The sequence below is a fragment of the Paroedura picta genome, chromosome 4 (assembly GCF_049243985.1).
Source record: "Paroedura picta isolate Pp20150507F chromosome 4, Ppicta_v3.0, whole genome shotgun sequence".
Taxonomy (NCBI): domain Eukaryota; kingdom Metazoa; phylum Chordata; class Lepidosauria; order Squamata; family Gekkonidae; genus Paroedura; species Paroedura picta.
In genome coordinates this window covers 40,462,295-41,007,435 of record NC_135372.1, presented here as the reverse complement: position 1 = coordinate 41,007,435, position 545,141 = coordinate 40,462,295, and the positions used below count along the sequence as shown (strand labels likewise).

The 545,141-nt window shown below is 46.1% G+C and overlaps 12 protein-coding genes and 3 long non-coding RNA genes across 33 annotated transcripts; 8 read left to right on the top strand and 7 right to left on the bottom strand.

Annotated features, from left to right (window-relative positions):
- Positions 1 to 48,737: 48,737 nt before the first annotated feature.
- RGS8 (regulator of G protein signaling 8) lies at positions 48,738 to 112,431 on the top strand. 6 transcript variants are annotated; one of them, XM_077332595.1, is made up of 6 exons: positions 48,738 to 49,036; positions 67,957 to 68,015; positions 89,995 to 90,096; positions 91,800 to 91,861; positions 106,092 to 106,258; positions 106,598 to 112,431. In XM_077332595.1, exons 1-6 carry the CDS (start codon positions 48,929 to 48,931, stop codon positions 106,778 to 106,780), a joined length of 681 nt encoding a protein of 226 aa, XP_077188710.1. In that variant the 5' UTR covers positions 48,738 to 48,928; the 3' UTR covers positions 106,781 to 112,431. The 6 variants fall into 6 exon arrangements, with proteins under 6 accessions (XP_077188710.1, XP_077188709.1, XP_077188712.1 ...); XM_077332594.1 differs by having other exon boundaries at positions 48,751 to 49,036; positions 91,797 to 91,861; XM_077332597.1 differs by having other exon boundaries at positions 48,963 to 49,036; positions 89,967 to 90,096; positions 91,797 to 91,861.
- A 61,502-nt stretch (positions 112,432 to 173,933) lies between these two features.
- LOC143835248 (uncharacterized) lies at positions 173,934 to 177,377 on the bottom strand. The gene is made up of 3 exons (XR_013230051.1): positions 177,297 to 177,377; positions 174,338 to 174,459; positions 173,934 to 174,134 (listed from the first exon to the last, which is right to left on the bottom strand). It is a non-coding gene; the product is annotated as an uncharacterized LOC143835248 (long non-coding RNA).
- A 63-nt stretch (positions 177,378 to 177,440) lies between these two features.
- On the top strand, positions 177,441 to 190,377 carry RGS16 (regulator of G protein signaling 16). Its single transcript, XM_077332592.1, has 5 exons — positions 177,441 to 177,600; positions 182,149 to 182,241; positions 182,845 to 182,906; positions 184,362 to 184,528; positions 186,155 to 190,377. The coding sequence occupies exons 1-5, from the start codon at positions 177,557 to 177,559 to the stop codon at positions 186,353 to 186,355; spliced, it is 567 nt and encodes a 188-aa protein (XP_077188707.1). The 5' UTR covers positions 177,441 to 177,556; the 3' UTR covers positions 186,356 to 190,377.
- Positions 190,378 to 192,436: 2,059 nt separating this feature from the next.
- On the top strand, positions 192,437 to 213,483 carry RNASEL (ribonuclease L). 2 transcript variants are annotated; one of them, XM_077332591.1, is made up of 8 exons: positions 192,440 to 192,627; positions 194,834 to 196,781; positions 199,849 to 199,946; positions 200,797 to 200,999; positions 204,178 to 204,301; positions 208,531 to 208,664; positions 210,118 to 210,281; positions 211,096 to 213,483. In XM_077332591.1, exons 2-7 carry the CDS (start codon positions 195,320 to 195,322, stop codon positions 210,251 to 210,253), a joined length of 2,157 nt encoding a protein of 718 aa, XP_077188706.1. In that variant the 5' UTR covers positions 192,440 to 192,627; positions 194,834 to 195,319; the 3' UTR covers positions 210,254 to 210,281; positions 211,096 to 213,483. The 2 variants fall into 2 exon arrangements, 1 of the variants encoding a protein (XP_077188706.1); XR_013230050.1 differs by lacking the exon at positions 208,531 to 208,664 and having other exon boundaries at positions 192,437 to 192,627.
- Positions 213,484 to 217,061: 3,578 nt separating this feature from the next.
- PRRC2C (proline rich coiled-coil 2C) lies at positions 217,062 to 297,926 on the top strand. Of its 11 annotated transcripts, none has more exons than XM_077332584.1 (36): positions 217,062 to 217,212; positions 232,890 to 233,040; positions 237,968 to 238,145; positions 239,420 to 239,529; positions 240,590 to 240,727; positions 241,526 to 241,767; positions 245,372 to 245,451; positions 245,861 to 245,994; positions 246,084 to 246,171; positions 246,513 to 246,618; positions 248,420 to 248,494; positions 249,113 to 249,650; positions 250,201 to 250,361; positions 254,114 to 254,369; positions 255,653 to 255,866; positions 256,897 to 259,275; positions 260,446 to 260,651; positions 260,832 to 260,986; positions 262,183 to 262,537; positions 263,309 to 263,394; positions 264,339 to 264,512; positions 265,125 to 265,376; positions 270,011 to 270,100; positions 274,076 to 274,177; positions 277,078 to 277,306; positions 279,330 to 279,533; positions 279,943 to 280,055; positions 280,921 to 281,057; positions 282,648 to 282,882; positions 284,272 to 284,334; positions 286,471 to 286,683; positions 288,273 to 288,376; positions 288,916 to 288,981; positions 291,329 to 291,449; positions 292,498 to 292,734; positions 295,990 to 297,926. In XM_077332584.1, the coding sequence occupies exons 2-36, from the start codon at positions 232,926 to 232,928 to the stop codon at positions 296,248 to 296,250; spliced, it is 8,217 nt and encodes a 2,738-aa protein (XP_077188699.1). In that variant the 5' UTR covers positions 217,062 to 217,212; positions 232,890 to 232,925; the 3' UTR covers positions 296,251 to 297,926. The 11 variants fall into 11 exon arrangements, with proteins under 11 accessions (XP_077188699.1, XP_077188698.1, XP_077188697.1 ...); XM_077332583.1 differs by having other exon boundaries at positions 284,272 to 284,349; XM_077332582.1 differs by having other exon boundaries at positions 284,227 to 284,334.
- Positions 270,500 to 299,553, bottom strand: LOC143835245 (uncharacterized). The gene is made up of 3 exons (XR_013230049.1): positions 299,470 to 299,553; positions 277,040 to 277,328; positions 270,500 to 270,703 (listed from the first exon to the last, which is right to left on the bottom strand). It is a non-coding gene; the product is annotated as an uncharacterized LOC143835245 (long non-coding RNA).
- Positions 299,554 to 301,796: 2,243 nt separating this feature from the next.
- On the bottom strand, positions 301,797 to 304,326 carry LOC143835243 (uncharacterized). Of its 2 annotated transcripts, none has more exons than XR_013230047.1 (2): positions 304,017 to 304,326; positions 301,797 to 302,832 (listed from the first exon to the last, which is right to left on the bottom strand). It is a non-coding gene; the product is annotated as an uncharacterized LOC143835243 (long non-coding RNA). The 2 variants fall into 2 exon arrangements; XR_013230048.1 differs by having other exon boundaries at positions 301,797 to 302,778.
- Positions 304,327 to 307,639: 3,313 nt separating this feature from the next.
- Positions 307,640 to 314,066, bottom strand: MYOC (myocilin). Its single transcript, XM_077336284.1, has 3 exons — positions 313,409 to 314,066; positions 311,351 to 311,485; positions 307,640 to 310,187 (listed from the first exon to the last, which is right to left on the bottom strand). The coding sequence occupies exons 1-3, from the start codon at positions 313,980 to 313,982 to the stop codon at positions 309,403 to 309,405; spliced, it is 1,494 nt and encodes a 497-aa protein (XP_077192399.1). The 5' UTR covers positions 313,983 to 314,066; the 3' UTR covers positions 307,640 to 309,402.
- Positions 314,067 to 319,279: 5,213 nt separating this feature from the next.
- On the bottom strand, positions 319,280 to 339,615 carry VAMP4 (vesicle associated membrane protein 4). Its single transcript, XM_077332578.1, has 8 exons — positions 339,462 to 339,615; positions 337,152 to 337,277; positions 333,955 to 334,001; positions 333,503 to 333,553; positions 324,610 to 324,710; positions 322,983 to 323,062; positions 322,263 to 322,314; positions 319,280 to 319,898 (listed from the first exon to the last, which is right to left on the bottom strand). Exons 2-8 carry the CDS (start codon positions 337,215 to 337,217, stop codon positions 319,870 to 319,872), a joined length of 426 nt encoding a protein of 141 aa, XP_077188693.1. The 5' UTR covers positions 337,218 to 337,277; positions 339,462 to 339,615; the 3' UTR covers positions 319,280 to 319,869.
- Positions 339,616 to 343,660: 4,045 nt separating this feature from the next.
- On the bottom strand, positions 343,661 to 351,061 carry ITPA (inosine triphosphatase). The gene is made up of 8 exons (XM_077332577.1): positions 350,932 to 351,061; positions 349,627 to 349,684; positions 349,163 to 349,227; positions 348,504 to 348,577; positions 347,335 to 347,366; positions 345,601 to 345,716; positions 344,796 to 344,872; positions 343,661 to 343,875 (listed from the first exon to the last, which is right to left on the bottom strand). The coding sequence occupies exons 1-8, from the start codon at positions 350,989 to 350,991 to the stop codon at positions 343,758 to 343,760; spliced, it is 600 nt and encodes a 199-aa protein (XP_077188692.1). The 5' UTR covers positions 350,992 to 351,061; the 3' UTR covers positions 343,661 to 343,757.
- A 175-nt stretch (positions 351,062 to 351,236) lies between these two features.
- Positions 351,237 to 368,794, top strand: METTL13 (methyltransferase 13, eEF1A N-terminus and K55). Its single transcript, XM_077332576.1, has 8 exons — positions 351,237 to 351,468; positions 354,220 to 354,973; positions 358,527 to 358,726; positions 359,934 to 360,129; positions 362,076 to 362,240; positions 363,580 to 363,792; positions 366,612 to 366,743; positions 367,995 to 368,794. Exons 1-8 carry the CDS (start codon positions 351,307 to 351,309, stop codon positions 368,267 to 368,269), a joined length of 2,097 nt encoding a protein of 698 aa, XP_077188691.1. The 5' UTR covers positions 351,237 to 351,306; the 3' UTR covers positions 368,270 to 368,794.
- Positions 368,795 to 374,326: 5,532 nt separating this feature from the next.
- UAP1 (UDP-N-acetylglucosamine pyrophosphorylase 1) lies at positions 374,327 to 410,024 on the top strand. Of its 2 annotated transcripts, XM_077332574.1 has the most exons (12): positions 374,327 to 374,389; positions 382,130 to 382,615; positions 384,503 to 384,797; positions 389,394 to 389,598; positions 391,833 to 392,008; positions 394,001 to 394,173; positions 395,662 to 395,855; positions 399,976 to 400,119; positions 401,068 to 401,256; positions 403,123 to 403,170; positions 406,211 to 406,277; positions 409,387 to 410,024. In XM_077332574.1, exons 1-12 carry the CDS (start codon positions 374,327 to 374,329, stop codon positions 409,477 to 409,479), a joined length of 2,133 nt encoding a protein of 710 aa, XP_077188689.1. In that variant the 3' UTR covers positions 409,480 to 410,024. The 2 variants fall into 2 exon arrangements, with proteins under 2 accessions (XP_077188689.1, XP_077188690.1); XM_077332575.1 differs by lacking the exon at positions 403,123 to 403,170.
- Positions 410,025 to 423,219: 13,195 nt separating this feature from the next.
- Positions 423,220 to 483,077, top strand: DDR2 (discoidin domain receptor tyrosine kinase 2). The gene is made up of 18 exons (XM_077332573.1): positions 423,220 to 423,409; positions 433,602 to 433,723; positions 444,455 to 444,557; positions 449,209 to 449,440; positions 450,971 to 451,118; positions 454,220 to 454,325; positions 455,922 to 456,105; positions 457,779 to 458,022; positions 460,212 to 460,274; positions 462,999 to 463,129; positions 464,494 to 464,704; positions 466,043 to 466,266; positions 468,506 to 468,633; positions 469,120 to 469,311; positions 470,735 to 470,969; positions 472,216 to 472,365; positions 474,642 to 475,505; positions 475,634 to 483,077. The coding sequence occupies exons 2-17, from the start codon at positions 433,642 to 433,644 to the stop codon at positions 474,774 to 474,776; spliced, it is 2,568 nt and encodes an 855-aa protein (XP_077188688.1). The 5' UTR covers positions 423,220 to 423,409; positions 433,602 to 433,641; the 3' UTR covers positions 474,777 to 475,505; positions 475,634 to 483,077.
- An 18,338-nt stretch (positions 483,078 to 501,415) lies between these two features.
- HSD17B7 (hydroxysteroid 17-beta dehydrogenase 7) lies at positions 501,416 to 522,467 on the top strand. Its single transcript, XM_077332570.1, has 9 exons — positions 501,416 to 501,574; positions 508,481 to 508,684; positions 510,086 to 510,178; positions 513,760 to 513,874; positions 517,111 to 517,305; positions 518,084 to 518,188; positions 519,440 to 519,496; positions 521,213 to 521,311; positions 522,128 to 522,467. The coding sequence occupies exons 1-9, from the start codon at positions 501,540 to 501,542 to the stop codon at positions 522,227 to 522,229; spliced, it is 1,005 nt and encodes a 334-aa protein (XP_077188685.1). The 5' UTR covers positions 501,416 to 501,539; the 3' UTR covers positions 522,230 to 522,467.
- A 286-nt stretch (positions 522,468 to 522,753) lies between these two features.
- CCDC190 (coiled-coil domain containing 190) lies at positions 522,754 to 531,426 on the bottom strand. The gene is made up of 4 exons (XM_077332571.1): positions 531,110 to 531,426; positions 528,392 to 528,691; positions 527,106 to 527,220; positions 522,754 to 525,521 (listed from the first exon to the last, which is right to left on the bottom strand). The coding sequence occupies exons 2-4, from the start codon at positions 528,564 to 528,566 to the stop codon at positions 524,945 to 524,947; spliced, it is 867 nt and encodes a 288-aa protein (XP_077188686.1). The 5' UTR covers positions 528,567 to 528,691; positions 531,110 to 531,426; the 3' UTR covers positions 522,754 to 524,944.
- Positions 531,427 to 545,141: the final 13,715 nt, after the last annotated feature.

Sequence of the window (545,141 nt, the reverse complement as noted above, 5' to 3'; positions counted from 1 at the left end):
TGCCAAGCCTGAGTCTGAGGTTAGCAGTTCAGCTGACTCCAGTCTCTTCCTGCCTGTTCGCCTCACTGTATAGGCCAGAAGGTGGCAGGGCAGGCTGTGGGTCAGCTATGGCTACGCAGCCAGTAGTCTGTCTTGACCATCTAACTCAGCACTGAAAACAGCCAAGTCCCTTGTTACAAAAGCAGAGCTTTACCTGCATTATCACACAGGTAATACACAGAATCCAGCTGCCTTCCCCCTCAACAACCATGTGCCGTGGAGACAGCAACCATTTTTATCAAAGGAACTCCTTGACAGCTGGGACTCAGTTTATAGAAACAACCCCAGAGCTTCTTTCCTGCACTCCTCTTCTACTGCCTGTTAGGGTTACTCGGTTCTTCCTGGCTGGGTTGGGAAATACCTGGACACTTTGGGGGTGGAACCAGAAGTGGGTGGGATTTGTAGTAAGGAGAGACCTCAGTGGTGTAGAATGCTATGGAGTCCACCCTCCAAAGCAGCCACTTTCTCCAGGACACCTGATCTTTGTAGTGTGGAGATGAGCTATAATTCCAGGGGATCTCCAGGTCCTACCTAGGGACTGGCATCCCTAGGCCACAGACAGCATGGTGGGTAGTTTTGTCTACTCCAGGCTGAATAACCCCTAGAGGTTTAGGATTGGAACATAGGAAGGACAAGGATCTCAGTGGGGTACAATGCCATAGATGGCTACAAAGCATCTAATTCCTTCAGGAGAACTTATCTTTGTAGTCTGGACCTCAGATGTAATTTTTGGGGATCCCCAGCAAGTCTCAGCTGAAGGCTGGCCTCTCTACTGTCTTTGTGTTGACAGGGCTGCTCTTGCCACGAAGCAGTGAGAAGTATTTGCTTGGAGCAGCGGGTCACTCTAATCTCCATATCGCTTCAAAAAATGGGCACCAACTTGGAGCGGCGGAAGAGGGCCATTCTGACTTTGGTTTCACACGTGGAAACATCTAAGGCCGACTCTGAACTTGACAAAAGATAAACAGCAAGGCAGGCAGTTGGACTGCAGAGCGGTTTGACGCATGAAAATGCCTTTGAACCTCTTTATTATTTATTGATTTTCTTCTCACTGGGAACCTAAAGTGGCTTTATAACAGCACTCTCCTGTCCTTTGCTTAATCCTAGCGACAACAGCCCTGTGCAGTAGGGTAGGCTGGAGGCATATGATGGCCCGAAGCCACCCGGTGAGCTTCCATGGTAGTGTGGGAATTCAAACCCCAAACTCAAACTTGAAATACCTTTAATGGCATCATAAAATAGATGCAGATGGTTCATCCGTATCATAAGGACAGAAAGCTTTATACAGAAAGCGAGCTGCAGGGGCTGAGATTTGAGGATCTTTATCATCCAAGTGATAACAGGTTAATAACTCATCAGAGTGCCAGGATTTTGTTTTTAGCAACACGGTAAGATATTTCACGTGAGCGGATGCAGGTTTAGGGCAATAAAGAAGGGCATGGGTCATAGACTCAGCTGAGTTAGCTTGGCAAAAGCAGAGTCATTCATTATAAGGAATGTGACCACATCTGCCTCTTGACCAGGCTGTCAGATTCCACTGAGTGAGCATAAAGCAGCATCTCAGAAAAGGGTCAATGAGTGTGGAGATAAATGATGGCATTGATCTATAAATAGGCAAGATGTTGTAGAATGATAGTGAGTGGGGGCTTTGGGAATCAGGAATTCAAACCCAGTTCTTGTAGATCCTGCTCTAGCACTCAGATCACTACAAAATGTGAGCCCAAAGGCACCTTTAAGACCAACAAAGTTTTATTCGTGTTAGTTTTTGTGTGCATGCACACTTCCTTAGACAGTGGAACAAATACCATAAGAATACAGATATAAGGAGAGAGTAAATTAGTAGTAAATTAGTAAACAGCATCACAGTCTTAGTAGACCATACATTGAACATGAGTCAGCAGTGTGACTAAGTGGCTAAAAAGGCCAATGGGATTTTGGGCTGTATCAAACGGAGTATCGTGTCCAGATCATGGGAGGTGATGGTACCGTTTTACTCTGCTCTGGTTCGGCCTCATTTGGAGTACTGTGTTCAGTTTTGGTCACCCCAGTTGAAGAGGGATGTAGACAAACTGGAGTGTGTCCAGAGGAGGGCAACAAAGATGATGAGGGGTTTGGAGACCAAGATGTATGAAGAAAGGTTGGGGGAGCTTGGTCTGTTTAGTCTGGAGAGGAGACGACTAAGAGGGGTTCTGATAACCATCAAGTATTTAAAAGGGTGCCATATAGAGGATGGAGCAGAGTTGTTTTCTCTTGCCCTGTAGGGACAGACCAGAACCAATGGGATGAAATTAATTCAAAAGAAATTCCATCTAAACATCAGGAAGAAGTTCCTGACAGTTACAGCGGTTTCTCAGTGGAACAGGCTTCCTCAGGAGGTGGTGGGATCGTCATCTTTGGACATTTTTAAACAGGGGCTAGATAGCCTGATGGAGAGGCTGATTCTTTGAAGGCTCAAGGGGGTGGCAGGTTACAGTGGATGAGCGATAGGGATGTGAATCTCCTGCACAGTGCAGTAGGTTGGACTAGATGACCCCTGAGGTCCCTTCCAACTCTATGATTCTACCACACCCAACATATACAGCATGATGATGAAGACTGGATGGTTCCTTGCTAGGTTAGTGATTAATGGCAGGTTGGAGATGGATGGGACTAACAACAAGTATCTTTTAAGCATCTGCCATTAATCACTAGCCTTAACATTTTTATATCCCTCTACGTTTTCACGAATGACGACTGAACCCAAAGGACAGATTTTGTTATTCTAGCAAGGAACTATCCAGTCTTCATCATCATGCTGCATATTTTGGAGGTGATGCTGTTTACTAATTAACTACTAATTTACTCTCCCCTTATATCTGTATTCATATGATTTTTGTTCCATTGTCTGAGGAAGTGTGCCCGCACACAAAGGTTCACACCTTGAATAAAACTTTGTTGGTCTTAAAGATGCCTTTGGACTCACATTTTGTTCTGCTACTTCAAACCAACATGGTTACCCACCTGAATCTAACTCAGATCACTACATCCTGCTATTTGTGGACATGTACAATCACGGCCAATGCAGAACAGTCATCTTTAAACTGAAGGCAGTGTGACATGCAAATTCACAGAAGTAGAAAATGCAATACAAATGCTTAAGATGACCCGAGGAAACGGCCTAAAATCAAGAGTGAGAACAGCCACATCGGCTGAATGTTCCTCCCTTCCTTGGACAACCTTAAAGAGGGAAGAATATTCTCAGGCCCAGAACTTGCCTCCCTGATCTCAATGCGATCTGTCACAAAGCTGCAGTTTTTCTGTATGCTGTTTGTAGGCTGTGCATATCAATTAGGCAATCCATAATTGCCCGCCCGAGGTTGAGACTGAGGGCCTTAAGCTGATTTTGTTTAATCTTTACACGAATATGAATTTCCATTAATAGGGCTGTCAAGGTCTAGCAGCTTCTGTTGCTGTGCAAATAAAAGAATGGAATAAGCCATAGCAGCTGATGTCTTCACAAGCATGCAGGGGTGCCTGGAGCTCCCCCTAAATCTGCCACCATCTTAAAGGTCTCTTACTTCCAGACCCAACAATGAGAAATTAAATCAGAGGCATTTAACCCCTAATCCACTGCAACCATATGGTATACAACGTAACCACTGAATGCCCTCCTCCAAGCCACCAGGAGGGAAGGGCTGTGGCTCAGTGGAAAAATCTCTGCTTGATGTGAAGAAGATTCCAGGTTCTATCCCTGACATCTCCAGTTAAAGGACCAGGGAGTAGGTGATGTTAAAGACCTTTGCCTGAGACCCTGGAGAGCCCCTGCTGATCTGAGCTGACAATGCTGACAATGGTCCAATGGTCCAATTTAATATAAGACATATGTTAAAGTACAAACTTGGCCCCCTTAGAGAGGGTTCAATCTAAATTTTTAAGATCTGCTCTTCAAGTGCCAAAGTGGGTCTCCAATGTTACTCTGAGACTTGAGACAGGTTTCATGAAGATGGAGGCTAGAGTATGGCTGACTGCTTTAAATTACTGGCTTAGACTGTCCTTTTTCCCTCATGGCCTTGCCCCACTAACAACTGAGGATGGCTATCAATCATCTTGGCAACGAAACATCAGAGCTAAAATCACACTCTTGGGGTTCTCTCCTGAGTTCCTACTGAGTATGGGATATGATCAGGCCAAAGAAGTTGCTAAGCAGAGACTGACCGACATAGAACGCCAACAGGACCTAGCTAATAACCCATCTTTCATTATTAGTGAACCCAATAGATATTCATCTTTCCCTATGACATATCTGGCCAAGCTTGAAGTACCTAGTCATAGGAGGGCCTTCACTTTGGCACGCTGTGATGCCTTCCCTTCGGCGGTATTAAAAAGAAGATATAGGAAAATACCCTATGCCGAAAGGAAATGCACCTGTGGTTCTGGACATGTAGAAACCATGGAGCATGTTCTCTCAATGTCGATTCTATAATGAGGTTCGAACTAGTCTAATTCTTCCATTGCTAGGCAGATTCCCAGGGCGCTCAGGAGAATTTTACATTTCTCTGCTACTTGCAGATATAGAAAATAATACAACTTATAGAGTTGCCAAGTTCTGCACAAAAGCGATCAAAATTCGTAATAGAATGGTCTGTTTTAAATGAATCTGGACAGCTGTGTTTATCTACCTTTTCTATTTTCTATTGTTATCTTTTAAGATGTTTTAATTCCTGGTTTTAATGGATGTTTCTGTATCATCTTATGCTGGTCTATGACTGTAATAAAACTAACTGAACTATGTTAAAGTATAATATAAGAGCACTGACCAAACTTCCAATTAAAGCAACTTTATTTATATAGGGATGCCTATGATATGCAGATCTCATGCATACATGAGACTCTTGTATGTGATGTTCATCAGCCAATGTCTTAATGTTAATCTTTGTTCCTGTTGGCCATTTGTTGCTTTATTTTTAAGGAACTGGAGACATACCTAGGGTCTGGGAATTTATGCACTGATATTTGATCCATGCAGGGCCAATATCTATTTACACGAGAAAGCATAAGTAATAAAAAGTCTTGCTTATTTCTGGTTTAAATCTTGACATGGAATGAGAATAATTCAGAGAAAAGTGTTTCCAGCAAGCAAGGATATCACTCAAGCAGCGCTGGACAAGGTTCTGGTATTCCCTCCTTTCACAGGAGGCTTTTTTGACAACAGTGCTAGAAAATAAAACATTAACAGTTCTGAGCCCTGCCTACAAATTCTAATTCCCAAAAGGCATACAAAGGGGGATGGGCAGATGCATCCTCTAAGCAGTATAAAGAATTTCCAGCTCTGAACTGGAACCAAGTTCAATTGGCTCTATTTGGATTCCTTCTTGCCCTAATCAAGAAATAAAGAAGAAAAAAGTAAAGCTGTATTCCTATTATCTATTAGGCTTTTCTCTTTTTTTGTATGTTGTAATACTGAGAAAGTGACCAGACTGAGGTACTTCTGCCAATAGTGCAGCTGTCCTCTGGATCATTAACAGAATCCCAGAGAGGAAAATCTAAACTGCAATTGTTCAGTTCAGATCTTTATTATGGTCATAGACCAGCAGGGTGAAAATTAACGATCAATCAGCTACAAAACATACTACAGCTAAAAACATAGATTTGCTAATAATATAAAATAATATAAAATAGCTTAGGCCAGTGGTCCCCAACCTTTTTATCACCGGGGACCGGTCAATGCTTGACAATTTTACTGAGGCCCGGGGGGGGGGGGAGCGTTTGCTTTCCCGCTGGTGCCCCTGACTTCCCACCATCGGCTGGGGTGGGACTTCCCACTGCTGGCTGCGCAGTGCCATGCCAAGGGGGAGCCCCAGCCATGGCAACCGCTGGAGAGCACCAAAGGTGAGCTGGCGGCAGAGTGGCAGGGCAGCCCCCGAGGCAGCAGCCGGAGAGGAGCCACAGCCCGGTACTGACTGATCTACAGACCTGTAGTGGTCTCCGGACCAGGGGTTGGGGACCACTGGCTTAGACCATAATACTGCTAAAGCGTAAATTCGATTCTACCTATAGGAAATACATATAGGGAATTATTCTGATCACAGCTCTCTGAATCAATTAGGTGTCAGTCCCCTTCCATTGAATTTTCATAGCTGCAGCACAGAACCTGGCAACACTATACGTTATAGCATAATTTGTGTCTGTGAGCAGTAAGGAGGTCTAAAATTGACATGAACACCTTGGGACTCTATATAACTATGATGAAATAAAAAAGGAACGTATATCATTATAATATTGACAGTGAAGAAGGATATGTTCCATGGTTTCTATTTGACCAGAGCCACAGAGTCACTTCCTTCCAGCATAAGGAATTTTCTTGTATCTCCCTTCAAGTACAGCTGAAGGAAGGGCATTGCAGTGAGCCAGAGTTAAAGCCCTCCATTGACTATATACCTCAAGATTAGCTAAATAAGCCATGGGAGCTGTGAGATACCTATTGTTTTCACTAACAATAAAAGCAGAGTTACTTGCTAAATCATGTTGATGTTCTATGCCCACTACTCCCAAACAGCAATTGAGTTTGGCACCTGATCACTCAGGCCTGCTAAAATGTTCTGCCAAATGAGACCAGAGTTCTACAGGACCTTAGACAGTTCCACACAGCTTGTAAGCCAGAGCTGTCCTGCCAGGCCTGTGGTGGAGGTCTCATATCTAACTTCTGATCCACAGACCTCTCCGTCTGCACTTGCCCAGCTATACTCTTAAAGCAGGTCTACATCATGCCCCTCCCAGTCCCATGATAAGAATTTTTATGGGCAGAATTAGAGTTTGATTTATAGGTAAATCTTAATTCAAATGGAAAATGTTATTGCATTTTAGAATTTTATGTGACTTTGTGTTGTGATCTACCCTGAGTCTGCAGAGACGGAGCGGAATAGAACTTTACTTAAAGTTATCCATGGGAAACTGATAAGATGCTGCTTCCAATCCATCTCTTTTATTCTGACTTGATCCAGATCAGTTCATGTGAAAAGCACAAGGTGCCAACAGACAGAACCACATTTTAAGTGGGAAGAAAAGGCTTCCTAAACTCCAAAATGGTTCCCATTTGCTTCAGTAAGTTTTGAATGCTCCCCCAGTATTGATAAACTGGCTGGAGGGACTGTATTTGGCATCAGTTAAGAATAATTGAATTAAATGTTACTGTCATGGGTCAGCCAGGTCTCGTCAACGCTGAGAATTCCTCAGGTGTGGAAGGGACCAGTATAGCTAGGCCAGAAGCAGCAGAAACTGAAAAACAAGAAGAGGACGTGTAAGCATGCCAAGTTTTACAGCTGAGAGACTGCACAGTCACCTCCACTCCCAGGCTCTGACCCATGAGATGAAAGCCTGTTTCCAGCCCTCCAGGATCACCTGGCAAAGACACAGGTTTAGAGCAGAGCTTCAGGCTTAAAGAAGTGCTCATCTTATGTATGTCAGCTTCCTGCTGAAAGTCATGATGAGTCATTGCAGGATTAAGACTGAGCAGCTAGAATTTAAATATAAAGCCTCTTAAAGCCTCCATGTAAACCGATCTGAGCCCCAGATGAGGGTGGCATATAAATATTATCTTTAAACTGCTCCTACCCTGGCCTGAAAGAAGTCCGCCTGGCCTCGACCTGGGCCAGAGCATTCTCTGCTCTGGCCCCCACCTAGTGAAATGAGCTCCTGGAGGAGATCAGGGCCCTGACGGAGCTTAAACAGTTCTGCAGGGCCTGCCAAAGGCATTTAGGTGAGACCAGGCGCAACCAACAGTGAACTCCACCTGAGTGCTCTGGACCTGTTTGCACTGTTGCACTGTAGCATTGTTTACACTGTTCTATTGTTACAATTAACAGTTATTAATATTATTGTATGGTTATTCATATATAGATTGTTTTATATATTGTTCATATGTTCCATGTAAACTGCCCTGAGCCTCCGGGGAGGGCGATATATAAATAAAATAAAATAATAAATAAATAAGTAGCACAACAAAATCAAAGTCGAGTAGCACCTTTAAGACCAACAAACGTGTTAAATAAATCTTTGTTGGCTTTAAAGGTGCTACTGATTTTGTTGCACTATGATAGGGTAAGTGTGATTCTTCAATATGAGCCACAGGGCAGTAGAAAGAACCAAACACAAATTGGTCCTGTGTCTTCCCCTGCCTACAACTAGTGTCTTTTCCATATTCCTTGTTGCATCCATCTATCCATCTATCCATCTTGTTACCCAAATTGCTGAACACGTGTCCGAAAACACGTATCTTTGAGCTTGTGGGGAATATTAGCTCAAAATGCTGCGAGAGGGGGGGTAACTTAGCGTTATCGGATCGTTACCTTTGTATACGAGGGTTTATTACACCTGTAGGAACTCAAGGCAAACACAGATTTAAATGGTAAAATATTAATATAAGCTTTTATTGAAAGGAAAATAACAAAAAGACACACAACTAGCTAACACACATACAAGCAGTCATATAGAGAAGGGGGAGGAAGAGTGGAAGGCTTGATAGTTACCTGTCCGAGGAGTGGTGGGTCAGAGGAAGAAGCACGAACCAGCGTGGGAGGTCCCGGGTTGGAAGACACTCAGAGTAGCTGTGTGAAGCCACAGTTTTTATAGGATTTTGGGAAGGGGGCTATGTGACAAGGCTCAGGTAAGCATGTGCTGGAAGTTTCCAGGGTCCCCAGAGATTAGGACAATACCGGGCCAAGTGGGGGGTGATGGCTGTAAATGGATTTGGATAAAGGTATTAATGGCTCTGAGGAAGAGAGCCATCAGGTCTAGCTGGCAGGGTGTGGGGAGGAAATATCCCCTGGCAGAGGGGCCAAGTGTGAAAAATGTTGCAAGACAAAGGATTTTCCTAGGAGCCCTTAGGCAAACAGGAAGAAGCCAGTCCACTCACTTAGAAATACAATGGGGGGGGGGGTGAGCTGATGCAAGCTTGAGTCCAGAGGCACCTCTGGGCCAAGCAAAGGCTGTCATTCCAAACCTAAGGCAGAGAGCAAGATTTCTAAGATGGAGTCTGGCCTGGTTTGGCTGACCCTAGCAGTGTCATGGCTTTAGCTTAAGCCTAGACTATTGTGGGGTGCCATTGGTTATAGAAGACAGTGTGCAAAGGCATAAGGCAGGGATCCTGCCATGCGTAACAATCTATCCATCTATCCATCTATCCATCTATCCATCTATCCATCTATCCATCCATCCATCCAATTTGTTTACATTTGTATACCGCCCTCCCCTAAGGCTCAGGGCGGTTCACATACAATGTAACATAACAATACATTTAACTTAGTGACAGGTACAGAGAGATGCCAATTTCAATTAGTTAACTTAATTGGCGTTCTACAAAAATTAAGTACTTAGATGCCTGTAGTCATGCACAAAAGTTCCAGCCACACTGGGGACTGAGAAAGCAAATTAGATTTTAAATAGATTAAATCTGCATTGCTTGCAGAGACAGATGGATTAATTGCTATTCTTACTGTTCTAATAAGGTATGTGTTAATTATTAATGGGGGGGGCCTCCAATGAAGTGAAATGAGCAAGGATCTTGGTGCCAGTGTTAGCAAGTCCCCAAAATATACATATCACAGGTTCACGTGAAAAGGTAGAAGATAGCAGCTGTTCATTTGAATCACAGATGTGAAAATGCAAAAAAAGAGCTTTTAATGTCACGTGTGTGTGAAAATGCCATAACATCAGGGTAGGAAGCACACCACATTGGGTGGGTATGCCCGACTACTTTCAGGTGTGGTTCTAACAACTCATTTCCAGAATAAATTCATATGGTTTGGGGGGTTTGATGGTTGACTGCAATCCTTTGCAGGTTTGCCCCCTGCCTCTCTCTCTGTGCGTGTTAAGTGCCGTCAAGTTGCTTCCACCTATGGTGACTCTATGAATTAATGTCCTCCAAATACTCCTATTGTTAACAGACTTGCTCAGGTCTTGCAGACAGACTGGCTTCCTTTATTGTGTCATAGAATCTTAGAGGTTAAAGGGACCACCAGGGCCATCTAGTCCATCTAGAATGCAGAAAATTCACAACTACCTGTCCACCCACAGTGACCCCAATTCCATGCCCAGATAATGCCCCCCCCCAAAAAAAAACAGAATCCCTGGCCAGTCTAACCTAAAGGAAATTCGCTTCCTGACCCCAAAGTGGCAATTGGCATTTTCCCGGGCATGCAAGAAAGGGCCACAAGAGCCAAGCACTGACACAATCCCTTCTGCCCACCATGAGTGCCATGCTGGGTCTTCTTATGCTGGTCTCAGCATCTTCCTGCTGTCTTCATTCTCCCCCCCCCCCCGAGCATTATAGTGTTTTCCAAGGATCTTTGTTTTCTCACAAGGCGAGCAAATTACAATAGCCTCAGTTTCGTCGTTTTCTACAGAAAAATAAAGATATTTGAATTGTCAAAAGGCTTTCACAATTGGCTGCTGTGCGTTTTCCAGCCTGCATGGCCGTGATATGGTAAGAACAGAGATGTCTTCTTCTGATTTCTTTAATAGAAGCTCAGAGAAGGTCACCTTCTCTGCTGTGGGGAGGCAGCAGATGTTATAGACTAAAGACAGGAATTAATGTGGGTTTGGGAGAAAAGGTGACAGAGAAAGTTACATCCAGGTATTGCTATCTGGAAACAGGGTTGCCAGCCTCCAGGTGGGACTTGAAGATCTCCTGGAATTACAGCTCATTTTCAAACTACACAGATCAGTTCCCCTGGAGATGATGGATCCTTCATAGGGTGGACTATATCAGTGGTCCCCAACCTTTTTATCACTGGGGACTGGTGAACACCTGACAATTTTACTGAGGCCAGGGGGGGTAGTCCTTTGCCGAGGGATGTCGCTGCCGCCTGAGCCCCTACTCTGCTTGCTTTGCCGCCGGTGCCCCTGACTTCCTGCCACCCACTGGGGGGCGCTGCCAGCAGCAGCTGCGCAGTGCCATGCCGAGGGGGAGCCCCAGCCATGGCGGCCGTTGGAGAGCACCAAAGGTGAGCTGGTGGCAGAGTGGCAGGGCAGCCCCAAGGCAGCAGCTGGGGAGGAGGACGAGGAGGAGCCACGGCCCGGTACCAACTGATCTACGGACCAGTACCAGTCCCCGGACCGGGGGTTGGGGACAGCTAGACTATATGACATTGTAGTTCCCTCAGGGCCCAACTTGGATTTGGTAAGTCTAGCTGGGAAAGCTGGGTCCCTCTCTCTGTTTCTGGAGTACAACTTGGCTACTTGAAGTAGTGCCTTTTTAGCTCCACTTGTGTTCCCTTCTAGTATATTTGTAAAGAAAATGAATATCACCATTTTGGCACTGTAAGTATTCACAAAGGAATCATACCCAGGTAGCCTCACCCTCACCTTTCCGGATAGTGTGCTACAGGATTCAAATTGTTTTGACACCTCCCCTCATCTGCATTAAGGAGCACTCAAAGGCAAATGAATAAAAATGTGTCTAATGCTGTTATTAGCAGAGGCAAATAAAACAGTGGACGTGATTGTCTTGACAAATCCTTATTTTTAGAAAGATCAGCATTCCTCTCCTGAGTCAAACAGATGGCATGCTGCATATATTTCAGTGATTTCCCCCCTCTCCTCCCCCCAGAAACCATGTATAATTTAAAGTCCTCCTTCTCTTTAATCACCATTTTCTTCCCCTTGTATATTCTCCTCTTTTTATGTGTCAGGGCTTTCTGATGGAACAAGAAGTGACAAGCTATAATTTTATTTTCTGCTTGAGATCCTGGGTTCTGAATTGATAGATTTAGCTTCAAGGCCTTCTCGGGATTAGCTGATGACTCATCTGGAATGCGCCATATAAGAAGGGACCTTGGAGTATTTCTTGTTGCGGGAATGACTTGTGGTATTCCATCACTGCTGTTCACTTTGGGGTGATATATGAAGGTGTGCAAAAATGTCCTTGGGACTAGCTGCAAAGACACCTGCAGAGACCCCAATATTACAGATAAGAAATAATCCTTGCCCTTTGACATAGCCCAAATGACACCTTACAATTTGTAATTTGCAGGGTCAGAGTTTCCCTAACTTGACCTCAATGCTGACTGTCAGATGTCAGGATCAAGGGAACTTGTTTTTCAAACACCTTGGGCAATGATTTTGATCAGGGCTGCATAGAGTTGCCAGCACTAGATTGGGAAATATCTGAAGATTTGTGGAGTGGAACCTAGGGAAGGTGAGGTTTGGGGGAGGAGGGGACCACTTTAGTGTATTAATGCCATAGAGTCAACCCTCCCAAACAGCAGTTTTCTCCGTGGGAACTGATTTCTGTCAGCTAGAGAAATTCAGGTGCCACCAGCATACATATTGGGTGGAGATCGATGAATTTCTCACATCAAGTTGAAAACAGAGGGGTATATGGCACTAGTACTTCTGGTCCTAGCTGCCACATCTAAACCCCGTCCTGAACTTCAAGGTCATGTCATTGGTAGCAGGCAAGGCATATAGAATGGAGAAGTCTAAAAGAAGGCTTGCATGGTTAACAACACAAGTCAAGGAAACTATAAAAAGTAAAGCAGCTTCTTTTAAAAAATGGAAGATCTGCCCCAATGAATTGAATATGAGGGACCACAGGGTCTGGCAGAAGAAATGGAAGTCAGTTATTAGGAATGCAAAAAGAGATTTTAAGAAGCAAGTTGTTCAAATTTTTCTTCTCCCTCTCCTCCTTCTCCTCTTCCCCTTCGACCTAGATCACTATGAAGTAATATTTTGAGTCAAACTATCTTCTCTGTTTACATTGTTCCATACAATTTGAGACTGTTTTATTCAACTGATTGTATTTTAGACATAGTGTTGTGCTGATTCTGTTTATGTCTTTACACTGGATTGTTGTCTTTTAGTATTTTTTGTTTTATTATTTTATTGTTACTGATGATAGAGTTTGTTCTTTGCAAGTGTTTGGGATTATAATTATTTTACTGAGTTGTTCATAATTTTATATGGTTTCATGTGTGGTGTCAAGACTTTCAGGCAGATTTGTTTCAGAGAGGCAACACAGAAATGTGCTCAATGAATAAAAGCATCTCAAGAGGCGTATGTCTTAAGACTTAACCTTATGTGAGGGACAGATTGTTCTCTGTCTACCCAAGCTGGGATGAAATTTATCTTGGCCTTAAGGGGCTGAATTGACCTTCACTTTGGCTGTTGCCTGGTTCTTACCTCAGACTCTTCCTGCTACATTACATGGAAGAGGATTTGTTTGAGAGGACTGCAGCTGTTCCTCACCAGATGATATTGGTGGTATAATGAAGAAGGACCAGTCCAGCCATTTATCGATCCTGTGCTTTTCTCCCCAATGGTCTCCATGGCAGCTTACACCATCCTTCTCTCCTCTGCCATTTTATCTTCACAAAAGCTATGCCCTGAGGTGGGTTAGGCTAAAAGAGAGGAGGACCAACTCCAAGTCACCCAGCAAGTTTCCATGGCAGAGTGGGGGACCTGAACTCATATCTCCCAGATTCTAACCCAGAGGTTCCCCAAGGGTGCCCTTGGGAGCTATGGTGCCTATGACATCTTTTTGGATGCCTGCCAAGTGTTTTTAGGAAGTGAGTGAGACCAGGTAGGCCTTTGACCCAGCAAGGCTATGGCTGGGCAGGGGTTTTTTTTGTTTAAAATGCTGCTTTGGCAGAAGCTGCCTCTATAGCACAAGGATCTTCGCTATATGACTAAAAGTACAGATCATCTTCAGATTATAAAGATCAGCTCTCTGGATGAAAATGGCTGATTTGGAGGATGGACTCTGAGGCATTGTACCATTTTCATTCCCCACCTCCAAACCTCAAGGAATATTTCCAACCCAGGGATAACCCCCCCCCCCCCCCCAGGTGGGACCTGGAGATCTCCTGGAATTACAGCTCATCTCCAGACTATAAAGATCAGCTCCCCAGGCAGAAAGGCCTGCTTTGGAGAGTGGACAGGGTTGTTGTGCAGAAGTAACATTTAAGGCCTCCCATGCAGGTTGTTGTGGGGATGAAACACTTGAGACCTACTGCACAGGGTCGTTGTGCAGATGAAACAGGAAGCAAAAGAACCCCCACAATAGCATCCAGTTTCATTGCCCCGGAGGGATGGTCCAGATCAAATGAGATGAAATTAATTCAAAAGAAATTCCGTCTAAACATCTGGAAGAATTTCCTGACAGAGTGGTTTCTCAGTGTAACAGGCTTCCTCGTGAGGTGGTAGGTTCTCCATCCAAGAGCAGCAATTGGCTGGAGGGGTGGAGAGAGATTCCACCAGTAGGAGGCTTCAGAACCTTCAGCATGTTGTGAGAAGAATGCAACACTTTTTATTATATTACATTCTCACCCCATCCAAGGATTTAGTAGTACATTACATCCTGCCTTTTCTATCAAAGATTTCAGGGCAGCCGTACTTTGCTCTCTCTCTCTCTCTCTCTCTCTCTCTCATTTGTAAGGACAGTTAGGCAGAGAGAGGGTGATTGGGTGCTATAGAGCAGGGGTTGTCTACCTGTGGTCCTACAGATGTTCATGGACTACAATTTGCTGGCAGGGGCTCATGGGAATTGTAGTCCATGAACATCTGGAGGATCACAGGTTAACTACCCCTGCTATAGAGCATCATGGCAGAAAGGGGGATCGAACCCAGATTTCCCCCAAACTCAGTCTCATTAGGCCCAAGTGGTTGAGCAGTGGCTTTGCATGCAGGAGGTTCCAGGTTGAACATTTAAGAGAGTAGCAGGTGATGCTCTGATCCTGGCTAGTCGGCGGGGCGGGGCCTGGTCACTGTTTGGTTGGAAGACCACTAAGGAATACCAGGGTTGCCATGCAGAGGCAGGCAATGACAGGCACCTCAGCATCTCTTGCCTTGAAAATCCCAAACAAATCAAGGAGACATCACAGACTTCTGCCCAGACCCTGGAGAGTCATTACCACTTGGGAGTAGACAATACTGGGAGACAAACTGACTCCGTACAAGGCCCCTTCTTGGGTTCTTGACACTACAAAGGCTGTCATTTTTTAAAAAATATATATATACCCAGATATTGTTACAAGTTCTCAGTTATGGGGCAGAGTCAGCCCCTTTGGCTGTGGGTTCCCTGGTTTGAACACTCAGGTGTCCTTTCTCAGGTCCTTCAGCAGAGACAAGCTCACTTGAAACAGCAGGAGTTTATTTTCAAAGAGACAATCCCAACCCCAAGAACTACAGCTAGCATACAAGCTGGAAAATGGAACAAGAGCTCCACCCCTTTTGTGAGGTTCTGCTGTTTGTGGATCCAATGTAGCTTGTCTGTCTTTCTTTCCATCCATCCGTTCGTCTATCTATCCATCCTAGCCAACCTCCAGGTGCAGACAAAACTCTTCCACCTATGGTTGACGCCAGGAGGATAATATCTTTAACATTGGTTGGCCTCCCTAGAAGATCTCCAAAGTACCTCTTTGGGTTTGTTAACTGTGTAGAGACCCTCTCTGTGGATGCTTCAGTGTGATGTAGTGTTAAGCTAGGAGGAGACCCAGGTTCAAATCCCCACCCTGCCATGAGAAGTTGCTGGATGAACTTGGGCTGGTGACACAGCCTAAGCCTAACCTGCTTCACAGGGTTGTTGTGAGGATGAAAAGGAGAAGGGGAGAAGGCTGTGAACCACTCTGAGTTTCCACTGGGGAGGAAGATGCGGTATAAACAAGGTAAAATTATGATTGCTAAAAGAGCTAGCCACTTTACTAGGAGCTATTGTGATATATAAAACTGCTGTGTTGGGGAAACAGTTTCATGAATTTATCCTTTAGTTATGTCTCTAAGGGTTTATTGAAAAACTGGGCCACTTATATGTCAATCTTACCGTACTTGCTTCTGTATAATTATGGAGCATTAAAGTTAATTTTATTACCCCAGGTGCCAATGTTTCTCCAAGGGATAGTATTTTTATTTTATTTTTTGTATACTGTATAGATTTCCTTTCTTATCATCAAGATGATTGGAGGACATTGCCAGTTTCCTTTTAACTCAAAAGTACTTCAAAGCTGGTCTCAAGTGAGGAATGCAGAATTCTGTAAGGACGTGTGGGTGTCGAGATGGTTGTTCAGTTTTGATTAGATAGAATATAAGAAAGACGCAAAACAAAGCTACCTGCCCCCCTCTCACCCCCCAAAAAACTGAAGCCTATTAGAGAACTGCCATTTTGCAGTCTACAGGCATAAAATAGATGCTTTGAGGGAAGGATTCTATTATTATACGCTACTCAGCTCCCTGTCTTCCCCAGCCTTCAGCCCCAGATTTTCAGGAGCTTCCATGCTTGGGTTTGTTATCCTACCCCCCCCATCCCCGGCTGGTGGTCACATGTTTACCCAGTCAATAGGAGAGTAGTTGTAGTCACTCAGTGTCACATTAGATATTTTAGTCCTGACCCTTATTTCATTATCCATCTTGAGATCAGCCTCAATAATTTGATAGTATGCCATTCAGTCTGGTTATCACTAGCATCTAGTTCATTTCTAGGGGCCATTCCGCACAATGACCAATGTTGCTATATTTAATTGTGGAATTTCATTGTTCCGCATACCTTCAATTCTAGTGGAATATTAAAGTCCCAGTAGCGGTCTATTCATTTCCCACAGATGTCGAACAGGAGGCTGTTTTGTGCTCAGAAACTTTAAAGACAATTGCAGAAGGGAGCTTTGTTTTACTGTTAAGCACTTCTGAATTGCTTGTGGAGGGACTTCAGCCGGAGAAGCCTCACTTAGTTGTTGCTTTCTCCGGTTTAAGAGGGGGAAAAAAGGCGATCGCGTCTCCAGAAGCTCAGGGGCGAGAGCTAGGGAGGGACATTCTTTCTACCGCTATTTTGAGAATGCACATGTCTTTTGCTGATGTGTTGCGGATTGCACTCAGGAGTGTAGTGTTTTTTTCAGGGGGAATCCACTTTTTGTGATTCCCCCCAAAGCGCTATAAAATTCCGAATGTTGCTGGAGTTTTGCGGGAGTTTTGCGGATTGTTGACGACGTCATGCAGAATATCAAAATAATAGTGTTTACAAACTGTAAGACTTCAGCTAATGTTAAGTTGTGTGGAATGGATTTTCTCCTTAAGTGCCATAGTTGATTGAATAATTTTCCCAGTTGGTTATGTACATCTGTGTTAGTGTCTTTTCCTAATGCTGAACACATACCATTGAACTGCAAAACACACATATCCACATGTGTATATACAAGACTCAAAACTAGTACATCTACTAACCATTTATTTTAACCAACATTTGGAAAGCTACTCCAGCCTAAACCTGTTAATTTCAACAGTCTGAAGTAATTCTGAATAGAATTCTACTGCTATCTAATATATGGATGTGACAATTGATAAAAATTGTCCTTCTTGGACTGACTTTGGACAAATATATTACACTAATTTAATTTTGCAGAGTTTTGCTACTTATTAGATCATTCCTTTGCCAGTGGATGGAATTTGTAATGATTTTTCTTCTGTAGCAGCTAACATTTTTGCAATTAATAAGCTGATAAGGCTGTTTTTATTATGACCTTTGAGGTGCGTAATTGAGTAGGATACAAGAGACAGCTGGCAACATTATTAAATGCTTGAATCATTTTCTACCAGCATTTTTTGAACTTCAAACAATTCTGCCTTCTATGAGTCCTGACCTGGATGGCCAACTGACTTCATCTTGGAAGCTAAGTAGGGCTGGCCCTGGATAATATTTCAGTGGGAGATCACCAAGGATCTATGCTATGCAGAGGCAATGTGACAACATCTCTTAACATCTCTTGCCTTCAAAACCCCTACCAGGTTGCCATAAGTTTGCTGTGACTTGATGGCATTTTCTACCACGACCATTTACGGAAAAGTTATCTGTTGTTGACATCCCCACTATTTTTGTATAGTTCAGTCATACACTCTACAGTTAGAGTATGGCACCAAGGAATTGATACACCCCAGGTATACCCTTTGATGTGCAAAGAGGAAAGCAGCTGCAATCCTCCATCTTATTTCTGGTTTACTATAAGCAAGACAGGTCAGGCCAAGGCAAGCCTAATGCTTTGTGTGTAAAAAATAAGCCAAGATCAGGCTCTATGTGAAGTCAATCTCAAGCAAAAGGTTTCCTGGCTGTCACAAAAGCGATACAATTAACGTACACAAAAAGGCTGGGAAATATGCTCCCCCCTCCTAGCACAACAGGGATGAAGGAATAAGACAATACCTGGACCAGCGGCTGATCTGATCAATGACCCTGTAATGTCTCTTTCCAGGTGAAATAATCATTCTAGCAGCTTCCTCCTGTCTTTTAATTACTGGCATATCAAAATCTCATTAAAAGAAGGTCTGCCACACCTGGACTCCCCTTCCAGCCGAAATGCAGATATAGTTCACTCACCTGGAGTCTTTCACCAGCTCTGGAGGTTCCCTAATAGCCCATTACAATTTATCAGAGTCTAGTTCATCCATTAACGAACCTTCCATTTCTATGACATTGCCTAATTGATCACATCAGGCCTTTGTCTTAGGAGTTTTGTGCTCACTATAAAAAGAGAGCAGAGACAAGCCATTTCTGTTCTCATGTTTGGCTCTTTCTTATGCAAGACCCAGCTTGCTGGCAGCCTGTTCTTTCCAGACCCCTCCCTTCTCGTTGTTATTGTTGTTATGTGCGAAGTCGTGTCCGACCCATCGCGACCCCATGGACAATGATCCTCCAGGCCTTCCTGTCCTCTACCATTCCCTGGAGTCCTTTTAAGTTTGCACCTACTGCTTCAGTGACTCCATCCAGCCACCTCATTCTCTGTCGTCCCCTTCTTCTTTTGCCCTCGATCACTCCCAGCATTAGGCTCTTCTCCAGGGAGTCCTTCCTTCTCATGAGGTGGCCAAAGTATTTGAGTTTCATCTTCATGATCTGGCCTTCTAAAGAGCAGTCAGGGCTGATCTCCTCTAGGACTGACCGGTTTGTTCGCCTTGCAGTCCAAGGGACTCGCAAGAGTCTTCTCCAGCACCAGAGTTCAAAAGCCTCAATTCTTTGACGCTCGGCCTTCCTTATGGTCCAACTCCCTTCTCATTGGATGGTAAATATACTTTTTCTTTGACTCAACAACTTAATCCTCTTTCACACACAATCATATATTTACTTTCATCTGTAAGGCTGTGATTAACTTGTATGAGTGTTGCTAGAGACTCTTCAATAAAAATCCTTTTTTTTTAAAATTAACTTTTAGAACTACCTCTGTCTAAGATTTCTGACCAGCTACTCTCTTTGTAAATATCTTGGTCATGGACTCTTTCACATAGCTTATTTGTCTCCTGGAATTGCTAGTTCCCCACTCCTAAATTTAAGAGACAGTTCTATTTCAGGTGACAGTATAACATTTTATCTCAAGTGGGGGTAACATAATAGGCGCTTTTAGGGAACCATTTGATTTTAAAGTACAATGCAGCCTTCCATATTAGTTCTTCACTAAGCAGGGACAAAGTACCTCTGGCCAGAAGCTCAAGACCTCTGAAAGCTGCTGTTGTTTGAGAAAGTCTCCTATTGATGCATCATTCCTTGCCAGCCCTCTGCAGAGATTCTGAGTTGTCACTTGCAGATATAAATGACATCAATATTCCCTCCTTTTGCAGTACTGTGACAAGGTAATGTTCCCTGTGCTCATTATTTAGAAAGAGTCATTAGGGTTTCTATATTTGCTGGGAAGTGTTATGCCTCTTTCTTGGACTAGTATTTTTTGTCTCTATAGAGATTCTCTGAAAATGAAAGCAGTTGGGTTTTAAGAAGACATGTCCCCCAAGTACTCTTGACAGAAGTCATTTTGTCAGAGAGAGAGAGAGATCTGGTTAACTATTCTTATGCCCAGGGTAGTCTAGGATAGAAATAACTTCATAACTGGCTGGATCCTTCTTGAACCCTAAACATTTCACCTTAACCAAACAAGTTATACATTGACAGAAGCATGAGTCAGTTTCCTCGCTGGATTTCAGAGTGGATGCAGATGAGCATTTAGCAGAAGGCATCCAATACATGGCTTCACTGGAACCGGATTGCATGGATAAGGGTGAACATACCCATTGGCTTTGAAACTGGCATCTGCCAGCCATGTAACAGTGGTTGCATATGGACTGTCACACGAAGTATGTTGGAATATGCAGCGTGCATGACTGAGCAGAAGATAAAAAGAATATCCTGCAAGGGGCACTGAAGGAGATATATATTTAGAACAGCCTTCCTCAACTTTTCTACCATTGAGAAACCCCTAAAATATTCTTCAGGCTTTGAGAAACCCCAGAAGTGGCACGATGGTGCAGAATGTGGTTGGGAAGCAGAGCTGTGCACATGCCCACCCAGGGCCCTTCCCCCTTCCCACCCTCTTCAGGCCCATCACTGGACATTTTGGGAGGGGTAGGTTGACATGACCATATATGGCAGTGATTCCCAAAGTGGGTGCTGATATATGGTCATATCAATCAATAAATGCTTAACATTTAAAAAAAAATTAATTAACTCCCATTCAGGAAATCATAGAATCATAGAGTTGGAAGGGGCCATACAGGCCATCTAGTCCAACACCCTGCTCAATGCATGATCAGCCCAAACCTTTCCAGGGCTGTTAAGAAACCCAGCCTTCTTTAGGCAAATCCAGTGCCCTTTTAGTCAGACAGAAATAGATGCAAAGGCAATTTTTGGTTCAAATTTTGGGAAGCCTGTCCCTAGTTGAATCCATTGGGGGGGGGGAACTAATTGGGGGAAGAATAATTAAATGTTCAAAAAAAACTTTTATGACAAGACCCACTCTGCTAGAATGCCAAGATCCTAGCAGTTCACCAATATCCTGTTTCCACCAATGTTCTATCAGATTTCTTTTTTTTTTATTTAGAATATTTACTACGATGCCACTTCTTCAGAGTCCTGCTCAAGATGGCTTAAAACAAGATACAGCCCTCTAAAACACACAAATCCTTAGACATAAACAGCATAAAAACTCTCCATAAAACATCGTAGGCTGTTCATAAACAGACAAGATAAACCCCTAATTAAAAGCCTGGGTAACGAGATGAATTTTAGCCTGACGCCAAAGAGAAAGTAAATTAGGCACCCAGCAAGACTCAAGATGAGAAGAGCTGGAGGGTTTTCTACCCCACTTTTCACTACCTGAAGGAGCCCCAAAGAGACTTACAAACACCTTTCCCTTCCATTTCCCACAACAGACACCCTGTGATGCAGGTGGGGCTGAGAGAGCTCTGAGAGAACTGCTGTGTGAGAACAGATCTAAGAGAACCATGACTGGCCCAAGGTCACCCAGCTGGCTGCTTGTGGAGGAGATTAGAGGCTGCCACTCTTCAACCCCTACACCCAGCTGGCTTTCTAGGGTGATGGCATTCCAAGGGCAAGGTACCACCACGCAGAAGGCCCTGTCTCTAGTAACTCACCACCCCGTGACCTCTGAAGGCCAGGGTAGGAGGGGATTCTTAATATTGTTTTCTGATTTTATTGTGTTTAAGCTATGTTGTAAGTCATCTCTGGCTAGCTGGCTAGAAGCGGGACATAGAGGTTTAGTTAGTTGATAAATAAAATAATAAAAGCAGGATTAAAAAACAAACAAACCAGTTCTCCTCTTTCTCCTCCTCTGCCAACTACAAACAAGGTAATAACAATCCTCCCCTCTTGTACCCCTGATGTGTGTAGCATGGAGGAAATAACTGAATAATCAATTGTTCAGGTAGTCTGGCATTCTTTTCCAAACTGTTGGAGGGGTAAAAGCTGTTTCAGAACAGTTGGTGCTTTTTTGTTAACCTCCTGACAGCATTAAAAGCCAACAGAGTATTCCCCTCCCAATGCAGTCTTATTTCTCGACTTTGGCATTACGCAACTGCATTATATTTAACGTCCAAAGATATTTGGGAAGGTGTCATTGGATCAAAAAGAGTTATTACCCTTGCAACCTTCTTTTTATTGTCAGTGGCTCTGGAAAATCAACATGATGGATGATATCACATTACAAAGTCGAACACCTTAACACAGAATGATGAAGGCTTGCAGAGAGAGAAAAAGCGCCACAATAAAAGCTGTCCTTTTTTTTTCCTTTATGAAAAAGCCTCTATTCTCTTGTGCATGTGTGCATAATTTATCCTGGCTTCAAAATGTTGTTAAAGGTGGAGTAGGTTTTTTTTTTTAATCGAAGACTCCAGACTTTCTGTATTGCATTATGATTCATATATATTCTGCAAGTCTTGCCCCGTGCAGATAATAAATTATCATTAAACATCTCCTCCGGGCTGAAGCTGAAGTAGAAATTATAGGAGCAGTATAGTAATAATTTTGACTAAAGTTTATGTCCTCCCACATATGCAGCAGGTTTAATTGGCTGGCTGTAAATATTCGGCCTCTCATCTTAAATTGTGACTATCGCCTCAGTAAACCGATTCTGGTATTAAAAACTGCTCCCATGTCACAGCAGATCGTTCCAATGAAATTATGTTCTTCTCTTACACCTAGTTTCTTTTTTTGGGGGGGGGTGCGATCAAGGCAGGAAAGAGGAATGCCTGTACTGAGAAGGCCTACCAAGAGGCTTAAAGACTCCTTCCAATATCCATCTATCTGTCTTTCCATCCATCCATCTATTTATCCATCCATCCATCCATTTATCTATCCATCTATCCATCCATCCATCCATCAATTTATCCATCCATCCAGATTTTTATACTGCCCTTCCATATGGCTCTGGGCGGTTGACATAAAACGTCGAAGAACAGTTACATAGAACACATAGCAATATAACAGATAACAATCATGACATAACATGCCAACTAGAACAGTATTTTAACAGAAGAATAACATTGAAAATCCCTGGGTAGTTTCGATTTTTCAGTCGGGGAAGGGGTGGGGCACCTGTAGATTTTTTCAGTCGGTCAGCCTCAAGCAAATGCCTGGTGGAGGAGCTCCCTTTTGCAGGCCCTGCGGAATTGTGGAAGTTCGGGCAGGGCTCTGATGTCGTCAGGGAGCTCGTTCCACCAGGTGGGAGAAGAGAGAGAAGAGAGAACATTGATGACCAACCGATGGCTGAGGAGGGCACACCCAGCAAGAGGATGAAGTGCCGTCATCATTCCAAAATAGTTGAATAGAACTTTGTTGGTCTTAAAGGTGCCCCTGGACTCTAAATTTGTTCTGCTGCTTCAGACCCACCTCAGAATTAAGTTCTGACCCTGTAACTCCCAGAGAATGAATGTGGTCAGTAGGACACTTGGTGGACCTGAGGGACTTAAGAGGAATTCGTAATTTGGTCCTCAGTGTGCAACAGGCTTGAAGCTTTGCTGGAATAGGGAAACGTAGGGGGTGGACACTGGGAGCTGAAGACAAATTGGTTTTTATGCTCTGCTCTTCTCTACCCAAAGGAGCCTACAATCTCCTTCCCTTCTGCTCCCCACAACAGGCACCTTGTCAGGGAGGTGGAGCTGAGAGTTCTGAGAGAACTGTGACTGGCCCAAGGTCCCCTAGTAGTCTTCATGGAGAGCAGTGGGACTCAAACCCAGTTCTCTCGATTAGAGTCCGCTGCTCTTAACCAGTGCACCACTTTGGGAGAACTTCCCGGGAGAATTTGCATTTTGAATCCATCCTGTTTTTGTCTGCCATTTGTTGTTGCCGTGTTTCTCGCTTCCTCTGAAACATTTCATGTCTAATTTCTCCACGCATAAAAGCCGAGTCCCCCTGGGAAGACGCTGCCCTGGTTTCCAAAATAACACACCCATAAAGAAACAGCTAATTAAACCCGCATATAAAGATGTTCCTTTGGAAATGTTTCCGGCTCATCCTTCCCCCCTTAAACATTATATTCCTGTTAGTCTGCGGCTGTCACTTTGACATGTTGCTGTTTTGCTCTGAAGTTGAGTTGCTTCCCTTGTTTACAACACATTGCAAAATGACTGGCAGTTATATTTTTAACACGTAGCTGGGAGAACATGGCAGCCCCCTTCCGAACTGCATATAATTATGGGAGGTTGGTGCTGATAATCGAGTTAAATTGCAGGGGTGGGGGGTGGGGAGATAGAAAAATAACCTCTCTTTCTTTGGTGACTGCCCTGGGTGCCATATTTGATGGGGGCGCCATACTCATCCCTGTCAAGCCCCCTGACACCACAGATCCAAGACTGGGCATGGCAGCTGCTCATATCGGATGGTGAGATGTCCCTCAGGAACCCCCGCAACCTTCCCTCTGGTCCAAGCATCGGTGTGGCCTGCCCTCTGATGGCTGCCAGCCCGGCCCACCTTCCCGATGGTGGGGACATGCCGAGGGACTCGTGGCCCGAGGCAGCTTGCCCCTCTGCTGCTGCCCCTTGTTGGGGCAGTGAGACATTGGATGCCAGGGAGGGGGCAGGTTTGTAGGTGAGCATTTCTCTGCTGATGCCCCGCCCATGTGTCACCAAGCCTCACCCACCCGCTTGCCCCTGGTGCCTGGTTGTTGCTCCCTTCCTTCACCCTGGAGGAGCCTGTCTCCTCTCTGCTCCCCTAAGCTTCTCTACAATGAGTCCATCTTCAGGCTGCTGGAGGAATCCAGTCCCAGTCAACTGAGAGTAAAGAATAGGAATCATTTAGGTAAGCATGCAGTATGGCAAAGCCACGTTTCCAGATTTTGGGAATAGCTTTAGCTTAGCTCATCAGTATCGGGATGACCAGCTGCAGACAGGGAGGAGAGCTTGAGCCTGGCATTCCCCAAGCCCCTGTCTCTTTCTTTTTCCGCCAGCATACCTGATCTTTGTTGATGTCATAAACATCGATCTTCAGACATCAGCAGTGGGGAGGAACAGCCGAGCTGAAGTTGCACAGGATAATGCACCGCCACTGAGACCGCTGCGAGGAGTGTGGGAGTAGATGAGAACATTCTCCACATGCCCTGGTCTCTAGGGTTGCCAGTTCTGGTTTGGGTATACATGGAGAATTTAGGGGTGGACCTGGGAGAGGGGAGGGTTTGGGAAGGATCTCAGAATGGTTCAATGCAGGGAGGCCAGCCCCCAGGTGGGGCCTGGGGATCCTTGGGATTATAGCTCATCTCCAGACTAAAGAGATCCATTCCCCTGGAGAAAATGGCTGCCTTGGGGGGTGGACTCCATAGCATTATACTCCACTGGGGTCCTTTTCCCACCTACTCCTGGCTCCACCCCTCAACTTTCCAAGTATTTCCCAACCCTATTTCAATGCCATAGAGTATCCTCCAAAGCAGCTATTTTCTCAAGGGGAATTGATCTCTGTAGTTTGGAGATCAGTCCTAAAGGCAGGAGATCTCAGGGTCCCACCTGGAGGTTGGCAACCCTATGAACAAGCCCTCTCCATTGCCCCCATCTCACATGCATCTCCCTTTCCTTCCATTATGTCTGTGGAAAAGCTCAGATATGACACAGTTTGTGCCAGACCTCCATACCATGACCGTCCTTTCCTTTCGCAGCTGAGTTGCGCTGTAATGCCATAGCACAGTTCAGCTGGGAACAAGAAGCAACCCTTCAGAGGTCCAAAAAGTAGGGAAGAAAAGCAGAACTCAGCTCTGCCATTTTGAAGTCAGAGCGGAGCTCCACCCCTTTTCACTTATAAGAATCATCAATGGGGAAAAGATGTGGCATAGATATTTTTAGGTCATTTTTTTTAGGTAGGGATTGTTGTGTATTTTATAGTATGGGTTTTAATTTTTAGGGGTAATTTTACCGGGGATTTTATGGATGTTGTTACCCACCACAATCCTTTATGGGAGTGGCGGGCTAGAAATTCAATTAATGATGATGATGATGATGATAATGATGATGCCATGACAACACATGGTGCTGCCTACCTTCATAAATACACTATTCTGAATTGAATTTCCCACAAATTAAGCATGAATATAGCAAGGGAAAACAAAGGCTCAAGGGGAAACTAGGGGCTGTCTCAGTTCTATTGTGATTTTGTTTTTAGAATTTCCTTTTTGGCAGCTGGAGAAATATTGAGCAGACAGCCCTCCACCTGGAGACATTCAGAGTAAACAGACGTGCTTGTGTGACCGGCTCGTTCCATTAGGACTGTGGGCCAGGGTGTCTGAAGGAGCGGAAGTTATGACTGTTCGGGGACCTGAGCTGCTACCAGAAGGGAGCCCAGTGCCAGCTGTCTTGTTAGAACTCTCCACAAAGGTGTAAAACTCAGTGTGTGGGTGGCTGGATGCTGAAAGGAAGAGGAAAACGGATATAGACGTTGACACACAAACTGGACGAAATCCCGGCAGAAAGGTTGAGTTAAAGGCACCTTCCGCTTTGTTTCCGGCATCTACACAACCTGCTTTAGAAATGACTATTAACTGGAACTGAAGTTTCATGTGTAGCCTGATTTTGGCCGAACAAAGCAATGCAGTTTGAACTAGGGATGCCAACCTCCAGGTGTGACCTGGGGGTACCCCAGAATTACAGCTCATCTCCAGACTCTAGAGATCAGTTCCCCTGGAGAAAATGGGTGCTTTGGAGGGTGGACGGTATGGCGTTGTGTCCTACTGAGGTCCCTGCCCTCCTCAGGCTGCATTTCCAGGAGTTTTCCAACCTGGATCTGGCCACCCTACCTCCTTCATCTCCCATCAGAGTGCAAGAGGGACCTGGCAAGCCCATTTAGAAGCAAAAATGTGGGCTTTAATCAGCGGAACAAGTGTTTTTGTGCTTGCAGTGTTGCTTTTATTTTTACCTGCTGTTTTTATTATGTTTTTAGCATGTGGTTGTATTTTTAATAGGTTTGGGTTCCGCAGAAACAGGAATGGAAAACAGGGTTGCCAATCTGCAGGAGGTTACACCAATAAGAAAAAAAATCTGGAACATAAAGCTGAAGCATTACATTCCCTCATTTTCTTTTAATGCTGGAAAAGTGGTAGAAGACTTGCCAGAGCATCCCCAGGTTCTATAAACACTTTCGGACACATTTCTTGTCAAGTCTGAGTGAAAAATAGTCAGCTTAATTAACAAACGAAGATCATGTATCCTTACGTGAACACAGTAAACGTACTGACATTCTTTTTATAATAGCTTTCAAAAGACGCTATGCTCCTAATAAAAATAATCCTGCCCTGTATAACAATAGACATTCATTTGAGGTTAAACACGATACATTCAAGCATGCAAAGGAAAGTGCGCGGAGAAATAAATTACGCATTTTGACAAAAATGACAACAGTTTCAATGAATGTTAAGTAAAATATGGAAGGCTGTGAATAGCGGCAAAAACCTACTTTTCCTAAAGCGCTTTCACATACAATCCAACAAAAGTACATTGGTGGTAGTTTTAAAACAATCATGATCTGTACTTAAAGGTACATCGCATATAATCCAAGTCAGCTGGTGGCTGGAGATCTCCTGGGATTACAACTTTTGATCAGATAGCAGAGATCAGCTCACCTGGAGAAAATGGCCCCTCTAGGATGTGCTCTATGGCATTGTACTCCAACAAAGTCCCTCCCTATCCCAAACACTGTCCTCACAGGGGTGGCCAAACTGTGTTTCTTCAGATGCCCATGGACTATAATTCCCATGAGCCAGGTGGCAGGGGCTCATGGGAATTATAGTCCATGGGCATCTGGATAGCCACAGTTTGGCCACCCCAGGCACCACCCCCAAAATTTCCAGGGATTTCTCAACCCAGAGCTGGAAACCTTAAACACAGGGCCAGTGGGGTGCAGTGTTTAGACTGCTGGACCAGGACTGGTGAGACCCGGGTTAATACCCTTGCTTGCCATGAAACTTATTGAGTGATCTTGAGTGATTCACGGTGAGTTGTTGCCAGGAAGAAGAGTTGGTTTTTATACCCTGCTTTTTACTATTCAAAGGAGTCTCAAAGAGGCTATACAGCTGCCTTCCCTTCCTCTCCCCTGTGAGGCTGATAAAGCTAAGAGAGCTCTGAGAGAAACTCTGTGAGAACCCCTCTAACAGGACTGTGACTAGCACAGGATCACCCAGTTTACTGCATGTGGAGGAGCATGGAATCAAACCCAGTTCTCCAGATAAGAAGTTGCCGTTTTTAACCACTAGAAGAAGAGATGGTTATATGCCGCTTTTTTCTACCCGAAGGAGTCTCAAAGTGGCTTACATTTGCCTTCCCTTTCCTCTCCCCACAACAGACACCCTGTGAGGGAGGGGAGGCTGAGAGAGCCCTGATATTACTGAAGAAGAACAGTTGGTTTTTATATGCTGCTTTTCACTCCCCAAAGGAGTCTCAAAGAGGCTTACATTTGCCTTCCCATTCCTCTCCCCACAACAGACACCCTGTGAGGGAGGTGAGGCTGAGAGAGCCCTGGTATTACTGAAGAAGAACAGTTGGTTCTTATATGCTGCTTTTCACTCCCCAATGGAGTCTCAAAGAGGCTTACATTTGCCTTCCCATTCCTCTCCCCACAACAGACATCCTGTGGGGTGGGTGAGGCTGAGAGAGCCCTGAGATTACTGCTCAGTCAGAACAGCTTTATCGGCACCATGGCGAGCCCAAGGTCACCCAGCTGGCTGCATGTGGGGGAGAATACAGAATTGAATCTGGCTCCCCAAATGCTATGGAGTCCACCCTCCAAAGCAGCCATTTACTCCAGGGGAGTTGATCTCTGTAGTCTGGAGATGACCTATAATTCCAGGGGATCCCCAGGTCCCACCTGGTGACTGGCATTCCTCTACACATCACCATTCATTATCTCTCACTGCATCAGGAAGGCACCACGCTCAAAAGAGAATCGACCCCTTCCTCATCAAGGACTTATCAGCTTGTGTGGGTTATAGAGACTCTTAGGCTAATATAGGAGGGCTCAGTCCCTTTTTTTATTGCTGCAAAACTTACGTAACCAGTCTTGCCAACAAGATGTGTTTGATTTGACTGTTAATTAATTAATGAAAGAGACTATCTGAAAGACCAGCTGGATGAGAAGGAGTCATCTTGAAGGCTTGGAAAACACAGAAGGAGCAGTGGGTGTTTTGCTACAGACACCCTCCTCCTCTCCTTTTTCCGCTTTTGGGACTCAGAACAGCACAAGGGAGGTCAAGTTTTGGTTGCCAGAAACACACAGGAGTGAAAGATTATATCACCTCTTCCCCATGCCGTGCCCTACAATCCGGGTTAGGGCTCCATACGGCAGCTGTTTTCCTATGTATATAATGCAGGGTACATCTATTCACTAGTAGGAAAAAGTAGTGCAAAATGAGAGACAAAACAGGCAAGGCTCAAGACTGCCTGTTGTCTTCCTGATGACCGTTGTTATCTCTCTGCAATGCAACCGACAATAATTATATACGAGAGTTATCTTGGGCTTTCAGATCTATGCAAACTCAGAAAGAGCAACATGAAACACAGAGACAGATCAGCTTGGCTAAGCTGAAGTGGTTTCATTTCTGTGCTTTTCTGTAGTTCTGAGCACTAACAACATGCAGCAATTAAAGAACTGTTGCATTTTTCTGGAAGAAGCACAATGCATAAAACTACTTTTTTTTTTACCGCTGCACAATAGTCTCCCCAAATTTGGTTTATGGAGCCATGTCTGCGTATGGCAGAAATCTAGAAGTTGAGGTTAATTTTTATGGGAATGATCTTAAACTCAAATATCATGATACATGAAAATGCACATGGATGCTAAATTAATGGTCTGTTTAGATCAGTTAAAGCTGCTTTTATTGGGGGGTGATTGAAAACAGAGAACCAGGGCAGTTCCGCACATTGAAAAAAATAGTGTTACACCAGCGAAATGGCATAATGCTAAAAAATAATGCGCCTCCGGCCATTCCTCACCTTCTGGCTCTCTTGCTTTTGTCTGCTGCCTTCTCGTGCTTCTTAGCACTCCGCATGCCTGCTTGAAATGGTGGAAGAGAGCAACATGCTTTACACGTGACTCTCCTTCAATCAAGCCATGAAACAAATCCCCTTTCTCCATGTGATAGCAGCTAATTTTTTTTAAATTAAAATTTCTCAATTGAAATGCCTATACATCTAATCATAGGTGCATAGTGCTTTTTATAATGCCACACCTTATGGAATAACGAGCCTTGAATCTTTAAAAAATTAATCTTGTTCCTGATTTTGGCGGGGGGGGGGCCTTTACAGAGACATGTTTTGTGTTTTAACTGGGGGGGATTTTTTTGGGTTTTTTTTTGCTTTGCCAGCATGATTTAACGCTTATTCGTTGCTCCAGACAGTTTACTTTAAAAAAAAACCAAACAAACCCATCCCTGGGAGAAGGGAGAGAGAGGTGGGTGCGAGGGCGGGAATTGGAGGCAGAGATAACACGTCTTTGGCTTCACACATTTCCTTAGTGTGGGGCTTGCTGGTTGCTCTCCTCTAGTTGGTGCTTTTTAGTTGGGGGAATCCACTTTATGCGATTCCCCAGCTAGCGCTTTAAAATTGAGGATGTAGCTACTAGTTTGTTGCTTGGACACTGGATGTTTGCAACGTCATGCAAAATGCTAAAAATATGGTGTCTGCATAAGGTGAGTGTTTCACTATATTCATCGGGTGTGGAATGGCCCCCAGTCTTCCCCATTGGTTCTCTTCCTTGACAGGATTTCAAACAAAGACAAACATGTACTAAAAACCACAAGAGGGCAAATGGGGCAGAAGTAGTACAATGTGAAATCCAAAGAGAAGCAGCAGATAGGGAATTCAAGCATCTACTTCTGACTATTTCCATAGAAAGTCCCTTTTCCCAGAACAAAAATGACAATGAGGGCACTGTTTCATACATTTGTGTGTACTGTACCATAGAATACTTTCCACTTTTTAAATTCTACCTAAGGAATAATTCTGGGACCAGTCAGGCTGCCCCCTAGGGACGTATTTTTGGGTAAAGTTAAAAATTTCCCCAGAACCTTGAACTGTCCAAGGTGCTAGAATTCACCCTTCATTTTTAGAAGTTGGCTATTGCAGCAGCAGCTCTAGATTGTGAATGCATGTACTGTGTAGCAGGTGCTCTGTAGATTGTCTGCCAAAGCAGTTCCTTAGTCTTGAGCCAGCAGTGGTGCAATATGAAAAAAACACTGAGTTGTCATCCAAGTATCTCTGTCACTCATAGGCACACTTTTACTACTCCCTTTGCTCTGCCTTGCATTGGAAGTTCTAGCTGTGGAATGGCAATCTATATTCATTCATTTATTCATTCATTCGTTCGTTCATTCGTTCGCTTGCTCGCTCACTTGTTATTTCAATTTATTCCCCACCACTCTCGGCCAGGCCAGCTCATGGCAGGATACAGTTAAAACTATCAGGTTTCCAGTAAAATACAATTAAACAATAACTCTTTAAAGTAAAAGAAAGTACAAGTAGAAAATACAATACAAGAAGAAAACAGTGGGGAAGTAACCCCATCAAAATTCCTCTCCCATCAATGTAATCCCTATTCAGATTGGCGAACCCCACACCTAACCCGTGCCATGGGAAAGTGGTGGAATAAAATAATACAGTAGTGCCACAGGTGGGTGGTGGGATATGATGTTTCCTCAGATGTCAGAGGCATTCAAAAAAGAAAAGAGGGGGGGGGTGTCCATAGATCTTCTGGTCCTAGCTTCAACCACATGCCTGGTGGAAGAGTTTTATCTTGCAGGCCCTGCAGAACTGGGATAGTTCTGGCAGGGCCCCCAGTTCGTCCAGGAGCTTATTCAAGCAGGTGGGGAAACTCTGTCCTTTCACAAGGTTTTTCAGAATAAAAGAAAGAAGACATTTTACATAACTTTCTCTGCATGAACTTTATTCATATTGATGTTTAGAACCAACACCGGTTCTTGTTTTGATTGCTTGTTACTATGGATTTACCCAACTGATTGATATACCAGCCGTGTCTTGATGGAAAAGACCTATTAGACATAGAGCTCCATTCCCATTTCTCTTAGTATTAGATAGTTTTACTCAAAATATTGATTGACTGGACAGAGGCCACCATGTGCCCCTGGACAAAGATTTTATCTGCCCCCCCCCCCCCCGTTATGACCTTGATTTAAACCAACTATAACAAAACAAGAATCACTTGGCTTGTTGTTACCAAGACTACAGTAATAAAATAATTGGCCTGTCTGCCCGTTTGTTTATTTGTTTATATCTCACGTTTCTTCCTCATCAGAACCCAAAGTGACTTCCATCATTCTCTCCACCATTTTATCCTCACAACAACCCTGTGAGGTTGGTTAGGCACAAGGTCACCCAGGCACCTTGCATGGCAGAATAGGGATGTGAACCTAAGCTTCTCAGATCTTAGTCTGACACTTTAACTCAGCCTTTCTCACTTTTTTTTAACCATTGAGAAACCCGTGAAACATTCTTCAGACTTTGAGAAACCCCAGAAGTGGCGCAATAGTGAAGAATATTGTTGGGAAGCATAGCTGTGTACACACCCACCCAGGGCCCCTCTCCACCCCCTCCAGGCCCATCGTTGGTCATTTGGGGAGGGGTGGGTGGGTCAAGACAACCATATATGATCATTGTTGTTCTTGTTGTTAGGTGCGAAGTCATGTCTGACCCATCGCGGTCCCATGGACAACGATCTTCCAGGCCTTCCTGATATATGGTCACCAAAGTAAATACACACAAAATTAATTAACTCCCACCTATTCAGGAAACCCTTCTAGGGCTATCGAGAAACCCCAGGGTTTTACAAAACCCTGTTTGAGACCGCCGGATTTAACCACTATGCCTTACTGCCAGGGGTAACTCATTAGAGATTCAAAATTGGCCCCCAGCTTCCAGATGATTGTGGGAGCTCCATGTCCAAAATGTAAAGGTGTGGAAAAATCTTAGCCCAGGTGAGACGGACCACTGCCACACTGTGCTGTTTACAAATGAAGCAAAGGACCAGTGTAACCATGAGGACCAGTGTAACCCCAGAAGGATGATGGAAGTTACAGTACCCCAAATGAAGGGAACGCAAATACCAGCCCTGGTTTAAGGATTTGTGGGGCCTATAACACCAGAGCCAGTTTAAGGATTCGCATGGTCTTAGCAGAGCATGGCTGGTGCAAGTGTGATGCCCCCATTATCTAAAGGAACCTCCACACTTACACAACTTGTGGTCCACATGCATGCTCTCCCCACAACAGACACCCTGTGAAGTAGGTGGGGCTGAGAGAGCTCTGACAGAACCGCTCTAACAGGACTGTGACTGGTCCAAGGTCACTCAGCTGGCTGCATGTGAAGCAGCGGGGAATCAAACCTGGCTCACCACTTCTGTTCTATATGTTTAACCAATAAAAAAGATTAATGTTTCATTACCATGCGTGTAAAGGATGGAGGAGGGGGGAAGCAGCCATTTACTACTTTGTGAGATCATGGGGAAATATTTACTCTCCTCCCCTTCTGTTCATAATATTAATAAAGGTTTGCTACTATGCTACTCTAAAATACAGTCTGTCACCAAGTAGAATAGAGATGAGAGGGTTTTGAGACTGAGAAGTGAGAATAAAGGGGAGGGGGATAGAAATGAATGAGCAAGGTGTGTAACTTACTCTACATTGGCCCATCCTTGTCCCTGACCTGGAAATTGCAGCTGGTGCAAAATGCAGCTGCTAGGGTCCTCACAGGAACATCTTGGAGGGCCCACATCTAGCAGGTGCTGAAGCAGCTGCATTGGTTGCCAGCTGCAGACCGGATCAGGTTCAAGGTTTTGGTGTTAACCTCTAAGGCCATCTGTGGTCTTGGCCCCTGGGATCTGCGGGACCGCCTGTCTGCTTATGCCCCCTGCAGGGCTCTTTGCTCTGCAAGTGCCCCTAGTGGCTGCAGACAGAATGGCATCCAAATAACTGGAAAGCGGTTCAGGTGGAAAGAGGTTCAGGTTCAAGGGTCCTCCAGCTGACCTGAGCCCACTGAATATTGTCACCCATCCCCCTCTATTGGTGGTCCTGAATGGGGGTGTATGGAGAGGAACATGAAGACTACATAGTGTATCATTAGCCTCTGAGAGATCAGTAACTTACCAAGCATCACAGAACGATGTCATGGCTGAGGAAATGTCTGAATGATAGACAGATTGCTTGCCTGCTTACATCATGGGCCACTCATGGTGTTTGGAAAGTGTCCTGATTGTGGAGGTAGGTAAATGATCCACCCTAAGGTCAGAGAGATGCAGCAGTCAGGCTGTCTTCAAAACCTTCTTTAATGTGCTGAACAGCAAAGCAGGGTACAACTTAAACTTTACAAGGGCTGGCATCCTAACTACCAACAACTCGGCTCTAACTAGTATATTCATGTGAAGAATGGGAGTTCCATTTAGGACTCGTAAAGTCTGTCTCGTAAAGAGACCGGTCACAGATACTGCACCACTGGCTACATTAAACCAGCTCGTCATGTCAACCGAATCATGCCTACATAGGCTTGTTCTGATGGATGAGACACCTTTGTGAGACTCCTGTTACAAAAACGCTATAAAGCTGTTACTAGGAAATGATAAAAATACATTCTTAACAATAAATCCCTCTTAAAAATTGAGAACACCCAACAAGTCATTCATCATTTTTTCTTCTAAGCTCTTTGCGGGGAAGCAACAATGCTCAGCAAAACACCCCCCACCCACCCACACTTGGAAGGGGATACAGCTGTGTTTACTGGAAAGGAATATAAAAAAATCATTTCTAGACGGGTCCAGCAAATCACACAAGAATCTGAAATCTGTCCTTAGGTAAGTGTCTTCAAGAATTGCCGCTAATAGGCCTTTGGGGCTTTGATGCCAAAGAGGGTTGATATTTGTGTTAAAAATAATAATAAAGTGCTGTTGTTGCCAGGTAACCGTACTTCTAATGGCACCATAACACTGAGAATGAGTGGAAAGTTGGCTTGAGGAAATGGCTCATGGTTTAGCTTTGATCAGTGACTCACAGAGATGGTCGGGAGCATCCTAATAAGGAGGCAAAGCCAAAATGGAGGGAGAGATACTTGTAAATTGCAAGAAAAAGTTGGAGGCAGCAGACCAAGGGGAAGACGCAACGTGGGGTGCATAGGTTCCATCAAGGAAGCCATGGACCTCACTTTGCAAGACCTGAGCCAGGCTGTTAATGATGGGATGTTTTGGACGCCATGAAGTCAGAAGCGACACACACCTACTCGCAAACATATTGAGTTGTTGTTGTTAGGTGTGAAGTCGTGTCCGACCCATCACGACCCCTTGGACAATGATCCTCCAGGCCTTCCTGTTCTCTACCATTTCCCGGAGTCCATTTAAGCTCGCACCAACTGCTTCAGTGACTACATCCAGCCACCTCATTCTCTGTCATCCCCTTCTTCTTTTGCCCTCAATCGTTCCCAGCATTAGGCTCTTCTCCAGGGAGTCCTTCCTTCTCATGAGGTGGCTAAAATATTTGAACATATTGAGTCAGAGAAGTCAATACATTGCAGGGAGGAGGACAAATCTGATCCTTAAACCCCTTGATTCATGAGGCTTGCTCTCCTGTATTCTCACTTTCAACATGTTGGAACGAGCAGTTCAGCTTGCCTGGGACTTGGGCGGGGATGGCGCTACATTACACTAAGTTTGTATAGGTACATTCAAGATGTACCTTGAATGGGATCCCTCTCTTTGTCTGGAAGTTGCCCTCTGACTCCTCCCCTCTCTCCGTGACATTCACATATCAAATACTTCCTATTGTTGCCTGTTTATGTTGATTGCACCCTGTCCTCCATCCCTGACACCCATGTGTTTGTTATAACATCTGTGTAAAGGCCTGCAAACATTTAGATTCCCAGTGTATGTAGGCCCTAGTGGAGAGCCTACAGTATAGTACAATGGATACAGTGAAGGTCTTTCCAGAGATGGGAGATAGGTTTAGTATTAGGGCTGCCCCTTGGACTCCGCCAGGGGATCGGGAGGTCAGATACAGACTGGGAAATTCCTGGAGATTTGGGGAGGATAGGGACCTCAGTAGGGCACAATGCCACTGAGTCTACTCTCCAAAGCAACCAATTTTCACCAGAGGAACTAATCTCTTCAGTCTGGATTTTGGGAATCTACAGCTCTCACCTAGAAGCTGGCATCCTTATTTATTTTCCAGGTGGGAGACGAGGAGGAAAGGCACCTGAAAGCAGGGATGCTTTTAAGTAGGACATGGAAAAGCAGCATTTTTGCCTGCTCTGGCTAGGCCAACTAAACTCTGCTGAGATTTAGACTCTCTAACTGAGCATTGGAACTAGAGCAACAAATCAAAGCGTAGAGCCTGAAGTGATCGAGGCAGAGCCTTTTGGCAGCTAATATGGGAAAATCATGACATCAGCAATACCAATTAAAGAGTTTATGTTCTGAATAATAAGCTACAGATGCAGCTGAATAAGTATGTAATAAAGAAAGACAAGGAAATAGGAAAAAACAAAGCTATACATAAAATTAACGTTAAGTGTTTACATAAAAAGCACCGAGGTTGGTATCGGTTAAACCCTTGAGGTCTTTATCTTCCTGCTGACAAACATCCCTACCCACTGGAGAGAAAAAGGACCCAAATTAATATTTTTACAACCCTCACATTTGTACCAAATATTCTCCAGTTTGGATTTTTTGCAGCTATCAGCAGCATTTTTAAACTGATCCATTTCTTTACACCAGGGGTAGTAAAACTGCGGCCCTCCAGATGTCCATGGATGTCCTGCCAGCATTTGCTGGCAGGGGCTCATGGGAATTGTAGTCCATGGACATCTGGAGGGCCGCAGTTTGACTACCCCTGCTTACATGATGCTATTTCTTTCCTATCCACTGCTTGCCTGATGAGATGCTATTTTTCATCCTTATTATTGTGTTTTCTTTTGGCTGGACTAAACACATGGGTGACCTCACTTGATTGAGGAGTCATGGTCATACTGTAAATAGAGTAATATTATGGAACAAAAGATCTACCTTTCTGTGAGCAATGACTCCAATGGACTTAAAAGAGTATACATCTGCTTAGGATGACACTGTAAATAGTTAGTCAGATCTGAATCGTGACATCACCAAGTGCCAACAAAGTTAGTTCAATGCAAGGGCAATACATCTTGAATAGATTAATGCCATCAATTGTTGTATGTAGATATTGGGGTTTTAATGGGATTTTATAGGGGTTTTATTGTGTTATTGTATGTATTCTTTGTGTAACCCGCTGTGGGCCGGTCTCTGAGCATGGCGGACTAGAAATCCAATAAATAAATAAATATTAAAATTTTAATTTCTATTGAAGGAATTGCTAAAAACCCTCACTTTGAGACAAGTTCATGAAAAATGCTCTAGTAACTCATATTATGGCTAGGTCACTGCGGTGGACGTAATAATGGCTTGTTTAAGGAGACTTTGGGGAGCTTTTGGGTGGAGTGCAACTCAAGTCTTTGAAACACACTCTCTCTGCTGCACAAGACTCTTGATGGGTGCTTTAGTGCAGAAGAGAGACAGAGATAGTTGCTAACTACATGTCTAACTGAGAGAGAGACAGAGACAGGGAGAATGGACTTTGGCTTCCTAGAAGAAGCAGGAAATTTCCCCTAAGAGTAGCAATCTGGAGACAGACAAGGAATGATATTTAACAAGACAAGGTCCTGACCTCACTATCCTATTCAATAATCATTCCACCAGGTCAGGGCCACGACCGAAAAGGCCCTGGCCCTGGTCGAAGCCAGGCGAGTTTCCTTGGGGCCGGAAATGAGCAATAGGTTAGCCCCCGCAGAGCGTAAGGCCCTGCGGGGGGTATAGGGCGATAGGCGGTCCCTCATATACACTGGGCCCAGACCACAGATGGCCTTGAAGGTCAAAACCAAAACCTTGAACCTGATCCGGAATATAACCGGTAACCAGTGCAGCTGCCTCAGCACTGGCTGGATATAGGCCCTCCAAGGTGTAGCTATGAGGACCCCAGCAGCCGCATTTTGGACCAGTTGCAGTTTCCAAGTCAAGCCCAAGGGCAGGCCAGTGTAGAGTGAGTTACAGAAATCTAATCTGGAGGTGACCGTCGCATGGATCACTATGGCCAAGTGTTCGGAGAACAGATAGGGTGCTAGTAGCCGAGCCTGGTGAAGATGGAAAAATGTCTGGCCAGCTACCTGCTTGACTTGTGCCTCTAGTGTTAGTGGGGCATCAATGTTCACCCCCAAATTTCTGGCCTAAGATGTGATCTTAAGTTGCGTCCCAGCCAGAGAGGGTAAGAGCGCTTCCTGATCTGCTCCCCTATGGCCCAACCACAGGACCTCTGTCTTGGAGTGGTTGAGTTTCAAGCAAGAATGGTTCCGGGGGAGAGTCCAGGTGGCCATCCATGAGGAGAAAGAGCTGGGTGTCATCAGCTTACTGATGGCAACCCAGCCCATAACTCCGCACCAGTTGAGCCAGAGGGCGCATAAAGATGTTAAATAATGTGAGGGAGAGCACCGAGCCCTGTGGGACCCCACAAGGGAGCCGGTAAGGGCCCGATAGTTCATCTCCCACTGCTACCCTCTGTGTCTGGTTTTGGAGGTTGGAGTGTATCCAGCACAAGGCTGTACCCCTTATCCCCGTACCGGCGAGACGGCTCACTAGCAGCTCATGATCGACCATGTCAAACGTGGCCAACAGATCTAAAAGAACTAACTGGCGACGGAGGTCATCCAACAAGGAAACCAACACCGTCTCAACCCTGTGGCCAAGGCGGAAGCCAGACTGGTATGGATCGAGGGCCGAAGTATCTTCCAGGAATGCTAGGAGCTGTGATGTATAAATATCTAAATTATCAAATTCATTAAGATAATTTAAAGAATGACAAAATTATGAAGGGGCAGTCAAAATCGCTAGCGGTCACCACTGGTTTCCAGAGTAGCAAAGGTGCTACCTCTACCGCTCTTAAAATCTGACTTTGTGCCTTGGATTGCATTCAACGCCATGAGTAACAACTGCACATTTATCATGAAGGAAGCCCTGAAGAGAAAGTCGCATCCAAATAGATTTTATAGCCTTCTGGAAAGAATTGATAGCTGAAGAAAGGAAGCCAGCTGTGACTTTAAAAGAAACAAGTTGGGATGAAAACTTCTCTGACCTTTTCGGGAAGGGAACATAAATGGCTGAACCAACAGGAGCCCAAATCTTTCAAAATTACAGAGAAGTGGCATCCTTCCAAGTAAATATTCTCAAAGGGCCCTTGACAGACTTCCGAGTATATTTTCCCCGAAGGCAGAGTAAAAAAAAAGGCGTTGTGCCCAGGAGACAGTTCCTGGAAGAAACTTAGCACTGGGGAAATTTTTTTTAATCAAAAGGTAATCTTCCACGAAAACATTTATCACAAGTGGCAGCCCTTACTACATGAAATCAGGTTTTCCGTTTTAAAGCTGGCCAGCTTTCTTGACAACTGCAGATAATTTGCTTATTCTGTAAACTGTGAAATATTGATGATTCCTTGAATTCCTTGCCCTTGCCAAGTGCTTCTCATCTTGCTTGCTTTCCACTGAATTCTCTCCCCTCTTTTTTGGGGAGCGGTGCTTCTCAAAACTGAATCATTAAAAATATGTCTCCAGCTGAAACTTAAGTAATGCCTCATGAACGGGCCCTGGTTCTATTGGTGTAACAACAGAATGAGCTTCTTGTGGCATAAGTATTCATAAGCTTGCAAATCCGTTATTTTCAACAAGCGGGTCCATTCAGAAGTCGTCATCGTAGTAGTAGTACTGGTAGAAGAAGAAGAATTGGTTCTTCTATGCCGCTTTTCTCCACCCGAAGGAATCTCAAAGTGGCTTACAGTCACCTTCCCTTTCCTCTCCCCACAACAGACACCCTGTGAGGGAAGTGAGGCTTGAGAGAGCCCTGATATCACTGCTCAGTCAGAACAGCTTTATCAGTGTTGTGGCGAGCCCAAGGTCACCCAGCTGGCTGCAATGTCAGGGAGTGCGGAATCAAACTAATCAGGTGCAGCTCACCTGATTAGAAGTCCACACTCCTAACCACTACACCAAACTGGTTTGCATAAACACTGGTATGACTGCCAGTTACCTACCGTTACTTTTTCTACATTACAGAACTTAAGATAATCACCTCTATGGATGAGTTCCCAAAAGCATCTAATTAATAGCGCCTGTATGCTCTCCTAACTGATCTGACTCTCATCTTAAATCCTTTAGTTTTATATTAATCATTTTTTTCTCAGATTCAGTTTATTAGTCAGCCATTGGCCATTTCAAGTAAAGTGACTGTTATATACAAAATCAGTTAAAATTAAAACATAAAACTTATAAGATCATGAGGAGTTTAAAAGCTGACAGATTGAGTTCCCACATGGTAATACAAAGTTGCACAGATAAAAAGGAATCATAGTGATTAGGGTTTTAGTCCTAATTGCACAATTTGGGCCTACTTTTCCTTGTGGCAAGAACAAACAGTGCGACTCTATTGGTAATGTAGTCATCAATATCTGACAATAGAAAGATCATATATTCAGTTTTTGAGAGGCCTGAGGTGGTAGGGAGTATTCTTTTAATAAACGTGCCTAATTATATTGATCATATAGGCACATACAATTTGCAAGAGCATACAATGCTATAAATTATTGTTATTGTTGTTATTGGAATTTTTAAACTGCTTTTCCCCCAGGTTTCCGTTGTGACCTGTCAACGTAACAGACAGACGGTTGGGGAGAGAATGCATGAACTGTAAATATCATGGATTTTCTGCTTTCATGAAAACAGAGAAAAGAAATAAACCAGTCTTAGCCTTTTGATTTAGGAGACACAAGATAAAGTATTTCACCCAGTGGGTCAGTAAGAAGTAAACCTGCTCCTAGTTTCTAACGTTCCAGCTCAGTAGTCATAACTTTAACCCCACTATGCCAGTCTCTGGGGCAGAGTTTGCATTTACTTTGTTTATTCCATTGTCAATCCTGTTGAATACAGATCGATTTGAACTCGGGTCTTCCTCTCCCCCCCCTCACCATTGAAACAGAAAAGTGTTTTGCACGTGGTTAGGGTAGTTCAGGAGGGGGAGTGAAGCACAGCCTCTTTCTTTTCTTGAAGGGGGGGGAAGGATTGAAGAAGGCAGAGGAGGGAGACAAAAAAAAGACAGACAGAAGTTGAGAGAAATTAGAGGCTTCTCCTTTAAGGCAAGCTTGTCACATGAGCAGCTTTGGCCAATCAGGGGTTCTCCACCGCGGAGGAGCGCCCATATTCAAAACAGCCTGCTTTCTTAATCCAAATCTTAAAATATTGAGGGTTAAAAACACTCTAAGATATCGCACAATAAAGGTAAGGTCACTCCGGATCAAAACTGCTTGTTGCAAAAGGAAAATTTAAATCGCCCAAAATCAAAACGGAAATCACATTCTGTGTAGACGGCAGGGACTGAATCAACCTGGGATTGGAATAAAAGCTCCGTGCAGTTTACACTCATTTCCAGATTGCTAAAATTTCTCCCTTGGAGAAAATGGATGCTTTGGAGGGTGGAATCTATGGAATTATGCCCTACTGAATCCTTGTCCTCCCCAGGATCCCTTCTCCAAATCTCCAGGGATTTAAAACCTAGAGCTGGTAACCTTACCCCCCCCCACACCCCTCTCCAGTGGCCAGGAGAGACCTGAACCTCACAAGGGGCAACTGTTCAGACCATCACCCTAACCAAATGAGTTTAACTAAACTATAGTTTCACATGATGTCTGAACTGAAAATTAAATGGGCTATCATGTAGAGCAGTGGTCCCCAACCCCTAGTCCTGGGACCAGTACCGATCCATTGATCAGTCGGTACCGGGCCGCAGCTCCACCTCATCCTCTTCCCCAGCTGCTGCCTCAAGGGCTGCCCTGCGACTGTGCTGCAGGCTCACCTTTGGTGCTCTCCGGCGCGCCACAATGGCTGGGGCTCCCCCTTGGCATGGCACTGCACAGCTGCTGCTGGCAGCGCCCCCCAGCAGATAGCGGGAACTCAAGGGTGCCAGCGGGAAAGCAAGTGGAGCAGAGGCTCAGGTGGTGGCAGTGACATCCCTCGGGCAAAAGACTCCCCCCCCCCCCGCCGCAGTAAAATTGTCAAGCGTTGACTGGTCCCTGGTGATAAAAAGGTTGGGGACCACTGGAAGATTCTTCCTGATTGTTCTCAGCTGATGGGGAAAATGCACATGCTTCTTTGAGAGTTAGTGAGGCATGCCTCCAATTTTAATCCAGGGGGGGGGAAGTGTCTGGCAAACAGTGTTCTACCACCAGGAAGCTAGAAGTTCACAATGACTGGGTCTGGGAGATGCAGGTTCGGATCAATATTCCCTCCAATTCCGCCCCCCTCCTTCTGAGCACAACTGTTCACATCCTGAGCAGAATGCAACTACTGTAATCTTAAAAATTGGCATTGGGCAAGACCCTGCGTGGCTCCAGATTGCTGCTGAGCAGGGCTTCCTTTATTAATGAGCAGCCACTCACAAGTACAGCTTAGAGGAGGAGTCTCAAAGCAGCTTACACTCACCTTTCCTTTCCTCTCCCCACAACAGACACCCTGTGAGGCAGGTGAGTCTGAGAGAGCCCTGATATTACTGAAGAAGAGTTGGTTCTTATATGCTGCTTTTCTCTGCACAAAGGAGTCTCAAAGCAGCTTACATTTGCCTTCCCTTTCCCCTCCCCACAACAGACACCCTGTGAGATAAAGGAGTCTGAGAGAGCCCGGATATAACTGAAGAAGAAGAGTTGGTTCTTATATGCCGCTTTTCTCTACCCAAAGGAGTCTCAAAGTGGCTTACAGTCGCCTTCCCTTTCCTTTCCCCACAACAGACACCCTATGAGGTTGGTGAGGCTGAGAGAGCCCTGATACCACTGCTTGGTCAGAACAGCTTTATCAGTGCTGTGAGGAACCCAAGGTCACCCAGCTGGCTGCATGTGGAGGAGGAGTGGGGAATCAACCCGGCTCCACTCTCCTAACCACTACACCAAGCTGGGGGTGCTGGTTCAAATTCCCACTCTGCCATGGAAACTCACTGGGGGACCTTGGGCTAGACATATACTCTCAGCCCAACCAACCCTAGAGGGTTGTTGTGAGGATAAAAAGGAGGAGTTAAGATTGAGATAAGCCACTTTGGGGTCCTCAATGTGGAGAAAAGTGGGAGTCTAAAGGAACTAAATTAAAATGCTTTATTTCCAAACAGAGAGCAGCATGCATTCCTCTCAACTAATTGCATCCTCATTCTTTAACAAAGTTAAAATACACTAGTATGTAAAACACCCCACCACACAAATGCGTTTTTTAGATTTCTCTCTTTGCAATCCGTAGCTTTTCCTGCGACTTTTCACAGTTACATAAACATCCTGACTCTCCCTTTTTAAAAACTGTTCCTGTATTAATGTCTTGCTCTAAATTTATACCTTCATGCACACACAAGCTGACAAACTGACATTTTTGCTGTCACACAAAGAAGTGTCTTTTGGCAAACAGAAGCAATTTTTGAGCTGTGATAGACAGAGCTGAGCATGTGACCATTAGGGCATGTGCTAAAACACACCTAGAAGATCCTTACAGAGTACTCTCCTTTGCCAGAGTATGTGCACAAATTGAACACTGTGTATGAGAAGATTTCTCTGGCCTCCCATCTACAGATGTATTGGAATGATAATTTTGTTACTAGCTGATGGGGATTTATTGATCTTCCTGAAGGAGACATGGATTCTTGAGGCCTGTCTGTTTTGAACACCATAATTTCCTTTAGCTTTGGCTTGGGAAATTTGTAAGTTGTGCCTGCAGATAGGGTTGCCAGATCTGGGTTGGGAAATACCTGGAGACTTTGGGGGAGAAGTCAGAAGTAGATGGGATTTGGAGCTGAGAGGGACCTTAGTGGAGTATAATGCTATAGAGTCCACCCTTCCAAGCAGCCATTTTCTCCAGGGGAGCTGATCTCTGTCAAGACATAAACCACTTTCGGTCTCCATTGAGGATAAAAAGGCAGGGTATAAATGAATTAAATAAATGGACATAGCAAGAGCAACTATAAGAGCTATAATGGGAAATGTCAGGAAATACATGCATCATTTTATCATATGTAGTGGGCTCATCAAAAATAAAGGAATTATTGGATTAGGATTCATAATGAGGTGCTAAAGATATTGAAAATTAAATTTGTATTAGATTTAAAATGTATGTTATTAAATATAGTACCAAATAACATTAGAATGTGAACTTGTTAGGTATATGATAACTAGATGCATCAAGATGAAAAAAAGGAAACAACCAGATCTTGTGGACGGGTCAAACAAAATGGCTGAATATGTGACGATGCCAAAATTTACATATCTGGTGCACAACAGACTAACATCAGACTTCAGAAGAAAATAGACTAGACTATATGGACTATATCAAACAGTAAAATGTGATGGAAAGGAATAGCTGAGTTTTTTATTTTAAAACAGTAGCTTAATATTTTTAAGAAATAAGAGTTCTGTAATATGCAATGTATTACTTTTAAATAAAATTTATTTATTAAAAAAAATAATGCACTGTATCACCTCCCTTGCTACTATAATGTCCTCAACCTTTGTAACCTCCTTTCATTCTTTATGGCATTGTTCTCTTATTCTGTTCTACTAGACTGTTTCTGCATTGGAGGCTCTGCACTAGGCTGCAGGCTAGAGTTTGAGCTGAGGCAGATTGCCCCACCTCTTCCTGCTCCCACACGGGGAACATTTGGCCCGGTGCACCTCGTCCACCTTGGATTTCTGCTCCCACATGGGAGCCAGGGCAGCGAAGTTCCCAATGCAGAAAAGGTACTACTGTACTGTTATTGGAAGATTTTGCCATCTGACTGAATTGTTTTTCACATTTTGTATTCTCCCTTGATCACCTCTCTCCCCCCCCCCCCAAAGTGTCCTAAATGTAATTCTTTTAAAAACAACTCTGGGTTATCCTTATCCATGGTTCCTCTATATATTTGTGAAACAGCCTGAGGGGTGGAACTGTCTAGGGTGTCTGAGTTGGAATAGGGCCCCTACAGCTCCCACCCTCCCTCCCTGGATGCTAGCTACGCTCCTCTCAGACGCGCCAGAGACAGAGAGAGACACACAGAGCTCTGCCAGACTGAACATGAGCCCTCATTCCCTCCTATCACTCCTGCTGCAAGGGAGGCAGAGAGAGACAGAGAGAGCTGCCCCAAGCTGCTGACCAGCCCTGCTTCCCCCCTAATTACCTGCTATGGCTCCTGCTGCAACGGAGAGAGTGACACACACACACAGAGCCAGCCCTGCTGTGACGGAGGGAGGGAGAGAGAGACAGAGAGAGCTGCCCCAAATTGCACACCAGCCTTCCTTCCCTCCTACAAACCAGCCCTGATTACCTGCTATGCTTCCTGCTGCAAGGCACACTGAGAGACACGCATCAGCGAGAGGGAGAGAAAGAAACCCAGAGAGAGATCTGCACTCCTGGTGTCCCCTGGGTCCTAGCGCCCATTGCATACCTGGTTGCAATGGGCTTTCTTGCCAGTAACATTATAATACTACTCTGCAAGACTGCTTTTTAAAACTTAGAAACAGCATTGTAACCGTTTTTTTAAAAAGGCAGATTATTTTGAAGAGAGGGAAGGAGGGGGTGGAAAGAAGGGGGCAGGGAGGATGGCAATGCCCAAATGACTCAAAAAGGTAGGTGTGGCGAAAAACCCAAATGTACACATTCCCACACTGAACAGCCCCAAATTAGACCCCATTAGACCCTACTTGAAAAGATGAAATTGGGTTTTCTGGGCATTTCTTTGCTGCAGGGCAATTCAGGTCTGCACTTGAAGAAATGAACTTCAGTGTGGTAACAGGTGAAAAAGTCAACCCTTTTAAAATGGAATTCCAAAGGCTATCGCTAGTGAGAAACAGTCTCAGTGAGAAAAACAGACTATAAATGAAGTTAATAGTAATAACATACCATTGGAAAACAGCCCTATCCACCATATACCATTACATTCAAAAATTAGTGCATTTAGGATTGTGGGGGCACATTCCCACCTGGAAAATACCTTGCAAATAGGAATACTTTGGGTTGGTTCATGACCAAAACGTCAAGTGGGCACGTGGCCCAACCAAGCTATTCTCCACAGTCTCACTGTAAATGTGAGATGTGCAAAAAACCAAATATATTAAATATAAATATTCCTGTAATATAGAATCAAGGTTGAATTCAGGACAAGAACATTTAATATATAATAATCATCTCCAAACATAATTCTAAATTATGAACAATTATAGATGCGGACAGGGTGCTGTGATGACACTTCCAGGCAATCAGCTTTCTCACCATGTTTCTGTCTATTCCTAATTTGCTGCAAATTAAAATAAAATTTCAACTGAGCCCTAGGAACATAACATGCAAGGCCATTGTGCCGTCTAGTCAGGAACAGGCAAACCTTGTGTGCTCTGTAGTTCTCCGTAAACAAAGCAATTTCCCGCATTTGCAGGCATTATCTTTAAATAAAGGATCTGACAGACACCTGAATTTCCCATCTTCTCAGCACAGAGATGAAATGAAGGATACAGCTACTGAAAAGGAACTGGACTGATTGAACTGGGTCCCTGCACACATAGTAATTTCTTTTTTTCTGAAGCTATAATTCCCAGCATGTTATCTATTTGACCCTCCAGCTCCCTCCTAAAACCAGCCAGCCAAGAAAGGAGCTGCTGCAGTCTGGATCTGTTACACCACTAAGACTTTCTGCATTTCCCATGATCAGTATAACATATTTGCAGGGGTGGTCAAACTGTGGCTCTCCAGATGTCAATGGACTACAGTTACCATGAGCCCCTGCCAGCATAATGCTGGCAGGGGCTCATGGTAATTGTAGTCCATGGACATGTGGAGAGCCACAGTTTGACCACCCCTGCCATATTGGAAGGTGAGTGTCAGAGGGTGCAGTCCTGAGTCACACGTTTCTAAAGGCCATTGACGACAGTGGGCTTAAACAGGTATTATTTTTCTGTTTAGGATTACGTTATTAGTTCAGCTTGTTGCTGAACTGCCCCCCTCTCCACTCTGAATTTCATCATTGCTCTCTCACAGGTTGAGAAATCCTTGTTGTTTGCATAATGTTCTAGCAGTGCTAAGAATACTTTCCTGTGAGTAAGCCCCATTTAATAGACCTGCTTAGGACAGCTCTCTAAAAGACGTGTTTCTCCACAAAAAGTTATTTCATGCTGTTAATTGTCCAAGTCAGATGTTTTGTTAACTTCTGAGCTTGACCAATGTTCATGGAAGAAGAAGAGGAAGAAGAACAGAGATTTTTGTACCCTACTCTGTACTACTCGTAGCAGTCTCAGTGTGGCTTACCATTGTCTACCCTTCCTTTGCCCACAACAGACACCCTGTGAGGTAGGTAAGGCTGAGAGAGCTCTGAGAGATCTGTGACTGCCCCTAGGTCACCCAGCTGGTGGCATGTGGAGGAGAAGGGGGGAATCAAACCCGGCTCTCCAGATTAAAGGCTTAACCATTATACCATGCTGGCTCTACAACTACAACTGATCTCTAAACTTCAGCTATCAGTTCCCCTGAAGGAGATGACAGCTCAAGGGGCAGACTGCATGGTATTCCACAGAGTGTTCAAGAGAAATGTAACTCCTATGGGGATATCACATTCCCACTTGGCTCCCTCCTACCCCTAAACTTGGTCCCCCCTGGATATTAGGATTGCCAACGTCCAGGTGGTGAAACAAACCTGCCAAGAGCTGGCTTTTGCTGAGAGTGGCAGGCAATAAACCCTAACAACAACAACAACAACAACAACAACAACAACAACAACAACAACAACAACACAAGTAGGCCAAACGAAGTGAGTTAAAAAATGGGGGGGACGTACGTTTGGAGCTAGTAGAAAATCAAAATATTGTTTAATGTGAATCTTAATCAAATGCCTATGTTCTTTGCCAAAAGAAACGCCCTAAATTTATGGAAGTACATGTAACACAGAAGTCCAAAAATATAACATTCACTGCCCTAAAAGAAAAAAGGAGAAAAGAAAGAAAAAAGATTACTATGAAGAGGCTCCTACATGGTAAAAATAATAGTCCTGAAGAAGACTCTAACAAGTTGAAGGTACCGTAATCATTACCATAATCACTGTTATATTTTTGGACTTCTGTGTTCCATGTTTAATTGCTTCGTTGGCAAAGGACATAGACATTTGATTAAGATTCACAGTAGTGACCACATGAAACAATATTTTGATTTTCTACTAGCCTCAAATGTCCCCCCCCCCCATTTTCAGTGGCCAAATGGCAACAGAGATCAGTTCACCTCAGAGAAAATGGCCGCTTTGGAAGGCAGAATCTGTGGCGTTATCCGTCGTAAGAGCCCCTCCCCTTCTCTAACTCCGCCCACCTCAGGCCCCATCCCCTGTCTCCTGGTTTTTCCCCAACACAGAGTTGGCAACCCTGCAGGGCCTCACCTCTAAACCCCCCCCCCCCCAGTCAGAATTGGCGGCCTTATGATGCAGGCCTAATTCACTCCTCTGTATTTCCAAGGAGGAACAGAGTGTAACAAACCCCTCCCTTTGCACTCTTAAAAGATAATTCGGCCGTGCAAAGAGGATTCAGAGGAATCCAACCACTTCTGTTGACTCACAGGTCCTTGGCTTTTTCTGGCAGAGGTTAACCAGAACACACAATGCACACACCAGCCAGCCAGCCGAGAGGTGTTGCCCTCCCAACCTTGCTCCTGTTCTCTTAAGCCAACGATTCCCAATGGGCCCGACCCTCCTCCCCCTTTCCTTCCCCTCATTGCTCATGAAACAACCGAATTTGAAAGGGAGCGCCTGAGGCAGAAGCCAGGCTGCTGGAATAATGTGAGCAGGCTGGAATAATGAGAGCGAGACAGGCTGAGCTATCCTGCCCCGGCTTCTGTGCATTTCAATTCTCCACACACACATCTGAGGGAAAAACCTCACTCTTTCTTCTCTCCCTCCCTCCCTCCCTCCCCCCTTCCTCTCCCTTTCGCTCCCCCCTCGCTCCCTCCCTCCCTTTCTACCAGCTCTTCATGAACCTCAGAAGCCAGCTTGAGCAGCATGTCAGCGCACCTCTTCTAGACCGATCACTGTGGCCAGGCCGGCGACCTCTCGAGCTCTCCAATGTACCAGGAGGCTGCCGACTCCGTCCTTCAGGGCCTCGGGGGGCCATGCCCTTCTGGCACCTGCCCAGCCGAGACAGCTGCTGCTGTGTGGACACCTAAAAGACAGGTAAGCGTGTGTGTGTGTGTGAGTGTGTATAGGTGCATGTGTATGGCTATGGCAAGAAAGCACCCGGCAGTGTCGTCGTCGTGGCAGGGCTGTAGGCCTCTCAGTTCCCAGAGCAGATGCAATCCCCTCCGGAGTGGCTTTGGGGTTTTCGCCTGGCCTGTTCTATGGGGCGCAGTGAGGCATCGTGAGCGGGCAGGAAGAGGGGGTCCATTGTCCTCCTGCAACTCTCTCCCCTGTTTGCACCACTGAGGAATTTTACTCTCTGCATGCTAATTGGGCAGTGTAGCCACAGGGAGAGAAAGGAGCGGTCCGCTTTGCACCCATCATGCCTCTTCTTTAGGGCCCAGTCCCCCTGCCTCTTGCAGAAGTGTTTGCTGCCGGAGTCAGCGTGATGTAGTAGTTAAAGAGCAATGGCTTCTAATCTGGGGAGCCGGGTTTGATTCCACAGCTCCTCCACATGCAGCCAGCTGGGTGACCTTGGGCCAGTCATAGTTCTCTCTGAGCTGTTCTCGCAGAGCAGTTCTCTTAGCGCACTCACAGCCCCATCTCCCTCAAGGTGTCTGTTGCGGGGAGAGGACGGGAAAGGGGTTTGTAAGCTGCTTTGGGACTCCTTTGGGTAGTGAAAAGCTGGGTATAAAAAAAAAAACAGCTTGTCTTCCTGTTGCAAGATCTGCTGTACACTTTTCCACAAAGGAAGCCGGTGTTGTCTGCAGGCTCACTTTCCCCGTACTTAGAGCTTCTTTTAAGATTTCTGTTGGAAGAAGGTCACTTGCGGCTTGTTTGTTTTTCCAACTGGCTTTCTGGCTGTTCCATACTGTTGGGATAAACAGCAGGGCTTAGCACCGTCGTGAACTTTTGTGTGTGTGTGTGTTTAATAGAATGGAAAGGCGGCAAAGGATGGGAGCTTGCAAATCATAAAGGGAAGGGATGAGGCTGATGGGAAATGGCTTTATTTGGCCAAACAGACTGAGGTTTTATCGTGCTGGCTGTCAGGCAGCTGGTAGATACGGTGTGCACATACCTGGGTGCAACAAGCAAGAAAAGCACAGATTCAGGAGTGAAGCAGAGACTGTCCCCAAGGAACCACTGCCTTCTCCTGAATCCTTTGCCAACCTCACACAAAGGGAGTGTTGGCTATCCACTTACAGCTGACTTATGGAGACTCTGTGAGGTTTTCAAGGCAAGAGATGTTCAGAGGAGGTTTGCCATTGCCTGCCTCTGGGTATCAACCCTGGACTTAGGTGGGCTCCCATCCAAATACTGACCAAGGACAACCCTGCTTAGCTTTCCAGAGCTTATGAGGCCAACCTTAGGACAGCTGATTTTTTTCATAATGTTCCTGTGCTTTTAACAGGTATGCAAGAAGCAGTGGGTAGAGTTTCCCCATCACTTTTCTGTGCATCCTGGGAAAACTCTGCTTATCTGCTGAATTGCTGCTTGAAACTTGGCTGCCAAAAGAACCATGGGGAGGGGGGGAGGGGGGAGCTAGCAAATAAGTTCTGTAAACAAAAGGGCTAGAAACTTACTTTGTTTGAAAAGGAGAGCTAGACATTCAGAGGAGCTAGTGGACTGGGGCAATATTTTAGCAATATCATTGTGCTATAGCAAAACAGCGATTGCTGGTTGGTTTGTTTTTTAAAAGCACTCCTGTGGTTTTTTGTCAGGCAAAAAGGTGACTGTGAGGGTTTACCGGAAAGAAAATAGCATTAATATAGGTGAAGCCTTTGGAAATGTTCTCCTTCCCATGTTAGAAAGAGGCTTTCTAACACACTTGTACTGCATGAGTCCAGAATAATTGGAACAGATTAAATCTGAGAAAGAATTTCCAAGGATGGGGAATGTGTGAAACGCGGACGATCAGAGGTTGACATTGTGTGGATACTCAAGGCAAAAAATATATATATCCTGATACAATTTGGAAGTCAAGGTGGAGGAAAACCTCCAAATGGCTGCAGTCTTAGCTTACCATGGGCCGGAAGCTGGTATTTGCAGACTTTTATTTTCCCCATTTCCCACAACACCCAAATAGTCGTCAGAATGGACCCAAAATTCCAGATACCAGAAGAAAGATTTCAGAAGGTCAGCAGCAAATACCATTCTATATAACAGTTTTGTCCAAGTGGATGGAGACAGAATTCAGGATCTGGAGTCTTAAGTGGTGGGAGAGGAAGACCCAGGTTCAAATGTGAATTCATCCTCAGCCCTCATCTGCATTCCTTTGTCCTCATTTCTCCAGATGCATGTGTAATGGATTTCACATGGTTTTTATAACTAGAAACCTGGAGGAGCGGGGAGGGGAATCCCTTCTCTGACTTTGGCTATTAAATGGCTTTAGAATATCATTTTCACATGCCTCTGAAGACATGACTCACAAAAGGTGACTCTGGAATAAACCTGGACATTAGTCTTAAAGATGCAGCTTCTCTTTCATTCTGCTACAACAGACCGACAACAAAAGGTTAACCAAAGGATTTGCTACAACCCTTTTGGAATGATGACATTCACTAAAACCAAAGAAAAGGGCTCAGATTTTAGCATTTTTATTTGACCTTGCTCCACACCACTGCTGCTCCCTGGTTTGGGGGTCAGCCTGAGGTGGGGAATTCACTAAAAAAAAAACACCCTTTATATAAATGCTATTATTGTTATCTTAATACTGCCAGATACTCTCTAGCACTCTCTGACCTTGAGAGCCAGGGATAGCCCTATCTTGTCAGATCTCGGAAGCTAAGCAGGGTCAGCCCTGGCTGGTATCTGGATGGGAGGCTTCCAAGGAATACTGGGGGCAATACATGGAGGCCGGCAGTGGCAAAACTCCTCCAAATGTCTCTTGCCTTGAAAAACCCTATGGGGTTGCCATTAGTAAGCTGTAGCTCAGCCACATTTTCCACCACCACCACTCTTTATGGCAGGGGTAGTCAAACTGCGGCCCTCCAGATGTCCATGGACTACAATTCCCACGAGCCCCTGCCAGGGGCTAATGGGAATTGTAGTCCATGGACATCTGGAGGGCCGCAGTTTGACTACCCCTGCTTTGTGGGCTGCCTTAAAGGCTGTAGAAATGACTCTCAATTATGGGACCATTAATCTAGAAAAGTGACTAGCTCGCCCCTCTGCCTATCGGCCCTCCTGCCAACGCAGACTAGCATAAATCATTTGTGACACATCAGCAACTTGGGCAATAATAATAACAATAATAGTCCTTCCCTGCTTAGCTGGAGGCAATCTTTACTTAGTACAGATGAGTAACTGAATGGCTATTTACGAGCCTGAGCTCAGTGTCTGCATAATCCCTGGTGAAATAAATGGGAAAAACAGCAGGGTGGCCCTGTTTGGTGGACAATACGTCATTATTCAAATGGTCCCTTTTTGCAATAAGGGCAGCCTGGTACCTGGACGAGGCCTGGCGACTGTGCCCACTGGATCATCAGGTCAAACGGAGAACAGGTTTGGGTTGGAATCAGGGGACAATGTCCTACAGCTTTGTCAGGGTTAAGGGCAAAATCCAGTGGTTTGGGGCAACTCTAAGCATAGAAGCCAGTGCATATCCTTAAAAACGGCTAGAATAAATAGCCCAGAGGGTAAAAACCAGCCGTGTCCCTTAAAATTCTGGCAATGCTGGCCACAATGATAACTAAACTCCCCTCTCTAAATAATCTGGGGTTTTTTTTCAGCATGAAAAGGATTGTAGCTGGCTGATTTCAAACAGCATCACGGCTTAATGCTCTTCAGTTCTTCTGCCACACAGCCCCCAATTTAAGCTCTTTCAGCTGTTTCTCAACAAGCTCCCTTTTCCCCCCTAAGGAGTTTGCATTTAAGACACTGATGTATTGACAGCAGCCACAACAACAAGGAGGCTGGAAGCTGCCGGGAGTAGCTAATATTGTGCGGAATAGCTCAACTTCAGGCTCAGGAATTACCCAACACGGTCTCTGTTCTGTGCACACTGGATCGTCGGCAGGCGTACACATTGATTCGTTTATCTCTGTGAAGTCTAGCCGCCGTCCTTGCAGGAGGTGCTCCGGAACGGCAACCGGCAAAGCAAAAATATGCTAAACTGAAGGAAACAAGACTCCATGTTTAGCATTTGAATGTGAGATTTGTCCGCACTGCTCCTGCTGCCTGGTGTGGGGCTGGGAAGATGGTCGTCAGGGGCTGAAGGAGCAGACTTTGCCCATCAGGATGTCTCACAGAGGCAATGTGATCTGTACTGCTGCAGCACTCCCAGAGCAGATTCCAGTGGCCTATTTCACTATGGACAGAGAAAGAGTTAGCTGCAGTGTTTTTGCTTGGGAATGGAAGGGTCTGAGGCTCAGGGGCAGGGCGTCTCTTTTTCTCTGCAGAAAGTGCCAGGTTCAATCTCTGGTGTCTCTGGGTAGCATGTGGTACAAAGAGGCTCCGTTTGAGACCCCAGAGAGGCACCACCAGTCAGAGTAGACAATTCCATTTATTATTTATTGATCGTATGGCATGTGGGATATGTTAGCCAGGAGACTCTAGGATTGTCTGCCAGGCAAGAGACATTCGGAGATGGTTTGTCACTGCCTACCCCCATGTCATGGCCCTGGTATTTCTTGGCGGTCACCCTTCCAAGTGCTAGCCGGGGTAACCCTGCTTAGCTTCCGAGATGTTACGGGATTGGGCTTGCCTGAGCTCTCCAGGGCCCATTCCGCACACATAGGAGAATGCACTTTCAATGTGCTTTGGCAGCTGGGTTTTCCTGTGCAGAACAAGAAAATCTACTTCCAAAGTGCATTGAAAGTGCATTATCTATTGTGTGCAGAACAGGCTGGTCAGGCAGTGGGCAATGCTGACCTTAACAGACCAGCGGTCAGACTTAGTTCAAAGCAGTATCATGTGTTCATGGGCTCATCTGTACAACGGGCTCTCTTGCCAGCAAGAGAAATGGTTTACTGGCCATGTAGGGCAAGATAACAGTGATGCGTGGGGAGAGAGCCAAGCCCGTCTTTAATGGTGTCTGTCAGGAGGTGGTAGTGAAGACAGGGGGAGGCTCACTCCAGAATCTTACATGGTCCATGCCACTAACAAGAGATGAGGCCGTTAGCGAGGATCTGTGAGGCCTGGCCGAGCTGGAAACTATATTCTTTTACTGGAATGTGTGTGAGTGGGGGGGAATGGCACCCCTGTACCCACATGTGAGAGCTATCAGCTTCCCCCTTACTGCAACCTTGTCAGACTGTCCTCAAAGCTCTCAGAGGTCACAATGGCCAAGTTTGACTTGTTAGAGATGTCATCCTTAGGATGTTATAGAGCACTACAGAAGTGCAAGACTTGGAATGCAAGTATGGATCCCTTAAAAGCTTCAGAGAGTGGACTATGATGGATCCTTCTACTCCACTGTATAAATACTCAGTATGGTTTTGTCCTTGGCTGGGACAGTTGGTCAGCTGCAGAGCTATCCAGTGTCCTGCAGGTAGCACACCAGGCTTGATGCTGTAAGATCTCTGCTCCACTCAACAGGCTCCTAGCTAAGAGGGAATACATATGTTCCAGGCAAGCAGCTAATTTTCTTGGAGAGGATGTCTGTAGTGATGGACCAGGATAGTAGTGCTCCTCTCCCAGCAGCCAACCAACAAGTTTTCCCAAAGGCACTGATAACTCCATACCCTCAAGAGACAATACATAGCCCAGACAGTGTCAGCTGTGGCTCCTATACCACTGAGGGGAAGGCAGAAGAGGAGTCAGACAAAGGTATATGCAACTGCAGAAGCAACTATTGTAGCTGCTTAGATTAATGAAGCTTTTAGATAGGTTTGGGAGTATCTCTTTAGGGAGGTACAAGTTGCTATAGCAGGACAAGCCCGTCTCATTTTGGCTTCTTGCCTTTCATTCATTCATTCATTCATTCATTCATTCATTCATTCATTCATATACCACCCTCCCCGGGGGCTCAGGGCGGTTTACATAAGAACAAACAACAGTACATAAAACAATCTATAAACATGTGAATAACTTTACAATAATAACGAATGGTTGTAACCGTATAACAATGTAACAGTATACATAATATAGACAATACAACAATGCAACAATACAAACAGGTCCAGAGTGTGTTGGTGGACTTCTGAGGGGGTGAAGGGGGGGAGCAGGGGCCTTTCAGTCATTGTTGATTGTGTCTAGTCTCAACCAAATGCCTGGCGGAAGAGCTCCTTTTTGCAGGCCCTGCGGAACTGTTTAAGCTCCGTCAGGGCCCTGATCTCCTCCGGGAGCTCGTTCCACCAGGATAGTCTATGCAAGCCTGATCTCAGAAGCTAAGCAGGGCCAGCCATGGTCAGTATTTGGATGGGACACCTCCAAGGAACACTAGGTCATGACAGGGAGGCAGGCAATAGCAAACTATCTATAATAATATTTGACCCATTGATGCCAGCATGCCTGTGAATATCAAGGAAGCCAAGGCTGGATAAATGCAGAGGAAATCAAATTGGTGATCCCCGCATGTTCTTTGGTTTCCCTGTAATTTGAAAATTACCTTCAGCTATGAATTTTTATGATTTATGCTTCTGATGGGTTATCAGGTCACAGGAAATTACTTTAAAACAATAATGGAAAGAGATTTTTAAAATTTTGGATGGCATTCAAGTTTAATATCAAAATGACTGTTTTATTAAAAGCTATGATATGAAATAGCGGCCAGGCTCACAAAGCGTGCTGGGGAGGGGAAGTCTAAAAGTGTTGGGGGCTTTTTGAGAAGGCATTCTTCATAAATCTCCTGCCTTAAAAAAAGTTTTCTAAAAATTAGCCAATTTGAAATATTTCTCTTTATGGTCCATCTAATTACACTTGCTGCAGCGGTTATGTGAATGCATGAATGATATTTTCGTTTCTGACTTAGTGGGATCTTTGACCCAGGAGAACATTGGCCCAGATTAGTTCTCGGGATTCCTTGTGAGGAAGTAAACCTATGTTTGACAACCAAACCAGATGTTTGCTCAGAATTCTATGGGCATTTCCGCACATCTAAAAAAATAGTGTTATGCCAGAGTAATGGCGTAGCACTAAAAATAATTGCGCCTCCAGTCATTCCTCACCTTCTTCTTGTCTCGCTTTTGTCTGCTGCTTTCTCACGCTTCTTGCCCTCCACATGCCTGCTTGAAATGGCGGAAGAGAGCAACGTGCTTTACAAGGACTCTCTTCTGCCTGTCAAACAAGCCAGGCAACCGATCCCCTTTCTCAACATTTTTAAGGGCCCACAATGCCCGCTGATTTCTTTTTAAAATTCAAAACTTCTTCATTGAAACGCCTTCACATAGTACAACGTAATGTGAAATGCCAAAAATGTAGCATCTTCAAAAGGTAAGCGTTACGCTATATTAATGGTGTGCATAATGGCCCATGTTTGGAGCCCTCATCAGGCCTGTGAGGACCAGATTTGGATCCAACCATGGGAAATGGGGATTATGCTCCCCCACTCCGCCCATCTGACCCTTGACTGTACCACTTCAGGCTGAATGACTGAGTGCTCCTCCATTTTGAAAGGTTTTCTGCACAAAGAAAACTAAATAACAAGGGAGAGAGTTCTGGTCTTGCCTTTCCCCAAACATACTAATTTTCAGTGTGGAAGGTGTCAGGATGGGCAGGTCATAGTTAAATGTGCCAGCTCATAGAATCATAGAATCATAGAATAATGGAATGGACCTCCTGGGTCATCTAGTCCAACCCCCTGCACTATGCAGGACACTCACAATGCTATCACTCATCCACTGTAACCTGCCACCCTCTTGAACCTTCACAGAATCAGCCTCTCCGTCATCTAGCTCCACAACCCAAATCTCCAGGTGTTTCCCCACCCAGAGATGGCAACCCTACTCAACTCAATGGGAGCTTGTCTTGCTTCTCCTTCATCAGAGTCCAGCCACTTCTGGTCCTCCCTCCCATGCTTCTTCTCAGCTCTGGCTTTGCTGGCATTCTTCCTTCCAGGCTCTCTGAGCCTTGTAGCTGTTACCTCCTCAGTGCTATCACTGCTGGATGGATGCCCAGTTTCCTGGCATGTGTTTCTGCTCTTGAAATGAGGATGTATTATACAGAGGGCTTAGGGAGGCTTCCTACCCAACGATAATAACTCTCCAATTACAAAAATATAAAAACTAGGACATAGAAACAAGAAGAAGAAGAAGAAGAAGAAGAGTTGGTTCTTATATGCCGCTTTTCCCTACCCGAAGGAGGCTCAAAGCGGCTTACAGTCGCCTTCCCATTCCTCTCCCCACAACAGACACCCTGTGGGGTGGGTGAGGCTGAGAGAGCCCTGATATCACTGCTCGGTCAGAACAGTTTTATCAGTGCCGTGGCGAGCCCAAGGTCACCCAGCTGGCTGCATGTGGGGGAGTGCAGAATCGAACCTAGCATGCCAGATTAGAAGTCTGCACTCCTAACCACTACACCAAACTGGCTCTAGATGGCAGATGGCAGATTAATGTAAAAGCATATCCCGACCTCATGAGCAGCTGAAACAGTATGGGCTGGGATCCCGGAGATGCAAAGCTACACATAAGAAAATGGAATAATTCAGGGTGGATCTACCAGTGGATCCAGGCCAGTCTAATATCTAAGCCTGGAACCAGGGGAGGGGGGGACGTAATCACACTCCCCAGTATTCCATGCACCCAGCCTCAGCCAAACGCTTGGTGGAACAGCTCCGTCTTGCAGGCCCTGCAGAACCCAGAGAGTTCCGATAGGGCCTGGAGGTCATCTGGGAGCTCGTTCCACCAGGTGGGGCCAGGACTGAAAAGGCCCTGGCCCTGGTCAAGCCAGGTGTGCTTCCCAGGGCTCCGGGATCTTCAGCAGATTCATACCCGCAGAGTGAAGTGACCTGCAGGGGGCATAGGGAGGCAAGAGGTCCCTTAGTTAAGAAGGCTGGGAATATAGAAAACAAAGAATGTGTGTGCCTGGAGCAAGGACATTTCCTACCTCTTTAAGTCCATCCTGAGTTTTCTGCACCACTTTTTTTTTAAGCTACTGTGAAAAGGAGGGAGAATCCCGAAGAAGTGAACCCTATTCCTCTTCATCCAACAAGAGTTCAGCAAGAAGGCAGAGTGGAACCTTGCTATATCTTTTTACGCAGCTTTGAGAAAGGAAATGTACAAAAAGCCATTATGCTTCTTTCGTCCTGCGCTTGAGATAAAAGAGGGGTCAGCGATTGGCATACATAAGGCCAGGAACACTGTGTTCCGAGCCAGGAAATATTGAGTCCTTTCTCTTCAATAATGTTCAATTACTGCCAAAACAGCTGTTTAAAGCGGTGACATGCTGCTTCTCAAAGCTACTTGACAATATATATAATTAAGCAAAGACAAAATTAGTTGACACTGACAATGCCACGCAGACCTGTTTCAAGGCCCTTCGTCGGTCAGAAACAAAGCAGGTGAGACTCTTATTTCAGCTGGATAGAAGGAAAATGGATGCTGCTTAAGGAATGTCTTTATGTAGCAAAAGCAGATCTGACTTGGAGGGTTAGGTTAGCAAAAGCTGTTCAATCACACCTCCACTGTCTTTACAACTTTTGCCAGCCTCAGAACAGGCAAAACTGATAAACCAACCCCACCAAGACTAATTTAGGAGTGGGAGGAGGAGGAATGCAGATCTTCAAGGTTACATGGAAAGAAAACAACAGCAGTCTATCTAACTCATCTTTCTAGTCCTGACCTACTCTAGCCTGTTTTGCTGTTTTTTTCTGACCTTAAGAACAAAGAAAGGGAAGTTTCCCCCAAAGCTCCACCCCTTGTGTACCTGCTGAGTAGCATGTACCTAGCCAACAGTAAATCTTAAGGTCACCTCTTTAAGGATAAAACCTCCCCTTCGTTGAAAGGAAGAATCTGCTCTACACCTAATTGATGCTATGCTAGACTTGCTAACTTGCTTACAGAAACTTCAGCTTAACCTTTTTGTGACTGAAGGGATGATACTCAAAACCCAACAGGAACTGACCTCAGTAATATGCAGAAGCATTGTCATTCTGGGAGATCTCCAGGCCCCATTGGTCAATCTGCTTGTGAGGAGTCTCAGAAGGTACAGCTCAAGCCATTAATTAGTGTCTGGGTGCTCTAATTCTCTGGTTACCCAAGGAGGACTGGCTAATCATCACTCTAGAGTCTTAATCAAAATCCCTTGCAGACAACTGAAGTAACCCATAGTGAAGGGCTCCAAGGATTCTTCTATCTCTGGGGCCAACCACTGATTTCCAAGGACATGGATTTGCCGTAGTCCTGTGTAACTGAAGACTTCATAATGCCTGCAGCTCCTTTGTAAGGAGCCTTCCAGCTATGGGCTGGTCTTCAAGCAATCTATGCCTTCCTGCTTCAGACAACCTCCGTGCTCATCCCAGTGCTATCCATGTAGTCTCCCTTTGCTGCAATGTCACATGTGGTTTCGTCAGTAAACGGCATTGTTTCCTGTCCATTGAAAAGGATGGAGTTGCGTCCTGCACACCTTGCAGCTACTATGCCTCACCAATGTATAGATCTGATAATCTTACATTAATTGGTTGTATGCACATAGGACTGCTAAGAGCTTTGTCCCACCCCTCTCCATACTCTCCCCTCCCCAGGAAGAATGTCCAAATCTCCAAGAACTTCCCAAGTCAGAGCTGACAACTCTATCTGCACACAACTGGGTGGTAAGGCACTGGAGAAATTTGGAGGTTCAGGATCTCAGCTGCACCTTGCCAAGCTGTCTGCAAGGAAGTTGCTTAACAATGTAAAGGGAGTTGTGGGATGGCTAAATCAACACTGGTGGCCCAAGTCAGCATTGGGGCAAGTCAGATAGGCCTTGTTTAATTTCAAAGAGTAAGTAATCAAAGAACTGGCTATTAGCTGTGACATTTGCAAAGTTTTTTGTGCAGATAAATCTCTCAAATCTGCTTGAACTTGGTGGCCTTTTATTCAGTGGATCCAGTAGCACAGATGTCTGGTGCGCAGTCTGGCCCAGTTTCGGATCAATTCATTTTAATTAGGCCAGTGGGTGTTGACGGAATCATGGGTGTTGTTCCTAAGCAGAGGCTCAGAATGGAGACTGCTCTGTTGAATGGTTTAGGCAGTGAAATTTAGAGCTGGGTGCCATCAGTGTATTGATGACACTCAATCCCAAAACTACGGACACTAAGCACCTAAGGGCCTCCCATAAAGATTAAACACAAAGAAGGCAACTCTGAATCCTATGTTGCTCAGTGGGACAGATTTCACAGTTCCGATGCCATCTGTCCTAGCAGTCTTCTCATGCAGCCAGTAAGGATCCATATGGGCACAGAATCCCTAATGTAGTGGTTCTAAACCTTCTTAATGCCGTAACCCTTCGATACAGTTCCTCATGTTGTGGTGACCCCCAACCATAAAACTATGCAAGTGTTCTTTCACAGAAATTAAACCCCAAAGGAATATCCACTGTTCATGATTGTATATAAATTGGCTATAAATTGTATATAAATTGGCAGTCACCTTCAGGAAGAGTGGCAACAGTGGCGGCGCCCCCCACCCCAGGCTAAGCCGCTTGCCCTGCCGCGACCCCTGTGGAAGGGTTGTTCAACCCCCAAAGGGGTCCCGACCACCAGGTTGAAAACCACTGCTCTAATGCCAACCCTTCCTTCCAACTGCCTGAACACAACTTCAGGATACACAATCCAGTGCCTAAAAGCAATGGACTGAAGTTGAATTCTGGCAAGACCTTACTATGCTACTGGGGGGAAAAACGGTGGAGTCTGCTATGAAAAAATGCCTTTTCCCATCTTTACACTGATGCAGACTAGAGTTACTCTGTGGTGAGGCTATTTCTACAGTGTCCACATGGAATCTGAAGACAGTCCAGAAACTTCACTAAGATCAAAGTACAGCAGTACACCTACTGGTTGTATAATTCAGGGGTAGTCAACCTGTGGTCCTCCAGATGTTCATGGACTACAATTCCCATGAGCTCCCTGCCAGCATTTGGAGGACCACAGGTTGACTACCCCTGGTATAATGCATATATTACACCAGTGTTGTAAACCCTTTGTTGGCCGTCCATCACTTTGCAAAGCGGAGTCCTTCAGGCAAAGCATTTTTATCAAGCATTAGTGAAGCCAAGTTTGTAAGGATCTGTGTTGTGAGTTTAAGTGGTTTGCATTTGCTTTTACAATGGTTGATTTTAGCTTGTAATCTCCTTTGGGTCCCTTTAGGAAGGCAGAAGAGAAGCAAACTAAAAAAACAAATGGACTATCCGCTCATAAGAAACAGTTTTATGTGTATTCAGCCACAGTAAATAGTACCCAAACATTAACTTTTGGATGCAAAATGTTACAGTATGGCAGGACGTGGGCAACCAGATAGGCCCTGAGATCTGAATCTGTGCTGAATCAGATTGTTTTGACAATCCACCCAAGCTACCAATTATCATGGGCGGACTGATTAGTAATTTGTGAATGGAAAGGAAACCAAACAGACAACCAGTTTAGCTTGGATTCAAAGCTTGCTGGGGACCTGGTAACTTGCTGTCAGGGACTCAAAGAGTTGATCTCTCTTGCCCCGGAGGGACGGACCAGAACCAATGGGATGAAATTAATTCAAAAGAAATTCCGTCTAAACATCCGGAAGAAGTTCCTGACAGTTAGAACGGTTTCTCAGTGGAACAGGCTTCTTCGGGAGGGGGTGGGTTCTCCATCTTTGGAAATTTTTAAACAGAGGCTCTGATGGAGAGGCTGATTCTGTGGAGGCTAAAGGGGGTGGCAGGTTACAGTGGATGAGCGATAGGGATGTGAGTGTCCTGCATAGTGCAGGGGGTTGGACTAGATGACCCATGAGATCCCTTCTAACTCTATTATTCTATGATTCTATGAAGGCTTGTATTGTTGAAACCCCACTCCTCCTTCACATGCAGCCAGCTGGGTGACCTTGGGCTCGCCACAGCACTGATGAAGCTGTTCTGACCAGCTGTAATATCAGGGCTTTCTCAGCCTCACCTACTTCACAGGGTGTCTGTTGTGGGGAGAGGAAAGGGAAGGCAATTGTAAGCCGCTTTGAGATTCCTTTGAGTAGAGAAAAGCGGCATATAAGAACCAATTCTTCTTTGTCAGCTCTGACTTGATGACAAAACAAAACAAAAAATATGCTTCTACAAATACTAGTGGAGATGGAGCATTTGAATTAGGACTGCAGTGTGTCTGAGTGTTTAACCCGTGTCTTTCTTTACTGTGAATAGGACCCCTGGAGGGGCTTATGTGCCCTAGGTGTAAACTGCACGGAGCTTTTATTCCAATCCCAGGTCAATTCAGTCCCTGCCATCTACACAGAATGCGATTTCTGTTTTGATTTGGGGTGATTTAAATTTTCCTTCTGCAGCAAGAAGGATTGATCCGGAGTGACCCTGCCTTTATTGTGCCATATCTTAGAGGACTTTTAATGCTCAATATTTCAAGATTCGGATTGAGAAAGCAAGCTGTTTTGAACCTGATGCCCTGATTGGCCAAAGATGTGACAAGCTTGCCTTAAAGGAGAAGCCCCTAATTTCTCTCAACTTCTGTCGGTCTTGGATTTTTTCTCCCTCCTCTGCCTTCTTCGATCCTCTCTCCCCCGCCTCCAAGAAAAGAACGAGGCTCCCGGCTTGGCTCCTAGAATCATAGAATCATAGAGTTGGAAGGGGCCATACAGGCCATCTAGTCCAACCCCCTGCTCAACGCAGGACTAGCCCTAAGCATCCTAAAGCATCCAAGAAAAGTGTGTATCCAACCTTTGCTTGAAGACTTCCAGTGAGGGGGAGCTCACCACCTCCTTAGGCAGCCTATTCCACTGCTGAACTACTCTGACTGTGAAAAACTTTTTCCTGATATCTAGCCTATATCGTTGTACTTGAAGTTTAAACCCATTACTGCGTGTCCTCTCCTCTGCAGCCAGCAGAAACAACATCCTGCCCTCCTCCAAGTGACAACCTTTCAAATACTTAAAGAGGGCTATCATGTCCCCTCTCAACCTCCTTTTCTCCAGGCTGAACATTCCCAAGTCCCTCAACCTATCTTCATAGGGCTTGGTCCCTTGGCCCCAGATCATCCTCGTCGCTCTCCTCTGTACCCTTTCAATTTTATCTATGTCCTTCTTGAAGTGAGGCCTCCAGAACTGCACACAGTACTCCAGGTGTGGTCTGACCAGTGCCGTATACAAGGGGACTATGACATCTTGTGATTTTGATGTGATGCCCCTGTTGATACAGCCCAAAATGGCTGTACCTCTACCGCCCCTTCAAGAAAAGAAAGAAGGAGGCTTGGCTCCCCCCCCCTTCTGAACCATGGGCAGAATACTTTCCTGTTTCAATGGGGAGGGGGGGGGAGAGGAAGACCCGAGTTCAAATCGATCTGAATTCAACAAGATTGAGAATGGAATAAACAAAGTAAGTGCAGACTCTGCCCTAGTAAGAAAACCTCAGGAGCAAACAGCACTTCTAAAGGGTTGATTCACATCACAAACATTCTGCAGGGTGAGAGAGATCTCACCTTCACTCAGGAAAACATCTCAAGCTAAACCACCCTCTGCAGCTGCTATTTATAGAGGTTTAAAGAGACAGAAGATGTCATCACAAATTTGGGATCTAGTTTGGAGTGCCAAACTGCAGGTGGTGCCCAAATAAAGAAGGGTAATGGGCATATTTAACAGGAGCCAAACAGCCTGTGGGTATTTAGCCAAGGCCCCATGTCCATTGCTATGATGTGGTTCATTTATTTTATTTATTTGTTTGTTTGTTTGTTTGTTTATTATTATTTATTTATTTTTTAGATTTATATACCGCCCTCCCCGAAGGCTCAGGGCGGTTTACATTAAACTAATCAACAATACATGAAACAGTCTTCGTTAAAAACCTACAGTAATTAATAACAGTATAACAGTATAACAGTATAACAGTATAACAGTATAACAATATAACAAATAGTATAACGATGCAACATTGCAATACCACAACAGGTCCAGAGCGCTCTGGTGGAGTTCTGGGAGGAAGGGGGGGAGCGGGGGGAGCGGGGGGAGCGGGGGCCCTTTATTCGCTGTTGGTTGTGCCTGGTCTCAACCAAATGCCTGGCGGAAGAGCTCCTTTTTGCAGGCCCTGCGGAACTGTTTAAGCTCCATCAGGGCCCTGATCTCCTCCGGGAGCTCGTTCCACCAGGTGGGGGCCAGGACAGAGAATGCTCTGGCCCTGGTCGAGACCAGGCGGACTTCTTTAGGGCCAGGGACCATTAGCCGGTTGGTGGCAGTGGAGCGCAGAGCTCTTTTGGGGGCATAGGCAGGGAGGCGGTCCCTCAGGTACACTGGGCCCTGACCGCGAATGGCCTTGAAGGTAATTACCAGGACCTTTAGTCTGATCCGGAATTCAACTGGCAACCACTGCAGTTGGTGGAGAATGGGCCGGATGTGGGACCTCCACGGCGTTGCTGTGAGGATCCTGGCCGCTGCATTTTGGACCAGCTGTCGTTTCCGGGTCAAGGCTAAGGGCAGGCCTGCGTAGAGTGAGTTACAGAAGTCCAGTCTAGAGGTGACCGTCACATGGATCACTAGGTGGCTAGGTGTTCCGGGGCCAGGTAGGGCGCTAGTAGTTTGGCTTGACGGAGATGGTAAAATGCCAGCCGCGCTACCTTTGTGATCTGGGCTTCCATTGTAAGGGAAGCATCCAGAATCACGCCTAGGTTCCTGGCGGAGTCAGCCGTAGAGAGCTGTACTCCATCCAGGGCAGGCAGGCGCACTTCCTCGCATGGGCCCTTCCTACCCAGCCACAGGACCTCCGTCTTTGAAGGATTGAGCTTGCCTTATGTGTAGCTGGCCTTTTTTCCCTGCAAGAGCCCAGGGTAATTTCATCGTTCTTCTTTCTCCTCTTTTCTCCTCACAACAACCTTGTGAAGTAGGCTACCCTGAAGCTTGCCAGGCTCAAATCATCAAGCAAGCTTCAGAGCTGGGTAGGGAATTGGAACTGGCTTTCCCAAATGCTAGTTGGGCATCAGCCACTACAACTCCCCTGGCTTTTATTTATTCATTTATAATACTTTCCCCTACAACTGCGTGCTCAAGGTGGTTTATGATACATAGAAGACACAAATAATTTTTAAAAGAGTCTATTAATGATCAGCAGCCTTTCAAAACACAGGAAAGCTTTTCTCCTAGCTAAATGGCCAAGTATTCCCTTCCGCAGTTTTGGAGGGGCGACACAAACGGGTCCCCAAAGTAGATAAGCTGTGTCCCAGTAGACCAGGGGAAATAGAAGCAGCAGAACATGTTCTTCTGTGTTGCCCCTTTTACCAAGATTCTTCTCCCATGCTTATTCTCCTCTCTCTCAGTAGGGGCAGAGGCACCCTGGGTGATCAATCAATCAATTTATATACGGTTCTTTGACCAACAAACGGATAAAATTACATCATCAGTATTTAAACGTATTGGTACTTATAGGGATTAAACCAATGAAGCGTAGGTACATTAGATTAATAATGCATATCAGTAACAATAAAAAACAAGCTCCAATAAGAGATGATGATAATAATAATATATAATAAAAGCTATACAATTACATTGATATTAAAAGCACTTTGTTCTTGCAAATCACTGTATGGCAAAACTCTGCAACCATAATTAGGATTCCCTTAGGCCTATCATCCAAGAAATTGTTAATTATGCCCCTACTTGCACTTTTAAACCTCTTGGGGGGAAAATTCAAACACGGTGAGGGCCTAATACTGAGACGCCCTGGGTGATTAGATTCAGCGTATGCAGAATTGCTGCATAGAAAGAAATCCACAGGTATCAGCACTTCCTGCAAAATTCTGCATGGCAGTTTTTAGAATTCACCAATTTCTGGTGACTTAGGTTTTTCACACATTGTAGTATTTTAATGGATTTTTCTATCTACAGTTAAAATGTAGTCCCTTTGAACATGTTCCTCACCCTGAATTTTATCTTATGCAAGGGACTAATTTATATTATATTCTGATTCTGATGGAATCTGTTAAGGTTTGTGCTAGCCTATGACCATAATAATAAAGATTGAAGCATGGATGTGCTATTTAAGCAACAATCTAAAATCCCTGTTCCTACTCGTGTCTGGCAAAGGGAGCTTTGACTCTTGAAAGTTTATATCCTGAAGCTCTTTTTGGTCTTGAATGTGCTCCTGGACTTGAATTGAACATAACAACAGAAGAAGAGCCCTGCTGGATCAGACTAATGGTCCATCTAGTCCAGCATCCTGTCTCACACAGTAGCCAGCCAGTTCCTCTGGAGAGCAAACAACAGGACACAGAGGCCAAGACCTTCCCTTGAAGTTGCCCCCTGGCACTGGCATTCAGAATATTAGTGCCTCTGAATGTGGAGGTTCCCCTCAGTCACCATGGCTAGTAGCCAATGATAGACCTCTCCTCCATGAATCTATCTAATCCCCCTTGAAAGCTCCCTATTCCTGTGGCCATCACCACCTTCTCTGGCAGTGAATTCCACCACTCTCTGTATGAAAAGTATTTCATTTTGTCCATCCTGAATAACATGAAATTGGTAGAACAAAGCAGCCAAATGACTCCAAGAGAGCCAACGTGGTGTTGTGGTTAAGAGTGGTTGCTTCTAATCTGGCGAGCCGGGTTTGATTCCCCAGTCCTCCACATGCAGCCAGCTGGGTGAGCTTGGGCTCGTCACAGCCCTGATAGTGCTGTTCTGACTGAGCAGTCCTGTCAGAAGCTCTCTCAGCCTCACCCACCTCACAAGTGAAAGTGTTTATAAGCCGCTTTGAGACTCCTTCAGACAGTGAAAAGTGGGATACAAAAACCAACTATTCTTCTTCATGCCATATTAAGGAAAAACTCTTGGAAATAAGACATCCTCACACAATCTCCAAAAAAAACCCCTGACTGCTTCCACTAGGGCACCCAGTGGCAGAAGTCCAAGTCTAGACTGTTGCTAAATGGGCCCCAGGACAGAAGGGGCACAGCCATGATCCCTGCTGGGCAGAGCGGAAATGCCACACAGAATGGGATTGGATGGCTATTTTAAGGAACAGGAGTGGGTGGCTATTTTAAGGGCAGCCTTCCGAGTGTGTTCCCACTGTCGAATTCACCTGAATCCTAGGCGAGGAGGAGGAAGAGGAGGAGGAGGAGGAGGAGGAGGAGGGAGGCGAGAAAGTGAGAAGGACGTGTGCTTGGGATGGTAGGAGATCCGGATGGGTGATGCTACCCAGGTGAGAGGACGTGTCAGGAAAGGTGAGATAGCACCAGACCAGATGAGGCGAGGTGGAAGAGCAATTCACACCTCTCTATTTTAGTATAACTCTTGTCACTTTTGGGGGGCCGTGCATTTATCACACAGTTGTGCCCAATAAGACATTTGCCATGCCCTTTCATCGAGGCACTTGGCCTTTGCTGGCACGGATGCTCTTTGATTAAGCTCCCTGGTGTTATCCTATCCAGCCTAGATATCCTTGGGGATGTACGAACCCAGCCAGGGCGTATTTTGAAGCAATGCGGACTCGTGTTTCATTCTAACAACCCCGGGGGCAAAAACCTACGAGGGATATTTGCAAGGGCAAGTGAATCCTATCAGAAATTCTCCTTGCAAACATTTCCCACATGCGTCTTCCGTATTCCCCGAGGCAGTGGATTATTCCTTTAATTCAATAGAAGAGACGGGGATTTGCCATCCGGTTAACCAGGAGGAAGAGGATGAAGGAGGATACTCCCAAATGCTCCGATCAGGTGGGCACTTCCCAAATCCTACCAATGAGCCGGCTCTGCAGTGCTAGGCAAGCCCTGAGCTTGCTCAGCTCGGCTGCTTTCGTGTTTACTGGTTGTGATCTGCAGAAGGGATGAGAGCTTTCAGCTGAGCTGTTGCTTGGGGGGAAAAACTGAGAAGGGGGGAGAGAGGCAGGGAGGTGTGTCTGTGTGTGCAGCTTCTGCCCCCTCTTAAGAGACTACTCTCTTCTCTCCATAGAGCCTCTCGGACCACACGATTGGCAAGGACCTCCAGAACGCGAGGACAGGTCAAAGGCAGTGAGTATCTTTTCTTAGTCTCTATGCGTGTCGGACTATTGGAAATGCACGGTCCATATTTAATCTGTCTGCTCTCTGTAATGGCTTTGTCCTTCAAAAAAGGTTGTTTCTGTTCATCTGGTTTGTCCCTTGATTCCCACCCTCAAGGGAATAGCACCCTCCAAGTGCACCAACCAGTATGAGGCCAGATGTACAGCAGCATCTTATTTGGGTTCGATGCTTCAGCATGCCGGCAAACTGTGGGCTTCAAGGGCTGCACCGAAACGTGCTGATAAATTCTCCTTCACCCCTCTTCTGTATAATGCAAAAGGGGGGGGGGCAGGAGACTTTCCATGCATGGAGGAAAGTGTCAGGAAGGAGAGATGGTGCTGCACAAAGTCCAGGAGCATCTGTTTCTCTTCGGGCTGTGCCTGCTGTGGGAATTCACAAGTGCTTGGGTGAAATCTCATGGCAGCTACAGGAGCCTGACTGCAGACGTCCTTCTGGAATGCAGAATGAGAAAATGTTCACCTGGGCCGGGACCAAGGGAACTGTGGCTGGAGCAGGAATGTAGTGGTAAGTTGGAAATCCAAGAGTGAGGCAAAAGGGACATGGGGAGGGGGGCTTTGTTTGCAGGTATAAGGTGCAGAGAGGCCTACTTTCCATTTACCATCAGCTGACACCCCAGGGAAGAGCAGATTTTTAGTCAGCCACAGAAATTACTGTGATGCATAGGCAAGAGCAGATGATTCTGTTGTTCAGAATATTTTGATCCATGGAATCCAGGGAGGAAACATTATGTGTATTGCATGAGCATGGGGATGGGGGCTGCGACTCTGTTGAGGAGGAAATCCAAAGGGACTCAGAGAATTGCAGGGATTGATTTCAGCTAAAATACAGCACAAGGCAGAAGGGCTAGGAATTAAAAGCAATGCACTCACTGGCATGTAATACAATCCCTGGTCCATTAGCAAGGGTTTTTCCCCCCTCTCTTTTTCTCTGCCTGTGTTTGCATGTCTATGTTTTCATGTAATTGGATTTTTCTTTAATGGCTGCCGAGATCAGCCACTGGTCCCGAATTCCAAAGGCCTTTAGAGCCATCTCTCTGTCCCTGGGCTGCCAGTCCTTTTGATCTCCTTTCATCTTTTGTCTTTCATTAGAAGTAATCTCCCCTAAGGGTGGGGGAGGGGGACGGGAGAGAAAAGCTTGCAGACATTTCCACTGTGTATAATGCTTCTGGAAGATGCGTACATAACTACAGTCGAGGCTATATGAGTTCCCATATGTAAATCCCAGAATCAATCAATAAATAAATATAAGCATATTGGTACCTTCTGGGTGACTAACTTGTAGCAGTGGTGAGATCTGAATTGGAAGCCTTCCAGCTCACATTCTTACAGGTTCCTGTGCTACAGAAGGAGGGTTCATATGGCTTACCTGAAGGCCAAATTAAATTTGATGGGGCGGGAGGGATCCATGTGCATTTGATTCACGTGTTCCTTGTTCATAAGGAAAGCTGATTATTTTTCATTAAAAAAGGAGTACCTCGATGAGCGGATCCAAGTCAGCCAGCTTGGTGTAGTGGTTAGGAGTGCGGACTTCTAATCTGGCGAGCCGGGTTTGATTCCGCTCTGAGAAAACTGTTCTGACCAAGCAGTAATATCAGGGCTCTCTCAGCCTCACCTCCTTCACAGGGTGGGGGGAGAGGAAAGGGAAGGCAAATGTAAGCCAGATTGAGACTTCTTCATGTAGAGAAAAGCTGCATCTTTTTCTTCCTTTATTTTCTCACATTATGTAACTTTAAGTGTTTTTCCCCCCAGCTAACATTGTTACCTAAAACAGACTATCTCTTAAATTTGGATGGGGAAAATAGCATATTCTAGGAGATGCAGCGTGATGGGTAACATACAGGATCTCCATCAATGTTTATGAGGATCTTCTATTTAGAAAACTCACACAGAGACCAAATTGAACATAAATAAAAAGGCCTTTATTTAAAAAAAAAATCCAACAAACTTGCACACAATTTAATCCAACACAGGCACACAAGAAGAAAGTAATGGGTTGAGATGGTGAAATAGGGGGTGTGATAATTTGAAGCAAAGAAAGATTAATAGCTATATTTTATGATGTGGAGAAGTCCGGGAGAGAGGCAGCAAGATCGTCTGCATACTACTGGGTATGCAGTTTGGATCTTAAAACAACACACACATGACAATGGCAAGTGTGTCTACGTAAATACCCAGCTTTGTGTCTGGAGGCTAAGGCTGAACAGATAGCCCTAAAACAAAGGATTTAATGTATTTACCTGGGTGAGGCAAAGAAATGAAGACCAGGTAATGGCTCTGTCATTATTGAGACAAAAGCCTTTGATAATTGCTTCAGGATGGATTCAAATGTGTTTCCCAGGAGAAGAGAAAAAAATGCCTCAGAAGAATGTCAAGGTGTCTAATGTTCATGTAACTAAGGAAGGGAGATGGTTGAGGTGGGGATGGCATGAGGAGAGCACTTTAAGCCATCAAGAAATGAGCAGACTCCTAGGTGCCATTAGCTCCTCAATAAGCCTTATGAACACAGTCTAAGGTGAAAGAAAGGAACTCAAAAGTTGAGCTGCAAAACAATGTTAAAACAATATTAAAAATTATTACAAATATTTATTAAAGTGCACCATTAATATATTAAAAACAAAGTAAAAACAATACATATCTAACAGTGGGTGAAGAACAGACCAAATGTGTTTTGACCCACAGGGATCTTCCTCAGTGGTCAATATATACTATACAATGCTCTCTTGTTTAAAAACAAATTCTAAAGTTTTGCTGGGTGGTCAAGAGAAATCTGTTTGGCATAGCCCCAACCAGTGCTTCTAAAGTGTTCCTTTTTGGAGAAAGAAAGGTCAGTGAGAAGGCCCCTCATGAGAATAATAATATAATTCTGTGTACTTCCCAGAAGGTTGTAGCATTCAGCTAGGAAAATGTACATTTTGTTTGCTGCGGTTGTGCAAACATGACTGGGGCAGTTTCCTGTGTGAGTACATTTCTAGCCAAGGTGATGCTTTGCTAACAAGATGCAGACAGCATTGCCCATAAGGGGGGTTGTGAGCTAATGCCCCCTTTTCCAATGGAGGGGTCCGGGCACTAACAATATCTGCTTTTTGAACTGGGTTGGGACCTCAAATAGCGATTTAGTTAGTGAACTGAAGCAAGCTCAGGGTTTAGTGCTTCCTCACCTTTGTACCCCGAGTTATAATAAAAATTAGGAGCACACCTTTGCTTTACAACTTAGATTCTATTAGTATCTACCTGGGTCATCAGAATACCAATGTAGTCAGTTGTAGGCCAAGCTTCCATCTTGCACTGCAACTTGCCCTATGGGGGGGGGGGGAACCTGTCGACCCTGGATTGGCTGTCAACCCTAAATTGGCTTTTAATTTAATGATTAAGTACATTTAAACAAAATTACACACTTCCTCCAAAGGTTTCAGGCCAGGATACATTGTCCCATGCTGCTCCCTTTTATCCTCACAGTAACCCTGCAAGGTTGGATAGGCTGAAAATGTGTGACTGACTCAAGGTCACCCAACAAGGTCCATGGCAGAGCAGATTCAAACTGGGGTCTCTGAGATCTTTGACGGTCAGTCTAACCCTGTCACCTCCCTGGCTTTTATATATGCCCCTCTTTCACCAAGTGTGCATACAAAGGAGGAAGCAGTTCCTTTAGTGGGGAGGGAGAACACAGATACAACTGCATGTGCAAAGGGGAGAAAAGGTAGGGCTGCTGAACTCTTCCAAACCATGTGTAGAAGCTCTGTCCTCTGCCCCCATCTCTGTTCCAGTGGCACAAGATAAACACTCTCCAAAATGAAAATGCAAGAACTTTTAGGCCTGTTTTGTTCCCCCCTCTTACTGAGCCTGCAAATTAGAACTCAGCCTTGCTGAAGCAAAGAGGCATTTGCAGGGAAGAGCTGGAGGCTCCAGAAGGATAAAACTCCCCCTCCACCCACCAGCAAATGCTTTTTCAAGGCTGTTTTTTTCTCCCTTGGACAGTTCTCATCCCAGAACCGTTGGTTTTTTTTTGGGGGGGGGGGATTGGATAAAAATGGTAAGGAGGGGATTTGCAGGGAAAACAGTGCCAAGGGGAAGTTAATCCCTCTTTTGCTGCTTCTCCCTGCTAATGTCTCTCTCTAGCCCCACATGACCACACCAGAAACATGCTTCTGAACATGGTTTTGCAGAGAGAATCTGTCATTCCGACCTAATCACTATGCACATTGTGCTACTCGGCTGTTGATTTCTGCTTGCAGTTCCTTGCTGATTTCTCTTGGTAAAAGTGACCCAGGGCTCTAGCACAGTGGTAGTTACTGTGGTCCTCCAGATGTCCATGGACTACAATTCCCATGAGCCCCTGCCAGCAAATGCTGACAGGGGCTCATGGGAATTGTAGTCCATGGACATCTGGAGGACCACAAGTTGACTACCCCTGCTCTAGCAGACCCAAGCCTCATTTCTCCCCCCCCCTCTTTTTTGTCCTTCTCCTTTTATCCCTTGCTGGCAGGACCGCAAACCCAAGAGACCAGGTGCTCTTTGTTTTTGTCATGTTCATGTGAGAATGCTGTACAAAGCATGGGCATTGACAACTCTGCAAAGTCATCCTGTTGTTTTGTTTACAGGCCAGTCGCAATGACTGCTTTCCCAAGCTGACTTTCCAGCAACCTCCAGCATGGCATGAAGGGATATTTTGGGGCATCAGGGTCTTCCTTTCGCTGTTTCAGTCCTGATCTGAGATTTTGCTGAATGACACTGTGATATCATTTGGATTTGCATTTTTAAAGGGTTGACTTTTGCGTCCATTTCTGCACTGAGATCTGCTTCAGGCGCAGACTCGAATTGCTACCTAACTTACCCTGCAGCAAAGGAATCCCCGGAAAACTCAATTTCAACTTTTCAAGTGGGCTGTAACGGGGTCCAATTCAGGGCTGTTCATTGTGGAAATGTGTCCTTTTGGGTTTATCGCCGCACATGTCATTTTGAGTGATTTGGGCACACCCCTTTACTTGTCACCATTCTTCCTCCCTCCCCCCCTCCCCCTCCTTCCTTCCATTCCGAAAAATCTGCCTTTTTATTAAAAGGGAACAATCATGTTACAATGCTGTTTCTCAGTTTAAAAAAAAGCAAATCTTGCACAGCAGCAATATAACACAGTTTTTTAAAAATTACATTCAGGACACTTGGGGAGGGGGGTGGAGGCATTTAAGGATGCAGAATGGTTGGATTAAGGGATGCAATGAAAACAAAAGTGCAAGCAAGCATCATTTTGCAAAGAACACGTTTTGGGAAAAGGGGAAGGGAGCATAGCATGATGGGAGACGATCTCCGTCGGACTCAGTGTGGAAAGCATGTTGCAAATTTCAGCCAGGGAAATAAGGGGACGAAAGCCCAAATCTGGAAATGCTAGAGTCGGCTTGCAGCCTCTAAAGGAAACCCAAAGCAAGGCTAAAATAAGGTCTGTGACATAACCTTTGTGTTGCTTTCCCACAATCTTACCTTCACTGCCAGGGGGAAGGGGTAACTGTTACACTTCTAGAACCAAGCCTCCTTCTAGAACCAAGCCTCTTTTCTGGACATAGCACTGGACTGGATGGGCCTTTGGCCTGATCCAACAAGGCTTTTCTTAAGTTCTCCTACGGACCACTCCAGGAAACCAGTTTCTTCCAACAAGCAAGGAAGGTCTCTGAGCCAAGGACAGGTGCTCGCCTTGTGCAAAGGGTTCGTTGATTAAATTTTAAAACAGCAAACAGCATTATTATGCTTCCCTTAAGTCTTGACTCCTGGAAACTGCTTGGGTCTTCCTCACTTGCCAGTCCATGACAGAATTAACTAACTGGGATGCCTGCCTGGCAAATTCACCAATGCCGCAGAGGTAACTGCTAAAAACTAACCTGTCTCTTGAGTGTCGACCATTCCTGCAACCAGAGAGCTAGCCCAATAGGTAGAGAAGTTCCACCCATCATCACAACACTCCAGGACTGATTTATTTAATTTTCAGCTTGCAAGAATCATACAAAATGAAACAGAAATCCACTGTTCACCTTAAACATGGCTTATTTCAGTATGAGTTTTTTTGTGAGTCAGAGCTTACATGCATGGTTAATTCCCCCTCTTTTTTATCCTCCTGTTCTGTTGAAAGTGCCGATCCAACCTTATTTCCTGATTATGCTTCTGAATGGGGTCCATTTGCCAAGCTCATTGTCATGTTTTGCCTCTCCCCTGCCTCCTTCCTTTACCTTCCCATTTCTCACATCATTGGCTTCTACATCCCATTTTTGGATGCCACTGGCTCCTTCCCTCCCACAGCGAGATCCTCATGCACATGCTCTGTTTTTGCTGCAGTCTCCCTGCCTGGTGCGTACTGTCATTTTCTTCTGCAGTCTTTTGACAGACTCGACAGGAGCTTAGCCAGCGAAGATGCATGTCATATACCTGAACTGAGTGACCTGTAAGTTTCTCACTGATGCTTGCCAGAACAGACCTTGTAAGCAAGGCAGGCCATTTGGGTGTCTAGGGTTGCCAGCTTCTGGAAATGTGGGGTTAGAACTTGGGGACAGGGATTGAGGGTGGGAGGAACCTCAGTGGGGTACACCGTAGAGTCCACCCTCCAAAGCGTCTGTTTCCCCCAGAGGAAGTAGTCTGAAGATCAGCTGTAATTCCAGGGGAAAAGGGATCCTCCAGGCACCACCTGGCAGTTGCAACAGTAAGAGCACCTTATGCAGAATCATCATGAGCTGAGATTCAGTCCATGGTTTTGAATAAATGTGAGGTAGAGCAGTGGTCCCCAACCTTTTTATCACTGGGGACCGGTCGACAATTTTACTGAGGCCCAGTGGGGGGGGTAGTCTTTTGCCGAGGGACATCACCGCTGCCTGAGCCTGTGCTCCTTTTCCTGCCAGCACCCCTGACTTCCCGCCGCCCGCTGGGGGGTGCTGCCAGCAGCAGCTGCGCAGTGCCATGCCAAGGGGGAGCCCCAGCCATGGTGGTCACTGGAGAGCACCAAAGGTGAGCCAGTGCCAAAGTGGCAGGGCAGCCCCCAAGGCAGCAGACGGGGAGGAGGACGAGGAGGAGCCAGTATAGACTGATCCACAGACTGGTCCCGGTCCCCGGACCGGGGGTTGGAGACCAGTGTGCTAGACAATCCAATAAGATAGATTCAAATGGGTAGCCATGTTGGTCTGAAGTAGCACAATAAAATCAGAGTCCAGCAGCACCTTTCAGACCAACAAAGATTTATTAAAGGCGTCAGCTTTCGAGTGCAAGCATTCTTCCTCAGACTAAGAGTGCTTGCATTCGAAAGCTCATGCCTTGAATAAATATTTGTTGGTCTTAAAGGTGCTACTGGACTCTGATTTTATAGAGAATCCAATGGTTGTCTTTAACAGGAGCACTGGATTTCCTATTTAGTAGGCAGAATCAGTAGGCAGAATCTTGAACTTTGCCTATATGTGGACACATGTGGGTATTGCCAACAAAGAGTGCACCCCCCACCCCCTGTACCCATTTAACAGACAAAGCCACTGTTTCCCTGATAAGTGTACTTGCTTCTTTCCCATAACAAAGGGGTACAGTGCTATGGCTGACTTTCCATGTAGTGGCATTCCTATCTGGGTGGCCAGATAGAATCTGCTCTGTTTGTGAACCGAATTTCACGGCTCTGTGGCTGCTTACTGAACCTTGAAGTCCTGCAGACATTTGTAGCCTTTTGCAAGATGCTGCATGTCAGGAAAGAGGAGAAACTTGTGATATGTATATGTGGGAAATATACAGTTTAATCGGTAGATTAACCCGTTGAAGCTGTGGAAGATGATCATTTGGGAAGCCAGTCTAAACTGGTGACAGCTGCCTTTCATGGGTCCAGTTCAAGAAATGCTTGCTTACTTCATTAAAGTTATTTTAGTCGTAGTGTGCTAGAATATTAAGGAGTGAAAATGAAGACATCTTTTGCTTACATAAAAGCACCTGCTCTAGTTCATATCAGTAGTCTATCGAGTCCAGCAGTTGGTTTCACATAGTAGCCAACTTGCGAATACCCCTGGAAGGCCTACAAGCAGAACACAAAGGTCTTCCCTAAATTGCTGTTCATTAATTACATGCAGCTAAACAAAGAAATTCCATTTAGACGAAGAATAAGAATTGGTTTTTATATCCTGCTTTTCCCTGTCGGAAGGCGTGTCAGAGCAGCTTACAATCACCTTCCCTTTCTTCTCCCTTCATCAGTCACCCTGTGAGGCAGGTGAGACTGAGAGAGCCCTGATATTATGGCTCGGCAAGAAAAGCACTATGAAGACTGTGACAAGCCCAAGGTCACCCAGTTGGCTGCATATGGAGGCGGAGCGGGGAATAAAACCCTGCTCTCCAGATTAGAAACCGCCACTCCTTACCACTACGCCAAGCTGGCTCTAGTCATTGGGGCTAACAATCATTGGTCAGCCCATCTATGACTTTGTCTAGGACCCTTTCAAAGCCATTCAAGGCTGTGGCAGCACTTTGTTGGATACAGTGTTGTGATGCAGCATAGCAGTCAATTGCAGCTGGTTGGTCTTGTGTGGGAAAGACAATCCAGGAGGTGTAATATGGCTAACATGCAATGAAAGCATTTTTCATGGTTGCCATACAGTCTCCTCTGCAGGTAGTATAAGAGTGTTCCATTCCTCGATGTGGGGGCCCATCCACTGCACATACTGGATGTGCACAGTCCATACACCCTATGGACCCGATGCACCCTATAAGCACAATTACATTGCTCATTTAACTTGAGACAATGATTACATGTACTGTACTCCGGTGGTCCCCAACCACCGGGCTGCAGCCCGGTGCCAGGCCGCGAAGGCCCTGGCACCGGGCCGCGGCTCCCTCTCCCTGCTCCCCCCGCAGTGAGAAACTTCCCAAGCCACAAGCTTCTTTTTGCAGGAGGGGGTGAGCGGGAAGCGCGGGCGCCAGCGCAAACGCACATGTGCAGCAGGTCCACGCATGCACGTTTACGCCATGTGCAGCTGTAAACACACATGCACAGCAGGTCCGCACATGCGCATTTACGACCACGCATGGCGCAAACGCGCATGCGCAGACCTGCTGCACATGCGCGGCAGCCGGTTCGCCTTCCCCCCCACCAGTCCGCAGCCTAAGAAAGGTTGCAGACCACTGCTGTACTCCACAAACATACAGCTGTTGACCACTGCACTAGCAGAATATCAGTCTAACATCTGCAGAGGGTCATTGAGTTGCCATCTCCATCAAACAATCCACCATAGCCCTGAGATATCTTTCCTCATCAGTCACTGGTAGCTCCAATGACATTCATGTACAGTTACCGTTTGGATTTTTCAACCCAACGTGTATTGTTTTGGACATACATCGGACCTTTATACAGACTCCCATGTGATCCTTACCCAGTTTGGAGAGATCCTTTTGGGATTCCTTGCAGCCTGCTTTTACCATCCTGAATAAGTAGACCTCCTCCACTAACCTGGCTGTTGCTCAACTTATTCCACCTAAGTTGCCAGCTCTGGGTTGGGAAATACCTGGAGTCTTTGGGGGTGGAGCCAGGAGTGAGCACGCTTTGGAGTGGGGAGGAACCTCAGTGCTGTATAATGCTATGGAGTCTACCCTCCAAAGCAGCCATTTTCTCCAGGGGAACTGATCTCTTTAGTCAGGCGATTAACTGCAAGTCTGGGGGATCCCCAAGCCCCACCTGGGGACTGCCATCCTTCGTTCCACAGCATTGATGAACAAATTAAATAGCACCAATTGCTGTGAAACCCCACTGCTAACATCCCTCTTTTGAGAGAACTGTCTAAGACAGAACTCTTAATCTCTATTTCCAGTAATGTAACCATTTCCAAGACCCTTATTTTTATCCCATGACTATTAGGGAGCTTTCTGTAAAGGACTTTATCAAAAAGCGTTTTGGATGTCAAAGTGTACATTTACCAGATCAGATTTGTTCATGTCTTTGTTAATCCTCAAACAGATCTAAAATGTTGGTGAGGGAAAAGCCCTTTAGGGAAGCCATATTGATTCTTCCATAGTCAGGTTTGTTTCTCTATGCTGCGTAATAATTCTGTCTTCAGTAAAAGTTTCTACCCAGAACAGGGCTGAATCTGCTCGGAGCTTTTATTCCAATCCCAGGCCAATTCAATCCTTGCCGTCTACACTAAATGCGATTTCCATTTTGACTTTGGCCGATTTAAATTTTCCCTCTGCAACAAGTATGATTGATCCGGAGTGAGCCTACCTTTTCCCCGCGATATACTGGAGTGGATATAACCCTCAATATTTGAAAAATCAGCATGACTAAAGGTGCAGCTCTCTGCTTGTCCCGAACTAAATAGCTGCAATGCTGTAGAAAGCCCTGATTGGCAAGGGTGTCAGTTCAAAGGCTTCCTTATTCCCATGTTGTATGGCTTCCCTTAAAGGGGAAGCCCTAACTTCTCTCAGCAGAGGCTCCAGAAGCCCTAACTTCTCTCAGAAGAGATTTGCCTCTTGGTGTTACATTAGGCACCTTCTAGTTCCCTGGAAGAGAGGTCAGTTTTATAGATAACCTGCATATTTGTCATGAGCAGATATCCCATTTGAATTCCTTAAGAACCCTTGGATTTCTACCATCCAGACCCGTTTCCTATGAGCATCCTGTCAATTATATCTAGTACTACTTCTCTGGTTCCTTCTATTTGATCAAGTTCTTTCCCTGTCACAGTGGGTCCTTCTCAAAGGGCAGCCGTGTTAACACACTGGTAAGTCATTCCTATTTATTGAAAGTTAAGTGGTTAAAAAGGCAGATGATTAGTCTACCCAAAGATTCTTTAATTGGTTAACAGCTCCCGTCCCCCAGACAACATGTGCCTTCGTAGAAAAATGAATTCAGTTGCTATTTTCTAAATCCTCAGATAAGGAAGGAGACAAGGGCATATGGATTACTCATTTGGCTTCCCTGTTCCTACCTGTTCTAAGAATTTGTTGTGCACATCTTAAACAACAAAGGTACTTCATTTCCTTCCAACGAATGCTGCCAGCCACACTAAAGGTTCTCTAGTCCTAAATGTTATGAGGGAGGCTGCACGGTGCCAGGAAGAGAATCATCTCAATCACCTAACATTTAGATTTGCTCTAAAATTACATTTAAAATGTTCAATAAATAGAAGCCATCCAAGAGTGATTATAACAGAAGGGAGAAGTGGGCACTGTGCAAATTATCTCAGAGGCAGTGCCAAAGCTTTCGGCAGCGTCTTCCCATATGGCATTGAGAAATGTCACTTTATATTTAACTGTGCAGTGATGAAAAGCTCTTGCTGGCTGTTGCATGGTAAAGTTAACAGAGGAAAGTCTTAGGAGGAGAATCAAGGGCCATTCCGCACGACTAAAATATAGCAGAAGTCTTACCTTTGGTAAACGCTACAAATTCAAGGTTCCGCATGATGTCGCAGACAATCTGCAACACTCCTGCAACACTCCCGCAAAAAGTGCTTTGTTGTAGCGCTTTTTGGGGAATTGGGAAAAGTGGATTCCCCCTGAAAAAACAGCTACACTTCTGCGCACAAGCTGCAACAAACCAGCGAAAGACATGTGCGTTCTCAATGTAGCGGTAGAAAGAAAGTCCCTCCCCTGCTCTTGCCCCAAACTTCCGGAGAAGCAATCGCTATTTTTTTCCCCCTTATACCTGTGAAAGGAATGAAAGAGCGAGGCTTCTCTGGCTAAAGTCCCTCCACAGAAGTGATTTAAAGTAAAAACAAAGCTCCCTAAATTCCCAAGCACAACACAGCCCCCTGTTCGGCACTGCCCATAATTTCGGCCACAAATCGCGCCTGTGGGGGGTTTTTTGAGGAGCGTGTAAACGATTAGTTGCCAGCTCCTACGCCAGCAAAAAGGTATTTCCAATTCAACAATTGAACGCATATTCGTTGCAATGGGTGTGTTTGGTTTAAAAAAAAAAACAGTTCTTAAAGGGAAAGGGGTTTTTTGGGAGCATGAACACAACAGCCCATTGGCTGTTCCGTTTGATTGATGGCCAGGGGCAGGAAGAAGCACAGAAAAAAATCGCTTCCTTTGTTGTGATTCTAGCAAGACCGGAAACCTGTGGGGAATGAATGAAACGCTACTGGGACTTCTATATTCCACTAAAAATAAAGGTATGCGGAATGACGAAATTCTATTTAATATAGCGTTTCTGCATTCTGTGAACATTTGGCAACATTGGTCCTTGTGCAGAATGGCCCCAAGAGTGTGCTGCGATTTTGGACCTAGGGAACCCTATGGTATGGTTACAGTGGTTTTTAAAAGTGTGTTTTAGGAAATACTGGGGAATCTGTGTTGGAAATGGACTGCACGTTTCACAAAGAATGACTTGGGGGGGGGGGCTAGATTTCACGAAAGCTATGTAGTTCCCCTCCCCCTTCCCTGTCATTCTTCCCCTGCAGTGTGAAGCCCATCATCGGTTTGTAGGACAAGGTCTGGAATGCTTTTTCAATTGAAGAAGACCCCCTGTGATTTTCTGGCTGCCACCTTCTAGTTATTACCCTGCTTTAGCTGGGTGTCTGCCATGGCCTGTTCTTCTGTGTTCTTATGTGAATTAGCTTGTGAAACAGAGAAATGTAACACTTCTGGAAATTTTGGAACCATGGGGGAGAAACTGGGGAGAGGGGATGTATGCAAGATTTTTTTTTAAAGTAAAATGAATTAGGGGGAGGGGAGGAATGGAAACATATTTAATACTTTCCCATTAAACAGTTTACTGATTTAACAATATGAAATGCATCAGAGGAAAGGACACACAGTAATGGGTTTAAACTACAAGTACAACGATATGGGTATCAGGGAAAAAAATTTCACAGAGTAGTTCAGCGGTGGAATAGGCTGCCTAAGGAGGTGGTGAGCTCCTCCTCACTGACAGTCTTCAAGCAGAGGTTGGATACACACTTTTCTTGAATGCTTTAAGGATGCTTTGGCCTGATCCTGCGTTGAGCAGGGGGTTGGACTAGATGGCCTGTATGGACCCTTCCAACTCTATGATTCTATGATTCTATGATCATTTATAACAGTGTGCAAAATTATACTATTTGTCCTTTTTATGGAATTAAAAAATATCAAGTCTTCATTTTCTATAGAAAAATTTTCAACCATACTCAAAACTTTAGAAAGAATTGCAGACTGCTGCATCTTATGCTACCACAGAATGTGTGTATCTTAATTTTGTGGAGTTAGGGGTGAAGGTAGAAAACAAATTTTGTAGTAAATGGGAATATATTATTTGAACAAACACTCTCGTACAGTTACAGTAGATTGAACTATCAGCATATTTGGATAGTTAACGATCAGCATATTTGGATGTTCAGTAAAACTTTGCCACACTTGAAATATTGAACTCTAATAATGTATCATCACTTATAAATACATTAAGTGGAATTAATGTTTTAAATTAATAACTAATAAGTGATTGTGATGCTGGAAGATCTCCAGCCTGCACCTGGATATTAGCAACCCTAAGTATTAGGTGGTTGACAAGAAACTAGCCAGTGGTCTACTTACCTTTTGCCTTCTCTTGTGATATCTGTTATGTCTGTTCAGAGGACATTGTACCTTTTAGTTGGGGTTGCTTGGACCTTCTCAGCAGCTGCAGTTTTGGAGAGTGGATGAAATGGAGGGAATGTTCTGTTCTTGGAGTTGTGTTCTCGGACAATAAACTAGTTCCGCTTAACCCTGTTGAGCTTCATCTCACCACTTCCAGACATAGTATATTTGGTATCTGAAATGTGACTGCACCGTAAATGGCATTATGCCAGTTTCCATGGCTTGGACTTTCTTCCGTAAATCTTCAGGCGCCATCTTACCAAGGAGACAGACTACCCCAGGCTTTCTTAGCCAGGATTTTGTGACACCCTGGGGTTTCTTGCCGGTCCCGGAAGAGTTTCACTGATTGGGTGGGAGTTAATTATTAATATATTCTCATTTAAAAAAAAATTATCAGGTGATATGACCATATATTCCTGGCAAATAGATGGGGAAGAAATGGAGATAGTGACAGATTTTATTTTCCTGGGCTCCAAGATCACTGCAGATGGGGACTGCAGCAAAGAAATTAAAAGACGCTTGCTCCTGGGGAGGAAAGCTATGGCAAATCTAAACAGCATCCTAAAAAGCAGAGACATCACCCTGCCAACAAAAGTGCGTTTAGTCAAGGCTATGGTATTCCCAGTTGCAATGTATGGCTGCGAAAGTTGGACCATAAGGAAGGCCGAGCGTCAAAGAATTGAGGCTTTTCAACTCTGGTGCTGAAGAAGACTCTTGAAGAAGACTCCCTTGGACTGCAAGGCGAACAAACCGGTCAGTCCTAGAGGAGATCAACCCTGACTGCTCTTTAGAAGGCCAGATCCTGAAGATGAAACTCAAATACTTTGGCCACCTCATGAGAAGGAAGGACTCCCTGGAGAAGAGCCTAATGCTGGGAGCGATCGAGGGCAAAAGAAGAAGGGAACGACAGAGAATGAGGTGGCTGGATGGAGTCACTGAAGCAGTAGGTGCAAACTTAAATGGACTCCGGGGAATGGTAGAGGACAGGAAGGCCTGGAGGATCATTGTCCATGGGGTCGCGATGGGTCGGACACGACTTCGCACATAACAACAATAACAATGACCATATATGGTCACATTGACCTGCCCCCCCCCCTCCCAAAATGATCAGTGATGAGCTGGGGGTGGATGGAAAGGGGAGAGGCCCCTGCTGGCTGAGGCTCATTACCCCTGGTGTACAGAGAGGTAAGTACTCTCATTTTAATTTAACTATGACGGGGTGGATGGGAACAGAGTATCATAGGCTTGCCCCTGCCCTGTTTCTGGCATCGAGTGTGGGGGAGGGACACAGCAGCATAGGCCAGACCCAGCCTTGTTTCTGCAGGCTCTCTTTGGTGAAGAAGAGCACACTGGTAACCAGCCCAGAGTGCAGGTATATTCTGTTCACAAATCATGTGAATATATTTCTGTTCAGTCACTTCTTGTGCTATGGGAGTGGCCTGGTGATGTCATATCCCATGTAATGGCACTGAGTAATGGCACTTCTGGTGGCATGTGACGTCTAGGAGTGTGACAGGAAAATGTGGCCTGTTGACATCACTTCTGAGGTTTCTCAAAGCCTGAGGAATGCTTCAGGGGTTTCTCAACAGAGATCCCCAGATGCCATATGGATGCTGGTGTCCCTAGCACTGAGTGGTGGCTGTAGTCACTTATTTGGGGGGTTTCAGAATCATAGAGTTGTAAGGGACCTCCATGGCCATCTAGTCTAACCCCTTGCAGAATGCAGAAAATTCACAATGATCTGCCTACCCACGGTGACCCCAGTTCCATGCCCAGATGATGCCCCCTGCAAAACCCTAAAATCCCTGGCCAATTCCCTGAAGGGAATTCCCTGAAGGGAATTCACCTCCTGACCCAAAGTGATGATGAGCATTTCCCTTGGCATGCAAGAAAGGGGCCCAAGAGCCAAGCATGGACACAGTCTCTCCTGTCCACCCACTTACAATCTGCCTAGGTTTACAGAATCAGCATTTCTGTCAGATGAGTATCTAGCCTCTGCTTAAAAACTTCCAAGGAAGGAGAACTCACCACCTCCCAAGGAAGTCTGTTCCATTGAGGAACCATTCTAACTGTCAGGAACTTTTTCCGGATGTTCAGCCAAAAATTCTTTTGAAATAATTTCATCCCATTGGTCCTGGTCTGACCTTCTGGGGCAACAGAAAACAACTCTGCTCCATCCTCTATAATATATGACAGCCCTTCAAGTATATGAAGATGGCTACCATATCACCTCTTAGTTGTCTTCTCTCCAGGCTAACAGCCCAAACTCTGTCAACCTTTCCTCATACGTCTTCATCTCCAAACCCCTCACCATTTTTGCCCCGCTCCTTGGACATGCTTCTGTTTGTCTACATCCTTCTTCAATTATGGTCCCCAAAACTGAACACAGTACTTCAAGTATGGTCTTACCAGGGCGGAGTAAAATGGTACCATCACCTCACGTGATTTGAGCACTATACTCCTTTTGATACAGCCTCAAATCCCATTTGCCTTTTTAGCCACTGAGTCACACTGCTGACTCATGCTCAGTGTCTGCTTTACTAAGACCCCTAGATCCTTTTTGCGCATACTACTGCCAAGAATGGTCACGCCCATCCTATAATGATGAATTTGATTTTCCCCACCTAAATGTAGAACTTTTCGTTTTTCACTACTGAAATTCATCTTATTCATTTTAGCCCAGTTTTCCAGCCTGTCAAGATCATCCTATATCCTGATTCTGTCTTCTGCTGTGTTTGCTACCTCGCCCACTTTAATGTTGTCTGCCAATTTAATAAGCACCTGCTCTATTCCTTCATCCAAATTGTTTATGATTATGTTGAACAACCCAGGGCCCAGGACAGATCCCTGAGGCACTCCATTTGGCTCTCCTTTCAGCAAGCCTTTTTTCCTTGTGCTCCTTGTGGCTGAAGTGGAAATGGAGCTGAGCTCTAATAAGCTCATGATTCATGGCCCCGCCGTGAAAGTAGCAGAAATATTTATTGTAGCGGCACACACTTAAGGGAGCCGTAAATGCTTACAAATGTCTGCTAAGTGTACACTTCGTTTGAAGCCTCTGCAAAATGTGTGAAATGGGTCATTGTTCATACATCATGTAAGCTCTTAATCACCATAATTAGCACTTTTAACAGGCCTTCGCACTTTAATTTTTAGTTTGGTTTTTCTTTCTTTCCACAGAGGAATTATATTTCTTTCAAAATATACTTTTGTTGGCTCGTTTGCCTTTCTTTGGAAACTGTGCCTAACCACTTTCTGAACCACTTATGTAATATTTTATCTATGTAATAATAATAATGTAATAATCGCGTTTATCTGATAAGAGAAATGAGATTCTATCACAAACCACTGGGTTAGTGCACATGGCTTTGGGTGACTGGCATATGTTTTCAAAGAAAAACGACATAATGTTCAAAGCCTACAGCAGAGGTTCCCAAAGTGGAGGATATACCCTGGCTGGAGGCAGTGGAAGGATCCAGGAACATGGTGAGGAATTTGGGGGCAGTAGGGGGCAGCAGTCTGACTCTTCCTGCTATGACTGCAGTTTCTTAGGAGAGACATTCCAAGGTGGCTTGCCATTGCCTGCCTCTAGATAGTAGCTACCCTGGATTTCCTTAGTGGGTTCCCATCCCAATGCTGACCAGGGTAAACCCTGCTCAGCTTCCTGAAGAAAACAACAGTTTCAGAAGGTGGGCTAGGTGGGATCATATTTCTGCTGAGCTCCTTCCCCTCCTCAGATGCTGTCCTTCCCAGGTTACTTCCTCAAAGGTCTCCATCTTTGGGAGGCTGGAAAAACCTTCTCCTGCTTCCTCCTGGCCATGGGATTTTCCATTGCTTGCCCCCCCCCCTCTTCCCCACCCCCCAAAGTGGTTTTTACAAATGATTTTTACTGCACAACAACCAAAAAAGAAATGTAGGCAATATAGTGTGTTTTGAATTTGCAGTAGAAAGAGGTGTGTGTTCGTATGTGTGTGTGTGTAAGGGTCTGGGAGTAAAGATGTGGCCTGGGAGTCAAGGGGGTGGCAGCTCCAAAAAGGGGAGGGGCCCTAGGCGGGAGTGTGCACAGCTCTGCTTCCCAACCATATTCTGCACGGTTGTACCACTTCTGGGGTTTATCGAAGCCTGAAGAATGTTTCAGGGGTTTCTCAATGGTAAAGAAGTTGAGAAAGGCTGAGCTAGGTGCTAGGGGAACCCAGGTTCAAATCCCCCAGTTTGCCATGGGAGCGACCTTGGGTTCCTCACTCTCCATCAGCCTAGTTTACTTCAAAAGGCTGTTGTTAGGAGAAAATGGGGAATAGAAGGGTGATACTGTAAGTGGGTTCTCACTGGAGAAAAAAGCAGGGTGTAAATATCTGAATAAAAACAGTTATGTTAAAAAAACACAAGGCCACCTTTAAAACACCCTTTTAAAAGACAATTGGTTGGCTTAATTACTTTAAATAAATTAAATATGGAAAAATATGGAATAAGCTTCTGGTTTCAAACTTTTCTCTTCAGTCACTACATAGAAACACTAACGACCCTGCTTAGAGGTCATGAGGGGACTCGGGGGGTAAAGGTATCCCCTGTGCAAGCACCGGGTCATGTCTGACCCTTGGGGTGACGCCCTCTAGCGTTTTCATGGCAGACTCAATACGGGGTGGTTTGCCAGTGCCTTCCCCAGTCATTACCGTTTACCCCCCAGCAGCAAGCTAGGTACTCATTTTACCGACCTCGGAAGGATGGAAGGCCGAGTCAACCTTGAGCCACCTGCTGGGATCGAACTCCCAGCCTCATGGGCCTCATGGGCTTCAGACAGCATGTCGCTGCCTTACCACTCTGCAACACAAGAGGCTCAGGGGGGGTACAATGCCACAAAGTCCAACCGCCAAAGATCCATTATGCTGAGGAGAATCTTATCTCTGTAGTGCTCAGATGAACTGGAATTCCAGGGGATCCCCAGGTCCCATTTGGAGACTGGCCTCTCTAGCATATCATGAAATCTGGAAGTGATGTCATTACATTAAACTTAAGAGTCAACTCCTGGAATGTCACCCCTGACATAATAATGTCACTTCTGGTTTTCATGGGGAGTAACATTGTGTGACAATGAACCCGCCCTCCCCCTATTTTTCTCCTGTTGGACATAGAAGCAGCAATTGGGAATGGGGATAAAATGTAAGAAACAAATTCTGAAAGTAATTGGTAGTATGGTACAGGGCAGAGAAATAAAAATACCTCACACAGTACATAATGCAGTGTGATATAGTCATTAAACTAGGATTTAGAAGGTAAAGGTAAAGGTATCCCCTGTGCAAGCACCGAGTCATGTCTGACCCTTGGGGTGATGCCCTCCAGCGTTTTCATGGCAGATTCAATACGGGGTGGTTTGCCAGTGCCTTCCCCAGTCATTACCGTTTACCCCCCAGCAAGCAAGCTGGGTACTCATTTTACCAACCTCGGAAGGATGGAAGGCTGAGTCAACCTTGGGCCGGCTGCTGGGATCGAACTCCCAGCCTCATGGGCAAAGCTTTCAGACGGCTGCCTTACCACTCTGCACCACAAGAGGCTCTTAGGATTTAGAAGACCCAGGTTCAAATTTCCATTCTGCGGTTAAAATTTTTGGGTGAGCTAGAGCAAGTTCTCTTGTGGCGCAGAGTGGTAAGGCAGCAGACATGCAGTCTGAAAGCTCTGCCCATGAGGCTGAGAGTTCGATCCCAGCAGCCGACTCAGCCTTCCATCCTTCCGAGGTCGGTAAAATGAGTACCCAGCTTGCTGGGGGGTAAACAGTAATGACTGGGGAAGGCACTGGCAAACCACCCCGTATTGAGTCTGCCATGAAAACGCTAGAGGGCGTCATCCCAAGGGTCAGACATGACCCGGTGCTTGCACAGGGGATACCTAGAGCAAGTTCTTTTTTTTTCTACAGATCATACAAATTTAACATGCTTGGTTGTCAAACATCCTGCCTTCAACTACGGAACCTGGACACAAGCCAACCATTTTGTCTATTTAGTTAAGCTTGACACTAGACAATCCCAACACCCACTGAAAAAAATTGTGTCTGGTTTTTGCAAAACGTCTCATATGTGAAATCACCATTAATATCACCATGGATCATCTAGATGAGCACTGAATGGACTTAAAAAAAAACACCAGCATTTATTTTTTACTGATTTCTGACAGATTTAACTATTGTCTGCCAAGTGGGGCTGCAGTGCACCAATGATGAGAGAGGGGCATGGGCTACATGAGACTGCACAAACATGCAAAGCAGATGGCACTGCGCTGTATATTTCAGCGGGAACATTTTGGGGGCAGACAGCTTGGTGTAGTCAGTGGATAAAAGCAGCAACCTCTAATCTGGAAAACCAGGTTTGATTCCTCACTCCTCCACATGCAGCCAGGTGGCTGACCTGGGGTCAGTCACAGTTCTTTCAGAGCTCTCTCAGCCCCACCTCCCACACAGGGTAAGAGAGAAAGTATGGGCAATCGTAAACCACTTTGAGACTCCTTCAGTTTATAAAAAGCGGGGTACAAAAAGCCAGCTCATGTTCTAAAGCAACCTACTGAACAACCACAACTGTCTGCCAAAAAATTGGTTGCCTGATGATGAGCAACAAACAGGACACGAGCCAAACCAACGGTGGTTCAAGCATCTCTGTCTCTGCCCAGGTTACATCGCAGGGCTGCTGTGAGAATAAAATGAGGAAGGAAGACCCATGAGCTGCCCTGACTTTGTCGGAGGAAGAGCAGGATGAAAAAGCACTAGGCAGATTATTAATTTATGGCCTTCATAGCCAGGGAGCGTCACGATGGCTATGGCAGACGTGACTTTTTACAAAGAATCAGATTCATGGGGCAAATCAATAGCTAGTAGCCATGGTATCTAAACAGAACCAAAAACAAAACCAGGGAGAAAGGGAACCTCACGACAAAACAAAGCCAAACAACAAAGGTGTCCTGTCAAAGCATAGATCAGTATAAAGAATTCATACAACGATCATAAGCAAAATGTAAATAGTGAGCCATTACATGAACAACTAACAACAAGAAACCTCCTTGCAAAAGAAAGGGATGGCAATCAAGATTACATGCAGGATGTAAAAGAAATTAACAATTAAACAACTACCAACAGAGAATTTTCTGCCTGTTGGTTGCCATGTTTGCCACGCCTTCTTACTGCAAAAATATTCCCTGTTGCTAGTTATTTAATTGTTAATTTCTTTTGCAGCTTGTATGTAATCTTGGTTGGCACGCCTTTCTTTTCCAAGGAAGTTTCTTGTTGTTAGTTGTTCATGTAATGGCTCAGTTTTTCACATTTTACAGTTTGTTTATGACCGTTGTATGATTTCTTTATACTGGTTTATGTCAGCTGTATGCTTTGATTGGGCACCTTTTTTGTTTTAGCTAAATAGAACCCCCATGTGCAGAGGCATCCCTGGGTGGTAGATACTAGAGGCAACAAATGGGAGCTGCTTTCATGCCCCACCTGTAGTGTCCTTGCAAGCATCTTGGTAAGAGAAAGCTGGATGAGGATGAGGATGAGGAGGACTCTTGATCTAGTGTAGACGTGGTGGAGTGGTTAGGAGTGCTGACTTCTAATCTGGTGAGGTTAGTTTGATTCTGCACTCCCCCATATGCAACCAGCTGGGTGACCTTGGGCTCGCCACAGCACTGATAAAGCTGACCAAGCAGTAGTTTTCCACTTTCTGAAGGGCCTGTAAGACGGAGCTCTTCCACCAGGTGTATGGTTGAGACCAGGGTGGAGTCCCGGTGTTTCCATCGGAGGATTTCCCTCAATGCCTATTAGTTCTGGTTCCTTGCTCCCAGTGGAAGAAGGCTTGGCCCTCTGGCTGAACGGGGATGGGATGGGTACTAGAGAAGGCTGAGTAAGAGGTCACCATCTGTTTTGTCTATTTTGTCTATTTTTCATAAGGGGTGTTTTATGGGATTTTATTGTATTTTTTACTGTTTTTATCTTGTGTAAACTGCCACGAGTCCACTGGAAGAGCGGAGGCATAAAAATAAATAAATAATATCAGGGCTCTCTCAGCCTCACCTCCCTCACAGGGTGTCTGTTGTGGGGGGAGGAAAGTGAAGGTGAATGTAAGCTGCTTTGAGACTCCTTCGGGGAGAGAAAGCGGCATATAAGAACCAACTCTTCAGTAATATCAGGGCTCTCTCAGCCTCACCTCCCTCACAGGGTGTCTGTTGAGGGGAGAGGAAAGGGAAGGTGACTGTAAGCCGCTTTGAGACTCCTTTGGGTAGAGAGAAAGTGGCATATAAGAACCAACTCTTCTTCTTCTGATCCAGCAGGACTCTTTGTAAGTTGGTATGCTATGCTGTTAATTTGTTACCCCTTCTCCTTCTCTCCCATTTGTTCCCCTACCTTGCATGACTGACTGCAGAAACAGAGGGATGAGGACACGCCTAGGCTGCCTGTCTCACAAATCAGATTCATGCAGCGACTTCACAGCTATCCTCCTGGACAAACCCAACCGGGTTTTGAAGTAAGTAGGGAAGCAGCCTGGTTCCTTCCATTCTAGAGTTCCTCCCTATTCTTTCCTGGTGATTGCCATGCTCTCTTCTTATGCTTTGGAGTACGGGAAGGGCCGGTTCGAGATATTTGATCAACCACGAGCAATGTATGGCCCACGTTCCTGATCCCACATAGCCAACAGCCATGTCCAAGTGACCCCCCTGTGGCAACAGTAGTTTGGACATGTCACTAATGGCCGAGAGTCCTCTGAACCCCTGTGGTGGCTCAGCCCCCTTCTCATTGTGGTGTCCCTGTTCGTCATTTGGATGGCTTACCTGGAGAATCAGTCCTGAGTATAGGTTAGGACCCCTGAGAAAATTGTTATATCACATTTCCAAAAGACGTTGCTTTCTTAAATCTTTATCAGTCCTTATAATTATTTTAAATATTTATAGGCTAGGGTTTCTCCTGGGCACGGACATCGCAATACAAAACGATTTTAGAAAACAAACATGAAAATGCTCACTGTTTGTAGAACATAAGCTTTTTGCCCAGGCTTTTATTTATTTATAAATTTGCTGTTTTATAGTTGTTAGCACTCAGGAGTTTGTTTCCTAGTTTTGTTTTTAAAAATGTACTTTTATTGTGTTAGTGCTGATTAATTATATATATATCGCCAGTACCAGTGTTTTGTAACATTGCTGGGGGGGGGGGGGGAGAACCCAAGTGAATCCAATTTATAGGTGAAAATTGAGGCAAGCAGCTGTTTCAGATCTTTAGTGGACCTTGAATTGGGCATGAGGAAGGAACTACAAGAGGCAGGAATCAACATGGAAACTTACTAGCGTTTCCCACATTACAAAGTGAGTCCTTTTTTGTATCGTTACTGGGCATGTGCAAAAAGGCTCTATTATTGGTGAACTGCGTGACAGGAGGTGGCACAGAAGTAAATCGAGAACTCATTAAGCAGGCTTGATCCTTGCTTAAACACCGTATTGCAGAACTAGTGCCACAAACAGTTTGTGACAAACTTGAATCATAAAATGGGGTTTCAGCTTGACATTAAAACGAGGTAAGACTGTACTGCAGAAATGATCCCTGCCCATTTGCGTTAATGGAACTGTAATAAATCTGAGCATAGTTGGCTTTTGGATTACTGCCACCTGTATCATTTCACTCTCCCCTAACATACTAGTTATTCTAACATACCACTTTCTCTCCAATTGAAATTATTTTCTTTTCTTTTTGAAGAACATGTTTAGTTTCATCCTGAATAGGGCAGCCAAATCCTGGTTTGGAGATATCGCAAGATTTTGAGGCTGGAGCCCAGGGAAGGTGGGGTTGAGGGCCTCAGCATAGTACAATGCCACAGAGTCCACCCTCCAAAGAAGAAATTTTCTCCAGGGGAACTGATCTCTGTAGTCTGGAGATGAGCTGTAATTCTCAGAGGTCTCCAAGCCCCACCTGGAGTTTGACAACCATTTGGCATTTTTAGAAGTCAATTCTGCCTAAGTCAATTCTGCTTCTGCAGTCTATACTGCAATTCTACAAACACCACACACACACACACACACACACATGGTGTCAAATGAAGCATGAATTGCTCATTTTGCACAGTCACAGAATTTGGGCTTTCTGTCAACAGCCACTGGACATTTTAACATTATTTCCTATTTCCTCTTTTCACCCTCACCCCATAATTGCTCCTGACTGCCATTTTATTTCTCCCAGAAGGTTATCAACAGAAGAAACAACAAGATGGGCAGATTCTTTTGATGTTCTCCTGTCCCACAAATGTGAGTAGAAGCTTATTTCTCATGCAGGATGTTATTTGCCCTCCATCCTAAGCAATATATGAATGGCTGATGTTTTCTGTTAGCTGTATAAGTCTCAGGCAGTTACGTGCTTGGCTCTCATACAGTGGCTTTTTCTTTAAAATCAGCTTTGTAATGTTGGTGTAAAACCTGTATACAAAAAAAAAACACCTTTCTCTTCTGCATAACAGTGCTCAAGGAATTGTAAATGTCAGTTTTCCCAGAGGCCTGCTAGAGGTGGTTTATGAGGTAAAAATAATAAAATCATTTAATCTTGAAGATATGAATGATCAATAATGAAACCAACATTAAAAACAATTCAGAATCATAGAAACAACAGAAAGCAACTATCAGCAGCAACATAAAGGGAAAGTAGTAAAACAGTTCTCAGACTAGAAGCAGCAGCATTAAAATAGCTTTAAAAGATGGGATTCTCCCACTTGAACATCTGGGTAACAAGAAATATTCTGTTGTGGCACTGAAAAGCTGGTAAGGTAGACACCTCTGCATGCTAATGTAAAACCTGTATACAAAAGAAAATACATTCTCTTCTGCATAATAGTGTTCAAATGTGCATATTTAGGAAATGTAAATGTCAGTTTTCCCAGAGGCCTGCTAAAAGTGGCTCACAAGGTAAAAATAATAAAATAAATTCATATAAACCAGAAGATAAGAACAATCAATACTAAAACAAACAGTAAAAAGTTAAAAACAATCCAGAATCATAAAAACAATAGAAAACAACTATCAGCAGCAGCATAAAAAGAAAGTAGTAAAACTGTTCTCAGACTAGGGTGTAGTCTGTACGGGGCTTTTTACCCACTGCCAGCTTGAATAAATCCCTGTCGTCTACACTGAATTCTATTTCCATTTTGATTTTGGGCAATTTAATTTTTCCCTCTGCAACGTATGATTGATCTGGAGTGACCCTACCTTTCTCCCGCAATATCCAGAAGTGGAAATAAGCCTCAATATCTCAAAAATCAGCATCAGTAAATGTGCAGATCTTTGCAAATTAACTTGCTGCCTTGTCTCTCCAACACTATATTAAAGCAGTCTTCCCGGATTGGCCAGGGCATCAGTTCAAAGACTTCCTGGTTCCCAGTTATAAGGCTTGTCTTAAAGTGACTGTGCTCCAGAAGCCCTACCTTCTCTCAGCAGAGATTTGCCTCTTGGTATCCCCCCACCCCTCCTCTGCTGTCTCCAATCAGCCTAGGATCAGCCTAGAAACAGGTCATAAAGATAGCGTTAAAAGATGGAACCCTCCCACTTGAACAGCTGGGCAACAAGAAATATTCAGGTGTGGCACTGAAAAGTCAGTAAGGTAGACACCTAGTGAGCCTCAAAGGTATGGTTGCCAGACCATTTTATTGTCCTTGTATTGTCTCATTGCTTCTGGGCGGGCAGGCAGGCAAGTGGATTAGCGGGCAAATGCTTGCTGAATATGGGCAGGTGGCAATCCTACTGAAAAGGGAAAGGCATTCCAAAGGGAAGGTGACACCATTTAAAAACTGGCAGGAGCAACAACAACTTTATTGGCATAGAGAGAGAATACCAGTAGTACAACCATTATATGCAGTTTATGGAGATTAAGGGTAGACGGGTATTAGATTTGCGGTTTAAGTTCTTGCAGCCTGGGCCAGTTTATCCCTGTTGGACAGTAACACATGCTATAGGCCCTGTACTTCTAGGGGCACTGCACAAAGCCCCCCCCCCTTCCCCTGGATTTGGGCTCCCTCCTTTTCCATATTTAAGAACACTTTGAGTGACCTTTCTACTTGGGGGGGATCCCTCTGCCCCTAGTCTGGCCGCTCCTGCTGCAATTGTACTCAGATAGGGTTCCTGCAAAACCTTAAACTGGCTCCGGTGCTACAGGCCCCACAAATTCTTAAACCACTCCTGCTCACAACCTTATGGAAGATTGTAAAAATAGTGCTACCTCAATCAAGGCAGCATTTGACTGTTTATTAAAAACATTACCTTAATCTGGTCAGAAAACCTAGCTGGTTGAAAATGGAGATAAAAATTTTGCCCGGACATCCTCATAAAACAAGCAATGCAATAAAATATGTAAAACAGATTCTGTACCGTTCTGCCCACAGGGGCAGATTTTGTTTAAATAAGGAATATTACAATATCTCCCAGTTAGCGGTGCTGAAAGTAGAACATTTAACCTCGCTAACATAAAAGCTCTTCTTCGTTGTGGATCAATTAAATGAGAAAACATGGGGTTCAAACTGGGCAGGATTGCTACACTGTGAGAAACTGGCAAAGTAGAGAACTGAGTTCTCCTTAGATCCCAGATTCAGCAATCAGCTTTCATATTTTTAAAGCTGACTAACAAGTTAATTAAAATTAATGGGAACCGAGAATTCTAGATCTGCCGATCTCCACCCACAGCAGTATTCTGTAAGAAAAAGCCGTTTATCTCAGTTGCCAAACAATATAATTTATAGCAGGAAATAAAACCCACCAGCTATAATTTCCATATGAACTTTTATATAAATCTCCCACACCATATAATCAGCATCCTTTCTGCCACTTAGAGCCGATCAATTATCCCAGCACAGCTCTGGCAAATATTTTTCTGTTCTACGAATGCATCACACTAGGGATACTCAGTTTTCTGCTGTTACTTAATATACTTTGTAGCTATGGCTTTTGATAAGTCACAGTACGTTTTAGCTAGCAGTATGTATTGTCTTGCCAGTGATACGCCTTACCAGAAAGGCACACAAAGGATAAGGTGGAGACTTACTGTCGGAGAAATAACCATGTGCCACGTACATCAGGGCTTACTTCTGCACTGCAGTACTAGCCTACCACTTCATCACCAAATTTCCTTTAAAAAACAAGAGAATTTATCAGCTGTGTGCACCCCTTCTCCAGCCCAGGAGCATGCATCTTTTTATATTGTCTGGGATTAAAAGATGTGATTATTAAGTGTTGGATTAATGCTGCAAGGTACAAGGAAGCCTTCTAGGATTCAAAAAAAATACTTCAGGAGCCAAGCTAGAAGTGACGGCACGATCATGTTTACCACAGGGATACTGCCGCCATTTTAAAGTGATCTGAAAATTCTGTGAGGGCCTGAGAGCCTGTGAGCACCCTGCACTTTTTCAAATGCTAAAATGGCTGCACACCCCAACAGTTTCAACACACGAAAAGTCAAGGGGGAGGGAGAAACCAGAGCTCCTCTGCCCATTGCACAGCAAGCTTAATAAGGATCAGGATCTCACAACATTTTTCAATAACTTTAAAATGGCAGTGGTGTCCCCATGGTAACCACAAGAACCTCATCACTGTTAGTTTGGCCCCAGGAGCTAATCTTTAAGCGTTGCCGTGCTACCACCCCTCAGAACTGGCCAGACTATGATCTCATACTGTACGTCTGAAATAACAAGTTCATTATAAAATTCAGGGTGGTTGAACTGTGGTGATAAATCAACCCATCCGCATGGATGTTAATGAGCTTAGAAATCCGCAATGGGCTTATTTAAAACTGGTTGTTTTTTCACATGTCACAAAGCTGATATTGGTGCATTTAGAAGTGCCTTCCTGGAAAGAAGGGTGGAAACACATAGCACATGTGAATTCCACTTAAGGTGACTTCCTATGGTTTCATGCCTATAGGCCAGGGGTCTCCAGCTAGGGATGCCAGCCTCCAGGTGGGACCTGGGTACTCCCTGAAATTGTAACTCATCTTCAGACTACAGAGGTCAGTTCACCTAGAGAAAATGGATGTTTTTGAGGGTGGGCTGTATGAAATTATATCGCCCCTGTCCTCCCCAGGCTGCATCAGCAAATTTCTAGGAGTTTCCCAATCTGGATCTGGCTGCCTTAATCCTCCCATCCTCTGCTCATGGTCAGAGGAACCTGGTGTTCTCAGCAGCCTCCACTGACATCTTTCCTGATGTTTGGCATCAGTTTTTAGAATATGTGCAGGCCCCAATGATGCTCTTGCCCAGCAGGGATGATAACTGTCCATTGGAATTCTGATTGGCTGTGTAGATTAAAGCCTTCCATAAGGATAGATTCAAATGGGTAGCCTTGTTAGTCTGAAGTAGCACAATAAAATCAGAGTCCAGTGCTACTTCAGACCAACGCGGCTACCTATTTTAATCTATCCTTATGGAAGGCACCACATTTAGCCGCTTGGACTGGAACTCCATCAGCCTTACAAAGAAACTTGCACAGGTACAGACTGATATCCTTTCTTACTAAATGCAAACACCTGCACATTATACCTAAAGGACTGAGGATTAAGAATCCGGGCAATCCACATATCCAATGCACTATGCAGAAATTAAATCTTGGTTGGCCTTAAAGGTGCTACTGGACTCTGATTTTATTAGCTTAAAACCAACACAACTCGTTTTGCAGCACCATCACCACAACCTCAGGGTTTTTACTGTGTGACTGAAGGGAAATTGTATGTGAACAAGAAAATACTTTTAAACAATATGTTCATTTGAAAAGTACTTCTAAGCAAAGCTTCAGTCTGAAATATTGAAGAGTTAATGTTAGAATTATGTATAAGCTCACTCCCAGATATTTTGGGGTTGGCTCTGTCCCCTGTGGTAGCCATTTTGGGGTTGTGCCCACTACCCTATGTCAGAATTCCCAATGTGCTCACAGCCTCTAAAAGCTTGAGAGATCCCTGCTTTAGACCAATTGAGTGCAGGAGTATTTATAAATCCTTTTAACGGGAAGCAACTATCAGTCTCCAAAGATAACAAGAATGCATGCAGACTAAGATAACCCATTAAAATCACTGAAAATCTAAGGAGGGCTATTTGATGTTATGGGCACTGTCCAATAGGAGTGTATCAAGAAATTACCTCCCACATCCAACTAGAGAGTCTGGACTATACAATTTTAAGAGGCTTTGTCTATGCAGGCTGGATTAGATTTAAATCAAGGTGGAGAGAAAAGTAGTGGAAGGAACATTAACCATTTGAGATATGCAGATGACACCACATTGCCAGCACAAAATAGTGAAGACTTGAATTGACTCCTAATGGAGGTGAAAGGAGACAGTGCCAAAACAAGATTGCAGCTGAACATGAAGAAAGCAAAAGTAACGACTAATGAGGAATTACACAATTTTAAGGTTGACAATGAAGAAATGGAAATTGTTCCAGATTTTCTACTCCTTGGGTCCATCATTAACCAAAAGGGAGATTGCAACCAAGAACTCAGAAGGAAATTGAGACTGCGAAGGGCAGTCATGCAGGAGCTAGAAAAGATTCTCAAGTGTAGGGATGTGTCACTGGTGACCAAGATCAAGATAATTCATACCATAGTATTTCCCATTACTACGTATGGGTGTGAAAGTTGGACGGTAAAGATAGCTGACCGGAAAAAAGTTGATTCATTTGAAGCGTGATGTTGGAGGAGAATTTTATGGATACTATAGACCGCCAAATAAACAAATAAATGAATTCCAGATCAAATCAAGCCTGAATTTTCCTTGGAAAGCTGGTTATATGACGAAAAGACAACTGGTTATATGATGAGAAGACAAGAGTCACTGGAAAAAGACAATAAAGCTAGGAAAAGGTTGAAGGCAGGAGGAGAAGAGGAAGACTCAGCATGAGTTGCAGAGACTCAATAAAGGATGCCATGGCCCTCAGGTTTCAAGACCTGAGCAAGGCTGATCTTGATAGAATGTTTTGGAGGCCATTAATTCATAGGGTTTCCATGAGTCAGAAGGACTTGACCGCACTTAACGTACACACTATGCAAACTGTTTAGCAGCAGAGTTCTTCATGATTGATATATCAAAGGGTGAATATTAACCTCTACATTCGAAAATAAAAGTAAGAAAGGGGTGGCTTTGATTCTTTGAATTCTTATTGAGGTAAAATAATTCTTTTCTTCATCATGCAACACACTAGGAAATGCAGGCATGTAAAGTTTAACCGTGCAATTACTATGAAAAATATGTACTAAAACTACCAAAGCTCCTAGCATTACTTATGCTTAATCATATTATAGGGAGTAATAGTTTAAAAAGCAAATGAGGTTTCAGGTTTTTATCTCACAGCTTTCAGGGATGATTAAATAGCCCAGGTCACACAGATAGAGAGAGACAGAAATCTTGCCTAATCTTCTTCTGACACTTCCATCCCGAGAAATCTGATTTGCTTATTACAGTTCTGCATATTTATAGAAAAACATCAATCATATCTTTCCCCAAATATGTTCTAGCATAATTATATGATTAGTATCTAGATGAGTGATTGGTTCTTGCCTAAATATGAGATAATCATCCCAAGTGCAAATGAGCCAGTCCGGAAGTACATGTGAGCTACATCTGATATCGGAAATAAGAAGGCCAATCTCAGCTGTTAACCTCGATTAAAAAGAAATTAATCTAACTTTTCACTACCTGTTTCAATTAACTGTCAAAGATCGAAATTACCTTCAGCAGGCAGAGTTTCACTGAAAGTTGGAGAGTGCTTGAACCCTCAGTTTCCGTGCAAAGAAATATGTCATAGCTACTGCCACACAGGAACATGTGACTCAGAGAGGCTTTTTACACAGAGATTTCCCCATAGTTTGGCTGCTGAATGACAGTTGTTTTTCTCCAGGCTTCCTCGTGATTTTATTATATTTTTTTTATGTTGCCTTTATGAGTTTTCTTCGTTGTTTCTCTGTGCTTTCTCAAACTGGATCCAAGGTGATTTGAGAAAGCACACAAAGACCTCTGAAAGACAACAAATGGAATGTGAGTAATCTTGAAGAACCCCTAGAAAAACCTCCTTGCGAAGAGACTTCATACGACCTCTGACTATATTATTGTAGATATCGCCAGGATGAGGTGACGTTACGCTGTTCAAAGGTAGCACAGTTCAAGTATTACTTAGCAAAGCCACCCATTCAATAGAAGCAGAGAAACACTGTGGAAAGCAGAGGTTAAAAATCTGTTTTTCAAGTCATGGAACTGTGAGATGGGCATAGACAAACAAGGGATTTTGCATTCAGTCACCTTCCTTTAAAACCTATTTTGGTCATAACTGGAGGTGGAGAGGGAGGGAGCTCAGCACCGTTTCGCATTTCCTTACCTAACACTTATGTCACAACAGATCTATTTGCTGCCCTAGAACCGGCTTTTGAAAAACCATCGCCTGCTCATGCAGTCAAAGGGTGGTTCGTACAATCTTCTGATCCTAGAAAAAAAAAATTGGTACATTGTCCTCAAGCCAAAAATGATTAAATATTCTGTACCATTGGGAGCCGCTTCCTCGGGCGTATTTTCTTATAATTAACTTATGGAATATGCCACCGCAAGATGTGTTGTCAGCAGATGTAACATTTTCAAAGCAATGAGACCTAGTTTGGATCCACGTGGAGTTCAGACAGACATTTACCTCCCCTGCGGCGTGCTCTTTGTAAAACGGTCCTGAGAGTCTGCAGAGAGATTCTACCGAGAGATTCATTTAGAACAACAAAGGGGAAAGGGGGCAGCAATGGACCTAGATAGCCCCTGGGACTGTGATTTCACAAAACGCCTCTCTTGCAGGTCAAGTTGCCAACCCCAGGTGGGAAAATTCCTGGAGATTTTGGCCTGAAGGGCAGGGGAGGGGAGGGCCTTAGCAAGCATAATGTCATGGAGTCCACCTCTAGGGGAACCAGTTTCTGTCATCTGGAGATCACCTGCAATTCTAGACAATATCCAGACTCCACCTGGAGGTTGACAACACTTCTCTCCTGGGTTGATAACACTTGTTTTAAAAAAACAACATCCCTGAAGCCTGACAGAAGGAGCATGAGGTAAACTACCATGTGATTGGTTGGTATGTAGAGTCTGTCCTTCTGTCATTCACATTGCACTCCTACTGTGGCATAAATTCTTTTCAAGAAGGCTTCATTCAGAGGGGTCACACTCATTCGTTAAAGGAGCTGGATCTTACATAAGTGTGACTATCTGGCTGAGCCATGTATGCCATAAAATGTTTTGTCAGGCACCGGAGATATAGACTTTGATGTCAGGAGGCCAGGCTTGCCTATAGCTGGTGTGTATGCCACTGAGTCATCTTCTGTCCAGCAAGGCGGGTATTACTGGGCGTGGACTGCTTGCCCACAGGGGCTTGACAGGGCCTAGCGTGCCTCTATCAAGTATTGTACCCAGGACATGAGCTTTGGTCACCATGCCCTAAATACACCATTGAATGAATCATAGAGTTGGAAGGAGCCATTCAGGCCATCTAGTCCAACCTCCTGCTCAATGCAGGATCAGCCTAAAGCATCAAGGATCTGTCTAGCCGCTGCTTGAAGACTGCCAGGGGAGCTCACCACCTCCTTAGGCAAGTGATTCCACTGGTGAACTACACTGACTGTGAACAAATTTCTCCTGATATATAGCCATTATCATTCTACATGTTATTTAAACTGATTACTTCAGGTCCTCTCCTCTCCTGCCAACAGGAACCTTCCCCTACCTTCCTCTAAGTGACAACCTTTCTCAAACTTAAAGACAACAATCATGTCTGCTCTCAACCAATTTTTCTCAAGACTGAGGGCTATTCCGCACCGGGATCCATGTAGCAAATTGATTGCTGAACGAAAAATCGCCATTTTAAATAGTGGAATTCGGCGTAACGCATACCTGCCTTTGTAGTGGAATCCAGTTGCGTTTCTATTGTTTCCCACAGGGTTCCGGTCTCTGCAAAAATCGCTAGCCAGGAAGCGCTATTGCTAAGCTGTGTCCCACCCCTGGCCGTCAAGCAGCCAATGGGAGGCCATTATCATGCTCCCAAACAGCCCCTCTCCCTTTAAGGAAGGTTTAAAAAAAAACAAAAAACACACCCGTTGCAACGAATCTGTGTTGATTCGTTGCAACGGAGAGACCCATCCAGCTAGTAGGTGATGTTTGAGCTGCCGTTTCATCGTTGCCACGCTCCCCCCGAGTGAAAAAAAAAAATCCCCCCCCCTCACGGGCGCGATTTTCGGCCGAAAACAGTGTAAAAAATAAAGTGTAAATAAACCAGCGATGCTTGTGCTTGGTGACTTTAAACAGAGGGGCTGCAGCCAGGGAAGCCTCGCTGGGTAAACGAAGGCTCGCTGGTGCGTTGATCTCCGCTCGCTCGGAGAAAAAAAAATGGCGATCGCTTCACCAGAAGATCAGAGGAGAGAGCCAGGGGGAGGGACTTTGCAGAAACCGCAACAATGGTAACACACAGAACTTTCCCGCTAGTGTTGCAGATTGGTTGCAGGAGTGTAGCGCTTTCCGGAGGGTGAATCCACTTTTTGGGATTTCCCTGAAAGTGCTACAATGAAGCGCTTTTTGCAAATCGGTTTCAGGAGTGTTGCAGATTGTCAACGACGTTGTGCATAATGGCAAAACTGTAGCGATTTCAATTAGTAACCATTGTGCTATTTTGGACGAATGCGGAACGGCCCTGAGAATTCCCAGGACCCTCAGTCTTTCCTCTTCGGGCTTGGTCCCCAGGCCCTGGATATTTCTCATTGCTCTCCTCTGACACCTCTCTATTTTGTCCTCATCCTTTTTGAAGTGAGGCCTCCAGAACTACATGCAGTGCTCCAGATGGGGTCTGACCAATGCGGTATATACTGGGACTATGACCTGCAATGAGGATGTGATGCCTCTGATGATACAGCCCAAGATTGCCTTTGCCTCCTTTACTGCCGCATCACACTGTCTGCTCATGTTTAGCTTATAATGAGCCATTCTTACATGGCAGTAATTTTCACTGAATAGAGTGGGACCCATATCTGAGTAGAGAGGCAGAGTATTGCACTGTACGTTTCTGTCCAGGGAGGGGTGCGAGGGAGAGAAAGTGACACACGGAGAGACGTGACCATGAGTTGACAGTGAGGACTCATTCCTCTTGCATATTTCATGCCCAGGAGAGATGGACTGGAATAGACAGATGAAGATTCTACTTGACAGGATGCTGAAAGAAACATGAAGCTGTGGCATCTCTTGAACTGCAGCCCTTCCTGGGTTGGGCACGGGGCTCATCAATTGTTCAGTGTCTGGCAGGACACTTTGTCCTTTGCCACGGTCAGACATGGAGGGGAGACATGGACCTGCTTGCTTGTGCTAGCTTAAGAAGCTCTTTTCCGGCTGCCTCCAAATTTTCCACTTTTGTTCTTGTGTCTGCGTGAGACCTTTGCCCTCCTAACGATTCACTTTTCTAGCCTCTTTATTCATCACTGTAAACATAGAGCATCTTCCCACATGACAGTGCTGGAAATTCCCATCCCTTGGGAAGCTGGAATAGCATCAGTTTCATGTAGCTGCCAAATTAGGTGATCTAAACCAGGGGCAGTCAATCTGTGGTCCTCCAGATGTCCATAAACTACAATTCCCATGAGCCCCTGCCAGTGTTTGCTGGCAGAGCCTCATGGGAATTGTAGTCCATGGACATCTGGAGGACCACAGGTTGACTACCCCTGATCTAAACTCTACCCAGTATTATGGAAATGTCAAACACCTGTCCTAGTTTTAAGAAGAATAGTTTGTTTTTATACCCCACACTTCAATACCTGAAGGAGTCTCAAACCGGCTTGCAAACACCTTTCCCTTCCTCTCAGCAAACAGACATCCGGTGAGGTAGGTGGGGCCAAGAGAACTCTTAAGAGAACTCCTCAGGCAGAACAGCTCTAAGAGAACTGTTCCTATCCCAAGACCACCCAGCTGGCTGCATGTAGAGAGTGGGGAACTGAACCCGATTCTCCAAATTATAGTCCATTGCTCTTGACCACGATAAGATGCTAATTCTCAGACCATTTCCACGCAGAAGCGGACAATGGGTGCAATTGTAAACTGCACATTTGGCCGCTTCCTGACGGGAGACCCCTCCCGTGTTATCCTGCGGTCTCCTCGTGGCTTTTCCTTTCCTGAAAAGGCAACGAGAGAAGATGGTAGTGTGGATAACCCACAGGATTCCGCCCGCTCCTCAGATTGTCAATCAACTATGCCAAGAGCGGCTACTAGCGCCCTGCCTGTCTTCAGCAACCACTAGAAGCATCCTCTTTCTTTCTCCCTCGTATTATCTAATAGCCAAAATACTAACATATTTTAATACTCAATATGCTTTTAATACTCAATATTTCAAGATTCGGATTGAGAAAGCAGGCTGTTTTGAACCTCTGTGGTAGAGGTACCCTGATTGGCCAAAAGTGGCCATGTGACAAGCTTGCCTTAAAGGAGAAGCCCCTAATTTCTCTCAACTTCTGTCGGTCTTGGATTTTTTCTCCCTCCTCTGCCTTCTTCGATCCTCTCTCTCCACCCCCTCAAAGAAAAGAAAGAGGCTCCCTGCTTGGCTCCTCTCCCCCCCCCCTTCAAGAAAAGAAAGAGGCTTGGCTTCCCCCCCCCCCACCTTCTGAACTACCCTAACCACTTGCAGAACAATTTCCTGTTTCAATGGGGAGGGAGGGGGAGAGGAAGACCCGAGTTCAAATCGATCTGAATTCAACAGGATTGACAATGGAATAAACAAAGTAAGTGCAGACTCTGCCCAACAAAATCTGTGGCAGGACATGAGCTTTCGTGAGAAGGCTTGCAGGGCAGAGAAAAGGAATAATGGAAAACATGGTAGACAAGAAGGAAAGTCACAGGTCCACGCAGCAATCCTGCCTCCACTATTTATTTCCTTTATTCATCCACTGAATATACAGAGCATCATGAGGCTAAACCCACGACCATGTAGGATTTGGGACTGACTTCCAGCTGTGGAGCCTTCCTCTTGACTCCTCCAGGCATCTTCCTGGGGCAAAGGGGAAGCAGAGGGCTTTCTCAGCTTATCAGTCATGAGAAAGCACCTTCTTTTCATTAGACGCTCTGCTCAGCTCCTCACGTCTCCTGGCATGCTCTCTGCTTTCGGAAAGCCCAGTGCAAGTAGAAAGGGCGCTAGAAAGCTGCAAGAGAGGATGGAGCAGGATGATCAAGAGGCACATGATGAAAAACTGTTTACAATTGTTCCTGAACAAAAATTCCCAGGAGGAAAGTCAGCAATAATCTGTGGGATCCGCTAAAGACCAGAGAATGTAACTGGTTCTCTGGCAGTATTCTCTGTTGCTGGGTTCTGGTTGGAAGTCTGATTCGGGGTCTCTTAATCTTTTATAAATAGATAAATAAAGCTTTATTTTTCTAACTCACCCTTCCGATACAGTTCAGGGCAGGTGACAACTTCACCAAAACAGTAATTGGGTTAAAACACAGATATTTTCTAATTTCCCCCCAACAAATCATATAAGAAGAAAAAGAGGAGCTGGTTTTTATATCCTGCTCTTCACTGCCTGAAGGAGTCTCCAAGTGGCTTACAGTGGCCTTCCTCTCCCCACAGCAGCCTCAAGTGAGGCTGAGAGAGCTCTGACAGGACTGCTCAGACAGTATCCAGGGCACACAGCTGGCTGCATATGGAGGAGCGGGGAATCAAACCCGGCCCGCCAGATTAGAAGCCGCCACTCTTAACCACTACAGCACAGTTCGGTGGTTGGGAGTGAGGACTTCTAATCTGGCATGTCGGGTTTGATTCTGCACTCCCCCACATGCAGCCAGCTGGATGAGCTTGGGCTCGCTACAGTGCTGATAAAACTGTTCTGACCAAGCAGTAACATCAGGGCTCTCTCAGCCTCCCCTCCCTCACAGGGCGCCTGTTGTGGGGAGAGGAAAGGGAAGGCGACTGTAAGCCGCTTGGAGACTCCTTCGGGTAGAGAAAAGTGGCATATAAGAACCAACTCTTCTTCTTCTTCAGTAACATCAGGGCTCTTTCAGCCTCCCCTCCCTCACAGGGTGTCTGTTGTGGGGAGAGGAAAGGGAAGGCAACTGTAAGCTGCTTTGAGCCTCCTTCAGGTAGAGAAAAGCGGCATTTAAGAACCAACTCTTCTTCTCTTCTCACAGATGAGGGATGGTTAGAGTTTACAGATTTTTTTTTATTTCCGGAAAAGAAATAACATATAAAACTAATGAAAATGCAGCAAAAGAACATAACAGATAGCAAAAAGAATACAAATAGTCTGAAATGTTATTCATTCCAGTTTCTATAAAGACGTGATATGTTACTATTCAGATACATTGCTCATTATCTCACATCTCCCACAACATTATCATTATCCTTTATATTATATTCTGAAAAATTCTTTAAGCCATTTACTGAATTGATCCAAACCTTATTGAAATCTTCCTCCTTTCCCCCCTTGAAATACCTTAAAATCATAAATTGTCTTATTTTATTTTGCCATTTATCCAGTGAGATATTTTCTGCATTTTTCCAGTTGGAGCTATAATGGGGAAATTTAGCAATGTTTTACGCTTAAAGGTAAAGGTAAAGGTATCCCCTATGCAAGCACCGGGTCATGTCTGACCCTTGGGGTGACGCCCTCTAGCATTTTCATGGCAGACTCCATACGGGCTGGTTTGCCAGTGCCTTCCCCAGTCATTACTGTTTACCCCCCAGCAGCAAGCTGGGTACTCATTTTACCGACCTCGGAAGGATGGAAGGCTGAGTCAACCTTGAGCCAGCTGCTGGGATTGAACTCCCAGCCTCATGGGCAGACCTTCAGACAGCATTTCTGCTGCCTTACCACCCTGCCCCACAAGAGGCTCTTACTTTATGCTTACGTTGAGCATTTCCATTCAAAAATAAATTAAGGAGAATTAATTGAACTGAGGGTTTTAATTCCTCTTTTATAATGTTACTGATTTCTATAAGAAAGCAAATCTTTACTCATCCAGAAAGAAAGACAACACATTCTCAGTCCTTTAAAAAAAAGAAAGAAAAAAGCAAGTTCTAAGTGTAATATTATGGAGTCCCCCTCAAAAGTAGGGAAACTGATCCCTGTTGCCTAGAGATGAGCTGTAATTCCAGAGGATCCCCAAGTCCCACCTGGGGACTGACTGACACCCCTACAACTACTGCTGGGGGCAAAATATTTCCACTTGTAACATTTTGTGGAGTGGTTTTCCTGAGTCATCAAGATAGAAGGTCCCTACTTTGTCAGTATCACCTGCTTCTTGCAATGCTTTGCAAAGCCAAATTGTTTAGGCATCCCTTTTAATAAAAACGTTGACAATTTGGCCTTGGAGCTCGGATTCTGGAATGTCTGGCTGTGTTGTTGTATAGTGAGCTAATTGTTATTGTGTTTTAATTCACGTTATGACTCTTCTCAAGTCCCTGATAAAGACAAAAGGCAGGCTAAACATGTCATGAATAAACAACCTGTGTTCTCTTTTCAGATGGAGTGGCTGCATTTCGCGCCTTCCTGAAGACAGAATTTAGTGAGGAAAACCTGGAGTTCTGGCTGGCCTGTGAGGAGTTCAAAAAGACACGGTCAACTGCCAAACTGGCCTCCAAGGCCCAGAGGATTTTTGAAGAATTCATCGATGTGCAAGCACCACGAGAGGTTAGTAGCTGCGTGGGATGTTTATTTTACCTGGATGAACCTTGGAAATAAGGGAATGGGAATTCCCTTCCGCACAGGAAAATCCAGCTGCCAAAGCACATTGAAAGTGTGCAGACTAGGCCCAGGAGTCATGTGGGATGGCCAGGAGCAAGGGAAAGAGCCACATGTGTGTCACAGTTGTGACCTAATGGCTGATGGGGCCCTTCCCACGTGTTCCCATGCTTTCAGAAGTGCATGGCAAGCTGGGGAGGAACATAGCTCTCAGGGCAATTTGCCTGCCAATCTGAATCACATGGTGTGGAACCAACACATAAAACCACTCCGCTTTTTCTTTTTCAGGTGAACCTAGACTTCCAGACACGGGAAGTGACCAGAAGGAACATCCAAGAGCCGTCATCATCCTGCTTTGACCAGGCCCAGGGGAAAATCCACAGCCTTATGGAAAAAGACTCTTACCCCAGGTTCCTGAGGTCCAAAATTTACACAGACCTGCTGTCTCAAACCCAGAGAAGGCTCAGCTAGGGCAGGGAGGAGGGGTGATCCTCCCCCTTAGACACCATGGGCTTCCTGCACCAGCCAAATCCATTCCCATCTGTGAAATGTCCTTGGTGTTATCACAGCATAAGAACTTGAGCAGGGAAAGGAGGCAGTATGGAGAGGCAGGGGAAGGGCATGCGTGGAAAGCACGTCGCACCAGGAGTGCCACGCCCTTTTTGGATCCCAGTTTGTGCATTAGCATCCCTGTGTACTTATGAGATACCCGTGCACGCAAGATCCAGTGTAATTAATGCTCCTCCTCAGGAGCATAAAAGTCTGGTTTCTGTTTTGCACTGAATTTGCTGAACACAAAGGAGGGCTTCCTGTCTGGTTTACGTTTTACGCTGAATTCACTTAACACAAAGGTGGGCTTCCTAAAGCCTTTCCGCAGCAGGCTTGTCTGTAAATAATGCTTTGTCCTAGGCAGCCAGAACAGATCCCAAATGAGTAGCTGGAGGGTCAGGCCCTTGTGTTGGCAGAGAGCCCAAGGAAAAATGGCTAGAACGTTCAGGCACCAGGTCTGAAAGGACAGGCCAAGACGTAATCAGAATCAAAGGCGAGGGGAGCATGGGGAAGGGAGATGGCAGGGTTGCCAACCTCCAGGTATGGCCTGGAGGTATCTCAGAAACAGAGATCTGTTCCTGTGGAGGAAAGAGCTGCTTTGAAGGGCATGGACGATAAGGCATTACACTCTGTCGAGGTTCTTCCTCAAACCCTCCCCTCCCCAGTTCTTTCTTCCTCAAACCCTCCCCTCCCCAGTTCTTTCAGAATTTCCCAACCCGGAGATGATAACCCTACAAGATTCAGGGAGGCAGAGTGGTGGACAAAGCTAAACACTACATGTCGCTTAGGCAAAGATGCCAGCCTGATCTGGAAACAACTGTAGGCTTGCCAGGCTAGAAGTGGAGCCAAGCCGGAGCCATTAAATGACAATACAGCAATAGAACCATTCACTCCTGAGTCATAGTTCAGCGGTAGAGCATCTGTTTTGCATGCCCAACATTCTGCATTCAAACCCTGGCATCTCCAGGTTAAAGGATCAGCTAGTAAGTGAGGGGAAATCATTGTTCCTGAGACCCTGGAAAGAGCCACAGCCAGCCAAAAGACCATCCTGGATAGACCAGGGGTCTTATTCAGCGTAAGCCATTTTCATGCGCTTGTTCTACCACCTTGGGTGGCTCACTACAAGAGAAGGAAGAGCGGGGTTGAGGCACCAAGCAGTCCCACCAAAAGGTCTCCTGGCACAGCTAGAGGCCCACTGGGAAATAGCTGGGGCATGCAGCAAAGCAAAACAGGGTATAATTCTGTAGACGGGAAACCAGATCCTTTCCTAGGCAAAGGCAGAACTGCACAGTCAACTCCTCTACCCAGGGACGAGTCACTTATTATTCCAAAGCAAGTGCTGACCCCAAAGAGAGCCCCCTCTGTACAAAGCTGATTATGTTAAAGTCAGGGCCAGCCTCTGGAAAATTAAGCTTTGATTCTGACATAAGTGTAGGTTTAAAGTGAAAAGAGAAGCACAAACGAAAGTAGGATAAATGAAACTGTCTCTGGAATGTGATGCCTAAAATGGCACCTTGTGTTGTTTCAGAGCCAGCGCAGTTTAGTGACTAAAAGGCGGCAGGCTCTGATCTGGAGAACTGGGTTTGATGCCCCCACTCCTGCACATGCAGCCAGCTGTATTGGGTCAGTCACAGTTCTGTCAGAGCTCTTCTCACAGAGCCATTCTCTAAGAGCTCTCTGAGCTTCACCTCTGTCCCAGGGTGCTTGCTTGTGGGAGAGAAAGGGAAAGGTGTTTGTAAGCCAATTTGGGACTCCTTTGGGTAGTGAAAAGTGGGGTATAAAAACCCAGCACTTCTTCTTGCTGCAAGAACTGATCTCTTTGGTCTGGAGACGAGCTGTAATTGCAGTGAATCCCCAAGTCCCACCTGGGGACTGGCATCCCTGTCTGATGCTCTGACCATTATCCTTGTTGCCTGTCTGTGAGTGGCCACTCCACCCTTATGGCTGCTGCCTGGATCTCTGTCCCTTGAAGAGGAAGCAGGCCAGGCCTGGGTCGCTTGCCAGCAGAGTTCCGTCTTTCCAAGTCCGTGCCCTCTAATCCCCTTCTGCTGCGACTTGGGTGAATCACTGTGGAACCTGCTCAGTTTCTGTCGAATGCTGTGACGCTTGTAAAGGAACGGAGCCTCACCCACGTCCCAAAAGGCCATCTCTCCGCAACGCGCCAGACGCTAATGCCAATTGCCGTCCCGCTTTTTGTGCGCCAGTGGGTAAACCGTGGCACCGAATTCCATCACACTCTGTATCATCCTCACTGACTGTTATTTATTATTAGTCGCAGACTGACATTGGTGCTCTGCAAACATATGGGGACAGCCGGACCCTCCCTGTAGGAGAAAAAAATGTTACCCTAGAGGCAAATCCAAGCCTCGGAACTCTGTTTATGTGTGTATGTGTTTGCGGGAGAAAGAGAGAGATTATATATAGACATTAGGTATTATACAGCACACATCAATGTCCTCTGACTATGGGCAGCTTGCACAATTATATATATATATTATAATAATGTCCACATGTTGTGTTTTATTCCCTAAGATGCACCGCTTAAAATAGATTTTTGCGTAGACGTTCACTGTGTCATAATGCGACCGGGCTCTGCAGAGAGCAAATACTTCAGAACGGCCTTTGCACTGGAGCGGGGGAGAGGGGGGGGAGAGGGTTCTTTTTGATTTGAAGAAATCTGTACATGAAAGGAAGAGAGAGGGGTACGGAAGCCAGGCAGTAAAACGCACGCAAGCCACTTGATCCCAAAGGGTGCTGTGTCTTCCCAGCTACAGACCACAGAAAATAGCAGGTCACAGACTTTGGTCCTTGTAATGGCAGAAGGAAAGGGAAGAGAGGGGCAATCTGCCAGGGAGTTTTTAGATTTAAAAAAAAATCTGCATAGAGAGCCAGCTTGGTGTATTGGTTCAGAGTGGCAGCTTCTAATCTGGCGAGCCGGGTTTGATTCTCCACTCCTCTTCCATGTGCAGCCAACTGGGGGACCTTAGTCTCGCCACAGTCCTGATAATACTGTTCTCCCAGAGCAGTCTTGTCAGAGCTCTCTCAGCCTCACCTACCTCACAGGGTATTTGTTGTGGGGAGAGGAAGGGAAGGCGATTGTAAGCCACTTTGGTGAAAAGCAGGATATAAAAATCAGCTCTTTTGCTGCTGTTCCTGGCCTTTCTAGGGCAGAGTCTGCACTTACTTTCTTTATTCCATTGTCAATCCTGATGAATTCAGATCGCTTTGAACTCGATTCTTCCTCCCCCCCCCCCCCCGGTGTAAACTGCACGAGGCTTTTATTCCAACCCCAGATTGATTCAGTCCCTGCCCTCTACACAGAATGCGATTTCCGTTTGGATTTGAGGCGATTTTAATTTTCCTTCTGCAGCAAGAAGGATTGATCCGGAGTCACCCTACCTTTATTGTGCTTTATCTTGGAGTGCTTTTAATCCTGAATATATTCAGAAAATTGCATTGTTTTGAATCTGGGCTCTCCTCCGTGGTAGAGGACCCGTGATTGGCTACAGGTGGTCATGTGACAAGCCTGCCTTAAAGGAGAAGCCCCTAAGTTCTCTCAACTTCTGTCGGCCTTGGATTTTTTTGTGTGCCTTCTTCGTCCCTCCCCCTTTAGGAAAAGAAAAGATTTTTTTCCTCCCTTCTCTGACTTCTTGGATCCTCTCCCCCCCTTCAAGAAAACAAAGAAAGAGTCTCCATTCCCCCCCCTCCTCTGAGCCTCCCTGACCACGTGCAGAAGACTTTCCTGTTTCAATAGGGAGGAGGGGGGAAGAGGAAGACCCGAGTTCAAAGCGATCTGAATTCAACAGGATTGACAATGGAATAAAAAAAGTAAGTGCAGACTCTGCCCCCATTGAAACAGGAAAGTCTTCTGCACGTGGTTAGGGAGGCTCAGAAGGTGGGGGGGAGCCAAGCCTCTTTCTTTCTTTTCTTGAAGGGGCGGGGGGGAGAGGAGCCAGGCTGGGAGCCTCTTTCTTTTCTTGGAGGGGAGGGGGAGAGGATCGAAAAAGGCAGAGGAGGGAGGAAAAATCCAGGACTGACAGAAGTTGAGAGAAATTAGGGGCTTCTCCTTTAAGGCAAGCGTGTCACATGACCAGGGGTAGCCTATCAGAGGTTCTCTACCACGGAGCTTTCTTTCCCAATCCGGAGCTTTCTTTCCCAAGCTGGATATTCAGGCTTAAAAGCTGTCTGAGATATCGCACAATAAAGGTAGGGTCAATCCGGATCAATCCTTCTTGCTGCAGAAGGAAAATTAAAATTGCCCAAAATCCAAACAGAAATCACATTCTGTGTAGAGGGCAGGGACTGAATCGATCTGGGGTTGGAATAAAAGCTCCGTGCAGTTTACACCTAGGTCTGCACAGACTCACCTAGTGGCATCATTAAAAATGATCCCTAGCACTAGCTGTAGCTCCCTGAATCACCCGGCAGAATGTTTTCGGTTTGACAATGAAAAATCACCCGATGAAATGCTCATACAGCTTCTTCCAGGAGTGTCCTGAGGATCTAGTCGCACAGAAGCCTTCCAAGCTAGGCACAAAGAACCAGATGCTTGGCCTGAAAGTCCGGTTCTGAATGTAAGTGGCAGAGGTTGGGTATGCATTTGGACAACCAGTCCATCTGCTGCCTCCCAAAGTGTCATGTCGATTTTTCCCTAGGAAGAGATGGCAGACTGGGCAATGCCACTAAGTTTTCTGAGCAGCTTTATTGACTGATAGGGTTCCCTGTACCGTTTATTGCAGTGGTCCCCAACCCCCGGTCCGGGGACCGGTACCGGTCCGTCGATCAGTCGGTACCGGGCTGCAGCTCCTCCTGTATAATCTTAACAAATCTTTAAGGCCACAGGTCACGCACATTTGTTGTTTTCAGTCCCAAAGAGATAATTCCATGGTTCCTTTTACAGGAAGGGTATTCAATAATATTTATAAACTAGATTTAAAGCCCATTTCACATTCAAATGAAATGGGCGCTAGATGGCATAGGGGACCCCCCCTCCCAACCCCCAAAGGCTCCAGCGTGGGTAGCAAGGCGTGGCGCGCCATCTGTGGGTCCGCAGCAGCTGTTATCCTGCTGGCCACTGGGTGGGAAGGCTTGCACGCGGCTGGGGGTGAGTGAAAGACGGCCTACCTTTTGTCTTGGCGCGCGGCTCCTGCGCGGCCGGGAGCAGCGGGGACGATAGATATAATGCAGCGATGTTCTGGAGCGCGGCGGCAGCAGGGCAGGCGCGGCGCTGGGGCCTAGCAGCTTGGCGGGGAGAGGCCGCCCCGGCGGCTGGGAGAAGGCGCCGCGGCCCACCCCGCACACGTGGCTCTCAGGAGCCTTCTTCCAGGCCTGTGGGTGGGTCGAGCGGCGACCATAGCTGGCTCCGGCGGTGGTGGAGGTTGACGGAGGAGAGGAGGCGTACAGCGTGGTCAGCGGGGCGGAGCAGGAAGCAGGGCTTGGTAGGCAGGAAGCACGCACGCGCAGGCCTCCGCGCATGCGTGTTTCAGTGCAATGCAGCGGCTTCTTGTGTGCGGGTCGCTCGGGCGGCAGACGGGCGCGTTAGAAACGGGCGATGGAGGAGAAGGGTGAGTGCATTGGGGGGGCGGCCGAAGTGGGGGGTGGGTGTCGGCGAGGCGTGTGGGCGGCTGGGTGAAGGTATCGGGAGTGGGGACACGGGTGTTTAATGGTGGGAGTGTGTTGGCTGGGGTCGTGGGCGTCGGGCAGGCTTACCGTGGGGGTGGAGCGAGGTTTGGAGGTTGGTGACGGCACGGGCTGAGGGTTCCCGGCAGGCGGCTTTAGTCAGTTGTGGCGTGGCGAGTGGGAAGCGCGTTGTCCCGAGGGCGGCTTTAGGGGGGGAGGATCGTGGAGGTGCCCCGGTCTGTCGTAGTCTGTTATTTTGGCAGTGAGGCTCTGGGGAGGGAAGGGAGATGCTCCGGCGGTGGGGAGAAGGAGGCCAAGCCGGCCGGGAGAAGGAGGCCAAGGCCACCCGGCCCCCGAGGCTCTCCCAAGCCTTCTCCCGGTCGGCGGAGCGGCCGGGAGAAGGCTGTGCGGCCAACCGCTGACCCGTGGCTGTCTGTGCGGCTCGGCTGAAGCAGGCAATGGGGAGCCGCGCTTCGCGCGGCTCCCCATTGGCTGCTTGGGGCGGGATGGACACTTGGAGGGGCCAATCAGGAGCCGCTTCGCGGCTCCTGATTGGCCCCTCCGAGTTTTTATCCCGGACTGGTCCCGCCCTAACTCCTCCCACAGTGCCCTTACTCCTTTATACAGTCCGTGGCGCTCCGCGCCACGGGGCTGTTTAAAGATGCTAACGAAAGGAAACATCTCATCTGGAACTATTTCATGCTTTCTGGCAACTCCTGCACGGAAGACCTCTCTTGCCATTGAAAATAGCATAGCTCTTTAGAACTCACACATTATTTGGGGAGAGGGGGCTTCTGGTCATGGTGGGTGTATAGTTACAATATCTGTGTGACTCTTCCTGCATCAATAAATGAAAGGAAATGGGAAATGCTCGGCTAGAATATTTTATATTGTTGTAAGAGATGAATGTAGTTATTTGAGTCAGGTTTTACGGGCAGTCAAAGGAGAATGGGTGAAAATAATGATGATATTTTTCCACATTACACATGTAACCCTGGATGTGTGCCAGAGTAATCACATGTTAGCCTGACCGAAGCCCAATTTAGCTGAGATACATGTAAAAAAGCATCCTTTCAGTGGGAGGTAATGGACGTGGAAATCCTGAAAGGGGCTTCTTACTCATGGCGGCTTGTCTGTCAAACTGGATTGAAAGGAATCTTGATATAATCGTCCTAACAAAAAAACGATGTTTATGGCATATAAAACAGAGATTCCTAACTAGGGGTCTGTGGATCTCTGGGGGTCTGTGGGAGCTCCAGAGGGGGTCCACAGCCTTTCCCCTCCTGCCTTCATGGACTCAGCCACAGGCTACAGAACCGGCCACTTCTACTGCTCCCCCACCAAACATGGGTGAATTCTCTTGTGGTTTCTGCACCTGAAGAAGAAGAAGAAGAAGAGTTGGTTCTTATATGCCGCTTTTTCCCTACCCGAAGGAGGCTCAAAGCGGCTTACAGTCGCCTTCCCTTCCTCTCCCCACAACAGACACCCTGTGGGGTGGGTGAGGCTGAGAGAGCCCTGATATTACTGCTCGGTCAGAACAGCTTTATCAGTGCCGTGGCGAGCCCAAAGTCACCCAGCTGGCTGCATGTGGGGGAGAAGCGGAGAATCAAACCCGGCTTGCCAGACTAGAAGTCCGCACTCGTAACCACAACACCAAGCTGGATTTTCCAGTTGCAAAAGAACACTGAAAGTGTATTATCCGCTGGGCGGTAGTCTCTGCAGGATACCTCCACACAACAATGAATCATAATGACGGACACTTCATTGTTACTTGATATAGGCCAGCTCTGCAATATGCAATCTATTTTTTCCCCCTAATGCTTAAAGAGAGTTGATCCCCACAAAGAAAATAAGTTCAGGCGGTTGGTCTGAAGCAGCGGAACCAAGTTCTGAGTCCAACGGCACCGTTAAGCTTTTGTGCTCATGCACACATCTTCAGATAGTCTTAAAATAAGTGAAGCGTATATTTTTAAAATGCAACTGAAAGGCTGTACATTATGAACAGGGTTTGTTCCTACTCTGGATACCGAGGGACAAGCGTGTGCATGACTGAGTCAACGTGTGTTTATTTATAAATGATGCTATCTTATCTGTTAGAGAGCATTTTCTGTGTCCTAGAATGTATGCACCAATAATACACAAATACACCAACGGGCTGCTGCTTTGCATTTTGTTTTCACGGCTGGCAATGGACGTGGTAATCCTGAAAGGGGCCTCTTACTCATGGCGGCTTGCCTGTCAAACTGGAGTGAAAGGAATCTTGATATAATCATCCTAACAAAAAAATATATGTTTATGGCATATAGAGCCATCTCTAAACGTGTTTCATGCCAGTCCCTGGGATCCTGTCAGATCAGGATGCCAACTCTGGGTTGGAGAATTCCTGGAGATTTTGGGGGTGGGGAGGGGAAGGACTTCAATGGGTACAAGGCCCTGGAGTCCAAACAGCCGTTTTCTCTAAGGGAACTGATCTCTGTCATCGGCAGATCAGTTGTCTTTCCAGGCTATCTCCAGGCCCTGCCTGGAGGTTGACAAGCTGACAGTCTCACATGCCCCTTCCCATCACATATGCATTTTGCTTCATAGTTCCTATGCAAAAAGACTTCAGGATTTTTCATATGTCTGGCCAGTGGCTGCACTTGCCAAAGAAGCCCAGCTGTTCTCCTGTGTGTGGTTGTGAAAGATTCCCCAAGTAAAGCCACAAACCTGGTGCACTTTCTGACCCTTCCCACTAATTCTCCCCATGCTCAGAAGTTCAGAGGGGAAGTATTCTAAAGATAATGGGAATGACTAAGCAGGGTGTTCTTGCCCAGTGCGTGTGCCATCAAGACACAGCTGACTCATAAAGACCCCTTATGGCAGTGGTCTCCAACCTTTTTATCACCAAGGACCGGTCAACACTTGACAATTTTACTGAGGCCTGGGGGGGGTCGTCTTTTGCCGAGGGACGTCACTGCCACCTGAGCCCCTGATCCACTTGCTTTCCCGCCGGCACCCCTGACTTCCCGCCGCCTGCTGGGGGGTGCTGCCAGCAGCAGCTGTGCAGTGCCATGCCGAGGGGGAGCCCCAGCCGTGGCGGCCGCTGGAGAGCACTAAAGGTGAGCCAGTGGCAGAGTGGCAGGGCAGCCCCCGAGGCAGCAGCCGGGGAGGACGACGAGGAGGACCCGGTACGGACTTATCCACGGACTGACCGGGACCGGTCCCTGGACCGGGGGTTGGGGACCACTGCTTTACAGGTTTCCAAAGCAAGAGGCTACTCGGTAGCTACCATTGCCTTCCTCTGCACAGTCACCCTGGCATTCTGTGGTGGTCTCCCATCCAGTCACTAACCAATGCCAGTCATACTTAGCTTCTGAGCTTTGATGAGATCAGGATAGCCTGGGCCACCCAGCTCAGGGCACCTCTTGCCCAGAAGAATCCATCCCATAGCCTCCCAGAATTGCTTATTTCATTTTTGGGTGCCTTTCTTCAAACTCATTCCTGTCCTCATACATACAATCCCCGACAATATGACAAACCCTGCATACAAACTGCAACTGTGTTGACTTTGTCTTCCTGTTCTGTTCTATGCAACCTTCTCCAGATGTTTGCCCTGGGTGCCACCTCCTTTCATAGGTATGGGGCAAGGGGAGATAAGTCTATCAGAATTAACACATGCTGGTGAGATCATGGGAATCTGCACTCCTGAAGGTGAGCCACTTGTGATGTCCACCTACCATGCAAGGCACGTGTACAAGCCTGCAAAACTCATCTCAAGTTTGGATGCGGCATCCAAAACCATAAAGATTTCCTCCCCCCTTCTCCTCTTCTCCAACTTACCCGTGACTCTTGCTTCCTCCTGACCACCAACGAAAAGCACACACTTGGGATGTTTGGAGATAGAGGGAGTATATTGTTCAAATGCCTAGCTGATGTTGCTCCTTGTGGTGAGACTGGTGTGAGAATGAACTGTACACTATGAAAAGTTTACAGCACCTTCCAAGTCCCATTGAAACACAAAGGTTTTTTTTTTTAATTTAAGAGTGCTTATCAGTCCATGGAGAGAGACAGCTGTTTGGGCCCAGATAAATGTGCCCATCTCTATCACACACAGGTTTATTTAAATGGGTCAACGCTCTTCTTCAACATACACAAAGAACCTATAACGACAGTCAAGGAAACAAAAAAGCTCTCGAGTTTCTTTGGCTGAAGTCCTGCCAGAGCAAACACAGACCACGTGAACAAAGTTTGAATCCAGTGGCATCTTTAAGACCAAGGCAGTTTTATTCACTTGGTTATGGATGATCCAAAGCAAAAAGCTATGGTTCCTAGGATTAGAAACTGAACAGTCTGACTCAGTACAAAGCAGCTTGATGTGTATGAGGATTTGAGAATCATTTACTCTTTAAGCTATAGTGTATGAGTATCATCCCTTCAATCGTTTGAAGGTTTTAGTTGACTCACACGTAACTTCACAAAGCAGAGTCAATGCAGAAAGTCATACAAAGCAGCTTAAATTTTTGAAATAGTCTTTTGACTCAGTAGCCTGTGTCAACACTAGAAATCTTGGGCTAATTTAAGACTAGTGCCATGAACTGAAGCCAAGATATTTGTCCCAAGCATCCCATTTGCAGACGTACAAGAAAGTATTTGAAAAAAATAGTGCAGGCACAGCGTATTATTGCCGCATCATTCCTCCGGATTGATTTTAGCTGCCTGAAGCCGGTTTAAAGTGGGGCATGGGAAAGGTCTTCAGTAACCCTCAGTCACTGAGCTGATCTACATATGGAACGAATTTCTATGATTTGGCTTGTGCCCATTCAAACTATAGATGGAGGGTCATGTGACTGAATGCAACCCCTTTTCAAGAACATCTTGCATAAAGAAAAATACCAGGTCAATAAGAAGGACAGCTTGAACTCCCTGCCTTTGACATGCTAACATTCTTGGGTTACCAGGTTCCCTCTGGTCACTGGCAGGGGATAGGCGGTGGCTTGGGTGGCAGCTCAGGAGGCATGGCGGCTCGGGTGGCGCAGTAGCAGCACTCCCGTTTAAGAAGTGCTCAGGGAGGGAGAGGGGGGCAGGAGTCCAAGTCAAGTAGGGAAGGGCTGAGCAGCAGGCAGGCAGACCAGCAAGCGTGGGGGGGAGAAGAGGAGCAGAAGGGACAGGGGGTATGAGACACAAGAGGAGGAAGGGAAGGAGGCACTTGGGCAGCGGAGGTTACTTAGGACCACTAGAGAGAACCTTAATGGTGGTTGAACTACTGCAGGGGTGGGAATCTGCCTCCCTCGCAAGGCAGGAAATGGAGGGGGGAGGGTGGGAGTGAGGGGGAGACAACGCTGAAGAGACTATTGCATGTTTCCCCCTCCATACCGTCTTTTCCCTGGTTGATCTCTAGTTGCTCACCGGTGGCTTGTGCGTTTTAGGGTGGTAAATCCACTTTCCTGGATTTACCACATCGCAAATTAAAAATGGTGAAATTGTGAGCCACTTACAAGACAGCCTCGGGATGTTGGCGACGTCATGTGGAGGGGCCTGAATATGCCACCAACATTCGGAGGCTGTCCAGCTACATTTTGCATGTGCAGAAATGGCCTGGATTTACCACCTTAAATCACACAAACCACCAGTGAGCCACCAGGAATAACACCTTATGGAGGGGGGAACGCACGTTAGCAGCTTTGTCCCACCCTCACTCCTGCCGTCCCCTCTCCATTTCCTGCTTTGAGTAATTTTTTTTAATGGCGTGGTCCGTGTTGCAGTGGGATCAGAAACCTACATTATCCAAGATGAAATTAAATTTTCTTTAAAGTGTCCACTTTAAAGTGTCTTCTTGGGATCAGGCAGGCAAAACACAGTCCCGTTTTTGTTTTCTGGAGGTGGGAAATGAGCTGGGAACGGGGGGGGGGGTGATCGAGCAGCTTTTCCCCGATCATTCAGCCATGTGTACGCTTTGTTTTTAAGCCTTCCATTAGCACAAGATGTATTTTCGGGTTTCAGTTACCTCTCCAGCCTTCTCACAACTCAGGAAGGCAAAACCAGTCCCGGTTGCATCTTCTGGAGGTGGGGAATGAGGTGGGAAGGGGGAAGCGGGTGATCTGGCTGCCTTCTGCTGATCATACAGGGGTCTGAGCAGCTTATTTTGAAGCCAACCATTAATACAAAATGTCTTCTTGGGCTCCAGGGACAATGTGCAGTGTCTCAGAAATCCACTCAGATGGAAATAAAGTGCAAAATATATATAAATCCCAAAAGGGGGGGAAGGATGCTCTATCGTTCTGGCATTTCTCCATAGCAATGGGGCAGTGTTGAGTTTATTAAAGATGCATATGTATTATGGCATTACTACACAGCAACGCAGATGTCTATTTAAAAAAAAATGGGGGGGGGGAGTTTCAGTCCAGGAAAGAACTGCTGTGTTGTGATTGGTAGCTTGCTGTGATTGACAAGCCAAGGAGTGGAGGGAGAACTTCAACTTTTTATCCCTTGCAGTCTCACCGGGAGGCAAAAGCCTCAATAGGGAACAGGGAAAGTGCAAGAGGAGTCTCCCCATGAGGAAGGCTACAAACGCGAGATTTACCATCCAGTTTGCCAGCAGGAAGCCTCTTGCGTTTTACCCCACCGTGTGGAAATGGCCCAGAACTGGCCTTCATGTAGGAGAAACCTGGACCAACATCCTGTTTCCATTAGTAGTTTTCAGGAAGCCCCCAAACAAGGCATGACTGTCGTCCCCCCCCCCTTGTTTGCTTGTAACATCTGGTACTCAAACATATGTTGCCCCAGATCATAGAGATTCACATGGTTATATGCAAGGTCAATCTCTGGCCAGTTTATGTTGACAGAGGACAGCTTCTAAATCCCAGCTTAATTTCCATTTATGCTGCTTTACATACACTAATATTCTTCTAAATAGGAATAATGGCTCCGGTCCAAGCAACTGCCCGTCCTGGTTTATTAGTAATGTTTAACATTTGCATAGAGCCCTTTCAAGCATCCGGAGTCTTCTGCATAGATTTTCCTGTAAATCTTCCATCAAAATGAGTCACCGTTATTATCATATATTGCCGACAAGGGGGGTTGGGGGTAGCTGAGCTGAAAATGGTAGCCTGCCAAATCCTCTTATAGTGAGTTCAGGGCAGAAATGATGTTCAACTTGAGGATCAACGGCTCCGAATCTTGGCTGCTGCGAAACAAATATCCTTCAAGGGTATTTGGGACACACCGGTTGCATTGCGGGTTCTCCAAAAGCCATTCTAAACTTTTGCTTCTCCAAGATAAACTGACCATGGGCTTGAAACAGAGGCCACTTGTAACACTGGTGACTGAATGAGGATTTTATCCCAAGTGTCCCCATAGGGTTAACAATCTCTAGGTAGCTGCTCTAGGAATTGCAACTGGTCTCCAGCCTACAGAAATCATAGAATCATAGAATCATAGAGTTGGAAGGGGCCATACAGGCCATCTAGTCCAACCCCCTGCTCAATGCAGGATCAGCCCAAAGCATCCTAAAGCATCCAAGTCAGTTCCCCTGGTGAAAATAGATGCTTTGGAGGAAAGACTCTAGGACAGGTGTGGCCAAACTGTGACTCTCCAGATGTCCATGGACTACAATACCCATGAGCCCTGGGCTAGAGCATTAAACTCCAATGATATCCCTCCCCTACACAAAACCAAGCTTCATGCCCAAATCTTTAGGAATTTCAAAACCCAGAGATGGTAACCCTACCCCACCCAAGGTCAGCCAACCACCATCTTCATACTGTTGGAAAAGGCTATGTCTGGTGGACAGAGAAGGGGAGAAGAAAATCCTGGAGGAGGCAGCAAGAAGACCATTAGAGAGGATATTGAGGTCAGCACCTTCTCTCCAGTTAAGTGTCATTTCTTCTCTGTCTTTAGATCAGGCTTTCTCAACCAGGGTTTTGTGAAACACTGGGGTTTTGTGATCATCCTAGATGTTGCCGATTGGGTGGGAGTTAATTAATTTGAATATATTTTTAAATTTTTAACAAAAATATATTAGGTGATGTGACCATATATGATTCCAACCCCCTCCAATGGCCAGTGGTGTCACTATGATGTCTGAGTGATGTCATTTCTCATGACATGTGACCTCTGGGAGTGTGGCCTGCTGACATCACTTCCTGGTTTCTCAAAGCCTGAGAAATGTTTCAGGGGGTTTTCAATGGTAAATATGTTCAAAAAACCTAGATTGCTACTTTTAGGGCAATTTCTCCCTTCTTTTTGGAAGTGCCACATTCAGTTCCTCCCCCTCCTCCCCAGCTAGAGATGTATTTAGGAACCGAACTCTCCTCTTTCCTCTGGAAAATTGGAAATTGTGCACTGTGAGTTTCCCCTTGCCTCAGCCTGTAGGAGGAGAAGATTCCTTATTATAGAGTTTGGGAGATAGATAGCAACACTGACCATTCACCTTTCTAATCTCTCAGGGACAACTTCTCATTTCTTGCTTCTTCAGAAACCTGTCCCCATCTTGCCTGCCTGCAGTATGGCGGGTGGAAAGATGCCTCCTGCATCTCTCCTCATCCAACTAGCTAGATTAAATTAGGGACTATTTTCTTACCTTAACTGTGTGGAAGGGAGTTTTCTAATAAACACTTATATTAGTTTAATAGCACAACTGGAGCCTGTGCTTTTTTGGTTGTTTTTTGGCCTACACATACTCGATAGTCAGCAACACCATGCTGTGCACACTAGTTTAATTATGCACTCAGCTGACTTCTCTGGATATTGCAGACTCATACCGTGGGTCCCACCACTCAATATCCATGAGTATGTTCCTAAATAAACCTTTGTCTGCTCTTTAATCAGGTTGTGCACCGCTGCTGTGTTAATTACTCTGCCGACATATGCCAGCATCCTTCATAAGGTCAGTAGACGTCAGGATGACGATGCAAATTCCATGTTAACAGAAGGGACTGCCAATGCGGGCTGCAATCGTAAGGGGGCATGATCCCTTTTATGGCAGTTCCTTAATCCCCCACACTTATAGGCAACTCTATTTTAAGACTCGTTTATGGACTTCTGACTGAATGGATTCAAAACTGTAAACAAACTGAATGCGGAAGTGGTCATGATAATAACCTTTGTTTGCTTGTGGGTGTTGTTTTCTTTCAAAATGAAGTCTTTCTAATGGACAAAATTAGGAGATAAAATGCCTGATTTTTTACAAAGGTGGTCTTGTGGAAAGAGCCGGGAGATAGCCTGACTGGCAGACTTGAGATTATTCTAAAAGCAGGTCAAATGCCGTTGGTTCTACAAAGAATTTGGATCTTAGTAGCATACAGGGATCCGTGTCAAAGGAGTCAGGCTGATCCTGATGTGAACTGGTTTTGGAAACCAAATGCTGGTTGCTTGCCAGAATAAGATTTTATCGGGCAGCTTGTCTCATTCTCCTGTCCGGCTGCAGTCGCTCTAGCCCAATCAGCTGCTTTAGATGTGATGTCTGATGGATGCATATCTAAATATATATGCTCCAGAAACTGATGCACAACTGTGGAGTAGTTCTGAAAGCAAGAGGTGCCAGTTCTGGCTTGGGAAATTGTTGGAGGTTTGGAGGTGGTGTCTGGGAAGGATGGAATCTGGGGTGGGGGGAGCTCAGCAGAGATGCGATGTCATGAAGTTAGGGTTGCCAGTCCCCGCTCAGGGCCTGGGTATCCCCTGCCCTGACTTTGGGTGGTGGGAGGTTTTTTTTTAAAATGGCTGTCAGGCCAAGGTGTGATGTCCTGTACAGGAAAACTCTAGGAATCACCAAATACTTTTGCTTTTACCATGGAGCTTCCAGTGGCTTTCTAGAGAGGTGTAACATCACTGGGATTTTCCTAGAAGTCTTCTATTGAGCCAGTCAGGATGCAGGATGAGATAAATATCAGGTAGATTTATTTTTGTTTGTTTATTTGTTCATCTTTATATACCACCCTCACTTGTGGTTCAGGGTGGTTTGCATTGAAACTTTCACATTATGTTTTGATTGGGATACATAACATCTTAACTATAAGAATAATTAACTGTAAGAACTCAGAACACAATGTAATATAGGATATCGATGTGGTTGCTCTAGTTTGCCATCCAACAGCGAATAATTGATTCAGTTTTGCTGCACTGCGGTTTTTGTTCTTCTTTTGTGGGTGTCAGTTTGATGGCAGGAAGGGCCTTGGGCTCTGGTTGGTGCCAGGTTCATTTGCCTCGGCCAAAAGCCTGATGGAGGAGCTCCATTTTGCAGGCCCTGAGGAATTGTTTCAGGTTTGGCAGGGCCCTGATATCATCTGGGAGCTTGTTCCACCAGGTGGGGGCCAGGACAAAGAAATCTCTGGCTCTGGTCAAGGTCACACAGATTTTCCTGTTGTTAACCGAGTGTAGTGTTCTCGGGGGGGGGGGGGCACAGGTAGAGAGGCGGTTTCCCAGATACTCAGGGCCCACTTCCTGATCTAACTATGCTAAATATACCTTTCCTCCAATCCCCCTTTCCTCCAGTCTTGCATATTCCAACAAGATCCAGTGTTCCTGCTTTTTGCAATTGCAATGACATGCTCATGCTCTCAGCAGAGAACCAGCTGCAACATCCGTCTTCACGGGCAACACCAAGAGCACTCTCAAAGTAGAAATCCTGAAAAGCACTGCCCCAGAAAGTAACGATGGATCCAATCCTCTCTCCTGGCTTTAAAGAAAGCAGGAGCCAATTCGCAGGACCCCTGGGTTGCAGCATGGGTACGAAAACCAAAAGATCCCCTCCACCCTCTACCCCCCCCCGCCTCCCATTATGCGTAAATCAATGCAATGCCCCTGCTCTCAACTGCGCTCCGAACTCCTCTAGGATGCAGAGAGGGGGACAGCTGGCTCCCTGTTTGTCTAACCGTAGATAAATCATATTGCGGCAGCCAAGCTGCTGCTGCAGGATTTCCATCCACTCTGGCAGGTAGAATGGCTTCCTTTCCCCCCCTGGAGTGCTACCCTGGGAGGCATTGTGTGGAGGGACGGCTGCTGCTCTAAACAGAATAATCGGAGAAGCAAATGAGGTGTTCAGAGAGCAAATCCGCCTTTACCGGCCACCTAGTTCAGTCAAGCGTTGGATGAAGCGGCTGAGGCAGAGCGGAGCCACCAGAGTTTCACGTGATCACCTCCCTACTTGCCCCTTTTAGAGATTTCCTAAGAGTGTCGATTGGTGTGAAAGTGCCGAGAAGCCTAAACGAGCGCAAAACGCATAATGTAAAAGGTGTGTGTTTGTGGCATTTTTCTCCACGGAAATCATTCTCACAGCAACCTGCTTAAACCTAAGATGGCTCAGCACATTTGGGGCTGAGATTTGGGGCACGTGGGATCCTCCTAGGCCCAGCCTGATCGGCTTGCCACAGTGATTCTCATAAGCCTTACCTGCAAGTGAATTCATGCTCAAGTTCAGGTAGGGATGCCAGTCCCCAGGTGGGCCCTGGGGAACCCCTGGAATTATAGCTCATCTCCAGGCTGAAGAGATCAGTTCCCCTGGAGAAAATGGCTGCTTTAGAGAGGGGATTCCATAGCATTATTCTCCGCTGAGGTCCCTCCCTGCCCCATATCCCACCCACTCCTGGCTAAACCCCCAAATTCTCCAGATATTTTCCAACCCAGAGCTGGCAGTCCTAATTTCAAGGGTCCTCAGTGTGGTCCTTGTTGTGGGTGTCCTGGTGCCCAATGACCAGCTTTGTGTAGTAGTTAGGAGTGTGGACTTCTAATCTGGCAAGCTGGGTTCGATTCTGCGAACCCCACAATTATTTGTCTCAGACAGCTTGGTGTAGTGGTGAGTATGGATTTCTAATCTGGTGAGCGGAGTTTGATTCTCTGCTCCTCCCCCACATGCAGCCATCTGGGTGACCTTGGGCTCACCACTGCACTGATAAAGCTGTTCTGACTGAGCAGTGATATCAGGGCTCTCTCAGCCTCACCCCCCTCACAGGGTGTCTGTTGTGGGGAGAGGAAAGGGAAGGCAACTGTAAGCTGCTTTGAGACTCCTGGTAGAGAAAAGCGGCATATAAGAACCAAATCTTCTTCTTCTTCAGTGATATCGGGGCTCTCTCAGCCTCACCTCCCTCACAGGGTGTCTGTTGTGGGGAGAGGAAAGGGAAGGTGAATGTAAGCCGCTTGGTGACTCCTTCGGGTAGAGAAAAGTGGCATATAAGAACCAAATCTTCTTCTTCTTCAGTAATATCAGGGCTCTCTCAGCCTCCCCTCCCTCACAGGGTGTCTGTTGTGGGGAGAGGGAAGGGAAGGCGACTGTAAGCTGCTTTGAGACTCCTGGTAAAGAAAAGCGGCATATAAGAACCAAATCTTCCTCTTCTTCAGTGATATCAGGGCTCTCTCAGCCTCATCTCCCTCACAGGGTGTGTGTTGTGGGGAGAGGAAAGGCAAGGGGACTGTAAGCCGCTTTGAACCTCCTTCGGGTAGAGAAAAGCACATATAAGAACTAATTCTTTTTCTTCTTCAGTGACAGCTTTCTTACTGCCCACTAGGTGTTTTTTTGAAAATGGGTGGAGCCAAATGGGCCTTTTGTCTAACAAAGCTCCTGACTGACTACAGATTTTTAGAAATGTTGCTTTGGCAGCCTCTGCTGCAGCTCGAGAATCTTCACTCTGTGACTGACAAAAGCTGCGGCGGCCATTTTATGGTTGGCTCCACCTCCTTTGGTACCCATTCTGTGGCATCCATTTTGTGATTGTGCCCACCAGCTGTGTCAGAATTCCAAAAGTGCCCATTTTCTCAAAAAGAAGATGAGGAAGACCTGGTTTTCTGTACCCGCTTTTTACTACCCAAAGGAACCTCAGAGACACTCACAATCGCTTTCCCTCCCTCTCTGCACAACAGAGGAAGGTGAGGTAGGTGAGGCTGAGAGAGCTCTAAAGAGAATTGTGACCAGCCCAAGGACACACAGCCGGCTGCAAATGGAGGAGTGGGGAATCAAACCTGGTTCTCCAGATTAGAGGCCACCAGGAGGCTGAAGTTGGTTACTTGTTCGTTATTCCGTATTCCTTATATATTCTTATTCATGAAATCATTCAACCAACCAAAAGAGCACTGCACCTCAGCCCCCTGAGGCCACTGCTCTTTAACCACCACACCAATTCATGTTGGGGGACACCTGCTCAATTTCCATAGCAAAAGACTGTTCCTTCAGCCCGCAATTTGAAGGAGTCGTTATTGATACAGACTTCATCATGCGACTTTGTGTTTTCTTTTGCCAGTGACTCTACTTGACAAAGCTCCGTGCTTTCCCTTTCCTCTTCCAAATCGTTTCCTTTGAAACGTTGCAGCACTTTCCCATTCAGAACAGTTTCCGTCAGGCAAAATAATACTCTGACTAACGAAAACTCCTCATTCCATCTCCTTTTGCAGTTGCTGCAAATGAAGACAGATGGGATCCTGGTTCACAGCCTTTTGCATAATGAAGCACTGCCTGAAGTTGTATTTCATGGCTGGGGGGGGGGGGGGCACCAATGCAAGGCTCAGCTTTCGGCTTCCTAAGTACAAAAGAAGCTGCTTTGCTGCAAAATCAAAGCAATAATCTCTTTAGAGCAGTGGTCCCCAACCCGCGGCCCGCGGCCCGGTGCATCCATGTAAATGTATGTTCTGTGATAAACTTGAAGGCATAACATGCTATTTGAGAATGTGTTTTGTATTGCTCAGCACCTGAATGGGGCGTAGCCACGTGTAACTGGGGCTGCTTCATATCCAGTTCAGATCTTGCCTGTTCCAGTGATCCCTTGGTGCCCTAGGCACGTGCTTATTTTGCTTATTGGTCAATCCAGGGTTGCCAAGACATACCAGAGATCAAACTAGACACGATGTGGGTGACCAGACCCTCCCAGCTCGGCCACTCTGGTTGCCAGTTCTCTAAGACCACCCAGCGGAGGAGGGATACAGGGGGAAACGACATCCTTTCACAAGCCTTTGCAGGTCTATTATCTTGTTCCTACCCGAACAATGAGAGGGCAACTCTAGAATCTCCGTTGGGACAGTGGAAGTTCTGCCTGGGTCGGCAAACAGAGCCCTGCTGTGTGTCAGAGAGTGCACAGTGCTGCCAATCACAGCCAAATTATGGGGACCTCCAGCAAGAGGTTTTCAAGGCAAGAGACAAACAGAGATGGCTGGCCAAGAGCTTTTGCTGCACCATTATTCTTAGCCCTGCTTAGATCAGCCTGTCCCTTGAACAAAACCTTATTACTAAAGCCCTTTCCGTTATCAAGACAGGCGTATAGGCTGCAGTCACACTGTTCTCTAGCACAGGGGTAGTCAACCTGTGGTCCTCCAGATGTTCATGGACTACAATTTCCATGAGCCCTTGCCAACACTGGCAAGGGCTCATGGAAATTGTAGTCCATGAACATCTGGAGGACCACAGGTTGATTACCCCTGCTCTAGCAGGTTGACTGAAGAAATGAAATTCTTTTGTGCAGACGAGAAACACTGGATTAACTTTATATTTAGCAACAAGGACCCGACATTTCTTGAAACCTTAGCCAGGGTTTTGTCGGCTATTTCACATCACAACCATCTCTTTATGGAATCTGTCATTGCTAAAAGGTCTAATATGTTCTGCTTGGTCGCTTGCTTGTTGTTGCTGTGTATGCCAATAAAGGTATTCTGATCAGATCTTGCGTGTTTTGTGCTGCCCTCCATGGCTGCCCAAACTCTGTTAAGTGTTGATCTCAGGGAATGCATATCCTGCCCCTAGAATTACCAATCCCCAGGTAGGACCTGGGGATCTTCTGGAATTAGAGCTCATCTCCAGACTGAAGAGATCAGTTCCCTTGGAGAAAATGGCTGCTTTGGAGGGAGGATTCCACAGCATTCTACTCCACTGAGGTTCCTACCTGCTCCAAATCCCGCCCACTCCTGGCTCCACCCCCAAAGTCTCCAGATATTTCCAAACCCAGATCTGGCAACCCTACTCTTTCTTCCCTTCCTTCTAGTCTGCATGCAAAATCCTCTGCTTTCTCCAGAGGAGACAGCTGCATCATTTGGCATTCAGCTCACACAGCTTCTTTCCTGTTTTCCTCTGGAGTGAAACCATCAAATCAGAGCTGATCGACCAGGCATGGACAGCCCCCTCGCCACCCATCCTTCTTCTAAGCCATGCCCTGTCTCAGTCTTTATCTGCAGGTTCTTCTCCTGTGTCTCGGTCTCCCCCCCCCCCCCAACCCCAGGCAGGACAGCCCCTTCCAGCTGGACAGAAACCTCCCTTCTTAACCTTCTACAGTTTTAGTTTGTGGCTGTTTTGGGGGGTTTTTGCCACTGTTTCCATTGCACAGGGAGGCAGGATGCCCCCCCCCCAAAATACTGGCTCTCTTCTCCCCATCCTTTGGTTTTACAGATGGAATGGTATCTATTATATAGATCCAGACAGGGAGCATGGAGGGGGGGGAGAAGCAAACAGCTGTCCAGAGGGGGATCATGAATTTACTGGAATACCGACTGTCATTTTAGAGCGTATTCAAATGTCATGTGAAGAGAGGGGAAAAGCTTGCAAAAAACAGCCAGTCCTGATCGTGGATGTGCGGATGCAAATCTGCTTAATTTCCTGGTGTCTGAATCCTAACAACCGCTGGGAGTCCATAGCTAGACTGTCTCTCCACTTGCCTGCTGGCTCGTCCTTAGATTATTCTCTATTTAAATGCTAATGATGCTGTTACTAGGCAGAAATTCTCGGCCTCGGTGCATGATGTTATTCCTGGCTTACGCAGCTCTGATTGGGGCAGAAACATGGAGGGAGGGCACTGTTATAAATGCAGGACTTTTGCCAATTTTTTACCCAAAAAGTAGGAATCGCAGCACTCCATCTTGCCTCCCTATGTCTGTGTAGTAAAATCAGGTGGCCTGATCAGGTCAGGGTGACCGGCACCTTCTTGGAATCGGTCCAAAGAGAAGGCATTCCGGAAATCTGCATGTTTTCAGGCCCCTGCCTGATTATCCATCTTTAGCCATGTAGTGGAGACAGGCCTTTGCAAAAGACATCCTGCATTTTATCACATTTCCATGCAACTTACCCCTTTTCCATGCCTGTTTGGTCTTCTCTGTCTTTTTGTATCTGACTGAGAGCTGGTTTGAAAGCCAGTTTGGTGTAGTGGTTAAAAGCAGTGGCCACTAATCTGGAGAACCGGGTTTGATTCCCCACTCCTCCTCCACTTGCAGCAAGCTCGGTGGCCTTGGGCAAGTCACAGTTCTCTCAGAGCTCTCTCAGCCTCACAGTTCTCTCAGCACTCTAGCAGGATGTCTGTTGGGAGAAGAGGGGTAGGTGATTGTAGGCCACTTTGACACTCCTTCACGTAGGACTCCTTTGATCATGTGATTATGTGTATTCTTGAAAAGGGCTGTGTATGTACCCAAATTAGACAGAGAAACCCAGAACTGTGTGGATCAAAAGATGTGCCCAGCTGGATCAGGCCAGAGGTCTGTTTCCCCTGTGGGGCTTGCATAACCCCCCCCCCCCCCATTGCCTCCTAGCCCTGGTATTCAGAGACTTATGGCATCTGAACATGGATTTTTCCTTGGTCACAGCTCACAACGATTAATGAACCTTCCCCTATGAATCTGTCAGATCCCCTTTTAATCTATGCTAGGGCCTGAGTGGGACGGACGAAGACCTATTCTGCTCATATTGGATAATGCACTTTCAAAGTGCTTTTGCAGTTGGATTTTCCTGTGCAGAACAGGAAAATCTGCTTCTAAATTGCATTGAAAATACATTATCTAAAGTGTGCGGAATGGCTATCCAGATCCCAGAAGTTCAGCAGGGTCAGCCTGGGCAGAGTCTGCACTTACTTTGTTTATTCCATTGTCAATCCTGTTGAATTCAGATCGCTTTGAACTCGGATCTTCCTCTCCCTCCCCCCTCCCCATTGAAAGAGGAAAGTGTTCTGCACGTGGTTAGGTAGTTCAGAAAGCGGGGGGGGGGGGGAAGCCTCTTTCTTTCTTTTCTTGAAGGTGGGGGGGGGGGAGAAGCCAAGCAGGGAGCCTCTTCCTTTTCTTGGAGTGGGGGGGGGGGGGGAGATGATAAAAAAAAAGGCAGAGAAGGGAGAAAAAATCCAGGATCGACAGAAGTTGAGAGAAATTAGGAGCTTTTCCTTTAAGGCAAGTTTGTCACATGACCACCTGTAGCCAATCATAGGTCCTCTACCACTAGGAGAGCCCAGATTCAAAACAGCCTTTAAATATTGAGCGTTAAGAGAACTCTAAGATATCGCACAATAAAGGTAGGGTCACTCCGGATAAATCCTTCTTGCTGCAGAAGAAAATTTTAAATCGCCCCTATTCCAAATGGAAATTGCATTCTGTGTAGAGGGCAGGGACTGAATCGCTCTGGGGTTGGAATAAAAGCTCCGTGCAGTTTACACCCTGGTTACTACCTGAATGAGAGACCCTGAGGAAGTCCAGAGCTGCTATGTTCATTTCTTGCCGTGGAAAGGCTACTGGGTCAGCATAATTTGGCTACAGCACTGTGTCCAAGGACAGTAATTTCAATACTTTAGAAAAAGAGCTGGCTATTTGTACCCCACTTTTTACTACCTGAACGAGTGTCAAAGGGACTTACAATCTCCTACCCCTCCTCTCCTCACAACAGACATCCTGTGAGGTAGGTGAGGCTGAGAGAGCTCAGACTGGCCCAAGGTCACCCAGCTGGGTGCATGTGGAAGGGAAGTGGGGAATCAAATCCAGTTCTCCAAGTGAGATCCGCTGCTCTTAGCCACTACACCAAGCTGGCTCTCTACTACTAAGAAGGCATGAACTGATGAGTATTTTACTCATGTACAAATACCCCGGAATGAAGACTGAAATGGGAGTGGTGTGGAGGTGAAAACCCTGACACATCCCTTTAAAAGACTTTTTTATTATGATGATTTTTATTCCAGCCCTGTCCTCCTCCTGTGCCTGCAATTCCTAGAACAGAAGAGCCCCCCCCCCCCATTTCAGAGACACGAGGCCACAGCGTGTCCTTTTGTTTTCAGTCAGCCAAATGGACCGTGAATGCTCACTCTCCCGCTGTCTCCTAAGCCAAAGCAGCCCACATATTGCTAGTCAGTCGCAACCCCCTTGTGAGTGACAGCGGTCTGTCTGAAACATTGCTGTGATGGTGGCATATTTGCTGTGATCCTTGGAGGGAAAGCTGGTGCTCGTTGGACCGACTCCCAGGCAGAGTCACCCTTTATGCCTCACTTTTAGGTTTTTGTCCTAGTCGAATGAATGAATTAAACAGAGGCTGGCTTTCCTGACATGGTCTGTGCAGTCTGCAGGGTGGGTAAGACTCCCTGCTGGCACATCTATATCACAGGCTGCTTGTTCACGAGTAGATCCGCAGACAGGCAGGGTTGTCGCTGATGAGCTTGTTGCACAGAGCCAGTGTAGAATACTGGTTCAAAGCTGGCAGCCTCTAATCTGGAGAGACCTAACTGACGGTTTTATTATCTGCAGTCATTCTTCTGTTCAAGTGCTGTTCTGGAGGCAAGCAGGGAGAAAGTCTACTCAAAGGAGCAGGAATTCTCCTGTTGAGCCAATCAGGTCACAGGAGGAGATCATGTGAAAAGTATCAGGAAGTTCCTGATCTAAATGCACATCCCCTCTGATGCCCCCTGTAGGACACTCTTGATATGTTTCTGATCAATCATGCCCACAGTAGATCTTGCGTATTACAACAATTATCAAAAAGGACTGCTGGAGGCTGGGGACAAGAAGGCTTGCCCTGGCTGCTCTTCCAGTGCTGTAAAGGTCTGCATCAGTTGTACTGATGATCAATGTCCGCTTGCCAATCGCCACATCTTTCCCTGCTGTCGGTTGGTGGTGGTGGTGTGAGAAGAGGCAGTGGTCAGTTAGACAGGTTTAAGTGGAATGGCCCTTGCTGACTTGCCCCACTGCAAGGGTCACTCAGCCTGGCTTTCTATGGGGCCATTTCAACTTTCTAGTCTGACCTTGTTGTTAAGTCACACAGAACAAAAATGAGTTCGGTGACCCGCATGTTTCAAAACAGGAAGTGTTGATACCAGATGTGGGTACTGTTGGAATATTTGGGCAATATTCCTAATATAACAACTATTGTACCCTGATCAGAACTCTCCCCCAAAATGCCCAAAAGAGAGCACCTAAGGCGAACTGGAATTAATTGACCAGACAACTGCTTAATTATAATTTTAAATGTTTTATTATTGTTTGTAACAATTTGTGGAATCGTATTGAAATTATTTTTTATTACTGATATATTTTTGTACTGTATGTTTTAATTATGTTGTTTACTTCCCTGAGTCGTCCCTGGCTGCCTTTCCCATTACCCTCCCCCCAAGAGCTATATGGTCTAGTGACCAGAATCTGCTCAGGGTCCCCTAAAGAAATAAAACTTGCCTCATCTATGGCCAGGGTCTGGCCTGGTGGAACAGTCTGCCGAATGAGACCAGAGCCCTGTGGGACCTTAAGTTGTTCCGCAGGGCTTGCAAGACAAAACTGTTCCACCAAGGGTATGGTTGAGGCAGGAAGGAGTCATCAAAGTTGCTGGCCTCTCTAACCAAGAAAACACCCAATTAGAACATCACTGGAATGATACACAGGCTCCCTCTTCCATCCCTGGAAAAGGGATGAAGAAGGCAGCAAATGGTCATGTTTAGGTATTTCAGTTGTTTTAATGTTTTTATTAATGACGATTTTTTTGCTTTGTTTTAACCTTGTAGGCTGCCCTGAGCTTTTGGGGAAGGGTGACACAAAAGATGGGATGGGGTGGGATGGGATGGGATGGATGGATGGAGAAGAAGAAGAAGAAGAAGAGTTGGTTCTTATATGCCGCTTTTCCCTACCCGAAGGAGGCTCAAAGCGGCTTACAGTCACCTTCCCATTCCTCTGGGATGGATGGATGGAGGGATGGATGGATGGATGAAGGGATGGATGGATGGATGGATGAAGGGATGGGATGGGATGGGATGGGATGGATGGATGGATGGATGGATGGATGGATGGATGGATGGATGGGTGGATGGATGGGTGGATGGATGGATGGATGGATGGATGGATGGGATGGGATGGGATGGGATGGGATGGGAAGGGAAGGGAAGGGAAGGGAAGGGAAGGGAAGGGAAGGGAAGGGAAGGGAAGGGAAGGGAAGGGAAGGGAAGGGAAGGGAAGGGAAGGGAAGGGAAGGGAAGGGAAGGGAAGGGAAGGGAAGGGAAGGGATGGGATGGATGGATGGATGGATGGATGAAGGGATGGATGAAGGGATGGATGGATGGATGGATGGATGAAGGGATGGGATGGGATGGGATGGATGGGATGGGATGGGATAGTATGGGATGGGATGGGATGGATTCAGCCAGCCAGCCAGCCAGCCCCGCAAGGAGACTGCTGACATTGCTTTGCATTGTAACATGGGCTACACAGTAACAGATAATACATAGCCAAAGAGAGACCCCACTCCACTCCCAGTTTTGGATGGATGGATGGATGGATGAAGGGATGGGATGGGATGGGATGGGATGGGATGGATGGGATGGGATAGTATGGGATGGGATGGGATGGATTCAGCCAGCCAGCCAGCCAGCCCCGCAAGGAGACTGCTGACATTGCTTTGCATTGTGACATGGGCTACACAGTAACAGATAATACATAGCCAAAGAGAGACCCCACTCCACTCCCAGTTTTCGGGCCCTACAGCTTTTTGAGATATTTAAGAATGTTTAAAGGTGAATGAGCAGCTATTTATGAGACAGAAGGGAAGGAAGGGAAGGTTGGGTCTTGGTAGCAAAGAAGATTCCTAGCCAAGTAAGAGACACTAGATTTGCTGGCTCCCCAAATAGAGTTTCGCCATCAGGGCCAATGCAAGCTTCATTCATCTTAGGCACTCAGCACAAAGGGAACATTTGGCACAGACCAACAGCCAAGGAGAACAACAAAGGAAGGTAAATCCAGATGGATAGCAGTTATGTGCTCAGACTCCTTCTGGGCATTACGAACACTTACCAGCAACCTCAATAATGTGGCTGCAACTAGGTTTCCAAGGATATGTTGCCCCATACAAATAAACAAAGGAAGGGAACACCAGGCATGGTGAGACCTCAGAATGTGAATCACCCATCCCTCGCCATTAAGTACTCCAAAGTGTGCAGAGCACCCCAGTACTCAAGGCCAGGTGAATACATATCAGTGAAAGACGGAGGGGCTGCCTAAATGTATTTCTGCAGCCCCCAGGATTTTCCCAACATCAGGTGTGGGGGAGCTCAGTTTGAATCAGGACACTGAAAATGCCAGGCTGTTTTCCTGACCAAAAATGGCTCCAGGGAGCTGCTATTTGAACATCCATCTCCCCCGGCAGGATATGCAAGTTACTTCTTCGTGGTTTCTGTGCATCCCACTGATGCGCTTTATGCCCACACAAACCAACCCCCCCCCTTGAAATCCTCATCTCGTGCCTCAAAGTAGCTGTTAATTAAGCCTGGAAAACACCGGAAGTTATGGAAATGCACAGATCTTGTGAGATCCTGAGCGGCTTGGCTGAGGCAGACGGTGTGGGAAAGTGCCTGTGGACCCTTCCTCGGTTACTCATCGTATCAACTGAAGTTCCTCATTGCTTAGGATGATTTCTCACATTTTCTGAACAGGGGCCAAGCCCAGACCTTTAAGTCATGCTCAGCTCATGCAGATCATGTGGTTCATACGTGTGCCCAAGTCTCCTCAACCGGGATCTTGTTTTGAGTATTGAAAAGAGATGCCAGCTGAGGGGAGGGAGGGAGGGAGGAGGGGAATAAACCTTGGCTTTTGAAATCTGTGCTCTGTCATAGCAACCATATTCCTGATGTGCCCAACCAAGACATGCCCATTAAGGACTAGCCTTGGCAACTGAATGTGTACTCAACAAACCTCACACAGAAGAGGGTCAGTTGTAGAAATATCTGTGAATACACTGCCGTTGAGAGGCAACCTGCATTCTGTAAGAGATAAGGAAAGGGAGGGGCTGCAGGCGATCGCTGCTAATTCAAGCAAGCCAAGGCCAGGGAGGTAGAATCATCTTAACACCGCCCGTGGCGCCACGGGCGCCACGGACTAAATAAAAGGGTAAGGGGTTCTGGGGCGGGATGTGTCCGTGATGAGGAAGGGTCCGGATTGGACCCATCCTCCGGACAGACAATCGGAGGGACCAATTGGCAGGCGCACAGCGCCTGCCGATTGGTGCCTCCGATTCCCAGCCCCAGCAACTGCGAGCCGCGCGCAGCGCGGCTCGCAGTTGCTCCCTTTGCCACCGGAGGGAAGCCGCACCGGAGGGAAGCAGGGAAGGAAGCATGGCGAGTCTCACCCGAAGGCTGGAGGCGGCCCCTTAGAGCAGTGGTCCCCAACCTGCAGCCCGCGGCCCGGTGCCAGGCCGCGAAGGCCATGGTGCCGGGCCGCGAAGGCCATGGTGCCGGGCCGCAGCTCCCTCTCCCCGCCCCCCCCCCCGCAGTAAAAAACTTCCCAGGCCGCAAGCTTGCGGCCCAGGAAGCTACTTACTGCGGGAGAGCGGGGAGAAGGAATCGGGGCCGGGCTGCGCCCGTGCAGGCCGCGCCCGCGCGGCCCGATCCGCAGCCGCGGCCCGCGGGTGCGGCCCGATCCGCGGGCGTGGTTCGCGGGCGCGGCCCGATCCGTGGGCGTGGCTTCCGGGCGCGGCCCGATCCGCAGGCGCGGCTCGCGGGCGCGTCCGGGCGCGGCTCGATGCGCGGGCGCGGCCCGCGGGCGCGGCCGGGCGCGGCTCGATGCGCGGGCGCGGCCGGGCGCGGCTCGATGCCCTGCCGGTCCCCAGCCTAATAAAGGTTGGGGACCACTGCCTTAGAGCATCCTGGCCGTCTCTTCTTCCCACTGGCCCACAGCCAGTTCGGGCGTCGCCAATGGAAAGGTAGGCCACGCCGCCAGACTCGCGGGCCCAGCCCGAGCCGGCCCTGCCTGGCCGCGCCCTGCCAGACTCCCCAGCCTCGCTAGCGCCCGCTGCATTAAGCCTGCAGCGGGCTTATTTACTAGTAGAATCATAGAGTTGGAAGGGGCCATACAGGCCATCTAGTCCAACCCCCTGCTCAACGCAGGATTAGCCCTAAGCATCCTAAAGCATCCAAGTAAAGTGTGTATCCAACCTTTGCTTGAAGACTGCCAGTGAGGGGGAGCTCACCACCTCTTTAGGCAGCCTATTCAGGCTGATTCAGGCTACAGATAACTGTAGTGAGCCTCATATTTGAATTTATTCTCCCACTCTCGTTCACCTATTTTCCCCTCATAATCTCCCTAATGTCTAGGACAGAGAGTGTCTGCCTTTTCTGTCTGATGACCTTCTCATTCAAATCCCTGCAGAAGACCTTCATCACACAATTTATATGCCAGTGACTCACATTCAACCTCTCTACCCATTCAGTGTTACCTCAGCTTTTAATTTAAAAAGAAATTGCTGGAAATTGAGTCACTTGATCTATGATGTCACAGCTTACACTGGGTTTACCTCCTTTCTGCTCCCCCACCATCGCCTCATGTAATAACTTTGGAAAGGAAGAATGAGAACTGGGGGCTTTTCTGCATGTGATAAATGTACTGAAATGCTTACCTTCTGAAGATGCTATATTTTGGCCGCTCCGCATGATGTCACCAACCTCCCGCATCTGGCTAGCAAATTGCTCGCTACATCCGCCATTTTAAAGCGCTAGTTAGAGAATCTCATACAGTGGATTCACCAAACTAAAAGTGCCTTGTCCCAGCGGACAACCAGCAGGCAAAAGGAAGGTTTGGAGGCGAAGAAGCACTACATCCACCTCCCTCTCCCTTCTTCCAGGGGACAGGAAGTGCTTTTTTAAAATGGAGAACCGCCTGGAGCAACGAATAAGCGGACACGCACCTCGGCAGTGAATGTCTGTGCCTCTATGAATACACGGAGAGGCATTTAAACTAATGAGTATTAAAAACAAACAGTTGCCAGAAGTTCATCTGTCAATGAGCCATGCCGGGAGGGGATTGGCTGGCCAAAGTGATTGACACTGGTAGGCAGGCCAAAGCACAACAAGACTACAGCGAGAAAAGCTGCCAGAAACACGCTAGACAGCTCAAGAAATGTGGAGTGCCGGTGAGTCGCTATTATTTCTCGCACTTTGAAATACAGCAGGCTTCACGCTACAATGCCCAATGTGCGGAAAAGCCCTGTGTTTTTATACCTCACTTTTCACTGCCCGAAGGAGTCCCAATGTAGCGACTTACAAACACCTTTCCCTTTTTCTCCCCACAACAGACACCCTGTGTTGTAGATGAGACTGAGAGAGCTTTAACAAAACTGTTAGCTGCCTTATAGTATTATAAAAATATTACGTCTATACCACAGTCACAAAAAGTTTGAGCTCAGAGGGGGTTTGTATGAGAATGTTGCACCACTAAGAATGTGTACAGCTGTGATCATAGAATCATAGAGTTGGAAGGGGCCGTACAGGCCATCTAGTCCAACCCCTTGCTCAACGCAGGATCAGCCCTAAGCATCCTAAAGCAATGGTCTGATGGATCAGATCATTGATCAATGCAGTCTAGCACTAGGGGTGCCAGTCCCCAGGTCCCACTAAGACATTGGACCTTAAAGAGGTGACACAAGCCACTGTGAGCCAGGTGCCATTGTGAGCTTATGTCCTGAATGGTTAATGTTTTTGAAGGAAGTCATGAAACAGTCTTTGTTATACCGGATTCCTGTTCAGCATGCAGTACAGAGAATTTCTCCTTTGGCTTCCAAGGATAGGACCTGATGTCAGCCATGGTGATGCTAGGGCTCTCTCAGGTTGTTATGAGTCACACCCATCATGTGGGCCACACCCTGGAATTATAGCTCATCTTCAACCTAAACTTTAGGTCCTAAAGAGATGTTCCCATGGAGATAATGGCATCTTATACTCAACTGTGGTCCCTCTCTGCCTCAAATCCCACCCACTCCAGGCTCCACCCCCAAAGTCTCCAGGTATTTTCCAGCCGAGATCTGGCAACTCTATCCAGCACACAGTGGCCAAGCAGATACCTCTACAAGGTCTACTCGTAGAGTTCAAAGCTTTCCCCTATTGATGCCCTCAAGCAGTGATGTTCAGATGATCTCTGAATACGGAGGATCTATCCAATAACCAATGATAGACCTATCATCAATTCATTTTAAAGCTCCCTAAACTAACAGCCAACACTACATCTGGTGGAGCTGCAAGATCTGTAGTATGCATGATTGAACAGAATACGGGGACCGTCCTACAGGGGGCATCAGAGATGTGTAGTTAGCATATTTAGATCAGGAACTTCTTGATATTTTTCAAATAATCTTCTCTGTGTTTTGAGGGGCTCAGCTGGAGACTTCATGCTCCTTTGAAAACACCTCCTCCCTGCTTGCCCCCAGAAAAGACAGAATGAGTGCAGAACAAAAGACAGGTAGTTAAGATTCATTCTTCTCTCTTTCAATAAAAACATTATTTCTCTCCTTAATAATAAAAAAAACTGTTGTATTCTTTAAGCAACCTGGTGCTGTGAACCTCTTTGCAAATTTAAACTCTGCCAACAGAAATAAATTCTAAAAGTTAACTACCCTTTGAGTGAAGAAATGTGTTCTTTTTCCCACAACAGTTCAGCTGTGCTCATGGCCTTTTTTCATTGGTCTTGGAGCAAGATGATGCAAATTCAAATTACTGCTTAGTCATAAAGCTAACCCTTGCTTGGATAAGTCATTCTCTTGAAGCCATATCTACTGTATTTTTTGCTGGGGATCAAATGGGACATTCCTCACGGATGCTGCCTTTGGAGTAAGGATGGGTTATGAGACTGCAATAAATAATTATATCTAGAATCAGACTTTTATTGTAGCAAATGAGGGGGAGGACCCTGGGAAACAGCCTTTAATCTTTCACTCTTTGCAAAATACAGTATATATCAAAGCCCTGCAGAAGTCTGACGTACTGTTTTGCTTCCATTTTCCGTGCTCCCTTTACTTAAATTCTACCAAATGCATATGTTCTATTTTTCATCTTTTCAACTCTTCCCACCATCTGTGCTCATTTCCGTTTATCTGAAGCCCACAGCCTGCTGTGCCTTCATCTCTTCCTTTCAAGCAACTTTTAAAAGGCTTATAAATATACTGTGGATATTTTCTGCCAAAAGAATCTAAGTTCTGTACCAATTTTACATCCAAGATTTCTTTTAAGAACCTGGAAATCTATTTTCTCTAGGTATGGGCCTGTTTGTTGATATCTGCGGCAAATAAGACTCACAAACTACTATTAATAAGAAAGATTAATTAAAGCCATTGAAATAACCTATGATACATTGATTTGGCAGTATAAGATACTTCAGCTCCGCCTCTAGCACCAACTGTCGACAGATGAAGCCCAATTCACATGCTTTTATTTAAGATAGCCCATTGTTTCACTCTATAATGCTATAGGAAGACGCAGAGCAACCCCCCCATCAAAAACATTGTATATGTCCATTTTTAAAAAATCCCTCTAAAACTTCAAATGGTCAGGATTTAGACAGCAGAGAACCTCAGTGTAAGCCCCCACCTTCCTCTCCTTTCCAAAACTTCTGTTTTAACCTGTCCTTGGGCCACAATTGATGGTTCATTCTCCTGAGACACCTGGCAGCTGTGTAGAGCTAGGTTTCTAAGCATCGCAGGGTATTAGGTGAAAATACAGGGTGTTAGGTGAAAATACGGGCTTTTACCTTCCCACACACAATCTTCTGGTCCAAAATGGCTGGGGGGGGGTTACTTTCCTTGAATGCTGAACACTACATGTGCAGAAGCCCAGTGGGGCAAATAATGCCCATTGAGGCAGATTAAGGTCCAGATAATGGTACACAGGAAAAGGCTAAAGGCCTTCTCCCTCTCACTGCATGGTCCCAATCCAAATAGGACCCTGCGGTGTTGGGGGCTTAATTCCTGGCAGCTGCTTGGGTGTATGCGGAGAATGAGAGCAGAAAAATATAGTTTTCTAGTTTGGCCCGAAAAGGAAGGAGAAAGAAGCAGCTCTCTGGGGAAGAAACGCCTCAGCCTGATGGCTGTCATGATCAGTGACCCATCTCGGCTCAGACGGCCATTTTAGGACTATCTATTTTCGAAGCCTTGCTGGGCATCGGACTGCTTTTGAAATTCTGAAAGGAGATGACGCTTGATACCACGAAATGCTTCTCCCAGCCTAAAAGTTTAATATCCACGTTTCACTGGTTCTTTGCATCACCCTCAGTTTTGCTTTTTTGGGGGGGCTGGGAGGGAATGTTTGTGGAATGGACCACTGTGACTTTGTCCTTCAGACATCACCAGAGTAGTGGTATGATCAGGCTACTGGCAAAGTGGCAATCCATTCGCTCCGGGAACAAATGAATCAGATCTGACTGTAAGCTACCTCAGAGACGGTTCAAGCATATGGCCTGGTGCCCACTCTGTTTACACCAGAGGGGTTTTGCTTGAGAGCGCTGAGTTAGATAACCAGCTTCCAGCAGCAGAGGTTCTGGTCCCCGGGGAACTTCCTGACCCTGCATCTGATTTATGCAAGCACTTTCTAACCCAAGTGCACATAATTTGATTGTTCATGAAAATGCAGGTTCACAACAGTTTCCCCAGTATCTGATGTTCCCGTTAGTCAAGAAAGAAATCTCTTTCTCTGAGTTCTCCATCACCAGCCACTCAGAAAATGGGACAATTATGAAGGGGGAAAAAACATCCAGTGTTTTAAAATTTAAGGACCTGCTCTGGGCTATTCAGTTCATAAATTCTTTTGCTGCCTGAAAATAAGAGAGGCTTTTTTACCAAACTGTTGTCAACATAGAGATGGGAATGCAGCTGGGGAGGGGGGGGGGAGAGAATCAAATCACAAATGTGAAAACAACTTCTATGATCCAAATCTTCTATCAATAATAGATGCAGCTACTAGGTGTGCCGTTTGTCCACTGGCAAAACTGTGCAGTATAGAGACAGAAGAAAGAAAGAAAGAAAGAAAGAAAGAAAGAAAGAAAGAAAGAAAGAAAGAAAGAAAGAAAGAAAGAAAGAAAGAAAGAAAGAAAGAAAGAAAGAAAGAAAGAAAGAAAGAAAGAAAGAAAGAAAGAAAGAAAGAGGTATGAAGAACTGCAAGGCAGGCTAAGAACCAGTATGGTACAGTAAGAACGGTGGTTTCTAATCTGGAGAACGACTCCCCACTCCTCTTCATGCAGCCAGATGAGTGACCCTGAACTAGTCACAGGGGCTTTTTGCACGGCTTCAAAATCGCACAATGGTTGCTAATTGGAAACGCTATTGATTTGCCTTAACGCACGACGTCGTAGACAATCTGCAACACTCCTGAAACCGATCAGCAAAAAGCGCTTCGTTGTAGCGCTTTCAGGGGAATCCCAAAAAGTGGATTCACCCTCCGGAAAGCGCTACACTCTTGCAAACAATCTGTAACACTAGCGATAAAGACCTGTGCGTTACCATTGTTGCGGTTTCTTCAAAGTCCCTCCTCCTGAGCCTGTCCTCCAAACTTCCGGCGAAGCGATCGCCATTTTTTTTTCTCCGAGTGAGCGGGGATAAACGCACCAGCGAGCCTCTTTCTGTTTAGAGGCTTCCCTGGCTTCAGTCCTTTACCTTTAGTCACTAAGCACAAACCACATAAAAGCCCGTTTGCTGAAATAAAGTCCCTTTATTTTTTACACATTAATTCAGCCGAAAATCGGGCCCGTGAGAGGGGGGGGGGATTTTTTTTTTATCACTCGAGGCAGCGTGGCAACGATCATACGATCAAACGACAGCTCACATTAGGCAGCTGGATGGGTCTCTCCGTTGCAACGAATCTACCTAGATTCGTTGCTATGGGTCTGTTTTTTTTTTTTTTTAAACCTTTCTTAAAGGGAAAGGGGCTGTTTGGGAGCATGCTAACGGCTGCCCATTGGCTGCTTGACGGCCAGGGGCGGGACGAGCTTGGCAATAGCGCTTCCTTTCTAGCGATTTCTGCCGAGACCGGAAGCCTGTGGGAAACGCTAAAAAACGCAACTGATTCCACTACAAAGGCAGGTATGCATAACGACGAATTCCACTATTTTAAATGGCGATTTTTCATTCCGCAAACAATTTGCAACAAAGATCCCCGTGCGAAAAGGCCCCCAATCTACTGAATGTCAGGAGGCACGATCAAAGCTGCTCTTGGAACAACTACCTCTGGGTCAGCGATGTGCCTACCAGCTATCATGTCATGCAAAATTTCGTTTCAGCTTAAAACATTACCCCAAATCAATCTTGAAATCAGCACAACCCAACCCTTGCACACAAATATAAGCAGATCCCTCCTGAACCATACCAGTGTTCCATCTGGTCTAGATTCAGATAGGTAGCCATGTTGGTCTGAAGTAGCAGAAGAAATTCTGAGTCCAATAGCACCTTTAGGACCAGCAGTGTTTTATTCCATTTGTAAGCTTTCGAGTACAAAGCCCACTTCATCAGACAACAAAATGGAAATAACAAGACCCCATACATAAGGAGAAAGTCAGTCATAGATGAGTACACAGAATAATGAAGATGTTTACCAGAGACACAGGCCTGACAGGAATAACAAACTAAGGTCATAAAACCATAGCAAGAGGTTCTCTTTCAATGACTCCCAGGTTCCACAATTGGGAAGGCATCTGTCCATTAATCTTTAATCGCAACACTTTTATTCCCTTACAACTTTCACCCAAGTTGAACCCAAACGGAAGATGACCTTAGTTTGTTATTCCTGTCAGATCTGTGTATCTGGTAACCATCTTCCTTATGCTGTGTACTAATCTATGACTTACTTTCTCCTTATGTCCATGCCATTGTCTGATAAAATGGACTCTGCACACCGGAGCTTACAACTCGAATAAAATTTTGGTGGCCTTAAAAGGTGCCAGTGGACCCAGAAGTTGTTCCCTCAGGTCTAGATTCAAATGAGTAGCCATGTTGGTCTGAAGTAGCACAATAAAATCAGAGTCCAGAGTCCAGTAGCACCTTTAAGGCCAACAAAGATTTAATCAAGGCGTGACCGAGCTTGCACTCGAAAGCTCACGCCTTGATTAAATCTTTGTTGGTCTTAAAGGTGCTACTGGACTCTGATTTTATTGTCCATCAGGTCTAGCCTCTGGTTTCCAGCAGTGACAGGGTTCCCTTCATAAGGAGGAACCTGAAATGGTTGCCTCAGTTGGCAGATTATTGAGAGGCAGCAAGTCCCCCAGCCTGTACATCAGCAGCCTCCTATCACTGGTCAGCTAACCTTCTACCCTCTCTCCCACCCCAGAGTTCTCGGGTTGCCAACTCTAGGTGAGGGCTGGAGATTTCCCAGAATTAAAACTCATCTCCACATTATAGGGTTCTGTTCCCCTAGAGCAGGGGTAGTCAAACTGCGGTCCTCCAGATGTCCATGGACTACAATTCCCAAGGAATTCTTGGGAATTGTAGTCCATGGATATCTGGAGGGCGGCAGTTTGACTACCCCTGCCCTAGAGAAAGGTGCTGCCTTGGAGGGTCACCTGTATGGCAGGGTTCCGCAGTGGATGCCAACAGTCCATGGATGCCAACGGAAACTTTTTGTTTTTAGAAAGCTTTTAGAAAGTGAGTGGGGCCAAGTGAAGCTTCTGATTGGCTGTGCAGATTTATAAAAAGCATTACTTTGGCAGCAGCTGTCTGCACAACAAAAGGATCTCTGCTGTGTGGCCAAGCAATTTTATCGTTGGCTCCGCCTCCTGTGGCCACCATTTTGTGGCTGTTCACAAATTCCAAATGTACTTCTGAGGTCCCTCCCCTCCCTAAACGCTGCCCTCTTCAGCCTGCCCTCCCCAGGCTGAGAGCGGTGACTTCTAATCCGGCGAGCCGGATTTGATTCCCTGCTCCTCCACATGCAACCAGCTGGGTGACCTTGGGCTCATCACAGCCCTGATAGTGCTGTTCTGACCGAGCAGTTCTGTCAGAGCTCTCTCGGCCTCACCTACCTCGTAGGGTATCTGTTATGGGGAGGGGAAGAGAAGGCAATTGTAAGCTGCTTTGAGATTCCTTTGGGCAGTGGAAAGCAGGGTATAAAACCCAAGTCGTCATCATCTTCTATTCCCAAAGCTCCAGAAATCTCTCAAAGCCAAGTTGGCAGCCCTACTTGAGACTTATAACCCCTCTTACCTCCTCCTTCCCTGAGCCTCTTCAAAAATAGCACATCAAGATGTGCATACCAGTTCCCAAATTCTCATGGGATACCTTTTTTTTCTCATAAGTGTTAGCCGCTATTTTTTGCCCAGTGCCATGACAACCAGAACCGTGGCCGAACTCTTCTGTGATAAGTAATTTTGTGAGAGCTTGGGCCATATGTTGTTTGTCATGCTGTTCCTAAGGAGGTTTGGGAGGTGAGGGGCACTGTTTCCTTCACCTCCCAAGGAATTGGGGGGGGTATGGGAAGGTAAGTTAGTAAAGGACAGCAGAAAAATATGTTAAGTCATCGCTGCAAACAGATGTTCTGAGGAAGCTCATAAGCAATGCATCAGTGCAACAGACTTTCCCTCTTGTTGGCCTCCCACATCCTCCGTGAATTTATCTAATCCCCTTTTAAACTTCTCCAGACCAGTGGCAATCACTACATCTTTCAGCAGCAAATTCCGCATGTTACTTATGTGTTGTGCAAGTATTTTACCCTTTTGTACTTCTGTGCATGTTGACCTGCTGTGGTTTCTCAGCAATCAGAGGAAACAGACCATTGCTTAATCCTAAGCATGTGAATTCACGTTTTCGGGGCATGGGATATGTTAAATCTGTGGGTTCAGAGACCAGGATATTGGGAGTTCATTTCAGCTCTTTATTGACCCCAGCTCTTAAGGTACAGAGAACCAAAACTGAATTGAGGAAAACCCCTCAAAAATGCCAACATATATACAGGTTAGAACAATAGCCGATTCCCGCCAGGGTGCGCTATTTGCCAATTTCAGTTCAAACTAATTGGATACGGAAGTGACATCACCACCTGTATCCTTTACCCTCCTTTCTCTCCCTCCTTTACTTCTGCTACGATGGCTTTGCCTCAAGTTGGTTTGAAAAAATGGCAGAAGCTGAGAAGACAGCCCAGGCCCCCCCATACCACAACACAACTGACTCTCCCCCTTTTGATTTTTACACTCAGCCTAACCACCGAGCCCTCTGGAAGCATCCAGTTTGTGTTCAATTCCCCACTCCTCCACATACAGCCAGCTGGGTGTCCTTGGGCTAGTCGCAGTTCTCTTAGAGCTGTTCTTACAGAACAGTTCTGTTAGAGCTCTCTCAGTCCCACCCCCCTCACAGGGTGTCTGTTGTAGGAAAAGGAAGGGAAAGGTGTTTGTAAGCCATTTTGGGATTCCTTCAGATAGTGAAAAGTGGGATATTTAAAAAGCTCTTCTTCAAGTGTAGGATCAAGAAAACTAGCCAGAAAATAATGCTGACCAAGACAACAGGCATTGCTAGGTAAGACTAGCACGCATAAGCTCCTAGTTCAAGGGCCAGGTTCTATTGTCAAAGAATAGGTTAAGAGTTTGCCATTTCCATCTCAGGCATATTCTGTGCAAAGCTGCCAATAGTCAGGAGACTGCACTATTACGGGGATTGTCTGAGCAAGATTTTTGGCCAACAATGAAGCTGGAAGTTTTAGAGGCAGGATGTTGCGGAGCACTGCCTGTGAGAAGGGTCTCAGTGGAGAGCAGCAATTTTGAAATGTCCAGAGGCGTTTTCTCTTTCTTTTCTTCAAATGGGTCTGAAGGTTTCATCCATTTTTATTCTCCTTCTTCCAAAGAGCTCAGAGTGACATACATTGATCCTTCTGGCAACCTGGAGAGCGAGATCAGGCTGAGATAATATTCCTGGCCTAAACTTCATGGGTCTTCTAGCTCAGACACTCCATCACACTGGAATGAGCTAGGGGCCATCCTGGGGAGCTCAGGGAAGGAAAATTGGGTTGCCAAATCCTTATATATATATATAATAAAGGGAGAGCTGTTCTGCATCTGATGACTACACTACTGATCACTCACACAATGTTATTCAAAATAGTCATAAGAGAAGTGTACCCTTGTGGGACAACACACAAACTGCACATTAGTGCAATATGTGTGATGGGCATTGTTAGAATATACAACCTCTATAGTGTGCGTGATTCAAATGCATATGAAGAATATCCTAGAGAGGGCATTAGAGGTATATTTAGCATAGAATAGATGATATTTTTCAAAGAATCTCCCCCAGCATCCTGATTGGCTCAGTTGTTCCTTTGAGCATACTTCCTCCCTGCTTGCCTCCAGAACAGACAGAATGAAGTCGACAGAACAGTTAGTCTGTTAGGTCTCTCTCTCTTCTCTTTCTACCCAAAGTTTTTTATTCTTTTAAGCTGCTTGGTGATCTGCTTCTCTTGGCATATTTAAACTCTGCCAACTGGGATCTTCTGGAAATGCAGTGTTGCTGCATTTGGCCAGTAATTCAAGGAAAGAACTTGACACATGACCAGAGGCAATCTTATTACTGGTTGTTAACTTCCAGTCTTGGCTTGCTTATACTTCCAAAGTGTTTTGTGGCACATCCAGTTCCCTGTTCTTCCATTATTAAATGAACACTTGAAAATGAAGAGCTGCTTGCCTGCCAATTGGAGTTCTCTCATCAGTGAGTAAGCACAGCCCACGCTCGCGTTGCTAGGTTTAGGAAGCTGAGCTTCCCGTAAAGCATGAGTCTTGTGCAACTTCTTCTAGAAACTAAGGTAAAGGTAAGGTCAAGGTAAGGTCCTTGTTAAGAGTTATAAAGCCTCAAGGAAGCTGGCAATGGTAACATCAAAGAAGTAGTAGAAGTAGTAGTAGTAGTAGTTGGCTTTTATTACCCACATTTTTCCTACCTGAAGGAGTCTCAAACTGACTCACAATCATCTTCCCTTCCTCTCCCCACAACAGACACCCTGAGAGGCAGGTGGGGCCGAGACAGCTATAAGAGAATGGTGACTGAACCAAGGCCGCCCAGCTGACTGCATGTAGAGAAGTGAGGAATCAAACATAATTCTCCCGCTTAGATTCCCCCTCTCTTAACCACTACACCACACTGGCTCTCAAGAACACAGGTAACGAGTACACGGCAGGTGAGATCAGATAACAAGCATGTAGCAGAAGAGATCTGCAAAGCTTTGGCCAAGTAGGCAAATGGAGATGCAAGTGTTCAGGGGAATGGATGGCACCAATCTGCCTGGGTATTGGAGCCCTTTGTTGAGTTGTAAACTCTTTGGGAAGGCTGAGTATTAGGGGTGAGCAACAAGAAGTCCATGGCCAGGTTCAGCCTACCACAGATAGCATCCTAGAGTTGCCAAATTCCAGGTGGTGGCTAGAGACCTCCTGGGCTTGTTACTGATCTTCAGGAGACAGAGATCAGTTCCCCTAGAGAAAATGACTGCTTTGGAAAGTGGACTCTCTGACATTATGCCCCATTGAAGTCTCTCCCCATCTCAAATCTCAACCTCCTCAGGCTTCACCCCTACGTTTTCCAGGCATTTTCCAACCTGGAGCTGGGAACCTTAAAACAACCTCAAATACTAGTTGAAAGAGGGTGTGTATTTGGAATCTTTCTGCCATCTAGGCTCTGTCCGCACATCCTTATCCATTGTTGTTCCTCTATATATTTGTGAAACAGCCTAGGGGGTGGGATGTGTCTGGCTGTCCAAGTTGGAATAGGGCCAATCAGGGTGCAGCCAGCTTTCTCCTGATTGGCCCTGCCCCTGCGGCTCTCGCCCTCCAGCCCTAGATTCTAGCCTCTTTGCTCTCAGATGCCTCAGTGCCTGGAGCCAGCAGCAGGTAACGGGAGAGGGCACTGGGCAAAGGGTCATGGTGGAGAGCTAGCTAACGAGGGCCTCCTGGCCTGCTAGGCTGGGCCTGTTGACGAGGGCCTCCCGGCCTACTAAGGAGTTCTGTCCTGGCCCTGATAACGAGCTTCCCAGCCCCCGCCCGCCCCACTTGATTTGGCTGCGAGTTGCAGCCCAAAGCCACCTTACACTGCCTGGCCAGGAGCCTGGTGAGGGGACCCTTTCAGGGCCCGTTCTTAGGAATGGGCTTTGAAGCTAGTCACAAAATATTACAGTATTATTATGTCGCTAAAGAGTCAGTTTGTAAATGGGTTGTAACAGGAACACCCCATTGCAAATTATTGCAACAGCACATGCTGTCCTAGGGTACAGACTCGCCTTTAAATCTGCTGTCATTAAGCAACCCTAAACAGAGTTACACCCTTTGAAATACATTGATATCAATGGGTTAGAGGAGTGTAGCCCTGCTTAGGATTGCTCTGTGGATTCTATGATAACAGGAGTCTCCCGTCAGATTGCACAAGCTGCCTGGAAAAACTTCAACCTTCCCCAAAGGTCTATTTGGTTGCTTCAGCAGGGGTCTGCTTTGATGTCCTCTGAGCTCCTAAGGGCTTTTGGACCTCTTAGAAAGGGCCAAGATTAGCTGCTTGTAGCTTTCTGATTGGCTACTCCAGTTCGATCCAAGTAAACTTCCAACACATACTTTCCTAGCCATATGTCACCAGTCAAGTGACCATATGATTTTTCCTAGACTCACTTCTTGCTTAGACCAGAAATTATGACCTTCTCTTGCTCTGTGTCAATCAAAGCTTTACTCAGCCAGGATGCCTGTGCTCCTTTGTTTATTCTCCATCTGTGGTCTCCTCTGGATACAGCTTTTCAGGGATCCTTGGACCCCATAATATAAGATGGCACAAAAGTAAGACCATTGAAGGATAAATATGTTGGCAGAGTTTCAGTATGCAGAGGACAAAGCACAAGGCTTCTTAAAGAATAAAATAGCTTTCTGTTGTAACAAGAGTTCAGCTATTATCTGCAGTCATTCTTCTGTTGGTTCAACTGCTGTTCTGGAGGCAAGCAGGAAGGAAGTATGATCAAACAAGCGGGAAGTCCCCTGTTGAGCCAATCAGGACATCTGGGGAAATAACTTGAAAATCATCAGGAAGTTCCATCGCGAACTGTGCGAAATATACATCTCCTCTGATGCCCCTGCAGGACACTACATTTTGCTCAATCATGCACACTGTACATTTCGCAAATTCCATCAAAATGAACTAAGAGAATGACTAAGAGTTCCTTATGCCATCACATGATCTCTGAGTAGCTTTTTTTTTCTTTGCAAAATTTGGCACGGACAGTACAGATCATCTCCAGCTGTGAGAACCAAAACAGTAGCACTAGCTAATAGTCTATAGACCCCTTCATGAGCCAGAGCCCCAGTGACCGCCCAACCCCACTGGTTGAGTTCAAGTTGCCGTCTGCCTGTTTGCAGCATTGACTTCCTGGCTTAGTTTCCTGTAGTGAAAGTACAACCTTCATTCCTGAGGCCTAGGTTTCACCAGTGGGCCCATGGGCAAATACAACTTCCCAGGAGTATTTCAGGTCGGGAAATTGGAGCAGGGAGAAGCACAAAGGATCGGGACACGAAGCACTTGGGAAGTCCAATAGAATATTTATTTCACAGGACCTGGTTCACAAATAGAGCAGAAATAAGTACAGTATAATGTGTAGTTAGGCCCTCAGAATCTCTGTTTTATGTCATTCAAGAGCAAAAGGATATTCATTAAATGAAGATGCGCGAGAAACGCAAGCCACTCAGAGAACAACTCTGAAATCTAAAACTGATTAGGAAACTCCCAGGTAGTACTGTTTACATGATTCTATGATTCTACAGTTATCATTGCCTTTCCCAGTTTCTTTGCACCCTATACCCCCTTATTAAAAGAGCTGCAGAGAGGGCTGGTCTGTCCCCCGTAGCACAGCAATTTTAGAAATGTTTTTCTCTTTTCTGGAAGGCAATAAACCTTTGGCGCAGGCAGAGATAAACTAGAGGCATTGGAGGTGAGTGGGAAGGAAAAAAGAGGCAAAAGGTTATATAAATTCCATCAAAACAAAAAGAAGATCTGCAGCTATAACATTTGCTGGATTCTGTCCTAGGCTGATGAAGACTATTTCAGTTCATGATCTGAGAGTCACATCCCAGCATTCTCTGTATTCTGTTTTTTTTCCACAAGGATTCTTCCATAAAAGAGAAACTACAAAAGAAAAGAATTGAAACTGTCCCAATCGGTCTTTCGTTCTCTCTCTCTGGCATTTCCCAGATTGCCTTAATGTTCCATTTTCTTTCCCCGATATTACTGGGGATTTTTCTTCTGTCCAGTCATGTTCATTAACATCCGCATGCTGTCCTGGTCTTTCTTTGTTTCCCCCCCATGTTTCCCTAAACTAGTTTTCCCCGTACTTTCTTTTTTCCATTGCGGAATGAATTTGCAAGATAGCCACTTGCTCAGAATCTGAACATGTTTTCCTGCCTCATCAATTGCCACCCAAAATCCAGCCAGAATGGGTGGGCTTGGGTGTGTGAACCTTTAAGAAATATTTGCATGCCAGCTATAGTTGCATTTCACCGGTTCCAGCTGTTCTGCTTATACTGGAGGCTGACTCCCAGAGTCAATATTCAAGGCGGTCTGGGGAGGGGGAGGGATTCTGCAACTCGGTTCCTTAAAAACTAGCTCTTGAGATGGTGACAAAAACAATGCAGAGAGAGACTGAAGAAGATGCACAATTGCACATATTAATCATAAGCCTCAGTAAGTGAAGGGAGGGAAAAGAGCAAGCAATGTTCTGGCTACAATTCCCTGTGTCCCATCCCCAGCCCTTGCTTTACACCAGAGTAGATGCACTGAAGCCAGTGCGGCTACTCTCATGTTCAGGAATCATACCCTATCCATGAGTTACAGGGCAGGCTCATCTTGGAAGCGTGACTGTGTGTGATGGGCAAGGTGTGTCTTTTAATTAGGCTTGTCCAGCCTTCTTGAGGATACTGAAATGCTGCAATACTTCACTACCTGTGAGAAACAAGTGGAGGGGGACCCCTAGAAAATCAGTTCTCATTGAAATGGTGAACTGTGATGGGGAAAACAATGGACAAAACATGTGTGTGTGGTGAACTGATTGCACCAATAGCATGATTTTTGGAAGCCATGACACCCAGAAAACCCCAAAAGGCTGCTACAGTCTCACTCACACATACATAGGGTAAAAAAAAAAAAACCTTTGCCACAGCAATTAGCCTCTTAATCTATAGCAGGAATTTCCTACCCTCTAGAACTTGTGAGCTCTTTTGGATTTTTAAATATCACCACAAAATGGCTGCTGTCCCAAGAGAGGAGGCATGTTCAACCACAAAATGGCTGCCACGGAGGATAGGACCAATCACAATATGTTAGAAGGATTCCTATGATGGAGACAGCTGTTTCTGAATGGGTGTTCCTTGTCGGCATAGCCTCAGCCCTCCTAAAGCACAAAATTGAACTCTTTGCCTTGAGGAAGAAGGAAGTAACACCACATGGAGCATCACTGGTCTACAATTTCTGAATTTTACATTTATACTGACTGAAAGCACTTTGAAGTTTCTTTGATGGTATTACATGTCTAGCGTAGAAATTGTGAGACTTTGATTCTATGAAGGACCTAGAGAGCTCAAAGAAAGAATTGGAATATAATTTTCACAGGGATGGTGGTTGTGGTGGGGAGCCATTTAGGCTGCCAATCTCCAGGTGGTGGCTGGAGATCTGCTATTATAACTAACCTCCACATTACAGAGATCAGCTCTCCTGAAGAAAATGACTGCTTTGAAAGATGGACTCTATGGTATTATAACCTGTTCAAATCCCTCCCCTGCCCTTCTAAGATTCCACCCCCAAAAATCTCGGGGTATTTTCCAACTTGGAGCTGGCAACCCTCGAAGCCATAACTATTAAATTGGTTGAACAACATTTAAACAAAAATCTCTTCCCCAAAGACTCCTGGGCATTAAAATCCTGTGAGGCTGCTTAAAATTCCTTACTAGAGATTACCGGTTTACATGGATAAGGGCACAAAAGGTTCTCATTTATGACTGCTACAGCCATGTGTCAGGTGGCAAATACCTGGAATAAAAAGTTATCCGTGCAAAGGGATAATCTGGTGGAATCCCATAATGATTGGTTGCCTGGGCTGAGGGAGAACAGGCGATCTGGAAGCCTTATGGGGGAAGTACCGTGAGATTAGCTGTATAGCATCACCCAGTTCCCAGCTCCAGGAGAATTCTGGGGCTGTGTGGTGCTTTGTGTCGAAATGCAAATTGTCGTTGGTTCTGGCCTCTAACAAGAAGCTGTGGAGGCAGGGTTGTCATGCCTGATTTGGGAAATACCTAAAAAATCAATGTTGGAACCTGGGGAGAATGGGATTTGTGAAGAGAGGGATTTCAGCAGGTATAGGGCCACTGAATTAAAACCATTAGGGGTCAGAATATCAGACTGTACAATTTGAAAGCTTTCTTAGTGAATTAGTATGTCCTATGAAACACATGAAACTAGATGCATTTCTGCCTTTATAGCCTTCCCCATCGGTCAGAAATACATTAGATATACAAAACACATTCAAAGAGGCATATAAGAACCAACTCTTCTTCTTCTTCTTCTTCTTCTTCTTCTTCTTCTTCTTCTTCTTCTTCTTCTTCTTCTGTTGTGGGGAGAGTAAAAGGAAGGCGACTGTAAGCCTCTTTAAGACTCTTTGGGGTAGAGAAAAGAGGCATATAAGAACCAACTCTTCTTCTTCTTCTTCTTCTTCTGTTGTGGGGAGAGGAAAGGGAAGGCGACTGTAAGCCTCTTTAAGACTCTTTGGGGTAGAGAAAAGAGGCATATAAGAACCAACTCTTCTTCTTCTTCTTCTTCTTCTTCTGTTGTGGGGAGAGGAAAGGGAAGGCGACTGTAAGCCTCTTTAAGACTCTTTGGGGTAGAGAAAAGCGGCATATAAGAACCAACTCTTCTTCTTCTTCTTCTGTTGTGGGGAGAGGAAAGGGAAGGCGACTGTAAGCCTCTTTAAGACTCTTTGGGGTAGAGAAAAGAGGCATATAAGAACCAACTCTTCTTCTTCTTCTTCTTCTTCTTCTTCTTCTGTTGTGGGGAGAGTAAAGGGAAGGCGACTGTAAGCCTCTTTAAGACTCTTTGGGGTAGAGAAATGAGGCATATAAGAACCAACTCTTCTTCTTCTTCTTCTTCTTCTGTTGTGGGGAGAGGAAAGGGAAGGCGACTGTAAGCCTCTTCAAGACTCTTTGGGGTAGAGAAAAGCGGCATATAAGAACCAACCATGGATTCCTCCACACAATCCCTGTGCTCACACGTCTTCGATCTGGTATGGCATTTCCATGGATGTGCACTACATCAACCAGCAGAGTTGAATTGCCTCCCTACCCAACCACTAATCTTGTTCATACCAATGGACCCACCAGAAATAAGTACAGTTGGTTGGAGGGCTCATTGAAGGTTAGTATAGCTACATACCTGCCACTCACAAAAGAACTGCAGCCACCAAGAAAGCCAGGATCAGGAAGTTCCTGAAGAATTTTGTTTTTGTTAATATTTGGAACCTCGTGTACTCACTAGTACAGGGGTGGCCAAACTGTAGCTCTCCAGATGACCATGGACTACAATTACCATGAGCCCATGCAGGCTCATTATAGTCCATGGACATCTGGAAAACCACAGTTTGGCCACCCCTGCACTTCTTGGTGTTTTGGCCTAGGAGGAGGAGGAGGAGCTGTTCGCCATGAAAGATAATCTTCCAGTCCTTTTTATATTCCTCTTACCTTCCAGCTGAATTCCAGATGTGTTCCTGGGGTTACCAGAAATGTAGGAATCTAGGTTCTGTAAAAGAAATGTCAGTAGCCACTTCCCACTTGACTGAAGAACACTGAACGATTACAATGTGAGCCAGCTGCGGGAACACTAAGCATAGCAGCCTGTCAAAGGGCCCTCTGTGGTAATAAGCAGATGGCTCTGCGACTTCAAAGTGTTCCACCCCAGCAATTCATTCCTGGTTGTGCAGCTACCACAGTAGGATTCCCGCTATTTGATCTATATTATTACTATAAGAGTCAGTATAGTTATAGTGTTGGACTAGGAGATCTAGGTTTGAATCCCTGCTTCTCCCATGGAACCTTGCTGGATGACCTTGGTCCAAACGCCTTCCTCCAACCTGGCCTACCTCCCAGGGTTGTTGTGAAAGGTACAATGGAGGAGAGAGGGAGTCCTGTACATTGCCTTGACAGGTTATTTATCCTAGGCTTTGACCCTGCTGGGTCTAGTGGTTAAAAGCAGTGGCCTCCAATCTGGAGAACCGGGTCTGGTTCCCCACTCCTTTGGGTAGCAAAAAGTGTGGTACAGAAAACCAGCTCTTCTTCTTCTCCTGAGGCAACTTAGAAAATCCATAAATATATTAACAATAAAATAGAAGATGCCCACTACCTTTTACCTCAGCCTTTGACTGGATGGTTCTAAGGGAAGCCCTTCCTACTTGACCCTACAGGCCGGCTTGTGCTACTGCCACTCTTCCACAAACTGTTTGTTTCTCCAAGGTTCAAGCCAGAGATGTGCTTGGAATTCTGTGTCTGGATCCCCCAGCAACCTTTTTTTTTTAATGTCCAGATCTTAGCCACTGAAAAGGGCTGTTGTTTCACTGACTTCTCTCCCTTGTCCTCAGCATCCCACTGCTGCCTTTGCTCTGGCTGCTGTTGCTGTGAGCATGAGATGAAAACAGAAGCCCTCAAAAAACAGCTGCTAAGCATGCCCATGTTTGCACTAGCAGAGTTCCTTTGGTTTGCTGTTCCCTTCAGAAGGCCCAGTGGCTTCAAGTAGCCCTCCACAAAGAAACAGGCCACCAAGTTGGACCCTGCATGTCACTGGTGCCTAAGCTGTGCCCCTATGCTAAATTATACTGGGATCTCCATTTATAGCTGTTCCCTTGAGATGCTTTACAGAGATAGCATAGTAGTTTCCAAAGTGTGTGCTGGTCCATTCTGGGGTGACACATAGAATACGTTTAATAGTTTTTGCATCTCCAACGTACTACCTATCCTTGGGAAAGAGGGTTTTTTACCCCACTTTTTACTGCCCAATTGAGCTTCAAAGTGGCTTACAATCTCCAACCCTTTGTCTCCCCACAACAGACACCCTGTGAGGCAGCTGAGGCTGAGAGAGCTCCAAGAGAACTGTGACTGGCACAAGGTCACCCAGCTGGCTGCATATGAAGGAATGGGGAATCAAATCTGGTTCTCCAGATTAGAGGCCACTGCTCCTAACCACTACACCAAGCTGGCTTTCCTGGAGGAGGAGCTGCCTGCTGCATCTCTGCATGATTTACTGCTCTGACCAAGCCTCTGCTGTGGGGCAAGTAATTCTGCTATACCTCTGCACTGGATGTGGTAGATGAGTCACTTCTGCAGCACAAGCTCAGCAGAATGACCTACCTATAGTTGAGGTTGCCCACTGATCATAGAATCATAGAATCATAGAGTTGGAAGGGGCCATCTAGTCCAACCCCCTGCTCAACGCAGGATCAGCCCTAAGCATTCTCTGCAAGAATCAGGCCCATTCCGCACAAGGACCAATGTTGCCAATTGGTTTCACAAAGCGGAAATGCTATTTTAAATGGTGGAATCTCGGTGTTCCACATACCTGCATTTGTAGTGGAATCCAGTAGCGTTTCATTCGTTCCCCACAAGTTTCCGGTCTTGCAGGAATCGCTAGAAAAGAAGCGATTTTTTCTGTGCTTGTTCCCGCCCCTGGCCGTCAATCAAACGAACAGCCAATGGGCGGTTGTTATCACACTCCCGAAAAGCCCCTTTCCCTTTAAGCATAGGTTTAAAAACACACACACACACATTGCAACGAATATGCCTTGATTCTTCCTAAGTAGAGACCCATCTAGCTGACATGTGAGCTGGCGAGTCATCATTACCACACTCCCCCGAGTGAAAAAAAAATCCCCCCCCTCACGGTCGCGATTTTCGGCCAAAAATAAAGGGAACATGCAAACAGGGGGCTGTGTTGTGCTTGGAGACTTCGGGGTGCTTTAAAGCACTTCTGTGGAGGGACTGTAGCCGGAGAAGCCTTGCTGGTTCGTTGCTTTCCCCGCTCGCTCCGAGTGGGAAAAAATGGCGATCGCTTTGTCGGAAGTTCGGAGGAGAGAGCCAGGGGGAGGGACATTGTTGCAGTCACTACATTGAGAACGCACAGGTCTTTTTCGCAAGTGTTGCAGGTTGTTGGCAGGAGTGTAGCAATTTTCTGAGGGTGAATCCACTTTTCTGGATTCACCGGAAATCGCTACAACGAAACGATTTTAGCGCTAGTGTTGCAGGACTGTTGCAGATTGTGTGCGACGTCATGCGGAACGGCAAATTAGTAGCGTTTACCATTTGTAAGCCTTCTGCTACTTTTAACTCGTGCAGAATGGCCCTCAGTGTTCTGTGCTTGCTACCATTCCAGTCAAGACTCTCAGAATTATGATGCACACAATAAACACAAGGGCTCCCCCAAAGAGGAACCATTCTTACTCTTTGACACACTAGCATCCCAGCATGCCAACTTTGGGGATGTGACTGAATTGTGCTTTGAATCAAAATGTTGGGAAACATTGCTGTAATTAGCCCTCTCCTCTTGGTTAGAAATATTTGGGTTGAGTCCTGTTTGGAAAAACAGAACATGGAGAAAACATCTTTCCCTCACTTTCTGCAAAGGACTATCAGAATGCCATGACTTCTCAAGCATGAGAGACAGCAGCAGACTGAAGCAGTAATTTACCCCCCCCCCCGAAATGACAGAGCAGATGGAGAGGAGGTGAAATACTGTAATGCACAAGTTTCTGTTCAAAATTGCTGTGGTAAAGGACTTCTGCTTGAGAAATGGTAGCTGTTGGCATTTCTCATGTGTGAGGACCAGGACTGGGGGATCTCCATTCACACACAGTTGGTTCTCAGTCTGTATTTAGATGTGCTAAGCCCTTGGATGTGCTAAGCCAGGGTTTAACAAGGACGTGGGATTTTTAACCCACTGTAAGTGCTAACAAGCTTAATAATGTTAGTGAATGACCTTTGTATTTTTCTCAATCAGGCTTTTAATTTAACATAGTTGCATTTCACCCTGTGCTTTCAAGATTTCATGTCCCTTTGATTCTGCTAGATCTTTTAAAAGTCCTACATTGATTGATTGATTGATTGATTAATTGATAATTACAGTCAACAACTAGCAGAATTTTTCCTACATAAGAGGCAATATCCTGCATAATTTGTTGTACATAAGAGCTGGTGAGTGGTTAGTGTGTTGGACTACAATCCAGAAGACAGGTTCGAATCCCCACTTTTACCATGGAAGATGACTGGATGACTTTGGGCCAGTCACACATTTTCTCAGCCTGACCTGCCTCACAAAGTTGTTGTGGAGGTAAAGTGGAGGACAGGAGATTCATGCGAGCTCTTTTGGGTCCCCATCGGAGAGGAAAGCAGGGTGTAAATAAAGGAAATAAATAAACAAAATCTGCCCAAAGAAGTGTTAGAATAAAATTTGCTATCTTTAAACCGCCCGTGGCGCCACGGGCGCCACGGACTAAATAAAAGGCTAAGGGGTTCTAGGGCGGGATGTGTCCATGATGAGGAAGGGTCCGGATTGGACCCTTCCTCCCGACAGACAATCGGAGGGACCAATCGGCAGGCGCGCAGGTCCCTCCGATTCCCAGCCCCAGCAACTGCGAGCCGCACACAGCGCGGCTCGCAGTTGCTCCCTTTGCCGCTGGCCTAGCGCGTCAGAGGCGCAAAGCGCCTCCGATGCATCAGGCCGGCCGCAAGGGAGCCCCTGGCAGCCGCGCTGTGCGCGGCTGCCAGGGGCTCCCTGCCCTCATGGCTGCAGAACAACACAAACCTCCGAGGAGCCACTGAAAAGAAAGAAAAAAAAAACACTGAAAAAAAAAAAGACGAGAAGCGCCATTACCTGGCTCGCCGTCCATAGGGCAGGTTGCTGCCTGCCCGTGAGACCAGGAGAGCCCAGATGCTGCCGCCAACAACGGGACGGGTCGTTGCCGGCCCACGCAGCCGGGAGCAGCCTGCACCGCCACCCGCCGCCACAAGAGGCCCCCTACTCACTGCAGCCGCCGCCCGCCCCGCCTGCATGGAGCTGGGACCGTCAGCCAGAGCACCGTGGGGGAGTGGCGACGCCGACCACCCCGCCCACCTGACGCCCAAGCCTGCCGAGACCGCACACGAGGAGTTGTGCTGCCCGCACAACGTTCTGCTTGCCCGCTGTCCCATGGAGCCGGGATCGCCAGCCTGAGCACCGTGGGGGAGCAGCGGCGCTGCCCACCCCGCCCACCTGACACCGGAAGCTGCTGAAGCCGCGCGAGAGGAGCCGTGCCGCCCGTGCAACGCTCCGCTCGCCCGCTGTCCCACCGAGCCGCGAGCGGCAGCCTTGACATCGTGCTGGAGCAGCGCCTCCGCCCACCCTGCCCACCCAACGGCCGAAGTTGCCCCAGCCTGCCAGGGGAGCCGCGCTGAGCGGCTCAAGACTCCACCAACCAGCTCTCTCCTGCCCTCCAGCCCGGCTGCCTTCGCTTCCTGCCTTGCGCATGCACTCCGGTAAGCCACGGCCCGGGGGGGGGGCCAGGATTACTCGCTGCCGCCTCGCCAGATGGCCAACACCTGGCCTCGGGTACATGCTCTCGCCCCGCTGCCACCTCTACCTCCACAGCCTCCCTAGAGCCCGCTGTATTTTGATTACAGCGGCCTTTTTTTCTAGTGTTAGAATAAAATTTGCTTAGCGTGTCATGTGCCACTTGCCCTCCTGTTTGTTTAGCTCCAAACAGTAAGTATCCAGGGGTCAAAACAAAGACCAGGGATCATGAGCAAAGCAAACCTTCGCAATTAAATGACCAAACAGCTCTTTAAAAATGGCAGTGAATATTATCATTACTGGATAGTGGCTGCTGCTAATTCCATGCAGCAATCTACCACTCCTAGCAAGCAAATCTGATTGCTCACTCTCCATGCCCAACTTCAATTGACTCAGGTAAGAATTCTTATGAAAAAATATAGGGCTGGGTCCAGCGAACACACATGAACACACGTAGAGCTGCCTTACACTCAATTCAACTCTTGGTCCATCAGGATCAATATTTTCTACTTAGACTGGTAGCTGCTGTTGAGGGTTGAACAGAAGGCTTTCACATCACCTACTGGTCATGTCTATCAACAAAAGGGATTTCTGTCAGCGGAACAGGACTTTCTTGCTTTCCGTATCCCACTGCAACTCACAATGCTGCTCTTGAGGTGCAGGGTACATTGGAGATCTGGAGCAGAACCGGGAATTAATGAAAATGACATGCACACTTACAGTATTGGACATCTATGACTGGATCCAACCCACGTGATCATGGGAATCAATCTATCACAAAAGGGTCAACAAGCTCTCCCACACTCTTGGGCAAAGTAATTATTACCACATCCACCCACTCTGATAATAACAGGCTTGTCCAGGAGATTCTTGGGGCATTTCCACACCTGTTAAATGCTTATCTTACGTAGTTGTTATATTCCAGCCCCTCCATATGATGTCACCAGCATCCAGCGTCTGGGCAGTAACCGGCTGGCTACATCCTCCATTTTAAAGTGCTAGTTTGGAAATCACATAAAGTGGATTCACCAACTTATTTATTGCGAACTTATCAAAAGACTTGTGATTCCATAAGGAGTGCCGTTTCAACAGAGAAGTATGAATTAAAAAAAAAAACTAGCGAGCTTCGCAGGACCTTTAAAACATGGAGAAAGGGGATTGGTTGTCTAGCTTGATTGACAGACCGAAGAGAGTCGCATATAAAGCGCGTTGCTCTCTTCCTCCATTTCCAGCATCAGATGTGGAGGGTGAGAAGCGCGAAAAGGCAGCAGACGAAAGCAACACAGCAAAAAGGTGAGGAGGGGCTGGAAGGCACTATATGATTTAGTGCTACGCCATTCAGCTGGCGTAAGACTATTTTTACCGATGTGCGGAAATTGCCTTGAAATAATGAGCATACCACAGTATTAGGGCTTCTTTCTTCTCCACACGTCCCTTCTCCTGCCTGCAGGCAACATCCTGTGTTAATATCAGCAGTGACTCCTGGAACAGTTACAGCTACAGGGGACAGAACACAGAGGGAAAAGGAAAAGAACACGCCGATTACTGTAGACAAACATTACAACCTGAGGTTGGCTGGACCGTTTTTCAAGTTTCCCCTTCATTTTTGATTCAATCAGAATGCACTATGCCTGAGGGGACGGAAGGAGCATAAAGAACATCGCAGATACAAGCTGAAATAAAGGCAATAGCAGGTCCTGCTCATATTCTTTCCTTCCTCGGTCTCCCTATCCATCTCTGCTTTATCAGGTTCAGATCCGGGAACAGCAACTTTGCTGGCATCTCTCGATCTCAAGTTCACATAGGGTCATGTCCACACTTGGAAGCTCACCCTGATTCTCAAGTTCACCCCTGATGGTCATAACAACGCCACACATTCTTGTCCCCTGACTATATAACTGTGGGCAAATATGCTCCCTGAACAAACATGCTGATGTGTGATGGTTTGCTAGGTCTCCCAATGCAGCTGGAGACCCCTCAACAAAACTGCACCTTGCCTACTATCACCTGAAATGGAAATGAGGGAGGAGGGTTGGGGACCTCCCTGGCATTGTCCCCAGCATGGCGACTGCACTCCCAGGTAAGCCTTGAAGGGATGCCTTAGTAGAGTATAACTATCGGCATTTCCGCACATCACTAAAAATAGCGTAAAGCCAGCTGAATGCAGTAGCGCTAAATATCACGCCTCCAAGCCCCTCCTCGCCTTTTTGCTGTCTCGCTTTTGTCTGCTGCCTTTTCACGCTCCTCACCTGCCACATCGGCTGCTGCAAATGGCAGAAGAGAGCAATACCCTTTATATGCAGCTCTCTTCCACCTGTCAATCAACCCAGGCAACCAATCCCCTTTGTCCATGCTTTAAAGGTCCTGTGATGACCGCTATTCTTTTTAAATTCATACTTCTCTGCTTAAACACCTATGCATAGAATCACAGATGCATAGTGCTTTTTGAATGCCACCAGTTATGGAATCATGAGTCTTTTTATACTTTAAAAAATTAATTTCATTCCTGATTTTTTTTGGGGGGGGGCTTTAGAGAGGCATGCTTTGTGTTACAACTTTGGGGGAAAATTCTTTTATTTCTGGCATCGCCTGGACGCTTGTCTTCCTATTCGTTGCTCCAGTAAGTTAGCCATTTTTAAAAAGAAATTCCCATCCCCAGAAACAAGGGAGAGGGAGGTGGGGTGAGGCAGGGGCCTTTAGAGCATTTGAGCCTCCTTACTTTCCTTCTGCTGGTTGCCTGTTGGTTGCTCTCTGGTTGCTAGCGCTAAATAAGCTGGTGAATCCACTTTATGTGATTCCCCAACTGGCGCTTTAAAATGGGGGAAGTAGTCGGCTGGTTACTGTCCAGACACTGGATGTTGGCGATGTCATATGGAGGGGCCGGAATATAATGTCTATGTAAGGTAAGCATTTCAGTACATTTAACGGGTATGGAAATGCCCTTTCTTTAGGGCTCTACTGTAAATCATCACATTTACTGGGCGAGACACAGTAACACGCCCCCCCCCAGTCACTATATTGACTGACTTGCGTGAAGCACATTTATTTGGCGCTTGCCTCTTCTTTATGCCTGTGCAATTCGATAGATTCTATTGCTTGCCTTGGGCTCCTGCATAGTCAGGGGCAGCTATTTGAGATCACAAGACCTGATCATGATCATATCTGGGCAAACTCCAACATCATATTGCAAAGTAAGGATGAATGTGTGACCAGACTTACAGTCTTGCAAGTCAACTGATTTCTGTGGATTTGGAAGGATGTAACTTCTTAAGACATGCAAGTAATAAATCACAGGTCAAAAAGCTCTCTTTTTCTGTGTGCCTTTCAAAATTGGGGGCTAAAGAGTGGGTGTGTATGCGGGCGGCGGCGGGGGGGGAAATTATCTAATTGCATATGAAAGCTGAGTAATCCTGTAAACAGCCTCTATGTAGGACCTTGGCATCCCCCAGAATTACAGCTCATCCCAAGGCAACAGAGATCAGTTCCCCTGGAGAAAATGGCCATTTAGAAGGCGGACTCCTGCAGGCTCTGTCCCAAAGTCTTCCCATTTTCCCCAACCCCAACCTGGTAACTCAAGACAGACATATTTGAATTTTCTTGAAAGCATCCAACTTGCCAAATGATAGCTCCTTGCTTGTAATCATCAAACTGGAATGAGCTGAACCAGCAGGGCCAGCATAATTTAATGCAAAGCAGCTCCTGGTATTGGCCTTCTTTGATAAGAAGAAAGGACCACTTTAATGGCTGCCTGTTCCCCATGGGGCTCTGCTTCTATTTTCCGGGCTTTAAAATAAGCTGACAAAGACTGTTGTATTATGCAGAGCTTTAGAAGGGGCAGGATAATTGCTGATATTGTTGCCAGATATTTTTCCTGGGTAGTGGGTGGTCTGAATGGTTTTGAAAAGTTTAATGGCATTTTAGTACTTTATGTAAGCAACTGGTGTATCATTCTGGATCAAGCAGTGAAGAGATATAAACAAACACGGTGCCATCTTTCATATGCTGCCTCTTCTGTACAGAGTTTTGTACTTCCGCTGGCAGTGTTGTACAAGCAACCTCCCTATATGAATTGCAATGCTGGAAGCTATTTGTTTTAATATCATATTATCGCCATGGAAAGTGTTTTATATACATCTTTTAGCCAAGAAATTTCAGCTATTTCTATTTCCCCTCTCTAGTTGTTGAAGTAGGATTCTCTGTTTCCAGTCCTACTTAATACAAGTGGGGGACATATAAGAATGTGCAGGGGGGGGGTGTTCTTGTTTTCTCCCTCCTGCTATTCCCTTTCCCTTCTCTGACACCCAACAGTCTTCTTTTCCTGCTTACTTCTTCCCCTTCCCACCCACCAGCCAACTTACCTTTATCAGCCATTCCTTCTTCAACTTTCCCTCTTTCCCTAACTCTAGCAGCTTCACCCTGGGGAAGACTTTGGCACAGTTGTGCTCTGCTGGAGGCAGAGCTGGGTCCCATTGCATTGAAGAGATCCTGCGAGGATGTGAGGTGGATCTAATTTCCCTCTGTATCCACCTCCTTACACTATTTCCTCTATCCCTTTCTCTGGCACCCCCCATACCCTTATGTTGTCCTGCTTCCTTGATTCCTCACCCATTCACTGACATATCTTCTATCTTCCAGTCACCTTCAGTTACAGTATTGATATATTTCATTTATATCCCACCTTTCTCCAAAATGTTGACCAACAGCAACTTAGACTATTATATTCTCTTCTATATTATTCTCACAACAACTCTGTCAGGTAGATAAGGATGAAAATGTGTAACTAGCTAAATGAACTTCCACAAGCGAGCAGAGATTTGAACCTGGGGTCCATTCCGCACAGATTTAATGTAGCAGGAGTGTGGCAAATTGTAATCGCTACTAATTTGCAGTTATGCACGACGTCGCACACAATCTGCCACACTCCTGAAAACGATCAGCAAAAAGCGCTTCGTTGTAGTGCTTAAAGGGAAATCCCAAAAAGTGGATTCACCCTCCGAAAAGCGCTACACTCTTGCAAGCAATCTGCGACAGTTCCGAAAAAGACCTGTGCTTTCCCATTGTTGCGGTTTCAGCAAAGTCTCTCCCCCTAGCTCTCTCGTCTGATCTTCCGGCGAAGCAATCGCCATTTTTTTTTCTCGGAGCAAGTGGAGAGCAACGAACCGTCGAGCCTTCATTCACCCAGCGAGGCTTCTCCGGCTGCAGTCCCTCCACAGAGCTGCTTTAAGTCACCAAGCACAACACAGCCCCATTTGCTGGTTCCCTTTATTTTCAGCCGAAAATCGCACCTTGCATGGGGGGGGTTTCACTCGGGGGAACGTGGCAACGATGAATCGCCAGCTCATACACCACCTGCCAGCTAGATGGGTCTCTGTTGCAACGAATCAACACAGATTCGTTGCAACGTGTGTGTGTGTGTGTGTGTGTTTTTAACCTGTCTTAAAGGGAAAGTGGCTTTTCAGGAGCATGATAACGGCCGCCCATTGGCTGTTCGTTTGAGTGATGGCCAGGGGCGGGACAAAGCACAGAAAAAATCACTTCCTTTCTAGCAATTTTTGGCGAGACCAGAAACCTGTGGGAAACGATTACAACGCTACTGAATTCAACTACAAAGGCAGGTATGCATAACGCCGAATTCCACTATTTTAAATTCCGGAATTGTTTAGTGTAAACAATTGGCCACATTGATTCTTGTGCGGAATGGGCCTGGGTTTCCCAGATCGTAGTTTGAAACTCTAACCTAACCTTTTTCAATCATTTGACCATGGAGGAATCTCTGACATATTTTTCAGGCTCTGAAGTGGTGGCATGTCCCTTCAGAGAAGTTGGTGCAGAAGCAAGACGTGGGAACTAGCCAATCAATTAATCGATCATTTATCATTTTTCTATTGTAAAGAAAGAGTCTAGGCCTGTATAATGATGTCTAGTGAAGTCGGAGACCTTCTGGGAAAGGTCATGTAATCCCTTGGGAGCGCTCCCATTACCCCAGGGTTCTTCAGAAACCCTGGTTAGAAATCCCTCTTCTAATCATCACACCATCTTGGATTTTTGTAAACAGTGGCAACAAGCCAAATAATTCTACACAGAAATATGCCTAGTCGAGGAAATTCAAATTTCACGTCAACTTGCCCTGCAATATCCAAATCCTCCGATGTGTCAGTTTCTCATTGTTGTAGGTTGTTAATTTGGAGTTTCATTGTGAGGAATTCTGCAATTTGCTATTCTCTGCCCACTTCGTTGCCCGCCATTTTATTCCCCAATGACATGCTTTTACCCCACCTACCTACCTCCCCTTCTTCCACTTAAAAAAAGTTTCTGGTGTTACAACACAACTAAACAACATTTGCTTTCATACATGCACAGAAGCTGCCGACACACAACAGAACTTTTCAGCAGTTTTGGAGGTCCTTCCGAGGTCGGTAAAATGAGGACCCAGCTTGCTGGGGGGTAAATGGTAATGACTGGGGAAGGGAATGGCAAACCACCCCGTATTGAGTCTGCCATGAAAACGCTAGAGGGCGACACCCCAAGGGTCAGACATGACTTGGTGCTTGCACAGGAGATTCCTTTACCTTTACCTTTATTGTATTAAATGTCTGTTTGGGATTAGACTTTGGAGGAAGACCCATTTTTGGGTTGAAATTCATTAAGCCTAGCATTGTATGGTACAAATTATATGAGTTCAACTATTACTATGGGTTTTGTCTATATTTTTAACTTTTTAACTTTATAAATTGTACACAATGTTAATATGCCAATTTTTACTGAGTGATAAGGATGCCGACGTCACTTTTATTATGGCTAAATTTCTGTCCTCAGTTTTTAAATTTAAACTGTCCAATGTATCTTGACTATCTTTGTATATCCTCCTAATCTGCATTATGCCAATAAAGGTATTGTATTGTATGTTAATATAATCTGATTACTTATATTTTGTGGACACCTAACCTTTTGGGTCCTAACTACTTGCTTGTTAGGTTTGTTGCTTTCTGATTTTTTGTAACACTATCTCCTTTTTTGTTTTCCTTAAGAAATTATCCTTTTTTCTAAAGGATTCTGTTATTATTTATAAATGTGCCTTTTCTCATACCTCGTGGCTAAGATAAATAATGGCGGTATTGGAGATTGTACTTAGTTGTACTTAGTTCCCTATTACCCCCCCCCCATCCTTTTTGTGGTTTTTATTTTTATTATTTTATTTTTTTGTATAATGCCTTCTATAACAGCTGTATGTGTGTAATTATGGAATTGTTTGAAACAATACAAAACAAAACAAAAACCACAGAGTGAGTGCTTCAAAACCTTTTGTTATGGGGAGGAGGGTAATGACTTCGACAGTGGGTAGTGCTTTAAATGAGCATGAAAATGAGCATAAAAATGAACTTTTTGCAAATATGGGGAAGAACGGAAGATGGATCATGGATGACAAAATGGCAGAAATGCATGGGTTTGATATTTCAACAGTATGCTAATAAATGTTTTCTGAATCTGATATTTCAACAATGTTACTATGCAATTATGTGACCACGCATGCACCAAACAAAACGGTGAATTGCATGATGGGAATCTGCATCCATTTCCAAAGCAAATGTGGAGAGCATCCAGTGGATTGCATCCTGAAAATATTTAGAAAACCATGAACAAGAAGCCCTACTGTGGAATGACTGACACGGACTCAAATAATCCTTTGGGGACCCCAACCAGCAGGAAAAAAGAAATAAATCTGTACTGCAGAAATTATTCAAAATAGCTCTGGAAAGGGCCCTGACATTCCCCCTTCCTTTGCTGACAGAAACCAGACCTGGCGATACTGTTGTGGTTGCTTAGCAACCAGCACAATGTCCTCTGACAGGACATTCATTTCTTAAAGGTACAGGCTCTTCTTCTATCATTTGATGAATTTTAACCACATATTTGGGCATACTTATAATGAGATATAGTGATTGTCTAGATATCACAACCCGTCAGCTGTATCTACACAAAACAAATGATTTGTGGAGCAATTGAGCAGGCTTGAAAACATTTTCCAGCATTCAGTTGCTCTGTATTTCTTTTCTCCGGAAGTGAGGTTCAAAATACCCTCTGACTTTTTAATACACTCTTAAAGTGTGGAAATGCACCATTGAGAATTTTCATGGCACAGAGGTAAATAACATTAGCTGATAAATAAACAACCCATTAAGTATCTATTAAAGGGACCGGCATCTTTTTCTAAGCTCCACAGAAACACTTTTCACATTAAGGCAGTATCTTTCTCCTCAGAAATAGCCACAAAGAATTATGTCTGAGAGAGTACAAAAATAACCATCTCCTTCTTCTTCAGAACACAGCATGATTGTTTTTTTATTCCTCCTACTAGGCAGAAATGCCAGCTGCCCATCAAAGCAGCCTCAAGGAAAGGATATGGCTTCATGGTAGAACATCTGCTTGGTATGCAGAAGTCTCCAGGTTCATTCCCCGGTATCTCCAGTTAAAAGGGTCAAGTAGCAGGAGAATTTGCTTCTAGTAGAGCTGCCAGCTCTGGGTTGGGAAATTCCTTGACACTTTGGGGGTTGAGCCAGGAGTAGGCAGGATTTGGGCCATGGAGGAACCTCAGTAGAGTATAATGCTATAGACTCCACCCTCCAAAGCAGCCACTTTCTCCAGGGGAACTGACTGCTGTCATCTGGAGATGACCTGTAATTCCCAGGGATCCCCAGGTCCCATCTGGAGACTGGCATCCCTAGCTGCTGGTCAGAGTAAACAACACTGCCTTTTCAGATCCAGTGTCTGACTCGGTGACTTTACAGGTTCATCAACCCAGTCCCAGGTGAGAGGCATTAATTCCTTTTTTAAAAATTCCCGAAAAGTCCTGTGTGCATTTTCCCATGAAAATTGCAAGGTGATTCCCTGTGTCAAAGGATTGTCCACCCAGTGGAATTTCCTCTGAAAGAATGCTTGGAATTTTTTTTCATTCACCTCCTGTTTGCTGTGTATCATTTGGACACTGCAACCTTCTCATCAATGTGTCCTTCCTTTCCTACCCATTCAAGTAGTGATGATCTTCCCCTAGTTTCCTCTGGATTTTAAACGCAGCCTTTTCTTCCACTATTCTCTTCCCAGTAAAACTGTTTTTCTGAGGCTGGACTCACACCAAGGCCTCATTTTTTTTTAGCAAACAGAATTTACTCATCTCCAACAGTTAGCTAGGTCTTGGGGCCAGGGGGGTGTTTGTCTGGGAGTACCCAAGTTGACAGAGTGGCAGGAGCAACTAAGAATATCCGGGGGGGGGGGGGGCGTTTCTGAGGGCCAGGTAGCCTGGAAGTGAATTAAAGTGTGGAATTTACTGTGAGAGGATGTAGTGATGTTCACAGGAATAAACATCTTTTAAAAGGGATTAGATAGACGGAAGATGGAAGATATAGGTCTATCAGTGGTGACTGAGGGGAACCTCCACATTCAGAGGCACTAAACCTCTGAATCCCAGAGCCAGGAGGCATCAGGGCGAGGTCACGGCCTTTATGCCCTATTGTTGGCCCTTCAGAAGCGCTGGTTGGCTACTGTGTGGCCCATTATGCATGGCCGCCGAAACGGCGATTTCAGGTCACATGGAAAACGCGGAGGGGGAAGACGTGAAGCACACCGGTTATGCACGGGACGTGGCACAACGGCGGCAAAACCCAGAGTAACCGATTATGCATGCGGCGATCCCGGCACCACTTCTGGTTACACCCTGGTTACCCGGAAGCTGCGCTTTCTTCCGCGTTCCTCTAACACAGCTTTTTCGGCGGCATGCACCAAAGCTGCGGCCGGTTGCAGCCGGCACCGTGATTTTAGTCGCCGCTATTCCACCACGAATGTGCGCTATTCCCCCCGTGCATAATGAGTCTGTGAGACAAAAAGCTGGACTAGACACTGAGAAATTGGTCTAATCCAGCAGGGCTCTTCTTACGTTCTCAAGATCTTAAAGGAACTGGGTTAGAGCCATTCTCCTATCACTCCAATCCTCTCTTTCCCCTCTTATTACACCATCATGCCGGTAGTGTCAGGTGTGGAATTCAGAGCAGACTCTTCTAAGATGGCCATCCAAAGGCCTGGAACTATAGCCAGTCTCTGAAGCCTGCTCCAATTCTGCCCAAAATCACCGTGCACATTTCTCTCCCTGCCTGACGCAGTCATTTCTCCTCCTGCCTGTCTCTGCTCATCATGTTCCTGTGACACCTTTCCCTGCAGCTGCTTCCTCTGGTCGCCCTCCCTTCCTCCCACTGAGAGGCCCCTAATATGCCACGTGGGGCTCCGCAGGAACAGGGTTTTTGCTGCCACTGAGCCATGTCTGTGTCACAAGCATCTATCATAGGCAAGTGCTAGCTTTTGTGCTGCTTCCGGTAGAACTCGGCAAGGTGATTAGGGTGGAAATTTAGCATAATCCTCAGTGACTACAGTGGGAGGAACAGAACATTTCCCCCTTTTCAACTCATCTCCGTCCATCATATTGTTAAAAAGAACACATTCTACTTACTAGGAATTAGTCTGGTTACAGGGGGTGGATGCCTATTTCCAAAATTAACTTTTTTAGATGTACCTATTGATTCCTTTTTTCTTTTTCTTTTTAGATGTACCTATTGACTCTTCTTTTTAAAAAGGGGGATTTCTCCTTGAAGATGCACTTTTGTAATTTCAGCTTTTGCAGTTGTTTTTATGTTATGTGCCATAGAAGCTGACCCTTTAAAAATGCAAACCTATAAATTAAAGGAATTTATAAATGATACATAATGCTAGTGCGGAAACAGAGTGGTGTGCTAACAGGAGTGCTGGAAGGATTGGGAAGACATGGCCAACCTCTGAGCAGCTACAGCAGCCTTCCTCAACTTTCTAATTGTTGAGAAGCTCCTGAAACATTCTTCAAGAATCCCAAGAAGTGGCACGATCGTGCAGAATATGGTTGGGAAGCGTAGCTGTGGACACGAGTAGCTGTGTACACGCCCTTCCCCCTCCCACCCCTTCCAGCCCCATCATTGGCCATTTTGGGAGAGGTGGGTGGGTTGACATGACCATATATGGTCATAAAAAAGGTAAAGGTATCCCCTGTGCAAGAACCGGGTCATGTCTAACCCTTAGGGTGGTGCCCTCTAGCGTTTTCATGGCAGACTCAATACTGGTTTGCCAGTGCCTTCCCCAGTCATTACCGTTTACCCCCCAGCAAGCTGGATATTCATTTTACTGACCTCGTAAGGATGGCTGAGTCAACCTTGAGCCGGCTGCTGGGACTGAACTCCCAACCTCATGGGCAGAGCTTTCAGACTACATGTCTGCTGCCTTACTACTCTGCGCCACAAGAGGCCCTATATATGGTCATATCACCCAATAAATGTTCAACAATTTTTTAAAATATATAAACAATTAGATTGACTCCCACCCATTCGGGAAACCCTTCCAGGGCTGTCAAGAAATTCTAGGGTTTCAGGAAACCTTGGTTGAGAAAGCCTGAGCTACAGAGCGGAACTGTGATATTTTGCAGACTCTCCCTGCCCTCCTGTCTTCGAATGTTTCTTTGATCAGAATGGAAGTGATTTAAAAAATGCCCCCAAATTCTTAAAGAGAGGGAGAGAAGTAGACTGTAGGGTTTCAGAGAGACACCGGGGGAAGAAGAATTAAAGGAATTTATCTTAATGACCCTACTAGCAATATAGATTCAACACCTGTAGAATTGTGTCTTATGTTAGAGTCCTGAAGTGGTGGAATAAACTGTCCCTCAAAATGAAAACTACCAGAGTGAAGAGCTAGCTGGCCTCAACCCTTTCTTGATGTATTCTCATCCGCTGCAGCCAGTGTCTACATAAGTGAAGCATTCAAAATGACTACTGACTCAGAACTCCGCCACCTTTCCACTATATGTAGTAGGGAAGGGGATATGGTATAGCCCAGGATCTTCAGATCTCAGAAGCTGGGTCCGTATTTGGATGGGAGACCACCAAGGAAAACCGTAGAAGGTGGCAATGGCTTCTCATGTTGTGTTCTTTACCTCCCAGCCCCGCCCCCTCCACAGGCAGCTCCTTCCCGGCCTAGCACAACCATGTCGGCCATCCTCCTTCCACCTCGGTGGCTACCATCTTCTACCTATTACCTTTCTGTTTGTTTTTCTCCTGTTTCCCCGGTTGCTTTATCCCTTCCCAGCTTTGGGCCCAGTCTACCCAAGTATTTATACTGCTGCTATCACTGCAGTGACGCTGTCTTTTGCCATCCTGCATTTTTCAGTTTTCTTGACCCATCAAGCATGGCTGGAACCCAGATAACACATTCCTAGGAGACTATCCTGCCTTTTTTTTCAAAGCTACATAGCGTGATGCAGACAGAAAGATGAAGTACGATGCCATTTTAAAATGTAGTTTCGCTCAGTCAACCGTGCAAAGGTGTAAAACGGCAGCATGGCCAGAGCATTCCAAGTCCCTTTGCGCTGCTAGAGAAACCATTTATTATCACCCAGCCAGGCATTTTGGTAGGCTTCTGACGTCTTTGCACAGACAGAGTTGTACTATTCTGGTATTGATGAATTCATCTGCTGGTATAATACATGCAGGGGACAAAGGCCTGTAGTGTCTCATAGAGCCAGGGTGTGTTATCACAGGAATATCTCTGAGGAACGGAACAATCAACAACCCGAAACTTGAGGGAAAGTGTAAAACAACACACATGAGTTGATTGCTCCGGCACTTTTCTCTCTTCCCAGTTCGGATGCCAAAAGTGAAGGAAGGGACTAGGGTGATCCACCTACAAATGGAGCCCGGAGATCTCTTAGATCAGGGGTAGTCAACCTGTGGTCCTCCAGATGTTCATGGACTACAATTCCCATGAACCCCTGCCAGCAAACGTTGGCAGGGGCTCATGGGAATTGTAGTCCATGGACATCTGGAGGACCACAGGTTGACTACCCCTGTCCTAGATCTGCAGAGATGAATTCCCCTAGACAAAATGGCTGCCTTAGATGATGGAGTCTGTGGTATTATATCCTACTGAGGTTCCTCCCCTTTCAAACTCCACCCTCCACAGGTGCCGGTCCCAAAATCTCCCAACCCAGAGTTGGCAACCCTAGAAGAGACATATGAATCTGCCTTAAATTGAACATTGGTCTATTAAGCTCTGTACTGTCTACTCTGACAGAAGAGCCTCTTTCAACCTTTTGACCATGGAAGACCCCTTGAAATAATTTTTCAGGCTTCGAGGAGACCCAGTAGAGACGTCTGCTGACCATGCCTCCCTGCCATGCCCCATGGAAGTGCCATGTCACCAGAAGTGACATCACCACCCGCGTTAACAGGCAGGCTCAAGGAAGGCTGAGGGAGGTTTAAAGCGGGAGTAGGTGTGTACAGGCTCCGCCCCCTCCGAGGTGCAGAAATCACGAGAGAACTCATGCTCTGGAGGGAAGGAAAGAGAGCAATGGAAGCGGCTGGTTCCCTAGCTTGCGGCTGAATCCATTAAGGCAGGAGGGGAAAGGCTGCAGACCCCTCCCCCCCGAGCTCCCACAGACCACCAGGTGGTCCACGGGCCCCTGGTTTGGAATCCCAGCTCCAGAGTCTCAGACAGAGGTATTTATTTATTTTAAAACGTTGGTATCCCACCTTTCCACCGATTTAGGGGTGCAATTCTAGCTCAACTTCTCATAGCGTACCCTGGATACTATTAAAGAGCTAGAACTTCTACCAGACAATTGTAGGATCTCTTGGCTTCACTACATACATGGAAACCATCTGCCAATCAAGCAGTCCTTCTTGACAAGGAGTATAAGAGTGCATACAAATCGACCAAATGAATAGAGGTTATGATAAACTCTAAATGCTAATACTTGTGGTGACTCTTACTTGCTAGTACAATAGATTTAGCTCTTCTTCAAGAAACTCATCTTGATAATGAGAATCAAGCCCACCACAAAGCAAAAACTCCAGGATATGATGTTACTGGCATCACATACCATCATACCTATGGCACAGTGACTTATGTCTGAGGCAACACTGAATATGCGAAGCTGGTATTGACCAACATCCACCAAGATATTCACACAATACTAGTAAACACTGTGGAAGTACATGTTGTCAATGTTTACAAACCTCCTGCAGTTTCATGGCCAGAATATGTTCTATCAACTTATCATCCTTCCTTATATGCTCCGAGGAAATCCAGAGGTAGCACCAAACCAGGTAGCCGGACAGCTATTCCTATCCAGAGCGCTGAAGAATTGTGATTTTACAGTCTTCTCAATCTATACATCTTTGATATTCCCAAGACAATCTCTAAGAAGTTTGCTTATTCTGGTGACATGACAATTGCTATAAGGCACAAATCAGGTGAATGACTGAAGAAATACCAACTAGGGACCTCAAAATGATGACATCCCAGGATCAGGAAAAACAGAAAGCTCCTGTTTCCATCTCAATAACTATCGTTCCAACAATGAACTGAATGCCTAGCTTATATATATATTAAACACATCCAGTGAAGGTTTGGAAAGAGTAGACAACACAGTCTTCATGTGCTGCCAAGAGACAATGATCAAAGAGGAGAGATGATGAAGGAATGAAGGAATTCCATCATTTTGTTGGCACAACTAAGGAGGTAGTGGATGTTAACAATTCCGAGCAGGATCATCACGGCTCCTTCCTACACCACTCTGTTGTCAGGGTGAAGGAGAGCAGATGAGGTGATAGACCTCTGTCCCAGAGATGTCCCTTCATACTGCATATAAAGGATCACATGACAGAATGGGGGAGATATATTCCTGTGCCCTAACCTGGGCTGAATCTGCACAGAGCTTTTATTCCAATCCCAGGTTGATTCAGTCCCTGACGTCTACACTGAATGCGATTTCCAGTTTGATTTTGGGTGCTTTAAATTTTTCATCTGTAACAAGCATGATTGATCTGGAGTGACCCTACCTTTCCCCCGCAATATCCTGGAGAGGATATAACCCTTGATATTTGAAAAAATCGGCATGAGTAAAGGTGCAGCTATCTGCTTGTCTCAAACTAACTTGCTGCCTCGAGCCTCCAATGCTGTATAAAAGCCCTGATTGGCCAGGGCTTCAGTTCAAAGGCTTCTTCGTTCCCAGGCTGCAAGGTTTCCCTAAAAGGGGAAGCCCTAACTTCTCATGGTAGAAGGTCCAGAAGCCCTAACTTCTCTCGGCATATTTTCCTCTTGGATTTATTCCCCCTCCTCTGCAGTTTCCAATCCTCCCCCTCCCCTGGGTGCAAGAAAAGAAAGGGGCTCCTGCTGCACTTGGCTCCCCCCCTTCTGAGCTTCCCTAATCATGTTCAGAACACTTTTTGTTTCAACGGGGAGGGGGAGGGGATAGACTAGAGAAAGACCTGAGTTCAAATCAATCTGAATTCAGCAGGATCCACAATGGAATGAATGGAATCATCCGTGGATAGCCCAGGCTAACCCAATCTTGTCAGATTCATAAAAACTAAGTAGGTCAGCCCTGGCTAATATTTTGATCGGAGACCTCCAAGGAATACCCAGGTCGTACAAGGGCAGGCATTGGCACACCACCTCTGAATGTCCCTTGCCTTGAAAACCCTACGGGGTCACTATAAGTCAACTGTGACTTGACAATACGTTCCACTACCAATATATTCCTGTACACAGAAAACTATTGTGGCAGGGCTACGTTTACATCTTTTTCCTTGACATGCTAATTTTCTTCATGAAGGGGTATTCTGTGCAGAGGTGTACTGCCACTGGAGTCTGAAGTGACAGAGTCCAGGCTCAGCAGGTTCACCACCTCGCCTGTTCTCTGTCAGAACGAGGCCTCTGGTAATAGCTGGATCCATGAGCTCACGCAGTAGGCACCGACAAAGCAGTTACTTCCCACGCCGGCATCCCTGGGAACGTGCTGGATTCAATTATTACGAAGAAACAGGTACATGAAGTATCCAGACAGAGGAAGGCTATTAAGAAAAAGAAGAGAAAGTAGAATAAATAGGGATGGTGTTTATCCGAAAAGCCTCCAAAGCGCTTTGTGTAATTGCTCTTCATCAGTAGGAATCAAAATATGCATTTAGAAAAGGAAGAGGTATCAGGGTGTATCCAACCATCTGTGAAGTTTGCAAAGTGGGAATTTCCTGTTTTCCATTTCAGCCGCAGTCCCCCAAGCCGCTGAGATTTTATTGGGAGGATTCGAAACAGTGCTTCAGGGACAGCATCGACGGCAAAGTGGTTCTGCGGTGGGAAGAGTAAACAGAGGAAATTGCAACGCTCTCTTCCAAAAAGTACCATTAGAGCCTCTGGAGGTGCTTAGCACCACTGAACGGCTTTCAACCAAAACATAGCTCATTCTGTTAGGACACATGAAACAGGTGTATCAGGGAAGGTGCCTGTCATTTAACACAATACACAAACATCACGGGCAAAAGGAGACACACCTCACTCCCGGGCCCCAAGTATAGCTCTTGACGCAGTGTGGGGCCCCAGCAGCCTAGAACAGGCTTCCTCCACCCGGATTTCGTAAACCCCTGGGGTTTCTTGACGGCTCTGGAAGGGTTTCCTGAATGGGTGGGAGTTAATTCATTTTTATACATTTTTAAAATTTGTTAATCGTTTCAGTTAATAGGGACATATATGGGCATGTCCTCCCACCCTCCCCAAATGGCCAATGATGGGCCTGGAGGGGGTGGGAAGGGGAGGAGATGTGGGTAAGTGTGGACACAGCTATGCTTCCCAACCGTATTCTGAGCAATCGCACCGATCCTGGGGTTTCTTGACGCCTGAACAATGTTTCAGGGGGTTCTCAATGGTAAGAAAGCCGAGAAAGGCTGGCCTAGAGCAGGGGTAGTCAACCTGGGGTCCTCCAGATATTCATGGACTACAATTCCCATGAGAATTCTCATGGGAATTGTAGTCCATGAACATCTGGAGGACCACAGGTTGACTACACCTGGCCTAGAGAATAGCAGGATGGGAGGGTCAAAGTCGGGCCAGTGTCTGGACAGAACACAGAGGCTGTGAGCCAAGCGGCAAGGAAAGTAGAAGAGGTCAGTGCAAATGATTACCTAGGCAAAATCCGAGCCTGACCCTAGCCGAGGATCCCAACATATGGACTGAAGGCCACTGATACATTGGTTAGAAGGAGGGTTATGCGCTCCGGCGTGCTTCGGCCGCTTCAGCGCACAAGCCTAGTTGGAAGACTAGGATCTGGAAGAACCGGGTTCAAATCCTCAGTCTGCCATGAAACTCCGTGGGTGATGCTGAGCCAGTCTCTCTCTCTCTCTCTCTCAACTGGGTCGTTGTGAGAATCAAATCGGGAACGGACAATTGTGTGCATGGTTCCGAGGTCCAAGGAGGATCGATAACAGTGCACCCAACAACATCCCTTCCCGCAAGCATTTTTAGAAGGCAAGCGGTGAAACAGATGGGAACGCCCGACTTCTGGTGGAAAGCGCTGTCAAGCTGCCGCTGAGTTAGGGCAACCCATAGGGCAGGGGTAATGTTAGGATACACTGTTATGTTACACTGTAACCCGATTTATCAATTAATAATATTAATGTTATTATATGTATGGTTTCATGTATACTTTCAGTTATATTTCATATATACTTGCATATATACTTTCAGCTCTGAGCCTTCGGGGAGGGCGGTATAAAAATATGAATGAATGAATAAACAAATAAACAAACAAATAAATAAACAAACAAATAAATAATCAAACTGCAGCCCTCCAGATGTCCATGGACTACAATTCCCATGAGCCCCTGCCAGCATTCGCTGGCAGGGACTCATGGGAATTGTAGTCCATGGACATCTGGAGGGCCAAAGTTTGACTACCCCTGCCATAGGGCTTTCGAGGCAAGAGACATTCAGAGGTGGTTTTCCATTGCCTGCCTCCCCATCACAATCCATCCAGATATTGACACAATCATGCTAGCCTGGGCTATTCAGGTCAGGGGTCTAATACCTTTAGGCTACGCAAAACAATTCACACACAACATCATCTTGTAATCCGTACAACAACGCCACAAGGTAGGCCAGTTTTATGACCCTCTGCATTGCCGATGTGGGCTGAAACCTTCGTTTTCCCAAAACTATTTCATAAGTTCCGTAGCAGAGGCACAGTTTTAATGGGTGACTTCCTCATTCCCAGTTCCCATCAGAAGCGACCCTGGATCATACTTGGGGCAATGCCAAACCAAGCTTAAGGGGGGGGGGGAAATTACATAACAACTCAGTTCAAGTAGATAGCTACGTTGGTCTGAAGTCTGAGTCCGACGGCACCTTTAAGACCAAGAAAGATTTTTTCAGCTCAGCGACAGCAAAGTACTATTCCTATTCCGTGGTAAGCTGTGGCTCAGTGGTAAGAGCTTCTGCTTGGCACACCAAAAGCCCTCCAATTACAAGGATCAGATGTGAAATGAGAGACCCTGGAGAGACACTGAAGTAGGCAGTAGTGGATTCAGTGGACCAACAGCTTGATTAGAAGAACAGCTGGGGTTTTGCACCCTCCTTTTTACTACCTGGAGGAGTCTCCAAGCAACTTACAATCACCTTTCCACTCTCTCCCCACACCAGGCACCCTGTGAGGGAGGTGGAACTGGGAGAGCTCTGAGAGAACTGTGACTGGCCCAAGGTCACTCTGCTGGCTGCATGTGGAAGAAGAGTGGGGACTCAAACCTGGTTCTCCAGGTTAGAGGCTGTTGCTTGTAACCACTACACCAAGCTTACACATGCTGGACGCCAAAATGCTTAGTCTTCAAAGCAGTTTGAGGAAGGCTACGTAAGTATGTATTAATTTGTGTGTGTGTTTGTTAGCCACTGTCACAGCCTGCTTATGGTGACCCCCCACTGGGTATTCAAGGCAAGTGACATTGAGCAGGTTGGCCGTTGCCTGCCTCCACATCACAAACCTGGTATTCTTTGGACGTCTCTTATCCCAAAACTAACCAAGACCCACCCTGTTTAGCTCCCGAGATCAAACGAGCTTGAGCAATCCAAATCAGGGATACATTCTTTGCTATAAAACACAACCATAAGGGAGAAGAAGAAAAGGGCTGGATTTTTATTCCCCCCCCCCTTTTTTTTTCACAAGGAGTCCCAAAATGGCTTCCGAACCCCTTTCCCTTCCTCTCTCCACAGCAGACAACTGCGAGATAGATGGCGCCGAGAGAGCTCTGAGAGAACTGTTGTGCAAGAATAGCTCTCAGAGAACTGTGCCTGAGCCAAGGTCATCCATCTGCACGCATGCGGAGAAGGAGTGGGGGATCAAACCCAGCTCTCCAGATCAGAGGCCGCCACGCTGGCTCTCCACGGTTCCTTCCCCTGTCCGCTTCCCCGGAGGCTCGACGTCTGGCTCCAGCCCACCCCCGACACGGCGCCGGTCCTACCGCGCACATCTTGGAAGAGGCCGGGTGGGCCAGCCCGTGTGGGAACCGAGCAGCCTTCTCGGACGCGCCCCGCCCCTCTCCTCGAGCCCCACTCCTCCAGGCGAAGAGCCGCGCGCGCCCCCTCCCGCTCCCTGCAGGCTATAAAAGCGCCACCGCTCGCCCGGGCTCCGGGACTCCAGCCGGGGCAGCCAAGGAGAGAGGAGCTCGTCGCTTGCACCTACCGCTCGCCCCGTCTTCGCCGCCACGCCGCCCACCTGCGAGCTCAACATGTGTCGGGGTTTATCTGGGCTCCCTACCAGCTGCTTGGAAAGGTAAGAGGCGAGGAGGTGAAGGGAGGCTGTTCGCAAACAGCGGCTTGTGCGGAGAGCCGGTGGGGACGGAGGGGGCGTTTTGGCTCGGCCGTGCTCCGAGGCAAGGGGTGTGTTCCGGGTCGGGCTGCATCTTTGGAAAGACCGGCCGGGTTTTTCCGAACACGATCGGAGGGACAAAGTGGGCTCCCGCCGTGTTGCCTCCGCTCGGATGTTACGGCCACTGGCGCCCTGTCGGAAGCCGGCGTCAAGAGCAACTTTTGTGGCGGAGCTTTCACATTGAGCGGGAGAGTCGAAAGATCCATGGATACCATCCTCGAGCTAACCAAAAACACCATAAAACAATTTTATCTTTTTTTTTTAAATGGCTAACGCCTACCTGAATTTCTATTACGTCCCCGCAAAACCCGCTCGGAGTTTTCTTTGCCGCAGCTGCAGGTAGAGTTACTCCTCCCTTGTCCGTTTATTGTCAGCGGTGGTCGGGGTGGAGTAATTGTGCACAGAGGACCGCACTGAAAGCGCCTATGCTAAACGATTCGCCCGCTACATTTTCTGCAAACATCCAGGAGGTGAGCGCATTGCAGTTGCCCTACATGCCACGAGATGTATTGATTAATGAATTGATTCATCTCATATATATGGAGTGACTGCAATGCGTTCACCTGGAGACAGACAGATACTTGCTGTCTTAGGTGCTGCTCCCCGCTTCGACTCTCGAGGTTCGCTTTTGTTTGAGTATAATGATGGGAGGGGGTAGGGGAGGAGAAGCGCCCAGAGTTGGGTGCTTTTTGCACTGCAGTTCTATCAAGCGCCTCTGCGCGCGCGCCCCTTCGGACCGCGCGCTGATCCGGCGGGCGGCGAGCTAAGAATAGCAAAGGGGGAGGGGGGGGCCGAGCAGCCTCCGCCGAACTGTCGCAGTGATGCGCCAAGCAGGGAGCCTTCTTTGGGCGGCAGTCGAAGCGCCGCAGCAAGTGGCTAGCGCGAGACACAGCCGCGGCGCCAACCTGAAGAACGTGCGGAGGAGCCCGATGGGAGGGAAAAAAGTCCCTATTAGTGGGTCATGAAGGAGGGAAGTGGGTCAAGGGAGGCAGGAGAGGGATCTCAGCCCTGTCGGCAGGGGAAAGCTTTTGAACCTGGTGTATTTCCGTAGTGGAATAGAAAGAAGAGCTGGATTTCTATACCCTGCTTTTTACTACTCTGAGGAGACCCAACCACTTACAAGCACCTTTCCTCTCCTCTGCAACAGACCACCCTGTGAGGTAGGGGCTGAGAGAGATGTAAGAAAACTGCTCTGCAAAAACAGCTCCAAGAGAACTGTGACTTGCTCAAGGTCACCCAGCTGGCTGCAGGGGGGAGGAGCAGGGAATCAAACCCAGTTCTCCAGATTTGAGGCTGCCACTCTTCACCACTGCATGATGCTGGCTCCAAAGCGAGGTAGGCATCATCAAAGCAAGGTAGACAGTAGGTACAGACACCCTGTGAGGTAGATGAGGCTAAGAGAGCTCTGATATGGCTGCTGTGAGAGAACAGCTCTGAGACACCTGTGACTGACCCAAGGGTGCCCAGCTGGCTGCATGTGGAGGAGGAGTGGGGAATCAAACCTGATTCTTTAGATTAGAATGCACTCCTCTTTAACCAGTATAAAGGTAAAGGTAAAGGTATCCCCTGTGCAAGCACCGAGTCATGTCTGACCCTTGGGGTGACGCCCTCTAGCGTTTTCATGGCAGACTCAATACGGGGTGGTTTGCCAGTGCCTTCCCCAGCCATTACCGTTTACCCCCCAGCAAGCTGGGTACTCATTTTACCGACCTCGAAAGGATGAAAGGCTGAGTCAACCTTGAGCCGGCTGCTGGGATTGAACTCCCAGCCTCATGGGCAAAGCTTTCAGACGGCTGCCTTACCACTCTGCGCCACAAGAGGCTCATTTTTAACCAGTATATGGACTGTCATAATAGTACCAATGCAAGGTGGCCAGTAGGGCGGGGAGGAGATGTCCAGTCTTTTTCATAGAGTTCAAACCTGTGGAAGTAGACAATTAAAGCTGGAAAATGTGTGTGTTTGTCTAAGATGCCAACGTTCAGTGACCCCCTAGGGTTTTCAAGGCAAGAGGTGTACTGAGGCAATTTACCATTGTCTGCACCTTGTTTGTGACCTCTGTGACCTTTTGCTTAGGGCTTGCTGGCAATTCTACTAGTGTCCATAGTCACCTCAGAGGGATGGGTGGCAAGACAGCACTACTCAGGATGTAGAGTGTGCTATTCATGCCTGCTGTTTCCATGAGGTGTTCAGGACACGGCACTTATTTATTATTGTATTTATCATTTTATATACTGCCCTGAGCCTTAGGGGAGGGTGGTATATAAATATAAATAAATATCATTTTCCCTCCCCCTTTCCAGTTTCAGGTATTGAAAAGCAGGGTATAAAAACCAACTCTTCTTTAAAGAGCAGGTTGGAAAAATGAGGGAGCTGGGGCAGTATACAACAACTCCCCTCTGGGGGCTGTCAGAAGCCCTGATGAGGGAAATCCTAAATGCACCCCTATGGGCCTCAAAAAAAGCTTAAGCTGTAATGAGCCTCAAAAAAAAAGCTTATGAGCCTCAAAAAAAGCTTAAGCTATATTTATCATATGGCACAGGTGTTATATAGCCAGCAGATCCTAAGATTATCTGGCAGCCAGACAGACATCTGGAGGTCGTTTGCCGTTGCCTGCCCCCACAGCATTTCCCTAGTATTCCTATCAGAGGTTGACCCTGCTTAACTTCCAAGCTGGACAGGCTTGCCTGGACTATCCAGGTCAGGTGTACCATGAACACTCATGGCAGTGTATACATAAAATAAAGTATCTGTTGCCTGTCAAGACCTTTTCCTTTCCCCACCTTGTAGCTTTTTAAGGAGCAAAGGAACAGCGCCACTTGCTGCTTCAGGGACCCGTGGAAAAGGGTGGAATGAGGCTTAGAAGATAATGAGCCACAATTTGTGCATCTTGAGACAAGATCTTGCCTCCTAGACAATGCATCCTCCAGGCCTCCAGTAACCAAGAGCTTTACCTGCCTGGCCTGTTGGGAATATTTTCCAGTGGCATCTGCCAGTTTGGGAGAGGGCTAGTGACTTGGAGAGTCTGTAGCAACTATTGCTTTACTCTCCCTCCTTCATCAGTTTTTTGTACACTTGTCAACAACAAAAACAGTTACAGATGAGACAGCTCATCAGCAAGTGGGAGGACCACGCAGAGTGAACTTGGAGTGAGACATCAGAGAAGAGGAAGCACTCCAGGGATGCCAGATGCTCCACAGTGGGGTAGGGGTGGGGAGAAGCTGGTCTCTTAAATAGAAACAGTGAACAGATGCACAACTTTGGGAGCAGATGCCAGGGTGCAAATGTACTGAACAAGTTTTAAAAAACAACCACCCTGCATCTACCTAAAACAGATTGACAGGTTTTAAAAATAAAATGACCTACTAATGAAAGTAGAAAAACATGGATACCAAAAATTATGTATTGATTTATTATTTTAGTGCTAGTATACTGCCCCTTGCGGCAAGTCAAGGTGGTGCAAATTCTTCAAACTCAAGAAACAGAGCAATTTGAGTGGCCTGGGTCACCCACCTGCTGGACAGGCGCTCTGTAACCATATGCCTTTCCAGGAAGTCCACAGTGGTAAAGGGATCAAATTGGTGGAAGATTTTATTTGTTTGCTTGTTTGTTTATTATTATTGAATTTCTAGACCATCCCTATCGGTGCTGCTGTCTCTTGACGGCTTGGAACATTGATAGATACAAATAACCATTAAAGTATGCTGGCGATTTCTCAATCAAAGGGACACAGCCAAATTGTAAGAATAGTGCGGTGCTGTTACCTAATTCATGAATCAACATTTGGACTGCTTTAACGCTACATCAATCCACAATCAAGATTGGCAGGGACTGCAGTGAGAGTAAAATAATAATGGATAGTTTTAAATAGAAAAATAGATGGATGAATTAGCAGTGTTACATCTCCGTAGTTGTATTTGGAAGCTGAAGCTTCTTTTTTTCATTTTTGCATTAATCAGTCTGAAAGGCTTCTTGGCGCATGTCTAAGCAGCATTGTGCTCTTCTAAGCCTATTGATTCCAGAATGGTGTGACTCTGCTTAGGAGGGCACTGTAAGTTGCTGGTGCATAAAAATCCGTCCTTGTCTTGGGCAAAGATGAGGTGTAGATGCCTGATTAGGCAGCTTGCTTGTTTTGCAAACAACAGAAGATCTGTTAGCAAGATATTCTCATGTCTGCTTTGTATTTCTTCTGTTCTGCAAAAACATACAACCACTGTGGATCAGTTCATGCATGCACGTAACCACCAACCGACCCAGGTCAGAAGCCAGGCCATACAAAAGCTATACTCCTCTTTGTTGGTCTTAAAAGGTGCTACTGGACTCTGATTTTATTGTGCTACTTCAGACCAACACCCATTTGAGTCTATCCTCATGTTGAAACGCCATTGCCCCCTTGTGGCTACTTTCCCCTTTTTTTTTATCTTGATGTTCTGCTACTCTTTCCCTGCTTTTCAGAGCCAAGGAGTTCAAAACCCGCTTAGGGATCCTGCTTCATAAACCGGAGCTGGGACATAAGATTGGAAATTGGAGCCACAACACAAAACAGAGGTAAGCAAGGCAATATGCTAGCCCTAAATAATGTATTTTATTACACAGAGAGCAACCAGCTAGAAAGGATACAGAGCATGACATGAGAAAGAGCATAAGAACGCAAGAGAAGCCATGTTGGATCAGGCCAATGGCCCATCCAGTCCAATACATTGTGTCACCCAGGGGCCATTAACAGGGTCAGAACTCCAGAAATCTCCCACTGTTGTCCACCAAGCACCAAGAAAACAGAGCTTCACGGCCCTAGACATAACGTTCCATCTATACCTATAGCCACTCTGCTCCATATTGGTTCCTAAGGAGTCTTGGCTAAGAATTGGGATCAGTTACAACAGAAAAAATGATGTTTATGGTGTGGCTGGCTGGTCTTCCAACTCTGAGCTGACCTGCACAAATTAGAAAGGAAAAGCTACCCAATTGGACAGAACCCGTGAACATTAAAGCAGTATCTGTCACCCATTTTACTGGAAGTTTGATAGGCCATACCTTAGTTCATGATTTCTGGATTCTCCGCGTTTCCTGCTTTTACTCCTCACCCCAAAATTACTTTGCTTATTTCAAGTCTCACAATGAATTAATTGGACCATTTCTTGTGTTCTCCAGATATGCCTTGGAAGAAGTGCTTGGATGGAAGGAATCTTTTGACCATCTAATGAAAAGTAAAAGTGAGTATGAATTTCCTGGAGTGCATAATGTTCCAGCGGAAACAAATACTTGCGAACCTACATCAAAATCCCTTCATCTTTAAACTGCCCGTGGCGCCACGGGCGCCACGGACTAAATAATTCGCTAAGGGGTGTAAAGGTGGGATTAGTCCGTGATGAGGAAGGGTCCAGATAAGACCCTTCCTCACGACAGACAATCGGAGGGACCAATTGGCAGGCGCGAAGCGCCTGCCGATTGGTCCCTCCGATTCCCAGCTCCAGAAACTGCGAGCTGCGCGCAGCGCGGCTCGCAGTTCCTCCCGGCCTGACGCGGCGAGAGGCGCAAAGCGCCTCTCGCCGCTTCAGGCTGCCGCCCGAGGGAGTCCCCGGCAGTCGCGCTTCGCGTGGCTGCCGGGGGGTCCCTGCCTGGCGGGCTGACGCAGCGAGAGGCGCGAAGCGCCTCTCGCCACGTCAGCCCGCCGCCAACAAAAGAAGATCGCCGCCCCTGACCAGCCCGCCGCCGACCAGCGTGCCGCCGACATCGGTAAGGCCCTAGGGCCCGCTGCATTCCCCTGCAGCGGGCTTGATTACTAGTCTTAATAATAAAGTGCTGTCAAGTTGCAACTGACTTATAGCAACCCCTCAAGGGGTTTTCAAGGCAAGAGAGGAGCAGAGGTTGTTTGCCATTGCCTTCCTCTGCAGAGCAACCCCAGTCTTCCTCAGTGGTCTCTCATCCCCCAATACTGACCATGACCATCACTGCTTAGCTTGCAAGTAGTGAACAAGCTTATTCAAGCTGCTTTCCTCATCTTAGCTCCCAGTTGGGAACGGCAGTATACATATTCAATAAATAAATTAAATTAGCTCTCAACAAACCAGTCATGTTTCCATACTCCACAAGAGGACATAAAGAGCAGAGAATTTTCTCAGATGTGCGAGAGTACGACCTTACAAAGCCACTGTTTAGTAGATGCATGCCTTGACTGTCTGTCAAGAGTTCTGCCCATCTACATCTTGGAGAACAGTTCTTCCTTCTGTATTAGATTACCTTCAGTGACCCAGATCTGCTGGGGTCACTGATAAATAGGAGGCCAGATCAGTCACAAACAGGACAATGTTTTTCTTTAAACAACCATGTAATCCCTCTTGCTATGGTCAAAACCATATCTGCTGAACAGACACCTGCTCATCTGTTTATGTGTTCTGCATTTGTTGACACGAACAGATCTGTGAAATAATTTACATTCGAGAAAGACATTTTGCATATTCTGATGTTTGATTTTGTTTCCAGTTGTTTTGTTTTTTTAAATAATAGGCGGTAAGCATCTTAAAGGGCAGTCCTAAATAGTTATACCCTTTAAATCTATTACATTCAGTAGCCTTTGGAAGTGGTAACTCTGCCTAGGACTGTACTGTTGGGGCTTTCCACTGCTTTTCTCCCCTAAACCAGATATTCTCTGTCTTCTTTCTTCGCAGATGGAATGGCAGCATTCCAGGGCTTCCTTAAAATAGAATTCAGTGAAGAAAATCTGGAGTTCTGGCTGGCCTGCGAGGAGTACAAGAAAACACGCTCAAAAACAAAACTGGTTTCGAGAGCCAACAGGATCTTTGAGGAATATGTTCAGAACGAGGCCCCTAGAGAGGTGAGTAAAAGGCTTCCTGAATGAACTCTTTGCTGATGCAAGTAAATGTCCTGTGTTTTAGGTAAAACAGGTATATTCTCATGGCACTTTTTCTCCCACCTCCTGCACTGTCTCAGGAACACGGAATACACCTGATCATAACATAAAAACAGCTGTGATGGATCAGACTGCTGGTTCATCTGGTCCAGAATTCTGTTTTGCACAGTAACCAGTAAGATCTCCCAGAAGGTTTGCATGCAGGATATAAGGCCAAGTCCTTCCCTATTATCTTCTAAGACTTGTCTTCTTACACTTCCAAACACCACTGTTCTCCTCCACCCACAATATATATAATATATGTAAGCATCTTGAATAATTCTATGGCTTGCACAACTCAGCACCTTGTCTAGAAAGAATGCTCAAAGGAGTCCGCTGCGCAAGTAACAAATTGCGACATGTTTTAATACAACTAATTAGCCACAGAATCATTAGTCATTTTGCAATGAGGAAGAAATGGAGCAAGAAAGTGATTTCTTCCAGAACTGTACATCATAACTAGTAGAACGTTAACTGTGTGATCTGAACATCTGTTCATTATCTTTCCACTGAACCACAAAGTTGTTCTAAATAGAACCTTCGGCTAAGAACAGGGTCATATTTGCATTCTCCCTGATTTCAGCTACGATCAAAAGGGTTTGCAAGGGAGTTGTAATGATCTGGTTGACCCTTGTCACTTACTTACTGTGACACAAAATCTTCCAAGGCAGAGAGGGAAGCTGGAATGAAGGGAGAGTCCCAGTCCCCTTGACCCCTTCACCCTCTTTTCTCCCTGCCCTGAAACATTCCCATTGTTCTTTGTTTGGTCCTCTGAATCATCCCTTGGGACACTTTTGGGCTCTCTCACTCTCTCCCACCCCCTCATTATTCATGGCAGCCATTAGAGAGGAGATAATATATATTTCTCTTACACAGTAGTGTATGAATAGGTTGGGAAGGGCTAAATCTCTTTGGTGCCTTTGACATCTAGGGCTAACATAGGGAAGATAAAAGCCACACTGGGTTTCCTGATGTCCCTGTCATTTACCTGAGACAAGCAAGTGTAAATAACTGGCATTTTTGGCAATAATCATTGACCAGCAGGCCTTTAGGAGGGAAGGGAATTGACGTCTTGGTGTGCCACCCGCTTGTCCCTTTGCCAGTAGGCCTTCTAGGAAAACTAGTTGCTGGCCAGGAGGTCTAAGGTAGACATAAGAAAATGGACTTTTTTTACAAAGCACATTTCTACCACACCTCTTTACTACAATGATGAATACTCTAAACTGGATCCTTACTTCCAGGTTCTCTCTTCCCTTGTACAATTCTGCAGCATTCATGAGATTGGCAGATGATTAAAGCTCTCTCAGCCCATACAGTCTGTTTTGTGTAGGCCTGGCAGTTGAAATTTGTGGGATATGCCTTCCAGCAGGAATGGGGTGGGGGGTGGGGGAGGGGTCTCCATTGAAGTCCAGTGGTAGCAAGTCTTTTTTGATTGCCAAGTGAAGAGAGTTTTCCTGCCTCGAATATGGAATTGGAATGTACAAGTTTGTTTTGACTCTCATCACATTAGGGGATGCTTGGTAACCAGGATGTGCTGTCCCTTCTTTACAGGTGAATCTTGACCATGAAACCAGGGAGACGACCAGAAACAACCTCACAGTTGTCACTCCCGCTTGCTTCGAGGAAGCCCAAGCCAAAACCTACACCTTAATGGAAAAGGACTCCTATCCCCGGTTTTTAAAATCTGCCTACTACCGAGACCTGGTAGAACAAGCAACAAGCCACAGAACGGGCAAGCCCACCCACACCTGAGTCGGCTCATTGTCGCTGCAAGGAACTGTGTTGAGGGAACAGAGACCTGGAGTGGAAAAGAAAAGGCCGGAGCCGAAAAGGGAGGTACTAAGAGCTTTTGAGCAGCAGAGTTTTGGCTGGGGTTTTATCCTTGCCAGAATGCCTGATGGCTCAAATGCTTCCGTATGCCCAGAAGTTGGGTTGAAGAAAAGAGGAGACCCTCCTTCTGTGATAAGAAACCAGGCGCCTGTGTTTTTTTTTTTTTTTAATACCTCTGGAGAAAATTGTGCAAGGAGGAACTTGCTTTCTAGGCAAGAGAAGGAAAGCAGACGAGGAAGTAAGAATTGAGTGACGGGTAACCGGAAAAGTTGAATTCTTCTCTAAAACTGTCCACCACCTGCTGAGGACCATTGTGTGTCTGTGCATCCATTTACATGCACCAGCAAAAGCTGCTGTCTGCTCTTAGACGCCTTCCTCTGCTGTGCCAATAAATACAGACAGCAGCCTGTACATGATGCACAAGAGCTTTCAGATTTCCACCCTGCGCGGGCAGCTCGAGAACCCTCAGCCCTCCGCATGACGGTGTGCCAACCTGTCTCGAATGTCGGTCGCAAGGCTTTATAGCCTAACTGTGTAGACATTGCTTTGCATTTGTGCTCAGATGAATCCTGCCTCTGCTTCGTTCCAGCTGCATCTGTCGCTCTCTTGTCCTCTGCCCCATGCATGTAAATGGGCAACTAACGTCTGCAGAAGGTGCGTGTTTAATCTGCAGAAGGTGCATAGAATTGATGCGTATATATGTATGGTGCCTCTTATGAACTTTACATGCAATGTGGGGCTAACACACCCTTTTTTTAAATTATTGGTTTTTTAAAAATTATTTATTTATTATTACTATTGTCGCTATTTATTCAGCCAGGGCATCTGGTGAGCACAGCACTTTAGAAGCAGATCTTTTTTCCAGACGAACCATTGCAGCAATCAGCCTACAGTTGTGCATGGAGTTTCTGCTGCTACTTGGGTAATTTGATGAGACGACAGGCAGCATGCAGAGAAAGAGAGGTGAATGGCAAGAGAGGGTGACTGAGCTAGAACAGTGGAGCAACGGGCCCCTAAAAAGCTACTAGCCTGCAAACACTTTTACTTGACCTTATGCCCATACATAAGCAGCAAACTCCATCAATGGTGCATTTAAACAGTCTTTCTGGTGGGGAGGGGAGCTCTTTTCTATGGTTGCCAACTTCCAGGTGGTAACTGTAGATCTGAAATTACAACTAGTCTCCTAGTGCCAGAGATTTAATCCCCCTGGGAAAAATGGCGGCTTTGGAAGGTGAACTCCATAGGCTTATACTCCATTGAAGTCCTCCTCCCAAAACCCCTGTCTTCTTCAGGACCACCCCCCAAAGTCTCCAGGTATTTCCCAAATTGGAATTGGCACCTCTACACTCTTCCCATATACAGGAACTTTATTAATTTCTACTGGTGGTCAGGTGAATGGGGTGTTCATTATCTCGTGCTAGAATCAGATCAAAAGGAAAATGCGTCAGGCTGAAAACGGTGTCAAAGTCTACGCTGTAAATCTGAAGCGCCACTGCACGTAGTCTCACAACAACATTCATTATTAGTCAAGGGTCATTATAGCATAAAGTCATTTGTAGCCTGCTGCATTAGAGAACCTTCCGCAGTGAGCATTTCCATAGCAGCCCCCTGCTGAAATTAATTGCTGTGCGTGTCTCTGTGGACACAGATTTCCAATAAATGGTGACTGTTGTTGGGCAATTGTTTGCAGTGAAGGGCATCTTGGAAAGGTGACGTGGAATGGGTGAAGAATGAGACAGGGGGGCCAACAAAGTTTCTATACTGCCTGCCCAAAATGAAGATGTGTGTCTGGAATTATGATAGCGAGTTAGAAGGCCTTGGGGATTTTCCAAGAGGAAGGAACACAACTGATCAGAGTGCAGATGATGTATGGACATTTTCCTAGGTTTTTAAATTTTAAGAAAAACCAAGCTCTATCTTGATAACCCTCAGAGTAAATTCAGGCAACCAGAGTAGTTCCCCACTCCAGAAATACCTGCTTCACTCCAGGAATGCCCATCACCTTGGCTATTACCTGAGCAGCGCTAGGCAGAATACCGATCACATGCAGTTATGCTCAGAATGCACGTAACATACTTCTGCATGCATGGCAGCCAATTCTTACTGCTGCCTTAAAATGATAACCGCCATTTGGATACAGGAGTGGTTTTGCCTTTCAGTACAGCAGTGACTGTGAACACGTGAAGCTGGCCTGTACCGAATCAGGCCATTTGTCTATATTGTCTACACAGACTGGGAGCAGCCCTCCACCACCCAAGGTCTTTCACATCACCTGCTATCTGCTCCTTAACTGGAGAGGCCAGGGAGTGAACCTGGGAGACCTGTATGTCTCGCAGTTTCTCCAAAGCCCCTTCCCATGAGGATGTTTATCCGCTTGGATACTCTGTAATGGGCATCCTTTTGGGAGTAAAGTGGGAGCAGGCAGCGGGCACAGACCCCATCACTTTTTCCCTTCTGTAAACACTGCCATTTATACTTCTGGCATTCCTGTAATCTATACCAGCTTGGATTGAATGGGGGGGGGGTCTTGGATTAAACAGTGGCGCCTACAACAAAGAACGTGCCAGTCATAACTGAACGATTGAACTGCCAATTGCGTGTTGTGAATCACTAGCATCCCATCACAGAAAGGTGACAAAATGCCAAGCCACTTATCCAGAGGGAACAGCACAGCGCCACAATTAAAGGCTGAGTAATTTACAGTGCAGGTTTAAGACTTTGGGTACAGTTTGCGATGAAATGTTTTGTCATCCATGGATTGTATTATCGACTCAAGTGACGGGTGAATGAAGCATCACGAATGACACATTTATGTCTCCGTAGGGGAGTGACTTACCCATTTACTGAAAGACATTTGGTAACCCAGTGAAGGGAGGTTATGTGCATGTGTGAACCTGGCTTTTGATTCATTTCCTGAGGTTTTCCAGCACAAAGCTAGATAACCTTTTGTTACCTGTTTTCCAGCAACGATAAGCTTTGGCAACACCAATACTTTAAATGCCAGTGAAGATCAGTTTTGGCTTTTAAATTGCCCTGTGGTTTTTTTTTAAAATGTCTTGTTCACTTGCCTTCAGCATGCCTCCTGAACTGGCCAAATTCTAATCTGTATGCCTCTGCTCATCTGACAGCCATATCCTGAGGTTCTTAACCATGTTCTGATTAGCCCTTGTTCAGACAAAACGCTGCCAAATTGTCCATGCAGAACAGTCTGGAAAAAAAGGACAAAGGATCCGCTTTCCATTCTGAAGTCAGTGGATCAAAACCTCCTTCCACTGACTTCACAGGTACAGAATTGCCACCTCAAGTTAATTCATGCAAATTTAAAAAAAAAATCCTTGCTCCTGCTTTTGGGGTTAACTTACAAAATGACAAGTGATGGCTATATGCATAGCTCCACTATGGCACGGTGTTTTTCCATAAAAGGGTGGCTATCCTGCGATCTTTTTGGACAAGGGAGTAATAAAAATGCTGAATATGAAAAAAATAAAATGCATTTTTTCTCTCCTGTTTCCCACAGCTGCTGGTGGTAACTGTAGCTGCTGGCACTCCCTTTTAATGTTGGTTTTCTTGGGCTGTACCTCAGAGCTGAAATTTCTCCATATTGAACAGAAGTTGATAGGATTTAACAGTGGATTAAACTGATGGGAGGGGGGCAATTTCTGGGGCTTCATCAGAAAACCAGCATTGAAGTCATAGTCCTGGGCAGCCCATTTTAAAAACTCAGGATTGGTTTGTGCTACCCACACTGTAGGGAGCATGGCCAGAAGTCCTATGGAGAACTAACCACGGCCAGAGCTGCTGCAGTATTTGTTTAACAACTGGAGCCTGCTCCATATGCCAACTCTTTTCAATGTGAATGGTGAACTTATAATACTATGTTGTGGAGACGAGAATGTTATAATGTTGTTTTAATATTTGCAAAATAAAACACGTGACAGAAATCAGTGCAATAGAAATTTGTCCTCTGGTCCATTAAATTTCGATTGTGCTTCACAAAAGTAGACTTCCGAAAGAACACGAAAGGCGGGCAGAAAACCTTGCTCAGTCATCACTGGGCGACTTTGTGTCAACCTTCCTCTCAGCTTACCCAGACTCACAAATTGGGTGTGTGGATAAAAAGGGGAGGGGGGAGCTGCCCTTCATTCTGGGCATTCTAAAAATGCATAGACAGCCAGTATAATATGACTGCTGCACCTTCTTTTGGGGACCTCAGAATTTTAATGATGCAGGTGTATTGTTTGTAGGCAAAAGTGGCCCCGGGGCTGTGCTCAAGAACTCAATGCATTAGTGCGGTGGCCTTCAGCCTTTCCAGAGCTGGGCTGAATCTGCACTTACTTTGCTTATTCTGTTGAATTCAGATCGATTTGAACTCGGGTCTTCCTCCCCCCCCCCACTGAAAAAGAAAAGTGTTCTGCACATGATTAGGGAAGTTCAGAAGGGGAGGGGGGAACCAAGGACAGCCGTAGCCTGTTTTCTTGAAGGGGGGGGTAGAGGATTGGAGACAACAGAGGGGGGGGGAGAAAAAAAACCAAGAGGCAAATCTCTACAGATAGAAGTTAGGGCTTCTGGGAGCTTCTTCTGAGAGAATTTAGGGGCTTCCCCTTTAAGGCAAGCTTGTCACCTGGGCAACCTTGGCCAATCAGGGCTTCTCTACCATGGAGTTCAGGAACAAATTCAAAGCAGCTGGAGCTCCACATGCTTTCTCAATCCGATTCTTCAAATATTGAGAGTTAAATCAGATCAGATCAGTTCTCCTGGATAAAGGTAGGGTCACTCTGGATCAATCATGTTTGTTGCAGAAGGAATATTTAAATTAGACAAAATCAAAACGGAAATCACATTCAGTGGAGATGGCAGAGACTGAATCGACCTGGGATTGGAATAAAAGCTCCATGCAGACTCCACCCTGAGCACTATGAGCGTGAGGTGCAGTGAGCTGCAAAACCTAACAGGAATTATATCAGAGCCACATGCCAGAAAGGAGGTAAGCTCTACAACCTCATTTGCATTAAGCTGCACAACATCATTTAAGGCTTCCTAGTTGACAGACCAAGGAAACCCAGGCAAGGAAACGTGAACTGAGCAATAGGAAAGAATCTAGCAGTAAAGAAAAACCCAAGGGTCAGAGTCCTGGAGCAATCCTTTGCAGCCATTTGACTTCACCTCATTGTACTGCAACTAGTTTTCAGTGTACACACATGACTAGGAGGGACTTCCAAAACATCAATAATATAATAATAAAAGGCTCTGTAGGGACTTGCAGCTTGGCAGACAAAGCCCCACGGGTGGAAAATCACTGTCTTAGTGCGCATATGTAGATTACAAAATTCACATTTAATTGAAGCATGAGAAATGATATGGGTTTATTTTTTTTTAAAAAATATCCCCAAGTTATGACATTTATACATACACATGCAAGCTGGCCTCCTTATGTGCAGTGCCTTGTGCACACTGCTGATTTCTGTTGTCATCCATGCTTGGATTGGGCCTGAAAGCGAACATCTCTTGTGCCACACGAGATTTCTAGAAGTGTGCCAAGCCCCTGTGGGTCAATGACATCATTTCTGCCACTCCCAAACACCTGCTTGGATGTATAGGCCACAGAACCAGTCCTGGAGGTACCCCAATATCACACCCTGCCCAGAACTCTCAAGCATAACCCCCCAACCCCTCCCAATGTCATTGCACCTAAAACCAGTGTGGGATAGCATGTCAGATCTAGAAGGCCCAGGTTTGAATCCCTGTTCTGCCACAAAGCTCACTGGCTGACCTTGGGTGTCTGAGGAAGTATGCATGCACATCAAAGCTGACAGCTTCAATAAAATTGTGCTGGTCCCAAAAATGCCACTGGACTCAAAACTTCGAGCTAAGAACCTTAGCTCGATTCTCTCACGGCCTAGTCTTCCTGCATGGAAGGGGGGGGGAGAATTTACACTCTGGAATTTCTCCCAGACGCCTCTCGCTGCTTCGGACTTGCTTGCAGACCAAACCGAAAGTGCAGATTTGTGCACCATGCCCCTCCTCCTCCAGCCACAGGAGTATTTCCTCCTCCACCCCTGAATCGGCAGTTCTTTTTGCAAAAAGAAAGCTCCTTTTCCTCCTTCCCATCTGCGCCTTCGCAGCTCGCCTCCCCTCTTTTCCAACAGCTGCAATTCGGAATCAACAAAGCAGAGGGGGGAAAAAACCGCTAGAAAGTAAGTGAAGTAATATCTGTTCCTAGGATTGTTTTCTTGCTGTATTTTGGGTGGGTCTGAGTGTTGGTGGGAGGCACGGATATTTAGGCAAACAGGGATGCTGGCCTCCAGGTGGGGCCTGGGCTGGGGAGCCCCTGGAATTACAGCTCATCTCCAGGCGACAGAGATCAGTTCCCCTGGCGACAATGGCTGCTTGGGAGGGTGGGCTCCATAACATTCCACTCCACTGAGATCCTTCCGTGCCCCCAAATCCCCCCCCACTCCCAGCTCTACCCCAAAGTCTCCAGGTTTTTCCCATCCCAAAGGTGGTAACCCTACAGGCAAGGGTGGAACTGATGGGAACGTGGAGGACATGGGAGCAGGCTCAGAGAAATTGTTAAGGGGCAGCAAGGGACAGAAAAGAAAAACACTTCTCTGAACTTGAGAGGAGTTCAAAAGACAGAGCGGGCAGCAAGATTAGAAGGGGAAACTTGTTGGTTGGGGAAGTAACAGAAGGACAGGGCTGGTAAACAAGAACTGAGGAGCAAATGAAGAGCGACTCCAAGGGCCATTTCGCACGGCTTCAAAATAGCACAATGGTTGCTAATTGAAAACGCTACTAATTTGCCTTAACGCACGACGTCGCAGACAATCTGCAACACTCCTGAAACCAATCAGCAAAAAACGCTTCGTTGTAGCGCTTTCAGGGGAATCCAGAAAAGTGGATTCACCCTCCGGATAGCGATACACTCCTGCAACCAATCTGCAACACTAGCGCTAAAGACCTGTGCGTTACCATTGTTGCGGGTTCTTCAAAGTCCCTCCCCCTGGCTCTCTCCTCCGATCTTCCGGCGAAGCGATCGCCATTTTTTTTTCTCCGAGCGAGCGGGGATGAACGCACCAGCGAGCCTCTTTCTGTTTAGAGGCTTCCCTGGCTTCAGTCCTTCACCTTTAGTCACTAAGCACAAACCACATAAAAGCTCGTTTGCTGAAATAAAGTCCCTTTATTTTTTACACATTAATTCAGCCGAAAATCGGGCCCGTGAGAGGGGGGGGGATTTTTTTTTTATCACTCGAGGCAGCGTGCCAACGATCATACAATCAAACGACAGCTCACATTAGGCAACTGGATGGGTCTCTCCGTTGCAACGAATCTACCTAGATTCGTTGCTATGGGTCTGTTTTTTTTTTTTAAAAACCTTTCTTAAAGGGAAAGGGGCTGTTTGGGAGCATGCTAATGGCTGCCCATTGGCTGCTTGACGGCCAGGGGCGGGACGAGCTTGGCAATAGCGCTTCCTTTCTAGCGATTTCTGCCGAGACCGGAAGCCTGTGGGAAACGCTAAAAAACGCAACTGATTCCACTACAAAGGCAGGTATGCATAACGACGAATTCCACTATTTTAAATGGCAATTTTTCATTCCGCAAACAATTTGCAACAAAGATCCCCGTGTGAAAAGGCCCCAAGAGTCGCCATATTTTTCCTCTTTGGAAGGCCTCCTGTGCATTTCACAGCCACCTGGCAGGTGGAAGTTCAACAGGTGAAGCCTTTCCTCATACAGCAGGCAGCCCCGCTGCCGTTTTTCTTCCCCCTGTTGCTAAGAATGTGGGCCTCATAAGGGAGAAAGTTGTATAAATAAATGAGTGTGCAAATCAAGAAAATAAACATTTTTCTCTCCCTTTGCCCGCCCTTCTACCACCCTGTGTACAGAGGCCACCCACTTGGATGACTGCTTTGTACACCTGAGCGGGAGGGTTCCAACTGCTCACACCACTATAAATTCCACTTGATTTCAGCTATTGTCATATAGCATTATAGGATGGTGAGATAGAAAGTTGTTCAACGACAACAAAAATGGCTCATTTTTAAGGTGTTGCACGACCGCCTGTTCAATATCACTGGGCCATAGCGGGCTCCTTGGCCTTCTTCCCATGCACCTTAACAAATATGGCCCACCTTAAATCGCAATGGCCTTTATGGGATGGAGGAAAGGAATAGGCTGCTCATTCCTGCAGGAGACTGGACTGACCGTCAATGCTGCTAGTTGATTGGTCAACGTGGTTAAGTAGACAGTGTTCTTTAAGGCCTTTTCCTAGAGTGGCCTAGTTTTTTCTTGGTTTTCCCTAGTGATGCCTGTGGAAGTATGCAAGGTAACTGCGGGAAAGGGTAGTATTATTCAGTATTTGCCAAGATTTGATGGCTGAACTGCTTCTTCTTCTTTGCTCTAGACACAGCAACACTCAAGAGCAGCTGCTTCCACTGTGGAGGTCTGAAACACAAGAACAAAATCTTTGTGTAGGAAGATCCCTGCAGGACCAGAGGGATGATGGGCTGTGTAGTCTAGCATCTGATTTGCAGTAAAGGTCAACTAGCTGCCTCCTGACTGACAAGCAGGACATGATGCTTCGCTCTCCTGCATATTCACAGACTTTGAAATCCAGAGGTATATTGCCTCTGAACATGGAGGTTCCATTTTACTACCTTGCCTAACAGTAGTTTGTAGGCCTCCTTTTTTGTGAGCTTGTGTCTATAGGTTACCTGTGTTCAGTAAACAGATGGACTGCATGAATGCTTTTCGAAAGACAGGATGAAAAAGGCATCTGTTTTTGTCTTTTTCTAAAAATCTGAGAACCTGGGATCTAAAACACTGCCCTCAATACATTTCTGAAGTTAGCTATTTACATATTTGCACTTTCAGAAGAAATACGTTTTGAATGAATCAAAAGCCCTCTTCGAAGGCTTCAGAACCTTCTGGAAAAGGAATGGCCGCAGATAAATCCGCTCAGCTGTTCAGGGCCGTCCAAGAAGGCTGCTTTGAGGAAGTCCAGCAATTGCTGGAAGAAGGTGCAGATATAAATTTTAAGGCGAATTACGGCTGGACCCCCCTTCACAGTGCCGTACAGGGAGACAAGGTGGAGCTTGTCCACTTTCTGCTTGACCGAGGGGCTGCTCCCTGTGTGAGGAAGGATAACGGTGCTACCCCTTTTATTGTAGCAGGCATAATGGGCAATGTGGAGCTCCTGGACCTCTTTCTCTCTAAGGGGTCAGAAATCAATGAGCGTGATGACAACGGTTTCACGGCATTCATGGAAGCAGCGTGGCACGGGAAAGAAGAAGCCCTGAGGTTCTTGTATGGCAGAGGAGCAGATGTAAATTTGGGGAGAATAGTGGGCGAGGAAAAAAGGGTTTTGAATAAAGGAGGCACGACAGCGCTGATGGATGCTGCAAGGAGAGGTCATGTCGCTATCGTCCAAGCCCTCGTGGATGAAATGGGTGCTGATGTGAACATCTCTGACAATCGGGACAGGAATGCTTTCCTCCATGCTCTCCAGGTGACCCCAAGCGAGCCCTGGAGCCAAGCCAAAGAGGCGGCGGGCCTGTTCCTCTTAGAAAAAGGGGCCGAAACCACCAAGAGAGAAGGTGGGAAGACCACTCTTATCTTGGCAGTGGAACAGCAGAGCCAAGAGCTGGTGAACGCTATATTGGAAAAAGATGAAGTGGACATCGACAAAGCTGACAAAAACGGCCAGACGGCACTAATGGTCGCTGTGGAGAAGGAGAACTGCGACATCGCAAGGATGCTGTGTGAGAAAAATGCCCGGACAGACATTGGGAACCTCAATGAGATTGCCAGGAGGACCTACAACAGGGACATGATAAAGCTGCTGGGTCAGTATGGTGCCAAGGCAAGTTTAAGCCAGCTTGACTTGAACCAGGTTCTGTGGACATCCCCCAGCAGGCACTGGGGATCACAGCTCCAAGCCCTCTCTGCAATCTATTGTCGTATGACTGGGAAGCTTAAGATCTTCATGTCTGAAAAATACAAGATTCAGAGAAGCTCCCAAGGTGGTGTTTACCTTGGATTCTATGATGGGGCAGAGGTGGCCGTGAAGGTTTTCTCTGTACGTTCAGAGAATGCCAATAGAGAGAGGACCTGCCTCAAAAATTGCCGTAACAGCAACCACCTGCTGAAGTACTATGGGTCAGAAGAACAGAATTCCTGTCTCTACTTGTGCTTTACTCTTTGTGAGCAAAACCTTGAGGAATACTTTGGGAGGGCAGAAAATGCAGATCTGAAGAGCAAGGACATTCTTAAAACCATCTTTCAGGCAGTGCAGGAGCTACACGCATTTGGGTTTGGCCACCAAGATCTACACCCAAGCAACATTTTGATAGGTTTGTATGCTCTTGTGTTTTGCAACCTGTCGACAGGGAGTATGATACATGTCTCCTGTGAAGCCCAGTAGACTAGAATGAGCAACAGGAGTCTGAGGCATTTGTCTTTTGAAGTCTAATTGACTTGAGATAGAGGTGGAGCAGAACGCTCATACATTATGGTGCCACCAATGGCTTGTTCACAGGGGTCAAAGTAATATAGATTCCTTACTGGTACTACCTCTCACAGGAGGCTCAAAGCAGGAGGTATCATTTTCTTAGCAGTCAACCAAGCATGCTGACTTTCACTCCCGCTTGTTTCGTGAGTCTCCCATCTTCAATGTCATAATTTGCAGATTTTACCTTAGCAAAGTAGGGACAGCAAAGATAGCCAGTTTGGTGTGAGAGCCAGTTTGGTGTAGTGGTTAGGAGTGTGGGCTTCTAATCTGGTGAGCCATGTTCAATTCTGCACTCCCCCACATGCATCCGGCTGGGTGACCTTGGGCTCGCCAGGGCACTGATAAAGCTGTTCTGATCTAGCAGTAATATCAGGGCTCTCTCAGCCTCACCTACCTCACAGGGTGTCTGTTGTGGGAAGAGGAAAGGGAAGGCGATTGTAAGCTGCTTTGAGACTCCTTCGGGTAGAGAAAAGCAGCATATAAGAACCTACCAACTCTTCTTCTTCTACTTTTGAAGAAGACTATGTTCACTCCTCTTGAACCAAATGAAAACTTTCTCAGGTCAGGTTTTGCCTTTGACATTCCCAGTTCTCAGCTCCTTAAATCACCTCTTGTTGTTAGATTGTTGGATTTATATTCTGCCCTACCTCATGAGACTCAGGGTGGATTGTATACAAATAGAATTTAAAATAAATACATTAAATCATAAGCACCAAAACAAGAAATAAACGGATTGTCTGATCTCCTATCATAGGGGAGAGGGAGGAAATCATAGGGCCTTTTCGCACGGGGATCTTTGTTGCAAATTGTTTGCGGAATGAAAAATCGCCATTTAAAATAGTGGAATTCGTCGTTATGCATACCTGCCTTTGTAGTGGAATCAGTTGCGTTTTTTAGAGTTTCCCACAGGCTTCCAGTCTCGGCAGAAATCGCTAGAAAGGAAGCGCTATTGCCAAGCTCGTCCCGCCCCTGGCCGTCAAGCAGCCAATGGGCAGCCGTTAGCATGCTCCCAAACAGCCCCTTTCCCTTTAAGAAAGGTTTAAAAAAAAAAAAACAGACCCATAGCAACGAATCTAGGTAGATTCGTTGCAACGGAGAGACCCATCCAGCTGCCTAATGTGAGCTGTCGTTTGATTGTATGATCGTTGGCACGCTGCCTCGAGTGATAAAAAAAAAATCCCCCCCCCTCTCACGGGCCCGATTTTCGGCTGAATTAATGTGTAAAAAATAAAGGGACTTTATTTCAGCAAACGGGCTTTTATGTGGTTTGTGCTTAGTGACTAAAGTTGAAGGACTGAAGCCAGGGAAGCCTCTAAACAGAAAGAGGCTCGCTGGTGCGTTTATCCCCGCTCGCTCGGAGAAAAAAAAATGGCGATCGCTTCGCCGGAAGTTTGGAGGACAGGCTCAGGAGGAGGGACTTTGAAGAACCCGCAACAATGGTAACGCACAGGTCTTTAGCGCTAGTGTTGCAGATTGGTTGCAGGAGTGTATCGCTATCCGGAGGGTGAATCCACTTTTCTGGATTCCCCTGAAAGCGCTACAACGAAGCGCTTTTTGCTGATTGGTTTCAGGAGTGTTGCAGATTGTCTGCGACGTCGTGCGTTAAGGCAAATTAGTAGCGTTTTCAATTAGCAACCATTGTGCTATTTTGAAGCCGTGCGAAATGGCCCATAAAGTTGGCCATTTCATTTGGTCCCTGGGTTTTGACAGGGAAGCCAGCAGATCATATGGGGTAGTCAACCTGTGGTCATCCAGATGTTCATGGACTACAATTCCCATGAGCCTCTGCCAGCAAACGCTGGCAAGGGCTCATGGGAATTGTAATCCATGAACATCCGGAGGACCACAGGTTGGCCACAACCATGGGCTTGATGGAACAACTCTGTCTTACAAGCCCTGCGGAACTGTCTAAGGCCAATCTAGAACCTAGGATGGGCTTCTCCTTTCTAGAATTTTCAAGTAGAGTCTGGACAGCCACCTACTGGGAATGCCCTGGCTTTAGATGTTCGGCACTGAGAAGGAAGTTGGACTGGATGAATTCCAGGACTCTTATGTGGGGGGTTGATAGAATGCAGTAGTACATGGCTGGTTCCATGGTGAGCTTTGATTTCCAGGACCAAGAATACCCTAAGCTGCAGTGAACACGAACAATCTGCGGTTCCTTCCTCCAACCCCAATCTATTGACGAGAAGCTAGGTCAGGCATTGCTGCCCTTTACCCTACCAACCTGCCCACCGCTGGGCAAAGTTTTGCTGTTAATTTAACACAAGCAAATGCAGACAAATGGGGTGGCTTGTACGGTCTACAATCAAAGGGAGAAAAAAACCTATCCCTATTTAGATTACTATTATGCTTATAAGTGAGAGAACAACCACTGAGTTAATTTAACACTGCAAAAGCATGTTAACACTTTCCTTCACTACGTGTTTAATGTCACTGGCTGCACCCTTATCCTACCACTTCCTCCAGGAAGCATATGTGGCAGCATGCCTGTTTGACCTTCACAAGAAATCTGCAAGGTGGGTTAGCTTCAGAGAGAGTGGCTGAGCAGAGAGTTGGACCTGAGTCTTCCCAGGCAAAGGGTCAGTCAGACAAAGATCAGGTGTCTTGTTCTATCCATAAAATTGACATAGTAGGTTCGTGCCATTTCAGTTTGCTTTGAGACCGTGCAGGGAAAGGAAGGTGGGTTTAACATTTCGGTGTCTGCTGCCTTTCACTCTTTTCAGTTTAAGAATTTTTAACCTGAGAAATCAGAATGTTGTACTGAGAAATCAGCATGAGGTTTTTGTTTTTTTTAATGGAACTGCAAAATGCCCTCACTGTATGATTAAAACCGCCATCATTTGCCAACACTTTCAGAAAACCTCCTCCAAAGCGGCTTCACTTCTTTGTTCCCATTTCTTTGTTAGATGCTGCTGACAAGGTTTTCCTAGCAGACTTTGATAAGAGCAAAAAATTAATTGGCAGTGACTCTGAAAAAAATGACATAATCAGAGAAGACCTGAAGGTAAGCGACTATTTTCTACTTTCACCTCTCTGGCCTTTTACATGTTGGATATTATTCCTGAAACTTATAACAAAATAATGCCTGTATGTACACTAGAGATCTTCAGCCTTTTCCAGCTGTGGGCCCCCTTGGAATTCTGACACACTGTTGGTCGCAACCACAAAATGGCTGTCATGGGAGGCACAGTCAGCCACAAAATGTCAGAGAGTGAGGTATGGGCAGCGGGGGGGGGGGGGGAGTTATGGGGAGGTATTTTTTTTTAATTTTTGTCCCCCATCTTGTTGCTGCTACATTGTTTTATGGTTAATTTAGGGGGGAAGCTTGTTGATTTAATTTTTCTATTGTGTTTGGGCCATTGAGCCCTTTTTATTCTGTAAACTGCCCTGATCCAACTTGTCGAGAGGGGTGGGGTATAAATTCAATAATAAATACAATAAATAGACTCAGACCTAGACTCAGACAACCTTTATTGGCATATGCAAACACAATCCAAGGAAACAAAATAGATTAAACAATATTACGTTCCCGCTCTTGCAAACATAAGTTATTTATTTGGAACATGCTTCCAAGGGCATCGGCTACCCTGGCAAGTTTAATGGGATGCTTTTCTGAAATAAATAGATGGACCGCTGGTCTGATCCATATATATCCTTATGGATATATCCTTATGGAGACCCAAAATTGCAATATAGCTGCTAGTCCCCATTGGGAATGCTGGTAAAATGCCACGCCTAGTCTGGCTTTGAGAAGCAAATTTTCTGTAAGATAAGCGTATGAATGCAAACTTGCAATTGTTTGGGTATGTGATTTTGAGATCAAGAGAGCTATAGATGTTTGCTGTTGTGCACAGGGTCTTGAAAAGCTTGTCCTATACATTGCAATGAGGGGCCAGACACGTTTCGAAGAGTTGCCAGCCCAGTGTCCGAAAGATGCAGTCAACAATACTGAGGTTGAAGACCTCAGAAAATGTCTGGTAAAACCTGATGAGAAAACACCAGTGAGTGAGCAACTGGCGAAATTGATTCTGCATCCTTATTTCTGGAGCAATCAGATGTGAGTACCAAATTAATACAGCAAGCTCTCAACCACCTATTCTTAAACCTCCCTTACCACAATCACCCCATTATTACTATAAATAGCCACAGAAAAGGAATGAGGTGATGAGCCCAGAGCTCTGTAAATAGAATTTTTAGGTTTCATGGGGTAATTTGGACCTGAATAGTGAAATATAAGTACAATAATATTTTAAGGGAAAATAAAAGGCTGCATCTCTGCATCTCAGCATCCTTTTCCTTCTAGAAGAAGGGATCTTGTCCTATAGTTTACTCTAGAGTTTGGTGAACTGAAAAGGGCAGGAAGATGGTTAGACTGCTACCACTGGAAAACCCAGGCAAGCATTCTGACAAGCATTCTGCTGAGCTTATTTGTAAACCTGTGAGGGGTCAGAGATAGAAACACAGCAAAGTTAACTTGTCCACTAGCATTGTGTCTGCTGAGTTATGTCCAGCATGATTATTTAGGGTGTTTCAGGCTTTTGTTGATTCCAAAGACTGAGTCCCAAGATATGCAAGAATCAGCAATCAGTTGTGATGTTTTCTGTGTGGTTCTTTGTGCAGTTCTTTGCTTTCAGATCCATTTTTTACTTCTGGCAGTAGACATGTCAGGAGTGGGGATGGCATGAACTGGCTCACGAGTCAAAATTCATAATGAATTTGGCCCGGTTTGTATCCCTCCCCGTCCCCCAGACAATTTCCACACTTTTGTTTGGTTTGGTTTGGAAGTTTGGGCCATTTAAACCTAGCAGCTGAGCAGGGCAGTCTGCCTGTCAGTTCTTATGTCTAAATGGCTGCGAGCCATTTAAACTGTCCATTTTGCTCCCCTCCCCCCTTCTGAGATGGAAGAAGCAAAGTGGGCTGCTGAAATGGGTGGCAGCCATTTTGCATTCTCCCACTTCGAAACAGGGGGAAATTAAACCAGTTGGTGAAATGATTGGCCTGTAAGCAGGAAGAAGCTAAACAGACTAGCCCAAACAAGTCAGTTCATTTCAGGCTTCTTGGTTTGGTTCAGGTGTTTGTTTTGTTTCATGCCCATTCCTAGTCTAGAGTGTGATCATGTCCTTCAGAGGAGACAGTCTGTCATTTTGGAGTAGGTTGTTGTCTATATGTGTTGATCACACCCAGTTATACAGTTCTTTGTCTAGGCTGCTTGTCTCTGTCTGAATCCATTACCTGTCTGTCAGCTGTGGTCAACCTGCTGAGTGAGAGCAAGTTGAACCTGAATCTGGACAAGATGGAGGTAATGCTGGTTGGCAAAGCCAAGGTTTTGGAGAATACAGCAGTACCTGCTTTTGATGTGGCACTATTGGTTCTGGCCATCTCCATTAAGAATTCAAGAGTCTTGTTAGATCCTGTTATTCTGTTATTTATTATTTTATTTCACAAGGAGAAACAAACTGACACCACTGCTAAACTGCAGCCTACTGTCTGGATTTGGCATAAAAAATAGTTTTTATCATGATTATCAGCCAATCTGGCCACACTGATCCCTGCTATGATAACCTTGAGGCTGGACTACTGTAACAGGGCCTGTTTAAGGTTGACCTTGAAGGTGATTCCCACCCAGTACAAAATGCTGCAGGATATCTGGAGTTACCCACAACTCGCATATTTTACCACCATCAAAGCTAATGCATTGGGTGCCTTTTTGTTTCTGGGTCTGACCTATTTAAACTGTCCTCAGCCTAGGAACCACATTTCTTCAGGACCCCCTTTTGCAATGTACTCTGGGGTGACAGCTAGGCTTATCAAATCAAGGCCTAGGTCATATCTGCACTTACATTTTTTCCTCTTTAAATCCTGCCAAATTCTGATTGATTTGAACCTGGATCTATAGCCTTTCTTTTTCCCAACCTGAAACAGGTCACCTGTCTGCACTTGCATGGTCCCAATTTTCAGTCTCCTTCCCACTTGACTGGGGGGGAGGGTGTTGGGTGAAGCTCCAGCCGGCATTGAAAGAGCACAAGGCTGGAGAGTGCTTCATTTCCTGCCTTTTGTCTCCCTATGATACAGCCAGCAAGTGGAGCATGAGGCTGTTTGTTTATTTTTCTTTTCCTGCATGAGTGGAGGCAGGAGGGAAGGCAGCAGCCTCACAGAGAACGAGGAGGAGAAAGTAAATCCAAGAGGCAAATCTCTGATCATAGAAGTGTGGGCTTTTGGAGCGCAGTCACTTTAAAACAGATCCCAAAATGAGGGTAAAAATATATCCTGAGAGATGATGGCAATTGGGAACTAGTTTTCCTGCAGTCTTTGAATTGACGCCCTGACCAATCAGCAACTGCTTGGCTATGTCATTGTTGGAGGCACAGAGAAGGGGAAGGAAGTTAATCTGGCAAAATCTACACTTGCCTTTGGAGTGCTTTTCTCAGATGTAGTGAGTTATATCCACTTCTGGATATCATGGAGAAAAGGTAGTGTCACCACAGACTTGATCATGGACATTGCAGAGGGAAAATTTAAAGCGCCCAAAATCAAAATGGAAATCGAATGAAGCGCAGAGCAGGGTTGGGTGGGGGGTTATTTGGGCTGGGAGAGATAAAAAGCTAAGTGCATACTCAACCCTACTCAAGAGTTCCATCCCATCACTGGTGGAGTTTAAATCTATACCTGACTGCTCCAGAATCTTTTGAGCAGTGGATACTGTAGGATACAATGCTGGGCAGGCCAGGAACATCCCCACATTATTAGTATTGTGACAGCAGTGGAATTTAGACAGGTCTTCCAGGAGAACAATATTTTTACGGTTGTCTGAATTTGTCTACATCTGTGTGGTATATGCAGCTTTAAAATTGTTTTATTCTGCTAATTTTTTTTAAAAAATCCTTGTATCCCCCCTTGAGCCTTTTTAGGAGAAAGGCTGGCTGAAAAATTGCCCTGAAATAAATAAGCATGATGGGCAATGGGGCGCTGAGGAAGGCTAGCAGGATACTGGCTAACGGAAACAAGCAGGTAAGTGATGCTGTTAAAGGCGTACGGCAATAGCCACAGTAGGATGGCAATGGTAGCTTGTGAAGCTCTGAGAAACCAAGGCTCAGCCCCTCACAGCTTGTGGCAGGAATAGTGAATAGTAACACTGCATTAGCATGTACAATTCACGTGCCCCACAATGAGCACTGTGGCTCCTCACGGCTGCTCTTATCCTGGCAGTGTTCTTACAATTGCCTTCCGTTTGGCAGGAAATACAGGTTTTTAAGAGACGTCGGGAATGACACTGGCGATACTACATGGAAAAAAGAGAACGGAAGAATTCTGGAGGCTTTGAATAGGGACAAGAACCAATTCAAAGACTGGGGGGAAAAGGTGAGATATTAACAGGACAAGAAGTTGCGGGAAAGCTTTCTTAAGGCTCAAAGAGACCTGACGGAAGGTCATATGTCTCTGTCCCCTCGTAAAGTGCAAACTGCACCCTTGTGCAGCCTCAGTTTGTCTCAGTGAACCCACTCTCCCTTTTTGGCACAGCCTGAGACAAATTGAGGCTGCAGAAGCATGATCGCTCTCTGATCTGTCTAAACCAATACACCAGGCTTTCTCAACCACGCTTTCGTAAAACCCTGGGGTTTCTTGACAGCTCTGGAAGGGTTTCTGAATGGGTGGGAGTTAATTAATTATCTTTAAACCGCCCGTGGCGCCACGGGCGCCACGGACTAAATAATTCGTTAAGGCCTGCCGAGGCGGGATGTGTCCGTGATGAGGAAGGGTCCGGATTGGACCCTTCCTCACGACAGACAATTGGAGGGACCAATCTTCCCTTCCCCATCGCCTGCACCACCGGACCTCCAAACCGCGCCGCTTACCAGCCTGTCCCCACCAGCTGCTCTGCGAGCTCCCAGGTACGGAGCCCTGGCACTATGCCTGCTCTCTGCCCATTTTTATAAATGGGCTTTTTTTTCTAGTTAGTATATATTTTTAAAATTTGATAAATATTTATTGAATGGAATGACTAGCTTGGTGTAGTGGTTAGGAGTGCGGACTTCTAATCTGGCGAACTGGGTTTGATTCCCCGCTCCCCCACATCCAGCCAGCTGGGTGACTTTGGGCTCACCACAGCACTGAGAAGGCTGCTCTGACCAAGCAGTAATATCAGCCTCACCTAACTCACAGGGTGTCTGTTGTGGTGAGAGGAAAGGGAAGGCGATGATAAGCCGCTTGAAAACTCCTTCTGGTAGAGAAAAGTGGCATATAAGAACCAACTTTTCTTCCTCTTTTTTCTAATTTTAACCTGCCCCCCCCAATGGCCAATGATGGACCTGGAGGGGGTGGGAAGGGGAGGGGCCCGGTGGGCATGTCCACAGCTATGCTTCCTAACCATATTCTGCAGGATAATGCCACTTCTGGGGTTCCTCAAAGCCTGAAGAATATTTCAGGGGTTCCTCAACAGTAAAAAAGTTGAAAAGGCTGCTTTAATGGAGTCATTAAGGCTTGTTTCCTTAATCCATAAGCATCTTTGTTTGTCACAGCCTAGGACCTTCATATCTAAGTGACTGTCTTCACCCGTATGTATGTATACAGCAACTGCACAGGGCAGTGGTTTATTCCTTAAGCCACAGACATGATGGTAACATGCCCGTAACATGTGGTGGCTTCTCAGCTCTGCAGCATGCGTGAATCAGCTCTGCAGCATGCCTTGAAGATGATTTAACGGAAGTGTCCGTTGATTCACAAAGCGGCAGAATTAAGAGGGATTGTTGGGATTGTTATGCATATTTTTCCAAGTTTGAAATCAGGATTGATCTTAGTGATTTGTGGGCACTAAGCAAAAGTCCAGGATGAGCTCATAGAATCACTAACCCCCCCCCCCCCCCCGCATGCCTGGGCCCAAGTAATGCAGGAGGGTGTGTGAGTTGGCTGATAACAAAGCCCTGAAGAGGGTGGACAGGAGCGGCTGCCAGCTGCTGCTGCCCTCCCTCCATTAGGTGAGGGGGCACAGCCGTGGGCAGTTGAGTTGCTAACTCCACAAATCTTAGGAATTTCCCACCCCATACTTGGCAAACCTACTGAGCCATCAAGGCCCCGCCCCAGTCTAGTGCATGTGCCCCAGGTGATACAGAGCTAAGACAGACGCTGGTAGAATTCTTCCTATTGGCTGCCAGTTGGCTTCCATGTTCAATTGAAGGTGCTGGTATAAACCATTCAAGCTCTCTGCAGGAGGGGACCCTCCTATCTAAGGGGCCATCTTCTTCCACCTAAACCTGTATTGTAGCTCCAGTCAACATCCCAAGGTCTGTGAGTTGTTCTGGTTCCCTATGACTGTGGAATCACCTCTCCAAAGAGGTGACAAAAACACTCTTCAAACATTCCGGAGACTTGGCAAAGCTGAGTTGTTTAAGTACATTTGTTATAGTCTCTTTAAAGATAAAGATAAAGATAAAGGTAAAGGTATCCCCTGTGCAAGCACCGGGCCATGTTTGACCCTTCGGGTGACGCCTTCTAGCGCAGTGGTCCCCAACCTTTTTATCACCGGGGACCACTCAATGCTTGACAATTTTACTGAGGCCCACTGCCCTAACGCTCTCTGACTCTGGTCGCTATGGTAATGTTTAAACATCCCTAAGATACAGACACGCCACAACAATGAACATAAGGAACATTTTATTTTCATGGAAATTTTAACTTATGACAATGACAAATCAATGGGAACCCTGAGCTTGTTTCTCTGCAATGAGATAGTCCCATGTGCGCCTGCTGGATTGTGGATGAAGTAAAGGGCCGGGGGGGGGGGGGGAGAAGGCGTCCTTCGCAGCCCACCTCCAGTTAGTCGACGGACCACACGTGGTCTGTGGCCCACAGGTTGGGGATCGCTACTCTAGCGTTTTCATGGCAGACTCAATACGGGTTGGTTTGCCAGTGCCTTCCCCAGTCATTACCGTTTACCCCCCAGCAAGCTGGGTACTCATTTTACCGACCTCGGAAGAATAGAAGGCTGAGTCAACCTTGAGCCGGCTGCTGGGATCGAACTCCCAGCCTCATGGGCAGAGCTTTCAGACTGCATGACTGCTGCCTTACCACTCTGCGCCACAAGAGGCTCTATAGTCTCTTTAGGGGGTAGTTACTTTTGCTGGGTAAATCATAGAATCATAGAGTTGGAAGGGGCCATACAAGCCATCTAATCCAACCCCCTGCTCAATGCAGGATCAGCCCAAAGCATCCAAGAAAAGTGTGTATCCAACCTTTGCTTCAAGACTGCCAGTGAGGGGAGCTCACCACCTCCTTAGGCAGCCTATTCCATTGCTGAACTACTCTGACTGTGAATTTTTTTTTCCTGATATCTAGCCTATATCGTTGTACTTGTAGTTTAAACCCATTACTGCGTGTCCTTTGCAGCCCCACCTCAAGGAGCTTTAGGTATCTTAGATTAAATAAACAGGTTTCTATTGCACTATTAAACAAACTTTAGATAGTGTATTTTCTGTTTTTTTTTAAACGGTGGAGGATATAGCCGTCAATGGCTATGAGCTATGTTAGCTATATGGAACCTCTGGGCATTTCCACACATGCAAAATGTAGCTGGTTAGGCTTTGAATGTTGGCGGCATATTCAGGCCCCTCCGCATGACGTTGCTGACATCTCAAGATTGACCAGTAGCTGGGATGCAATTTAGCTATTTTTAAAGTGCAATGGAGGAGGAGGACAGAAGAAAAGCTGGTTTTTTGTAACCTGTTTTTTTTACTAAGCAGAAGAGTCAAAGTACCTTTACTGGAATAAATAAAGCATTTATGTTAAAAGGCAAGAGATTTCAAATCCCAATCCGTTTGAAAAAAATCCTAAGGAGGAGTTTTGCAACAGCTTCAGTTACTTGAGAGTTATGCTCCGATAAGAGAAAGTGCACTATAGGCAGAAGAGCCTCAAAGCGGCTTGTGATTGCCTACCCTTGCCCTCCCCACAACAGGGCAGGCATCTGTATAATGTGCATGAAACTGATTTGCAATGTTGCCAAATTGTAAACACTTCCTCAGAGCACATGTTAGGCTTTTGTGAGTGGAATCTGCCAGCAGCCAGTGGGAATCCTCTTGTGAAGTGTGGGGGTTTTGTGTCAGCTAATGACCGTGACAATGAGTCTTTTTCAGATAGACCAAGGCACCCTGTGAGGTAGGTGAGGCTGAAAGAGCTCTGAGAGAACTGTGACTTGCCCAGAGTCTCCCAGTTGGCTGCATGTGGAGGAGTGAGGAATCAAACCCAGTTCTCTAGATTAGAAGCTACCACTTTCAATCACTTCACCAAGCTGGCTTTTGGAGGTAAAGGCCTTAGGGAAGGACAACGCCACATAGTCCACCTCCAAAGCTGCTGTTTTCTTCTCAGGAACTGACCTCTGTAGTCTGGAGATGAGCTGTGATTCTGAGAGATCCTGGATGCAGGCATCTGTATAATGTGCATGAAACTGATTTGCAATGTTGCCAAATTGTAAACACTTCCACAGAGCACATGTTAGGCTTTTGTGAGGGAAATCTGCCAGCAGCCAGTGGAAATCCTCTTGTGAAGTGTGGGGGTTTTGTGAGTGTCAGCTAATGACCGTGACAATGAGTCTTTTTCAGATAGACCAAGAGGTTCTGGAGTGTATGAGCATGGGCAATCCCTCTAAAGGCAAGAGATCTTATAAGAACTGCGTGGCCAGTTTACTGAGATTAATCAGGAATATTGGGGAACACCTCAATGAGAAGGATGATCAGTAAGTGTATTCTGTTACCTTTGTAGTCACCCCAAGCCTTCAGGGTAAGATTCAGGCTATATTTCGCATGTCTTGCTTGTCCTCTCACTTTCCTGTACTAGCAAGTCTCAAGCCCATTGTGTACACTGCAGGGCAGGGGTCTCCAAGGTGGTACCCAAAGGTGCCATGATAGCCATCCTGATGCCCACCAAGTGTTTTCAGAGAGTGGGTGTGGCCAGGTGGGGCACCTGCCCATCAGGACTTCTGAGTGGCCACTGGCTGGGCAAGTTTCAGCAGGAGCTGTCACCACAAGGTTGGTTTTATTCTCTCTCTCCTATCTGTGCGCGTCTGTGTGCACACCGCCTGTGGTGGCCATGTTGTGATCATGCCCTCTGCAATGGCCGTTCTGTGGCTGTGCCCACCACCCTGTCAGAATCCCCAAGGTGCCCACTGGCTCAAAAATGTTTGGGACACCTGTTGCAAGACCGTGACTGCAGGAGAAATAAACTCTCAGGATATACCATCCTAGGGGGTAAATAAACTCTTGGGAAATGCCGTCCTCTGACTTTGTATCTTAGACCCCCCGTTCAAAGCTTACACACTAAAGTAAGTATGATGCGAGAAAAAGTATGAAGTGCCTTCTGACTTCCCTTTTTTAATTATCTCAGTGTCGTTGTGGGAAAAACACATTTGAATGGTGTGGCAGCAGGACACACCGATTGTTTAAAAAGAGCCCTGCTGGATTGGACCCACAGCTCTTTTAATCCAGCATCCTGGTCCATGCAGTAGCCAAAGCATTGCCCTAGAGCAGGGGTAGTCAAACTGCGGCCCTCCAGATGTCCATGGACTACAATTCCCAGAAGCTCCTGCCAGCAAATGCTGGCAAATGCTGGCAGGGGCTTCTGGGAATTGTAGTCCATGGACATCTGGAGGGCCGCAGTTTGACTACCCCTGCCCTAGAGGGCCAACATCAGGGCACAGAGCTTTAGGCCTCCTTCAACACTGGCTTCTAGCTCTGGCCTTCAGATGTTTTGCTGTCTTGGGACATGGTGGTTCCCTTTAATCACCTTGCTGGTAGGTACTGATGGACAGACCATGTATGAATCTATCGAATCACCTTTTAAAGCTATCTATGGTTGTGGCCATGGTGACATTAATTTTGAGACTCCTTCGGGTAGTGATAAGTAGGGTATAAAAAAAACAACTCTTCTTCTTCTGACCTTAGAAAACCAGCCAGAAGCATAAAGAGAAGATCTAGGGCAGGGGTAGTCAAATTGCGGCACTCCAGATGTCCATGGACTACAATTCCCAGGGGCTCATGGGAATTGTAGGCCATGGACATCTGTAGGGCCGCAGTTTGACTACCCCTGATCTAGGGAAACTGACCAGCATCTTCTAGCAGGGATGCTGATATGAGGAATGCAACTAGCTAGACCTTGCATAATAAAAAGATGAATGCTTTCTTCCAACTCAGAGTGAAGAAGATATTGGAGAAGCCCGAAGAATATTTTCTGAGCCGCTTTCCGGAATTAACAATGCACGTCTACCAGGCTTTGCGTAGCCAATCATATGTCAAACATTTTCCAAACACTTTGACTCCTCATCTCTAACAGCACCAGCAGAAATCGATTCCCACAGGTAATAAGGGTTTAAGCTTGTCCCCATAACGTGCCCAAATGAATTGTGCTAAGGGACTCACAGAGGATCAAAGGCCCTGCAGAGAATCCAACCTATCAGGTCTTGTATCCCTGCCCAAACAGGGTAGATCTGTTTTATCCTGGGGGAAAAGTTCTGGGGAAAAAATTAATACTTAAAAGGCAATATGGTCTAGGTCCAGATCTGGATTGTAGCTAAACAGGGTTGGCTCCAGTTAGTACTTGGACAAGAGACCACCAAGGAAAATTCCAGGTTGCTACACAGAAGCAGATGATGGCAAACCATCTCTGAGTGTCTGGCCTTGAAAACCCAACAGGGTCACAAGTTGATTTTGACTTGACCCTTTCTACCACTATCACCATGGCCTAAAGTCCTCGGCCACTGGCCTTCAGGGACTCAGAAGCCATCATTGTTATCCCAAGGATAGCCTAGGCAAGTTTGAACCTGTCAGTTTAGGAAGTTAAGCAGGGTAGACCCTGGCTAGAATCTGGATGGGAGACCTCCAAGGATTTGGGTGGTAATTCCTCCAAGGACCGCTAGAGGTCATGATGTGGGGGCAGGAAGTAGCAAGCTACCTCTGAATATCCCTTGTGTGGCTGCCACACAATCCTTAGATCTCCTAGGTACACTATGTATGCCATACACTAAATATAAATAATGATGATTCTCATTTCAGAATTTATGCACATATTGGAAGGCAAGAATTCTAGGGCAGGCAACCCTTTTTAAATGTAAAGAGAACAACCACATACTTGCATATGCATACTGAAAAGGTCTGTGTCTTCTTTTATTGCAGGGGGCGGAGTCATTAAAGACCTTGGAATTCCTGCCAGAACTATGTTTACATCTACCGTGTTTTCTAAATGCACCCTGATCCACATTTTTTTCTTTAAAAATTATATAAATTGTTGGTACCTGGCCTTTCCCAGTGAAAGTGGTTGAATCCTGCAGGTGTCATTTTCTGGTTCTCTTTAGATTTTACTAAATGGCCAAACAGCATCATCCACAGTGGACAGGAAAGAGATCCGAAATCCAAGGAAGGGCTTAACTAAACAAGGTAAAAACTCAGCAATCTGATTTGAACTGAGTCCATCTCCTGAAGGGAAGCAGACTTTAAGCCTCCTACCTGTGCCTGATACAAAAATGGCTTTGAGGAAATGCTGTTTGTCCCACTGTGAAAAGGCAACCTCCTCAGGGCATGTCCATTCTCTCAACAATCTAAGTAGTGTTCCACTCAGGTCTGTTGGTCAGCCAGTTTGCAGAAATTATTATTTTTTCTCCAGTAACTTTAGATATCTCCCACTCAGGATGTAGACAACCTCCTCCTCACCCCTCCCATTTGTTACTCCCTTTTCACCATTTCTCAAGATGAGCTTTTTCAACCTTTTAACTGTGGAGGTACATCTGAAGTATTTTGCAGGCTTCTAGGTACCACCGAAGTGATGTCAGCTGACCATTCCCCTGCCATGCCCCCCATACACAAATAAAAATATAAAATAAAAATCTGCAAACAAAAATATGTAATAAATAAACATAAAAACCACCACCTCATCCCTCAACCCATCATTATTAAACATATTAAAGTTCAAGTTGACAACTCACTCCTACCTAATTGGCCATCCCTGGGGGGTGTACCATCAATAGGGAGACAGCATTCTGCCAATGAGGGCCAATCAGTTCAAATTGCACTCTGCCAATGAGGACCAATCAGGACAAATTGTGTGCGCACAATTCACTCCCTGCCAGATTGGCCCTCCTTGGGGCCTGCTAATAGGGAAAGAGTACTTTGCGCCCCCCCCCCTGGTCCCCCATCCCCATCCCAAGCAGCTCTTTCCTCCTAGGGAATTGATCTCTGCAATCTGGAGAGGAGCTTTCATTTTGGGGGAACTCCAGGTCCCACCTGGAGGCTGGCATCCCTGAATAGTGGCAGGGATACCAGCCTCAAGCTGGGACCTAGAGATCCCACATCAAAACCGGAAGAATATTTCAGGGGGTTCCGAATGGTAAAAAAGTTGAGAAAAACTGATATAGAGGCAATAATTGGGAAACTCACTGTAAGTTCTTTGCCAACTAATGTTTTCATGTTTGATTGTAACATACAACTGTTTTTGATTTACTTTGATATTGAACTGTACTGAAGAATGTACAGTGAAAGGTTTTCAGCTCTTCAAGCTTATTATGCTATCAATTCAATATTGCCATTGAAGGAAGAAACTGACAAGTTTAATGTTATTGCCAATTACTGCCACACAGCATCTCTCTTCATTTCCCACCTGGAGCCTAGCATCCCTGCACCCCCTCCCACATAGCCTTTTTCTCCAAGGGGACTGATTTCTGTTGTCTGGAATTCCAGCAAATCCCCAGGTCCCAACTGGAGATTGGCATCCTGCAACCTCTCTGGGGCACAGTGCCACAGAGTTCCCCTCTCCCAATCAAGCCCTTTCATCTCCAGAATTCTGGAGGTCAGTGGTCATTTCACTGCAGAATCCCCCCTCCAAACCACACATTTTTCACTGGGGAGCTGATCTCTATAGTCTGCAGATGACCTCCAATTCCAGGAGATTTCCAGGCCACACCTGGAGATTGATAACCCCTGGGCCAGGAATGTGCTTGAGGTTTGGCGGCAGGGCCTCAAGAGTCCCTGGGTGGGCAGGAAGGCCACAGTGCAGGTGTGCCTCCTAGCACCTGTTGTTTTCCTGATTGCAACGGCTTTGCCTCTAGTAGGCAAATAAAAAGATGCCTCTTCCCAGTCAAGACAGCCCTGATGCCGAACAGAAGACCACCAGAAGCAACACTACTGTGGCAGCAGCTGCCCACTCTGTGCAGATGCCATCTTGGAATCCCCCATGCCGCAGTACATCTCTGGGGCTCTTGAGGTACACTGCTTCACCCCAGTACACTGTTGGATTTATGTTAAGCAGGAGTACTGCAGTCTGTGCTCCGAGGAAGATGAAACCTAAAATACCATTCTGTTTTCACGAAGGCGGTGAGGACAAGGTGGTTGTCATGGAAATTTCAGTAGTAGAATTATAGACCCAATAATATTCTTTAGCCAGCTTTGACCAGTTGCAAGTCTGTAGGCTGTTTTTAGGTGAATGCATATAATCCACTGTCTGGAGATTCAGGGCCTTGCTTTTGTATACCATGACAGTTAATTCTGCAGAATAAATTCTTTATCTTTCCACTCTGGTGTTTTGGGATTATTGGGACCCGTTTGACACCAGGCCTCGAACCTGAGATGACAAAATAGTTGTCTTCATGTTTTTGATTGGGAAAATAGTGCTGAGGAGGGGGAGGGGCTTCAAAACATTTCATGCTGCAGTTGCAATCCAAATTAGATCCCTGAACATCTGGTGAGTTTTAAGAAATGCAGTAGATTTCCTCCAGAGAATTCCTGAACACATAATGTATTTAGGCCTAGCTCATACCTCTCTGTCATGTAGTTTAGCACCTCAGGCAGAACCTTAATTTGCTCCACCAGGTATGGAAATGAAGGAATTGCATATGAATAAGGTGGAAGGGTGGAACAAAGAAGGGCAGAATAGTCCAGGTGCAAAATTTGGCTTCTTAAAAAACTCAGCTTTTGTTGTGCGTTTCTTTTTAGGAGCAAAGTCTTCCAATGGGTTCAAATTTCTGGAGCTGGGGGGCAGGCTGGATGTGTGGGTGGCTGAAGGAGCTTGACAACATTTTGAGGTGGGGCTTCCATGCAAAATTCCTTAATTTTCTTCCCCCCTAGCAAAAACTAGAATTATGAAAAATAAAGCAAAATTAGGCAATGTTTCACAGCTTTATCAAAGAATGCAGGTTTCACCACACAGAATATGGTCTACTCTATATGCAGCATTTAATGCTATGGTAGAGAATTCCTATATACAGTTAAATTGGGGGGAAGAAAGCATCCATCTATCAGAAATAACCTTTTATTATTTGTGTTTTGGAGCTGCACGGTTTGGGACATGTGGACTTTCAAGTCCATTCTTTCTTTCTTTCCATTCTTTCTCTTACCATTCTTTCCTAGCAAACAGAATCTACTGTGCTCTAGTCCAGTGGTCCTCAACCTTTTTATCACCAGGGACCGGTCAACGCTTGACAATTTTACTGAGGCCCGGGGGGTAGTCTTTTGCCGATGGACATCGCTGCTGCCACGTGCTTTCCCGCTGGCACCCCTGACTTCCCGCTGGGGGGCGCTGCCAGCAGCAGCTGCACAGTGCCACGCTGAGGGGGAGCCCCAGGCATGGCGGCCACTGGAGAGCACCAATGGTGAGCCAGCGGCAGAATGGCAGGGCGGCCCCCAAGGCAGCAGCCGGGGAGGAGGACGAGGAGGAGCCGTGGCCCGGTACCAACTGATTCACCGACCGAGGGTTGGGGACCACTGCTCTAGTCACTTTTGAAACTTTTAAGAAAGGAAAAAGCAACGGTAGGTCTTGTTGGAAAGGTAGAAGCAGCAGTTGATATTTACACACTACTTTTCACTACCAGAAGAAGTTTCAAAGCACCCAACAACAGACACCTTGTGAGGAAGGTGAGGCTGAGAAAGCCCTGAAAAAACTGTGATTGACCCAAGGTCACCCAGCTAACTAAATCTGCCTTAGCTGCTGGCTTGAAGCAGCGAAGGGGTAGGAGGTTTTAGATTGTTTTTTTAAGACCAAGGTCACAGTCACATCCTTTGCTGTTTTATCTTGATGACTGATGTTTTTTTTTTTAATCTTCAAACTTGCTTCTGGCCTAAAGAAGAATCCTGGGAGACTCCACAGTTTCTCCCTGCTATCTGTTAACACTCAACCCGATGTTTTTTGTTTTTTTTTTAAGTTGCATTATAATACATCCTATCCTATCCAAAATAATTCCAGAAGCACAGCCATATTACAGCACAAAAAAAGTAACGAAATGTATCCCCATCATGAGTTTTCAAGAGTCAGAGCTCACTTGAGCAGATGCAGTGTTAGGGATGCCAGCCTCCAGGTGGGACCAGTTGATTCCCCGCAATCCCAGCTCATCTACAGTCTAGTTTCCCTGGAGAAAATGACAGCTATGAAGGGTGGACTGTATGGCATTGTACCTCACTGAGGTCTCTGTTCTCCCCAGGCTCAAGCCCCAAGATCTCCATGAGCTTCCCAACCTGGATATGGCAATCTACTGCCCATTCCCAGCTTGTGGCCAGGGGGGAACTGGCACACTTATATACAGCTTTTAACACATTAATCAGTCTTATTATAGATACACATTCATGCATAAGATGATTCTGTAAAGCTTATTCTGATATAAGTTTTATTAGTCTTATTGGTACCAGTATTAAAATACAAAATTACAAAAACATTCTTAAAATGCATGAACTCTAAAGGTTCAACTCCATTGGAACCTTTAAGACCAGCAAAGCTTCATTCAAGCTGCGAGCTTTTGTGCAGGTGCACACTTCTTCAGACAATTACATGGACATTTATTTGTTTAGATTTTTATACCACCCTTCCCTACGGCTCTGGACTAGTCACTGGACTATGCATATAAGGAAAGAGTAAAATAGCACTAAATTAGTAAACATGAAAATATATTTTTTTAATGCAGCATAATGAAGATGTTTAGTCAATTGAAGAATCTTGCTAGAAATAACAAGCGGAGCTTATAAGGTTATCAGTCTTTTGGGTTCTACTCTGGAGCGTGTCCAAAGGAGGGCAACAAAGATGGTGAGGGGTTTGGAGACCAAGACGTATGAAAAAAGGTTGGGGGAGCTTGGTCTGTTTAGCCTAGAGAGGATTTTATAACCATCTTCAAGTATTTAAAAGGCTGCCAAATAGAGGATGGAGCAGAGTTGTTCTCTCTTGCCCCAGAGGGACGGACCAGAACCAATGGGATTAAATTAATTCAAAAGAAATTCCGTCTCAGCATCAGGAAAAACTTCCTGACAGAGCGGTTTCTCAGTGGAACAGGCTTCCTCGGGAGTTGGTGGGTTCTCCATCTATCGAAATTTTTAAACAGAGGCTAGATAGCCATCTGACAGAGAGGCTGATTCTGTGAAGGCTCAAAGGGGTGGCGGGTTATAGTAGATGAGCGATAGGGATGTGAGTGTCCTGCATAGTGCATGGGTTGGACTAGATGACCCATGAGGTCCCTTCCAACTCTATGATTCTATGATTCCATGAAAAACACAGCAGAGGAAATAAAAATGTCAATACTGGTCATTAAAGGCAGATGCATTCCCAGATGTAGAGCAGAGGCATTAAAAATGACCTGTTACTCTCCCCTTCATTCTCCATGGAGCTAAACCCTACAAGTGACAGGCTGAATTAGGACCCAATCTTCCATTCAAAATTACATTACATACTACTATTCATCACATTATGGTACAATCCACTATACAATTCCATGTTAGTCTGAAGTCGCACAACATAATTTTGTAATCCTAAGAGGACAGATATAAGAAGAAAGTCAAGTATTTGTCCTCTTGGATCTGTCCTCTTAAGAGTTTCGTTCCATGGTTTGAGGAAGTGTGCTTGCACTAAAAACCCCACGCCTTGAATACATCTTTGTCGGTCTTAAAGGCGCCAAGGGACTCAAATTCCATTGTCCAATTCCATTCCGTCGTCCCATCCCATCCCAAGTGAAATAAAAAGAAAAGAGGGGAAACGAAACCCGTACAACTCCTCCCAGAACTGGAGCCGGCCCCGCAGTTCTCCCAGTCCCCTGCAGGGGCGCCAACCGCCGTCGCTTTCCCTCCTCCGCTGGTGTCTGGAGCGCGCGGCGGGAGCCTGAATTTTTTTTTTTTAAAGACGAGCGGTCACGTGACGCGTCTCCGCCGCGCGACGTGGCGTGGTGAGGTCAGACGTCGCGAGGCGCCGCCGGCTTGGCTGCCCGCCCGCCATCTTGGCCCGCTGTGTGTGTGGAAGCGGCTGGGGCGGTTGTTCCGGCCTCGTCCTCGGTGAGTCTGCCGCCGCTCCTCAGGCGGGGCGAGCCGGCTTCCCTCGGCCGAGGGCGGGGAAAAGCGGGGCGGGAAGGGCCTTTCCAGAGGGGGGCCGGGCGGGGGGCGCGAGAGCCTCGAGGAGGAGGAGGAGGCGGCGGCGGCTCCGGAGGGAGCGGGAGAGAAAGGGCTCGCGGGGGCGGGAAGGAGGGCCGCCTCCCTCCGCGACTGGAGGCCGAGGGGAGGACAGGGATGGTCCCGCGGCGCATGCCCATTACTCCGTTTTAAGGGCTTCCTGCCCCCCCATCATTTTCTCCACCCCTCGATTGTTCTTCCTCCCCCCCATTTCTCCTCTTTCTTCTACTCCCCCCCCTCTTTTTGCCCCTCTGGACTTCCGGCCTGCATCTCCCTCCAGATTCCTTCCTCGCGGGGTGGGATGGGGTGGGGGAGATCCGAGTGGGCAGGCAAATGAGTAACTCCTCTTGACTCATCTCGGGCGGCGGGGGGGTGGGTTGGTTGGTTGGTTGCCTTTAAGGAAGGCTGCGGTGCCTATGCAGGCTTCCCCCGTGGATCCCACAGTTAGCTTCCGGGTGAGCGCATGCACAGAGCCCGGCTGCAGAGGTTTTTATAGCGTTTGGCCGTTAAGAGGAGAACCGCACGCTCGTGGGTTTGCTTCCTGCAGGGTAAGTTGGGGATCCGCGACGGGGTCTCGGCGGATCTTGGAAAGAGGTCTGGCCGTGGCGCTGGAGTTTCGCATTCTGTTCTGGGCTCTCGTTCCAATGCTGAGGGGTTAGGTAGGGAAGAAAATTGAGGGAGAGTCTAAATGAAAGAATTGGGGGGTGGGGATTGCGTCTAGTCTATGATGATTTTTTCTAGTCTATGATGAAACTTGCCAGGTATCACCTGGAAATAATTTTAACTGTAGGTGGTTATGTTATTTATGTTTATAGGCTTACATCAGAACAATCCCAATTTGTGGCCATGGAGAGGATGGGGCACTGCCTGCTGTTTTTTGGATGTATAAAATTTGCCCTTGTGTAGGTGAAATAGATCAGGGACCTAGTAACACCTTTGAAATTGACAAACTTTATTACAGTTCAAGCTTTTGTGAGTTGGAGCACAAATTCATCAAATGCATGGACTTCTGAAAGCTTGCACTATAATAACTTATGTTAGGTTTTATGGTTTTGTTTTATTCTGTTTTTATTTTATAGCTACAGACAAATGTAAGAGCCATGAGGTTCAAATGTAAAAACATTAGAGCATAAGAGCAGCTCCGCTGGATCAAACCAGTGGTCCCTCTAGTCCAGTATATTGTCTCACACCGTGACCAGACAGTTCCTCTAAAGCAGTGGTCCCCAACCTTTTTATCACCAGGGACTGGTCAACGCTTGACAATTTTACTGAGGCCCCCGGGGGGAGGGTTAGTCTTTTGCCAAGGGATGTTGCCCCTGCCACCTGAGCCCCTGCTCCACTTGCTTTCCCACTGCTGCCCCTGACTTCCCACCGCCCACTGGTGGGCGCTGCCAGCAACAGCTGTGTAGTGCCACACTGAGGGGGAGCCCCAGCCACGGTGGTCACTGGAGAACACCCAAAGGTGAGCCGGCGGCAGAGTGGCAGGGCAGCCCCTGAGGCAGCAGCCAGGGAGGAGGAGCTGCGGCTCGGTACCGATTGATCCACGGACCGGTCCCCGGACTGGGGGTTGGGGACCACTGCTCTAAAGAACAGACTAAAAGTCTGCTGCCTTGTTAGTTTCGTGGCCTTCTGTTACTTATGCCTAGTACATTTGTTAGCCTCCTTTAAGGTTTTGTCAGGTTTCGGAGGATAATGATAAAGTAGCCTCAGTGAACATAAGCAAGTATGGGTAAGGGTAGGGCTTGGATGGGAGATCTTCTGCAAGTGTATATGCTGTTTTACATGATTAGAACTAAGGTGAGAGGCATACATGTAGTTATATTGACAAATGTGTGGCTGAGGTTTAAGGAGAGAGAAAAAAATCTAAGACTGGTTAAATTTGAAACCGGGACCCCCAGAACTAAGGAATTATGGGTGCATCATGACTTCTGATGCTGAGAAATAACTAATGGCTATATTTTGCTTTAAGAATAAGGATTACTCATGGTAGTCTTGAAGTGGTTTCTCTTCCATTACTAGAGATGGCACATTTTTCCTTACAGTTACAAGATGAACAGACTGTTACAGAAGGATGCTTTAGCTTTTGTAGACAATACTAAAGATATGAACTTGCTATTTGTAGGCAGGTTATATCCATACTTATATATTTCTAATAATCTGCTATTCTGGGCACGTCAGTGTGCCAAATTTTACCTGAATTCATCTGTGTGCGCTGTATTTTTGTTGTTGAAATAAGTTATTGTAGTTTCCTATGCAGCTTTTATCTGCTTTTTAAATGAGTAGATAATAAAGTAGTAGTGAAGGTTTCGTATTCTTAGGAATTCTTAGTCACTAACACGGAGAAGTGGTGGGGTATAAATCCTTCTATAAATAAAATAAATAAATTGCATGTGAAATTTTAAATCCAACAGTGCTATGAGTAGGCCTGAGAAGAAGCCTTTGAAAGTTTCATTTGATCATTCCCCCCTCTCATGAGAATGAGCCATGGAAGCCCTCTAGGTTGCAGCTTGCACCATGTTTCTCTCAAGGTGACCAGATTTTAACATTGGTAAAGCGGGACACCATTGACTGGGGGGGTATTGATTAAAATTTGGTCTATATGGAACAACAAACATTTTCATAGAATACAAACATAGTATTGTAATACATATATATTTTAAATTTCAACATAAGTACAATTTGCCAGGTGCCCCTCCAAAAGTGGGACAATCTGGTTACCTTATCTTACGTGCTTCCGCGGGATAAAATATATCCTAGTTTGTGTCAAACCATAACTTGCAATTCTGTTCCATTTGGATGTTGTGATTCTTTCTACTTGGAATGCAGAATCTTCAGTCTTCCAGAGGAAAAAGGAAGGTGGAGCATATGAGCGTAAGGACTTTAAAGGCTCATTTTTCCCAGGATATTTTATCTTTTCAAAAGCCAGCTTGGTGAAGTGGTTAGGAGTATGGGCGAGCCGGGTTTGATTCCGTGCTCCCCCACATGCAGCCAGCTGGGTGATCTTGGGCTCGCCACAGCACTGATAAAGCTGTTTTGACCAAGCAGTAATATCAGGGCTCTCTCAGCCTCACCTCCCTCACAGGGTGTCTGTTGTGGCTCATTTTTGTAGTAAGCAATAGCTTGGTACTTTGATCTCTGCTGATGTATTTATTACTTTTTTAAGTTTTATGGGCTATTTTAAGGGGTTGCATTTCTTAATTTTCTTCAAAGTATTAAGACTTTTTATAATAAAATAAGGAAGGGCCTCTTCTTACATGGTTGCCTCGCTGGGTGGAACTGTTCAGAAAATCAGTTAATCTTTTCAATATTTAGATTTTAGCTGGGAAGCATCCTGGGTGACCTTGAGCAAGTCATACTCAACCCAACCTACCTCACAGGGTTACTGTGAGTATAAATGGAGGAGAGGAAAAACTGAGAATTCTTCCCCAAAAGTTTTGTGCTTGGAATAAATCATGCAAATCAGCATAATGTCTACAAGCAAACAAATTGTCCAAAAGCTTTAGCCACTAGTTTGCTTTATTCAAAGCTGTTCAGTTTCAGTAGAAAGTGAGGGTGGGCAAACTGTACCAACAAAAGTAAATTGGCAACTTTGGTGAATGCTTGATCAGATGGGAAGGTCTGGAATCCATGAGGGGGCTATGCCTGGCACAGAGACTCACATCTTGTGCATTGGACCTTGAAAGCTTTGTCAAGCATCATTGCAACCACAAGTAATTTACAACCAAGAGAAATGTACCTTACAAAAAAGAATGAAATCTGCCAGTTAAGCTGGGAGCTAAGATTCTGTGCCAGCTTTTATGAGAGGCTTTTGTGTATGCTGAAAACTCCCACTTCTGCTTTTGAGGTGCTGCAGAAAGTCAAAAGTAAAGAACAAATGTGTCCTTTTAGCTAGTTTTGATCCAAGATGGACACAGACTTACACACAAGTTTATAAATATTTGCTCACTGTGCAGACTAAGAATATCCTTCCAGAAACAAAACAGAAGGAGTTTGACAAACTAGGAAAAAGTTGAACACAGTTTGAGTCCAGTGGCACCTTTAAGACCAACAAAGTTTAATTCTGGCTTCCTTAAGCTTATTTGTGCGTGCACACTTCATTAGAATTGGCTTGCTTTTCTTTTATCACATGCTATATGACTGGGGGGGGGAAGCAGGTTGCTCAATTTATGGGCCAATTCTCACTTACAAGAAAGATATTCATGCATATTAGAAGAGTAAAATCTCGTTCCTGACAAGCTGCTTGATGAACATTCTTGCATACTTCATTAATTTTATGCAGTATTTAGAAGAGTGAAGTCTTTTGTAGGAAATAGGGTTTATTTGTTTCTGATTATTTTAAGGTTGCATTTATGTGCTGCAAGTCAGATGTTAGGGCATGATGTGGGTTTTTCAGGGAAAAAATCATGATACACATTTAAATGGTTTAAGTGTTGAAATACAGTTAACAAAAGAAGGCAAATATACAGTGTATAAGCCTCAACCATGTAGATGCAGTCCTGGTTGCCCATGCTTCATATCCCACATTTAGCCTACCTACTGTGACTGATTTGCAGCCCAGCATTCCCAACAACTTTAGATAGACTATATTTACATATGTAAATATGAAAATCTTCCAAAGAGGAATACAGCACTGGAAAAATTTTCCGTCTCATATGACAGAAGTTGAATAAGCCTTAACTTGGCTATTTTCATTTTGATTAAGCTATTTCAGACCTCTAGACTCTCCTTCCTCACTGAGACCTACCATGTACCAGATATGCATATAAACTCCTGTCCTTTAAAAGAAGGTGGAAACCAGTCCCCTCTCCTGAAGCAGGTCCCTATCTCACCCCACCCCCTACACACACACTAGAAAGCTGAGGACTTCTGTTTTCACATTAGCTGGATGGTATGAGGAGCTCATGCTCTGCTTTTACAAAGGACTAATGTACATCCTGGAGTTTCATTGCAAACTCCCAAGGGTCACTGGCTCCATGTTTTAGAAATGGTGTGTTAGCTGTTCAATCTTAAACCTGCAGAATTAATTAGCTACTTGTTGAAATACAGTTACAATAAAGCGACTACCATCTTGTAAACAGTAAGTCACAATAGCAATTAACATAATTTTTAGGATTACACGATGACTTCAGTTCCATTTTCAAACTTGGTGTAGCGGTTATGAGTGCTGACTTCTAATCTGGCGAGACAGATTTGTTTCCCTGCTCCCCCACATGCAGCCAGCTGGGTGACCTTGGGCTTGCCACTGCACTGATAAAGCTGTTCTGACCAAGCAGGGCTCTCTCAGCCTCACCTCCCTCACAGGGTGTCTGTTTTGCTATTTTCTTAATTTTTTTTAAAGGGAGTAAGATGGAGGGGACAAAGAAGTGGGACAGAACTGATTCCATTGTTGATGAGGGATATTTGAAGGGGTACAGTATCATTAAGCTTTATGAGGGAATTTTTATATACATCTGGGTGGGTACCATGGGACCATATCAGTGTACGATTAAAGCTCTTAAATCCACAGTTTGGGATTTAGGTATTTCTAACAAACCTTGTTTGTATTTGTTATTTTAATGTTAATGTATGGATACAATCTTTTGCTTTTTTTTACTTGAAAATATGGCGTCATTCTGCTTGCTGCTTTCTGAGAGGATCATTAAAGTTAAAAAAGAAACTGTTATATACTTGTAAGTAGGAATGCGCACAAACCAGGATAATGTGGTTTGGTTCGTGGCTCAGCACAAACTGAACCCAAAACCGAGCTGGGAGACCCATTTATAAATCAAAACAATTCATATGGGTGGGGCCCTGTAGTAGACCCTATTGGAAGAGACTGCAGGCCTTTTAAAGAGGGTTTGCAGAAAGCCGCCAAAACAGCTGAGCAGCTTCCCCACTGTGCAGGTGTTTCAGGCTGCCTTCTGTGGGCCTTTTAAACTTTAAAGTATTCTCCAAAGTGCCACCCTTTTTAAAGCCCTCTCTCAGCTTCAATACTCTAATTGGGGGGCTCCAAGAGATGTATTTGGATACTTTTCATTAGTGTCGGAGCCTCTCCATTCATATTGTTTACCACCTTATAGTCCGTATTATTACATCACATGTGTATATTTTAAGTATTAGACCACTGAAGAAGACACCAAGAGTGGTTGAAATGCGTTTGGTTTTCTCGTTTTCTCGTCATTTATCCTTGTGTCATAATGCTTTGGATTTGTACAATAGTGCGTAATATATGTTGATGTTTTTAAGTTTTATATGTGCACATGTATTGAAATAAATATTTGCATTTTAACATCTAATTCATATTATGCTGCTTTCCAAACTTTTAGGTTCTGAGCTTGTGTATACAGTTACTTTGTTCCCTCTTTTGTTGTTTCATTATCGAAAACTTGTAAATCATAATACAGGTACAACATGGTTCTATAATAACAGGATGATAACAGTAACAATTGGTCGTAATGATTTTTTTTCTTAATTGGAACATTAACAGTAACATTTCCAGGTAACTGAATCACATAGGTTGCTCAGTCCAGGGTTGCCTTTATGTTTGTTCCAAGGACACATCTCTCTGAGGGGAGGGATTCTGGGGGCCCAGTAGATGTTGCTTCTGTTAGACCGCAACCAAATGGCAAGCAAAATGACTCAATTTTGCAGACCCTGCAGAATTGGCAGGGCCCAAACATCTTATGGGAGCTGGTTCTACCAGATGGGGTCCAGGATGGAGAAGGCTCTGGCTCTGGTTGAGGTCAAACATGCTTCCTTGAGCCAACCTGTTGGAGGTGTCAGAGCTTGAAAGATAACAAGAGTTTTTCAGGTGTGTGTTTGAGCATGAATTACTGCTTTTCAGAATCTAGCAGCATCCTGAAAAACTAGTGTTATCGTAAGGGATAGTGTTATTGTAAGCACAATTAGAATATATATTTCTGTCTTAAACTTCATAAAGAAAAGACAGAATAAAAATGCAATGGATTATTCTCTGTTTTCTCCCTTACCGTATGCTCAAGCACAATTACTCAAATGCATTTTAAGGGAGGAAATAGTGATTTTCGCACTTGAGCTCTTTATAGCTGCCACAGTTCATGTTTTGCACTATAAAACCTTGCATGCAAAAATAGCATCATACATTTTTCCTGTTTCCAGGGATATATGGTCACAGTAATTTTTGAGAATACCAATATCACAGTAGAGCAAACAAGTGTGAATGTGGGGGGAGGGGGTTTACAGCAGTCATAAGAGTTTCCAAGATACTTTATCTTTTCTAAAGCCATCTTGGTGTAGTGGTTAGGAGTGCAGGTTTGATTCTGTGCCCCCCCCCTCACATGCAGCCAGCTGGGTGACCTTGGACTCACTGTGGCACTGATAAAGCTGTTCTGACCAAGCAGTAATATCAGGGCTCTCTCAGCCTCGCCCACCTCACAGGGTGTCTGTTGTGGGGAAAGGGAAGGCGACTGTAAGCAGCTTTGAGACTCCTTCTGGTAGAGAAAAGCGGCATATCAGAACCAACACTACTTCTTTTCTTGTAAAAATCAACCCAAATATATACATACATACATACATAGCCTATATATCTTATCTTATCCCATGAGAATTGTAGTCCATGGACATCTGGAGGACCGCAGTTTGACTACCTCTGCCTTTGACTTTCTCAATGTTTCTGAGTGCCTCTGAACTACACTGTAGCTGCAGTTACAAGCTTCTGTATTGACTTGGGGGTCATGGAGCTTGTCCCAAGTGTTGAGCTTTGAGTTTTGTTGGTCTCCAAAACAGCAAAATTGATGTAGTTAGGTACAGTTGAATACCCCTTGCCTAGACAGGTAAAGGGCTAGAATGACCACTACAATTAAGTCTTTTTCAGAGGGAAAGCTGGGAAATTTGGGGAAGCCCAGAAAGAAATACATATGCAATATTTTATTTTTTGGAATGAGTGAAGTGTTTTTAAAGAGAATTTTACTTACTCCAAATGTATAGCATGAAACTTTCTATGGCACTAGGTAATCATCTTTATAAGCATACAGCATATTTAAATGGATGTTTGTTTTGGGCAATATACTATAATGTGTTTTAGTTCAGTGTTAAAGCTTAATTTGATAGCTTCCCTACCTCTAAGATGTCAAAAACTGAGGAACACAACAAACTGATGCAGCAGTTTGTGTCCATCTGCCAAGTATCTGGATAGATTTGTCATTTTGCTCATAGAAAATTAATGCATTTATACTTTTAAATTTCATAAATATGGGCAGTAACTAAATTTTATAAATTAGTTTGGGATTTGAAACAGCTTTGATGGCAGCCTAGTTTCTTCTGGACTTAATTTAAAGTACTGCTTCTTACCTCAGGACTTTTATTTGGCTCCACGAGGCAGCTTTTTTTTTTTTTTTTAGGGTTTTGAATTTTAATGACTCTAGTTTGCAATTACTGCTCCCACAAATCCTAATCTCTTCCCAGCCTTACCTAATTTCATTTAAACTATTACAAAACATAAAGTGGATGGAGAAGTAACTGGTTGTCAATACCACAACAAAAGTTGACCTTCTGACTTAACTTCTCCTTGATTGCTCATTATTGCTTTAAGTGTTCCATTTAATTGCGTATTTAACTGCATATTTAGAAAGCCGCTGGTTCAGAACTGAATTGCTCTGTCACCAGTGAATGCTGTAAAGCAGGGGTAGTCAACCTGTGGTCCTCCAGATGTCCACGGACTACAATTCCCATGAGCCCCTGCAAGCCTTTGCTGGCAGGGGCTCATGGGAATTGTAGTCTGTGGACATCTGGAGGACCACAGGTTGACTACCCCTGCTGTAAAGCTGCCTTGAAAAGATGCTGTGTCAGTGAAGGTTCTTTTAGTAAGGAGCACAAGTGAGAGCTGGGGGAGAAAGATTTTTGTTAAACCGCTAAAGAATTTATTGGCCTTGTTTTTCTCTTTCAAGGAGAAGGGTGGTTGCATCAGTCTTAACCACTGAAAGCTAGATGGGTTAGGCGTTATACTTAGTATCCTTTCAGTAAGTTTACTACAGTGCTCTGCCTGAAGTCAGTGCAAAAGTTCTTTAAAATCTCTCAGGGATTTATGTGTGATCTGTGATCCTTGTCAGAAGGAAAGAGAGCTGAAGTGTGAATCTTCACACCTCATCAGTAATATAATTGCTACCAGTTCTTTTACAACTCAGTAGTCAGACAACAGGGACACCTCTTTCAGGGTCTAAACAGGAAACCAACCCTGTAAGATTATACACTTACAAAGGTCTGACGAAGAGTGTTTGCCCTCGAAAGCTCATGCCCTGAATAAATCTTTGTTGGTCTTAAAGGTGCCACTGGACTCTGATTCTATTATTATACTCACAAAGGGTGTGGGTCCTATAACAAGTAACCTTGGTAGCTGTAACCAACTTGGGCCAAAGTATGGGATTCAGATTGAAGCTTCCCAAATGCAGAAACCAAGATAGAATTATTGTGTTATTTAAAAGATTTAAAAGATGTGCTGGAAGATACAAACAGGAGCAAAGAACTGGAGGATTAAATATTACAATAGTCCTAGATACTTACAAACCATGATTCTTCAAATATAGAGGATAGCTAAGGTAGAATCAACGTAATTTCAAAGTCTGCATTCAACAGGTGTTCAGCTATCCTGGACCACCACAGTCAAAATTAATCCAAAGCCAGGCCAAGAAGTGAGCTAAATCCCAGTGATGGCTAAACACACCCAGCTAGAATGAAGAATCTTTGTACTCTGGCTTGATTTAGGTTAGCCAATTAAATGTAATATAATATAACCCAGTTGACTATAGGTGTTGCTGATCAGATGGAAATCAATCAGGTGAGATTGGGAATTAGTGTCTGGTGTTCTTCAGTTTTGTCAGATTCAGGTAACAAGCTCCCATAAACCCTTGCGTTAGCTGGATGGAATGTGTAGGCTGAGTGTGGCCTTGAAATGTTTAGGAATGCTTAGAAACCTGTGAATGGCTTCTCATCCTCCCTTATATCTCCCTGTCAGTCACTATCAGCTTGGTCTCGATGCTCAGTGAGCAGGAATTTTCCATGTTCTACAGACTGCTGCCTGAACTAGAGCTTTGAATTAGAACAAGATTCTATGAAGTGGCCTAGGGTCTTGACAATCTTACTTTTATCCTTTATTATATTTCTGACTGTTCTTTCCACTTTTGTCTAAGAAAAGGGACCTTATGGGAGGGGGAGCGGTTGTCTAGCCCGTGGCTCCTTGTATTGGCTATACAGCACAACTCACACGCACATACACAATTTAGAGAGTTGTGGTTCTTCTTGTACAGAATCTGGGGGGAAAGCCAAGGTATTCCCCCTCCCATAAGGTGCCACCTTGGTGGTGGCAGTTGGGTTTATCATCCCTAGAGTCTGTGAGCTAGTTTAAGGTAGTTAAATTCCAAGGGCAGCTCTTCCCCTCACCTGTGGCAACCCCTGTGAGAGGTAGTGCTGTGTACTGCTGAGAATAGTAGGTGCTACACTGAAATTACTTGGTGACCTGGGATTTGTCCCACTCTGTCTTACGTTTCAGGGCCTTTATTAATATGCAGGCTTTAAGCTGAAATATTTTGTGCTGTTTAATCTGATGCCTTTCATTATTATATTTTTATTGGTCCAATTATGTAAGCCGCTGTGAATGAAATATAAAACACATTAAGAGAATTTTTTTTAAAAATCAAAAATATGGGAAAAGTGAGAAATACTTTCCCATCAGACTCAAGTGAATCATTGTAATGCTCGCAGCCAGATCAAGTGGGGCCGGCAGGGGCCGGCCAACTTCATTAGCAGGCCTGGGACAGAGCTCATTAGCAGGCCCTGCTTAGCAGGCTGGGAGGCCCTCTGTTATCAGGCCCTCCACCACCACCCTTCGCCCTCTCTCCTTACTTGCTGCTGGCTCCAGGCACTGAGGCGTCTGAGAGCAAAAAGGTTAGAGTCCGGGGATGGAGGGTGAGAGCTGCAGGGGCAGGGCCAATCAGGGTGCGGTCAGCTTTGCACCCTGATTGGCCCTATTCCAACTCGGAAACCCAGGACACGTTCCACCCCCCAGGCTGTTTCATAAATATTAAGAGAAACAATGGATGGATAAGGATAGCTTGGAGCATGAGCTAGCATAGTCAGGTGAATTGAGTCTAGAAGGAAGGGCAATTTTTGAACTCATTGTATATTTGCATACAAAAGGAGGTGCTGCCCATCTATCAAAAACCATCAGGTCAGTCCATTCCAGCAGTTCAACTTTTCCCACCTGCATCTTGTCCTGATTGAATATCAGCTTGTTTTTCCTCATTCCTTCAGCATCATCCAGATGTTAGTTCAGAGCTCCTTTGGGGAGCTTAATTAAAGAAATGTATAACTGGGTGTTACGAGAATGATCTCATCTAATGGCATATCATAAATATTAAAAATATAAGTGAGTGAGAGTACAGAACCTTGTGGAACTCTGCCAGTTTTCTTCCTAAGAAGAAGGTTCAACTTCCCCAAGGGAAGCAAAAGAAGACTGAAACCAACTGAAAACAGTTCTTAAGATCCATGTCTCATGGCCTAAACCAGTGGCTCCCAATCTTTTTCAGGCTGCAGTCCCCTTCGGCTCCCAAGTCACATCGCTAGTGCCCCCCCCCAAATACAAATACACACCTCTTTCCTTATGCTATGTCTACTTCAAATTCAAAACACAATATATTGTCTTCCTTTTTAGTTGTTCAGCAGCCATATTTTAGTATGGAAAAAAATATATAAGGTCTTTGTAAAAGCCACTTTGGGTTCTCATGGGGGAAAATATGGGGAAAGAAAAAGAGAGAGAAACAAGCAATGGAAAATCCCATGGCCAGGAGTAAGCAGAAGGCTTTTCCAGCCCCCCAATGATGGAGACTTTTGGAGAAGGGATGCAACCCTGGGTTAAGACATTCCTGGAGATCTGAGGTAGAGCCTGGGAAAGACAGAGTCTGTGGAGGTGAAAGAGCTCAGCAGGAATATGACTCCATCCAGCCCACCTTCCAAAGCTGTCATTTTCTTCAGGAAGCTAAGTGGAGTTGGCCCTGGTCAACACTGGGATGGGAAACCACCAAGAAAGTCCAGGGTTCCTACTACCCAGAGGCAGGCAATGGCAAGCCAACTTGGAACATCTCTCACTAAGAAGATACAGTGCCAGCAGGAAGTGTCAAGAGTGCTGCCTCCCCCCCTCCACTGCCCCATAATTCGTCACCACCCCTTTGATCCTTACACTGCTCCAGGGATTTCTAAACAGACAGCATTCAAAAGAGCCAAACATCCCAACCTAGTGCCAGAAAGTAGTCAAGTTTTCTCCCTGAATTACAGGAGTATTTGGGTGGATGTCAACTCCAGCACTGGTGACTGTCTAAAGCAGGGGTAGTCAAACTGCAGCCCTCCAGATGTCCATGTACTACAGTTCCCATGAGCCACTGCAGGGCTCATGGGAATTGTAGTCCATGGACATCTGGAGGGCTGCAGTTTGACTTGTTGTTGTTGTTATGTGCGAAGTCGTGTCCGACCCATCGCGACCCCATGGACAATGATCCTCCAGGCCTTCCTGTCCTCTACCATTCCCCGGAGTCCATTTAAATTTGCACCTACTGCTTCAGTGACTCCATCCAGCCACCTCATTCTCTGTCGTCCCCTTCTTCTTTTGCCCTCGATCGCTCCCAGCATTAGGCTCTTCTCCAGGGAGTCCTTCCTTCTCATGAGGTGGCCAAAGTATTTGAGTTTCATCTTCAGGATCTGGCCTTCTAAAGAGCAGTCAGGGTTGATCTCCTCTAGGACTGACCGGTTTGTTCGCCTTGCAGTCCAAGGGACTCGCAAGAGTCTTCTCCAGCACCAGAGTTCAAAAGCCTCAATTCTTTGACGCTCGGCCTTCCTTATGGTCCAACTCTCACAGCCATACATTGCAACTGGGAATACCATAGCCTTGACTAAACGTACTTTTGTTGGCACAGTTTGACTACCCCTGATCTAAAGCTTCCAGTTGAGGACACTCTGCCTGCGTCTTCCCCTCCCACCGGCTTTTGAAAGAGCATGCTCTACCAGACTTGGAGCATTTTCTTAGCCAGGAAACCCCAATGGAGGCATCAGTTTCCCCATTGCTGTAGCAGGGAGATGGAAATCCCTCAAGATTCATAGCGGCCATCAGCCTGGCAAGTCCACCAAGGCTCATTATGTCTTTGTTGCATTCTCTGCTTGGGGAGGACGGACTACTTGTAATGCTCTGGAGCGTGATGTGTATTCATAGGACATTTTCAGAACTGGAAGGATGCAATCATTAAACGGGGACTGGATAGCAAAACCCAGAGCTTTTTTTTTAACGGTAAATATCAGCTCCAGAAATACCATACTTACCGGTTAACTACACTTGGTCTGTGTACCAGCTCACAAGCCATAGTTTCTTACCTGGTTACTATGCCACGGCCAAGCTATGAATGATTCAGCAGTTGGCTGCTCTGTTGTTCAGCACCTCTTAACAGTCACAAAATGCTTCTCCCCCCCCCCCCCCACTCCTTATGCTTCAGTTTTTGCTTACCATTGGATACAGCTGGCTGCTTGTGCTTCACACCTGGCAGTAGCTTCCCTCTGTCAAATGATTGCAACTCTAGGTGCTTGGACTTTGGGCCTTAATCCAGAAGATGGGGATCCCCACACATAGAAACAAGATTTCTCTGGGGCAGTTTCGTTGTGTATGCTGTGAACGTTGTATGCGAACAAATTCTGTACTGCGCGAATCCTGCGGTACGTTTCAGTAATGCCTTTGCTTAAGTATAAGGCTTGCATTGTCTCGTCCCTCTGACTGTTACTTTCACTGGCAAACGACCCAAATTAATTATTGACAGAGATGGGAAAATTGAAATGATGTCATGAAAACACGCCAGTTAGATCTGATCTCTCTGAAAGAACAACTGAGCTTGTTATCCTAATGGGTGAGAGTTGACTGCGTGTTTTAGTTTAAATTAAGGAGCTCTGTTTCTAGCTCTTTGATTGTCATGGTTACAGAATAATAGAAACCATGGATGTCTAAACGTTTTTCATGCATTTAATAGACATAATTGATAGTTGGCTTAGGGAAACATAATAGCAAACAACGTGAGAGGGTTTGTTGCGAGTCCAGGTTGCACCAAGCCTGAGGTGACAGGGTGAGGTCTTGCCAAGAATTTGAAATCATGTAACCTCATGCCCGATAATTCTGAGCAATTCAATGGTAATTTAAGGATGGCTTGTGCCTGTGTTTCTATCCTACCCAACAGCATCTTTTCCTCCCAATCCCAATTATGCTGTTTTATTTAATATCCAGCTTGAAGAAGACTTAAAGCTGCTCTCTACTTCTAACCCTTTAATGGGTCCTAATAAACGTGTGTCCGATGGTGGAGAGCATAATGCTATAAGGCAGTAGTTTAGTGGTGATAGTCTGGTATATTGAACAGCTTGTTGGATATTTTAATAGCATGAAATGAGGTTTTTCTGCTGTTGATTGAGACTTTCCTGTCTTCTTAAGTTGTAGTTTCCATGAATAAATGGTCTTTCATCAGTTAATACTAGCATATTTGTCTGGAATTACTCTTTTGCAGTGTGAAATAATCAAACTGCTTAAATGCTGTGCTGGTGTGTAATATCATATAGTTGCTGGTGTGTAATATTATATAGTTGCTGGTGTGTAATATCAGGCTTTGGGTTGCCAAAAACCTTGAAGAAAAATGCTTTGTCTCTCTAATGCAGGGGTAGTCAAACTGCGGCCTTCCAGATGCCCATGGACTACAATTCCTATGAGCCCCTGCCAGCGTTCCGTGGATATCTGGAGGGCCGCAGTTTGACTACCCCTGCTCTAATGTGTGGCAATGGGTAGTTAAAGCTTTTCATGTCACGAAATAGCATCACCGGGTAAATTACATCTGATTGAGTGTATTAATTTTTTTCCAAGGCTGTTGGCAATCCTAGTCAGGCCATGGGTTTCAGAAGTTCTTTTGGTCCAGGCACATACTCCTTGCAGAAAGGAAATGAGGGAACGCTCAGTCCCAGAACTGAAAGTAAATTTGAGAATGGCAGGTGAGGGGGGAGATGGAGCATTGATGGTCCCTTTGCCTCAGCCAAGGAAAGTCACCCCACCTTCTTAGTACCTGTAGCATCCAGAATGTATGCACTGACTCCTCCTACATGCACTTCTCTTAAATGAAATCTATTGTTTCCAACAGTATGAGCTATGCAGTATTGGATTCCCCTATCAGAGATCCAGAATTGGATTCCCATATTAATTATGTGTGGGGAGGGCAAGGTGAGGGGGATTAGGAAAAGTCCAAAACCCACCTTCTGTCAAATTATATGTATTTAAATGGTAGTTCCCCATAGTCCCAAAGAAACAAAAATTCTGAAATGCTCCCCATGGCAGCCAGTTTGCAATGGCTCCCACTACTCAAAATTCTAAAAGTGCCCAAAGGCTCAACAAAATTGGGATCCTTGCCATAGAATTTTTACCTATTGCAGTCTTCTGTCCTCAGATTTTTAAATGTCTGGATAAACATTGACATGTTGGTTCTTGTTATCAGTGGACACTTGTAGAGATTTTTTGCCTAAGTAATTTCTTTTCCTTTTATTTTGAGGGGTAAGCAAAGGAGTTCCTGATTCAATGAACTGAAATGTCGGAAAAGCCAGGGCAGAGCACAAAAGCAAAGGATGGAAAAACCAAATATGCTACCCTTAGTCTATTTAATACTTACAAGGGAAAGACTCTGGAAACACAGAAGGCTACAGGTATGTAAAGTGCACAGAGCTTATCTTGTATGCTAGAAATATCACTGCCGATATCCTCATTTGAATGATGAAAGTATTTCACCTAATGGCACTCACTATTTACAACTAACAATCATTTTATCGCATGCTTAGATATCAGTTAATTGCTTTGAATTCAATGTGAAGCCATTTTTTCTTGCTATCCAGTCACTTTTCCTACTTCATATCTATGACAAAACCACCCTTATGTTCTCTACTTGTGTACACCTGTATACTTTGTCTTCTTCAATTACTGCAGTGCCACATTGGCAAGAGCTGGAAAGAAGTGCAACTGGCCTCGGCCAGCCTGGTGGAATGATCCGGGCTGTTTTAGAGCTCTCAAAGTTCCGAAGGGCCTGTAAAACGGCGCTCTTCCACCAGGCGTATGGTTGAGGCTAATGCCAGCACTTTGCGATGTCAGTAATGGGCCGCCCCACTTGTACCTCACACCTTCCATCTAAATCCTAGGGAATATAATTGAATTTGAACCTACTTGAACCCACGTTCATGGGGAGCTTGTGACAGAGCGGTCTTATCAGGAGCTTTAGGTAATTAGTAAATTGTTTTAAATAATTTTAGGGAAGTTTGTATATAATTTTAATAATAATAATTATAATAATAATAATTATTATTAATATTATTATTATATTTGTTTAGCCCTCCCCAGTTAGCTCGGCTAATGATTTTAGCTGCTCCGAGACCATTGTCGAAGTGAGGTGGCGTAAAAATCACGAACATACATATAAATAAAATAAAAGCTAGCATACTGAATGAAAGAGTAGAGGGGAATTCAGCAGTGTAGAGGGGTAGTTCAGCAGTAGAATAGGCTGCCTAAGGAGGTGGTGAGCTCCCCCTCACTGGCAGTCTTCAAGCAAAGGTTGGATACACACTTTTCTTGGATGCTTTAGGATGCTTAGGGCTGATCCTGCGTTGAGCAGGGGGTTGGACTAGATGGCCTGTATGGCCCCTTCCAACTCTATGATTCTGAATTTCCAACTTTAAGACCTAAAAAAGACCCATATGAACATTAAAGACCAATATAAAGATCATCAAAATGGGTAGCTATTTTAGTCTGTCTGTAGCAGTCTGAGTACCCAGCTTGCTGGGGGGTAAACGGTAATGACTGGGGAAAGCACTGGCAAACCACCCCGTATTGAGTCTGCCATGAAAACGCTAGAGGGCGTCACCCCAAGGGTCAGACATGGCTTGGTGCTTGCACAGGGGATACCTTTACCTTTTAGCAGTAGAAAAGAGCAAAAGTGCATTAGCACCTGAGAGGCTAACATCAAGATTGTTTTTTTCTAAACCCTGCAAGTCTGTTTGGTTGGCATGCAAGCTTAACATTGTGAGGACAGGTAAAAATACTGGCAAGGAAGAAGTTCAGGGAGCCAGTCTTCTTCAGGAGCCAGCAGTGTTTTTTAATTACAGAATTTGTAGCTGCTGCTGTATTTTACTCTGCACATTAGGTATGCGATAGGCAAAGTAAATACATGTGAAGATACTCATCGCTTGATCATGATGGTTTCAATAATTTCTGTAATCAATATTAATGTAAGGGGGAAAAAGTACTGTGGGTTTTTTATACCTCACTTGGCTGGCAAGGAAATGGAATGTCTTACAAAAAAAATTGGCAGTTATTGGGAAATAGTGGTTTGGATCCAAAGGCTTTCTTCAGGTTAACAATCGTATCAGCAGATTATGTCTTTCTTGCTGGAGGAAGAGTGCACCATTAGTGGAGTAGAACCATTTTATCCAGTGGATTTGTGTGATTTCAAAGGCATTAGGTGAGTGTCTGCAAATGTTGGTTGACACCACTTTGCATTTTGTCCTGAAAACACTTGGATCAGCCCAGAACTCCCAACAATACAGCATTAGCTGTGCCGTGGTCAGACCACTACGCCCTGCGGGCCCGGCTCAAGATGCCACCCCCTCCCCAGTTGGGCGGCGGGCGTATTTTAGCCCGCCCGCGGAGACTCATGGATCCAATTGGATTCCGGAATGCTCTGCGGGACCCGATGCCTCCTGGCGACTCACTAGCGGCCTTGGTGGCGGACTGGCAGTCACGCCTATCGGCTGCTATAGATGAGATCGCCCCTAAACGTCCTCTCTGCCCTCGACTCAAACGGGCTCCCTGGTATACCAGGGAGCTCCGGGAGAGAAAAAGGGAAGTGAGACGACTGGAGCGAGTGTGGCGGAAGACTCGCGACGAAGCTACGAGAACATCTCATCGCACGCTTATGAGGGCGTATGAGATGGCGGTGAAAGTGGCAAAACGGGAGTATTTTGCCGCGGAAATCGCGTCCGCAAGCTCTCGCCCGGCCCAACTATTTAGGACAGTTAGAACTCTTACCGCCCTTGAGGGGCGCCAAAATAGTAGTAAATTGGAACTAGGCTGCGAGGCTTTAGCGAGCCATTTTGTGGACAAAGTCTTGTTACTCCGCCGCGCTCTTCCCGCCACAGTTAATACAGTAAATGAACTGGAGACCCGTTGGCCGCCTTTGGAGGTGACGTTCGATGGCTTCAGACGGCTCTCTTTACCCGAAGTGGACAAGTTGCTAGGTTCGGTTAGGGCGACCACTTGCCCCCTTGATCCCTGTCCATCCTGGCTCCTCAAGGGAGGTGGCCAGAGGATAGGAGGCCAGCTCAGGGATATCATCAATCTCTCCCTGGATTCCGGGGAGTTCCCTGGGCAGCTGAAGGGGGCAGTGGTTCACCCTCTCCTGAAAAGATCCACGCTGGACCCACGGGACCCAGACAGCTACCGCCCGGTGTCGCATTTGGCATTCCTGGGCAAGGTAGTTGAAAGGGCCGTGGCAGACCAGCTCCTGGCATTCTTGGAAGAAACTTCGGCACTCGATCCATATCAGTCTGGCTTCCGACCTGGCCACGGGGTGGAGACGGTGTTGGTCGCCCTGTTGGATGACCTCCGTCGCCAGCTGGATAGAGGCGGGTCGGCAGTGCTGGTTCTTCTGGACCTGTCGGCCGCTTTTGACACCGTGGACCACGAACTACTGGTCCACCGCCTCGCCGAAACGGGGATACGGGGCACAGCTTTACGCTGGATACGCTCCTTTCTCCAGGACCGGACCCAGAGGGTAGCAGTGGGAGATGAGCTCTCGTGCCCCTACAGACTTCCTTGTGGAGTCCCACAGGGCGCAGTCCTCTCTCCCACATTGTTCAACGTCTTTATGCGCCCTCTGGCCCAGCTGGTGCGGAGTTTTGGGCTGGGTTGCCACCAGTACGCTGATGACACCCAGCTCTATCTCCTCATGGACGGCTGCCCGGACTCTCCCCCGGAACCATTTGCCAGATGTTTGGAAGCGGTGACAGAATGGTTCGAGCAGAGTCGCCTGAAACTCAACCCCTCCAAGACGGAGGTCCTGTGGTTGGGACGTAGGGGTCGGGAACAGGAAGCGCGTTTACCCACCCTGGGAGGGACGCACCTTACCATCGCGTCCCAGGCCAGGAATTTGGGTGTGATCATTGACGCCTCCCTGACCTTGGAGGCGCAGGTCAAAAGAGTAGCGGGCCAGGCATTTTTCCAGCTTCGCCAGGCCCGACTACTAGCGCCCTACCTGTCCCCCGAACACCTAGCCACAGCGATCCATGCAACGGTCACCTCCAGAATAGATTTCTGTAACTCGCTCTACGCGGGCCTTCCCTTGTCCTTGGTCCGGAAACTCCAGCTAGTGCAAACGCAGCTGCCAGGGTCTTCACTGGTACACCTTGGAGGGCTCACATTCAGCCAGTGCTGAGGCAGCTGCACTGGTTGCCAATTGCTGCCCGGATCCGGTTCAAGGTTTTGGTTTTAACCTTCAAGGCTTTACGCGAGTTGGGACCCACATACCTGAGGGACCGCCTATCGCCCTATGCCCCCCGCAGAGCCTTACGTTCTGCGGGAGAAAATCTGCTGGTCGTTCCCGGCCCCAGGGAAGCACGCCTGGCCTCGACCAGGGCCAGGGCCTTTTCGGTCCTGGCCCCTACCTGGTGGAATGAGCTCCCGGGAGAGCTGCGGGCCCTGCAAGATCTTCCATCATTCCGCAGGGCCTGCAAGACGGAGCTCTTCCGCCAGGTTTACGGTTGAGGACGAGGCTAACATCTATGCCCCCCCCCCAGGGACCCGGGACCCGGGATTGAGATTGGGTATTAGTACCATCAGTATCCCCTCTCCACCTGCTTGTAGTAGGAGGGGGAGGTTGATTAGCCTATCTTGCCAGGTTAGCTTGCTAACCGATAATGTTATATTGTAATTGTTGCTGAGGGTTTTTAATGGATTTTATTGGGGGTTTTAAAATGTTGTAACCCGCCACGAGCCGTAAGGGAGTGGCGGGCAATAAATCGAAAGATAATAATAATAATAATAATAATAATAACAAGTTCCGGAAAATAAAGCAAGCCCAAGTAGTAGGTGGTTATTTAAAAAGCTAGTTTTAAAATGCTGTTGTGCAAAGCAGGCTAGCCAATGTTTCCTTTTTGGAGATGCTTGAAATTATAGCAGGTAGCCAATAGGAGAATCTTTCCTGTGAAATTTGCCCCAGACTATGGGACTTGCTCAACCAAGAAACCCTCTCTTGCTAACATGATACCATAGTGAAATAAAGAGGAAAGCTGCCATCTATGTTATGGTGTTCTTGGCTTCAGAGGATATTTGACTGCAGTCACATAAAAGGAATTCAGTGGACAATATTTAACCAATCCATTGATCAGTATGCCCATCCTAGGTGGGAAGGGATATCCCTTATAGCTTTTAAGTGATAGTAGAGTGGGAATGAGCGTTTAAAAAAAAACTCATTAGGGCTTTCTAACCTTATGAATTTTGCTTAGAATAGCATTTCTATGCAGAACTTCTTACAGCCACTTCACTGTGAACATAAATTCATTGTTCAAAATGTTTTTCCTTGGTATACAGTCGCCACACGCCATGGATTACAGAGTCTTGGGAAAGTTGCCATTTCACGGAGAATGCCTCCCCCTGCTAACCTCCCCAGTCTGAAAGCAGAAAACAAAGGCAATGATCCTAACATAAACATTGTGCCTAAAGACGGCACAGGATGGGCTTCTAAACAAGAGCAACATGAAGAGGAAAAGTAAGTTAAATGGATGATCATTCAGATGAGTGATTGGGATGTGAGTGTCCTGCATAGTGCAGGGGGTTGGACTAGATGACCCATGAGGTCCCTTCCAACTCTATTATTCTATGACTAGTAATCAAGCCCGCTGCAGCTAAATGCAGCGGGTGCTAGGCACTTAATGTGGGTGGGTGTCTTTCCTCGGCGTCGGTGTTTCAGCGGTGGCTGGCTTGGTCAGGGGCGGCGGCCTGGTCAGCGGTGGGCTTCTTTCGGCGTCAGGCCGGGAGCAACTGTGAGCCGCGCTGTGTGTGGCTCACAGTTGCTGGGGCTGGGAATCGGAGGGACCAATCGGCAGGCGCTTCGCGCCTGCCAATTGATCCCTCCGATTGTCTGTCGTGAGGAAGGGTCCAATCCGGACCCTTCATCATCACGGACAAAGCCCACCTCAAGGCCCCTTAACCATTTATTTAGTCCGTGGCGCCCACGGCGCCACGGGCGGTTTAAAGATTCTATGAACTGTAGCATGTGCCCTGGGAATACTTCAGTGGATCATGGGAGAACTGATGTTGAGTTGTTGTCTTTAATGTTTGGATTGTGGAGCAGTTTTAGTTTACTCCTTTTTGAAGGGCCCTGCTGCGATTGTATATGTGCCAGAGAGCAAGGGCAGCCTCCTTCATGCCACTCTTTCATGGGGAGAACAACAGCAAGACAGCAAGGCTGGGTCACTTAAGGAGCATCTCCACTGGTTCTCTTGCCTGACCTCAAGCTCACAGTGTTATACCCCCTGCTGCTTACCTCATGTTTCCTGTCCCCCGATTTATTGGTCTGCTACCCATGATCCTCGTCTCATCATTGGCGAGGTCATTATTGCAACTGTTTTTCTTCCTTAGATGTCTTGGGGCTTAACGTTTCTGTACGGTCAGGAAATCAGCAGCACAGGCTTTGTAATAAATATAGGGAGGTTACTACAAGGAAAAAAAATCTCTTGTAACTAAATTATGAACAGATAAAGCCATCCCTCCCTTGAATGATTTTTAAAGGAGAGCTCTGTGACTCGATATATGTCAGATTCATAGAGACTTCCCAGATCAGCAGGTTCTTCCAGACTGCCCTAGAATAGGATCTCAGAGAGAAGAATAGTTAGTTGGGGAATTCACTGCTGTAAACTGATTCAAGGCTCTGTCTGTTGAGCTTCTCCATTGCCGATTGACATGCTTTTTTAAACTCTTACTTTCTGAAACATTGCTGCTGTGAGGCTTGGTTCTTCACATCTAATGTCCTCTTGCTTTCAGACCGCCAGAAGTGCCACAGACCCAGCCAAAGCCTGTAGTTCCTGCTCCTCCAGAAGTAACACCTGTTGCCAAATCCTGGGCCAATACCAAGCAAGGTGGACAGGGAGATGGTAAGGGGAGAAGAGGTGGGCCAGAGCTGTGGCGGCAGCAATCCTGCTTTGCATTCCTGTATTTTTGCATTTTAGGATGGACCGGGGGGGGGGGGAATGGAACACAAAGTGATTGGTTTCAGGCAAGGAAACTAATACGGACAGGCACAAGAACCAGTCCATGAGCCAGAATTCAGCATGAACTTGGCCCAGTTCGGAACCTCCAAACATTTAGTAGAATTTTTCTCTAGTTTTGACTGTTTGGGCCATTTATACCTAACAGCTAGAGCCTCTTGTGGCACAGAGTGGTAAGGCAGCAGACATGCAGTCTGAAAGCTCTGCCCATGAGGCTGGGAGTTCGATCCCAGCAGCCGGCTCAAGGTTGACTCAGCCTTCCATCCTTCCGAGGTCGGTAAAATGAGTACCCAGCTTGCTGGGGGGTAAACAGTAATGACTGGGGAAGGCACTGGCAAACCACCCCGTATTGAGTCTGCCAAGAACACGCTAGAGGGCGTCACCCCCAGGGTCAGACATGACCCAGTGCTTGCACAGGGGATACCTTTACCTTTTACCTTTTTATACCGAACAGCTGAGCAATGTGGGTCTGCAGCTGACTTTTTAGATTCAGATGGGTGGGAGCCATTTCATGGACAGTTTTGCTTCCCCCGGCTTCCAGTGGCAAGCCAACCGGTTCCTCTGGAGGGCCAGAAATGGGGCATAGAGGCCGAGACCTTTCCCTGAAGTTGCCTCCTATCTGAGATTCAGATGCCTAGTGCCTCTGAATGTGGAAGTTCCCCTTAGTCACCATAGCTAATAGCCGCTGATCTCTGCCTAAAGTTGTTTATAACATGTCTGTCCTTTTGCTTATAAAGTGCCCCTTTGATTTAACTTACTATAGCGCAGTCCACCATGAAGAGACGTGACTAGTAAGAATACTGAAGAAGCAGAGTCTGTTATCTGAGAAGAAATTATTTGAGAGAGAGTGCAAGCATAGCTCTGAATGGTTTAGGAATTTTCCTCATTGTAGATAGAGTTTTCTAATCTAGAGTATTAATGGCTGACTGTTTTGCAACTGTCTTAGGTCCTGGAGTTCCAGTAAATAGCTATTTCCAGCAAGAATTTCCTAGCCTGCAGGCTGCCGGAGATCAAGAAAAGTCAGGTAAAGAGAAGGAGGCAGCTGAAGAGCCGTATGGACCCGGGCCCAGTTTACGACCGCAAAGTAGGTATACATGAAGTATGGGAATGATGTTAAGCAAACAGCATTCCTTGCTTTCTGGCTTATGTAGGTATCGTGAAAAATAGTATGTGAATGGGATACAATTTGTGCTTTGAAAATCTGACTCTCTGACATAGGATTACAACCTGAATCTGCTAGGTGCAGTAAACAAATGCAGATAATGGTTTTTAAATCTCTGAAAGGGCAGTCCTGTCCTTTTTGTTCCAGATTAAATAGAAATTTGGCTTGCATTGTCTTATTTTAGCCAGTAGCTTTGCCGTTCAAGTTCAAATTATACCTATTAAGTACAGTAGGCAACTAAATTGGCAGTGTTCAGCTAAAATTTTTGAGAGAGCTGGTGAATCTTGAGCTTCTTTAAAACATTGGGCAACGTTGATCAGTTGGTTGTCACAGTCACTACTTATTCATTTGGTTCAGGTATTAGGTATGCCCAATCATAGCTGTGCTCACCCAAAGTACAGGCAAACAGCTAACGTGGTTCTCTCAAGCATGGGGAGGAGATCTAGCATGGAAGATGCCATTTGTCATAATGCATGAGTCAAGCTTTAGTTACAGTTACTCTTCTGCAGCAGCGTCATTGGCCTGCAGAAGCATTTCTTAGCTCAGGTTGTAGATTTGCTGTGTCTTCAGGTAGTTTCCTCTGTCATTGGAAGTTCTTTGGGGTTTTGGCTGGGGAATGAGGAGGTAAAACTGGACTGACGCATGTTCTCTATGCAGCACAGACTTCACTGATGATCAGAAACCCAATTTATAAGACCTCTCTTGACTCTCTCAACCCAGATGTTGCTAGCTGGAGAGAAGGTGGAGGCAGGAATCTGACCTCTCCAAACTCACCGATGGATCAAGAGGCAAAACCTCCTGGTCAAGAAGATAATAATGTGCCTGTATCAGTAGAACAGAACGATGGCCTCAAGGCTCCAGAGAAGAGGGATGTAAGGATAGCACAGCCTCCTCAGCCCAAAGTGAATGGGCAGCAGCAGCCTGGGATGATTCCCCAGTACAGAGCAATGATACCACCCTATGTAAGTAACGTTGATGAAGATCTTGTAGTCAAAGGCTTGTTTCCTTTAATCTCAGAAACCATGGAAGGGAAAGGAGGAATCTGTGGATGGGATATATGGGAGGGAGGTCATCATGGCATGACAGGTTCCACTTTCTATAATATGCTCTTGTCATGTTTCGCTTTGGCTCGTAAAAATAACTATAAGGAAAAGAGAACCTATCCCGAGGCTATACATTCAAAGTCAGTAGTTTGACAAGCTTCCCCGTACCTGTGAGCCGAATGCCAATTTATACTGTTAGATGAAGATTTGACACAATTTATACCTGTTTGCAATTGAATATTGAAGGGAATACTGATTCATATTGGAAAACTTTTAAATTTTGAAATTAACAATAGGAGGACACAACCACTGACAAAAATATTCATTGAAAATGGCACAAATCTAGAGACCATTTTGGTTGGTTCTTTGATTATTGATGCAATACATATTGGAATTTCAGTTTCTTTATACATTTCTAGAACTACTTACAAAATATTGTATAATATTTCAGACTATTGACTTTGTATTTATAGCCTCTAGATAGGTTCTCTTTTCCTTATTGTACTTCCACTTTGAACCGTCCTTATCTCATGTCGTATTTTCATTTGTAAAAATAACTGGCAATTTAACATTAAGAAAAGCAAATAAATTCTTTGTGTGTGGGTGTGTTCCCACAGGGTACTCTGTTTAATGCATAAATAGCATGAGATTTAGTTTGTCTTTTCTCCTTTATGCTCTGACAATGCCCCTTAAAATGATGGTTTTTAAAATTACTTTATTAGTAACAGCAACATTGTTAGTAATAGAGCATTATAACGAACATTAATAAGGCAAAGGACCATGGAGGAAGGACTGAGAATAGCAACAATTAGTGGTATTCCAAAATAAGCATACTTGGATCAGTGAGTATTTGTGGAATCACAGCATAAAAATACTATAATAAGCTCTGTCTCTCCTCTTGCTTGTTTTCCGTGGGACATGGAAATGGCACACGGTTTAAATCTAGCTCCCGTAAGAAGTGGGGAAGGAACTGGTCTAGATAGGTGTAAAGTGATTTTGGGAAAATGAGCAATAACTTTTGAAGAGGTCCTACAGAAGAGTAATGGTTATATTTCTATGTTTTATTATCTTCAAGCTAAAAGGTTTTTTTATTTGCTGAAAGTCAATCTGGTTCTCAGCTTGAAGCCCTACAGGCACAATAGGCTGGTCTTGTATATTGTAGGATTTCAAACATGTTAATCACTGAAGATAAGGATAGTGTGCATGTTTTCAAGCTAGGAGGAACAAGTCCCTGAACAGAGAAATCGCAGCTGATGCCTGGAAATTTGTTTTATCCAAAGGATATGCATTCTGTCTGAGTTTGACTTTGATAGAAAATTTGGGCAAATGTTTAATCAATTGTATCTTTATCCTAAATGTCAAAAATTGATGTTTTATCTTCAGGTAATCCCCCCCACACTAGGGTTACTCTGCCGGTTGTTATTCCTTCCCCCTGATTAGGTCAAGTTGTATACTCCCGCAGCCACTTGGACCGGGTGGGTTGATTGGGCTTGTTATTTCATGAGGATTTTATTGTACTAGGGGTTTTATGTGTTTTATTGTATGTAACCTGCTGCGAGCCTTGCGGGAGCAGCGAGCTATATTATTATTATTATTATTATTATTATTATTATTATTATTATTATTATTATTATTATTATTATAATAATAATAATATAATATATAATAATAATAAAGCATGGACTGCAATAACATAATATAGAATTACATCTCCGAAAGCCATCTCCAGTCGTATTGATCTGAGTTATTCTCTTATACATGGTCTCTGTAGCTACAGTGGTCTCTGAGACACTGGGAATCTAAAAATTGCCTGAGTGTTTTGGAATGATTTGATAAGTAAAGTACGGTTTTTTAATTGGTTAAAATTACATTCTTACAGAGAGTTCAGCACTTGGCAACAGCTGGGGGGGACATGGTTGTCTATAATTAACCATCTTTAGATCTCTATTTAGCCATTTAGTGCATTTAAGAATATATTGGCAGATTGTATGGCCAACATCTGTGAGTTGTGTAACATATATATGTTGGTGATGTAACGTTAAATTCAAGTAAATAATAATAAAAGAGTTTAAGCAGTGAAATATTTAAATAGCCTTTCTGGTTTAGGTTACCTCCAGAGAATTGTAGTTTCTTTTTCATTTCTCAGATTTTGTTTAGAAGCTGACTCATCATAGCTATCCCTGTGTTAGAAACTGAAAGGCTTCAGCATTGAGACAGAATCTACTCTTGTAGTGGGTAGTCACTGAAAGAAATAGACTTTGGTCAAACCCATATAGAATTGCAGTCAGAGGTTTAATACTGAGGTGCTTCAGAAAATGTAAATCAGACACTGCCTGATTTCTTGAGTATACTATCTATCAAGAGCCACATATAGGAGCATGATTTGCATTATTTAAAAAATACTGGAAAAGATAGGAAATCTCTTAAATACTGTTTGTGCAGTCCTTTGTATTGTTATCTGAAGTTTATACATCTTCTCTTGGGAGTTTAAATATACTGTTATTTGATGTAACAGCAACATATTTCAATAAAAACCTAGCCAAGGGTGAGTCCTTGGATAGCCAACAGATTGCATTAATACCCACCAGATTGTCACAAAAGAGTTGGAAGGGATCTCCAGGGTAATCTAGTCCAACCCCCTGCACAATGCAGGATCTCACAACTACCTGCCAGCCCCCAGTGACCCCAATTTCATGCCCAAGTGAGCTTCCCACCAAAAAATTTCCAGAATCCAGCCTGGCCTGGAGGAAATTCACCTACCATCCCAGAGTGGCGATCAGCAATTGCCTGGGTATGCAAGGAAGGGCCACAAAAGACAAACACTGACATATCCCTTCCTTCCTACCCACTCACAATCTTAGTAGAGTGGGAATAGCAACCCAGTTCAAAAGTCCAGGGAATTTTATTGGAATATCCCCCCCCCACCCCCCAATTTGTCTTGTTAAATCTGTTTCAAAATATGGCAGTGTTGAGCCTCCATAAATACTGATGCAGCATAGGAGATTTTGGTGCTAACTTTGCTTTGAGTGTCTACAACTCTGACAGGCACAAAGAATTTGCTTGTTTGTTTGTATTTATATACCGCCCTCCTCTGAGGCTCAGGATGGTTTACCTAGAATGTTGAAAACAATACAAGGAACTTAGCTTTTCCATAACGTATAGATAACCACAGCAATAATAATATTAATATTAATTACTGTAACAGAGATAACTCTAACAGTGCAAACAGGTCCAGGGGCAGAATGCATGAATGGATTTCTGGGAAGGAGGGAGGGAGGGAGCAGGAGCCCTGTAGAAGCTGCCGGTTTCACTCGGTCTCAACCAAATGCCTGGCAGAAAAAAAATTAGACATAGGAATATTGGCAGGACATCTTGTCACATGAGTTGTTATGTCATTGGCACAACTGGAGCCCAATTCTAATTACCAAAGGCCTTTAACACTTGTACGTTACACTTTGGAGTTGGCTTGGCTGTAACATAATCATATAGTTACAGTTTTTGCACATGTGTTTTCTCTTCCTAGATGTTCAACCAGTATCCTAAATTGGCGTATCCTCAAATCCCGGGCCCCAGCAGATTCCCTCCTCCACCAGAGGCCAGCAGGTAAGAACTGGCCAGAGCTCAGCTTACAGTGGTTGATTATTCAACACAAGTTGGCATAATAATGAAACCAGACCTGAATAATGGTGCAGTCATTAGTTTATACACAGGAATTGTACATTGAAATTGTATAATGCTGGTGTATGCCATTAATAATTGTTTAAACTGTCTCTTTGTGATACTTCTTCAGCAGGAAGATCCTAGGCATCCAAAACTTAAATGCAACCATGAAGGACATCTTTTTCCCATCTTTAAGAAAAAACTGGCTTCTTAAAATTGATTGTGACATCTATTAATTGGGAAAACAGTGAACTAAAACTGCCTCCTCCTCCCCAAACCCTTTAGTGCTTAACTCTGTCCAGTTGTTAACTTGAATAGGAAATATTGACATGGTTCCTTTTGTTTGTTCTAGAGGGCCAAGGGGGAGAGGGCCCTCTTCGTGGGCCTCAGAAGCTGTCGAACGCCCGGCCATCCTAAGTGCTAGTGAACTGAAAGAACTTGACAAGTTTGATAACTTGGATGCTGAGGCTGATGAGGGCTGGGCTGGTAAGTCTGTCAATTTCTGGAAAGCTTCAGGTGGGTTAACATAGCAAGCGTTTGCAGTGCCAACCTCACATCACTTATTTTTACTGTAGGAGCCCAAAGCGAGGTAGATTACACTGAACAGTTGAACTTCAGTGATGATGATGAACAAGGAAGTAACCAGAAAGAACAGGATAGCAGGTGAATGGTTATCTGTGTGCATGTATTTTAGGAAACTTAATCTGCATGCCTAAGAACTAGATTTGGCTGTGGAAGGTGGTTTGCTTAGGTCTCCCCTGTATTATACATCTTTCTGGTCCTGTTCACCTTTCACAGTTTAACTTGCATCACTGTGGTGCACCTCTTTACCTTGTGATGTTTTGAGATTTGCATGCTGTGACTTGTGTTTACTCCCGTTCTCTATGCATCTGACAAATGCAGTTGCACATTTGTTAGGAGATTAACACAATATCCAAAAGCAGGGTTGGCTTAAAAGGCGACTGCTCGGAACCATCTAATTTTCATGCGTGTCGCCCATGCAGTCATGAACCTACAGAGAAGAAAGATGTTGAGGATCGTAAATCATCTGCTTCTATGCAGTCAGGTGCCTCCAAAGGACCGTATAGCAAATGCAATCAGTTTGATCAGGTACATTTTTTACTACCTTTAAAAATTTCCATTAACTGAAGGTTAAAAATTGCTGGAAATCTAGCCACATATACCATGCCAACTTTCTTACTAAATTTACAGTTCAATTTTTTGAAAAATATAACATATACTTCAGTTTAATGGATAAATGCTTTTGTTAAGTTTTTAGTAAGTAAAACTATTAGGTTTTGTTCATATAACAACTATTTACGTATCCTGTTTTTATACGGAACCCAGTATGGTTATACCATTGAAGTACATGACCATGTTTGCGTACTAGCTAGCAAAAAGCAAAGATATAATAAGAGTTAAAATCGGAATCGTCATTTTAATGAGAGAACAGAGCTTTTCAAATACTACTTTCTGGATGTAAAAACTCTCTTCTCCATACAGCCAGCATTATCCAAAGTCAGCACAAAAACAGTCAGTAGCTGCAAGAGTTGAAAGTGTGGGGTGCATGGGAGGGGCCAGGAAGCAGTGGAAGAGCTACTGCTTTGCCTGCAGAAGGTTGCACATTCAGACCCTCATCATTTTCAGTTAAAAGGTTCAGGAAGGGAGGTCATGTGAAAGCACCTGGGTGTGAGAGGAGCCTTGATAGACCAGCACAAACCATCTTAAATAAGGAGGGTTGGTTTAGTGCTTTGCATGCAAACTTGAGTCCTCAGCCTAAGGAACCTGGCTGGAGGTAATGTGAAAAGTATCTGACTGAGAACTTGGAGGGCTGCTGCCAGCCTGAGTAGACAGTACTGACCTTGATGAGACCAGCCATCTGATACTGCACAAGGTGGCTTCATGCGCACAGAAGAGATTAATGCTCTTCTTTCAAATCTCTTGTGCCTCTATCCTAATCACATTACTGAGGGCTATCAGTGCATGAATGCTGAGATAATCTTTCTAGTAACATTGATCTGTAATAGATCGTCATCACACACAGTATTCGTGCCCTAGTGTTTGTTGATTTTTATGGGGAATTTTATGGGGAATTGGAGACAGGAGCCCAGTCAGTGTATCCAGAAGAAGGTGCGGGTAGAACACCCTTTCTCAACTTTTTTACCATGGAGAAATTCCTGGAACTTTCTTCATGCTTAAAAAAAAAACCCAGAAGTGGTGTGATCGTGCAGAATATGGTTGGGAAGCATAGCCGTGTACACACCCACCCAGGACCCTTGCAGGCCGGTCATTGGCCATTTGGGGAAGGGGGAGCGTTCAACATGACCATATATGGTCATATCACCTGATCAATATTTAACCGTTTTAAAATATATATTAAAAATTAATTCACTCCCACCCATTTGGCAAACCCAGGGCCAGCAAGGGTTTCACGAAATTCTGGTTGAGATAGCCTGGTCTAGAATTTGTTGCTGTTTTATGAAATCTTTTTGCCCAAGATTAGTTGTCTTCCAAATAAGATCCTCTTTCTTCTGTCCATGGTTTTCCCATTTTTCTTCCTCTATGTTAAACTTCCATCTTGAAAGTAGAGTTTCCTGATGCTTGTTTTAAAGCATACATATAAAAGAGAAATAATAGTGGTGAGAACATGTAACTCAATAAGATACACTCAAGCATGCATCGATGGAGAAAAGTGTATCTGAATATCCATTTATTTTGATTTAGAACCTTCCTTTGCTGCCTGTTCAGAGTCCTGCTAGAGGCAGCTTAAATTAAAAACCACAGTAAAAAAGCAAGCCATTGAAAAAGAGCTTTGCTCTCCTTGCGTATTTGCCCTTGTGCTTATATCATTCCCTTTCTGTTTAGTTATTTTTGTAAGAGTTTGTATTCTCTTATTTTCCTGATCCAATAGGAGCGGGGTTTGTTGTCATCGCAGTCTTCAGTGCTTGAGAGGACCGGTCCTGGCCTTCATCCAAAATCTGTTCAGGTATAAGCAGCCTTTAAAATGCCAGCCACAGTCATCCCCAGGAAAGGAAAAGGAGTCAGCACAACACGTCACGATCTCATTCAGATCTACATCTTCTCAGTTCTTTAAAATAGATTAATAAAAGTGGGCATAGGGGAGCTAAAGATTTGTTTCAGCACAGGACTGGACGTATTAATGGAACTCTTGCTGGCCAGCATTTCTATAGCATTTGCCTTTTTTTTTCTCTGCACAGTTTGCGTGTCAGGCTTAAAAATGATTGAAAAGTGTTCTAAAACAGTGCTGTTCTTTTGAAGCTGTGAACTGATTCCTGGTTGGGATGAAGGTGTCCTCTTATTGTTTGGCTCTGTGTAGGAGAAGGGGGACTGAGATTCAGTGATTCCTAGTATTTTCTCACATTGCTTGTGATCAGCCACTCCTCTTCCTAGACGTAATCTGAGAATACGGGAGAGAGCATCAGCAAGGCAAGAGCAGCTTTCTAATAGTGTATAGTTTAGAAGTTGTGCTACCGCTTCCCCCTTCCAAGACGGATTAGGAAAAGGCTAGAGAGCCATTTTCTGCATGTTTGGTGTAAGATATTTTAATTCTCACTCATCTTGTTTTTATTTTTAAAAACTATAGCATCCACTTCCAGATCGTCTGGCTGGGCCAGGGAGACAAGGCCCTTTCCCTCCTAGGCCAGTACCCGACGAGGATGAGATTTGGAAGCAGAGGCGAAGGCAGCAAGCTGAAATATCCGCAGCAGTTGAGCGAGCCCGTAAGAGGCGAGAGGAGGAGGAGCGAAGGATGGAAGAGCAAAGGAAAGCAGCGTGCGCTGAGAAACTAAAGCGACTCAACGAGAAATTCGGCTGCGTATCAAAACCATCCCGGGAAGACCCACCAAAAGAAAAAGTGAATGAGAAGGAAAGTGAAAAAGAGAAGGAAAAGGAGAAAGAAAAGGAGAGAGACAAAATAATAGAAAATGAGAGCGAAGAGGAGAAAGCCCAAGAGCCAGAGAAGGAGCCTGAGAAGGAGCCCGAGAAGGAAGGAGAAAAAGAGGAAAAAGACAAAGTGGAGGAAGAATCCAAAGCTGAGATATCCGAGCCTCAGAAGGCAGTCTCACCACCTCCAATAGTAGAGAAGGCACCCGAAGGCGAAAGCAGCAATAAGGAGGAGAAAGGTCTGTATTGACTCTTCTGGGTTTTCTTAATTGAACAACAGCGTAATGCTTTTGCCGTGGGAGCTGCTTCAGTGTCAAATTGTAACACCAAAAAGAAGCCAACCATGTGAGCACGCAGATTTAGGTAGCGCATACATGCAACTGCTTTGGATCTCTAGTGTATCACTGGGCTTATGCCTGACCTGCTGCTTTTCAGAATCCAGTCTTGTTTATAAAGTTCAAGGTGAGATGTGTCGTGCAGCCATAGCTCAGTCGAGTGATAAGCTGGGATCACTGTGCATTAATGAGGCCTTTCTGCATTGCATTCTGGCTACATGCCCCAGCTTACTCTCTTGTTTCCCTTGACTAATGTTTTCCGAGTCTGTGCCATATTTATGCAGCTCTGTCCATTCCATTTTTAGTATTGCTTCTTCATAGTGTCCTGTGGGGTTATTATTTAAGGTTATTAAAGTGAATTTTCAGTGTGTAAAACTTGTCTACTTTTTTGGATGTGCATTGTATGTAGTACTAATCTTTGCCTCCCCTCCCCCTCTGTTTTCTCCTTCGCTAGAGAGTCAGGCTGTTTCTGCCCCACAAGAGAGCAGTAGCAGTGAAAGAGAGGGTTCCCATGAAAGTGAGCCAGACGCAGGTGCTCAGCCTCGCCCTGCTATTTCCTCTGGCTATCAAAAACAGTATCAGAAATCACTGCCGCCAAGGTTTCAGAGGCAACAGGTAAAAGGTTGCTTTCCTTTCTTCTGCTAAAGCTCATGTCTAGATACTTGCTTATGTATTTATGTGCTTGATTGTCAGTCTGCCTTTGACCCTGAGCCTCAGTGTGTATTGCAGCTAAAACAGTGCTGTAAGACTGGTAAAATATGTTTAGCTCCACAAAATTGGCAAACCTTGCATTAAAACCACAGTAGAATACTCAGAGGAATGTGAGGTCTTGCGTTGTGCGGGGGGAGGGGGGTTGGACTAGATGACCCCAGAGATCCCTTCCAACTCTATCATTCTATGCAAGAATTACAAGACTGGGAAGCAACACAATACACTCAAGAAACAGCTGGATCACGAGTAGATGCTGCAATAAACATTGGGAGATGTTGCAGTATGCACAGCAGGTTCTGTATAACGAAGACCGCCCTTAAATTTCACTGACATAATTTTCAACCTTAATTAATTTTTTTAAAACCCTTTTAAATAATTCCATTTTATATTCTCTACAAAAAGGTAGAAGTATGGGAGTTGTCATTCTAACCCTGAAGGAGGTTTTGCTTGTGTGAATATGAGCACTTGGCTCATGTGAACATGAACGCTTGCTTCCATCACTTATTGAACAAGCCGATCTAGAATAAAGTTTAGCCTCTGTCTGGTGCAGACGGCAGTGAATACTTGTAACCCAAAATCCGGATGATTAAATTCTGACGTTTAGAACTGAAGGATGGCTCCTTTAGACCTTTGGACAACAAAGCCTATCAGGAGAGGTGATCCTTCAGATAGGCAGGTCCAGGACCCTGAAGAGCTTGGTAGGTGATTACCTGCGTCTTGAACTGAACCCAGAAACTAACGTGTAACCATTGGAATGACTGCAGAGTAGGTCAAAGTGTGCACTCCTGCTCTGATGCTTTAGAGGTATTCAAGGTCAGACCCATGTAGAGGAAGTTACAGTAGTCTAGCCGCAGTTCAGCGGGGTAACTGCAAAGCTGCCATGACATGAATCCACGTGGCTGGATCAGGTGGGTCTAAAAGAGGCATCCTTCTGGCTAAAGTTGAAATTTAATAATCAGGAATTTTGATTGTAAGCATTCCCTACTATCTGCCCCAAACAGTTTTTGATAGTTAATGTTGTAAGCTGCCTCAAGCAGCATAGGAGTGTGATAAATAATAATAGGTTTGTGTAATATACAGTGCCTGATAAGATCAAGTATGATGTAGTGGTTAGAGTGTCAGACTAGCTGCCATGGAAGCTATCTGGGTGACCTTGCGCTGCACTCTCGGTGCAACATTACAGGGTTGTTGGGAGGAGAAAATGGAAGCGAGAACAATGCAAACTCCTTTTGGCCTCCCTTGGGGGAAAAGCCTGGGGTATAAACAAGGTACAATATATATCCTATATAAGCACTTTTGGAAGTTCTTTGTAAACGTTGTACTTTGTACAAGTATCTAGTTATTCTAGTTTGCCTCTGCCGTGTTTATGAAAACATGCAGATGTTAAGGTAGTATGACTATAACTTACACATGAGACGGACTGACTGATTTAATGGTCCAGTTCTGTTGTGCCTCTCGGTATTGAAAGCACTGTCCCTTCCAGGTATTGCCTCTTTTGCTCCCTTCCTTTGTCTTAATAGGCCCAAGTGCAAGCTACAATCTCTATGCACTGCGCTTAAGAGAGACAGTGTGAGCCGTGAGATTGCATGCTCTCTCTGCCCCTTCTGCCTTTGCCTGTGTTGCATTCAGATTTCCCCTACTCTTCCCTTGGTGACCTTAAGCATGATCACATATGCACCAGTCATAACTGTGGTCAATGCCACAAGGTTCCTTGTGTTGACTTTTGAAGATTGGGGGCATCATGTGATTCTTGGTTTTGGCTAACAGAAAAGAGCTGTGAACATGGCTCAGAAGACTCCTGCAAATTGTTCCTGCCCTGTTGAATACACTTCTAGCAAGAGAACTTTTGCAACTTATCAAAATGTTTATGTATTTGTTAAGGGATTTAAACCCAGTCCTTCCATAAAGCTCAGGGTGGCTTGAAGTAGAACCAGGTAGACAATCACATTCGCAAACAACAGACTTCAAAGCACAGTGCTGCAGTTTTGTTTAAAAACTCGCTCTGTATCCAAAGCCTCAATAAACGTCCCTTTTAGACAAACAGCAATGATATCTCTCGCCTCATCCCCCCTCCCCAGTTCCCTTTTCAAAACGTTACGAAGGCTTTTAAGAGTCATGGCTGAAATTACACCAGCACCCTGGTCACATTCTAGAAACCTGTTAGATCTTTCTGTTCTCTGGGAGTCAACCAACCTAACTGGTTCTTGTGAAAGTAAAGGAGGTATCTAGTGAAGCATTCAGCAGATGAGAGACTGACCATGACACTCACTTTAACTCTACTCTGCTAATCAGGTCACCTGGGACTTGGGTTTGTAAAGTACCCTCAAAATGCAGCCAACTTAAGTGACCCCCTAGGATTTCCAAGCTAAGAGATATTAACATTGCCTTCCTGTGCATAGAGACCACCAAGGAGTCCCTTGGTGGTCTCCCATTCAAGTTCCAACCAGGGCCGAGCCAGCTTAGCTTCTGAGGATTGTTGAGACCAGGCTAGCCTCGGTTGTCTGGCTTAGGGCATTAGAATCATACTCTCGGTACAAAAGAAAAACAGGACCAGTGTAGGTCCCTTTCTCATGTGTCAGGCTCATTACAATGAGACCAATCAAGCTCTGAGCTTTGCATAACAGCCTCATTGTTGATCTTGAATTCCCCCTCAAATTCCCCCAACCTAGGAGCCCTCAACACTGTATCTGCAGCAGTCCTCACCAGCAGACTTTGGCATAGGTAGGTGGATGGCAAACCAGTTGGAGCCCTTAACCGCCTGTCCCAGAAACCTAGTGCAAGATATGCAGCCCTGACCAGGATAGCTCACGCAAGCCTCATCTTGTCAGCTCTCAAAAGCTAAGCAGGGCTGATCCCAGCTAGTATTTGGATGGGAGACCTCCAAGAAATTCTAGGGTCGTGATTTGAAGGCAGGTAATGGCAAACCACGTCTGAACATACCTTGCCTGGTTGCTGGATAATTCTAGCGCCTCTGGGCTACAATATATGCGCCATACATACAGTAAATACATAAACAGTGCAAGATGCATTTAGTCAAAACTGGCTGCTATAGAAGCAGAGGGTTCGTGCCCAGGACTGTATCAAGCCCGAGTTTAGGGTTGATGAGAGACCAGAGGCTCAGCTGAGGTGTTTGAGATAGTCTACAGTGTCATCCAGCTGGATTTCAGTCACACCAGCAACGACTAAAAGCTTATTTTAGAGAAAGTCATTGGTTACAGAAGTCCTGGCAAAGCACAGTGTTCGCAGTGTCCCCCTCAGGAAACTCTTCCATCTTACCACATGGGATGGAAGTTGTATTAAACATAGGATGGGCGCAATCTTTGCTTCTGTTTGCCTTTACCAACTTCTGTCCTGCCACCTTACATACACACAGTGCTCTTGAGTTAGCGTAAGCTGCATTGCTCAAAGTTGTACACATGCCGCAGGCCAAACAGGTAGCCGTACCCAACAAACAAGAGTGATTTATTAGCTGGGAGCAGAAGAGGCCATGCCTTCAGCTGAACAATCCCATTCTTACCCTGCCCCAGTGCCCACCCAGATTGTCACATGCATCAGCTGGAAGTTAAGCGCGGGGTTTTCACAGGAGAAGATAATCAAGGCTACTTTGATGTTGTCAGACATTTTTTTGGGAATTTTTTTTTAAATCTTTTTTGTAGGAGCAGATGAAGCAGCAGCAATGGCAGCAGCAGCAGCAGCAGCAAGGGGTCCTGCCACCACAGTCCACGCCGGCACAGCCTTCCAGTGGCCCTGTTCCCCCACCACAGCACAGACCACTGTATCAACCCATGCAGCCCCACCCCCCGCATTTGGCTTCTATGGGTTTTGATCCGCGGTGGCTCATGATGCAATCTTATGTGGATCCACGAATGATGTCGGGAAGGCCTGCTATGGATATGCCTCCCATGCATCCAGGTACAGCTCATCGAATATTACTCTTGTTACTAGTGAAACCAGAGCCTTGTTGTAGTTGTTTAAAAGAGTACTCTGTGGCAACCGGCAGCCACCCCAAATCTCTGCACATCCTTAATAGGCGTAATAAAAACGCAAGGGAAGCGTAATAAAAACGCAAGGTGGGTGTGGGGTGGGGTGTTTTTTCTCTGTCTCTTAAAAATGGGAAATTAGCCACAGTTTTGTCTTTTATAACGTGCGACTGGACAGGGAGGTCTGCTGGCAGGAGTTATTAGGGACAGTATCTCATAATTGCCTAACTGCTGCTACTGAAGTGGGTCTACTTTGTAACCCCTCAGCTGGGGTTTCTGATACACTAAACCCAGTTGGCTGTGCTCAGAGCACGAGTCTGTCAAAGTCAGTATTGTCTACCTTGGTAGGCAGCAGCTGGTCAGGGTCTGAGGCCCGAGGTCTTTCACATCATCTTCTACCTGGGGATATGGACCTGGGGACTTCTGCCTGCTAAGCAGATGCTTTGAGAGCCAATTTGGTTAGGAGTGCAGACTTCTAATCTGGCATGCCGGGTTCGATTCTGCACTCCCCCACATGCAGCCAGCTGGGTGACCTTGGGCGCACCATGGCGCTGATAAAACTGTTCTGACTGAGCAGTGATATCAGGGCTCTCTCAGTCTCACCCCCACTTCACAGGGTGTCTGTTGTGGGGAGAGGAAAGGGAAGGTGACTGTAAGCTGCTTTGAGCCTCCTTTGGGTAGAGAAAAGCGACATATAAGAACCAACTCTTTTTCTTGAGCCACAGCCCCTCCCTAGTGGAAGAGGCTGTGACTTACTATTGCATGTTCTAGTCCAGCGGTCCCCAACCATTATCCGGTTGAGGACAGCCTCCGGGGTTGGGGGAGAGCTGCTAGTCCGGGTGCTGCGCGTGCACGTTTTCACCAGCACGGAGCGCTAACGCACATGCGCGGCAGCTCCGCACATGCACATTTGTGTTTGCTGGCATGCTGGTAGCTATGCCTGCCTCTCACAGTAAGAAGCTCGCTGGGCTGCAAGGGAAGCGGCTGCTTTGGCGGCCGCTTCGCCCGGGGCCTGGCGAGCTTCTTGCTATGGGGGGGGGGGAGGCAGGCGCGGCTGCCGGCAGCCCGGTACCGAGGCCTTCGTGGCCCAGTACCGGGCTGCGGACCGGGGGTTGATGACCCCTGCTCTAGTTAGCCTGTCTCCAGAGTCAGCTGCTTAAATGCCCATTTCAGGCCATTAGGTTCAACTTCTTTATACACATGTTTTTGTTGCAGGAATCATACCTCCGAAGCCACTTCTGAGGAGGGACCAGCTGGAAGGGGCAGGGGCTGCTTCCGATTCATTGGATCACGTTTCTCGGTCAGCAAGGGAGCACGGTATACCGCTGTCTGAATCACGCATAATGTGGGGATCAGATCCTTATCCCCATGCAGAGCCTCAGCAGGCTACAACCCCTCCAAAGTTGGCAGAAGAAACAGAAGACCTGCGGTAAGCTTGAGGATTACATGGCTTACATTGCTGTAGGCATGCTTCTCCTTCCCCATCACACACAGTTCTAAGGCCTCTTGTGCCCCTTTTCATCAAGCTGTCATTTCCCATATTGTAAAAGATCATTATTTCCTCTCTTTTTGTGGAAGTCTTTTAATGGTGTCTCGGAAACAAGCATGTTTTCCTGGACTACCCCCAGCTTACCTGATCAATGTATGTTCCGGGCCAGGAGCAGTTACAGATCATTCTGCTATTTCTCATGGTTAGCAGTAAAGTTGGATATACTTGACAGTAGAGGCATTACTGCAATCATCCTGATTCTCAAAAGTGAAGGGTTGCAAATATTAGCCAAATAACTTCTGACAAGGATTGTGCTGGAGGCTGAGTGTAGGTTCTTTGCCACTGATGATGAGAAATCTTAAATAGTGTACATCAGCCCGTGTAGAGGAACTCTTACATATAGCGAGCCTGCTGACCATCCTAAGTTCCCATCAGATCCCAACCAAATAGAGTCCCTTGAGTGGATTAGGGTGAAGGGTTAGCTTTGGAGGGTTCACATTTCTGTTGTAGCTGGTGAGTGTTGGCTTCAGTTTGGGGGATTGCCTGAAAGCCAAGGCCTAATCCCCTCCCCTCACACAGCCCCAGTCAATGAGAGGAAAGGATCATCTTCTGAGGGGGATATAGATAGCTGTCAGTGGTAGGTGGTGACCAGGGTCATTCTGTCGCTCTCTGTGTTGGGTCTGTCCTGTAGGGCAGGGGTAACCAACCTGTGGCCCTCCAGATGCCCATGGACTACAATTCCCATGAGCCCCTGCCAGCATTTGCTGGCAGGGGCTCATGGGAATTGTAGTCCATGTGCATCTGGAGGGCCACGGGTTGGCTACCCCTGCTGTAGGGTTATCTGCTTCTGTCAGGATGCCTTTTCACTTTTCTGGACGGGTGCTGTAGTTTTGCAGGATGCTTGGTGTGTATCTTCCCAGTGTGTCATCGTAGTTAAAAAGCTGTAGCTAAACATGTGCCTTTCTTTTAGGGCCGAGTCATTTCTCGAACAAGACCAGATGCCTGTTCAAGAGGTTTACCCTGTAGAACCCAAACAGTTGGACTCCCACCCCAAAGCAGACTTCTTCAAAGAACCGAGCGAAGGGGACATTCAGAAGACTTCAGCAAGACCTTCGGAAGATGCACAGCCTCAGAAAACGGAGACACCTGTTCCTGCAGTCGGCTTTGAAATAGTTGCGGAAACGGTCACCCAGAGCTCTCAGGAAGAGCAGGCGTTCGTAGAAGAGAGCAGTTCTTCCTTGAAGAGGAGCATCTCTCACGGGTCAAGCCAGTCTCTGAAATCAGAAGAGCAACAAAATGAACCACAAGCAAGCATTCCCAAAGTGAGCAGTAGGCCCCTCGAGGCAAAAGAGCCGATTGTGGAAAGACAGGAGAGCAAACCAAAAAAAGAAGGGTTCGCCAGTAATCGATTGCTGGAAGGTCCGAAACCTGAAAAACCCTTCAAGCCTAAATCTGAAACTCGATGGGGTCCAAGGCCAGGGTACGGCAGAAGAGAAGAAGGTAGCAGCAGGCCAGTGAGAAGGTCCGGTCCTATCAAGAAGCCCATCCTTCGAGACATGAAAGAGGAGCGCGAGCAAAGAGAAGAGCGGGAGCAGAAGAAGGAAAGGGAGGGGGAAAAGCTGGCCAGCGAAAGAGTTTTCAAGGTTGAGAAACGGGAGCCACCTCCAGTGCCTTCTACCAAGCCTGAGCCAGAGCAGACGGTCGTTGAAAGTAAAAAGGTGCTGCCAAGCACACCACAAGCCTCGGTGTGTGCAGAGACTCCTGTGCAGGCTGCAGTTACTCCTGCTGTTCCGCAGCCCCTTGCACAGCAGACAACAGAAGCTCCACCTGTGCCTCAGCAGCCCTCTGCAGCCCCGGCACCCCCACCAGTGGTCCCCCAGCCACCGAGTCCACAGGCAGCCGTTGAGCCGCCTCCCCTTCCTGCCCAGCCGCCACCAGTCCAGCCGCCCGTCAGCACAGTAAAGGAAGAAAAACAGGCAGATAAAGTCGTGAACAATAAAGAACGGCCCGTAGAGAAGCTTCGTATGGAAACTAGGCCTGTGAAAAGGGAGCCTGGCTTGCCCCCCAGAGCGTATTGGAGAGAAGCCAGGGATCGGGACTGGTTCCCTGACCAGGGATATAGAGGCAGAGGCCGTGGAGAGTATTATTCCAGGGGCCGCAGCTATAGAGGCTCTTACGGAGGCAGGGGCCGGGGAGGGAGGGGCCACAACAGAGATTACCCACATTACAGAGACACTAAGCCTAGAGTGGAACACGTGCCTTCCGGTCCTCTCAGACAGAGAGAAGAGAGTGAAACCCGTAGTGAGAGCTCTGATTTTGAGGTCGTTCCCAAGCGTCGGAGGCAGAGGGGTTCAGAAACCGACTCTGACAGCGAAGTGCACGAAAGCGCAAGTGACACCCTTCTTTCAGACAAGGACAGCTTGAGCAAAGGAAAACACCCCAAGAGGGAAGAGAAGGCAGATCTCAAGAAACCTGCCAAAGCCTTGCCGTCTTTCAAGGCTGAAAATAACATCCGAGGGGACAGTAGGACGCCAGACAAAGTTTATATGCGGGAGGATGAGAACAAGCCCAAACCTGGTTTCCTTCCCAAAGGAGAACCTTCTAGACGTGGCAGGGGGGGAATGTTCAGGCGCGGAGGCCGAGATCCTGTTGGTCGTCCGCCTCGACCATCTACCCTTAGGAGACCCGCCTACAGAGAGAATCAGTGGAACCCCAGGCCAATGGAAATACCCAGAGTTGAAGATGGGGATCCCCCGCGAAGGCACGAGCATTACAATTCTGTCCCCCTGGATAAAAGGCCACCTGCCAAGTTTGAGCGGAAGTTTGACCCTGCTCGGGAAAGGCCCCGGAAGCAAAGGCCCGCACGGCCCCCCAGGCAAGACAAGCCACCGCGCTTTAGGCGTCTCAAAGAAAGAGAGGCTGCCTCAAAGATCAATGAAGCCACGACTAGCTCATCGTCAAGCACTGCAGTGAGCAATGCGGTTAACGAGCTGCCAAGCGCTTCTTTGGACGTTTCGGGGAGCAAGACGCCGGACCTGTCCAATCAGAACTCCTCTGACCAAGCCAACGAAGAGTGGGAGACCGCTTCCGAAAGCAGTGACTTCAACGAGAGGCGGGAGAGAGACGAGAAGAAATTGGCGGATGTGACAGCGCAGGTCACTGTGAAGGCAGGGGAAAGCACCCTCGCCCCGAAGAGGGAAATAGCCAAAAGAAGCTTTTCCAGTCAGCGCCCTGGGATTGACCGGCAGAACCGCCGTGGCAACAGCGGACCCCCCAAGCCTGGACGGAACTTCTCGGGGCCACGAAACGACAGGAGGAATGGCCCGCCCATAAGAAGTGGGAAAAGAGGGTAAGCGTGCCTCGCTTTATTGGTCGGCTAACACGGGACGGTAGTTTAATTTTTAAAAATGAGGCAGCTGTTTTAATTAAGCAGATTGGATTTGAATATATGACCCCCTGAAGTGCTTAATTTTAGCATGCTATTTATGAAATAAAGGAGAAAGTAAGGTGGTGTTAATGAGAAAAGTGGAATTCTCCTTCCAGAGGCAATGGTTCTTCCTCAAGTCTATCTAGGTTGAAGAGCCAGCAGCTAAAATGTCTCTCTTTAAAGCCCTCAGGTATGAAACAGCAAGGATTTTGAACTTGGCTGCTATTAATGATAGGACATTTTGCAGATCATGAGTTTATGCCGTTACTGTAGAATTTGCATGTTTTTAGTTACGGAAGTTAAGGAGCTCAAACATTCGGCAGGCAGTCTGCAGTTCTATAATTTGAACTGACTCAATGAAGAACTTTTCTTTCATTATGTTGAAATATGCTGTGAAGGAATCAGTTCTGAACACTTAAAAGCACATTCATCAAGCTCTATTTTTTTCCATTCATAAATATGATCTCCCCCCCCCCCCCCCCCGTTTATTATGCAGCATTTAGAAAGCTGGCACATTTACCCAGAAGATGGCAAGTCTGTAGCTATTGTCCTGACAACATCTGGCATATTATCAGTGTTCCTAATAACACATAAAGCAATTAACAAAGTGAGCTTTGGATAGCGGCTGTGGGTGAACGTCTGTATTGAGCAGAGGTTTAACACGTACAGTATGTTTCAGGTTCAAACTTGGGAGTCGTGCTAGGTAGAAGAATGAAAAGATGTTGTCAATAAGATTGTAGAAATGTGTTCCAGAAGCAGCTAATGAAGTCTAGCTTCCGTAGGGAATCCAAAGCCCTGTTTTCCACAAACAACGGGGGTTTTCTACCCTCAAAATGTATCCTGTATTATAATCACAAGACTGAAAGAAACTTTGGTCTTGATATAATAGTCCTTTCCAAGCAAAGACTTCCCATGGTAGAGGGTTCTTCCCTCCAGCACCGGGGACAGGTGACAGCCTGAAACTTCTATGAAGATGGACAGCTGGCCTCTCCCCCCGAGGGGGCTCTCACATCTCTAGCTATACAGTGCTATATTTTTCCCAAAGTACTGGTCGCAATGTTTTACTGGTGGATTTCCCCCCCTTGTATATAGACCATTTGAAGAACAGGCACCTGTTGTGGTGAACACTGAACCGGTCGGTGGCACTTTACATCAAGAAGAAAACGGGAGCGGTGCTGCTGCCCTGAAAGGCTCAAAAGATGCCAACAACAAGAAGCGCGAAGAGCCGAAAGCTGGCCCAAAGAAGCCCAAAGAGAAAGTGGATGCCATCTCTCAGTTTGACCTCAACAACTATGCAAGTAGGTCTCAAGGTCTAGAAGCATTCAAGAGAAAGGGCACGGTGGATTTCAGCAGATACTAAATTCTATTTTGTTCTTGTTTGTCTTTCTTTTGGAGCAGCAATATTGGTTGTGATGGCCCCGTTGATTTTGTTCAGGAGTCAGTACGTTTACGACTTAACATGTGATCTTTGTTCACAGGTGTTGTCATCATCGATGACCACCCTGAAGTGACAGTAGTTGAAGATTCCCAGTCCAACTTGAACAATGACGGCTTCACTGAAGTGGTGTCAAAAAAGCAACAGAAACGTTTACAAGATGAAGAACGCAGGAAGAAGGAGGAGCAGACTGTGCAGGTGGAAAATAATGCATGTGGATGTTTTAGCACAGATCTTCTGTACACATTTTTAAATAAGCATTCTTAAGTTGCTTTTTGTGTTCCCCTAAATAATCTTTCTTTTTACTTCCACGACCCATTCACCTTTTGGATTCTTTCACAAGGAATCTGAATTATTTCCTTTTGGAATGCCTCTTGTAGCTAAAGTCATGCAGCATAAGTAAAGTGGATTTATTCATGATTTCTTTTATTGTAAGCATCTCTGAAGGTCTTTTGAGAGTCGGTGTGGTGTAGTGAATTTCCTCCAGGCTAGACTGGTTAGGGATTCTGTTGTTTTGGGGGTGGGGGGCATCATCTGAGCATGGAATTAGGGTCACTGGGTGGGCAGGTCATTGTCAATTTCCTGCATTCTGCAGGATGACCCTGGAAGTCCCTTCCATATTCTGTGGTTCTGTGACTAATCTGGAGAACCAGGTTTGATTCCCCACTCTTCCACATGCAGTCAGCTGGGTCACCTTTGGCTAGTCAAAGTAAGGAGTATTCTCTCAAAGCAGTTCTCTTAGAGCCCTCCCAGACCCTTTTACCAGAAAGATAAGAAGCAGAAGGGAAAGGTAAGCAGCTTTGGGATTCCTTCATGTTTGAAAAACAGGGTATTAAAAAACCAGCTCCTCTTTTCTTCTGAGCAGACTGGGGTGAAGAGGTGTAAAATTAGGGACAACTGCGAAATGATAGGTGATATTCACATAATCAGCTATTGAAATACATTTGGGCCCTTTGCTATTTCGTATTGTATTTATTGCTTTTTTTCAAAAATTGTGTGGACATGCAATGGGTCCAGACCCTCTCTTGCACAAGGATTCTGGATCTTCCCTACTTACCCTCCCCTTAGCAGCCATTCCAGACCTTGGGAAAGTTCATTGACTGGACCACATTATCACAAAGCTCCGTGGGCAGCAGTAAGAGAGAAGAGGGGTTGAAATTGCTCAAGAAGAGTGAAATTGTCCCTTTCCCTGGGCCCCAGCAGCCCGCGCACATCCCACAACCCTGGGAATAAAGCTGTAACGATATAACAGACTATCTTAGCACCCTAAGATCAGAGAAGCTTGTTACATGCCTACTGTTGGACAAAGTGAAAATATATCAGCATTTACTATTCAAAGTTTTCTGCTCAGGCAGCATGCAGCACACAGACGCATAAATCCCTTTATTTTCCAGGTCTGGACCAAAAAGAGCTCCAATGAGAAAGGGAGGGGTCAGAATTCCAAGCTCCCACCAAGGTTTGCCAAAAAGCAACAGCAAGCAACGGCTGCTGCTGCCGCTGCAGCTGCTGCCGCCCAGCAAGTCCAAGTGCAAGCGGTGCCGCTCCCCTTGCAGTGCATCCCTCAGACTCCCAGCCCACAGGCCTCGGTTCAGCCACAAGCACAGGTGACCTGTGCAGCAAGCGGCAGCACAGAGTATCCAGCAACAAGCAAAACCCTCCAGAACCCACCTCCTCATAACGCCGTCGGATCCGAACTATGGGATAATAAAGTGCCGCCCACAGCCGTCCTCAACGACATCTCTAAAAAGTGTAAGCTAAAGATGTAGGAAACTGTGAACCCCATGCCACCTTAACTTGGAATTTTCTATCTGCATCCCACAGCTGAAATATGTTTCAACTAGCAGAAAAGCCCATTGTACAAAAAATACATCAATCTCTAAGCTCCCCCCCTCCCCCTGGGCAGCTCCACCAAGGCCTGCAGAGGCCATAGCGGAGCTGCTCGGAGCAGGGGCAAGCCCTGGTGGAGGCTCCCTGCCTCATTCCCCCCCTGGCAGCCCTACCAAGGCCTGGAGAGGCTACAGTGGGGCTACTTGGGACGGGGGCCTCCTTACCTGACTGCCGCCTCTTCATGTGGCTAGAAGGCAGAGGGGGAGGCAGTCAGGAATGGGTCGTCAAATGCTTGTATGGTGCTCTAGGGCGAGTGACTCCCCAGGGGCCAAGCAGGTAAGCGATGAGTCCCAACTCCTCCCATCACCCCAGTCGGAGTTTATTTATGTTGTATAGATTCTAGTAAGCTGCAAGGGGTGGCCTTGCATGAAAAACAAATAGTCTCTCCCACTTTTTTTCTTAAGCATCCTATTACACTAAGATTGCTAGAGCAGTCAGTAGTTGAGGAGTTTTCTGCCTCCCATTTGTGCAGCTAATGTATGTGGCCCCTTCAAAAGGAGGTGGATTTGGGAGGGTTAGCATTCTGTTGTCTGTGGCTAATTCTGTGCATGTGGGGACAAATCTGTAATTGTTCTGCAGTGGGCATCTTTGCCATCAGGTGCTGTAGTTCCATTCTGTTCTCTTGACTTTCAGTGGGACCAATTAGTCCTCCGCAACCTCCTTCAGTCAGTGCGTGGAATAAGCCCTTGACATCATTTGGAGCGTCTACATCTCCAGAGGTAAGCAGCAGACGTAGTAAATCAAGAAGGATGGGCAGATACTCAGATTTGAAATTTGTCAGTGAATGGAAGTGAGCGAGATACATATCTTGAGCAGGACCCTCAAGAAGCAGTACAGAGATATTCTGAATAAATACCTATCAGATATGTCAACTTTAAAATGGTTGAACAAAAGGACTGGATTTTGTTTCAGCAAGTTAAGCAGCCATTGGCTTAATCCATAGACTCCATTGGCTTAATCCATAGAGCTTAGAGAAATTGAATCTTCTATTTATTTATTTATTTATTTATTTATTTATTTGATTTCTTGACCGTTTCTTCCCTGCAAGCAGTCTCAAGGAAGTACACAGTGATGCTAACATTTGAAACCAGCACTCGGCAAAATACAAAAACACAATTAAATTTCTAAAATGCTCCAGTCTTCCATTTTACTCCAATTCCATTTTCCAGCCATTTTGATGGTAACGGGCAGGGGGTGGAGCCTAAAATGTGGGGAAAGATCAGACCAGAGAAAGAGAAAACAGTGAAATCAAGATCTGCTGACTCTAAAGGTCACTTTCTGTTGACATAAAGCACTCCTCTTCCACTAGAAGGGTGTATGTATGTTGTTTAATGTTCCCCACTCCACCCAGCTGCAGCCCTCTGACCTCCATGAAATGCTATTCTTATGGAACAGGGGGCTTGCATGTACAGCATACAAGGTGACTTAGAGTCTTCAGTGAAAGGGAGGAATTGTCCGAACATATGCTTCTCCCTCCAACAAGTGGAAAGCAACCTTAGGAACCAACCTCTTACATCTCTAAAGCTAACCTGATAATGGGATTCCATTTTTCCACAGCCATTACTTGCATGTACACGTCTCATTAGTGTTCCATTAAAGTACGTAATGTAGTTCTAAGTGTTTGGTTAAGTATTAAAAGTGAAATTCCTGGGATCCTTACTAGGGAACGACTGCTGGGCAAGAAAGTGGAATCGAGCTGGGAATAGAAACTATTCAGTTTGGAGCTCCAGCCTCTAGCGGGAGCGACAATGAAGTTGGCCCAGCTTCAGAGAAGCTCCCCGAGCCAAAAGAGCAAAGGCAGAAGCAACCTCGGGCAGGACCTATAAAGGCACAAAAGGTAAGTGATATCTTCCCGTTCCTAAAAACAACAGAAATATGTGCAGATGGCACTTTGAGCCCCTCAAACAGGAAATGATGTAAAAACCCTTTCTACATAGCCTTAGGAAAAATAAACTCTGCTATGTGGATGATGGGGAAGGAGTCTGAGGGCTGATTGTAGGCTGTCCATGCTGGCCAAACGGTTTTGTTGCATGGGGCTTGAAACTGCAATTTAACAAAAGGTTTTGAAAAGGTGCTTGAATGCCCTCTCCATTTATTCCCCCCCTCCAACCCTGTTCTTTCAAGTAAAATGCTGGGGTTTTGCACAAGTTAAACATTTTCTTTCTCAGACTCATGGAGCATAAATCTGTTCTGTAATGGTGTGAATAATTTTAAGTCTTGTCTTAAATAATTTTAAGTCCTCTCTTTCCAACTTCTAAATGCACTATAAATCAGGGATACACACTGTGAGCCCTTTGACCTTGAAACCACACTGTTTTATCAAGATAAGAACACTACCACACCCATGCTGCCACCTGGTGGAGAGAGCTTTCTATTCCTAGTGCTTTGGACTCTAGATGCAAAAGTCAATGCACAGAATTTTAAAAGCTTGTAACATTTCATTGTTCAGATTCCAGATCTCAGCCCTGTAGAGAACAAAGAGTATAAGCCTGGTCCAATTGGGAAAGAGCGGTCGTTAAAGAATAAAAAGGTGAAAGAGGCTCAGCAAGGTGACCCCGAAGGACAAGAGAAATCCAGTCCAACTGCGGTTAGAAGTCCAGACCCCGCGACCTCCAAAGAAGTTAAGGCTGCCTCAGAACTTGGAACCGAAATTGGAACAATGTTATCGGTGTCTGCTACAGAGTTTGGAACAACCCAAAAGGTAGGAAATAAAACAGAATGACTCCTTAGGAAAAGCCATCTCCTCAGTGCCAGGTTACTGGCTTTTAGCTTAAAGTAGCTTTAAAGAGAGTTACCTGTTCGATCAGTCTGGTGAATGTTCTTAAAAGTTACTGGATTGTTTGTGAAGAAATCACTTCTATAAGCAGAAATGAATAAGACCGTGTTTTTATGCCACCATGTCTCAGGGGCCATCGGCTCCTTATATACAGACTCCACCATTAAGGTCTTTCATGGAGACCAGGAGTAGTCAAACTGTGGCCCTCCAGATGTCCATTTGCTGGCAGGGGCTCATGGGAATTGTAGTCCATGGACATCTGGAGGGCCGCAGTTTGACTACCCCTGCTCTAGACAGAAGGTGAAAGTCTTTTTTGGGTTGCCTTACTTTTGGCTATTTTTACGCTGATTGTCCTCCTCTGACTTAAATACTGTGTTAGTTGGTTGCCTTTCGTTGATGGTGTCGTCTGCTGTTGTGGTGTATCTCAGCAGCTGTATCCCATTTACTGTAGTCTGCTGATCTACACTTTTTTAATGCTCCTTTAGCATAATGTTTGCAGATTTTGTTTTTGTAAGCTGTTTGAACGGCATCAAATAGTAGACTATAGATACTTTAATAAGCACCTGAGAATTTGAGCAGTCTGTATATGCAGATCTCTGTATACACACTTTGTGCATCTGCTAATGGAGCTTGCCAAGGAACAATAACTGCAAATCCCTCAAAAAAACTCCGGCAATGTAAAACCAGTTGGCCATGGGATGGGAAAGGATGCTGGACTGATCCAGCAGAGGTCTTCCGTTCTGAAAGCTTATCCGGGAATATGGCCTGACTGTAGACCATTTGGTTGGCACATGGACCTCTTGTGTGTGTGTGGTTGTTCTCAGGAGAGAACGAACAGTCTTGTGCCCTGTGAAATCCATTTCACTGGATAAATATTGGCAAACTTGAGCAATTACACTACTACCTGAAAGCTTTCTTGGCTGCCTCCAGAGACTGAAACCTACCATTTTTATAGAATTATAATAATAAAATAAAGTTGGAAGGGGCCATGCAGGCTCTCTAGTCCAGCCCCCTGCTCATTTAATTGCGACTTTAATTGTGAATTTATTTTTATAATATAATATTATTATTATTATTATTATTTAGATTTTTATCCCACCATTCATGGCACGCCGTCTTGTGACAGGTTACAAGATAAAACCCCACGTAAAACACATAACTCCCCATTAAAACAGTTACATCAAATCAATTTCAGGTGGCAAAACTATCAACCCCCCCCCCCCACCTGTGCAGCTGCTAAGTGGTGCGCCAGGGAGACTTTCCCCAGTCCAGTATCCTAGTGGTCCCCAACCACCAGGCCACGAAGGCCCTGGTACCGGGCCACGGCTCCCTCTTGTGGCCCGGGAAGCTTCTTACTGTGGGAGGGGGGGGGAAGGGAAGCAGGGGCCGCGTATGCGCCATGCGCAGCCGGAATCGCGCATGCCATGGATGCACGATTTCTGCCGCGCATGGCGCATGCGTGGCCGGGCAATAGCCCTCCCTGCTGCCGCCAGTCCCCAGCCTCAAAAAGGTTGGGGACCACTGCAGTATCCACCTCCAAGATGATTAAGAATGTGGTGGCAGTATCTTCCAGGGGGGCCCATCTGATCTTCCGCACCCCAGCCTCAACCATAGAGCTAGCAAAAGAGCTTTGTCTTGCAGGCCCTGTGGAACACAGAAAGTTCCCACAGGATCCTCAGCTCTTCTGGGAACTCGTTTCATTAGATAGGGGCCAGAACCGAAAAGGCCCTGGCCAAGGCCAGACAAACTTCCCTAGGGTCAGGAATGACCAGTAAGTTGGTGCCCGCAGAGCGTAAAGCCCTGCGGGGGGGGGGCATATGGCAACAGGTGGTACAATATATATGTATGTGTCGGAGCCAAGTGGCAGCTACCCATGGCCACCTTCTCAAAGCAGTTAATCAGGCAAAGTTTAGGGCCATTCCGCACCAGGATCTATGTAGCAAATTGGTTGCGGAACGAAAAAACGGCATTTTAAATAGTGGAATGCGTCGTTATGCATACCTGCCTTTGTAGTAGAATCCAGTTGCGTTTCTATTGTTTCCCACAGGTTTCCGGTCTCAGCAAAAATCGCTAGCCAGGAAGCGATATTGCCGAGCTTTGTCCCGCCCCTGGCCGTCAAGCAGCCAATGGGCGGCCGTTATCATGCTCCCAAAAAGCCCCTTTCCCTTTAAGGAAGGTTTAAAAAAAAAACACACACACACATTGCAACAAATCTGCGTTGATTCATTTCAACGGAGAGACCCCTCTAGCTAGCTAGCAGGTGGTGTTTGAGCTGCCGTTTCATCGTTGCCATACTCCCCCTGAGTGAACCCCCCCCCCCCGCACGGGCGCGATTTTCGGCCGAAAATAGAGTGAAAAATAAAGGGAAAATAAACCAGCAAACGGGGCTGTGTGTTGCTTGGTGCTTTGTGACTTAAAACAGCTCTGGGGAGGGACTGCAGCAAGGGAAGCCTCGCTGGGTAAACGAAGGCTCGCCTGTGCGTTGATCTCCGCTCGCTCGGAGGAAAAAAACTGGCGATCGCTTCGCTGGAAGGTCAGAGGAGAGAGCTAGGGGGAGGGACTTTGCAGAAACCGCAACATTGGTAACGCACAGAACTTTCCCACTAGTGTTGCAGATTGGTTGCAAGAGTGTAGCGCTTTCCAGAGGGTGAATCCACTTTTTGGGATTTCCCTGAAAGTGCTACAACGAAGCGCTTTCTGCAGATTGGTTTCAGGAGTGTTGCAGATTGTCAACGACGTTTTGCATAACAGCAAAACAATAGCGATTTCAATTTGTAACCATTGTGCTATTTTGAACGAGTGCGGAATGGCCCTTAGTGTTTTCTGTTCCCAGTTCAGCCAGCTGCTCCAGGAGGACACTGTGGCTGATGGTATCGGAACTAGGAGGATCTGGAGAGCAGTCCCCATAACTGTCCCCACAGTTTGTCAGCAAGAAGAAGAGTTGGTTCTTATATGCCGCTTTTCCCTACCCGAAGGAGGCTCAAAGCAGCTTACAGTCGCCTTCCCATTCCTCTCCCCACAACAGGAACCCTGTGGGGTGGGTGAGGCTGAGAGAGCCCTGATATCAATGCTCGGTCAGAACACTTTTATCAGTGCCGTGGCAAGCCCAAGGTCACCCAGCTGGTTGCATGTGGGGGAGCGCAGAATCAAACCCGGCATGCCAGATTAGAAGTCCGCACTCCTAACCACTACACCAAACTGGCTCTCAAGTGGTATTAAGGCAGTTTTTGTCCCAAACCCAGTCCTGAATCTATATTGAAACGTGTCCAGTTGACCTGCTTGCTCCAAGAACACCTGAAGCTGGACGGCCAGACCACTGTCAAGAATGAAGTATTGACTATTGGATATATGTTTTCAGTTACTATCTCTAAGACAGCAGTCCGCAACCTTTTTCGTGTTGTGGACCACTGCCAAGGGGTGGGGGGAGAGGGTGACCCGGGGCCCTGCACATGTGCGGCAGGCCCAGCACAAACGTGCACGCGCAGGCCTGCTGCACATGCACATTTGCACCAGGTGGGGCCACAAACGTGCATGTGTGGCACTTGTACGCATGCACGGGGCCTGCTGCGCATGCATACTTGCGCTCCCGGCGGGGCCTCAAGCGCGCATGCGTGAAACTGCCATGTACGCACGTTTGCGGCCCGGCCAACATGCTGGTGGCCTCGCTTCCCTTCTCCCCCCCCTCGCAGCAAGAAGCTTGCCAGGCCGCAAGGTAATCGTCCGCTTTGGCGGCCGATTTGCTCACGGCCTGGCGAGCTTCTCGCTGCAGGGGGGGGGGGCGGGAAGAGGGAGCCGTTACCCGGCACTGGGCTGCAGTCTGGGGGTTGGGGACCACTGCTCTAAGATACAGAAGACTTTCTTCTTGATTCCCTAAGCGGTTTATTTGTTCTCAATAAATGTCATGGAGAAATAAAGCTCGTAAGGCCCTTCCGGGAAAAGAGCTGCACACTTCTTCACAGCTGACTCAGCCGACTCCCATTTGGTGTGTGTGTGCAAAAAGAGGTTTTGAAGATGTCACCTCATCCTTTCCCAACTGTAAGCAGCAGTAGCTAGGAGAGATTCTCCTGCAGTCTGAAGGTACACGGGGAAAGCTAGGGCCTGCCCGGCCATTGTAGTATTCCCTGATTAGGCAGTGGTCTGGAAAGAAACTGTATCCTTCCTACAGTGTTAAAACTGATCAAGGCAGACAGCATGGAACTTTGAAGCTTGCAGCATGCATACAGATTGTGCTTAGCAGGAGAATTGCCTTGGGTATAGCCTACAAGTTCAATCTGTCTAAAGCCTATCCTTTGCCATGCCTGTGTCCTCATGGATTCAAGCTATCGTCCAGGGGGTAAATGTCACTGCATTTTGGGAAAGTGTTGTATTGATAACTTCATGAACAGTGCTGGGAGCGGCGGTGTAAAAGCATATAATAAATAATAAATTCAGTCCTAACATCAATGCAGTAAATTTGATTCTGATTGGTTAAAGGTTTGCTTGTTAAAATTTCTCTCACTTCCGGAGAAAAAAATATGGTCATGTAGGTCAGTTTCTTCAACTTTTTTCCCCCTTTGCAGGAGTCTGTTACAGATTATACGACGCCTTCTCCTCATTCCAGTACAGTGGCTACAAGCAGTGCAAAGATGGAAGAGGCGTTGGTGACCAATGTAAGCTTGTCAGTGACTTCAGAATTTAAGTTGTCCCTTCTTCTTGGATTTTAAGCTTAGCATTTTTATATTGTAGCTGTCCGTTGCAGCACCCTAACTGCTTAAAAGTACAGTAAATTGCACTCCATAGTTTTGTATAGGGTGGGCCGATGCTTTCTATCGAGAAGGAAATGTGGTGAGCTAATCATGCTGAAAATCATTTTAAGAGAGTGAATGAAGGTTTTTTGTTTTATTTTTTACAAAAGACCAGAATCTGGCAAAGCTTTTAAGAGTTGTGGAAGAATAGAAAGCTGTTTTAAAAAGAAGCCTGCAGGCTAAAGGAGTAATGCATGCAATACCATGTCGTATGGAAACACGCCTCGTTACAACTGTTGAGACCCACAAACCCCCTTACCTTAACTCGCTTGTAGAAAATGTGCATGACCTGATCTGGCTTGGCTTTAGAGATGAGGAAGAGATTCACTTTTTTGAGCACCGCCAGCATTTCAAAGTCAGACAGGTCCAAGAGGGATGGCCAGGGGGCTGTTTTCAACCAGTCATTCAGGTCCGAGGGATACAACAGTCTGGTTCTGTATACTCAGAATTACTGCTCTGTTATGTAACCTGAAATAAACAGAGTTATGGGTAGGAGGGGATACATGTTGTATTTCTTATTATGTAATCATCCTGACTTCTGTTTTTAAATGGGTAGGAGGAGTAAGGATTAAAAAGAGTAATTACAAACCATCCTTATCCATTGTTCCTCCTAATATTTGTGAAACAGGCCCGGGGTTGGAGAGTGTCCTGGCTGTCCGAGTTGGAATAGGGCCAATCAGGGTGCGGAATAGGGCCAATCAGTTTTGCTGGCTGCACCCTGATGATTGGCCCTACACCTACAGCTCCCTCCCTCCCTGAATGCTAGCCACTTTGTTCTGAGACAGTGCAGGAGCCAGCATGTGAGAGAGAGACACACAGAGAGCCCTGCCAAACTGCCAACCAGCCCTGATTACCTGCTATGGCTCCTGCTGCGGGGGGCGGGGGGCAGAGAGACAGACGAGCCCTCATTCCCTGCCACAATCAGTCCTGGTTGCAATGGGCTTTTTTGCTAGTATTGAATAATTTGAAAAGGGCTTTCTTGCGTGTGATCATGTTATAGCAATACAGCATATGTAAGTAAATGATATCACTGTCCTTCATGCCCAAAACAGATTATAGCTTTTATTTACGGCTTCCCTTGTGCTCTTAGCAGTTGCTCCGAGCAACCACACAAATGACAGAGCTCACATTCTTCTTGTGGGGTATTCTTGATCCGTCATGTATTCAGACTCCAGCATTCTGGCGATACCTATCCATTGTACCTATGCATGCTGGCTGGATCCAGACACCCTTCAGCCAGTGGTGTGAGCTTCTGTAGGATCCTATACTCCTCCCTGCTCAGGATAGTGTACTTTTTCCCTCTCTCGTCTGTTTTTTTTTTTTTGAATAAACATGGTTTTCTGTGGCATTTGAATGGGATGCATGGTGGTTTCCACCCACCACGGTCCACAGGTTTCATCCTTTGATTGAAAGAGGATGCTTGCATGATTCAGATGGAGATAACTACAGGGGGAAGGAGCCCATGAGTCTGCTGGGACACTGTTCGTTTAGTACCATGACTTCTCAGTTGAGCCATTCTCTCTCCAACTTTTTAATGCATATAAGTTATTTGTGTGCACAGGAGAGAGAACTCATGCATGTGCAGCTTTCTGTTCTTCTGAGGCAGCCTTTCTCAACTTCTTTACCATTGAGGAAATCCCTGAAATGTTCTTCTGGCTTTGAGGAACCCCAGGAGTGGTGAAATCATGTAGAACAGGGGTAGTCAACCTGTGGTCCTCCTGATGCTCATGGACTCATTCCCATGAGTCCCTGCCGGTGTTTCCTGACAGGGGCTCATGGGAATTGTAGTACATGAGCATCAGGAGGACCACAGGTTGACTACCCCTGATGTAGAATACGGTTGGGAAGCATAGCTGTGTATATACCCACCTAGGGTCCTCCCCTTTCCACACCTCCAGGCCCATCATAGGCTGTTTTGGGAGGGGGCGGGCAGGTCAACATGTCCATATGTGATCATATCACCTGATATATGTTTAACAAATTTTAAAAAGTACAAACATTAATTAACTCCCACTCATCTGGGCTTCCATGGCCATCAAGAAACCCCAGGATTTCATGAAATCCTGGTTGAGAAAGCCTGTTCTAAGGGCTAGAAGTTAGAACAGCACTGCCAGGTGGGGTGCTGAATATATAATGGGCCCTAAGTCAATTTCTAAGTCTGGTATATAACTTGTAAATTACAACCATTCTCGAAATGAGCGTATTCATTAATAAGCCTCATATTCTGGACAAAGTGGTACAGTTCTTCCGCAAATGTTTCCTTGCTGCCTAGTATTTTAATCTCCTACTGTGACATGAACACATACATCTGAATAGCTTTTAAAAACAAATTGTAGCTGCCCGATAGGATTAAAGCAACCTGAAACATCAAGCAGCAAAATATCAGCTGCAGTGATTGTGTGCAAGAATTTTCAATTACGAGTCTGGGTTTGTTTTTTTGTTTTTTTATTTTGGCAAAGTCTGCAGAGGCTTTGTGGATTTGCCTGCTAGATCACTTCTGCAAGTGGTGGATGTTGGTATTCAGCAATATAAAGTACCCCTTGTGCATCTGCTTTGTGAGTCCATTTCTGATTTAAGCATGGTGATGTGTTTTGTGGGAGAACAGGGGTAGAACAACTCCCAAGAGGATTTCTGGTTGTTAAATCGTCTGTGAAGGACGTGGTGGCATTTAATGTTCTTTGCTCAGATTTGTGACAAGTGTTTGTAGGTTTGTGCCTTCTCCTTCTGATCTTAACGGCATGAAAGGTTTTTAATTTTGTTAAGAGGTAGATTGCATCCAGGATGGAGCACCTGGATCATTCTTGGGTGCTGGCGATTTTAGTGTATGGCAGTTTTGGAGATGGATTCCACCCCTAGGAAGTATGGACTGAACTATCTAGTACCTTCATTCTTTTAACTAGTTTCATCCCATTCCATGACAACATCACATACTGGTGGTTGTCATATGAGTGGCAGCAACCAAAATAAGAGAGCACCGCTGTTTCAGATTGCCTCATATTTGATTGTTTTGAGAAAATGTGTTCATTTGGACTTGAGGAGGAATAAGTTCACTGGGGGCAGCTAGTCACATTCAGTTTCTTCCTCCTAAGCTTGAATTTACAGGACCTCGCTGACAAAGTGTAAAATTAAAAGTGTAGTATTCTTAACACGGTTAGGAGATCAGGAAAAAAAGTCTATTTATGGCACCACAGAAGGGGAATATGGAGGCCTGCCATACCTTTCTGCTTGGTGTGGTGGTTAAGAGTGGCAGCCTCTAATCTGGAGAACCAAGGTGGATTCCCCACTCCTCCTCCACATGTAGCCAGCTTGGGTGACCTTGGGCCAGTCACGGTTCTCTCAGAGCTCTCAGCCTCACCTACCTCACAGGGTGTCTGTTGTGGGGGGAGGAAGGCTGGGTTGCTTAGAGCAGGGGTAGTCAACCTGTGGTCCTTCAAATGTCCATGGACTACAATTCCCATGAGCCCCTGCCAGCGTTTGCATGGCAAGGTTGACTACCCCTGGCTTAGAGACTCCTTCAGGTAGCAAAAAGCAGGGTTCAACAAACCAGCTCTTCTCCTCTCCTTTTAAATGGGACCTGTGGGGGGATCAGGCTACAAGAAACCCAGTCCTGAGCTTACTCCTTCGAATTAAATCCATAGGCAGTGTGCTGTTCTATGACCACAAATTGGACAGGCTCTTCCCCACGCTTGTTTCCCAGCTTTTCTGTCAAAGGATCTCTGCTGAACGGCCAAGCCTGGAAGCCTTGTCTCATAGTTCAGCAGCATCGCTTGAGCTCTTGCTTGTGATGGGGCTTGTGTCCTAGACTTAGTTAGAATGTGACGTGTGTTGCCTGCCTTTCAGGTGCCCCTGCCCCACACCCTTCCCCTCCCTAGGAGGGAGACTCTCCAACAGAGCTCCAGCCTAACTCCAGTTTCTCCCGCTACTGTCGACCTCACCCTCAAGGTATGTACCACATCCTCTAAGGGTCATTTTCTTGCATGCAAGGGGAACAGTTCATGGAGATCTTGCTGGTGGACCTCGGTGGAGGGGCCAACAAGTCAGCTTCTTTCTTTCTCTCTCTTTCTCTGTGTTTCTTTCTTTGCTTTATAGACCATAGAACAAGAGGGCTGAACATTTTAATTACCATCCCCACTTAGTTACAAAACTAACATCAAGCAACTGACTTTTGCCCCCCTCCCCTCCCCAAAATCCCTAGGTACCCAAGTCAGAATGCTAGGTAGGATTTATATCTCTTGAAAGTATGAGGTCTTCTTCAGGTCCCATAGCGAACACCTAAGAAGTAAACTGTCCATAAATATGTGGTTCCAGAGGATGTTCTGTGAAGTAGGCTGTGCGTTGTTTTGGGTTGAGAGTGTTTAATTTGACAGTATGTCATGTGTATTGGCTGGCTGATGTAACAATCGTCAAATAGAGGGTGGGTAGTGAGGAAGGCAGTCTGCTTGACAGGTTGTTGCGTTATACTCATGGTTGCTGGTGTTATCTTCTAATTCATGATGTTTGGCCTGTGGCCTTTCTATTAGGAGTGCAGGCGTGGATTGGATCATGCCTCTCAACACAGTCTCTTGCTCCCTTTGTGTGAGTTTTGATACTAAGCCAAATGGAGGAACGCTAAATTTCTATCCCACCTTTTCCATTAAAGCAGGGGTAGTCAACCTGTGGTCCTCCGGATGTCCATGGACTACTATCCCCATGAGCCCCTGCCAGCATTTGCTGGCAGGGGCTCATGGGAATTGCAGTCCATGGACATCCGGAGGACCACAGGTTGACTACCCCTGCATTAAAGGATCAGGTGTTGGACAGTTTGGCTTTCGTTTCAGAGGTATAGGACGGTGGCTTTAGCAACAGTGGCTACAGGGGGCCATAGTTATATAAAAGGCATGTTCAGAATTATCTTCATGTAATTTTTGGCAGGATATTGGTCCATTAAAATGGCTTTGTGTCAGATTAAAAAGAGCTCCTCTTGGCCAGAGATCTGTGTGGATGGTACAGGTTTAAGAATGGAAGTTCCTGCTCAGTTGCTTAGCATCGCTGCTGCTTGATAGTTTTAACTTTAACCTTATTGACAAAGGAATGGTCCTTGATGTGGGGTGTTAGCTTGGATGTGTAGCTCATTCTGCTCATCCTTTGTATCAGGATACAGTTCATTGCATGTACATATTCACAGGAGTCTGTGATTTTGCATAACTCACTTCCCTGGTTGTCTGCACAAGAGCTTCCTCTGTTCACTCCGGGGTGGTGGTGGTATCTTTTGTTATCAGTAACATGCTTTGTACATAACGCATAACAAGCCTCTTAATAGAGTGAGATTTAGAGAGTGAAGATGTTGACGGGATAAACAGTGGGCAGACATCTCCACAGCTCTGAAAGCTAGCTTTAAAGCAAATATAGACATAATTTAAATGCAACTTCCACTTGGACCTCTGCAGATTTATGCAGCCAAAAATGTTGCTGTGAAGAAGTCGTATGCCTTGGTGGGGAGGGGGGGGGTCTCTTGTATAACAGGAACCATTTGAACACTTGGAATATGGAATTAGGAAGCAAGTGCTTAATTGATGGTTCTGTTGGGCAAAGTTGCCATTCACTACAGGAAAACAAAACATTAGCCATCTACTGAGTACGCCGAAGCCTGTGGAAATGTCTCATTTTCTTCAGAGTTTATGGGAAACTACTATCCAAACGTGTTGCCGTGGATTCCATTCTCTTTTCTTTCTATCAGACTGGACTCTGTTTGGTCCGCAATGTAGATATTGTCCCTTCTCTGTGGAAACTTGAACACTTTGCATCTTGAGAAATTATTTGGCCACATTATAGATCAAAAACAATTTTGAATTTTTTTCCTTCCTGAGAGTTGTTCTTAAATTAATGTAGGTAAGATTATTAATAAAATGCCATTAACTGGGCTGTGGGTTAGAATTCAAAAACTCCTGGGCAGTCCACAAGCTTAACTTATATGACCACCCTTCTGGAATTAATAACTGGAGTTTCTTAGGGAAGTGTGCATGCACACGAAAGCTCACACCTTGAATAAAACTTGGCTGCTCTTAAAGGTGCCATTGGATTCAAACTTTTTTTCTGAGGCTTCTGTAGTCATACAAAGCAGGGGAACAGACGGTGTTACAGATCTTATAAATTATATAATGTGTTCAAGACATGGGGTTCTACAAAGCTAGTGCACTACTCAGCGTTACTGAGATAGATTTAGATTCAAATGAGTAGCCGTGTTGATCTGAAATAGCACAATAAAATCAGAGTCCAGTGGCACCTTTAAGACCAACAAAGATTTAGTCAAGGCATGAACTTTCGAGTGCAAGCACTCTTCCTCAGATGATGAACTGACCATAGTCTGACAAAGAGTGCTTGTACTCGAACGCTCATGCCATGAATACATCTTTGTTGGTCTTAAAGGTGCTACTGGACTCTGATTTTATTGAGATAGACTTAGTATGTCATGAAGAATTGAAGGGGTAGAATTGTGCCAAGTGCACTGGAAATTTTATATAGGTACGTCTCTGATGCTCTAGCTGCATACTTGTATTAAGTGAACTGTCCTACTAACATCATTTAACCAGTTTTACTTCTGAGTTATACTTTTGACAGTTGTTTTAGACACACTATTTTTATAGAAGGCGCCAGGGGTTCACCCATGGGCCTGATCGTCACTGTACTTGTCTCATCCTGGTTGGTAAATGTTAAGCCAGTTCCCCATTGAAAAATTCCCAATTAACTTTCCCTGGCAGCTTGCTAGAGAAACATACACTGTCTGGCTTGAGTTGATATAAAAATGAATGTAAAAGCCAAACCTACAAATTGTTTGTCTTAAAGCCACCTCTTTTTCTAAATAGATGGAGTCTGCTCGCAAAGCCTGGGAGAATTCACCAAATGTAGGTGAGAAGAATTCACCAGTTACTTCAACAGCCCCTCCGATATCTGGCGGCAGCGGTGGTGGCGGCGGTGGTGGAGGAGGGGGAAGCAGCAGCAGCGGACCAACCAGTGGTACATACAGCTCTTTCTCCAGCGCATCAATGCCTCCTATTCCTGTGGCTTCTGTTACACCTACAACATCCTTGTCAGGTATCGGCTTGTAGAATGTGTCCTGCAAGTTATTTATCGAGAGAGAAAGAAATAGCAGAAAAGGAAAAGAATCTCTTAAAAATGATAAAATACAGTACAATTTCAAAAAGCATGTACAGAGTTGTAATTTGCTGTTTGATATACAACAGCAAATTAACCTATACTGTAAGTTCACAAGACATATGCAGAGTGTATATTGATATTGGATAGGCAGAGAATCTCTATTCAGAGTATTTGTTAAATAGGTGTTAGAGAACCATACTGACCTTTTAGATGCTTTTTAAACCATTAAAGATCTTTTTGCATTTTGCGCCATTTGTCTCTTTCCCTTCGTTTGGCCTTGGGCCCCATTTCTTTTGGCCACTTATTCTTGTCCAGTTTGCTCTTTTCCACTGATTAGCAGCAGCATCCTGTGCGAAACTGTGCAGGGAAGCCGCTTGGGGATCCCACTTTTGTTTTTCTACCCCTCTCTCTCTTTTCAGATGCCTGTAGGGCAGGGGTAGTCAAACTGCGGCCCTCCAGATGTCCATGGACTACAATTGGAGGGCTGCAGTTTGATTACCCCTGCTGTAAGGGAACTGAGCAACCTAGCCCAGCCTGCCCCTTTGACTATTTACACAGGTCTTCTTGGAGTGGATACAGCTCTCAGGAGACTGACTTTGGGTAGTTAATATATCAAGTCATTTCTAGAGAGTCACCATCTTAACCAGTACAACAAGCTAAGTCAAAGTGGTGGGGTGGGCTACGAGGATTAATTTTGCCATTTTGATGTTTGGGATGCCAGAAAACCATGTTAATATTAGATACAGTGATCCTAAAAAGAATATATGTAAGTTTATGCTCTGGTTTAGCTAACAAGCTTAGAAGGTATCTTAATACTTGGCATCTTAAGCTGTGGCAGGGATTTTATAGACCACGGAGTCAACACACTCTGTACAGTACAAGGAATCCAAAGTTTGGGCTCCACATTTTATGCTCTGAGGTTGTTTTTCTGGGGGTGGGGGGTGAGGAGGGTTGTTTGTTTTCAAACCTGAATACCAGAAACTTTAATTTACATTTTTACAACTTGAGACATTTGCAGTGAAACAAGATGAATTTGTCAGCAAAAATAACTAAATATTCAATACTTTGGGTGGTATAGAGAAGAAATAACACTTTCTAAAGGAAGTTTTTGGATTTTGTTTCTAAGAGATGGCAGTGGTGGTATTAGACAGTGAGTTTCTATTATCTAAAATTGGGGCTTGTTGGTTGGTGTTCTGTTTAATGTCATCAACAAAAGACCTTGGAGTAGCCGGAAGATGACATGGCTGTCTCTCAGGATCTATAGTTCCAGTTCATGCAATTGGACACACTGGCAGAGGGCTGTGGGATTTTTAAATGGTTCAGTTCCCATAGCTCATAAAGCCTGTGGAAAAGGCATTTGGGGATAGGGGAACAGAATGTCTTATCAGCTGTGAGAGATGCTACAGAAGAATGCTTTGGCTGCCTGTTACTGTCACATGCATCCTCGATAGCTGTTTTGTTCAGTATTGCTCACTGCTGGTTCTGAATGTCTTGCTTGACTTTGAAAGAAGCTTGGCCTTAAGCTAGCCTTTGGGGAAAGTAGTTCTCCAACAGTGGAGAATTTGCTGTGAATGCCAACAGATGTGTCTGTCATACAGACTTGTGACCCATGATCTCACCAAATATAGGAAGAGGCCAGTTTTGTTAAACCTTCTTGGCTAAATAGCCTTGTAAAAGTGACAAATGTTTCCACAAATGTTTCCACTCACAAGCAATTTTTTCCTGTTTTTAGTTTACTCTGAAAGACCCTTTAGTGATTGAACATTAGCAGGCATGTTTTAATGTAGACTTTTGTTTATTTGTATGGTTTTATGATGTATGGTTTTATAGTATTGTTAACCGCCCTGAGCTGATAAATACATTTATTACTTAACTTACATAAGTTAAGTAATTGGAATGACTTGCTGAAACGTGGCTTTTGACTATAACCTCACCGAATTGCTGATTTGTCACTTTTTAGGAGCTGGAACGTACACTACCTCTTCGCTGAGTACAAAAACAACCAGTACCTCCGACCCACCAAACATCTGTAAAGTGAAACCACAACAGCTGCAGACCAGTAACTTGGCATCTGCCAGCCACTTTTCACAGCTGAGCTGTATGCCGTCCCTCATCGCCCAGCAGCAGCAGAGTCCCCAAGTCTATGTGTCCCAGTCAGCAGCAGGTAAATGGAGCACGTCTTGTACTGTACCTGGGCACAGGATTGTGTTTCCTTTGTTTAAGGACAGATGTAACTCCGCTTAAGCTCCGTGTCTCTTAAAAGCATGCCTCTGCGTCTCACCTGAATCAGGAAAGCCTAGCTTTCTTGTATGCATAGTTCCAGCCTGTTGTCTACTCATAACAGTTTGTTCAAATGTTCTGTTATTCAAAATTGAACTTTTTGCAAATTGAACATAGAGATGATTCCTGTCCCAATTCCCACTGCTGATTGGCAGCAGACAATGAGTCACGTTTTAGGTAAATTCATATGCCTTTATTTTTTTTAGATATAATTCAGGCAGCCCTTGATTTTATTTTATTTTTTTAAATATCAGGCATCCCTTGATTGATTAACTTTGCTTTTGGCTCTGTAGCTCAGATTCCTGCTTTCTATATGGATACAAGCCATCTGTTCAACACGCAGCATGCACGTCTGGCTCCTCCCTCACTGGCCCAACAGCAAGGATTTCAACCAGGACTTTCACAGGTATGTAAGTCGAATAATAAATAAACAAATTAACTTTGAGGGGGCAAAGCTATTGCGGGGCATTGGACCAAATGCAAGACAGAGCTGTTCTGCCAGGCCTGTGGTTGAGGCCTAAAACCACCTGATCTACCAGCCTCCCTGTCCAGAACCCCACCGGTCAACTTAACAGACCCTCTTTTGAAGCCCCTCTTTCTGTTCCTTGATAGAAGAGCAGGCAATTGTTTCTGTTTGAATATTATAATGTAATGCACTTATTTATTTTATTCAAATCTGTATTTTTGTACTCATTTTTACGTTTTACCTCTGTTGTGAACTGCCCTGAGCCTCATGAGGTAGGGCAGTTAATAAATACAGCAGCAACAGCAGCGGCGTATTCGCCTCTGCATACAAATAGAAAACTTGGCTTTTACTGTCCAAGTCAGGGTTTGGCTGCTGTGTGTTTTGGATGTGCCTGTCCCAACTAAACCAGTGACAAGTGGCTACAGCAACTGGCTTGAAGTGGCGTGCTCTCGGCAGTATATGCAAAAAGGAGGCAAGTTCAACATGCCCGATGTGGTTCCCGGCAGCTATTTGTCAAGCACCGGCACTGAGGGAGCTCCCTAGTGATTAATGAGATGTAACGGAGGCAGGCAGAGATGGCTAATTGATCTGCATGTAAAACACCCCCAAGTTTTGCTCTTCGATTAAAGGGCCTCTGGTGACAGGCTGGGAAATACCTCAGTACTCTGAGCTGCCCTCCAGCTGAGGAGTCCATATTGGGCTAGATGGCTCAGTGTCAGATTTGCTATAGGGCACTGTCATATTCATATGTTCACATATGTTTGTCTGGGTAAATGTCTGGGTAAATTCTTTCTCTTCCTTACAGCCCACTTCAGTTCAGCAGATACCAATCCCTATATACGCACCTCTGCAAGGGCAGCATCAAGCCCAGTTGGGCTTAGGAGCAGCACCCGCTGTTTCCCAGGCTCAGGAATTGTTCAACTCTTCCTTGCAACCCTATAGGTGAGCATTTGTTTTTAACAGATAGGAAGCCCTTCCTAGTTGCAGGAAGATCCTGATTCTTTTGACCTTTATAGCAGTTAGCAAGCTGCGCATGTTTTAGTTCCTGCCTGCTTGGTGTAATGGTTAAGAGCGGCATCTTCTAATCTGGAGAACCGGGTTCGATTCCCCGCTCCTTCACATGCAGCCAGCTGGGTAACCTTGGGCCAGTCACAGTCCTCTCAGAGCTCTCTCAGCACCATCTACCTCTGATGTAAAGAGAGGAAAGTTAGGGGATTGTAAGTTGCTTTGAGATTCCTTTGGGTAGTAGAAAGTGGAATACAAAAAACAGTTCTTCTGTTGCTCCCTCTCTTATATGTGTCTGCACAATGATTATTACACTCAAGTTCATTGGCTGAAGGGTTGTATGCTAAAGTGTTCGTTAATTTGTGTCCAGAAAGCCCCCATCTGTTTTAAAAGAAGTTGGGAGCCGGTTAGGAATCAGCTGGGGGGGGGGGTACTTTCACAGTTGTCAAAGATTTCAGCTGCTTGTGTCGATTTAGTATTTTTGTTGTGATTCTTTGTGCAGGTTTTATTAAATTGGAAAGATGATTGGGACTTTGAGGGAGTAGGTAGTGTACAGTATATGTGACTTGTAGAATACCATCCCTCTGAGATACGAGAGCCCTAGGCCAGTGGTCCCCAACCTTTTTATCACTGGGGACCGGTCAACGGTTGATAATTTTACTGAGGGCCGGGTGGGAGGTAGTCTTTTGTCACCACCAGCTGAGCCCTTGCTCCACTTGATTTCCTGCCGGTGTCCCTGACTTCCCGCCGCCGACTGGGGGGCACTGTTAGCAGCAGCTGTGCAGTGCCACGCCAAGGGGGAGCCCCAGCCATGGTGGCCGCTGGAAAGCACCAAAGGTGAACCAGTGGCACGGCAGCCCCTGAGGCAGCAGCCAGGGAGGAGGGTGAGGAGGAGCCGCAGCCCGGTACTGACTGATTCGCGGACCGGGGGTTGGGGACCATTGCCCTAGGCTACCCACAGGGTTGATTTCTTCTGCTATTCCCTAGGGCAGGGGTAGTCAACCTGTGGTCCTCCAGATGTCCATGGACTACAATTCCCATGAGCCCCTTCTAGGCATTTGCTGGCAGGGGCTCATGGGAATTGTAGTCTATGGACATCTGGAGGACCACAGGTTGACTACCCCTGCCGTAGGGGAGGACTTGAAATAATGCTAGCAATTTTTAAAGCCTCTAACAAGTTCTCCCTTGCATCTTAATTCTCAGTGAGAGAGTTGGAATGACCAGGTGGCATCAGTTTGAAACTTCTATCAGCTAGTGGTCTGAAGCTGCTAGCATGAACGGCTTTTGCTGCGCTCCTTAATAAGGAGTGCAAGCTTTTTGGAGGCAGTTTGTAGCAGTTCAAAATGTCAGATCAATTAACACCTAAAGGCATATTAAAAACCACTATTACATTTGGCTCATTGGCAAAAATCCCCCCAAAACCAGCAACCCCAAAATCAAAGCGCCCGGTTAAATTTTCACTTGCCAGCAAAATCATTGTTGTTTTCCTGTGTTCAGTGACTCACGCTGGCTTGACTTATCTCCTAGATCCCAGCAAGCATTTATGCAGAGCGGCCTGTCTCAGCCATCACCAGTGGTCCTCTCTGGCACCACCTTGCACAATTTCCCAACCGTGCAGCATCAGGAGCTCGCCAAGGCACAGTCCAGCCTCGCGTTTCAGCAGCCGTCGAATACTCAGCCGATCCCGATCCTCTACGAGCATCAGCTGGGCCAGGCTTCAGGACTGGGAGGCTCCCAGCTTATCGACACTCATCTGCTCCAGGTCAGAGAGAGCACTGAGGAATCCACAAATGCTGGACCCCAAGCTGGCGCTTCAGTGCAAGGAAATCAAGTGCTTGGGGGGTTGAACTGTTTCGAAAGCCGGTTCTGGGTTTTGTAAAAATGGCAGCACATCCTTGCCACACACATTACGTAATGTTAAACAAAAACCTCTGCTCAGCCCCTGTAATTGTAATCTAGCTCAGTAACGTAGAGAAGGGTGTAAAGATGGAGTTACATTGGGCAAATGGGAATACCAGGTGACTGTTGCCCTGTCACCACAGGCAGCATTGCTGGCTTGCATTAAGTGGCCTGCAGTTATTTGAGGCTTTGCTGTCACTCGTGTGTGGTGGTCCGCCTAAGCTAATGTATGTTTGGGGTCCTCTGTTGTTGAACTCCGAATGCACAAGTGGGCAGCTTCTGGGGTTTGCCTATGAACCCCCAGCTCTGCAGGAGAGAGGATGGGGGTTCATTCAATGAGATCATGCAATTCCTAAGTGATTTCAACTGCAGGAATAGGTTTTTTAAGTCCAGTTCTGATTACATGCATACTATGATGTAGCCCTTCTTATTTGTCATAGCTTTTATAGAAAAGCTTCCCATCCCAATAGAAGGGCTAATATTGGCTAGATGTAAAGCCCTACCTATAACCGTTCTTGAGGGCAAATATAAGAGAATCCCTTATTGTGAATGATTATGTACCTTGGGAGAAAGAGAATCTACAGGGCATGTTCTCATTTGCTGTACCTACCATAAAGAGCCAAGGGCTAAACTTATTCGCCCACTCCTGGTGAACTCCACGATTGCTCAAAGGAGACTTGCTTAGACAATGGCAAAAACCTGTCCTTTTCAAGCCAAATGGCCAAATTCTGTACTTACTTGTGCAGAGCCTGTAATAAGATAACTGATGGTAATAGCGGCTAGGACATATTATGATGTTTCATGCTTAAGCTTCATATTCTTTTATGTTATTTTAGTTCATTCAGATGGTGTTTTACTGGTTTTATCTGTGTGATATTTGCTGGTCTACGACCGCAATAATAAACTACTACTACTACTACAACAGTGAAAACAATGGGAAATGCCTTAGGACGTCCTCTGTTTCAGATTAGATGGCCGTATATGCTATGTTTGTATTTATGTACAAAATTCGCTCTTTCAAATGCATACTGTAATGAACGTCTTATATCTGTGACTTGCTTCACATGCATTATTCTTCCAAATGTAAAATATGTCTAGTGAGAAGAGTGATTAAACAGCAAAGCCCATAAATCTGTTTTTTTTTATTCAAATTAAGTTAACCTTACCTAGTTAGTTACCTAGAAAATATCAACCTCTCTTTTCTCAGGCCAGAGCTACTCTTACCCAGGCCTCAAATTTATATTCTGGACAGGTTCAACAACCAGGACAGACAAGTTTCTATAACACTGCACAGTCTCCCAGCGCTCTCCAGCAGGTAAACTATGGCATGGTAAATTGCTTTCAATTGTACTTAATGTGTGTATGTTGTGTGTTGTGGCCTCTTGACAAGAGAACATGGTTTTGAAAGCAGAGTTCGTGACACCGATTGAGGAAATAACTACTCTAGGTGGTAGCAACATAAGCCATTAAAAAAACAACCAAACCTTCAGTGTAGTTCACTGCTGATGTGTTTGAATAGGCTTTTTAAAAAAATGGGGATTCTGTCCTCAGAAGTGTTTCTCAAAATCTGTTATTCTCTTGACGAGAGACCTCTGTCGTATTTTTATCTATTCCAGTTACTTTTATTATGTGCCTAGAACCCCCAATTAGCAAGCAAAGTATTCATAGAGATGGACAGCAGTTGTGAGTAGGGTTGTGCGCAGCGGCGGCTGAATTGGCCGTTCCAGGCCGATTCGGATGCCGCCCTGCACAACCCTAGTTGTGAGTTCACGTATATGTAGTTTGCTCTTTAAAAAAAAGAAAAAAACCCAGGCTGTGTTTCAGCCTTAACACCATTGTACAAAGAGTCCTGGTAACCATGGGATTTTGAAACCAGGTTGCCTACTACTAATGATACACATTTGAGAATCAGCTTTAAAAAATGGTACAGATCTGTAAGCTGCTTTACAAAGCATGGCCCACCAGAAATTTCTCCAGCATCCAGAGCTGTTGAAATGAAGAGTGAGGTAGCAGATGGTTTCTGCCGTGCTGTAGCACAGCTGGTAGAGAGCCATGTGGTGGTTAAGAGCAAGAGCGGCAGATTTTTATCTGGGGAGCTGAGTTTGATTCCCCGTTTCTTCATATGCAGCCAGCTGGGTGATCTTGGGCTCATCACAGCCCTGTTAGAAGCTGTTCTCACAGAGCAGTCTCTCACTCAGCCTCACCTACTTCACAGGGTGTCTTTTGTGGGGAGGGGAAGGGAAGGAGATTATAAGCCGCTTTGAGACTGCTTTGGGTAGTGAAAAGCGGGGTAAAAAAACCAACTCTTCTTCTAGATAGGCTTTAGGGGTGGGGGGGGGGTCTGCAAAGACTCTTGTATGATCATTGGGCAGGCTGTCCGTATATTACACCTGTTCTTCTATGCAGTTCTTCTTAGGTTGTAGTCATAGAAAAGAAAAATTATAATGAACTGTTACTGTTTTTTACCATGTTACTGTTACTCATAAATATTGAGTGATGAAGGGCAGCGAATTGACTAAAAAGTCTGTCCAGTTTCATCTACCTTTCTAAATGGTTGGGCTCTGTCCCTACGTTCCCATGTTTTCCTCTACAACTCGAAAAGGTGTAAACTTGGGTATTTTGTAAAAGTTGGCAACTTTTCTTTTATTAAGTTAGTTTTCTGACTCGTTTTAAAATTGTTAACTTTAGGATCCATTTTAAGTTCAATCAATGAATCAAATACCTTTATTGGCATAATCAAAATAATAAAACATTTATACAAAAGACAAGGTGGTTCAGATCCCAGGTCACTTGGATTTTTTATGCTAGCAAGGCTGAACCTCCTACCAACAGCCGTGACTAAAGGTCGGTACGCTAAAATCCAGTATACAGACATACTCCGCCCATGTCCTGCGAAGAAACCTGAGTCAGTGGAACATGTTCTCCTCTTTTGTGAGCAACATAACCATCTCAGAGAACAGCACATATTTCTTCTTGTGGGGGCAAGCAAGACTCACAGTCCTGCAGCAATAGTGCACTGTCTCTTATCGGATCATAACCCTCAAATAACTGAAGGCATTGCAAAATTCCTTCATGGGATTTTCTCCATTTTAACTTATTATGTGTGAGTGCAAAGTGTTGTCAGCTCACAGCCAAATTGTGGTGACCCCCAACAAGGAGCTCTTAAGGCAAGCGAGGAGCAGGTTTGCTATAGACTTCCTTTGCAGAGTCTTCCTTGGCAGTCTCCCATCGAAGTACTAACTGGGGCTGACCCTGCTTAGCTTCCGAGATTTGACGATATCAGGCCATACCGTGCTGCCTTCCCTCCCAGTTATTTTATAGTACTGTGTTTTTCCCTTATGAGCAGAGTCGAGCAAGCCCATGGAAAAGGCAGTATCTACATTCTGTAAACAAAGCAGTCATTAAACCGCCTCCAGATCTGATGCCTCCACCGCCTTGTGTTTCTTTCCAGGTGACAGTCCCTATCCCAGGGTCGCAGCTTTCTTTGCCCAACTTTGGATCGGCTGGCCAGCCTTTAATTGCTCTCCCGCAATCCATGCAGCCTCCGATGCAACACACACCGCCCCAGCCTCAGGCACAGAGCCTGAGTCGGCCAGCGCAAGTCGGGCAGCCTTTCAGGGGGCTGATCCCTGCTGGAACTCAGCACAGCCTTATAACGGGGAAGGTGAGCATGTGTCATTTTGCCGGGTAGACAGTGAACAACAGAGTGTATGGCTGCATGTTGTCATCGAAGGGTACCCACGGCGTGGTGAACTTTTTTCTTTTTTAATAGTTTCAAATTTTATTTATAATCCATTTCATAAAAATACATTAACCATCTTTAAAATAACATGTTAATGGATTATAATACAGTTACAAATAGTAACTTCCAACTGTATTTGTTGAAGAATATGCAGAAAAGCATTAATTCTCCTATTCAAAATTTCAGTCCATTCTCATTTCTCCTTGTAAATCATAAATCATAACCAATAGTGGTGAACTGGTTCTTAAAGGGTACGTGGCCTTTATTCTAACAGAATTCACATCTTGTTATGTATTTCTTATTCTTATTTATTTATTTAAATGTGTAGACCGCCCTCTCTGCCGGAGCAGATTCAGGGTGGTGGTCAACAGGCGTTTGATAATACACTTAAAAACACAGGCAGACAGTTCTAAAATTCTATAGATCCCCACATAGAACAAAATTCAGGGTGGGGGGTAAGATACAGAAGGGAGGCCAATTAGATGTCGACTATTATTCAGGCCTCTAGTGGAAGAGCTCTGGCCCTGTGGAACTCATTGAGCTCTGACAGGGCCCTGATGTTTTCTGAGAGCACATTCCACCAGGCAGGAGCCCAGACCAAGAAGGCTCTGGCTCTGGTTGAGGCCAGCCAGGTATCTTTTGGGCTGGAGGTGGTCTTGTTGATACTGACTGAGCACAAGGCTCCTCTGGGGACATATTTGGAGAGGCGGTCCCCTAGCTATGCAGGGCCCAGGCCGCATATGGCCTTAAAAGGTTAAAACGAACATCTTAAACATGACCCAAAGGATAGGCTGGATGTGGGTCCTCCATGGGGCCCTAGTCAGAACCCGGGCTTGCTGCATTTTGTACCAGTTGCAGTTTCCAGATCCAGGGATAAGGGAGGGCCCACATTGAGCAGGTGACAGAAGTCCAGTCTGGAGCTGATGCAAAGAACAGTAAATGGAAGAGGTGTAAGAATGATGGGATTGGAATTTATGGCTCAGGGCAGTTTACAGACAAGAGAGCCTGCATTTAGGTGCCTTGTGTTGAGCATTCATCTTTCTGAAGGATCTAATGAATGCTGGACTGTAACACTGAATTTCTAGCCAGCAGGTATAGGCCAGCCAAAATTAGGTTCCTTTCAGTGGAAGAATGCAAAGTGCATAGTCCCCCCCCCCCCAATTAAAATATGTAGGCGTTAGCTCTGTTAAACTCTTAACTGGATTGTGATCTATCCATTTAGACTACAGAAATTCCTTTTTGGTTTGCATTTCATTTATTTGGGAGTTACTGAGGGCCAGAGGGATCAAGAACGGTGTCCTGCTTAGCCTGCCTGGGCCTGAAGTACTTAAGTCATTTTTAAGTCACTCTCATGGCAAACGAAGAACATTCTGAAACTGGATTGGGTGTGATGTTTGGCGGCTCGCTTTTACGTCCATTGTAACAGGGGCCTTGTGAAAAGGGGTTCTCTTTGCGTTTCACTGGATGCTCTCTGGAGCTAAGCTCGGTGAAATCGTTCTTGTTTCCTTCAGATGTCAGAAATGGACCTGAAGGCCTTTGGCAGTGGCATCGATGTGAAGCCAGGCACCCCTCCAGTTACCGGAAGAAGCACCACTCCAACGTCCAGTCCTTTCAGGTACACGAACCTTTCAAAGCAAGTTGGCACGGTGGGCTCAGTGATGGAGCCCAGTTAAAATGTTCCAATAACAAACATCAGGATGCTGTTTTGACAGGAGAAGGAGCATAGTAATAAATGACAGCTAATATAATTTTTATTGGGGTGGGGGGCAAAGTGTAATTTAAAAATTAAGTCACCAGTGCAGAATATTAGTTTGTCAACCACTGTATCCAAATGGCATGAAGAGCTGTAAGAGCTGCCGTCCGCTACTTAACATCTTGGTGGCAAAAAAAAGTATTTTTTTAAGACTCGTAGAGGACAGCAAGTTAGAAGGGAATGGATTGGTTGACTGAAACATGTGCATTTTACATTATAGTCATAGCTGTAGGATTGTAATAGGGCATTCTGGCCTCCTTGGGAGTCCAGATTCTGTTTGGGGGTGTTGGAAGGGAAATGGCGAACAGTTCTGGGGTTGGAGGGATGAACTGTCTGAATTAACTGTGAATCCTCATGGGAAAGGGGACATATTTGGAAACGGAGGGCAATTTATTTTGCAGGAAATACGAAGACAGAATGGCTCCGCACTTGTCCAATTCCCATTTATTTCAGCAGAGCTTGCACAGGTGTGTTTCCTCAGGACTGTGATCTCAGATGCGTGAGAATGGCAACAGGCAATTTGAATACGGTTGGAGATTGTATGCTGCCAGTAGAAGCATTGCTGTGTGTGGTGGAATAACTTGTATGTTGTTACGAGAAGGATGCTTAGGAGCAGCTTGTTCCTCATGTATATCTTTCCACATAGTCACAATACTGAGTCCTGGTTGACTGTCCTTAATACTGCTTGGATCAAGATTGTGATTACCTGGTTGGTCAAATGAAACCACTCCAACAGAGCAAGAGGGGATGACATACTAGGATGATGGGATGTTTTGGTGTCATGACAGCAAAGTATGGTCATGCCTGACTCTAGTCTGGAGGTTTTCAAATTACAAAAAGGCTTCCCCAGACAAAGTGAGAATGGAGAACCTGCTTTGTTCGTAAACAGGAATAAGAGAGTGTTTTTCAAGCACTATTTGGAGCGTTAGTTGGAAGGTAAAAGTGGAAGGGGGACCATCTAAATGTTATTTAGTTCATTAGTTGTTTAAATTTATTGCCCGCCACTCCTGGACCAAGCTGTTTACAATAAAACCCTGATAAAACATTGATAAAATTACAAAATTTTACAAAAATTCCTCAGAAGCATAACCCATCTGACTTCCTCCCCCCTCACCAGTCCATCACCCTGGACCCATCACTAGCCCGCCCCGGGAGAAGGGGTGCTTCTAGCCGTAGACCAGGATACAGAGAGCTGCTTTGGCCAAGGGAGTAGCAGGCCTTTGCTAAAATTTTAGACAGTAACTTCTGAGCATAGTGCCTAACGGCCTGCTAATTCTGTAGGTCTTGACAGCTTCCCAAGCAGATTTTCATGGGAGAAGGGGAGGCTGTTTACTGAAAAGCAAGTCTTACCACTGCAATTCCAAATTATCAAAGCTAGCTTGACTACTCTTTTGTTTTCTGGCCATTAGGTTAGCTTAAATTGAGAACTGAATTTTAAAAAGCACACCAAGCATTGAATAAGTGGAAGCCAAACTGTGCAGCGAGATGTCAAGATCCCGAAAGTCTCAAGGTTGTGTGGGAAGCTTAGATGGCATATACTGTCAAAGTACTCAAGAGTATTTTGACTTATTTACAGGTTAGCCTTGCTTTCACAGAACTGAGAACATTTAGCCCTTGTAATGAACACAGTCAAAATAGTTTGGTAGCTCAGGAAGCTGAACTCTCAGGGTCACGCATGAAGTGTTTTCTGGGTACTGTCAGGTGGCCAGCAGGAAACAAAGGTCTCTCTGCTTCTTCATGAAGGGAAAATATAATCACATCTCCTGTGTGTTCATAATATATGGAAATTCCAGATCCGAGGCTCTGCCCATTGACTTTAGGATGGCTTATGACCACAGCTTGCCTAGGTCAAAGTATTCATGGCTAGAGGAACAATTTCCTATGGCTAGAAATAATTGAGCCTTTATCCATGAAAATAAGAGAATAAACTGCTGTACAGGCTGGGACTCCAGTTAGCTGGCAGTCTGATACTGAACTGCTTTTAAAAAGTCAAGCAAAAAGCAGCGAAAGCCCTTGCATAAGCATTGGCCTGTTTGTCATATTGAGTCATGAGTCCAGGACTGATGGTCTTCCCATACCTGTTCAGCCATATAGGACTGCAGGTTTTTTTCTGCTGAGAGGGGGACTGGGACCTAAGGGCATGTGCTGCAAATGCATCTCCAAAAAGGAAGCTCAGGGTTCAGGAAATGATCTCTGGTGCAGAGCCACAAAGTGCCAAGGAACTGGAACTGGTTCATTGCACTGGAGCTGCATGAATGGGAAGAGAGATTTGCAGGGTTTTCTTGTCGTTTGAACTAATTTGTTTTTAATAGCATGCCTCCTTTGTCTCTTGAAATTCAAATGCTTTAATGTATCTGAGCATTATGTGATCAGTGAATTGAGCAATTGCTTTTCTCCGTTAATGAAACGCCCCAATTAATGAATTGCTATTTGTTCATGACGAGCGGCCGCTACATATTCTCTGGCCTGTAATCTCTGCCTTTTGTATACAAGCAAAAATTTGCTCTATGTTTTCTTGAGGAATTGTCTTCATGCAGAAAATCTGTATGCATACTTACATGAAAGCAAAAGAAGTAACAGTATTGCTTGTTTTAATTGTCCCCTTTGGATGGCAATAGGAAGCTTTTAAACCTTTTAACAGGCATTCAGTTCATACTGAAACGCAGTGAACTGCTAGCTGCTTCAACAGCAATACTAAGCAATACCTAGTTTTTCTTTGGGATTAAGGGAGTATGTGAACATTGTACAAACAAGAAAAAGCCTCCCACGCGTGACACTCGAAATATTAACCCGTTGAATTGTTTTCTCTTTAAGGGCCGCCTCTACAAGTCCGAACAGTCAGTCCAATAAAATGAATACCATTGTCTACCAGAAGCAGTTTCAGTCAGCCACTGTGCGAATGGCACAGCCGTTTCCTCCGCAGTTCACACCCCAGGTGGGCAGCAAATGGCTTTTGCCTGTAGGCCGGAGTTCCGTCTGTCTGTCTGTCTGTCTGTCTGTGTGCGTGTGTTTGTCTGGCGGTATAGCTTAGTGCTGTTTTAAATAAGGTACCTGGAAGTTCCCTAATACCTATTGGATAAGTGCAGTTTCTGTAATTAAATCTAATTCATGTAGCCATCCTAGTATCTTGATGAAGGCAGTTTTGCCTCCAGTAACTTCTACACGCCTTTACTTGAGATATCGGACAGGTCTAAGGCTGGCAGGTGATCACTGGCTTCTCTGCACAGGTCTCACTACCCATTAAGGCTCACACGTTTTGAAGCGGGGAGGGACTGAAGTGGGCAAAGGGTTGAAGGGTCCCAGTGCGTGCACCTTAAGGATGTTCAGGACACAGTCTGCCAGGAATGTCTCCTGTGGAAGGTCCAATGAACTGAAAGAAAATGGCACAAAAAGCAAATCTTCCTCAGCTCATTGAATTGGGCCTGAACAGAAGTTCCTGGTGAATTGTGTGCCCTTAGCGAATTCCCTGAAATGCAGCTTTGAAAAAGAGGTCCAAAACTACAGCAATAAACTTTTTTTATTTTTTAAGGAGCGTTAAAAAGGGCCACGGATCCAAAGCGTAACTAAGCGGACAGGGAGAGATGAGGTGTAAACTTCAAACTGCAGTGGAGGATATGCAGCTCCAGTGTGCAGGTGGTGGATTTCATTGGGAACGAGTCACCTGTTTTCTACCCGTTTCTGCATCATGCTGCCCTTTAATCCGCCCTGATCTCTCGCTTCTGCCCCTCCTTCCTTGGTCTCTCATGTGCTGTGGCAGTTTTTAAGCCCAGTTTTCCACCTTGAGGATTTTTCACCCCCTACGGTTCTGGGAGCATGGCCCACTGTAAGGCAGAATGCACCCGTGGCATTGATAATAGGGGCATGCTCCCCGCCCCGAAAAGCCACCGTGTGATGGGGCTGGCCGTCTGCTAACAGCTAAATGTCTCTTCTTTTTTTCTTTTCTTTCTTTTTTTTTTGTTTGTTCTTTTTTTCCCACCACTTAGATCCTCTCTCAGCCTAACCTGGTCCCTCCATTGGTAAGAGCCCCACATACTAACACCTTCCCAGCACCTGTTCAGAGGCCGCCAATGGCACTGGCTAGTCAGATGCCACCTCAGATGACCACAGGGCTTATGAGCCACCCTCGCTTGCCACACGTGGCCAGGGGTCCTTGTGGATCACTCTCTGGAATCAGAGGCAATCAGGCCCAGGCCGCGATGAAGGCTGAACAAGACATGAAGGTTAGTATTTGTTTTTGGGTCAGCCGCGCTGTGTTAATCACAGTTCAGTCTTGACTTTGCAAGGCAAGATGCTGGTTGCTTAAGATGCCATTGGGCCCTTCAGCCGTCCCTCCCTGCAGAGGCCCTAGAGAAACAAACTGAAACCTTGCTGTTCCAGGCAGAACCTCCAGCCCTAGCTGAGTTTTAGAAGGACGAACCCTGGTGAACTACGCTAAACTCCCAGCAGTTTTGTGGGGTTTTTTCTCAGCTGTTTTTTGGGTGCTGCCTACCAATCTCTCCTTTTGTACAACAAAATTTGTGAAACTGAGCGACACAGTGCGCTGCTTCCTTTCGCTGTGCCTCTTCTAACTTTCGTGTAATACCGTCCACCCGAGTAGTCGCTGCATTTCATGGCATAATGTTTGAAAAGCACTTGGAGACCCTTCTGTGTGAATGAACTTGCTGTCACATCGGAGCCTGTGTGGGGATGCCATGCGATCAAAGAGAATCAGGAATCCAGTCGGTTGCTAGCAAAGGCAGGGCTTCCTTAATAGCCTCTATTATATTGACTTGCAATGCATCAGACTTGCAGAAATCCAAAGAGCTAGTTGGCTGCAGTGGCTACAGTCTTAGGCTAGGACGGGGGAGCCCCAGGTTCAAATCCCCACTAAGTCACGTAGCTCATTGGGCAACTTCAGGTCAGTCAGACACTCTTGGTCCAACCTACCTCTGGCTACAGGTTTTAAAACAGAGTGGAAAAGCATGTACAGAACTCCTGGGAGGAAGGGTCAGGCAAGAAATGGCTTTGATTGGGGATTTTTATTTTATTTTCCTATGACAAGTCCACTGCTTATCCAGATATTTATGGTAGGAATTGTACCGCAAATTGCTCCAGAGTCTGGTCCTTGCAAGCAGCAGAATTATCTCACTTCGAATACCATGTTTCACCTGCCCCAAGGCAAGAAGTTGTGCTGTTCAGCACGCAAAGTCACTTTAGAACCAGGGGTGGCCAAACTGTGGCTCTCCAGCTGTCCATGGACTACAATTACCATGAGCCCCTACCTGCTGGAAAAAGCTGTGACAGTGGTCAGACTGAAAAGAGGGAATTTCTAATTGAGGACACCGTACCTGCTTCAGTGGGCATGGGGGCATATATCTCGAGAGGCTGTTTTACAAATATGTGGATCCCAGGGTGGGTAGGCCAGGCTTGTCGGATCTCGGAAGCTAAGTAGGGTTCAGGCCTGGTTCGTCCTTGAATGGGAAACCACCCAGGAAGTCCGGAGTTGCAACTCAGTGGCGGGCAGGGGCAAACCACCTCTGAAGGGCTACATGTTTTCCCCCACTCCTGGGTGAACGGCACGACTGCTCAGGGGAGGCTTGCTTAGACAAAATTCTGTGGCCAAAATTCTGTGCTTTTTTTGTGCAGAGCCTGAAATAAGATGGTAATAGTGGCTAGGGCATATTATGATGTTTTATGCTTAAGTTTCATATTCCTTATGTGATGATTTTAGTTTATTCAGATGGCTTTTTTGCTGTTTTTATCTGTATTTGATGTTTGATGATCTGTGATTGTAATATTAAACTACTAATGCCCCTACACCTCTAAACAGTCCCTGCCTGGAAGACCCTTCAGGGTCACCAGAATCACAGCAACAACAACAAAAGTAGTGGTGAACTTAGTTTTGTATAGGCCATATTAAAAGGCCTTTGGAGTAGGAGTCACATGATTATACATCATCCTTTGGCCCTTCTGGCATTAAATCACAGGACATTAGTGTGTTCACTAGAGCTGTGTAGAGCCTGCCTGGCAGCTGTTTTTCCATTCAGGGAATTAATGGCAGCTAGGGTCATTGCTTTGGTAAGCACTGCAGACTTTTTTGGCATCTCATCCAAAGTTGCCTCTCGTTATTACAAGAGATAAATCAGCAACGGTGGCACCATCCCAGTTAGGCATTTTTAAAGATCCCAAGCAAAAAAAGCCTCCGGATCTGTGAGAGGAGAACTTGTACAAGCCCATGGTGGTCGCTCCAGCACTCGTAGAGCTAATTTAGAGCTCCAGTTCACTGTTCAGTTGCTTGGGAGCCAGTCCTGTGGGATGACTCCTAAGATAATTGCATTGACAGATCTAAGAGTAGAAGAAGAAGAAGAGTTGGTTCTTATATGCTGCTTTTCCCTACCCGAAGGAGGCTCAAAGCAGCTTACAGTCTCCTTCCCTTTCCTGTCCCCACAATAGACACCCTGTGAGGGTGGGGAGGCTGACAAAGCCTTGATATTACTGCTCAGTCAGAACAGCTTTATCAGTGCTGTGGATAGCCGAAGGCCACCCAACTGGCGGCATGTGGAGGAGGAGCGGGGAATTAAATCCAGCTCGCCAGATTAGAAGTTGGTACTCCTAACTACCAAGCTGGCTCCTTAAGTAATTAGCGGGAACTTTATATAAGACGCACCCAGTGCCTCCAGTCCCATCAGGGGATATGAGAGAGGCCTTCCTTTCAGCAAGGTCAACTCTATTGTAACCATTTCCTTGCTTGCAATTCTGAGTCTTTTTTGTCCTGGAGACTGTCCTGCAATGACTGTGCAAGCCATTCCAGGATATTTTCTTAACAATAAATGCATACATATTATTCTTGAATTCATTCAAAGTTGACATTTAGACTTTGGGTAAGAGGGGAGACGGCTGGTCTTCCCTTTTGTCACTGTTGCTGTCTAGTCGCAGTCTCTGTTGGCCAGCCCCATAGGGTTTTCAAGGCAAGAGATGTTCAGAGGTGGACCCTGGTATTTCTCGGCGGTCTCCCACCCAAACACTAGCCAGGGCTGACCATGCTTAGCCTGCCAGATCTGATGAGATGGGGCTGACCTGGGCTCTCCAGGTCTTGGGTCCTGCCTTAGATAGTGGTGTCGACCTGGGTGGCTGTCTTGTTTCTTTGTAGATGCTGTATTAATTGCATATGGAATTAGAAGAATTCAGATCCCCAGGCCTTTCAAAGAGCCACTTAAAGTAGTTCCCTGTGCTGTGGCGCATCTGCTGGTGGTTCAGCTCTTATTCGTGAGACTGTCCTGAGCAGGGGTAGGCAAACTGTGGCCCTCCAGATGTCCATAGACTACAATTCCCATGAGCTCCTGCCAGCAGGGGCCCATGGGAATTGTAGTCCATGGGCATCTGGAGGGCCACAGTTTGCCCACCCCTGGTCTTAAGGCTTGAATACACCGAATAAATAGCTTTATTTCTGGCCCGCATTCTGTTAAGCACCTCTTTGTGGTTGTTTCCTTATCAAGGCAAAGCAGAGAGCTGAAGTCCTTCAGTCTACACAGAGGTTCTTCTCAGAGCAGCAGCAGAGCAAGCCAGCTGGAGGCAAAATACAGAAAGTGGGGGACAACGGGAATAAGACCCCAGAAGCAATGGCTGATTCCTCCACCGGAGCATGCCAGGACAAAGTGGAGGAGAAACCAAGCCCCACGCCGACCGCAGCCCCCAAGCCTGTTAGAACTGGACCAATCAAACCTCAGGCCATCAAGACGGAAGAAACAAAGTCATAAAATGCCGTGTCTGTCTATGCCAATGTGCGGGGAGTTGAAATAGCAGCACAAACCTGTCGCCCCGAAGGGCAAGGCAAGGCCCATCAAGGATCTGAATGGCATAAAGGAACGTAGACACTAAATTAGCCTTGGCTACCGTGAAAGGCTCTAAAGATCTGGGGAATCCTTGGGGCTTGCAGCTCCCATGCTACTGCATGTGTCATCTGTCTGAACTGGGAAGGCCCCCCCCCCCCCCCCGGCCTTCCAAGGACACAAAATAATGCTGCTCGGGCATGTACTTTAATCGGTGGTACATTCTCTTCTGGTTTGTTCACTGCTGTTTCATTTTGAGAAGCCATGTGACAAGAGGCAGATTTGAAGACAAGACGGTGGTGGAGAGAAGGAAGGGGGGGGACACATTTTGTTTTTGTGTCGCTCGGGTCTCCTTAGAGGATGCTGATCCTTAATAATGATTGACCCGACAGATTTCAATGCAGTTGGTAAGTCCAGATAGCTGCTTTTATCACCCACTTCCCCACCACCACCACCACCTTCACACACACACCCAAACACTCCCCCGCTTGATCCTTGTAAATGTTCTGTGTCAGATTCCCCTGAAAAAGGCCGGGGACGGCTGCTGCTACGGTTTGATACGGTGCTGAATTCAACTGAAAAGGAAATGAAAATGCTCAACAGCTCCCATGTGAACTCTCATACCAAAACCACCCGTTAGGAGGCAAAAAAAAACCTCTCTGTGTTGCCAGTCACAGCTCCCTAGCATGGGGTGGGAGGGGAGGGGGTGGGTTAAAGGAGCCCTTCGCCTTCAAACGGTTCGCAGCTTATGTCTGTATAGCATCAAGCACTTGACCTTGTGCCGCAAGGGGGGGGGGCGGGGAGCATCTTCTCTTAAAATGTGGCACGTTCTTATATCAGAAGCTGTTATCGCACCTCCTTCCTATTCACTGTGTGCTGGGAAACAGAATCAAGTCGAAGAATGCCTTTAAAAAACAAACAAACCTGTATCTTCTAGTATTATAGCTGTAGGAGAGTACTCTATGATAACTTCTGTGAATGTAAAATAAATCCCATACCCGCTTATGATATATGTAGTCGTGACTGTTGCTATAGCAGAGCTGTTTTAATGATGTTACTCTAGACTTTTTTCAGGCAAATCAATTGGGGAGCTGATAAGAGAGCACCAGGTACCGCACACCCGTAATAGAATTGGCTGGGGGGGGGGAGGGGAGGGGTTTCTTTTGAGAATTCCTTTTCTTCCTCTCCCCAGTTCCCCCCCTTTTTATTTTATTTTTCAAATTTTGAACAAAGCGAACTAAAAGTCTACTGTGTATAATTTTGTTCAGATGATGGCAAAAGCTGGAAAAGTCTGTTGCTGCTATTGATGCCCTAGTGAGATGCAATTGGTTATCTTTTTTATATAAATATTATAATTTGAACTTTTTGCAAACTTAGCTGTGATGTCAGCTTCCGGGGGGGGGGGGGGGGGGGACGACGGACAAAAAGGTATCCACTTGTACTGTGAGTTGGCGTTGTACAGAAATTAACAGCCATATTGGTCTAGAAATGTTTAAACTTTTTTTTTCCCATTTGTACAGGGGTAACGTATTGTATTAAATATGTACGGTCTTATTTACAATGGGTTTGATTACAGAAACTAATAAAATATTCTCTAAATAAAATTCCTGAGTGCATTCTGCCTCATCCAAGTTCAAATCCCACTGCTGCTACAGATACTCAGGGCAGCTTTGGAGAACGCTGTCTCGTTTGCCAAGAATTCTGACCTTGACAAATTCAATTCAGAGGGATTAACCCTGGCAAACTACTTTGGCTTACTGGGGAAATTGTGGAAGAAGAGCTTTTTTGGGGGGTACTTTTTACTAACTGAAGGAGTCTCAAAGCGCCTTACAATTTCCTCTCCTTACGACAGACACCCTGACCTTTTTCACACCAGGAATTTTGGCCCGGCCCAGCACTCGTCCGGTTGCAGAGCTAATTCCCACTTCTAGATGGCGCTGTCCCTGGCCTGGTGCCCATTTTTCACCATGGGCCTCATTGGGGCATATGTCGGGCCTAGCCCTCTCCCCTTGCTGCCCCACAGTAAAAATAAAAATAAATGCCCCAAGCAGCTCCAGCATGCTGCACAGTACAGCAGAGCCACTTGGGGCATTTCTCTTTATTTTTACGGACCTGGTATTATGTCATGACGTGCACACGTTCTTAAAAGAAATATTGAATGGCCCACAATGCCGTGCAGCGCAGTAGAACCTCACCACCCTGGCTGCCTCACACAGGAGCACGAATTCGGGGTACTAAATGTTTCCCTGTGCAGGAGCGGGAAGACTCAGGGCAACTAACTGTGGGTCAAACACCAGGCGGCAGCCTGATCGCAACATCCTCTGTGCAGAGAAGTTGGGGCTGAGAAAGCTCTGAGGGAACGGCGACTGGCCCAAGGTCACCCAGCTGGCTGCATTTGGAGGAGTGGGGAATCAACTCCCATTCATCTTCATGGCTTCTGTGCATTCCCACATGGGTAGCGCAAAGGCACAGGCCTGCTGAGGTGAAAAAGCTTGCAAGCTAAACTTCTAGAAGAACTCCCCAGATGCCAGCCCCTCCCATCACGGAGGGGCCTGCCTGTCTAAATTCACATGGGATGGGGGGAGCTAGCATTCTCCCCTCAGGCTTTTCTTTGCCGCTGAGGAGAAAGGACACGCTTCTGAGCGCAGTGAGTACTTTCACAAGTTCTTGAGCTTTCCAAAACTGATTATTGGGCTGACTATTCTTTGGAAATCTATTTGGAAATCTTTTTGAAATGGCTCTTTAAAAAATCCCCTCAGTGTGAGGGGCAAGATGGCCCAGCAGGACCACCACAACTCTTTGTGATGTTTTGCAGGTTTTAACATACTTTATTTCTTTGAAGGATGCTGGTTTATCAAATGCGTTGATTAAAGTTCATTCAGGGGCAATTTCCCCTTTTCATGTTCACATTGCGAATGCTCTTGTTTTTTTCCGCCTCAGTTGTCTAAAACGTTTTTTTGAAGGGAATAAAGAATGTGTACCCCCCTATATCTGCAATTGCTCCCCAATGGAGTCTGTCTGGTATTATCAAAGCTACTGCATGAAACTTTAGAACCATTAGCAATGGCGGATTTGTCGTTCTTAACCTACAAGACAGCCTTTTTAGCAACCATAATGTCAGCAAGTTTTCTGCGCTATGTGTTCTACCTCCATTTATGCAGGTCTTTAAAGAGAAGATTTTGCTGAGACGTAGCATGACCTTCCTCCCCAAGGTGGTTTCAACATTTCCCCTCAGGCAGAGTGTAGCCGTTCCAGTGAGAGGGACTCTTTATTAAAGTCATAGACACAAGCATAAGATAATGTGATATACCTGTTAAAACCAGAATTTAAAACATCCTAAAATACAGCAATACAGAATAAAACATACAGTAAGGATGTATACAAACAGTTCATTTGGCACAATTTCTATTGCCCTTGTTTTTTTCCAACCCGTCAAACAAACTTTCAGAGACAATGACACACACTAGATCAGAGGTAGTCAAACTGCGGTCCTCCAGATGTCCATGGACTACAATTCCCATGAGCCCCTGCCAGCATTCGCTGGCAGGGACTCATGGGAATTGTAGTCCATGGACATCTGGAGGGCCGCAGTTTTGACTACCCCTGCGTTAGATATTAGAAGGACAATTCTCGCTTATTTAGAGTCAAATCCTTTTGTAAGGATAACCACTTTTTCATTTACTTTCACAACGCCAATAAGGGGCATAAGGCTTCCTCACAAACAATATCCCATTGGATTGTTTCCGCTACTCAACTTGCATATGCTGCAGTAAAGTCAGACCTCCCCTCATGTTTGGCAGCACACTCAACATGGGCCCACTCGACATCTGCAACCTTTGCAGCTGGTCTTCCTATTTAGGATATCTGCAAAGCAGCTACGTCGTCCGCTCTGGATCCCTTCAAGCGACATTATTCCCTGGACTAGTATTCAAGCCCACTGTAATCAAAATACAGTGGGCGCTAGGCAAGGGAGCCCCTGGCAGCCGCGCGCAGCGCAGCTGGGGGGGGGCTCCCTGGCCAGTGGCCTGACGCGGCGAGAGGCGCCTCCCGATGCGTCAGGCCGCCGGCAAGGGAGCAACTGTGAGCCGTGTGAGTTGCTCCCTTTTCACCAGGGCCCCGTCGATGGTCTGTCCAAAGGAAGGGGCCAATCGGCACCCTTCCTCATCCCGGACAGAGCCCGCCCTAACTCCTCCCCCTATGCCCTTATGGCTTTATTTAGTCCGTGGCGCTCGCGGCACCGCGGGTGGGGTTAGGATGTGGATACCACAAAGGAAGCTACAGTGGGACTTTGGTCAATCCTCTGCTCCTAGCCCACTCCCACCTCCTACGGTGAGTCATCTTGTTCATCTCCCATGTGGGAATGCACAGAAACCATGAAGATGAAAACAGGATTGCACTTACCTGTAAACACTGTTCATCAAATGGTCTTCTGTGCATTCACACAACCCTCCCTCCTACCCCGCAGTCAGCCGCTGCAGTTGCTTCTTGCCTGCCAGAGGCAAAGGGGTCAGGACTAAGGAGAAACTGCTAGCTCATCCCATGCCATGCGACTTTAGGTGGGAAAGATGGGATGGGATGGCACTCACGGGTTTTTCTAGAATTTTACCTTGCAAGTTCTTTCTCCATAGCAGGCCTGCGACTTCACAGTGCTCATGTATTCCAGCCCAATACCTGGAGGTGAATCACCCTCACTCATAGAGCTCTTTCCCCTGCTACAAGGGGAGATTGCAACCCTTCAAACCAAAATGCTGTTTAATATAGTAAACAAAAGTAGTGTTGGCATATCCTTAAAAGAAAACACCTGGGTTCACCTACAGTTCCTCAGGGTAGAACTGGGGTAAACAGGTAGGTGGTAAAATTCAGAAGCAAAAACTCCATAGTAACGTCTATTAAGACAGACCAAAATAATTACACAATAACTTTCACCTGGCTGGGTCTTAAGTAACAAGAGAGGGCGAGGAGAGATGAATAATTCAGCCCATGAGCACAATGTGTCTTTCTCGGCCTCCTGGATGGGATGCTTCGATGATTTCAGTGGGCACAGGGTGCGGCTGCTCTCAGGTTGTACTCATGACATGATGGGAATAAGACGCCAACAAAAATGGAAGCCCACCACCTTGAAGACAACCAAATAGTCAATCAAATGTTGTTCTCCTGGCAAATTGTACACGCAGGCCCTTCAAAAGGCCAAACCTAGTTCTAACATTCATACTGATTCATTTTGTGGGGTGGAACATTGAACAGCGCCTGACCCCAGCAATGAATTGCCCATAGGATGCTGATCAAAGAAGGCATGACCTGGGAAGAGTCCTCCTCCCCTTTTAAAACAAATAGCCTGTTGAAGAATTCTGGGACATCTGGATGTTTTCACGCGGTGTTTTGTTAATTTTGATTTGTCTTAAAAGGTATAATGTGGTTTTTTATTTTGGGATACAGGAGGGCACTAGCTAGGATCAAGGAACACCACTAGAGCATAGTTTTGCCAGCCCCTCGTCTTTATTGCAAGAAGTGATAGGGTTCCGTTGCAGAAATTCTCCACCCACCCATCCAGGAATGTTTCTGTGAGGAACGTGATGTAGAACTCCTCCAAGGTCACATAAGACGGGAAGGAAGGATGAAAAGACGGAACCAAACAAGAGATCTGACACCTATTTGTGAACCCATCCCTCTTTTCAGACCACAAACTCTAGTCTCCTGAGAAGGCCCAGCAACTGGCTGGGACAGAAGGTGTGGGACTCCGGTCAATTTGAGCTAGCTCTTCCACATACGGTGGGCAGTCGTGTTCCTTAGAATGCACAGCAAGAAGAACTGGGGGGACATTATTAGAGAATCTGTGGCTGCCTTCCCCTGGGGAGTGGCTCACGGAAACCGGTGAGGAGTAAACAGCATAGTGCATTGGCAAACAAGGGGTGCAGCACCCATGTTGCCTTGTGGAATCCAGGCCTCTTGTACCTAGAGAGTAAACAGCACAGTTTCCTAGAGTAGGCTGGCGTTCAGCCAGATCAATTTCTTCTTGCTTAGGTTCCTTGGAGAAGACAGCCCAACTGGCTGCAACTGGTGGCATGCCACTCCGATCTACGTGAACGGTGGGCTGCCACGGGCGGACGTGGGCACATCTGTCAGAGCAGACGGCATGGGGGCTGTTAGGGACACAAGACTGGGTGCACCAATGGTGGAGGCATGGGCTCTGGTTTGTGGCAGGACGGGCCCGGTATTCTGAAGCAGGCCACGTGCGGTTCTGGTTCCAATGATTCGATGGTCCTTGACGACATTCCGGAGCATGACAAGAGCATCTGCACCGCTGGCAAAGAACAGAAGGTTCAGGAGAGGCTAAGTCGCTGATCCCGCTGCGGAAAGCAGAAGAGGTGTTTGAGAAAGGTCTTAGAGGAGGCGTGCACAAGCATCTCACATCCATTCCTCAGTGCTTCTGAAAGGCACATCTTTCTCCATCGATGCCTGACCAGTGGGGGGAAAAATGGATGTCATTCAACTGGAAGGAGTTCACGCTACCTGTTATGCCCAAGGACAAAAGTTAGGTTTTGCTAATGGTGTGTTTGGATCAATTTTGACATACTAAAATCATGCGAGTTAATTTTTTTTCTTGGAGAGGAAGCCATTTCATTTATTTAATTTCTATACTGCCTTCCCATAAGGCTCAGGGTTGTTTACATAAAACGTCATGAATAGACATAGAAATCTATTGACAGTAATATAACAGTGGTTCCAAAGTTGAACATAACAAATTATAACAAAGTACTATAACAGATTCACACAGTGTGACAACAATTCTCAACTAACATGAACCCATGAGAGGTCAGCACGGATCAGGTCATGGAGGGGGTGTTTGGGGGACGAACAGATGTTGCACGTATATATTTCCTCTAAAAATTCGCAGTTTGATTTAAAACTTATATTAAACATAAATGAAACTTTATTTTTGTTGCCCACCTGTTCTGGAAGCTCAGGGCAATATAAAATAGGCAATAATTCAAAATATAAGGTAAAGGTATCTCCTGTGCAAGCACCAGGTCATGTCTGACCCTTGGGGTGATGCCCTCCAGCGTTTTCATGGCAGACTCAATACGGGGTGGTTTGCCAGTGCCTTCCCCAGTCGTTACCATTTACCCCCCAGCAAGCTGGGTACTCATTTTACCGACCTCGGAAGGATGGAAGGCTGAGTCAACCTTGAGCCAGCTGCTGGGATTAAACTCCCAGCCTCATGGACAGACAGCTTCAGACAGCATTTCTGCTGCCTTACCACTCTGCGCCACAAGAGGCTCATATTCAGAATATACATAATCAATATAACCAGTTAAAACATTTTATATTTCAGGAGCACTCAACTAGTTTAGGCGTGGGGGGGGGGGTCCACAGGCAGATCTTTCCTCTGTTTGAGCAGGGAAGCCAGCATTTCTTGATGGTTCATCGGGGCCTTGACCACAGGCCTGGTGGAATAGCTCTGTCTTGCAGGCCCCGTGGAACTGCAGGGCCCTGTTCTCTTTTGGCAGAATGTTCCACCAGACCAGGGCCAAGGCCAAAAAAGCCCTGGTCAAAGCCAATTTCACCTCCTTTGTGCCAGGGATTCTCAGCAGATTTTAGTCCAATTATCTTAAAGATCTTTGGGGGGCATAGTGGAAAAGGCGGTCCCAGAGACAAAAGAGCACCAATAACAAGCTTATTAGGAAATAACTTACCATGGGGTCAATACTGTGCCCCAGATGAAATGCTTGACTTTCTCAGCTGCTTCTTGGCATTCCAGGCTGTGACTTGAGGGTTTTGTTCCACAAGATCGAGAAGATTCTGGGGCCTTTGTTGAATCCTAGATGCCCCCTAGATCTCTTTTGTTACATCCCTGTAGTGTTTTTCTTCAGTGCCATTAACTTCAGCAGAGATGCTGCCCAGCAGGAGGCAGCGGGATGGATACCCACCTTGGTCTATTAGGTAGGATTTTGCCATCGGGGCTTCATGATGATTGGCTAGGCCGCTGATGATGTCACACTTGTGTCCCAAGACCCCCCCCCCCCCCAGGGTTCACATAGGAGTTGCCAGGTTAATCAATCCCTTCGGGTGGACAGGTGTTAGGCTGAAATACTCAGGGGGATATTTGGGGATGGTGTTGGTGGAAGCCAGAGAGTGTCTGTGTATGTATAGAGCAGGGTTTCCCAGTTATGGTACCACGAAGGCCCTTCAATGGTTCTCTGGCATGGGGGGAGTTTTCAAAATGGCAACAGGGGAGAGCTCCCCCATACTGTGAAAGAAAAAGGGTTTTAATGTTAAAAAAATTATACCCTTATTTGGGCAGGTTGACCTGCCTCCTCCAAAAATAGCCAATGATGGGCCTGGAAGGGGTGGGAAGGGGAGGGGCCCTGGCCATTAAAACATTTGTTGCCCAAGGCTCCTCTCACTTCCAGGGGGTGTGGCAGGGAGGTGTGGCCAACTGACATCATTTCCTGGTACCTCAAAGTCTGGAAAATATTTCAGCTGTACCTCTGTGATCAAAAGGTTGAAAAAGGCTGGGATGGAGAGTGAGAGCAGGTTACCCATCTTGATGCATTAAGGGAGACTTTTGTCAACAGTGCTTCACAATGATTGGCTTGGTCTTTGATGATGTCACACCTGTGTCTGAAGACCCCAGTTTTTCCTCAAGAGATGCTGAATTAATTAATTCAGAAGAAGAACAGGTGCTAATGCTCCGGTCAGGCTTGTCCTGCTAGAGATATGAGATCTAGGCTTCGCATGTCTCTCGAAAGGATAGAGGTTGGCTGTTCCTACTAACTCACGGAGAGGCAAAGAAGCAGCTGGCAAACCCTCTCAAGCTAGGGTTGCCAAGCTCCTGTGAAACTTTTCCCGGAATTATAACTGATCTCTAGATCAGGGGTAGTCAACCTGTGGTCCTCCAGGTGTCCATGGACTACAATTCCCATGCGCCCCTGCCAGCAAATGCTGGCAGGGGCTCATGGGAATTGTAGTCCATGGACATCTGGAGGACCACAGGCTGACTACCCCTGCTCCAAATGACAGAAATGTGTGTGGGGTGGGGTGGACTCTGTGAGCCCTATTGAGCTCTCTCCCCTCCCCAAACCTTGCCCTTCTCCACCCCCAAAACTCCAGGAATTTCTCAGCTCAGAGTTGGCAACCCTATCTTGAGCCCAGCATAATCTAGAGTCTGTTCTGGGACCCTGAGCTTTTAATGGAGTCCTTGCCTTTCCCCCTCAGAGGGTCTGTATCTTGAACAAATAAATAGCAGGACAGCAATTTGCCAGGGGCAGCCTTTCCAAACCTGGAAGTAGTTGGAGAAGCGACACCTCTTTAATTTCTTCCTGTTATTAAATTGGTAAAGGAATATTGACCCTACTCCACCCACTCTACCCACCTTTGCTACAATTTAAAGTAAATGTATAATAGATTAGGGGTTTTGTAAAAAAATTGCTGCAAAACCCACTTAATGAATCCCAATGGCTCCAGTGAAAAGGAACACAACAGTGAGAAGACGGGATCACCCAAGCTGGCTGGGAGATTCTGTCTGTCTGCTCCTCCTCCTCAGGTCCTCTGGGGGGCGCTGTGATTCCATGTTCAACTGGGGCTCTTCCTGCGACCGGGAACCATCAGCCTTGGACCCTTAGAAGAAGGGTTGGTTTTTATACCCTGCTTTTCACTCCCCAAAGCAGCTTACAATCTTGTTGCCTTCCTCTCCCCACAACAGACACCTTGTTCTTCGTAATTGTTCTGTTAAATGTGGGAAGGAGGGGGGGCACATAACAATGCTTCCTTGGATCCGTGTTCTCTGAAAAAGCCCCTCATGAGCTGTGTTTGTTTGTTTGTTTTTAAGTTCAGTATCTGTGCTGTCTCAACCCCAAACCCACCCTGGTGACAAAGTAGTAGTAGTAGTAGTAGTAGTAGTAGTAGTAGTAGTAGTAGTAGTAGTAGTAGTAGTAGTAGTAGTAGTAGAAGAAGAAGAAGAAGAAGAAGAAGAAGAAGAAGAAGAAGAAGAAGAAGAAGAAGAAGAAGAAGAAGAAGAAGAAGAAAGAGTTGCTTCTCTACCCTAGGGAGTCTCAAGGCGGCTTACAATTGCCTTCCCTTTCCTCTCCCCACAACAGACACCCTGGGAGGTGGGTGAGGCTGAGAGAGCCCTGATATTACTGCCCGGTCAGAACAGCCTTATCAGTGCTGTGGCGAGCCCAAGGTCACCCAGCTGGCTGCATGTGGGGGAGTGCAGAATCAAACCTGGCACGCCAGATTAGAAGTCCACCAAACTGGATCTACTAAAGATTTCTGAAGATGGAACTTTTGTCCATGCAGTTATACTTCCCTGCCTCCTGCCTCTCACTGCATCCCCAAATATCCCCTGAAATGCTGCTCCTATCAGAAAGCAGGTCTCCAAGAATGTGGAAGGGGGAGCCTGAGGGCAGTGAATTCGATGAAATCAGTGAAAATTGCATACACACCTCTTTGGTCCTCAGAAATCCTTCTTGGGATCCTTTCCTGTGTTTATTAGTGTGCGGGTGCCAATGTCCTCAATAAATAAAATGGTAAAGTCACGCTTCTGTCTCTCTTTCCAAAAAAGTGCAACCAGAGTGGAATGTTAACCAGGAATACTGATATTTAATTTTTCTCGGTAAACTATATTTGCTTCATGTTCATATCCTCTGATATCTCCTTTCATGTGCCTGTGAAACATATCTATAATTGAGATGGCAATCCTGAGGCTATGTGGAATTTTCATATATCGATAAGGAGCTTAAACCATAGAATCACAGAATCATAGAGTTGGAAGGGACCTCATGGGCCATCTAGTCCAACCCCCTGTACTATGCAGGACACTCACATCTAAAAGCTATATTAAAAATGGTGATTATATCACCGATCAACACTGTTCCCTTTCTGTTTCATTTTTGACTGAGCAAAACCACGTTTCTAGATTCCAGGAAGGTCCTTAGCAATACGGAAGCAGCATCTGCCCAAAGTTTCCTCTCGTTCACAAATGGAGGAGTTTATTGCAGTCTTAGAAATGGACTCTGCAGTCTGGATATGTGTTTGTCCCAAGCTGGACCACACTAATCCAGTTCAGGCAACAGGACACCACCTTGCAAGAAACAGCCAAGCGCTTTTATAAATATATCACCATTGAGGGCTTCAAGGACATGAAAATCCATTCCTAATCTGATTCTCTGTCTCTACATCAGGGGTAGTCAAACTGCAGCCCTCCAGATGTCCATGGACTACAATTCCCAGGAGCCCCTGCCAGCATTCGCTGGCAGGGGCTTCTGGGAATTGTAGTCCATGGACATCTGGAGGGCCGCAGTTTGACTACCCCTGCTCTACATGTTTCTGACTCTTATGAAGGCAGCATACGATAAATAGGTTAACTCCTGGTTTTCCCAAGTCTGTCCTAAAATGATCTTTCTTCATACTTTGTTTTGTTTGCTACACTGGCAAATTGGGTCATGGATTAGTGCACAGCATGATGAACATACTTGCCAGATACGTGAAAGTTTACACCTTGAGTAAAACTTGGTTGGTCTTAAAGGTGCCACCGGACACTGACTTTGTTCTGCTGCTTCTGATCTTGAAAGTAACATTCTAGTTCTTGTGGTTGTAGAATGACACTGGAAGGTATGTGAGCAATACCTACAAAAATCCTAAATTTAACTTGGGGATGCCAGCCTCCCCTTGGGACCTGAGAATCCCCTGGCAGAAGAGAAAAATAATCTCAGGAGTATATCAAAGAAACGATGCACACTGGCTTATTTGAAACAACTAATTTTTTTCTTGGCACAGAACCTCGATTGTGTGTGTGAGGGGGGTTAGTATAGAATACACACTAGGGAAGCAATTAGTGTGTTAAGTATGGAGCTGAAACTGGTGGGGGAGATTATAATGGACAGCGGAATCGCATGTAACTAAGGTGCAATTCCCCCCCCTTTCTTTTTGCAAAGCTCCCTTCAGTTCTTCATAATTCTGATGCCGAGAATCATAGAATTGTAGAGTTAGAAGGTACCTCCAGGGTCATCTAGTCCAACCCCCTGCAGAATGCAGAAAATTCACAACTACTTGTCCACTCACAGGGACCCCAATTCCATGCCCAGATGATGCCCCCCCCCAAAAATCCCAGAATCCATAGCCAGTCTGGAGGAAATTCACCTTCTGATCCCAAAGTGGCGATCAGCATTCCCCTGGGCATGCAAGAAAGCGCCACAAGAGCCAAGCACTGGCACAATCCCTTCTGCTCACCCACTTACAATGTGCCTAGGTTTGGTTGTAGCTTCCCTCTATCCCTGTCACTTCCTTCCGTCTGCACTTCCCACCATCAGTGTTTGGGTCTCTAACTTGCAAACAGAGGTCCAGACACTGGAAAGGGGAAATAAGCTAACACCCACATTCCCACCCTCTCCCCTTAGGAAACTGACCCTCTGCCAAGGCCCTTTGCAATGCAGAAGGACCCAAGGAGCTGTTTCAGTCATGGCTGCCATTTGCAGCATGCATTTTGGATCTGTGATGATTCTTGTGCACTTTAATATAGATCAAATGCAACATTTTTCAGTGAATGGAACAGAGAATGTTGCTTGCGGTGAGCTTTCATATAATTAAAATGCAGATAAACAAAATTTATCTGGAACATTACTCTTGCTTTCCTCTTTAATACCCCCAGGCTAGTCACTAATGGACCATTCCTGCTTGGAATCCTGGGAACAAAGGATTTAAAGTCTGAGCCCAGCAGAAGATCATAGAGGAGAAAGTGAAAGCTCTACCAAAGGGGTAGATGCATTGCTTTGTGCTTCATTCCTAAAACGCCTAGCTAGCAAAGACACTGATGTGCAAACACAACCCTAGCCATGTTGCAGCAGGTACCATTGGATGTCAAAAGAAAAAAAGCCATGAAGTGAGAGCTTCAGAGACGTGTCTTATGGAAGGTCTCCTACACAAGCCCTAGTGCTACCATGCTGCTTTTGCACAAGTCTTGTGCATGATTTGCAAAAGACAGTTTCCTGGTGGCTGACACCATATTACCTAGTGGTAATATGGATTGTTGGCAGCCTTGCTGATCTCATCATCTCATCTCACCAAGCCTCTCCAAGATCTTCACATCTTGGAAAGTTTGACATCATAGGCTACCATGTTGAAGTTGTCCCAAGCTAAGAGCTTCCTCTCTGCTGCGTTGTAGTCCACCATGCTGCTGTATCTGTAGCGGTTCTCAAAGCGGATGTTCAGCGGTGAACTGGTGCCAGTGCTGGTGTGGTACACAAAATTCACACTGGCCTCGGGCGCCGAGTAGCTGCTGATGGTGTACAGGGAGCCGCAAATCATGAAGGAGTTGGCCACCGACTGCTTGCGTATGTTGGTCTCCCAGGTCTGTTCAATCTCAAGGGTCTCGGGTTCCAATTTAGAAAGCACAATAGCCCCCCTGGCCTCCGGCGTGCTGTAAGCTGCCCACAGCCCTCTCTCATCAATGGCCAAGTCGATGTCTGTGTATCCACCCCACGAGTAGGGGAACTGTCCGTGGTAGCCAGCAAGGAGCAGCTCCTTTTGAACCTCGATGACTTCCGTCTTCAGGTTGTACTTAGCCAGTATTCGGGACTTGCGCCGCTGGAAATAGAGACAACCCCGATAAACAACAGCTCCGGTGCTTTCCATGGATCGAGGTAACACATGAACTTTGGAAGGGTAGCCCTTTGTAAATTGGTCTGTATTCTCGTACTCAAAGACTTGGCGGATATCTGTGCCAACGGTGTCCACTCTCCATGTTGTTTCATGCGTGTACGGAGTCACGGGCTCTGGATCCTTCATCCACACGCCATACTTTCCGGCGATGGACTCTGCCTTCCGGAGGGTCACGGGTTCACCGATCCACACCAGCGTTCCACATTCTGTTTCAGGGAATAAACAAGGCAATTACTCCGTCCAGTTGTAAGAGCTATTCCCCCTGTGTTGGTTGGATTATGCAAGAGTTAGGTGTGCAGGTCTCAATAGCCTATGAAGAATGTCCTACAGGGGGCACTGGAGGAGGTGCTTTGATAAGGAAAACACTGGAGCTTAGATGGCATGCTTAGATAAGGAACTTCCATTGTCATAGACCGGTTAAGAGCTTCTAAACTGGAGAGCTGGGCTTGATTCCCCACTCCTCCACATGCAGGGAGCATGGGTGACCTTGGGCCAGTCATGATTCTCTCAGAGCTCTCAGCCTCACATACCTCATGGGGTGACTGTAGTGGGGAGAGGAAGGGAAGGCGATGGGGACTGAGATTCCCGCAGGTAGTGAAAAGCTTCCTGGTGTTCTTCGAATAGTCTCCCTCTGTGTGCTGATTGGTTCAGTTGGAGTATAGGGTTGTGCGCGGCGGTGTCCGAATCGGCCATTCCAGATTCGGATGCAGCCAAACACAACCCTAGTTGGAGACTTCCTGCTGCCCTTTGGAAGTTTCTCAGGATCGTTTGGCACTTGTGAAAGGGCAAGTGGGTAGAGTCAACAGAGCGCTTCCTTCTTTCCTGGCTCCTGAGAAGCATGAATTAAAATGGGGAGGAAGCTTGCTGGGGGGGGGGGGGATCCAGGTACCAGGATAAGCAGTGCTGAAAACACTCATGAAAGCGCAGCTAGAGGTTATGCCTTCTGGTCTGACCAGGAGCTTCTGCTGCCTTTAAAAAATCTAAAATGAGTTAATTAATTTAATTTATTTATTTATTCAATTTATTAACCGTCGCTCTCAGGCTAACTGGCTCGCGGTGATTGACAGACAGTAAAACCACAAGATGCAAGAAAAGACAATAATTTACAATAAAAGGTGGCAAAAATCCTATAACAGTGGACCCACACACACACACCAAAATTCCAACCCCAGCTCAATGGAAGTTCCAACTTAAAAATTCTGTGAGAGGTTGCAGCCCGGCAGGGCTGGTTGGCTCCCCCCACCCCACCCCATTTGTGCCTTCTCAAGTGTGGAAAGATACGTGGGGGGACTAGAAGGACAGATTTGACTGGCACAAGGTGAAACACAGCCAGAAGAGAAAACCACAGGAAGCGACATGAGCTTTCTACCTGTATCTGCAGCCCCTGTGCCAGGAAGGCTGGGTGAAGGCGGAGGGTCTTCTGGGGACAGGTGAGATGCAGGAACCTCTGTTAGTTCTGACTTCATCTCTTGGTAGTCCAGATTCTCCACATCCCATTTAGACACTGTAACAAGAGAGGGGTGGGGAGGAGAAAGGAACTCATGAGTATGGGATCAAAGACAGGAAAAATAACCATTGTGAAAATAGTTTTGACCCCAGTGGCACCTTTAAGACTCAAACAGTTTTATTCGAGATAGAAGCTTGTGTGTGCAAGCACGCTTCCTCAGATACAGTGAAATGATAATTGTGGGAATTATTAGGGTGTTCCAAGCACTTTGCAAGCATTATCCCAGTAATCCTTAAAACAGTCCTGCCAAGTAGGCAAACCTTATTATCTCCACAATATCAGTAGCCTTCACTCCCCTTCCCCAGCTTAAAGAAGCTCAGAAGAGGCCAACACCCCCTTCTCAGTGCTATAAGCCTTGTCCACAGCTGTTTTTAATGCACATCTGGAAATCTGGACATAAAATATTCAATTTGGCTCCAACGAAGAGACAAGAAAAGACCAAGAAGGAAGATAACAGCCTATTGTTTTCTGGATCCTTGCCCCAAAGCCCAAAACTCTGCCAAATCGGTTTTTTCCCCCTTCTCCTAGGCAACCACCTCATTTCCTTAAAACTTAAAATGGGATTCCACCTGACAGTCTATCAGGACCTTGAAGCAATTTGTCCTCAAAACTCCAGCATTGATGGGAAAGGGATGCTCAGTTATTTCCTGACTTTGCAACTGGTGTGTCCTAAAGCCAGGACACACTCGCTCCGCTCTCAGGCATCCCACTCCAAAAATATTCCCTGGGAGGACACGAGATCCCAGCAGTGGGATTCCATCACCCCCTATTTCTGCTGTCTGGTGCTGGGCTGAGGAAATGAAAGCTTTTGAAAAAGGCCTTCCTGGAGCCAGTGGGTCTGCGTGAAGCAAACTTTGGAAGACCCTCTGCGAAGCATCTTGCCCTCTTCACATTCCTTCTCAAAGGCCATGGCGTGCTTTCTGGAGGCCAAGGGATGCTGCTGCATAGAGCTGGTCTTTGGGAAAAAGAAGAGTCCAGGGGAGGTCCTGTTTGGGACGGTTAGCAGACAGCACAGCCTGAGCTTGCGCTCCTTCTGGGCTGCCTCTGCTCCATTCATGAGAGGAATCTTCAGGGACATTTATCGTTTCTGGCAGGCTGAGTGGATTCACGGCAGCAAGGGGGAGAGGAGGGGAGAAGAAAGGGATGGTGCCTGGGACAGCAGCCAAGAGTTCTCTGTCACCTGCTCCATTTTTGTACAGCTGGTATTGTCATCTGCTCACTGAGACAACGGATTTCTTCCGGAACCAGCCCAGAAGTATGATTAAGAAAGAATTGAAAGTACAACAATCAATTTGTAATGCCGGAGAAGGGAACTTGTTCAGGCTACCCACTTTGGGCTGTCCCATCTCAAAAAGCCTTTTCAGGGGCGAGGGAAAACAACTGGAAAAGGAATAAATCATCAGGGGAGAAGAAGTAGAGTTGGTTCTTATATACCACTTTTCTCTACCCAAAGGAGTCTCCAAGCGGCTTACAGTCGCCTTCCCTTTCCTCTCCCCACAAAAGACACCCTGTGAGGGAGGGAAGACTGAGAGAGCCCTGCTCGGTCAGAATATCTTTATCAGTACTGTGGCAAGCCCAAGGTCACCCAGCTGGCTGCATGTGGGGGAGCGCAGAATTGAACCTGGCTAGCCAGATTAGAAATCCACTCTCCTTCCTTCCTTCCTTCCTTCCTTCCTTCCTTCCTTCCTTCCTTCCTTCCTTCCTTCCTTCCTTCCTTCCTTCCTTCCTTCCTTCCTTCCTTCCTTCCTTCCATCCATCCATCATTTTTAGAGCCTTTTAGAGCATTGCTGTTTACCTAATCTCACCATCTTTTGCCTCGAGTTATAGAAAGCACCACTATACAGCCCTTCTTGCTTTCCAAGAAAGGGCAGAACACCTTGCTGCAGCCTAGTCTGGATGACGTGGGATCACACAGCCTACCTTCTGGAGAACCTTGCAGGGAATCTCTGCTGGGTGCCTCTCCGGCCTGAGGACCCCAGCTTGCTCTTAGCTGAGCCACCTCCTGGATGCTGCTCTCTAGCCTCCTGACCAGCTCCTCCTTCTCCTCCTTCAGCTGCCTTTTAGACTCTTCTAAGCCAGATTTGTCTTGGAGGAGGTTGCCGATCGTGGCCTCCAGCTTGCTGACTTGGGAGTCCCTCTGGGCTTGTTCCCTCTTCAGGCTATCCACCTCTCTTCGAAGCAGTCCCATCACAGAAAGAGAGGGACCCCTCGCCGCCTGGCTTCCGTGCAGCTGGTCCACCAGGTTTTCCAGAAGGTTGAGCCTTGCTCTAGCGGACTCCAGTTCCACTCGCTGGGCATGACTCTCCTGCTGGAGCGCCTGGAGAGCGTTTGCTGTTTCACCCTGGCTAGGACAGCTGGCTTCATTCACGCTGGGGACTGTGAAAGAATAGATGCACCGGCCTTCCTGGTCATTGGTCTTGTGGAGATGGACAGTGCTCCCTAGTGCTCCCCACACCACCCAGACAGAGAGCAGGCAAATCGGCAGTACCTCCATGGCTTCAGTGCTACGCTTTAAAGCTCACACAGCCTTTCCCTTATTAGCAGAGGCTGCCCCTGGAAGCACGCTGGGCAAGTAGCATTCCCCACAGCTCTCTGTGAAACCGAGCTCCCAGAGACCGTCTTTTTATATAGCTTGGGGAGTTGAGGGAGGTGCAGGAGAGGGTCGCTGTGTCAGCAACAGCAGCACAGAATAACAGGGATCTTCCTGAGCTTTTTGGAAAAAGGATTGTCTTGTATTCTACAGTGTCCTGGTCCACTCTTGAAATCTTCACTCTCTACTCATACGAAGTGCATAGAGACAGGTTTATTAATTTGTGTTGTCTGTGGAGTGCCCAGCTTGATGGATTTGTGTGTATGCTAGACGATTCAGTGCAGGCCCCCAAACACTCTGCTGTAGTCTGCACTCTGCATAGAAACAAGCAGTTCTGCCTAGGAATGCACTGTACATTTTGTTCGCAGAGTTGGAATATGGAAAGAGAGCAAAGAACCAGATTGAATAAAATGGTTTTATTTATGAAAGGAAACAGAGAGAGACCAAACTAACTGTTCTAACTGTTGTCTGCTCAATATTTTTCTGCTGTTCAACAACTGCTCAGAAGGCAAGCAGGGAAGAAATATCCTCAAAAAGCAGGAAGTCTCCTGATGGGCACTGGAAGAGAAAATTTGAAAATTATCACAAAGTTCCTGTGCCATCTATGCTAAATATACATCTCCTCTGGTGCCCCCTGCAGGACACCCTTTATATTCTGCTCAGTTATGCATACTGCAAATATTGCATATTCTAACATATTTGAGGGTAGGGAAGAACTGAGCAGGTCCGTCCCACTGCTTTCTTGCAGTTGCTTTGCCTCGAAATTCAAGGTGTATTTGCAATTCTTCCTTCTGGACGTGTAACTGCTAAAAGTATTCCAAAACATATTTTATTAGGATTAGGATGTCAGCCCTTTACTTCAGGACAGCAACTGCAGGGATTTTTTAATGGCCTATAAAAAAAAATCCACACGGATGTTATCTCAAATTAAAATGAACTATCCTGTAATCTAAAGGAGATTGAGTCAATAAATAGATGGGGAAATTCTAACGGCCTTTTATTTTTAAGATGCTGGCTAACATTGGAGCTTCAGAGACACCTGAAATCTCATTTCTAGCAGCAGCCAAATGCTTGTGTCAAGGAGAGAGTGCAAAGGTGCCTTATAGTCCATTTCTAAATTTAAATGGGTTTATACTGGAGGGACGGACCAGAAACAATGGGATGAAATTAATTCAAAAGAAATTCCATCTAAACCTCAGGAAGAAGTTCCTGACAGAGTGGTCTCTCAGTGGAACAGGATTCCTCGGGAGGTGGTGGGTTCTCCATCTTTGGACATTTTTAAACAGAGGCTGGATAGCCATCTGACGGAGAAGCTGATTCTGTGAAGGATTAAGGGGGTGGATAGGGTTGTGTCCTGCATAGTGCAGGGGGCTGGACTAGATGACCCAGGAGGTCCCTTCCAACTCTATGATTCTTTGGAGTAACTCTGTATAGAATCTCATTGACAATCTCACCTAAACTGAGAAATACATGCCCACCTTGGGCCACTCCCCTTTCTATCCCTCCAGGCCCATAATTGGTCATTTGGAGAGGGGTGGGTGGATCAAGATGACCATATATGGTCATGTCACCCGATAAATGTGTAACATGTATGTATGTATGTATGTATGTATGTATGTATGTATGTATACACACAAACACACATATATATATAATGAACTCCCACTCATTCAGGAAACCCTTCTAGGGCCATCACAAAAACCCCAGGGCTTCATGAAAGCTGGCCTTAACCAAACAGATACTAAACATCTTCTCTCTATAAGTCGTAGACCTGCACGACACTTTGAATAGGAGTTTTCAGAGAGCGATCCATAGGAAAGCCAAGTGCTCATTGCTGATTTATGGACAGACCACCAAGCTCCCCCCCTCCCCAGTTACAAGTGAAGTTTCCAAGGACATGGTTGCCAGGAACAATGGAGCTGAGGGTATCCACGTCCACACCCGTCCACGACTTGCTCTGTGCGTTCTTGTGAACTGTCAGTGTTTGAATCTATTCCAGGCTCTCTTTGGTTGTATCAGCTGTTGTTTCCTATGGATTATCTGTCTCTGACAAAAGAAAAGAACGAGACCATTCCAATCACAGTTATTGCTTCCAGCTGAGGGACTCCCTAAGAGGCCCTTAAGAGAATTATTAGCACTTGCTCTCTTTCAGAATTCAACTGTAAAAATGCCCATGTGTTATTCAAATCACCATTCTGCAGCGGTGAGAAGTGGGCAACCTTGCCTGTAGTACGCATGTGTGTTAAAGGCTTGCACATTAATATTAATGTGCCACAGGGCCTGCAGCCTTTCATTCAGACATAGTTGCTTCTGTGCCACTCCGATATGCTGTGCATCTCCCTCACATTGCAAAGCTCATCCAGAGATGCTGAAATAGCTAAATTAGCTAATCTTAAAGGCTCCTTACCCATTCAGAAGGGCACACAGAACAGGAGCAGCCTAGTGGTTAAGACCAAGTCCCATAGGAGCTTCAGATATTCACACACACACCCATCTGAAGTCATACCATTCAGACACTAACATGGGTGGCTGCTAGGGATGCCAGCCTCCAGACGGGGCCTGGGGATCCCCTGGAATTACAGCTCATCCATAGATTAGAGAGACCAGTTCCCTTGAAGAAAATGATGCTTTGGGTGTGGACTCTAGGGCATTACTCCCCACAGGGGTCTCTGCCCCACCCTCCAGGCTCCATCCCCAAACCTCCAGGAGTTTCCCAGCCTGCTTCTGGCCAGAAAGGACCTGGCAACCCTAATCGCTGTAGACCAGGGGTAGTCAACCTATGGTCCTCCAGATGTTCACGGACTGCAATTCCCACGAGCCAGTGTTTGCTGGCAGGGGCTCATCTGGAGGACCACAGGTTGACGACCCCTGCTGTAGACCATCTGTCTTTGCTTCTGAGATTGCCACAGCAGACCCAGGCGAATGAAACTTGGAGTTGCCACTCTTGCCAGCGTATGGGTAGCCATGAGGAGCAAGGGCCAAGATGAAAGAGGTCATCTAGCAGCTGAAGGAGAATGTTCAGGATCAAGGCCCACAAGGAGCAAGAGACCAGGAAACCCGGGAGGAGTTAGAGAAACCAGAGAATTACAAGAGGAGAGCTGTGTGGAAAGCAATCAAAGGCAGTATGAAGATATTGTTCTTTGTAACCCATTTTTCCATACCCGTACGAGTCTTAAAGTGCCTTAGAAGAGCTGTTTTTTAAACTTTGCTTTTCACTACCAGGAGTCTCAAAGCGGCTTACAATCTTCTTCTCTTTCTCTCCCCACAACAGACACTCTGTGAGGTACGTGGAGCTGAGAGACCTCCGAGAACTGTGACTGGCCCAAGGCCACCCAGGTGGCTGCATGTGGAGAAATGGAGAATCAAACCAGGTTCTCCAGACTAGAGGCCACCATACCAAGTTGGTTCTCTGGACAGCTGATGGCATCCAAAGCAGAAAACGGTAAGACAGGATCTGCACAAGGAAGTCTAAACTGACTGAGTAAAGTTTTCAAGGGATTCTGCTGAGAGCCACTTCTGCAGGATGGAATGTGTTTGAAAACGAGAAGACAGATTGAGAGAACAAACTTGTCTGAGAAATGAAAGCAAGACTAAGTGGCAGGCTGGAAGAAGAGGCAGGGTGGTAGTTTAATAAAGGTTGACATATGGGGGCATGTTTGAAATTAGAGGGGAAATGGGGGCGGGAAGGAGAGTCAAATTGATCTTCTAAGTCGTCCAGCTGCACATTGTGCTTTCTCCACAAAAGCAAATATGACACTTTTGTAGTCCAAGGTCATGAAGAACAAGGAAAATATGGAGAACCTGTTGAGTAAGACCCTGGTATGAACTTGTTCCTGCTACCTCCAATGCTTCAACACAGTGCTCATTTGTACTGTCTTGCCCCCCCCTCAAATAAATAACAAGGTTCTGCACAAACTCCCCAATTGCTGGTGTAGGCAGATTCAACTTTCAGAGTTCTTCAGGTTCTCTGCTTTGCACAAATCAAGCATACCCAGAAAACAGACATTTTCACTGTTGCTCCATAGCTGTGAACCTCTTTTGTGCAGAAAAGCCCACCAGATTAGGATGACCACTGTTAAAATCCTCAGATTTGGTAGTGCTTTTGCTAGCTGGGATAAAAACAGATCAGTATCCCTGATAGTTCAATTTAATTTTTGGTTTAGGTCTCCCCAGAAGGTTTTCCATGAGCAGAGGCATTTCTGCACATGGGATGCAGCCTTCTTCCCCCACCCCCACCCAGCAGCCTGAAATGTCCCCCAAGATCCACCACACCTAGGGTGAAAAAGTGTGCTTGGGGAGGGAGGGGCACGTTCTGAGATGCTTTGGGGCAGGGGCAGTGAGAGAACTGTCCTCGACAAGTGCAAATCCCTCCACCCTCAGAGAACCTTTATTATTATTATTATTAGATTTATTTCCCGCCACTCCCTACAGGCTCATGGCAGGTAACAATAGTCTTAAAATCCCCCATTAAAAGACTATAAAAATACCCAACACGGCGGAAAATACCACTTTCCCCTACCCGAACAAGGGCATTGGGGGATGGAGGGTGATGATGACTACTTCAAACCCCCCAGGGGGGCAGTGTTCTTCCTCGCCAATCCCAGCCTCAACCATAGACCTCAACCTTGAAGGGATTCAGGATACAAATAGACATATCAGAAGAAAAGTTGGTTTTCAGGCCCTACTTTTCACTACTCAAGGGAGCATCAAAGCAGCTTACAACTGGCTTCCCTTCTTCTCCCTGCAACAAACACCCTGTCTTGCAGGTGGGGCTGACAGAAACCGCTCTGTGAGAACAGCACTGACAGGACTGTGACTAGCCAAGGTCACCCAACTGACTGCACGTGGAGGTGCAGGGAATCAAACCCGGCTCTCCAGCTTAGAAGCCGCTGCTCTTAGCCACTACACCAAGCTGGCTCACTTAACATACTACTTGTAAAAACCACCACCACCAGGCAAATGCTACTGGGAGGCAATAGTGGTTTGTGATCTGCTTTTATTTAGCCACCTTATGCACATGTTTTTGAAACCCAGCAACACGTTCACTTCTATGCTTCTTCCTGACTGGGCAACAGAAAACTGCTCTGGTTTCAGCGGTACAGACCCAAAGGTGAGGCATCACAGGCTCTCAAGCTGACACATCTCAGATGGTCTTCATTCAGGAGGGAACAGCTCCGATCGTGTATCAAAAGTAACCACACTTACAGTCAAAAATAGGTTTTTACTGGAATGCTTTTTGGGTCACATTCATAAGCAGTAATACTGAGAACATGGAGCTTCTGGGTCCCTTATGACGAGTACAGAAAAATCTGCTTGCAAAATGAAATGGGTTTCAAAACTTAAAGGTCAGGGAGAGGTGGCATCCCTGCAGCCATTTAACTGAACGGTTAGGGTTTCCTTAAAACAGTGATGTAGACCTTGTATTCTTCAATCCCAACCCCTACTCTTCCCCCGCTGACTTCTGCCAGCAGCAGTAGGGAATTGTTATAAATTATAAATAACATCATTAGCAGGTAGCAATATATACAATTTAAAAAGAGAAAGAGAGATAAATAAACGGGAGAGTTTCTGGTTCCTTCAACAGACGGATGGTGAGGTTTGCGATTCGAGGTTGACACGAACGTGAACTTTTGGCTGGAAGAGGAGGAGGACTCGCCGGGCCCTCTGAACACTTGCCCCCGAGGAAAGAAACATTTCAAAGCTATATACATGTCGCGTTCCACCGAAAGCACGCCGCCGCTTGCTTCGCTGTCATCCAAAAACCACGTCCGCAGCAAGCTCTGTCAGCGAGTCAAGTGTTGTACTTGAGGATGATGGGAACTGCAGGACAGGGAAACATAATGTGAGCGGCCAACCAACCTGTGGCTCCCTCTGTGTGTAAGATTCTTCTTCTCTATCCATGCAGCGCTCCCCCCAAAGCAGGCCCAGAGCCCATTCTTAAGCATACCACCTGTGTCCCATTGGTTAACAAGTAGAATGTCATTCATTATAGCTGCTCTGGGCTCCAGTGCTTCTTCAACTAGGCCAAACCTTCATAGTGCAATTTTATACTTTTCAAAGTCCAGGGAAGTCAATAAGCCTGACTGCCCCTCTCCCCAATGGAGCTGGCTACTGGAATACTAACAAAGGGGGGGATTCTCCTTACATGAGTGACTCCCTCCCTAAACCCGCCCCCTGAGCCAGTCTCTCCAATACCAGCTACCTGAAAGCCAGGCTACAGATGTAACCCTGTCCAGAGAGCTTCTGAAAAGTTAATCAGTCTACTTTACTGCATTTGGCAGTCACAACTGAATTGTGGGCTCCATCCATCCTGGTGCAGTAAACAGATCTAGTTACAAAACAACAAAAGCAGCCACAACCCAATAACTTTGCATTCTTAAATGGAGAAGCAAGACTGATGAGGCCAGGAATACTTGGGGGTTCTGTGGGAATGCCCACTCCCTCCTTTGCAGTATTCACCAATGTTCCTTTCTTACACAAATCCCCTCATTTAGCCCTCTGTTTCCATCTGCCACATATCTATTTATTTTTCCATTGATACCCTTTCCTTCCCTAGAGGTTCAGGTCAGGGTGTATTTTTAAAATACAACAATTGTTAAATAGGTTTTAAAACTCTAAGATTCATGATGACAATTAAAACCAACCCAATTTATGAATTCATTCAACCTGCAGGCAGCTGCTTCTTCATAAGGAGCTTAGACGATAACAGGAACTGGGCAGAGCCAAGTAACAGAAGAAGAGCTACCTTATAGTGCCCTTATAGAGCCCTGCTCGAAGTGGCTTACGGCTGCCTTCCCTTCCTCTCCCCACAACACACTCTCTGCAAGGTAGGTGGGGCTGAGAGAGCTCTGAGAGAGTTGTGACTGGCCCAAGATCATTCAGCTTACGTTCTTAAGAGAGATTTTTAGGGGTGGCCTTTCTTGTAGGGAGGCCAGTGGCTCACTTATTTCTAGGCCTTAACTATAGGCCTGGAATATATAAATACATATCTGAGTGCTAAACAGAGTGGAATTTGATACTGAGTAAGAAACACCTCAAATGAAAAGTCTCAGACACAGCTGAAATCTATTTCTAGGCTTGGGCCTTCTCTGCGTATAAACCAATCCTGCTACAGAAATCAGTTCCAGGCACCACTAAATTCAGCAACCTAATTAAATTACAAAATACTGTGAACAAAAAATGGAATCTCTCATTCAAAACACATAGCACGTGTTAATAAATTACATTTCATTAACATCCATCGATAATAACCCTAAGAAACCTTAGTCCACCCACTGCACTAAAAACCTCGGTTAGATTCTTTCGTTACAGGCAACTTTGGCTTGCCTGATAGACATTTTCCATGGAATCACAATATCGCTGGCTGCAGAAACAAACACTCCATAAGGTAAGAGTCCTCTTATAAGCGAATTAAGACCAGCAGAGCTCCCAGGTATGCTTTCCTGTTTCGAATATCTTCTTCCAGAGTCAATGAGGACTCACAAATACATCTTTTCATTTTCTGAATGACCCAGAGGACCACAGCTTTGTGTAAGAATGTCTTAAAACATGCTGCCTAAGCATAAGAATGGCTTAAAGCATGCTGTCCAGTCTAAATAAATTAGACAAACTAAGGCTGAAATCCACTATTGAGGAAGTACATCACACTAAACTCAATGGGCCTCATAGGATCGTAATGTAAGTACTGTGTATCTGACCAGTTTTGTATAATTTGGCTTTTTGCTGGTCACAAAGATGACCAAAGCAAATCACATGGGCCTTAAAAGTACTATATTCTGGTCAGTGCATGTCTATTGATCTCTAAAAGGCTCAACTTAACCCTCTAAGACTACAGGGGTATTGCTGGCTAAAGGGGATGCTTTGGGAAACCCTAAGCTAGCAAATCCGCAAAAGATGGTGGGAGGCATGCGATGCAGCAACTTCAATGAAGCTAAGTAAAATCCGGGCAGGAGATCTCTTGGTGAACCGTCTGTTCTTGCATTGAGCAACCAGGCAATCGATCTAGGAGGACTCTGAGGCCTCCCCTTTCAACTCTGTGATAACCAATGGTGACAAAGACTATGCAGGTTTTCCTCGAGGAATCAAAATCGAGGCTGTCCACTTGAAGAGGCTGAGTTTCTTTGAGATCTGGTCTCTTCAAAGCAGCTCTCCAGCTGCAAAGAGAGCGCAGTATTTCTCACTCACCAATAATCACTAGGAGAACCGCAACAGCAACCAGAGCCACAATGGCCTTCATCTGCAGAAAAAACAAGGGGATAATAGGACAGGGCTCTCGGTATTCAATGGGATTCATATATATCTTCAGAGCAATGCTTAAAACAGCTCTATCAGGAAAGCCAGCATTGTTTCCCCCATTACGGCAGAGAGGGAATGAGGCATGAACTGACAACCACCTGGGCCGAACTAGACGATAAGTGCAACACACTCATAGACATATGACATGTACTCATCTCATGAGTACAGCAAAGGAAGCGTTTCAGCCTTCCCTCCTGGGCTGTCCACCAGAGTGGAAAGGGCCGTGGGGCTGTCCAATTGCAAGCAGAGGTACACTGCTACATTTGGAGCAAGAGAACCTAACGACTGGCTCCACAGTTATAATGGCAAATGTTCACAGAACCAGCCCAATAACAAGCTGCACCGTGGGTTCTAATCCTCTAGGATGCTCCAAACATACCCCAGTTCTGAAGTTTGCCTTTGAGGCAGGGAGCAAATAAGCAAGGAGGAGAACCTGCTTGGACTCAACCACATTACGAAAAATAGAACCTGGCCTCCTGGGGAGAAATGTCGGCGCATGCCAAGGGCCACAGGAGTGCAATTCCTGAATGAGCGGTATTATGCTCCAGGTTCACCCAAAGTAACGTTGCCTTCAGCGACACATAAGGAACTGCCCTCTCCACACCGCACCTTGCAGCCGCGCCACCACATTTGTCTTCGGAGCTGTTTAGATCGGTTGCTGAACGCTGTCGCGTTGTCCGATAAGCTCTCTACATTAGAGAAATCACAAATCGGAGAGAGACACAGAGAGTTAACATTTTACATACCCAGCAGCTGTCTGTTCCTTTTTTTTTTTAAAGCAAAAGCCAACAATACATTTACTTGGACAATTTCAGAAGATTTATTTCCCTAACGAGGAACACAGCCAGATCCTGTGGTTGCATAAATTATTAACAGATGCCGTCTCCGGAATGTCCTGGAGCCATTAAACTTCTGGTGCAGCGCTACACCAGCATAACCTTGACCAGAAGTGGACGGCACCAGGGGCATGCTGAAAAGGAGCAGAACTTCTTCATACTACTTGGCAAGGGCTCATGGGAATTGTAGTTCATGGACCTCTGGAGAGCCACAGTTGGGCACCCCCTACAGTACATCTTCCTCTGTTCAGTGGAACTCTAAACTTTGATGGGACATGGTGAGACAAATCACTTGCAATCTCCCGCAACAGTAGACAGCTTGGGTCTTATGTGGCTAGAACACAGACTGAAGAGAAAGAGGAGGCGGCTTGTCTCAAGGAAGTATGGTAGGTGCCCCCTGGGGAAGCACTCTTACATGGACTTCAATCCCTAGTAGCAGTACTGCAGGCCCTGTTATCTCATCTGCTACCTGTTGGCAAACAGCTACATGGCCTGAAACAGGTAAAACTGTGAATAAGAAGGTTCTACCAGGGCTTCTGTGGGGACTCTAAAAGGTAAAATCCAACACTTGAAATATAATCAAATGGGCCACGTACAGCTAATCTGTATTCTAATTTTGTGCACAAGTGTTTTGTGAAATTTGTGTGTGTATGCGTGAAATGCTTTTGGCAAGGCTACACTGCACAATCTGAGTTGGAATTACGAGTCAGCATTAGACTTAAGCTCCATTCCACAATGGAAATTAGGGGAGGGGGGGTAGAAAGTACCATAGAGCAGTGGTCCGCAACCTTTCGGCTGCCACGGACCGCTGCTCCGGAGAGTGGGGAGAGGGCGGCCCAGGGGCCCGCAAACGTGCGTGCGCGGACTGCTGTGCATGTGCGTTTGCGCCCGGCAGGGGCGCAAACACGTGTGCGCGGCAGTCCGCGCATGTGCGTTTGCGCCGCCGCCATGCCGGCGGCCGCAGCTTCACCTCCCGGCCCCTCCGGGCCGCCAGCAAATCGGCCGCCAAAGCGGCCAATTAGTTTGCGACCTGGCAAGCTTCTCTTCCCTCCCCCGCCCGAAACAAGAAACTTGCCGGGCCACAAGCTAATCGACCGCTTCGACAGCCGATTTGCTCGTGGCCTGGCGAGCTTCTCGCTTCGGTCGGGGGAGGAAGAAGCCGCGGCCTGGCGCCAAGGCCTTCGCGGCCCGGCACTGGGCTGCGGACCGCAGGTTGGGGACCACTGCCATAGAGGACTCCTGCCATGCTCCTCAGAATCCTGCCCCAAGATTAGATGGGAGAAGGAGTGCCAATCCAGGAATGGTAAACATCCCTACTTGATTCCTCAGAATCCTATCCCAAGACTGCAGTAGGGGAAGGAACCCAAAAGAGCCAATCTGGGAACACTGAACATCCCTACCTGACTTATCCTGCAAGTCGTCCAGCCGCTCTCCCCTTTCTATCACCTTGGTAATGTTTTCGTGCATGACATCAATGACTTCGTCAACTTGGTTCTGGACACTGGATGGAAGAAAAGAAGCCATTATAAATGATATATCATCAATGGCAGCAAGCACTGAGAGCAATTAATATCAGTTCAGACCATTTCAGAAACAGGGTGGGACACAGTACTGCTACAACGCAATGGTGTTCAACCAAAGTTCAAGATCTTCAACTGAGATCACAGATCCAAGTCCCTTAAAGCCTGCATTTTTGCTGTCCATTGGAAGGCTTTGCTTCTAATGCACATGTGCAGAGAGCAAGGGTGCCGTGCCTCCTCCTTCTCTTTGGAAGCACGCTGAGAGAAATAGCAGGGTGGTAAGGAGAGGTGATGGAAAACATTCCTCCATGACTTCAATCCGTGGCTCATTCTTCACTGTGGTACACCTGCTGGTGCCCAGGTTATGTTTCCTGCCCCTTGGTCTGGTTACCATACCCTGATGCCGTGATGTCATAATTCTACCCCCTGTCATGTGGTTCTGATATCCTATGACTTCTGAATGGGCTTGGTGGATCTCAGAACAAGGGGGTCTTGAAAGGCTGAAGACCACTGTTCTAGTAACCAACTCCCTCTCCCAAAACACTGTGTGCCAATAAAGCATACCACTGGCAGACCTGTGTCTGGTATCTCCCAACACACATCAACCTACAAAGAGGAATCATTCCCTTCGGACATTTGCAGACATGGGGATAACCTTCTTCCTGTTTTAAGTTGCAACACACACACACAGCACTCCAAATTTAATATTACACGTGACTTCTTTAATTCCTATTCCAATTCATAAAAGCTACTCTCCTAAAGTCACTCCGGAACTCTATCATTAACGGTGGGCTCAAATACAAGCTGTCGCCCTACATACACTGTGCTTGCATGGCAAAGTCTGTCCAATCCTGCGTACAGCTATTGCTGATTAAGCTCACAGACAATGATTGGAATGGAACAACATAAGACTGCACTGTAAGATGACAAAACTTAGCCATCCACAGAGATGAGTAAACAGGCCATAAACTGGGGCAGTAGGTCATCCTGGCCTGCCTAATAGTTTCTCCCTGGTCACTTTTACTGAAGGCTGCTTACAGCAACCCCTGCCCAGGGTAGTAACTGAGCTAAGGAAGGTACTATTCTGCAAGCAGATATTGCACATGCCAAACTGTTTACATTTACATCTCAGTGCTCAATGCTGTTCTTTACAATGGGGAATAACAACAGTTTCTCACTCTTTAAATAGATAGATACAGAAGCCCTTACTGGCATTTAGCAACAAGATATGCAAAATATACATTATAATATAATTATGATAAAACTGTTACTCAGTTTCGCTAAGAACTTGGAATTAATTCTAAAACATTACCTAAAAACGCTGCAATACAAGAGCTTTGTGTAGCAGAGCCTTCTTTAAATATTGCACTGGGCCACACAGGACACGAGATCTCTCTCTCTCTCTCTCTCTCTCTCTCTCTAGTACCATGGCAGCTTACAACAGACAAAACTTCATATTTTACTTTTCTTACACAGCATTTCTTTACATCCATGTTCCATTTGGATGCCCTGGCCAGTCGCTCTCCTAACTTCTGACCCTTTATAAAAGATGATTTCGTTTCCAGGTTTTTCACAACCGTAGGGACAGTGAGGAAATGTCCTTTTAGAGCAGGGGTTCTCAACCTGGGGGTCACGACCCTTATGGGGGTCGATCGACCCTTTTCCCAGGGGTCGCGTAAGCCGCCACTGCCCCGTCGGCCTCGGCAACCTAAAGGGGGTTGAAGCATTAGGAAGGTTGAGAACCACTGTTTTAGAGCAGTGGTCCCCAACCTTTTTATCACCGGGGACCACTCAACGCTGGGGACCACTCAACGCCTTTTACTGAGGCCCGGTGGGGGGGGGGGAGGTTTACTCCTCTTCTCTCAACCACTGCCCTAACGCTCTCTGATCGCTATGGTAATGTTTAAACATCCCTTCAAAATAAGATACAGACACGCCACAACAATGAAATGTGTTGTAAAGGGCTGGGGGGATGAAGTAAAGGGCCAGAGGGGGGGAGAAGGCATCCTTCGGGGCCCACCTCCAATTAGTCGAAGGACCACATGTGGTCCATGGCCCACAGGTTGGGGATCGCTATTTTAGAGGGCAAAACCCAACATTCCCAGGGCAGTGCAGTAGTACCTCAGTTACAGAAGCCCATCCTTACACCTGTGGCCATGCTTGCCTGAGCACCAGGCAGTGGGCAAAACCCTTTGGCTCCCTATTGCTTTTGGCTGCTCCCCCACCCAACGTTTTCATTATGATGAAATGCTTCTGGATCCCAAATACTGATATTATTGCTGATCTTACGCACCTTGATTCGAGTTATCTAAATGCAATTTTGCTTGTTTTACGAGTTTCACTGACCTGACTGGAAACTTCCTCAGGAATTTTTGCCGATGAGCATGGGATGTGAATTTTTCAAAGAAGCACAAAGAGCCTCAGCATGTTTTCAGAAATCCTGTTTCACATGGGTGTCTGATAGGTGGCTTTTTGTGTGGAATGTGGGGAGAGCAAGGATTAACCTTTTGACAAGCAGCACACTGCAGCACAGTGGGTTGCCTCAAAATGAGGGGCCCCACTTCTCCTCTCACCTCAGCCACAAAATACCACGGGTGGCCTTAAATGAAACTGGATCCTGCCTTCAATTTACAGTGGAGAGGATATAATAAACATGACCTACTTAAATGGATGCAGTGTGGATTACCAAGACACACTGCACGTGAAATGCGCTGAAGTCTCTAACACTTCCGTAATGGGGTATATTCTTGCAGAACTGGCATACGGCAGACACAGATTTCCTCACCTTAATAAGAAAAAAATAGCATCTCCCTCAAGGCCTCCGCAAGTTTATTCCACCACTTTTGGGGGACCAAGAGCGGGTGGCAACTTATTCCAAACTTGCACAGAGACTCTAGAATCTCTACAACCCAACTCAATGTTTTTTATTGTAATGGTTCGAACGGCTGGATAAATTAACTTCCTCCCATTTTAAAAGGAATCCCAACTACAATACTTAAAGCAAGAGTTAAATGAGTGTTAGGAAGGTTTAACCAACAGCAGGAGTCTACCAAAGAATAACGTGGCAGTAGGCCATGCCCATAAGGCTGGGAGTTCAATCCCAGCAGCCGGCTCAAGGTTGACTCAGCCTTCCATCCTTCCGAGGTCGGTAAAATGAGGACCCAGCTTGCTGGGGGGTAAATGGTCATGACTGGGGAAGGCACTGGCAAACCACCCCGTATTGAGTCTGCCATGAAAACGCTAGAGGGCGTCACCCCAAGGGTCAGACATGACTCGGTGCTTGCACATGGGATACCTTTACCTTTACCTTTAGGCCATGCCCATTAGCCACGCAATTAGGACAGCAATTAACCCCGGGAGCCCAGATGACAGGAAGCTCTTCTGGCATTTAGGGTGTCTTCTTCCTCTTACTGTTCCTCTTGGAATGTCCTCTCTCTCTACTGAGGACTATTTAGCCCAAAGGAGGGTGTGGGGAGCGGGGAGGAGGAAATCAGAATGGAAAGTCTTGGCCCCAGGAGTTCATCCACCCCCACACTCCCGGTAGCCTTCCAGGAGCTTTAGATGCAAAAAGCTGGCAAGGCTGGGTCCATCCAGTGCTTGCTTACTCCCATTAAAATAGATTTCAAAAATGCAATTTTTGGCTGCATCCAACCCCTCTTATGTAAGCCAGCAGGGGATATACAGGAAGATCATAAATATTCACTCTTCTGGAGCGTGAAAACGAATGCAAAGGCAGCCAGCACCGGCGTCTTCACCCAGATTAGCACTGTACTGATTTTCTGTTCCTGAACTAAATGCGCCAGCGGAAATAAATGTAGATTCGGAAGCTGAAGTAACAGATCAGAACAGTTGCAAGCCTGGGGGTAGGAATTGCCCTACATGGAGCCATAAATGTCTGTGCAAATACCTAACAAAATATCAAGGTACATAAACACAATGGTAAACGTGGAAGCAAGTCCTGTTCCCCCCCCCATTTAAATAAATGACAAATGACTTGACAGGCCAACTTTTCCGCACCACTTTGTTTGCACACAGCATCACTGCTTATGCCACTAGTCTCCGCTTCAGCATGAGAGCCCATCCTGACATTAAAAACATGCACATGACAAGTTGTTGTTGTCACAGGGGGAAAAAACACCCCGCATTATTTACTGTGAGTCGGCAAAAGAACCTTGTGTGGCTTTACTTCTGGCTCTGCCTACTGCCAGACTTTCAGGCAGAATCTTTCACCTGTGCTCTGCACTCCCCCTTTGAGATCCTAGTCTCTTTACTTGCTTTGACAAATCTGACAAGAAAACAAGGGCAAGGAAGTCAGAGGCACTTAATCAGGGGCCTTCCCTTGGGTACTGCCCTGTGATTGGAGGAAAAACAGCTAGGCAAGCATCTTCCTGCCAGCCTGAGCACAGCACTGCCACGGGGACTACGCAGGCCACCTCTGAACTATGCAAACTGCACCCTCTTTATTACGGCCTTAGGATGCAGGGGCCACGTGCCCAATTCTTCATAAGCCACTTTGCTTCCATCTCACTCCACCATCTGTCCTGATGCAGCCTTTGGAAACAGCACCCTAGAAATTGTACCATCCCTAGCCAAATACCTAGGATCCTTTGATCCCGGCAACAAGCAGAAGGAAGGGAGAGGGAGGGAGGGACGCCTCTCTTTTTATTACAGGCAAGATACATTAGGCTTCTTCTTACAACTAAGGCACCTATTATACGTGGGGAAGCTAGTCAACAACCACATCTTGGTAGGAAAACAGGCTCTTACGGACATGCTCAACGAGGTCAGGCTGTACAGCAACAGAAATAATTAAGCAGAAATAATTAAGCATAACAAGCATATAATTAAGCTCTCTATGAGAAAGGCTGAAGACCACTGGCTTAGAACTCAGAAAAGGATTCGATAGAATTTCACACAGGGTGGCCTATATCAACACAGAGAGGCATTATATACATGCAAGGACCTATGGTACTCCACTATAGCCAGCTTGCAAGCTTCCACAGCTTGGCTGCTGGCACAGAATCTGACCCAGCAAGGTAACACCCTTGCAGGGAGAACCCAATACATTCCTAAGCATCAAAACCTGAGGCAATGGTGGGTTGCCCCAAAATGAGGGGCTATAGGCCAGCGGGGCCCCACTTCTCCTCTCCCTTCAGCCACAAAATATCACAGGTGGCCTTAAATAAAACTGGCTCCTGCCCTCAATTTACAGTGGAGAGGATATAGTAAAGAAGACCTACTTTAGATCAGGGGTAGTCAACCTGTGGTCCTCCAGATGTTCATGGACTACAATTCCCAACGCTGGCAGGGGCTCCTGGGAATTGTAGTCCATGGACATCTGGAGGGCCACAGTTTGACCACCCCTGCACTGAAGGATCTCCAACCTGAGAAGCAGGACCACCGCACTCGTATCCCAGCAGCTTTCAAGGATAACATCAGCAGGAAAAGATAAACACGTTCGCTTTGGCACAGACCACGTTGTTCAATTGACTGTGCATGGATGACAGAGCTACTGGACACTTATCACTCCTACAGGCTCTCGTGGCCAGAGCTGATAGAGCCTAAAGAAGACTCAATTTTCTTCGTCCACTGCCTTGGCGTAGCAAGCAATTACAAGAATTCACCGTTCGAGGCCTTGCAAAAGCCGGCGGGAGAAGGAAACGGCATTCATGACTTCAACAAATCCCAGGTATTCTGATGCAGCTCAGAGCCTGCAAGCCATTTTCAGATGCCGCTTTACCGGTATTGACTTTCTCACTGGCTTTTCATCTTTCATCCAACCACACACCTCTCAAGGAAGAAACACGCCGCCTTCCCCAACCAACAACTGATATCTGCTAATCCGTTTCAAGGGCGCCAAACTAGAAAGTAAGTCATTTCTTTTTTTGCGATCAAAGCAGGAGGAGTAGGAAGCACCACTAAGAGCCACTATTGACTCTGAGTTCTTTTTCAGGACAGTCTGCCATGAAACAAGGCAGCTGTTAATTGTGGTGTCGGATTCCCTGGACAAATCCTTCAATGTATTTGTAGGGGGGCGGGGCTCAAACACTATAGGAAAAAAAAACAACTTTTCTTCTAAAGATTGTGGAGCCCGTCATTACAGCACTGCCTTCAGCAGACCTGAACAAGTCTTGCCAACCCTTCTGTCTAAACTAGCGGCAACAAGGAATACAAATCCTATCCCCAGTTTGTGGCTATCTCTGTCCGTGCTTCGCCTGGGAAGCAGGGTGGCAGGAGGCGGGCGGAGGCAGGCCTTGCACAAAATAGTTGAAGCTAACTTTCAGCAAAAGGTTAGGGAAGCGTTTGTCCATTCTGCACAATCAAGCACTCAGCAGGCCATAATCAAGCCTTTGCCTTGAGATTTTAGTTGGTTATGACACTGAGAGGAAACGGAATGCAGCATCTCCCAAACCAAACTATATTCCAACTGGAAGCATGTTCCAAATAAATAACTTATGTGCGGGAACATAGTCTTGTCTAACCCATTTTGTTTCCTTGGATTGTGATTGTATATGCCAGTAAAGGTTTTCTGAACTATATTCCAGTTCTCTTCCTACTCAAGTGCCTTCTTCTGTGCAATAACCCCCCTTACTCATTTCCTCTGCAGGGATATTTCTTCTTGCTTTCGAGTGGGGTGATACGCCACAAAGCCTGAAATGTTGTCAAGGCATGGCTTGGCCTAATTTTCCATGCATAACGGTGTACAAATAACCAGGAGCTGTGTTGGGTCCGTGATAATTTGTTTACTTCATTTCTACCCTGCCTTTCTCCACAACAGGGAACCCCAAACAGTTTACACTCTCCTCCTTTCCTCCATTTTACCCTCCCAACAAGGTAGGTTATGCTGAAAGGCTATGACTGGCTCATAGGCACCCAGTGAGCTTTCATGGGTGAACCTGGGTCTACCAGGTTCTTGTTGGATCCTCTGAGTGCTACATCACACTCGATTGCCATTTCCAATAACAGAAACGGCAAGACCTCCAGTTTGCCACTCATGGTATTCCTGAGGTTCTCTGTTCCATAGAGATGCATTTTACGTGGCAGGAGAGGGGAGGCAGGGTAGGGTCTTCCATCAGCGTGTGATACATCAGGATTGAGCCTCATAGTTCCTAGACACTGACGCATCCAGTTCCATAGCAGATTCACAAATGTAAAGAAGAATACATTTGGTAAGAGATATAAGAGACGAAGGAAAAGTACACCTGGGAAGTGGGCGGGGTTTATGGCCACTGACAATGATTACAATGAAAATGACAGATGGGTAGAATGGAAGATTAGGAGCCAATTCTCTGGTCTTAGGGTAGGAGACCTAACTCAGCACGGCTTGCCACTTGTGGGGGTGCTTCCATGCGTGGGAGGAGGACTAATAACAGGTCTTTTATAAATTACTCTGTCCCACAACTGTGAATACATCTGCCATTAATCACTCATCTTCACATTTTTATTCCCTCTAGGACTAGGATATTTCTGAACAGGAGTGGAACCCAAAGGACTGATAACTTGAGAACCTCAAAGAATTAGCTTGCTATTCTAAGCAAGGCTTTTCATGAACTGGCTTTATTATACTGCGTATATTTGTGAGATATTTTCGTGATGCTATTTAGTAATTTAATGCTCATTTACTCTCTCCTTATAGATGTAGCCTGGTCATTTCCATTTCGTGGTCTGAAGAAACGTGCACATGCATGAAAGCTCACACCTTGAATAAAACTTTGCTGGTCACAAAGGTGCCACTGGATTCAAGCTTCATTACAAGAATGCCTCTTCAGAAGTTCATCAGCATCCCTGAATCTAACAGGGGCCCAGGACACCCAGTTTCTAGCCCATGAAAGCAATGGCCACAAGGATCTGCCCCCAATATTCTAGTCCAAAAGGACTGCACAGAGAAGCCCCACCCAAGAAGGGCAATATCTTTCTTCAGGACCTACTGTGCAAGACAGACCATCAAACCACCCTAGGTTTTAAGCAACCAAATGGAACAGAAGAGGTCTGTGGGAATGGGGAGGAGGTGCCTTTCCCTCCTCATTGAAGGAACTTGTTGCTTAGGATTCCATCACCTTAAAACCTATTAGCAGCAATTATTCCCAGAGTTGTTTTGACTGCTTCCCTATTGTTTTGGCGCAGCTGGCAATCACTGGCAATCACTGGCGACATTTTAATTGCTTCCAATTTGTCAGCTGCTCTGAACCTGTTACAGCTATTCAAAAGGGCCCCATGAATCTCGTGTCAGATGGGTGAAAGGGGCATCTGGCACCCAATAGCCACAACCCTTTGGAATACTGTCATGCATACAGCACAAAGCCCCTGAGAGGTAGACACAAGGCCTGCTGATCTTTCTAGCTTTTCCATCTCCATTTGACAGTCTTTCTCTGACCTCTGGAATGTTTTCTCCCAAGGTCACAGGACCCATGGGGAGACACAGTCAGATGGGCCAGGAAGCTGCAGTTGGGAAGGGGGAACGTGGCTTCCTGTTATTTTCTCCATCATGCAGCAGGAACAGTTTCTCCTGAGACTGGCAAAGGCTGACGAGGAGAGGGTATAGCCAGAGACATCGGCAACTCTCAAAGCCTTCTGCTGACAGACGGCAGGATCCAAGCCATTAAGAACATTTACTTGGCCCTTTTATGGCACAGTGCTCGCTTCACTAAAAGCAGGATCAGTGTTCTCCTGAAAACCAATGTCATGAAAACCTTAACAGGAAGTCTGAGGTCGTTTTGTGCAAACTGGAAATTGGACAAGAGACCCAGTTCAGAAAGCCACACAAGATACTCACTGCCTGATCTTGTCATTCTTGGGTCCAAACCTTGGACCGGATGGACCCCTCCTGCAAAGAAATGACACAGGATACAGGACATGTCGTTATGTTACACTTAGGAGCAGTTATTGTCTATATGAGTGGCTGTATGGCTGATTTAGAGACAGATATTTGGACTGTGAAAATTTGGCACGAGATAAGAATAATGCTAAGTGGGCCGGGGGGCAGCATTTATCCCATCTTTCTGCTGCCCCAAATTCCTAAGTTTTGTGTTGTTCATATTCCCTGCTGCTGACAGTGGGTCATGTACACATTCTACTGAATTTCAGAGACTAGTCCCTAATGCTGTTTATATTAAGTGAGCAGGGTCAATAAAAGATCCACTTAGCACCAGGGACTGAAGGCTTGCTCTGTAGGGATCCATCCTACTGAGTGAATTAGTTCTTGCTCCAATCTTGGGGGATACTTACAAGAAAAAGTCCTCCTCTTCATCTGAATCTTCCTCCAAGAGGTTTCTCTGCAAATGCAAAAGGTCATGTACCTTAAACAACAAATCAATGGCACCTCCTGACAGCATTTCCCTGCCATCGACACTTGCATAACTACACCCCAAGACAAGAGTTGTTTTGTTTTATTCCACTTGTCACTGCCTGAAGGAGTCTCAAGGCAGCTTACAAACACCTTACCCTTCCTCTCCCCACAACACACACCCTGTGGGGTAGGAAAAGCTGAGACAGCTCTGGGAAAACAGCTCTGGGAAAACAGCAACTGGCCCAAGGTCACCCAGCTGGCTGCATGGGGAGGAGTGTGAAATCAAACCAGACCCTCCAGATTAGGCACCACATTAAACTGTATGTTTTGCCAGGTAGGACAGATGGATGGACTGATAGACGGACTCTCTCTCTTTCTTATTAATTGCATTTGTAGACCACCACTCCTGGACCAGCCATCTCGCAGCACTTAACAACGTGAACACATTAAAAATACAAGTCTAAAACAACCGAAAAAACCCAATCCCACCCACCTCAAAAAAGACCCCATGGCAGCCACATTTATGGGCCCACATTATATGATAAAGGCAGGCAACATGCTCCATGGAAAAAGATGACACACATACACAAGCAGCACCTACATTACACAGAAAGAGAGGTCAGCATCATCAAGAAAGATATGGACTGTGGTGGAAATACAATCAGAGGAAAAATTTAGGAGCACGGTTTTCTTGGAAATGATCCTCCTCACACTCAGGAAATTATGGCCTTAGAACGGCAGTACTAAAATGGGGGCGGGAGCATAATTTTGACACCTGAGTCAGAACTGAATGTGACCGTGACTCAAGAGCTTGGGGAATGAGGAAGTATATGGACACATTCAAGGGCTGGTCTCAATATTTTAAAATCTACTTTATATTTTTACAGTTTCTTCCACACTAATCGTTCAGTCAAGAATTGTGGTTATATGTTCCATCACCTTTAATGGAAGATGCAATTAGGTTGCTAGTAACCATTTGTGTTTCAGTTCTTCCACCATCTTTCTTCAAACCCAATACATGGTTTGCTTTTTTTTTAAACTTACGATCCAAGTGCACTCCCAAATGGCTCAGTATGCAGAACAAGACTGCCACTGAGGTTCCTCGGGGATCCTGTCTTCTACATTTCCTTCCTTCAATTCCAGTTTAAATAATGACTTGCTTTTTCTTTTTGTTGGGTGCAGAGCTGAGAGAACCTCCAGCTTCCTTTGTTGTACGGGTCTCAACTTAAGACTGACACAAGGTAGCATAGCAAGTATCCAGTTTAACTTGTTTGGCTATTTCTGGTTTGGAGCCACAATATCCCGTAGAAAGAGCGCTGGACTTCAGAGACTTATTTCTAAACCACACCTTTTTGTGGCAAGACTCTTCTCAACTCATGGGATATTGATCAAAGGTTTCTTATGAAGATGGACAGGGCAAGATCTGTTTCCCCACCTTAATTGTTTAAGGATATGAAATGAAATATTACAAATATTAAAGTGCCAATCTCAGGCATTCTTATTTTGATTAAGGAGGTTCCTTGCTAGCATAGCCACAATTAAGGCTGTTTCTTAAATGGAATTTAGCTGAGATGTAAAACCCTTACACCATCCCCAGCTCTATGATCCTTCGTACAAAAGATCCAGCTTGAAATCTCTAATTGGTATTAATTTTTAGACTCCCTGCAGCTTGAGGATGTGGCTTAGTGGTTCAGGAATTTCCTCGGCATGCAGAAGGTCCCAGGTTCAGTCCTCAACATTTCCAGTGAAAAGGACCAACAAGTGAGTGACGGAAAGACCTATGTGACACCCTGGAGGGCTGCTGCCAGAGAAGATAATAATTTTGAAGGATCCATAGATTCATTCAGTTAGACGGCAGCTTTATGTGTGTGTTCTGATCAGTACTAAAAGGATGATCTCTCCATTATCTTCCATTATTCAGTGATGCATGAAAAGAACTTTTTACTTTAATACTCCCAGGCCATCCAACCCTAACAGCCCTTTCAATATAGTTAGACAGAATGTACTGGTTAGGAAATTTCCAAGAATTATACCTTGTTTGTAAGTTAAAAAAAAAAAAACCTTTGGGTGATTTCAAATTGATTTCTAAATGAACTCGAAGAGCAGCAGTGCACTCAGTCACATCCGAACTAATGATACCACCCCCTCCATCGCTCTTAGCCCTTTCCTAGGGAAGAGAGCATGATACACAACTGCGCCAGTTTCTCTGGCCAGGACCGGGTAGGGGTGAAGTCAAAGCTGGGAAATACCGTCCTGACAGTTCTGTGGTATTCCTTCACACATGGGGGAAAAACTATTACTGGTGTATTACGACTATGCGCACTGCCTCTTCCGTCCCTCTTACAGTAGCAGTCTCAGACTTCTACATTATCTAAAAGCAGAATGCCAAACATGTAACTTGTCCCATCACCCTGCTTGTGAAGAATCTTCACATCTTTGTAATTCTATAACACTGAATTCTAGCCTGCTTTCTAAAGTTGTTAGGAAACAACTAACAGGACAGTATTTCGACCACTTACTCCTTTCGGACTTCCGAAGGGCACAGGTGTCCATCAGTCAAGCTTCGCTTACATCCTTGCTCCTTCCCTGGGAAGCTCAGAGCAATTTATACGGGGCTACCATACACACTGAACAGCTCTACCAACATGCTGTTATTGACCTGGGATGGCCTGGGATTGACATCATTTAAGGACCACATTCTCCCATGCAAAGCTACCTGCTCACTCTGGTCATTCTCAGAGGCCCGGTTTCATCTGCCCCTGCTATCTGAGGCTAGATGGGCAGCAACCTAAGAAAGGGCCTTCTCTGTTATGGCACCGAAGTTTTGGAACTCCCTCTTCAGGAAGATTTGCATCTATCAGCATCTTTTGCCAGCAAGTGAAGATGCTTTTAGTTATTGGCTCTACTTCCAATGTTGTTTGTATGTGTGTTTTAATTGCATTTTTTAAAATTTCACTACATTCTAAGTTGTTTAAATGTTTTATGCTTGGCAGCTTATGGATTATGGCTGGGTAGAAACGCAGCATTAAAAGGTTTTAAATAAAATACAAATAAGATAGTCTGAGATCCGCAAAATACCCTCAAGCTGGATAAGTCAGCACACCTAAGCCAAGTAAAGTAAGTTTCAGATACTCACCCTCTCGCTTTTCACTGACCCGGTGACATCATCATCATTGAGGTGGCGCTTGAATTTTGGAGGCATATTTTCACACAGGAATTACTTTTGCTTGCCCAATGAGACGAGGGAAGAAGAAGTCAATACCTAGATGGAGAAAAGGAGAAGAGATGCTGCTTAAAAACAAAAACACACCACACAAATTAGCTGGCTTTCAGCCACACTGTAAAGACTTGACCCTCCAAAACGGGTGGCATCCTAGTAGTGATGCCTTGGTCCAGCAGGAATATAGAGAATATAAATACACAAAACTCTCTGGTGGCTTTTAAACAGTGGGGTATCCTTTCTGATATGCAGGCTTGTGTCAATAAGGATTCTCAAAATAACACTTTTATTGCACTTTAAAAATGCATCCCCTCTTCTAGCCAGATTATTACTATGGATTTAAACAAACACTCAGCAGTTCTTCAAAAGTCCTCAGTGTAGCAGATAAAGCTTTAAAAAGCCAAAATAACTTTTTAAAATTTCATCTTCGTTATCAGAGAGTATTATATCACTGGGGTGTGTGTGTGTTAATGAATGTCTCCTCCTCCACAAGTTCAGGAAGAGCATTTTTCCCCCAACAAAGACCCAAAATGTCTTATAACATCATTCTCCCCCACCCTTCTATTTTTTATTCTCAGAACAGCCCTGTGAGTTAGGTTAGGCTAACAGAGACAGTGACTGTCCCAAAATCACCCAGTAAATACTTCCATGATAACACAGATATAAACCTGGGGCTACCAGGTCTTAACAAAACACTCTAATCACTACAGTACACTAGTGTTCATTTTCAAAAGAATACTGGGGAGAAAAACTGAAATCGGTTTCTACAGCCGGAAAAATCAAACACTGTTTCAGTGCAACCCCAATTCTGTGTAGACACCAGCATCTTTATAAGAACTACATTTATTGGATTTTGTTAATGATCTTTCTAAGACTGAAACATTTTTGAAAATAGCTTCAGAAAGATTTATAATTTGCATGTGGTATCTTTTCTTGAATTACATAGATTGTTTTTTGTTAAAGCTTGCTGACCTATAATGGTTTGGCACAGTGATCTGAGGTCACATTTGGAGTCCAGCTTGTAGTGTTACACAGCCTCCCATCATGCACTGGTTTTCATTCCCAATAGATGAAATGTAAACTTACTGACTCAGTGGGTACTTCACAATTCTTTCTAACAATCCCAACATTCTCCCAGATGGGAGCAAAAGTACCATCATATTGCAGAAACAAATTAATCTTGAAATCTCAAGTATTAGGCACATCTCTCTTCCACGATCATAAGCCCCAGGCCAATGGCCACACTCAATTCCCAGGACTTTCAAAACTTAAAATCCGCTGGATGACCTTGAGTCAATCACAGTTCTCCTAAAACTCTCTCAGCCCCACCTACCTCACAGGGTGTCTGTTGTGGGGAGAGAAAGAGAAAAAGGTTTGTAAGCTGCTTTGGGCAGTGGAAAGTAGGGTATGAAGCATCAGCTCTTCTCTCTTCCCTTCAACAAATCTTCACCACAGCCCTAACCCAACTCCTCTTTAAAACACCTAGAATGCATTTCCCGCAATAACCCCCTTGCTCTCCATAGCATGGCCCCCAGATCCCATTCCTTACTTTCCTTCCCCCAAGTATGGTTGCCAGGTCTCCCCTGCCACCAACAGAAGATGGGGATCAAAGTTGCAAGATCCAGGCCAGGAAACTCCTGGAGATTTGGGGTTGCAGCCAAGGATGGACCTCAGTACACTGCAATGCCATAGGGCCCACCCTCCAAAGCAGCCAATTTCTCCAGGGGAATCGATCTCTGTAATTTGGAAAGGAGCTGCAATTCCAGGGCATCCCCCAGATCCCACCTGGAGACTGGCATCTCTACACCCCCCTGAGCCTCCCCCTTCTCTTTCTTCTCACACCCTCCTTTCAGCCACCCCTTCTTCCTACCCCCAGCTTCCCACTATGTCTCCAAGCCACACCCCCGACTCCTAGTGCCTTCCAAAGACCACCCCCCGTTGCTTCAAACAGGAGCGAGGGGTTGTTCAAAGCGGGCTCAGCTGAGCTGCTGCAGGCGCTATCCGACCTTTCCCGCCCCTCCCCGTCTCATACAATGGGACCCTCCCATTCCCTCCCCAGCCTACCCCCCGCCTTCCAGCTGTCCGGGGGTCTTTCAACATGGCCTCAGGCCTCCCCCGGAGCCCTTCCATCCCCCCTTCCCCGAAAGACCCCTCCAGGCCCCCGCCACCCCCCCCCCTTCTTCGCGAGCCGGCTACGTCCCCCTCCCCCAGGCAAGCCCTCCTCACCGAATGCCCGTCCAGACTCGCCACGGAAATGGCCGTGGCCCCGAGGATGAATCGCCGCCGTCGTCGTCAGCTGCAACTCCATCGATCACTCGGCGCTCCTCACCCGGCCGAGCACCCGGCACATCGATGACGGCAACAAGCGGCGCCACGGCTGGCGTCCTATTGGGCCGTTCCGACGTCCGTCACCGCCCACGTCCCCACCCGCCCCTCGAGCGCGTTGGCATGGCGGCGACCTGGGGATTGGCAGGGAAAGGGGCGGGGCAGGACGAGGCGCCGCCGGGGGAACCCTCCGAAGGGAGGCGGGGAAATGGGCCCGATCTCCCTTCTGGGGCTGCAGGGCTTTGGAGCAAGTAGAAAGACGGACCTTAAAAAAAATAATAAGATGGAGAAATTGAGAACTCCAACGCATGCACATTTATTGGGCTTCTTAAAATGGATTTATATTACTTGAGATCTGTGTTAAGCTTTGCTGAGACGAAGAGCTATGATTTGGTCTTGCTATAGTTGCAAATGCATCTTTTGCTTTGCCTGACGGTTTGAATCATTGTGTTTTATTGGTTTTAGGGATCCTACAAACCATTAGGCCTTAAAAAATATGCTGCCTTTCCGCCGCATCAGGGTCCTAAAGATGGTATGCATTAAAACATTTGAGCAAGTAAAAACATTTAAAGTTATAAGATAATTCCATAAAAACACAAAATAATACTAGAATCAGGGAGGATGGCCAATAGCCAGTTGTTGTTTTTTTATGTGGGGGAGGGTATTCCAACTGAAACATATAAGTCACCTACTAGTGGGAATCTATGGCATTGTACCTTCCCCAATCCTAGCTGACCCCATCCACAAAATCTCCAGATTTTTTCCAACCCAGAGCTCGGAACCTTACCTGGGACTCAGCTCTGTGTACCTTTTCACGACTGATATATGCTTTCTGCAATTAAGAAAATATTGACTGTGTCTGCTAGTCTTTGCTTCCTTGACCTCAGATTTCCTGGTTCTTATGTCTTCCAATATATTGTTTAAAAGAATTAAATATGCAGCTTCCCTTTAGTTGGAGTTGATCTTCCTTTTGAACAAATCTTTATTTGGCTTCATCTGGTACTTTCCCTGGCATTCTTCTTGCTTACCTGCCAGTGGTTTGTAAAAAGCTAGTGAGGTTACAGTAACTGGACTAAAGTTACTTCATTACTACTTTTTCTGGTATGTGGTCTGATGTAATTTAGTCCCAAAAAAGTGTATTTGTGTTTTATATATTTTTAGAAATACAGTTATCTACATTCCTGAACCTTTGAGATAATATTTGAGATTATTTATGTGATTTATATCCCGCCACTCCCATACAATGGCTCGTGGTGGGTCACAAGGTCCTCATTAAAAATCCCATTAAAACCCCAATTAAAAGGACATACTTATATGAAACCCCATAGTGCCTCAGAGTTTATTGATCCGAGTGATAACACTCCAATTTCACTGATTCCTACTAGCTGTTCGGATTCTCCTCCCACTTGAAAGTTAGATTTCTAGTATGGACCTAGTAAGTTAGATCTCCTCCCCACCCTCCCTGCTGCTCTGATAGCAGGGAATAGGAATAATGAGAGCTTCCGCCATGTTGGGATTGTTTTTAAAGTCTTTTAATGGGTATTTTAATGGGGATAAGACTATTGTGACCCACCACAAGCCTACGGGGAGTGGCGGGAAATAAATCTAATTAATAATAATAATAACAATAATGAATCCTACTATGGTAAAAATAAATAATATTTTATCAGTATAGTGCCAATTGTTCACAATTTGTGCCTTTATTATTATTGGTGCTATTATATTTCTAGATAATAATAATGCTTGAAGTGCTTTGTTTGAAAAAGAAAATTGGCAAACTGAAGATTATTGAAATGATTCTTATCTGGAGGTCCATCTTTTGAACTTTTATATTTTTGATGCAATTTTTATCAACCATTTACGCTCTTGTCATATAATAGAAACAATGAAGATACGATTGTCTACTTGAAACTGTTATATACCGTCCAGGGTATGTTTTAACATCCTTACTAAATATGCAATTGTGTGGTAGTTATGTTCATGTTATAGCTCCTGATGAAATGAATTTGGATTTGGCCTAACACAGTGTCTGACTTATTTACAGTGTATACCTTCCTTGTTGTTTGGAGTCTCCTCAGGGCAGGGATCTCTCTCCTTTATTCAACTCAGATAATATATAAACTGCTTTTCATGGTCAAAGATCTTTTTCAAAGTGGCAAACAAATGGCTGAAATATTGCCATAAAATAGTAGCAGAGATATCCTTCTCTAAATTCATTGAAATTGATGGGGTTGGGAGGGTTTGACTCTGCTTAGGATGTGACAGGCAACTGGGCATTCAGCATTTCTTTTCTTCCAAAGGAGAGGCAGGTTGGCAAGAGCGTGGGCTGAAAGTGGAGCTTGCTAAGCCCTTGACAGCAGCTGATCTTTTCTCCCTCTTAATCTGCACTGCAGTTCTTTCACTGGGAGGTTTTGTGCAAAAGTATTTATTTCTCCCGAATTCTTATAATCTTTGGGAAATCAGTTTGCTTTTACTTGTGAGAATCCCAAGTGAATAATGCATGCAGTTGTAGCTGTGGCATCTTAAAAGGCTATTGCAAAGCTGGGGAAAAATAAGGTCAACAAAGATAATTAAGAGGTTGAAGCACCTTTCCTAGGAAAAATGCTCAAGAGGCTGAAATTTTTTCAGTTTCAAAAATACAACTCAGAGGGACATGATACAGGATCATGAAATTATGCATCAGGTGTAGAAAGCAGCTATGGAGAAGTATTTTCTTCATAATACAAGATGTCTGGGACACTTGATTAAGTTGTTGGGCAATAGAGTCAGGATGGAATTCTGGATTCAAGGAGTAATTAAAGTGTGCAATTCACTGCCAGTGGGAGCAATGATGGCCAGGAAGAGAGATAGCTTTTCAAAGGGATTAAACAGGTTCATGCAGGAGAGGCATGTCAGCGGCTTACTAGTCATGATGACAAAAGGGAACCTCCACATCCCGATGCAGTAAACTTCTTAATACCAATTCTATAAGGCAACATCAACGGGAGACTTTGGATTCAGTACCTTCTCTCTTGGCCTTCCAGGGCAACTGTGTGCTACAGACTAGAATGGTCTGATTGCTCAGGGCTCTTGTGATGCTATACAAGAGGAAGCTGCCCAGTATATCAGCTTTGTTAGTCAGGTTGCCAGCTCTGGGCTGGGAAAGACCTGGAGACTTTGGGGGTGGAGCTGGGAGTGAGCGGGATTTGGGGCAGGGAGGGACCTCAGTGAACTGTAATGCTATGAAGTCTACCCTCCCAAGCAGCCATTTCCTCCGGGGGAACTGATCTCTGTCACCTAGAAATGAGTTCTAGAACTGGGGGATCCACAAGTCTCACTTGACATCCCTAATTGTCATGCACACAAAAGGGATAATCAGTAAGTGGTTTCGTTGTACATTGGCTCAGTGGGATGGAACACAAGAAGGTAACGGCTTCCCATAAGTCAAACCTCTTTGCTGTCGGTAACATTAAGCACCAAAGGGCTCCAGATCCTAACAAAGAACAATGGCATTTCTGTTCCAAGACTGTCCCCTGATGGGCCTTAACAGGTTCCTGTTTCTATTGGAGCAGAGAGAGAAAGAGAGAACAAAAGAGCATGCCTGCAGGTGTGTGTGTGTGTGTGTGGGGGGGGCTAAATTCCTGATTGCTTCAACCTAATCAGCCAAGTCCTTAGCTGCAAATCTTTATTGAGATGTTCAAGTCTTTTAGGTCTTACCATTCCCCTCTTAGCTAGTGACTTCCTACTTAATCCTTCCTAGGGTTGTTGCCTCTAGCCTGGAAAATCCCTGGAGGTTTGGTAGCTGTGTATGGGCAGGGTGGGAGCATGGGCAGGGAGCTCAGTGGGGAGGTGATGCCCAAAATGCACACCCCAATGTTGCCATTTCCACCAGTGAAACTGGTGTGCTGCCCTGCTGGGCGGCACCAACACAGCTGGGCAGTAGAGTGGGATCAGAGAGCTTGCCACAGCTCAGAGTTCGTTCTGGGAGGTCGGGAGCCAGAGAAGTCAGAATTTACTGTGAATCAGAGTGGGGAGCGTTGGCAGGCAAAGCTGGGGTCGAAAATCTACTTTTGATATGGCATTTTTGCAGGTCCTTTAGCTACAGCATAGAGAAACATGTGTCTTTAAAGGGAGCCACTTTATTAGACATGGATATATAGACAGACTGCGCATCGCACACATGCAAAACCCTCAGATTCCCCCCCCTCTCGCAGCAGGCTAACTGGGACCACTCGTGGCCTCTTTGTGCTGCTGGATAAAGTAAGTAGACAGGGCATTCAGGGCTTTGTAACGGTGAGAGATGGAGTTCTTCACAGACTTGGGCAACTCGGCATACCTGTGAAGGGCCAGAGAATGGGACAACCTCAAATGAAGTCAGAATCTTTTGAAAACTCAATCACTTGTTCACCGCATTCAATAGAATAAATTTTACACGGCACCACTCAACCTAAACTAGCCCTCCCCACAAACAGTAAGAAGCATTATGTTCTGCATCCTGCGTTCCCCCTTCGGAAATCTCAGTACAGAAGAGATGGTGTGTCTGTGCTGCTGGCAGCACCATCCTAAACAAAACTACATCCTTGTAAACACAATGAATTCAATGGGACTAGAATGGTGTGGTTCTTCTTAGGATTGCTTATTCCCCCAACTGCTATTCAACTAAGACAACAGAATCCAGGATCTTCATTACAAGATAAGCCTCCTTTACAGCAGAACTGGCAGTTCCCTGGAACAGGTTGCAAGCATACAAACTGGGCATGGGTTATCCTTTGTAAGGAACCATGATGATTTTAAACTACATTATTTACTTATGCATCATATGGCATGTGTGTTATGTTAGCTAGGACATCCTAAAAATTTTTAGGCTGCCAGGCAAAAGACGTTCAGAGGTGGTTTTGCCATTGCTTCCCCCACGTCACAGTTCAGGTATTCCTTGGAGGTCGCCCTTCCAAGTCCTAGCTAGGGCCTCCAATATGTGGCCTCCAAGATGTGACAGGATCGGGCTTGCCTGGGCTATCCAGGTTGGGGTCCCTCCTCAGTGTGATGAAATCATTAGCTTCCCCTGAACACAGAATAACTCCTCCTTTGTCTTGGTGGGATGCCTCCTGGGGAGGACCCCATAAAACACCTTCCAAGCTGATCCAAACCTAGCCTTGGCTAGGCCATATGCATGCCTTCCAGCTTCTGGCAGCCCTTTCAACTGCATGCTGGTGTGCCAGGTTTTAAAACTGCAAAGCAAGTAAGCAACCCACTTACGTCTGGTCATATCCTTCTGGCTGGAAGCACGGATCCCATCCAAAATCTCTGGGTCCCCTTGGATCAACTATACATCCCTGTAAGCAGATGCATAAAGGGATTTTACATGGCAGTCTTGAGAGCCAGGACAAGGCTCCCTTCCTGCAACTAAGAGGGCAGTCACTTGTTGGGGGCCTGCAGTAGTCCAGCAGTTAAGCTGAGGAATCAAAGTCCAGGATAGTCGCCAAGAAGCTGAACTGCAAACTAGGAAGTTCTTCAGTAATCTCTCGCCTTTGCTGTGAATTCATCAGGTGATCTTTTAGAAAAAGAAGAGCTGGGTTCTTTGTACCCCGCTTTTTATTACCCGAAGGAGTCTCAAAGTGGATTTCAATCATCCACCCTTCCTCTCCCTGAAACAGACACCCTGTTAGGTAGGTGAGGCTGACAGGGGCTCTGAGAGAATTGTGACCGGCCCAAGGTCATCCAGGTGGAGGAAGAAAGGAGACTCAAACTCGGTTCTCCAGTCTCCACTCAACCACTACACTAAGCTGTCTCTCTTTCTGGCTATTAAACCTCCATTTTCCCATGTGCAAAAGGGGAATCATAATCCTGTTGAAGGGATTACTTAAACCACTTGACTAAAGAGCTACAAAACTGCTACACATTACTAATTTATTGGGCATGAACGTGGCTGTCCATCAGCTTCCCATATAGTGCTTTCTACAGGACGAGTGTCTGGAGAAACTTGCCCAGTTCCATTCTTCTCTCGCTCAGATGCACCAAAAACACTGGGAGGCAGTGGAGGGCACAGGCATTTGGAACTCACGTGAGTCTGGCCTTTGAATAACTTCACTGGCTCTTCTGGATTCCCGGTGCTGAAGGCAAACGTGCAGAGGGCATAAGCAGTCTTGTCTTCAAATCCTGCCAGCAGTTTGTACAACCCTAAGCAACAGGAAAAGCAATGTCAGAAGTTTTCTCCAGGAGAAATAGACAATGACATTGAATTAAAGACGTGAAGCATGCACCCAGGTAGGACTCCCACATTTCCCGAGAGAATCAGAAGCACTTTATCCTAGCAGTTCATGTGGCACATGCTGTGGGCCCCATAGTTCCAGAGACACTGTAGTGCTGTATGGCTTGGGGAGCTTCACACTGTGATTCTGATCTTCATCCTTATTTGGGACCACAAGAATGAAAAAAGTGTGATAGGCATGCTGTTAGTAACTGAGCATGCACATTGCTCATGGAGTATGTGTGCAGACAATAAGTTGCATAAGCATGAAGGCCTCCTTAGATATTGGGGCATTGCGCTTGTATGTCCTGCCACAGTTCAAGAAACAAAGAGGATGAAGGGTGCCTTGCTGTTCCTTGTGCAGCACAAGGGACAGTGCCATTTGTGCTCTACTAATGCACCATGAATCCTTAAACTGGCTCTGGTGCTGCAGACCCTGCAAATCCTTAAACCAGGGCTGAAAAGGATATAAGACAAAACACTCAACAAGATCACAGGAATTAAACTGCGCTCAGTTTTGCCAGGTTGGCATCTGTCCAGCTCTATTAAAAAGTGTCAGTCAAAGCTGAAATAGAAGGAAATCAGAAGAGTCCTGCTAAGGAAGAAGAAAGATGGAGCAGAATTCTCTCTTACCCCGGAGGGACAAACCAGAACCAATGGGATGAAATTAATTCAAAAAAAATTCCATCTAAACATCAGAAAGAAGTTCCTGACAGTTAGAGCTGTTTCTCAGTGGAACAGGCTTCCTCGGGAGGTGGTGGGTTCTCCATCTTTGGAGATTTTTAAACAGAGGCTGGATAGCCATCTGACGGAGAGGCTGATTCTGTGAAGGCTCAAGGGGGTGACAAGTTACAGTGGATGAGCGATAGGATTGTGAGTGTCCTGCATAGGGCAGGGGGTTGGACTAGATGACCCAGGAGGTTCCTTCCAACTCTATTATACTATGAACAGATTTACAGCTGATTTGAGGAAGCAGAAAGTCTGTGAAATAGAAAATTTCAGAGTGCTACATCAGAATAAAGTCAATTGCATGGGTCCCCAACCTTACCAAGCCCGGGGGCCCTTTGGGAATATTAGCTGCCAAGGGGGAGGGACTTAGCCAATCACAAACCAATGGGAGGCCATATGCCATGGAGCCTCCTAAAATGGAGGCAGCTGTTTCTGTATGGGAATTACTAACAGGCACAAAGGGAATGCCTCCAGGACTCTTCTGAAGTGCTTCCTGCTGCAGCTAGGCAGAGGAAAGCTAAGAATCTGCTTTGGGGAAGAGGCATATGAGGTCAAGAAAACCATCCACTAGCCTCATGGAACCCCCAGTGCAATGTTGGGAATCACTGGCTATTGGAAAAGAAACACACAAGCTCTCGGACTTAAAAACAGGGATGAAGGTGATGGGAATGGCGGCACAACTAGAGCTCCTGTGGATACAGAGCTGTCGGTCTGAGCAGAGCAGTACATGCTGAGTTGCTCTTCAAACCGCCAAGCAATCCAGGAGCGTGTCCCCTCTGGCAGTAGCAGAGCAGTAGGTACATCCCCAGGCTGACTTACCTTCTGGTTTCAGCTTCTCCAGAAACCATTTGCTGAAATGAGAAGACACAGATCATTTCCTTCCTGACTGCCAATCTCATCCCAATCACAAGGAAGCCTAAGCAATTTGTCCACCTGCCAGGAAGGACTTGGAAAATCATGCTCAGGCTCCCTTTGCTTTTGCTCATTGCAGAGAGGCAGGTACAATAGCTGGGATGCAAAACCAAGAAGCACCCAGGAATGTCAACTCAGCCAAAAAGGTTAGAGGCAAGAACCATCCCCTAATATAAGCAGCTCCGCCTCCATCCTAACTCAATCTGCCTCCCCCTCCCCATGATGGGACTAAAAACTAAACCAGGTGGCCAGTTTGGTGTGGTGGTTAACAGCAGTGGCCTCTAATCTGGAGAGCCAGGTTCGATTCTCTACTCCACTTTCACAGGCAGCCTGATGGGTGATCTTGGGCTAGTCACAGATCTTTGCAATGCTCTTTCAGCCCCACCTACATCACAGGGTGTCTGTTGTGGGGAACGGCAGGGAAAGGTCTTTGTAAGCCACTTTGAGCAAAAAGATGGAGTACACACCCACCCCTTTCCTTAACAAAACTGTAGCACCCCAACCTGTTGGGTACTGTAACTGCATGCCAGAGGGTCTGGAAGGGAAATGGTTAAGAGAATTATCTCACTGGGTACACTTGGCTCCATCCTTTCATGGATTAGATGTTGAGTCTCTTTGGCCCTTGTTTGTCTTCTTTTCATCTTATTTAGGACCTTCTCTGTAGCAAGTTAACCTTTTTGATGTTCATCTGTTCACAGTACGGTAAATTTACATGAATATGACATGTAAGGCGCGCTTCTATTTTTGTAAGTAAAATTTCTTTCTCTTGCTACCATTTTGTAATTTATCTTTGTAATTTATTTGTAATTTTTGTAAATTATTTGATCTTTGTAATTTATTTGTAATCTTTGTAATTTATTTGAACATCTTTGTAATTTATTTGAACATCTTTGTAATTTATTTGAACAGCATTTTCCCCTTAACTGGGAAATGTAGAGTGTACTTTGAAACTGTTTCTGTGCTTCCAAGGCAAATTGACTGGGCAGATAGCACTGGCAGAATTCAAACAGCCCAATTAAATGTGTTTTATTTTTTAAAGATATCAGCTATGTTCAAGTGACTCAACTCCTACTTACATATATGGCCCCGGGAGCCCTCCAAGGGCGTTGAAACACAAACAGGTGTCTTCTACTATAACTGGTCCCTGGACCTGTTAAATAGAATACAGGGAAGAAGGTCTCAGCAAGCAAACTGAGGTGAAGAGCTCCTAGATTAGATTACAGAACTCCTTAAGATCTCTAACAATGCCTTGTGGGTAGGTTTGTGGCCTCCATGCTGAGAAACACCTAATTTTTTTTTGGGGGGGGGGGGATAGAGCCATAGAAGGGCATGGGAAATAATGAAAAAGGAGCTGTTTTTTGTACCCTACTTTTTACTAACAAAGCATTCTCAAGACAGTTTACAATCCCCTACCCTTCCTCTCCCCACAACAGACACCCTGTGAGGTAGGTGAGGCTGAGAGAGCTCTCAGAGAACTGTGACTGAACCAAGGTCAGCCAGCTGGCAGCATGTGGAGGAGTGGGGAATCAAACCCCATTCTCCAGATTAGAGTCCACCACTCTTTCACTACTATCCCACGCAAGCACCCAATGAATTGCCCCCCCCCCCGTTCCAAAGCAGCTACTTTCTCCTGGTGAGCTGATCTCTGTTGCTAGGAGATCAGTTGGTAAGCCCAGGAGATCTCCAGCCACTCACTGGAGATTGGCAACTGTTAGATAAGATCAGAAAGAAGCACCTGCTTTGCTGCTTCTTGGCACTTCTGGATAGAAATATCATCAGGCTCCCCTTGGTACTCAGGCACTGCAGAAAGAAAAAATGGGTGAAGTTAACACGGAGCAGCTAATAACACAGTATTTATTTATTTATTAATTATTATATTTCTACACTGCCCTCCCTTGCAGCTCTGGGCAGTTGACAGTATAAATTCATGGTTCACAGTTTCATCCAATTTTTGGTAGAGATGCAACAAACAGCTCATTAACCTGTACATTAAAAAATGTGCAAGTTGTAAACAGCTGTTAAGAATACAACCCCAGGAACTGTCACTTGATGAAGTGGCTGCAATTAGAAATAGTCACAGAGGTGGGCAATGCAAACAAGAAGAAAACTCTGTGAGTGATACAATACAGTGGTAGTTTACCTAGATCTAAAAAGACAATTTTCAACTGTCCATGAAAGGACTAAGCTTACATTACTTACAGTCTATTTTCTTTGCAACCAGTCTGTATGGAAAGGAGTCCCCTAGGATCTGAATCACCTGCAAAACAGGAGAGAGGGGTTGCCAGGCTGCAGGGCCGAGAAGGAATTCACTACAAAGTAGGGGAGACCATCCATCTTCTATCAGTGATCACCAACCTTTTTATCACCAGGGACTGGTCAACGCTTGTCAATTTTACTGAGGCCCGGGGGGCGGGGGGTAGTCTTTTTCCAAGGGACATCACCGCCACTGCCTGAGCCTCTGCTCCACTTGCTTTCCCGCCGGCGCCCCTGACTCCCCGCCGCTTGCTGGGGACGCTGCCAGCAGCAGCTGCGCAGTGCCACAGCGAAAGGGAGCCTCAGCCATGGTGGCTGCATGAGAGCACCAAAGGTGAGCTGGTGGCAGACTAGCACGGCAGCCCATGAGGCAGCAGCCGGGGAGGAGGACGAGCTGCGGCCCGGTACCAACTGATCTACGGACTGGTACCGGTCTCCGGACCGGGGTTGGGGACCAGTGATTTGTCGTTCACCATACCAAACTAGACAAAGTGGCTGCATGGATTTTTCAGCCCCAAAAAAGCCAGGACTGTTACTCTCATCCACTGGAACCTCCACAATCTCAAATATGAGCCAGTACACAAAAGTTGCGCCGGCGGGACGAAAGAGCCTCAGTCAATGTATTCTTGCACAGCAAGAGATAAAGAAGTAAAGAGTATGATCCTGGGTGAGAAAACCTGAACTGGCATTCTAACTCTTAAATCTCAGAGAGGGCAGCTTTGGGTACATCTGTCCTATAGCCCATCAGTTACGTTTCATTTTGTTTCTGATTTATTGTTAGCCCTTATGTTTTCTAAGTTCATTCTTTCACACTTTCAATACCTTTGCACAAAACAACATCACCAACAAAAAAAGAGACATGAAGGAAATCTGAACATAATTAGAACAAATGTTAAGTTCCGTTTTAACCGACAGAGCATACTTTTCAAACCAATATTAGCAATCCTGATTCCTTCTGATTTGATTTGATTTAAAGCAAAATCCAAATTAACACATTGCAGTAGGATACGAGTTCTGTTTCCACCTTACACTGCAATCATAGCTTCCTATTCTAAATCAGTACAAGAATAGCTATGCACTGCAATTGTAAGTTGTTTTATAAGGCGATACAACTAGAATTACTACTATACTTTGCAACTACACATTCTTATTACGGATTAGGGCAAGTATCACGATTTGGCCCTGGCCCATTCCTTCTTTTTAAGGGGCTACGGAGGCTCAGAGGAGCCAACCCTACCACTCTTTCCCCACCTCCTCCAGTTTCTTCGCATTGCCGGTGACGAACACCACGCTTCTCCCGGCAGCCGACATTCTCCCTCTCGCGGTTCTGCGCAACTGCAGGTGCTCAGCCAATCACAAAAAAGCAGCTTGTCTCCCCCGCCTTTCTTGAACAACGGCAGCACGCAATTTGATCCCTTTGCTACGATTGGCTTCGGTGGCTGCTATTCAGTCAGTCTCCAGCCCATTGGGTCAAGAACCGAAGGCGGGCGGCACAACTGGCCAACCGCCTTCGAGGATAGCGGACGGGCGGCAAATAGCGTGGCGGGGAAGGTGGAGCGGGCGAGAGTCGTTCCGGCATTTCCCTGTCTGGCGGAAGCCACGCGCTTGGTCCGGGCCGCGGTCGCCATGGAGGCGCTGCGGCTGCTGCCGAGGTCCGCGCAGGACTTCGGCTCGGCCGGCTACTGGGAGCGCTTCTTCCGCGAGCGGGGCGAGCGCGCTTTCGAGTGGTACGGCGAGTGGGAGGAGCTCCGCGGGCCCTTGGAGCGCTACCTGCGCCGGCGGGACTCGGTGAGCCTTGGCAGGCGGCGGGAGTCGTCCCGGTCTCTGCTGCGTGGCCACCTGGCCCAGCCAGAAATAGATTTCTGCACATCCAAGGGGGCTGGTCTCGAGCAAAGCGGCGCAGAACTGGCGGCTTAAAACAAAACGAAGTTTGAGGCCAGGGCACCTCGGAGAGCCGCCAAGTTTGAGTGTCTTGAAAATGTGCTTTGTTGGTCTTGAATAGCACAATAAAATCAGAGTCCAGCAGCACCTTTAAGACCAACAAAGATTTATTCAAGGCGTGAGCTTTCGAGTGCAAGCAAGTCTGAGGAAGAGTGCTTGCACTCTAAAGCTCACGCCCTGACTAAATCTTTCTTAGTCTTAAAGGTGCTACTGGACTCTGATTTTATTATGAAATGAAGATGGGTAGCAGATTCAGTTACTTCTATTTGTTTATTTTTCAGCTTTTAGTAGGAGAAGAGTTGGCTTTCACACCCTGCTTTCCACTGCCCGATGGAGTCTCAAAGTGGCTTACAATCACATTCCCTTCCTCTCCCCACATCAAATACACTGAGAGGTAGGTGAGGCTGAGAGGACTCTGACAAAACTGCTCTGTGAGAACAGTTCTAACAGGGCTATGACTAGCCCAAGGTCACCCAGCTGGCTGCATGGGGGAATCGAACCTAGGTCACCAGATCAGAAGCCACAGCTTTTAACCACTCCACCATGCTGGCTCTTAGCCCTTCCTTCCCTGGGCCCTCAGGATTAGTGACACAAATCAACTCTATAACGATTACCCTAGAAACTTACATAAATCCTAAAAGTATAAAATACCAATATATTTAGAGGAATATAAAATACTACAGTGCTTTGTGACTTCCATTCCAGGTTTCTAGTTTTTACACCACTGTGGTGGGAAGGACTGTACCACTTCTGACTATATGGTGATGTTCCCTCATTCATTCTCTGTTGTTCTCCCCAAAGCATCTTACAGCATCCTTCCCTTCTTTTTTATTCTCGCAACAACAGTCTCCTGAAATAGGCTATGCTGAGTGAGGAAGGGTATGACCGGACCAGGGTCACACTGTGGTAAAGTGGGGATTGAGTCTCCTAGACTGTAGGTTAACAGTCCAGTCCAGCCTTTTTCAACCTTGAGACTGTGGAGGAGCCCCTGAAATAATTTTTAGACTTCAAGGAGCCCTGGAAGTGATGTCAGCTGGCCATGCCCCAGAAGTGACGTCACTACCCACACCCTTAGTCCTCCTTTTGCTCCCTCCCCCTGCCGCCTTTACCATGGTGGCTTTGCCTCAGGTAGGCCGGAAAGAAGAGTAGGAGCTGAGAAGACAGCCCAGACCCGCCTATACCACGCCACTTCACAGTTTCTGTGGACCCTCTTCAGAACTCTCACGGACTTCCAGGTGTACTCAGACCCTTGGTTGGGAATCCCTGACCAGAAGAAAGCCAGATGGAAGCTAGAACTGAAAATGTTGTCGCGTTGTCCTCTTCCTCTTAGATAACTTCTGGTTGCAGGGATTCTTTTTCTTTTTTCATTTGAGGCCATTGAAAACCACGGTCCCTCATCTGGAGTACTGTGGTCCTTTCACTGCACCATTCTACTGCATAGGTTTGAAAAGAAAAGGTAGGCATGAAAGTGTGAAGGTTAGAATGCTGGGAAATCCAGTTCAAATCCCCATGCTGACAGGAAGGCTTTTGGGAGATATCTTGTTGGTCTTTGGTGTTCCCCCAAAGCCCTGTTTCCTAAAAAAAGACTACTTCATATTTCCAGTTCTCATAGCAGTTTGGTCTTTCTCAGTCTCATTTACTCAAGAGAGTTGTGAGGATAAAGTGGACAAGGTGAATGCTCCCCTAAACCTCTTAAAGCAACCTCTTTTGACCATGGAGGAGCCTCTGAAATAACCTTTCAGGCTTCAAGGAACTCCAGAAGTGGTGACATGCCCCTTCAGAGAAGTGGGCATGGAAGGAAGGTGCAGGAGCTAGGCCTCTGCTTCCCAGCCATATTCTACATGATTGCACCACTTCTTGGGTTTCTCAAAGCCTGAAGAATGTTTCAGGGGTTTCTCAATGGTAAAAAAGTTGAGAAAGGCTGAACTAGGTGAAGGAAGAGCTGACATTTGAATCTGCTAGGTGGGAAATCCAAGTCCCCTCCTCCAAATATACACACAGTCATCCATTAGCGTGGAGAACAAATCTCTGTAGAATATTCCTTCACAGATCTTTGATAGTGAATCATCATGTGCCTGTAGAGCTCATATTTGTATCAGTGGATTTGCATGAAAGCTCTGTGGGGGCAGGTTCATTGAAGAAGAAGAAGAAGAAGAGTTGGTTCTTATATGCCGCTTTTCCCTACCCGAAGGAGGCTCAAAGCGGCTTACAGTCGCCTTCACATTCCTCTCCCCACAACAGACACCCTGTGGGGTAGGTGAGGCTGAGAGAGCCCTGATATCACTGCTCGGTCAGAACAATTTTATCAGTGCCGTGGCGAGCCCAAGGTCACCCAGCTGGATGCATGTGGGGGAGCGCAGAATCGAACCCGGCTCGCCAGATTAGAAGTCCGCACTCCTAACCACTACACCAAACTGGCTTCACAGCAAGACCTGTTTTCCCGCAGCAGTTTGAGTTTTCTTGGCAATGTTTTTTCATTGTCCAGTCTCTCTTTGACCTGGTGTCCGGAACACTATTCTCCTGTTGTTCATGTCAGGCATCATCTTCCGGTTCGCTTGAGAAGAATGTGATGCGCTGTCCTTCTTTTCCTCCCACCAGATCCTCGTTGTTGGGTGCGGCAACTCAGAAATGAGCGAGCAGCTCTACGATGACGGGTACCAAAGTATTGTCAACGTGGACATTAGCGAAAGGGCCATCAAGCAGATGGGGGAACGCAGCGCTGCCCTGCGGCCCACGATGACCTACCTGGTGATGGATGTGCTGCAGATGGATTTCCCGGATGGGTGTTTCCAAGTGGTCCTAGACAAAGGCACTCTGGATGCCCTCCTGACAGATAGCGAAGAGCCCACCGTGGCCAGGGCCGAGCGGATGTTTGATGAAATCAGCCGTGTCCTCCAGTTTGGAGGGCGCTATCTGTGCGTCTCCTTAGCCCAAATGCATGTCTTGAAAACGACCGTGGAGTATTTCTCCAAGGAAGGCTGGATGGTCCGAATACACCAAGCTTCTGGGAAGCAAGCCACCGGGTCCGAAGGCAAATTTGCCCTGCCAGTGTTCGTCTACGTCATGACAAAGATGAAGCCCGTGCCCGGCTCAACGTCCCGAATTCTGGAACTGTGTGCAGAGAACCACGACAAGCCCGTCCGGTTCTCATCTCTGGATCATCTGATCGAGGCGGTTAAAGAGAGGCAGCAGTATGCTCTCCTGCGCAGCCAGCTGAATAAGAATCCCGGTGCAGGGGACGTCTCCCTGGATCTCTGCAGCAAGGACGGTGGCCGAGCCCGCTACACCTTGCATGTGGTACACTGCCCGACGGTGAAGGTGTCCCGGGACAATCGCTTTGCCATCTTCATTGGTGAGTTTGTTTCCTCCACGTTGGCTGCTTGCTTGGATGTCCAGGCTGGGTAGTGCGGCCAGTAATTTCTCTGCTCGGGGGATTTCTGCCTTTTCCAGGCTCCTTGTGGGGTTGAGTATATGGAAACCGAGTGCCCTGTAAGCCAGCAGTAGTTAATGATAGGAAGGGTCAGAGTGTCCTTTGTAACCATTACTTTTCCTGAAGGATGCTGGGAAATATGCAAGCACAAGTTGTTTATTTCTTCCCAAAAGACATCTTTTTTCCAGAAGAGAGCAGCCAACTTGGAGTCGTTCCTTTAACACAGGCTTTCTCATCCAGGGTTTTGTGAAACTTGGGTTTCTTGACAGCCCTGGAAGGGTTTCCCAAACGGGTGGGGGTTGATTAACTTTTCAATCAATCAATTTTATTTACGGTCATAGACCAGCCAGTAAAAAACATAAAATTACAAATATAACATCAATTATAAATGGGTAAAAACTAAGAAATAAGAACAGTTGTATATGGATCCAATATAAAAGCACTAGGGAACAGGGCTGGTCCAGCTCTGCCTTATTTTTATAGCTACCCAAGCAAATCTAGCAATAACTTTTGTTAGATCTTTATTTGTGTCTGAAAGTAGTAGCTTAAGACGCTGTTTCCTCAAAGCTCTGGGGCATTCTGCGAGCAATGAGGCCAGTGTATTTATGCGGAGGTGACGATAGAGCCTGCACTCAAATAGGACATGTTCAGCTGTCTCTATTTGACCTTCGCCACAGACACACTTACGTGCTTCTATCGGTAGCTCCTTGAACTTTCCTTCCAGGAAAGCGGAAGGGAGGGCATTATAGCGGAGAAGAGTAAAAAATCTTCTTTGTTCAGAATTTAGAAGATCAGTTAAATATGGCATTGAGACAGCCTTGTTAAGAAGGTCTTTCCCAAAAAGTGGGTCCAATATCTTATTGATATCATGCTGTCTTTCTACATCTATTACTCTGTTCCTTATTAATTCTTTCGCTTTGTCATGTCCCAGGCCTAAAATAAATTGATAGGACAGACCATAGGAGCACAGCTTCTCTGGTAGTGCTTTTAGCCAGGGTGCGACAAATGAATCTGTCAGTAGGAGGCTGATAAGACCTCTCTGCCGAAATACCAGTTTAAGCCAGAACATAAGGGTTGCCATCCAGAGCCTAGTCTGAACATTAACCATTCCAGTCTCTATCCTAATTGCGATATTGGAGATGTTATTTGGCAATTGGAGAATAGTTCTCAGAAATTTAGACTGGACCTTCTCTAGGTTAGATAGATTACCAGAGATGCTTATTGGGGCCCCATAGGTTAGTTGTGCAAGAGCTTTAGCCTTAAAGATGTTGATGGCCGCTTGTATGCATCTTCCACCTTTTTGCCAAAAAAATTTCTGAATTGCACTTGAGCTTTTCTGCGCGTTTGATGAGATATAATTTATATGTGCAGTTCTAGCTTGTGTGGCATGAATTATGACTCCCAAATATTTGTATTGTTTTACTTGCTCTATCAGGGTCCCATTTATTCTCCAAATGTGAGATTTTGGCCTCTTTCCACAAACCATCACCTGAGTTTTATTGTGGTTCACTTCAAGGTAGTTTGCTTGGCAGTACAAGTTTAAGGCACTCAAAGCTCTTCTCATTCCTATGGGAGTCCTAGAGAATAAGGCTAGATCATCGGCATAAAGCAAAAATGAAATGTGTTTTCCACTGATTTTTGGAGGATGGAAATTTGGGTTTTTGAGATAGCTGCCAATGTCATTAATAAAGTAATTAAATAGGAGGGGGGCCAATATGCATCCCTGCTTAACTCCCTTTGTTGTCTTGATTAAATCTGTGAGATGTCCTTGGGGCTATATTTAACTCTTATGGCAGTATTTTCATGTAGTCTTTTAATAAGCACAAGTAGCCTCCTGTCTATGGAGGTCCTGCCTAATTTGGCCCATAACAGATCTCTTGGAATAGAGTCAAATGAAGATTTAAAATCAATAAATGAGATATAAAGGGAGGTTGATTTCTTTGAGGAGTATTTAGCTATTAGGTGATCTACCAGCATACAATGATCCAGTGTGGAATATCCTTCTCTAAAGCCTCCTTGTTCCTCTGCTAGGATGTTCTCTTCTTCTAGCCAGTCTCTATATTTCCAGCATAGGTGCCTAGCATACAGCTTACTTATGGTGCTGAGGAGGCTTATTGGTCTGTAGTTTTGGGGTTCCTTCCTATTTCCTCTCTTGTATATGGGTACCACCACTGCTACTTCCCAACCTTTTGGAAGGATACCTGTTCTGTCAATTGTTGTAAACAGTTTAGCCAATACTGGCACCCACCATTCTATGTTCCTTCTAATTAGTTCAGGAGGTACTAAATCATAGCCAGGGGCTTTCCCTGATTTAAGGGTACCAATGAGCTTCCTGACTTCAGAGTGATTAACTTGTGGCCATTCCGGTATCCTGGTCAGCTCTCCCACTTCTGTTGCCTGAATTAGCTTTATCTCTAATGAAGAGTATAGCACCTTATAATGTGCTTCCCATATTCCCGGTGGGATGGTTGAAGCTGAAACTGATTTTGCTTTACAATCAGACACTAGTTTCCAGAACCAAGATGAGTTTTTATCGAGAACAGCTTGCCTGATTTGTTCCCAGGCTTCTCGAGCAGCCTTCTTCTTTTTAACAACTATCACACTTTTATACTTCTGTTTTAATTGCTTGATCTCATTTCCTATAACATCAGAGGGATCAGTTCTATAATATATGTATTTATCTCTTAGGGCCCGTTTTATGGCTCTACATTCTCCATCGAACCAAGTATTGTAATGGCTGTTTGTCTGCTTATTTTTACCTTGCATAGCATTAGATAATGCATCCTGAAGGACCTCAATCAAGCTTTCGTACCTGTTTAGGATTGAGGTGCTTTCAGAGTTAGAGAGAAATTCTTTTGTTTTGTTAATAAAAGATGTTAGGCTAAACAGATCATTAACTTTTGATATATATTTAAAATTGTTAAACATTTATCAGGTGACCAACCTGCAGGTAGAGGTTTCTAAAACTATGTATGTGCTGCAGTAAGTGGACAAAGAAATTTTCTCCCTCTCCTAGTAAACAAGAACTTGTTCTGCATAGTGGACTAGATGGTCCCAGAAGGTCCCTTCCAACTCTATGATTCTATGAGGGCATTGAATGAACTGATGGGCAGTAGGTTCAGGACAGACAAAAGGAAACACTACTTTACACAGAGAATGACTAAAAGGTGGAATTCACTGCCAGAGAATGAAGTGGCAGCCACAGGAATAAACAGCTGTTAAAGGGGATTAGATTCCTGGAGAAGTGTATCAATGGTAGCTGAAGGGGACCGCTACATTCAGAGGCACTAAGCCTCTGAATCACAGAGCCAGGAGGCGACATCAGGGGAAGGCCTTTGATCCCAGTTCCTTGTTGTTGGCTCTCCAGAGGAACTGGTTGGCCACTTTGAGATAGGGCGATGGACCAGATGGACCGTTGGTCTGATTGTGCAGGGCTCTTCTCATGTTCTTATTTGCTCTTTCGTCTCTTCCCCAGTCCCGCAGGGCAGGGAAACAGAGTGGCTCTTTGGAACGGAGGAAGGGCGGAAGCAGTTGGCTGCCAGCGCAGGGTTCCGACGCCTGGTCACGGTGGCCTTGCACTGGGATCAGCACTATGAAAGCATGGACGCCATCCAGGCAGAGCTGTCGGGGAAAGTGATGGAGCTGGCCCCCCTCGGCCTCCCGGCCCAGCAGAAGGTAAGCAGCTTGGGGAAGCGTAAGTGAAATCAGTGGCTCTCTGCCGTGCAGGGGAAAGGTGCCTCAATCCTCAACCATCATGTGCTGGTCTAGACAGGCCACTGTTTCAGGTGTGTTGGAGTCACAGGCAGATCTGCCAGCTTTGTTTCTGGCCATAAGATTAGGAGTCACATGAAAAATAACAGAAAACCAGATAGGCTCTTCTCCTCTCCCCGCTTCCCGGATTTAAAAATTGGTGTGGCTTTTTTATTCATCCCCCCCCCCCCCCGGCCTTGTTCTGGCGTCAAAGCTCTCAAAAAAAGAAAAGTGGCAGGTTTCACTCTGTGTTTGATACTTGCCCGAGAAGGAAGTGTCCGTGTTTTTGCAAGATAGAAGTGGATGACAATTTGGATTGGCTGTGGTTCGTAGGATGGCCTTATTGCTCAGAGAGCAGGTTTTACACACGTAAGGTACCAGGTTCGGTTCCATCTTCAGGGATCCCAGGCAGTGGGCATTAGAGACTCTAGACCCCAGAGAACAGATTTGAAACACACCCAGTGCACTCGGTGGCCTGTGACCGAAATAGAGCTTCATACGACCCTGTGCTTAATCTCGCTGTTTTAGTGCATTTTGCTGGACCAGGAACACAGTGGTGGTCCAGTGGTGGTCTTACACCTTTGGAAGGTCTACCTTAGCTTCCTCTAGGTGTTAGGGTAAAATATATCTCTTCAGTCTCAACTGACCGTTCCATTGTTTTTTTCACTGTTTTATGGGTTGTTTCCCAGTCTGGGAACTTTTTGAATATCATTTCAGGTGGCTGTTATTTTTTTTAAATACCCTAGCTTAATATTTGTTTTATTGGTTTAGCATACGCACCCCCTCAAGCAGGTCTCTGGAGAGGCGGCACGGATACTTTCGAAATGAAGTTATCAAGAGTCATTTCCTGTTCTGTTCTCCAACTCCTAGAGACCAGTGTGGTGGGAGAGCTAATGTAGTATAGTGGTTACAGTGGCCTCTGATTTGAAGAATGGGGTTGGATTCCCCACTCCTCCACATGCAACCTGCTGGGTGACCTTGGGTGAGTCACAGTTCTCTCAGAGCTCTCTCAGCCCTACCTACCTCACCAGCTGTCTGTTGCGGGGAGAGGAAGGGAAGGTGATTGTAAGCTGCTTTGAGACTCCTTCGGGTAGTGCAAAGCAGGGTATAAAAACAATTCTTCTTCTTCCAGGTTCCTTTTCTGTCAGTGGGCGGAGACATCGGGATCCGCACCATTCAGCATCGTGACACGAGCTCCCTCAGCGGAGAGTATGTCATCCAGGATGTGAAGGGAGAGGATGGCCGCTACTTCCGCCACCTGATCTTCCTCAGCAACAGAAACGTGGTGCAGTCAGAAGCCCGACTCTCATCCGAAGCATCTTGCAAAGGTGAATTACGCGAGGGTGTGATTAGAGGGCTCCCTCCTTCCCAAAATGAATGCAAGCTCCTGTATGGCAGTATGAGGATTTGTGGGCAGCAATGAACCAAGATGGCATCCATTCTCATGGCTTTGGAGAGAACTAAAATTGCAGGTTGTTTCAGTGCAAAAACACAAGGCACCAGAGGAGATCTTGAGTGGTGAGGGCCAGTGTGGTGTGGTTACCATGCCGGATAGCCCAGGCAAGTCCGATCCCATCAGATCTCTGAAGCTAAGTAGGGTCGGCCCTGGTTAGCACCTGGGTGGGAGACCTCCAAGGAATACCAAGGCTGTGATACAGGGGCAAGCTGTGGCAAACCGCCACTGGATGTCTCTTGCCTGGCAGCCAGGCAACCTTTGAAGGCTAGTGATTGATAGACTTTTGGTAAAGTCTTAATATCCTGGAAATTAGCAGAGTGTCCACTTAGTTAAGCGCAGCATGCGTATCGGGATTCAGAATGCGTGAGGTATGAAAACCACAAAGAAATGCACATACTCTGGTTGTTCTAGTTAACTAAGATAATAACTGTTTATTAGGAAACTTCATACATCACATAAAAAGTTAAACTGATGGTTGCTAGCCTAGTCTGAGAGGCTAGAGGCCTCTCTGTATCCATCATGTTGCAAGCATAAAGGATGGAGGGGGGAGAGAGACGCAGGAAACAGGAAATTAACCCTCTAGGAACAGGTCAGTGAGGCCACAAGTGTGAGTGATCAGTGTTCCTATCTATCTCACTAACTATGGTAAAGAGAGTTACTGTAGCAAGCTGAGGCAAGAGGCATTGCACAGGGCTTAACTTCCAACAATCTTAGGATCTGCTGGCTACTTTACAGACATGGAATGGGCTTCCTTGGGAGGTGGCGGGTTCTCATTCTTTGGAAGTTTTTAAGCAGTGGATAGATAGTCATCTGACGGAAATGTTGCTTTTATGAACTTAGGCAGATTGTGAGTGGTTGAGCAGGAAGGGATGTGCCAGTGTTGGTCTCTTGTGGCCCTTCTTTGCATACCCAGGAAATTGCTGATCGCTGCTGAAGGATGGTAGGTGAACTTCCCTCCAGGCCAGGCTGGATTCTGGAGATGTTTAGTTGGGGGGATCACTTGGGCATAAAATTGGAGTCACTGTGGGTGGACAGTTAGTTGTGAGTTCCTACATTGTGCAGGGGGTTGGACTAGATGACTAATAAAACATTGACAGTGCTGAAACACTGGCTACAAATTCTAATTCCCAAAAGGCGTAAAAGGCGGGGGGGGACACATCCTCTCTAAGCAGTATAAAGAATTTCCAGCTCTGAACTGGAATCAAGCTCAATTGGCTGTATTTTGATTCCTTCTTACCCTAATCAAGAAATAAAGCAGAAAATAATTGTAAAGCCATATCCCTAATACCTATTAGGTTTTTCTCTTTTTTTGTATGTTGAGATTATTATTATAGATAGAAGAAGAAAAGTTGGTTCTTATATGCTGCTTTTCTCTACCCAAAGGAGTCTTCAGGCGGTTTACAATCTCCTTTCCTTTTCTCTCCCCACAACAGACACCATGTGAGGGAGGGGAGGCTGTGAGAGCCCTGATATTACTGCTTGGTCAGAATAGCTTTATCAGTGCTGTGGCAAGCCCAAGGTCACCCAGCTGGTTGCACGTGGGGAAGCATGGAATCAAACCTGGCTCCCCAGATTAGAAGTCCGCACTCCTCACCACTACACCAAGCTGGCTCTCTTACAAGGTGACCAAACAGAGGCCCTTCTGTCAGTAGTGAAGGCGGCCTGCAGACTGGCTGGAAGTGGCTCTGTTGGGGGGGGGGGCAGTAGGATCTGGTGCTAAATTCCAGGTGCACTTCTGCCCCACCTCTTCTGCCTTAGCAATCTGTGATGTTGTTTATTTTCCTCCTCTCAATTTTTTAAAAACCTTGCCTTGGTCAGGAACTAAGAAGCTCAAAAAGAAGAAGAAAGCTGCTTCCAGTGACCCTGTGAAGCCCACTGAAGGGTCTACCAGTCTGTCCATTGACAAGAGCTACCTGTGCTGCGCTCATCACCGAGCCATGGTCGCGGGCCTGTGTCTGCTGAAGGATCCTGAACGTCTCCCAGGTAAGCTGCGTTTCTGTCGGTCCCAGGAGCACGAGTCTCATGCTTTCCACGGAGATGTGACTGAACGCTTTGTACTCTCCCCAGCTGCAGCTGAGTGAATTGAAAACTTAGATCAGCTTTTCACAACTTGTTAACCATTGAGAACCCCCTGAAACAACCTTCAGGCTTCGGGAAATCCCAGAAGTGGCGCAATCGTGCAGAATATGGTTGGGAAGCATCGCTGTGTACACGCCCACCTGGGAACCCTCCCCTTTCTACCTGCAGGCCCATCATTGGCCAGTTTGGGAGGGGGGGGCAGGTTGACATGACAGTATATGATATCACCCGATGAGCATTGTAAGAAGGTTAAAAATGCCTTAAATATTAACTCCCAACCCTTTGTGAAACCCTTCCAGGGCCATCAAGAGACCCTGGCTGAAAAAGCCTGGCTTAGATATTAGCACTGAACAGGATTGTCCAATTGGTCTGTATAAACCTTGTATTTATGTGGCTACGTATTTTTTATAGTATTATTTTATACGCTTCCTGTGTGCAACTCCACCATTCAATAATCTGTTTTCCCCTGGCATGAGTCAAGCTACGCTCACTCAGCCTTGTTCCAAACTCAGACCCAGGGCTTGCTCAAAGAAGCAGCGACAGTCCTGACGCTGCTGCCTAGTGAGGCGTTTTGCAAATCGCTGGTGATCCTACCAGGTTTTTTTTCTTTTTTCTGCCGTCAAGGTTTGTTTGTGCACTCAAGCAGCCTCACGGCACCATTCGAAAGCAAGTCATTGTGGCCTGTAGTTTCATTGGCTGGAGATGCACGTCGGTCGGCTGGAGGGCTACCCTGGGATGGCCTCAGTCCACAGCCAGAGACTTGGAAGGGGTTGGGGCCCAGTGGCCCAGAAAAGGGCAGCAGGGAGTGCATTGAGTTCTCTTTGCGAAGACCACAGCAGATCCTTCAGAGGTGGCCTTTTTTCCTGGGGAACGTTGATTTCTAAGTTTGCGTCCTTCCTTGAGTCGCAGCAAGAAAAGGCAGGCTGGAAATTAAGCAAATCAACGAGTCAGGAGGGAGATGTTAGAACTGGAATTAACTTGTGTATTTATCTTGAGAATTTCTATGCTGCTTCTCCCAGTTTCTTGCTTGGAGCAGCCTCCAAAATAAGATGCCCTTGCGATGGAGTGGGCAGTGCCAGCCCAGAGCCAGCAGATGCCCAGGAGGGTGTCTATTTGCTTTGGTGGTGTTGGCACCCAGGAGAGCGATCCAGGAACATTCTGGCACAACTGCTTCCCGCGGGCAGCTGCATTCCCCTCGCCCTCTGCTTGCAGACTCCCTGACTGCTCTGTGTGCCGATTGCAGAGGTCCCGATCCGTGTGCTGGTGATTGGCCTGGGCGGCGGCAGCCTGCCCCTCTTCATCCACGACTACTTCTCACAGTGCACCGTTGAGGTAGTGGAGATCGACCCGGCCATTTTGGAAGTGGCCACGCACTGGTTCAGCTTCTTAGCAGACGACAGGTTGAAGGTTTACATCGCGGATGGCTTAGTCCACGTCTCCAACCTAGTGGCAGAAGGTAACTACTTCTGGGGGCTCCTTTCTAGTCAATACCAGGGTGAGGGGATGTGTGTGTGTGGGGGGGGGTTGCTTTCTTGTTTGTGACAAAATCTGCCTTGGGGAATTGCAAAGACCGCTGTCCTCTGTCGGTTCTTTCGTACTGAAGGAGTGACCCTTTCCAGCTTCTCTTGTTGAACCTGGCTGCTTTGGGGTGAGACAAAAGAGGGTTTGCATCCTTTACACTGCCAAATAGCACTGCTAGCTGTGTCGGCTGGAGTTTGTTGTGGCAGGACCCTTGCAAGAAAAAGCTGGTTTGGAAGAAACGTAACCCTGACTTGGATAGCTCAGGCCAGGGGCATACCTAGCTGATTTGGCACTCCGGGCAGATGGGTAGGGCTTGGTGCTGCTGAGATCGGGGCCTGGAACCCAGTAGGCACTGCAAGAAAAATGCCTAGGCCCACCTTACTACTTAATGCTTGCCCCATAGCACCTCGGGCCAGGAGTCTTCCCATCAGCCTGGAGAGATGGCCATGGGGCTTTATGCTGGCCTGAGTGGCCGTCAGGGCATGGGCCGCAGCCTCCGTGGTGCCCTCCCATGCTCCCCCAAGGGATGTACCCAGGCTACCCCCGTGATAGGCCTCTGTCTGGCCCAGGCTGGGCCAATCTCAGAAGCTAAGCAGCGTTGGTCCTGGGGAATACTTGACTAGGAGACCCCTAAGGAAGTCCAGGGTTGTTGCACAGGGGCAAAACCCACTTCTGAACATCTCTTGCTTGGAAAGCCTTAAGAGGGGGCTGCCATAAATCAGCTGTGACCTGATAGCCCTGAGACGTCATAGCGAGGGGCAGTATGCAAATTAAATGAATAAATGAAAATCAAATCAATAGCCACAAAAAAAGAGGCATATCGGTCATGACTACCGCCTACCACTAGAGGGAGCCTTGGTTCTGCTGTTCCCTTCAGGCTGCAAGGGGGAAATCAGATCCTTTGCCAGGCAATGAAAACAAAATGCCCTGAGATTTTGCCTCAACTAAGTGCAGTGGCTGCGTTCTGCTTGGCAGGGCGACCCTTTGCCTTACACCGGCATCCATTTGCATCGTTGCACACTAATAATCACTGCAACTTAGAGAAAGGGTGCCCTGCCCCAGATAGCTTAAGGCGTCCCGGCCGCATCAGATCTCAGAAATTAAGCAGGGTTGGCCCTGGTAAGTATTAGGAGGGGAGACCACCAGGATAGCCACACAGAGGCAGGCAGTGGGAAACCACCCCTGAACATCTCCAGCCTTGAAAACCGGGCAGGGTCACCTTCAATCAGCTGCCACTTGAAGGCACTTTGCGCCACCTCGGAGGAAGGTATGGCCTACCCATTTGGAAAACGGAGCATCCATCCTAGCCGATGAGCCTTCAGTACAGTTGGAGTACTCTATTGGCTGTGGTGGCTGCGTATTTCTGTATGATCCATTGCTATGTGCCAGGCCCAGCAAGCGGCTTAGGGGATAGCAGTGCTGTTGCTGGAATCTGCTTTTGTTGAAGGGGTTCTTTGTTTTTTGCATTTGCAGCCCCCCCGGGCAGCTCATATCAATCATCATATCATAACAAACAATAAAATTGACACAATCTTAAAATCCAGATCATTTATGTTTAAAATCTAGCAATACCAGAAGAATAAACACCCTTCTCTCTATCGAAAGAGGGGGACATAAAGTGGATATTAAGCATTTTAGGTAGGGAGGTGAAGAATTTTGATGATGTTTCTAGGCTTCAACCATAGGTCTGGCAGAACAGCTCTGTCTTACCAGGCCCTGCAGAACTGACTCCCAGGAACAACATTTGGACAGGCTCAATAGTCTGCAGCAGACAATGGGCAAGTGTGGAAGTTCAATTCCCCAAAGCTCATGAATGTCTGGATATACCCTAGAATCATTTGTGACCTTTTCCCGATAATGCCCCTAACCAAGAGGCAGTAAGAATGGTTACAGGGGTGTTTCCTGTCTGCCTCCAACTTTGGCTGTGTCTAGTCATGGATGGAGGTGGGAGGGGGAGAGACCAGGGAAGAGCCCACACTTTAGGTCACCTTAGGTTGCTCTTGAGGCTGCCCCAGAGTTCAGGGCTAACCCTGGTTAGCAAAACCGTGGATGATAACAGAACATGAGATGACTTCTCCATCCTCCTTGGGTGGGTAGTGATTCTGTTCAAATAGCCAACTGTGTCCTGTTCAGTACAGGAGAAATAGGCAACCATGTTGGTTGACCTCTGTTGGGAAAGCCCCAGAAAAGAAACCACCCTGTCCTATCGTCAGGGCTAGGGATGCTACTCCCCTGGTGGGATATAGGGGTCCACTGGAATGATAACCCATCTCCAGACTAAAGAGATCAGTTCTGGAGAAAATGGTTGCTTTGGAGGTTGGACTTCATAGCAGAATACTCTACTGAGGTCCCTCCCTGCCCCAGAACCTGCCTACTCCCAGCTCCATTCCCAAAGAAGAAGAGTTGGGGTTTTGTATTCTTATTGTCACTACCTGAACAAGTCCCAAAGCAGCTTACAGTTGCCTACCCTTCCTCTCCCCACAACAGACACCCTGTGAGGTAGGTGAGGCCGAGAGAGCTCTGAAAGGAACTGTGACTGGCCCAAACCGGCTGCATGGGGAGACGCTCCAGATTAGAGGCTGCCGCTCTTAGCCATTATGCCAAGCCGGTGCTCTCGAGATATTTCTCAGCCGTGAGCTGTCAGCCCTGTTCAGGACTCTTGTGTGCCTTCCTGTTTGTGCTGCCAAACCTTGTCCCTGGGATAGGTCTCTCAGGAATGTGTTGCTGCATTTTCTCTCTCCTCTCCTTCCCTAGCGCCCTCCTCTTACGATGCCATCATGGTTGATGTGGACAGCAAGGATGCTGCCGTGGGGATGAGCTGCCCACCCCCGGCCTTTGTGGAGAAGCCTTTCCTGCAGGAAGTGAGGGCCCTGCTAAAAATGGAAGGTGAGATTGAGCCATTGGCCTCCTTCAAGTCTGGAACTTAAGAAGCTTAAAGAACCACGCCTGATACTTTAAATGTGATGCATAGAAGCATTTGAAATGTTATGCACGAAAAAGCATATATTTATTTACAAAGAAAGTTAAAAACACTGTAAGGCCTCAGCGATAGCCTAACTACAAAATCAATTCTAAAAATCACAAACAAGGCCAAGGGTGGTCAAATTGTTACTCTCTGGATGTTCACGGACTATAATTCCCATGAGTCCCTGCTAATTTGGGAGGTGGTGGGTTCTCCATCTTTGGAAATGTTTAAACAGAGGCTAGATAGTCATCTGACAGAGAGGCTGATTCTGTGAAGGCTCAAGGGGGTGGCAGGTTACAGTGGATGAGCAGTAGGGATGTGAGTGTCCTGCATAGTGCAGGGGGTTGGACTAGATGGCCCAACTTTATTATTCTGTGATTCAATTGGCCATGCTAGCAGGGGCTCATGGGAATTGTAGTCCATGAACATCTGGAGGGCCATGATTTGGCCATCCCTGGACCAAGCATGTTTCGGTATGCAGATAGGTCTCTGGAGTGCTGTAGGCCAAGATTAGATACAGTTGTACTAAGATGAAGAAGGAGCAGGAGGAGGAGTTGGTTTTTATACTATGCTTTTCACTGCCTGAAAGCGCCTCAAAGCAGCTAACAATTGCCTTCCCTTTCCTCTCCCCACAATAGACACCCTGTGAGGTAGGTGAGTCTAGGAGAGCTCTGACAGGACTGCTCCATGAGAACAGAACTATCAGGACTGTGACTAGCCCAGGGTCACCCAGCTGGCTGCACATGGAGGAGGAGTGGGGACTTGAACTCAACTCACCAGATTAGAAGCCAGCTCTCTTAAGCACTACACTACGCTTGCTCTCATGAACCCCTGACAGTTGGCCACACTGGCAAGGGCTCCTGGGAATTGTAGTACATGAACATCTGCACCTTCCTCATCAATAAATAATAAAATATGCTGTGGAGCCATTGGCATGCATTGGATGCAGATGAATTCTGAATCTGGTCTGAAAAACTGCAGAGGCATGGGAGAGACGGCCACTGATTTTCTGTAGCCCCTCCTGGTTGTAGACACATGCTTTCTGAGAGAAGGGCAGCTTTATGGCAGGTTTTTGGGACTGGGGGATGGATCTTGGAAAGGATTAGAAGTGATCTTTGGGATGGCTGTGGCTTGCCAATGAAATAAGGGTTCCTCTTCTTACTTTCACTAAGGTGTTTTCATTCTCAACTTGGTGTGCCGAGACACCCAGCTCAGAGACACCGTTCTGGCCACCCTTAAAGAGGCCTTCCCCTTGCTCTATGCCCGGCGGATCGAGGGGGAGGTGAACGAGATCCTCTTCTGCCAGCAGCAGTCCCAACAAAAGCTACCTCCTGCAGAGCTCCAGTCATCGGCCCGGGTTCTGGAGAAAGCCCTGCGGCAGCCTGGCTGCATTTGGGACAGCACGTACGTCGTGGCAGACATGCTGGAGTCGGTGCAGCTGGTGTGAGGGAAGGAAAGGCCGCCCATCCCAAGCAGCATCTGGTACATGGAGAGAAGCAGCACCCCGTGGCACCTTGAGGATCAGTTGTACCCTTGCTGTTCTTGCGCGGTGCTTGGAGAGGGTTAGGCAAGTCCTTCCTTCGAGGTGGTACCGGAAAGCTGTCCCGGCCAAAAAGGAGGTCGCCACTCAGAGAGATCCTGAAGCCCGGCTCCGGAGTGGCTCCTTGTGGTGCATTTGCCTGGAGATGGCAGGGGATCCCTGGCACGGGTCTCTGTACCCCTTTTGGGGGAACTAAGAAGGGCAGAAGCGGCTACAAGGGAAAGCAGCCTCACGTCTGAAATAAACTCTGTCTGTTCTGGGGGGGGGGGGTACTTTGCAGTGTGAGCCAGTCACTTCAAATGAAATCTAATAGACTATGGAATGTGCAGAGGAGTTTTCTGTATCAGGAAGCCAGTGGACTGTGAGGCAGGGTGAGTGCTGGTGAGTACTACGAACCAAAGACTCGATTAAAAAAAAACCGAGTGTATAAGAGCTTGTGTTGTGGAGACTTGCCTCATTCTTTAAGCTGGAACATCTCTCCCTGAATCTCAATTTCGGGGGTTGTCTGGTTCTCCCCAACTCCTCGTTGGCAAAATTTTCTGGGATGAGGGAAACTAAGAGGGGAAGAAAGAAAGAATAGTGACCTGGCAGCAAATTCTTCCCTGCTGAAGGGAATGTTCTTGGTATGGATTTTCCAGTTCTTTTTATCTGCTCAATACAATTTCCTAATGCAATCCAGAGACCCCATGTGGCATAGGTCTCCTTTTTAGTGACCCTGATGATCTTTTTATTCTTGCACAGCTCCTGAAATGTAGCTGCTAGAATTTGCATTGGATCTGGACCTTTAAAGGCTCCAGGATTCCACGGGCACTTGCCTGCTTTTGACACAAATATTTGCAATTTGCTCAATTTTTCCTCTTGTGCCAACATGATGGTTGCTCCTGTAGCTTTTCAAGAGGTGGCTAAATTTTATTTGGTTGGGATGATTCTTGCTCTCCACAACTCAGGGGAAAAATTACCAAAAACCTAGGCTGCTTCCACAGATCAAGGGGAGAGCACTGCCCAGTTTGGCACAGGGTGGAGGGCTCAATGGGGCAACGAGTTCTCTTGGCTGCTGTCCGCGGTCCTTCAGAAAGCAAGGAGAACTCCAGACAGCTGTGCTGCTTCCTTCTGCCCTCCCTCTGACTCATCCCTGTCCAGACGCAAGTTTCCCCCCAGGCTGTAAGTCGGTCTCTCGCTGCATTACATTCTTGCGTCACGCCTACCAGCTCATCAGAACATGCAGGAAGGAGGGTGAAGGGTGCCAAAAAACAAACAAACAACCCCTAACACAAGTTCAGTGCCTTCGTTTGTGGTCGTTGTCTGTGCTGACCATTCACAACAAAAAGCAGAAGACAGTCCAGCAAGGTTTCATTGAAGGCTCTTTTTAAAAAAAATGCTGCCTGAATAAGCCTTTCTACGGCTGCTGTCTATGGAGTCAGACCAGGGGTCTGTCCAACCCAATACTGTTTGCTGTGTCTGATATTCTTGTAGCCAAAGATCATCTTGGCTGTGCTACCAGGACCTTTTTTATAGTTTTGACAGCAAGGACAAAAAACCTTTATTAGGGGGTAGACTTTTTATCTCCCTCCCCCCCCTCCAAATTTTAAAATTGCAACGTACTTGTGAAAATAAGAGCCTCTTGTGGCGCAGAGTGGTAAGGCAGCCGTCTGAAAGCTTTGCCCATGAGGCTGGGAGTTCGATCCCAGCAGCCGGCTCGAGGTTGACTCAGCCTTCCATCCTTCCGAGGTCGGTAAAATGAGTACCCAGCTTGCTGCTGGGGGGTAAACGGTAATGACTGGGGAAGGCACTGGCAAACCACCCCGTATTGAGTCTGCCATGAAAACGCTAGAGGGCGTCACCCCAAGGGTCAGACATGACTCGGTGCTTGCACAGGGGATACCTTTACCTTTACCTTACTTGTGAAAAATCACAGGCAGGCACCCTCTTGGAAAAGGTATTCCCCTTGCCCTAATATAGGGTGCCAACCTTCTGAAATGATGGCTGGGGAAACAGCTTGTTCTCCACCAAAGAGCAAGGCATATAGTCTTTGGGGGGACCCGTCCTTCCCGTGTGAGTATCTGTGCAGTCCATTGCAGGCTAACATTCTGAGAGTTAATTGACTTACAGTTTCTCGAATCACTCTCGTTCTACTCTTCCTCTTGGGACATTATCAGTGTGATCTTAAACACTGTGACACCTTTCTAAGCTCATTGGCTACACTGGATTTAGAGAGGTGTCACTCAGCTTATGACAGAACGGCAAGGAGACAGGCAAAACTGCTGAAGGCAACCGGAATCATTTTGTAACTGGGGGGAGGGAAGTATCAACATCTTGCCTACTGAATTTCTGACAAACTGTCTGGTGCATCATTTCCTCCCCCGCCTCTCCCCCCCCCCACACAAACTGGGTGTGACTTTGCTCTACCCAGACCTGGGAGAGCCCTGCTTGAGGTCACACTTGGGTGAAGGAGAGTTCTGTCTGTGTCTTGCTCACAAACTGTGTAATAGGGTGTGCTCTGTGTGTGTGTGTTTAAATGTTGTAGCCTTGGAGATGAGTCTGAGTGTTCAGGGCGGGTCTGAAGAATCTGGAAGTGGGCGCAGACCTCTGCTGAGAACTTCGGCTTTTATTTTAAGAGGGAAAATCATCTTTGCGGGTGGAGATTGGAAACTTTCCAGCCCTTATCATAAAATATTGCCTGGCTCTGGGGTTGGAGCATCTCTTCCTTCATGGGTCCTTGCTGCACCATTTCTTTCAGGCACATTGTAGCCCCTGTGTGTTGGCCCACAATTTTAAGACCTGGCCCTGGCCTGGTGGAATGCTTTCCCTAGTGAGATCAGGACCCTCTGGGACCTTAAGTAGTTTCAGGGGAGCTGTAAGACAGAGCTCTTCCATCAGGCCTGTGGTTAACACCATGAAGATGCTGGCTTCCCTGCTTGGAAGCCCATCTAACCTTCCACCAACAGAATTCTCCCTCAGTGGTTTAAAACAATAAAAGAGCTGGTTTTAGGGATGATTGTAATCATTTTAAAACTTAATCATTTCATTGTTCAACATATGTTACATTATTGTATTGGTATTTCATTTGGTGTTCCCCATCCTGAGTCAACCAGGGAAGGGCAGGCTATAAAAATGTATTATTGTCAGTCAGTAAACCTTTATTGGCCTATAAAACCATCATTTACGTAAGGTTTAGATTGTTGTTGTTGTTGTTGTTGTTAGGTGCGAAGTTGTGTCTGACCCATCGCGACCCCATGGACAATGATCCTCCAGGGCTTCCTGTCATCTCCCATTCCCCGGACTCCATTTAAGTCCCACTGACTGCTTCAGTGTCTCCATCCAGCCACCTCGTTCTCTGTCCTCCCCTTCTTCTTTTGCCCTCAATCGCTCCCAGCATTAGGCTCTTCTCCAGGGAGTCCTTCCTTCTCATGAGGTGGCCAAAGTATTTGAGCTTCATCTTCAGGATCTGGCCTTCTAAGGAGCAGTCAGGGTTGATCTCATCTAGGACTGACTGGTTTGTTCGCCTTGCAGTCCAAGGGACTCGCAAGAGTCTTCTCCAGCACCAGAGTTCAAAAGCCTCAAAAGGTTTAGATACAAAATATATAACACAAACGTGAACAAAAACGTGGATTTCTGGTTTAAAAGACCATAATTTCACTTTGTAAAACTCATTATCCACAGTTGCCTTAGTACCCCGATGGTTCTGAATCTTCTCTCATTTGCCATTAAGAAACAAAGCACCCAGCGACTTGATATTCCAAGTTTGTGCCCTTTCTCAGAGCACAATGGCTAAAAATTCTGCTGCATGTTCTGCTACTTCAAGAGATACATCAGCTAATAACTGTTTGGTGCTGTGAGCAGATCATTGACTAGTCTGCAAAAGGGGGCCTAACAAGAAAGAACGTTGTTTAGAAAATAACAGGCAAGAAGGGGATATGTGAACTAGATTCAGGTTTGCCCAGACGACAGTCACACAGCTTTTGATCATAAGGAATATCCTGAGATCTTCCAAACAGCACCGCTGAAGGAAAGAGATTCGTTCTAGCCAAAGGGATTAGTAAATTGACAAAATGCTGGGCCACTGATTTCTCAGGAAAGGGAAGGCCAAAAAAGGAAGGAGAACAGACCTGGTTGAGTCTGGCACTGGGGATTTGTTTCTTGATGTCCCAGAGCCTTCTCTGGATCGTCTGGCGTATACAAGTTTCCCCTGAGTTAGCCAATAGATCAATATAAATGCTCAGAGGATCAATTTTATGAAGAATAAATTGGGAGCATTTGTAGCAATGAGAATCTGTAAGTACGCTAACTATTAAATGAAAGGATTAAGACCGAAAGTGCAGCCTTAACCAATATTTAATAGTGGTAATCCATGCTCTGGATTCCAAAAGATGGAGATCTAACTCAGCATTTAACGTAAGGGGCCCCACAATGATTGTTCATGTCTTCACGCTGCCGCATGTGGCAGAAGTTTAGATGTTGGGGCCAGAGTAGAGTTCGGAAGTTCCAGAGTGTTTCCATGGACGGAAGGGTTAGGGTGACTTCCTCGCCGCCTCCTTCCCAGGGCATTCTAAAATGTCGCCTGAAATACGGCAATGCAGAGGGAGGGGCACACAGACACAAAATATTTACTTGGGGTTGAAGTCCCCACTGAGCTCAAGGGCTCTTTCTGAGAGATCCGGCCTAAGTTGTTAGCTGTAATGCACACAGGCTGCTTTGTGGAACTACCTCAACTTGATTGACACGCACAATAGTCTGAATGCCGTCTCAAGTGAGCTTAGCAGGTACCATCTCTCACGAGGGGTGCAAGGCATGAAGGCTACAGCCTCCTGCACTACCTGCAATGAAATGAGTTAATTTGTAACATCTTTTGGTTGTCCTTGTGGGGCAACACAGATAAGATGGCTGGGAGGTCTGTGTTTGCATTGTCTCGACATCTTAAACCCAAGTAGAGCGGGGGGGGGGGACAGGGAGGGGTAACCCCTTTAGCCCCACATAGTTTCACAAAAGGAAAATTTCCCTCTGCTTTTTAGACGAGAAGAAAGACCATTATCCTGTGGGTTTTGTTTCTAAGACTAATGACAGCTAGGGGAGTGGGGTATGGAAACAGACAAAGCTGTATTTTGCTTTTAAACAATTGCTACCTGACAAATGTTGCTACCTGATGTTGTAGGCTGTTTCCTCGCTAAGGTGCAAGGGCTAATGAGTTGAAAGAACCTGTCCAGTATGTAAGCAACTGTGTAAGGAAGACGTGTGATAGCCATTCAAGCATATCCTACAATCCGGGACACAGATGCCATTCAGGCCTAAGAAAAACCCCTGCTTGTTTTCTTGTCCTTGATAGAAGCCAGGGGCCTACTTAGCTCACCTTGCTGAACCTCATCCAAGCTACTTAATTGTGGGACAGTGGCCAGCTTGTTTCCCCTGAGGACTCCTAGAAAAGCCCTGACCTAGATAACCCAGGCAAGCCCAATCCCGTCAGATCTCAGAAACTAAACAGGGCAGACCCTGGCTAGTATTTGGGTGGGAGGTCTCCAAGGATCTCAGTGGTAGCTTCTCCAAGGAACATTAGGAATCATGATGTGGAGGCAGAACAGGGCAAGCCACCCCCAAACATCCCTTGCCTGGCTGCTGGACAGTCTGCATATCTCCTGGCTGCACTACATATGCCGTACGGTTAATAAAATCCTAGAAAAAGATGGTGTGCGGGATTCTTAGGTGTCTGAAGTTAAGGGGCCTTCAGGCTCTGCTGTGTGATGTTTCAGGCTACTTCCTTGTTAGGACACTTTTGTGCTGCATCAGTGCTGCTTCTCTGGAATCCGCCACAAGGAGAATGGCAGCCAGGGCTCCACACGATGCTTACGTGGTATGCCACCAGTCACTCCATGAAAAACCAGCAATATCGGTCTCTGGGCAGGATGTACTAAAAGATTCCCTCAAAGTAGGTTCTGTTCAACGAAGGTTCTGCTTTGCTCTGCAATTTTTCCTATGATTTACAACCAGATGATTATTTATGGCAGTGGCGTGCCCAAGTCTGTGGTTGAATTACAGGTACGTGGAATCCTTTTCACTCCTCAGTTAGATCAGTTGCTCATTTTTATAATTAAATTTGCAATAGCACAAGGAAACAATTTTTAAAGTGCTTTTTAAAACTGCGAATTGCACACCAGTACTTATTCCCTATCCCCCAAGCAGAACTAAAAGCTAGCAATTTGTTCATGAATGCACAGAGAATTAACGAAAAGGTGAAAGAAAAGAGGTCAAGGCAGAGAAACTATTGCCCTGAGAAACTTTGGGTGTCCACAGGGCACAGCCTGGAGCTGTGATAGAATCGAATAAAAATTGCCGCCAGTTGGGTCTTTAAAAACCAAAATGCCGGAATATAAAAGGATTCTAATGATGATTTGTGGATCCTCTGTTAAAACTGGGGGGATTAATGTTATTGATTCCAAATCAAACGGTTAGAGTGGAAGAAATAGTTGTCTTTACGTTCAACCGTAGTGGCTCCTGTGGGACGTAAAACAGTAAACATTCTAGACCCACAGAGAGCTGTGCCAAAAGAAGACAAAAACAAGTAGGGGCTTGTGGATTGGGTGGCAAGAGGTGACTTCACTCATTGCAAGACGTGCACTAAGAAGAACACACCACTGAAATTTTGGGCAGCCTTTGGAAGAGATATCTGCTTTCATTACCTGACTGATACTTTACAGGCTCTTACCGTGGAGCTTTTATTGGCTGCTGTACATATTTTATACGTGTTAAAAACTGGTGCATGTTAGAACCAGACCTTTGAAAAAGGCTGTATAAATCTGCCAGTCTTGTGGTTCATATAGTGCGGTGGTCCCCAACCTTTTTATCACCGGGGGACTACCTTTTGCTGAGGAGGACGAGGAGGAGCTGTGGCGCGGTACCGTTTGATCCACAAACCGGTACCAGTCCCAGGACCGGGGGTTGGGGACCACTGATATAGTGCATAGCATGCTGTTTTGCAATAGCCTGTGGGCTGTATGTATGTTTTAAATTCCTAAAGTTTTTTGTTAATTGTGCACAATAAAAGTAACATAGTTTTAACATTATACAGACATTCAACCCTTGAAGGTCCTAACTGTCATTAGTTGGTTTTTTATGATAAGATGTGAGCCTACAGTTTAGGATCAGAGTATATGTAGTAGATGTCAAGTAACAGAATTGCTGTTGGGGGGGAGGGTAGGATGAAGAAAAGGTGTATTTACAGAAAATGACACATTGTTCCATTAATTACTGCTTCTCCTGGGCAAGGGTCCTGGCCACAGTTACCACAACCCGGTATTACTATATCTAGAGTACCACAAGGTGATGTGTCCGGGGGCTGCCTTTGAAGACTGTTTCGGAAATTTCAGGACTTCTTGATTTGAATGTATTTTGCTGGTGTTAAGACCTTCACTGACATCCAATCTATTTCTGGGTACTTAAGACTTCCTCCAATATGAATCCAGTAGTTTCTTTTTTAAAATCAGCTTGGTATGTGCATGTGTGTATGTGTCCTAATTTGAATTCAGAAGTTAGGTGGATGGCAGCTTGTTTATGGGGTGCCCTCTCCACGGACATTTGTGTGACATTAACTCTGTTGAAGTTTTGGCACTACTTAAATGCATTTATTCTTATGGGCTTTGGGGAGGGGGATGGTCAGTGCATTTTCTTGCTGCTGTTTGAACTATATATCGCTTTTACGGTGTTCTGGGTTTGATCAGTTATTTTAATATCAGTTGTTAGTAGTCTTGGAAGCCTGTAGGTAAAAAAAGGTCAGCAGAGATAGCTCTGAGGTAGGAACTTGGATAAGCGGTACAGAGTAACGTGCATGGATGAGGCCTGGACATCTCGAGTCTTGTGACCATGTGAAGATTTTAATGGAACTGAATGGTGCTTTAGTTGCTGAGGGTTAATTCCATGAGTGGGAAAATGCCCTCATGTTGAGGTCCAATTATGATTGGTCCTGGGAATGAGGTCTGCAGTTCAAGAATTTGTGGGAAATCCCATATGTCTAAACAAATCCTTTTCTTCCCGAAAACTTGCCAGAATCGATGGCGCAACCCATTCCTCTCCCAAGTAGGAGACAGCAAACAAGGAGGTGTGGTGCAAAGCTGACGCAGATAATGCTGTGGTAACCACAACAAAACTCGCTGACCATTCCCAGTGCAGTTTTTGACAGCCAGATTTCTTTTTCTTCCTTGAATTATTGACCACATGTTTGTGCTGTAGGTGCATATTAAAAAGACACATGGGGCAAATTAACAAGACACATTTCACTAGGTGAGAGGAGGTTCACAGGTATACACCAGATCAGTATGGTATAGTGGGCCGAGTGTCAGAGTAGGATCTGGGAGCCCCATGTTTGAATCCCCAGTCTGCCACAGAAGCTTTCTGGGTGACCTTGGACCGATCACATGCTCTCAGTGTAGCCTACCTCACAGGGTTGTGAGGATAAAATGGAGAGTAGAAGAACTGTGTTAGCTGCTGTGGGTTTCCATTGAGGAGAACAGGGGAATGCAAATGAAATAAAGAGGTAAACAAATGTAAGACTGATCCTATACAAAAGAAGCTTCCTAGAAGGGGAGGGTTGGATTTTGCCCTTCCCTCTTCGATTATAAGAGCCTCTTGTGGCGCAGAGTGGTAAGGCAGCCGTCTGAAAGCTTTGCCCATAAGGCTGGGAGTTCAATCCCAGCAGCCGGCTCAAGGTCGACTCAGCCTTCCATCCTTCCGAGGTCGGTAAAATGAGTACCCAGCTTGCTGGGGGGTAAACGGTCATGACTGGGGAAGGCACTGGCAAACCACCCCGTATTGAGTCTGCCATGAAAACGCTAGAGGGCGTCACCCCAAGGGTCAGACATGACTCGGTGCTTGCACAGGGGATACCTTTACCTTTACCTTTACCTTCAATTATGCAAAAACAGACAAATGCAATCTGCCACATTTGTGTCAATGACACTGTACTTTTTTCAAAGACCTAAGAGAAATAGGAAGTGGAATACCAGGTATTACTGTTGAACTTAAGACATAAGAGTATCTTAAGTTCAACAGTGCCTTTGAGCATGCACGGAGCAGTTTTCCCATCCTAATTAAGTAGCTGTGTGGAGTGAAAAGTTTCTGTCTCCCGATTGGCTTGCTGCTTCCAATATTTGTTAAGCATGAAGTCACCGGGCTGAAATATGTCCATCGCAGTGTGGAAAGGTGGTCCTTCAGTGTCTGGTAAGTCTGTTTTTGTCATGTGTGATGGTCTTAGATTTGCCATCAAAAGGCTTCAAATGACTGCTAAGGGCCACTGTAATAGCATCAAGTGTAAGCCACCTCCCTTCCTTGTAAAATAACCTGCTGCCCCTTTCCCTACCCAGCCAGTACCTGTTGCCAGGCAAGCACCACACAGCTCTCTTGCATTTGCCCATCCCTGTGCTTTTCCAGAGTAGGTACCAACATCAGGGTGTATACGCTACTTTCTTTTTTAACCTAGTGTCCAATCCTTGTGTTGGATCTAATAGTTTTGCATACACAAGGACATTTCAAATGATGATAGTGTTTTTTGTCAACTCCCTCCCTCTGTAAGAACCCTGAAGGACTAGGAGGGATGTGGGCTTCTCGGAGGGGCAGTGTGGAAAGAGACTGAGGGGTCACAGCCAGCTTTTGGTGACTCCATCAAGTTTTCAAGGTGGTTTGCCATTGCCTGTCTCCATGTGGCTGGTCTCCCATCCAAATACTAAGATCCAAGATCTGAACAAATCAAGCTAGCCTGAGCCATGCAGGTCAGGACAGGAAGCATGATGGGAAGGGAAGCATCTGCAGCTGACATGCTAATTGGATAAAACCCCAAGATAACCTGTGTATTGATGTAGAATCAAACAGTTGATTGACAGAATCAAATGCAGTGAGTACTTCATGCTTATACACACACACACACACACGCATTTCTTTCTGAAATCAGAACCTGCCTCATCCCTAATGCAATTCCACCATTGCACATGGCATTTCACAGGATTCAGGCTGTGCTGCAAAGAACTGGCAGCATATTTGGCAGTCAAGTTGAATATGAAGCCCCATAGCCAGGATTCCCCGGAGACTCTTCCAGCAGCCATCTTGCAAACCAACCACTTTTCCCAAAAGAAATCACTTTAGTGGGGATCTTTAAAATCCCTGCTGCTCAAATTTGGTTACAAGGTGATATCGAGTAAGGTTTTATCCTTCATTTGGAGGGGTTTTCCAGATTTTACAAACGGCTAATTGTTAGGATTGTTCTGTTTGCCTTAGTTGTTTTCTACACATCTCTATGCTGTCTGCTCCCCTCACCGTTTGCTTTTTTCCAGAGGTGTAGTCATTCTTATCACTTGTGGGGGATGGATGGCGTTGATGGACGGAAGGAAGGATCTTGTGAAACCTTAATGACTTTAATAGGTTTATTGTAGCAGAATGTTGCATTAGGTCCTGCAAGCAGCAAGGTGTCTGAAGAGGTCCATGAAAACTTTTGCAACACTGTTAAGTCTTCTGGTATCTTTAAGCCTCCTGTTATATTTCCTGCATTTCTACATCTTGTCTCCCCCACCCCCCCTTTGGCTGAGTCTTTTTATCTTGTGTGGTGGGAGGATATGGGATCAAAAAGTGAGAGACCTGATCCCATCAGCAGTGCCAACTGGCTGGAGATTTACTTAACAAAGTTCCTCTTCCTTGATTTGTGGAGCAACACAAAATCAGAGTCCAGTGGCACCTTTAAGACCAACAAAGATGTATTCAAGGTATGAGCTTTTCGAGTGCAGGCACTCTTCCTTAGACTACCCACTTGAATTTACTCTTGATTTATGGATTTAGCCTCAGCCTTTTATCCTGTCTGTTTGCATTTGCTGCAGCAGATCTAACATCTGTACACCGCCCGTGGCGCCGCGGGCGCCATCTGTACACCGCCCGTGGCGCCGCGGGCGCCACGGACTAAATAAAACAGTAAGGGGTTCTGGGGCGGGATGTGTCCGGGATGAGGAAGGGTCCGGATTGGACCCTTCCTCATGACAGACAACCGGAGGGAGCAAACGGCAGGCGCGAAGCGCCTGCCGATTGGTCTCTCCGATTCCCAGCCCCAGCAACTGCGAGCCGCGCTCAGCGCGGCTCGCAGTTGCTCCCGGCCTGACGTGGTGAGAGGCGCGAAGCGTCTCTCACCGCGTCAGGCCGGCCCCAAGGAAGCCCCCGCCGCAAACACAACACAAGACTCCAGCCGCCGAGAAGCTGCAGAAAAAAAAGAAACACCCCCGGAGGAGCCTTTCGCCGCTAGCGCGACGAGAGGCAGCAGAAAAAAAAACCCCTGTAGGAGCTCCAAGCCGCCGCGCCGACGAGAGGCAGCAGAAAAAAATTAACCCTGTAGGAGCCTTTCCCAGCTCCAAGCAGCAGAAAAAAAAACCCCTGTAGGAGCTCCAAGCCGGCACGCCCACGAGAGCTAGCAGAAAAAAAACCCCTGTAGGAGCCTTTCACAGCTCCAAGCAGCAGAAAAAAAAACCCTGTAGGAGCCTTTCACAGCTCCAAGCAGCAGAAAAAAAAACCCTGTAGGAGCCTTTCACAGCTCCAAGCAGCAGAAAAAAAAACCCTGTAGGAGCCTTTCACAGCTCCAAGCAGCAGAAAAAAAAAAACCTGTAGGAGCCTTTCGCAGATCCAAGCAGCAGAAAACAAAACCCTGAAGGAGCCTTTCCCAGCTCCAAGCAGCAGGAAAAAAAACCCCTGTAGGAGCTCCAAGCCGGCACGCCCACGAGAGCTAGCAGAAAAAAAAAACCCTGCAGGAGCCTTTCACAGCTCCAAGCAGCAGAAAAAAAAAACCCTGTAGGAGCCTTTCGCAGATCCAAGCAGCAGAAAACAAAACCCTGAAGGAGCCTTTCCCAGCTCCAAGCAGCAGGAAAAAAAACCCCTGTAGGAGCTCCAAGCCCACGAGAGCTAGCAGAAAAAAAAAACCCTGCAGGAGCCTTTCACAGCTCCAAACAGCAGAAAAAAAAAAACCTGTAGGAGCCTTTCGCAGATCCAAGCAGCAGAAAACAAAACCCTGAAGGAGCCTTTCCCAGCTCCAAGCAGCAGGAAAAAAAACCCCTGTAGGAGCTCCAAGCCGGCACGCCCACGAGAGCTAGCAGAAAAAAAAAACCCTGCAGGAGCCTTTCACAGCTCCAAGCAGCAGAAAAAAAAACCCTGTAGGAGCCTTTCGCAGATCCAAGCAGCAGAAAACAAAACCCTGTAGGAGCCTTTCCCAGCTCCAAGCAGCAGAAAAAAAAAAAAACCTGTAGGAGCCTTTCACAGCTCCACGCAGCAGAAAAAAAAGCACCTCCTGGTGTCCCCTGGGTCCTAGCGCCCATTGCATTCCTGGTTGCAATGGGCTTTCTTGCTAGTTGTTAAATATTTTTTTTAATGTTAATTTTCAAGAGGCATGTTTAATCTATTAGCTGTATTTAATCAATTGCAGCACCATATCTGCAAGGAAGTATACTGTATATAACTTTGCCACAATACATTTCAGGAGCTGCACTGCTTTTCATTGTTGGTTTTTAAAATTTTAACAGCCCCTCTTTACTATGTTTATTTTTATTTTCTCATGTCAACCTCAGTAGTTAGGGGTATTGTTGTGGATCCTGGCTTATGCTCTTCTGTGGAAGTGCTGCTTAAATTAGAAGAAGGCTTAATAACAGAGAAGGGAAGATTCTTTTTTAAGTGGAAGGGATGAAAATAAGAATTAACATCTGTGTATTTCCTAAACATGTTTGAATGCTGTTCCCTTGTTTTTTTACAGTCGCATCTAGAATGTTAGTACCATTCTTATATTTCAGTTCAAATTTGATGTTTTAATGAATCTTGTTAATATAGTTAGTGCTCAAGTAATATGCCCCATTCCACATCAGAAAGATTGTCAACTAGTTACCATTTGTATATATATTGTTTCTATATTCTTAATAAAGCAAACCATTAAAGACCTGCAGGTCTACAGCACTAAGAAGATAACAGTACCAGCTGGACAACTTTTATCAGTTCTGAAGATTTTTTACTGGATTTTTACTTTTGGGACTCTGGAAACAGTTGGGTTAAACTGAGAAATTGATTGGGTGGGCATTTAAATACTGAAGTTAGTATTTCATGAAAAAAATTCTGTTCTTCCCTCCCTCGTTGTACATAGAATGATGACCATTTACAACTGCCATCTCTTTCCCCTCTAGTTAGAACCGGTTCAAGCAGAGGCATCCAGCCACCCGTTACAACTAATTGCATCATCCTCACACAGCATATAAATTCTTTTCTTTCACTAGCTAACCACCTCACCTGCTTTCATATATATTCTCCAGTGGGGGGAAAATAGTTTAGTGATTGCAGGTGAGAAGCTGATAATGTATCCCTTTTCTCCCAATTCTTCCCTGCAAGGGTACCCACTCTTACATTTCTCTTGGGGCTGCCTGAGGTAGAAAAAGAGCCCGTTCGTGGAAACCTGGCAGTGCTTGCAAGAATTCACTACTTTTTTTGCAAGTTTATTATTATTATTATTAGATTTGTTTCCTGCCACTCCCTTACGGCTCGTTATGTTAAGGTTAAAGACCCCCTTTAGCTCTCTCCCGCTAAAGCTCCCTAGGCCCATTCTGCACACATTGGATAATGCCCTTTCAATGTGCTTTGGCACCTGGATTTTCTTGTGCAGACCAGGAAAATAAACTTCCAAAATACATTGGAAGTGCATTATCTAATATGTGTGGAATGCTTCGGAATTCTGTCTCTTCTGGGCATCAAATTCTGCACATGTTTTTCAATGCGCTTTTACAGCTGGATCGCCCGCACGGAATAGGAAAACCGCACTGGAAGGGCATCATCTCACATGCGCAGAACATCTCATCAAACGCTCGTGCAACAAACGGCTCTGACAGCTCACCATCGCCCACGACGCAAGCGCCGTTGCCACGACAGCAACCCGCGCGTCGCTTCCGCTTCCTCGCCCGGCTCCTCCTCCTTGCCACGCGCCTTTCTTCGCACGGGCGGAGACCTTTCTTCCCAGCCCCGCCTCCTCGACTGGCGCCGAGCCAATGGCGTTGCGCGGCTCGTCCCGCCCTCCAGCGCTCGCTTTCGCCTGCCTTCAGGGTGAAAAACCGCCCGGGGCTGCTCGGCTCCGCCCACTGTGCCCCTATTGGTCTTCCTGAGGTGAGGGAGGCGGGCCTCGCTGAGGGGCTTGGCGTGAGAACAGCAGAAAAAGGAGACTCGCTTTGCAGGCGGAGGGGGAAGCGTTGCTTGCTTTCGGGAGGGAGCGCGCGAGAGGTGAGTGGGACTCTGCTTCCTCCTCCTGGCCAGCCCGCGTGCGCCCGCGGGAATTGCTCCTTCATGGGGGGCGGGGGGGGGGAGCACGAGCACATTGAGCTTTAAATTAACATTATTTTTGGCACAAGGTTGTCAGGTTTGCGAGGAAGAAAACCAAAGAGCACATATGCTTGTTATGACAACAGCTGAGCCTCCCCAAAAGTTTAAATTTGTAGGTAACGTTGGGAAGGCGGCAAATGTGAGCTATCCCAAAATGGGCTGTATGCTCCGTGGCTATTCCTGCCGCGTGGGTCATGTCAGTCTTGTGCATTCATGTGCTTCGAAGACGTCTTTGCTTGTTCTTGGGGCACTTAGAAAGATCACATCCGCATTGCTGTCTGCAAATCTCTGGAATAATCAGGAATAACTGTAATCTCCCTTGTTCTGCATTTATTGACGTGGTGTTTCAATGCCCCATGTCTATGTTGTCATGCCGTGGGTCGTGTCTGGCGTGTCCAGGTTAAGGAGAGGGTCCTGTGCTCATTGGCTACAGCGAGGGGGATCGAGGCTGCGCTTTGAGATTCCCTTGCTGAAGAGTCAGCCTTCAATACGTTTAAGTTTTATTTCTTGAGTAGGCATGTATGGGATTTGCAGTAAAAAAGCTGCAAACCTGTGAGTGCTTCAGGATGTTGTGGGCAGGGCTGGGCTCTGCGGTTTGTCCCGCCACATTGCCATGGTTGTACATGTTCAAGTTTTACATGTGGGTGTGTTGGAATCTCTCCAAAAAGGTTCCTGGGGCACTTAGAAAAATCACATCCTCATTGCTGTGTGCTAATCTCTGGAGTAATCTGGAATAACTGTAATCTCCCTTGTTCTGCATTTATGGACGTGGTGTTTCAATGCCCCATGTCAATGTGCCAGAAGACTGATAGGAATCTGGCTGAAGTGTGTTGCCATGCCCTCCATCTGAACTTTTTTATCTCTCCTTTTGCACTTGATGTGAAATCAGACTTCTCAGAGTGGACTGTCTCTGTTCAAAGATCAACATGTGTGTTAAAATGATACATCGTCAACTGCTGTTTGTAACTGGCATTTGAAGGTGTGGGGGGGATTAAGCAAGGAGAGGGGAGTTGTGACAACAGAAAGGAATCTAGCTGTCAGGATGCCTTTGAGTTAAACCAGCCTTGCTTTAGGGTCCCACGTCTCCTCACTCATCCTGGTGAAGTGTTGCAAGAGTAGGACTGGCTACGTTCACGCTTTGAGTTGGCCATCACGGGGCGGAAGGAGAAAAACTCTTGCGCAAGTTTTGTTAATACAGTAGAAAACTGGGTCAGTGTGTGTATCTAAACAAAAAAGCTACTCTAAGGGGAAGAGTAGATCTTTTCTCTCTCCCCCCCCACATTAGTGTACCTAGTTTAGGTGCCCTGTTGAAGGGGAAGGGAATTCTCCCATTCCCTAGCAGGTGATTCACACTGTTTAAAATGTCAATGAATTGACCACTGGAGATACATAACCCATAGTCTTTCTTCAGCATCTCAGCATCAGGGCAGTTTTGTATACTCCTTTTGCATTTCTTTTTGGAGCGCCACCTTCTAAGATATGTGATATCCAGGATCACCACTCTCAGCTACTGTTTTACTCTGCACAGAGATTACTCTGCACAGAGAGTACATCTCATATGTTTCAGGAAAAAAAAAGAAATATTATACCAGTGTTTGTTGGGGCTACACCTAACAGATTTCCCTTCACCACACAGCTATACTTCATAATTGGTTTTACATGAGTGTTTTTTGAAAGCTCCTGTGGATGTGTCATGGATTGCTTTCTGGGTCAGTGCTAGAAAAACAGTTGTGTATGGAGTTGGTCGCCAGTGAGTCTAAAGAACCTTGGTTCTCTTTCCTTCTGCAGGTCATGGACGGGGACAGCGACCTCTGTGTGCTCCGGCGCTGTTTAGCCGAGGCTGGACAGAGCCACCTGCTTCACTTCTGGGAGGAGCTGCCTGTGGAACGGCAGCAAGAGTTATGCACGGAGTTGCAGAGCATGGACTTCGAGGAGCTGGGCCAGGCCTTCCAGCAGGCCATGAGGAACAGTGACCACCTGCCAGGGAAGGAGAACGTGGATGCCAGGATGGAGCCCGTGCCGTGGGATGTGTTGGGGAGTACCACCCGAGACCGAGATCAGTTGCCACTCTGGGAGGAAGAAGGTACCAAGAAGGACCTTGCTTGCTGCACAAAATAGCTCTAGCAGGGTTTTCCCTCCACTGATTTCTTTGTATTGTATTACATCATTGTAAGTAACAGTGGTAGGGAGGTGTGGCCAGCTAACATCTCTTCCAGGGCTCCTCTAAGCCTGAAGAATTATTTCAGGGGCTCATCTATGGTCAAAGGGTTGAAAAAGGCTTTCCTAGACACACTATGCTGAGTCCTGAAGGTTGAAACCAACACCTTGATTTGGGTTGCAAACAAATTAACAAAGCTATTTTTAAAAATTACACCTGCCTTTCTGCTATTAAAAAAATTCTCGAGGCACAGTTTTTAAAATATTAATAAAAATGCTCCTTCTTCCCCAGACCTATCAAGAAATAGGCAGTGATTTTATTTATCTTAATGCAGCATTATGCCAGGCACTGCAGAAGAATACCAACCAATGCAGGCTAAAAAGCATTTTAATGCAAAGGCTTATACATACATTATTAATAAAATATAATATGTTATATATGATCTATAGCATAAGAGCATTTTAAAACAAAACTAGAATTCTATATTAAATGGAACCCAGGGGAAATAGGCAGTGGCACTTCGGACCATGTGAAATTTCCAGGCATTTTCATAAGCAGCTCCACATAACAAATTATTAAATTCAACTCGAGATGCAAGCAGGGTGGATTCTTTCCACTTGTGCGTTTCTCTTTAGGTAACCAGTTTCTCAGATGTCCTTCAAGGTGTTACAGAGAGAATTGGATCACAAGCCAATTGCCCTTTCTTTTTTGGGATGGAAGGAAAGATGCATGACAGCTAGATTTGAGTTCAGTAGCACCTTAATGACCAAGAAGGTTTTCATGTTTTCATGCTTTTGAGAATCACATCTCCCGTTATCATCTGACAAAGAGAAGTTTGACTCTCAAAAGCTTATATCTCCAAAATCTTATTGGTCTACTGCACATTGGCCTACTGTTCCCCTGAAACCGTCTTCTGGGAGAGTGAGGTTCCATTGCTTCTTGTCTCGAGGCTTAGAGAAGCTTGCTATGTAAAAGAAGCGTGATGTTCTACACGTCAGTCCGCCCTACCCATTGTGCACATAAAAGAAAGTATGAAATTGACTATGCTGATTCATAATGTGGTAGCTCTTTCCAACATTGCACAGTGTAAATACAGATAGAAAAGAATGACCTATAGCTGTGAGAATCATTCCAGTGGTCTTGTGAGGTTCAACAGAACTTGTCAGAAGCAAAGACCTTTTCTAATTCGGCTCACTCCTGCAGTTGATGGGAAAGGCCCTTGTACATCCCATGCATGTGTTACGTATGGCCTGTCCCTTATATAAAATCTCTGACCAAATAGTTTTCTTCCGCACAATCTTTTTGATGCCTCTTTCACCTCTTGGGAGAGCCTAGCATGGTTTAGTGGGAAAGAGCAGCATACTCTAATCTGGAGAACCAAGTTTGATTCACCATTCCTTCTCTACATGCTGGATGACCTTGGACTGGTCACAGTTCTCTCAGCCCCACCTCCCTCACAAGATGCAGTGAGGAAGAAGGGAAGGTGATTATAAGTTGCTTTGAGACTTCTTAGGGAAGAGAAAGGTGGGCTATAAAACCACCTCTTCTTCCTTTTCAGTTAGCACCTCAAGTGCAGGTTGGTTCGAACAGTGCCTTTACAATCCTGTTTTTACCAAGGAGGCTGAATCCAGCAATTCCTTGTCTAAAGGTGCCACTTCTTCACATGCTTAGTGTGTTTGGAGCAAAGCAAGATTGCAGCAAACATGAAACCTAAATGTTTTAGGACAGAATAGACATAATATTGGGGTGGGTTTGCCTACAGACCAAAACTTTCATAGCTCCCTCTTCCCCTAGCAGCCTGAAAAGCCCCCTTCTCACAATCTTTTCCCTGGGGATCCTCTTTGTCCCAGGAATAATATTTCTGGAAGCGTTTGAGGTTACTGGGGAGCCGAGAAAGTTGTACTCTACGGGCTGAAATCCTTGCACCTGTGGGATATGTTGCTCTGGATGCCACCCATTTTGTCTAGACAAACACAAGCATAATAGCTTTAACGTTTTGAGTTGTACAAAATGCTTCAGGCTGAGAAAATTGATTGTTCTGTAAGGTGTTGCTGGAAAATAACTCTCGGGTTAATTTTGTCACCCTGTTGGGTGAGTTTCCTTATACGTTCCTCCTTTCCGTAAAGGTCAGTTTGTCTAACGCTTAAATAAATTTAGGCTCGTTTCCAAGCAGGAAGTCATCCAGGAAACATTTGACCTTAGAAAGGCAAAGCTCTCGCTGTCTGGTTAAATGCCCTGTTGTTGGAACTCCAGTAAGAAAGCTGTAGGCTTTTGTTGCATTTGGAGTGTGAATCTTGGATCGCAGTTTGAGCTGGCACCTTTTGCAAAACCGAATTGAGGCACGTGAAGGAGCTATTTTGGAGGAATCATGAGAGCCTTTCCATGTAGGTTGCCTAAAGGTCTTCTTGTGGTCCTCAAAATAAAGGCAGCTTCTGAGAAGTACTTGGGGAGTAGTTCAGAACACAGCAGGTTCATTGCCTGATATTAAGTTGAACAGATAATGGTGCAGTGTATTACGCTGGTTCAGAATGTGTATGGCACTTTAGAAGACAAAGTAAAGTCTCGTTTTCTGTTGCATAACAAGGCTTGAGTGGTTTGTAGTAAATGTAAAAAAATAACGAGAAATATCAATGTACTACGCTGGTATCAATGCAATTTCAAAGTACCACATGAAAAATGATGAGGATAATGAAAAAAAGGACAGATGTTTTGGTTTTCTAAATAATTTAGGGTATTGAAATAGAAACGTGTTCTAGAAGCCAGTGGGGAGGTGCCAAGCAAATATGTATAAGCATATACTAGTCTTTCTCAACCTTTTAACTGTTGAGAACCCCTCAAAACAGTCTTCAGGCTTTCAAGAAACCCCAGAAGTGGTGTGATCGTGCCTGAATATGGCTGGGAAGCATAGCTGTAGCCACACCCACCCAGGGCCCCTCCCCTTCCTGCCCCTTCCAGGCCCATCATTGGCCATTTGGGGGGGGGGGAGGTCCACATGATCATATACAATCATTTCACCTGACAAATGTTTAACAAATACACCAGTATTTGTGTGTGTGTGTGTATGTGTGTATATATGTATATATATGTCTGTGTGTATATATATATATGTATGTGTGTGTGTGTGTGTATACACACACACTTCCACCAGTACTGGAAACTCTTCCAGGGCCATCAAGAAACCCCAGGGTTTCACAAAACCCTGGTTGGGAAAGCTAGTGTATACAGACATGCTGAGCTAAGTAAAACAGGATCCCGGTGGTGCTTTAGAAACTCACGGAATTTGTTCCAGCATAATCTTCAAAGCTCGCTCATCAGATGCATGAAGAATATCCACTGACTAGACTGGCATGTTTATTAACAACAGAAGCATTGTGGGGGTGTGACATGAAGAGAGGCTAGTTTTTAAAAAACAGTGCAATGAGCACCTTAATTTATGTTGGAACAGATTGTTAGTGCCACTAGACTCCCTTTTTCCATTTGGTTTTTGCAGATTAACATGGCTACCCACCTGGAATTCTTAGCCGATGTACCCAAACTTTGGCCGACACATGCAATGCAAAAATCCATACTGACTTATCGAGTCGAAAGTTTGATTAATCAGAAGTCTCTGTTGGGATTGGGATTTCCTTTTGGCAAAAACTGGGGAGGAAGTTGAGGAAGAGGAAGGAATAGATCCAGGAATGTCAATTAACAGAATTAAGGAAGTTACAATGGTGGAAATGGGAAGGATATTTGCATTTGTGACTTTTAAAGCCCATCTCTTACACACTAGAAATCCTGTGGAGGCCTCTGATGCCTGGATTTTGTCAGGCACTTCTGACAGTGCTCCCAAGCTCTTTGTCGCAACCATGAGGAAGAGAAACACAACTGTTTATGAGATACAGATTCTTAGGGGATTGAATGCCCCATTGTTCACTCTGCATTCAAAGAACCCCAGGTGTGGCTCTGCAGACCTTGATTCCCTGCCCCCTCCTTGCTATGTGGCCTTATCCTTTTAGGGAGCAAATGTGTGGCACACACGGGATCTGGTGGCTTCCATTTGCTGCACTGGAGTTCCCTTTCCCAAGCTGTTCCTGATTTGCAAGGTACAAGGTCTGCTGTCCATGTGCCAGAGTGGTGTCGTGGTTAAGAGCGGCGCCCTCTAATCCGGAGAACTGGGTTTGATTCTCACTGCTCCCCTGCATAGAGCCGGCCCGGCGACCTTGGACCAGTTCTCTCAGGGCTCTCTGAGCCTCACCTACCTCACAGGGTACCTGTTGTGGGGAGAGGAAGGGAAAGGTGCTCGTAAACTGCTTTGGGGCTCCTTCAAGTAGTGAAAAGTGGGATATAAAACACCAGCTCACTTAATTGGGAGTAAACTCTTCTCTGTAGGACTGAGATGTGAGCTACATGCGCAGCCAAACAAACTTCCTCTTCTCCTTCCATAACAGGTCCAGTCACAGATCTTGCCGATAGTTTTGACTTCTGGGGCCAGATGGTTAACTTTCTTTTCCCTTTCCCCCTCCCCTTTTCTTGCCTTAGGTCTCCGCCAGATCGCTCACAACAAAGTAGCTGTTCTCCTCCTCGCAGGGGGGCAGGGGACGAGACTGGGTGTCTCCTACCCCAAAGGAATGTATAACGTTGGCTTGCCATCCCGCAAGACCCTGTTCCAGATCCAAGCAGAGCGCATTTTGAAGCTGCAGCAGCTGGCTGAAGAGCAGCACAGCCTGAAATGTGTTATTCCCTGGTAAAGCACGCCTCTCAGATACTTCTGTCATCCCGTTAGAGTTATTTAGGCATGGATTGCAGGTAGTGATCAGAAACACTCAGTAGTGCCTCCGACTTGGTTTTTTCAAAGAGAAGTTTTGCTAGCCTTATAATTAAGGCTTCTGCAGGAATCTCCAAAAAGCACGCCATAAATCTTGCTGTTGCTTTTTTGAGCACGTTTGTTCGTCCGAGGGTTGTAAAGGTGCATCTCTATCTTAAAATTTCCTGCATCTCTATCTTAACCATCCCCTCTCCTCCGCGTCACTTTCACAACAGTCCTGTGAGGTGGGTTTGGCTCACTCAATCAGCTTTCATGACGAAGTGGGGCTTGAACCTGGGCCGCCCAGATCCTAGTCAGGCACTGTAACCACTTTCCTGTGTTTGCTGTAAAGACAGGCTTGAGAGCAGGTAGACACCATTGGAGAGCTGGCTCAGTAAGATTTCCTTCTGCTGCGTTCAATTCACTGCCCCTCCCATTTCTCATGGAATCCAAAACCAGTTGGGCAGAGAGAACAAAAGCTAAAGGGTAAATTCATAGAAACCACGCTCAACTTCCAAGTTTTGTAGACGTTACAGATTCCAGCCTTATTTAGCAACTTAATTTAGTCTGCCACAATAATCAAGCATGGGGCGCCCACAGTCCCATAATAAACATTTCCACTTACCCCAGTCACTTAAGATGGAGACTAGCAGCGACCGAAGGGATTTAGCTCTTTAATTTTTTAGATGCAAAAAGACTGTAGGAAATGTCAGCCTCAAAATCTGTGGTGCAGGTTTTATTTCATCCCTCCCCCCCCCCAAAAAAAAACACTCCTAGATTGCTTTTTCCTGAATATGTAAGAATAAGATTTGTTTGCTTCCAGAGGAGCCTTCTCCTTGCATATCTGGGCATTTCTCCTAACTCAGAGCCTGTGTGCATCTTTCGGGATAGGGAGCATAATTCCCCTGCAGCAGTCAGTACAGGAGTGTTACATCACAGCTGAAACAGAGATGCTGCAAAGCAACCTGCCCCTCAGTATAAGTGGCTGGGAAGGAGGCAGTTCCATAGCTGCAAATCATATAGATACATAGCAGGATGAATAGTGTTTAGGCTCACAGAGGCCTTTTTTGTCCTTATGACATACGGTTTGATGATATACTGGAACCCCCTGGAGGGTGGTGGGATGACTCAGGCAAGCCCCCTCTGGGCAGATCTCAGAAGCTAAGCAGGGTTGGCTCTGGATAGTATTTGGATGGGGGACCTCCAAGGGTTTGGGGGGTAGTTCTTCCAAGGAGCACTAGGGGTCATGACATGGAGGCAGGCAATGGCAACCCACCTCCGAACATCCCTTGCCTGGCTGCCAGGCAATCCTCAGGGATCCTGGCCACACCACACAAGCCGTATGATAATAACCACCTGGGATGAAGTCTTGGATGTAGGAAAGACCTGCTTCTGGTGTGACTTGGGGGTGAAAGGAAAGAGACAGGAAAGGAAAGGAAAGAGAAAGGAAAGAGACAGAAAGAGACATGATGAGCGGCAGGACCATGGAGTTGACCAAAGAATTCTTTTTAAAGCACAAATGTAATAGTCCTCTGTGCTAGAAGAAATCTGCACCCAGAGACGAAGTTTGCATGCATTAGCAGCTCTGACAGTTTGCAAGTGACATCTGCACCCTCCTCTCTCCCACTCCACTTTGAGTTGCTTTTGGGGGAACAGAATATTGAGGCCTTTTGGTTTTCCGCCGCTCTTTCTCCTTGTTGGTTTTGATTAACGATTGTGATTTTGTCTGGGGTTGTATGGGTTTTTTTATTTAGATGTTTGTAACCCACCACGAGCAGTCAGGGAGTGGCGGGCAATAAACAAACAAATAAATAATAAATAATCTGTTGTAGTTAGCAATTCCCCCAAGGGAATTTTCCCTTCCCACTGCTAGTGGGAGATAAGACTCTGAACGCTTGATTAACTGCGGTCCAGTCTGAATTGGACTTGTCATCTCTTGGGAGCCCTTGGATCCCATAGCTCAAAACCTACCAAAAAAAGGATGGGGGGAATAGTGTGTTTGCAAGGAAGGGGAGGAGGGAAGAGGAGTCATGGCTGGGGTGTCCCAGGTTGTAATGCCAGGGACACCTTCCTAGGAATAAATTCCACTGAGTAAAACAGGGCTTGCTTTGTTAATAGACCTGCCTGAGATCGCTGCCTTAGTGAGCTACAATTCTCTTCTTGTGCCGAGACAGGTACATCATGACGAGCGGCAGGACCATGGAGCTGACCAAAGAATTCTTTTTAAAGCACAAATACTTTGGCCTGAAGAAGGAAAACGTGGTCTTCTTCCAGCAGGGCATGCTGCCTGCTATGGACTTCGATGGGAAAATCCTCCTGGAAGACAAGGGCAAAGTTTCTATGGCACCAGGTATGTGGTTTCTGAAGTGCTTTTGGCACAATAAAGTCAGAGTCCAGTGGCACCTTTAAGACCAACAAAGATTTATTTAATCCACTGTTTATAGGCAGTTTGTTTTAATCATTTATACAGAATTACAATGCCAGAATGCTTCATACAACTAGATTTTGTCATTCTTGTCTTACTGCATTGTACACTGGACACTTCATGCTCTTGCGGGATTGAATTGTGAATACTTATTTAATGGTTTATTTTTCATTAAAAAACAAAAAGCAATCACAGCAGCACCTTGGAGTCAAAGCAACATCCCGAAAACACTTCTAAGAACAAACAGGGGTACTCTCTGTTTGTCGTGCCGGTTAAAACTGAGCCTGTGGTTAGAACCGCAAACTGATTGAATGCAAATATCAGAAAACAAAATTGGTTGTGTACAGAAGGGAGCGGATTGTGGAGCAAAGGCACACATTCTTGGCAGGAGGCTGCATGGAATGTGCTCCACCCCCATCCTCCTTTTCAGCCTGTCGGGTGCTTTCTTTTTCAGCTACCTTAGGCCTCACTGAGCACGTACACCCACCTGCATTCCTTAATCATAGAAAGGCTAAAAATGCCCTTGCTGTACCTCCATCATGGCTGTACCACTTCCGATGCATGCGCAAGCTTTGAACACTCCTACATATTATTTGAACACATTGGCGCGCGTGATGTCATTGTGGCCGCACATATCCCATAAGAACACTGGCTAATATATCATGGTCCCCTGAAGGGAAATTTACCAGCAACAGTTTATTTGGCACCCGAGACTTCCCAGACCTTTCCTGTACATCTCCCCTTTCACTCAGGAGAGGCGTTGCAAGAGAGTTTTCATCTAGCCCGAAGCTTTGAAACAGAGCCTTTGGAATGCAGCCTTTTCGTGACCCCTGGTTCCTTGCTGGGAATACTTCCGTGACTTGGGAAGAAGGAGAGGCCAGCTTTTGATATCCATGTCTTACTTAGAGCCTCTCTTGCCCATTATGGAGTGTGACCTTCCAGGGCTGAGAAAAGGCATGTGGCATTCCCCCCTTTTTCTGGAAAGGCAAAGTTCTCTCAAATAACAAAGTGAAATAGGAGGCTGCCTCAGTGAAGGAAAGGAGGTGGCTTACCTGCTGGTTAGTAACCTCTTCTGCTCCCACTGACAGGGCGGTGCCAATGGGCAACATATGTCAGCCTGCTCCTCTGGTCACTGTATTATGGCCCCAATTGTCAGGCTCCTGCTAATTCTGTTTGCACTCTGCCGTTTGTGGTGTGGAGGGAAAACACAAAACACGAATGGAACACAGGGGGGTCGTAGATAGCCAGCCAACATGCATGTATGTTTTCCTTAGTAGCTGATGTAGCTATTTTGATCAGTTCATCACTTGCAACTGAAATGCTTTATTTTTTAAAAAGCTCCCAGTGAAGCACTGGGCTCTTGCCTTTCTTTCAAGAATGAAGCTGCCCGAACGCAGTGTATGAAATGTAATTTAGCGCTCTGTGCAAACCTGCCTGGTCCCTTAGGCCAGGGGTAGTCAACCTGTGGTCCTCCAGATGTCCATGGACTACAATTCCCATGAGCCCCTGCCAGCAAACGCTGGCAGGGGCTCATGGGAATTGTAGTCCATGGACATCTGGAGGACCACAGGCTGACTACCCCTGCCTTAGGCCTTTGAAGAAGGCGGTATCCCAGTGGGCCGGGGAAGCACCCCCCTGAGCCATAGCGACCCCCCATGAAGGAGCTTCAGAAGAGCCAGGGCAGGCTCTCCACTGAGGGAGTGAGAACTTTGTTTCACTTTAGAAACCATGTGCGGCAAATGGAATGGCCGTCTGTAGTGGCTCTGCTGAGGCATCTGTTACTTCTATTGAGAACGTGAGACGTGTTTAAACATGCCTCTTGGGCCTGACAAAGCCCGAGAATGGGGGGAGGGGGAACGGGAACCGGTTTCAGTCCGGCACGCTGAAGTGCTCTTTCTTCTCACCCCCTCCTTAAAGACGGCAACGGCGGCCTGTACCGAGCCTTAGGGGCCCATCGTATCGTGGAGGACATGGAACGGCGGGGCATCGGCTGCATCCACGTCTACTGCGTCGACAACATTTTGGTGAAAGTGGCTGACCCCCGGTTCATTGGCTTCTGTGTACAGAAGGGAGCGGACTGTGGAGCAAAGGTACATGCCATTGACAAGAGCCCCACCCCAGCCCTTTTCAGCCTGTATGGTGCAGCAGCTCTTACAGTCTTGATGATTGGGTGCGGGAGGCCACTGTGCTCTCCGTTCCAGAAAAATGACAGATTAGGGTCACTCTGGTTTCAACCATAACCTCACTAGGAGGCCCCCAGCCAGCCAGCGTCCTCTCAGCTTCAGAGTCTGGTGCTATCAGGACTGCTGAGAAAGTACTTTTGATTTGCATCTAAGTACTTAATGTCCCCTGTGTGAAATGGCGAGCCTTGTCCTATGTCTACCGCAATAGTCAGGTTCATTGTTAATTCAGGAGCACACGGGCTTTTGTGTCAAATGTTGCTCTGCAGAGCTGAATAACGCACAGATGAAATAATAGAAAACGCTTCTGCAGGGGTGTGTGTGTGGGGGAATTCATTGCAGAGGTAGTTGTAGTTCTTCTGCCACCTCCTGGCCTTAAAGAGTTGCCTTGTGTAGTGGCACCAGACCAATTGTTTTCCACTTGAAGGGTTGCAATGCAGTTTTGTTGACTTTCCTGCACTGGAGAGTTGGGTGTGTTTTAGAATAAACTGCCCCTTGGAAGACTCCAGGGATTTTTCTCCTTGCAGCTCAACTTCCCAGTTCTGTGTTTTGAGTTTAAGTAGTGAGCTGGGTGACTCTTTCTTTCAGTTGACAAAGAAGTTGACCATTTTTCCTCCCAACTATTTATGCCTTTTGCTGAAGGAGAAGGGTGAACGGGACGGTTATGTTGTTAGCCTACCACAATAGGCATGAAGTGCAGATCCCGGGAGTGGGACTCAGTCACTTCCTCATCCTTATAACTGCGTCAAGAGTTTTGTTTTCCTTTTGGTGAATTTGTGTGTGTTTCAGTGGTACAATGAACGCATGAAGCTGCCTTGTACCAGTTCAAACCCTTGCTCTGTCAAAGTCAGTATCATCTACCTAGATTGGTGATGGCTCCCCTGGGTCTCAGGCAAAGGCCTGACCCAGTTAAATGGAGATGCCAGGGATCCAACCTTCTGCATGCAAAGCAGAGGCTCTTCCACGGAGCCACACCCACTCCTCAGCATTATTTATTTATTAACATATGGCACCTGTGTAACGCAGCCAGGAGGTCCTCAGATTGTCTGGCTGCTAGACAGGAGACATCCGGAGGCAGTCTGCCATTGCATGGCCTAGATATTCCTTGCAGGTCGCCCTTCCAAGTGCTAGCTAGGGCCGACCATGCTTAGCCTCGAGATGTGAAAGGATCGGGCTTGCCTGGGCTATCCAGGTCAGGGTCCCTCCTCAGTGTGATGAAATCATTAGCTTCCCCTGAACACAGAATAACTCCTCCTTTGTCTTGGTGGGATGCCTCCTAGGGAGGACCCTGTAAAACGCCTTCAAAGTTGATCCAAACCTAGCCTTGGCTAGGCCATATGCATGCCTTCCAGCTTCTGGCAGCCCTTTCAACTGCATGCTGGGCCCGTCCTCTTTTAGGTGGTGGAGAAGACCAATCCCACCGAACCAGTCGGTGTGGTGTGCCGAGTGGGTGGCGTCTACCAGGTGGTGGAGTACAGCGAGATCTCCTTGGCCACGGCGCAGAAGAGGAGTCAAGACGGCCGTCTTCTCTTTAACGCTGGAAACATTGCCAACCATTTCTTCACGCTCGAGTTCCTGAAAGATGTTGTCAAGTAGGGGCATTCATTAGTCATGGGCTGTTTACGTAACACTTCGTGCTAAATATTTTTCATCCTTCTGTTACAGTAGCCGTATTTAGTCAACATGCTTTCCTTTCAGAGCCAACTTGGTGTAGAGGTTAAGAACGGAGGCCTCTAATCTGGAGAAGCGGGTATGATTCCTCACTCCTCCACATGCTGGGTGGCCTTGGGCTAGGTGCCCTTGGGCCAGTCACAGTCCTATTAGACCTGTTCTCACAGAGGAGTTCTCCAAGAGCTCAGCCCCACCTACCTCACAGGGTATCTGTTGTGGAGAGAAGAAGGGAAGGCTATTTTGGGGAGTGAAAAGTGCAATACAAAAAAAAAAAAACCAATTCTTCTTTCAAACATTTTTGGAGTATTGCCTCTTCTCCTGATTTATATCTTCCCCCATCCCCCCACCCCCATCCTGGGTCTTCTGCTGTCTCCCTACTCATTGCAGAGAACGTGGAGCCAATTGGTATGTGCAGCAAAATTCACTTGGGATCATTGTTTTTCCTGGATTGCACCACTTATAAGTGGAGGTGGGGGACAGGAATTGCTCATTTGAACTGGTCTACCATGGTTTGATGCAGCTTAGCTGTCTTTTTTTCCCAGAGCATGCCGTATTTTTCCTCCCCACCCATACCAGGGGGCCTTTTCTATCTTTCTCCTCTTCTCCCACCTCAGATTTAGAGAAGTCCTCCTTTGCAGCTGGAGTTTGCACACTCCAGGAAAAATGTTATCTCTTGATTGTGCTGCATGTCTGAAGTGGTCCATGGGGGTCCTGGTCTTCGTTTGATGACAAGAAGATTAAATAAATGAGGACTGTGGCATTAGTTAACCCTATCAAGGGACTTCTCTAGCTCAGTAGCTTTTCTGTCAAACTAGTTTATTATTCCAGAAGGGCATCTTGCTAATCAATTGCAGCAGAAGCTTATTCTCCTACTAGCAATAAAGGCCATTGTATCCAGGAATGCAACGGGCGCCAGATCCCTTCCCCCCCCCCCCCCGGGCAGGCCAGCCGAGGCCTGCAGAGGCTTCAGCAGGCCTTTTCAGGGGGGGGAGCACTGACAGGGACTCTGCTTCTCCCCCTGCCGCCCCCAAAAGGTCCGCTGAAGTCTGCAGAAGGGAAGCGCTGACGGGGACCCCTCTCCTCCCACCAGCTGGGACAACCCTACCAAAACCTGGGAAGGCCACAGCTGGAGCTGCTCGGGGAGGCCAGAGTACTGGCTCGCCTTCTCCCCTCTCCAGCCCCTCCCCCCGTGCCACGGAGGCCTGGCGAGGCTGGGGTTGCTTGGGGTTGGGATGAGTGCTGGCAGGGGCTCTCTTCTTCCTCTTCCTCCCACCCCCACTGGCCCACAGTCCCAGGCCCTCTGCCTTCCCTCCCAGCTCCTGCTTACCAGGCTGGCACATATGGAAGAAGTTGGAGGGGGATGCAACCAGGGGTGGGTCATCCTTCCTGATTGGCTGTTCGTTAGACAGATGGCCAATCAGGAATGGGACAGCCTACCTGATTGGTGGTTAGGCAGTGAGTTCCAACTCCTCCCAGAACCCTCTTACCGTTTTATTTAGAGCTTCATATCAGATTTTTAAGCTTTCTAGGTTGTAGTTAATTTTGTTAGGTGTGGAAAGCATTGTCCTCAGTTGGTGTGCATCTGCCAACTGTAGTTTCCATATGGCTACCTAGGCTCTGTGAAGGATTATATTACATGCTTTGGGAAGATGTTATTACTTTTGGCGAAATGTTACCAAATGGCAGCTGTTTTTTATACTCCACTTTTCGTTCCCCAAGGAGTTCCAAAGCTGCTTACAAACACTTTTTCCTTCCTCTCCCCACAACAGGATGCCCTGTGAGGCTGAAAGAGCCCTGAGGGAACTGTGACACGGTCATCCAGCTGTCTGGATGCAGAGGAGGAGTGGGGAATTAAACCCACTTCTCCAGATTAGAGGCTGCCGCTCATAACCACAACACCACCCTGGCATGTGGACACAGGAGAGCAGTCCTTGTGCCTTGCAAATCAGGAACAGCTTGGGAAAGGGAACTCCATGTCAACCTTCACTCCTACAGTGTGGCGAACAGAAGCCGCCAGATCCTGCTTGTATTCTGTGGCCGGATGATGACCAAGAATTTTTTGTGCCGCATTATCTCCAAAAAAGGATAAGGCCACATAGATTTAGATTTAGAATACCTTTATTGGCATAAAGATAAGGCCACATAGCAAGGCGGGGGGGGGGGGGATCGTCTGCAGATGCACACCTGGGGTTCTTTAAAGTCTCATTTTAGACAAAGCCTTTGAACTCAAGAACAATGGGGCATTCAATCCCCTACAAATCTGGCTTAAAGATTTTTTTTTCTCTTCCTCATGGTTGCAACAAAGAATTTAGGAGCACTGTGGGAAGTGCCTGATAAAATCCAGGCGAGGCCTGCCGCTCTTAACCACCGGAGCACGCAGGGTGTGTGCAGTTTTAGGGGGAAAAAGAAACAGTAAAATCCCCCCCCCCCACCCCAATTCCCCCAGTCAGTGCACATGAAATAAAGAAGGGTTTGGACTTCTCTTATATCAGGCTATGTGCCTGGGGAAGATATGATGCCCCAGAGTTACTTAAACCATTTTTGACTGGCAGGCCACAATACTGACTAAGTTGTACACTCAGATTAGTCTCACAGGTGTGTTTCCAGCAGGGTAGAAACAAAACATGGCTCCAGTGTTCAGAAAGGGCAGTGAGAAGGACCTATGTCGTTTCAAGGCATGGATCCATTAAAGACACAGCAATGGTACAGTAGCTGGATTAGCCAATCTACAGTTGTATGATCTTTTTTTAAAGTAATAAGTGATATGAATGATAAAATACAACTAACAGGATGCATCACCAGTTACTCCAGCACTGTAGACCTAATCCTGCTGGCTGCCGGCACAAACAATGTGACCCTGCTGGTGACATACGGATCTTTATCCAACAGTAGAAAGGCCACTCTCTCAAGATCTGGGGCACCAGAAGCCATCGGGGTAACCTACTAAGAAATGTATTTCTGGGTTCTGCATGAAGGCAACGTTTCGGTATATAGCGGGTCATTGCCTTCGGGTAAGTCATGTCCTCGGGGGAGGACATGATAGTACCAGAACACTTTAACATCTATATTAACCAGTGGGCCCTTCTACCCTATACCAATGCCCCTTCTGGATGTAGGCTCCAAAGTAATCTCTTAGAACAGGGGTAGTCAACCTGTGGTCCTCCAGATGTCCATGGACAATTCCCATGAGCCCCTGCCAGCATTTGCTGGCAGGGGCTCATGGGAATTGTAGTCCATGGACATCTGGAGGACCACAGGTTGACTACCCCTGTCTTAGAAGACTCCAAGCATGTAATCCATCCTGAATGCTTCCACCGTGATGGGTCTTTTAAATGTTTAAGGCATTGTGTAATAGCCTGTCTGGGAATGCCTGCCCCACGACCAGTCTTTTTAAATCCCAGGTCTGGGATGACTTAGCAGCAACCAGAACAGTAAATCTACAAATAAACATTCATCCCAGGGGCTTCTGCCTTCCCACAATTTGCTAAGAGCTTGTGCAAACAAAAGCCCTGTGTTGTAACCGTGGAGGGCCAAGTGAGGGGGTGTTCATTCATCTCTCTCAATTTTGCCTGCTTTTTGGCCCAAGATCTCCCTATTCAGGTGTCTGTAAATACAGAACTTTCCAAATATTCCACTAGATTCAGCTTCTCCCACTCTGCTTGTGCAATTGTCCACCTTCCCTCTCTCTTCCTTGATGCAGGGCTTGGTTTTCATGGTTTATGAAAAAACGGCCTAGTCCAATGTGCAGAAGCAGCTAGCCAGATGGCTTGCAAGCATGGCATGAAAGGGGCTGTTTGCCCAGGCTCCCTAGTACATGAAAATTGCATTTGACCCTTGATAGACCTGGCCCTCCACCTGCGATCCAAGCATGCATGTTTTGAATGGCACCTGTATGGTTGTATAAGGATGTTTTTGAGGAGCCTGTTGACAGGCTGTTGGCTGTCAGAGGTCTGCATTGTGTCCCTCAGATGCTGATCTGCCTGCTTTAAGCATATCGAGTCTGATTCCTCCTCCCCCCCCCCCCCCAACTTGCTGTTCCAGCGTTTATGAGCCGCAGTTGCAGCACCACGTAGCCCAGAAGAAGATCCCGTACATGGACGTGGCCACCGGGAAGACTTTGAATCCTGACAAACCAAATGGGATCAAGATGGAGAAGTTTGTATTCGACATCTTTCAGTTTGCCAAGTACGTTCATTGGCTTTTCCAGCCTTCTTGTCCATTTGTGGTCAAGAATATTGCGCGTCCCACATTGTCATTTGCATTCTGCACAGCAGGGGTAGTCAACCTGTGGTCCTCCAGATGTCCATGGACTACAATTCCAATGAGCCCCTGCCAGCAAACGCTGGCAGGGGCTCATGGGAATTGTAGTCCATGAACATCTGGAGGACCACAGGTTGACTACCCCTGCTGTACAGTGGTGTACCAAAAACCCAACAACGGTATTGTTCAGGTTTGCAAAATCGCCCTTTGGAGTGAACTCTGACCCTTTAAGTGCCTTCTCCACTCCATTCCACCAAGTCGCAGCTTAGGCAGGAGCGGCAAAGATGTGCCCGACCTCCTTCCTGCGAGGACTGCTTGACATGCATGTGGCTTGTGGGGAGCACTTATTGATTTAATGTCTTGGGAATCTGAGCCTCTTGTGGCGCAGAGTGGTAAGGCAGCGACATGCTGTCTGAAGTTCTGACCATGAGGCTGGGAGTTCAATCCCAGCAGCAGATTCAAGGTTCACTCAGCCTTCCATCCTTCCGAGTTCGGTAAAATGAGTACCCAGCTTGCTGGGGGTTAAACGGGAATGACTGGGGAAGGCACTGGCAAAACATCCCGTATTGAGTCTGCCATGAAAACGCTAGAGGGCGTCACCCCAAGGGTCAGACATGACTCGGTGCTTGCACAGGGGATACCGTTATGTTTACTTGGGAATCAGCAGGGGGAACAAGCTACAGTACCTTGGAAATCTGCTGAAGGGGCCATTGTCCCATCTATAAGAGGTCGTGGCTTCTTTCCGAAGGCTTCGAACTCCAAAGGGGCTTTAGTTTGGGTTTCCATTCCAGGCTTCTCTCTGCGTCCTTGTCACTCCGCACGGCATCTGAGTTTATCGCTGAGGCCAGCTTTCCGGCTTTCTGTCTCATCCAGGAAGTTTGTCGTCTATGAGGTGCTGCGCGAAGACGAGTTCTCCCCACTGAAGAACGCGGACAGCCAAAACGGCAAGGACAACCCCACCACCGCCCGCCACGCCCTCATGTCGCTGCACCACCGTTGGGTCCTCAACTTCGGGGGCCACTTTGTGGATGAAAATGGCACCCACCTCCCCGCCATTCCCTGGTACGATGTTCTTGGCCTTCCTCTTGCCTCTCATACTTTGTCTTCAGAGCACGGGGAGAGGCTGTGGCTTGGAGCATCTCCTTTCATGCAGAACACCCTAGAGGCAGTTCCCAGCATTTCTATGTAAAGAAAGCCCTCGCTTTGAAACCCCTGGGGAAAAAAACCCAGTTTGGTGCAGTGGTTAAGAACAGCAGCAGCTTCTAATCTGGCGAGCTGGGTTTGATTCCCTGCTCCTCCACATGCAGCCAGCTTGGGTGCCTTTGGGCCCATCACAGGCCTGATAGCTCTGTTCTCACAGAGCAGTTCTCTCAGAGCTCTTTCAGCCCCACCTACTTCACAGGGTGTCTGTTGTGGGGAGAGGAAGGAGAAGGCGATTGTAAGCCACTTTGAGACACCTTCTAGTAGTGAAAAGCAGGGTATAAAAATCAACTCTTCTTCCAAAAGATAATGCAGACTTTGAGAAACTTGAGGTGGGATGCAATCAGTCTTTGTCTGTTGGTCTTAAGGGTGCCACTGACTTAAACTTTGTTCTGCTGCTTCGGGCCAGCACAGTTGTCCACATGACTTTTTGTCTGTGTTCCGCAGCGCTCTCAAACATGCCATGCTGCAGATGTCTCTGGTGCATAATCTCACCACCACTACCACCCCCTGCCTTCATTTGCATGGCTAAAGCCATCACCCTGTGCATGGGATTCAGGTGGAGCAGGAATGAACATCTTGAAGGCCTCTGGGCTTCAGAGTAGTGGGGAAGATGAAACACGATTGTTTGAGGGCAAGCTCCAATGCTCCGGGTTATCAGAAATGCCACCCCATAGACCTCATCTTCCCTGCACATGCCTGCCACTCCTGGCTGAGGATAGTAGCAGCAGCAAGCTGGCTCTCTTCTGGGTAGAAAAAGCTAGTCAGCAGCCTTGATGCTGTGTTAGGCTCCATAACTGCAAGCAAAGCCAGTCTGTGAGCCTCCAAAATGCTGACATAAGTGAGTCCAGAAAGTGGCTCTTTTGTCCTTGGAAACTGAAGGCAAATTAAGGCAAGCTGCAGGTGGAGGGTGGGAGGGTTAGTTGCCTTCAGTAGCCACCTGTTACTGGTAGAGTTTGAATATGCAGGGTGCGGGGAGAAAACAAGGCTGCTTAAAGAATAAAGTAGTTTTTATTCATGAAGTGAGACCACTAAGTATAGAAAGAGGAGAAAAGTGACCTAACTAGTTGTTAGCTGTTGTATGCAGTCATTCTGTAGCAGCACACACCCCTCTACAAGAGTTCCTATAGCAGCCTTTCTCAAATTGAGAAACCCCTGAAACATTCTTCAGGCTTTAATAAACCCCAGATATGGCGCAATTGTGCATGTGTGAAATCACCCAATATCTGAATGTAAATAGCCCCTGGTAGCGGATGCTGGGACAGATACCTGTCAGTCACCTGCTTCTGTCTGTACATCCCTTTAGTGATCCTAAATACTTAAGCATAGAGCTTCAATAATGGGGACTGGGGGGGGGCTAGCCTTGCTTGTTTTGGGGGCAGGGGAAATCTTGGTCATTAAAACTGCATTCCCGGGAAACAAGGAGCAGCCTGAGACAGGTTATCTTAGATAGGCATCACAGGGATTTTCAGACAGAAAATGTCTGGGAGGGTAACAGAGTGCAGAGGTTAGGCAAATGCCTTGTATGTGTGTGTGTGGAAGGCTCTCTGTTTTATAAGCAAACACAGGGGTGAAGCAGTGCTGATTCAGCCCACGGCACCTCCTAACTCCCCTTGAGGGGTTGACTTTGTTCCCAAACTCTGTATTGAGTGCTGGGGGGAGGGGGGGGTGCAGGTTAAATTGCCATATCCTCTAACTTGGTGCATCCTTTCTCTTCCCACGGGACAGCAGCACAAACGGAAGGTCAGATGCACTCCCAGCAGATGTCAATCACAAGTAAATATACCCTCCTGGACTGTTGGGGGATGCATGGTAACGGGGGCTCTGCTTGTGGTCCGACTAACCTCTTTCTACAGCATGCAGGATCTTCACCCTGAGCTTGGTTTTTCAGAGGACGGTTGCTTTGTCGCCCTGTTCGATTTGTCTCTCTGTAGGCATCCCTGGAACTGTATCCCGGGTGCGTGCTTGTCTTGAAGGATCCTGTAGCTACTGCTTGGTTGCATTGTGAGGAGAGTGTAGCTTGACCGCATTCCTTTGGGGAAATCTGACTCTCTGCAGGGCTTAATTCAGAACTTCCAGGAGTTGGCTTCTTTTTTCCCTGCAGCAGCTTTTGCTTCACAACAGGATAGAAAAGCATGTCATTAGGTCTGGATTCTTCTGGATTTTGTTCTTTCCTTGGCTCTGTGTGTGTATGCATGCGTGTGCATAGATTGGCCAGAGTCAGTGCCGCCACCACTGCACTTTTCCCAGGGGACTTCAAAGATCTGCTGCACCAGCAAGCCTTGAGGCTGGAGAAGTCGTCTGCCACGTTGCAGCAGGGCGTGGCCTTGGCCGAGTCAACTTGGGAGTCGGCTGGCTTGAAGGAGCCCAGCTGGCTCTCAGTGGCCTTCTCAGCAGCAGAAGCTCAGGGGAACCCTGGCACTGAGACCCAAAGGAGTTCTGCCAGGGGGGCAGGGACAGCAGGCAGCACTGACCCTTCTTAGAGGAGGTCGGACAGGGCAGCTAGCTCTTTAAAGAAGTTCAGGGGAAGGGCCAGTGAGCTCCCAAACCCAAGGCAAGTATCTATTGACCCAGGGGCCTGTCCCTCCCCAGGATTGGGTTGGAGAGAGGATTGGCTGAGCCCAGGGTCGGCCCTCCCTTGAGGAAGCATTTGAAAGGTGTGCCCAGGAGCAGGCAGAGAGGAAGAGCCCGACCCATTCCTTGGCAGGTGGGAATAGGCACTCAGCAGCGTGGGGAAACTGGGTGAAAGAAGACCTTTCCTCTTGCTGTATTCAGAGACTCTCCTGGGACACTGGCCCAACAAAGAGCAGTCCTGGAGAATGAGACAGCTCTGGACTGAGGCCCAGCTCCTGGGGATCCTGACATCATTCAATATACATGCAATTTAAAAAAAAACGATTCACTGTGAGTGAGGTATCCATCACAAGAGCACCACTTCGAGGAGGGAACATGAGAAATGCAGCAAAGATATTTCAGTGGCGGTTTAACCTAGTGCTGATTGTGTGGGTAGAGACCCTACCCCTTGGCAGGGCTGTCTGGAGGGCTCATCCAGTAGTTAGATACACAATGTAAGTTACCAGTTAATGTGGCCTCCTGTATTGATCTTGCCTTGCCATCCTTTCAGGACATCCTGTTAGAAGCAAATCTGGGGATTGCCTCTTGCAGCGATGGTGCTCTTGGCTTGGGTCTGCCAGACAAGGCACCTGACTTGTTGAGCCTGCTTGAATGTTCCCTACCCAAGCCTTCTCCTCTCAAGGAGGAGAGTCTGCACAGCGTTCTGGTTAAAGAGTGGCAGGCTCCAATCTGGAGAGCTGGACGTAATACCCCACTCTTCCACATGCAGTCAGCTAGTCACAGTCTTGTTAAGGCTGTCCTTGCACAGCAGATCTGTGAGTTCTCTCAGCCCCACCTCCTTGTGGGAAGAGAAAGGGAAAGATGTTTGTAAGCCGCTTTGGGTAGTGAAAATCAGGGTATAAGGAATCAGCTCTTCTTTGTCCAAGGGGAGCATCCTTGTAGTTTGAAGATCGAACCCCTCAGTAGTAGAATATACATTTAGCACAGAGAAGGCCCAGATTCATCCTGAGAGTCTCCACTTCAGTATTTGTTTTTTCAAAGACTTCTCTGCCTTAGAGTCTGAAGGGCTGCCTGCATGGGCTAGGTAGACTCTTGGGCTGCTACCAAGTCAGACAATGTCACACTCATTTTATATAGCTCAGATGACAGGAACTGGCTGGCCTAATAAGTTAAAGGAATTAATTCTTGCCTTGAGCAAAGGAGCCAATATTTGAGTTTGTTACTTCAAGCATTGTTTTTTTCTAACTTCCCACTGGGAAAACCCTTCAGTGTAGGAAAGAAAGCCAAATTTGTGAATGTACCCAGCAAGACTGCTTGCCAAAGTTTTATCGGCACCAAAATACTTTCCATGAAGACAAATCCCTTGGTCTGTCAACTGTTTAATCTGCCCTTTAGCAGCTGAACCAGTTTGTGTGATGATATTGGGATGAATTGAGCATGTGAGTTGTTTTGTTTCATTTATTTTTGGACGTACAAAACTAAATAACGTAATTGAACGCGTGAGACGAATCAGTCCTGACGAGTGTATAAAAGTTGGCTTTGATATTTTCTTGTTCATTCCCTATTACCATAACCCCCCTGGATTTATTTATTTATTTATTATTATTTGGATTTGTTTCCCGCCGCTATCAGACACCATCTCGTGGTGGGTTACAGTCATGAAAACCCCACATGAAAAGTAAAAGTATAAAAACCCTAAGTTAGAATGAGAACAGCCTCAACTAACAGGGAAATGTGTTCTTAATTCTCAGCCTGGCTTTCACTTTGGTTGATCTGCTGATTCCTCCAGTTCGGCAATCCTGGAAGCTCAAATGTTTTGAAGTGGCCCAGATGTAGTGAGCTGAAGATTTGAAGTGGCATTTGTGTGGCTTTTAACTACTCATGTGCTCTGACTTGTGCTGCTTGTGTGTGAGAGAGATGCGCGCATGGGAAAGGAGTGCTGTGTTTAAAACTCCTGCTTCCTTTGGTCCATCACTGCTGGTGCCTTTCTCTTTTTTAACAAGTGGAAGAAATTCTAACCCGCGCTTCATTAATCCCTGGGAATCCAGATACTGGGCACTTTCACATGGACTCTTTCTGCGCTTTTTTCCCTAGCGTTGGGCTGTCTCCTTCGCCTGAGTGCTAAATCAGCAGAGCCGCCGGAGCACTTTCCAAGAGCAAAAGGGGTGACGAGTCAAACCACCCTCAGTATGTCTCTTGCCTTAAACAGTTGCATTTGTCTTTTTCCTCTCTTCTTCTGTAGTCTGAAGGATGCCAGTGACCTGCCAATTCAATGTGAGATTTCTCCTCTTGTCTCCTATGGGGGTGAAGTAAGTTGCTGCGAGCGCTTTATTTTTGTTCCCGTTCAGATCGGTATTTCTCTTATTGGGTGCTTTCACTCACACTAAATAATGCACTTTCAGTCCACTGTATATGCACTTTGTGGCTGAATTTGACTGTGAGATGGCAAAAACCACTTGCAGTCCCCGAAGTGGATTCAAACAGCATTATTTAGCCCGTGTGAAAGTGCCTGTTGTCATGTTTAAAGCCGGTTAAAATAAGCATGGGGCACAAGACACTGGGAATTATCTTCTGCCCAAGCTCCGTGGAAGCGGAACTGGCCCAGAGGATGCAGGTAGAAACAGCCTCTTGGATTTGCGTCCTGCGATGGGTGCGGTGGGTTTGGGGCAGCCACTTCATTAAAAGGAAGAAATTTGACAGAGGAGAGTTTCATGAACATCCCTGACCAACGCAGCACATTGAAATAGGACCCTGATGGCCACCACAATAAAAACGAAAGCCTTTTATCGGTAGCATAAGAATACATTTGAGCCGAACCCCAACATCATCTTCAGAATTCAGACTGTTTCTCCAAAAAGCAATCTTCCTCCTCCTTCTCCCCCCTAAATCCACTAAGCACTGGGATCAACTAAGATGCCCTCTGCTGAGAAAGTTGTACAGTGGAAAGAACCACCTCTGAAAAGGCCCTGCCTCTTGTTTCAAGTTCAGGAGACCTCACACACCAATTGTGGTAAGGGCTGGGTGGAGCCTGATAATTCTTTAAAGGAATAGCAGGAGGCTATCTTTAAAAGAGCCTCTTGTGGAACAGGGTGTTAAGGCAGCAGAAATGCTGTCTGAAGCTGATTGCCCATGAGGCTGGGAGTTCAATCCCAGCAGCCGGCTCAAGGTTGACTCAGCCTTCCATCCTTCCGAGGTCGGTAAAATGAGTACCCAGCTTGCTGGGGGGTAAACGGTAATGACTGGGGAAGGCACTGGCAAACCACCCCGTATTGAGTCTGCCATGAAAACGCTAGAGGGCGTCACCCCAAGGGTCAGATAGGACCCTGTGCTTGCACAAGGGATACTTTTATCTTTAAAACAATGGGCACTCTCTGTGAACCCTTAAGATGATGAGCATCCAGTATCTGGATCTACTGGGATTAATTCATGTGTGAAGCTTTTTGTTCTTCCATTTTTGCTATCTAGTAAGTGGTGCTGGGCACAATGAGTCCCTGTACTCTGTCACTAAATAAAAGGAGAGCAGCTTCTCTACTTGATACAGCCTAATTAACAGCCTTCCTGATGGAGCTCACGCCAGAGTCTCCATAGTATATCATTCGTAGCATATCATTTGTATTTCATATACCTGGCTGGGGGGGGGGATTTATTATCGGGGGCTGCCAGGTTCTATATGCATGCTGGGCACTTCTGTGGTAAAGCTCCTGCTGTTTTCCAGCCCTGGGGATGCTTGCTGTGGGTATATGCTCTGAGCGGGGCATAGCACACCCAAACAGGCTAGATAGCCATCTGACAGAAAGGCTGATTCTGTGAAGGCTCAAGGGGGTGGCAGGTGACAGTGGATGAGCGATAGGGATGTGAGTGTCCTGCATAGTGCAGGGAGTTGGACTAGATGACCCAGGAGATCCTTTCCAACTCTATTATTCTATGATTCAAAGAGACTGGTTGAAATTTACCTTTTATTAATATTATTATTATTATTTTATTTATATCCCGCCTCCCCCCGAAGGCTCGAGGTGGCTCACATAAAACCCCATCCCCTTGTGTATGGGAACCCCAAAATAGCATCTTAGAATCGCAATAATTTTTCCTGGGCTGGTGACATTTATTCATTTTTATTCTTGGATTTGTATCCCACCTCTCACGACTTTTGCTGCCTCGAGGCGGCTAACAATGGAAACCATAAACTATTTCCCCATAAAAATCCCATTAAAACAGTAACAGTACATATAGTGATCCACAAGATGGCGGAAACAGTCTATCCCAACACAACCTACTAAATCCAGTCATAGTTGTTATTGTATTACAGCCGTTATATTACATAGAACCAGTTTCTTCCTTACTTGCATAAACACCAAGTAGTTCTAATAACCCTATCTAATTCATACCCCAGATCACTCTTTGGGAATCATTAATCCAAATTACAGACAAGGAAACGAAGCTTACAGGCCTACGGCTACCCGTCAAGTTCCTGGCCAAACAGGGATTGGAATTCAGCTCTACCAGGAGGAAATGCAAAATTACTCCTTTGGTAGTAGTAGTACCATTAGGTAATAGTTAGTTTTTGACTAGCATCCAGTAGTGCGAAAACTGCAGCGGCCATTCTGGGCATTTAAAAAGTCCCTCTGACTAAGGAACATGGTTCAAATGCATGAAATTATGTCAGGTGGGAAAAATGTAGAGTCTCCCATAATTCCGGTGCTCAGTAGGCACCCAGTTAAGTTGATGAGGCAACAGGCACAAGGAAGTATTTCTTTGCTCAATGAGGAATTAAATTGTAGAGTTTGCCAACAATGGATGTTTCTACTGCCACTAGTTCTTTAAATGGGGATTAGAAAGAAAGTGGATTCTGTTGAAATGAGGCATTGGCAAAGGGCTTTATGGAAAGACAAAGAAGTGCATTCCAGATCAAGCCTGAACTCCTCCCCAAAGCAGAAATGGCTAAACTGAGGCAAGAATCACTGGGAAAAGACAATAATGCTAGGAAAAGTTGCAAGCAGAAGGAAAGGAGAGACCCTGCATGTGGTGAATTGATTCTCTCAAGGAAGGATTGTAAGACCTGAACAAGTTTTGGAGATTATTAATTCAAACGGTCACCCTAAGCGACTCAACAGCACTTAACACACACGTACAGAGAGAGATTCATAGAGGAGATGGCCATTGGCTGTATCCACAGTAACAAAAGGGCACCTCCCCATGTCCACCTTGGAATACCAGTGCTCGGAGGCAGCATCAGGGTTCTTGGCCTCTATGGATTAGCAGGGGCTCATGGGAATTGTAGTCAGTGGACAGCTGGAGAGCACCGTTTGCTGCTTTAGAGCAACTGGTTAGCGCATATGTGAAACTGAGTGACAGTCTAGCTGGACCACTGGACTGATTCAGCAGGGCTCCTAACTTCATGCTGCTTCTTCATTTCACTAGGGCCTGGAAGAATACGTGAAGGACAAAGAGTTCCATGCTCCTCTGGTTATCGACAGGAGTGGTGTTCATGAGCTGGTGAAGAATGGAGTGTGAGATTCTCTTGAAGATCCAGAACATTATGATCCTTCTTGTCACCCTGTGGGATTTTTACTCCTTCATGTTGAATCCTCTCAGTCTGCAGGACTTGGTTGCAATAAGAGGGGCAGGGAGACAAATCCCTCTGTTCTTGGCTTGTCTATTTATATATATATATATTAATTTAAAACCAGTTGAAATAGCTCATGCATTGCCTTCATGCTGCAGTGCTTCAAATCATAATAGTATTTTATATTGAAATCTCTATGGTTGACCTGCAATATGTCTTCTATGGTACGCGAATTGGATCTGAAATTGTAAGAGGATAAAAAATCCTGGCCTGGATCACGGACATCTGTTCAGGGAGTGGGTGGTGCTTTCCTCCACCCCAAGGAGGGTTCTCCCACTGCAAACACCACTGCTAATGAGAGACTTGTGGGATCCCACCTGCTGTGGGGCCACTTCAGATGCATCGGGGCTTTTGAATCTGCTGCCCATATTCTTTTGACATCAGCTAAAGGAAAAGGAAATAAAGGAAAAATTCATGTTCCCACCGTCTTGCACGGACAGCGTGTCTTGGGGTTTTTGGTGTCTGAGTTGCCTGTCAAAAATGTACTTCCAACTATATGCTCACCCACTTTCCAATCCAGTGGCAGCACTGAGTTCCACTGGTGGAGTTTGGTGTGTGGAACCTGCTGTAGACATACAGTGGGCTTGAGATGGTGTCTAAACTTGAAATAGCAAGGTGTAGGTGTTCCTGAAGGAGCTCAGAGATTCCAGCAGCAAACAACCAATCAAAGTAAGGGTAGGTTGTATAACCTCAAATGTGCTGTATTATCCACAGACACATTTAATGATAACCTTTGGTGTGCTTGCCAACCCAAATGGCAAAATTGTCATCCTAGGTAGTGCCAATTGAACAGAAATCTGAAGGACTTTCTACGTGAATGATGCAGAGAAATACAGAAGAATGCATCTTTGAGGTCGAAAACTGCAAGCCATAACTCCCCCAATAGGAGTGGTAGGACCTCATGAAGGGCCATTATCCTAAACTTCAATAACTGCAGGTGCTTGTTGGGGCCTCTGAGATCTAGGAAGCGTTGTTCTCCCCCCTTCTTGCCTATGGCAAAATACCTAGGAGAAAAACACCTTGATTATACTGTGCCACGGGAACAACCCTAATAGCGCCTTTTCCCAAAAGCACAGAGATGGCTTGTCCTTGTCCAGTCAAAGAAAAAGAACAAAACTCTGACCAAAGTAATTTGGTCAGAAAAGCTACTACAGAATACTCTGGAAGCCCGTCCTTCACAGCGGTGAAGAGAGAACTGAAGGAAGAGTGCTTCCACCCCCGGTATGTGACCCTATGGGCCAGGAAAGCAGTGATCACATGTGCCTCCCCAGCAGACAGGATGAACAGGATGTCTCAGACCCTCTCCAAGAATCATACACAGGGAAGAAGAAGAAAGTAGCAGCTCTTTCTGAGTTCTCTTATTCCCGAATCACTGAAGGTGGATATGGTGGTGTAAGGAAGGCTTAGGGGACCCCCCCCTCAAACCTCCATGGGTTTCACCAGTTGCAGAGTACCAGTAACCATGCTGAGACCAGATAGTTGAAAGAAGGAAAGGATTTACTTTAAAAAAATCATTCCAGTTACATAAAATCAGAGGATCAATATAGACACGCAGTGCGACATAAAGCAACGGGAGACACTGTCTAATCCCATCTCCCCTATAGCTGGGAGATGGGGGATGGGAGAGGATTAGGTTAATTGTGGTTCCCTAGCAGGATCTCTCCAGATGGAAGTAAAGATTTGCAAGAATGAGCCTGGCTCTCTGAAGAGGCATTGCCATTGGGGCCTCTAGAAGTGTCCAAGTAAAGCAATAGAAAAGATGTGTTGCCCTGGACATTTGGCCCCGTGTGGTTTTGACTTGATCCACACAGGAAGAGACTGGCCATTAGATGTTATCACTGATCTTTCTGGGGAAGGCTTGTCACGCCCCCGTTTGAGTTAATGTCATTGAGTGTTTGTGTTGGGGAAATTAGGTGTGAGCTAGCCTGTGTGTTTGTGTTGGGGACCTAGAGGTGAGCCAGCCTGTCCTCACAGGTGGTGAAGGTTTAGAAACAAACTGGCACGCAATACAGATCACGGATGTCACTTTCCCTCCCTCGAGGGCCAGCAAGTGTGTGGCTGTGTTTTCAATTTGTGTCCACCATTTCTTCCTCTGGTCAAACGACAGGCTTCCTGGATCATGGGAACGCCATCAGTGTCATTCCCTGTATTACAGTAAAGCTTTTAAGAAGTTCCCCATGATATTCTGATGGGTATGTTGGAGGACTGGGGGCTGGACTCTAGGATAGTTACTTGTTAGGTTAGAATTATTCCTTTCGGCAAGCCATCTCATGGCAGCTTACATAAAAAGATAAAACTCCACATAAAAAGTTAAAACCATCTACACACCCCATTACAAAGCAGCAAAAAAAAAGGAACCCCAACCTCACCCTATTTTCTAGCAACCCCCTAATGCCTCGGGAGAATCTGGGGGGTACCATTAATAGATGTCTAGCCCCTCTGATCTGCGTCCTGGCCTCAAAAAAAGGCCTGGTGGAAGAGCTCCATCTTAGAGGCCCTGTGGAACCACAACAGCTCCTGCAGGGTCCTCCGCTCTTCCAGGATCTCGTTCTACCAGATCGGGACCAATACTGAAAAGACCCTGGCCCTGGGCAAACCTCCCAGTGGCCAAGTGCCAACAGTTGTGTTGAAAGAGAATTGGTTGGAGACCCACATTCGACGGGTCCATGGCATTTCGTTTGACTGGAGGGAGATGTGGTGTTCCACTGGGCTCAGTTCCGGGCCTGGTACTTTTCAATATTTTTATAAATGATCTGATAGCCGCTGGAAAAGGCCATTAAATTTGCAGTGAGGTCTGAACATGCTGGTAAAGCTGCTGGATGTGAACAAGATGCAATTCAACAAGAACAAGTGCAGAATTATACATCTGGGTGACCATGAGAAGCACACATTTGATGGGCGATACACTTCTGGGTAGCTGTGTGTGCAAACAACATCTTGGCACCTGGGTGGGCTGTGAGCTAAGTTTGAGAAGTCAGTATGAATCAGCAACAAAAATGACATGCGGTTTTGGGGTGCATCAGCGGGGGCAAATTACGAGATGCCATCATCCCACTGTACGCTGCATTGGTCAGGCCACACCTGGAGTTCTGTGTACAGTTCTGAAGGCCTCACTTCAAAAAGGATGTGGAAAGAACTGTGTAGGTGTAGAAGAGAGTGATGAGGATGATCCGGGGCCTGGGGACCAAGTCTGTTCAGCCTGGAGAAGAGGAGGTTGAAGGGGAATGTGTTTGCTCTCACCGTTTTTGAAAGCCTGTCAGAGGAGTGCAGGGAGCTGTGCCTGTTGGCAGCAGGGGACAGGACCCAATAATAGGCTTAAACTCTGGGCGAAATTGTACTGGCTGGACATTGAGGCATTTGTTTTTACACTAAGTGTACTTTATCAGTGGAATTGGCTGCCTATCGCGGTGATGATCTCCCGTCAGTCTTCAAAAAGCAGCAGGCCAAACGCTTAGTAGGCTAAGCTGAGCCTGCCTTGAGCATTATTTAGGCACACTTTCAGCTCCTGAACGAATCTCAGCCATAGGGTGCTCTCAGTCCATCCAGAGCTGTCATCTGAGATTTCAGGAGACAGTTCTCCCACCAGGTCGCTAGGTGGTGATGTTGTGCACAAAATCTCTTCTCCTAGGAGGAAGTTTTTGTAAAGGGGGTGATGGAGCACCTGGTTTGCCAACCCATCCAGTAGCCTGAACGTGAACTGGACAGCTCTTCAGCCACAGGTGGTTGTGATCATGCAGTACCAATCCGTGAAATCGCAGCAGCATCTGGTTCCCTGTCTCCTTTTCCCCATTGCCTTTATTGGCCCTCCATTGTAACCCACAGCTGATTAAGATCTTTCTCATCATGAACTGCCTTGGGAGTCTAAGGCAGAAGGGCAGTATATTAAAGAAAAATTAACACAGGTTTTTCATAGAAGTTTGCAAGGAAATCACTGCTAAGCGTGCTGTACAGGAAGAGCGCCTAGAGCATCGGGCACCAGCAATCCTGTGCATACTGTCCAAGTTTGCAGTCAGTGAATTAGCTAGTTTGTTCAATTATGAATGTGAAATTCAAGCCTCGTGTTGCCCTTTGGCACTGCTGTAGTGATACAGAAGCCACATATGGCAGGATTATTTCATTGCTTCAATTTTATCATTCCAAACAATCCAGGATGCCATACATTTTTCTTTTCTCCATTTTCTGTCCTCAAGGGATTTGAACTTGGCTTCCTTCAGGTCTTTCCTGATTCACTTGCTGTAATCCCCCAGTGACTTCAGGGGTAGCCAAACTGTGGCTCTCCAGAAGTCCATGGACTACAATTCCCATGAGCATGCTGCTGGCAGGGGCTTGTGGGCATGGATATCCATGGATATCTGGAGAGCCACAGTACGGCCACCCCTGACTTAGGGTATTTCTGTTCAGACAGCCCTTCAGCCTCTCTCATAATTTTCATTGTGGGGGTGGGAAGCTGTAGCCCAGTGATAAACATCTTGGTATGCTGAAGGTTCCAGGTGTAATTCCTGGCATCTCCAGGTAAAGGGATCAGGTAGCAGATGATACAAAAGACCATGACTTGAGACGCTGAGGAGACACTCCCATTCTGAGCAGACACTTCTGACTTTGACAGACCAATGCTTCCATGTAGTATAAGGTACCTTTAAGTGTATTCAGGGTTGCCTGAGTAGATGAGAGTAGAAAATCGGTTGCTTTAATGTTAATATACATGCTGGCTAATGTAAGTGTTTTATATTCATGTTAGAGATCTGATTTAAGTTGTATATGCAAGAATGATGTTCTGCTTTGTTCCGCTACTCCTGGTGCCCACAGTCCTTCAGACTTCCCTTGCCTGCTTCCTTCCTGCCCATGCAATTTACAGGCTTCATGACTGGTTTTACCCTGCTACCCTTTGGGTGCCTTTTGTGTTCAGTGCCTTTATAACTTATCGTTTCCCTCTTTTGAGTTTACTGCCTATTTTGTTCCTTCAATTCCCTTTACGTACTCTTCCTAGTGCTTCCCCCTGATCCCCAACATATGTTCGTTCCAGATCTTAAATTCTGTCAGGCTTCTTCACCTCTCTTAGCTGCCCATTCTAGCAGCACTTTTTCTCAGCCTTGGCCTATAGAACTAGATTTATACAGAATCTAAGTGAGGACTTGGCAAGCTTTTTGATACAAAACAATAAAGCTGATTAAATTATTCTCCTGGAGGCCAATGCTATAGGGCCTCTTAAATTTAGCATAATGTAGGGCCCCAGCATCTCTTAATCTGGCACAGTCAACCTGACCTGTGCTCAAATGTCTGTTTCTCCATATACTAACTGAGTTAGCTAGAGGAAGGATGCCCTGTGCTCCTTGTCCCATCTAGGAACAGGGAGACAGCTTGATGTAGTCGTTAAGAACGGCAGTCTCTAATCTGGAGAACCATGCTTGATTCCCCATTTCTCCATATGTGGCCAGCTGTATGACCTTGGGCCAGTCATTCTCTCAGAGCTCTCTCAACCCCCACCTATCTCACAGGGTGTCTATTTTGGGGAAAAGAAGGAAAGTTGATTGTAAGCCACTTTGAGGCTCATTTGGGTAGTAAAAAGCAAGTTACAAAAAAACCCCGCAACTCTTTTCGTGTTCTTCTATGATTTTTTCCCAGCCTTAGCCATGCCTCAAAGATCCTGTCTCCCTATGTAGATCATCCGATGTTTTAATTCCAGGCGGTTTCCTTTCCCCTGCGGACCCTGGGCACAAAAATCACAATTGTTTGCTTACCTGAGAAGTTTAAATGTTTGTGACCATTCCATAACAGCAGATGCCCCAAGGACTGGGCTCCGAGAGGTTCCTCCACAGCCAGAGGCTCTAGGCTTTCTGAAGACAGCAACACACGAGACAAGTTGCTGGAGGATCTGGATGTGGCAGTGGAAATTAAACCAATAACAGTAGCCTGTGCAGCTCTGAGTAAGCAGTTTTCTAGAACTTAGATTTGGGAACATTTGCAGCATGAATCCAAGTTGTAAGTTAGAGAAGCTGTTACAATTGGATGGCTCCATGTCAGATACCTTCAGTATAAGGTGACCAGATTGTCCCACTTTTGGAGGGACATCTGGGGGCACCTGGCAAATTGTACTTATGTTGAAATTAAATATATATATATATATATTACAATACTATTTTAGCATTCTATGAAAATTTTTGTTGCTCCATGTAGCCCAAATTTTAATCAACCCCCCCCCCCTCTGTCAATGGTGACCTGCTTTACCAATGTTAAAATCTGGTCACCTTACTTCAGTATGTATCAGGCATTCCCTGAAGATGGTGGGGCAACTGGAGCAGGAAGTCCTGAGACAGGCATGCAGCTGTTTGAGGAGTGTTGCAGCTCCTACACATTGCTCCACATAAAAGGCACCCATTCCTACACATTGCTCCACATAAAAGGCACCCATTCAGGATCATCTGAAGCAGGGGTAGTCAACCTGTGGTCCTCCAGATGTCCACGGACTACAATTCCCATGAGCCCCTGCCAGCATTTGCTGGCAGGGGCTCATGGGAATTGTAGTCCATGAACATCTGGGGGACCACAGGTTGACTACCCCTGATCTGAAGGATCCAGGAACAGCAGAAGACTTTGTTACACCCTTGAAAGTATACAAAGCGTTAACCAGTTTCCTTAGTAAAGAGCAGATTAGTTCAGGATGCTATAAGTTAAACCACGAGCATTTGCTAAGAGAAAGGGAAGAGTACATTCAGATGAACCTAATGGAAGAACACAGACATAACTGGGGGAATAATGTAACTACGTAACAGGCAACCATTAGAACTGTTTAGAAAGCTGCAAGAAATGGCTGTTTTGGAGGTTATGCTGCTGCTTTGTTCTTCCTAGCAAGGTCGGTGTTCCCTTTCTTATGGCCACATTTTGTGTCCAGGTGCAGGCTTTTTAGTGGCTGCTCCTGCTTGGAGGTATGGGGTTGTTTCTACCTTCCTGGCATTCCAGTGGGGTTGCAAGGCAGAGTTTCTCCAGGGAGCTTTCTGTGCTGTCTGGACAAAGGGGAAATAGTTTTAGATTTGTATAATTTGGTTTGAATGTATTTTATGTTTGGTGCTCTAATTTTTTAAAACTATTTTTTTAAAACACAGATTGGTTTAATATAGGTGTTATCCGCCGTGGGTCTCAAGATGCTCCGCAGAAAGGCTGGTATGTTAATAGTTTAAATAAAAGATGTAATTGGATATAGAAGGATTGTTACTGATGTGGCAAGTTGTATCTGTATCAGAGGGGCCCGGATTTTAAGATGAAACTTCATTATGCCAAAACATATAGAGCAGATAGGAATATATGCATAGTGAGTTGGAGCCGGAAGAAAATTTCTGCTGATGAAGGAGGGGGCAATTTCTGCCAGTGTGGTGTAGTGGTTAAAGGGCTGCAGACTCTAATCTGGAGAACGGGTTTGGTTTCCCATTCCTCCACATGCAGCCAGCTGGGTGACCTTGGGCCAATCACAGTTCTTTTAGAGCTATTCCCTCTTCTCTCAGAGCTCTCTCTTGCAAGGTGCCTATTGTGGGAAGAGAAAGGTGTTTGTAAGCTGCTTTTGGGCTCTTTTAAGTAGTGAAAAGCAGGGCATAACAAACCAACTCTTCCCCCCAGAAACAGCATTTCAGGAGTTATTTGGGGCTACAACATGACAGGGAGGTCAGGAAATCCTGGCCCATTGATGGGAATCCCTTCTGTCAGTGGAGATTTTCCATGGGAGTTAAGCCAAGTTCAGAAAGAGGCTTTGCAGGCAAAGAAGAGTTGTTTTTTAATTTCTTCTGTGGAAGACCCTGCAGACACAAACAGTTGGATAACCAGGGAACTCTCACGCACAGACGAGGGTGCACTGGCAAATGTGTTAACAGTAACAGAAATGCAGAGCTGTAAGGGATAAGTAGAAGTTTGGAATCTGAAATCAAGACTTTAGTCGACAAATAGTTCCCGTTTGGGAAAAATGTAACACTAGCTCTGACAGACAGCGAAGGAACAATCTGAAGAGACTGTAGTGGTATCCAGAGAGCAGCAGTTCATCTCTGGCCCTTGCTCTTGTGCAGAGTTTGGCCTTCTGAAGGAAATATTCACCGCTGACAGCCAGGGGATGTGGGGGAAGGGGGAGGGATCTAATTCAGGTTTTCTCAGCCAGGGTTTCATGAAACCCTCGGATTTCTTGACAGTCCTGAAAAAGTTTCCCAAATGGGTGGCAAATTAATTTTAAATATTTTTTAAATGTGTTAAACATATATTGGGCAATATGACCATATATCAGTGGTTCTCAACCTTCCTAATGCCGCAACCCTTTAATACAGTTCGTCATGTTGTGGTGACCCCCAACCATAAAATTAGGCAAGCGGCCTTTCACAGAAATTAAACCGAAAGTGACCAATGGCGTGAAGATCCATTGTTCATGATGTTGTATAGAAATTGGTTATAAATTGTATATAAATGGTGGGCGCCTTCAGGAGGAGCAGCAACAGTGACGGCGCCCCCTCTCCCCGGCCAAGTTACTTGCCCTGCTGCAACCCCTGTGAAAGGGTCATTTGACCCCCAAAGGGGTCCTGACTCCCAGGTTGAGAACCACTGCCATATATGGTCATGTCGTCCTGCCTGTGCACCCCCCTCCACGATAGACCAATGATGGGCCGGGAGGGGAGTGGCCCCAGGTGGGCATGCCCACAGCTCCGCTTCCCAACCATGTTCTTCACAATCGCATCACTCCTGGAGTTTCACGAAGCCTGAAGAATGTTTCAGGGGTTTCTCAGTGATTAACAACTGAGAAAGGCTGATCCTAGCGTCTTAACACTGACAGAAGCCTGTGAACAAGTATTTATTATACTTAGGATTTTATTATGTTACCTCTCCAGAGTCCTGACTGATGTAGCTTACAAGGAAAAACTCTATCAGCGCACAAATATAATTTTTTAAAAGCCAAGAACAGTGACAACGTGAAGATATCAGGGGCATAGGAAGGAGGATGTTAAATGGAGGCCTTCCAGAATTACAATTGATCTCCACACAATTTAGTTCCCCTGAAGCAAATGACTGCTTTGGAGGGTGGACCAGGGGTGGCCAAACTGTGGTTCTCTAGATGTCCATGAACTACATTTCCCATGAGCCCCTGCTGGCAGGGACTCATGGGAATAGTTCACGAACATCTGGAGAACCACAGTTTGGCTACCCCCTGCTCTATGGCATTGTTACCCAACTCCCCTTCCCCCCACCAGCTCTACCTCCAAATCTTTAGAGTTTTGACAATCCAAGAGTTGGTAGCCCTAATGGGAAGAGGTGACCCTTCAAGGACGTACTAATCAAGGACGTTTCCCAGCGTCATACAAAATGCAGCTGGTGGAAGATGTTACCCATGATGCCCATTTCCATTGTTAAGATTGTCTGTTAGTTGCAGATCAGTGTCTGAGGTTTTCCACAGCACTCTCATTCCAAAGCTTGAATATACAACTGAGGTAAAAACCGTCATTGACGGCATCCCTAATTTGGGGGCATTGGCATCAAAGAGCAAAATAGACTTGCGAGTACAGGAAATTGCAAAAGTGAAGGCTGTTTAGCTAAACAAAGCAAAATAACTAGTTCCAAACAACATGGATGACACACTTAGATGAAAGATTGTCCTGCGGGGAAGCTTGCCAGATGAATCAAAGATACAAACCGCAGTGAATAGAACGGGATCAGAAGACACAGGAATTCAAAGACATCTTTCTAGGTTTGCTTAATTATGCCCTTATTTTTTTAATCATACCTAATCTTGTAGGCTGCCTGACTAATCTGAAACATCTTCTCCCCCTCATGAGCATGCATGTCAGAGCCATGAGGTTCAATAACAGTGACTTGTTCCAGATCCTGATAAGAGAACTGGAGATTGAAATAACTTTCAGCAGATGCGTCCACGGAGTAGGGCTGCCATCTCTGGGTTGGGACATTCCTAAAGATTTGGGGACAGAGAGTGGAGAGGGTGGGGTTGGTGGGAGTTTAGTACTGATGTGATCCCATAGCATCTTCCCTCCTAAGTTTTTCCAGGGTCTTTGTCTTGGGGAGTGGTCACTTGATGTTCCAGAATAGACTGATGTCTAGTTTGTCCAGTCACTTAAAAAATCATTATAACATGCCTTTCTGCAAACAATTTTTGTTGTGTTTACCATCAGAAGGCTGTGGCGGACCAGCTCCTGGCATACTTGGATGAAACTTTGGGGCTCAACCCACACCAGTTTGGGCTTCGATCCTGGCCACGGGGTTGAGATGTTGTTGGTCGCCTTGATAAATGACCTTTGACTCCAGTTGGATTGAGGTGGATTGGCCATACTCGTATTATTCTGTCAGCCACGTTTGATGTGGTCGATCACAAGTTATTTGCTTCTTGCCATGGCTGGGATTCGTGGGACAGCCCTCCAATGGCTGTACTCCTTTCTCCGGAACCAGACACAGAGGGTGGCTGTGGCATTTATCATCCTATTGTTTGGATAGTTTACTAATCACTTTCAGTGTTATATACCTTTTATAGAACATTTTATACCAATTTTCTCTCAACCTTTGACATTTCGTACATTTAATATTCCCCCCCAAAGTTGCTCCCACTCCTCTAATGAAATATTATGAATCAAATTCTGCATTCATTTACCCATACACTCTTTAACCTATTCAGACTCAGTATCTGTTTTTAACAAGAGCTCATATATTTGTCCTTGAGTATAGAGTTTTTGAAATAAGAGTTTCGAATTCTGTCAAATCACCAATGTGGTTTGTCTGCATCTGAAGCTCCAGCCTGAGCTTAGCTGTTATTTGCAAATATTCAAACTATCTAATATTCTTCCTTTTTTTTAAAGTGTGTCCCAGCTTTTTATTTTCCCTGCAGTGGTCAACAAATTTTTGTATAATATATAGAGCTTTTTTATTGGGCTTTATTTAAGTACTAGTAAAAAAGCCCATTGCCCTTTGAAATGCAGTGGGCGCTAGCAGTGAGAGTGGGTATGGGAGGTGGGGGACTACCTGGAGTGGCTTGTGAGCCGCTGGCGAGTGGCAGGAGTCCTGGATTTCGGCGGCCTGAGGCGGAGAGGTGAGCGGCGGCGGGCGGCGGCGGCGGGGCCTCCTCGGCTGCGGCTCTCCGAAGGTTCTCCGAAGCCTTCTCCCGGCCGAGAGAACGCCGAGAGAAGGCGGCCAAGGCCACCCACACCCCGAGGCTCTCCCAAGCCTTCTCTCAGCTGGTGGAGCGGCCTCGCGGCGTCTACGACACCGCGAAGCCACTCCGGTGGCCGGGAGAAGGTGGTGCGGCCGACCGCTCACCTGCGGCTGTGCGGGTGAAGCAGGCAATGGGGAGCCGCGCTTTGCGCGGCTCCGCATTGCCTGCTTCGGGCGGGATGGACACTTGGAGGGGCCAATCAGGAGCCACTTCACAGCTCCTGATTGGCCCCTCCGAGTTTTTATCCCGGACAGGGCCCGCCCTAACTCCTCCCACAGTGCCCTTACTGCTTTATTCAGTCCGTGGCGCTTCGCGCCATGGGGCTGTTTAAAGATGCTTCTACTGGAGATTTCAGTATTGAAAAGGGAGCCCAGGATTTTGACCATGTTTTAAGCCTCAACTTCAGGTCTGGGAGAACGGCCCCTGTGGAATTGTCCAAGGTTCCGCAGGGCCTTGACCTCCCCAGTGGTTAAGAGTGGCAGCCTCTAATCTGGCGAGCTGGATTTTATTCCCCACTCCCCCACGTGCAGTCAGCTGGGTGACTTTGGGCTAGTCACAGTCCTATTAGAGCTGTTCTCACAACAGATCTGTCAGAGCTCTCGCAGCCACACCTCCCTCACAGGGTATTTGTTGTGGGAAGAGGAAGGGAAGGCAATGGTAAGCCGCTTTGAGACTCCTTTAGGTAGTGAAAAGTAGGGTATAAAATCCAACTCTTATTTTTCTAAAAATAAAGTTGCTTTTATTATTCTTTCACCAGGCTGGGCCCTGGGCTGAAAAGGCCCTCGCCCTGGGTGAGGCTATTATTATTATTATTATTATTATTATTATTATTATTATTATTATTATTATTATTATTATTATTAGTTTGTATATCTTTGCGGCTGAGGATGTTGAGCAGATTTTGATCCCTAGATGTTAAGTTACCCTATATACTCGCGTATAAGCCTAGTTTTTCAGCACCTTTTTCACACTGAAAAAGCCCTCCTCGGCTTACGTGGGTATATACGGTAATTGAAATAAAAGCCAGCTCCAGCCAATCATTGCAGTGCCTTTTGCAAATGTGTACTGCAAGCTGAGCTTGCTCTGGCAGCTTGTAGGACATCAACGGTTTGACTGAGGGACTCTGATCTTTTTTTCCTTTTGCCTTCAATGGCCAAAGGAATGGCAATGCTGGATGGGACAGCCTGTGATGATGGAGCATTCCCCACCCTCGGCTTATATGCGAGTCGATAAGTTTGCCCAGATTTTGTAAGATTAGGTGCCTCGGCTTATATGCGAGTATATACAGTGTATTGGGGGACATATGTGTCAAGTGTCTATCAGGAAGGGTAAGAGACGAGCAGGGATACTATGTGATGGAGTCCACCCTCTGAAGTTGCTGTTCTCTTTCTCTGGAGAGAAGCTGAAATTCTGGGAGAACTCCAGACCCCATCTGGAGGTTCACAACAGAAGCTGGGCAGGATGGACTCTGGTTAATACCTGAATGGGGGACCCCCTCAGGAAGTCCCGGTTTGCTGCACAGAGGCAGGTAACAATAAACCTCCTCTGTTCATCTCTTGCCTTAAAAGCCCTTTCCAGCAGGAATTTTGTTCAGCAACACCCATTAAATGCATCTTTCATCAAACCTCTCTGTTGACTGAAGGTCCTTTAGACATTTAAAACTTAAAAAAAAACCCTCTTATTCACAGAAATAGATTCAGGCTTCTCTTTTTAGACATAACATTCCAGTCTAGACCTCCTGGGCTAGTTTCCTCTTCCTATTGAAGGGGTAGGGAAAGGTCTGCAGTGTGCATGATTCAAAGGGATGTGAAGAAAGTCTTCCAGGTGGCATCAGAAGAGATTTGTATTTAGCATAGTTAGAAGAGAAACTTCCGGATTATTTTCAAATAATCTTCTCCAGTATCCTGATTGGCTCAGTGTGGAGTCTTCCTGTTCCTTTGGGCACATTTCTTCCCTGCTTGCCTCCAGAATGAAGGCAGAATGAAGGCAGAAGAATGGGGCTTACTGCTCGAAAGGAATTCCTTAGTACTGCAATGTAAATCACCCAGCTGGATACAGCCAGGATTTATATCAAGAACAGCACATAGTTTGGCCACTGTCCTTTCAGTTCCGTTCTGCCGTCCTGTTTATCAACCCCTTTCAGGACAGCAACATCAAAGTAAGACCCTGAAATCTTATTCCAATGAAAAATGTAAAAAGCCAGGGCATCCTTTTAATTTATAAGAGGGCTACGTGCATCTAGGAGCCTGTTTGCTATAGATTTCCCCCCCTTCGCTCTTGCAATGAATGGGTTTTGTCGTAAATTATAGTTTGGAACAAGTTCCTTTGAGGGAAGGCAAAGGAGCCTACCAGGAGAAGCCAGCCCCAATCGGCGTCTCGCTTCCCCCTTCTCGTTCCCTAATTGAAACCAAATGTGAAATATGTTGGATTGTGGGATTTCTGGCTGGAACCCAGGAATCCTCAGAATGCGAAATCGCTCGCAAAGGCATCTTGCATCAGCTTGCCGAGGTTTCTTTCCAGCCCGGCTTCTCCATCTGGGGCAAAAGAAAGCGGCACCGGCCCTTTTCCCTTGAGCACCGTGGATTAAACTACTGAAAACGCCATCGCTTCTTACCCTAAAACTTCATCTTAGCACCCAGGTATGGGCTTTGTTCTGTTTTCTTTTAAGGAAAGGAAAGGAAAAACCCCGGATACCAAAACACCCCCGAGTTTTTCATTTCACATTTTGTCTAATGAAAAGGGCGGGAAGCAAATAGTTGCCTTTTTTGCCCCTTAGAAAGACTAGAGCAGTTTAGAGCAATGTTAAGGGGGAGATTCTTAACTGTAAGAAGTAAGGAGTAAAAGCCACTGCATGCAAAATTAAGTGTTTTTTGAGAAAAAAAAAATGTTTGCATGGCAGGCCAGAGTGGTTGAGTACAGATTCCGTTGATGGATGTGTAAACTGGGAGGTACATCCGAAGTGGTTTTAGGAAGGAGAAAAAAACAGCGCTGTAACGGGGCTCGGGTTTATTTTGTTTTGTCACCGTAGTGGATTGGTCTTAAAAGTGATTGACTCGAAAATTAAAGATTGACACTTGGGTACAAATACTGCTAATGGGAGGTTATGAAATCTGTAAAAAAAACCCTCCTTCGCCGGGGACGTGCATGCGCCTCGTGACGATCCAGTTTTCATTGCTATTTCTATTATGGTTGGTGGTGCCTCCGGTTTCTCCAGTTGGCAACTGTACAACCTAGAGGTCTGACCTTAAAAAGGCCCTGGTCCCAGAGGTCCTGGCAATGTATGGCTGGAATTCTTTCCCAGTGTAGTCCTATGGAAAAATAGCTTGTAGCTTGCAAAGGCCTAGTTGAGAGAGCTGCTCCAGATGTATACATATGAAAAAAAAGTGAACTGTCAGTAGTTGTGAACTTAGGCAGATTGTAAGTGGGTGGGCAGAAAGGATCGTGTCTGAGCCTGGCTCTTGTGGTCCTTTCTTACATGCCCAGGAAGATGGTGATCGCCACTTTAGGGTCAGAAGGTGAATTTTCTCCTGACTGACAAGGGATTCTGGGTTTTTGGTGGAGCATCATCTGGCCATGGAATTGGGGTCACTGTGGGTGGACAGGTAGTTGTGAACTTTTTGCATTCTTTAGGAGGTTGGACTAGATGGTCCTGGAGGTCCCTTCCAACACTATGATTCTATGAAATGTATGGAGAAGCTAACAGACTGGCCACAACAAAGTATGAAGTAGAAGAGTAGTTTTAAATTCAGATCAGTACATAAAGCCAAAAAGTAAGTGGAACACACAAATATTATTGCTTGTATGAGTTGAGTTTTTGGGTGGTAATCCTGATATTTTTATATTGCAACTAAGCCACTGAGGAAACCTGTGAAAACATGTCTTTTAACTGGTCCACGTTTTGGCTTTGTGTACTGATCTGAATTAAAAACTACTCTTCTGCTTTATACTTTGTCGTGGCCAGTCTGTCAGCTTCTCTGCCCAGATGTATAAATGGCAAAGGCAGTATGTTAGTTCTGCTAGTTACAAAACCTGAAGATGACTTTTCTAGTAAGTTTCTAAGAATATATCTGTGTGCACATATAGCTACGTAGTAAGGATGAACATAACTGTTTGAGATGTATATTCAAAATGAAGTACACTCCAATATGAAACATCTGGACAGCTTCCACTGGCGTTTGTAAATGTATAAATCGTACAGGTATATCAGAAGATGACAAATAATAAGAGTTGGTTCTTATATGTCGCTTTTCTCTACCCGAAGGAGTCTCAAAGTGTCTTACAGTCGCCTTCCCTTTCCTCTCCCCACAACAGACACCCTGTGAGGGAGGTGAGGCTGAAACAGCCCTGATATCACTGCTTGGTCAGAACAGCTTCATCAGTGCTGTGGCAAGCCCAAAATCACCCAGCTGGCTGCATGTGGGGGAGCGGGGAATCAAACCTGCCTCACCATGTCAGAAGTCTGTGCTTCTAACCACTACACAAAGCTGGCTAGGGACCAAGGCTTTGCTTACGGCCTCATGTATATTTCATGGCAGACCTGTGCTTGCTCATGAATCCACCTTATACTGAATCAAACCACTGGCCCATTAAGGTCAGTACTGTCTCCTCAGACTGGCAACGGCTCTGTGGGATCTCAGGTAGAGGTTTTATGCATCACCTATTACATTGTCCTTTTTGAAACTGGAGAGTGGACCTGGGATGTTCAGCATCCTAAACAGATGCTCTACCATTGAGCTGCTGAGAAAGGTGCTATGAGAAGCATGAAAAATAATATTAGAAAGGGAATGTATGCATTTTGTTTCCAGAGATATATCATGAAAGCTGTGGAGAAAGATGGCGGAGAGACGTTTCTTCTTCCCCTAGAAATTGGGGGGCAGCTCATTGGGGGTCACCTAAGTTGATTGGCAGTAGATTCATGAGAGACTGAAGAAAATCCTTCTTCAGCTTAGTGTAGTGGTTAGCAGCATATAAGAACCAATTTTTCTTCTTCAGTAATATCAGGGCTCTCTCAGCCTCACCTCCCTCACAGGGTGTCTGTTGTGGGGAGAGGAAAGGGAAGGCGACTGTAAGCCGCTTTGAAACTCATTCGGGTAGAGAAAAGCATCATATAAGAGCCAACCCTTTTTCTTCTTCCTCTTCCACCTTGGGATAATCAACCTTGCTGCCTCCAGATCCAGTGAGGATCCCTGGCTCAAATTGTATCCACACAGTGTTTTGCTCTACCTTGGCTCTCAGGTGCGAGCAGGTTTTTGGTGCATCCATACCACTTTGTACACCAGGGGTCTACTTGCCAGAGTTTCTCCAGCTGTGCTCTGATCTTCCTCAACACTACTTTGCTATAATCTTTCTGGAAGCAGGTATGCACATGGAAAAGTGTATATGCTTGAACCTCCCACCTTAACGAAGCCATTTTACCCCTCCTGGTGCTGTTATTTCTCCTCTCTGCTTCCAAGAGGTGGTTTTTTTTGCTAGCACAAGGGAGGAAGAGCCATTTCTATATTTCTATAGTGTTACTGTAGTGACCACTAATTCCTTTTCAAGAGCTGGCCAGAAACCCCTAAAACCTTCTGGTGGTATAGTGGAGGAAATGATGACCATGAGGGGATGATTGAGGAAAGTGTGGCGGAGACTTTTATGAGGAGGCTGCATTGCCACATTGCATGCCTCTGCATTTAGAGTGGCAATTCATCCACAGCAGAGAACCTGTAACTAGGAAAGGCTATGGAACAAAGGCTACTCATAGTGGACTGTCAATATCTAGAGGAAATAGATTTCTTGATTATAGGCAAGGGGGTAAAACTATTACCTCCAGGCCCTGCTTGTGGATTCCCCAGAAACCTCTGCCTGCCACTGTAAATAATGGATGGTCCTTTGAATCGATGCAGCAAAGCATATCTTTACCAAAAAATGCTAGAATTCCAGGAATACATCTCAGACTTTCTGTAGTCCGACACATATGCTGGATGTTATGCAGGCAGCAACTCTAGTGGCGAGGTGATGCTAAATGGGATAAAAAGAATGACGACTGAGCATTATTATTGATGTGGAAACATCTACTGGTGCAGCCCCTCAAACAGATGTGATTATGTACATGATGTCTGTAGTCCCACCCCAGAAGATGGGGAGTGTGGACAGCCTCCAAGGATGAGTGGTGGGGGCAAGAAATGAGGCTCGGCGCTGGGCGTCGCCAGCTGCTGCCGCTGCTCATTATCCAAGGCTGCCCCCATCCTCAGGAGAGTGTGGACGAGGGGCGGAGGCAGAGGCAGCAGCAATGCGGTGGGTGGGGCCTGGTACCCAGACTCACCAGCTGCTACATTCAGGGGATGTTGCCACATAATGCATTTGCTGGCAGGGGCTCATGGGAATTGTAGTCCATGGACATCTGGAGGGCCGCAGTTTGACTACCCCTGTGGTTAAGAGCAACAGACTCTCATCTGGAGGATTTGATTCCCCACTCTTCCACATGAAACCAGTTGGGTGAACCTGGGCCAGTCACCATTCTATCAGAGCTCTCTCGGCCTCACCTCCCTCTCAGGGTATCTGTTATGGGGAAAAGAAGGGCTGGGGATTGTGAGCTGCTTTGAGACTCCTTTGGACAGTAAAAAAAAAACAGGGTATCAAACCCAACTCTTCTCACATGTGGAAATGAGCTGGGATATTTTTCCGTCTCTGCAAGAGGAGTTCTTCATTGTGTTTGTTTTCAAAACGTTCATGGATGGATGGAAGCGTTAGTGGAAACCTTAGTGCAGTGGGGATGGCACAGCATCCCAGAGGCTGGCTGTCATATGGATAAATGCAAGGAGCCAGCTAGGCGCGTGGTTGTGTGGTCGTGGCGTATCTGCTCAGGCATGGCTGATGAAGTCAGTGAAAAATTTGGCTCTCACCTAGTGGAGTCTTGCTAAGAGCAAAGATTTGTCCTGGCCATGTGGCATCTGTCCTTGCTGAAAGCTGGTGTGTGTTTGTGTGGTGGTGGGTCCGTTGCTAGAACCAGGGATTTAGACCCGGGAGACCTGGATTCAAATCTCTGCTCCGCTGGGAGACTCGCATGGTAGCCTTGAAATAGTGCCGAGTGTCTTAACCTGCCGTGAGGACCAAAGGGACAGCCCCAAATTTGCTGCACTGAATTCCATGGAAGAAAAAGGAGATACAAATCAGTGCAGGTTATTCAGTTATTTAGATCTTTTTAAGGTTGTGCTGTCCGTCAAAGACTTTTGAGGCAGCTGTTAAAAGCAACCATAGCAGCATAAAGATATCATCACTATCTATCAAAAAAATGTACACCGGATGTGAAATGTACACCGGAATTGTACACCAGACGTGAAAGCGAAAACCCAGCTAATACCGGATTCGTTTGTGCTGTGTGGGATCTCCATTGTAAGTATAAACGGAGAAAATATCACACTGGCATCATTATGAGGACAGGAAAGCCTTCTTGTGTGGAAGCACCCTTGCTTTGGTACAGTTGTTCCTAAAAACTGTATCCAACACAGGGTTGTGATTGTGAGTACTGAGAAGAAGCTGTAGGCCCATATCTGCTGCCATTTTCTTGCCTGCTTTCTGTTCCATTTCTCAGAGAGACAGTTTGGTGTAGTGATTAGGAGTATGGACTTCTAATCTGGCCTGCCGGGTTTGATTCTGCACTCCCCCACATGCAGCCAGCTGGGTGACCTTGGGCTCGCCACGGCACTGATAAAGCTATTCTGACTGAGCAGTAATACCAGGGCTCTCTCAGCCTCACCCACCTCACAGGGGGGTCTGTTGTAAAGAAAGGGAAGGGAAGGCAAATGTAAGCCATTTTGAGACTCCTTCGGGTAGAGGAAAGTGGCATATAAGAACCAACTCTTCTTCTTCTTCATCTCCAGGGGGCTTTTGTAAATACATCAATGTAATGTTAAAACAAAAGCAGATTTAATACCCTGATTTCAAGCACTTGGCCAGACATTTCTAAGTTCATGGAGGATTTGCAGCCAGTGGGCTAGAAACTTGAAGAGGGATACCTAGAGCATCCTTAGCCTTTGTAGAACAGAATTCCGTTTCTCCCTTCTGCTGCAGGCCCGCCGAGGCTCACCCATTTCATTCTGGGGGGAGTCCATGGATCCACAAAGTCATTCCATCAGTAACTGCATGGTAGTATCAAGTGGGTAGCCATGTTGGTCTGAAGTAGCAGCCCGGAGACAATGGGAGTGTAGTGACAGGTTCTCTTTTAATGACTCTCAGCTTCCACAACTCTATCCATTAATCTTTAATCTTGACATTTCTATTTCCTTTACAATGTTCCCTCTCCCCCCAGAGTTGAATCCAAATGAATAAACTTAGCTCTTTATTTTTGTAGGACTCCTGTATCTGGTAGATATCTTCATTATGCTGCGTACTCGTCCACGATCCACCAGCTTGGTGTAGTGGTTAAGAGCAGCGGTTTCTAATCTGGTGAGGCGGGTTTGATTCGCCGCTCCTCCTCCACATGCAGCCAGCTGGGTGACCCACAGCACTGATAAAGCTGTTCTGATCAAGCAGTGATATCAGGGCTCTCTCAGCCTCACCCGCCTCACAGGGTGTTTGTTGCAGGGAGAGGCAAAGGTAAGCCACTTTGAGACTCCTTCTGGTAGAGAAAAGCAGCATATAAATACAACAATTCTTCATCTTATATATGTGGTCTTGCAACTCTCACTTTATTCTCGGACAAAGTGTGCTGAGCACCCGAAACCTTACACCTTGAATAAAACTATTTTGGTCTTAATGGTGCCATTGGACTCAAATTGTGCGTTGTAGTATATGTGCCATTTTGTTCGCGTAGTAAATGAATAAGTAGTCTGTATCCTTACCCTGTGATAACTAGTTTTTGTTGTCAGAGAGCAACAGGTATTGTGGTTCCTCCCCCCCCCCCCACAAGGATATTGTTTTGGTTGTTAGGACATTGCTTTAAAACACACACACACACACACACACAACATAATGAAAGCCATTAGCCCTCCTCTCTGTGTTAATTAAAAGAAAAACAAAACCTTGTGGAATATGGTAAGTCCCTTCTGTCAGTTTGGTCCGCATTTTTTGAGCACAAACGAGATGTGTGACAAATGGAATATGAAACGCATTTTTGCTGTTGAGTCACACTATAATTTGCAGATTATCCTGGATTTTCAGCGCAGAAATCTGCATTCCCAATCCATGATTCACAGGAAGCAATCAACACTGTGTTAAACTCTCTGGCTCCTTCTGAGCCACAGAACAGCTCCGAAAGCTTGTTCCCGTCCCCACAGCTTGACCCTCGCGCCCCGTGAAGCTGGCTATCTCTAGGCCGAAGAATGTACTGATTGGGTTGGCTGATTAATCAATGGAAGCCATCCATTTAAGGGGGTTCATCTGTCCTTGGGCAGAGGTTGTATTTTTATTCTGCCATTTTATTGATTTAATAAGGAATGGGGTGGGGAGTACCAAAGATGGCCATACCTCTTAAAGATTAGAAACATCTTTTGTTTATAATAGTATCGCTACCCTGCAGTTAGGGTTGCCAGTCTCCAGGTGTTGGCTTGGAGATCTGCTAATAAAAACTGATCTCCAGGGGACAGAGATCAGCTCCCCTGTCACATGGAATAACCAGTTGCTGTGGAAGGTGGAGTTTATGGCATCAGACCCCATTGGACCCTCCCCTCCTCTCCTCAGGCCCCACCTCCCCAAGTCTCCAGGTATTTCCCAAGCCAAGGTTGGCAACCCTACTCCCACTAAACCAGCTCAAAAAGATACCTATGAAAGTGTATTTAAATGTAAATTGATCAGCTAGACTAGGCTTTCTCAACCAGGGTTTCATGAAACCCTAAGGTTTCTTGACAGACCTGGATGGGTTTTCTGAATGGGTGAGAGTTAGTTAATTTGATATACTTTTTGATCCTGTTAAACATTTATTGTGATATGACCATATATGGTCATGTTGACCCCTCAAATGGCCAATGATAGGCCTAGAGGGAAGGGGAAGGGGAAGGGGTCCTGGTGGGCGCATACAGTGTCACACAGCTATGCTTCCCAACAGTATTCTGCATGATTGCGCCACTTCTGGGACTTTTCAAAGAATGTATTAGAGGTTTCTCAATGGTAAATTTTTTTTTTGAGAAAAGCTGAGTTAGATGGTAATAAAACAAACTACAAACTTTAAATTTGTGATTAGCCCTCATATTTACAAACTTATATAGGTATCTATATTGGTAACTTTTGGGTTTTTTTCAAAACAGAATTTCATAGCATTTATTATATTTATTTAAATATTTGTATCTAGATCAGGGGTAGTGAAACTGCGGCCCTCCAGATGTCCATGGACTACAATTCCCAGGAGCCCCCTGCCAGCGTTCGCTGGCAGGGGGCTCCTGGGAATTGTAGTCCATGGACATCTGGAGTGCCGCAGTTTCACTACCCCTGATCTAGATAGTCCAGGCTAGCCTCATCTTGTCAGATCTCCAAAGCTAAGCAGGGAGCTTACATGGGAGTCCACCAAAAAATACCAGGGTTGCTATTTATTTATTTATTTATTCATTCATTCATTCATTCATTCATTCATTCATTCATTCATTCATTCATTCATCATACTTCTATACCGCCCTCCCCGGAGGCTCAGGGCGGTTTACATCATAACAAAGAACAATACATAAAACAGTCTACGCAGAGGCAGGTAATGGCAACCCCCTTCTCAACATCTCTTGAGTTGAAAACCCCATGGGTCATCTTCAGTCAATAGTAACTGGACATCTAAACCAAAAACATCCACAGCTTTTCTCCCTGAAGGGACCCAGAACAGATTGCAACCATTAAAATGAGAAATCCTCAGACAATGAACTACGTCTTTGGTTGGTCCTGAATGCAGTGGTTGCCTCTTCTAAAGGCACAGACTATGAGTTATAGATGAGGAGCTAAAGATCTTTGGTTCTTTCCTTGTGGCTTATGTATTTGGTCACATCCAAGCATATACCTGAAATCGGAAGAGAAAAGCAAACATTCAGCAAAATGTTACTATTTGCAAAGATGTGCCTCTGAGTCTTCTCCCCGCATCCATTGGTTAGATCGGAATTCCCTCTCCCCAGATGCCCCTGTTCCTATTCAGGAATGTTCTGTTCCTTTTCAGGGCTCTGGGAAGTGGAGGCCGGCATGGCTGGATGACTCGGGGAGGGGGGAGGAAAAGGCCAGCCAGGAAGGGAGCCGCAGCCTGGCAGAGAAAGAGGAAATGATCAAGGGGGCAGCCCATCTGTAAGAGCAGGTTGAGCCACCCCAGATGGCAAGAAGTATGTGGTGCAGGGGGCAGAGAAGGGAGGAATTGGCTTCATGTGTACCTGAGGGACCGCCTCCCCGCCTATGCCCCCAAGAGAGCTCTGCGCTCTACTACCACCAACCAGCTAAGGATCCCTGGCCCTAAAGAAGTCCGTCTGGTCTCGACCAGGGCCAGAGCATTCTCTGTTCTGGCCCCTACCTGGTGGAACGAGCTCCCAGAAGAGATCAGGGCCCTGACGGAGCTTAAACAGTTCCGCAGGGCCTGCAAAAAGGAGCTCCTCCACCAGGCATTTGGCTGAGACCAGACGTAATCAACAGCGACCAAGGGCCCCTGCTCCCCCCCCTCAGAATTCAATAAATAAACCACCCCCCTCAGAATCCCATCAATAAGCCCTGGACCTGTTTGTAGTACTATACCGTTATACCGTTATATTGTGCTGTTATTTTGGTTATTTTGGTTATTAGTTATCAGTTATACATGTTACAGACTGTTTTATGTATTGTTCTCTGTTATGATGTAAACCGCCCTGAGCCTCCGGGGAGGGCGGTATATAAGTATGATAAATAAATAAATAAATAAATAAATAAATAAATTAAATTTTTGATTGCATCTTTTACAGCTTCTTTGGTCAATTTATTTTTCTCAGCCCTCTGAGAGGAGCATTAATCTCACACAGGGGTAGTCAAACTGCAGCTCTCCAGATGTCCATGGACTACAGCTCCCATGAGCCTTTGCTGGCAGGGGCTCATGGGAATTGTAGTCCATGGACATCTGGAGGACCACAGTTTGACTACCCCTGCACTAGACTTTTCCAGGTTTTGCACATACGCACACACAAAAAGGAACTATATTTCTTAACAGATTAATTTCTTAGCTGATTCTGTGAAGGCTTAAGGGGGTGGGAGGTTACAGTGGATGAGCGACAGGGTTGTGAGTGTCCTGCATAGTCCAGGGGGATGGACTAGATGACCCAGGAGGTCCCTTCCAACTCTATGATTCTACGAGGGAGTGACATGAGGATTTAATGGCCTGCTGAAATGGCAACCTAAAAGTAACTACAGAGAAGAATTTGTATTTATTTCTGCTTTTTCTCATTGGAATGCAGAACACATACTCTGCTAATCCCCAAGGAAAGTGGATTAAAATGAAAGGTGCAGAGAGCAGGAACAGGATTTGATTTAAAGGCATATTGACCTGACTTCTCCAATAATTGAAACTAAGCTGTAAGGGCCGAAAGGGTCACAGTGGGATAATGCACTTTAATGATTATTTGCAACAGTGAATGGTCTTCTGGGAACTGAGTTTCCAAGCATGTCAGGGTCCAATTCGGATTAGGACCACAGAGCAGGTAGAGAAGGGGCAAAAAATGCCTTCCCAAGGTCATTTCAGGGTCAGGGAAATAGTGCAGGGGGCAAGGTGGGAGCCACTTCTTCCCCGGTGTTGTAGGCTGTAGGCCCAATCTAAATTGTGAAAATTTGTCCCTAAATTAGGTTTTCTAAATTGCAAAAATCCTTGAGCCAGGCTTGCTTAGTGTGTAAAACTTAACAATGTATCCTGAGTGTGTCTCTTTCTTTCTCCAGGTTCTTACTGTAGGTACCAGAGTCATAAAGGTGTCCCAAGATGCTAACTCCCACCTGGGCGTTAATTGCTCTACTGGTGCTGCTGGATATCCCAAGTCCTATGAAAGCCCAGGTCAATCCAGGTAAGGGATAAATTTGCCATTTGCTAGGGACAGAGGTTATTTCTACAGTATGCGCTTCTTTCCCACTCCCCCCTTGAGTTGCATCCCCAAGGGATTCCTCAAGTCTGTGCCAGTCTTTCTGCAGCAGGGTGAATCTGGATGAAACCTGTGGCATGGTTTTTGGTATTGGCTGTGTTAAGTGGCATCTTTGCTGTGTTTAATTAAAAAAAATTGTGCATGCATGATGAGGGGGGATTCTGCACTCCCCCACATGCAGTCAGCTGGTGACCTTGGGCTCGCCACGGCACTGATAAAATTATTCTGACCGAGCAGTGATATCAGGGCTCTCTCAGCCTCACCTCCCTCACGGGGTGTCTGTTGTGGAGAGAGGAAAGGGAAGGTGACTGTAAGCCACTTTGAGACGCCTTTGGATAGGAAAAAGCGGCATATAAGAACCAACCTTCTTCAGTAATATCAGGGCTCGCTCAGCCTCCCCTCCCTCACAGGATGTCTGTTGTGGGGAGAGGAAAAGGAAGGCAAGTCTCTTGGAGACACCATGACTGTTTACACACTGGAGGTTTCATGCCTGGCTGCAGGCTGGAGTTTTAGTCGTAGCGGGTTGCCTCACCTCTTCCTGCACCCACATGGGGGAGCGTTTGGCCCAGTACACCTCATCTGCCCCCGATTTGTGCTCCTGCACAGGAGCTAGGGCAGTGAAGTTCCCAGTGTGTAAACAGTCCATCAGGTTTAAAAAAGCAGCATATAAGAACCAACTATTCTTTTTCTAAAAGGATCAGATAGCAAGGGATGTGAAATACCTCAACCTGAGATGCTTCAAAACTGCTGCCAGTCAGAGGAGACAGTACCAACCTACAGACCTCAATGGTCTGACTCAGGTTCATGAGCTGAAAATAATTCTGTTAGAGTTGGACCATTTGTTGTTATTTCCAAATAAGGTGGAGTTTGGAACCGATAGCAATTAGTAAAATTCCAACAGCACCTCTCTCCTGCCTTCTGCTTCTGACAGTGTTTCCTCATTGCCCCAGCAAACTTTGTGAATAATCTATTCCATGTTTCACTTGTCCCATCCAGGCTCTCTCAGCCTCACCTACTTCACAGGGTGTCTGTTGTGGAGAGAGGAAGGGAAGGTGATTGTGAACTGCTTTAAGACTCCTTCAGATAGAGAAAACCAAGGGCCATTCCGCACTCGTTCAAAATTGCACAATGGTTACAAATTGAAATCGCTACTATTTTGCTGTTATGCACAACGTCGTTGACAATTTGCAACACTCCTGAAACCAATCCGCAAAAAGTGCTTCGTTGTAGTGCTTTCAGGGAAATCCCAAAAAGTGGATTCACCCTCTGGAAAGTGCTACACTCTTGTAACCAATCTGCAACACTAGCGGGAAAGTTCTGTGCGTTACCATTGTTGCGGTTTCTGCAAAGTCCCTCCCACTAGCTTTCTCCTCTGATCTTCCGGCGAAGCGATCGCCATTTTTGTTTCTCGGAGCGAGCGGAGATCAACGCACCGGCGAGCCTTCGTTTACCCAGCGAGGCTTCCCTGGCTGCAGTCCCTCCCCAGAGTTGTTTTAAGTCACCAAGCACCAAGCAACACACAGCCCCATTTGCTGGTTTATTTTCCCTTTATTTTTCACTCTATTTTTGGCCGAAAATTGTGCCCGTGCGGGGGGGGGGTTCACTCGGGGGGAACGTGGCAACGATGAAACGGCAGCTCAAACACCACCTGCTAGCTAGATGGGTCTCTCCGTTGCAACGAATCAACGCAGATTCGTTGCAACATGTGTTTTTTAAAAATCTTCCTTAAAGAGAAAGGGGCTTTTTGGGAGCATGATAATGGCCGCCCATTGGCTGCTTGATGGCCAGGGGCGGGACAAAGCTCGGCAATAGCGCTTCCTCGCTAGCGATTTTTGCCGAGACCAGAAACCTGTGGGAAACGATAGAAACGCAACTGGATTCCACTACAAAGGCAGGTATGCATAACGACGAATTCCACTATTTAAAATGGCGTTTTTTCGTTCCGCAACCAATTTGCTAGATAGATCCTAGTGCGGAATGGCCCCAACTCTTCTAGTGGAAAATGTACAGTGCAAAGAGAGGTGAAAGATATATCTTTGAAGGAGAAGATCTATGCCAGGGGTAGTCAAACTGCGGCCCTCCAGATGTCCATGGTCTATAATTCCCATGAGCTCATATGGACATATGGAAGACTTCAGTATGCTTATTTGCTTCAGATATACTGCCTTTTTTCTCAAATGGGCCCCCAAAACATTGGTCTCTCTGCCGTTTTTATCCTCACAACGACCCTGTGAAGTCACCCAGCAAGCTCACATGGCAGAGTGGGGATTTGTAGTGGGGACTCCAGGATCCTAGTCCAACATTGCAAATGCTCCACAGTGCTGACTTTCTTTTGCTTAGGTATGACCAGTGGGATTATTTTTAACAGCATCCATTGCAGTAATTATTTTGAGAAAAAAAATCCTTTCCAAAAATAGTTTCTAATACATCTTGCTGTTTGAAAAATACATGCTGAAAGTCTGGGTAAGGCATAGATATGAAGTTTTTTATGGTGTGGCTGTTGATTACTAGGTAATACCCAGTCCTGTTCTCCTGTACGTTGCTACATTGCTGGCTTACGTTGTACCAGTTGGCAAATGTGGTACCTTTTGAGCCCATACCCGCGGGTATCTTCCTTCCGTGAGAGTCAGTGAAGTGGCTGTGTTGTCTCAGTGCTTATTCTGGATTGATGTATCACACTGCTGACTACTCAGAAGATCTCTGTCTCTGTCTTTCACTCTATCATCTCTATATGTGGTATGTATGTATGCATATGTCTGTCTGTATCTGCCTTATCCGTAGCATTCTGATCCTTATGACTTTCAAAGACCTCACTACCCCAAACGTTTATTTGCAAATGTAGATTTATTTATTTGATTTATATACTGCCCATCATGGTAAACTGGCTATGGGTGGTGTACAACAGTGATATATATATATATATAAATCATCAAAATTTTAACATTAATTTAAATCAATTTAAAATAACAATAAAAATGACTTGTAGCAGAAAATGCATCCAGAGTCAACATTCACAGAATCAAACTCCTGCTGTCTTTCAAGACAGACGGTGGTCTGGATTTTCTGTAGAAGGAGGCGTATAGTAGTGTAAGGGAAGGCGATGTGTGTGTGTGTGGGGGGGGGGGAATAGAAGTTTGATGTTCACCTTTCATCAGCCCCAACCGAAGGCCTGGCAGTAGAGCAGATGCATAGTGGTGGCACATGGGGGGGGGGGATTAGTCCCTCTTTCCTCTCCAAATTTTTTTCCTCCTTGCCACACCAGATAAGGAAGAAATTTTAGAAGGAGAAAGAGTTAAACATCCTTTCCTCATTAGCTCTTTCCAAACTGCACCCTCTGTACCTCATGTTTGGCTAGGTTCAGATCTTCTGCCAAATAGTTTGGTTGAGAATGCATTGGGGGGGGGGGGGGAGAGATTCTAGTGCAGTGGTTCTCAACCTGGGGGTCGGGAGTCAGGACCCCTTTGGGGGCGAACGGCCCTTTCACATGGATCATGGCAGGGTGAGCAGCTTGGCGGTTGTGTGTGTGTGTGCTGCCGCTGTTGCTGTTCCTCCTGAAGGTGCCCACCAATTTATATTTAATCATGAACAATGGATCTTCACGCCATTGGTCAGTTTTGGTTTAATTTCTGTGAAAGAACACTTGCATAATTGTATGGTTGGGGGTCACCCCAACATGAGGAACTGTATTTAAGTGTCACAGCATTAGGAAGGTTGAGAACCACTGTTCTAGTGGGTAGCTGTGTTAGTCTGAAGTAGCAAAATAAAGTTTGAGTCCAATGGCACCTTTGACCAACTGTGATTTGTGTATGCTTTCATGTTCACGGCACACTTCGTCAGACAATGACATGAGAGTTACAAGACCACATATATAAATTGGGTCATGGATCAGTACCCAGCATAATGAAGCATATTGAAAATGATTCTCAAATACAAGGGTCTTACAGAAATAATAAGCTAAGTTTATCAGGGTTCAAGTCTGGGAAGAAAACATAGTAAAGGGAATAAAAATGTAAAGATTAAAGATTAATGGACAGATACATTCCCAATTGTGGAACCTGAAAGTAATTAAAAGAGAACCTGTCAATACACTCCAGTCATGTCCATCCAAGCATGGAGGTATCTCCACAAGTGACTGGTCGTGCAGAGTTCTGTCCTCAGACCTGAGAATTAAATTTCACTCTTACATACTAAATTGCAATATTTTCTACTATTCATTAAATCCACTATTTGATTCTGTGTCCCAAATAAGAAATAAAATAAAATGAAGACAAAGCATGACCTTTCTGGAGAATTGTTAGGAAAGCAGATATAAGGGCTGGATGAGGTTATCATATGTCGTGCAACAGGAAACCAATATCCCTATTTAGCCCAGGGTAGTCCATTGAGTTGAATGTTGAAATAACTTGCAGCTCAGCAATTTCTATTCTTGAAGTCCCTTTGTTATAAAACTGCTACTTAGAGAGATAGCAAGATCCACCCTAGATGTATGTGTGCGTACTTTATTTTTCTTTCCTTCCGGTGTAAAATTTCCTGTGCTTGTTAATTTGGGAGTTAGTTGCTTTGACCTCCGACTAACTTCTGAATAAATCTCTCAAAGATTGACCTGCAGAGCACCTTCATTCCCTCTGTTTGGGCCTTGTCTATCCTTCCTCAACCGTATTCCTTTCAGCAATACTGTCTGAGAAACCTCTTTCTGATTTGAAGCTGCCTGCCCTGTCCACCCACTTTGAATACCACATGGCAAATAGGCTCCTGATATATTTCAGTCCCAATTTTCCCTTGAAGAGGGCCCCTCATCCCTGAGAAGCAAAGCACATTTGGATTGTGTGTAATACCAGCCCTTTGTAGACGGAAATCCCTGAATCAGCTTTGTTTTCAGTTATTCCATCCGGTATGAGTTTGAAGTTAGGGGGAAAAAAACTTGTTGGCTTCTTTAAAGTCTCTCCCCGCCCCGCAAAGTGATGGATGAATACTTGGACTGTGTATATTGAGGTTTTTTATAAAAAAACGCTTGCCTTCAGCAGACACCCAGGTCTCAGATTTTGCAGAATATTTTGCTATGGGCTTTAACTGTGCCTCAAGAACTCTGGGATTTGTAGTTCTGTGAGTCTCCTTCAGCATTCTCCACAACCACTTTTCTGAAAGGCGATTATGGCTAAATTGGTCTTGTGTCTGGTATATTCTACATGCCCCAGTCAGAAGCACTTTGGGGGCTTAAAATTATCTTCCCCTAAATTTGCTTCTAATACTGGAGAGGGCCTTCAAATCCACTGTTGAGTTAGCAGAACAAGTTAAGGCTTAAGGTGACCAGATTTTAACACTGGTAAAGTGGGACACCATTGACCGGAGGGGGGGTCTTGATTAAAAATTTGATCTATATGGAGCAACAAAAATTTTCATAGAACTCATAGAACGCAAAAATTCCCACCCATGCAGGTGGGCCAGGGCCATCAAGAAACCCAGGGTTTCACAAAACCCTGGTTGAGAAAGCCTGGATTAATCAGACGTAGGTTTTTGCCTCTCCAATGCTGTCTTTTAAGTGTAGTAAGGGCATGGCCCTTTGTTAGCTTCCAAGAGGCAGGCAGAAACGTATGCGAGGCCGTGTGAATTATATTCACCCACCTGCTTCTTCTCTTTGTAGCAGCACAATCCAGCATACTCAGTTATTGCCAGTAATTCTGTATTGCAGTGGTCCCCAACCCCCGATCCGGGGACTGGTGCCGGTTCGTAGTTCAGTCAGTACCGGGCCGCAGCTCCTCCCCGGCTGCTGCCTCGGGGGCTGCCCTGCCACTCTGCCGCCAGCTCACGTTTGGTGCTCTCCAGCGGCCGCCATGGCTGGGGCTCCCCCTTGGCGTGGCACTGCGCAGCTGCTGCTGGCAGCACCCTCCAGCGGGCAGCAGGAAGTCAGGGGCACCGACGAGAAAGCAAGTGGAGCAGGGGCTCAGGCAGCAATGGCAACGTCCCCCGGGCCTCAGTAAAATTGTCAAGCATTGAACGGTCCCCAGTGATAAAAAGATTCAGGACCACTGCTGTATTGGATTACCAATGGATGTATTGCATTCAGGAGAGAATATAAGCTTCTTAATTTTTTGTGGGGGAAGGGAGCCATCTTGATGTAGTGATTAAGAGTGGCAGCTTCTGATCTGGAGAACCGGGTTTGATTCCCTCCTCCTCCACATACAGACAACTGAGTGACCTTGGGGTAGTCACAGTTCGCTTAGTGCTGTTCTTGTACTCTCAGAGCTCTCTCAGCCTCACCTACCTCCCAGAGTGTCTATTGTGGGGAAAGGAAGGGAAGGCGATTGTAAGTTGCTTTGAGGCTCCTTTAGGTAGTGAAAAGTAGAGTATAAAGATCAACTCTTCCATTGTTTTCCAGCTCTGTAATCCTAGGCCCTACCGCATTATTTTTTGGAGGTCTCATGCCGTCTGAACATTTATAAAAAAAATTATTTGTAATTTGTCTTGAGTCAAAGTGGGGAAAATGAAAATAGGACTGTGTACTAGGTTTTTCTTCATTTACTTTTTTTTGCTTTCTGTATAAACTATCATTGTGGCCGTCAGCTACTCTGTTTTAATCGAGGTGTTGCTGGTCTGTGGTGTTATTGTTTCTACTGGAGTACGTGTGTATATGTGTGTAAATATGCTTTTTAATAAACCATTGTGGTCCAAATATGTAAGGGAAGGTGACAAAACTATCTTTTGACTTCTGATTCCACACGTGGCATATTTGTGGTCACAACATCTTTCTGCAGGTTTTGTGGGTGGATCGTGGAGGGCAGGGTTTGGGGAGGGGATGGGCCTCCTCAGGACATAATGCCAGGGAGTTTGTTGTCTAAAGCAGCCATTATTTCCAGGGTAACTGATCTCTATGGCCTCATGATCAGTTATAATTCTTGGAGATCTCTAAGCCCCTGAAGTCTAGAAATCCTATCACCATGTACTTGACTGGGTGACATTATACATGACATGGGAGATCTAGGATCACGTTTCCCATCGTTGTCTCGGGCATTAAAAAGTGACAGCAAGGCAATGCGATTTGGTTTGGGGCTGCAGTGCTATGATGCAGGTTGTTGTTGTTGTTGTTATTAATTAGATTTATTTCCCGCCACTCCCCGTAGGCTCGTGGCGGGTCACAATAGCCCCATTAAAATACCCATTAAAAGACTTCCCTATGTCATTTCCCCAGCACTGCTGCTTTGAGCCAGGATAGGGAAGTCTCATGCTTTTGTTTTCCCAGGTTATGGTAGTTTTTGGTGGGATCAGGAAAAGTGGCACCGCTGCTTTCGTAAAGATTTTAACCTCTTGGAAGTGCCAGTTTGGTGTAGTGGTAAGGAGTGCGGACTTCTAATCTGGTGAGCCGGGTTCGATTCTGCATTCCCCCACATGCAGCCAGCTGGGTGACCTTGGGCTCTCCACACCACTGATAAAGCTGTTCTGACCAAGCAGTGATATCAGGGCTCTCTCAGCCTCCCCTCCCTCACAGGGTGTCTGTTGTGGGGAGAGGAAAGGGAAGGCGACTGTAAGCCACTTTGAGACTCCTATGGGTAGAGAAAAGTGGCATATAAGAACCAACTCTTTTTCTTCTTCTTTAAAGGAAAGATAGCCAAGTTAGGAGTCTGGATTGATGATATTCCAATTCTTATGTAGCTTAGCTTTTAGTGGAGTTTTGTATGCTGGCTGTTTTTCTTTAAGTCTGTTCCAATGATACCTTTGTTGAATGCCCATATGAAATGACCTGTATGAAATGTGTTGGAATATTCTTTTGTCTGTGTGAGGGATTCAGACTGTGGCAGCATCTTCCTTGCCGCACTTTAGCTGATGTGGCTCCGTTTGCTAGGAAGTAGCTTCCAGGTAAGCTACGGACATGGTTTTATGGGCTGGGGCCAGCGGTCAGACAGTAAACACTGAGGAACAAGCAGCTCTTTGAGAAGCTTTCTTGGCAGCTGATCGTGAAGAAAAGTAACACTCAGGTAGCTGTGCTGGGCCTGCCGAAGCTCCCCCAGCAGCCTCTTGCAAATCAAACCAATTGCACACCCAAGGCACTCGGATTTTTCCACTAGGGAGAAAGCTCTGGGAAATGGGCGTGCAAAACCGCTCCATTCCGTTGTCCCTTTTTTGCTTAATCTTAGGTGCAGGTATGCAGGCATTTCTGGGTGAGTTAATCATGTTAATTGATGCCACGTTCATTGGGGATAGGAATGCCAGCTTCCAGGTGGGTCCTGAAGATCCTGCATAATTACAGCTCATTTTCAGGCTACAGAGATCAGTTCCCCTGGAGAAAATAGATGCTTTGGAAGATGGATGCTATGACACTGTATCTCACTGAAGTCCCCGTCCTCTTCGGGTTCCATCCCCAAATCGCCAAGTGCTTCTCAGCGCAGATATGACACCTGGCCTCCCTAATGGGTGACAGTGTATTTGCACAGACTTATATAATCCAGTTTTGCACATATTGTGAGAAGTGAAAAATGGGATAGTGAGAGGCATACATTGCCTGGTCGTGCAAAACGGTCAGAATTGTTGGACTGAACGGTGGGGTTATAGCACATTCTGCCCACCTGACCCTTTGGAGCACTCTCTAGTACAAAAACTAAACATGCCAAACAATATGGCGTTATACATTCCAAACCTAACTACTTCACTATTTTTTTTGAGAGAGCGTTTATTGTTTGCTGTCGCATTCCATTGGGAGTGTGGACCGTTCTGCTTTGCCTCCCTTCACTATATTTAATGCTGAACATGTGCAATGATGCAATCATGTCCTAATGTAATCAAAACAGGAACAATCCCCCTCCCTTTTCACCCATAACAAGCAGGATGCATGAGAGGGCACAAAAATATAAGACGTCTAAAAATCCTCTCCCCCTTCCTTCCCCTCCCATGGGAAAGGTGTCCAAATTCTCCCCTCTTCCATCTGCTATGCAGCTCACTCCCCTCTCCCCCAAAGCCTTCTCAGGAGCAATGCCAATTAGCAGACAACTTGGAAAAAATGGTGCCTTTGACCTTTCTTTTAGGTGCACCCCTCCAATCAGGTATATTGTGCTCTTAATTGCCTTCCCTCTCTCCCCCATAGAGTGTATAAAAAATCCTGTTATGGTGTTATGACGCTCCTACATTGTAATGTACTTTTTGTACTTGAAGTAAGCCCTGGGAGGATATTGCATGAAATTATCCTCCTTTCCCTCCATGAAACTGATAAAGAGCGTTGTTGAATACTTAATCCTGCTGGAGGGGGAAGCGGTGTGTGTCTTGTGCTTGTACTACTTCAGAATCGTGTTGTAACATGATCATGATCAAAAATTTTGAAAAATACAGAGGAGGTGGGAAGAGAAAAGAGGAGGTGGTAGGCTGGTTGGATCTCAAATATCATTGGTTGGATCTCAGAGCATTGGTTGGATCTCAAATATCATCATTTGAGGTGGGAAACAGTGGAGAAGCCAGCATGAATTTTGACCTTTCACTTTAGGTAACCCTGAATTTACTCTCAGAGGACAGTTATAGCATCATTTCCGAAATGCGCAGCAAACAGGAAGTGCATTTGGCACTGCACCTGAACCACAATATTTTTGCACGGAATGCCAAGCATTAAGATGGCCATTGCGCCATTCCCGGTGTGGAAAGTGTGCAGGGGTTTCCCAGCCTGAATCTGGCAGCCCTAACCTCCTTTCTCCTGCAGTTTGCCAGGGGAGATCTGGCAACCCTACCTCTAGATATATTGCAACTGTAGTCATTTTGGCCTAAAATGGAGTTAGATGGGAACTCACGCATTCCACACAAAAAACAGCAAGCAGAGTTTTCCCCACTATTTTAAGTCTCGGCCTGGAAAATTTCCTCACTAACTTGATCTCTCCCTGTTGGTTTGTTTGATAACCACAAAAGCAGGATGTGGAGTGGGGTGGGTGAGGAGGCATAAGGTATGTCTATATACCACCCGAGAGCCAACTTGGTGTAGTGGTTAAGAGCAGCGGACTCTAATCTGGAGAACTAGGTTCTCTCAGCACCACCTACCTCTCAGGGTGTCTGTTGTGGGAAAGGAAGGGAAAGGAGTTCGCAAGCCACATTGGTGCTTCTTTGGGTAGGGAAAAGTGTATAAAAAAGCCCTCTTCAACTTTGGCTGGTGTTGAAAGTGGCTCTCCTTTTGAGGCTTTCCTCCTTGAGCTTGAAATCCTAAAGCTCTTTCTGACCAACACAACTCAAGCTGCAGCCAAGCCCACCTTACACACTGCATTTCTGTTCCCCTCAGCAAATGCATGCTTGAAAGCATCCCTTTCTGGGAGCAAGCTTTTTTGAACAGACGAAAAAAACAGTGAACAAGCAAACAAACAAAAATATGGAAGGAAGGTTCATATAGAGTCACCATCTTAATACAACTGCTTCAAACCAGGGCCTACAGCAATAGATATGTAGGCCTCTACAATTCAAACCTAGCCGTAGTGTCACAGATCACTATTTCTATCCTTTTCCATATTTGATAACATGCCTTATATGTCTGGAGCCTGTGTATTTTACAGATTATGTATACTTAGGTATACCTGACCACTGAAGAAGTCTGTGTGCCAAGATGCATTTAGTCTAGGCCATTTGGCCTGTGTTTGTGATTTTAGAATCTGTTAAAATCCAATGTTGGGTAAATTATTGTCTTCTCTTTCTTTGCAGCTGTCTGCCGCTACCCACTGGGCATGTCAGGTGGGCACATCCCAGATGAGGACATTTCTGCTTCCAGCCAGTGGTCCGAATCCACAGCTGCTAAATACGGAAGGTGAGAACTGGATGCACCCATATCTGCACCAAAGCCAGACCGATGGATCTAAACTTAACAAGAGCAGTGTATTTTCTCTCTCTTCCTTTTCATCTTTTTTTTTCTGAATAACTATTATTTCCCTTGACTTTGCCCTTTGTGAAGCACAGCTCTCTGGCTCTGCTCCTTTGGGAAGGGTTTCACAGCAGAGTGGCCAGCAAAGTAATTTGTCCCTTCTGTATCCATCTCTGGCTTCTCAGGTTGACAGCCGAGCTGCTGCCAGGAACACATTGACTCAGAACCAGGACTGCAATCTAGATTTTCTCAAGTATTAGGCCTAACAATTCAGTGGCACACATACCATCTCCACCAGTCCAGTCCCTAAATAGACAGAAAATGAGCCCCACAGTCCCCTCTGACAATGCAAGAGATTGCATTGGCTGTGTATCTCTCATAGGCTGTGTACCCTTCCTATTGGGACCCTCCAAAAGTTGGAACTGGTTCTACATCTACCATCAAGAAGATTTACAGGCAGCTTCAATCCCTTGCTTGAGCCCATACCCGCGGACCCCAAGCTGGTTTCAGGGCAGTTTTCAGGCTTTGAACATGTCCAGTAGTCCTAAGACAACAAAGAGAGGTGTGTTAGAACATTTGTATGGTGCATTTTCCTGCCATTGTTATAAGGGCAGCAATACCCCCATACTACTAGATTTAGGAAGCCATCCAGGCTACATTTCTAGGCAGCCTTAGGAAGTCTGCATCTCTCTTTTCATCCGTTTTTTAACAGGACATTTCTTGTCTCTGTTCTAGAACATAAAGAAGAGTCCTGTTGGACCACGCCAAAGATCTGTCTAGTACACTTTCTGGTTTCCATTGGCGACTAGCCAGATGCTTCTGGAAAGCCCACACACAGAGTCATTCCGCACCAAGATGTAGCAAATTGGTTGCAGAATGAAAAAACGCCATTTTAAATAGTGGAACTCGTCGTTATGCATACCTGCCTTTGTAGTGGAATCCAGTTGCGTTTCTATCGTTTCCCACAGGTTTCCGGTCTCGGCAAAAATCCCTAGCCAGGAATCGCTATTGCCAAGCTTTGTCCCGCCCCTGGCCGTCAAGCAGCCAATGGGCGGCCATTATCATGCTCCCAAAAAGCCCCTTTCCCTTTAAGGAAGGTTTAAAAAAACACACACACACACATGTTGCAACGAATCTGCGTTGATTCGTTGCAACGGAGAGACCCATCTAGCTAGCAGGTGGTGTTTGAGCTGCCGTTTCATCATTGCCACGATCCCCCCGAGTGGAAAAAAATAATACCCCCCCCGCACGATTTTTGGCCGAAAATAGAGTGAAAAATAAAGGGAAAATAAACCAGCAAACGGGGCTGTGTGTTGCTTGGTGCTTGGTGACTTTAAACAGCTCTGGGGAGGGACTGCAGGCAGGGAAGCCTCGCTGGGTAAACGAAGGCTTGCCGGTGCGTTGATCTCCTCTCGCTCCAAGAAAAAAAAATGGCGATCGCTTCGCCGGAAGATCAGAGGAGAGAGCTAGGGGGAGGGACTTTGCAGAAACCGCAACAATGGTAACGCACAGAACTTTCCCGCTAGTGTTGCAGATTGGTTGCAAGAGTGTAGCGCTTTCCGGAGGGTGAATCCACTTTTTGGGATTTACCTGAAAGCGCTACAATGAAGCGCTTTTTGCGGATCGGTTTCAGGAGTGTTGCAGATGTCAACAACATTGTGCATAACAGCAAAACAGTAGCGATTTCAATTTGCAACCATTGTACAATTTTGAACGAGTGCGGAATGGCCCACAGTTTGTGCCTCAGTAACTAGAATTTGGAAGTATACTGCCTATGAAATGTAGGGCCCATTCAGCCACCATTGTGAAATGACACTGATAGAGCTACCCCCCATGGATATCCCTGGACTGAGGGAGGTTCGCCTGGCCTTGACCCAGGCCAGGGCCTTTTGGTCCTGGCCCTGACCTGGTAGAAGGAGCTCCCAGGAGAGCTGAGGGCCCTGACAGAGCTGTCTTGGTTGCACAGGACCTGTAAGACAGAGCTCTTCCTCCAAGTCTTCGGTTGAGGCTGGGGCAATTAGATCTGGGCCCCTCCCTGAGCAAGCCAGGTCATTGGGCTACCCCCTTATTGTGTCCCCCACTGAGGTTTTTTACTATGAAGCCTGTAGGGAGGGGGAGGGTTTTATTGTCTCCACCAAGGGTGAGATTTTACTCGATTTAATTAAGGGGATTATGTGTAGATTGTTGGGTTTTATTGTTTTAGGCATTTTTACTGTGAACTAATTGTTACCTGCCACAAGCCTCTGTGTGGGAGTGGCAGGATACAGATAGATAGATTGATAGGTTTGTCTGAGCCCCTCTCCTCCTTAAATCCAACAGAGCCAGTGGTCATTGTCGCATTTTCAGCCCACAAATCCCAGTAGTTCGTCATAAATTGTTTGAAAAAGCACTTCCCCTTGAATCTACTGCCAATTTCATTAGGTTAACCTGAATTGAAATGTGCTATGACAGAGAGAAAATAATTTACTGGTCACTTTCTCTACACCAGCCTTTCTCAACTTTTTTTTTACTGTTGAGGAACCCCTGAAACATTATTTAACCCTAGAAGTGGCAGGATTATGCAGAATATGGTTGAGAAGTATCACTGTCTACACGCCCACTCAGGCCCCCTTCCCATCCTCTCTAGGCCCATCGCTGGCCATTTTGGGAAGTGAGATGGGTTGACATGACCATGTATGGTCATATCACCTATAAAATATATAAAACATTAATTAACTCCCACCCATTCAGGAAACCTTTCCAGGTGCAAGATGAATTACATGCAATGTGCCTCTGTTAGACAGATGTAGATTAACAAATCAGGCAGAACTGTTTGATTCCAGAGAGCAGCAATGTGAACTTCACGGTCCTTTGAAGGGGAAATTTGTGGCCTCAATGTTTGGCAGTAAGGACAGCAAACAATAAAGGAGAGCAGGCATATGTAATAGCGGAAAATCCAAGTTTCCTGATTATTTTTCAGATTCAGCAAGGGGATAGAAATTTTCAATAGGAAAAAGATGTGAAGGAAAGAGCCTGTCTTTCCCTAGGCTGGCCTTCCCTCAGCTTTAAAGGCTCTGCAGATGCAGTCTTTTTCAATTCTGGAAAAGCTACCATAGCACTATATATAACAAGAAGTTATGGTCTGGGGTGAAAACATCAGATACTTACATAATTTATTTATAATTTCTCATACACACACACCGGTGGCTCATACTTATCCATTGTTCCGCCCTGCTAACAAGCTCTGTCCTGGGCCTGCTGATGAGCTGGCCAGCCCCCACCCACGCCACTTGATCTGGCTGCAAGTAGCTCCAGAGTCCGAGTGGCCCAAAGCCACCTTAAGCGGCATGGGGGGGGGGCAGGGGGGGCTCTTTCAAAGCCTGTTCTTAGGAAGGGCTTTGCAGCTAGTATTAAATAATTACCTATATAAAGACATCGCTGAAAATCTTGGGTATTATGGACCAGTATAGTCTAAACCAGTGATCCCTAGTGACCATGGACAGCATAGGGAAGAACTGGTCTTAACTTTCTCCCCTCTCACTGTAACAGCAGTTACTTTAAAGAACCCAAGAGGCATCACTTTCCCACCCAGGCACAGTCTCCTCCATTGTAGGATAACACTTGACTTGGAATCTCCAAACCTTCTGCAATTGGCCCCAGCCATTTTGGTGTTGGCTGCCATTTTGTGGTAGCACCCTTGTGGCAGCCATTTTGCAGAGGCAACCATTAACTAAGGTAAATATAGGGATCAATAAGATTGATCATCCCCAGTGATAGGTGCTCTCTGCTGGAGTTGGCGGTACAGATTAAATCTTTGAGCACAAATACATTAAACATGATCAGTAGAGAAAAAAGGTTGATTGAACCTGTGAGCACATACAAAGATTTGAGAAATGGTAGTGGACATCACTACAAAATGGCTGCCATGGGAGGCAGTATCAGTCACAAAATGTCAGCCATGGGAAACCATTGCAAAATGTTGAGTGGTTTCAAGCCAAGCATTTATTTTCATTATTCATTTGTTAGACTTTCTGGGTGCTGTTTCTAGCACTGCTAGCCCACGGCGGCTTACAACAGAATTAAAACAATTAAATCAACAACAATAAAAATCCCCTCCCATCCTCACAGTGATTTCTGAATGGATCCTTCCTGAAGACTCTGAGTTATCATAGAATCATAGAATCATAGAGTTGGAAGGGGCCATACAGGCCATCTAGTCCAACTCCCTGCTCAACGCAGTATCAGCCCATCAGTTGATTTCTCCTTAGTTCTTCCACAGTAGTTCCTGTTCCAATAAGAAGGAAGAAAGTGAAGAATGGTTTTTTGCTTTGAGGAAAAAGTTTTGCAAACTAAGCAAATGAGCACCAGGAAATGCTTTGGTGTTACCATGGCATCAGTAGTTACCATGCTAGGTGTCAGTGGACTATCACTAAGAAAGTGCTATACGTCGCAGCAGGGCCAATGGTGGTAAGAGTGTTGCAGTGCAGCACTTCAGAGCTTAGAAGAATGAGGTAGGGCAACCTTGTGCCGGGAGCCTTAGTAAAAGATCTCCTTCAGCTCTAGAACAATGAGCATGACCGCCCCTATTCACAGAACTGTCTCCTCTGCATTTCTCCAGGCTGGGTTCTGAAGAAGGGGACGGCGCTTGGTGCCCTGAGACCCCTGTGGAGCCAGACGTCCTCAAGGAGTTCCTGGAGATTGATTTGCATGCCCTGCACTTTATCACGCTGGTGGGGACCCAAGGCCGCCATGCAGGAGGGCACGGCAACGAGTTTGCTCCGATGTACAAAATTAACTACAGCCGGGATGGCGCCCGGTGGATCACCTGGCGGAACAGGCACGGGAAGCAGGTAAAAGCAGTGGAAGGAGTGTTACTCTGGAGAGGTACCATCATTGGTGTTAAAAACAGACAGGGTTGTTGCAAAAGCTTCAAGAACGTTTAGAAGACGCTTTCTCATCTGATAGAAGCAGGTTCTAGTTTGTGAAATCTGAGCCATGATGAAGAAATCTGCTAGGTTGGTTCCATCTGGTAACAGCAGTGCAGTCAATTTGTGTCCTTTTTGCAGCCCCGGTTGGTACTGATTCTCCCTCCACACCCACACACTTATAATATAATGGCAGCCCTGTGATAAACAACAGCATGATGAGATAGTCAAAATACGATGGAGGCCTCCTTGGGTCTTCATACAGATGTGTCGTCAAGTCACTGATTTATGGTAAACCCAGCATGGGGATTTCAAGAGAAGTGAGGTGGTTTGCTCCCCTGATCTGCCTCTCCCCACCATAAGCTGCTTTCCTGAAATGGCTTAGTAGCATTTTGAGGATTAGAATCCTCAGCTATAAGTAGTGAGAAATTACTGCCCCCACAGCTGTTTCAGCCTGGATAAATGGCATGTTGGGGGAAGGGGGGCAGAAGCCTCTCTTCGTCCCACTCCATAGTTTCAAGTCAAATCATGCTCATACCAGCTTCCCAACGGCTGCTACCATAGAGTTGTTGCTCAAATGCAACATCGTCACTTGGATGTTGCCAATATCATGAAGTCACTGCTAGTACATACCAGATGTGATGTTGCCACACTGCTGGCAGCATCAGCTGGGACTCCCTCCTGATCCTGTTAAGTTCCCCACTGGCCAGCTGATCAACTACAGTGGTGGGGCCCAAGGGTGGCAGGTCCCACACCTCCAGAGGGGGGCTGGCAACTCTAAGCAGCAAGTTCTGTTGGTTTCTGCATGTGGGGGTTTTTGCCTTTAATTTTCACTTTAATTTTTTGTCCCCCCCCCCCTTTTTTTTTGAAACCACGTCTATCCTAGTCTTTTTCTGGAAATCAGTTTTGCCCTACCCTTTTCCTTGTGTGAAATGTTTCATTTGGTTTTCTTCTTGATGGCTGGAATATGCTCATTTTCAGTCTTTAAAAAAATTCATCCACGATAGAAGTATGCACAAAAAAATTAAAAAATGTGTATATGTGTGCTGGGATGCTATCAGTGATGCCCCCCCTCCCTTGAAAATCCTGATTATTGAAGGCACATGTGGAAGAAAATAAACTGACTCCACAATTGTGGAAACACAGAGGGAAGGTAGATGTGCAGAACTGATTCCAGTGCTTGTGGACTGAATGCCGGGAAAATCAGAGTAAATTGGGCATGTGGAAAAGCCCCGGGTGAGATTAAACCTGTAACTGAAGATTAAACCTGTAACTAAACCTGTAACTGAAGCAAGTTGATTGCTAATTGGAAAAATCCTACACACACATCGGTTAGAAGCCACCAAGAGAAGAATACCATCTGAACACCATCGTACCATTTGAAGGGGACTGCTGGCACACCTGCTTTCTTCCTGCCTAACTTTTCCCCTGCTGATGGTGTATTTTTTACCTCAGGTGGCTGATGGAAACACAAACCCTTACGACATTGTCCTCAAAGACTTGGAGCCGCCTATAATTGGCCAGTTCATTCGCTTTATCCCTGTGACTGACCACTCCACGAACGTCTGCCTCCGAGTGGAGCTCTATGGTTGTGCCTGGTTGGGTAAGTACCACAGTCCCTTAGCTATGACCCAACAGGACAATGCACACGGAAGGCAGATATACTGTTTTTAGACCCCTGAGGCCTCTCACAAAGTGCCCTCAAGTCTTTCAGTACAAACATACTTCTCCTGTCCAAGGATGCGTTCCGAGGAGGAAAGAGGTTCTGTAAGTTTGAAAGAGAAGCTAAATGTGCACAGTGCTTTTAGTTTTTTCTGGAAAATGGCATATGTTTATATGTGAGCCCTACTAATGAACTGAATTTTCATACACTGATACTCAGCTGGGTGCTGATCTAGTTCACTTTCTGATTAAGGGACATTTGGAGGCTCTTGTAGGTCTTCCGGGCTATGTGGCCAAGATCTGGTAGTTTTAGTCCCTGAAAATTCACCAGTAACTGTTGGCTGGCGTCTTCAGAGATAGGACAAAGCAAAGTAAGAATCTCTCTAAGCCAGGGGTAGTCAACCTGTGGGCCTCCAAATGTTTATGGACTACAATTCCTCATGAGAATTGTAGTCCATGAACATCTGGAGGACCACAGGTTGACTACCCCTGCTCTAAGCCACACTTTGGCATTTTAGTTAATTCTAAAAATTGTGGTATGCATCCCATGACAATGCTAAGCAAAGTTTGAATCAGGGTTCCCATGCTCCAGGTGGGAATTAACAAACAATCCTGCGTGAGGGAAAAATAATTTCTTTCTTAAAGTAATAGTGTTCAAGTGCTTTTGGTACTTTATCAAGGAAACCAATTGTCATTGTTGAAGTGAAGCTACTTCTTCAAGCATTTTGTGAAGAACGGTCATTCTATTTTAAGAAAATACTCAAGAAAATACATCTATTCACTGAATCAAGAAGCTTTTTGCTATTACTTTAAGAAATAAGTTATTTTTGCCTCACATGGGATTGTCTTGTTAATGTCCATGTGACTGTGTGGCCAACTTTATCCAGTTCCTCCCCTCCAGGTGGGGTCTGGAGTTCTCCTGGAATTACAACTGACCTCCACACTACAGAGATGAGTTCCCCTGGAAGAAAGGGCAGCTCCAGAGGGTGGACTCTATGGAATGCCATAGGCTCTAAGACAGTGGAAGTTCTAGAAGGAAATAACTCCCTGATATTACTGCTCTGTATGAACAGCACTATCAGAGCTGTGACTGGCCCAAGGTCACCCAGCTGGCTGCATGCGGAGAAGCGGGGGATCAAATCCAGCTTACCAGATTAGAAGTCATGCTCCTAACCATTACACCATGCCAGCTCTACATTGGCAACAGGCAATAGGCTCACATTGCACAAAAGTTAGTTGGATAGGCCCCCTGCCTAGTCCCCGCCCCATGGGATTTTTCCCAGGCTGCTCGCCCCCTTCCTAGCCGAAGTAGCAGTTCCATTGGCCATGTGCCTGGCTTTTCAGAGAATTATTAGCAGTCGGAGCAAAGCTTAGTCGACAAATTTTAAAATAAATAATTTTTTAGGGCCTATATATTTTTATTGTACTTGGGGTTTTATTTATTGAATTGTTGTAAGCTGTCCCGAGACCACTTTGGAGAGGGGTGGCCTAAAAGCCGAAAAATAAAATAAACAAAAATAAATAAATTTTTAGGGACTGTGGTCTATATTACTGTGTATAGTTTGCTGTCGATTTAATCCTACTATGTCATTTTGCAACATCATCATCATCATCAACATTAGATTTATTTACTGCCCGTCAAAATCTGGCTCATGGTGGTGTACATCAAGTATAAAAATACACAGACATTCAAGTTAAAATTTCAAAGTATTTCCCAATCCAGAGCTGACAATCCTATAGAGATGTATAACCCTGTAGTGCCGGAGTCTGTATAGAAAGGGCAGGTAATGAATATAATAATATAAAGGTAAAGGTATCCCCTGTGCAAGCACCAGATCATGTCTGACCCTTGGGATGACGCCCTCCAGTGTTTTCATGGCAGACTCAATACGGGGTGGTTTTCCAGTGCCTTCCCCAGTCATTACCGTTTACTCCCCAGCAAGCAAGCTGGGTACTCATTTTACCGACCTCGGAAGGATAGAAGGCTGAGTCAACCTTGAGCCGGATGCTGGGATTGAACTCCGAGCCTCATGGGCAGACAGCATTTCTGCTGCCTTACCACTCTGCGCCACAAGAGGCTCTTAAAAACCCTTAAAAACCCTTCAAATGCCCTCTAGTGGCACAGTAGGGAAAATACAGGGGAAATGGTCTATGGCAGTGGTCCCCAACCTTTTTATCCCCGGGGACCACTCAACGCCTTTTACTGAGGCCCGGTGGGGGGCAGGTAGTTTACTCCTCTATTCTCAACCACTGCCCTAACGCTCTCTGATCGCTATGGTAATGTTTAAACATCCCTTCAAAATAAGATACAGACACGCCACAACAATGAAGTGTGTTGTAAAGGACTGGGGGGGATGAAGTAAAGGGCCGGGGGGGGGGGGAGAAGGTGTCCTTCAGGGCCCACCTCCAATTAGTCGAAGGACCACATGTGGTCCACGGCCCACAGGTAGGGGATCGCTAGTCTATGTTGTTCTATCATGCTGAAATCCCCCCCTTTCCCAAAACCCATCCTTTTCAGGATCCCCTCCTCCCAAATCTCCAGGTATTTCCCAACTCAGAGCTGGCAACTCTAGTTGTACTGTTGCATGTGACTAAAGGGCTTTCAGCCTGGCAATGGACAAAGAATAACCCTGTTCTGTCCCAGCTTGGTGTAGTGGTTAAGAGCATTGGTTCTAATCTGGCCAGCCAGGGTTGATTCCACGCTCCTCCATATGCAGCCAGCTAGGTGACCTTGGGCTCTTCATGGTACTGATAAAGCTGTTCTGACTGAGCAGTGATATAAGGGCTCTCTCAGCCTCACAGGGTGTCTGTTGTGGAGAGAGGAAAGGGAAGGCAATTGTAAGCTGCTGAGACTCCTTCGGGTAGAGAAAAGCGGCATATAATAACCAACTCTTCTTCAATAATATCAGGGCACTCTCGGCTTCACCTACCTCACGGGGTGTCTGTTGTGGGGAGAGGAAAGGGACGGCGAATGTAATCCACTTTGAGTCTCCTTTGGGTAGAGAAAAGCGGCATATAAGAACCAACTCTTCTTCTTAACAGATGGGTTGGTTTCGTACAGCGCTCCAGCAGGGCAGCAATTGGTTCTCCCTGGAGGTACAGTGATTTACCTCAACGATTCAGTCTACGATGGAGCTTTTGGCTACAGGTGGGTATCTTGTAGTGGAGGAAGGGTTACAGGTGGCAGACAGGGGGGGATGGAAGGACAGAAGAATATTTCAAAGTGGATAAAAACCCAAGCTTTATGGAGGTTCTGAGGAGTGGCTATATTTTTGAATTAAAATAATGAAAGTAAAGCGTAAACTGTAATTATTTCCCAGAAACTCTTGACCTTCTTGTAGTTCCTTTCTGTTATATATTTCATGGCCGGAGTCCTTGAGCACCCGCTATCACAACTCATGCATACGCACCAACCGACACATCAAAATCACATACCCCACATGAATATCCCTATTCACATGTTGTAGTGAACACATGTACATCCTGCATGTTTGTCAGAAAAAGCCAATGCATATTTACTTTACAAACAAAACCAGGGACTGGTACCTGGGTAAATGTGGTATTTAAATCACAAGCTCAGTTGTGCATTCATTACATGAGAATTACTCAAAGAAGAACCAAATATTTACTTCTTCCAGGTTGCAATAAATCCCAAAGAAACTATACGCAAGATCCAGGTTTGCTTACAGAAATATTTTTAATAAAGCATCAAACTTTCAAAAAACGCAGGCTAAGCATCCATCATCTGGGCCTCAAACACACAGACAACATACTGCAAAGCTTGCCAGAATCTAAGACCTCCTGCATAGCTAAAACTAGGCATCTTATACCCTTAATGCTGGCTACCAGTCACATAATCATTAATTAAGCTATCACAAACGCTTGGGTGAGCCAGGCCATCTTTTACTTGGCATTCAGTGGACAGAAGAAACAACCCCAGGCTTTGAAGATAAGGGCTGCTAACAAGCATGAGAGAGCAGAATGTTCTCTTGGAAGTGGCCAGTCCATTTTCTCACAAGAGTCATGCAACTAAGCACTAGCATGTAACAAGGATGGAGTCCCATAGGCCATATGACACTGTGCACAGGTTGTACCTGGGTTCGCTATAACTTGTGAACAGGGCTTATGACCATGAGTCAAAAGGTTATTGTTTTGCAAGAAGTTGCTTTCTTGGAATCTGATATTTGAATGAATTGCCATGAATTGCAAGCTTGGGATTTGTGGGGCAGGGGACAACCAAAATTAGAAGTGTTAAAAAAGGCGATGGGAAGTAGGGCTGTTTGGGGGTCATGATGGGAGCTTCATCCCTTGAAAATAGGCCATCTTTAGAGGCAGCCTGAATATGAGGCACCCAACAGCTCCACATAGCTTGGCAATATCAACAGGCCTTGACTTCTCTTCTAGGAGATGGGTGGCCAAAACCGCCCTCCACTTCCTGCTCGGCAGGAACTAATATTCTCTGCTCAAGGAAGTTTTGTTTTCACATAAGGAAGTCGTTTTCAGAAATAACTCCTCATGCAGAAACAAAAACCCGCAGAATCACAGGGTGGCCTCCAGAAGCACATTGAGACTTTTGAGGTCCCCTCCCTATAGTAACCCCCTGCATCCCATAGCAAAAATTCCAGAGTGTTGAGGAAAGGCTCCTCCCCAAGCTGCAGCCAGGAGCCAAAGTTGTGGGGGTTCAGAGAGATGACACTGGGCCTCAGCCTCTGTCTTTGCTCCCTTCTCTTGTCCCTCGCACCAGCATGACAGAAGGGTTAGGCCAGCTGACTGACGGGGTTTCAGGCCTGGATGATTTCAGTCAGACCCACGAGTACCACGTGTGGCCCGGCTACGACTACATCGGCTGGCGCAATGAGAGTACCATGAATGGCAACGTGGAAATCATCTTTGAATTTGACCGGATCAGAAACTTCACCACTATGAAGGTTTGTCATTGAGACTGATATTTATTTATTTGTTTGTTTATTTATTTATTACATTTTTATACTGCCACTCCCAGGGCAGCTGGCCCATGGCAGTTTACAACGAATAAAATAACAAAAACATCCATAAAACATCATAAAATCATCATAAAACATACTATAAACCCAGTCATGCCAAGATGGCCCAGTGTACCTGAGGGACCGCCTCCCCGCCTATGCCCCCAAAAGAGCTCTGCGCTCTACTGCCTCCAATCAGCTAAGGATCCCTGGCCCTAAAGAAGTCCGTCTGGTCTCGACCAGGGCCAGAGCATTCTCTGTTCTGGCCCCCACCTGGTGGAACGAGCTCCCAGAGGAGATCAGGGCCCTGACGGAGCTTAAACAGTTCCGCAGGGCCTGCAAAAAGAAGCTCCTCCACCAGGCACTTGGCCGAGACCAGATGTAATCTACAGCGACCAAGGGCCCCTGCTCCCCCCCACCCCCCCTCAGAATTCAATCAATAAGCCACCCCCCTCAGAATCCCATCAACAAGCCCTGGACCTGTTTGTGTTATGATTGTTTATTGTTATACTGTGTTGTGTTTGGTTGCAATTGTTGGTTATTGGTGTACATGTTCTACAGACTGTTTTATGTATGGTTCTCTGTTATAATGTAAACCGCCCTGAGCCTCCGGGGAGGGCGGTATAAAAGTATGATAGATAAAAAAATAAAAAAATAAATGATGATAAAAATTCAACACTCCTCTCCAATGACTCAATGCCCCGGCATCAACATATTATGCCATCACTATCCTTTGATGTAGCCCAAAGGTGTAGATTAACCAATAGTCCCGGACCCGATCTAGCACCTGGTCCAGGAAAATCCAAAGGGAAAACCCAGAAGGTGCCACTTTAAGGTGCCAGTGGATTTCTGCTTTGTTTTGCTACAGTCATTGAGAGCCATCCTGGTTCCTTTCCCATTCACAGCTGAAGTCCCCTTAGCTCCCCTCCTCCCCTTTCCCTCTCTGTCAAGGCCAAAATGGGATTGTGTCTTGTGAATCTAGCGGAATGGATGCACAGCATCCATCTCATTAATATTCTTCAGGAGTACCTATATTTCTGGCCAACTTCCGGAATCACCACTATTATGAACAATTCCACAGGCCTTTGTAGTAGATACACACGCTTTTCATAGTCATTTTGCAATCTGGCACTAGAGACAGTGAAAAGTTGGGTATAAAAATGAACTCTTCTTCATCTGTGCTTTTGATTGATGGGCAGGGTCAACCAACAGGATTGGCTGGCAATTATCTGGATGCCCGAGACCCCTCCCATGCCCACCCCCTCCAGGGCCATCATTGGCCATTTTGGGAGGGGGTGGGTCAGCCTGCCCTTAAACAAAATGCAACTTACCACCACCACCAGCATAACCCCTCTGGGGCTGTGGCGTAACCCTGGGGTTACGTGTTACCCCGGTTGGGAAACACTGCTCTAACCACTGAGCCATGCAAGACAGAATGTGGAGTAGTGTCTTATAGATCAGGAAGGGGAGACTACTGTGGTGTGAATAGTCAGTGGGGTGTCTGGCTAGTCAAGGGAAGAGCTTGGCTGTGCTTCAAGTTGTGCAGCCTCCTGCGCATGGCAGGCACACAGCGTGGCAATATCAAGTCAAGCAAATAACCCGCCTTGTCTACCGCACAGGTTCATTGCAACAACATGTTTGCCAAAGGAGTGAAGATCTTCAAGGAGGTTCAATGCCAGTTCCGCTCTGATGCGAATGAATGGGAACCGAACGCCATCTCTTCCGTGCCAGTCCTCGATGATGTGAATCCCAGCGCCCGCTTTGTCACGGTGCCCCTATTCCATCGCATGGCCAGCGCCATTAAATGCCAGTTCTACTTTGCAGACACCTGGCTGATGTTCAGTGAGATCACCTTCCAGTCAGGTATGATTCATACGGTGTAGGGATGAGGGCTGCTATTCTCTGGTGGTGTTGTGCATATGCGCCTGTGCACATGTGCCATTCGCTCAGTTACCAATTTTGAGAGGGAGCCTCTTATGCCATGATCTTCCTTTAGAAGTGATTGCAATTCTTTCAGGAACTGCTGATGTGCTAGGAAGTAAAGTTACTGACATCAGAAATGAGGAAACTGTTTTGTATTTTGGAAGGCAAACCTGCATAATGCATTCTGCCATGACAGCTTTGATCATCGGAACAGGGTCTTGCAAATGAGCAAAATCAGCAACTGGTCTTCTCTGTTGTGGCCCCTGCCTTGTGGAACTGCCTGCCTCAGGAGGCCAGGAAGGCTCCCACCCTCCTGGGTTTCTGCAAACTATGCAAAACTGAATTATTCAACAGAGCTTCTCTCTATACAGGCAACTGACTTGCACTGTATTAAATTAGTCACAAAGATACTTGGCAAAATTATTAGGGGCTTTGGTCTATACCACTGTTTATACCAGGGGTGGCCAAACTGTAGCTCTCCAGATGTCCATGGGCTACAATTCCCATGAGCTCCTGCCAGCCCCTGCTCATGGGAACTGTAGTCCATGGAACCACAATTTGGCCATCACTCGTATATAGCTTGTTGAAACTAGGATCCTACTCTGGAATTCTTCATCATTTAATGTGCCATGCATATTAATACTTACGCTTTAAGACTTCTGATTGGCTCTACAACCCAACCCTAATCTTATTGCCCTGTGTATTGAATGTCCCATCTGCAGTTTGCTTTGACTTACTCTTTGCAAGTGAGAAAGGTGAACTATGAATAAAAATAAATAAATAACTTATGAGCTGCAAAATGCCACCCACCAGGGGAACCTGTGAAGCTGCCTTGTACTGAACAAGACCTGTGGTCCATTTGGTACAGGTATTGCCTCTGACCAGAGTTCCAGCCAATGGATCTGGGGCCTTTAGCATTCAGCTTATGTGCTCCTCCTTGGAACCTGTTCTTTAACAGCCTTCCTGAGGGGTTTTCCCGTGGAAGCAACAAATGAACTCTGGTAAGGTGGCACAGAATTATTGAGGGACTACATTTGGGCTTGGTGGGTTATAGGTTGTCCAGGCTCACACCAGACAGAGAGTGCCTGTTCTGTGCAGCAAAGCAAAATAGATGAACAGGATTGCTCCCACCCACCCCGTCTCAAAGGCCACCTGTGCATTTGCTGTAATATCTCACTAGCATGTCTGTGCGAATACAGTCTAATGTGCATAGCTGAGTCCTTCCCATTCAGAATCAGGGGAGCACTGGGTTTTGCACAGGTTGCTTAGATGTTACAAGAAATCTGGAGAACCCTGGGTATTGCACAGGTTGTATAGACCTTACAAGGCCCTCCCATTCAGAGCCAGGAGACAACATATAATTTAGATGTTATTGCAAATGCATTAATCTAAAACATCTTTTCTCGACCTTCTTGCCATTGAGAAGCCTCTGAAACATTCTTCAGGCTTTGAGAAACCCCAGAAGTGGCGCAATCGTGCAGAATATGGTTGGAAAACATGGCCACCCAAGGCCCCTCCCTTTCCCACCCCCTCCAGGCCCATCATTGGCCATTTGGGGGGGGGCAGGTCAACATGACCATATATGGCCTTATCACTGATGAAAATTTAATACATTTTAAAAATACATTAAAATTAATTAACTCCCACCCATTCGGGTAACCTTTCCAGGGTAAGTTAACCAGATTTCAACATTGGTAAAGTGGGACACCATTGACCAGGGGGGTTCTTGATTAAAAATTTGGTCTATATGGAGCAACAAAAAGTTTCATAGAATGCAAAAATAGTATTGTAATATATATTTAAAAAATTCAACATAAGTACAATTTGCCAGAAGCCCCCAGATGTCCCTCCAAAAGTGGGACAATCTGGTCACCTTATTCCAACCCTGGTTGAGAAAGCCTACTCTAAAGAAAGGCTTTGAAGCTGCTGTAATATCTGGGGCTGAGTTTTCCAATTTTGCTGCTAGATCTCATTCAGAGCTTCTGAACAAGGAAGTTGCCACCTATAATTCTATACCCAAAACCCAATATCTTGTAGTGCAGCTTTAGAAGTTAGTTTAGGAATGAGAGATTACAATAGTTAGGAATTGCGTGTTTGATGATACTTCTCTCTTCCCCTCCTTTTAATAGATGCAGCCATGTACAACAATTCTGGAGCCCTTCCTGAGTTTTCAGTTACACCCACTACTTACGGTATGTGTGATATTTTCTGTTCCCCCGGGATGCGACTGTAGCAGGAGTGACCTACTTTATCCAGAATGGCCTCCTTAACGACTTACTCGGGCAGCTGCTCAAATGACAATGACTGATAAACATTCACGGAAACAGCAGCAATAGAATAAGTATTCGAGCATAATAACAGGAGAAAGGTCAATAATAACAGCACAGTAAAGAGAAAACAGGAAGAATTGCAGTAGAATGGTGGAATGATAAAGTGTAAAATGATGGTGAAGAGACAAAATATGAGGATACAGTTGTGGGCAAAGTAGGAAGTTAGCTTGGTTGTGTAGTTGTGTAGGGGTTACAGGTAGGTCTAGTATATCATTTATTCTTCACAATATTTGTATCCTGGCTATTAGCATCTTTGATGGAGAATGAATTAAACTTATAGTGAATCCTACCCTTGATCTGTCAAGGTCAATGTTCTCTCCTTCTCCATCTTTGGGAATTTTTAAACAGAGGCTGGATAGCCATCTGATGGAGAGGCTGATTCTGTGAAGGCTCAAGGGGGTGGCAGGTTACAGTGGATGAGCGATACGGTGGTGAGTGTCCTGTATAGTGCAGGGGGTTGGACTAGATGACCCAGGAGGACCCTTCCAACTCTATGATTGCCGGTGGTCCAGAGTCTGAGGCATAGGCCTTTCACAGCACCTACTGCTTGGTTGTTTTCACTGGAGTTGCTGGGGATTGAACCTGGGACCTTCTGCATCCAAAGCAGATTCTCTACCACTGAGCCACAGCCCCACCCCAACTCAAATTGGGCCAACTTAGTCCTAAGAATACTTACATAATCAGTCTCATCCCAGAAAGCCTGGAACAGCCCACCCACCACTTGCTAAAGCGCTTTATCTACAAATCCCGAAGGAGCAAAATGAGAGACAAATTTGAGTCAAAGCAATAGCAGAAATATTGGGGATTATGAAACTCAGTCAAAATAGTCATCAAGCACTCGCTGTGTCGAGCATTCAAATACTGTGCAAGCTCCTCCATTCAAGAGGGAAAGGCACGAGTCTGGAGGACCTTGCCAATGCCTCAGAATCTCAGACTCTACCCCTAGGCTTGTGGGCAGCATAACATGCATGCAAGGCCAGGTTGCTGTCTATCCCTACCATTAGTCAAAGCACGTCCCAGCCTGGTAATAATAGAATAATCCAGAAGTACTGACGCAAAAGCAACTATATAATGCCTGAGATGGGGGTGGGGAGCCCTTTCTATAAGGGGGTCAAGCTGACTGCTGGGGTTCGGTGCCTTCCATCCTTTGGTATAAGCAAACATAATTTGGGGTGGGGGGGGACAGAACATTTGTTGTCTGGCAACAGATGTAGGAGGTAGATGGGCTTGTATTTAACCCTTGCTGGTTAAGGAACCATGCTACTTTATGAGGCATATTATATTACAGAGCAAACTTAACAACATGGCATGTGCCTGGGTTGTCATTAGCTATATCACAGGAACTGGCCAACAAGGGAACGCAGAGCTCAGAATTCTGCAGCCAGAGCTCCCAATGGGTGTTTGAAATCAATTCTCAAGCACATGTAAAGTGTGTGCCTGGGAGTTTAAAAATGTAATTGTTTAGATCCCACGTAATTATTTATACCCAAAGCAGTTATACCCTGCTTTATATAAATGGACTCTGGGGAATGGTAGAGGACAGGAAGGCCTGGAGGATCATTGTCCATGGGGTCGCGCTGGGTCGGACACAACTTCGCACATAACAACAACAGTTATACCCAAAACTCCCTCTGCCCCCCTCCCTTTCAGTCTGCTGGCAGATCTTCCTCCTCACTCTAGGCCAGCCCTTCTCAACATTTTTTACCATTGAGAAGCCCCTGAAAAATTCTTTGGGCTTCAAGAAACCCCAGAAGTGGCATGATGTATAGTTATGTACCTACCCACCTGGGCCCCCTCACTTTCCTACCCACTCCAGGCCCATTATTGGCCATTGGGGGACAGTTAACCTGACCATGTATGGTCATATCACCAGATAAATGTTTAACACATTAAATATATATATTAAAATATATATAAATCCAGGACCATCAAGAAGTCCTGGTTGAGAAATTCTGCTCTAGGCTATGCCCCTTTGGCTCACCTCTTTGGAAACACATAGTTTTAAGTACCTGTGAGCAGAGGACAAACCAACATTTCAGCTGCTGTTAGTAGAGATGGGCACAAACTGCATTTTTGTGGTTGTTTCCGTGGCCAAACCATCCAATTACTAGCCAGGGCTGACCCCGCTTAGCTCCAAGATCTGTGAGCTAGCCTGGGCTATCAACTAAGGTATTTAATAGTACAGGCCTCTGTACGATTCAGCTGTGCAATATGGCAATCATACTCTTGCAGTCACATGTCAAATTTCACACAATACATAATTGCAGTTGTGGCACCTGCCAGAGGAAGATAGCATCTTCCCATTGATCATATTTTGTACACAGAGCACTGGGGAAATGTATTCCTGCTGCAGAAGTGCTACTTATAGGAACGAGGACTGGATGCTTTGGACCAGCATACATTGATTGTGCAGAAACTGGTTGTCTGGAGAAGCATTAAAAATGGACTGAGGTAGAAGCCAGGGTGAAAGACATTCGCTTGCATGTGTGAGTTCAGAAGCTGCCAGCATAGAGCTGTGTTTTTTCCTCCGTTCACCTCGAGCTCATGGTTTCGTTGGCCGTCTTTTGCCCTCCCTGCTTCCAACAGATCCAACCCTCAAAGTGGATGACAGCAACACCCGCATCTTGATCGGCTGCCTGGTTGCCATCATTTTTATCCTGGTGGCCATCATCGTAATCATCCTCTGGAGGCAGTTTTGGCAAAAGATGCTGGAAAAGGTATGTCTCGGGTGGAGCCGATCTCTAGACCTTCGGAAGCTGATCTCTAGAGCCTGCTGATGAACACCAACTCCGGGAGGTCCCCGGGCCCAACTTGGAGGTTGATGACCCCTGAGCTAGGAAAGTTTCTTGAAGTCTGGAGGTGGGGTCTCCATAGTCCGGAGGATGGGTGGGAGAAGAAGTAAAGGCCGCCCACCAGCCCCATGGGACCCAGCGTGGCTTCTGCTCTCTCTCTCTCCCTCCCTCCCAGCTGTTTTCTCCAGAATTGGTGACAGGAGATCAGTTGTTATTCCTGAAGACCTCCAAGGACCTCACCTAGAGGTTGGCAACCCAGCTGGCTGCTCATGGAGGAGGAGTGGGGGATCAATCTGGGCTCTTGAGATTAGAGTCTCCTACTGCTTAATCATCTCCAACACGCTGGATCTCAAGATCCAGCAGGAAACAGGCCAGGGGGAGGGGGAGGAAAGCCACAGGGTAGGCATGTTGTGCTAGCGTCTGCTGTATTTCTGGGTACAACGGGCTTTGCCCCTAGTCATATCACCCGATAAATGTTTAACACATTTTAAAAAATATATTTAAAATTAATTAATTCATGCCTGTTTGGGGAACCCTCCCAGGGCCGTCAAACCCTGGTTAAGAAAGCCTGGTATACAGGGAAGAAGAGCCGGTTTTTTATTTCCCGAAGGAATCTCAATGCAGCTTACAATCGCCTTCCCTTTCCTCTCCCCACAACAGACACCTCGTTGAGGTAGGTGGGGCTGAGAGAGCTCTGACAGGACTGTTCTGTGAGAGCAGCCCTAAGAGAACTGTGACTAGCTGGCTGCATATGTGAAGGCTCAAGGGGGTGGCAGGTGACAATGGATGAGCGATAGGGATGTGAGTGTCCTGCATAGTGCAGAGGGTTGGACTAGATTACCCATGAGGTCCCTTCCAACTCTATGATTATATGATTCTAAGATCCTTTGGCTGAGGGCCTAACTACATGTCTTGTCACGGAGACACATACTGGGAGCTCCTGGATGAAACTTTGCTTCTCAAGTGTAAAGGTAAAGGTAAAGGCAGGGGTAGTCAAACTGCGGCCCTCCAGATGTCCATGGACTACAATTCCCAGGAGCCCCCTGCCAGCATTTGCTGGCAGGGGGCTCCTGGGAATTGTAGTCCATGGACATCTGGAGGGCCGCAGTTTGACTACCCCTGGGTAAAGGTATCCCCTGTGCAAGCACTGAGTCATGTATATGGGGAGCCAATTTGGATTAGCACACAGGAATATGGGGCTTAAACCTCCCTGCCCCGATGCAGTTTTTCCTACCCAAATGTGTAGTCCTTCAGGGAAACAGCTTTTCTGTGTTTTTCGTCTCTCACAGGCTTCTCGTCGGATGCTGGATGACGAAATGACCGTCAGCCTCTCTCTGCCCAGTGAGTTCAGCGTGTTCAACCACAACCGCTCCACCTCGTCAAGTGAGCGAGAGTCCAACTCCACGTATGACCGCATCTTCCCCCTTGGTCCCGACTACCAGGAGCCCTCCCGGCTGATCCGCAAGCTGCCTGAATTCACCCCAGGGGAAGATGAGGCAGGTCAGAACACCCAGTGTTTGGGAAGACAGTCGGTTCTCACAACCACATCTGCACCTCCTCGTGAATGATCAGTCATCCAGGGGGACCAACCCCCGAAGTAAATTCAACTTCTACCTAATCTTTTGCCAGCTTTTGGAATGAATCCGATTGCCATGAATTGAGCGTCAGAAATCCATAATAAGATTTCGGGCTCTTAACTCATCTCTTTTTCATCTTGGTATAAATGACCCTATAAACTCTGTTTACCCATGCAATGCTCTGGTTGACTTTTACCGAGAAGTATCCCCTCTCAGCCTACCCTAGGCCACAAAAGATAAAGTGAGCTACCCTTTTGCACACTGCTCTGAGCTCATATTGCAGTGTGAGTTGCTAGGGATATGGAGTTCACAGTTCCAGAGACTCATTATGCACGGCAGCCACTACACCGGGCGGTCGCTGTGCCATTGCCCAGTTGTTCTCCGTGTACTCAAAGGGGTGGGGCTCCCCTGGCATATGTGAATTCCCCAGCATAGCGTGCGCACACGTGCTGTGCGCTGGGGCTGAGAAGCCCGGGATACTGCCCAGCAGTGGCAGTAGCCGGGGGGGGGGAGTGGGGAGGGGCCGAGCCCCCACTGCATGCTGGTGGAGAGCAGCATGCCGCCCTCCCACCATGGTGAGGGCAGGGGGATGCCCCTGCCAGCTCCGCAGTTCCACGGAGCTCGCAGGGGGCGTGTGGTGTCCCTGCAGGGACACCACAGGTCAGGACTGGTGGGCCAAAAGACCCGGCGCTGTCAATTATGCACGGCGCTGGCCTGCCCCAGCCTCAGCACAGTATCCCGGGAACCATGGAATTTCCCATGTTCCAATAACATGGGGCTTCTGTGGCCCTGGGCCGGGCCATGCCCACTGGCGGCAGTGTGGGCGTTACGGCCCGTGCATAATGGGCCATAGAGAAACACTGTAGCCCATGAATGACGCAAGATAATTAGCAACTGAGAAAGACTAAAAAATCTTTCAGTTCCTTGTTTCTATAGACCATTCCGCATATGATAGATAATGTACTTTCAAAGCACGTTAGAAGTAGATTTTCCTGTTCCCCTCAGGAACGTCCAGCAGCAAAAGAACATGGAAAGCGCATTATGCAAAAGCACATCGAAAGTGCATTATCCAGAGGCCTAGGTTTGAGAGCCTCTGGCTATTGTTTGTGCTGAATAGTGGCCAACAGTGGCTTTCATGAATGCTGACGCTTTCTTGTGGTGGTCCTTTTTGCAATCCCTTTTCTCCCAACAGCCCCCAGGCAACACTCTCTCCCAAAGTGCTGCTGTTGAGGTCCTCTTCTCATTGGTCCTTTCTCCCCAGGTTGCAGTAGTACCACCAAACCTGCCCAACCTAGTGGTGCTGAAGGAGTCCCTCATTATGCAGAGGCAGACATTGTCAACCTTCAGGGGGTGACGGGCAGCAACACGTATTCGGTCCCTGCGCTCACTATGGACTTGCTGTCTGGCAAAGACGTGGCTATGGCTGAATTTCCCAGGAAGCTGCTCACGTTCAAGGAGAAGCTGGGAGAAGGCCAGTTTGGAGAGGTAAGCACTCGTTGCTCCCACCATCCCAAACACATGAAGCCGCAGAGCCACGCATTGGATGAGACTGTTTTCCGTTCAGATGTCAGCAGCTCTTCAGGGTCTCAGGATCTTTCACATCAGCTCCAACCTGATTTATTTGTCCGGAGATGCCAGGAATTGCATCTGGCACTCTCTGCATGCAGATCTGGTTCTCTTTCCATAGAGCAACAGTTCCTTGTTTTATACTGAGTCCCTTGGTCTATCCAACTTGGTATTATCTATCCTGAATGTCATTAGCTCTCTAGGGTCTCCAGTAAAGGTCTTTCATATCACCCTATAACTGAGGATGATGGGGTCTGAGACCTTGTGCATGCAAAGCAGGTGTTCTAACACTGACAGGGCCCACCTCCACTTCCAAGTCCCAGGGTTAGTGCTATGAAGTTTGGCTTCCTTGGGAAGAGAGAAGCTTGGAAATGTATATTTGGTGGTTTCCAGATGAGGATAGGCCTTTGGGGGTTTCTGCATAGCTGCCAGTGCAGCACAGCAGAGGTGGGCTTCCACATGGAGTTTTCCCCTCAGTTCCCCTTCTCCAGTCCCACAGTAGCAGCCATCTTCCAGCTAAAGAGGCTTCTTCAATTTAAAAAAAATCAGCAATTTCTCATCACTATATGTACATATCATTCTAACAATCAGGCTCTGTGAATTCCCAGCTTTTTTATTTATTTAAGTAAGTCTCTATCCCATTCTGTTGTAAAAATATGAGTTTCTCTTTATATGTCCACAATGGAGAGGACTAGAGACCTACTTAAAAAAAAAAGAAAGCTGGGAATTCACTAAACTTAATACATTTATTGTTATAACAGTATATGGACATAACAATATGAAATTGTGATTTTACAAAAACAACCAGAGTGCCCCACCCACCCCCAGTTAAGTGAACAGTATTGGGGAAGGTGGCTGCTTTGTGGGTGGTTTTCCCATCCAGCCAGGCATTCTTGAAATCTTTCCCAAAACGTCACAGCTAAGTAGGTTTGAGGAAGACTGGAGAAATGGTGAGAAATCCATGTGAGGCATACAAGACCATTATGAAGTTATGCGGAAGCCGAGGGAGGGGGGGATGGCTTCCCAACCACATGGTTGGTATGGAAATAGCCTTTGTAATATCTCTTAATTGCAAGTGTACAAACCAGGCACACTTAAACCAAATGGGTGCTCCTAGAGCAGGAAGCAAATCCACTAACCATAGATCATGACTTGGAAACCCTTTGGGAAATTTTGCAGGAGAGGAGGGATTTTCATCAGTGGAACAGGACTTTCTTGTCCCCCTGCTCCCGTTGAAGCTAAAATTGATCCCTAAAATACTACTTCTGGAGGACAGAGAAACCCAGGAACATCATGAAGAAGGCAGGTCCTTATATAATCTGAATCTAGGATCCAAGCTCATATTCCCAAGGAGAGTCCCTGCTCCCAAAGATGCTCGCTCTCTCCAAATTCCTCTCTCACCTTCTTCCTCAAATCAAACTGCAGAACTAAAACTTCTCCCTCCCACTAGTTTGAGGACATTGCTTTCACATGCTCTTGAGTGTACTATGGCGCCTTTAAGACCAACACGGTTTTATTCAAGGTATAAGCTTTCGTGTGCATGCATACTTCTCCTTGGTATCTGAGGAAGCACACTTGCACACAAAAGCTTGTACTGTGAATAAAACCTCATTGGTCTTAAAGGTGCCACCGAACCCAAACTCTGTTCTACGGCTTCAGACCAACACAGTTACCTACATGAATGTATCTTGTGAGTATTGTATTTCCAAGGTTAGAGAATGCTTCCTCTGAAGGAGCATTAACATTCTTATATTGAACTCCTGACTCTCATCAAGCTACTTTACAGGGAGACATATAATGAATACTGATTTTTTTTTAATCTCTGCACCAACTACAAATACATTTATCCAGGTGGATCTAGGCCTTGAGCTTGCTGTTGGTCTGGTTTGTTGGGTGGTGATGACGTGTCTGTCTTTTTCATCTTGTTGGATGTAAGACTGTTGTGTCTGGGAAACTTCCCATCACTGATAAAGGGATTCTGGCAGAATGACAGCAGACAACCAGAAGATCCAAATATCCCTCCATGCAGAACTTCACAAGCAACCCTGACCCTGAAACTGGCTGCTTATTAAATGCACGTTCCAAACCAAAGGAAAAGTGGGTGGAGAAGACTCTTTTTGGGGTCGATCTAATCTTGCTTGTCTAAATTTCCCCCTAGGTCCACCTGTGTGAGGTGGAAGGGATGGAGAAGTTTGCAGACAAAGATTTTGTTCTGGATGGCAATGCTGGTCAGTCGGTCCTGGTGGCTGTGAAAATGCTGCGTGCTGATGCCAACAAGAATGCCAGGTGCTTGGGAAATATTTACATTATTTAGTACCTTTCTATCTAGTCCTGACCTGGATATCTCAGGCTAACCAGATCTTGGAAGCTAGTCAGGGTTGGCCCTGGGTAATATTTTATCGGGTGATATGACCATATACAGTCATGTTGACCTGCCCCCCCCAATGACCTATGAGGGGCCTGGACAGGGTGAGAAGGGGAGGGCCTCAGCAGGATATAATGCCATAGGGTCCACCTTCTCCAGGGGAACTGCTCTTGGGTTGCCTGAAGTCCATTGTAATAGTGGGAGTTCTCCAGTCACCATCTGGAGATGGGGAACCCTAGTTGTGGGCCATTTAGATTTTCTGCCCTGGGTACCACAATCTCTTGAAGTAGTCCTGAGCAGAGATCAGAAGGTGCCCCCTTGTCAGAGTTGCCTGCCCAGCTCAAGGACAACTGCCCATTTCAAGACACATTTCCCCCACTAAAACTCCCCTTCTTCATTTATGAAAGGAATGACTTCCTCAAGGAGATTAAGATCATGGCCAGGTTGAAGGACCCCAACATCATCCGGCTGCTGGCCGTGTGCATCGCTGACGACCCCCTCTGCATGATCACAGAGTACATGGAGAACGGGGACCTCAATCAGTTCTTGTCTCGCCAAGAGCCCCGAAGCTTGTCAGAGAGCTCCGCCTCTTCTGTCAGGTAGCCAATGAAAACTCTGTCAGTGCTTCTCTATCTGTTGCCTTATCCGTGCAGAGGTGCACTTTGTGTGCTATCTGTTCCACATCTGATCACAAAGGTCTAGGCTCCAGGTGAATGTATGTGTATGTTACGCAGTATTACAGGAAAAACTAAATGTTTCATAGAAGGATGCTGAAGACTTCACAGAAAAGGATGGTATTGAAGACAGAATGAGACAGTCCCATGAAAGGGTTTTCTGAGGGAGTTAGGTTTGCTAGGTCTCCTGGTCCAAGTGGGGGTCCTCCACTTTTCGGATGCACCAAATCCACCTAGTTAACCCCCGCCCCCGAAAAAAAAGCTGGAAATGAACCCAATGCACTAATGTCACCTGGAAGTGATATTATCAACATGGGGGGTACTCTGGTTTGGAGACAAACCTTTATGGTTTAAAGTCAATTCTATCATAGAGTTCTGCCCAAAATCCAGTGTGTTGCCCCCAATGTGGCTCTGTCACATCTGAGTGATGTCAGCATATTTTGGAGCTCCTCCCTGCTCCTGGAAAGTGTCCCCTATCCCCCACCAGCATCTGCAAGGGACCTGGCAACTTTAGAGGGAGTTCTAGGCAAAAGTATGACAAAGAACCATCAGAAGGGTCATTTCAGAGAATAGGAGGCTCTCAGGAAAGTATTCCATTTTTTCAGCAGTTTTAATGGTCTTTTTGTACTATTTTAATATTATTCATGATGTTGAATGTTGCTTTATGTTGTTTTTATGCCAATGGCTTCTTTCCATGGCTTGTTTTCAATATTCAGTTGCCAATTAAAAAAAGAATTAATTACAACTCCCCTAGTGGCCACAGAGATATGGTCAGGGGAAATGGCTACTGTGTGGATGAAACTAGGAAAGTCTCAATTTTCTCACCCACGCTGGAGGCATCCAGTCTTTGATGCAATCTTTCCCAAAACTTTGCCGCAAAGAAGACTTGGAAAAGTGCAGAGAATAGGCTGGGAAAACTCTGGGAATTATATTAAGCTTCCAAAATGCTAAGGGGGAAACAAGACAAAAACACAACTCCTCGAGAGCATTGAACCCTGGGAAATAGGAAATAGGAACACAAAGCCCTGGAGGGCTTTAGGACTTAGAATCATAGAGCTAAAAGTTAGTAAAAGGTCATCTACTGTTCCCCAGGGCAGGATTTGTATCCCAGGGTTTTTAAAATTGCCAATTGAACTTTCAAGAAAGGCCAAACACACCTCTCTACAAATTAATCTGCAGAATCAGGACCACAGTTGTTGTTCCTACTCTTCCTGCCAAATTGTTCTGTTCATCTTTGAGTGTGTTTTGTGCTGCCTTGCCCGAAAGGGACAGGGCTGCCTGTTGCCTGACAATATGCCGGCTCAGCCGTTGGCCTGATTTCTCCTCTGGCTCGTCTTGTCATCTTCAGCTACACTGACCTGAAATTCATGGCTACACAGATTGCTTCTGGCATGAAGTACCTGTCCTCCCTGAATTTTGTGCACCGAGACCTGGCCACACGCAATTGCCTAGTGGGGAAGCATTACACCATCAAGATAGCTGACTTCGGAATGAGCCGGAACCTCTACAGTGGCGACTACTATAGGATCCAGGGCCGAGCCGTGCTCCCCATCCGCTGGATGTCGTGGGAGAGCATTCTTTTGGTAATCTTCTTGCACCCTTAGCTTCCCCCTGGGACAACTGAAGCCAAAACATATTCTTCTGTCTCAATCCTTTATTTATTTTATTGACTTATTTATTATATATTTATATACCACCCTCCCCAGAGGCTCAGGGCGCTTTACATAAAACGTATAAACAATTCAAGAAACAATCCATAACATATAAATAAAGGTAAAGGTAAAGGTATCCCCTGTGCAAGCACCGAGTCATGCCTGACCCTTGGGGTGACGCCCTCTAGCGTTTTCATGGCAGACTCAATACGGGGTGGTTTCCCAGTGCCTTCCCCAGTCATTACCCTTTACCCCCCAGCAAGCTGGGTACTCATTTTACCGACCTCGGAAGGATGGAAGGCTGAGTCGGCTGCTGGGATCGAACTCCCAGCCTCATGGGCAGAGCTTTCAGACTGCATGTCGGCTGCCTTACCACTCTGCACCACAAGAGGCTCTAACATATAAATAACTATAACATTAATACTACTAACTGATAATCGTAACAGTGCAAGCAGGTCCAGGAGCAGAGCGCATTGATGGATTTCTGGGAGGAAGCGCAGCGCGGCTGGCGGGGGCTCCCTTGCCTAGCGCCCACTGTATTGTGACTACAGCGGGCTTGATTACTAGTAAATTCAATAATAGAGATAGTAGAAGTGGTGATAGGAGCAGTAGCAGTAACAACCAGTAGTTACAATAACAGCAGTCATAATTGAAATGTTAACATATCAACTGTAACTGTAACCCCATAGATTGGTCAGTTGCCCCTTGATGTATTTAATGGGCATATCTGTATGGGAGGAGGAGTTCTAGGGGCCCAGTAGATGTTGCTGGTTCAATTGACATCAACCAAATGCCTGTCATAACAGCTGTATTTTGCAGGCCCTGCAGCATTGTTTTAGCTCTGACAAGACCCAAATGGTTGAGGCCAAACATGCTTCTTTGGGGCCAGGGATCGCCAGCCGATTGGTGTTGGCTGAGGTTTTGCACTCCCCAGATGTACCCAGCTCCAAGCATACATGCACACAAAAGATTTTACCTTGAATACAATTTTGTTGGTCTTAAAGGTCCCACTGAACTTTGTTCTCCTGATTCAGACCAATCCACCTGAATTGATGGTTGCAATGTGCCTGTGTCATGTTGACCTCTGGCTCGTGCTATGGTTGTCTTGACCAGAGTCTCAGCATCTTTCTGGGGCAGCTGAAGAACTTCCTCTTTCATGTTCTTCTTCTTTATCTAGGGGAAGTTCACCACAGCCAGTGACGTGTGGGCATTTGGTGTGACGCTCTGGGAGACCTTCACATTTTGCCATGAGCAGCCCTATTCTCAGCTTTCAGATGAGCAAGTCATTGAGAACACCGGCGAGTTCTTCAGGGATCAAGGGCGGCAGGTACGGAAACACCTGGGGAAGCAACAAATGTTCTTTTATAAGGGGGGGGGGGTTGAATGGATAGACTCTTAAATGGTCCTCTGGTCCAAACCTACCTCCAACCTCTGCAGGAAATAACATTTTTTAATGGATAGGTCAAAGAGCCTGAGATGATGGCTGGATGTTTTGGGTCTCCTCTAGAGACTGCAGAATCCCTCCTGTATCCTGTGTAGCTGTCAAGTAGAATAAGAATAGAAAGAGAGTTACCTCTTTCTACAAATAAAAGGTCTTGACTAAGTAACAACACTATTTTTGTACATAAATTTTTATTAATCATTTCAATACAACTAAAAAAGAAAAGGCAGAAATAGAAACAGCAGTACAATTGAAAAGAAAATAATAAAAGAACAGACATGTCAAACTCATGACAATTGATTTCGATCCCAGTCTTCCATATCATAAGACATCGCTTATTAATTTAAATTTATCTTTTATATCTAAATGGTTTTCTACATCTTGGGAGCCAGAGTGGTGTAATGGTTAAGAGCGGCAGCTTCTAATCTGGCGAGCTAGGTTTGATTCCCTGCTCCTCCCCCACATGCAGCCAGCTAGGTGACCTTGGCTCGTCACAGCCCTGATAGTGCTGTTCTCACAGAGCAGTCCTGTTAGACCTCTCTCTACCCCACCTCCCTCCCACATAGGGTGTTTGTTGTGGGGAAAGGATGGGAAGGTGATCGTAAGCCACTTTGAGACTCCTTCTGGTAGAGATAAGTGGAGTATAAAAACCAACTCTTCTTTTTCCCTAAGTATCATTGCTACTCTCTAAAACCATAAGTCATCAAATCATTTTTCTCTGTGTTGCAAGATCACAAGAGGTTTCCAGTCGGTAATAAAGGAAGTTGTTGACTTTCCTCTGAGTAATGATGTAAGTTTAGCCATTTCAGCAAGTTCTGAAACATTTTCATCAGTCTTCTAAAGGAGGAATCCTTGCAGTTTTCCCGTTTTGAGCATACAATATTTGTGCTGCTGTTGTCATACATAAGAACAAAGTTGTGTTCTTCTTTTCTAGTTTTCTGTCAATCAAACCTAACAAGAATATTTCTGGTTTCATTTGAAAGTTTGTGCCCAAAATTTCTTTGCTTTAGAGCAAGTTCACCACATATGATAAAATGTGCCTGGTTAATGCTCATATTTCCACCATTCATTTGGAACATCCTTATACATTTTACCCAATCTGTTTGGTGTCCTATACCACCTTTATATCATCTTATAAAAAGTCTCTAAGACTGGAACATTTAATACCCTTCAACCCCATTATTTCCCATTGTTCAAATTGTATGTTATAACCAAAGTTCCTGTACCACTTTGTCATACACTCTGTTCCTCTTCTGTATCAAATTTCAGCAAATGTTTATACATTTTTGCTATAAGATGTTCATCATTTGTAGATCTGTGTCTCCAACACAGATTTAGAATCTTCAAAACCATACATTTTCTTAATTTTACATCATTCTAAAGGTTGCACATTTTTAAAAAACATTGATAATCATGACCTTCTTGCTTTAAACTTTCTCTAGATTTCATTTCACAATCTTCTTTGGATAATCTGTATACCGCACTTCACGGTATAAATAAAACAGTAAGCCCAGTGGCGGAGGGCTCAGTCTGGGATTGAAACCCTGGATTGGGCCTTTGCCCCCAGACTGACAAGCAGAGGGGCCAATCAGGAGGTGCAAAGCGTCTTCCGATTGGCCCCCCTGCCATTCAGTGATGTTTTGGAGGACCAGGAGAATGAGCACCAGGAAGCACCAACCCAAACCTTGTTGAGGGTCTTACTGGGAACAAGTGTTAGGTTATGTACTTGGGAGTCCTCCATTTAAATCTTCTCAGCCATAATGTTTCTGGAATGTCTCAGAATAAATCACACTTTCAGCATTGTGAGCTACTTCATAGGATTGTAGTAAGGATAAAGAGGTGGGGGGAGCCACATAAGATCCCTCAAACTCTTTGGAGGACAGAGTGCTAATGTAAGAAACAATGATTACAAAATGGACAGGGGCAGTCAACCTGTGGTCCTCCAGATGTTCATGGACTACAATTCCCATGAGCCCCTGCCAGCAAATGCACATCCATGGACATCTGGAGGACCACAGGTTGACTACCCCTGGACTAAAAGACTACAGGAGCACTCTGTGCCAGAAAAAGTAGTTGTATTAATATCATGGTTGCCTTCTGATGCCCTTGGGAAAGGAATAGCTCTTCTTTCTTTCACTGTTTATCTTTCCCATCTATTCCAGACCTACCTCCCACAGCCTGCGCTTTGCCCTGATCCCGTGTATAAGTTAATGCTCAGCTGCTGGAAGAGAGATACCAAAGCCCGGCCTTCTTTCCAGGAAATCCATCGGCTCCTTGAAGAAACGGCCACTTCGTAGTCAATGCCTCTCGTTCCTACCCCAGATACTCTGGATCGCCTCTCAAAGAAACCCCACACTTCACGCTGGAGCAGCTCCACCTGGACTTTCCATTGCTTTGAGTAGCAGAGTTGGGACTTTAATCAGCCACCGAAGGCAAGAAGGTGGGATCTGACCAGGTCTGCCGCATGCCCTTATTCAAGGTGCCGTGCTTTGGACTGGCAAAGGTTGAAACAAATGTTTATTTATCTTGTACATGTTAAAGCTTCTGATTCACGAATGCATTTTTTTTTCTGCAAAAGGAGGAAGAACTAATGAGGTATACTAAACATTTTGAGTGTTGTCCTGAAGATGGAATCGGGAAGAGGCAGACAGAATAGGAAAGTGCTTAGCTGATAGTTTATGTTTGGGGCTATATGTATGCAATGGACCCCTATCTTTTGTTTCTCTGTATTATCCCAATTTTAGAGTATGTCTGGCCAATGAGAGCACAACCCCTTTTTTTGCTGTCAAATCACAGCTGGCTTATGACAACCCAATGGGGTTATCAAGGCAAGAGTCATTAAGAGGTAGTTTGCCATTACCTGCCTCTGTGTCATGACCCAGGACTACTTGGTGGTCTCCCATCCAAATACTAAGCAGGGCCTACCCTGCTTAGCTTCCGAGATATGACGAGAAAAACTTGAACCCATAGGAACACAAAAAGCATGGGATGAGTTGTCCAATGCATGATGTGCTGGCTTAGCTTCTGTGGACCAGGGGTAGTCAACCTGTGGTCCTCCAGATGTCCATGGACTACAATTCCCATGAGCCTCTGCCAGCATTTGCTGGCAGGGGCTCATGGGAATTGTAGTCCATGGACATCTGGAGGACCACAGGTTGACTACCCCTGTTGTAGACTATCAACTTAAAAACAAAACAGGATTCTAGTTCTTAGGACCGCAAAGATACATCAGAAAGTGAGTTCACAATGTATCTTAAACGCCAGATGAGCAGCTAAGATTTCTGGGTGTTGAAGGCAGAGCTTCAGTCTTCCCCCGTAACCAGCAAACCAAAATAAGGAGTAGTGTGCAAAGGTACTTAATTGGCACACTTTATACAGGTTACAGAATTCAGCCTTCCCTGTTGTAAGATTTGTGCAGAAGATGTTTTTTTTTAAGCTTGGAGTTTACACAACCATGTTTATGCCTTGTGCTACCTGATCCCCAGATCTGGAGCTCCTGAACTAGGTGCTCTCCCTACCCAATCTCTTGGGTCCCCTCCCAAGGCATGGAAGGGAAGGCTCATGCGCCTTCTCCCAGTATGTTGTGGTCCCAACTGGAATTGGGCCCCCAGGAGAGTTGCCAACCTCTAGGTGGGACCTGGATATCTGCCAGATTTTCAAGGGAGCTCCAAAGTACAAAGATTAATGGCCAGTGAGAAAACCACTCCTTGGAAGGGTGGAGTCCGGGGCATTATGCCCTGCTGAGGTCCCTCCCATCTCCAAATTCTGCCTTCCCCAGGCTTCACCCCCAAATCTCCAGGAGCTTCCCGACCCGGAGTTGGCAACCCAAGCACCCACACACCTGAGAGACATCTGTTTGACAGACCACATGGCTGCCACAGGATCTTTGTGAAGTGTGAATGGACAAGAAAATAGAGAGCCGCGCCAGTCACTAGGTATGAAAACAGCAAGGCCAAAGCCAATGGTGCAAAACAAGTACAAATATTTTATTACTCCGTTTTTTAAAAAAAAAATCCCCTATGTGTTCCGTCAAGAAAAGGCTTTTTCAGGGGAACCTGTTCCAGTATACTTGCCAACCATTTACTCTTTTTTGACGAATCGCCGAAAGACGAACAGGTACCCCTGAAGAAGCCTTTTCGACGAAACACGCAGGGAATCTGTTAAAGAAAAACGGAGTCATAAAATATTCGTACCTATTTTGCACCATCGACCTTGGCCTTGCTTTATTCATACAAAGGATGAACTCACCTGCGAGTAAACAGAGAGAATGAATGTTCAGTTGATTGACAGCTGTGGCAGTCCCACTTCAGAAGTCAATTTCAAGATATTGCTGTAGGACAGTGGTCCTCAACCTACCTAATGCCGCTACCCTTTCACAGAAATTAAATCAAAACTGACCAATGGCGTGAAGATCCATTGTTCATGATTGAATATAAATTGTTTTTTTTCCGGGGCAGTTCAGTTCTGCCTCTTGTCCCACCATGCCGATCTTGCTCTTTTCTGCTGCTCCAGACAGACGAATGCTCGATCTACCCTCCAAGGTTGTTGTGTGGATGGTGCCCCCCCCCCGGCCAAGCTGCTTGCTCTGCCGCCGCCCCTGTGAAAGGGTCATTCAACCCCCAAAGGGGTCCTGACCCCTAGGTGGAGATCCACTGCTGTAGGATATTGGCCCATGAATGTTGTTGGAAGTGCCAGTTGGGGTTGTAGGGGGTTTCAGACCCCTGTTTTGCTTGCCCCCAGGACCTTGGCTAATGAGGCATCAAGCTATGGCAGGAGAGTGGTTGGTTTTGCAAAGCAGAGGTGGTAAGGAAGACCTGAGGATGCCTGAAGTAACCCTGCTGTGAGAGAGGGTGAGACGTGCCACTTGAGGAAGTCAGCTTGGGGTATCTTTAAAGGGGGACAGAACATTGTACATGGATTTTGACGGGTTACGTAGATCCTGTTTGTTTCCTGGAGACTTACGGAGAACTTGTCAGGATTGTGGAAGAAATTACATACTGACAGGCAGGCTGTCACTTGGAATCCCAAAGGTGGGCTGGGAGGACTCCAGGACCAAACTCGATGTGGTGGGTTAGCCATGGTGGTCTCCGTTCACAATTTCCAGATGCAAATAGAGCAGACCCCCACAGCAGCAAGCCTTTGCCCCTCTCCCATTTTATTAGTCCTTGAGTCTGTAGTGCCCGAGACTGGGGAGCCAGGCCACAAGATTTATAGGACCAGATAGAACCTTATTGGGTCCTTGGGTCATGTGACCACCACTGACTTGATGGCTGCAGTTCTCCCCTCTGAGCAGATAGCTGCAGGTCTCCTTCTGGCCAACTGCTGTGGTGGTGCTGAAGCACAAGAGAGAGCAGCTCTTCCTTGGGAGGATTCAATGAAAAGGAACTACACCGCTGATTTCCGAATGTTACAGATAAGAGAAAAACTAAATCAGCAGGCCAAAAATTTTCAAATATTTCTTCAATTATTGCCACTGCAGAGTCTGTAATCCATTTAACAGTAAATTAAGACGTATCTCTTGGCTTTAAGCTCTCTATTTTGAGGCAATTTTACTCCTACGTGGCCTGAAATTAATTTACAGTTAAATGGATTACAGACTCTGCAGTGGCAATCATTGAAGAAATATTTGAAAATGGGGAAAAATATACCTAAGAGCCCTTTCTGATTGCCCAGAAATTATATGGTTTATACACTAAACAAGAGTGGCTGTGAGACTTATCATTTTGGCCTGCTGATTTCGTCTTCCTTGGGAGGAGCCAGTGTCAAGAGTGGCAGATTCCAATCTGGAGAACTGAGTATGACTTCTCACTCCTCCATATGCAGCCATCTGGGGGACCTTGGGCTAGTTACAGTCCTCTTATAGCCGTTCTTGCAGAGCAGTTTTCTTAGAGCTTTCTCAGCTCTACCTACCTCATAGGGTGTCTGTTGTGGCGAGAGGAGGGAAAAGGAGTTTGGAAGCTGTTTGGGGCTCCTTTGGGCAGGGAAAAGCAGGGTATAAAAAAACAGCTCTTCCTCTTCTTCTTTTGGTAATCTACCATTGAGCAGGGGGTTGGACTAGGTGGCCTGTATGGCCCCTTCCAACTCTATGATTCTATAACGGCATGAAGAGAATGAGACATCTGGTTCCTCCTGCCTTTGTTCAGGACCAGGGCCTTAAAAGCTTTCCTGGTGGATGGGACTATACAATACCCCAGCAGGAGGGGACTTGTCAGCTGGAATTTCTGCTTTGGGCACTAACACAACATGGGTGGCAGGTCCTGTTTGAGAGGTTTTGAAGAAGCTCAGTGAAGCAAATCTCTAGGCCTCTGTAGTTTTTATATTTGAGTCATTGGCTAAGGAGAGGAATGGGGAGTTGCAAATACAGTCCTGTTGCCTCATGTGTGATTGGTGTGTGTGTGTGGGAGGGGGGTGTTTGGCATCATCAGTTGGTTGCCAAAAGTGTATGTGTGTGCGGGGGGGGGGATGGCAGCACTAATAAGTGAAGGTTACAGAAGAGTTTGGGACCAGATTCTCTTGGTAGATGTTCAGACCACCTGGGAACATCTGCTTTCAAAGTATCATTCTCAGACTGTAAGGGAGGCCTGGAAAGTGCAGGTCGTTGATAAGGGGAAAGAACGGATTGTTCTGTGGATCTCCAAGGCTACTCTAGGGAATGTTTTGTCTGGGCTGAGAGATGGAATGCTTCCCCTCCCTTCCCCGCTCAGCCGTGGAGGCTTCGTGCCCACTTCCAATATGCACCGTGCGAATGGACTTTGGGACAAGTGGATAGAACCCATGCTCTTCACTTCGGCCACACCAAGCTATAAATTATGCTCTGTGGCACGTCTCCTTTTCCTACAGGGTGTCTGTTATGGAGAGAGGAATGGGAAGGCGACTGTAAGCCGCTTTTTGCCTCCTTCGGGTAGGGAAAAGCAGCATATAAGAACCTAGTCTTCTCTTCTTCTTCTTCTTCTTCTTCTTCTTCTTCTTCTTCTTCTTCTTCTTCTTCTTCTTCTTCTTCTTCTTCTTCTATCCCTTGGAATTACTAGCCAAGGACAACCAAAGGAAGCACTATCAGCCTGGCTGTTTTGTCTTAGTCTCTTGAGAAGCTCAAGCATCACACCCTTTCTCTTGTTTTCCCACCAAAACTTTGTACGTCTGCAGGGCTGGTTTACAGGTGGTTCGAGGCATTTGCTTCAGTGGCATTCCTCTGCATTTTGTCATCTTTTCCTTTAAGTAAGGTGACCAGATTTTAACATTGGTAAAGCGGGACACCATTGACCAGAGGGGTGGTTCTTGATTAAAAATTCGGTCTATATGGAGCAACAAAAATTTTCATAGAACGCCTAGAAAGCAAAAATAGTATTGTTATATATATATTTTTTAATTTCAACATAAGTACAGTTTGCCAGGTACCCCCAGATGTCCCCCCAAAAGTGGGATAACCTGGTCACCTTACCTTTAAGCCACCTCAGTTCTGTTTTTCTCTTCCCAAGAGTCCGATGTGGTTGCTCAGTGCCTTCAGACCATACGCTTTCTGCACTGATTTCACGTTGCACAGCAGTCAGGCGCAAGATCAGGGCCTGCTTGGTGCACGGTTCAACCTGTGAGTGGATTTTCTCATTCTGCAGAATGCATATATTGTTAGGAAGCTTCCATTGAGTCCCTGTTCCAAAAGCAGATGTTTTGCCATGCAAGCATACGGAAGATTGCCACCTTGTTGGCATCTTGAAGGACTGCTAATGTTTTAGGGCAAGGGGAATAATCGAGAAAAGAACTTACAAATGTCAATTGGATAAATACCACCTGAAGGTGTGTCTACAGATGCATAGTGTCTAGGGTACGAGGTGTGATGGGACCACTGTATACTGTTCAAACTCCACTTGCAGTATTGGGTCCAGTTCTGGGGGCCTTTTTATAGAAAGGGCATAGAAACTTTCTATAAGAGTTTCCACTCTCTAGGGTGGAGAGTGACAAAAATGACCAGGGGTCTGGAGATTAACCCTTTCAAAGAAATGCTGAGGGAAACGGGGATGTTCAAAAGGGAGAAGAGGAGGTTCAGGGTGATGGATATTGAAAAGTGGGATGGGGATGGGCCTGCTATATCCAGAGAATTTAGCAGAGGGTTTAAGTAAGCTAGTGTGCAGAGGGTTTAAGTAAGCTAGTGTGCAATGTGGCACTGCTGGCCACTGTGTGCATATAGGTCAAAAGCAACAAAGAAAGCGCAGACTTTGATTGTACAAAGAAACGAATAACTTTTAATTGGAGAACTCCATTCTATGCAGGAAAGGTAAAACGGTAATCCGTAATCTAATCTAGGCAGAAATGAGAGAGAATCAGCAGGAAACAGGAAGTTGTCCCTAAGAGACTTGGTCTGATCTTAGAGGGACAGCATCAGAGATATAAGAAAGGTGAGGGGACAGTGTTCCTATCCATCTCACTGACTCTGTGGTAAGGAATCTTCTCCTCTTGCAGGCTGCGACACATGGATTGCTAAGAGCACCGGGGGTGAGACGATGACTCTTATAAAGTCATTGATCGAAGGGGGTAGGGCTCTGTTTCAATTGGTAGTATAGAACTCCTAATAATGGTTTAAATTAAGGGTGGGGAGATATCCGTGAGATATTAAGAACACTTTTTTAATAAGAGCACTTCAGTGATGAAATAGGTTGCCCACGAATACTTTTGGAAGTATTAGAACAGGCATTTGGGTCTTTGGTTGACAGAGATACTTGAGGTCATCCTGCATGCTGCAGAGGTTTGGACAGAGTGCTCTTTAGGCCCCTTCTAGCTTTTTAATTCTGTGATTCTACAACCAATAGCACCAAGGGTTGATTTCTCTTGGGAACAGGTGTGAGGAAAAACCAACCTCACAGCTGGTTTTGGACATTAAACCTATTTCAAGGCTCTCTTATGTGAAATTAAGTTCAGGGTTCAGTCTAAATTACATTTTAGGGGTAGGATAAGTGCACCTACTTGCCATGGTGCATCACAAGATCTAATATATTACCCACATGGGGTGGGGATACAGCCTCATTAGAAGAAGTTGTCCGTACTCTGGCTTGGTATAATCCAAATGCTTATGTGTATATAGAATTCTGTAAAAACAAAAGTTTAAAAAATGTTATGTAGATTTACAATATATTTGCAGGAAATAGGAACCGTTCGAGCTTTCCAACATATTCGGAAGCATAAAATCTTCTTCTCTCTCGCTGCATGAAATATTCAGCTTGTGCCAGCCATAATCTGACCTGGGTTTACATCAGCATAAAATGTATGATGTGTTCTTCAGCTGCCTCGGATAGATTGCCGAAAGCAAAGTTCCAAGAGATGACAAGGGCTCTTTTCATAGTGCTGTGGCCCCTTCAGGAAGAATGAACCCTGGATGACAGTTTTAGGGTTGCCACCTTTGCGGTGGGAAACACCAGGGCCCATTATGCACATGATGAATGATGCACTTCCAATGCACTTTCAAAGTGAATTTTCCAGCTGCCAAGGCACATTGAAAGTGCATTTTCTGACATGTGCATTTTGGGTCCAGGAGATTTGGGGGTGGAGATCTGGTGCGGGGAGGGTTTGGTGTGGTGTGGGGAAGGGGAGGACCACAGCAGTCCACAATCCAGGGGAGCTGATCACTGTTGCCTGGAGATCAGTTACAAAACCAAAACTCTAGGCTCCACCTGGAGGTTGGCACCCCATACAAACTATAATTCTGGAACCTTCTGAGGACATGTGAGGCTTTGAGTTGTGGCCTAGCTGAAGTTCTGTAGTCCCTTGGAAACAAACTTGGGGAGACATTTTAACCCTCTGTTTTCAAGATATTGTTTTAATTTAATTTGGAAAGTTATTCCACAAACTAAGGATGAATATCAACCTTTAAAAAATGAAAAACATTCAATTTCTTGATCTTTTTTTAAAAGTGAAAACATGTCCCTCTGAGCCATGAATTAAGGAGTCAGATTTCAAGTTCTCTACAAGCTTATTCTCTACAGCAGGCAAAGGTGATGACAAAATGTCAGGAGTTGAAGTATGCCTTTGTTACAAATAGTAAAAATCTGTGCCAGGACCTTAAATGCTAACAGAAATTCTTCAGGGACTTTCCCCCTGCATATTTCCTTTGCATCAACAATGCTTATATCACAAATGACTGTGGAAAGATTGCCTTCGTTTCCGAAGAGGTTCACATGCTGTGCGGCTGCCGCTGTTCAAAACACGTACGCTGGAAGGCCCTTGTGGGTGCAGTTTATATTATACATTAGTCTTGCTATTTGTAGTGGTAGAATCTCTTGTTTTGTACACTGCTCTCCGAATACAGAACACATCCTTCTAAGATGTTCTATGTTACCATTACGGCTAATAGGCTCCTCTGCTGTACCAAGACCCTGAGGGGCCATGTTGTTTCCAGCCTGAGAAAATATATATTTCAGACTGCTTGGTTTATAACTGTAGATCATAGTTCTAAAAGTAGTCCTGTACATGGAGATGGAGGCTTAGATTGCCAGTGTATAGTTTCTTTATTTATTCTCTGTAAGGTCAAAATTGAACTGTATTCCTGTAAAATGATCCATTTGTAAATAAGAAGGCTTTTTTTGGAGGGGGAAACATGTTTGCTGCCTGTGTATCCAGAGTGATGAGTGGTCATTTCTGTTACTATGCATGTTGGAGGGTCAATGTGGTGGCATCAGGGACCTCACTTGGGCTTTGCACCCAACACATTGGGGGGGGGGGGAAGAGATGCTGCTCAAGTTGTGGTAAGTAGAATCCTGCAGGAGGGGCCGGGGCAGCCTTTCTCAACATTTTCCCCTTGAGAAACATTCTTCAGGCTTTGAGAAACCCCAGAAGAGGTATGACGTTGCAAAAATGATTGGGAAGCAGAGCTGTGTACACGTCCACCCAGGACCCCTCCACTTCCCACCCTCTCCAGGCCTATCGTCCATTTTGGGATGGGGGGAGCAGGTCAACGTGATCCTATATGGTCAACTCCAAATAAATGTTTAAAAATTCAAAAATATATACAAAAAATTAACTCCCACCCATCCGGGAAACCCTTCCAGGGCCATCAATAAATCCCAGGGTTTCACAAAAGACTAGTTGAGAAAGCCTGGTCAAGGCATGTAGGGGGTGATGTGGGGGGAGCTGCCGTAAGCAAGCCACTGTCTTCCGCCTTATTTCTAATCTGAAATGGTCCACAGGGTCAACTACTGCTAATGGCAAAAGAGGCCAAACACACGGCAGACTGGGAAATTCTGAGGCTAAGCCAAGAGGCTCAGTACACACACTGCTTTATGAAGACCAATGTATGAGTCAAAGAATTATAGAATCACTAGCAAGAAAGCCCATTGCAACCAGGACCCAGGGGACACCATCAGGCACAGATCTCTCTCTCTGGCAGCAGGAGCCATAGGAGGTAATGAGGGCTCATTCAAGGCTGGTTTTCAGTTTGGGGCTCTTTTGCAGTTTGGGGCTCATTTGTAGTTTGTCTCTGTCTCTGTCTCTCCCTGCAGCAGGAGCCATAGCAGGTAATTAGGGGTTTGGCAGGGCTCTCTGTGTGTCTCTCTCAGGCATCTGAGAGCAAAGTGGCTAGCATCCAGGGAAGGAGGGCAGGAGCTGTAGGGGCAGGGCCAATCAGGATGCAGCCCGCTTTGCTATTCCAACTCAGACACCCCAGACTATTTCACCCCCCAGGCTGTTTCACAAATATAAGAGGAACAACAATGGAGGATAAGGATAGAGTTGAAAGGGACCTTCTGGGCCATCTAGTCCAACTCCCTGCACTATGCAGGATACTCACCCCCCTATTGCTCATCCACTGTAACATGCCACTCCCTTGAACCTTCACAAAATCAGCCTCTCTGTCAGATGGCTATCCAGCCTCTGTTTAAAAACTGCCAAAGATTGAGAACCCACCACCACCTGAGGAAGCCTGTTCCACTGAGAAACCACTCTAACTGTCAGGAACTTCTTCCGGATGTTTAGACTGAATTTCTTTTGAAATAATTTCATTCCATTCGTTCTGGTTTGTCCTTCCGGGGCAAGAGAGAACAACTCTGCTCCATCCTCTATATGGAAGCCTTTTAAATATTTGAAGATGGTTATAAAATCCCCTCTCAGTCGTCTCCTTTCCAGGCTGAGTGTCCTGCATAGTGCAGAGGGTTGGCCTAGATGACCCATGAGGTCCCTTCCAACTCTATTCTATGATTCTATCATCATCATCACCAGCAGCAGCAGCATCGTCATTATTGATTTCTTACTTGCCACTCCTGAATGGCATGGTCTTGAAGATGCGGACAACATTCACCTGCCTCCAATCGTCTGGCACCTCACCGGTTCTCCAAGAAGTGTCAAAAATAATGGACAGAAGTTCAGAGATGACATCTGCAAGTTCTTTTAGTACCCTTGGATGCAATTCATCTGGCCCAGAAGACTTTGTTTCATTTAAAGAAACTAGGTGTTTATGGACTGTCCCCACATTGATTCTAGGCCACCTTTCCCATTCCCCCTGTTGTGATACATTTTTGCCACATTGATCACAATTTCCCTCACAAGAGAAGACTGAGGAGAAATAGGAGTTAAGCAGTTCAGCCCTCTATTCATCATTTGTTATCATTTCACTTTCTTGTCCTCGCAGTGGTCCTCTGGTGTCTCTATTATTTTTCTTGCTTGAAATATAACTAAAGAACCTTTTTTTTTGCTATGTTTAGCACTTCTTGCTAGCCTAAGCTCATATTGAGTTTTAGCTTTTCTAACAGTCTCCCTATAATCATTGGTTATTTGTTTATACTCATCCTTGGTAATAAGGCCATCCTTCCATTTCCTAAATGACTCTTTTTTTATTCCTAAATTTGACAGCTGCTTATGGAGCCACCTTGGCTTCCTTAGGCTCCTTCCATCTTTTCTTCTCAAGGGAATTGTTTGTGATTGAACCTTCAGTTTTCACTTATAAGAAACTCCCAGCACTCTTGGACTCCCATCTCTTTCTGACCACGGGACTCTACCCAACATACTTTTAAGTCTGTTAAAATCTGCTTTCATGAGGTCCAGCCCACTACTTCCACCTCATCTACCAATTCTTCTCTATTGATGAGAATCAGTTCTAAAAGAGCAGACCCCCTGGTTCCCCTCTCTAATTTCTGCGAACTGAAGCTGTCAGCAAGACAAGTTAAGAAATTAATGAAGTTTGTATTTTTGGCAGAGTTGGTCTTCCAACAGATATCCAGGTAATTGAAGTCACCCATGACCACTGTTTCCCCCCTCTTTGATAATTGCGTAATTTGGTCTAGGAGTATCTTATCCAAGCCCTCTGACTGGTTTGGTCGTCTATAGCAGACCCCCACAACAATACCATTTTCATTTCCTACTCCTTTTATATTTAGCCAAATACACTTAACTGAACTTTCATGTTCAGGTACCAGTATTTCTTCACAAGTATAAAGATTCTTAACATATATTGCTACACCTCCCCCTTCTTTACTTGTCTGTCTCTTTTGAATAGATTGTACCCCTCGATACTAGTATTCCAATTGTGAGTATTATCCCACCAAGTTTCTGTGATTCCTGTTAGGTCATAGTCCCCTTCCTCTATCAGGACTACTAGTTCCTCCTGCTAGTTTCCTATACTCTGTGGATTAGTGTAGTGACATCATAATCCATCCTTTGTGTGACTCATGATTTTGTTTTTTGAACTTCCTTGTTAGTAGTTCCCTACTTATGTGCCATTCCCTGTAGATTTCCAATCTTCTCATCTTCAGTTCTTGTCATCACACTGCTGAATTTATGTTTCGCTTCCCCTTTGGATTTAATTTAAAGCATCTTCACCAGGTATGCAAGGGTTCTCCCTTTTTCCATCCCTTGTGAGGTGCTAAACCATCTCCTGATAATAGCCCCTCATATTAACACTGTAGACCAGGGGTAGTCAACCTGTGGTCCTCCAGATGTTCATGGACTACAATTCCCATGAGCCCCCTACCAGCAAACGCTGGCAGGGGGCTCATGGGAATTGTAGTCCATGAACATCTGGAGGACCACAGGTTGACTACCCCTGCTGTAGACCATGATCCAGAAATCCAAACCTTTCCCAACAACATCAGTGATGTAGCCAGTCCTTTACTTGCATGATTTTTCTCTCTCTTCCTAACCATGGCTACTTATAGGAAGAACTGATGAAAATAAAACCTGCACTCCCAGGTCCTTTACCTTTCCCCCCAGATCCAAAATACGTTCCATGCTGTGCTGGGCAGTATCGTTTGTTCCTACATGGATGAGTCACACAGGAAGTTGTTACTGAATCAAATGTGCTTCACAAAGTTGATACTGAATCACAGTCCCTTCACCTATCATAGTTAGGGATGAGCATGAACCTGCTCATGGAATAAATTTCATATTGAATTATGGCTGGCTTCTTCTTGGCAAAGTCAAGTTAATGGCATGTCACCCCATATGAACGTTCAAACTGTGAATGGGTTGATATTTTTAATTGTCCAGAACATTTTTACACTGCTTTTCTATTAAAGTCCTCAAAGTGGTGCACAACCCACCTATGCAAGAAGTGAGGAGAACCTCTTCTGCTGATGCTGGTGCTCAGGAAATGTCTAAGAGGTAGGATGAAGGCCTTTAGCATATATATTACCCACTTCTTGTTTTAGGCCAGATCTAGGAATAAAGGTGTTTCAGAAGTATTATTGTAGCTTTTATAACCATGTATGTGTTTTTCGATCCCAGGTCCAGGGTTAATTTATTGAAATTGGCAACTGTCCTGAAAAACCAGCAGTGATCTTTCAAAACTGCATGCCTCAGAGTCAAACGAGATGGTACCCTTTTTGGAGAGTTGGGTTCCTTGCGAGCCCACAGCAGTTGCTGGGAATGGCTATTGAAAAATAAAGCAAAATTTATTTGAGCTTGAAATGCCATTGTGGGGAAGGTGTTTGTTTTTAGGGGGGGGGGGCATTTTAGTTGTGTTATGTTGCCATATATGTCTTAGATGCTGGTTTCTGTAGGATATTGTTGTATTTTTAGGGGTATTTTATTGGGATTGTTATTGAATGTAACCTGCCATGAGCCTTCTGGGAGTGGCGGGCTGAAAGTCTAATAATAATAATAATAATAATAATAATAATAATAATAATAATAATAATAATAATAATAATAATAATAATAATACCTGTTTTTGCTGCTCTGTGGGATGACTAAGAAGAGGGAGTAGTCATGTACTTTCTGAATGCAGCATAAGGATGAGTGCATGGGAAGCTGTTGAGTAAAATGAATCCAGCGTGGTAGCACAAGAAGTCCATCCCAAAATGATAGTGTAATACAGGGGTTTTCAAGATCATGCCCAGCAGAAGAAGATGCCGAGTTGTTCTGGTATTCAATCGTTCTTTGAATGTCCCAAATTCTACTTTGTTTAACTGATCCTGTGAGTTATTGCACTGGATCCTGGCTGCTCTCAATTTAAGGCTCTTGTGGATGTTAGCCATTCAATTGAGTCTGACTCTTTGCGATCTTATGTCACAACTGCTCCCACGATTCTGGGTCTTACACCACTCCCTGTAGTTGTATATTGTTCTGGCCAGTGTCCATTTTGATCGTATCTAACCACCATGTTCTTTGTCGGCCTGGTTTCCTTTTTCCACTGACCAATCTTGGCATAATTGCTATCTCCATTGAGTTGGAACTGTTCATACGGCCAATGTAAATGAGCTGGAGTTTCATGATTCTGCCTACCAGTGACAGATCAGACTTCATGCTCTGTAACATTTCCTTGTGACTTTTACCATCCATGGAACCCACAGAAGCTCTCCCCAACACCAGAGTTCAAATAAATTGATTCTTCTCTTATCTCTTATACTACTGGATTGGCATCTGTCAAAATCTGCAGTCATTTCCCCAGAAAGCATTTGCCTGGTCGCACTTCCTTTCAAAGAGTTGTAACTCGGACACCATGAATCCAATCCTCACAAAGCTTGGAGGGCTGGTAGAGGAGAGACAACCAGACATCTCCTGGAAACGTAGTGCCTCTAGCACAGGGGTAGTCAAACTGCGGCCCTCCAGATGTCCATGGACTACAATTCCCAGAAGCCCCCTGACAGCGAATGCTGGCAGGGGGCTCCTGGGAATTGTAGTCCATGGACATCTGGAGGGCCGCAGTTTGACTACCCCTGCTCTAGCACATGGTGTGTCTGTGTGTGTGAACTACCACCTCATGAACTGAACTGTTTCAAGAGGCAGCTAAAGGTTTGTGACATTCCATGGTTTGAGAATGGGGCATGCCACAAACCAAACTTTTCTGTTTCGTGCCCATTCCTAATCATGGTCAGCATTAGGTCCTCTTACTGGTAGCAACTCTTCATCGTCTCAGGCCAAAGTCTTCCACATCACTTACTACGTGATCCTTTCAAAAGGGTTATTAGAGTCTTTAAAACAATGTATGGGTTTTTCGATCCCAGGTCCAGGGTTAATTTATTGAAATTGGCAACTGTCCTAAAAAAACAGCAGTACTCTTTCAAAACTGCATGCCTCAGAATCAAACAAGATGCTACCCTTTTTGGAGAGTTGGGTTCCTTGCAGGCCCACAATAGGTTCTGGGAATGGCTATTAAAAATATAAAGCAAAATTTATTTGAGCTTGAAATGCCATTGTGGTTAAGGTATTTGTCCTGGCCCTCCAAGCCATTTTCTATGCTGAGGCATTACGAGGTGTGGGGTTATTTACCTGTTATTTGCTGCTTTGTGGGATGGCTAAAAAAAGGGAGTAGTCATGAACCTTCTGAATGCAGCATAAGGATGAGTGCATGGGAAGCTTTTGAGCAAAATGAATCCAGTGTGGTGGCACAAGAAGTCCATCCCAAAGTGATAGTGTAAAACGGGGATTTCCAGGATCATGCACGACAGATGAAGATGCTAAGTCTGGCATTCTATAGTTCTTTGAATGTCCCAAATTCTACTTTGTTGACCTGATCCTGTGAGTTATTGCACTGGATCCTGGCTGCTCTCAATTTAAGGCTCTTGTGGATGTTAGCCATTCAATTAAGTCTGACTCTTGGTGATCTTATGTCACTACTGTTCCCACGATTCTGGGTCTTACACCACTCCCTGTAGTTGTATATTGTTCTGGGCAGTGTCCATTTTGATTGTATCTAACCATTTATTTGTTCTTTGTTGTCCTGGTTTCCTTTTTCTACTGACCAATCCTAGCATAATTGCTATCTCCATTGAATTGGAACTGTTCATACGGCCAATGTAAATGAGTTGGAGTTTCATGATTCTGCCTCCCAGTGACAGATCAGGCTTCATGCTCTGTAACATTTCCTTGTGACTTTTACCATCCATGGAACCCACAGAAGCTTTCCCCAACACCAGAGTTCAAACAAATGGATTCTTCTCTTATCTGATTTTTTGTTTCATTGTCCAGCTTTCACAACCCTATGTGGGTACTGGAAATGTGATGGATCTAACTAATCTATATTTGGTAGTCAGGCTTAGGTCCTTGCTTTTCCATGTTTGGTTCAAGCTCATCATTGTTGAGCTACCCAGAGCATTTTGACATTTCATTTCCATATTGCAATCGCCATTCTCGTGACTTTTTCAAAATCCAGCACAAATTTGCTATGTGGCTACGCCCCTGTCAAAAGCCACCTTGAACATCTGGTAATTCCCTTTCAGTGGTTGTTGCTATGTGTTGTTGTATGATTTTACTAGCATGAGAATTTTACTAGCAGGATTTTACTAGCATGAGAAGTGAGGGCTATCTTTAAACCGCTCCTGTGGAGCGGATTAAATAAAAGGGTACGGGCTGTCCGGGAGGAGTTAGGGCGGGCCCTGTCCAGGATAGACGCAGCAAGGCCACTCCAGCGACCGGGAGAAGGCCGCCTATGCTGCAGGGCTCTCCGGCTTCTCCCGACACCACTGCCATGCCTCGCTGCCGTCACCCTCGGCCCCTGCCCGCACGGATGGCTACAGGGCAGAGTGCCGCACAGCCGGCCCGCCACCACCGCTGCCGTCACTCCGCCGCACGGCCCGATCCTCCGCCCTGTGCCTGCCACTGCCCCACACTAACTCGCAGACAACAGCCCATCCTCTCCACCCCCTTCCTATGGCCCCCGCACCCCAGGCCTCCACATTCTAGCGCCCACTGTATTGTGAGAACTGCGGGCTTTATTTCTAGTTGTACAATAATCAGAACAGTTTTTTGAGTCACCCTTTTTTGGTAATGGGATGAACACAGATCATTTCCATTCTTCTGGCCCGTTATTAGTTTCCCAGATTTTCGGGCAGAAAGCTGTAATGATTTTGGTCGGTAGTATTCAGTATTCAGTTCATTGATCAGCCATAGGCCATTTCAATCAAATATAAAATGCACACAATCAAGATGTGAAGATAAAACACACGGGAACATTAACAGGAAAGAGATGTAAACATGATCACATATATTCCTACATGATAATATAAATCCAGTACAGCAAATCATGATAATTATATCTCCAACCCAACCATGCAGCTCAGATTTTATCTTCCTGGCAGCGAGGGCAAACAATGTAACTCTGTTGGTGACATAGGTATCGTTGTCTGTTAACAGAAAAATCTGTGGTAGTACGAAGTATTGATTTAATAAACGCCCCACGGTTCATTATAAAGTGGGCTGTCCATTACATAGTGTACAAGGTCCTCAAACACTCCCTTATCCCAGATACATAAACAATCAGATAAGGGGAGATGTTCTGTACACTCCTGAACCTCAGTCATTCTGACAGATTCATGACCAGGACTGGTTAGAATGGATCCCATGCAAGCTAAAAGCGCCAAACTCAAAATGGTCCTTTCTGGTATGCTTCTCTACCTGTCCTCCAAGCTTGGTGTCCTATCTTGCACAGGATCTGTTCTCCTTACTACTGGATTGGCATCTGTCAAAATGATGGCTGCAGTCATTTCCCCAGAAAGCATTTGCCTGGTCGCACTTCCTTTCAAAGAGTTGTAACTCGGACACCATGAATCCAATCCTCACAAAGCTTGGAGGGCTGGTAGAGGAGAGACAACCAGACATCTCCTGGAAACGTAGTGCCTCTAGCACAGGGGTAGTCAAACTGCGGCCCTCCAGATGTCCATGGACTACAATTCCCAGGAGCCCCCTGACAGCGAATGCTGGCAGGGGGCTCCTGGGAATTGTAGTCCATGGACATCTGGAGGGCCGCAGTTTGACTACCCCTGCTCTAGCACATGGTGTGTCTGTGTGTGTGAACTACCACCTCATGAACTGAACTGTTTCAAGAGGCAGCTAAAGGTTTGTGACATTCCATGGTTTGAGAATGGGGCATGCCACAAACCATACTTTTCTGTTTCGTGCCCATTCCTAATCATGGTCAGCATTATGTCCTCTTACTGGTAGCAACTCTTCATCGTCTCAGGCCAAAGTCTTCCACAACACTTACTACGTTATCCTTTCAAAAGTGTTATTAGAGTCTTTAAAACAATGTATGGGTTTTTCGATCCCAGGTCCAGGGTTAATTTATTGAAATTGGCAACTGTCCTGAAAAACCAGCAGTACTCTTTCAAAACTGCATGCCTCAGAGTCAAACAAGATGCTACCCTTTTTGCAGAGTTGGGTTCCATGCAGGCCCACAATAGTTGCTGGGAATGGCTATTAAAAAATAAAACACAATTTATTTGAGCTTGAAATGCCATTGTGGTTAAGGTATTTGTCCTGGCCCTCCAAGCCATTTTCTATGCTGAGGCATTACGAGGTGTGGGGTTATTTACCTGTTATTTGCTGCTTTGTGGGATGGCTAAAAAGAGGGAGTAGTCATGAACCTTCTGAATGCAGCATAAGGATGAGTGCATGGGAAGCTGTTGAGCAAAATGAATCCAGTGTGGTGGCACCAGAAGTCCATACCAAAGTGATAGTGTAAAACGGGGGTTTCCGAGATCGTGCAGTTATAGATCAGGCTTTATGCACTGTAGTATTTCCTTGTTTGTGACTTTTACTGTCCATGGATGTGGAGGCTATTTGCCTGATTCGGTCTGTGCTCTTCGCTGTTGGGCACAGCCAGGCGAGGAGCAGGCCGCAAGGTCAGTCTTTGGAAAATCACCAGAAAAACATGTTTTCCTGCAATGGGTTGATCAAAAGTTAATTCCACTCAAGGTCAATTCCACTCAAGAAACTACACAGCATCTTCCAATCTTCTGATAACAATTGAATGTGTACATAGTTATATGTTTTGGCAAACTTCTTTGTCCGTTGACATATGCAGCAAAGTTTCTATTGATATATAAAGTGAATAAAAGCTCGCCTCTCAAGAAGAGACCAAGCACTGAGAAGGAAGCCCTCGTGAATTTAAGGAAGGGAAAGTGAATTTAAACAAATTGCTCATGTCCAAACTCACGCTGGCATGACAGGAGATGAACTCTTTGGAGAAGGTGGCTACGCCAGTCTGCAACAACAGGCTCTTGTCCCAGAGGCAACTTTAACATTAGTTCACAATGTGCTTATAAGGCATTTCTCAAGGTTCCCATGATGGGAAAGCCCGCAAAGAACTTCGCCACTATCAGGTGAGGACCCACTGAGCCTTCTGCAGATTTTGTCAGTATACTCAAGGAGGCAATTCAGAGGCAAATTGATAGTCCTGAGGCTGCCGCATAAATGCTGCTCAAACTGGCTAAAGATAATGCAAACGCTGATTGTCAGCAGGCTCTCCAATCTCTTATGTCCACACTACTGGGTTTGGTCTCGCAGAAATGATAAAGGTTTGTCAAGACATTGGAACCCAATCCCATAAAATGAACTTAACTGGCTGCAGCTTTTAAAGCAGGCCAACAGTTGGGAGGGATGTTAAGCAACCCTCCAAAAAAATGCCCCAAATGTGGCAAAAGATTTCATTGGCCCAATCAGTGTAGAAGCCAGAATCTCTTGGGTCATGGAGATAGCCCATCAGGACCATCCTTAGCCTGGGACCAAATAAGGACATACCCAATGTATGCAGGGGATCGAGAACTCCTGGGTTAGAAAAGGGAGCTCTATGTATGGATTTGGCCTTGCAGACCTCAGTGGACTTCCAGCTTCCTGGAAAAGTTCACACAATTGACACTCAGGTTTGCGGGCCTCTCAACCCACAGCACGTTGGGATATTCTTTGTCATTGCGGGAGTGGTAACAGCAGATCTTCTTGGTCCCTTACATGTGCAGCTCTAGAGAAATTTGCCACAGAAACTCAAAAAAGGGGAATCTCCAGCCCAATTGGTTTTAATATCTGCAGTGCAGCTTAATTTTCCAGGAAATATTAATGAGACAAGTACTCTGGTAGCACGCACACAATTTATTGGTGCTAAGCGCCCAATGTTAACGTTAAGACTACAGTATTGTACCTTCACAGGCCTATTGGATACAAGTGCTGATGTTACAGTGGTCCGTGCAAGCAAGTGGCCATCAGATTGAGAAACTACACCAGTCAAGCAGCTCTAGGGAATTGGAGACAGTCGTACAGCACGACAAAGCACTTGTTGAATTCAGGTTATTACTCCTACTTTGTCTACATCACGTTCGTCATGTTCGTATACTTTGTCTACATCATGTTCGTATCCGTCCCTTTGTTCTCCCCCTTCCACTCAATATCTGGGACTGTGACCTATTAGCACAGCTAGACTTACAGATTCAGTTAAATGTCTAAGGCAGGGGTAGTCAAACTGCGGCCCTCCAGATGTCCATGGACTACAATTCCCAGGAGCCCCTGCCAGCGAATGCTGGCAGGGGCTCCTGGGAATTGTAGTCCATGGACATCTGGAGGGCCGCAGTTTGACTACCCCTGGTCTAAGGCTTCTGCTTTGCCCCTCACATGGCTCCTTCAGGAGTCTGTTTGGGTTAATCAATGGCCTCTACCACTTGAGGCATTGCAAGCATTAAAGCAATTGGTAGCAGAACAGTTAAGAGAGGGACATGTCAGCAGATCAAATAGTCCCTGGAATACCCCAGTTTTTGTGTTTAAAAAGAAATCAGGCAATTGGCGGCTGCTCATTGTCCAGCTCTCACAACCATAAGGGGCTATTGGAAATATGATAGACCTAATTAATCTACATTGGGTAGTCAGGATTATGTCCTTGCTTTTCCATGTTTGGTTCAAGCTCATCATTGCTGAGCAACCCAGAGCAATTTGATATTTCATTTCCATACTGCAATACTTCCAAATCTAATCAGGTCATCTGGAAATACGTATTGTAATGCAGCAATGCAGTTTAGGTGCGCTGAGTAAGTTTCATCACTATCAGAGATTAGCATTAGGCTCTGGCAGCAGAGAGAACGGGAGTTCTTCTTTGTACATTTTATTTATTTGTATTTATTTATTATTAGATTTTTATACTGCCCTCCCGTACAGCTCAGGGAGGTTCACATAAAACATTGCATGGGTAACACATAGAACAGTCTAACAAATAACACAGTCATAAATAACATATCAACAATCTAACAGTGGCTTCACATAAATGATAAATTAAGACAAGCCCCTAGAGAGTTCAAGCTGCTTCAGGTCATGGAGGGGGGACCAGCAGATGTTGTTGGGTCAGTCAGACTCTGGCAAATGCCTAGTGGAGGAGCTCCCTTTTGCAGGCCCTGTGGAATTGTGGGAGGCAGGGCCCTGATCTCTTCAGGGAGCTCATTCCACCAGGTGGGGGCCAGGGCAGAAAAAGCTCTGGTCCTTGGTGAGGACCAACGTGCTTCTTTGGGGCCAGGGATCACCAGCCGGTTGGTGGTGGCAGAGCGTGGTGCTTGTTGGGGGTGTAGGCAGAGAGACAGTCTCTCAGGTACACTGGGCCCAGACCGCATATGGCCTTTATTTATCTGTAAACCGCTCCGGGAGTGGTATAAATAAAGCAGTAAGGGGGGTTGGGGTGGGCCCAGTCCAGGTTGGGGAAGGGCAGCCATTGGCCCCAGGCCCTGGACTGACAAACGGAGGGGCCAAACGGGAGGCGCAAAGCGCCTCCTAATTGGTCCCTCTGCTTGTCAGTCTGGGGCCAAGGAGCCAATCAGGGGCCAAGGAGCCCGCCCCCCTTGGAACGTTAAAGGCCGACAGTCCTGGCCGCCGCCAGCAGGACCTCCACCGTACACCTCCCTCAATGCCGCAAGCACAAGCAAGCTCCTAGCCTCTCACTAATTTCCCCGGGGCCCGCAAATCGTCACTGTGCCCACCGTCCGCCCATGCCTCCAAGTCCCGTGTCCCACGTTTGACCCAGTCCGGCTGCCCAGATGCTTCCCCCCAACCCCTTGCCCAACAAAATCGGCTGCTATGGCAAAAAACACTTGCCCACGGGTGGACACCCCGTTCCCAAAGCCTCCTCTGCCCTGCAACACTGCCTCCCCACCAGGGCTCCCTGCACTCTCCTTAAGGGCGGCCCGAGTCGCCTCTCTCCTGTTGCGAGGAAGGCTGGAGCAATGCTGACATTCCTTACACGGAGAAGCCCCGCAGGTCCGAAGCCCAGCCACAAACCGTCCCCAAGGCCAGTGGGCCACAGATGCGTGCTCTGCTCAGGGGCTCCCTCCCTGCTGATAGGCGGGAGCGAAGAAAGAGACCGGGGTGGAGCGGCGTGGGGGGGGGGGGAAGGAAGCCAGAACAAAGAGCTAGAACAAAAGGGGCCGTGCAAAGCAAAATGCTGTTTTAATATTTTGAGGTTTCCTGCCTTGGGAGCTATATTTGCATGGGAACGTGGCATGGACACTTTTCTAACATCACACCAAGCATGTCTCTCCCCCCTATAACTACGTAGAAAGCCATAGTGTGAACTTCTAAACTGTTAGGCAAACCATACTTTAGAGCAGGGGTAGTCAACCTGTGGTCCTCCAGATGTTCGTGGACTACAATTCCCATGAGCCCCTGCCAGCGTCTGCTGGCAGGGGCTCATGGGAATTGTAGTCCATGAACACCTGGAGGACCACAGGTTGACTACCCCTGCTTTAGAGGGGTTTGTTAGATTTTGTTGCCCATCTGCTGTTTTGTTGCCCATCTTTGGAGGCAAGAAACCCACAGATCAGCCTGCATCTGCTTCACTGATCAACGAAAAACACTCCAAGCCATCATTACATTAATTAACCATAATTAGCTAGATAGGATGTTGAAACTGCAGTGGGTTTTTTTTCATTCATTTTATGGCACTGAAGAATACAGGCCGGTATAACGAATGATAGCGTGTGCACACATGCAAACGAGAGAGAAAGAGAGAGAGAAAACTCCATCTCTAAAGCAGAACTTCAGCCTTCTGGAATTGTGCTTCTTCATGGTGTTATTACAGGCCTCGAAAGCAAAAAAAACAAACAAAAAGAAAACACTACATGCAAAGCTACTGCACTGTGATGTGACACTGTTATTCTGTTCCTCTAACTCGGGAGTAGTCGACCTGTGGTACTCCAGATGTCTATGGACTACAATTCCCATGAGCCCCTGCCAGCAAACGCTGCTCTAACTGATCAGACAGAGGGCAAGTGACTTGCTCACATCTGCTACCATATCAGTACCAATAGCTCATAACCCATCCCTGCTCAGCTTCCTGCTGACACCCAGCATCTACTTTGTACACTTCATTTTGTGCCCTATCCTCGGAAAAGTCACCTGCTTTGGCAAATCCCTGTGGCATAAATGTTTCAGAAGAAAGACAAGGTGTACACCATCAGCTCATTTGTGCTAGAAGAATAACAAAAAGAGAAAAAATATTGCTCCCCCCACCCTCCAGCCTCCTTGATGCTTATCCAGCAGGTTAAAAAGATGTTTTTGTTCGCTGCAGGCTTTCAGTGCTGATCATGGAGTGGATACTGCTGTCACAACTCTGAAGTTCATGATACCCAAGGGATTCCTCAAGTAGTTGGCTGAGAAGATGTTGAGGATTATTACTTTAGGGCTAATTAACAGCTTATTTGCCTCCATTTCAAAGTTTGATCAGTTCAAATCTTGAAGTAAAACATAACACTGATTTCTGTGGTTTGTACTAACCATGCAGGAAGGACAGGAAGGCCACGATGGGTCGGACACGACTTCGCACATAACAACAACAACAACAACTAACCATGCAAAATATGCATTTATGTAGGCGATGGCAGGGGAATATTGAGAACACATTGTACTCATGATCAGAATTCCCATCACCTTCTGTGCTAATTTAATCAGGTGACTGAGGAGTTTATTCCACTGAGCTACTTATATACCACACCTCTCTGGGGAACATTGCCTTGATAACACCTCTGTTAAAGACCTGGTTGAAATCCCAAAGTCCAAATAATATGCAGGTTAATTCTGTCCACTGATATGAGAACCACTTCCCTATCTCGGAGACAAGTTTACCCCTGTTTTTATTTGCCTTTCCTGTCTGAGTTGCCTGTCTTCCTTCTGAAGAACTCTGGATGTCCCACCCTGGCCTATTCTGCACATAATAGATAATGCACTTTCAATGCACTTTAGAAGTAGATTTTCCTGTTCTGCACAGGAAAACCCATCTGCCAAAACACACTGAAAGTGCATTATCCTATGTGTGCGGAATGGGTCCCTGTCACAGTACAATATTCTGGCTGTTGCCTCAGCCCAGGAATTTGAGAGAAGGATTAGGAGACCGCTTTAACTTAACTGAAATGGCACTCAAGGCATTTTGAGATTCAACAACAACAAAAGATTTTGTTTAACGTGGCGGGGGGAGGTCAGGTGAAATCCGGAGTTGAAATTTCCGAGGTAAAACCAGTACATGCATAGATTGAAACATGATTCTTTTTTTTTTTCAGGCTACTGAGAGCTTCTTACTCTTTCCAGGCCACAAACTCTCCCTCAGACTTCAGTGCTTGCCCTTGACAACTCCTGCCTTCAGACAGACTCAGTTGGTCTTAAAGCTCCCTCTCCCATCCCTTCTGCCCAAGCTGCTACAATACCCTTGCCACCAACACTCGGAACACCACACCGTCTCATGAAGAGTCATAAAACATGCTGAAAACTCTTCCTTTGTGCCCCCAAAGAAGAATGGGCGGGCAGCAGCGCTTGCCCTTCAAAAGGGTGGTGGAGGTTTCCACACATTGCCCTCTGTTCTGGGAACTTTGCTTCGAGTGCATGCACCAGCTTGGTGTAATGGTTAGGACTGTGGACTTCTAATCTGGCATGCCAGGTCCCATTCTGCAATCCCCCACATGCAGCCAGCAGCATGAGCTTGGCCTTGCCACACCGCAGATAACACTGTTCTGACCAAGCAGTGCTGTCTGGGCTCTCTCAGCCTCACCTACCTCACAGGGTGTCTGTTTTGGGGAGGGGAAAGGGTCGGCAAATGTGAGCCACTTTGAGACTCCAATACCACTTCCACAAACACCCAGCCAACAAGGATAATCCAGCCTTTCTAGCGCCCGTTGTATTTAAACATACAACAGGCTTTAAATCTAGTTTAGCCAATATTTCAGCGTAATGAGGTTGACCTGTGCCCTTATAGATGGGAGTCCCAATTTAGCCCTCATAAGGGCCACTGGGGAGCCTTTGGGAAGTGCTAGAATCCTCCTCATGAAAATATTTTGGATTGTTTCTAAGTTATTAATCACTTGTTCATTTCATCCCCAGATCTCTTCTCCATAAAGTATGGAGGATATTACTTTGCTGCCAAATAGTTTGGCGGGATCAATCAGACAACCCCCTCTTGAGAAGAATTTTACAATAGCCCCCATAACGCCTCAGGGCAGCTGCTCTCAAATTAGACAGATATACCCTCCATTTTAATGTTTCACTGAATGTTATGCCTAAATATTTGTAGGAACTACACTCTTCTATTCAGGCACCCAGAATACTCCAGACAAATCAGAATACTCCAGACAAAATTTTGGGGCGTCTCCTGAAAACAATCACCTTGGTTTTCAGGTGATTTATTGACAAGCCCTGATCCTTACAATATACGCCTAGGTTATCCAAATGTCTCTTCAGCCCTATTCTATTCAGTTGTCATCAGCAGGCCCTTCTCTTGTGGCAACCAATCTCACCTCAGTTTGGGAATTGTGGGTCTGTTTTCATTCAGGTTGCTCACAATAACAGACATAAGAGCTAGATTTTTATAGGCCGCTTTTCACTACCTGAAGAAGCCCCAAGGAGCTTATATATTGCTTGTATTTCTATACCACCCTCCCACAAGGCTCAGGGCTGTTTACACATAATGTACAGACACCTTTCTCTCTCCCCACAACAGACACCTTGTGTGGTAGGTAGAGTTGCGAGAGCTCTAAGAAAACAGCTCCATGAAAGAGCTCTAAGAGAACTGTGACTAGGCCAAGGCTAGCTGCCTGCATGTGGAGGGGGGCTGGGGAATCAAACCCAGTTCTCCAGATGAGAGGCCACCGCTTTTAACCACTACACCAAGCTGGCTCTCACAGGAGCCCAGAGCCCTGGTATCTGGGAGAAAATTACACCTGACGTCGCGACCGGAGCGAGCCCACCAAGCGCAAGGAGGAGGAACCCAAGAATGCGTGAGAATCCGAAGCCTGTGCATCAGACGGCCGCTGCTATCTACCACATACGATAAAACCTGGAAGAGGCCTCTATGAAACCTTCCCGGACGTCCTTGCTGCGCGAGCAAAAGTTACAAAAAAAACACACCAAGCGTTCCTCGAAAAACGTAACCACAGTCCGGCTCCAGCAGCCCAAAGATCAGCATCCCGTTTCCAGCCTCCAAATGCCACTTTCTTAAAAAACAAAAAAGCGCAACCAGATATAGAGTGCGCAGGGAGGGGAAGGGGTCGTACTCTTCCCACAGGACAGTGATGCTGGCTCCTTTGCACTTTCGCTGCCGCTATCAAGTTTCCACCGTGGAGGAACTGCTTTCTCTCGTACTAGACTTCTAAATTCAAATGAGTAGCCGTGTTGGCCTGAAGTAGCACAATAAAATCAGAGTCCAGTAGCACCTTTAAGACCAACAAAGATTTAATCAAGGCGTGAGCTTTCGAGGGCAAGCACCCTTGCACTCGAAAGCTCACGCCATGATTAAATCTTTGTTGGTCTTAAAGGTGCTACTGGACTCTGATTTTATTAGGCTTCTAAATGTCATGCAATGCGATGACTCTAGGCGGCGGCAAGGCCGTTTTGTGTGTGTGTGTGTGCGCACGTGTTTTATTCAAGGTGCAAACGCTCGCTTGTCCAGGTCCGCAGAACACAAAGCAGCTATTGCGTGCACGTATGCACCCTGAAGGCCAACACAGTTTTATTCACGGGATAAGCGTTCATGGGCGCGCACACTCTCTCGTAATTCACAGCCGCGGAACAGACCGTTGCTGGAGCTGAGCCTTTTCTTCGCGTGCCTTTTGTTCTTCGGGTCTGAAAACACACACAGGCACACAACGAGAGCTTGCCCCTGTCAACCTGTGGTCCTCCAGATGTCCATGGACTACAATTCCCATGAGCCCCTGCCAGCAAAAGCTGGCAGAGGCTCATGGGACTTGTAGTCCATAGACATCTGGAGGACCACAGGTTGACTACCCCTGCCGAATCCTTGCTGGTCTCCAGGATGCCCGTGGACTCCAGCGGCCCGCCTGACTCTGATCCCACCCCTCTACGCCTTCCTCACACGCCCGAGTCAAACGCTCTAGCCCCAAAGGCAGCGACTGCAAGCCTTGGCGCTTTGTGCCCAGCGCCTGGGCATTCCCACGTTCTCTATCCCCGGAAGTTTCCCAGGGACTCGGGTTCTTCTCGCAGCGCGGCGCGCCACTTTCTTGGGCAGAACTAGCGGCGGGAGTAGAACGCGCGACGTTTCAGGCACTCCACCAATGAGATGACGGCAGCACCGCCTCCGAGCGTTCCCGGCCCACGCGATTGGCTAGCCTTCCCGGTTCCCCTCCTGCCCATCATCGGGCTACAGTCACGCCACGCTCCCTATTTTCCTCGTTAGCGCCGAAGCGGGCTGTCGCGTTGATGGGCGTGGCTTGCCTGACTCGGTGCGGCCCCTTGGACGAAGCCCACCCGAATGAGGGCGGGGCTTCCCTGTGGTCGGGAGCCGGTGGTTGGCGAGGGGGCTTCGGGGCGTGACCACACGACCGCGGGGGCGGGACCTCCACGGCTATAGCTAGCGTCGGCGCTGCGGTCACCGCTTCATTCATTCTCCGTTCCCCGGTGTCGCCATGCAGAGGGTTGCGGTGGTCACTGGAGCCAGCAGGTAAGGTGATGCCTGGCTTTGAATGACAAGTCGGTGGCTAGCTGACGCGAGTCAGCCAAGCGTAACGTGTGAATGCCGCTTCCTATCCTGAGTTGCGTGCGCGGCTGAACCCCGCTGGCTTTCACGCTTGCGTTTCACAGTCTCCGAAATCAGTGGGGCTAGGAAGGCTTGGCCGTGCTTCCTGGGTTATTTGGGGAGCCCTCCGGTGTGGCTGGGAAGTGATGGGCGGGGGGGGGTCGTCTCCCAGGGGAGCTTTTGGGGGGAAATGGGAAGATGAGGATGGAAAGTTCTAAATACGGCCTAAAATGTCTGTAGTTATTTAATTAAATATTATTAGTATTCAAAGAGTGTGACTCTTCCCCCTTTAATGAGTATCTCTGAGTTTTGCATTGGTCAGCATGCTAGAAAGTAGAAGCAGGTGTGTATCTTATTAAGCAGCACAATGCTGCCTCTTTGAGAGAGAGAAACCGTGTTGCCCGCTGTGCCCCAAACTCCCTGCACAGGTGTCAGGGTACTACAGACAGAAGGGGGGGGGGGGAGAAAAACTGACCATGGACAGGTACAATGGGAGCCCTAGCAGTTTTGCTGGTGCCTACAAAGCTCATTGTGGTCCTGGCTGCCAGACACAGTCGTTTGGCAGGCAATGGTTTGGCCCCAGAAGAATTTAATTCTAGTAGCACATGCAGCATGTTCCATGGACCCCGTAGTTCCTAGGACCTTGTGGTGCTATACAGTTAAGAGTTCTTCATATTGTGATTGTTAGGGGGGGTCTTCATACTTATGCAACTCATACTGATACATATGTCTGTTAATAACTGAGCATCACTCATTGTGAATGCGTGTGGGCCACAAGCTGCATAAGTGTGGATGTCCCCTTAAATACTGGGACATGGTGCTTGCACATCCCATCAAGGTTTGAGAAATGTTTTCAGCAAGGTAAAGCAGCTGGTTGCTTACAAAGTTCCCGCTGTCCCTGGGAAGGGGCCCTGCAATGCTTTGTGCAGCGCAATTAACAGCGCCAGCTCTGCTGAGGCCCCACGAATCCTGAAACTGGTTTTGGTGCTACGGGCTCTGTGAATCCTTAAACTGGGCCTGCTTGGCACTCATGCTGGTAGTTACTTTATTCTTGGCTTATGTGTCTTTCCTTATAGAGGGGGCTCTTCCTGTCTCCTGGGCCCGTCCTCAGTGGTAGAGCGATCCCTCCTTGTGTTAAGGATTTCCGGGGAAGGGTCAAACTGATTATTTTAAAAACTAGCTTGGGGGAAGTTTTGAAAACTTTTTAAAATATTTGCATCCTATTAGCTGTGTTATAGATTTGTTAAGATATTCAGCAGAATCAAATGGGGATTCTGCGATGTTGTAATAATTGTGCATTTTGATGCTTAAGATTTTGATCCTAAATTATACATCAGTGGAAGTCGCCCTATAGCCCCCTCATCTGTTCCTGCGGGAGAGGGGGACCCAAGGAACAGCAAGGGTGTCTGCCATTGGAAACAGAGCTGATGGCTATTGCCAGTATAGTCTGAATCGAGTGCTTGAGAAAAGGGTTGTTTGAAATTTGGCCTCTAATCTCAATCTGTACATCACTGAAAATAAAACGACTGGTATCAAATTAGTGGTGCAGCTGCATGTGGAATGCCATGTACAATTCAGTCATCTTGTTTCAATAAAGGTATCTTAGTGCTGGAAAAGGTACTGGAGGATCACCTTTGTTATGAGCTAAAGTATCTGGACCTATTTTTTTTTAAGAAAAAAGACTTCTAAAGTGGCACAAGAGAAGGGGTTAAGGGTTGCGTGTAGCATAGGGATAAATTTTTCTCACTATTGCAAAATTAGATTTTAGGATCACCTAGTGAAATTAAGTTTAGAACGCACAAAGAAGGATAAAATCTGTGGCAAATGATGTGATAGTGAACTGCCTTTCAAAGGGCATTGAACTGTATAAAGTCTGACAGCAATTATTTGTAGCAGCTAAATGGAACCTGCTGGTTCAGAACTACAAACTAGGTGAGATTAAGAGATAAAGGATGGCCTGAAATTGCCCGTTTGGGGGAAGAGGTTGATTCTGGTTCACTGGCCATCTTTATAAAATTAGTTTTGGCAGATGGGATAATCGGGATTGGTATGCCAGCTAATAGTCAGATCTAACTGTTTTGAAACTAAGCACCTATTTTCCTGAATTTTTTTTAGATATCTGGAAGTTTGAAATCAAACCCTGTACAAAACATAATTTGTAGCTGGATTCTTTGAATATTTGCTTGGAGGTCCCCTGAGCCAAATCTTAACAGTCACTAGAAAGCAAATGTGTGTGAATTAGGCAGTCTGGGTTCTTATTTTGGTGGTTGTTGCCTTTCACCAGTGCATAATTTTCTTTCTTTTCTTAGTCCAGTAAAAGGTCCTTGACTCAATGCCCTGAGCAATATAACAATCTGAATTTTTGTTTATAATCTCCAAAAGACAAAAGGAATATTTATTTTGCATTATCCAAGTGCCAGCTTGGTGTAGTGGTTAGGAGTGCGGACTTCTAATCTGGCCGGCGGAGTTTGATTCCACGCTCCCCCACATGCAGCCAGCTGGGTGACCTTGGGCTCACCACAGCACTGATAAAATTTTTCTGACCAAGCAGTGATATCAGGGCTCTCTCAGCCTCACCCACCTCACAGGGTGTCTGTTGTGGGGAGAGGAAAGGGAAGGTGAAAAGGGCAGAGAAAAAAGTGCAGGGACTCCTTTGGGTAGAGAAAAGCAGCATATAAGAACCAATTCTCCTTCTTCAGTAATATCAGGGCTCTCTCAGCCTCACCTCCCTCACAGGGTTTCTGTTGTGAGGAGAGGAAAGGGAAGGCGACTGTAAGCCGCTTTGAGACTCCTTTGGGTAGAGAAAAGCAGCATATAAGAACTAACTCTTCTTCTTCTTCAAGTTTATATTAGGATTTTGATTTGATGTGAGAATAGGAATCCTGTTTGTATTAAAATCATTGAACACCTGCCACGATAGACTAAAGGCATATTTCATTAGAAAATAGAATATAGAGGGCGTTCTAAAATAGGAGTGCTCATACCTACTTTACAGCAAGAGCAAATTCTTTTAGAATAGGGAAGATGCAAAAAAACAGCCTCTCATAAATACCATTGAATGAGCATTCATTCCAGTAAGAGTAAAAGCACTGAGTAGACCAGGTGAGGTCCGATGATATGCATAGGAGGGAAGAGATTTGGGGGAAGAATTCCCCAAAATTGTGAAGAACAAAACTCATAAAGCACAAAGAATAGCACTATTGTACTTAATCTGTCTAATCCATTTTTTATTCATAGAATCGTAGAGTTGTAAGGGACCTCAAGGGTCATCTAGTCCAACCCCCTGCACAGAGCAGGAACTCACAACTACCTGCCCACCCACAGTGACCCCAATTTCATGCCCAAGTGATTTTCCACCACCACCACCAAAAATCTCCAGAATTCAGACTGGCTTGGAGGAAATTCACCTACCATCCCACAGTGGTGATCAACAGTTCCCTGGGTAGCAAGGAAGGGCCACAGGAGACCAACACTGGCACATCCCTTTCTGCCCACCCACTCACAATCTGCCTAAGTTCATACAATCAGCATTTCTGTCAGATGACTATCTGTAATTGCTTAATTTTCAAAAAATAATAAGAGATGCTGGGAGTCAGGTTTTTATTTGAGGAGGAGGAAAGATGAGACCATCCTTTGACTTGTACGTCTTTCTCCCTGAATTTCTGATGTGTGGGGACTAGTCACTGTTGATAGAAAGGCATATACCGGCTCAGGAGATTCTCTCTCCACCCCCCCACCCCCCCCCGCTGTTGAGAACCACTGGTCTAGAAGAAGAGTTGGTATTTATACCCCCCATTTCTCTCCCCTAAAGGTAAAGGTATCCCCTGTGCAAGCACCGAGTCATGTCTGACCCTTGGGGTGACGCCCTCTAGCGTTTTCTTGGCAGACTCAATACAGGGTGGTTTGCCAGTGCCTTCCCCAGTCATTACCGTTTTACCCCCCAGCAAGCCGAGTATTCATTTTACTGACCTCGGAAGGATGGAAGGCTGAGTCAACCTTGAGCTGGCTGCTGGGATCAAACTCCCAGCCTCATGGTCAGAGCTTCAGACAGCATGTTGGCTTCCTTACCACTCTGCGCCACAAGAGGCTCTTGTTCGAAGAGTGCTCTACCCTGAGGAGCTTCAAAGTGGCTTACAGTCACCTTCCCTTTACTTTCCCCACAACAGGCACCTTGTGAGGCAGGTGAAGCTGAAGGAGTTCTGTGATTGGCCCAAGGTTACCCAGCAGGTTTCCTGTGGAGGAGGAGTGGGGAATCAAACCCAAATTAGAATTCGCCAGCTCATAACCACTTCACCATGCTTGCTTTCTAGTATTCCTTTGCATTGGATTCCACCTATCATTTCTGTACAGGGGACAGGCTTTTCACTGAGTCTCTCTCCTGACGCAAAGATCCAATTCTCCCTTCATGCTCTTCTAAAGGGTCTCCCAGGAGTGGTGTGTAGTCAGAGAAAGTACACTCCCCTGTTGGAAAGCCATCTGTCACTAGAGACTCTGGACAGGGTCTGAGTTTTCATTTCTTCTAAGGTTAAACTGTGACACAATTAGGCCTTTGTCCAGTCCCTGCCCTAATGTTCTCAAATCTTTCTCTGTGAGGAAAACACGAAGAGGTGTCACCAAGGAATGCCCTCAGAGATGCCCCAAAGATCTTCTGTGTCCTTGCGCAGGAATCTCTGGTGTGGCAGTCAGACAGAGCTATTTTGCCACCTGGGGGAACAACTGAATTTAATAGTTTTGCCAGTCTTGATCTTTGTGCTTTCTCTTCTGGGATTTCCTGACTGCATCCTTTTATCATTGCAAACCAGTTGTTGGGATGAAAGGAAGAAATGTTCATTCCATCCAGTTACGTGGAAATGACCATGTTGGCCTAAAATGTGGGGTCTAAGTGTGTGTGTGTGTGTGTGTGTTCCCCCTTAGAATTCAGCATCTTGTGTTTCTCAAGTTTGCCAGTGCCTCAGACAACGATCTGTTGTGTTGGGCCAGCCATGCCTATTTCTGTGAAGATCATATCTGGTTCTGGGACAGACTGTCACCTACAACTGGGGCCAGATGAAATTTAATCTCGGCACACTGAAACGTACATGTCCTGTGCTTAGTTATCTACCTCTATGTTTGGTAATCACTGTGCGTGTAAGGGGGTGTTTGTGAAAAACTGGCAGTCTTGGAGAAATTGGATGGCACAGAGCAGTGGTTCTCAACCTTCCTAATGCCGCGACCCTTTAATACAGTCCCTCATGTTGGGGTGACCCCCAACCATAAAGTTATGCAAGTGTTCTTTCACATAAATTGAACCGAAACTGACCAGTGGCGTGAAGATCCATTGTTCATGATTGCATATGAATTAGTTATAGTTATAAATGGTGTATAAATCGGTGGGCACCTTCAGGAGGAACAGCAACCGTCCCGTCCCCCCGCCCGGCCAAGCTGCTTGCCCTGCTGCGACCCCTGTGAAAAGGTCATTCGACCCCCAAAGGGGTCCCGACCCCCCAGGTTGAGAACCACTGGCATAGTCTTTTTTCCCCTTTTTTGCTTAACTTGACATATCATAGGAAAAAATGACACTTGTTGTGTGTGTGTGTGTGTGAGAGAGAGGGGGGGCAATGGTTACCCCAAACAGGGTGCCTTCAAGGCAGGACTTTGGGGAAGGGTTCAGGTCTGCAGTTTATGGACTCATTGGGGCTGCCACCCCCAAAAGCAAACTTGAGGCTTGAATTGTCACCATCTGAAGCTCTCCTGGATAAGACTATTGAATCCAGAGTAAAAAGAACAACTAACTTGTTGAACTGCACACTTAGCCCTCCCTTTGCTCCTTCCCCCTGCCTTTACTGCTAGTATGGTGGCTCTGCCTCAAGCAGGCTGGAATATAGGAGCTGAGAAGGCAGATAGCCCAGACCACCCTCCCCCCCCGAATAGCACACCACTTCAGAGCTCCCGCAGACCCCCTTCAGAACTCAAAAAAAGAGCAAGGGAACTACCTCTGAGAGCCATTTCTCTGCTGTTTTTCTTCCTTCAGTTTGGACATTGCTTACATTCTACTCTCCTCCCCTATTGGAGCCAGAGCACTGGGTCTTCTCAGTAACCCAGCATGACAATCCATAGAAGTCCATTATTTCCCATGCATTCCCATTGCTCCACATTAAGATCTTCACTTCCTTACAAGGTCTCCAGACTTCTCAAAAAAGAGAGAAAAGGGTGTGATTCTATGTATGTGTGCTTGAACCAGGATTGAATAGAAGTTTCTACTACTACTACTACTACTACTACTATTTATTTATTCCTCGTCACTCCCGAGACAGGGTCGTGTCCAACTAAACCCCCAATAAAACCCCCATTAAAACAGGGCTACAAAAACAAGAACAAACTGGAGCAAACATGGCGGTAATTCCTCAATCTCGCAACCCCCCCAACCAACCTCTAATATGGGTTGGAAAGAGGGGCCAAGATAACAAATGGCCTAATGCTAATTACAGAGCTTCAAAAAGAGTTGATGAGTTTGATGACTGTAATCCATTTTGGGGAAATTTCACCTTCTATCCCAGGGTTCCTGAAGAAACTATATGGATTGCCGATGAGTTTTCTGCAGTGGGTGTAAGGTGTCCTGGCTCTTCTAAAATCATATGTTAATTGTTGCACAAAGGGCTTGTTGGTGATGGTCAGTCTGTTCTTGTAGATCCTTCCTTCGGAAGTTTTATAACCTATCTTGTAACTCTTGCTGCTGGCTCCTTATAAAATGAGTGAGCGGTTTGGATGGGCTCCCAGTGCTGTTCAGGCTGCTCCTATAAGTGTCTGGTCCATAAGTTGTGATTGCATGCCTCCTTACGCTTCCTGTTGCAGTGGAATTGGTTCTGCCTTGTGTGAACGCCTTCTCCAGGAAGATGCCAGCCTACATCTGTGTCTAGCCTGCCGGAACATGGAGAAAGCCAATGCCACCCGTAAGATGCTGCTGTCCTCCTTCCCCCATGCAGACGTCAGCATTGTGCAGGTAGACGTTGGCAGCGTGGAATCAGTCCTCAATGCAGCCAAAGAGATCAAGAAGAGGTATGTGAGAGGGAGGGGCTCCCGTGTTGTTTTCCAGCCCGTGTCCATGTTACAGACGACTATGAATATAGCCCTTCTAGTCTGATGTAACAGTGTGATACTTAAAAGCCTTTTAAGGAGGAGCTGGATACTTGTCAGCAGATAAGTAGTTTGGGAACCTCCTCTACCCTTGACCAAAGTCTAGTTCCATCTTTCCCAGCATTCTGCCGACCCCTTGATACTTTTTACCCACTCCCAACTCGATTTTGATTTTAGGCACTTTAAATTTTCCCTCTGCAACATGCGTAATTGATCTGGAGTGACCCTACCTTTCTCCCGTGAAATCCAGAAGTGGATATGTTGTTGTTGGGTGCGAAGTTGTGTCCGACCCATCGCGACCCCATGGACGATGATCCTCCAGGCCTTCCTGTCCTCTACCATTCCCCGGAGTCCATTTAAGTTTGCACCTACTGCTTCAGTGACTCCATCCAGCCACCTCATTCTCTGTCGTCCCCTTCTTCTTTTGCCCTCAATCGCTCCCAGCATTAGGCTCTTCTCCAGGGAGTCCTTCCTTCTCATGAGGTGGCCAAAGTATTTGAGTTTCAAGAAGTGGATATAAGCCTCGATATTTGAAAAAATCGCCATCAGTAAGTGTACAGATTTCTGCTTTTGGCGAATTAACTTCCTTCTACATGCCTTGTAGCAAAGCAGTCTTCCCTGGTTGGCCAGGGCATCAGTTCTAAGACTTCCTGGTTCTGGCTGCTTGGCTTGTCTTAAAGTGACTGCGCTCCTGAAGCCCTAATTTCTCTCAGCAGAGATTTGCTTCTTGGATTTATTCCCCCCTCCTCTGCTGTCTCCAATCCTCTCCCCCTCCCCCTTCAAGAAAAGAAAGAAAGACTCCTGCTGCGCTTGGCTCCCCTCTCCACTCTGAGCTTCCCCAATCAAGTGCAGAACACTTTTTGTTTCAATGGTGGGGAGGGTAGAGGAAGACTCGAGTTCTAATCAATCTGAATTCAGCAGGTTCCACAGCAAAAAAGACAAACTAAGTGCAGAATCAGCCCTGGACTAAACTCTTCGGGCTCCAGGTAAGGTAGGATTGTCCACTGGATTATCTCCTGCAAGAAGTTGAATTCTTGCAAGCAGAAAACCACCGTATTAAAGGGAACTATCCCCCCCCCCAGTTTTTTCTCTAGTCTGCCAATTTTGCATATATTGGAAGGGTGTGAAACCTGCAGCCCGAATTAACCTTGTACAAGCAGAATTGAATGACAATGCTATATCAACTGGCTGTCAAAGGAAGATGGTGGCCAGTGGACCCAGAATTTCAGATCCTAACGCATGTGTTTCCTATGATCAGTTCTACGTAGCAATTTTCAATACTATCATCCTCTTCTAGCACTAACGATTAACTCTGTTGTTCAGGTTTCAGCACGTTGATTATCTATTCTTGAATGCCGGGATCATGGTAAATCCGCGTATCAGCTTCTCCGCTTTTATACAAGGCCTCTTCTCCAGGTATAGCACCTCCGACCAGCTAACGGATCTTGATTCTCTGCCAGGCTTTGTGAACAGAGTAAAAGGGATAGATGAATTGTCTAGGACAGCGGTCCCCAACCTTTCTGAGGTCAGGGCCCACCTCCGGGGGTGAGGGGAGAGCCGACGGTCCGGGTGTTGTGCACATGGGTGGCAGCTGCGCGCAAACGTGCACGTGCAGTTGCCATGCGGGCATGTTTTCACCACCAGGTGGCGCTAATACACACATGCTGTTGCTGCACATGCACGTTTTTGCCACCAGGGGGCGCAAACGCGCGCTTGCGTCGCCAGCATGCCAGCAGCCGCGCCCGCCTCTCCCCTTCCTCCTCGCTGTGGGGGGAGGGGGGAGGCAGCCACGGCTGCTGACGGCCCAGTACCAGGCCGCGGACCGGGGGTTGATGACCCCCGGTCTAGGAGATTGCTTTGGGCGGCCAAGTGAAATAGATTCATCATTTCCTTTACAAACCTAAGCCCGCCAAACACTCATGGGTCTCCTTCCTCTGATTTAAGCAGGTAGTTGTGTTGGTCTGAGGCAGCAGAACCAAGATTTGAGTCCAGTGGCAGCTCTAAAACCAACAACATATCATTCAAGGCGTCAGCTTTCATGTGTACCTGCGGAAGCGTGCACACACAAGCTTTTATCTTGAATAACACCTGGTTGGTCTTAAAGGTGCCCCTGGTCTCCAACGTTGTGCTGCTCCTTCCTCGGAGACAGTCTGCCACCGTTTTGACTCTTACTACTGTGAAGAAAGCACACAAAAAACAATTGCCCAAGGTGTTCTGCTTCCTTTGCTGCATGGAACCCAAGTAGGTTTAAGAATGTCAATGTTTATTTTCCAGACCTTACTGTTTCAGTGTGACATTTCATTATATAGAGCATCAGAGCGTGGCCCAGCGAATTTTCTCTCTCCCCATTAACTTCATTTTTTTCCCCAAACATATCATGTGTTGTGTTGGACCCAGAACAGTATTTCCCCTAGAACTGAGACTTCTGCTTTTGAAGAGTGATTTGCTCGGTTCCTTGTTCCACGGGAGTTCAAAATGCCCCTGAAATCCTGCTCCTGGGGGATCCCTTCTCCCTTGAAGCAGAGTTTTGGGGTGCAGTCATAGGAGCATAACAGGTGGAAGTCCTTGCACCTGTGGAAGTCTTCCCTGCATCCAGCACGTTACGTGTTGTGATAATATGCGTATTGGGCTGGAGAACCCCACATCCCTGTCTTGGTTTGGAGGGGGATATGCTGAAGCCCGCAGTAAAAGTGAGGCAGTCCTGAGGATTAAGGACTCAATAGGGGGCCAGATGAAAAACTAACCATGGGCTGGATTGGCCTGCCAGGTGTCCATCCTTAGAATAAAGCAGCCGAGGCAGGAAAAGAGAAGGTCGCTTCTATGTGCAGCCTTTTGGAGCTTTCCTGCCTCTCTTTTTGGGAGGCCTTGAGTGTGTGACTTCTCCCTGTACAGATGTATGCACCTTACTGGACAAATATGCCTTCCTTCCCATTCTTCACACATTCTACTGACTTGTGGTCCGAGAGCAGCAGCTCCAGTTGGCCATCAACCTTAAATGCAAAAGTCTGTTCATGCAATCTAATTCTGAGCCTCAGTAGAAAAGCTTAGAAAAAAATCCTTTATGTTGGATGTTCACAACATGCTTAACTGGTGCACAATGGGAACTAGAAGTAGTCTAATTGTTGCAATACCCCCCCTCCCCCAAGTTGCTGAAGGTGTAGGAAAACAGCTAGGCAAATGCCAAACTTCATTTGCCAGGCATGTTCCGCTCCTGTTACAATATCAGTATTTGGAACAATTCTGGCATCATATTTCCCCCTCTCCTTTTCACTGTCTCCTTTTTCCGTATCGCGTTCATTGTGAACTTGCTCCTTGCTTTCAAGGTCTTGCATTCGCTGGCCCTTCCCTAATCTCCTTCCTCTTCCGTGGCTTCTATGCCCCCTGTAATGGGCTTCGTTTTCTTACAGTATAACCCAGTTCCTCATTGTACACAACTCATAAGGATAACGGGAGCCCTTTTGTGTGTTAGCTACCCCTGCTGTGTGATATGTTCTCTCCTTTCTCAGTGATCCGAGATAAAAAGTGTAAATATTTCTTTCCTTTCATGAAGCCCATTATGTACCTCTGCAGCTCCTATTTCCTTTTCTTCCCTCTTAAAATCAGCATTTTGCACATTAAACTCCAGATACGGGGACAAGCACAATCTTATTTGTCTATTTATTTGGTGCAGCTTGGTGTAGTGGTTAGGAGTGTGGACTTCTCATCTGGCGAGCCGGGTTCGATTCTGCACTCCCCCACATGCAGCCATCTGGGTGACCTTGGGCTCACCACAGCACTGATAAAGCTGTTCCGACCAAGCAGTAATATCAGGGCTCTCTCAGCCTCACCCACCTCACAGGGTGTCTGTTGTGGGCAGAGGAAAGGGAAGGCGACCGTAAGCCACTTTGAGACTCCTTTGGGTAGAGAAAAGAGACATATAAGAACCAACTCACCCAGCTGGCTCCATGTTGGAGAGCGCGGAAGTCAGCACTTTGCACTGCTTCGTACCTATGACCTGAGGACAGCTTTGGCCTTCTATTTTATGCACCATTTCACCACCAAGTAGCTTACTGCTCGGCCGTGGAGGCTGCAGCATTTAGATATCTCTGGCCGCAGCATGGACAATTGCCTCTCTCGTGTCATCCCATCAAAACTGCCTTTCTCCCTGCCACTTGTGCAGAATTACTGCCCACGTCTGTTGTAATGGGCAGTTCCACTATTTCCCGCAGGCACTTTACATCACCGATATCCCTCCCCACCCCCAGTAATCTGGGCCCTGTTTAGGCAACCCCAAAGAGCAGCTATTAAATATTATTGAACTGAAGGCTGTCGTTCTGGTTTGCTGTTTTGCGTCCACAGTGTGGCTCCATGGGCACATGAAGTTTCTAGTTTGAAACTCATCTATTGCATCCATCTTCTAAGTGGCTGAGATGCACAGGAAAACCACACCTACAGCCAAGGAGTTCTTAGTCTTTTTTCTCTTTAGCAATACAAGTAGACACGGGATAGAGGCCTGATGGGTCAAAGCAAGGGCTCTAGTCCAGGAATCTGTGCCCTCAGTAGCTAGCCATATGCCTCCCAGGGATCCCAGAAGCAAGGCACGAAGGCAAATGCCTTACAGACTAACTAAAAACAAAAACTAGGATGCTACTTCGGCATAGCATAGTAGTTTACCAGAATTTCCAGACACTTCCCTTTGTTTGCTGTGATCTCGGTAGCACTGAAAAGGTAGTCTGCACACTGTAGTTTAAGAACGGCTGCTCTTGGAATGTGCCAAATAGAAACAAAGATTTTCATTTCCCATGGGGGAGGGGGGATTGCCTTGTTTTTAGAGGCAGAAGAAGAGCTGGTTCTTTGTTCCCTGCTTTTTGCTACCCGAAGGAGTCGCCAAATAATCTGGCCTCCAAATAATCTTCCTCCCTCTACCTTAGAGTGAGGAAAGGGAGAGCGGTCCTTCTAAAGGGAAGATGCCATCCCTCTTCTGCAGAGTATGCGGTGATTTCTTGTTCTGTTTTCAGGAGAGCATTCCAGATGCTGACCACGGCAGAAGGCTTGATGAGCCAAGGGGACCGTGTCACCCCAGACGGCCTGCAGGCGGTCTTTGAAACCAACCTTTTTGGCCATTTCATACTGGTAAGGAAGCATTTGGCCCACTAGCGGGGTTTTGTGGGTTGAAAACAAAGGGGCCTCCTACAGATTCCCAGTACACACACAGATAGTACATGTTCTGTCTTAAGCAGGGATGCTGGGCCTCCAGGTGGGACCTGGGGTTTCCCCTGTAATTTCAGCTCATCTCCAGGCAACAGGGATCAGTTCCCCTGGAGAGAACAGCAGCTTAGAAGGTGGGCTGTACGGCATTATACCCCACTGAAGTCCCTTCCCTCCCCAAACCCTGTCCTCTGCAGGCTCCACCCCCAACATCTCCAGGTTTTTCCCAACTCAGATTTGACTGCCTTCTTCATCGGAGGCTGTGAACAATGGGTTCTCCAGTGCAGTTCCTTCTTAGCTTGAGACTAGCTGCCATTTGGGTTGCCATAGGAAGAAAATAAAGCTTAGAAGAATATTAAAGCTAGACATATCTCTGAGTTCCCATGTGAAAATCGCCACTTGCAGATGACGAGTGTCTTTGGGATCCATTCTGTGCTACTTCCACTCCTGTTGAGCTCTTCCTTCTTGCCTGGGGCTGGTGATTGAATGTGGTGGCACACTGCTTGTGCACAGTCTACAGCTGAAAGCTCATGGAAATAAGACTCGGCATGAATGAGGATACTGGGCCATGGGAGTGCACTCACTAAGCATCTACAGCCCATTCTTTAAACCCATGGCCCATTGAGCATGATGATGGGCTACATGGGGAGAGGGACACATAACCAGCCCTTTTTTGGGTGCTCCAGCAGGCGGTCCCCAACCTTTCTGAGCATGCTGGCACCCTTGGAGATCTGCCGCAGGGTGGCGGATGCAACCACAGAATGGCTGCCAGAGGAGGCAAAGTTATCTGCAGAGTGCCAGAATGCTAGATTAGGAATATACTAAGGGATTACACAGTTGAAGAGACTACAAGCAGAAATCTACTGTGCAGTGGGTGAAATAACTAGATATGCTTCTAAGAAAAAATTATTTACAGACAAAAAATATTGCTTGTAGAAGAATTCTCAAAAGAATTGTGATCACTCAGAGCCGGTTGGACATAGTAGGTTGAGTTGTGGTGATGTTAAGCACACCAAAAATGAAGGGGTGTTCTCTTATGGAGGTTCTGTTGAACCACAAGGAACTTATCACACCATATTTGAGAGCATGATATCTCTGAGGTTCCATTCAACCATAGACTATTGTGAATGGGAAAAGATTCATCTTGGGTCAAAATGTTTTCCTTTGTGAACTCTACAATTCTTTTCTGATTCCTTTGTGAGGGCCTTGACAAGCAATACATTTTGTTTAAAAAATGCAAGACAGTTTCTGTCTATGAATAATATACTGTAGGCATATCTACTAATTTTGCCCATTGCTCAGAGCGTTAGTTAAATGTAACTCTAATAGTAACTCCTTAGGATTTTAGGTAGAAGGCCTGCTTGGCAGGATGCCTTTCCAAAGGAACAGGCCCCTTTTCCCGCTTCAATACGCACAGTTTATCCAGTTGTACACTGAAGATCCTTATGCTGTGGTTGTAGCAGCTGCCAAATAATGTTTGTGAAGATCTGCACAGCCAATCAGATCCCCCGAAGCCCCCTTGGACCTTGCTCGCTTTCCAAAAACAGCAGGTGGGCCTCAGGGAAGGCACCACATTGGGAAACCTGTGTGCTGCAGTGTCAAAGGCTGTCCCAGAATAGAACTGCCTCATTATTTATCATAATGTAGGAAGTTCTGATGTTCCAGAGGAAAGAAATCGAGGGCGATCTTGCATAGGCTCTAGCTGAATCCTAGATACTTTTCAGAGAGGTAAGGAGCTGTGGGTCAGTGTCAGAGGAAGGTCAACTTTGGATTCACCAAGCTAATCCCAGCCCACTATCCATGTATGGTGGCCCATTAGGGTCTTAATAAACCTGAGGATGCTTGCATGGGACAGTTATAACTAGGGGTGGTGTCAGTATTCTTATCTAACATATTATGAACGCTCACTAACAAAGAGCGGGTTTTGTGTACCCTGCTCTTTACTACCCAAAGGTGTCTCAAAGTGGCTTACAATCGCCTTCCCTTCCTCTCCCCACAACAGACAACCTGTGAAGTAAGTGGGGCTGAGAGAATTCTGGAAGAACTGAGACTGGTCCGAGGTCACCCAGCAGGCCCTGTGTGGAGAATCAGACTTGGTTCTTCATATGAGAGGCTGCCACTCTTAACTGCTACACCTCACTGGCTCTCTTGTTTGACAGTTTGTAGATAAAGTTCTCAAGTAACAGGCCTTCCATATCAGGTGTTGGAGCAATAAACACAGTGTCCAGCCCTATACTTTCTCTGAGCCATTCTGGTTTTGTGTTCTGAAATTGTCTTCCTTTAAAAGGTGCGAAAGCCCCCCCACCCCACCCCTTGAGCATTGGGTACTGAAAAGAGGTTCTTCAGTCTCAGATTAACTCTGTTCTAAGTGCAGTTCCTGTCACACATTTGCCTTTCTTTCTTCATTTGTTAGGTGTAACCTTCTGTTTTTTAAAGATACACACATACATTTTTACAATAGAAACTGAAACCTGTCAAACCCTTTGCTGGCATCAATAGATGCAGAGGTGGTGGTGGTGGTGGTGGTGGTGGTGGTGGTGGTGGAGAATCATGTGTTATGCATAAGGTTGCCAACTCCTGCTTGGACATACCTGGAGATTTGGGGGTAGAGCCTGGAGGAGGGGCCTCAGTGGGGTATAATAATAATAATAATAATAATAATACTATTATTTGATTTATTTCCCGCCACTCCCTACAAGCTCGTGGCGGGTAACAATAGTCTTAAAATCCCACATTAACATCCCCGTTAAAAGACTATAAAAATACCCAACAGGGCGGAAAATACCAGTCTCCCCTACCCGAACAAGGGATGGAGGGTGATGGGATGGAGGGTTGAGGGATGGGGGGTGATGATGACTACTTCAAACCCCCCAAGGGGGCAATGTTCTTCCTCGCCAATCCCAGCCTCAACCATAGACCTGGCGGAATACTGCTTTATAGCCCACCTTCCAAAGCAGCTGGTTTGGCCAGGGAAACTGATCCCTGTTATCTGAAGATCAGATCTACCAGATGATTTTGTTTATCTCCATACAATACAATGAAAAGTTTCGCCTACTGATTTCCGTGCATCTATTCAAGGGAGAGGATTCCCCCACCCCACCTCCAAGCGGTTGCTAGATCTAGTTGGAGCCTTCTGCAATCCTGGTGTCTTGTCTTCCCAGATCCGGCAGCTGGAATCTTTGCTTTGCAGCCTGGAAAGACACAGCCAGCTCATTTGGACCTCCTCGATCAGCGCCCGCAGGTCTAACTTCAGCCTCGAAAACTACCAGCACATCCATGGCAAAGAGGCCTACAGCTCCTCCAAGTACGCCACGGACCTTACGAGCGTGGCTCTGAACAACCACTTCAATAACCAGGTGAGGGGTTGCTCTCTAGAGCAGGGTTAGTCAACTTGCTCTCTAGAGCAGGGTTAGTCAACCTGTGGTCCTCCAGATGTCCATGGACTACAATTCCCATGAGCCCCTGCCAGCATTTGCTGGCAGGGGCTCATGGGAATTGTAGTCCATGAACATCTGGAGGACCACAGGTTGACTACCCCTGCTCTAGTGGCCTCTTGCTTTTCAGAAGAGAGGGCAGGGTGAGCTTCAGGGAACGTTCGTGAAGACCGATGAGATATCATGCATCACGTAATGGTTTGTTTAAAGTGTTACTAGTCCATCTGGCTGTGAAGATTAAGTATGCCTTCTTGGCCTTTGCCCTAGGCTGGTGGGACGCTCGGCTGAATGAGATCAGGGCCCTGCTACACCTTAAACAGTTCCACGGGGCCTATGGATGAGGCCAGAAATAACATCTAGGAATGCTTGCCTCCCTGCCTAAAATGCACCCAATGAACTGAATGTTGTAAGAACCGAGTGGCCCTCACCCCTTGAGTTAGCTTTAGAAGAAGAGGTAGCTTTTAAATTGCTTTAAATTGATTGAATTAAAGTTAAATATTTAATTTAAATGCGTATTTATATGATGATTTAAAATTTTGTGCATTTGTGTTGCGCTTGCAATGTAAAGTACCCAAAGCTGTTAGGGAAGGGTGGTATACAAGTATAAAAATAAATAAGTCTCTGCAGGCTATACTGTAATGCTCTCTGTTAGATTCACTACCCCCTCCTTTGGCATTTGTTTCCCCTCTCCCCCCTACAGGGTCTGTATTCTAGCGTTGTGTGTCCAGGAGTTGTGATGACCAACCTGACATATGAAATCCTGCCTTCTTTCATCTGGCATTTATTTTTCCCACTCATGTGGCTGGTGAGTGAAGTCTCTTCTGAACCCCTCATAAAAAGTGGGGGGAGGGGGCGCTCTGTAGAGCAGGAGTCCTCATCATGGTGCCTGCTGGTGCTGCAGAAGCTGCCAACACCTTTCCTGGCATTCACCAAATGTTTTTAGAAAGTGGGTTGGGTGAGGTTTCGGCCCGGCAAGGCTTCGGATCACCCACTGGAGATTTGATTGGCTGTACACATTTTTAAAAAAATATTTCCTTGGCAGCAACTGCTGCCACAACACATGGCATTGTGTCATTTAAGGTCAGTCATGGCAGCCATTTTGTGGCTGGCTTCAGCTCTCGAGGCAGCCATTTTGTGGCTCTACCCACCACACTGTGCCAGAAATCTAAAGACATATTATACACAGGCTCAGAAAGCAGGCTCAGGGCGGTTCAAAAGACGTATTGCATGTACATCGTTATAAAATCACAATTAAAATATTTAAAACATTACTAAAACCCTGTGAAGCTCTGTTGTTCCTGCTCATTGGTTAATCAATCCACCATGTAGTCCACTTTATGGACAATATGTAGTGTTAATATTCAGATTCTAATTTGGTGGAGGGACTGACCCGGAGATGGAATCGAGTTAGCTGGAGGGAGGCCGGTAGGTTTCATTGGTTATATTAGTTTGTTCCAGCCTCAACCAAAGGCCTGGTGGAAGAGTGCTGTTTTACACCCCCAGTGGAACTAAGGTAGTTCTATGAAGGCCTGGGTCTCTACTGGCAGCTTGTTCCACCAGACTGGGGCCATGGCTGGAAAGGCAGAGCATCTGCTTTGCATCCACAAGGGCCCTGGTTCAATTCCCAATTATCACCAGTTTAAAAAAAAAAACATTAGTATATGATACAGGTGACTTACCCTAGGGAGGTTCTGCTGGTCAGAGAAGAGAGCACTGACCTTGACAGATAAAAGGGTCTGACTTGGTCAGAAAACACCTTCCTGTGTTCAGAGTTTGGGGAACTGGTGAGAGATTCCAGTTCCAACACACCTGGGAGAAAGAGATGCATTGGTAGATCAAGGGGTTCATTGGTAGTAAATGCGAGGCAAGACTGTGGTCTTAGTGCACAGCAATGGGGGAAGTCAGAGTGGCTATTTTCTGCTTGAGTTAAGGTGCTATAAATGTTTAAATGTGAGCTGAGGTGGTATTTCCTGCCATTTTGAGAATGCGTCTCGTGTCGGGGTTGTAGATGGGGGATAAGCAAACAATTGAACTCTGTGTTTTGCTTTTCTTGCAGATCCGCCTTTTCACTCACACTTACACGCTGACGCCCTACAATGGAGCAGAAGCTCACGTAAGCGTTCTTAAACCTGTAGCATTCAGGGTAGCATTAGTTCCCAGCTAGCTTTGTTTTATTTTATTTCTTGAATTTCTATACCGCCCTCCCATAAGGCTCAAGGCAGTTGACGTAAAGTGTCATGAATATACATAGAAATCTAGCAATGGTAACAGAGCAGTGGTTCCAAAATTGAACATAACAAATTATAACAAAATATACTATGACAGATTCAGTGTGACAACAACTCTCAAATTTAACATGAACCTGTGGGAGTCAGCATGGCTCAGATCATGGAAGGGGGTGTTTGGGGGGGGGGGGCAACAGATGTTGTGTCAGCCAGCCTCAACCAAATACCTTGTGGAAGAGCTCCCTTTTACATGCCCTTCAGAAATGTAGTACAGAAAGGGCCCTGATCTCTTCAGAGAGCTCGTTCCACCAGGTGGGGGCCAGGGCTGAGAAGGCTCTGCCCCTGGTTGAGGTCTGGCGTGCTTCTTTGGGGCCAGGGATCACTGGCCAGTTGGTGGTGGCAGAGTGTAGGGCTCTTTGGGGGGGTATAGGCAGAGAGACAGGCACACTGGGCCCAGACTGCGTATGACCTTGAAGGTAATTACCAAAAAAGCCTGATCTGGAATTCAGCTGGGAGCCAGCGAAGTTGTTGAAGTGCAGGCCAGATGTGGCATGTTTGTGAGGATCCTGGCCACAGCATTCTGGACCAGTTGCAGTTTCCAGATCAAAGTTAAAGGCAGGCCTGCCTAGAGCGAGTTGCAGAAGTCTAGTCTGGAGGTGACTGTCGCATGGGTTCTGGGGCCAAGTAGGGCTCTAGAAGCTTGGCTTGGCATAGGTGGTAGGAGGCCTATTGCGCTACTCTTGTGACCTGTGCCTCCTGCTCTGCTTCTGTTACCTCCCAGTGGAGTAAGTAGAGGAAAGTCTGTTCCAGGGGAAGCAGAGTGCCAGCTGACACGTTTCCTAGTGCTCGCCAGGTATGTTTGTATGAAGCAGATGGGTCCAGGTAGGGCTCCAGCCCAGCAAGTCTTCTGATTGGCTATGCAAATCAGAAGAATGCCATTTTAAAATGGTTTATTTATATATAGGAAGTGTGTGTGTGTGTGTATGTGTATACACACACACACACACACACACACACACACACTAGCAGAAAAGTCCATTGTACAAAAAATACAACAGGCTCTGGCCTCCCCCCCCCCTCCATCCGGGCTGCTCCACCAAGGTCCGGCAGGCTGCAGTGTGGCTGCTCGTTGAGGGAACAGTCCAAATGAGGTCAGTATCCCTATACTGCTGCTAAGTGATATGCCTGTACTTTGTTCCTGAATGTACCTTGGTGCGGTATCCATCACTTCTATGTGTGGGCTCCCCCCCCCCCTCAGCCCAGGCAAGCCTGATCCAGTCAGATCCAGGGATGCTAAGCAGGGCTGACCATGGCAAATATTTGGATGGGAGACCACCTAAGGATTTGGGTGGTAGTTTCTTTATAGTCATGTCATGGAGGCAGGCAATGGCAGCCCACCTCCACGTCCGTTGCCTGGTTGCCAGAGAATCCTTGTATCACCTGGCTACACTACACTCTTTTCCGTATGATAAATAAACCTCCCCTCTCGGATCCATCCTATTGGGCACCTGCTGAGCTTTGCAAAGAAGGCCCTTGGCATAGGCACAGTTGGGTCCAGAAGGGTGCTTGTGGTGTGCTGCTGATGGCTTGGCCTCCCCATCTAGGTTTGGCTAACCAAGCAGAAGCCGGAGACACTGGACCCGTTGTCGAAATACCACAGCTGCTCCACATTCTTTGGGAAGAACTACGTTGACATCCGCAAGGTAAGCATGCCTGAATGTGTGAATTATGCAGTGACTTGTTTCATTCGTGATACCCGTATCTCCTCTGATGTAAGGAATGGGAAGCAGGTGGGAGGGCTCCTGCAGAGCAGGGTGGTCCAGCCTCCAGGTGGGAGGGCTCCTGCAGGAATCCTGCATGTGAGCGCGTGAATTGCACAGACACTTTCGGCTATATTCCGGATTACCTGTTACTGCATCCAGTCGCTTGCTGAGAGTGCTGGTCAGTTGGCTTACAAGCAGGGGACTCCGTTTAGCTCCTGCTATCCCAAGCAACTGACCCGCATCGGCACAGGTTGTTGGACCAGCTCTACACAAATGTGTAGCAGAACTGAGACTGGGAAATCCGAGGATGCTGTTTTTTAGAGCCCAGTAAATAATACCATCGTAATAAACGGTAATGACTGGGGAAGGCACTGGCAAACCACCCTGTATTGAATCTGCCATGAAAACGCTGGAGGGCGTCACCCCAAGGGTCAGACATGACTCAGTGCTTGCACAGGGGATACCTTTACCTCTAAATAATACCAGGGAACAAATGGTCTGGTGCCCCACACGGGTAAGGTGAGCCTCTGGAACAGCCCTTCTCAGGGTTTTTACCATTCAGAAACCCCTGAAACATTCTTCAGGCTTTGAGAAACTTCAGAAGTGGCATGATTGCGCAGAATATAGTTGGGAAGCCCTTCCAGCGCCTACAAGAAACCCCAGGGTTTCACGAAACCCTGGTTGAGAAATCTTGTTCTGGAGAGGAGAAGATCTTAACTGTTAACCTTCCACTGCTGTGTTTTGTATGTTATTCAGCTGGATATCAGCCAAGACCTGGCCGAGAAGTTTTACCAGAAGTTGTTGGAACTGGAGAAGGAAGTTTTGGCAAGATGTAGCAGCTCGAAACATAAACAATAACTCATCAATGTCTTCTGTTGCCTATCTTCACAGCAGTGGGACATTGTTTTGTTCCTGTTTGCAAAGCAAACCTCACTAGAGAGATGACATCAGGCTTTCCTGGAGCTGATGAAAGGAAACCAAAGCCTTAATTATCTGTCTTTATTACCTCCTCTCCCCCCCCCCCCAAAAAAAAAAAAGTCTGGAACTTTACTTCTGTATGCAAACTGTCTTTCTAATAAACTGTAGCAACATGGAACTGTTAGAAAAAAATAGCTTGCACTCTTTCCTCACCCATGGCTGGTCATTTGCTGGTGCTAAGGCAAAATCCATCCTAGGAAGAAGATCGGAAGGATATAAAAAAGGGTGTATTTTAGTGCATATCTTCGTATGTCACCTGATACACATAATCACAGAGTTGGAAGGAGCCACACAGGCCATCTAGTCTGACCCCCTGCTCAACGCAGGATCAGTCCTAAGCATCCAAGAAAAGTGTGTATCCAACCTTTGCTTGAAGACTTCCAGTGAGGGGGAGCTCACCACCTCCTTAGGCCACCTATTCCACTGCTGAACTATGACTGTGAAAATTTTTTTACTGATATCTAGCCTATATCGTTGTACTTGTAGTTTAAACCCATTACTGCATGTCCTTTCCTCTGCAGCCAATGGGAACAGCATCCTGCCCTCCTCCAAGTGACAACCTTTCAAATACTTAATGTCCCCTCTTAACCTCCTTTTCTCCAGGCTGAACATACCCAAGTCCCTCAACCTATCTTCATAGGGCTTGGTCCCTTGGCCCCAGATCATCCTTGTCACTCTCCTCTGTACCCTTTCAATTTTATCTACGTCCTTCTTGAAGTGAGGCCTCCAGAATTGCACACAGTACTCCAGGTGTGGTCTGACCAGTGCCGTATACAATGGGACTATGACATCTTGTGATTTTGATGTGATGCCCCTGTTGATACAGCCCAAAATAGCATTTGCCTTTTTTTACCGCTGCATTACACTGCCTGCTCATGTTTAGTTTACAATCCACAAATACCCCTAGGTCTCGTTCACACAGTGTTACCTAGAAGCGTATCCTCTATCCAGTAGGCATGCTTTTCATTTTTCTGACCCAGATGCAGAACTTTACACTTATCTTTATTAAATTGCATCTTTTTCTCATTTGCCCATTTTTCCATTCTGTTCAGATCTCATTGAACTCTATCTCAATCTTTTGGAGTATTTGCCAGTCCTCCCAATTTGGTGTCATCTGCAAACTTGGTGTCATCTGCAAACTTGATGAGTAGTCCTTCCACCCCCTCATCTAGATCATTAATAAATATGCTAAGAAGTACTAGACTGAGCACCAAGCCCTGAGGTACCCCGCTACTCACCAGTCTGATGAAACACCATTGACAACAACTCTGTGAGTGCGGTTTTCTAACCAATTCCCTATCGACCTAACTATCTGAAAATCCAAATACAGTTGAGATGAAGAGGAGTTGGTTCTTATATGCTGCTTTTCTCTACCCAAAAGAGTCTCCAAGCGGCTTACATTCACCTTTGCCAGATTAGAAGTTTGCACTCCTAACCACTACACCAAACTGGTTCTTGGTAAGGATGTAAGATTAGATCCATTCTGCCTGTAGGGGGAGAGGAATGGGAAGATGACTGTAAGCCGCTTTGAGCCTCCTTTGGGTAGGGTAAAGCGGCATATAATAACCAACTCTTCTTCTTCTCTTCTGGCCTGTTGAGCCTTCCCCTGTTTCCTCAGTGGGAGGTTCCTTGTGCAAGGAGAGAAATCCCCCCTGCTAATAAGATGGTTTCCCCCCACCCCAGGATCCCAGTTGCTGTGTGGTGCTAGCTACATGAAAATGAAAAGGCATAACCAAAATGTATGGCCTGACATTCTCTAGCTAGTTAAACAATGCTATCCAGCGTGGCTCTTGATACTGAATGGGCATAATTCAAAAGGGTACTACATGGCGTCCCAGCTAAGGAAGAAGTAAAATTCCTCTGGCCTTAATTTGCTTAGGGTGTGTATTGATGCGGTGTTAACGTTGCAGAACAGAGGGGGCTTTGTCACTTGCTGCCCATAGATATCTAGTGGGGGTGATACCAGGTATTGAGATATTTTGTATGCTGATCAGCTCTGCTATTCAGCCACAATTAAGAAAAGAGATCAGAGTGACAATTCCCTATATTGTACACAGTGACACAGACTCCTTGCCCCATAATGTTTCCTGGAGACAAAATTTTTCTCCATTTTCTGAAATTTTCAACATCCAGTTTAAGATGAGCTTACTGAGGGACAAGAACAAAAATTGGGTTGTGGGCAGCATTGCAGTATCCAGCTGCCTCCAGCCTCTAGAATAGGGGTGACCAAACTGTGGCTCCAGATGTATGTGGACTATAATTCTCACAAGCCCTTGCCATGCTGGCAAGGGCTCATGGGAATTGTGATCCATGGACCTCTTGAGAACCACAGTCTGCCTACTTCTGCTCTAGATAATGTATCTGGGCCTATTTAGGCTGGGCCTACACAACTTGTGATCCAAAATGAATACAGTTCATCAGGGGCTTGATCTACAATCTGACAAGCAAGCTATAAAACATACTGTGTATATTTTGCTGAGTCACAAGTTGTGCGGCAGCCTGTTTCAGGCCAATGACTAAGTTCCGTGGTCTATCCTACAGAAGAATGCTGTTTTTTCCCCCACACTTCCTTGAGTAGGCCGAATTCTCCACCACTTAGGCTTCAGGATTCATCGCTGCCTGTGGTTGTGGAGAGTGCTCAATGGGGGGTTTGTGCCCAAATATCTCCTGGAGGCTGAGTTCTTTTTCCCAAGCCGGGATGTTCCTGTGTCGAATGTAACGGAATTTCCGCGCTTCAGTGTAGACCTTGAGAAAATCTGGTCTGGAATACATGGTCCTGAGGTGTCCATCTGCGGCATAGGCTTCTGTATCTAGAATCAGCCTCTCGTGAACAAGGGAGGGTCTCCGCTTCACTGGGAGGTTCATGAACTTAGTTCTAGGGTACTTGGGTCCAGCGTCTCTAGTCTCTTCTGTTGTGAGGCCTTTCCCTTGCTCCTGCCTGCCGTCTGGCTCTTCACCCTCCATAGTTTCTGCTGAGATGCTCAACTGCTTGGTGATAGTGTTGTTAAGAGCAGTCACTTCACTGTCAGCTACAGAAGTTTGGTCTTGGGTCTTCAGTGGTGGCAAATGCCCGCTTCCGTCTTCTACCCAGCCTGTGACGTTGCTGTTGTGTGGATGTGACGGAGCCTGGCTAGTATCTGCAGGGCCTCCTGGCCTGATTTTCCTCCTGCTTCTAGAAGAGAAGGAGAATTATGCAGCCCATGGCCAAGTAGAAATGGTGCTTCATTCCCTCAGAGCCAGAGTAGTGTAGGGTGAGGATGTCAGATCAGGGTCTAGGAGGCCTGTCAGACCCCAGTTGACGTTCCCACTTTTTCACTCGGCATTAGCAGCAAAAGCAGTTTATTGAGGTAGAGATACAAAGCTCATGATTAGTCTTGCTGAAACTGATTTGATAGGCAATACACTGGTTAATATAATCCCAGAAACCCTACCCTCAACTGACGACAGGTAGGCTTCCCCCTGTTCCCAGGATGAACTAGTCTTGTGGCCAGGGAGGCATGACATCATGCAGGACTCAAGGCCAGCCTTACCGATAATGTCCAAGTTCCCCTCTCCCACAGTTCCATCCGTCCAAGACAAAATTATTAGTTAGACTACACAAACAAGTGTGCTCCTTAGACAACCTAAGAGCAAGCAGTGTGAAGCAATAAAACCAATTGTGATCAGTGAACTTTCCCTGGCCCCTCATCACTGAGAGATAACACCCAGAATGACAAGGGACATTGACAGCTGACACCAACAGGATCATGGCACGAGGCAGGCAACAAGGCAGATTCTGACAAAGTCCATGTTCAAAGCGGCATTCTGCTAAGGTAGCTTGCTGGATGGCCTTTGGCCAGTCATACACACTCCGCTACCTCACGGGGATGTTAAAAAACGTAGCCTTGTTAGGAATCTTCCGGGGCTCTGCCCATTTTTATTTCTCTTATCTAATCCATGGCAACTTGCTACACTGAAAACGTTTACATTTTGCCTTTTTAAGAAAACATTTATTTGTTGACAAGCTGACCCCGAAAACAGTAAAGCAACAACAAAAATTCAGAAGAATATTAATATTCCTCTTATTAAATACAAATGTTCAGCAGCAATAAAAGGAAACCAGTAAATGTCACAGCATATTAAAAGGAGCCTGTGCCTTATAATCAACATACTGGGAATTCATCCCTGACAGAAAAGTTTCCAGAATACCAACAATGAGGGACAGACTGGGCCTTGGGGAGGTATGGATTCCAGGACTTAGGGGGCTACAGCACTAAAGACCCTCCTCTGTGCACCCCAACCTCACTTCACATAAGTCTGGATCTTGGAGGGGGGGGAGATGATCGGAAAAGGCAGAGAAGGAAGAAGAAATCTAGGACCGACAGAAATTGAGAGAAATTAGGGGCTTCTCCTTTAAGGCAAGTTTGTCACATGACCACCTGTGGCCAATCACAAGAGCCCAGATTCAAAACAGCCTTTAAATATTGAGGGTTAAAAGCACTCTAAGATATCGCACAATAAAGGTAGGGTCACTCCGGGTCAATCCTTCTTGCTGCAGAAGGAACTTCAAACCCAAAATCCAAACCGAAATCACATTCTGTGTAGAGAGCAGGGACTGAATCGATCTGGGGTTGGAATAAAAGCTCCGTGCAGTTTACACCTGGTGTTAAGCCCAGCAAAATTTGGCTGTAAAAATAATTCATTACTGGAAAATAAGGTTTTCCCATTCTCAGCAGCTGACCACATGTCTAGGAGGCCAGAAACTAAACCTTCTTACCGCCGTTCTGCATCTCTGGAACTGTTATCTCGCCTCGTCTGATGGGGCAGTAGAGGGAGTGTCATGTTTATGCCAATGCGTCCTGTGCTCAGGGATAGCTTCTGCTTGGAGCGGCCTGGGAAGAAGGAGTAGGCTGGTCAGCAGGATGCTAGCCCTACGAAATGGTAGGTTGGAAATTAAGAGCTCTGAACCACAAGACAAGAGTGATTTGTTTGAATGGTATCCCCATAGGTGTTGAATGAAATACAGCGGTGGAACAGTAAGAAGGGAAGAGCTAAGATTGAGTCCAGTGGCACATTTAAGACCAGCAAAGTTTTATTTGAGCTGTAAGCTCTAGTGTGCACAATACACTTGGTCAGCTGGGTTTGACTCTTCTTCCTGCTGCTTTCTGGCCTTTTTTTTAGCCAAAAATGAAAGAAAATCCAGCTGGAAGAGAATGAGGAAGGCAGCCTTTCCCTTCCTGTTCTTCCCCATCTGAATTCAGCATCCCTTGTTACTTTTCAGTTCTCAAAACAATGATTGGGAAACTGTTCATGCATCTCTTGCCCACTTTGGCTCTCAGTAGTCTGGAAAGAGCACCTTGCTATGGTCAAACCACCTTCCCCTTGTCTTTCTTTTAGCTCACGCTAAAAAACAGGCTTTTACCTACCTGTTATATTGATCTACACAGGTGACTACACCTATCCCATAAAACACAAAGAGGTGTGTCTAGTTGAAGTTCTCCCTTCAACTCTATTGTTTCTTTTATATTACTTATGCCCCACTTTTGTCCCCAATGGGGAACAAAAGTGGCTTACATTGTTCCGTTCTCCTTTTTAACATCACAACAGCCCTGGGAGGTAGGTGATGCTGAGAGTGTGTGACCAGTTGAAGGCCACCTGGCAGGTTCCCATGGTGGAGTGCAGATATGAATCTGGGTCTCTCTAATCATGACATCACAGTTTTTCAAGAAATCTGTGAGTTCTCAAAGACTATGTCTATGAGCTGTCTGTTAAAACAAAGCCTTTTCTTTTTGATCCTTTGCTCAGTCCATGACTATGCACTTGGACATTTTATTTTTTAAAAAACTAAATGCTTCACTATAACTTATAATGCAATAAGCAGCTAGATCTAGCAGTGGCCAAAAGAATGCTTTGCTCTGCAAATTCCAACTGGTTCGTGGTCCCTGGCCCCGAGGAAGTACATTTGGCCTCAACCAACCTAACGCTCCAGCAGTAATTGCTGAATCCTTACTAAAGAGGCTTTGTCATTAAGTTGGATGAAAGCAGAAGCCTGCTGTTGCTCACTTTTCTGGAGTTTCTGAAGTTCTTGCTGGAGCCGCCTCTGTTCCTTGGTCATCGAATTCAGGTAGGAGACCCGGGCTTCTTCCAAACTCCGCAGCCCACGACTGAGCTGGATCTCTGCCCTTTTGACATCTCGCCTCTTTTCCTCCCAGCGTCTGAAGTCCTCGAATTCGGCCATGAAGTCTGTGGCTACAACACACGCCCCCTTGATGTTTATCCGGAGAAGCGGGATACGTTGTGGACACCTGTGCTAGACCGCGCCGTCTAGGTCCCTCCCAGGTTGCTGGGCGCGTTTGGCGAAATCTGAAAAAGATGGGGTGAGATCAGCATCCTGTTTTCTGTGAATTGTGATAGCACATTCCAGCACTCTGCAGATTGAAAAAAGGAGGGCTTCAATCCTGGCAGCTGAATCGGAGCCAGTGATAGGACTTTCCTGGAGTTAGATTTGGAACATCTGTCCCAGAACATATTACAGCACTCCCATGGTACAGGAGGGGAATCTCAGGAAAATCTCAGGTGACTAGCAGGGTTCATGGGAAGGGAGGGTTGAGGCAGTACAAAATCCTCACACAAATTATTTTTTTCACCTCAGTCTCTCTCTGAGTCTGCTTTCATGCCAGCCATGTAAATTTTCCTCCGATATATGCCTTGGCCTAGATGTAATCCTATTAATACTCATGCTCTTGGACATAAACTCTCCATTGAATTCACTGAGGTCTAATTATTCTGACTCTGTATGTGTAGGATTAAGCTGTAAATTTTCTATAGTGGAGATCTTTTTTTCTGGCTTCTGGAGTAGAATCCTAGGCTGGACAGCTTCTAAACAGAGAACCCGCCTCTATTGTGTTCTCTGAATAGGGGTTGCTATGAGAAAGGTTTCTCCCTGAACCAGAGCTCATTCACTGTGGTGTAATACAAAAAAGTAAATCTTTGTTTTGCTGTGCCCCCTTTAACATACGGCCAAGCAGTGTTGAATCTATTATGCTAACGCTAACTTCCCTGTGCGGATTTACTTCTTGGTTTGCAATGTGACCTTGTAAGATTCAGAGTCCAGTCATCTTGGTTATTGGAATACGCAAGATTCTAATTTGCATGATGAAATAAAATAGGGGGAGTGTCCTGCAGTGGTGAAGGGGGGGCATTGGGGGGCAGCAGTGATTCAGGAATGACCAGCTAAATTCCCTGGTCTTTAGCCAAGAGCCTCAAACTCCTAACCTCCCCTGCTGGGAATCCAAATTTGAGAAAGTTATTCCGCTCAGAGCCCAGGGGGGAGGTAAAAACACTCCACTTGGAGTCAGTATTTCACCCCAATTTGAACTGACTGTATCAAACGACATATGATGGAGGGCACCACAGTATGGTTGCTTTCATGAACAAAAGACAGGTGCAAGTCAGAGGGGGCACATGGTGAGGGGAGCGATCCTTTGCTGAACTCCATTCCCCCGGAGATTTCTCCACTGGGTTAGGACAGGGCTGGGGGACAAGACAGGGAAGCAGGGAGGATGCCAGCCTCCAGGCAGGACCTGGGGACCCCCTGGAATTCCAGCTCGTCTCCAGAGTCTGTGATTGGTAACTTACGATTCCTCATTTGCATAGTGATCAGAATTAGCACTATTGAGTCCACATATAGAACAGTAAGTGTAACCTGGTCCCAGTGAGTTTCCTGCAAAACCAGTACTTCAGAAATGGCATATTAACAAGAGGTTTCAGCAGAGTTACAAAATAAGGAGAGAGAGAGGATGCTGGGAGGTGCCTCCTCCTTTGATGGTATATTTTTAAGGGTGTGGATGATGGGCAGCATGGCTAAATGGAGTGCATAAGTGCCATGCTCCGGCATTCTGGGACCTGAGTCCTTAATAGTAGATGCTCTGCCACTGGGCCCTAAGCTACTGTAGAAGAAGTAGTGGCTGAGCAGGCTGCCTTTCTCTTCCATCACTGATTTTACTGGGGAATCCCTCGTAAAATTCCTGAAGGTTTCCAGGGTTCCTCAAAATACTGAAGAGCATCTCCCTTAACATCAAATAGGAAATCTAGATGAACTGTTCCTATTCCTGCTCTGTCTCCAGCCAGAGTTCCCAGCCCATAAGCAGTCACTGAAAAAAGAAAAACAGATCCACTTGTTAACTGTTCAGTGTGTGAATCCAAAGGCGAGCATAAGTCAACATGGATCCAGAAAGAGGAGGAGATAATCGGATTTTATACCTTGCTTTTCACTTACCCAAATGAGTCTCAAAGTGGCTTATAGTTTCCTACCTTTCCTCTCCCCACCACAGACACCTGTGAGGTAGGTGAGGCTGAGAGAGCTCTGAGAGAACTGTGACTGGCCCAAGGCCACCCATCTGGCTGCAGCTAGAGGAGGAGTGGAATCAAACCTGGTTCTCCAGATTAGAGGCTGCTGCTTTTTAAGTACTGCGCCACACTGGCTCTTGTAATTCGTTTAAAAAATGATGATGATTATTTATAAAGCCATTTTTATTATGCAACTTAAGAATGGGTACTGCTCGGGTGCCCAGATGCAAAGGAATACAAGTCTCCATTGCAGTTTAGTGGGAAATTGTGGCTGATTTTCCCAGTCCACCAAAGACAAACTTCGACAAACAAAAATGTCCTTACTTTAAAGACAGAAAAACCTGCACATCTGTTTACATTCAGGCTGTTTTCAAAAGCAGGACTGCACTGCCTACACTCCGGAGAAGGACACGGGTGACCCACAATACTTACATTTCAGGATTCTCGCTATCATGTAGGAGGCTGCTTCTTATCAGGGCTGTGAGACTGAAGCCGGCTGAGGAAATGCTCACTGTTCATTCATGAGGCCGATCCTGTTCAAAGGCAACTGACAATCCTCCTTCTTTTTAAAATTTTTGCGAGTCTAGAAAGCCCCAGAAGTTCTGCAAGCATAAACTCCCAACCTGTGTGCAGGGCTGGGGAAGTCGGTATGTTTCCAACCCCGCATGCAAATCTCATTGTGGCTGTTGCCGGGTCTGCTTTGTGCTTTCGGCAGGGTGCCGGGAAGGTGGAGACTAGGGAGGGGTATTGGTTTGGCTCAAGGGAACAAAGAGCTCTGTAAATAGAAAACAACCATGTGAGAGGACATCAATAGAGAAGGGTTTTTTTTTTATTATTGATAAAGGAGGAAAAAAACTTCTGCCTGGATGGTAGAGTCTGTTTTTTACCAGAATATTAATAGTATCTACTATATGATGCTCCTCAGCCACTTATATACTTCCCTTTGACAATATAAATAATTAATTTGAGGTTTTGCACCACGAAATCGCTTTTGGGACAGGCCTGATCAGATATCCTGCATGATGAGGTTATAGTCCCCTATGCAACACCCCACTTTCATGCCTGACCCGAAGCTCTGCTTTTGCATGGGTTGCCATCCTCCAGGTGAAGCCTTGAGATCTTGTGGAATTGTAACATCTTCCAAAGACAAGTATCAGTCCCTTTGGAGAAAATGGCTGATTTGGAGGGTGGACTGCAGGGCATTATACCCAACTCAGCTCCCTCTCCCAAAACCCACCCTCCCCAGGGTGCAAAATCTCCTGGAATTTCCCAACCCGGAGCTGGCACCGGCTGAGCTCAGTCTTGATGCCCCCCCCCCCATGCCAGCCATAACCTTTTCTTTACAATACACCAAACTGAATAAAATAACGTCCAGGGGCACGTTAAAAATCAACATATGATATGATAGCCATCCTCAAGTTCTTGAAGGGCTGTCACACAGAGGATGGAGCAGAGTTGTTTTCTGTTGTCCCAGAGCGTTGAACCAGGACCAGTGGGATGAAATTCATTCAAAAGAATTTTCATCTAAACATCCGGAAGAAGTTCCTGACAGTTAGAGTGGTTCCTCGGTGGAACAGGCTTCCTCAGGAGGTGGTGGATTCTCCTTCCTTGGAAGTTTTTAAGCAGAGGCTAGATAGTCATCTCATGGAAATGCTGATTTTGTGAATTTAGGCAGTGGGTGTAAGTGGGTGAGCAAAACGGACTGTGACCACGCTTGGCTCTTGTGGCCCTCTCTTGCACGCCCAGGAAAATGCCGATCATCGCTTTGGGGTCGAGAGGTGAATGTCCTCCAGGCCAAACTGGCCAGGGATTCTGGTGGTTTTTTTGTGGGGGGAGGGATCATCTGGGCATGGAATTGGGGTTTTTTGGGGGGCATCATCTGGGCATGGAATTAGAATCATAGAATCATAGAGTTGGAAGGGGCCATACAGGCCATCTAGTCCCACCCCCTGCTCAACGCACGATCAGCCCTATTGGGGCAAATGGTTGTGAATTTCCTGCATTCTGCAGGGGGTTGGACTAGATGACCCCAGAGGCCGCTTCCAACTCTATGATTCTATGATTTATTCTTGCATAAACTTTCCAAAGTCAAATTTTGTGAGTCATGAAGGTGCCACTGGAACCCTGTTTGATTTGTCCACACAGTTCTGTATCTGCAGCAGTTCCAGGAGTGGTGCCTGCATTACGATTCTGTCACCAAAGAAATAAACAGGAGTGAGAGGACCTGGAAGATTAACAGGAGCTTATTCCAACAGAGATAGACACTCAAACTAGAACCCGCTACCAGACTCCTGTTTGTCCTTCTGCAAGGAACTTCAGCCCTAACCAGGACTGATCTGGAGAAGACTCCGCCAATACTATATGGACTAGATAACCCTGTAGGTCCCTTCCAACTCTATGATTCCATGAACAAAGTTTGAGTCCAGTGGCTCAGATATCTGAGGAAGTGTGCATGGGCATGAAAACTCATACCTTGAATAAAAACTTTATTGGTCTTAAAGGTGCCACTGGACTCTAAATTTGTTCTGCTGATTCAGACCAACATGGATACCGACTTGAATCTATGATTCTTCTATGGACCAGCCTTTCTCAACTTTTAACTGATGAGAAACCCCAGAAACATTCTTCAAGCTTCAAGAAACCCCAGAAGTGGTGTGATCATGCAGAATATGGATGGGAAGCAGAGCTGTGGACACGCCCATCTGCAGCTCCTCCCCTCCCCCTCCAGGCCCATCATTGGCCATTTTTGGAGGGGAGAAGGTCAACAGGACCATATACAGTCATATCACCCAATAAGCGTTTAACAAATTTTTAAAAATTGATATAACATTAATTAACTCCTACCCACTCGAGAAACCCTTCCAAGGCTATCAAGAAGAAGAAGAGTTGGTTCTTATATGCCGCTTTTCTCTGCCCTTTTCACCTTCCCTTTCCTCTCCCCACAACAGACACCCTGTGGGATGGGTGAGGCTGAGAGAGCCCTGATATCACTGCTCGGTCAGAACAATTTTATCAGTGCCGTGACGAGCCCAAGATCATCCAGCTGGCTGCATGTGGAGGAGGAGTGGGGCATCGAACCTGGATTGCCAGATTAGTAGTCCACTACACCAAGCTGGCTCTCAAAGGTTTCACAATACCCTGGTTGAGAAAGGCTGCTATGGATAAGAGAAGAAAGAACACACACTAGAGGATCTGAGCTGCAGGATTACATTCTGTACGGAAAAAGAAACCATCCTGTTTTGCAATGCTTTCTCCACAATCTGACTCCAAGAAAAACATTTGAACGCACCCTTGGGGATCGGTATCTTTGCCGTAAGCTGTTTGTTCTGCAAGCTTCGAGCAGGGCACCGTTTACAAAGGACTCCTAAGCTGGCAACCCGTCTAAGGGTAATGCCAAACACAATCCCATGGGCAGTTCACTGCCTTACGAAACCTAGCAACTAGAAGCTGAGAGACCGCTTGCTTCCCCAGCTCCCTTCAGTGCATGAGACAACCCCCAGAGCACCTCTAGAAAATAGTCCCTGGCAGGCTGAGGAGGGGGAAGAGGAACTGAGGGTTTTGTATCCCACTTTTCACTACCTAAAAGAAAGGGGCTTGCAATCACCTTCCCTTCCTCTCCCCACACCAGACACCCTGTGAGGTAAGTGGGGCTGAGGAAGCTCTGAAAGAACTGTGACTGGCCCATGTGGAGGAAGAGTGGGGAAGCAAATCCGGTGCTCCAGATGAGAGTCCGCTGCTCTTAAGCACTACACCACCGCTGGCACACTGGAAGAAACAGCCTCCAGTCATCAGCATGCAGGAGAACCTATCAGCGCATTGCCCGGATAGGATGGGCAGAGGAGTTGGATAATGCATTCCCCCACCCCTCCCCTTCCTGACTGTAGTAGGGTCAGCCAGTCTCTGAGGCGTCTCGGAGGGACCCCCTCTCTGAATACATCCCCCAGAGAGCTCTTTGATCAAGCAACGCCAGTCGGCTAAGGATCCCTGGCCCTAAGGAAATATGTTTGTCCTTAACCACAAGATGTCATAGTCCCATTGTATACGGCACTGGTCAGACCACACTTGGAGTACTGTGTGCAGTTCTGGAGGCCTCACTTCAAGAAGGACGTAGATAAAATTGAAAGGGTACAGAGGAGAGTGACGAAGATGATCTGGGGCCAAGGGACCAAGCCCTATGAAGATAGGTTGAGGGACTTGGGAATGTTCAGCCTGGAGAAAAAGGAGGTTGAGAGGGGACATGATGGCCCTCTTTAAGTATTTGAAAGGTTGTCACTTGGAGGAGGGCAGGATGCTGTTTCTGTTGGCTGCAGAGGAGAGGACACGCAATAATGGGTTTAAACTACAAGGACAACGATATAGGCTAGATATCAGGAAAAAAAATTTTCAGTCAGAGGTGGTGAGCTCCCCCTCACTGGCAGTCTTCAAGCAAAGGTTGGATACACACTTTTCTTGGATGCTTTAGGATGCTTAGGGCTGATCCTGCGTTGAGCAGGGGGTTGGACTAGATGGCCTGGATGGCCCCTTCCAACTCTATGATTCTATGATTCTATGAACCAGAACCAGAGGCTTCTCGGCCTTGGCCTCTGCCTGGTGGAAAGAATTCTCCAGAGAGATCAGGTCCCTGCCTGAACTTTCTGACTTCCGCAAGGCCTGTAAGACAGAGCTCTTCCACCAGGCCTCTGGTTGGGGCCCACTATATCTATATCTCGGGCCTGGCTCTTCTGCCCTCCCATTCTCTTCCAACTCCTCCTAGGACCCAACACCCGACAGGCGATAAATCAATATCGATCCAGGAACCTTGGCTGATGCTGTTGTGTTTGATTGTGGTTCAGACATTTTGATCAGTTTTATATTGTTTTATATTGGTCTTGTTGAGTGTTTAGATTCTGTAAACCCACCCAAGGCGGTGTGTCCGAGAGGAGTGGTATATAAAACCCTAAAGAAAGAAAGAAATTCTATGGCAGTGATGGGGTATGACTCTTCCTTAACAATAGGTTCCCAGCGCAATTTGTCCTCACTTTGGGTTCACTGTTTGTAGTTCACCTTTCTCATAGACACTCAAGGCGGATTACATCTAGTGACGCAGTATGATCAACAAAACAGGACATCCAATAGCCAGTGCATTAGGATTTTAGGAGTCTGGAAACCACCAGAAAAAAACTTGCCTAGCATAACTATTTGCATGACAGCAGTACAGAAATTACATAACAGGATCCTGCTTATAATAAAAGATTTGCAGCAGGATAGAGTAAATGCCCCTAATCATTTACCCAAGAAATCCATGGGTTTGAAGGAAGCCAGGCCCACTCAATCAGCTCTTTATTGTAATCTCTGCAGGGTGTTACAAGAGGCAAACTGACCCCTGCAAATCCCCAATTTATAGACAATAGCAAAAAGTGTATCCTCCAGCCAGTATTGGTCAGTTTTGGTTTAAACTAGCAGCTGAGGTTCCTAGCTTGCTTTCTTACCAGAGGCAGAGCCAGCTCAGGGGGCCACACAGTGTATATGTGTGGGGTGGAATGGACACCTGCAAGCCCTAAGGGAGGAGGATGCTCATCCTGGGAATACAAGGTGTGTGCCTAACTTCACGCAGTGTCGGGGTGCAAACCACAGGTATGCATCATCCCAGACTTGGGAGCACCCGCAAAACTGTGGGCCAGTCATTGCAAATGCTCTCCTGCCCAGCTGTTTTAAATGCCAGTAAAAAAGAAAAGACGTACAAAACAAAGTATTATCCTTTTTAAATGGGGCTTTAAAGATTCTGTGGGGGCAGTTTTTGATTGGCACAAAGTGCTACCCTCCCTTCCCAAGTGCTGCAACCTCAAACCGTACATACCCCACGGCTATGTTTTGCTGCAAAATTACTTGGTGGAAGATTTAATCTTGGCTGTCCAACGTCTTATGTATTGTTTTCTATCTCTAGGGCAGACAGGAGACAAAAACGGTGTTATATATTCGCCACTAGGTGTCACTGTGTTCTCATGTAGGCTCAAAAAATCAACAGACTGCCAGGCTGCGAGATGGCCTGCAGGGGGGGTGCCTTACACTCATCATGGACAACGCAAAGTAGGGTCCAGGAACCCCATCCCTTCTGGGGTCTTCGGCTTTAAAAAAATGCTTATTCTTTATTGGTTAAGCTATTTCCCCACTGCTGCATGAGTGTCACAGGTAGCTGAGTATAAACTCTGAGTGTTAAAGGTTCTGTTGACCCAAAATACTTCATCTCTCTGCAAACTTAGTAAATGAAGTAATTATTACTATGAATTACATTTCTAGGCCACCCCTTTCCATCGGCTCAGGGTGGCTTACAGCATTATCAAATTATACACACACACATGCACACACAAATTATAACATTTGTTAAAATCTCACCAGCAACCCTCTTTGTTCAGTGGGGGTGGGCGGGAAGTGCTGTGTTGTTATAACTATTTGGCATCTAATGTTGTTCTGTAGTTTCTGCGTAGGGAGGCCAGTTTTGCTGTTGATCTATCTACGGGCCTCGGCCTTAGGTGGGACAGTTCTGTCTTACGGGCCCTGCGGAACTGTTTTTGGTCTCACAGGCCCCTAGTTACTTCCGGAAGAGCGTTCTACCAGGCCAGCACCAGGACAGAAAATTCTCTTGCTCTGCTTGAGGCCAGATTCACTTCTCTGGGCAGGGGATCCCGAGCAAGTTGTGTGAGCTCAAGCGTAAGCTTCTTTGAGGTGCATAAGGGAGCAGGTGGTCCTGTAGGTACAAAGATCCCAGCCCTGGAGATGTGGTCCTTAAGTCTGAGAATGCAGCTGCCCCATAGAGTTGCCACCATTGGCCAATTTCTTGTTCTCATCCTTCGTCTGGAATTCTCGTACTTCGTCTGGACGTAATAATAGGGAAAGACTCTACTAACCCTGTATGCAGAAATGTAGCAGGTGAGTCTTTGACCATCAATTGCTCTCCGTGCCAAGAAATCTGCATGTTTACAACACAGGAACACACTTGAGGGGGTGCAGGGTGTGTATGTGTGTGTGATTCTCCTGCGTTTGACTCTTAAAATCTTCAAATCAAGTGTTGAGAAGAAAGAGGCGGTAGCATGGAGTTGCTGTAAAAGGCCACACGTACTTTAGAGTTAGGAGGAAAACAACAAAGTTGAAAGACGCTTTTTGTTTGTGTGTGAAAATCAACGGGCGGTGGGATGTTACAGGCTGATGATTATGAGTTCTCAGAACTATTAGTTTTGGCTCTCAAAAAAAGAGAGAGAAATGAGATGCGACTCTCAACAGGACACTGCCTTAGATGTAGACTGCAGACCGATCAGACAGATATCTCCTGAGGCGGACAAACACCAACATGAAAATAGAGGCAGACATTATTCTTCCGTTTCTGAAGCTCATTGTTACCCCTCACCTTCCCTCCGAGTCGAAAAGAGCAAGAGTCCTGTAGCACCTCAACGAGCAACCAAACGTATGCCGATAAAAGGTGTATTGAGATTGTTTGAGTAACCAAATTTTTGGTACAGTAACAGCGTTTGTGAGCCACTGTTCTCTTCTTCGGATACCTGAAGAAGGGAATAGCAATTAAAGAAAACTCACCCCCTGCCACAAATTTGGTTGGGAAGTTTGTAACCTTCTTGAGTTGGTTCTTGTATGCTGCTTTTTTCTACCCAAAGGAGTCTCCAAGCAGCTTACATTTGCCTTCCCTTTCCTCTCCCCACAACAGACACCCTGTGAGGGAGGTGAGGCTGAGAGAGGCCTGATATTACTGAAGAAGAAGAAGAGTTGGTTCTTATATGCCACTTTTCTCTACCCAAAGGAGTCTCAAAGCGGCTTACAGTCGCCTTCCCTTTCCTCTCCCCACAACAGACACCCTGTGAGGAAGGTAAGGCTGAGAGAGATCTGACATCACTGCTCGGTCAGAACAGTTTTATCAGTGCCGTGGTGAGCCCAAGGTCACCCAGCTGGTTGCATGTGGGGGAGCGCAGATTCAAACTCGGCTCACCAGATTAGAAGTCTGCACTCCTAACCACTACACCAAGCTGGCTCTCACCAAGCTGGCTTAGGTTGCCTGCATATCTTAATCCTGGTCTTGGAATTCACATGAAGGCAGAAAGAAATGGACCATTTGCTAGGTCAGGTTTGTTGCAGAGCTTTTTATTTTTCATGTCCTGTTGTCACACCCCTCCCCAGCTAGAAACATAGTCCTGATCAGAGTGGCCACATGTGGCTTGACAGATGAATGGGCAGCCAGAGAACCAACACGCAGCCACCAGCACAATAGACCTCTGTCACAGCAATCTACTGTCATGGCTCAGAACTCTGTAGGAGACTCTGGCCAAGGGCCTTTTGCTTCCTGGTCCCAAGCCAAGGAACAGGGTGTTTTAAGGTAACAGGCTTAGCATCTCCGGTGCTGTCCCTGCCGAAGGAAAGGCCTCATGTCCAGCCGTGTTCTTGTAGAGTTTGGTGTTTCTAGTTTACTGGGCCTTGGCTTCATCCCACGGCGTTTTTTCTGTCCCTTGCAATCCATGTCTTTATTTTGCTTGCATGAATTCCATGTCTTTCCCAACTGACTGGCATTATCTTTCCCCTGTGACTTCTCATGGAGTCTGGCATTTCCTTCAGAGACAAATCTTCCAGTTTACAGGTTTGGCGTCCTAACCTGACCCCCTCGCCCAAATGCCGTAAAACATATTAAATACATTCTCCAACTGTGCCAGTTCATTTTTCATGCTTCCTCCTAAATTAAAAGCCCGTTGCTCTACACTGTTTCTGTAACACCACGCCCGATGAGTTTCCCTCCCCCCAGAAAAGCCGAGGATTTCATAAAATGGCACCACGAACAATGAGATATCACACAGACAAGGCATTGCATTTCACGCGAGCCGACAAAACAGAAAACGCAGATCTCAAGAGAGTTTGTGAGGCCAAAACATAACCCTGTGAAGTGCAAATTCTCATCTAACCATGCCATAATATTAAGTTAGGGCTGTCAGCTGAGGATTGGGGTGGGGACAAAGGGGCAGTGGCCTTAGGCTGACGGCGTGACATCACTTCCAGGAAAAACTAGTTGTTACCTCCCTCTAGGGACCATATTGCTTCTGGAGATTCCTAAAGAGGTCTGATGTCAATTCTGAAGGGTGTGTGTGTCAGAAGTGGTATCAGTTCTTTCTAGATGTTAGCCGTTTAGCTGTGTCTGACTCTTGGCGATCCTATGGCTCAACTGTCAACACGTTTTTCGATCTAGCACTGCTTCTTTTGGTTGTATAATGCTCTAGCCAGTGTCCATTTCAATCCTGTCTAAACCACCCTGGTTTCCTTTTTCCACTGACCAATCCTAGCACAATTGCTTTCTCCAACGAGTTGGATCGCATGACACGGCCAAAGTAAGTAAGCCGGAGTTTCATGATTTTGCCTTCCAGTGATAGATCAGGCTTTATGCATCCTATTATTTCCTTGTTTGTGACTTTTGCTGTCCATGGAATCTGCAGAAGCCTTCTCGGCAACAGAGTTCAAGTGAATAACAGTTCTTTCTAGAGTTTTGGACAATTCCTAGAGTGGCATGACATCCCATCTTGATGAAATGACATCATGCTGACTTGGTGGCTCAGCGGGGGATCTTCCACCCGTACAGGGCTACTATGTATTGACGTAGCATTTAAAGTATGCATTATGTCTTATTGCATTTTTAGCGTGTGCTTTGTGGCACCTTTTCAGCAGTTTCGCAGTCCTACAAATCAGGAAAAATATTTGACTGCTTTTTGTTGCAGCCAGTTAGCTGTTTTCCACAGGATATGAGAACACGAAAGCCCCCCTCCCCCTGTTGGAAACCAGTAATGGGCAATTTTTTAAATGGTGAATTCAGGCTTCTTCAACCAGGGTTTCATGAAACCCACAGTCCGTCTACTGGTTCGGTCCCTGGGGAGGGACTACAGACATCATGTTCATAGACTTCCATTGGAGGGACTGCGCCAGTAGATGTTCCACATCAAAAAGTTGAGAAAGGCTGGGTCAGTTTAAATAGTGATTTTCCCCTTGGAACTTCCGGAAAGCTTTGGTGACTAAATAGTTTATTTACAATAGTTAATCACATTTTTGTTGTTGCGCAGATCTCACAACCCAATATATTTGGGGCAAAGAAGATGGGGTTGTCAGATACAGAGGCAGTCTGGGCTTCGGAACACAGCTCTTGAGGGCCAGGCTCCATGTTTCGACTGAAAGGAAAAGATTGTTGTGTATCGTCAATCCCCACCCCCACTCACTTGTTGCTGTGGCTAAAATGGCTGCATTAGCTGTAGTCTGAGGTGAGTCAGCCAGCATCTTGGGGCCTTGATGCCGAAAAGCAACACTATTCCTCATAAGCCCACAAAAAAAAAATGCAAACATGATTGCACAAATTCTCTTGAGAGTTTGTGGTTCCAAAACATCAGCCATTGTTCATTCCCTGCCAGCATTTTCCTCACCCAGCTTAAAGACCTCCACTGAACTGGTTGCCACGTGGAAAGTGTGGATTCCTCCCAGATACAAGCAACCTGTCTGTCTGAGTTTCAGTCCATCTGTCTGTCTGTCTGGCTCCCCCCCCCCTCCGAAGCCTTTCTACCCTCAGCTGGAAGAGAAATAAGGAAATGATTTTGCCCCCACTTCCATTGCAGGCTCCCAATCTGCATAGCTATTACTCCGCATGGGTCTTAAAACTCTGGGAAGATGGTTTCTCAGAGTCAGAAAGGACTTCTGGGGGAGCAGACTGCCTGGGGTGGTCCTAGACAAGGGCTGCCCCAAACCTTCCAGCTCCAGGAGTGGTTCCTCTTCATTAGACCTGGGGATTCCTACCTCCGTTGCTGGTTGGGGTTAGAATTGGGACATCCCTAATTTCACGGCGCTTGCAAAGGAGACATTACACGTTTTTAAAAACTTTCTAGATTTTCGCCATCTGTTTTTGTTTAATGGTAGGCTTTTAAAATGAATAGATGCCGTGCTTTTTAACCCTTTTCCTGTCAACCTTTTGGCCATGTTTTCCCTTGTTGAAATTGAAACGTTATTTTCTTGGCTGCTTCCCCTGCCCTGCCCCACTTGATATTTTTACTGACTTGATGGTGTTTTTCTTTGGAGTACTTTGCAAAAGTGAGCTGTCTAAGGAACAACTAACCCCTGGAGCTTTGTTCAAACTGCTCCCTGTTGAGTGAAAAATTAATTTAAATTCTCTGCCTTTTGGGGTAGGAGAGGGAGTTTTATTTGAATGCTAAATTAGGCAACCCCCTTTATGGCTTTGCGAAGGGAATGATTAATGCTATCTAGTGGAGAGGCTGCTGAGAAGGAATTTGCTGTTTTACAGCTGATGGGAATGAAAAACCAGCAATTTACTCCACAATTGGAAAAGACTGCCTTTTTGCCGCGAGGCAAACCGTCTGGCGGAATTTCCACAATCTCAGCAAATCACCTACCTCAAAATCTACCAAGGCTTGCACGGATTTGTGGTTCCCTAAAATAGACTCTAAAGGAAAATGAACTTTCATGCAATGTAGCTCAATAAATGCATGATGGCCACTTTGGAATTTAAACAAGAAATTAAGGCAGTGGTTCTCAGTGTGGGGGTCGGGGACCCCTTTGGGGGTCGAACGACCCTTTCATAGGGGTCGCGGCAGGGCAAGCAGCTTGGCCAGGGGGGTGCCATTTGCACAACAGCCTTGTGGGGTAGATTGAGATAGAGGTCTGTCTGGAGCAGCGGAAAAGCGCGAGATTGGCAGGGTGGGACAAGAGGCAGAACTGAGCTGAGAAACCCTGGGGGAAAAAACAATTTATATACAATCATGAACAAGGGATCTTCACGCCGTTGGTCAATTTTGGCTTAATTCCTGTGAGAGAACACTTGCATAATTTTATGGTTGGGGGTCACCACAACATGAGGAACTGTATTAAAGGGTCATGGCATTAGGAAGGTGGAGAACCACTGCATTAAAGCAAGATGTGGAGGGGGGTGAGGTGCAAAACCAAGTATCTCGCTGTCCTTCCCTACCTTGACCTTTGGGGATGTCTCTATGAACGTAGACAATTGGAAACAACAATGAAGCAAAGATCACCTTCTAATTATGACAGAGTAAAAAAAAATGTCACAAGAGAGTCCGAGTTCTGCACCATCTTAACTGAAGGGCCTGTACTGTGGTGCCTGTGGGTGCCATAGAAGTGGGGGAGGCCCAGCAAGGCTTTTGCCCAGCAAAGTAGTGCTGATATTTCAAAATGTGGCTTGGGCAGCAGCTGCCACCACACCTTGTGTTACTGAAATCAAGCTGTGACAATCTTTTGGTGGCTGGCTCCACCTCCTGGGGCAGCCATTTTGCTGCCGCACCCGCCATGCCAGAATTCAGAATCCTAAATGTGCCTTGAGATTCAAAAAGGCTGGGGGTGCGTGGAAACACTGGCTCTAATTAAAAACAAAATGTTGGCAATTGAAACTATAAAACAGTGACTGACTCAAACTGGGGCAGAGGTATCATGATTGTAACACATTTCTACCCTATTCCTCCACAATGAGAGAATCCCACAACATTGTTCTCCCCCTACCTTTTATCCTGACAAGACCCCTTTGAGATAGGTGGCAATCTTTTGGAACTTCTCAAGGGTGAATTGTGCAGTTTACATACCAATGGCCACCATGACCTTAAATAGGAATTAGACAGATTCTTGGATAGGTCCATCTGTGCTTACTAGAGGGAATTCCAGGGGCAGTAAACCTCTGAATACTAATGCTAGGAGAAAACATTCCTGTTGGTTTGATCCTCCCAAGCAGCCTTTTTAACCTTTTGACCATGGAGGAAGCCCTAAAATGTTTCTCAGGCTTCAAGGAACCCTGGAAGTAGTGCCATGCCTCTTTAGAGAAGATCGCAAGGAAGTAAAATGTGGGAGCCAGCCAATCAATCACTTACCATTTTCAGTATGGGACACATCTTCTGGCGCAGCCTCTGGGACGGAAATGAGTACGGACATGACGTCCATAGCCCCGCTGCAGGAAGCGTGCCAGAAGAGTCTGTAGCAGCTGTGGGGTTCCATGACAGGCAGCCAGCTGGGGCAGTGTGGGAGGAGGCCAGGCTTCTGCTGCGTTGCACGGGGAGGCCTGGGCAGGTGTGGGCCAGGACAGTGGCTGGGCAGGTCAATGCCACCCCACCTGGCTGGGAGACATCGTGAAGCGGTGCTGAGGCTGGGCGAGCCAGTGTATAGGTGTATATGTCTCGGGGGGGGGACCTGGGAGGGAAGAAGGAAGGAGAGGGAAGGGGGATGTGGGGAGGGAAGGGATTTGTGTGTGTGTGCGTTTATGAGATTGATTGATTGAAATAAAGAGAGGGGGAGGGAGGGAGGGATGAATTAAAGAGCTCCAGAGCAGGTATGTGTCCCACATACCTTTGAGAGCCTGGATGTCACTACTTTCTTTTTTCTTTGTGGAGACAGACAAGGCCTGTAGAGGAACAGAGGAAGTGGGCTCCAGTGACATCTAGTGATGTCAGCTGCCATCCAAACCTCTGGGGAAAAACACACAACCCCTGGGGAGCTCTTGCATAACCCCAGAGTTCCCCAGAACTCCGGTTGGTAATTGGCTACTGTTGGCTACTGTGTGAAAGAGAATACTGGCTTAGACAATCATTCGCCTGATCCAGAAGAGCTCTTGTTATGTGCAACAGCATGGAAAGAGGGATATCAAGACAAATATTTATCCTTCGTAGCCCAAATCTATTGAGATGCGTTCAGAGGGTAGCCACGTTAGTCTATGGAAGAACTCTACTCAGGTAGCGTCATAGAATCTTGTCTCTCAGGTGCTGTTGGACTCAAATCCAGCAGCCCAAATCTATTTCTACAACTTCCTCTTTAAATGTTGGGTATGTGTGTCTATGAGTGACCTTGCTTCTGTGTCCTCATTGAAGGCTTCCAATTAGAACAGGATTTGGGGTTGCCAACTGAATATTAGTTTATTCACCAGTGATTCCCAGCATGTTAAATAGGATCTACTCTTTTTTCTCCTGGAGTCTCAAAGTGGCTTCCCTTCTCCCCACAACAGACACCCTGTGAGGTAGGTGAGGCTGAGAGAGAGAGAGAGAGAGAGAGAGAGATCTGTGACTGGCCCAAGGTCACTCAACTGCCTGCATGTGGGGGAAGTGAGGAACCAAACTGGATTCTCCAGATCTGAGGCCACAGCTCTTAACCAGGGCAAGAAAGCACACCCAAGATTGCTGTCATAGTGAAAAGCGTCGTTTTTGAAGACCAGGCATAGAAGGTTTTACCAGTGTTCCTGAGCTGATTCTTCCTCCGCATGGATTGTTCTTGGGCATACATAACCATAATGGTCCTTACTAATGTTTTCCAACGATTCGGTTTGCTGGCTTCCTGTGCATCCTTTCTCAAAAACCGATGCTCTACGGGTTGGGGTGGCCTGGCAGTTCGTATCAGACTAGGAGGGGGAAGACCCTGGTCCCAATGCTCACTCCACCATGAAGCTTCTCAGATAGGGATG

What these genes read in the sequence shown, in the direction of transcription:
- RGS8 (XM_077332594.1), top strand. Translation starts at nt 48,929, where the DNA reads ATGTACCAGGAGGCTGCCGACTCCGTCCTTCAGGGCCTCGGGGGGCCA. An exon ending in AAACCCAACCGGGTTTTGAA is followed by an intron (nt 90,097 to 91,796) that starts GTAAGTAGGGAA and finishes TATTTCTCCCAG; the next exon opens with AAGGTTATCAACAGAAGAAA. An exon ending in ATGTGCAAGCACCACGAGAG is followed by an intron (nt 106,259 to 106,597) that starts GTTAGTAGCTGC and finishes TTTCTTTTTCAG; the next exon opens with GTGAACCTAGACTTCCAGAC.
- RGS16 (XM_077332592.1), top strand. Translation starts at nt 177,557, where the DNA reads ATGTGTCGGGGTTTATCTGGGCTCCCTACCAGCTGCTTGGAAAG. An exon ending in AGCCACAACACAAAACAGAG is followed by an intron (nt 182,242 to 182,844) that starts GTAAGCAAGGCA and finishes TGTGTTCTCCAG; the next exon opens with ATATGCCTTGGAAGAAGTGC. An exon ending in AGAACGAGGCCCCTAGAGAG is followed by an intron (nt 184,529 to 186,154) that starts GTGAGTAAAAGG and finishes CCTTCTTTACAG; the next exon opens with GTGAATCTTGACCATGAAAC.
- RNASEL (XM_077332591.1), top strand. Translation starts at nt 195,320, where the DNA reads ATGAATCAAAAGCCCTCTTCGAAGGCTTCAGAACCTTCTGGAAAAGGA. An exon ending in TATTTCTGGAGCAATCAGAT is followed by an intron (nt 201,000 to 204,177) that starts GTGAGTACCAAA and finishes TCCGTTTGGCAG; the next exon opens with GAAATACAGGTTTTTAAGAG. An exon ending in TCAAAGACTGGGGGGAAAAG is followed by an intron (nt 204,302 to 208,530) that starts GTGAGATATTAA and finishes AGTCTTTTTCAG; the next exon opens with ATAGACCAAGAGGTTCTGGA.
- PRRC2C (XM_077332579.1), top strand. Translation starts at nt 232,926, where the DNA reads ATGTCGGAAAAGCCAGGGCAGAGCACAAAAGCAAAGGATGGAAAAACC. An exon ending in TGACCTCAACAACTATGCAA is followed by an intron (nt 260,652 to 260,831) that starts GTAGGTCTCAAG and finishes CTTTGTTCACAG; the next exon opens with GTGTTGTCATCATCGATGAC. An exon ending in AGCAGGTAAACTATGGCATG is followed by an intron (nt 284,350 to 286,470) that starts GTAAATTGCTTT and finishes GTTTCTTTCCAG; the next exon opens with GTGACAGTCCCTATCCCAGG.
- MYOC (XM_077336284.1), bottom strand. Translation starts at nt 313,982, where the DNA reads ATGGAGGTACTGCCGATTTGCCTGCTCTCTGTCTGGGTGGTGTGGGGA. An exon ending in CCTGCAAGGTTCTCCAGAAG is followed by an intron (nt 311,486 to 313,408) that starts GTAGGCTGTGTG and finishes CTCTTGTTACAG; the next exon opens with TGTCTAAATGGGATGTGGAG. An exon ending in CACAGGGGCTGCAGATACAG is followed by an intron (nt 310,188 to 311,350) that starts GTAGAAAGCTCA and finishes TCCCTGAAACAG; the next exon opens with AATGTGGAACGCTGGTGTGG.
- VAMP4 (XM_077332578.1), bottom strand. Translation starts at nt 337,217, where the DNA reads ATGCCTCCAAAATTCAAGCGCCACCTCAATGATGATGATGTCACCGGG. An exon ending in GGTCAGTGAAAAGCGAGAGG is followed by an intron (nt 334,002 to 337,151) that starts GTGAGTATCTGA and finishes TTGCATTTGCAG; the next exon opens with AGAAACCTCTTGGAGGAAGA. An exon ending in TGTGGTGGCGCGGCTGCAAG is followed by an intron (nt 322,315 to 322,982) that starts GTGCGGTGTGGA and finishes TTTTTTCTGCAG; the next exon opens with ATGAAGGCCATTGTGGCTCT.
- ITPA (XM_077332577.1), bottom strand. Translation starts at nt 350,991, where the DNA reads ATGTCGGCTGCCGGGAGAAGCGTGGTGTTCGTCACCGGCAATGCGAAG. An exon ending in GGTTGCAAAGAAAATAGACT is followed by an intron (nt 349,228 to 349,626) that starts GTAAGTAATGTA and finishes TTCTTTCTGCAG; the next exon opens with TGCCTGAGTACCAAGGGGAG. An exon ending in TATTCAAAGGCCAGACTCAC is followed by an intron (nt 344,873 to 345,600) that starts GTGAGTTCCAAA and finishes ATCTGCTTACAG; the next exon opens with GGATGTATAGTTGATCCAAG.
- METTL13 (XM_077332576.1), top strand. Translation starts at nt 351,307, where the DNA reads ATGGAGGCGCTGCGGCTGCTGCCGAGGTCCGCGCAGGACTTCGGCTCG. An exon ending in ACCTGCGCCGGCGGGACTCG is followed by an intron (nt 351,469 to 354,219) that starts GTGAGCCTTGGC and finishes TCCTCCCACCAG; the next exon opens with ATCCTCGTTGTTGGGTGCGG. An exon ending in GGCCCTGCTAAAAATGGAAG is followed by an intron (nt 366,744 to 367,994) that starts GTGAGATTGAGC and finishes ACTTTCACTAAG; the next exon opens with GTGTTTTCATTCTCAACTTG.
- UAP1 (XM_077332574.1), top strand. Translation starts at nt 374,327, where the DNA reads ATGATTTACAACCAGATGATTATTTATGGCAGTGGCGTGCCCAAGTCT. An exon ending in CACCTCCCCGCCATTCCCTG is followed by an intron (nt 401,257 to 403,122) that starts GTACGATGTTCT and finishes CCCACGGGACAG; the next exon opens with CAGCACAAACGGAAGGTCAG. An exon ending in TTGTCTCCTATGGGGGTGAA is followed by an intron (nt 406,278 to 409,386) that starts GTAAGTTGCTGC and finishes TCATTTCACTAG; the next exon opens with GGCCTGGAAGAATACGTGAA.
- DDR2 (XM_077332573.1), top strand. Translation starts at nt 433,642, where the DNA reads ATGCTAACTCCCACCTGGGCGTTAATTGCTCTACTGGTGCTGCTGGAT. An exon ending in AGCTCCGCCTCTTCTGTCAG is followed by an intron (nt 469,312 to 470,734) that starts GTAGCCAATGAA and finishes TGTCATCTTCAG; the next exon opens with CTACACTGACCTGAAATTCA. An exon ending in CGTGGGAGAGCATTCTTTTG is followed by an intron (nt 470,970 to 472,215) that starts GTAATCTTCTTG and finishes TTCTTTATCTAG; the next exon opens with GGGAAGTTCACCACAGCCAG.
- HSD17B7 (XM_077332570.1), top strand. Translation starts at nt 501,540, where the DNA reads ATGCAGAGGGTTGCGGTGGTCACTGGAGCCAGCAG. An exon ending in ACAACCACTTCAATAACCAG is followed by an intron (nt 517,306 to 518,083) that starts GTGAGGGGTTGC and finishes TCCCCCCTACAG; the next exon opens with GGTCTGTATTCTAGCGTTGT. An exon ending in TTTTCCCACTCATGTGGCTG is followed by an intron (nt 518,189 to 519,439) that starts GTGAGTGAAGTC and finishes CTTTTCTTGCAG; the next exon opens with ATCCGCCTTTTCACTCACAC.
- CCDC190 (XM_077332571.1), bottom strand. Translation starts at nt 528,566, where the DNA reads ATGGCCGAATTCGAGGACTTCAGACGCTGGGAGGAAAAGAGGCGAGAT. An exon ending in ACTTCAGAAACTCCAGAAAA is followed by an intron (nt 527,221 to 528,391) that starts GTGAGCAACAGC and finishes CCTTCTTCCCAG; the next exon opens with GCCGCTCCAAGCAGAAGCTA. An exon ending in TCCAGAGATGCAGAACGGCG is followed by an intron (nt 525,522 to 527,105) that starts GTAAGAAGGTTT and finishes CTTCTCTTCTAG; the next exon opens with AAGCAGGAGGAAAATCAGGC.